The 448,842-nt window shown below is 48.1% G+C and overlaps 4 protein-coding genes across 4 annotated transcripts; 3 read left to right on the top strand and 1 right to left on the bottom strand.

Annotated features, from left to right (window-relative positions):
- The first annotated feature begins 8,856 nt into the window (after positions 1-8,856).
- Positions 8,857-302,196, top strand: ttc7b (tetratricopeptide repeat domain 7B). The gene is made up of 20 exons (XM_055640228.1): positions 8,857-9,101; positions 12,990-13,144; positions 14,862-15,030; positions 59,699-59,832; positions 88,424-88,545; positions 114,038-114,116; positions 121,591-121,763; positions 128,324-128,387; positions 132,775-132,912; positions 135,566-135,649; positions 141,913-142,017; positions 159,186-159,300; positions 163,307-163,364; positions 166,780-166,852; positions 168,386-168,546; positions 174,660-174,776; positions 176,958-177,055; positions 195,286-195,426; positions 222,999-223,201; positions 301,830-302,196. The coding sequence occupies exons 1-20, from the start codon at positions 8,981-8,983 to the stop codon at positions 302,049-302,051; spliced, it is 2,532 nt and encodes an 843-aa protein (XP_055496203.1). The 5' UTR covers positions 8,857-8,980; the 3' UTR covers positions 302,052-302,196.
- A 36,254-nt stretch (positions 302,197-338,450) lies between these two features.
- Positions 338,451-354,806, bottom strand: calm1a (calmodulin 1a). Its single transcript, XM_055640218.1, has 6 exons — positions 354,667-354,806; positions 351,809-351,839; positions 349,217-349,360; positions 344,847-344,953; positions 343,345-343,480; positions 338,451-339,305 (listed from the first exon to the last, which is right to left on the bottom strand). Exons 1-6 carry the CDS (start codon positions 354,667-354,669, stop codon positions 339,277-339,279), a joined length of 450 nt encoding a protein of 149 aa, XP_055496193.1. The 5' UTR covers positions 354,670-354,806; the 3' UTR covers positions 338,451-339,276.
- Positions 354,807-377,239: 22,433 nt separating this feature from the next.
- nrde2 (NRDE-2, necessary for RNA interference, domain containing) lies at positions 377,240-421,639 on the top strand. Its single transcript, XM_055640217.1, has 14 exons — positions 377,240-377,481; positions 383,300-383,408; positions 384,975-385,184; positions 386,241-386,387; positions 391,418-391,895; positions 395,862-396,267; positions 398,019-398,152; positions 410,879-411,002; positions 411,851-412,023; positions 413,940-414,320; positions 417,002-417,876; positions 419,408-419,546; positions 420,057-420,128; positions 421,510-421,639. The coding sequence occupies exons 1-14, from the start codon at positions 377,409-377,411 to the stop codon at positions 421,633-421,635; spliced, it is 3,447 nt and encodes a 1,148-aa protein (XP_055496192.1). The 5' UTR covers positions 377,240-377,408; the 3' UTR covers positions 421,636-421,639.
- Positions 421,640-430,229: 8,590 nt separating this feature from the next.
- Positions 430,230-448,569, top strand: LOC129700588 (epithelial cell adhesion molecule-like). Its single transcript, XM_055641205.1, has 8 exons — positions 430,230-431,039; positions 432,765-433,002; positions 434,329-434,499; positions 437,868-437,931; positions 440,834-440,932; positions 442,262-442,444; positions 444,405-444,464; positions 446,514-448,569. Exons 1-8 carry the CDS (start codon positions 430,718-430,720, stop codon positions 446,568-446,570), a joined length of 1,194 nt encoding a protein of 397 aa, XP_055497180.1. The 5' UTR covers positions 430,230-430,717; the 3' UTR covers positions 446,571-448,569.
- Positions 448,570-448,842: the final 273 nt, after the last annotated feature.

Here is a 448,842-nt window from a genome sequence, read left to right as displayed (position 1 = left end):
TAACCTACAAACCTGTTCCTTCTTTGGAGTGTGGGAGGAAACCAGATCACCCGGAGAAAACCCACGAGGTTACAGAGAGAATGTACCAAACTCCGTACAGACACCCGTTGTCAGGATCATATCTGGGTCTCTGGCACTAACGCAGCAGCACTACCCGTTGTGCCATCGTGCTGTCCCATTACTCAGGGGCCTGGGTAGAAACATAGAAAATAAGTGCAGGAGTAGGCCATTCGGCCTTCCGATCCAGCACCGCGCTATTCAATATTGCCATGGCTGATCATCCAAAATTTCCCCGTTCCTGCTTTCTCCCCATATCCCTTGATTACGCTGTATCTAACTCTCTCAAATGCTATTTGAAACTAAAATTAAATTAAAATAGTAGAAACACCCAACAGGTCAAGCAGGTTCTCCGTGGAGAGAGAAACAGAGTCAACCTTTCTGTTTGCTGACATTACAACATGAAGATAGCATTTACGTCTGCTAACCGCCTTTGGTGTATTTGGTGACTGTTTACCATCAGACCTTAAGGTGTATGAGTGATGTCAGTCTAATAGTCTAACCTGCCGTTCACACTGGTATTGAAACAGGCTTGGGATAACGCCCTAATGTGCATTACTAGTGTACTAGTGTATTATATGTGTTCCAGTTTCATATTTTCATACATTCATAAACTCATAAGTCATAGGAGCAGAATTAGGCCATCCGGCCCATCAAGTCTACTTCGCCATTCAATCATGGCTGATTAATCCATGGCTCTCTCTAACCCCCATTCTCCTGCCTTCTCCTCATAACCCCTAATATCCGTACTAATCAAGAATCTATCTATCTCCACCTTAAATATATCCACTGACTTGGCCTGCACAGCCTTCTGTGGCAAAGAATTCCACAGATTCACCACCCTTTGACTGAAGAAATCCCTCCTTGTCTCCTTTCTAAAGGTACGTCCTTTAATTCCGAGGCTGTGACCTCTGGTCCTAGACTCTCCCACTGGTGGAAACATCGTCTCCACAGCCACTCTATATCCAGGCCTTTCACTATTCTGTAAATTTTCCACCGATCACCTGGTAATCGTGTAAAGCTCTTCGGATCAGAAGGCAGCTTTTGGTTGGCTCAGCATTAATTATTATTCATGTTTTTAATGTTTTATGTGTCATTGTTAACTGTCACTGTATGTCATGTCACTTGCGGGCAGAGCACCCAGGCAAATTCCTTGTATGTGAATACTTGGCGAATAAAATTATTCATTCATTCAGACAAAGTCATCCAAAATTCAACTAAGCTAAGGGGAATTGTTGATAGCTGCATTGAATTGAAGAAAGTTTTTTTAATTTAAAGTTTGAGATTTGAAGGATTGTGGAGGTACTACAATGAGAGTAACTCCTGTACTTGTTTAATATAGCAAGATATATTTGTGGGATTCCTCTCTCTCGTCTCGCTCACACACATACACTGTTGTAACAGAGAAACCAAATCACACAGCGGTGCTTGTGTGCTGTGCCGCTATCCTGGAGTGAAGTGAGCTACACACTGTGGAAACCCTACTTTATGCAACACACATACGTGTCCGTTATCTATTCAACAGTCTGTTCGGGAAATACGTCTCTTTATTTTCTAGCTGGGCTAGGAAGTGAAAGTGCTGAAGTTTATTCCGTGTAGAGCCCTGACGACGAGAGAGTTGGCAGCGAAAGTTTTTAAAATCACGTTGGGAAAGCAGCCAAAGTATTGAATTTTCACCCCTCTGTACATATCTTTCCAGGCACGGAGAGAAATATGAGTTGGGTCTGGATGTAGTATGCTGAAAAACTCTCGGTAGAGCATCACTCAGCACTAAGCATCGCTCAGCTAGTTGTACACATGGTGGTGGCAGGTACTGGCATATTTTGCAAGGCGCCTGGGATTTTATAATGTGGTTTATTTATTGTAGAGATAATCAAATCGAGTATTTTATTAACGCGAGAGGGACAGAGTTTTGTAAACTTGGTCACAGTGGAAGCAACTTTTCCTTTGCTGCAGGGAATTAACGGATGAGTTGTATCAACTTGAGAGCAGGCATCAGAAGGTGGAGAGGTCCGTGCTCTGATAAAGCTGATATTGCTCGACACAAATACTATTTTAAGAAGTGGTCCAATGTTTTGACATGCACAGGCTTCAGTGCCATTCAGTTTAGGCTGAGGATTACAATAGAAACCAAGGGCTCACACTGTCAGAAACATTTGTGTGAATAAATGTACTTGTCTTTTGAAATGAAATAAACTCACCAATAGTATGAAATAAACCGATTGGAATTTTTTTTGTTGCCATGTTCATTTGTCTCTCTGCTCTGTGATGATAAAAAACTGGCATGGCAGCTCCCCCTGGTGGCAGCAGCTGAATGTTATAATGAGCCAAACAGCACCTGCCTGCCTGAAACGTCGCCCGTCCATGTTCTCCAGAGATGCTACCTGACCTGCTAAGTTACTCCAGCACACTGGGCCTTTTTTTGCAAACCAGCATCTGCAGTTCCTTGTGTAAAGAGGGAACTGCAGATGACGAAGGTTACACTGGAGAAACTTGCAGCAACCGATGGGGGAAATAGGCAACGTTTCGGGCCGAAACCCTTCGTCTGAAGAAGGGTTTCGGCCCGAAACGTTGCCTATTTCCTTCGCTCCATAGATGCTGCTGCACCCGCTGAGTTTCTCCAGCTTTTCTGTGTAACCTCTGCAGTTCCTTGTGTCTGGCACCTGATGACAGTCACTAGGTTTAAACCGATGGGGAAATAAGGATGTAGGGTCTCGACCCGAAACTTCAGCAATTCATTTTCCTCCACAGATGCTGCCTGACCGAGACTGAGTCTGTTTTTTTTGCTCTAGTTTCCAGGATCTGCAGTCTCTTGAGTCACGATTGACAAATGACTAGAGGGTGGTGGGTGTATGGAGCAGGCTGCCAGAGGAGATAGCTGAGGCAGGTCCAATAACAGCATTTAAAAGACATTTGGACAGGTAGTTAGTTAGTTTTGGCTGATTGGCACCTTTTCATACATCAAGTTTCCCTCTCCCCTGACTCGGTCTGAAGAAGAATCTCGACTGGAAACGTCAACTATTCCTTTTCTCCAGAGATGCTGTCAGCCCTGCTGAGTTACTCCAGTATTTTGGGTCAGGTCAGGTTGGGGGGAGTTCCCACCGCCACGGTTACCATGTAATCCCGTGCCACCTGCTCCATAGTCGGCGACTAAACCGTCTCCCCCACCTGGTTTGCCAGGTGAGGAGGGGGCTGTGGACCCCCAGCAGTACCAAAAACAAGACCTGTCAAAGGGCAGATGAGCTTCTAACGAGCCAACGGCCATCCACACTTCAGTCGAAGTTGTGATTACCATCGTACATAGCATTGTAAGGAATTATGATAAATCATCTTTAAGGGCTCTTAAAGATAGTGGAGTCAGTGGATATGGGGAGAAGGCAGGAACGGGGTACTGATTGGGGATGATCAACCATGATCACATTAAATGGCGGTACTGGCTCGAAGGGCCGAATGGCCTACTCCTGCACCTATTGTCTATTGTCTATTATCACACACACCAACATCCTATACTTCCAGCGGTGGAAGTCCGCAGGAACTAGGGGACAGAGATGTGTGGTGCGTCCGTCACCGTTCCCATTGGAAACCAGCGCCACTGCGTCGCTAATGTTTTCAACAATGATGAATTGTGTCTTATTTTTGATGTAAACCGGCATCAGCAGTTCTTTCCAACACGGGTAGTTGGTTTTGTTTATTGTCACATGCACCGATACAATGAAAAGCTTTTGTTGCATGCTATCCAGTCAGCAGAAAGACAACACATGATTACAATCCAGCTGTCTACAGTGTACAGTTACAGGATAAAGGGGATAGCATGTAGTGCAAGATAAAGACGAGTAAAGTTCAATTAAAGATAGTCTAAGGGTCTCCAATTAGGTAAGTGGGAGGTCAGGACCGCTCTCTAGTTGGTGATAGGATGGTTCCAGTTGCCTGATAACAGCTGGGAAGAAACTGTCCCTGAATCTGGAGGTATGTGTTTTCACACTTTTGTCCTCTTGCTTGATGGGAGAGGGGAGAAGAGGGAGCGAGCGGGGGAGAAAAGGGAATGACTGCGGTGAGATTCATCCTTGATTATGCTGGTGGCCTTGCCAGGACATGGTTAGTAAAGGTTTAAGGTGATATTGGTGAAACACGGGTAGGTGGGATTAACTTAGATGGGAATTAGACAATAGGTGCAGGAGTAGGCCATTTGGCCCTATGAGCCAGCACCGCCATTCAATGTGATCATGTTTGATCATCCCCAATCAGTACCCCGTTCCTGCCTTCTCTCTATATCCCGTAACTCCACTATCCCTAAGAGCTCTATCTAGCACCCTCTTGAAAGTATCCAGAGAACCAGCCTCCACCGTCCTCTGAGGCAGAGAATTCCACAGACTCACAACTCTCTGTGTGAAAAAGTGTTTCCTCATCTCCGTTCTAAATGGCTTACCGCTTATTCTTAAACTGTGGCCCCTGGTTCTGGACTCCCCCAACATCGGGAACAGGTTTCCTGCCTCTAGCGTGTCCAAACCCTTAATAATCTTATATGTTTCAATAACATCCCCCCCTCTCATCCTTCTGGTTTCGGCCCGAAACATTGCCTATCTCCTTCGCTCCATAGATGCTGCTGCTGCAACCGCTGAGTTTCTCCAGCATATTTGTGTACCTTCTAAATTCCAGAGTATACAAGCCCAGCCCCTCCAATCTATCAACATATGACAGTTCCGCCATCCCGGGAATTGACCTTCTTGGATGAGTTGGGCTGAAGGGCCTGTTTCCGTCCTGTGTGACTATGAATGCAATGGCGTTTGATGTTTTACCAAGGGTAAAGGTAGAGAAGCCTCCAGGGTCTCCAAAACATGGAGGGCAGACCTGACGGGATAAATGATCTCCTGATGGTAGACACCAAATGCAGGAAAATTGAATCTGTGACTCTGAATTGATCTCCTGATGGTAGACACCAAATGCAGGAGTGACTCATCCCTTAAGAGAAGGAATGGGTGACACCTCGGGTCGGGAAGCCTCCCCAGACCCCTCCTCATTTGTGCCTGAAAGTTAAGTTCACTGCAGAAAAACATCTGAAATAAGTTTTGTAACATTTCAACTGACCTAATTAGTGACCTCAACAGTTTTCAAGCTGTTATCGTTATTTTTCTTTCACCCAGCGATTAAAGCCGATATTGCTTGTTATAGAGGCGATGGGTGCCTTTAAATAATAAACCCCCTATCTCTACTTCTCTCTCCACCTACCTCTCTCCCCATCTCTCTACTCCCTCCTCTCTCTCCTCCCCATCTCTCTCTCTCCCCTCCCGTCTCTATCCCCTCGCTTCTCTCCCCCCTCTTCTCTCCCCTCCCTCTCTCTCCCCTCCCTCTCCTCTCTCCCCCTCCCCCCTCTTTCCTCTCTCCCCCCCCTCCCCCCTTTCCTCTCTCTCCCTCTTCTCTCCTCTCTCTCCCCTCTCATCCCCTCTCTCTCCCCTCCCCCCTCTTTCCACTCTCTCCCTTTAGTTAGCCAGAGAAGTAGTGTAAAATTCTTGAGATGCATCAGCAAAAGACTCCTCCTGTCTTTAGAGTCACTTAACTTCTAAAGACCCGCGTCAGCTCTCTGCTGACACTAATTACTGGGTGATCATTTTTAGCTACCACCTAATTAACTACAAATGCCACAAGCATCTCTCTTGTTTCCCTTTGAAAAACATACTAACATAAACCTTATGTTAAGGTCGTAGTTAAGCAAAATATATCCTAGGAGAGGAAATCTCTTCTTAGAATTCTCTCTAGTATGAAAATCCTGTGTTGAATGCACTCGTGCATGTAATGATCTGTTTTAATTGTGTGGACACAAACACAAGATTTTCATTGTAGAAACAAGGAACTGCAGTCGCTGGTTTACAACAAAAAAAAAAAGACAAAGTGCTGGAGTAACTCAGCGGGCCAGGCAGCCTTTCTGGAGAACATGGGTTAGTGATGTTTCAAGTCAGGAGCCTTCTTCATACTGATTGTGGAGGGGGGAAAGGAAGTTGGTAGAGAGGAGGGGCAGGACACAGCCTGGCATGTAAACACAGGCGAGACAAAGCCTTTCACTGTAACTCGTTACACATGTTAGATTTATATCTTAGGGCTAACAGAATCAAGGGATATGGGGAGAAAGCACGAACGGGGTACTTTTTAGTTTAGTTTAGAGATACAGCACGGAAACAGGCCCTTCGGCCCACCGTGTCCGGGCCGACCAGCGATCCCCGCACATTATAGACAATAGAGAACAGGTGCAGGTGTAGGCCATTTGGCCCTTCGAGCCAGCACCGCCATTCAATGTGATCATGGCTGATCATCCTCAATCAGTACCCCATTCCTGCCTTCTCAAAATATCCCCTGACTCCGCTATCTTTAAGAGCCCTATCTAGCTCTCTCTTGAAAGCATCCAGAGAACCTGCCTCCGCCGCCCTCTGAGGCAGAAAATTCCACAGACTCACCACTCTCTGTGAGAAAAAGTGGTTCCTCGTCTCCGTTCTAAATGGCTTACTCCTTATTCTTAAACTGTGGCCCCTGGTTCTGGACTCCTCCAACATCGGGAACATGTTTCCTGCTTCCAGCGTGTCCAAGCCCATAACAATCTTATATGTTTCAATGAGATACCTTCTCATCTTTCTAAACTCCAGAGTGTACAAGCCCAGCTGCTCCATTCATATGACAGTCCCGCCATTCCGGGAATTAACCTTGTAAACCTACGCTGTACTCCCTCAATAGCAAGAATGTCCTTCCTCAAATTAGGGGACATCTTGCACCCACTAGGGACAATTTTTACATTTACCAAGCTAATTAACCTACAAACCTGTATGTCTTTGGAGTGTGGGAGGAAACCGAAGATCTCAGACAAAACCCACGCAGGTCACGGGGAGAACGTACAAACTCCGTACCCGTAGTCGGGCTCGATCCCGAGTCTCCAGTGCTGATTTGGTGTAAGGCAGCAACTCTACCGCTGCTCCACCGTGACCGGGTACTGATTTTGGATGATCGGCCATGATCATATTGAGTGGCGGTGCTGGCTCGAAGGGCCGAATGGTCTACTCCTATTTTCTATATTTCTATAACAATAATAAACCATTTCATAATTACCGATGGGTTCTGACCCGAAACGTCAGCTATCCATGTTTGCCAGAGATGCTGACTGACCCGCTGAGCTACTCCAGCACTTTGTGTCCTCGGATGATAATGTACAGTTTGCAATGGGAACCAAAGGCACAGATTGTACTCACGATCGCCCAGTCATCTCGCCGATATATAGGAGTCCACACTTGGAACAGTGGATACAGTAGATGAGGTTGGAGGAGGTGCAGAGGGAGGTGAACCCTGCCCTTGGCAGGAGCAAGCGCAGACTGCGCGATCGTTTTGCTGAACATCTTCACTCAGTTGGGGGAGTCCAGAACCAGGGGCCACAGTTTAAGAATAAAGAGTAAGCCATTTAGAACGGAGACGAGGAAACACTTTTTCTCACAGAGAGTGGTGAGTCTGTGGAATTCTCTGCCTCAGAGGGCGATGGAGGCAGGTTCGCTGGATGCTTTCAAGAGAGCTAGATTGGGCTCTTAAAGATAGCGGAATCAGGGGATATGTTGAGAAGGCAGGAACGGGGTACTGATTGAGGATGATCAGCCATGATCAAATTGAATGGCGGTGCTGGCTCGAAGGGCCAAATGGCCTACTCCTGCACTGATTATCTATTGTCTATTCCGCCTTGGCCTAGGTGATCTCCCAGTATAGTTCAGCTCGGAAACTGTCCCTTCGGCCCACCGAGTCCGCACCGACTAGCGATCCCCGCACATAAACATTATGCTTTACTAGGGACAATTTTTACATTTACCAAGCCAATTAACCTATAAGCCTGTACGTCTTTGGAGTATGGGAGGAAACCAAAGTTCTCGGAGAAAACCTACGAAGGTCATGTGAGAACGTACAAACTCCGTGCAGACAGCATTGATCCCGAGGCTCTAGCGCTGTGAGGCTTTAGGTTGCTGCTACTCAGTCTTTACAATATTGCCTCCACTCCTGGTTGCTCCTACACAGTCCGCTTCACCGCACCTATAACTCTGCGCCACCTTGCCAAACACTTAAACTCCCCCTCCCATGCCCACACTGACCTTTCTGTCCTGGGCCTCCTCCATTCTCAGAGTGAGGCCAAACACAAATTGGAGGAACAGCACCTCACATTTCACTTGTGCAGCTTACAGCCCAGCAGCATGAATATTGATTTCTCAAATTCGTAACCCCTGCATTCCCTCTCTCTTCATCCCTTCCCCACCCTAGTCATCGTACTGGTTTCACTGTCATCCCGTTGAGTTTAACTGTCTGTATAACTCATTATCATCTAACCCACAGACAATAATGGACCATTGTGGGCTCCACATTTCCTTGATCATCGTTACTTTTTGCATATCTCTCTGTATCACCGTCTCCATCGCTCGTTCCCTCTCCCCTGACTCTCGGTCTGAAGGAGGGTCTCAATCAAAACGTCACCTATTCCTTTTCTCTAGGGATGCTGCCTGACCAGTTGAGTTGCTCCAGCTTATTGTGCCTTATCTTCGGTGTAAACCAGCACCTGCAGTTCCTTGCTACAGAGGTAGGCTGGAAGATCGGGGCCACACATTTACCTCATGTCTGGAGTCACCAGCAGGTTGGGAGAAGATGCTGTTGTGCTCGGAATCTCTGCCAGGGTGGGAGCAGGCGCTGCCAGCTGGTCCTCCCACCTTGGTCCTCCCACTTTGGTCCTCCCACCTTGGTCCTCCCACTTTGGTCCTCCCACCTTGGTCCTCCCACTTTGGTCCTCCCACTTTGGTCCTCCCATCTTAGTCCTCCCACTTTGGTCCTCCCACATGGTCCTCCCACCCTGATCCACTTTGGTCCTCCCATCTTGATCCTCCACTCCTTGGTCCTCCCAGCTCTCACCGCCGCCGCCATGGCCGCTAAGAAGTCGGGGACGCGGCTGGAGATGGAGATCGAGCGCTGCCGGAACGAGTGTCTGTGGGATAAGATCCCCGAGCTGGTGAAGCAACTGTCGGCCAAGCTCATCGGCAACGGTAGGCGCCGCGGCCCCGAGACCAGAGACCCGGGCCCTCCTCCTTCCTCCTTCCTCCTTCCTCCTCTCCCTCAGCCTCCAGCACTGCCCTCCCCTCACCGGGGACACGGGGGACTGTTGTCAGCCCGGACACACCCCCCCCCCCCCCCCCCCCACACACACACACACACACACACACACACACACACACACACACACACACAGACACACACACACACACACACACACACTCACACACACACACACACACACACACACAGACACACACACAGACACACACAGACACACACAGACACAGACACACACACACACACACACACACTCACTCTCACACACACACACACACACACACACACAGCCGGTCCCCCAACGCCCCCCCTCCCTCATCCTCCCCCAGCCCGTCACCCCAGGGCCCCTCACCTTCCCTCAGCTCATGATCCTCAGCTTCACCGTCCTCCTGCCCCTTTGCTCCTGACCCTCTCCTCCTTCCCTGTGTCCCCCCCCCCCCCCCCCCCCCCAGCTTCTCATGTCCCAGTCCATCATGCTTTCAAGAGAGAGCTAGATAGGGCTCTTAATGATAGCAGAGTCAGGGGATATGGGGAGAAGGCAGGAACGAGGTACTGATTGGGGATGATCAGCCCTGATCACATTGAATGGCGTTGCTGGCTCAAAGGGCCGAATGGCCTACTCCTGCACCTATTGTCTATTGTCCCACTACCACTTTCCTGGTCTCCCTACCCTCTGCCACCTGCGCCAACCTCCATCTTCTCCCCCCCCCCCCCCCCCGTACACCCCCCCCCCCCCCCATGTCTTCACCCTCCCCGTCTCCCTGTCTTCCCTCTGTCCCCATCCATCCCCCTTCCCCCCTTCCCCTGTCATTCACGAGTACACCAGGTAGTAACAAGGGTAAGACACTAGGGTGCAGAATATTGTACAGGTCCACCTCCGATTTTCCGGCAACTGGCGGTCCAGCACTTCCTTTAATCCGATCCACGGGTTGAATTTCCCCAGTGCGGCCGGACATGCTAGAGGCAGGAAACATGTTCCCGATGTTGGAAGAGTCCAGAACCAGGGGCCACAGGTTAAGAATAAGGGGTAAGCCATTTAGAACAAAGATGAGGAAAAACTTTTTCACCCAGAGAGTGGTGAGTCTGTGAAATTCTCTGACTCAGATGCCAGTGGAGGTCAATTCACTGGCTGCTTTCAAGAGAGAGTTAGATAGGGTTCTTAAAGATAGCGGGATATGGGGAGAAGGCAGGAACGGGGTACTGAACGGGGATGATCAGCCATGATCACATTGAATGGCGGTGCTGGCTCGAAGGGCTGAATGGCCTACTCCTGCACCTATTGTCGATTGTCTATTGACCCTTCTTCAGACATGTCTGCAGTCTGAAGAAGGGTCCCGACTCAAAACATCAGCTGTCCTTAATCTCCAGAGACGCTGCCTGACCCGCTGAGTTATCCTCGCACTTTGTGTCCTCAGATGATAATGTACAGTTTGTAATGGGAACCAAAAGTACATGTTCTGTATCTCACCGTACACTTACGTGCATTAGACAATAAGCTCAAAATCACCCTCAAGCAGCAATGAAATATGTAAGTGTTTTATATTTGGAAATGTTGCTTCAGAACAGATACGAAACCTTGAAAGCAGGTACCACCAGAATAAGAGGTGGGCCATTTAGAACGGAGATGAACCATATAATAACCATATAACAATTACAGCACGGAAAAACTATAATGAATGAAGAAAAACTTTTTCACACAGAGGGTTGCAAATCTGTGGAATTCTCTGCCTCAGAAGGCAGTGGAGGCCAATTCTCTGGATGCTTTCAAGAGAGAGTTAGATAGAGCTCTTAAAGATAAGTGGAGTCAAAGGATATGGGGAGAAGGCAGGAATGGGGTACTGAATGTGAATGATCAGCCATGATCACAGTGAATGGCAGTGCTGGCTCGAATGGCCTACACCTGCACCTATTATCTATTGTCCATCAGAAAAAGCTTCTTCCCCACTGTTAACAGATACCGAATGGTCCTCCCATAAGATAAGGGTGTAGTCCCGATCTCCCAACCTACCTCATTGTGGTCCTTGCATTATATGTTACCTGCACTTTCTCGAACTGTAATGTTGTAATGCTGCTACACTATATTTTGCTCTCTGGGTATTTTTCTCTTTGTACTACAGTTGTGCATGTAGGGCCTGATTGTACTCATGTGTGGTATGATTTGACTGTATACCACACTAACAACGTTCTTCCCTGCATTTCAGTACACGTGATAAGAAAACAAAACCAATCCCTTTTGTTCCATAATCACTTCATGATTTTATACACCTCTATAAGATCACTCCTTAGCCTCCTGCTCTTCAAGGCTAGCCTGTCCACCCGCTCCCTATGGCTCAAGCCCTCAAGTCCTGGCAACATAAATCTTCTCTGCAGTCTATCCAGCTTTATGACATCTCTCCCACCATCCTGGGTTCCTTACTGACAGCTGCTTTGGCCTTCATTGGCACGAACACAAGCCTTGAACTCTCACCATCACTCATCACATCAAACCAGTTTTTATCCATGAGTAGTTGCTCTACTCAACAGCCAAAAATCTGTAGCCTCCTTTTGATCTGGTATTTTGTTAGTTCATGTGCTTGATCAATGGTGTTTTATCATTAATGTTTTATTATTATTAATGTTTAGTGTTTTCTGAGTCATTCGTAACTGTCACTCTATGTCATGTTGTTACGTGGGTGGAGCACCAAGGCAAATTCCTTGTATGTGAATACTTGGCCAATAAACTTACTTAGTTACTTACTTACTTAGAAGCAACCCACTTTCCAATAGACAATAGGTGCAGGAGTAGGCCATTCGGCCCTTCGAGCCGGCACCATCATTCAATGTGATCATGGCTGATCATCCCCAATCAGTACCCCCGTTCCTGCCTTCCCCCCATGTCCCCTGACTCCGCTATCTTTAAGAGCCCTATCTAGCTCTCTCTTGAAAATATCCAGAGAACTGGCCTCCATCGCCCTCTGAGGCAGAGAATTCCACAGACTCACAGCTATCAGTGCAAACATTCTACAGTACGCCAACCAACTTTACAAAGTTCCGTCTAATGCCACCAAAGTTGCCCCTAACTCAGTCGAGAATTTTTATTGTCATATGTCACGGAACAGAACAATGAAATTCTAACTTGCAGCAGCACAACAGACATGTAAACATAGTACTCTATAAAAGCCGTAATAAGCAACAAACATCAGGGCCTGCCGTGTCCTTATCCATTACCTCGAAAAAACTTGGAGGCACATAAAACGGAGGAAGGGTCCCGATCCGAAATATTGCCTGTCCATTCCCTCCCCATATACTGCCTGACCCAGCACTTCCAGCACTTTGTGTTTTGCTCAGAAAGTACTTGATTGGTGTGTTTGTGTGTGGAATGATTGTGGATGATCAGCCATGATCACATTGAATGGCGGTGCTGGCTCGAAGGGCCAAATGGCCTGCTCCTGCACCTATTGTCTATTGTCTATTAAATAGCGGAGTCAGGGGATATGGGGAGTAGGCAGGAATGGGGTACTGATTGTGGATGATCAGCTATGATCACATTGAATGGCGGTGTTGGCTCGAAGGGCCAAATGGCCTATTCCTGCACCTATTGTCTATTGTCTATTAGAACTTCTCAATATGCTGAGGATACAGGCTACCATTGTCCGGCCTTTAATTTGATTAGTGTGGGTGTCAGTGGTTATAGGGTGTAGGCAGGAGAATGAGGTTGAGAGGGAGAGGTAGATCACCAATGATTGAATGGCCAGGTAGACTTGATGAGCCGAATGGCCTAATTCTGCTCCAATCACTCACATGAACTTTTAAGATTTGGTTGTGTCTCTGCATTCTCCCAGATGACTTGGCAGAGCTGCTACTTGGCGAGTCAAAGCTGGAGCACTATGTGAAGGACAACCCACTCAAACCAGGGGCAAGTCCCCCCGAGGTCAGGTCCAAGCTGATCGAGGTGAAGAAGCACCTGACAGCTGCCCTGGACAGAGGCAACCTGAAGGTAAGACGTCGTTCGCTCAGCGTCTCATTGCAAGCTTTGTCTCTGTGTCAGTAGAACATTCTGTTGTAGTTTATAGACACAGCGCGGAAACAGGCCCCTTAGCCCGCCAAGTCTGTGGAATTCTCTGCCTCAGAGGGCGGTGAAGGCCGGTTCTCTGAATGCTTTCAAAAGAGAGCTAGATAGGGCTCTTAAAGATAGTGGAGTTAGGGGATATGGGGAGAAGGCAGGAACGTGGCACTGATTGGGGATGATCAGCCATGATCACATTGAATGGCGGTGCTGGCTCGAAGGGCCGAATGGCCTACTCTTGCACCTATTGTCTATTGTCTATTGAGTCCACGCCGACCAGTAATCAATACAATACAATACAGTTTATTTGACATTCCGCAATCACCCCGTACACTAACACCATCCAACACGCCAGGGACAATTCAGTTTTAGTTTAGTTTAGAGACACCGTGCGGAAACAGGCCCTTCGGCCCACCGGATTCGTGCCGACCAGCGGTCCCCGCACATCAACACTATCCTATCCCCCACTAGGGACAATTTTTTACATTTACCAAGCCAATTAACCTACAAACCTGTACGTCTTTGGAGTGTGGGAGGAAACCGAAGATCTCGGAGAAAACTCACGCAGGTCACGGGGAGAATGTAGTACAAACTCCGTACAGGCAGCACCCGTAGTCGGGATCGAACCCGGGTCTCGGGCGCTGCATTCGCTGTACGGCAGCAACTCTACCGCTGCGTCACCGCAACCTTCAGTAAAAAATCGCACTTTTTTTTTTAACTGCTTCCAATTAACCTACAAACCTGCATTTCTTTGGAGTGTGGGAGGAGGTCACAGGGAGAACCTGCAAACTCCACACAGACAGCACCCGTGGTCGGTATCAAACCTGGGTCTCTGGCGCTACAAGTGGCAGCAACTTTACCGCTGCGCCACCGTGCCGTCCCAAAAGGGGTTGTCACAAATATCAGATGGTACATCAGTATCACAGTTGTGGTAAAGGTAGACAAAAATGCTGGAGAAACTCAGCTGATGAGTGAACATCTATGGAGTCGAGCCCCGAAACGTCACCTATTCCTTTGCTCCATAGATGCTGCCTCACCCGCTGAATTTCTCCAGCATTTTTGTCTACCTTCGTTTTTTCCAGCATCTGCAGCATTTTGTTAGTATCGTCTGGGCTTGTACATTCTGGAGTTTAGAAGGATGAGAGGATATCTCATTGAAATATAAGATTGTTAAGGGTTTGGACACGCTAGAGGCAGGAAACATGTTCCCGATGTTGGGAGAGTCCAGAACCAGGGGCCACAGTTTAAGAATAAGGGGTAAGCCATTTAGAACGGAGACGAGGAAACTCTTTTTCTCACAGAGAGTGGTGAGTCTGTGGAATTCTCTGCCTCAGAGGGCAGTGGAGGCCGTTTCACTGGATGCTTTCAAGAGGGAGCTAGATAGGGCTCTTAAAAATAACGGAGTCAGGGGATATGGGGAGAAGGCAGGAACGGGGTACTGATTGGGGATGATCAGCCATGATCACATTGAATGGTGGTGCTGGCTCGAAGGGCCGAATGGCCCACTCCTGCACCTATTGTCTATTGTCTATTGCAGTTCCTTCCCCCACATTGAAAAGTTGTGTGGTGTGAGCAAGTGTGTGTGTGTGCGCAACTCTTGTGTCTGGGGCCGTTCACTCATCCTGTCTGTGTCCTGTTCTGTTCTCAGCAAGAGTTCACACAGGAAGCCAACATGGTTTTGGCCAAGTGTTACTACGTGGAGGGGGACCACACGCGGGCTCTCGCCCTCTACGACAAGATCACTCTGGACAAGATGCAGCTGGTGGCAGTCCCAGTCTACAGACTCCGAATCATTGCTGAATCCTACGCCACAAAAGGTGCCAGGTTTTTTTTTTAAAGTTTCTAAATGAACCTCAAACACCTCTCTGTTGTCCTGGTGTCGACCGAAAATGTGCACCGCTGCCTGCCTCCTGAGGTCGCTTGCTATTGGTTTATTATTGGCTCGTGTACCGAGATACAGTGACAAGCTTTTGTTTGCCTGCTATCAATAAATCAGATAATATTATACATGAATACAATCGAGCTGAACACAAGTGCAACAGATAAAGCAAAGGAACTATCTCTGACTCAAGGTGTACCTCCCTCAGACAATGAATGCAATTATTATTTCAGGTTGAGGTGAGATCTGACAGAAGCACATACAATTATGAGAGGCATAGATAGGGATGAGAGGTGTAAATAGGGTAGAGAATCCCAGGATGGAAATATCACAGAGACAATAGACAATAGGTGCAGGAATTGGCCATTCGGCCCTTGGAGCCAGCACCACCATTCACTGTGATCATGGCTGATCATCCCCAATCAGCACCCCGTTCCTGCCTTCTCCCCATATCGATTGACTCTGCTATCTTTCAGAGCCCTATCTAGCTCTGGCTTGAAAGCATCTGGAGAATTGGCCTCCACTGCCTTCTGAGGCAGAGAATTCCACAGATTCACAACTCTCTGTGTGAAAATGTGTTTCCGCGTCTCCGTTCTAAATGGCCGACCCCTTATTCTTAAACTGTGGCCCCTGGTTCTGGAGGGCATAGCTTAAAGGTGAGAGGAGCAAAGTTTTGAAGGTGTTGTGTGGTGCGGGGTTTTTTTCACAATGAGGGTGGTGAGTGCCTGGAACGCGCTGCCAGGGGGGGGCGATGGAGGCAGATACGAGAGTGGTATTTAAGAGACTTATGATACGGTGCACAGATATGCAGGGAATGGAGAGATATGTGTTACGTGCGGGCAGCGGAGGTTGGTTTAACCTGGCATGATGTTCGCCACAGAAATAGCGGGCCCCTTCCTGCGCTGTATTGTTCTCCGTTCTAAGTTTTCCTCTTCTCAACGGGAGTTCTGTCTCACTCTCCCCCTCCCTCTCCACTCTCAGTCCTGATGTTTTGACCCGAAGCATCGCCTGTTCCTTTCCCCCTCCCCGTGCTCTCGATCCGCTGATGTCCAATGGGGTCGGGAGATAGAGATAGATCAACATAGAAACATAGAAAATAGGTGCAAGAGGAGGCCATTCGGCATTTCGAGCCAGCACCGCCATTCATTGTGATCATGGCTGATCAACCTCAATCAATAACCCATGCCTGCCTTCTCCCCATATCCCTTGATTCCACTAGCCCCTAGAGCTCTATCTAACTCTCTCTTAAATCCATCCAGTGACTTGGCCTCCACTGCCCTCTGTGGCAGGGAATTCCAAAAATTCACAACTCTCTGGGTGAAAATGTTTTTTCGCACCTCAGTCTGAAATGGCTTCCCCTTTATTCAATCAGCTTTGATTGAGAGGAGGAGTAGACTTGATGGGCCGAGTGGCCTAATTGTGCTCCTATTACTTATGACCTTATGGGCTGGTTGTTTCTTCCTTCAGAGCCCAGCATCAGCGGACTCATGTGTCTCCAGCCTGAAGTAAACCCCTGGCAGCCACCCATTGCATGCAATGTAGTTGCTGCTTTCCCGAGATGCATTCTTCAATTGGCGCAGAGCCGCAGCACCCTCGCATGCAGGATCCCATCGCCCACGCCTCTCAGTATCACAATTCCAAATCCCATTTTCAATTCCATGCAAAACCGCAAGAAATTGCAGGGACTTGTTTAAAGAAACAATTGGACAAGTACTTGGATAGGACCGGTTTAGGGGGATATGGGGCAAACGCCGGCAGGTCGGATTAGCGTACATGGGGCATGTTGGTCGTTGTGGGCACGCCTGTTTCCATACTGTTTAAGAAGGAACTGCAGATGTTGGAAAATCGAAGGTAGACAAAAGTGCTGGAGAAACTCAGCGGGTGCAGCAGCATCTATGGAGCGAAGGAAATAGGCAAAGTTTCGGGCCGAAACGCTTCTTCAGACTGATGGAGGGTGGGGGGGGGGGGGCGGTGAGAAGAAAGGAAAAAGGAAGAGGAGAAGCCCGAGGGCTGAGGGAGAGCTGAGAAGGGGAGGAGACAGCAAGGGCTACCGGAAATTGGAGTTGTGAGTCTGTGGAATTCTCTGCCTCAGAGGGCGGTGGAGGCCGGTTCTCTGGATGCTTCCAAGAGAGAGCTAGATAGGGCTCTTAAAGATAGCGGAGTCAGGGGATATGGGGAGAAGGCAGGAACGGGGTACTGATTGTGGATGATCAGCCATGATCACATTGAACGGCGGTGCTGGCTTGAAGGGCCGAATGGCCTGCTCCTGTTGTCTATTGTACCTGATTGTGTTTATGTGTAGTATTATCTGATTAGAGTGGATAACATGCAAAACAAAGCTTTTCATTGTACCTCGGTACGTGTGACAATAGTAAATCTATGCCTGAACCCTAAACATTTTTATAGCACAGTCAGAGAAAGACCAGGTCAATCTCCCCATGGTGACATTGCAAGTGTTGTGGAAGGAAATGAAAAATTGCAGTTGGATATGAATGTTTCAACAGCTGAAGTTGAGTAAACGCTTCAAAGTAGCCTACAGTGGACTCAAAATGCAGAACCTTGTGCTCTCCAGATGCCTCGGGCTAATGAATGTAGCTTAAGAATTAGGATCAGGGGAGATTTTGACAAACAATAAATTGTCGAAGATTGGAACTTCGCTAAATGGCGGGTCAGCTGTTTCATTTTTAATTCTGAGACTAATTAATCATATGGAAAATTAAAAAATGTCAGAAGCTTGGGTCATGACGACTTGCTGTTGGGTGCAAGGAGGAACTGCAGATACTGGTTTAAACCGAAGACAGACACAAAAAGCTGGAGTAACTCAGCAGGACAGGCAACATCTCTGGAGAGAAGGAATAAGTGACGCTTCAGGTCGAGACCAGACGTCTCCAATTCCTTTTCTCCAGTGATGCTGCCTGACCTGCTGAGTTACTCCAGCTTTTTGTGTCTGTCTTCTTGCTGTTAGGTCACAGGTCAACACTGAATGCTCGAATAGGGATGAGGGGCTGATTGGCCTCCTGTTGATTCTATTATCTTATCCCCTCGAACACGGAATGACGTCCAATGCTGGGCTTTCCGTTAAAGTCTGCACAGATTCTACGGGATGATTTTGGAAAAAAATAAGCAGGTTTGATGATGAATAAAACATTTCCACGTCACCAGCTTGGAGATTGTGGAGCGTTGATTAACTGAACTGTATTCTGTACTCTGTATCTTCCCCTTTTCTCTACCTATTGTACTTGATTGTATATATGTGTGGTATTATCAGATTTGTTTGGCGAGCATACAAAACAAAGCTTGTCACCGTACCTCAGTAAATGTGATAATACTAAACCTACTGAGGGCGGCACAGTGGCCCAGCGGTAGAGTTGCTGCCTTAAGAGCGCCAGAGACCCGGGTTCGATCCTGATAGCGGGTGCTGTCCGTACGGAGTTTGTACGTTGACCCTGTGTGCTCCAGTTTCCTCCGAGTGCTCCAGTTTCCTTCCATGCTCCAAAGACGTGCTGGCTTGTAGGTTCATTGGCTTCGGTAAAATTGCAAATTGTCCCAAGTGTTTAGGATAGAGCTAGTGTACGAGGTGATCGCTGGTCGGCGAGGACTCGGTAGGAGTCGAAGGGCCTGTTTCAGCGCTGTATCTCCAAAGTCTAAAGAGGGGAATAGTTATGCCTTTGCACAAAGGAACGCTGGAGCATGGTGGCTGAGGCAGACACCATTGTGGCTATGGTCAACGTTAAAAATATTTGACTGCTTTTGGTTGCAGTACGGACTATAGGTTATTACAATAAGTTTGTGGTTATTGGATTTTTTTTTAATCGTTCTATATTACCTGTGTGTATTGGTGTTGACATTGGATTAAACACTCTTGACCTGACCCTCGAGATAGCTCTCAAGGAAGTAGATAGACACAAAATGCTGGAGTACCTCGGCGGGACAGGCAGCATCTCTGGAGAGAATGAATGGGTGACGTTTCAGGTGGAGATCCTTCTTCAGACTGATGTCTCTTTAACAACACAGGTTGCTAGTTACACTGCGGAGGCATTGGAATTGACGAGGCATTGGAATTGACAAGCAAGTGCTTGGGTTGACACTTAACTCCATTAAACCATCGAGTGTGGTAGCCTCGCCAGCAGCTGTCTGTCCGTTGTAATTTTTAGTCTGTCTAAAAGTTTGTTTTTGGAGATTTTTTAGTCTTTTTTATGTGTGGGGTGGGGGGGGTGGCGTCTTTTCTCCACCCCCCCTCCCCATCGTGGCCTACCATCTGGATTGGCGCAGCCTTTCCTGCTGGAGACCAGCCAGAGCTTCAGCAGCGGCGCAGCACTGGGATTACCATCGCGGGGCGGGCGATGCCTTACTGGGGATCGCCATGTTGGAGTTCCGGAATGTTGGGCCTGCCAACTTTAACACCGTGGAGCTCTGGTCTGTGGAGCTTCCAGCCCCGGGCGGCGCTGACTTTAACATCGCAGAGTCCTGGGATCTTTCGCCGAGGATTGCCAGTGTTGGAGCTCCGCCCAGCTCGGCCTGGACTGGACTTCAGGTGATTCGGAAAAGCCAAGCCGCTGAGAGTGTTCTTCCGTTCCGACGCCTTAGCTCCGATCATCCGATCATCTGGGCGAGAGGGCCTGAAACATCGGGCCACCGTTGCAGAAGCCTCAATAGACCCTGACCACGGGTGAACAAGAGGAAGAGGACTGAACTTTGTTGCCTTCCCTCACAGTGGGAAACGTTGATTCCACTGTGGGGGACGTTTTATGTTAAATTCTATTGTGTTGTGTTTATCTTATTTGTGTGGCTGCATGGTGACTCAAATTTCACTGCACCAATTGGTGTATGTGACAATATATGTAACTTGAACTTGAACTCAACAAACAGCCTTAAGTATTTTTAGCTTGCGGTAACAAAAATACAACCATTTTTTTTAGCTGTTAAAAATAACTTGTCCCACAGGTGGTTGAAACAAGACAGACACGAAAAGCTGGAGTAACTCAGCGGGACAGGCAGCATCTCTGGAGAGAAGGAATGGGTGACGCTTCGGCTCGAGACCCTTCTTCAGACCTGAACCGTCACCCATTCCTTCTCTCCAGAGATGCTGCCGGTCCTGCTGAGTTACTCCAGCTTTTTGTGTCTGTCTTCAGTTTAAACCAGCATCTGCACTTCCTTCCTGCACAGGTGGTTGGGGCAAATCCCTTACTCGCTTATAGCAGACAATGAGGGAGTACAGCGTAGTTTTACAAGGTTAATTCCCGGGATGGCTGGACTGTCACATGCTGAAAGAATGGAGCGGCTGGGCTTGCACACTCTGCAATTTAGAAGGATGTGAGGGTATCTTATAGAAACATGTAAGATTATTAAGAGTTTGGACATGCTAGAGGCAGGAAACATGTTCCTGATGTTGAGGGAGTCCAGGACCAGGAGTCACAGTTTAAGAATAAGCAGTAAGTTTAGAACAGAGATGAGGAAACACTTTTTCACACAGAGAGCGGAAAGCCTGTGGAATTCTCTGCCTCAGAGGACGGTGGAGGCTCTTTCTCTGGACACTTTCAAGAGGGAGCTAGATAGGGCTCTTACAAATAGCGGAGTCAGAAGGCAGGAACGGGGTACTGATTGGGGATGATCAGCCATGATCACATTGAATGGCGGTGCTGGCTCGAAGAGCTGAATGGCCTACTCCTGCACCTATTGTCTATAATGGGCAATAACGGACACCAATCCCCCCCCCCTCCATGGTCTGTTGTAACAAGGGTTTGCTGTATTTAGTGTATTGGAAGATGCTGCTTGTCCTGACCTTGGAATGGAGCCAGGTTGTGCTAGCTGAGGGCAGCAGCCCGAGTTTAAGGTCACCTATTAATCAAAGCATCTGTCAGGTGAAAAGATAACTGTAAGGCAGATGCTGTGCTCCGCTCAAATGAAGTGCTCAGCCTTAACTTTTCCGGTGAGTCGTATGCCCTTGTCATCGTCCTGATCCCAGGGTGCAGGAGGATTATGGACCCGGGCATTTGTTTAGTCTGAGTTCAGTTTAGAGATACAGTGCGGAAACAAGGCCTTCGGTCCACCCAGGCTACGTTGACCGGCGATTCCCGCACATTAACACTGTTCTACACACACTGGGGACAATTTACAATTTTGCCGAGCCAATTAACCTACAAACCTGAGGTAGACAATATTGCTGGAGAAACTCAGCGGGTGCAGCAGCATCTATGGAGCTAAGGAAATAGGCAACATTTCGGGCCTTTTGTTGCCTATTTCCTTCGCTCCATAGATGCTGCTGCACCCGCTGAGTTTCTCCAGCACTTTTGTCTACCTTTGATTTTCCAGCATCTGCAGTTCCTCCTTAAACCTACAAACCTGGACTTCTTTGTAGTGTGGGTGGAAACCGAAGCACCCAGAGAAAACCCACATGGTCACAGGGAGAATGTACAAACTGTACATACAGCACCCCTCGAGTCAGGATCAAACCCGGGTCTCTGGTGGCAGTAGGTTTAGAGGGATATGGGCCAAATGCAGGCAGGTGGGACTAGTTTAGATGGGGCATGTTGGTCGGCGGGGACAGGTTTCCATGCTGTTTGACTCAAGGTGCCGCCTACCTGCTGAACGCATCCAGCATTTTCTGTTTACATAATAGAATAATAGGTGCTGGAGTAGGCCATTCGGCCCTTCGAGCCAGCACCGCCAATCAATATGATCATGGCTGATCATCTAAAATCAGTACCCCGTTCCTGCTTTTTCCCCATATCCCTCGATTCCTTTAGCCCTAAGAGCTAAATCTAATAGCCCTGTCCCACGGTGCAAGTTCATTCCAAGAGCTCTCCCGAGTTTAAAAGAAATCAAACTCGTGGTAAGCACGGAGAATGAACGTAGCGGGTATGTCGGAGCTTGAGGACGTCTCTTAGCGCTAACGACAGGTACTCGGGAAGACTCGCTAACGGCAGGTAAACACGGGAAGACTCGTGAAGATTTTTCAACATGATGATAAATGTCCATGAGAGCCCCGAGTACCGACGAGTGGCCATTACCGTAAATCTTCGAGTTCGAATCAGGGCAAACTCGGGAGAGCTCTTGGAATGAACTCGTACCGTGGGACAGGGCATTAACTCTCTCTTGAAAACAATCAAGAAAAACAATAATGATTGGGCTTCTGGGCTATAGTCAGCACATACAAGCCCCGTAAAACGCGATCTTATTTTACGATGAAACTCTGACTGTCGAAAACAAATCAATGAGCGTTTGTTTCCTCCTTCGGAAATGAAGTATGTCAGGCCTCACTGCAGTTTAGATCATAAAACACAGAGGGCGCTAGAGGCCAGGGTCTTCCAGTGTTTAGGATTGATTTACATGGCTGCTGTTTTGATGCATTTGAACATTGTGCTGTACAATGATCTTTTTACCACAAGTACTATATTTATTTCAATCAATTCCAATATATCTTCCAAAAAAGTTTTTCAAAAAACTAGACTCAGACATTACAAATTTTATATGGGATTAAAAATCTCACAGAATACAAAGAGCACACCTTAGTAAACAAAAAGAGATGGGTGGTCTAGCGCTCCCTAACTTTATGTACTATAATTGGGCAGTAAATATTAAAAATATGATTCACCTGCTGGACAACTCTGCCCAGCAGGTGGACCGGATTGTAATGGAGAGAGAGGACTGCTCTCTGTGTAATACAGGAGCGACTCTCCTCTCACCAATGAATCTGAATAACAAAAATTATAATAAAAATCCAATGATACATAGCACAATTAGAACTTGGAAACAAATAAAACAGAATCTAAAATTAAGAAATCTATCTCTTTTAATGCCAATAGTTAATAACCCGTTGTTTAAACCTTCAATTATAGATAAATCATTTACACAATGGGAAAGAATGGGAATCAAAACGCTCGGAGACTTGTATGAATTAGGAAAATTATTATAATTTCAACAATTACAACTGAAATATAATTTGAAAAATAATCAATATTTTAAATATCTTCAAATCCGTGACTATCTGAAAAAATGCACAAAAGACTATCATAACATGTCCCCAGACTTATTGGATGAAGCCATGAAGACAAAGGATGAATCAGCAAATCTAATGTACTTATACAACATTATTTTAAATATAGAAATACCTACAACCGATGGTATTAGAAGAGACTGGGAACAAGAACTAGCTATAAAAATTTCAAAAGAGAGCTGGGATAAACACTTACTATATGTGCATAAATGCTCGATCAACGTACGACATACTCTTAATTCAATACAAAACATTACATAGACTATATTATTCAAAAATTAAAATAAATAAACTTTTCCCCAATGTCTCACCCATTTGTGATAAATGTCAGTCACAAGAAGCTACCATAGCACACTCTTTTGTTTTTTGTATAAAAATACAAAAATTCTGGAACGAAATATTTGAAATCTTCGCAAAATTATTTAAAATAAAATTTGTACCAAAAGAAGAATGGATCATTTTTGGAATATCGGAAGGTAACCCCGAATTAAACGCGTTTCGAAAGAACTTACTTAATTACGGGCTAATAATGGGAAGAAAGCTTATACTCAAATTTTGAAAAAATGCTCCAATACCAACAATAAAAATGTGGATTTCAAACATGTTCGAAACATCACACCTGGAAGAGATGAGACTCATGCTAGCAGGCAAAGCAGACCACTTCCAAAAGACATGGTCTGCATTTATGGAACTATTACAAGTATAAGGTGGAATAGTAATTTAAAATATAAATGGTACCAGGATCTGGTAACGGGGGTATAAAATAAAAAATTAATTTAAAAAAAAGGAAATGAAGTATGTCAGGCGTCACTGCAGTTTAGATCATAAAACACAGAGGGCGCTAGAGGCCAGGGTCTTCCAGTGTTTAGGATTGATTTACATGGCTGCTGTTTTAATGCAGAAAAGTAAAGTGCATTTGAACATTGTGCTCTACAGCACAAGAGCAGGCCCTTTCCCCCACAATGTCTGTGCCGAACATGACGCCATTAAATGTATCTCATCTGCCTGTACATGATCCATTCCCTGCATTTCCATATGCCTATCTAAAAGCCTCTTCAACTCCCCTAGACTATCTGCCTCCACCACCTCCCCTGATAATGCATTCCAGGCCCCCATCTCTGTGTGTGTAAAATAAAAACATGCCCACACATCTCCTTTTAAACACCCCCGTCCATCCCCCCCCCCCCCCCCCCCACCTTATAGCTATTCCCTCTTGTGTTGGACAATAGACAATGGTGCAGGAGTAGGCCATTCGGCCCTTCGAGCCAGCACCGCCATTCAATGTGATCATCCCCAATCAGTACCGCGTTCCTGCCTTCTCCCCAAACAGTCTTTTTCCCCAGGCTGGACATTTCCACCCTGGGGAAAAAGATTGTGCTGGCCTGATGAATGGTCCCGACCTGAAACATCATCGATCCATGCTCTCCAGAGATGCTGCCTGACCCGCTGAGTTACTCCAGCGCTTTGAATCGATCGTCAATCTTTCTGTGTTATGTTAACAATGGATGTCTGAAAATATGAAGAGGTTCATTTCTCAACACACACGCAGCACCCTCCTCATATATTTATACACTTCCAGCTCGTGTGCATGGCTGTAAGTGATCTTATAAATGCTGCTGGGTTTGCGTGGGTGTTTTATTTGTACAGCTTTCTGCAAATTTTCCCTGAGATTGCGAGGTGGCTGCAGTTAAGCTGTCTGACCAGCTGGTGGCGGCGATGCCCGATATGTGGTCCTGTTGAGGTTCAGCCACAGGGCAGGTTCATGCACACACACACAGACACTCGCGCGCACACACACACACGCACGAACGTATGCACACACACACACACACACACGCAGGCGCACGCACACACACGTACACATGCATGCACACACTCTCGCACATATACGCACACAGACACGCGTACACACGCATACATGCACGCACACACACAAGCACATAGACACGTACACGCGCACGCACACACACACACATAGATGCTTATACACGCATGCACACACACATGCACGCATACACACACGCACACATACAGGCGCACACACGCAAGGACACACACACAAACGCGCGCACACACACACACACACACATGCGCGCACACGCACTCACGTACTTGCATTCAAATTATGCTGCAGTTCCCATCAATAACCTATTGTCATCTTCTGTGTCTATTTTGTTATAGTTCATAAATCATAGATTTAAGGTGAAGGGGAAAAGATTAAATAGGAATCTGAGGGGTAACTTTTTTACACAAAGGGTGGTGGGTGTATGGAACAAGCTGCCAGACGAGGTGGTTGAGGCTGGGACTATCGAACGTTTAAGAAACAGTTAGACAGGTACAGGTTTGGTGGGATATGGACCAAACGCGGGCAGGTGGGGCTAGTGTAGCTGGGACATTGTTGGTCCCGGTGTGGGCGAGTTTCCACGCTGTATCACTCTGGCTTTATGACTCTACGAGTAAAGGAAAGGGATAATGGAGACATTCGGTCTACATGTCAAGAGTGTTTAGTTTATTGTGTTCCAAAATAGACACAAAGTGCTGTAGTAACTCAGCGGGTCTGGCAGAATCTCTGGAGAACATGGATAGGTGACGTTTCGAGACAGAACCTTTCTTCAGACACGGGTCTGAAAAAGGGTCTGGGCCCTTTCAGTTTAGTTTATTGTCATGTGTACCGAGGTACAGTGAAAAGCTTTTGTTGTGTGCTAACCAGTCAGCGGAAAGTCTATACATGATTACAATCATGTTTCTACCAATGGATATTGATTGTCATACCAATGGATATTGATCAATTAAACATCACACAGTTTTGCATGTAACACCAGCACCGCCATGTTTGACGGAATTTCAACAAGTTCACAGTGCCGGTCTGGCCAAGCGTAGCCGCGGTGTCCTCCACCGGCGCTCTACCCCTGCAGGCTGCGGGCGGCCCACGTGCTCGGCCTCTTGGAGCGGCGCCCGGTCCAACCGAGCACCAGGCTGTTGCGGGGTCTCCGGCGGCCCCCTCCCCCGTTGAGGCCGTGCACTCCCACCCACAGCCGGTCTGCTCACCGGCCCTCCTTCAACTCTGGGCGGGCGGGTGAGCCGGGCCATTATGTGGGTACCCGGTCCATGGCGCCTGTTCTCCAACCGCGACGGGTGAGCTGGGCCTACTGGGTGTGTCCCCGGTGTGTGACGGGCGTGTCCCTGGTGTGTGGTGGGCGTGGCCCCGGTGTGTGGCGGGTGTGTCCCCGGTGTGTGGCGAGTGTGGCCCTGGTGTGGCCCCGGTGTGTGGCCCCGGTGTGTGGCGGGTGTGTCCCCGGTGTGTGGCGAGTGTGGCCCTGGGTGTGTGGCGGGTGTGTGTGGCGGGCGTGTCTCCGGTGTGTGGGGGCGAGTGTGGCCCTGGTGTGTGTGCGGGCGTGTCTCCGGTGTGTGGCGAGTGTGGCCCTGGTGTGTGGCCTGTGTGTGGGCGTGGCCCCGGTGTGTGGCGGGTGTGTCCCCCGGGTGTGTGGCGAGTGTGGCCCTGGTGTGTGGTGTGCGGGTGTGTGGCGGGCGTGTCTCCGGTGTGTGGCGAGTGTGGCCCTGGTGTGTGGCGGGCGTGTCTCCGGTGTGTGGCGGGTGTGTGTGGCGGGCGTGTGGTCCGGTGTGTGGCGGGTGTGGCCCTGGTGTGTGTGGCGGGTGTGTGGCGGGGCGTGTCTCCGGTGTGTGGCGAGTGTGGCCCTGGTGTGTGGCGGGTTTGTGTCTCCGTGTGTGGCGGGTGTGGCCCTGGTGTGTGGCGGGCGTGTGTCCCGGTGTGTGTGGCGAGTGTGGCCCTGGTGTGTGGGCGGGCGTGTCTCGGTGTGTGTGGCGAGTGTGGCCCTGGTGTGTGGCGGGCGTGTCTCCGGTGTGTGGCGGGTGTGTGGTGGGGGGAGTGTCTCCGTGTGTGTGGCGAGTGTGGCCCTGGTGTGTGGCGGGCGTGTCTCCGGTGTGTGGCGGGTGTGTGGCGGGCGTGTGTGTGTCCGGTGTGGTGTGGTGTGGCGAGTGTGGCCCTGGTGTGTGGCGGGCGTGTCTCCGGTGTGTGGCGGGTGTGGCCCTGGTGTGTGGGCGGGGGTGTGGCCCTGGTGTGTGGCGGGTGTGTGGCCCTGGGTGTGTGGCGGTGTGTGTCTCCGTGTGTGTGGCGGGTGTGGCCCTGGTGTGTGTGTGGGCGTGTCTCCGGTGTGTGGCGGGCGTGGCCCTGGTGTGTGGCGGGTGAGGTGCCCCGGTGTGTGGGCGGGTGTGGCCCTGGTGTGTGGCGGGGGTGTCTCCGGTGTGTGGCGAGTGTGGCCCTGGTGTGTGGCGGGCGTGTCTCCGGTGTGTGTGGCGAGTGTGGCCCTGGTGTGTGTGTGTGGGCGTGGCCCCGGTGTGTGTGGCGGGTGTGTCCCCGGTGTGTGTGGCGAGTGTGGCCCTGGTGTGTGGCGGGTGTGTGTGCGGGCGTGTCTCCGGTGTGTGGTGAGTGTGGCCCTGGGTGTGTGGCGGGCGTGTCTCCGGTGTGTGGTGGGTGTGTGGCGGGCGTGTCTCCGGTGTGTGGCGGGTGTGGCCCTGGTGTGTGGCGGGTGTGTGGCGGGTGCGTGTCTCCGGTGTGTGGCGAGTGTGGCCCTGGTGTGTGGCGGGCGTGTCTCCCGTGTGTGGCGCGGTGTGTGTGTGTGGTGTGTGTCTCCGGTGTGTGGCGAGTGTGGCCCTGGTGTGTGGCGGGCGTGTCTCCGGTGTGTGGCGGGTGTGTGGCGGGCGTGTCCCCGGTGTGTGGCGAGTGTGGCCCCTGGTGTGTGTGGGCGTGTGTCCGGTGTGTGTGTGGGTGTGGCCCTGGTGTGTGTGTGCGGGTGTGGCCCTGGTGTGTGGCGGGTGTGTGCCCTGGTGTGTGTGGCGGGCGTGGCCCTGGTGTGTGTGCGGGTGTGTCTCCGGTGTGTGTGGCGGTGTGTGGCCCTGGTGTGTGGCGGGTGTGTCCCCGGTGTGTGGCCGGCGTGGCCCTGGTGTGTGGCGGGTGAGGCCCCGGTGTGTGTGTGCGGGTGTGGCCCCGGTGTGTGGCGGGTGAGGCCCCGGTGTGTGGCGGGTGTGTCCCCGGTGTGTGGCGGGTGGGTGTGTCCCGGTGTGTGGCGGGTGTGTCCCCGGTGTGTGGCGGGTGTGTCCCCCGGTGTGTGTCCCCGGTGTGTGACGGGTGTGTCCCCGGTGTGTGTGTGTCCCCGGTGTGTGTGGCGGGTGTGTCCCCGGTGTGTGGCGGGTGTGTCCCCGGTGTGTGGCGGGTGTGTCCCCGGTGTGTGGCGGGTGTGTCCCCGGTGTGTGGCGGGTGTGTCCCCGGTGTGTGGCGGGTGTGTCCCCGGTGTGTGACGGGTGTGTCCCCGGTGGGTGGCGGGTGGTGTCCCCGGTGTGTGGCGGGTGGGCTGGGTCTACCGGGTGGGGGCCCGGTGTGCAGCGGGTGTGTCCCCGGTGTGTGGCGGGTGTGTCCCCGGTGTGCAGCAGGGGAGCTGGGCAGACCGACGGGGTCCTCGGTCTTTGGTCTGCGGCTCACCAGGATACACCCGCCACACCCCGCGGGTGGCTCATCACGTGTGATAACAAAGTATCAATCTATCAGACGGTGGCTCGCTGCCCCACTGGTGTATGGTGCCATCTGTTCTCCACCACACAGGCAAGTCAAGGTGGGCAACAAATGGTCCAAGATATCTGTGTCAGCTCCTCACCAAGATATCTGTGTCAGATCCATCAACTTAGTCCCAAGCATTCCACTCTTCTCCCATGATCCTACAAATGTGCCGTCAAAGCATTTAAACGGTGAGTTTAAAAAGTTGCAAAGAAGTTCACATGGACTGATGTCAAATTAAAAGCTGATTGAGCAATTGCAATTGAAACGGTTGCCCTTACGGATGTACATGACAGATGCTGCCTGACCTGCTGGGTTACTCCAGCAATTTGCTTTGTGCTTTACATGACAGGCAGTGTAGATTGCTGTAATATGCTGCGCTGCTGCAGACACATTCCAAACCCGTAGGCACTGTGCTTTGACACGACAGTGGAGGCAATAGCTTAAAAATTAATTCACAAGAGTACCTGCCACAAAGCAGTCCAATGTCCGAAACTGAAGAAATCATTTTTGTTTTTCCCTCGTAACCCCAGGCTAACAGAAGATGTGTTTTGAAGCTTTGACTCATAGAAATCAATGTGAACAGATTGCCATGGGTCACTCGCTTCTGTTGATGTTAGATCTCTTTAGAAATACAGCGTGGAATTGGAGATCTCGGCCCACTGAGTCCGTGCCGACCAGCGATCAGTAGCACTATCCTACACACTAGGCTACAAACCTGCTGAGGGGCCACACTGTATCTCTAAACTAAACTACACTAGGCAGTATGGGAGCAGAGGGAAACTTGGTTCAGCTTCTGGCAGATGTAAACCAATGCTAGCCCTTTGCGCTCTCTGTTTAGTTTTTTTGTTTATTCTTGTCACGTGTACCAAGGTACAGTGAAAAGCTTTGGTTGCGCGCTAAACAGTCAGCGGAAAGACAATACATGATTACAATCAGGCCGTTTACAGTGTGTACATACATGATAAACCTTGGGTAGACACAACATGCTGGAGTAACTCAGAGGGCAGGCAGCATCTCTGGAGAGTAGGAATGGGTGACATTTCGGGTCGAGACCCTTCTTCAGACATGATAGAATAGAATAGAATGCCTTTTATTGTCATTCAAACAGCTTGGTTTGAACGAAATTGCATTTTTACAGGCTTAACATTACAAAAAAAAACAAGACACACACTTAACACAATTTACACAAACATCCATCACAGTGAATCTCCAACACCTCCTCACTGTGATGGAAGGCAAAAGTCTTATCTCTTCACTTTGTTCTTCTCCCGCGGCCCAGCAGTCCAACTGCAGCGTCGAGGCGACTGGGGCTCCGATGTTAAAGCCCCTGCCGGGCGATGGTAAGTCCCGCAGCTGTTTAAGCTGCGCCGGGCGATGTTAGGCCCTGCTCAGAGTCATTTAAACCCACGATTCCAGCGGGAGAAGTTGCCGTTGCGGGAGCTCCGAAAAGTGGTCTCCCACCAGGGACCTGCGAGCTCCCGATGTTCCATGATAAACCTTTCCTAACCATGAAACTGTCTTTCAAACATTGTATTTATACCACCTCTCCCACCTCCCCTGGCAGCTAATTCCATATACCTGCCACCCTTTCAAACTTGCCCCTTAGCTCGTCTTTAAATCTTCCACCTATCACAGTTTCTTCAGGCAACTGAACCATCCTATCACCAATGAGTGAGCGCTCCTGACCTCCCATCTACGGTGCCCTCCATAATGTTTGGGACAAAGACCCATCATTTATTTATTTGCTTCTGTACTCCACAATTTGAGATTTGTAATAGAAAAAAATCACATGTGGTTAAAGTGCAGTATTTTCACACAAAGGGTGTATGGAACAAGCTACCAAAGGAGGTAGTTGAGGCTGGGACTATCCCACCATTTAATATGCAGTCAGACAGGTACATGGATAGGACAGGTTTAGAGAGATATGGACCAAACGCAGGCAGGTGGGGCTAGCGTAGCTGGGACATGTTGGCCGGTGTGGGCAAGTTGGGCCGAAGGGCCTGTTTCCACGCTATATCAGTCTATGACTCTAACAGGTCCTTCGGCCCACAAGGTCCACACCCACATGATGTCAAGTTAAGCTCATTTCCATCTGGACCCTTCTTCAGATTGATAGGTGACATTTCGGGTTGGGAGAAGGTTGTCCTAACAGGTCTCCTCTCCGTGTTCTCCAGAGATGCTGCCCGACCCGCTGAGTTACTCCAGCACCTGGTGTCTCTTTCTGGGTCTGTGTCAGCCTGAGAGAGTGCAGCCTGTGAATTATTTGTATGGCTTTTGAATGCCATGAGACATTCATAGTCTTGGAACTCCTTGTAAAATCCCGATGGACTCGTAAGGATTGCTGGAAAGGAGTTTCCAGATAAAAGAACACATGATGGAAACACTCAGCTGGTCAGGCAGCATCTGTGGAAAAGAACAACAGAATTCTCTCTCTATGTGATGATGGGTCTTCAACCTGAAACTTCGATTCTGTTCCTCTTTTATGTACTGCGACTCTTTTAGACGTAGTTATTCTGGTCAAGAGTGTCACTCTTCTGAAGAAGGGTCCCGTCCAAAAACGTCACGCATCCATGTTCTCCTGAGATATTGCTTGACCCGCTATGTTACTCCAGCAAAGTATTTTTTTTTTGGAAACCAGCATTCTTGCTATTGAGGGAGTGCAGCGTAGGTTTTCAAGGTTAATTCCTGGGATGGCGGGACTGTCATATGCTGAGAGAATGGAGCGGCTGGGCTTGTACACTCTGGAGTTTAGAAGGATGAGAGAGGATCTCATTGAAACATATAAGATTGTTAAGGGTTTGGACATGATAGAGGCAGGAAACATGTTCCCGATGTTGGAGCAGTCCAGAACCAGGGGCCACAGTTTAAGAATAAGGGGTAAGCCATTTAGAACGGAGACAAGGAAACACATTTTCTCACAGAGAGTTGTGAGTCTGTTAAATTCTCTGCCTCAGAGGGCGGTGGAGGCCGGTTCTCTGGATACTTTCAAGAGAGAGCTAGATAGGGTTCTTAAAGATAGCCGAGTCAGGGCATATGGGGAGAAGGTAGGAACGGGGTACAGATTGGGGATGATCAGCCATGAATGGCGGTGCTGGCTCGAAGGGCCGAATGGCCTACTCCTGCACCTATTGTCTATTCTTCTCTGCAGTTCTTTGTTACTACAAGTGTGTAACGTGGAATAAGATTACTTACATAATCTGAAACCTGCTATTTTGATTGTAATTTTGTGCACGTATCTGAGAACTTAGATTATTTGTATATTCACTATATGTTAAAGTGTAAGAATCTGGCAGGTGGAAGAAAATGTGATAAGATAACATACAGAAAGTGAGAAACCAAGATGAGACAATAATGAAAAGTATTCTGGATACACTCAAGGGGTCAGGCAGCATCTGTGCAAAATGAAAATACGTTAACATTTCAGAAGGGGGACAAAAATGCTGGAGAAACTCAGCGGGTGAGGCACCATCTATGGAGTAAAGCAATAGGTGACGTTTCGGGTCGAGAACCTTCTTCAGACTCTGAAGAAGGGTCTGAAGACTGGAGAAGGGTCTAAACTAAAGAAGGATATTGGCCCAATGCAAGCAAATGGGAGAAGCTCAGTAAAGCACCGTTCTTCAGTCTGAAGAAAGGTCTCGACCCGAAGCGTCGTCTATTTCCTTCGCTCCATAGATGCTGCCTCACCCGCTGAGTTTCTCCAGCATTTTTGTCCAATTTTTTTCCAGCATCTGCAGTTCTTTCTTAAACTTAACATTTCAGAAGTTTAATTTAGAGATGCAGCACGGAAACGGGCTCTTCGGCCCACCGAGTCCGCGCCCACCAGCGATCCCCGCACACTGGCGCTATCCTACACATACGAGAGATAATTTACAATTTTACCAAGACAAGTAACCCACAAACCTGCACGTCTTTGGAGAGTGGGCGGAAACCGGAGATCCCGGAGAAAACCCACGCAGGTCACGGGGAGAACGTGCAAACTCCATACAGACAGCACCCGTAGTCAGGATCGAACCCGGGTCTTTGACATAGTAAGGCAGCAACTCTACCGCCGTGTCGCCCTAACTTATGGGACTAACATAGGGCGCCAACTTGGTCTGCATGGACAAGGTAGGCTGAAGAGGCTGTTTCTGCGCTGTGTGACTCAGTGGCAAGAAGACATTTTGCAAAATCTGTAATTGAACGAGCAGACAGCAGATGGAATATAAAGTGGAGAAGTGAGAAGTCATCCACGTAGCTATATTAAAAATAGAAACTGAGGATATTTTTTAAGCGGTAAGGGATTGAAAAGTTCAGAGAGACCTGGGTGTCGTTGTACACAAGTCACTGAACGTTAATATGTAGATCCTGAAACTAGACAGGCAGATGGTACCCTGACTCTTATTACAAGAGGACCTGTACAAATGCAAAGAATTATAGACGCCCCTGATGAAATATTATGCACAGCTTTTGTTTGTGTACTTCTACAGAAGAGGATATTTGTGTTGGACAGAATGCAATGAAGAATTACCAGATTGATTTCTTGGATGTTTAGTTAGATCAGTTTAGTTTATTGCCATGTGTGCCGAGGTACAGTGAAAAGCTGTAAGGGCCTGTCCCACTGTACGAGCTAATTCAAGAGCTCTCCCGAGTTTAAAAAAAAAAATCAAACTTGTGGTAAGCACGTAGAATGTACGCAGCGGCTACGTCAGAGCTCGGGACGTCTCTTAGCGGCTCATAACGCTAACGGCAGGTACTCGGGAAACGCGGTAAGCTCGTGGAGACTCGTGAAGATTTTTCAACATGTTGAAAAATGTCCACGAGAGCCCCGAGTTGCGTGCTAACCAGTCAGTGGAAAGACAATACGTGATTACAATCGATCCACTTCCAGCGTACAGATACATGATAAAGGGAATAACATTTAGTGCAAGGTAAAGCCAGCAAAGTATCATAGTTAAAGTTATGTTGCTGTAGGGATAGAGATTTACGAGTGCGGAGCGATTGTAATGTGTGATTGTGGATCTGCTTCTGTGGCCGGCACGCAAATGGTTCCCTGGGTTGGACGCCATCTTGGAAGCTTCAGGGGGCTGGTTGCTTATTCTTGTCACGTGTATCGAGATACAATGAAGATCTTTGTTTTGTGTGCTATCAGGGGTAATCACACCATACATAAATACATCAGGTAGTGAGAAAGAGAAGAAAAAGTGTAGAATATAGTGGGAAAGCTACAAAGAAAGTGCAGATGAAAAAAAGTGCGTGGTCTGCTTAGGAAGGAAAAGCACAGTGGGATTCTTTGCTTGCATGCACAATGTGTACAAATAGCAGTCACCTACAGCCCTGACAAAGTTACAAAGCATGCCGGCTCCTCCCTTTGGATCCCCCCCCCACGCCGGCTCCTCCATTGTTCTTCCCCTCACGGTGGTCCCCACACTCGTTGACCGCGGGCCTACCCGAGAGGCATCGCCGCCACCGTGAGGCTTCACCTCCGCCGAGGCCCAGTCGTCACAAAGCTTCACCGCTGTCAACGCCTCACTTCACGCCTCCGTGGTGCCGACCAGGGCTCCGTCGGCTGCTTCGCTTGACCCGGGCTTCCACGCGGCGAGACCCTGACCCGGACTTCCACGCGGCGGGGCCCTGACCCGGACTTCCACGCGGCGGGGCCCTGACCCGGACTTCCACGCGGCGGGGCCCTGACCCGGGCTTCCACGCGGCGGGGCCCTGACCCGGGCTTCCACCCCTGACCCGGGCTTCCACGCGGCCAGGCCCTGACCGGGCTTCCACACGGCGAGGCCCTGACCCGGGCTTCCACGCGGCGGGGCCCTGACCCGGGCTTCCCACGCGGCGGGGCCCTGACCCGGGCTTCCACGCGGCCAGGCCCTGACCCGGGTCTACGCGGCGAGACCCTGACCCGGACTTCCACGCGGCGGGGCCCTGACCCGGGCTTCCACGCGGCCAGGCCCTGACACGGGTCTACGCGGCGAGACCCTGACCCGGACTTCCACGCGGCGGGGCCCTGACCCGGGCTTCCACGCGGCCAGGCCCTGACACGGGTCTACGCGGCGAGACCCTGACCCGGACTTCCACGCGGCGGGGCCCTGACCCGGGCTTCCACGCGGCCAGGCCCTGACACGGGTCTACGCGGCGAGACCCTGACCCGGACTTCCACGCGGCGGGGCCCTGACCCGGACTTCCACGCGGCGGGGCCCTGACCCGGGCTTCCACGCGGCGGGGCCCTGACCCGGACTTCCACGCGGCGAGGCCTGACCCGGGCTTCTACACGTCGATCCGGGAGGCATGGAGACCCCAGCACGTCGATAAAGGCCACCGGCCGCATTCCCAGTCCACAGCCGTGGGGCACATTAGGAAGCCAAAGTAGATTGGAAGATCGAGAAGTCAAGTTCAGCTTGTGAGAGGTCCAATCAGTAGTCTGTTAACATTAATGCGTGAATCCGGAACCATGTGCTTTTATGTTTCTGTATCTCCTGTCCGACAGGAGAGAGGAGAAGAGGGATTGACCGCGGTGTGAGCGGTCCTCGCTTACGTTGGCTGCTTTCAATGGGAAATGTAGAAAGACCCAACAACTCAAGAGCTTTGAAGAATGATAGGTGGTCTCACTAAAATATACCTTTTTATTTTAGAGAGATTGATGATGGATGTCGAGAACTCATGTTTCCCTTCGCAGGATGTCCTGAACCACGAACCAGAGCCTTAAATTAAGGAGGTTACCATTCAGGACCTGCACTGACCAACTTGCTGGTGTTTTTGCGGACATCTTCTGCTTGGGCGGCGTGGGCAGGTTGAGCCGAGGGTCCTGGTTCCATGCTGTCTGACTCTATGACTATAGGGCGACACAATGGGGGAATGATTTAATAGGAACCTGAGGGGCAACAATTTCACACAAAGGGGGATGGGTATATGTAATGAGCTAGCAGAAGCGATAGTTGGGGCAGATATAAACAACATTTATGACGTTCAGGCAGGTACATGGATAGGAAAGATTTAGAGGGATACTAGACCAAGTGGGACCCGTTGGGCCCCCTCCCCCAACGCAATATTCCACCACTCGCCTGTTCCCCCAACGCAACCCGTTCGCCCAACGCAATATTCCACCACTCACCTGTTCCCCCAACGCAACCCGTTCGCCCAACGCAATTGTTCACCACTCACCCGTTCCCCCAACGCAATATTCCACCACTCGCCCATAGCCCCCAACTGCGCAGGTGCGGCTCATTTCCCCTCATCCCCCAGCACTCCCTCCATCTCCTCTTCACCCTCCCTCTTGTTTCCCCTCTCCTCCTCCACTCCCCACACCTTCCCTCACCTCTCCCTCCCTTTCCTTTCACCTACCCTCAGTCACTCCCTGCGTCCCTCCATAACCCCTTTCCCCTCCCTCCCCCCCTTGACGTCATTGTGAGGTGGAAGCTGCTTTTTAAAAAAAATGTAAATTAGATCTCATTGTGATGTCATTGTGGGGGGGAGGGGGGGAAACACTGCTGACGGTCAGTTTATGTAAATTAGATCACATTGTGATGTCATACCCTGCTAACTGCCAGTGCAAGTGATTTTTCTCAAACTGAATTTTGTATAGTTTAAAACGTGAATAACTTGTAAAATATACCATCAATCTGAACAAAACGTGATACACCACACCACAGGACAATTGTGAGCAATGTGGTCAAAAAATTGTAGCGCTACCGTGTATTGTTATGGCTAAATTTCAGGATCAGACAGACACAGAAACAAACAAGATGAGAGTTTTAGTAATATAATAATAATAATAATAATAATATAATAATAATAATAATATAGATGGGTCAAATGCAGACAAGTGGGACAAGGGTGGATGGGGCATCTTTGTCGGCATGGACATGTTGGGCCGAAGGGCCTGTTTCCGTGCTGTGTGACTCTTATGACTATGACTTGCTGCTATGGTCTGACGTCCAGATCTGCTTTAAAAGAATATCCCTAATACTAGTCCCCATGAAGGTGACATGTCTCAATGATTACCTACTGGTGACTCTCACGTCTGCTGTGATGAAGTGCTTTGTGAGGTTGGTTATGTCGTCAGTTGCTCAAGATCCCAGCATGTGCCCGAATTTAAAAGGCACTTGGGCAGGTACATGGGCAGGAAGGGTTCAGAAAGATATTGGTCAAATGCGGGACTCGTGTAGATGGGGCGTCTTGGCCGGCCTGTTTCCATGCTGTACAGCTCGATTACTCTCTATGACTCCGCTGTTCCTTGTGTCTCCCTTTAAGATGGTTCTATCCTGACCTAGACCATCTCAGGGCGACACAGTGCTTTAGTTTAGTTTATCGTAACGTGTGCCGACGTACAATGAAAAGGATTTGTGGCGAGCTAACTAGTCAGCGGTGCAGTGGTAGGGCTGTCTCCCTCACAAACCAGAGACCTGGGTTTGATCCTGACCTCGGGTGCTGCCTGTGTGGAGTTTGCACGTTCTCCCTGCGACCCATATTCCAAAGACGTGTGGGCTTGTAGGGTAATTGGCTTTGGGTAAATTGCTCCTAGCGCGACGAATGAGAAAATGGGACACCATGGAACGTGTGAATCAATGACCCACATGGACTCGGCAGGCCGAAGGGCCTGTTTCCACTCTGTATCTCAAAACTAAATTAAACCTTCCGACTGAAAATAATTCTACCCCATCGCCCCCTCTATACCATAGAAAATTGTCCATAGGGAATAACTACTTGGACAAAAGAATATTAGGTTGATAGGAGAAGAGCTGATGACATACGATCTTTTAGATGAAGGGCTGGCCAGCTCCGATGGTGAAATCGTCCCTTTCTGGGCTACATTTTATGTTTCGTTCCCTGGATGTAAATGCTTCTCCTGAAGCAGGTTTGGTGAAATTGCAAAAGGTTAACTTTTACTCATCAGCCGTCCCATTAAAATTCTCTTCCGTCGTTGTTCGGGTTTCCGTGGTTACAGAAACCGTGTCACCATGGGACCTGATGTAACCACCTATCTGATGGGCTTTTGACATAAAATCCTTTTTAAACTGTCTGTATGACAGATAATTGCAGCAGCAGTGCCTCTGTGCTGCCGTTAACATTAATACTTGGAGCTGGTCACATCGGGGCCCTTTCTAATGTTGGAAGGCCCAATCTTTCATTTGAAATAAGAAAGCTTATCCGTCTGAAGCGTAATCCTTTCCCCGCACGTTGAAAATTGTGCTGGGAAGATGTAGCCTCAGAAGGATTTAACCATGTCTCAGAAACCAACGTGTAAAATTGGAAATTACATTCCGGTTTTATTGCTCAATCATTATAATGTTGCCTGTTCTTCCGCTGTATCCAGGAGTTACAGATCAATTTCCCAAAATCATACAGTTATAAAGCAGGGAAACAGGCCCTTCGGCCCTACACCTCCGTGCCAACCAAGATACCCTATCTAAGTTGGTTCCATTTGCACGCATATGGTCAAGATTCAAGATTCAAGAGAGTTTATTGTCATGTATCCCAGATAGGACAATGAAATTCTTGCTTTGCTTCAGCACAACAGAATTATAGAAGGCATGAATACAGAACAGATCAGTGTGTCCATACACCATTGTATAAATATATACACACATGAATAAATAAAACAGATAAAGTGCAAATAAACAGATTATGGGCTATTAATATTCAGAGTTTTGTTTGAGTTGAATTTAATAGCCTGATGGCTGTGGGGAAGAAGTTGTTTCTGAACCTGGACGTTGCAGTCTTCAGGCTCCTGTACCTTCTACCTGAAGGTAGCGGTGAGATGAGTGTGTGGCCAGGATGGTGTGGGTCCTTGATGATGCTGCCTGCCTTTTTGAGGCAGCGACTGCGATAGATCCTCTCGATGGTAGGGAGGTCAGAGCCGATGATGGGCTGGGCAGTGTTTACTACTTTTTGTAGTCTTTTCCGCTCCTGGGCGCTCAGGTTGCCGAATCAAGCCACGATGCAACCGGTCAGCATGCTCTCAACTGTGTACCTGTAGATGTTAGAGTCCTCCTTGACAAACCGACTCTCCGTAATCTTCTCAGGAAGTAGAGACGCTGATGTGCTTTCTTTATGATTGCATCAGTGTTCTGGGACCAGGAGAGATTTTCAGAGATGTGCATGCCCAGGAATTTGAAGCTCTTGACCCTTTCCACCATCGACCTGTTGATATAAATGGAACTCTGGGTCCCCATCCTACCTCTTCCAAAGTCCACGATCAGTTCCTTGGTTTTGCTGGTGTTGAGAGCCAGGTTATTGTGCTGGCACCATTTGGTCAGTCGGTCCATCTCTCTTCTATACTTTGACTCGTCCCCAACCGTGATACGTCCACATCCCTCTAAACCTTTCCTATCCATGAACCTTTCCAAGTAGCTTTTAAATGCTGTTATAGTACCCACCTCAACTACCTCCTCAGGCAGCTTGTTCAACTCTGTGTGAAAGAATTGTTGGTCGTTGTGGGTAAATTGGGCTGAAGGGCCTGCTTCCACGCTGTATGACTCGGGTTCCGATTAAATCTTTCCCCTCTCACCATAAACCTATGTTCCTGTGGTTCCCTTACCCTGAGTAAATACAAGAGGAAAATCAGGGACCATTCAATGTTTCCTGTGAATATTTTGTGAATCATTTTTGGGAGATGATTAGAACATCCCCCTAGTCCTCACCTTTCACCCCACTAGCCGTCACATACAACAAATAGTCCTCCGTCATTTCCGCCACATCCAACGTGACCCCGCCACTCGCCACATTTTCCCATCTCCACCACAGTCTGCCTTCCGCAAAGACCGCTCCCTCCATAACTCCCTGGTCAATTCTTCCCTTCCCCCCTGCACCACCCCCTCCCCGGGCACTTTCCCTTGCAACTGCAAGAGATGCTACACTTGTCGCTTTACCTCCCCCCTCCACTCCATTCAAGGACCCAAGCAGTCGCTCCAGGTGCGACAGAGGTTCACCTGCATCTCCTCCAACCTCATCTATTGCATCCGCTGCTCTAGATGTCAGCTGATCTACATCGGTGAGACCAAGCGTAGGCTTGGCAATCGTTTCGCCCAACACCTCCGCTCGGTCCACATTAGCCAACCTGATCTCCCCGTGGCTCAGCACTTCAACTCCCCCTCCCATCCCGAATCCGACCTTTCAGTCCTGGGCCTCCTTCATGGCCAGAGTGAGCACCACCGGAAATTGGAGGAGCAGCACCTCATATTCCGCTTGGGCAGTTTGCACCCTAGCGGCATAAACATTGACTTCTCCAATTTCCGGTAGCCCTTGCTGGCTCCTCCCCTTCTCAGCTCTCCCTCAGCCCTCGGGCTCCACCTCGTCCTTTCTCGTTGCTTCTACTAGTTTAGGATCATTGAATAGACAATGATGTGTTATTTGGTCTTTCAGTTATTGCAGTAAGGTGGATGCCGCGTAGATGGACATGTCGGGGGATAGTCCTAGGATTAATTAGTTTAGTTTCATTTAGAGATACAGCCTGGAAACAGGCTCTCCTGCCCATTGAGTCCACGCCCTCAGTTACCCGTTCACACTCGTTCCATGTCCACTTTCTCACCCACTCCCTGCATACTGAGGGGCAATTTACAGAGGGCCGATTCGCCCTCAAACCCGCACATCCATGGGATGTGGGAGGAAACCCACGCAGTCACAGGGAGAACGTGCAAACTCCACACGTAGACAGCACCCGAGGGCAGGAACGAACCCGATTCTCCGGCGCTGTGAGGCCACGGCAACTACCAGCTGTGCCTCTGTGCCGCTTCTGTCATTTGATACAGAATGTGATGACAGCAACCGTCAGGTAGGAGGGTTAAGGTTAGATGGAACCACATGGGGGGGGGGGGGCAGACAGTACACCAACAATGGCCAACCCCAAAAAGAATGAGTTTCCAGCTTGTACCAAATGTAAGGAAAGTTATCTCACCTTGACTAACGAGGCAAATGAAAGGCCGACTGACATGAAAGGGAGATGTTGCCAAAAAGAGCAGTAAGCCTGTGGATTGGGAACATTTCACAAATCAACAAAGAAGCACCATGACATAGATAAGGAAAGGGACAGCGCAATACAAGAACAACCGAGGGAGAAACATTAACAAAAGGATGTAAAAGCTTCTATTGAGATGTCAAAAGGGAAAGATAAGCAGAAGTTAATGAGAGTGCATTACTGACTAAGATATTCTGTGGAATAACAAAATGGAAGGAAGATTTACTCCGCATATTCAGTGTGTCGCTTTTGATTTTAGAGACGCAGCGCGAAAACAGGCCCTTCGGCCCATTGAATCCGTACCGACCAGTGATCACCCCCCCCAGCACCACCACTATCCAACACATTAGGGACAATTTACAATTTTACCACAGAACCATGTACTTCTTTGGAGTGTGGAAGGAAACCAGAGCACCCGGAGAAAAACCAAGCAGTCACAGGGAGAACCTGCAAACTCCGTACAGGCAGCACCCGTAGTCAAGATTGAACCCGGGTCTCTGGCGCGGTGAGGCAGCAACTCTACCGCTGTGCCACTGTGCTGCCTTGTCTCCACAGAGGATATAAAAAAACTTCTCAGGAATAATGAAAAATAGGCAGCGTGAATGAATAGAAAGAAATGAGTATTCGCAATAAATTAGTATAAGGTGCCAGACAAAAGGTTTTAAAACAGAATCAGAGCACATGGGAATGAAGATCTGTTAATAGACAAAAAAAAACAGTGGGTAGAAATAATCAGGTTGTTTTCAGCTTGAGAAACTGAGGTGAGACAAGGGGGGGCATGGATCTGCCCACAATGATTTCAAGTGGAGACAAAATGTAACGTTTCCAGGTTTACCAGGCCGAGAGTTGTGTGAAGGATAGAGTCATGGGGTCATACAGCAGGGAAAGAGGCTCCTCAGCCTATCTCTTTAAGGGCCTGTCCCACTAACGCGACTTTTCAGCGACTGTCTTCGACCTTGAAGCTCGAGGGCTCTTGCCTGAAAAACCTCGAGCCGGATCGACGACCGTCAGCGATGAAACCGCGAGCTGGATCGACCGACCACACGCACGCACACACACACACACACACACACACGCACACAGCACACACACACACACACACACACGCACACACACACACACACACGCACGCACACACACACGCACGTACACACACACACACACACGCACGTACGCACTCACACACACGCACACACACACACACACACACACACACACACACACACACACACACACACACACACACACACACACACACACACACACACACACACACACACACACACACACACACACACACACACACACACACACACACACACACACACACACACACACACACACACACACACACACACACTCACACACACACACACACACACACACACACCACACAAGTGACAGCCTACACACCTCACACACACGGCCCACTCCACTGCACTATGTGTTCAAAAGAACCATGCTGACCAATATTTACTAGTGGAAAAATTTTCAGCATGCTGAAAAGTTTTCCTTGACCAAACTGACGCCGCGAGTATTCGGGGACTTCCCTCGAGCGAGTGTTACAGTGACCTAATAAGACCTCCTAGGACCATGTGTCGACCATGCTGCGAGTTTGAGTCGAGCGCAAACTCTTCTAAACTCGCAAATTAGGTCGCCACAGTGGGACAGGCCCTTTAGTCAGAGGGTAATTCTTCACATGCTCCACACCCCCCCCCCCGTTGTCTCCTATAACATCTCCGTGGATTGTCACCTTGTCGTGGTGGAGAAGCTTGTGTGGTCCTGAGATCCAGAGAGCGATGCCGTCTGGAGCGATGCTCCTGGTAGGGTCACCCATGGCGGTAAGGTCGAGGGGGAGGTCTTTGACAAAGAGCAATACAACTAAGACCTCAACGGTGGAACAGGCGGAGGACGATGGCTGACCTAAGTGGAGCGTCACAACGCTGGGAAGGCGGATGAAAGCTGCAGCAGAAAAGGGTCTCCGGTCGTCTTGGACTCCATGTCACTGGATCCTGACCCAGATCTGTCAAGGACCGTGGGGTGGCTGTCTGTGCACCAGTCTCCCCACGTTAAGCAAAGTCACGCACAGGCGTCCTCCAACCCTGGAGACACCCATGGTCAGTCATGACTGAAGGGGGGCCTAAAATTCTTTAGTCAGGGCATAGTTAATCTGTGGAACTCATTGCCACAGAGGGTTGTGGAGGCCAAGTCAGTAGATATTTTTAAGACAGAGATAGACAAATTCGTGATTAGAACGGGTGTCAAGGGTTATGGGAAAATGGGATTAGGAGGTAGAGATCAGCCATGATTGAATGGCGGCATAGACTTGATGGGCTGAATGGCCTAATTCTACTCCTATAACTTATGAACTCGCACACGCCGACCAAGGTGGTCCACTGGTGCAGAATTAGGGAGCACCGTCTATTGAATGAGACACCTTCCACTCTCGAAATATCCCATGCAGTAGATCGACACAAAATACTGGAGTAACTCAACGGGTCAGGCAACATCCCTGGAGAAAAAGAACAGGTGACGTTTTGGATCGAAACCCTTCTTCAATCTGCGTTCCGACCCGAAACGTCACCTATTCTTTTTCTCCGGAGATGCTGCCTGAGCCACTGAGTTACTCCAGCATTTTGTGTCTATCTTTGGTACAAATCACCACATTGATTCATGGGTTAGTGGTCTTGTCTTTCAGGGAGAGAAAAACCCGACTGTGCAGATAATTTCTGAAGTTAAATGTATCCAGTAAATTATAGTTTACAGCAACCACCTTTAAGATGAAAAAAGCTAAAATCTCATCAGCCCATTCATTTGAATTTAGTTCACCTTACTAAAAATAAACACAATATTGTTTTTATCCCAACAGCATTTTCATTGACTATGTACTAGCACCATAGCTCTTGTTTCACGGATGTTCCTCCTCCACCATGCTCCCCTCTGCACACAGTCAACGCTGTATTTCATTCTTTAACCATGTGGAACATACAAACTTTCAACAGTATGATCAATCAATTCGGGTAACGTCTTCAAAGGAATTGGATCAAAGGCAGACAAATGGGGTCGCGGTACAAATCTACCCATCAAATAATGGAGATTTACTGGTGGATTGTGTAAGAATGAACCACAGATGCTGGTTTAAATGGAAGGTAGGCACAAAAAGCTGGAGTAGCTCAGTGGGTGAGGCAGCATCTCTGGAGAGAAGGAATGGGCGGTGTTTCAGGTCGAGATCCTTCTTCACACTGATGTCAGGGGAGGGGGACAGAGATAGAATGTAGACAGAGACAGTGAAGGCCCTGTCTCACTTTCCCGAGTTACTCACAAACACTCTCGAGTTTTCCCCTTGATGGGTTCTGGACTCCCTCAACATCGGGAACATTTGGGACATGGGAGGAAACCGGTGCTCCCAGAGAAAACCCACGCGGTCACAGGGAGAACCTGCAGGGAAAACTCCGTACAGACAGCAACCGAGGTCAGGATGGAACTCGGGTGTCTGGCACTGTAACGCAGCAGCTCCATCGCTTGCGCCAACCTCAGCCTTGCCTTATTCTAACCTACTTGTTGATGAGAACTGGTAGAGCTGCTGCCTCACATTGCCAGAGACCCGGCTTCGATCCTGACCTCGGGTGCTGTCTGTGCGGAGTTTGCACGTTCTGCCTGCGACTTTGTGGGTTTCTTCCGGTTGCTCCGGTTTCCTCCATGTCCAAAAGCCGAGTGGGTTAATTGGACTGCTGTACAATGCCTCTCGTGTGGATAAAGTGTGAGTGGGAGAGTCTGGGGAATTTATTGGGAATGTGGGGAAATAAAATGTGGCATGCATGTAGGATTAGTGTAACTGTGGACTTGATTGAGCACTGTTCCCATGCTGCATCTCTGTCCGACTCTCTGACCCAGACGAGATGCATCCTAAATCAAAGAGAAGAAGTCCTGGTAAATCCAGTAACTACAGATGGCAGTGAAGATGAAATTGTGGCAGCAATAATCAGAGGTGAATGGACAATGGCGGATTGATTTCAGAAAACCAGCGTGCAGTAGTTTAGAAATGCAGCACGGAAACAGGCCCTTCAGCCCACCGACTTCATGCCGACCATTGTTTAAAAAGGAACTGCAGATGCTGGAAAAATTGAAGGTAGATAAAAGTGCTGGAGAAACTCAGCGGGTGAGGCAGCATCACTGGAGCAAAGGAATAGGTGATGTTTCGGGTCGAGACCCTTCTTCAGACTGATGTGGGGGGGGAGGGGTTGGAAAGAAGAAAGGAAGAGGTGGAGACAGTGGGCTGTGGGAGAGCTGGGGAGGGGAGGGTGGGAGAAACCCTAGTTCTATGTTATACCATTTCCAGGGACAATGTACAGAGGCTAATTAACCTGCAAACCCGCATGTCTTAGGGATGTGGGAGGAAACGGGACATCACCCGAGGTCAGAATTGAACCCGAGTTTCTGGCACGTGTTCTGGTTTCCTCCCACGCTCCAAAGACGTACAGGTTTGTAGGTTGCAGGTTCATTGGCTTTGGTAATGAAAAGTAGTTGGTGTGCAGGTACAGCAGGCAGTGAAGAAAGCTAATGGAATGTTGGCCTTCATAACAAGAGGATTTCAGCATAGGAGTAGAGAGGTTCTTCTGCAGTTGTATAGGGCTCTGGTAAGACCACATCTGGAGTATTGTGTACAGTTTTGGTCTCCTAATTTGACGAAGGACATCCTTGTGATTGAGGCAGTGCAGAGTAGGTTCACAAGATTGATCCCTGGGATGGCGGGACTGTTATATGAGGAAAGATTTAAAAGACTAGGTTTGTCTTCGCTGGAGTTTAAAAGGATGAGGGGGGATCTTATTGAGACATATAAAATTATAAAAGGACTGGACAAGCTAGATGCAGGACAAATGTTCCCAATGTTGGGCGAGTCCAGAACCAGGGACCACAGTCTTAGAATAAAGGGGAGGCCATTTAAGGCTGAGGTGAGAAAATAAAATTTCACCCAGAGAGTTGTGAATTTGTGGAATTCCCTGCCACAGAGGGCAGTGCAGGCCAAATCACTGGATGGATTTAAGAGAGAGTTAGATAGAGCTCTAGGGGCTGGTGGAATCAAGGGATACGGGGAGAAGGCAGGCACGGGTTATTGATTGGGGACGATCAGCCATGATCGCAATGAATGGCGGTGCTGGCTCGAAGGGCCGATTGGCCTCCTCCTGCACCTATTTTCTATGTCTACGTTCTCTACGTAAAAAATGTCAATTGTTCATAGCGTGCAGGGTAGTGCCAGTGCACTTGGTGTTTGCTGGTCGGCACGGACTCTGTGATTGAAGGGCCTGTTTCCATGCTGTATCTATGAGGTCCAAAAAAATCACAGTGAACTCATCACATCTGTGAATCCTTTGCAGTCCCTCGGTTTGAACAAGTTATGCTTTTCTGGGGGAGAACTCCCCAGTTACAGACCTGTGATGCTGTTGGAGAGACACTATACCTTGTTTGTTTGGATGCAAGCCTTTTTCCCCCAAACTTGATTTAGCTGTTCAGTAGTAAATGCTGTCGGTCGTTCACTGATTAAGTGCCTTCATCATTCGCCATTTCCTATAAAAACATTTTACAGCCCTCCAATGTGTTACAAATCTTCCTCTCCCCTTGCAGGATATACGTACTAATTAAGTACTCCTGACACACGTACTAATTAAGAAACTATCTATCTTTGCCGTAAAAATATCCACTGACTTGGCCTCCACAGCCTTCTGCGGCAATGAAATCTACAGCTTCACCACCCTCTGATGAAAGAAATTCCTCATCATCACCTTCCTCAAGGAACGTCCTTCTATTCTGAGGCTGTGAGCTCTGGTCCTGGAGTCTCCCACGATTGGAAACATCCTCTCCACATCTACTCTTTCCAGGCCTTTCACGATTCAGTAAGTTCACACAGAGGGAGGTGGGTATATGGAGTGAGCTGCCATAGGAGGTAGTCGAGGCAGGTACATTAACTGGAGCACCTGGAGATTCTTGGCAGGTGCATGGCGAGGAAACGGTTGGCAGCGGTAGAGTTGATGCCGTACAGCGCCAGAGACCCGGGTTCGATCCTGACTACGGGCGCTGTCTGTACGGAGTTTGTACGTTCTCCCCGTGACCTGCGTGTGTTTTCTCGGGATGCTTCGGTTTCCCCCCACATTCCAAAGACGTACAGGTTTATAGGTTAATTGGCTTGGTATAAATGTAAATTGTCCCTAGTGTGTGTAGGAGAGTGTTAGTGTGTGGGGATTGTGGACACGGTGGGCCGACGGGCCCGTTTCCATGCTGTATCTCTAAACTAAACTAAACTAAAGAAGGGTCTCGACCCAGAAACCCCGCTTATTTTCTTGATTATTACGGGTGTCAGGGGTTATGGGGAGAAGGCAAGAGAATGGGGTTAGGAGGAAGAGATAGATCAGCCATAGATCGAATGGCGGAGTAGACTTGATGGGCTGAATGGCCTAATTCTGCTCTTATCACTTATAACCTTATGAAAGGTTTAGAAGGAAATGGGCCAAACTCAGATAAATGTGTTTGGTCCATGGACGAGTTTAAACAAAGGGCTTGTTTCCGTGCTGTCTGATGATGATAATGACTCTATGAATTTATCATTACCTCCTGCCCAGTGGTTCCTCGCCCCTCAGCAACGCTCCAACGGCAAAGGGCCTGTCTTAAGGCTTCAATCAGCATCATCATCGGCGGTCACTCGAAACGAGTATGACTGTCCTCTCATGGAGGACGCCAGTGCGTGACTTTGTTTAACGTGGGGGACTGGTGCACAGACACCCACCCCACGGTCCTTGACAGATCTGGGTCAGGATCCAGTGACATGGAGTCCAAGACGACCGGAGACCCTTTTCTGCTGCAGCTTTGATCCGCCTTCCCAGCCGTTGTGACGCTCCACTTAGGTCAGCCATCGTCCTCCTCCGCCTGTTCCACCGTTGAGGTCTTGGTTGGATTGCTCTTTGTCAAAGACCTCCCCCTCGACCTTACCGCCTTGGGTGGCCCTACCAGGAGCATCGCTCCAGACGGCATCGCTCTCTGGATCTCAGGACCACACAAGCTTCTCCACCACGACAAGGTGACACTAGACAATAGGTGCAGGAGTAGGCCATTTGGCCCTTCGAGCCAGCACCGCCATTCAATGTGATCATGGCTGATCATCCACAATCAGTAGCCCGTTCCTGCCTTCTCCGCATATCCCTTGACTCCGCTATCTTTAAGAGCCCTATCTAGCTCTCTCTTGAAAGTATCCAGAGAACCGGCCTCCACCTAAGGCAGAGAATTCCATAGACTCACAACTCTCTGTGTGAAAAAGTGTCTCCTCATCTCTGTTCTAAATGGCTTACACTTTATTCTTAAACTGTGGCCCCTGGTTCTGGTCTCCCCCAACATCGGGAACATGTTTCCTGCCTCTAGCATGTCCAAATCCTTAATCTTATATGTTTCAATAAGGTACCCTCTCCTTCTAAACTCCAGAGTGTACAAGCCCAGCCCCTCCATTCTCTCAGCATATGACAGTCCCGCCATCCCGGGAATTAACCTAGTAAACCTACACTGCACTCCCTCAATAGTAAGAATGTCCTTCCTCAAATTTGGGGACCAAAACTGCACATAATACTCCAGGCGTGGTCTCACTAGGGCCCTGTACAACTGCAGAAGGACATCTTTGCTCCTATACTCGACTCGCCGTGTTATAAAGACCAACATGCCATTTGCTTTCTTCACTGCTTGCTGTACCTGCATGCTTACTTTCATAGACTGATGTACAAGGACCCCCAGATCCCGTTGTAATTCCCCTTTTCCCAACTTGACGCCATTTAGATAGTAATCTGCCTTCCTGTTTTTGCTACCAAAGTGGATAACCTCACATTTATCCACATTAAATTGTATCTGCTATGCATCTGCCCACTCACCCAACCTGTCCAAGTCACCCTGTATTCTCATAGCATCCTCACAGTTCACACTGCCACCCAGCTTTGTGACATCTGCAAATTTGCTAATGTTACGTAATTCCTTCATCCAAATCATTGATGTATATTGTAAATAGCTGCGGTCCCAGCACTGAGCCTTGCGGTACCCCACTAGTCACTGCCTGCCATTCTGAAATAGACCCGTTAATCCCTACTCTTTGTTTCCTGCCTGCCAACCAATTTTCTATCCATGTCAGCACTCTTGGCTCTTGGTTTCTTGGTCCTCCAAAATATTCCAAATGGAATTTAAACTGGAGGTGGTGAAGGGAGGGCTTCGAAGGAAGGAAGCGAGCACTCTACCCCTAATACCATGTGCTCTAATTTTGCCCACTAATCCACGGAGAAGAATATCATTAACATAGAACATAGAAACATAAAACACAACCTTCCTCAGTGTCAGCAAGATGAAGGAACTAGTTGCTGACTTTCAAGATACAAGGTTCAAGAGAGTTTATTGTCATGTGTCCCAGATAGGACAATGACATTCTTGCTTTGCTTCAGCACAACAGAGCACAGTAGGCATGACTACAGAACAGATCAGTGGGTTCATATACCATTGTATAAATATATACACACATGAATAAATAAATTGATAAAGTGCAAATAACAGATAATGGGCTATTAATGTTCAGAGTTTTGTCCGAGCCAAGTTTAATAGCCTGATGGCTGTGGGGAAGTAGCTATTCCTGAACCTGGTCGTTGCAGTCTTCAGGCTCCTGTACCTTCTACCTGAAGGTAGCAGGGAGATGAGTGTGTGGCCAGGATGGTGTGGGTCTTTGATGATACTGCCAGCCTTTTTGAGGCAGCGATTGCGATAAATCCCCTCGATGGTAGGGAGGTCAGAACCGATGATTGACTGGGCAGTGTTTACTACTTTTTGTAGTCTTTTCCTCTCCAGGGCGCTCGACTGACTTCAGGAGTCAGTGGTGGAGTATGCACCCCAATCAGCATCAATGATGCCGGAGTTGAAATGGTTGGGGGCTTCAAGTTCCTTGGTGTTAATAATGCCGACCGCCTGTCGTGGATCCCCGACATTGATGCGGCATTGATTAAAGGCACCAACGCCTCTACTTCCTGAAGAGACAGAGGAAGTTCAACATGGTTCCAGTGACTCCCACAAACTTCCACGGATGCACCATAGAAAGCGTACTGTCGGGAAGGCTCACCATTTGGTTTGGGAACAGCTCTGCCCAGGTCCGCAAGAAATTGCTGAGTTGTGGATGTAGCCCAGTTCGTCACACACACCAGACTCCCCACCATTGACTTCATCTACACTTCACGCTGCCTCGTGAAAGCACCCAACATAATCACACACTTGTCTCACCCCGGTCATTCCTTCTTTAAGGCAGAAGCTGGGAAGTGCGCACCACCGGTCTTCCTCCCCTCTGTCATCAGTCTTTTGAACACCACTACCACAAGCTAGGGTGCTGTCGGATTTACCTCCCCCTCCTTGTGTGTGGACGTTGGACTTTGTCTACCTGTATTCTCCACCTTGTATCTTCCCTGTCGTTCTATCCGTTGTTATTGATATCTTGAGCAAAAAAACAAATTGTTGGAGTAACTCTGTGGAAGGCAATGAACAGATGATAAGTCGGGATATAACAGGTCGGGAGCCTTCTTCAGACAGGAGTTCTGTCCCGATCCAAAATGTCATCTGTCCCTTCCAGCATCTGCTGTCTCTCGCTAGGGCTTCTCAAACTAGAAGACGCGGCTTAAGGTGAGAGAGATTTAGGAGGAACCTCAAGGGCCAAATATTAACTCAGTGGGTAATCCGTATCTAGAACGAGCTGTCAGAGGAAGCTATAGCAGTGTTTACAAATAAAAGCCTGCACCCCCTCAGCTGAAAACACCTCCAGTCCTGTGTCAGAGTTAATCGCATGCATGCAGTGGGACAGGCCCTTTACTGCTCCTTTTGCTGACCCTCTGACCAATCCATTTGGGGCAGCACGGTGGGGCCGCGGTAGAGTTGCTGCCTCGCAGTGCCAGAGAGCCGGGCTCAATCCTGACTACGGGTGCTGACTACTGAGTTTGTACATTCTCCCCGTGACCTGCATGGATTTTCTCCAGCTGCTCCAGTTTCCTCCCACACTCCAAAGACGTACAGGTATGTAGGTTAATTGGCTTGGTGTAATTGTAAATTGTCCCTGGTGTGTGTGTGTGTGTGGGGTAGTGTTAGTGTGTGGGGATCGCTGGTCGGCACGGACTCGGTGGGCCGAAGGCCTGTTTCCGTGCTGTATCTCTCAACTAAACTAAATTCTGCATCTCTTGTCCCAAACTTTCCTCCCCTTTCCTTAACCTTTGCTGTTTCTGTCTTCTCAATCAAAGGTCCCACCTATCTGCCTTTCCACATGGACTTCATTCCAGCTCCCTGAACTTCCCCCCTGCTATTTGACAATAGACAATAGGTGCAGGAGTAGGCCATTCGGCCCATCAATGTGATCATGGCTGATCATCCCCAGTCAGTACCCCGTTCCTGCCTTCTCCCCATAATCCCTGACTCCGCTATCTTTAAGAGCCCTATCTAGCTGTCCGGTCCTGCTCTGTGAAGAGCTTGGGAAGTTTGTTACAGAACATAAGAACAGTACAGCACATGAACAAGCCTTTCGGCCCACAATGCCTGTGCTGATCCTGATGCGAAGATAAACTAATCCCATCTACCTGCACATACTCTTCCATTTCCTCCACGTGTCTATCTAAAAGCCTCTGAAATGGCACTATTGTGACTCCTTCCAGGCACCCACTCTCTGTAAAGCAACCTGCCCCGCACATCGCCTTTAAACGCTGCCCATCGCACGATAGCTCTGTCCTCTGCTCTTTGACGTTTCCATCCTGGGAAAAATAGATAGAAAATATCTATGAGGGGGGAAGAAAGGGGAGGAGGAAGGGCGAGGGGGGGGGGACGAGGAAGGGCTGGGGGGGAAAAGGCGTGGGGGGAGTGAGGGGAAGAGGGGGGGATCAGTGGCGTCACGACAGGATCCTGTCAGCCACGCCTGCGCAGTTGGAGGCTATGGGTAAGTGGTGGAATATTACGTTGGGGGAACGGGACCCGACGGGTCCCACTTTAGTCTAGTCTCCTTTAAACTCTGCCCTCCTCACTTTAAAACTATGTCCTCTGGTCTTTAACATTCCCATCCTGGGGAAAAATAGATAGAAAATATCTAGCCTATGTACGCCTCTCATAATTTTACATACTTCTGCCAGGTCTCACCGCAACCTCTGACACGCAAGAGAAACCAAATCCATGTTTGTCCAACACCTCCTGAGAGCTGTTTAAGAAAGAACTGCAGATGCTGGTAAAATCAAAGGTAGACACAAAATGCTGGAGAAACTCAGCGGGTGAGGCGGCAGCATTTTGCGTCCACCTGATAGTTGGATATCCTCTAATTCAGACACTTAATCCAGAATGAATGAATGAATGAATATCCTTCTGAACCTTCTGAATGTTGTAGTCGGCAGGGCCATACTCTGCATATCGCCAACTTGGACAATTTTACATTTTTATCAAGCCAATTAACCTACAAACCTGTACGTTTTGGAGTGTCGGAGGAAACCGTAGATCTCGGAGAAAACCCACGCAGGTCACGGGGAGAACGTACAAACTCCATACAGACAGCCCCCGTAGTTGGGATCGAACCCGGGTCTCCGGCACTGAATTTTGCTGTAAGGCAGCAACTCTACCGCTGCGCCACCGTGACCGTTTACTGGCTAAGTATTCACATACAAGGAATTTGCCTTGGTGCTCTGCACGCCAGTGACAACATGACATACAGTTAGGAATGACACGTAAAACATTAACTGGGTAAGTTACAAAAAGGACTGCACAAATGCAAGCTGTGGTGCACCATGTTCAAAATGGTGTGAGAGTTCCTCAACATAGCAAGTAAAAGGTGCTTCTGCGAGGTGCAAGCTTGGCTACTGAATCATTTTTGACAAAATAAAATCTTGGTGCAGTGAAAAGGGATTTTATTTTCCCCGATTACTATGGAAACAAAATAAATCAGTTTAAAAAAAAATCAAAATGTACAAATAAACGGAAATGGGCATTTTTGAGTCTAGTCTTGGTGCCAGAAGCCAACTAGGCGTTTAGCTGTGGTTAAAAATAATATAATAATTCACGGTAGTTAACAGCTCTGTATCCATGGCAACCCATGACAAAGTTGCTGGAAGAAGCGTCTCACAATGTATTTGTTTTTCAAAGCTGTTGTCACTGCAAATGGCTTCATCAACTGGTAGTGTAGGAAGGAACTACAGATGGTGGTTTCAACCGAAGATAGACACAAAATGCTGGAGTAACTCAGCGGGTCAGACAGCGTCTCTGGAGAAAAGGAATAGGTGACGTTTCGGGCGGAGACCCTTTTACAGACGTCTGAAGAGGGGTCTCCACTAGAAACATCACCTATTCGTGTTCTCCAGAGATGCTGTCTGACCCGCTGAGTTACCCCAGCATTTTGTACCTGTTGTCAACTGCTCACAGTAAATTCAAAGCAATCTGCGGAGCAATTGTACACACCCGAGACCTGGGCAGATATCACAGGTTTTAGAGACACAGCATGGCTTCGGCCCACCGAGTCCACACCGACCATCGATCACCCATTCACACAAGTGTTATCCCACTTTTGCACCCATTCCCTGCGCCCTACGGGTTTATATACAGGGGGTCTATTAACCTGCAAACCTGCACGTCTTTGGGATGTGGGAGAAAACCAGAGCACCCGGAGGAAACCCACGAGGACACGGAGAACGTGCAAACTCCACACAGATAGGACCTGAGGTCAGGATCGAACCCGGTCTCTGGCGCTGCGAGGCAGTAGCAGTGGAATTCTTTGCCTCAGAAGGCTGAAGGGGCCAAGTCAGATTCAGATTCAGATTCAAACTTTATTGTCATTGTGCAGTGTACAGTACAGAGACAACAAAATGCAGTTAGCATCTCCCTAGTAGAGCGACATAGAATATGAGCAATAAATATATTTACGTACATACAGTTGTAGTAGTGCAATTTTACTGGGGGAAGGAGTGTCCGGGGGTGGAGGGGGGGTGACTGGCAATCACCGAGGTACAGAGTTAAGTAATGTAACAGCCGCAGGGAAGAAGCTGTTCCTGGACCTGCTGGTCCGGCAACAGAGAGACCTGTAACGCCTCCCGGATGGGAGGAGGGTAAACAGTCTGTGGTTGGGGTGAGAGCAGTCCTTGACAATGCTGAGTGCCCTTCGCAGACAGCGCTTGCTTTGGACAGCCTCAATGGAGGGGAGTGAGGAACCGGTGATGTGTTGGGCAATTTTCACCACCCTCTGCAGTGCTTTCCGGTCGGAGACAGAGCAGTTGCCATACCATACTGTGATACAGTTGGTAAGGATGCTCTCGATGGTGCAGCGGTAGAAGTTCACCAGAATCTGAGGAAACAGATGGACCTTCTTTAGTCTCCTCAGTGGATATTTTGAAGGTAGGTAGATTCTTGAATAGTACAGGTGTCAGGAGTTATGGGGAGAAGGCAGGAGAATGGGGTTAAGAGGGGACAGATTGGTCAGCCATGATTGAATGGCGGAGTAGACTTGATGGGCCGAATGGCCACCACCAGCTGCACCACTGTGCCACCCTAGTTCTTGGGCAAGAAACTACTGGAAAATGGCCCATGACTGATTTTTTGCCCAAGGGAATGGAACAAGGCAGCCAAGGGGACCAAATGGCCCAGCGTGCTAGTACTCCACCACACCCATCATATTAGTTCTCTTCCACAAAGCATTGAGTCAGGAAAATATGTTGCGAATTTATAGGATTGTGGTTCGACTGCATTTGCAGTACTGTGTACAGTTTTGCTCCCTCCCCCATACAGAAAGAATGTGAAGGCTTTGGAAGGAATGAAGAAGAGGATTACCAGACGCTGCCTGGGTTAGAGGACATTTACTATAAGGAGAGGTGGGATACATTGAAAACTACAGATGCTGATTATTTAAACCGAAGATAGACACCAGAAGCTGGAGTAACTCAGCGGAACAGGCAGCAACATATCTGGAGTGAAGGAATGGGTGACGTTTCCGCTCGAGACTGAAGAAGGGTCTCAACACGAAGCGTCACCCATTCCTTCCCTCCAGCGATATGGATTATGTGGATGCCGAGGAGATTAGTTTAACTTAGCACCGTGTTTGGCACAAACGTTGTGGGCCCACCGCGTCCGCACCGACCAGCGATCCCCGCACATTAAAGGGGCTGTCCCACTGTGGCGACCTAATTGGCAAATTTAGAAGAGTTTAGGAGAGTTTGAAAAAGTGTCATGTTGTAGAAGACCTCCTTCGACCTCCTTCAACTATGTAGAAGACTAGCTTCGACTAACTTCGGGAAAATTGGACACCGAATAGTGGAGAGTGAAGACGACCTCCTTTGATCTCCTTCGACCTCCCTACAAATAAGCTGAATACTATCTACAACTACCTTCGACTACCCTCGACTACCTACGACTAACATGCCGACCTACTACGATCTACTTCGACTAAACCTACGAGTAAAAAAAGTATCGATTATTTCCATGGCGACCTTTTTTTACATGCAGGCTTTTTTCAACATGTTGAAAAAAACGCCGCGACCTAGGTGAGGCTTCGAATAGGCGGGGACTACTCGCGAGCATGAAGGAGAGTTACAAAGACCTCCTCGGACCTCGTGTCGACCATGCTGCGAGTATGAGTCTAGGGCAAACTCGTCAGAACTCGTGGATTAGGTTGCCGCAGTGAGACAGCCCCTTTACACTATCTTTTATACACACACACACTGGGGCCAATTTACACCTATACCAAGGCAATTAACCTACAAACTTGTACGCCTTTGGAGTGTGGAAGGAAACCGAAGATCTCGGAGAAAACCCACGCAGGTCACGGGGAGAAGGTACAAACTCCGTACAGACATCACTCGTGGCCGGGATTGAACCGGGGTCTCTGGGGCTGCAAGCGTTGTAAAGCAGCAACTCTGCCGCTGAGCCATTGTGCCGCTCATATACTTTCTCTCTTTCCCCTTCAAAGTATTTACCCAGTTCCTTCTATGACACTACTTGTGAATCTTTTTCACTCGTCCTTCCAGTCAGCAGATGCCAGGTCACAACAAACCACGATGTAAAAAAACAAATTTCTCACTGTCACCTCTGCTTCATTTGTCGGTCACATAAATCCATTTCCTTGGTTACTAATCCTTTTAGACATAGTTTCTCCTTAGTTAATCTAAAACACAAGTACCTTAAATCACCCCTTAACCTTCTCTGCACCTCATGTTTACCAAACTGCTGCCTGGATCATAGGGTATTAGCTCTAAGGCAAGGTTGAAAAAACGAGGAAAATGAAGAAATAAGGCACTGCAGATGCTGGTTTACTGGGTGCAGCGGTAAAGTCGCTGCCTTACAGCGCTTGCAGCGCAGGTGACCCGGGTTCGATCCTGACTACGGGTGCTGTCTGTACGGAGTTTGTATGTTCTCCCCGTGACCTGCGTGGGTTTTCTCCGAGATCTGCATTTTTCTCCCACACTCCAAAGACACACAGGGTTTGTAGGTTAATTGGCTTGGTAAATGTAAAAATAGTGTCCCTAGTGTGTGCAGGACTGTGTTAATGTGCAGGGATCGCTGGTCGGCGCGTGCCGAAGGGCCTGTTTCGGCACTGTATCTCTTTTAATTTTAAAAAAAGGACACAAAGTGCTGGAGTAACTCAGCGGGTCGGGCAGCATCTGTGGGGAAGGTGGATCGGTGGCATTTTGAAGGGGTGTGGGGAGGGAAGGAAATTTGAGAGAGGGGAGGCAGGAACAAGTGGAAGTGTTACTGTGAGGAGCAATGTACTGAAGGTCGGGGAGGAGGAGAACAGAGAGCCATGGCCATATGTGGTAAGAGGGCCTGTCCCACTTGGCGCGTAAATGACGGCCAAGTGGGACAGGCCCTTTAGTCTGATAATGGAGATGAAACATTTGTGATCTGGTGCTTGCTGGCAAGGTCAGCATTTATTGAACACTGGTTTGCCTTTGAGAAGATGGCGTGAAGCCTGCCTACATTTGCAATCCTTTGGTGGAGATTGATGGATTGAAAGATACAGCACGGAAACAGGCCCTTCGACCCGCCGAGTCCACGATGGCCATCCATCACCCTTTCATACTAGTTCTCTGTTATTGCACTTTCACACCCACTCCCTGCACACTTAAGGGCAGTTTGCAGAGACCCAATTATCCCAGACACCCGCACGTCTTTGGAAACCGGAGCATCCGGGGAAAACTCACGGGGAGAACGTACAAACTCCGCACAGACAGCACCCGTAGTCAGGATCGAACCCGGGTCTCTGGTGCTGTAAGGCAGCAACTTGAACGCTGTGCCACCCCGTCTAATAAAGAATTAAAGTGCAAGTTCATGTCATTGAATTTGTGATGTCTAATGATGTGCCAAGTGCAACATATAATCATAACTACATTAGTAATTGATTAGTGTTATTTGCCTGGGTTAAGCTTACTGTGAAGACAATTAAGTTAGGGTGGCAACTGTAGTTCAGGGAGTGAGATCAGCTCGATGTAAAGACTGCGGTAAGGTGACCCTCTGGGATTGCTAGTGGCTGGAGCGGACGTGTCACAGGTATTAAGTACGGCTCAGGAGTGAAGGGTTTTTGAAGCTGAAAAGGCTGCCGGATTGAATGGAGACACGAGAGAGTGGAGATGCTTGAATCTGGAGTGATAATCTGTACTGGAGGAACACAGTGGGTCAAGCGAGCAGCGTGCGTGGAGACAGTGGACAGCCTGGACCCTTCATCCCCAACCCAAAACACCAACTTCACCCCTGATGCTGATTGACCCATTGAGAACCTGCAGCAGATTTTTTAACTGAATATACATGTTTGATTCGATTAGCGTACATCTCTGTAAATAACATGTTGGGAAATTTTCATATCTGTAAATAGCCTCTGTAACTGCAATGCCAGAATGCTGCAATCCCCTATTTTTCTCTTTGCGCTATCTAATGGACTTGTGCGTGGTGTGATTGTACTCATGAACATAGAATATGGTACAGCGCGGGAACAGGCCCTTCAGCCCAAAGTGTCTGAGCTGAACATGATGCCAAGATCAACTCCTCTGCCTGCACCTCATCCATTTTCATGGTGATGCATATCCATGTGTCCATCTAAAAGCCTCTTAAATGCCTCAACAATCGTATCTGCCTCCACCACCAGCCCTGGCAGCACATTCCAGGCCCCCACCACCCTCTGTGTAAAAAATAAATTGCCCCACACATCTCCTTTGAACTTTACCCCTCTCAACGAAACGCTATGCCCGCTAGTATTTGACATTTCCACTCTGGGTGAAATAACCTTTTGACTGTCTACCCGATCTATGCCTCTGATCATTATATAAACTTCTATAGTAATATAATATAAATGTAATATCACATAATAAATATATAATATAATTATTATATAATTAGGGGCGGTCGCGGTGGCGCAGCGGTAGAGTTGCTGCCTTACAGCGCCGGTGACCCGGGTTCGATCCAGGCTACGGGTGCTGTCTGTACGGAGTTTGCACGTTCTCCCCGTGACCTGCGTGGGTTTTCTCCGAGATCCTCGGTTTCCTCCCATAGTCCAAAGACGTACAGGTTTGTAGGTTAATTGGCTTGGTAAATGTAAAAATGTCCCTAGTGTGTGTGTAGGATAGTGTTGATGTGCAGGGATCGCTGGTCCATGCAGACCCTGTGGGCCGAAGGGCCTGTTTCCGCGCTGTATCTCTAAAACTAAAAAAACGAATGTGTAAATAGTTGATAATTTGGGATTATTACTGTCAGGAGAAGTGTAGGTTTAGGTACAGTGTGTACCCCGTGTTAGAGCTCTAAGTAAATCATTGATCACATACTGCTGTTAGTTGGGAGTTTATTGCCATCAATAAAGTATGTGTTGTTGCTAGTTTTATATGTAATTTTTCCGTGCTAAACTGCAGACCTAAAAACTGCACACAAAAAAAGGATTTCACTGCACTTGGCATCATTTTGGTGAAACTCTTCCACCACCTCTCCAAAGCCTCCACATCCTTCCAGTAAGCTGGTGACCAGAACTGCACATAATACTCCAAATATGGCATGATCCAAGTCCTATAAAGCTGCTACATGACCTCCTGACTCTTATACTCAAAGCCCCGACCTATGATGGCAAGCATCCCATACGCATATGTAGAACTGCAAATCTTCCTTTAGTTTAAGAAGGAACTGCAGATGCTGGAAAATCGAAGATAGACAAAAATGCTGGAGAAACTCAGTGGGTGAGGCAGCATCTATGGAGCGTAGGACCCGAAACGTCACCTATTCCTTCGCTCCTTAGATGCTGCCTCACCCGCTGAGTTTCTCCAGCATTTTTGTCTACCTTCCAGCATGTGCAGTTCTTTCTCACACATTTTTGGCCATGGATCTCAGTTAAGTACCAAGTCTGAAAACAATTGAAGCTGCCTCACCACCGTGCCACTACAAATATATGTTCATAGGTCATATGAGCAGAAATAGGCCATTCAGCCCATCTAGTCTACTCTGCCATTCAATCATGGCGGATCTGCCTTTCCCTCCCAACCCCATTCTCCTGCCTTCTCCCCGTAACCCATGTCATCCTTAATAGTCAAGAATCTACAAGCACTATATCTCAGACTCAAATCTCAGGTCATGGTGTTGAATTTGGCTTGGTGAAGTTTATTGTGCCATGGAGTCACGTACAGCATGGAAAGAGCCCCTTTAGCCCAACTTACCCAAGCCCACCCAAGATGTCCCCAGCACTGAAACAGGCCCTGCGGCCCAATTTGGCTGTGTCAATCAGGGCAATAGACAATAGGTGCAGGAGTAGGCCATTTGGCCCTTCGAGCCAGCACCGCCATTCAATGTGATCATTGCTGATCATCCCCAATCAGTACCCCCCGTTCCTGCCTTCTCCCCATATCCCCTGACTCCGCTATTTTTAAGAGCCCTATCTAGCTCTCTCTTGAAAGCATCCACCGCCCTCTGAGGCAGAGAATTCCACAGACTCACCACTCGTCTCTGTTCTAAATGGCTTCCAATGGTCCCACCTGCCTGCTTTTGACCCATATCTATGACTGAGCAATTCATATTCAGTTTAATTGATAAATTGGCTTATCTAATTATGCTTTTTATTTCTTTGCGTTCCGTAGGCCTGTGTCTGGAGAAGCTGTTAACCTCGGGATCATCACAAAATGTGCTTCAGCTCGATCCTGAACAAGAAATAATTACATGTTACGAGAAAGCTGGTGACATAGGCCTGCTTTATTTACAAGAAATCGAAAAGGTGAGAAGAATCTGCTTGGGTTTTACCGCTGTTACTGTTAGGAGCACAAAGTGCGGCACGGTGGCGCAGCGGTAGAGTTGCTGCCGTACAGCGCCAGAGACTCCGCTTCGACCCTGACCGCAGGTGCTGTATGTACAGAGTTTGTACGTTCTCCTCATGACCATGTGGGTTTTTCTCCGGGTGCTCTGGTTTCCTCCCACACTCCAAAGGGGTACAGGTTTGTGGGTGAATTGGCTTCGGTAAAATTGAAAATTGTACCTAGTGTGTGTGGGATAGTGTTTATGTGCGGGGATCGCTGGTCTACGCAGACACAATGGGCCAAAGGGCCTGATTCTGCGCTGTATGTCTAAACTTCAAATGGATTCATGGATAGGACAGGGTTGGAGGGATATGGACCAGGCGCAGGCAGGTGGGGACAAGTGTAGCTGGGACATGTTGGCAGGTGTGGGCATGGTGGGCCGAAGGGCATGTTTCCACACTGTATCGCTCTATGACTCCATGACTCTTATGACAAAATGCTTTCAGATCCTTGCTTTATTCCTCATTAAAGTCTCTGAGATTGACGATTCCTGCAGCACATCACCCCCATGGTTCTTTCTGAAATAGTTTGCTCTGATTGTCTGTGATTTCATCTCTAGCCTTTGTCCAGCCATCTGCCAATCAACCTTGACCACCCTCACCCCCCCCACCCCCCCTTATTTTCTCACATGCCAGGAGAAAATAAAGACACAGAGTGCAGGAGTAACTCAGCGTGTCAGGCAGCATCTGTGGAGAACATGGATAGGTGACGCTTCACAGAGTGCTGGAGTAACTCAGCGGGTCAGGCAGCATCCGTGGAGAACGTGGATGGGTGACGTTTTGCGTCGGAGCCCTTCCTCAGACTCACCTTTCTCCCCTCCACTGCCTTCAGTCTGAAGAAGAGTTCTGACCCAAAACATCACCTATCCATCTTTTACCTGCACCTCCTCCAACCTCACCTATTGCATCCGCTGCTCTAGATGTCAGCTGCTCTACATCAGTGAGACCAAGCCTAGGCTTGGTGATCGTTTCGCTGAACACCTCCACTCGGTCCGCATTAACCAACCTGATCTCCCTGTGGCTCAGCACTTCAACTCCCCCTCCCATTCCGAATCCGACATTTCTGTCCTGGGCCTCCTCCATTGCCAGAGTGAGCACCACCGTAAACTGGAGGAGCAGCACCTCATATTCCGCTTGGGCAGTCTGCATCCCGGTGGCCTGAACATTGACTTCTCCAATTTCCGGTAGCCCTTGCTGTCTCCTCCCCTTCTCAGCTCTCCCTCAGCCCTCTGGCTCCTCCTCTTCCTTTCTTCTTCCCCCCCCCACCCCCTACATCAGTCTGAAGAAGGGTCTCGGCCTGAAACGTTGCCTATTTCCTTCGCTCCATAGATGCTGCTGCACCTGCTGAGTTTCTCCAGCAATTTTGTCTACCTTCGATTTTCCAGCATCTGCAGTTACTTCTTGAACACCTATCCATCAATGTTTAGAGCAAGGTAAAGCCAACAAAGTCCTATCAAAGAAGAAGATAATCGTTAAAGTAATAAATGTTGCTGTAGGAACAGGGAGTGTGGAGCGATTGTAATGTGTCACTGTAGATCTGTGGACCTGTGCATGTTCTCCAGAGATGCTGCCTGACCCGCTGTGTTACTCAAGCACTGTGTGTCTCTTTGGTTCTCTGATTATCATTCACCTTGAAGGGTCTGCTCGGTGTCTGGGTTGTAACAGTGCCCTTTACGCTGGTCACCTTGTTATGCATCCTTGAAGTTCTGCCCCTGAACAGCTTAATAATTCATTCTGTCTGTTGTCTTGTACATCTGGCACCCTGCGACTGATCAGGAAGCATCATGTTGCCACTCTTAACAATCTCTCAGGCAGTTACACAAAGACGGACACAAAAAGCTGGAATAACTCAGCGGGTTTAGACTAGAGGGCACGGGGTTAAGGTGAAAGGGGCGTAGTTCAAAGGGGACGTGTGGGGCAAGTTATTTTACACAGAGTGTAGTGAGAACCTGGAACGCACTGCCAGTAGTGTGGGGGAAGGCAGATACGATAGTGGACACAAAATGCTGCGGTAACTCAGCGAGACAGGCAGCATCTCTGGAGAGAAAGAATGGGTGATGTTTCAATTGACAATAGGTGCAGGAGTAGGCCATTCGGGCCTTCGAGCCAGCACCGCCATTCAATGTGATCATGGCTGATCATCCCCAATCAGTACCCCGTTCCTGCCCTCTCCCCATATCCCCTGACTCCACTATCTTTAAGAACCCTGTCTAGCTCTCTCTTGAGCGTATCCAGAGAACCGGCCCTCTGAGGCAGAGAATTTCACAGACTCACAACTCTCTGTGTGAAAAAGTGTTTCCTCATCTCCGTTCTAAATGGCTTACCCCTTATTCTTAAACTGTGGCCCCTGGTTCTGGACTCCCCCAACATCGGGAACATGTTTTCTGCCTCTAGCGTGTCCAAACCCTTAATGATCTTATATGTTTCAATAAGATATCCTCTCATCCTTCTGAACTCCAGAATGTACAAGCCCAGCCGCTCCATTCTCTCAGCATATGACAGTCCCGCCATCCCGGGTATTAACCTTGTAAACCTGCGCTGCACTCCCCCAATAGCAAGAATGTTTTGGAGCGAGACCCCTCTTCAGGCTCGATAGTGGCACTAAGAGACTTTTAGACAGGCATGCTTTGGCTGGTGTAGTAGAACTTGAATCGTGAACTTCTTGAAGAAGGGAGCAGGTGTGAGTGGTTTTGTGTTCGACACCTTCAGTTTCTAAAGCTCTTATCTACACAATGAGACAAGGTTAATGGGGAGGTTTACAAGATGAATCCCACAAATGAGTGGGTTTACATATGATGAGCGTTTGACAGCACTGGGCCTGTACTCGCTGGAGCTTAGAAGGAGGAGGGGGAAACCTCATTGAAACTTACCGAATAGTGAAAGGCTTGGATCGAGTGGATGTGGAGAGGATGTTTCCACCAGTGGGAGAGTCTAGGACCAGAGTTCATAGCCTCAGAATTAAAGGACGTTCCTTTAGGAAGGAGGTAAGAAGGAATTCCTTTAGTCAGAGGGGGGTGAATCTGTGTAATTCGCCACAGAAGGCTGTGGAGTCCAAGTCAATGGATATTTTTAAGGCAGAGATAGATTAGTTGATTAGTACCGGTGTCAGGGGTTCTGGGGAGAAGGCAGGAAAACGGGGTTAGGAGGGAGAGATAGATCAGCCATGATTGAATGGCGGAGTGGACTTAATCCGAGTGGCCGATCTCTGCACCAATCACTTATGACGATAGCTCATGGTAAAAATGACGCTGTTTAAAAATAAGCAGGACGGTACCCAGACGAACATTGTCCCTCAACCAATAATTAATTCATTCAAACTGTGTCAGAAGGAACTGCAGATGCTGGTTTACACCCGGAGATAGACACAAAATGCTGGAGTAACTCAGCGGGATAGGGCAACATCTCTTGAGAGAAGGAATGGGTGACGTTTCGGGTGGAGACGTGTCTCGACCTGAAACGTCACCCATTCCTTCTCTCCAGAGATGCTGCCTGTCCGGCTGAGTTACTCCAGCATTTTGTGTCTACCTTCAATGAATTCATTCACTTTGCTGGTGTTAAACAGAATGTGACCCTATGCAGTAGTGACCGTGGAACTAGCCCATGTACTCATCATCCTAGATTAATTGATGTGAAGCCCCTCCTGTTCCTCAACAACGCTTCAGTTTAGTCTAGAGATACAGCACGGAAACAGGCCATTCAGCCCGACGAGTCCGCGCCGACCAGCGATCCCCACACACTAACACTATCCTAAACCCACTAGGGACATGTTAACATTTTTTATACCAAGCCAATTAACCTGAAAACCTGTACGTTTCTGGAGTGTGGGAGGAAACCGAAGATCTTGGAGAAAAGCCACGCAGGTCACGGGGAGAACGTACAAACTCCGTACAGTTAAGCACCCGTAGTTAGGATTGAGCCCGACTGGCGCTGTAAGGCAGTAGCTCTACTGCTGCGCCACTGCACCACCACCCACCTGACCCAGACTCGCATCTCTGGCCTTTGTCCAACCATATACCAGTCAAAAACCCATGGTTTTCCCACAAGGATAATAACCCGGTCCCAGAGAAGATTATCTAGGAATTTTCAACGCATTAATAGAGCCCCAGAAACCGATACTATGCAAAGAAAAAATGGGCCCTGATGTTTCAGGAGGAGCAAAAGTAGGCCAATGAGCCCCTTGAGTCTATTCTTATAGAGTTTCATGCCTGATCTGTTTCTTAATTGCTTTTCTCCTTCCCGTTCTGCCATTGAAGAGCGTGCATCTTTCTGTACATTGTCCTCCGGTAACCTGATGCTGATTCAACAGCATAGATCGCACGTCGGACTTCTACTAGATCAGAACAGCACGGCACAGGGACAGGCCCTTTTACCCACGGTTTCTCAAGGGGTTGGACAGGCTAGATGCAGGAAGATTGTTCCCGATGTTAGGGAAGTCCAGGACAAGGGGTCACAGCTTAAGGATAAGGGGGAAATCCTTTAAAAACCGAGATGAGAAGAACTTTTTTCACACAGAGAGTGGTGAATCTCTGGAACTCTCTGCCACAGAGGGTAGTTGAGGCCAGTTCATTGGCTATATTTAAGAGGGAGTTAGATGTGGCCCCTTGTGGCTAAGGGGATCAGGGGGTATGGAGAGAAGGCAGGTACGGGATACTGAGTTGGATGATCAGCCATGATCATATTGAATGGCGGTGCAGGCTCGAAGGGCCGAATGGCCTACTCCTGCACCTAATTTCTATGTTTCTATGTTTCTAAGATGAACTCTATATCCCTCCATTATCCATGTGCCTATGTGATCCATATCCCTCCATTATCCATGTGCCTATCTAAACGCCTCTGAAACGCCACTACTATCGTATCTGCTTCCACCACCATTTCTGACAGCGGGCTCCAGGGACCCACCAATCTGTGTAAACTTGCCCCGCACATCGCCTTTCAACTTTGCCCGTCTCACCTTGAAGCTATGGCGAGTATAGGAGTAAAGAGGTTCTTCTGCAGTTGTATAGGGCTCTGGTAAGACCACATCTGGAGTATTGTGGACAGTTTTGGTCTCCTAATTTGAGGAAGGACATCCTTGTGATTGAAGCAGAGCAGCGTAGGTTCACGAGATTGATCCCTGGGATGGCGGGACTGTCATATGATGAAAGATTGAAAAGACTAGGCTTGTATTCACTGGAGTTTAGAAGGATGAGGGGGGTTCTTATAGAAACATATAAAATTATAAAAGGACTGGACAAGCTAGATGCAGGAAAAATGTTCCCAATGTTGAGCGAGTCCAGAACCAGGGGCCACAGTCTTAGAATAAACGGGGAGGCCATTTAAGACTGAGGTGAGAAAAAACGTTTTCACCCAGAGAGTTGTGAATTTGTGGAATTCCCTGCCACAGAGGGCAGTGGAGGCCAAGTCACTGGATGGATTTAAGAGAGAGTTAGATAGAGCTCTAGGGGCTGGTGGAATCAAGGGATATGGGGAGAGTGCAGGAATGGGTTATTGATTGGGGACGATCAGCCATGATCGCAATGAATGGCAGTGCAGGCTTGAAGGGCCAAATGGCCTCCTCCTGCACCTATTTTCTATGTTTCTATGCCCTCTCGTCTTTAGTGCTTCCTGGTCAGGAGTATTGGTAAGCCTGGTACTACTTTGGAACTTCATAATGATATAATCACAAATGACACAGCAGCTGCCAATGTACCTTGTCCACACGGAGATCTCATCTTGTGCTTCATATCTACTGTCAGCAAGGTTGCAAGATAAAAAGTGTACATCTGGGAATCATTAACTGGCCATAAAATAACATAGAGCAGCTTGCATTGTTAGATAAGGACCCATAAATATCAAGGCCTGCTAGGATTTATTTGTACTTCAAAAAAGTTAGCCCAGGATTAAAGATTCAAGAGAGTTTATTGTCATGTGTCCCAGATAGGACAATGAAATTCTTGCTTTGCTTCAGCACAACAGAATATAGTAGGCATAAATAATTACAGAACAGATCAGCTTGTCCATATACTATTGACTATATATATATATACACACATAAATAATCAGATAAAGTGCAATGGGCTATTAATGTTCAGAGTTTTGTTTGAGTTGAGTTTAACAGCCTGATGGCTGTGGGGAAGTAGCTATTCCTGAACCTGGATGTTGCAGATTTCAGGCTCCTGTACCTTCTACTTGAAGGCAGCGGGGAGATGAGTGTGTGGCCAGGATGGTGTGGATCCTTGATGACGCTGCCAGCCTTTCTGAGGCAGCCCCTCGATGGTAGGGAGGTCAGAGCCGATGATGGACTGGGCAGTGTTTACAATTCTTTTCCATTCTTGGTGCTCAAGTTGCCGAACCAAGCCACGATGCAACTGGTCAGCATGCTCTCTACTGTGCACCTGTAGAAGCTAGAGAGTCCTCCTTGACAAACCGACTCTCTGTAATTTTCTCAGGGAGTAGAGGCGCTGATGTGATTTCTTTATAATTGCATCAATGTATTGTATTGTATTTAGTATCCTGCAATTGTCCCTTCAATGAAGATGCATCCTTTAATGGTCTAGACATTGCCAGCCTTCCTCCATGCGTTGGGCCAGTGATCAACAGTGTACTTTCACCATTTTAGTTTAGTTTTAGAGACACAGTGCGGAAACAGGCCCACCGAGTCCGTGCCGACCTGCGATCCACGCACACTAACGCTATCCAACACGCACGGACTAGGGACAATTTGCAATGTTGTCAAGTCAACTAACCAACATGCCTGTACGACTTTGGGGTGTGGGAGGAAACCGGAGCTCCAAGAGAAAGTTTACGCAGGGGAGAACGTACAAAGTCCTTACAAACAGCTCCCGCAGTCAGGCTCAAACCCGTGTCTCTGGCACTGTGAGGCAGCAACTCTACCCACCGCGCCACCATGGGTCCTTGTTGGAACGGTTGCCCAGGAAGCAGATACATCTGCCCCACTTACTTGCCTGCACTGAAAATCCTTCCTGCACCGACCTGCTGTTAACGTTTGTGGGAACTGAAGTGCTGCATTTCTCACGTAAACAGGATTTTCTTGGATAGCCGTGCTGTGCCAGTGATGTAGATGCATAAATAAAGGGACTGCAGATACTGGTTTAAATCGAAGGCAGACGCAAAATGCTGGAGTAACTCAGCGGGTGAGGCAGCATCTCTGGAGAGAAGGAATGGGCGACACCCATTCCACAGATTCACCACCCTCTGACTGAAGAAATTCCTCCTCGTCTCCTTCTTAAAAGAACATCCTTTAATTCTGAGGCTATGTCCTCTAGTTCTAGACTCTCCCACTAGTGGAAACATCCTTTCCACATCCACTCCAACCAGGCCTTTCACTATTTTATATGTTTCAATGAGGTCACCCCTCATTCTTCTAAACTCCAGCGAGTACAGGCCCAGTGCAGTCAAACGCTCATCATATGTTAACCCACTCATTCCTGGGATCATTCTTGTAAACCCCCTGGACCCTCTCCAGAGCCAGCACATCCTTCCTCAGATATGGTGCCCAAAACTGCTCACAATATTCCAAATGCGGCCTGACCAGCACCGCTTTTATACAAGTCCTCTCAAAATAAATTCTAGCATTGCATGTGCTTTCTTTACTACTGATTCGACTTGCAGATTAACATTTTGGGATTCCTGCACCAGCACTCCCAAGACACTATGCACCTCCGATTTCTGGATTCTCACCCCATTTAGAAAATAGTCTACGCCTTTATTCCTACTACCAAGATGCATGACTCCACACTTTGCTACACTATATTCCATCTGCTATTGTGGGCTCATTGGCCATCGGTGCCAGCTCTGATTTTTTCTGTCCTTTTCATACCCCTAGCTTCCCTCTCCCCTGACACGCAGTCTGAAGAAAGGTCTCGACCCGAAACGTCACCTTATCTTTTCCTCCAGAGATGCTGCCTGACCCGCTGAGCTACTCTGGCATTTTGTGCCTATCTTCGGCATCTGCAGTTCCTTCCGACACATTTTGTCAAACATTTTGGGGTCCAAGTCCCATAATTCCCTGAAAGTGGTAATGCAAGTCATAGACTGGTAAAGAAGGTATATGATATGCTTGCTTTCAGTGGTCAGGGCATTGAATATGAGTGATGCAGATACAACAGCAGCTATGCCATCCCTATTGTGCCAGACTTTCAACTGTATGACATTTAATTGACTCTTGTAATGAAAGTTTCCTTATTTTAATGTGTTATCTGTTCTTTTTGAAATGTTGGAGAATGGGCCTGCATTCCAAATGCTGTTCATAGAAGACATAAAATGCTTAAGCCTGGCATAAATATTTGATTTTAATGTCAAAATAATGAGTTTTATAATTAAATTAAAACAGGAAATTGGGTATTGTAGTTGCAATGGAACATTATTGTCTAAATTGATGTAACTCAATTGAGTTTTCCCAATCAAATTGTCTCGGTGAGATGGGAATGTTGCAGCCAGTGGTTGATTCAGTTGCTGGGGCAGCTCACTTCAACACAGATGCATAGTTCTCTGAATGTGGCATCGCAGGTGGACAAGGTAATGTAGATTAGCATCTGATCTCCCGGTGGCCCAGCACTTTAACACCCCCTCCCATTCCGAATCCGACCTTTCTGTCCTGGGCCTCCTCCATGGCCAGGGTGAGCACCGCCAGAATTTGGAGGAGCAGCACCTCATATTCCGCTTGGGCAGTCTGCTGTTCCAAGCTGTCTCCTCCCATTCTCTGCTCTCCCTCAGCCCTCTGGCTCCTCCTCTTCCTTTCTTCTTCCTTCCCCCCTCTCCCTACATCCGTCTGAAGAAGGGTTTCGGCCCGAAACGTTGGCTATTTCCTTTGCTCCATAGATGCTGCCTGTCCCGCTGAGTTTCTCCAGCATTTTGTGTCTGGCTTTGTAATGAAGGTGTTTGGCCTTGCGGTACCAAGTACACAGTTCCACAAAAATGGCATTAGGGATAGATAAGGTGGTAAAGAAGGTGGTTGGCACATTGTCCTTCATCAGTCAGGGGACAGAATCTACAGTGCCCTCCATAATGTTTGGGACAAAGACCCATCATTTATTTATTTGCCTCTGTACTCCACAATTTAAGATTTGTAATAGAAAAAAATCACACGTGGTTAAAATCCACATTGTCAGATTTTAATAAAGGCCATTTTAATACATTTTGGTTTCACCGTGTAGAAATTACAGCAGTGTTTACATAGAAACAGAGAAAATAGGTGCAGGAGGAGGCCATTCGGCCCTTTGAGCCAGCACCGCCATTCATTGTGATCATGCCTGATCGTCCCCAATCAATAACCAGTGCCTGCCTTCTCCCCATATCCCTTGATTCCACTAACCCCTAGAGCTCTATCTAACTCCCTCTTAAATCCATCCAGTGACTTGATCTCCACTGCTCTCTGTGGCAGGGAATTCCACAAATTCACAACTCTCTGGGTGAAAAAGTTTACCCTTTATTCTAAGGCTTCCCCTTTATTCTAAGACTGTGGCCCCTGGTTCTGGACTCGCCCAAAATTGGGAACATTTTTCCTGCATCTAGCCTGTCCAATCCTTTTATAATTTTATATGTTTCTATAAGATTCCCCCTCATCCTTATACATCCTTTATAGTCCCCCAATTTCAATGCAAATAAATAAATGATGGGTCTTTGTCCCAAACATTATGGAGGGCACTGTAGAAGTTGGGATGTTACGTTGCAGGTGTACAAGACAATGGTGAGGCTGCGCTTGGAGTATTGCGTTCAGTTTTGGCTGGAAAGGCTGCAAAGAAGATTTACGAGAAAGTTGCTACGACTCGAGGATTTGACCTCCATGGAGATGTTGGGCAAGCTAGGATTTTATTCCTTGGAGAACAGGAGACTGAGGGATGACCTTATAGAGGCGCATAAGATTATCAGAGACATAGATCGAGTGAATGCACATGGTCTTTTTCCCAGGCAAGGGGAATAAAAAATGAGAGGGCATGGATTTTTCGGTGAGAGGAAAGATTGTAAAAAATCTTATAAAACTGTCCCAAGGGGCAACATTTTCATGGCGAGGATTTTGCGTATATGGAACAAGCTGCCAGAGAAAGTGGCCGAGGCAGGTATAACAACCACATTTAAAAAACACCTGGACAGGTACACGGATGGGAAAGATTCAGAGGGATAAGTGACAAATATTGGCAAATGGGCCTCCTTAATAGTGAAAGGCCTGGATAGAGTGGATGTGGAGAGGATGTTTCCTCTAGTGGGAGAGTCCAGGACCAGAGACCATAGCCTCAGAAGTAAAGGATATTCCTTTAGAAAGGAGATGAGGAGAAATTTATTTAGTCAGAGGGTGGTGAATCTGTGGAATTCATTGCCACAGAAGACTCTGGAAGCCAAGTCAATGGATATTTTTAAGGCAGGGATTGATAGACTCTTGATTAGTACGGGTGTCAGGGGTTATGGGGAGAAGACAGGAGAATGGGGTTAGGAGGGAGAGATAGATCAGCCGTGAGCGTAGTAGACGATGGGCCGAATGGCCTAATTCTGCTTCTATCACTTATGAACTTATGAGCATAGACGGGCATCTTGGACAGCACAGGCAAGTTGGGCCGAAGGACATGTGCCAATGCTGTATGACTCAGTGACTAATAAAGCCGATCCCTGGAGATGTTTAAATCGCACAGTAGAGTCATAGCAAGAGAAAGCCGGCACAATGTAGGATCACACTGGGCATCTACAGTCACTCATCTACAGTCACAGCCTTTGCTTAATGCTCATTTCATGTCTGTCTGTCTGTCTTGCGTTTAGCATCTCAGTCTCGCTTGGAAGTGTTAACATATGTGGCATTTGTGTCGTTTTGCACTGATTGCCTCAAGTGTGAAGCTCGCCACCCAAGAGCTGAGCAGCGGAACGGAACCCGCTGAGAAACGAGTCTCGTCTTTAAAGAGCAGAAACAGACATCTTTAAAGAGAGGAAATCGAATGATTTTCTGCTGCCGTTCACTCCGCTTTAGTAACATCCAGAATGCAGGAGTGGACAACTCTAAAGAGTGCTCGCTCTACAGGCAGACCCTGGATCAGTAAAACCCCTGTCCCACGGTGCGACAGGGGGGGAGTGCTGTGCAAGGAAGCCAGCAGCATTATATCATAAGATCATGTGATAGGAGCAGTATTAGGCCATTCGGCCCATCCTGTCTATTCCGCCATTCAATCATTGCTTATCTATCTCCCCCTCCTAACCCTATCCCCTGCCTTCTCCCAATAACAATAGGCAATAGGTGCAGGAGTAGACCATTTGGCCCTTTCGAGCCAGCACCGCCGTTCCTGCCTTCTCCCCATATCCCCTGACTCCGCTATCTTAAAGACCTCTGACACCCGTACTAATCAAGAATCTATCTATCTCTGCCTTAAAAATATCCACTGACTTGGTCTCCACAGCCGTCTATGGCAAAAAACTCCACAGATTCACCACCCTCTGACTATCCTTCAGTGCTTTAACCATGCTTTCTCTTTCTGACCCTAGACGCTGGGATTATGTGCACGCAGATAAGAGTTGGTCTTCGCATCATGTGCAGCACAAACATTGTGGGCTGAAGGGCCTGTTCCAGTGCTGTACTGTTCTATGTTAATCTCATTGCCCCTTGCGACTTCTCGCTTGCATGTATCCACCTTCTCAACATCTGTGCTACGCCTTTCAAGTATTCCTGTTCTGCGTTGGTTCCTCATAAGTTTAGTTTATTGTTGTCACCTGTACCAAGCTTTTATTTCTGTGCTATCCAGTCAAAGAAAAGACTATACATGATTACCATCAAATCATCCACAGTGTACAGATGACGTGTACAACATTTAGTACTGTAGAAGGGTCTCGACCCGAAACGTCACCCATTCCTTCTCTCCAGAGATGCTGCCTGTCCCGCTGAGTTAAAGCCCTGTCCCACGGTACGAGTTCATTCCAAGCGCTCTCCCGAGTTTGCCCTGATTCGAACTCGGAGATTTACGGTAATGGCCACTCGTCAGTACTCGGGGCTCTCGTGGACATTTTTCAACATGTTGAAACATTTTCACGAGTCTTCCTGTGCTTACCTGCCGCTAGCGAGTCTTCCCGAATACCTGCCGTTAGCGTTACGAGCCGCTAAGAGACGTCCCCGAGCTCCGACGTACCCGCTACATTCATTCTCCATGCTTACCACGAGTTTGATTTTTTTTTTAACTCGGGAGAGCTCTTGGAATGAACTTGTACCGTGGGACAGTGCTATTACTACAGCTTTTTGTGTCTATCTTCGGTTTAAACTAACATCTGCAGTTCCTTCCTACACACAATGCAAGATAAAGTCCAATTAGCGACAGTTCAAAGTGTCTCCAATGAGGTAGATGGGAGATCATGACAACACTTTAACTCTTCTTAGGATGTGTCTAAAACAATGTCGATGCTGTAGATACTGGTTTACAAAATCAGAGACTATAAGTGCTGGAGTTACTCAGCGGGTCAGGTAGCATCTCTGGAGAATATTTCAGGTCAGGACTCTTCTTCAGACCAAGTGTAGTAGGGTGGAGATTATATGTTTAGAATATAGATAGGAATAAGTTGCGGGTTTATAGATTGGAGGCAATTGAGAAAGATTTCAAGAGCCCCCCCCCCCCCCCCCGCTCCCCACATCAGTCTGAAGAAGGGTCTCGACACGAAACGTTACCTTTTTCCTTCGATCCATAGATGCTGCCTCACCCGCTGAGTTTCTCCAGCATTTTTGTCTACCTTCGATTTTCCTGCATCTGCAGTTCCTTCTTAAACAACAAGAGCAAATCCGATCAGTGTGGTCAGGGAAAAGGTGGTTTGATACTTGATGGCAGGCAGGATGAAAGTCATCTCTCAGCCTCAGTGCTAACGATGTTTTTACGAGACAACTATCCGTGGGTGTGACAGTGCTTAGACCCAAAGCCGTCTCGGTGCGAGGGGTCACGGGGAACTTGGGTGAGTGAGTGGGTGGGTGATGAGAGAGTGAATAAGGGAGCAGAGTGGGGAAAGTAGCAAACGCTGATGTCACCCTGCAGTTCAGAAATTTACAATGATTATTTACCAGCTACTTATAGCGATTACACAGCATCACCAGCAGGGAAATGCATACTGCTCTGCAAACAACAGTACTGCAACCATTAGACAATAGACAATAGGTGCAGGAGTAGGCCATTAGTAGTACACTATAACTGTACACTATTGCTATATTACTGTACACTATTACTACACTATTACTGTACACTATTACTGTATACTATTACTGTACTCTATTACTGTACACTATTACTACCCTATTACTGTACTCTATTATCCTACACTATAACTGTACACTATTACTACACACTATTACTGTACACTATTACTGTACACTATTACTACACTATTACTGTACTCTATTATCCTACACTATAACTGTACACTATTACTGTACACTATTACTGTACACTATTACTGTACACTATTACTACACTATTACTGTACACTATTACTGTACACTATTACTGTACACTATTACTACACTATTACTGTACACTATTACTGTACACTATTACTGTACACTATTACTGTACACTATTACTACACTATTACTGTACACTATTACTGTACACTATTACTGTACACTATTACTACACTATTACTGTACACTTACTGTACATTATTACTTCACTATTACTGTATTCTATTATTGTACATTATAACTGTACACTATTACTGTACACTATTACTACACTATTACTACACTATTACTGTACACTATTACTGCTCATTATTACTGTACACTATTACTACACTATTACTGTACTCTATTACTACACTATAATTGTATACTATTACTGTACACTATTACTACACTTACTGTACACTATTACTGTACACTGTTACTGTACATTATTACTACACTATTACTGTACACTATTGCTGCACTATTATTTTACACTATTGCTGTACACTATTACTGTACACTATTACTGTCCACTATTACTACACTATTACTGTACACTATTACTACACTATTACTGTACACTATTACCATTTTCAGGATGGTGAAGTGGAACGTGTTTAATTGATGATAACAATGTGCTTTACCGAATAGTGAAAGGCATAGATAGAGTGGATGTGGAGAGGATGTTTCCACTAATGGGAGTCTAGCATCAGAGGACATAGCCTCAGAATAAAAGGGCGTACCTTTAGCAAAGAGATGAGAAGGAATTTCTTTAGTCCGAGGGTGGTGAATTTGTGGAATTCATTCCCACAGACAGTTGTGGAGGCCATTGGGTATTTTTAAGGCAGAGGTCCGAAGAAGGGTCTCGACCCGAAACGTCACCCATTCCTTCTCTCCAGAGATGATGCCTGTCCTGCTGAGTTACTCCAGCCTTTTGTGTCTATCTTCGGTTTAAACCAGCATCTGCAGTTCCTTCCTACACATTTAAGGCAGAGATGGATTCTTGATTAGTAAGGATGTCAGGGGATAGGGGGCAAAGGCAGGAGAATGGGATTGAGAGGGAGAGATAGATCACCGACAACGGAATGACGGGGTAGACTTGATGGGCCGAATGTCCTAATTCTGCTCCTATAACTTATGACCTTATGCTTTTCTACCTCTGTATAAAACGCGAGGCATGAGCTGTTTCTCAGATGAACATAGAAACATAGAAAATAGGTGCAGGAGGAGGCCATTCGGCCCTTCGAGCCAGCACCGCCATTCATGGCAATCATGGCTGATCGTCCCCAATCAATAACCCGTGCCTGCCTTCTCCCCACATCCCTTGATTCCACTAGCCCCTAGAGCTCTATCTAACTCTCTCTTAAATTCATCCAGTGATTTGGCCTCCACTGCCCTCTGTGGCAGGGAATTCCACAAATTCACAACTCTCTGGGTGAAAAAGTTTTTTCTCACCTCAGTCTTAAATGGCCACCCCTTTATTCTAAGACTGTGGCCCCTGGTTCTGGACTCGCCCAACATTGAGAACATTTTTCCTGCATTTAGCTTGTCCAGTCCTTTTATTGTTTTTATATGTTTCTCAGATGCTGATATTCCTGATCGCTTCATTGCCCGGCGTTGGCTGATGTTGTCCAAAATGCTCCTGCTAACCTAGTCCAGTGGAGGCAAACTAGCACCTGAGCTGCATGCAGCCTTTCAACCTTGGCAAACACACGTCCATGTCTTCCATGCGCTTGCAGGTTCCTTCCATTTGAATTTGGCGGACGTGGAATATTTTGGAGAGTGCTGTTGTTCGTGGTTGGGGGGGGGGAAATAAAGGGGGCATTTGTGCTTGGTGTCAGGGGATCTTTATAGATTAAGTATGGAAACAGGCCCTTCGGCCCTCAGCCCTTGCCGACCATTGATTGACTGTTCATGCTAGTTTTATGTTATCCCATTTTATTTAGACATTAGAGATCCAGCGTGGAAACGGGTCCTTCCGATTGCACGCCGGCCATACATACTAGGGACAATTTACAGTATACAGAAGCCAATTAACCCACAAACACGCACGTCTTTGGAATGTGGGAGGAAACCGGGACACATGTAAAAAAAAACCACACGGTCACAGGAGAGCGTACAAACTCCATACAGACAGCACCCGTAGTCAGGATCGAACCCGGGTCTCTGGCGCTGTGAGGCAGCAACTCTACCGCTGCGCCACCGTGCGCCCTATACGCTCGGGGCCGTTTTACAGAGATCAATTAACCTACAAACCCGCACGTCTGTGGAGTGTTGGAAAAAACCGGGACATACGGTCACAGGGAGAACGTGCAAACTCCGCACAGATAGCGCCCGAGATCAGGATCGAACCGGGGTCTCTGGCGCTGTGAGGCAGCTTCTCTACCATCTGCACCACTGTGCCGCCTAATGTAGGCGAGGTACCAAACAAGTACTTTGCAACTGTGGGGCGCGTTTTCTGGTGGCTGCTTGGAACACTCTGACAGGGGTGGTGGTGGAGGCAGATGGGAGAGTGGCGTCTAACAGGCTTTTAGACGGGCACGTGGATACGCAGGGAATGGAGGGATCTGGACCACGTGCTGGCTGATATGTAAATCTTAAGATTGGTGCCATCCCAACTGGAACACCACTCCCTGATATTGGGGGAGTCCAGAACCAGGGGTCATAGTTTAAGAATGAGGGGTCGGCCATTTAGGACTGAGATGAGGTAAAACTTTTTCACCCAGAGAGTTGTGAATCTGTGGAATTCTCTGTCTCCGAAGGCAGTGGAGGCCGATTCACTGGATGTTTTCAAGAGAGAGTTAGATATAGCTCTTCGGGCTAACGGAATCAAGGGATATGGGGAGAAAGCAGGAACGGGGTACTGAGTTTAGATGATCAGCAATGATCATATTGAATGGTGGAGCTGGTTCGAAGGGCCTACTCCTGCACCTATTCTATGTTTCTAAGTTGTTCTTGGTACAGACATTGAGGGCTGAAGGGCCTGTTCCTGTGCTGTACTATATTCCAAATCCTAATTCTCATTAGAAAGACCAGGTAAAGTCCGTCGCAGAATACACTTGCTAATGAAAAGTTGAATGTTTATTGAATTGTTATCTGTGTCCCGCAGAAGCATATAGTCTATAGAGAGTTGCTAAATGCATCTACTGGAATGATAGATGCCAGTGGTTGGTTTGAGCTCAGGTTCAGACTGGGCGAGCTGACGTCATCCTCGTTTCATTTGGGAGATTGCAGCTGTCTGGCCCTAGCTGGAGCGAGAGGATAGATTAACCTAGTTTGGTCTCCTGACAATTAATGAAAATCCCTGCCATGCACTGCGAATATATTGATGTTAATAAATGCAGGATCAGGGTGATGGATGATGGTATTTTTTTTTTAAAAGCATTAGACAGCAGCATCGTTGATTAGATCCTCCTCAGAGCGAGACATGTATGTGTGCACTCAAGATTTGAACAAAGACGTCAAAAGGAAAACAGGTTATTATAAGCAGTGCACTGACTGCATCAGAAATTGTGACCTGCTACTAAAGGGTTACTTGTTTTCACCACCATCGCTGCGTTTCTCCTGCTTTTGCTGCTATTTGTTCTGTTATCAAAACCCCAAGCAGGTTTGGTCGCACTGCAAGTGCTGATTAAATGGTGCGCTGAAACTGAACCAAGGTTCAATTGTGCGAGGTGGGTGCTGGCGCATAGCGTCGATCCGCCGGAGCGGAGGAGACATGAATCACTCCAAATTGTCCGTCCAGAATTAGGAATGTTGCAGAATTATTCATAGATCTGAGAATGATGTTGCCATATGGTACTTTTTCTCATCAGCCAGCAATGTTGTAATCAGGGCAACGTCTCCTTGGTGTGTGAGCCCTTTAAAATGATGGAAGGCTCCACCTCAGTTTTGCATTTTAATGCCTCTTTTGCGGTGGGCTGTTTCAGAATATATATTTTAAAGTCAATCATTGTCCTTGCATGAATTTCTACGAGCTGAAAGTCAACGTGCAGAAGGTAATTTCAATATTCCTCACATTCTAACCCCACCCATCTCCCCAAAGGCGTTTTTGAGAATAGCAGTTTTACAGCGCAGAAACGGGCCCTTCAGGGTTCACGTCCTTCACCATCTTTTTGTGATTTGCACTAATCCCATGTGTCTGCACTAAGGTCGAATCCTTATATGCCTTGTTTAAGAAAGAACTGCTGATGCTGGTAAATCGAAGGTAGACACAAAATGCTGGAGTAACTCAGCGGGTGGGGCAGCATCTATGGAGAGAAGGATTTGGCAACATTTCGGATTGTTTTAGGTTTTTTCCTCTGTGGTGGAATCCAGAACCAGATGTCATGGTTTAAAAAATATTGGATTGTTCATTTACGACAGATGTGAAGAGAAATTTGTTCGCTGAGGGTCACGACTTTATGTGCGAAAGCAGGGTCTATAAACATTTATAAGGCAGAGCTTGATAGAAGCTTCTTCTCATCGAGTCCACACACAAGATGAGAAGCTGTTCAACCGTCTCGGCATCTGCACACAATGGTGTCTGTCTTGTCACTTCTTGTGCTTCTTGTGCGTGGTGGTGGAAACAGGGCCGCGACGTGAACGCTCTTTCCTTGACCCCTATGAGAAGGTGGCAGGCATATTACGGGTAAATGGAATTAGTGTCGGAAGGATAAAGTGGGCAGCATGGATGTAGTGGGCTGATGGGCCTCTTTCTCTACTGCACATGTCTTTGACTATGACTAATTTAAAATGTGCTGGAAGACAATAAATCTGCTTTGTATTATGCATAGTTTTGGCTGCCTTCACGTTGGAGTCATTTATTAATGCTGACTAACTTTGGCTCGACTTATGCAAGAGGAGGTGCATATTGTTGAAGTGAATTAACTGTATTGGTCTTGAACTATTAAACAATTCAGCAGAGCCTTTGTCTATGAGCTTAATGGAACAGGCATTGAGCTGTGGGCCAGATTATATTCTCTCTTCCAGGAAAGAGTTGGGAGGAGGGAAATCCATGAGGAATACTAGTGTGGATAAAGAACAGGCAATCCTCGATTCATTTATATTTATTCCGACTGGAAAAATCATTTCAAAGTGATGACTAGAAGTCTTGGGGCTAGTTTTAGAGGTTTCTTTCAACAGATTCATTCGAAATAAAATGTCCATAAAAAGTCCATTGCACTAATGAGATTAGAGATAATTCCTATTCCCATTCCCATCCCCGCACCAACCTTGTGTAAGAAAGAACTGCAGATGCTGGTGAAAATCGAAGGTGGAAACAAAATGCTGGAGTAACTCAGCGGGTGAGGCAGCATCTCAGAGAAGGAACAGGCGACGTTTCAGACTGACGGTCTGAAGAAGGGTCTCGACCCGAAACGCCACCCATTCCTTATCTCCTGAGATGCTGCCTCACAAGCTGAGTTACTTTGTGTCTACCCACACCAACCTTTCTGTCCTGGGCCTCCTCCAATGCCAGAGTGAGGCCACATGCAAACCGGAGGAATAGCATTTCATATGCTATTCAAATCTGGAGTATGGTATACACCAAATCTGGAGTATGGTGTACAATTTTGGTCGCCCAATTATAGGAAGGATGTCAACAAAATAGAGAGAGTACAGAGGAGATTTACTAGAATGTTGCCTGGGTTTCAACAACTAAGTTACAGAGATAGGTTGAATAAGTTAGGTCTTTATTCTCTGGAGTGCAGAAGGTTAAGGGGGGACTTGATAGAGGTCTTTAAAATGATGAGAGGGATAGACAGAGTTGATGTGGACAAGCTTTTCCCTTTGAGAATAGGGAAGATTCAAACAAGAGGACATGACTTCAGAATTAAGGGACAGAAGTTTAGGGGTAATATGAGGGGGGAACTTCTTTACTCAGAGAGTGGTAGCGGTGTGGAATGAGATTCCAGTGGAAGTGGTGGCGGCAGGTTCATTGGTATCATTTAAAAATAAATTGGATAGGCATATGGATGAGAAGGGAATGGAGGGTTATGGTATGAGTGCAGGCAGGTGGGACTAAGGGGAAAAAAAGTTGTTCGACACGGACTTGTAGGGCCGAGATGGCCTGTTTCCGTGCTGTAATTGTTTTATGGTTACATGGTTATACTCCACTTTGACAGCTGTAACCCAAATGGTTGTAATAATCCAAAGACAGACACATAATGCTGGAGTAACTCAGCGGATCAGGTTGCATCTGTGGAGACATGGTTGTAATAATGGGCCTGTCCCACTTTGCGATATTTTTGGGCAACTGCCGGTGATTGTCACAGTCGTAGCAGTTCTCCGGACAACCGGCGACAACCTACGTCAGGAGAAGTCAAGCTACGATCATTGACGGCAAATCCACTGTCGCCCAAAAATTTTTAACCAATTTAGCGGCGATCAGAAAGATGCTACGACTTTTTGCGCGACTCAGGAGATTACTCACGGCGAACATGCAGCAACAAACTAGTCGCCTGTAGTTGCCTAAAAAAGCGCCTAAGTGGCACAGGTCCATAACCCTCCCTCACCTCTCTTCCAGTTTTCTCCCCCCACTTCTACAATCACTCTGAGCTGACCTGAAACGTCGCCTATCCATGTCCTCCAGAGATGCTGCGTAACGCCTCCAGCACTCCGTGTTGTTTGCTAAAGGCACGGAAAATTACCCTTTGCCTCCTGGTGAATATTCATCTCTTATTCAACATCACTGATATAGGATCTGATCTTTCACACACACCATTGCTGTGCTCACATTATTTGCCAAATTTTTAAACATTGCATTGTGTCCAGAAAGGCCATGAAATGAAAGGACACAGAGTGCTGGAGTAACTCAGCAGGTCAGGCAGCATCTCTGGTGAACATGAATGGTATCAGCTCAAGGCCTTTCCTGCCTAAGTGATAATGAAATGAAACAGATCAATGGACAATAGGTGCAGGAGTAGGCCATTCGGCCCTTCGAGCCAGCACTACCATTCAATGTGATCATGGCTGATCACCCCCAATCAGTACCCCGTTCCTGCCTTCTCCCCATATCCCCTGACTCCGCTATCTTTGACAGCCCTATCTAGCTCTCTCTTGAAAGTATCCAGAGTGAATGTGCACAGTCTCTTGCCCAGAGTAGGGTAATCGAGAACCAGAGGACATAGGTTTAAGGTGGGGGGAAGAGGGGAAGAGATTTAATGGGAATCTGAGGGATAACTTTTTTTTATACACAGTGGTGCAATTACAAGGTTAATTCCCAGGATGGCGAGACTGTCATATGCTGAGAGAATGGAGCAGCTGGGCTTGTACACTCTGGAGTTAAGAAGGATGAGTGTGAATCTCATTGAAACATATAAGATTGTTAAGGGCTTGGACACGCTAGAAGCAGGAAAAATATTCCCGATGTTGGGGGTGTCCAGAACCAGGGGCCACAGTTTAAGAATAAGGAGTAAGCCATTTAGAACGGAGACGAGGAATCACTTTTTCTCACAGAGAGTTGTGAGTCTGTGGAATTCTCTGCCTTAGAGAGCAGTGGAGGCAGGTTCTCTGGATGCTTTCAAGAGAGAGCTAGATAGGGCTCTTAAAAATAGCGGAGTCAGGGGATATGGGGAGAAGGCAGGAACGGGGTACTGATTGGGGATGATCAGCTATGATCACATTGAATGGCGGTGCTAGCTCGAAGGGCCAAATGGCTTACTCCTGCACCGATTGTCTATTGTCTATTGGTGGGTGTGTGGAACGAGCTGCAGGAGGGGCTAATTGAGGTAGGTATGATAGCAAAGTTTGAGATACGTTTGCACAGCTACATGGATAGGACAGGTTTAGAGGGATATGGGCCAAATGTAGGCAGGTGGGACTAATGTGGATGGGGCATGTTGGTCGACATGGGCATCGTGGGCCAAAGGGCCTGTTTCCACACTGTATCACTCTGGGCTTCTGGGACAAGATGCCCATTTAGACTAAAGGGCCTGTCCCACTTGGCCGTCGTTTGCGCGTCACGCAGATGGCCGCAAAGATTTTGCGCATCACAAAATCCTGCGACACCGCGTGCAGCCGCGCGTCACTGCCTATGTCATCGCGCATCACGTGTGTGTCACGACGTGCACATGACGGCCAAGTGGGACAGGCCCTTCAAACACTGAGGAACTGCAGTCTATTGACAGACACAAAAAGCTGGAGTAACCCAGCGGGTCAGACAAAAAAGGAATAGGATACAGTGGGGAAGCAGGCCCTTCGGCCCGTTGAGTCAGCGCTGACCAGCGATCCCCGCACACCAACACTATCATAGGGACGATGGAATAGGTGACGTTTCAGGTCAAGATCCTTCTTCAGACGCAGCCTGATGTTATTTCTTTTGGACCACATGAAGACATGGAAAAGATTGAAATGTCATCAGACGCCAAATGCCCAGGCAGATGCACTCAACAATGGCGGGTTCAAAGGCATTGTACCGTTATGAGTGCAGGAGGCGGGCCAGCCCACTGCCTGGGTTAGCACAAGCACGGCGTATGGAGCTAATTACAGTAATGTATGGGTGACATTGTCTGAGCTCTTCACCGAGTACACTGTCTCATTAGCAATGCCTTCAGAAAGCCGGCGACATCATTAATTTATTTCTTGTCTATGTCGAAAGATAGATTTCAAACATGAAGTCATGAAATGATGTGTTTTGTTATTTTTTTCCACAGTAATTGTGTTTATGATAACTGAACTGATTTCCATTCCAAAGTGCCAGTCGTTTGGCAACAGTTCAGCCTGACGGGGTGAATGCTTCTGGGTGTGTTTTGTTTCCTTCACTCTTCATCAGTTCTAGGAGTAGAAAGAGGCCATTTGGCCCATCACGTCTACTCCACCATTCAATCATGGCTGATCTATCTTTTCCTCTCAACCCTATTCTCCTGCCTTCTCCCCCATAATGGCCCTGTCCCACGATGCGAGTTCATTCAATTGTCCACCTATTGTATATTGTCTTTGTACAAAAGGTAGACACAAAATGCCAGAGTAACTCAGCGGGACAGGCTGTGTCTCTGGAGAGAAGGGTCGAGACCCTTCTTCAGATTTATAGCCCTGTCACACGGTGCGAGCCCATTCCAAGAGCTCTCCCGAGTTTAAAAAAAAAATCTAACTCGTGGTAAGCACGGAGAATTGACGTAGCGGGTACATCGGAGCTCGGGGACGTCCCTTAGCGGCTCGTAAGGTCGCTGACGACACCACTGTTGTGGGATGTATCACTGATGGAGATGAGTCAGAGTATAGAAGGGAGATCGACCGTTTGACCAAATGGTGCCAGCACCATAACCTGGCCCTCAACACCAGCAAAACCAAGGAACTGATTGTGGACTTTGGAAGGGGTAGGATGGGGACCCACAGTCCCGTTTATATCAACAAGTCGATGGTGGAGAGGATCAAGAGCTTCAAATTCCTGGGCGTGCATATTTCTGAATATCTCTCCTGGTCCGAGAACACTGATGCAATTATAAAGAAAGCTCAGCAGCGTATCTACTTCCTGAGAAGATTACGGAGAGTCGGTATGTCAAGGAGGACTCTCTCGAACTTCTACAGGTGCACAGTAGAGAGCATGCTGACCGGTTTGCATCGTGGCTTGGTTCGGCAATTTGAGCGCTCAGGAGCGGAAAAGACTGCAAAAAGTTGTCAACACTGCCCAGTCCATCATCGGCTCTGACCTCCCTACCATCAAGGGGATCCATCGCAGTCGCTGCCTCAAAAAGGCTGGCAGCATCATCAAGGATCCGCACCATCCTGGCCACTCACTCATCTCCCCGCTACCTTCAGGTAGAAGGTACAGGAGCCTGAAATCTGCAACATCCAGGTTCAGGAATAGCTACTTCCCCACAGCCACAGTTATACTCAACTCAAACAAAACTCTGATTATTAATAGCCCATTATCTGTTTATTTATGTGTATATATATATATTCGTCGGTATATGGACACACTGATCTGTTCTGTTCTGTTGGGTATTTATTTATGCCTACTATATTCTGTTGTGCTGAAGCAAGGCATGAATTTCATTGTCCTATCTGGGACACATGACAATAAGCTCTTTCGAATCTTGAATCTTAATTTGCAGATGAGAAATAAAGATGCAGAAACAAAGAACTGCAGATGTTGTTTGATACACAAAAGGATTATTAGTAATAGTGATCATAAAAACTAACATTGTTATAAAATCCCCATCTGATTTACCAATGTGGCCGTGGGAAAGTTTGTCCATTCAGACTTTTATAGCTCTGGAGCCACTGTGAAGTAGTTACAGAGACATACAGTGTGCAAACAGGCCCTTCAGCCCAACTTGCCCATACCGACCAACATGCCCCACCAGCCCACCCTCAAGTGCTTGGCTCATATCCTCTAATCCTATCCTATCCATGTACCTGTTCGAATGATAGAACATAGAAAATGTAGGAGTAGGCCATTCGGCCCTTCGAGTCAGCACCGCCATTCTATATGATCATGGCTGATCATCCAGAATCAGTACCCTGTTCCTGCTTTTTCCTCATATCCCCTGATTCTGTTAGTCCCAAGAGCTATATTTAACTCTATCTTTAATACACCCAGTGAATTGGCCTCCACTGCCTTCTGCGGCAGAGAGTTCCACAGATTCACAAGTCTCTGGGTGGAAAAAGTGCTGGAGTGAAAGAGTACTTGCTGTTTGTTGCTTTGATAAAATGCAACATTTTTATTTTTCACAAAAGGACACAAATTGCTGGGGTAACTCAGCGGGTCAGGCAGCATCTTTGGAGAACATGGATAGGCGACGTTTCGGGGCAGTCTAGACCCAATCCGAAACGTCACTTATCCATGTTCTCCAGAGATGCTGCCTGAGCTGCTGAGTTACTACAAGCACTTTGTGCCCGTTTGTGAAAAATAAAAACGTTGCATTTTATCGTTGCAACAAACAGCAAGTACATTCGTCGACCGAACTACCCACTCATCCTTTTACCTCTACGGAAGGGTCAAATGGGAAAAGTGCAGCAATCTTCAGTAAGTCGGGGTGTCATTTGCAGACGCACTTCACTGTACCTCGGTACACGTGACAATAAACTAAACTAAATTAAAAGGCATGCATAAATACTAGGCGACGATTTATTAAGTTTGTAAGAAAATGGTGGTAGTTTAGTTTTGAGATACAGCGTGGAAACAGGCCCTTCGGCCCACCGAGCCCGCCCCGACCAGCGATCACCCATACACCAGCACTGTCCCACACACACACTAGGGACATTTTATAATTTTTACCTATTAAGCCAATTAACCTACAAACCTGTACGTCTTTGGAGTGTGGGAGGAAACCGGAGCACCCGGAGAAAACCCATGTAGGTCACGGGGAGAGCGTACAGACAGCAGCCAAAGTCAGGATCGAACCTGGGTCCCTGGCGTTGTGAGGCAGCAACTCTCCCGCTGCACCACCGTGCCACCAAAGTAGTTATGTTATTACTGCCAAGCGGATTGCTTCTGTGCATTAGCCAGCTCCATGCAGGCTGAAGCGGTGAACAGCAGCAGAGTGTTATTGCTGTTCTCAATCTGGGTTCATAGTTATGCTGGCTGCTGGCTATATACTCCAAATGCCTTTTATGTCTATATACTCTCAACGTACTCAAAGACAGGATCACCTTCAGCCACCAGATCATCTGTTAAGTTCTTTAGCACATGCTTGTGAATGCCATAAATGGCCAGGATTTAAGGATTTTTTTAGTGTTTGTTTGAGGGAGGTAATTGTCATTGCCAAGGCCAATATTTATCTCTCCATCCTGAATCACCCTTGAGAAGGTGCTGGTAAACTGGCATTTTAAATGCTAGAGGATTTGTTGTGAAGGTACCCTCCCTAACTAAAACAACAGCAGAAGGAGCAGAGATTTTCCACAGTGGCTCAGCCGTAGAGTTGCTGCCTTACAGTGCCAGGGACACGGGTTCGATCCAGACCCTGGGTACTGTCATAGAAACATAGAAAATAGGTGCAGGAGGAGGCCATTCGGCCCTTCAAGCCAGCACCACCATTCATTGTGATCATGGCTGTTCGTCCCCAATCAATAACCCGTGCCTGCCTTCTCCCCATATCCCTTGATTCCACTCTCTTAAATCCATCCAGTGACTAGCAGGGAATTCCACAAATTCACAACTCTCTGAGTGAAAAAGTTTTTTCTCACCTCAGTCTTAAATGACCTCCCCTTTATTCTAAGACTGTGGCCCCTGGTTCTGGACTCGCCCAACATTGGGAACATTTTTCCTGCATCTAGCTTGTTGTAGTCCTTTTATAATTTTATATGTTTCTATAAGATCGCCCCTCATCCTTCTAAACTCCAGTGAATACATGCCTAGTCTCTTCAATACAAGCAAGCCTTAGTCCTGTCTGTACGGAGTTTGTATGTTCTCCCCATTACTGGGTAGAGTGAATGTGGAGAGGATGTTTCCATTAGTGGTAGAGTCTAGGACCAGAGGTCATCGCCTCAGAATTAAAGGACGTTCCTTTAGGAAAGAGAAGAGGTGGAATTTATTTAGCCAGAGGGTAATGAATCTGCTGAATTCATTGCCACGGAAGGCTGTGGAGACCATCCATTTATATTTTTACCGCAGAGATAGATAGATTATTGATTAGTGCGGATGTCAGGGGTTATGGGGAGAAGGCAGGAGATTGGGGTTAGGAGGGAAAGATAGATCAGCCATGATTGAATGGTGGAGTGGACGATGGGCCGAATGGCCTAATTCTGGTCCTATCACATGAACGTGACTACATGGGTTTTCTCCATTTTTTTTTTATCTGGGATCTCTACTTAATTCTCAAAATGATGAAAAATCAAATTCTAGAAACAACTCATCTTCAAGTAGTTAATCAAGTATTGCATACCTTCTGTCAATTTGTACTTTTTTTAACAATCTCTTTCACACAATGTCCATGCCGAATATGATGAACTATCAAGACAAACTAATCTCCTCTGCCAGCACGTGATACAGTTCCCTCCATTCTCTGCATATCCATGTGCCAATCCAAAAACGAACAATAATAGTGCAAAGGTAGACAAAAATGCTGGAGAAACCCAGCGGGTGAGGCAGCATCTATAGAGCGAAGGAATAGGTGACGTTGCAGGTCGAGACTGATGTGGAGGTGGGGGGGGGTGTGAAGAAGAAAGGAAGAGGCGGAGACAGTGGGCTGTGGGAGAGCTGGGAAGGGGAGGGGAAGGAGGGAGAAAGCAAGGACTACCTGAAATTGGAGGTCAATGTTCGTACCGCTGGGGTGTAAACTGCCCAAGCGAAATATGAGGTGCTGCTCCTCCAATTTGCGTTGGGACTCACTCTGGCCATGGAGGAGGCCCAGGACAGAAAGGTCGGATTCGGAATGGGAGGGGGCGTTGCAGTGCTGGGCCACTGGGAGATCAGGTTGGTTAGTGTGAACCCAATTTCAGGTAGTCCTTGCTTTATCCCTCCTTCCATTCCCATTCCCAGCTCTCCCACAGCCCACTGTCTCCACCTCTTCCTTTCTTCTCCCCCCACCCCCCACCCCCACATCAGCCTGAAGAAGGGTCTCAATCCGAAACGTCACCTATTCCTTCGCTCGATAGATGCTTGCCTCACCCGCTGAGTTTCTCCAGCATTTTTGTCCACCATCGATTTTTCCAGCATTCTTTCTTAAATAATAGTGCAAAGATTTGGGAACAGGATGCAGAAACATGTCAGATGTGTTCTAATTCCGAAAATGTTACAGAGCCATACAGAATGAAACAAAAAGCTGGAGTAACTCAGTGGGTCAGGCAGCATCCTGACCTGCCTGTTCAGCTGAGTTACTCCAGCGTTTTGTGTCCCTTTTAATAATAATAATATAATAATAATATATTTTATTGTCATTGCACATAAGTGCAACGAGATTTGGGTTTGCAACTTCCATCTGATGCCATAACTTAAATAACTAACAACATTTAGATTTAGATACCCCGAGAACATGGTTTGTAAAAAAACATTACAACAGTAAAACAGTTCAAACAGACTAAAATGCAGATGTGTCTGTGCGACGTGATCATCCGACGTGACAGTCCATGGGGGGTGGGGGCCACTCAGCAGGGCCTTTCAAGATACAAGATACAAGATACAAGATACATTTAATTGTCATTTGGACCCCTTGAGGTCCAAACGAAATGCCGTTTCTGCAGCCATACATTACAAACAAATAGACCCAAGACACAACAACACAACATAATTTACATAAACATCCATCACATTGCTGTGATGGAAGGCCAAAAACACTTATCTCTCCACTGCACTCTCCCCCCCCACGATGTCAGAGTCAAAGTCAAAGCCCCCGGCTGGCGATGGCGATTGTCCCGCGGCCATTAAAGCCACGCCGGGTGATGCGAGGTCGCACACCGGGTCTTGATGTTAGAGCCCCCGGCGTGCGCTCGCAGAGTCCCGAGGCCATTCCAAGCCTCGCGGGGTGGTGCTGTAAAGGCCCCGCTCCAGGAGCTCTTCAACCCCGCAACTCGGGCGGGGGAAGTCGCCGTTGCGAAAGCCCTGAAAAGCGGTCTCCCTCCAGGGACCCGCGGGCTCCCGGTGCCACCGTCCACAGACCTGCCGTTGGAGCCTCTGACTCTCCGGTAGCAGCAGCAGCAGCAGCAGCATCAGCGCTCCTCCACCGCTCCACCCGCTCCGGACTCGGCCAGCCCCGCGACGGCGACGGTGAGTCGTAGCACCAGAGTCCCCGGCTTCTTCCTGTTGGAGGCCGCTCCTCGTTGCGGCCATAACGACAACGGAAACCCGACGAAAAAGGTCGGGTCTCCAGTGCAGGGAGAGATTTAAAAAGTTTCCCACCCCACCCCCACCCCCCCACACACACACCCCAACAAAAAATAACAAAAACTACATTAAAACACAGACAAAAAATAATAAACCGCGGACAGACTGCAGAGGCCGCTGCTGACGAGAGTCGCGCCGCCCACCGGATTTCTCGGTTTAAACCAGCATCTGCATTTCCTTCCTGCACATTACAGAATGAAATATATTTTAGAAAGATCTCAACTCAAACCTTTCATTTGATAATTCAATTTTGCTCTATCTAACCTCGTTCATTTCTTCCTGCGCACAGAGATGTGAATTATATGTCCTTTAATCATTTTTGAGACAGTGTTTATCTAAACTAAAACATTGTCCTTGTTGTTGTTCGGAGCCAGGTATTGAACACCAACATTCAGAACAGAAGTCCGAAGCCTGGTTCAGCGTTCCAAGAACAAGAATTGGGATTCTTCCTTGAAACGGGACTTCAGCGAGCACACGTCATTTATTTCAAAAATGGGTAAGGAATGGATTACTCTTTGGAGTATTTATTTGGATTACTCTTTGGAGTTTGCGTATTTATCTTTGCTTTTTTAGTTAATATTTCTAGCACACAATGTCCATGCCGAACACGATAAACTATCAAGATAAACTAATCTCCTCCGCCCACACCATGTGTATCCATCGGGTACATCTCTGCCATCCATCGGGTGGCTCCACTGCAGTGGGTGCCTCACATGGAGCTCCTTTCACCCCTTTTGTTATTTTTAGTGAGTCTAAATGTATGTTTTTAATGTTTCTTAGTACGTCTTATGTGGGGGGGGGGGGGGGGGGGGGCGAATAGGGGGTAAGCCTTATTTTAAGAATAAGGAGTAAGCCATTTAGAACGGAGACAAGCACTTTTTCTCACAGAGAGTGGTGAGTCTGTGGAATTCTCTGCCTCAGAGGGCGGTGGAGGCAGGTCATCTGGATGCTTTCAAGAGAGAGCTGGATAGGGCTCTTAAAGATAGCGGAGTCATGGGATATGGGGAGAAGGCAGGAACGGGGTATTGATTGGGGATGATCAGTCATGATCACATTGAATGGCGGTGCTGGCTCGAAGGGCTGAATAGTCTACTCCTGCACCTATTGTCTATTGTCTATTGTCAGTCACTTACCTGGACGGAGATGTGTCTTTTCTCTGTGTCGCATCTTCCCCCCCCCCCCCCACCCCTCGCGGCCTACCAACTGGATTGGCGCGGCTTTTCCGACCGGAGGCCGGCCCAGACCTTCAGCAGCGGGCACAGCGCTGAATTACCATTGAACTGTGGGGGGATCGCAAGTGTTGGAGCTCCGGAGTGTTGGGCCTGCCTACTTTAACAACATGGAGCTGTGGTCTGCGGAGCTTCCACTGACTTTGACATCGAGGAGCCTGGGATCTTTTGCCGAGGATCACCAGTGTTGGAGCTCCGTCCAGCTCGGCCTGGGGACTTTGGAAGCCGCGGGCTCCGATTCGGAAACTCCGAGCCACAGAGTGTGTTCCTCCGTTCCGACGCTGGAGTTCCGACCATCCCGGCGAGAGGGTCTGTACGTCCAGCCGTCTGTAGCGGCGACTCCGGCGGGCTCAAACGCCCCGACCACGGCTGAACAAAGAAAGATGACTGAACTTTATTGCCTACCATCACAGTTGATTCCGCTGTGGTGGATGTTTTTGTTAAACTATTGTGAATTGTGTTCTTAGAGACAATAGATGCAGGAGTAGGCCATAGGGCCCTTCGGGCCAGCACCGCCAACTAATGCGATCATGGCTGTTCATCCACAATCAATACCCCGTTCCTGCCTTCTCCCCATATCCCCTGACTCCGCTATCTTTAAGAGCCCTATCTAGCTCTTCCTTGAAAGTATCCAGAGAACCGGCCTCCACCGCCCTCTGAGGCAGAGAATTCCACAGACTCACAACCCTCTGTGTTTCCTCGTCTCTGTTCTAAATGGCTTACACCTTATTCATAAACTGTGGCCCCTGGTTCTGGACTCCCCCAACATCAGGAACATGTTTCCTGCCTCTAGCGTGTCCAAGACAAAAGAAAAATGACCAAGCACAAAAGAAAAAAATATTTCTATTCGTATGGCGGTATGATAACTCAAATTTCACTGTACCAATTGGTGCATGTAACAATAAATGTGAAGTTGAACTTGACCTCCACGGGATCCTTATCCCTCCATTCTCTGCATATCCATGTGCCTGCCCAACAATGAACAATAATAATACAAAGATAAAAACAGTCAAACAATGCTGCCCAAGGCTATGTAGTTTGGAGCTTAGAGGTTGAAGAATTCAATAGCCTGATGGTTGTTGGAAAGAAGCTGCTCCTGAACATGTGAGTCCTAGGCATGTTTGATATCTTTAAGATTAGATGTAGGCTTAGGTCTATTATTGTCACGTATACCGAGGTACAGTAAAAAGCTTTGTTTTGCACGCGATCAGATCAGATAATACCATACATAAATACAATCAAGTCAAACTCAAGTACAATCCGTTGAGCAAAGGGGAAGATACAGAGTGCAGAATGTAGTTCTCAGCATCAGTTCCACAGACAAAGTCCAATGTCCGCAATGCAAAGGGGAATTTGGACAGTACCCTAGCTGTGGAAGGACCGTACGGAAGCCTGTAACAGAGGGGAAGAAGCTGTTCCTGATCCGGTGGTGCGCGCTTTCAGCTTCTGTACCTTTTCAGGTACAGTTGTTCAGTATTGAGACACAGAGAGTAGGTAAATAAGTGCATGGGCAACAGAAACAGAAGGGCAGGTAAATAAGTGCAAGGGCAACTGAGAGGCAGGTCAACTAGGATCTAACTAAGTAACAGAACAACTCAAGGCGACACAGTGGCGCAGCGGGTAGAGCTGCTGCCTCACAACGCCAGAGACCCGGGTTCAATCCTGACCTCGGGTGCTGTCTGTGTGTGCGTGGGGTTTGCATGTTCTTCCTGTGACCGTGTGGGTTTCCTCCGGGTGCTCCGGTTTCCTTCCACGTCCCAAAGGGTTTGTAGGTAAATTGGCCCTCTGTAAATCGCCCCTGGTGTGTAAGGAGTGGGTGCGAGAGTAGGATAACGCACAACTAGGGTGAACGGGGATCGATGGTCGGCGCGGACACGGTGGGCGAAAGGGCCCTTTTCCATGCTGTATCTCTAAACTACACTTAAACACACACAGGGTTCCAGTGCTGGAACTATAGACTTTACTGACAGAAAGTAACTTTGCGAAATGATGCTTGATATGTTGAAATATACCATTTGCCTTCTCAGGCTTTGCGTCCCGAATATTATTTTTGGATAAGGCGTGCGTTAGTGCAAAACCATTGTAATCTGAAAGTGTGCAATGGATCCACATTCTTAGAGGAATCAGCAGAAATCCTTATGCACAGACATTGGGATCAGTATGAACGAGGCTTAGGGATTTTATTTCTGATACAGTAAATCATGTTTCCTGGCATTTCCGAGCTCTTACTACCTTTGAGAAGCCGGTAAAGCTAGGTGTGGGAATATAGTGGTTTTAGTGCTAAACCAAATAGATAACAGAATCAGGCTTCATTAGGTAACGCAGTAGGGTTCAATAGCATTGGTTAATTTATAAGGTACCAGACTAAGAGGGACCCAACCTGTCACACGGGAGGCCTGGTCCCCCAAAGCAATATTCCACCACTCACCCATAGCCCCCAACTGCGCTGATCGGCTGACGGTCCCGCACTAACGGCAGAAGTGAGAGGGAGGAAGAGAGAGAGCGAGGAAGAGAGCGAGGGAGGGAGAGGGAGGGAGGGAGAGGGAAGGAGAGGAAGGAGAGGAAGAGAGGTACAGAGGGGGAGGGAGGGAGAAAGAGGGAAGGAGGGAGAGAGGGAGGGAGGGGCAAGGAGGGAGAGAGGGAGTGAGAGAGGCAGAGAGAAGGATGGAAAGAAAGAGGGGGGGAATGAGGGGGGGAGAGAGGGAGGGAGAGTGAGGGGTGTATCAGTTTTACAGTGAATAGGGAGTGAAAGGGGATAGAGAGAGGGGGAGGGAAAGAGAGTGGATGGATAGAGGGAGGGGTTGAGAGGGAGGGAGAGAGGGAGGGATGGATGGAGAAAGGGAATGGAAGAGAGAGACTGGGAGGGAAGGAGGGAGGGAGGGAGGGAGGGAGGGATGGCTCGTCCCTGATCCCGGACCCAGGCTTGCCTTTGGTTCCATCCCAGGCCGTGGCTTCTTGCCCGGCCCTGCTCACAGTGCTTCCACACCTCCATTTTTTTTTCCTGAAATCGAATCCCAGATTTCCTGGAATTTGATGGTATTTCCTGAAATTTTCAAAAATGCTTCCTGCGTGCTATATGTTGATGTTTTTTTCTTTCTCGGGCACACATTAACAACACAAAGAAGAACAAGGCAACACAGGTCTATGTGGCAACACCATAGCTGCCTGCTTCTGTTACTCACTTGTACAGTGTTATGAAGGGCATTATGCACTGTGCACTGTGATGTAGCCTAGCCTGCGTGGTATGCATATTATGTGTTCAGTGCAGTGTGTGTGCCTGGAATACAGTGTCACAAAGAACTCAATATAACAATCGATCAATCAAATTATTTATTTGTCACATGCACCAATTAAGGTACAGTGAAATGTGAGTTACCATACAGCCTCTAATTAGTCTCAAACTAAACTACTGGGTTGTGACGGCTCCCTCTCTCTCTCCCCTTTCCCCTCCTCCCCCCCTCCCCCCCCCCCCCCCCCCCCCCCTCTCCCACCCCCCCCCCCCTCTCTCTCTCCTCTCCCCCTCCCCCCCCCCCCCCTCTCCCTCCCCCTCCCCCCCCCCTCCTCTCTCTCCTCCTCCCCCCCCCCTCCTCTCTCTCCCTCTCCACCCCCCTCCCTCTCCCTCCCCTCCCCCCCCCCTCTCTCTTTCCCAACCCCTTTCCCTCTCCCTCTCTCCCACCCCCCTCCTCTCATTTACCTCTCTCCCTCGTTGGGGGGCCCGCGGGGGGGGGGGGGCATGGCCGGAGCGGCGCCTGGTTTCGGGACACGGCCGCTGCCAGGACTGGGTTCTGAGTCAGATGTTCACGCTCCCGCCAGGCGACGGGAGAATGGTCTCCCCTCTACCGACGGACCCACTCCCTGGACATGCCATCCAGCCAACAAAATGACTATGCATGATTACATCAAGTCGTACGCAGTGGACAGACACAGGATAAAGGGAATAAAAGGGGTAAGCCATTTAGAAGGAGTGAGGAAACACTTTTTCTCACAGAGAGTGGTGAGTTTGTGGAATTCTCTGCCTCAGAGGGCGGTGGAGGCAGGTTCTTTGGATGCTTTCAAGAGAGAGCTAGATAGGGCTCTTAAAAATAGCGGGGTCAGGGGATATGGGGAGAAGGCAGGAACGGGGATACTGATTGAGGATGATCAGCCTTGATCACATTGAATGGCGGTGCTGGCTCGAAGGGCCGAATGGCCTACTCCTGCACCTATTGTTTATTGTCGATTGTAACATTCAGTGCAAGTTAAAGTCCAGTAAAGTCTGATTAAAATAGTCCAAAGGTCTCCAATGAGGTAGCTAGTAAGTCCGGACTGCTCTTACAGCATGTCATACAGCTCTTATAGACAGTCATACAGCGTGGAAACAGGTCCTTCGGCCCAACCTGCCCACACCAACCAACATGCCCCATCTAGGCTAGTCCCACCTGCCTGCGTTTGGCTCATATCCCTCAGGACTGAATCAGCTGATAGCAGCTCCGCTACATTTTCAATCTGCCTTCCGCCAACACGATGAAAAGATGAGCGGGCAGATATATTATTGCTGTTTGAGGGAACTCGCTCCATAGTTCCACACTTTGAAAGAGCTTACCTGTGGCAAACAGCGCCCAGGGAAATCCCGAGAAGGCGAAAGACGCTGTGAAAATGTAATCCTTTCATGTTTGGCGGGTGCATTCCTAAGGATAACACTTTCTGATAATGTTTATCACCTCTTCATGGCAAACCCCATCAGGTGCAAGGTAGTGGAAGAAGCACTCAACACTGCACGATGCCAGGCCTATAGCTCTTCAAACTTACAGTGCTATCTTAAACACCACTACTAATGTAACACCTATCTCCATACGGATAGCTACTTGACTAAAGAAAGATAGGAGTTTCAATAAGAGAAAAAATACACAATAAACCAAGAACAATGAGTTACAAACCGGAAATGGATAGATGGAATAGATCGGGTAGACGCACTTGCTGAGTCTCTTGCCTGGAGTAGGGATATTGAGAACCAAAGGACATAGGTTTAAAAAAAAATAGGGAGCGCCGTCCTGTATGGCTGCCTGTCCAGCAGCTGTCTGTCTTTTCACTTATTTTTTTTACTTTTAGTACGTTAAAAATGTGTTGTTGGGGGTCTAGTCTTTTTATGTGGGGAGGGGGGGAAACTGCTTTTCTCAGTCCCTACCTGGCGGAGAGGCGGTTTTCCTCCGAGCCGCATCTTCGCCCCATCCTCGTGACCCACCATCAGAACTGGAGCGGCGTTTCCTGAAGGGACGGTCCAGAACCACGGCTTCGGCGGCGGCACAGCACTGGAACACCTTCACGGAGCAGAGCTCACTGCTGAGTCCGCCGATGGAACATCGCGGAGCTGCGGGTCTGTGGAGCGGCCAGCTGCGGGCGGCGGCGCTGAACTTTACAAAGGGAGCCTGGGATCTCTCACCGAGACCGTCCAGCTTTGGAGCCGCGGTCTCCGGTAAGGAAGCGGCCGTTCCAGGTATCCCAAGCCGCTGAGAGGGTTCCACCGACGCCGGAGCACCATCGTTTGGCGAGAGGGCCTAAAACATCGGGCCCCGTAGCGGCGACTGCGGAGGCCTCAATAGGCCCGACCATGGGTGCACAAGTGGAAGAGGACTGGACTTTGTGCCTTCACCCACAGTGGGAACCATTGTGGGGGGATATTTTTTTGTTTTAATGTTAAATTTCTTCTTTAATGTTATATTGTATTTTTATTAGTGTGCTGCAAGGACATCTGAATTTCCCTGAAAATGGGATTAATAAAGTATTTATCTATCTATCTATCTATCCTTGACAACACTTCCTTCTGCTCACTGAAACCTGGCAACAACCCAATGTCTTCTTCTCCCTCAATAAAACACCCCCACCTGGATTTAATTACATCTCCAAACCCCACCCATGGAGGTGGCCTCGCTGTTATTTTCAACCAGAACTTTCGGATCACTGAACTCACCTTCCCCCCAGTAGCATCATTTGAATTCCTCGCCTTCAAAGCCCTTTCCTCCATGACAGTCATCCTCATTTACCGGCCACCTAAACCAAACCCCTCCTTCCTATCTGACTTCACTGAACTCCTCACACTTGCCTCATCCCTCTCCCCACGTCTGCTGCTACTTGGTGACTTAAATATTCACATGGACTCCCCCACCTGCAAGCTCGCATCTGAATTCGCCTTTTTACTTGACAACTTCTCTCTCACTCAGCACGTCACCTTTCCCACCCATGACAAAGGTCACATCCTTGACCTGGTCTGCTCCACAAATCAACCAGTACTTGACCTCCATCCATGCCTCTTCCCCCTCTCTGATCATAAGCTTATACGGTTCACCATCCCTTCTCCGACACCTCGCCCCCGCTTCCTCCGAGAAATCACCTTCTGTAATCTAAAATCCATTGATCCCCACCATCTCTCTGACCTGCTCTCCACCACTCTCCCCCTGGACTCAACCCATATCTCACAAACCATCTCAACTCCACCTTGTCTACCTCCCTTAACATTCTGGCCCCCCTCAAAACAAGAACCGTAACTTTCAACACATCTTCACCCTGGTACACACCTGTACTTCGTAAGCTGAAACAGACTGGTCGCCGACTTAGAAACATAGAAACATAGAAATTAGGTGCAGGAGTAGGCCATTCGGCCCTTCGAGCCTGCACCGCCATTCAATATGATCATGGCTGATCATCCAACTCAGTATCCCGTACCTGCCTTCTCTCCATACCCCCTGATCCCCTTAGCCACAAGGGCCACATCTAACTCCCTCTTAAATATAGCCAATGAACTGGCCTCAACTACCCTCTGTGGCAGAGAGTTCCAGAGATTCACCACTCTCTGTGTGAAAAAAGTTCTTCTCATTTCGGTTTTAAAGGATTTCCCCCTTATCCTTAAGCTGTGACCCCCTTGTCCTGGACTTCCCTAACATCGGGAACAATCTTCCTGCATCTAGCCTGTCCAACCCCTTAAGAATTTTGTAAGTTTCTATAAGATCCCCTCTCAATCTCCTAAATTCTAGAGAGTATAAACCAAGTCTATCCAGTCTTTCTTCATAAGACAGTCCTGACATCCCAGGAATCAGTCTGGAGAACCGTCTCTGCATTCCCTCTATGGTAATAATGTCCTTCCTCAGATTTGGAGACCAAAACTGTACGCAATACTCCAGGTGTGGTCTCACCAAGACCCTGTACAACTGCAGTAGAACCTCCCTGCTCCTATACTCAAATCCTTTTGCAATGAAAGCTAACATACCATTCGCTTTCTTTACTGACTTGAACGACTACAAAGAAATCATCTCTCACAGTCCACCATGAAGCTTACAAACTCCACCTCACTGACTACAAAGATGCCCTCATTGCTGCAAAATCTGCCTACCTCTCCTCCATATTCACCGATCCCTGCCTAAACCACAGAACCCTCTTCTCCACAGTGGGCAACCTCCTCAAGCCTCGAGCCAACACTCTCCCTACCTCTAATCCGGATCTCTGCAACTCATTCCTCCACTTTTTCGCTGGTAAAATCAGCACCATCTATCAATCTGTATCCCCTGTACCTGACTCCCCAGCATCTACTCCACCACCTACCAAGGCCCCTCCTTTCAACATCTCAACTGACCTCCTTACCCCTCCTCCACACTGCTTCCTCTCCCAGTTTGACCTGGTCATACCTACTGAAATCTCCAAACTCATCAGCTCTTCCAAACCCACTACCTGCTCCCTCGACTCTCTCCCCACTTCCCCTGCTGAAGTCCTGCCTCCGCGTTCTCTGCCCCTACCTCACTAATCTCTTCAACTCCTCATTGTCCCAAGGAATTGTCCCCTCCGCTTTCAAAACTGCTGCTGTCACACCAATCTTAAAGAAACCTGGTCTTGATCCCTCCTCTCTCATTAACTACCGCCCAATCTCAAACCTCCCCTTTCTTTCAAAAACCCTGGAGCGTATCGTTGCGTCACAACTTCATTCCCACCTCCTTGCGTATAACCTACTTGAACCCCTCCAATTTGGCTTTCGCCCCCCCCCCCCCCATAGCACAGAAACTGCTCTCCTCAAAGTCCTCAACGACCTCCTCACCTCTGCTGACACTGGTTCCCTCAACATCCTCATCCTCCTCGACCTGAGTGCAGCCTTCGATACAGTGAACCATAACATCCTGCTTACCAGACTTGGGGACCTTGGCATTGTAGGTTCTGCACTCAGCTGGCTCTGTTCCTACCTTCATCTCTCTCCACAACCACACCTCTGCTACAGCCACAGTCACTCAAGGCGTTCCCCAAGGCTCCGTGCTCGGCCCCCTCCTCTTCATCATCTACATCCTCCTCCTTGGTCAGATACTCCGCCACTTCAAGCTGGACTTCCACTGTTACGCCAATGACACCCAGATCTACCTCGGCACCAAATCCCCCCACAACCCCCCCGCCCCCTCTCCCATATCAACTCCTGTTTGTCAGCTATAAAAACCTGGATGCAACATAACTTCCTCAAACTCAACAGCGATAAAACAGAATTCCTCCTCATAGGCTCCAAATCCACACTCAGCAAAATCAATAACCCCACTCTCACCATCGACGGCACAACTGTCTCCCCATCTCCCCAGGCCCGCAACCTTGACGTGATCTTTGATTCCACCCTCTCCCTTGAGCCTCACATCCGCCATGTCATTAAAACCTCCTTCTTTCACCTCCGCAACATCGCCAAAATCAGACCCTCTCTCACACCTCCCGCTGCTGAAAGACTCATCCATGCCTTCATCTCCTCCCGACTGGACTACTGCAACTCACTTCTCCTTGGCATCGGCTCCACCTACATCAACCGACTCCAACTGGTCCAGAACGCAGCCGCCCGACTCATCACCCACACCAAATCCTGGCATCACATCACTCCAGTCCTCAAACAACTTCACTGGCTTCCCATCTCCCACCGGATCACCTACAAAATCCTGGTCCTCACCTACAAAGCCCTCCACCATCTGGCCCCCCCATATCTCACTGACCTCCTCTCCCCCTACCAACCCTCACGGTCCCTCAGATCCACATCAGCCGGTCTCCTCTCCATCCACAAATCCAACCTCTGCAGTTTTGGGGACAGAGCCTTCTCCAGGGCAGCTCCCAGGCCCTGGAACTCCCTCCCCCAACTGATCCGCAATTCCGTGTCCCTCACCATCTTCCAGTCCCACCTCAAGACCCATCTCTTCACCTCTGCCTATTCTTAGCCCCACACTTGAATTGCCTCATATTGTGTTTTGAATTGAATTCTGTCTTTCATTTGTGTACTAGTCATGTCTCTACTATTTATTTCATTCCGCTTACATGTTTTTCCTCTACTTGCTAAATTTTTGTAAGGTGTCCATGAGACTCTTGAAAGGAGCCCATAAATAAAATTTATTATTATTATTATTATCTGATGGGGGAAATATTTAATATGAACCTGAGGGGCAACTTTTTCACTCAAAGGTTAGTGGGCGTATGGAACGAGCTGCTGGAGGAGATAGTTGAGGCAGGGACTATCGCAACATTTAAGAATCATTTCAACAGGTACATGTATAGGACAGATTTAGAGGGATATGGGCCAAATGCAGGCAGGTGGGACTAGTGTAGATGGGACATGTTGGTCGGTGTGGGCAAGTTGGGCCGAAGGGCCTGTTACATACTGTATGACTCTAGAAAAAAGGGAATGCAGATGCTGGCTTACAAACTATAAAAAGACACAAAGTGCTGGAGTTACTCAGCGGGTCAGGCAGAATCTCTGGAGAACATGGATAGGTAAAGTTTCATGTCGGCACAATCAGTCTGAACAAGGGTCGCAACCCGAAACATCACCTATCCATGTTCTCCCAGAATGCTTCCTGACCCGCTGAGTTCCTCCAGCACTCGGTGTCCTTTTTATAGATGCAGCTGGGCAGGATTTGCACAAACAAGCTGAAAAGAATGAAGATATGTCAACTTTTCCTAGCTGTTAGGCCCCAGGTTAATATTCCAGCTGCTCAGCGCTGGGCTCCACTGGGAATGCCGCTGTTGCTGGTCGGCCTCCGGCTCAGGGAGAGCAGCTTGCCACGTCAACCCACTCACACAACAAGAGTTTTATGTTCCCCATTGGACACGGAGCAAGTCTTGTATATTTTTTCCACGTTCCAGATGACTTTTTCAGGAAAAGATTTTCACTTCACAAAAAGGCATCGCAAACATGACCTTTCCTCGTGACGAAAGTTTCCGTGGGAGAAATTATTCATTGCAATAGAAGGGCCTTTCAACCCCTTGAAAGATACAGCACGGAAACAGGCCCTTCAGCCCACCCAGTCCATGCCGAACGTCGATCACCCGTCCACGTCATCCCACTTTCTCATCCACTCCCTACACACGAGGGGCAATTATCCCACAAACCCCACACACGTACATCACCTGAGGTCAAGGTGACTGGCGCAATGAGGCAGCAGCTCTAACCGCTGTGCCAGCATGTTGGGGAGGACAATGTTTTTTTTTAATATACCCAAGTTCATCAGCAATCAAACTTAAAGCATTCTTTTGGAATAACATAGATAGAAGTTAAGACCGTGAATGAAACTGCATTTAAAAACATCATTATTTTTTTAATTATTTGTTTCCTAAGCACATTCAGTGAGTCAGTCATACGGGTTCAAAAACAAATGACTTCTTCCCAACAACCTTCAGGCTCTCAAATGCCACACAACACTAACTATAGACAATAGGTGCAGGAGTAGGATATTCGGCCCTTCGAGCCAGCACCTCCATTCAATGTGATCATGGCTGATCATCCGCAATCAGTACCCCGTTCCTGCCTTCTCCCCATATCCCCTGACTCCGTTATCTTTAAGAGCCCTATCTAGCTCTCTCTTGAAAGTATCCAGAGAACCTGCCTCCACCGCCCTCTGAGGCAGAGAATTCTACAGACTCACCACTCTCTGTGACAAAAAGTGTTTCCTCGTCTCCGTTCTAAATGGCTTACTCCTCATTCTTAAACTGTGGCTCCTGGTTCTATACTCCCCCAACATCGGGAACATGTTTCCTGCCTCTAGCGTGTCCAAACCCTTAACAATCTTATATGTTTCAATAGACTGCCTTTGGTTGCACAAAGGACCACTTGAAGATACTGAGGGAAGATTACCGCTGATAATGCAATCATTTACACTGGGAAACATGAGCTGGAAACATGACACGCACATTGAATGATACGTGCGGCCGGTGATCACTACAATCCCAGTATCACGGCCACTTCACTTAATCCATGCCGATAAATGTCAGGTTCAAAAAGCCAAAGAAATGGCAGACATTTATTCCTCCCTGCCTGCAAAGGCCATTTCTCAACCTTCCACTAACATAGCAAAGAATGAGATGTTTTTTATTGCTGAAGCGGTGTGGAATAAAATACTCGGGGCTTAACTGTATTGTACCTTTCAAAAGCTGCAGAGCTAAAGATGAGTTAAGTGAACAGCTACATTTTATTTTCATCAAGAATAGAATTATCTTGTCAGGAGATGAGATTGGGCATTGTAATGACCTTGGGAAAGAGCATCGCAGTAGATCACTTGTAGCTGGCTGAAGTAATGGCTTATTGCAGGATTCAGTCACACTTCCAATTGCAGTAAACATTGAAGCCAAAGAGCTTGAGTGCACAGTGACACTGTAGCTTTGCAGATTCATCTGAAGTGGCTCTTCTCATTTGATCCTCCCAAGTATTGACTAGCGTTTTGGAGGCGAGTTACTGTAGTCCAGGGATTCCCAACCTTTTTCGTCCCGTTTACCCCTGGCAACTTTAATAACACATAACAATGTTACTTCACTTATCGACCATCGTAGAGACTGTCCTCACCTTCTCCTTCATGGTCTGGTTTGGCTCAGCCACCAAGCACGACACCTGGAGGCTGCAGTGAATCGTTCGATCAGCAGAGAAGGTTATTGGCTGCAACCTTCCCTCCATTGATGAACTGTACACTGCAAGGGACAGGAAGCGAGCGGGCAAGATCATCTTTGACCCCTCTCATCCTGGCCACAAACTCTTTGAGTCACTTCCCTCTGGAAGGCGACTCCGGATTGTCAAAGCTGCCACAGCCAGACATAAAAACAGTTTTTATCCACGAGTAGTAGCTCTACTCAACAGCCAAACATCTGTAGCCTCCCTTTGATCTGGTATTTTGTTGGTTCACATGCTTGATCAATGGTGTTTTATCATTAATGTCTTATTATTATTAATGTTTAGTGTTTTCTGAGTAATTCGTAACTGTCACTGTATGTTTCACTACATCACATAATTCACTGTCACATAATTTCACTACACCAATTGGTGTATGTGATAATAAATGTCCTTTGTATCCTTGTATCCTTTGTTGTTGCTTGTGGGCGGAGCACCAAGGCAAATTCCTTGTATGTGACTACTTGGCCAATAAACGTACTTACTTATGAACAACTAATGATGAACAGATATCGGTAATACCGGAACCAAACACAGTCAGTCAATGAGACCCTAAACGTCGTCTATTTCCTTCGCGCCATAGATGCTGCCTCACCCGCTGAGTTTCTCCAGCATTTTTGTCTACCCTCTAGATTCAGGGACTTTTCTCCCCAGCTGTTACCAGGCAACTGAATCATCCTACCACAACTAGAGACCAGTCCTGATCTACCTCATTGGTGACCCTCGGACTATCTTTGATCGGACTTTACTGGCTTTATCTTGCACTAAACGTTATTCCCTTATCGTGTAGCTATACGCCGTAAATGGCTCGATTCTAGTCATGTATTGTCTTTCCACTGACTGGATAGCACGCAAAAGCTTTTCACTGTACCTCGGTACACGTGACAATAAACTAAACTGAACTATCATCTGAAGCCAGGACTTAATTTCTTGCAAGATCGACACAAAATGCCGGAATAACTCAGTGGGACGGGCAGCGTCTCTGGATAGAAGGAATGGGCGAAGTTTCAGGTTGAGACTCTTCTTCACACATGAAACATCGCCCAGTCCTTCGTTCCAGAGATGCTGCCTGTCCCGCTGAGTTACTGCAGCACTTTCTGTCATTCTTTGATTGAAGCCAGCAACTGCAGTTCCTTTCTATACTTAATTTTTTGCACTTGTGAGCCACGGCCATTGCCAGTAGGATTGCGTTATGGAGTGAAATAGCTTATCTGTTCAAGATCTTGAGCAAAACGCAAAGTGCTGGAGGAACTCAGCGGGTCAGATCGTTGTTGCAACAAGTCACGTTACTGATGTTGTAGGTAGACACAAACTGCTGGAGAAACTCAGCGGGCGAGGCAGCATCTATGGAGCTGGGTGGCAGTGTGAACTGTGAGGAGGATGCTTTAAGAATGCAGGGTGATTTGGACAGGTTGGGGGAGTGGGCAGGTGCATGCCAGGTGATGTTTAATGCAGATAAATTTGAGGTTATCCAATTTGGTAGCAAAAACAGGAAGGCAGATTACTATCTAAATGGCGTCAAGTTGGGAAAAGGGGAATTACAAAGGGATCTGGGGGGTCCTTGTGCATCAGTCTATGAAAGTAAGCATGCAGGTACAGCAGGCAGTGAAGAAAACGAATGGCATGTTGGCCTTTATTTTTTTAATTTTTTTTTTTTTAAATTAGAAGTACAGTAAATTACAGTAATACACATCACATATATCTTATTACATTTGTTGTACCACTTCATTTTTCGAGCTTTAAAAAGATAGAAATAAAAGAAGTAAGGAAAGTGAGCAAGAGTCGTGAAGGTGCAGGAAAGTGTTGGGAAAAGAAAGCCCCTTAGAGAGGAAGTTAGAGAAGGAAGTAAAGAAAGGAAATAGACCCTAGAAAGAAAAGAAAAAAAAGGAGAAACAATCGCTCTATAATAACACAAAACTCCGCAAAAAAGGATATACCAACCGTGTTTTTTTTTGGTTTTTTTACCCCCCGTTACCAGATCCTGGTACCATTTATTTTTTAAATTACTATTGCACCTTATGCTTGTAATAGTTCCATAAATGCAGACCACGTCTTTTGGAAGTGGTCTGCTTTGCCTGCTAGGAGGAGTCTCATCTCTTCCAGGTGTAATGTTTCGAACATGTTTGAAATCCACATTTTTATTGTTGGTATTGGAGCGTCTTTCCAGAATTTGAGTATGAGCTTTTTTCCCATTATTAGCCCGTAATTAAGTAAGTTCTTTTGAAACACGTTTAGTTCGGGGTTACCTTCCGATATTCCAAAAATGATCCATTCTGCTTTTGGTACGTTTTATTTGAATTAATTTTGTGAAGATTTCAAATATTTAGTTCCAGAATTTTGGGATTTTTATACAATAAACAAAAGAGTGCGCTATGTTAGCTTCTTGTGACTGACATTTATCACAAGTGTGTGAGACATTGGGGAAAAGTTTATTTATTTTGGTTTTTGAATAATATAGTCTATGTAATGTTTTGAATTGAATTAGAGTATGTCGTACGTTGATCGAGCATTTATGCACATATAGTAAGTGTTTATCTCAGCTCTCATTTGAAATTTTTATAGCTAGTTCTTGTTCCCAGTCTCTTCTAATACCATCAGTTGTAGGTATTTCTATATTTAAAATAACGTTGTATAAGTATGATATTAGATTTGCTGATTCAGCCTTTGTCTTCATGGCTTCATCCAATAAGTCTGGGGACATGTTATGATAGTCTTTTGTGTATTTTTTCAGATAGTCACGGATTTGAAGATATTTAAAATATTGATTATTTTTCAAATTATATTTCAGTTGTAATTGTTGGCCTTTATAACAAGAGGAATCGAATATAGGAGCAAAGAGGTCCTTCTGCAGTTGTACAGAGCCCTAGTGAGACCACACTTGGAGTATTGTGTGCAGTTTTGGTCCCCTAATTTGAGGAAGGACATTCTTGCTATTGAGGGAGTGCAGCGTAGGTTTACAAGGTTAATTCCCGGGATGGCGGGACTGTCATATGCTGAGAGAATGGAGCAGCTGTGCTTGTACACTCTGGAGTTTAGAAGGATGAGAGGGTATCTCATTGAAACATATAAGATTGTCAAGGGTTTGGACACGCTAGAGGCAGGAAATTTGTTCCCGACTTTGGGGGAGTCCAGAACCAGGGGCCACAGTTTAAGAATAAGGAGTAAGCCATTTAGAAAGGAGACGAGGATACACTTTTACCCACAGAGAGTGGTGAGTCTGTGGAAATTCTCTGAGTTTCCTTGTCTCCGTTCTAATCAAATTAGGGGACCAAAACTGCACACAATACTCCAAGTGTGGTCTCACTAGGGCTCTGTACAACTGCAAAGGACCTCTTTGTTCCTATATTTGATTCCTCTTGTTATAAAGGCCAACATGCCATTCGATTACTTCACTGACTTCTGTACCTGCATGCTTACTTTCATAGACTGATGTACAAGGACCCCCAGATCCCGTTGTAATTCCCCTTTTCCCAACATGACGCCATTTAGATGGTAATCTGCCTTCCTGTTTTTGCTACCAAGGTGGATAACCTCACATTTATCTGCATTAAACTTCATCTGCCATGCATCTGCCCACTTTCCAACCTGTCCAAGTCACCCTGCATTCTCAAAGCATCCTCCTCACAGTTCACACTACCACCCAGCTTTGTGTCATCTGCAAATTTGCTAATGTTACTTTGAATCCCTCATCCAAATCATTGATGTATATTGTAAATAGCTGCGGCCCCAGCACCGAGCCTTGCGGTACTCCACTAGTCACTGCCTGCCATTCTGAAAGGGACCCGTTAATCCCTACTCTTTGTTTCCTGTCTGGGATAGTCCAATCAGGGATAGTCCAAAGAGATAGACAGTAGTCCAGCATTGCTCTCTGGTTGTGGTGAGATGGTTCAGTTGCCTGATAACAGCAGGGAAAAAACTCCCCCTGAATCTGGAGGTGTGCGTATTCAGACCCCTATGCCTGTTGCCCAATTGGAGAGGGGAGAAGAGGGAGTGACCAGGGTGCGACTAGACCTTGAGTGAATCCACCCCACCACCTTTATGGGTTTGTGTAGGAAGGAACTGCCTTTAAACCGAAGATAGATACAAAAAGCTGGAGTAACTCAGTGGGACAGGCAGCATCTTTGGAGAAAAAAGGAATAGCTGACGTTTCAGGTCGAGACCCTTCTTCAGACTTTATGGGTTTACCTGTCAGACTTATTCAATAAGAGTAGCTGGCCAGCTCCTGGTCCCGTTTGGAAACACTGTTCATTTTAGTTTAGTCTATTGTCACGTGTACAGCTGAAGAGATACAAGAAAACACTTTTTTGTTGCCCGCTTCTCAGTCAGCGAAAAGACTACATGATTACAATCGAGCCGCCCACAGTGTACATATACACTGTGGGCAGCTCGAATAATGTTTCGTGCAAGATAAAGTCCAGTAAAGTCTGATCAAAGATAATCCGAGCGTCTCCAAAGAGGCTCTCCAGAGAGACTGCCTGAGTTACTCCAGCATTTTGTGTGTACCTTCGATCTAAACCAGCATCTGCAGTTCTTTCCTACACAGTTCAGTGACAGTCTAGTTTATTGTCACGTGTACCGAGGTACAGTGAAAAGCTTTTGTTGCGGCTTAACCAGTCAGCGGAAAGACAACACACGATTACAATTGAGCCATTTACAGTGTACAGATACATGATAAGGGAATGACGTTTAGTGCAAGATAAAGTCCAGTAAAGTCCGATCAAAGATAGCCCAAGCATCTCCATAGAGGTAGATAGTAGCTCAGGACTGCTCTCTAGCTGGTGAGAATAGGATGGTTCAGTCACCTGATAACAGCTGGAAATAAACTGTCCCTGGATCTGGAGGTGTGCGTCTTCATACTTCTATACCTCTTGCCTGCTGGGGGGCATGATGGCCACAAGGATGAGTGTCTGTGGTTTTAAGTATGATTCGGAGGCACTTGGCAGCATCTTATTTTCCTGAAGAATAAATGTGTAGCTGGAACTGGTTAAAGGACTAGGGTGGGGGAAGGGTCATGAGGGGAGGGGAGTGTTTGTAGAAGTCGCTTCAAATGAGAGAATTCAGTGTACATACCGCTGGGGTGTAAGCTGCCCAAGCGAAATATGAGGTGCTGTTCCTCCAATTCCACATTTGTAATGATTTGCATTTAAATGCTTTTGGCAGTGTGGGTTCTCTTGGTTCACCTTTCCCTCGGAGAAGAAACATCTCCTCACATTAGTCTCAGATCGCTTTGCCCAACACCACCGCTTGGTTCGCACTAACCAACCCGAGCTCAGCACTTCAACTCCAACATCAGTCTGAAGAAGGGTTTTGACCCGAAATGCCGCCTATTTCCTTCGCTCCATAGATGCTGCCTCACCCGCTGAGTTTCTCCAGCATTTTTGACTACTTTAGTTTCAGATGAGGTTGGTTCAGGAACCTGATGGTTCAGGAACCTTGGGATGCTTCTGCGCATTTCGCAAAGTGCCTCAATATTTTGCGATTAAATCTCTAAAGTCTAACAGTTGGAGCAATAAGGATCGTGCAACTTGTTGGTAAATAGTCTCAATGCCTGTCACGGTAATAAGATAACACTGAATATACATCGGCTGGCTTTCACAGTGTTTTTTTCAGTCAATACTGAAGTCAGTTGCCTTGCTAACAAGCTGCAGATGCATTTAAAGGATTGTTTTCTTACCGATGGGCATTTGCAAAATTATATAGAGCTGCATGTTGACAGGCAACGTGGAATGTACACCTCCACGGAGGCGGCCGGACACCACCCGGCGGCGTCAACGGAGAGGTCGGCGTGGCGGTCAATGAAGGCACCGGCCGACGAGGACGGATCACGTGGGAGTGAGGGCGCCTGCTGCCGAGGGAACGAACAACGGAGGATCCTGCGTGGGGGGCACTGTAAGAGGGGGGGGAAAGGGCGAAGAACAAAGGGGGAACTGGCGCGGGGGCATTTGTAACTTTGTAAGCAGCCTTTATGGGTGACTGTTTGCTTACCGTAGCAAGGTAGTCAAGCAAAGAATTTCACTGTGATTTGTCACATATAACAATAATGTTATCTGTCTGTCTGCCTGTCTGTCTGTCTGACTGCCTGTCTGTCTGCATGTATGTATGTCTGACTGTCTGTCTCTGTCTGTCCGACTGTCTGTATCTGTCTGTCTGTCTGACTGTGTCGGTCTCTGACTGTCTGACTATCTGTCTCTGACTGTGTCTGTCTCTGCCTGTCTGACTGTCTGACTGTCTGTCCCTGTCTGTCTCCGTCTGTCTGTCCATCTATCTATCTATCTCCCAGCTGTTATCAGGCAACTGAACCATCCTAACACCAACTAGGTCCTGACAGGCCCTTCGGCTTACCGAGTCCGCATTGACCAGCGATCCCCGCACATTAACACTATCCTACACACACTAGGTACAATTTACATTTATACTGAGTTAATTGACCTACAAACCTGTCTTTGGAGATTTGGGGGGAAAACAAAGATCTCGGAGAAAACCCACGCATGTCACGGGGAGAACGTACAAACTCCGCCCAGACAGCACCCGTAGACGGGATCGAACCCGGGCCTCCGGCGCTGTGAGCGCTGTAAGGCAGCAACTCTGCCGCTGCACCACCGTGCCGCACAATGATGGAGCATCTCTGCAGAGTTTCTCCATGACAGAGATCAGTCTCACTCACACAGCAGCCTCTCCGTACAAGCCTCCACATTGTAATATTTGGCTGGAGCTTTCGACTAAAGAACACACTGAAACCATGAGCCACTTTTCATTTCTCAGTTTGATCATAATATTGACATTCATCTTCCTAAATGGTAGGCTCTGTTAACTCAATGGAGAAATTGCACGTTACAGAAATGTAAATGTTTGTACAGGGCCAATCTAATACTCCATTTACAATACAATGGTAATATTTTGTTCTCGCTGTGAATATGATGAATTCACAAGACTGCACGTCCAAGTCACTTTGATGTTAACTTTGTTATTTAAATTTGTTATTGAATCTGTGTTCTGACTGGTAACATTATAAGACACAGAGCGCTGGAGTAACTCAGCGGGTCAGGCAGCATCCTTGTAGATCATGAATAGGTTTCGGGTAGGGACCCTTTTTCAGACTGATTAGTTTAGTCATAGAGTGACACAGTGTGGAAACAGGCCCTTCGGCCCACCTTGCCCACACCGGCCGACATGTCCCAGCTACACTAGTCCCACCTGCCTCATATCCCTCCAAACCTGTCCTATCCATGTACCTTGTCTAACTGTTTCTTAAACGTTGGGATAGTCCCTGCCTCAACTAACTCATCTGGCAGCTTGTTCTATACACCCACCACCCTTTGAGTGAAAATGTTACCACTCAGATTCCTAATAAATCTTTTCCCCTTCACCTTGAACCCATGTCCTCTGGTCCTCGATTCCCCTACTCTGGCCAAAAGACTCTGTGCATCCACCCGATCTATTCCTCTCATGATTTTATTCACCTCCATAAGATCACCCCCTCATCCTCCTGGGCTCCATGGAATAAAGACCCAGCCTACTCAACCTCTCCCTATAGCTCACACCCTCTAGTCCTGGCAACATCCTCGTAAATCTTCTCTGAACCATTTCAAGCTTGACAATGTCTTTCCTCTAACATTGTGCCCAGAACTGAACACAATATTCGAAATGCGGTCTCAGCAACGTCTTAGACAACTGCAACATGACCTCCCAACTCTATGTTTAAGAACTGCAGATGCTGGAAAAATCAAAGGTAGACAAAAATGCTGGTGAAACTCAGTGGGTGAGGCATCATCTATGGTGCGAAGGAATAGGTGACATTTCAGGTCGAGACCCTTCTTCAGACTTCTTCCAAACTTCTATACTCTGTACTCTGACTGATGAAGGCCAAAGTGCCAAAAGCCTTTTTGACCACATTGTTTAATTTAGTTTAGTTTAATGTGGAGATACAGTGTGGAAACAGGTTTCCAGCCTGCCGACTCCACGCCATCCCCCATTCACTAGTTTGATTCTCCATACTAGGGACAATTTACATAAAGAGCCTGTCCCACTTGCATGCGATTGCATGCGTCTGGCGCGACCAAACGTGGTCGCTTGAGGCGTACGGGCCGCGCGGGGCCGGTCCCACTTCCAAGCGCGGAGGCGTATGGAGTTGTGCGGGGCTGGTGCCGACATCGCGCGGGGCTACGAAAATCACGCACTGTCCGAATATTCCGCGCACCAACGGCCTGTCGGCCTGCAGGCACATTGAGGGCGTACGCAACGTCTTGACGATGTACGCAGCATCTTGATGACATAGGCCTAGCGCGTGGCGTTGAGCGATGACGTCACCAACTGACGCCGTGCGACGTCCAAATAGAGTCGGCCTGCCCAGCTGATTGGTGAGTATGGCGTAAATTACGTCACGCGCGAACTTAGCGCGTACTTACCGCGAACTTAGCGCGTACTTACCGCGAACTTAGCGCGAACTCCGCTTCCGTTTGGTCGCGCCAAACGCATACAGTCGCATGCAAGTGGGACAGGCTCTTAAGTCAATTATCCTATAGACTTGCATGTCTTTGGGATCTGGGTGGAGACCGGAGATCCTGGAGAAACCCCACACGGTCACTAGGAGAATGAGCAAACTCTGTACGGACAGCACCCTTAGTCAGGATCTCTGGAGCTGTCAGGCAACAACTCTCCCGCTATGCCACTGTGCCATCCCGGCAGGGGGGGGAGGGGGGGGGAATGAATGCTGGGAGAGAGGACGAGCAGGACAAAGCCTGCTGAGTGATAGGTGGATACGTGTGGGAGGCGGATGGTTGGGCAAAGGCCAGAGATAAAAAGACAAAAGGTATCTCTGGATTCTCTGTTTAAGAAGGAACTGCGGATGCTGGAAAATCGAAGGTAAACAAAAATATGGAGAAACTCAGTGGGCGAGGCAGCATCTATGGAGCGAAGGAAAAACGCAACGTTTTTGGTCGAGACTGGTCTCGACCCGAAATGTCGCCTTTTGCCTTCACTCCATAGATGCTACCTCACCCGCTGAGTTTCTGCAGCATTTTTGTCTCCCCTGGATACTTTCAAGAGAGAGCTAGATAGGGCTCTTAAAAATAGAGGAGTCAGGCGATATTGGGAGAAGGCAGGAACAGGGTACTGATTGTGGATGATCTGTCATGATCACATTGAATGGCGGTGCTGACTCGAAAGGGCCGAATGGCCTACTCTTACACCTATTGTCTATTGTGCCAATTGTGTAGTCAGAGGAAGGAATATAAGTGGACGAGGGGGGGGGGGGGGGGGGGGGGGGAGGGAGGAAGGAATGGGTGTGAGTCCGGGTGGGGCACAGGGAACGGGGAGGAAGTTGGCCATTCACTGCTGCGGCTGGAAGGATGGTGGTAGCTGGTTTGATGGCAGAATCTTTGGGAGGGAATGGACTGACGACGTTTCATGCTGGTACCCTTCTTCAGATCCGAAACGTGGTGTGTCCATTCCCTCCGCAGATTCTGCCTGGCCCGCTGAGTTCCTCCAGCTCTCTGCTGTTTTAATCAACATCTCTGTACATGCAGTGTCTTGTGTCTCCATATGGCTCCATACATCAAAGATCCTACAGCGGAGCAAGATAGATCACTCCTGCTAAATGCAATGGGCTGACGTGTAGTACGCACGGAGCAGAACGTGGGCCTTTTTTTCAACCATTTCCGTAACCGGACCCGACCAGACTCGCAGTGTAATCAACGTTGCGGGGGAACAGTTTGTGTTAATAAATTTAAATTCTGAAAATGAGAAGATTTTTACCAAATAACTTTAATTATTACGAGGATGTTTCCGTAAACGGCTTCCGTCTCCGCAGTAGTATCCTATGGGATCTTTGGTGCGGAGACGGAAGACGGTTACGGAAATGGGGCCGAAAATTACCCATGAATCTGCCCATGGCTGTAGTACATATTTTTTGTCGAGTGGACTCTCTTGCTCGCTATAGGATCTTTGCTATACATGGCTCTATACATGACTTAGCAATGACATTCCTTTCAGTAGACGCTGTCTAAAGGGAGCGCCCAACAAATACCTCTGAGCCTGTGCGTTTGCCCGAGGCTACAGTTAACATCTGCTTGCTTCTGTTTGCAACGAAGGCACAATAAGTAGATCAATTGTAAATAAAGACTCTCCCATTCATACATGTTTAAGAAAGAACTGCAGATGCTGGAAAAATCGACGGTAGACAAAAATGCTGGAGAAACCCAGCGGGTGAGGCAGCATCTATGGAGCGAAGGAATAGGTGACGTTTCGGGTCGAGACCCGAAACGTCACCTATTCCTTCGCTCCATAGATGCTGCCTCACCCGCTGGGTTTCTCCGAGCATTTTTGTCCACCTCCCCTTCCACACCACAAGGGTAGACGTTGCCATTACGTGGTGCTCAGGAGGCTGAGCGGTGATCGCTTTCTCCCCACCCCACCCCCACTCCAATATGTCTGAAGAAGAGTTCCAACCCGAAACATCATCTGTCCATTCCCTCCACCGATGCTGCCTGGCCCACTGAGTTTCTTCAGCACTTTGTGTTGCCCTCAAGATTCCAGCACCTGCAGTTCCCTGTTTCTTCATGTACAAATCGTCATTAAGGTATTCATAAGTTCTAGGATTTGGCCCATCAAGCGTACTCTGACATTCAACCATTGCTGAATTATCTTCACCTCTTGACCCAATTCTCCCGCCTTCTCCCTGTATCCCCTGACACCCTTAATAGGTGGGACAGGGCCATAACTAATCAAGAATCTGTCAATCTCCACCTTAAAAATATCAATTGACTTGGCCTCCACAGCTATCTGTGCAATGAATTTCACAGATTCACCACCCTCTGACTAAAGAAATTCCTTCTCATCTTCCCTGTCCCACGGTACGAGTTCATTCCAAAAGCTCTCCCGAGTTTGCCCTGATTCAAACTCGGAGATTTACGGTAATGGCCGCTCGTCGGTACTCGGGGCTCTCATGGACATTTTTCAACATGTTGAAAAATCTTCTCGAGTCTTACCTGCCGTTAACGAGTCTTCCCGAGTACTTGCTGTTAGCGTTACGAGCCGCTAAGAGACGTCCCCGAGCTCCAACGTACCCGCTACGCTCATTCTCCGTGCTTACCACTAAATATGATTTTTTTTTAAACTCGGGAGAGCTCTTGGAATGAACTCGTAGGGTGGGACAGGGCCATAACTAATCAAGAATCAGTCAATCTCTACCTTAAAAATATCCATTGACTTGGCCTCCACAGCAATAAATTTCACAGATTCACCACCCTCTGACTAAAGAAATTCCTTCTCATCTTCCTCAGGGTACATCCCTTTATTCTGAGGTAATGGTCTCTGGTCCTCGACTCTCCCACTAGTGGAAACATCCTCTCCACATTCACTCTAATTAGGCCTTTTACTATTCGTTATGTTTCAATGAGGTTCCCCCTCAATCTTCCAAACTCCAGTGAGTACAGGCCCGGTGTTGTCTACCGCTCATCGTTCATTAACCCAATCATTCCTGGGATCATTCACTTAAATCTCCGCTAGACCCTCTCCAACACCAGCACATCCTTCCTCAGATACGGGCCCCAAAACTACTCACATTACTCTAATTAAATATTCCTATTAAAAGATGCACCATTTAATTGATAAATTTAAGCATATTGTTCGGACATAGAATTTGTGTTAATCAGCATAAGAAATGCCAGCCGGCAAGGTTCATATGGAGGCCGGTGGCATCTTCCACCTTCCAGCGGGTTAGAGCTGAGCTGATGTTTGATTGTCCTCCTCCTTGGTTCCCCTAAACCTTGATTCCCCTGAAGTACAAGCATCTGCTACAGCCTTCAATTATCATTCCTTGCCTCAAGAGACCATCTGTTGTCATTGCAACATGGCCAACAGGGCGGCACAGTGGCGCAGCGGTAGAGTTGCTGCCTCACAGCGCCAGAGACTCGGGTTCGATCCTGACTTCGGGTGCTTGTCTCTACGGAGTTTGTACGTTCCCCCCCGTGATCTGCGTGGGTTTTCTCCAGGAAGCTCCGGTTTCCTCCCACATCCCAAAGACGTACAAGTCTGTAGGTTAATTGGCTTGGCAGAATTGTAAATTGTCCCTAGTGTGTGTGGGATAGTGATGGTTAGTGTGCAGGGATCGCAGGTCGGCACAGACTCGGTGGGCTGAAGGGCCTGTTTCCACGCTGTATCTGTAAATTAAAAAAAATTAAACGATAACTCTGTAAAGTCTTTGTGCTGTCGCATGGGCACTGCTAACATATTAAATATTTAGTGCAAATATATTAACCTGATCCCCCTTCCAAAATCTGGCTTTGTTCTTCGAGCTACTGTGTTTTGTTGATCGGTAGTTAGTTTTAGTTTTAGAGATACAGTGTGGAAACAGACCCTGTCGGCTAGCCGTGTCCATGCCAACCAGCGATCACCGATACACTAGTTCTATCCTACGCCCTAGAGACAATGTACAGAAGCCAATTAACCTAAAAACCTGTACGTCTTTGGAGTGTGGGAGGAAACCAGAGCGCCTGGAGAAAACCCACGCGGTCACAGGGAGAACGTGCAAACGCCGTGCAGAAAGCACCCGAGGACACGATCGAACCCAGGTCACTGGCGCAACCGCTGCGCCACCGTGCCGACCAACTCTACCTGGAGTCTGAAGAAGGGTGTTGACCCGAAACGCCACCCATTCCTTCTCTCCAGAGATGTTGCCTGTCCCGCTGAGTTACTCCAGCGTTTTGTGTCTATCTTCGGTTTAAACCAGCATCTGCAGTTCCTTCCTACGCATTTTGTCTGCTGTGCTCATAGTTAGAATCAAACCTATTCCTGTTCATTTCTTCATTTAAAAAAAAAAAAAATCTTGTTAATTTTTCTTAATTCCACAGAAACCTGACCAGGGGAGTTACTCGCTTTCGGGAAATCTTGAGAGCCGTGGAAACGAGGACCACGCAGAATTTGCGAATGGTGGGTGACCTGACGTGCTACGCAGTGGGAGGAGGGGGGAGTGAGGGTGCCGGTGTTTTGGGCTGGGTCGTGGCCATCCTTGCTGCTTCTCTGGATACTTTCAAGAGAGAGCTAGACAGGGCTCTTAAGGACAGCGGAGTCAGGGGATATGGGGAGAAGGCAGGAACGGGGTACTGATTGGGGATGATCAGCCTTGATCACATTGAATGGTGGTGCTGGCTCGAAGTGCCGAATGGCCTACTCCTGCACCTATTGTCTATTGTCTATAATAAATTCCAGTTCACTGGAAAAGTCGGAAATATATTTTAACAATTTAAACTCGGGAGTGCTCTTGAATTACCTCGTACAGTGGGACATTGTTAATAGGGTAGAGTGGGCAGGTGATATGAAACCATTGATGTTGTGTATGGATTAGCCAAAGAAAAGGCCACCAGCCTCCAAGGCCCGCAGCATAATCAAGGACGAGTCTCACCCCACTCACTCCCTCTCCTCCTATCCCCCCGTCAGGCAAGAGGTACAGAAGTGTGGAAAGGCACACCTCCAGATTCAGTGTTTAAGAAAGAACTGCAGATGCTGGAAAAAATGTAGGGCAGAAAAAAATGCTGGAGAAACTCAGCGGGTGAGGCAGCATCTGTGGAGTGAAGGAATAGGTGACGTTTCGGGTCTCGACCCGAAACGTCACCTATTCCTTCGCTCCACAGATGCTGCTTCACCCTCTGAGTTTCTCCAGCATTTTTGTCTGCCTCCAGATTCAGCAACAGTTTCTTCCCGGCTGCTATCAGGCAACTGAACCATCCTATCACCAACTAGAGTGCAGTCCTGACTTCCCATCCATCTCACTGGAGTCCCTCAGACTGTCTTTAATCGGACTTTACCTTGCACTAAACGTTATTCCCTTTATCCGGTATCTATACACTGTGGACGGCTCGATTGTAATCACATATTGTCTTTTATTTCCGCAAGACTGGTTAGCATGCACGCAACAAAAGCTTTTCACTGTACCTCGGTAACTAAACTAAAAGGGATGAATGTGTGGTGTTTTAGCACAATGACGGCACAGCGCAATTCTCCACCCACACCCTAATATTCCTTAAGCCTGTCACTGAAACGCAATGTAGGAATGATGCTGCTCGCAGTCCAAGTGTTCATCTCCACAAGGTTGAAACAAATAACAATTATCAACGATGAGAAATTGCTGTAGTCATGTTCTTTGTCACCCATTGGGAAGCCTCGTGCTCTTTTTGTAAAGCATTATTAACTCAGCAGTGTATCACAGGCTGTGCGCATTGACACTTCGTTAAATGGTCGCATTGAAAATTCAAGAATTCCCTTTATAGACAATAGACAATAGGTGCAGGAGTAGGCCATTCGGCCCTTCGAGCCAGCACCGCCATTCAATGAGATCATGGCTGATCATCCACAATCAGTACCCCGTTCCTGCCTTCTCCCCATATCCCCTAACTCCACTATCTTTAAGAGTCCTATCTAGCTCTCTCTTGAAAGTATCCAGAGAACCTGCCTCCACCGTCCTCTGAGGCAGAGAATTTCATAGCAAAAGGATTTGAGTATAGGAGCAGGGAGGTTCTACTGCAGTTGTACAGGGTCTTGGTGAGACCACACCTGGAGTATTGCGTACAGTTTTGGTCTCCAAATCTGAGGAAGGACATTATTGCCATAGAGGGAGTGCAGAGAAGGTTCACCAGACTGATTCCTGGGATGTCAGGACTGTCTTATGAAGAAAGACTGGATAGACTTGGTTTATACTCTCTAGAATTTAGGAGATTGAGAGGGGATCTTATAGAAACGTACAAAATTCTTAAGGGGTTGGACAGGCTAGATGCAGGAAGATTGCTCCCGATGTTGGGGAAGTCCAGGACAAGGGATCACAGCTTAAGGATAAGGGGGAAATCCTTTAAAACCAAGATAAGAAGAACTTTTTTCGCACAGAGAATGGTGAATCTCTGGAACTCTCTGCCGCAGAGGGTAGTCGAGGCCAGTTCATTGGTTATATTTAAGAGGGAGTTAGATGTGGCCCTTGTGGCTAAGGGGATCAGAGGGTATGGAGAGAAGGCAGGTACGGGATACTGAGTTGGATGATCAGCCATGATCATATTGAATGGCGGTGCAGGCTCGAAGGGCCGAATGGCCTACTCCTGCACCTAATTTCTATGTTTCTATGTTTCACAGACTCACAACTCTCTGTGGGAAAAAGTGTTTCCTCGTCTCCGTTCTAAATGGCTTACCCCTTATTCTTAAACTGTGGCCCCTGGTTCCGGACTCCCCCAACATGTTTCCTGCCTCTAGCATGCCCAAGCCCTTAACAATCTTATATGATTCAATGAGATCCCCTCTCATCCTTCTAAACTCCAGCTTTAATTTAGAGATACAGCGTAGGTACCCTTTGGCCCACCGAGCCCATGCCGACCAGCGATCACCCATTCACGCTAGTTCTATGTTATCCCATTTTCTGGCCCCTCCAATACAGGAAGGATGTGGAGTCCTTGATAGAGGCTGCAGTCTCCCACGGTTCCCCCTCACTCTTCCCCGGTTCCCCGTCACAGTCCTCACTCAACCCCCAGTCCCACTTAGGCAATTTTTTTTGGTTGTCGCCACATGGTGGCGCGGTGACTCCTGTATGGTCGTGAGTCGTCTCCTCAAGTCGCCTAAAGAGTCGTAACGTTTTTCTGGTCGCCGCTGGGTTTTGAAATGTTTGAAACTTTTCGGCGACTGTGTGCTTGACGTAGCTTGTCCTCCTGTTGAAGGTGTTGTCTGTCGTAGGTTGTCGCCAGGGTTGTCGCCAGGGTGACCCAGGTTTGTCGCCAGGCGACGTTGGTTGTCACCTGGTGCTGACTTTGGTGAATTCCATTGGCAGCTACCTACGTCAACCGGCGACAAGTGCCGGCGACTGAATTGCCTTCAGCTGTCTTCAGTTGTCGACAACAAGGTCGTTGCTTGTCGCGGGTGTCATAGGTTGCTGTAGGTGTGGTCGTAGGTGGACGTCCCAATGGGTCGTCGGTTGTCGGTAGCGTGCTGTAGCTTGACATCGACCAGGTGGTAGGTTGTCGTAGACATTGTCACCAGGGGGCCCAGTCGCCGACATTTGCCGAAAAAATCGCCGAAGTGGGACAGGCCCCTCACCTCTCCCCCGGTTCCCACGGTCTCTCCCCTCAAGGGGCTGTCCCACTAAAGGGCATGTCCCACTGCGGCGACCTAATCTGCGAGTTTAGAAGAGTTTCCCCTCAACTCAAACTCGCAGCATGGTCGACACGTGGCCCTAGTAGGTCCTATGAGGTCACTGGAGCTGTCCTTCATGCTCGAGGGAAGTTCCCGCATACTGACGGCCTCAGTTTGGTCAAGGAAAGTTTTTCAGCATGTTGAAAAATTTTCCGCGAGTAAAATTGGTCGGCATGCCTCTTTTGAACTCATGGTGCAGTCGAATGGGGTCGCTATGTAGTTATAGGCAGTCGAGGGCAGCCGTAGGCAATCTCCTTCACTGACCGGGTATTTTAATTGACTCATAGGAGTTTTGAGAACCAAGGAAAACCAACCAGTAATTTAAATGCCCGCTGAACTTTATTAAAAGTTGTCTGGCACTTAAAAGCTGTCTCCAAACTCAGCGGGTGCAGCAGCATCCCCCCCCCGAAGGAAATAGGCAACGTTTCGGGCCGAAACCCTTCTCTCAAAGGACTGACCGGGGCTATGGGGTTCATTGTGGGTGGGGAATTTCAGACAAGGCTCCCCCCCCCTTTGCCAGAAGTGCTGTGTATGCGGCCGGTCAAACCAGCTCACGGTTACATCGCTGACGGTCGATCCAGCTCGAGGTTTTCCAGGCGAGTGCCCTCGAGCTTGAAAGTCGAAGACAGTCGCTGAAAGGTCGCGTCAGTGGAGAATATTTACGATATTTTTCATGACCCCCGGGGTCGCAGAGGTCGCCGAAAATGTCAATATGTAGGTGCTGTATCCTCCAATATTGTATTGCTGCTTATTGCATGTCTCCATTTGAGACAACTAAAGAATTTTTCTTTAGGCAGTATCGTGGGAAAAAAAATCACAAGAAAAAATAATAAAAATAAATAATTAAAAATAAATAATAAAACACCGGGAAAATCAAATTGAAATTGAATTAAAAATTAAAAATTTGTTCGGCACAAACACATAAAGTCCACAACATCCGCTTGGTCCCACTGATATAGCCATCTGAATCCGTTATTAAAAGTGGTCGGGGCCTTCTTAGCACCCGCAGTCGCCGCCCCCCCCCGATGTTCCGGCCCTCACGCCGGGCTGGTGGAACGCCGACGCCGAACCCCGTTCTCTGAGCTTCTCTCCTCCTCTCGGCCCTTCTCTCCCTTCGCCGCCCCCACCTCGCGGAGTCTAAAGCTCTTGTCCGTGGCACTGGGCAGCTGTTTTTTACCCCGCGTTGTTGATCAGCGCCGCCCGCGTTGGGAGCTCTGCAAACCGCAGCTCCAGGATGTCGGCAGCAGGTCCAGCACTCCGGGCTCCAGACGGGCCCCCGGTAAGGCATCGCCAGCCCCGCGATGTTCCAGCACTGTCCCGCCGCTGCTGGAGCTCCGGTCGATCCAGCTCAGGAAAGGCCGCGCATCGCTGCAGGTAGGTAGGCCGCTGTTTCCAGGCGGTGCCCTCGAGCTTGAAAGTCGAAGACAGTCGCTGAAAGGTCGCGTCAGTGGGACAGGCTATTTACGATATTTTCGGAGACTTGTCCGCACCTGTCATAGTTGCAGTAGGTCGCCGAAAATGTCAACATGTTGAGAATCCAACGGCGGCTAGAACAAGGTGGGTGACTACTCATGACCATACAGGCTTCACCCCGCGACATGTTGCCAGGGTGTCGGCTGAATGGTCGTGAGTCGTCTCTTCAGTCGCCCAAAGAGTCGTAGCGTCTTTCTGGTCGCCGCTGGATTTCCCCCGACTCCCCCTTCCCCCCTCCCTCTCCCACAGTCCCCCCTCACTCTCCCATGGCCCTCCACCAATATGTTCAATATCTTCAAGCCCTTTTAATTGTTTTTCGTGATCTAGTCCTTCTGAACCTTCTGAATTTTGTAGTCGGCAGGGCAGTACTCTGCATATCGCCAACATGGACAATTTAACATTTTTATCAAGCCAATTAAACAAGCCAATTAACCTACAAACCTGTACATCTTTGGAGTGTGGGAGGAATCCGAAGATCTCGGAGAAAACCCATGCAGATCACGGGGAGAACGTACAAACTCCATACAGACAGCGCCCGTAGTCAGGATCGAACCCGGGTCTCATTTTGATGTAAGGCAGCAACTCTACCGCTGTGCCACAGTGACTGCTTAGCCTGATCTCCCACCCTGCAGGACAGGAGCTTCCAAAGTTTTATAAACACTCGGCATTCTAAGCTAGCCCAGGGTGAGTCGATGGCAAGTAAAAGCCTTGTATCACTTGCAGTTTTCTTAAGCAATCTGATATTAGATATTTTGGCACAAGGTGCCTCCTGTGATGGGACGTGTGGGGGAACTGGAGGCTGAGTCATTGTTGCTTGCAGGAACCCTGTTTCCAGCAGTAGATGTGCAGTTAAATATACACGGTGTGGGTGTCTCACAGATAGAGCAGTCTTAATTATCAGCGCTCTGTGCTTTCATTTTTTTTCCTCTCGGATCGATTTTTACACTCCTGATTCTTGCTCTGGCCCAGCTATTTAATTGCCCTGTAGTCAGGAGCAGTGTTTTTTTAACATTTTTTTTCAATCACAGATGTTGCTGGATTTACAAGCATCCTTTGTGCTCCAGCTCTGCGTTATAAAGGTACCGAGATGTCTATCTTCCCACAGGGGGCGGTTGATGTGATAGGCACGGTGACGCAGCAGTAGAGTTGCCGCCTCACAGCGCCAGAGACCCGGGTTTGATCCTGACTTTAGTCTTTGGAGATCCAGGCCCTTCGGCCCACTGAGGCCGCGCCGACCAGCGATCACCATCCCACACACGAGGGACAATTTTACAATTTTACCGAACCCAATTAACCTACAAACCTGTACGTCTTTGGAGTGTGGGAGGAAACCAGAGCACCCGGAGAAAACCCACGCAGGTCACAGGGTGAACGTACAAACTCCGCACAGACAACACCCGTAATCGGGATCGAACCTGGATCTCTGGCGCTGTGAGGCAGCAACTCTACCACTGCGCCGCCGTGCTGCCCTAAACCTAGTACCTTGAATACTTTTAGTTGAGGTAATAAAAGGCGCAGTGGCACAGCGGGTAGAGCACCTCACAGCACCAGATATGCAGGTTCGATTCTGACCTCGGGTGCAGTCTATGTGAAGTTTGCACGTTCTTCCACATCCCAAAGATGTGCGGGTTTTGGAGGTTAATTGGTCTGCGCGTGCAGGGAGCGGGTGAGAAAGTGGGATAACATCGAACTAGTGGGAGCGGGTGATTGATGGTCGGCATGGACTCGATGGGCCGAAGGGTCTGTAACTTCCATTCAATCAAAAATGGGTTAGGACTGTCATCTGTCATCCTGTTGAGTTTTACTGTTTGTATTACTCATCACCTTCCCCACAGCCAACAATGGACCATTGTGGGCTCCATCTTTCCTTCATCATCATTGTATCTCTCGGTTCCCCCTGCCCTGACTCTCAGGCTGAAGAAGGGTCTTGGCCAAAAATGTCGCCTATTCCTTTTCTCCAGAGATGCTGCCTGACCCGCTGAGTTACTCCAATTTTTTGTGTCTAAAAAATGAAAGTAATGAAAGTAAACATGCAGGTACAATAGGCAGTGAAGAAAGCGAATGGCATATTGGCCTTCAGTATAGGAGCAAAGAGGTCCTTCTGCAGTTGTACAGGGCCCTAGTGAGTTCACACCTGGAATATTGTGTGCAGTTTTGGTCTCCAAATTTGAGGATGGACATTCTTGCTATTGAGGGAGTGCAGCGTAGGTTTACAAGTTTAAATCCCGGGATGGCAGGATCGTCATATGCTGAGAGAATGGAGTCATATGCTGAGAGAATGGGCTTGCACACTGTGGAATTTAGAAGGATGAGAGGTGTTTTATTGAAGCATATAAGAGTTTGGACACGCTAGAGGCAGGAAACATGTTCCTGATGTTGGACTCTGGACTCAGGAAACATGTTCCTGAGTCCAGAACCAGGGGGCCACAGTTTAAGAATAAGGGGTAAGTCATTTAGAACGGATTTGAGGAAACATTTTTTCACACAGAGAGTTGTGAGTCTGTGGAATTCTCTGCCTCAGAGGACAGGTTCTCTGGATTCTTTCAAGAGAGAGCTAGATAGGGGCTCTTAAAGAAAGCAAAGTCAGGGGATATGGGGAGAAGGCAGGAACGGGATACTGATTGTGGATGATCAGCCATGATCACATTGAATGGCGGTGCTGGCTCAAAGGGCCGAATGGCCTACTCCTGCACCTATTGTCTATTGTCTAAAATGAATGCGTTTTGTATCCCGACCATGTTTTAGCGTGCGTGCGTTTAACTTGCAGACCATTGCCAGGCAGTTGGCTGAAATACTCTTGCGAGGGATGTGTGAGGAGAGTTACTGGAATCCTCTGCAAGATCCTCCCCAGCGTTCCATCCTGGACGAATCCTTCCACCCCGGCGGCTACACCAAGAACTACGCGCTCAGCCGGAGACCCAAAGTGTACGCAGGAGACAGGTAAATCCCTGGGGGCCGTGGACAAGTGGTTCACCCTTCCACCACTCGCGCCTGCTCCCCATCTAACAGGAAGCTAACATACGTAGCTAACTTACCTTAGCCTGTGGTTCACCAGCACCTCCTCCGACCTCATCTGTCAACTGCTCTACATCGGTGAGACCAAGCGCAGGCTTGGCGATCGCTTCGCCCAACACCTCCGCTCAGTTCGTGTTAACCGACCCGATCTCCCAGTGGCTCACCACTTCAACTCCCCCTCCCATTCTGAATCCGACCTTTCTGTCCTGGGCCTCCTCCATGGCCAGTGTGAATCCCACCGCAAATTGGAGGAGCAGCACCTCATATTTCGCTTGGGCAGTTTACACCCCAGCGGTATGAACATTGACTTCTCCAATTACAGGTAGTCCTTGCTTTCTCCCCCCTTCCCCTCCCCTTCCCAGCCCTCCCACAGCCCACTGTCTCCGCCTCTTCCTTTTTTCTTCTTCCATCCCCCCCACCCACACCAGTCTGAAGAAAGGTCTCGACCCGAAACATCACCTATTCCTTCTCTCCATAGATGCTGCCTCACCCGCTGAGTTTCTCCAGCATTTTTGTCTACTTTAGCTTAAGGACTAGCATCTTTAATGATCATGAGAGGCATAGATAAGATAAACAGTCAGAACCTTTTCCACAGGGTGGAAATGTCCAACAACAGAGGTCATAGCTACAAGCTGAGGAAGGAAAGTTTAATGGAGATAAACGGGGCACATTTTTTTACACTGCGGCTGGTGGGTGCCTGGATCGCGCTGCCACAGAGGGTGGTGGTGGTGAAGGCAGATACGATAGTGCTGTTTAGGAGGCTTTTAGATAGGCACATGGATATGAAGGGAATGGAGGGATATGGATCACGTACAGGCAGAGGAGATCAGTTTGGTTAGGCATCATGTTTGACACACATTGTGGGCCTGTTCCTGTGCTGTGTTCATGTGAGAAGGTGAAGGTGACCACTAGTTGCGCATGAAATCCCCAAGCCCCTATCCCACTGTACGAGGTATTTCAAGAGTTCTTCCGAGTTTTCCCCTGATTCGAACTCGGGGAATGTCCGTAAGCGGGTCCGTAGGAGTTTGTGGATGTCTCGTAGCGGCTGGTACGAGTAACGGCCGGTACTCTGGAAATTCGGTAAACTCGTGAAGTTTTTTCAACACTGTGAAAAATGTCCACGAGTAAAAAAAATACTCGTGATGAAAAAATGTTTTACTTTTTACTGGCACGAGCTGCTACGAGACATCCACGCACTCCCACGGACCCGCTACGGACATTCTCCGAGTTCGAATCAGGGGAAAACTCGGGAGAACTCTTGAATCACCTTTACAGCCCATCCTTGCTTCACCTGGAACCCTTCAACATACATCCTCCGTCCCTCACCCTCCCCCCCCCCCTCCTTCCTTCCTCCTCCTCCCTCCCTCCTTTCTTTCCTCCCTCCCTCCCTCCCTCCCTCCCTCCCTCTTTCCCGCCCTCCCTTTCTCTCTCCCCCCTCCCCCCCCCCTTCCCCCCCTCTCTCTCCCCGCCTCCCTCCCTCCCTCCCCCCCCCCCCCCCCTCCCCCCCTTCCCCCCTCCCTCCCCCCCTCCCTTCCTCCTCCTCTTCCTCCCTTCTTTCCCCTCTCCCTCCCTCCCTTCCTTCCTCCCTCGGTAATGTTGGGATGATGATGATCATTTATTATCCATGTGCCTATGAACCCAGGAGCAGTGAAATTCTTTGTTTTGCATACAATCCAGTAACGACGTATGATACATCAGCACAATTACAGTTAAGGACAAGGATGCAACGATTGTCAGGTACTAGTGGGCCTCACGGAGACAGTACACATATAGTCACCACGTACCAGGCGCCAACAGGCAGAGACTGCTGGACATAGAGCATTGAACAGTACAGCACAGGAACAGGCCCTTCAGCCCACAATGTCCGTGCCAAACATGAGGCCAAAATGCTGGAGTAACTCAGCGGGACAAGCAGCATCAGTCTGAAGGGTCTCAACCCAAAACATCACCCAATCCTTCTCTCCAGAGATGCTACTTGTCCAAGCTGAGTTACTCCAGCAATTTGTGTCTATCTTCGGTTTAAACCAGCATCTGCAGTTCGTTCATACCAACTAATCTCCTCTGCCTGCACGTGATCTGTATCCCTCCGTGCCCTGCATATTTGTGTACCTGTCTAAAAACCTCTTAGACACAAAAGATGATACAGAAGTGAGTGGTTTTTCAGATTTCTGGGACGTCGAACAAGGGCTGGACCTACACAGTAAATGGTAGGCCTCTGTGTAGTGTTGTAGAGCAGAGGGATCTAGGAGTACAGGTGCATGGTTCCCTGAAGGTTGAGTCACAGGTAGATATGGTGGTCAAAAAGGCTTTTGGCACTTTGGCCTTCATCAGTCAGAGTGTAGATTGGTTTATGCATGCAACCAATCATATATAGCTTAGCATCACGAACCCCGCCTTACTGTATCATTTATACTAACACCCACTTCCTATGCTATGCAGTTCGGTAGCAGACTGGAGTCAGTGACTACTAACATGTTGTCAAATCTGTATGTACATTAAAGATGATCTTAAAGTTACCTGTTGTGTAGATGTCATATTTACCCAGAGTATTGAGTATAGAAGTTGGGAGGTCATGTTGCAGTTGTATAAGACGTTGGTGAGACCACATTTAGAATATTGTGTTCAGTTCTGGGCACCATGTTATAGGAAAGATATTGTCAAGCTTGAAAGGGTTCAGAAAAGATTTACCAGGATATTGCCAGGACTAGAGGGTGTGAGCTACAGGTAGAGGTTGAATAGGCTGGGTCTCTATTCCATGGAACGCAGGAGGATGAGGAGAGATCTTACAAAGATGTATAAAATCATGAGAGGAATAGATCGGGTAGATGCACACAGTCTCTTGCCCAGAGTAGGGGAATCGAGGACCAGAGGACATAGGTTCAAGGTGAAGGGGAAAAGATTTAATAGGAATCTGAGGGGTAATTTCTACACACAAAGGGTGGTGGGTGTATGGAACAAACTGCCAGAGGAGGTAGTTGAGGCTGGGACTATCCCATCGTTTAAGAAACAGGTACATGGATAGGATAGGTTTGGAGGAATATGGACCACACACAGACTAGTGTACCTGGGACATTGTTGGCCGGTGTGGGCGAGTTGGGCTGAAGGGCCTGTTTCCACACTGTATCCCTCTATGACTCTATGACCCACTATTGTGGGGACTTCTGAGGAAGGGTCTTCAACCTGACTCATTCACACTGTTTCCCTTTCCGCAGATGCTGCCCTACCTGCTGTGCGTTTCCAGTATTTTGTCTTTTTACTGAGTACGCTCTCCCCCCTCTTGATTTTTTTTTTGCCTGATCCATTCCACCAAAATGATAACGTGTACAACAAACCGATCCTGTTCTGTGTCACTCAGAAACATTTAAGTCAGGATTGCGATGCCATTCAGAATCTTTTTTATCAAACACAAGCACTTTGTAAGGCAGGTGCGGGGGCGCAGCGGTAAAGTTGCTGCTTTAGCGCACCAGAGACCCGGGTCCGATCCTGACCACGGCTGCTGTTGGTACAGAGTTTGTACGTTCTCCCCGTGGCCTGCGTGGGTTTTCTCCGGGTGCTCCGGTTTCCTCCCACATTCCAAAGACGTACAGGTTTGTAGGTTAATTGGCTTGGTAAATGTAAAAATTGTCCCTGGTGTGTGTAGGATTGTGTTAGTGTGCAGGGATCGCTGGTCGGCGCGGACCCGGTGGGCCGAAGCACCTGTTTCGACGAAAGTCACAAAATGGTTGGAGTTGAACATAGAGACTCAGCACTTGAGTGGGTTTGCAAATGGGAACATTGTCAAAATTACTGAGGGATGAATGGTTAATTTCCATTTCACTGCCTCTTGCTTCCATTCACACAAAATAAAACAAAACAAACTTCACCCAGCTTTGAAACGGCCCATCGCGTTTGCCTTGGGAGTGTTTTAGGTGGCACAGTGCAGGAATGCGTGATCCCTGTCGATTGAACTAATTAAAGTGCCTTTTACATCCACAGCGGTGATAATTGTGATTGTGTAAAGCCGATGAAATCCATGTTATAGTTTGCACAAAAAACGGCAGTGATTTTTGGTGATAAATGGCAGAGAGTGCGTTGATCACACCATGGGGCATACGCTCGGCGACACAGAGTTTGCTTGATGAGGGAATATTTCCCCAGGTACCCGCTGCCTAATCCTCTTAAATCAACAGCAGTAATTCAGTGCGCGGTCATTCAGTTTGAGGCTTTTTTTCCCTCGGTTAAAACGAGAAGCCATGTCAGTTTGTGATTAGCTTGAGACAGAGGAACTGCAGGTGCTGAATAAACACACAAAGGATGCAAAGTGCTGGAGTAACTCAATGGCTCAGGTAGCATCTCTGGGGAAAACAGATAGGTGACGTTTGGATTGTGACCCGTTTAGTTTAGAGATACAGCGCGGAAACAGGCCCTTTGGCCCACCGAGTCCACGCCAGCCCGCACATTAACACTATCCTACACACACTAGGGACAATGTTTTTTTTTAACAGTTATACCAAGAGCGGAAAGAGGGAACTGCAGATGCTGGAGAATCGGCCCACACAAAAAAGAGAAACTCACGGGTGCCAGCAGCATCTATGGAGCGAAGGACTAGGCCTTTCGGGCCGAAACCCTTCTTCAGGTCTGGGACAAAACGTTTATTTTTAATGCAGTTAAGCCAATCCAGCTTTTTTGTGTAACCTACAAACCTGTATGTCTTTGGAGTGTGGGAGGAAACCGAAGATCTCGGAGAAAACCCACGCAGTTCACGGGGAGAACGTACGAACTCCGTACAGACAGCACCCGTAGTCAGGATCAAACCCGGGCCTCTGGCGCTGTAAGGCAGCAACTCTACCGCTGCGCCACCGTGCAGCCCTTCGTCTTAACCAGCCTGATCCGTGTTCTCCAGAGATGTTGCCTGACCCGCAGGGTTACTCCAGCACTCTGTGTCTTTGTTTGTGATTAAGTTTACCTGGTTTGTGCAACATCTACTGGTTTTCTTTTTCTAAAGGCACTTCAGGAAGCTCTAAGCCCAAACTCAATCAGTTTGCACATATTTTCTCTGTTTCTATGTTTATGCCGCAAATGGCCGGTACTTTTGAAGAAACAGGAATGATTCGCATTTCAAAGTCCGTGACTTTTCCTAAAGAATAGCAAACCGGTTCTTCTTGAAGGATTTTAATGGTCATTGAAAAGAAACAGTTTCCAGCAGTAGTTGGCTAGCAGAAGAGACGGGTTGGGTGTGGCTACAGAGTCTGACCTCAGAAGGAAACTAATACTTTCCACAACGAGTCCTGTGATCTGGAAAGTGCTGGTTGAAAGGCAACTGGAACCAAATCCATTTAATGACTTTCAAACGAGAATTGGAAAAATACTTGGAAAAACATTGCGGGAGTATGGAGAGATTGTGAGGGAAGAGATTAGTACAGAGGTCAATTTCCCCAGCTGTTGGTGTTATTCTGTGATCCTGTTAAGCAGGAATGAATATGTTAGGGCTTTTTTCCAGTCCAAAAAAATGCACCCTGATATTAAATAGGATGTTCCAGGTTCAAAACCTGGCTACAGGTGCGGAGTTTGTACGTTCTCTCCCTGACCTCGTGGATCTCACCGAGAACTTCGGTTTCCTCCCACACTCCAAAGACGTACTGGTTTGTAGGTTAATTGGATTGGTATAAATGTAAAAAATTTGTCCCTAGTGTCAGATAGTGTTAATGTGCGGGGATCACTGGTCAGTGCAGACTTGTTGGGCTGAAGGGCCTGTTTCCACGCTGTATCTCTAAACTAAACTACACATGTTTTTCCTGGACCACCACTGACCAAGGAGATTAAAGAAGTCATGAGATGGAGGGAGAACGTGTCATAGAGTCTACAATGGTGTGAACTGTATGGAAGGGACCATACTGAAGCCTGATAACTGAGAGGAAGAAGCTGTTCCCGAGTCTGCTGTTTTAGAGATACAGCACGGAAACAGGCCCTTCGGCCCACCAGGTCCGCACCAACCAGCGATCCCCGCACATTAACACTATCCTGCACCCACTAGGGACAATTTTTTTACATTGACCAAGCCAATTAACCTACAAACCTGCACGTCTTTGGAGTGTGGAAGGAAACCGAAAATCTCGGAGAAAACCCACGCGGTCACGGGGAGAACGTGCAAACTCCGTACAGATAGCAGCCGTAGTCGGGATGGAACCCGGGTCTCCGACGCTGCATTCGGCAGCAACTCTACCGCTGCGCCACTGTGACCGCCCACCACCGTGGTGCGCGCTCTCAAGCTTCTGTGCCTCCTGCCGGATGGGAGCGGGGAGAAGAAGGAATGACCGGGGTGGGACATGTCTGTAATTATGTTGTCTGCTTTCCCGAGGCAGCGTGAACTGTAGATGGAGTCAATGGTGGGGAGTCTGGTCTGTGTGATGGACAGTGGCACTGATGGACTATTGTGCTACATCTACAACTCTGCAATTTCCTGCAGTCTCGGTCTCTTGCATTATTGTATTCTCTTATTATTGCAGCATCTTCTGTCCTCAAGAAAACACAGAAGAAGCTCTGTTGCTGTTGCTCATTAGTGAGTCTATGGTAAGTGTGATCGTTTTGTGGTGCAAGTTCAGTGCGGTGACATTAAATGTAATTTGAATCGTCCCAATAAAAACTTGAACGAGGGTCGTATGAAATGGAGCCACTGGAGAAGAAAAGCATGTTTACTAACTTCTTTGGTTAAGAAAGAACTGCAGATGCTGGAAAAATCGAAGGTAGACAAAAATTCTGGAGAAACTCAGCGGGTGAGGCAGCATCTATGGAGGCAAATGGGACGAGCTGAGATGGGGCATTGATGGGTTGGGCCGAAGGGCCTGATTCCGTGCTGTACGACTCTGTGACTCTTATCTTCACTACATGAGTCTGGCCTGGCTGGTTGATGTGCAACGCCACACACACACACACACACACACACACACACACACACACACACACACACACACACACACACACACACACACACACACACACACACACACACACACACACACACACAACACACACACACACACACACACCCACACACACACACACACACACACACACACACACACACACACACACACACACACACAGACACACACACACACACACACACACACACACACACACACACACACACACACACACACACACACACACACGCACACAGACACACACACACACGCACAAACACACACACACACACACACACACACACACACACACACACAAACCACACAGAGCAGCAGATTAATCCAACACAGATCACCTAATTGTAGGACAGGACTGAAGATTTATATTCCTCTGAGATGCACTACCTGCTAATCCTTGAACGAGAAAGTGAGAGAGAGAATGTACATTTAAAGAAAAAAATAATTGGGTACATTTATTATTGTTGAATGAGGCAGTTGACACTATCATTTTTCTTAAAATTTGCATAGCTTCCTGTTCCCATTTCTCAAGGGTAAATGTTAATTAGATCTTAATCAGCTGGATTCAGACAGCTCGATTGTCTTTGAAGCAGCTACATAACGGCGGAGCGACCCTCCCAGGGTAATCACCTCACTCTCTCCCTTCCTCCCCCAACCCGCTTGCATAGAAAGACTGGGTGTACAAGAAGGGTCTCGACCCGAAACGTCACCTATTCCTTTGCTCCATAGATGCTGCCTCACCCGCTGTGTTTCTCCAGCATTTTTGTCTACCTTCAGCATCTGCAGTATCATAGTCCTGTCTCACGGTACAAGTTCATTCCAAGAGCTCTCCCGAGTTTACCCTGATTCGAACTCGGGGATTTACGGTAATGGCCGCTCGTCGGTACTCGGGGCTCTCGTGAACATTTTTCAACGAGTCTTCCCGTGCTTACCTGCCGTTAGCGAGTCTTCTTGAGTACCTGCCGTTAGTGTTACGAGCCGCTAAGAGACGTCCCCGATCTCCGACTTACCCGCTACGTTCAGTCTCCGTGCTTACCATGAGTTAGATTTTTTTTAAACTCGGGAGAGCTCTTGGAATGGGCTCGCACCGTGGGACAGAGCTATAAGTCTGAAGAAGGGTCTCGACCCGAAACGTCACCCATTCCTTCTCTCCAGAGACACTGCCTGTCCCGCTGAGTTACTCCGGCATTTTGTGCCTACCATCTGTACAAAGACAATAGACAATAGGTGCAGGAATAGGCGGTTCGGCCCTTCGAGCCAGCACCGCCATTCAATGTGATCATGGCTGATCATCCACAATCAGAACCCCGTTCCTGCCTTCTCCCAATATCCCCTGACTCCGCTATTTTTATGAGCCCTATCTAGCTCTCTCTTGAAAGTATCGAGAGAACCGGCCTCCACCGCCCTCTGAGGCAGAGAATTCCACAGACTCACAACTCTCTGTGTGAAAAGTTGTTTCCTCGTCTCTGTTCTAAATGGCTTACCCCTTATTCATAAACTGTGGCCCCTGGTTCTGGACTCCCCCAACATCGGGAACACGTTTCCTGTCTCCAGCGTGTCCAAACCCTTAATGATCTTATATGTTTCAATAAGATTCCCTCTCATCCTTCTAAACTCCAGAGTATACAAGCCCAGCCGCTCCATTCTCTCAGCATATGACAGCCCCGCCATCCAGAGAATTAACCTTGTGAACCTACGCTGCGCTCCCTCAATAGCAGGAATGTCCTTCCTCAAAGACGTCTCTGGAGTCTGCCTGTTTCTCGCCTTGTGCCGGCTGGCCCTCCCTCTCTCATCACTGGTCGGCCACCCCAGGTGGACATTTGAGCTGTTTTTCTCTGGGAGGGAGGGGGGGGGGGGGGGGGGGTGAGAGAGGGGAGAGGGATCTTTAGGCACATTTGCAAGATTAACCAGCGCATGGGAATCCTTCACGTGATTTTTATTCAATGTTTGCATTTAATGAATAATAAATAATAATGATTTAAAAAAATATATTGTCCAAGTATGTATGTATACACACAAGGAATTTGCCTCGGTGCTTTGCTCGCAAGTAACAACACGACATACAGTAGACAATTAAAAATAAAACATTATAATTTAAACATGATAATAAAGTACCATGGTAAAAGGAGGCTCCAGATTTTTGGTCATCGAGTAGAGCTACTGCTCGTGGAAAAAAGCTGTTTTAATGTCTAGTTCTGGCGGCTTTGACAATCCAGAGTTGCCTTTCAGAGGAAAGTGATTCAAAGAGTTTGTGGCCAGGGTAGGAGGGGTCAGAGATGATCTTACTCACACGCTTCCTGGCCCTTGCAATGTGCAGTTTGTCAATGGGGGGAAGGTTGCAGCCAACAACCTTCTCTGCTGATCAAACATAGAAAATAGGTGCAGGAGTAGGCGTTCGGCCCTTCGAGCCAGCACCGCATTCAACATGATCATGGCCGATCATCCAAAATCAGTACCCAGTTCTGACTTTTTCCCCACGTCCCTTGATTTCCGTAGCTCTAAGAGCTAAATCTAACTCATCTAAATCTAATGATACGCTGCAGCCTCTGATGTTATGCTTGGTGGCTGAGCCAAACCAGACCATGATGGAGAAGGTGAGAACAGACTCTACGATGGCCGTATAGAATTTAGGACCATCAGCCTGTGGCAGATTGTGTTTCCTCAGCTGCTGCAGGAAGTACATCCTCTGTTGGGCCTTTTTGACTGTGGAGTCGATGGTAGCCTCCCATTTTAGATCCCTGGAGATGATGGTTCCAAGGAACTTAAATGACCCCACAGATGGGACTGTGGTGTTGTTGATGGTGAGTGGGGGGAGGGGAGGGGGAGTTTACCTCTTCATCTGATGTATACAGAGCCTTGGCTACTGTTAGATCAGATTAGGAAGAGGTTTCATAGTTGCTTTTCCTTTCCCAAAACGGACCATTGAACATAGAACAGTTGAGCCCAGGAACAGACCCTTCGGCTCACAATATCTGTGTCGAACATGATGCCACGGACTGAAGAAGGGTCTCGACCCAAAACATCACCCATTTCTTCTCTCCATAGATGCTGACCTGTCCCGCTGAGTTACTCCAGCTTTTTGTGTCTAACTTTTGTTTTAAACCAGCATCTACACATGCCACAGAGGGTGGTGGGTGTATGGAATGAGCTAGCAGAGGCCATTAGATGAGGCAGGTAAATCATATAAAAGACATTTGGACTCGAACATGGACAGGACAGGTTTAGCGGGATATATGGGCCAAACGCAGGCAGGTGGGGACTAGCATTGGGCGAGTTGGGCCGAAGGGCCTGTTTCAGTAACATAGAAACATAGAAAATAGGTGCAGGATGGTCCATTCGGCCCTTCGAGCCAGCACCGCCAAATCAAACTCGTGGTATTCTACACACTCCTACGACCTTCCACGAGTATGTCCACGAGCTCCTACGAGTAAAAAGTAAAACATTTTTCTGCACGACTTTTTTTCCTCGTGGACATTTTTCACAGTGTTGAAAAAAACTTCACGAGGATAAAAATACTTGTGATGAAAAAAATTGTTACTTTTTAATCGCAGGAGCTCATGGACATAGAAACATAGAAAATAGGTGCAGGAGGAGGCCATTCGGCCCTTCGAGCCAGTACCACTATTCATTGTGATCATGGCTGATCGTCCCCTATCAGTGCCTGCCTTCTCCCCATATCCTTTGACTCCACTATCTCTCTCTTAAATCCATCCAGTGATTTGGCCTCCACTGCCCTCTGTGACAGGTAATTCCATAAATTCACAACTCTCTGGGTGAAAAAGTTTTTTCTCACCTCAGTCTTAAATGACCTCCCCTTTATTCTAAGACTATGGCCCCTGGTTCTGGACTCGCCCAAAATTGGGAACATTTTTCTTGCATCTAGCTTGTCCAGTCCTTTTATAATTTTATACGTTTCTGTGAAAATTCTATAATTTTATATAGTACTCTGTGACTCTACAAACGAACGAACGTGTGCAGCGTTTGACTCCGTGTGTTACTGTGTTTGTGATCTTCAGGCTAACAGGGATGCAGTGCTGAGCCGGATTCCAGAACACAGCAACGATCGTGTCATCAGTTTGCAGAGTGCCTCCATTGTGTACGATCTGCTGACCATAGCACTGGGGAGACGGGGACAGTACGAAATGCTGTCAGAGGTGAGTCTGTCCCCAAACTCAGCCCAGCCCGTTGCAGGTTGACCTTCGCGCGACACTATGTCAGTCCAGTAGCATCCACCACAGCCTTTCACTCGAATTATTGATAGGGTGGACAGTCAAAACCTATTTGTGTAAGAAGGAACTGCAGATGCTGGTTTAAACCGAAGATAGACACAAAAAGCTGGAGTAACTCAGCGGGACAGGCAGCGTCTCTGGGGAGAAGGAATGGGTGACGTTTCGGGTCGAGACCCTTCTTCTCGATGCGCAACGTCACCCATTCCTTCTCTCCAGAGATGCTGCCTGTACCGCTGAGTTACTCCAGCTTTTTGTGTCTATCTTCAGCCAGAACCTGTTTCCCAGGATGGAAATATGATATACTTTAGACTTTAGAGATGCTGCCTCAAAGCACCAGTGACCCAGGTTAGATCCTGACAGTAGGTGCTGTCTGTAGGGAGTTTGTACGTTCTCCCTGTGACCTGTGTGTGTTTTCTCCATGTGAGTCTGTGGAATTCTCTGCCTCTAGTTTCCTCCCACACTCCAAAGACGTTCAGGTTTATAGGTTAATTGGTTGCGGTAAAAATTGTAAAATCGTCCCCATTGCGTAAGATAGTGCTAGTATAGGAGCAAAGAGGTCCTTCTGCACGTTTACAAGACCCTAGTGAGATCACACCTGGAGTATTGTGTGCAGTTTTGGTCCCTGATTTGAGGAAGGACTGCCAGAGGAAGTGCTAGAGGCAGGGGCATGGAGCGGCTTTACATTGAAAGGACTGGAAAGGGTGCAGGGAAAATTTACGAGGATGTTGCCAGGACTCTAGGTCCTGAGCTATAGGGAGAGGTTAAGCGGGCTTAGAATGGAGGAGGATGAGGGGAGATCCTATAGAGCTGTACAAAATCATGAGAGGAATAGATCGGGTAGATGCACAGAGTCTCTTGCCCAGAGAAGGGGAATCAAGAACCAGAGGACATCGATTTAAGTTGAGGGGAGGGAAGATTTAATAGGAAACTGAGCGGTAACTTTTTCACACAGTGGGTAGTGGGTGTATGGAAGGAGCTGCTGGAGGAGGTAGTTGAGGCCAATAGTATTGCAACGTTTAAGAAACATTTAGGGAGGAACATGGATAGGGCAGGTGTAGAGGGATATGGGCCAAACGCAGGCAGGTGGAGCTAGTCTAGATAGGACATGTTGGTCGGTGTGTGCAAGTTGGGCTGAAGGGCCGTTGTCCACACTGTATGACTAAGAAACTTGGACAGATGCTTGGACAGGCGAGGTTGAGAGGGTGTGGACCAAATGCAGGTAAATGGCACCAGCTCAGGTGGGCACTATGGTTGGCATTGGATGGGTTGGACTAAACAACCTGTTTTCATGCGGTGTAACTCTATAACAGCCAACAGCCTGTCTCGTCTTTTGTCTTCTTTTGCTGTTTTGGTCTGTATGTTTTTAGAGTACTTTTAGTTTTTGCATTATATTATCGGGTGGAGGGAGGGGAGGGGTGGGGGAAGCTTTTTTTAAATCTCTTTCCTCGACGAAGATGCGACTTTTCAAAGTATCTCCGTCCGCATTGCGGCCTTAACATCGTGGAGTTGGCGGTCCCTTTGTTAGGGATCGACTGCGGGAGCTCCGACCGAGGTAGCTTCGACTGCCCCGATCGCGGGAGCTTTGACCACTGACTGTGGCAGCTCCAACTGTGGGAGCTTCGACCGCCCCGGCTGCGGATGTTTCAACCGCCCGATCGCGGGAGCCGCCCCGATCGCGGGAGCTTGGATCGCCCCGACCACGGATGTTTCGATCGCCCCGACCGCAGGAGAAATGGAGGAAAGAAGTTACAAGTTATTTGCCTTCCATCACAGTGGGGAATGTGAGGTCGCTGAAAAAACAAGATGGACGTGCTGCCGGCACTGGTGAGGACTCAGAGGGAGTGCCGTGAGTGCGGTGGTCCCGATGTTGTGCGAGTGTGGACAGCTTTCAGACTGTTCGGGCGGACAGGGACTGCAGAGAGAGTGACAGCGGTCGGTACAACCCTGGTCACATCACGGACATTGAACTGATGGCTGTGGATCTCCGCTTATGCTGTGTGCCCTGGGGATTCTCACACGCCATTGTGGTGGCTGTTCATGTTTAATCTTTAAGAAAGAACTGCAGATGATGGAAAAATCGAAGGTAGACAAAAAATGCTGGAGAAACTCAGCAGGTGAGGCAGCATCTATGGAGAGAAGGAATAGGTGACGTTTCGGGTCGAGACCCTTCTTCAGACTGATGTGGGGGTGGGGTGGGCGGGAAGAAGAAAGGAAGAGGCGGAGACAGTGGGCTGTGGGAGAGCTGGGGAGGGGAAGGAGGGAGAAAGAAAGGACTACCTGAAATTGGACAAGTCAATGTTCATACCGCTGGGGTGTAAACTACCCAACAAAATATGTTCCTCCAATTTGCGGTGGGGAGGCCCAGGACAGAAAGGTCAGATTGGGAACTGTCTTGGTTAATCTTTATGTAGTTTTGTATCTTGGTGCTTTATTATATGACTGTTGGCAAATCAAATTCTTTGTATGTTTGCATACTCGGCTTATAAATTAATTACAATTAAATTAATTACAACAACTCACGTGAGATGAGCTCGATTATAGATTTTTAAAACGATATTTCAATCTCTTTCAATTCCAGTGCTTGGAGCGAGCTATGAAGTTTACATTTGAGGAGTTCCACCTTTGGTACCAATTTGCATTGTCTCTGATGGCTGCTGGCAAGGTGTGTGGTAATTCAATAAGTGTGAAGTGTGCAACATGTTCCCAATGATTAAAGTTATATTGCAACTGTCAAACCAATTTACCATTTTTGTTTAAACTCTGCTTAAACTCTGCGAGAAAGTGCCGTATTTTAAGGTTGCTGGTTTGCAGACCAGACTATGTCTGCAGGTCGTGTGCATGAAGGAACTGCAGACGCTGATTGAAACTGAAGCTGGAGTAACTCAGCGGGACAGGCAGCATCTCTGGAGAGAAGGAATGGGTGACAATAGACAATATGTGCAGGAGAAGGCCATTCGGCCCTTCGAGCCAGCACCGCCATTCAATGTGATCATGGCTGATCATCCCCAATCCCCGTTCCTGCCTTCTCCCCATATCCCCTGACTCCTCTATATTTAAGAGCCCTATCCAGCTCTCTCTTGAAAGCATCCAGAGAACCTGCCTCAACCGCCCTCTGAGGCAGAGAATTCTACAGACTCACAACTCTCTATGAGAAAAAGTGTTTCCTCATCTCCGTTCTAAATGGCTTACCCCTTATTCTTAAACAGTGGCCCCTGGTTCTGGACTCCCCCAACATCGGGAACATGTTTCCTGCCTCTAGCGTGTCCTAAACCCTTAATAATCTTATATGTTTCAATAAGATCCCTTCTCATTGGGGATGATCAGCCATGATCACATTGAATGGCGGTGCTGGCGCAAAGGGCTGAATGACGGAGCAGTACACAAATCCGTTCTGCATTGAAGGCTGAAGTCGAGATCGTCGAAAGCTTCACGTTCAGATAAATACCACCTGCAACCTGTCCTGAAGCAGCCACATTGAAGCCATGGCCTCTACTTCCTTAGAAGGCTTAGGAAGTCTGGCATGTCCCCAACAACCCCCATCAACTTCTACAGTTGTGCCTTAGAAAGCATCTTATCGGGATGCATCACACAGCATGGTGTGGAACAGCTCCATCCAAGACAACAAGACATTGCAGAGAGTTGTGGATGCAGCCCAGGCCATCACGCAAACCAACCTCCCTTCCATTGACTCCATTGAGACCTCATGCTGCCTCGGCAAGGCCAGCAGCATAATCAAGGACATGACTCGCCCTCTCTTCTCTCCTCTCCCATCAGACAAGAGGTACAGAAGTGTGAAAACACACACCTCCAGATTCAGGGACAGTTTCTTCCCAGCTTGTTATCAGGTAAATGGAAGGATCCTGAAACCAGCTAGGGTGCGGTCCTGGCCTCCCATCTACCTCATAGGAAACCTATCTTTAATCGGACTTTATCTTACACTAAATGTTGTACACTTTATCCTTTACCTGCACACTGTGGACAACTGGATTGTAATCATGTATTGTGTTTCCTTTGACTGGATAACACACAACTCAAGCTTTTCCCTGTACCTCAGTGCACATCACAAATAAACCAAACTAAACTGAGGTCGTTTTAGTTTTAGAGATGCAGCATGGAAACAGGCCCTTCGGCCCACTGAATCCATGCTGACCATCGTTCGCCCGTTCACACTAGTTCTATATTATTCCACTTTCACACACAGCGGGGGGGGGGGGGATTTACTACAGCCACTCAACATGCGGCTCTGGGACGTGAGAGGAAACTGGGAAAAAACCCACACAGTAACAGGGGGAACGTGCAAACCCCACATAGACGGCACCCAAGGTCAGGATCAACCCCCGGACTCTACCAGCTGTGCACTGGGCCGCCTGTTCATGAGATTTTATTGTGCGCTAGCTGTTGGTACAGCATTTCTAATAAAAACATATAACATTATAAAAGGACAGGACAAGCTAGATACAGGAAAAATGTTCCCAATGTTGGGCGAGTCTAGAACCAGGGGCCACAGTCTTAGAATAAAGTGGGAGCCATTTCAGACTGAGGTGAGAAAAAACCTTTTCACCCAGAGAGTTGTGAATTTGTGGAATTCTCTGCCACAGAGGGCAGTGGAGGTCAAATCACTGGATGGATTTAAGAGAGAGTTAGATAGAGCTCTAGGGGCTAGTGGAATCAAGGAATATGGGGAGAAGGCAGGCACGGGTTATTGATTGAGGACATTGTGATCATGGTCACAATGAATGGCGGTGCTGGCTCGAAGGGCCGAATGACCTCCTCCTGCACCTATTTTCTATGTTTCTATGTGCACTGGGCCGCCCGTTCATGAGATTTTGTTGGGCGCTAGCTGATGGTACAGCATTTCTCACCTTCCAGCAGTAATTGCATTTCAGAAATCTGTAAGAAATCCTTAGTTAACTGTGAAGGTCTTTGGGGACATAAAACGCTGTGTGGAAATGGAAGCGTTTTGTTATCACTGCCCAGTGCAGGGAGTTAGTTTGCACACAGCAAGGTCTTAAACAAACAGCTATGTTTAATGTTTCATCCCAGATGCTGCATTTACAGTTATTACATAATCCTGTAGCTTAAATCCACCTCACCCTGGGGAAAGGACTGAGTCTAGTTACATGATCAAATAAGGACATTTTCTGCATAGATAAGGTGAATAGCCACAAACTTTCTCTCCAGGGTTCGAGTTTGATTTATTGTCACGTAGTACAATGAAAGGCTTTGGTTGCGTGCTAGCCAGTCAGCGGAAAGACAATACATGATTACAATCGAGCCGTCCACAGTGTGCAGATACAGGGTAACGGGAATAATGTGAATAACATTTTAGTGCAAATTAAAGTCCAGTAAAATCCGATCAAAGATACATTAAAGCAGTATAAAAGTTGTCAAGTTGAGTTAATGCGACCAGGTGCAGTAGGTTTAGGTACTATGAAAACATTGCTCGCAGCAGATTTAGATGAAGGGATTAATGGAAACATTAGCAAATTTGCAGATGACACAAAGCTGTTAACTGTGAGTAGGATGCTATCAAGTGAAGTCAAGAGAGTTTATTGTCATGTGTCCCAGATGGGACAATGAAATTCTTGAGGATGCAGGGTGACTTGGACAGGTTTGGTGAGTGGGCTGATGTATGGCAGATGCAGTTTAATGTAGATAAACGTGAGGTTATCCACTTTGGTGGCAAAAACAGGAAGGCAGATTATTATCTGAATGGTGTCGAGTTGGAAAAAGGGGAAGTACAACGAGATCTGGGAGTCCGTGTTCATCAGTCACTGAAAGTAAGCATGCAGGTTCATCAGGCAGTGAAAGAAGCTAATGGCATGTTGGCCTCCATAACAAGAGGAGTCGAGTAAAGGAGCAAAGAGGTCCTTCTGCAGATGTACAGGACCCTAGTGAGACTACACCTGGAGTATTGTGTGCAGTTTTGGTCTCGTAATTTGAGGAAGGACATTCTTGCCATTGAGGGAGTGCAGCGTAGGTTCACGAGGTTAATTCCCGGGATGGTGGGACTGTCATATGCTGAGAGAATGGAGCGGCTGGGCTTGTATACTCTGGAGTTTAGAAGGATGAGAGGGTATCTTATTGAAACATATAAGATTATTAAACGATTGGACAGAGGCAGGAAACATGTTCCTGATGTTGGGGTAATCGAGAACCAGGGACCACAGTTTAAGAATAAGGGGTAAGCCATTTAGAACGGAGATGAGGAAAAACTTTTTCACCCAGAGAGTTGTGAATCTGTGGAATTCTCTGCCTCAGAAGGCAATGGAGGCCAATTCTCTGGATGTTTTCAAGAAAGAGTTAGATAGGGCTCTTAAAGATAGCGGACTCAGGGGATATGGGGAGAAGGCAGGAACGGGGTACCGATTGTGGATGATCAGCCATGATCATAGTGAATGGCGGTGCTGGCTCGAAGGGCCGAATGGCCTACTCAGTAATAAAATTTCCAAAAGAAAGATGACTATTCAAAGACATTATTGAAAACGCAATTAGACAAAATGAAACCAGAGTAGTGGAAGAGTGGTATTCAATGGCCGAGGTAGGATTAGTGTCGGTGGGAAAGCCTGATAGTTGTGGGATGGTGAGGTAGACGCACGATGCTGGAGTAACTCAGTGGGTCAGGCAGCACCTCTGGAGAAACGGAGCAGGTGATGCTTCGGGTCGGATCCCTTCTTCAGACCGCCACCTACTCTTTTTCTCCAGAGATGCTGCCTGACCTGCTGAGTTCCTCCAGCGTTTTGTGTACAATGTCAGAAAAAAAAACAGTATCTGCAGCTACTATCCTACGACTAGTCTGTTCCTGAGTGGTGGTGCGTGCTATCAAGCGTCTGTACCTTCTGCCCGACGGCAGCAGTGAGAAGAAGGAATGACCAGGGTGGGACAAGTGATTATGTTGGCAGCGTGTAGCGTAGACAGTCAATCCATCTACATCCACATCCACAACTCTGCGATTTCCTGGCCAGATGTAGTGTGTTGGAACTAAATATGTAAAGCCGTAATCAAAGTCAACATTTCCATCGTGGAGAAACACAGAGGAAGAAACTAAATATACTTTGAGTGAGTAGGAAGGAACTGCAGTTGCTGGTTTACACTGAAGATAGAGACAAAATGCTGCAGTAACTCAGCTGGAAAGGCAGCATCTCTGGAGAAAAGGAGTAAGTGATGTTTTGTGTCAGAACCCTTCTTCAGATTGAAAGTTGAGTACTTCCGATGGCGCTGGTGCCAGCAGCCTCCACCTACAGCCCGGTATCTTTTTGTTTTTTTGTTTATTTTGTTATGTTAAAAGTGTGTTTTTTTGTGTTTTTATGTGGGGGAAGAGGGCACGGTGCGGGGGATACCGTCCTTCAGCCGCTTCCTGGTGAGGACGCGACTATTATTCGAGTCGCGTCCTCCCCCCCCCCCCCCACAGCGGCCTACCTACCTGGATTGGCGCGGCCTTTCCTGCCGGGATCGACCGGAGCTCCAGCAGCGGCAGGACAGCGCTGAAACATCGCGGGGCTGGCGATGCCTTACCGGGGGTCGCCGTCTGGAGCCCGGAGTGCTGGACCTGCTGCACCGACATCATGGAGCTGCGGTTTGCAGAGCTCCCAACGCGGGCGGCGCTGATGGACAGCGCGGGGTCCTGTGACTCTGCCCAGCTCGGCCTGCGGACTCAGGAGCTGCAGACTCCGGCAGCGGGAGGCAGCTGATCAGGAGGTCCGGGCCGCTGAGGAGGAGGATGCTCACCGTCGGGGTTCGGCGTCGGCGTTCCACCAGCCCGGCGTGAGGGCCTGAACATCGGGCCACCCGGGGCGGCGACTGCAGGTGCTCGGAAGGCCCCGACTACGGATGGACACGGAGGGGAGGCTGGCTGGACTATGGTGCCGTCCTCACCTGGGTGCCATTTATGTTATGTTGTGTTGTGGACTTTTTGTGTTTGTGCTTTTGTTAAATTTTTAATTCAATTTCAATTTTATTTTTTTTAATATGTTTTATTATTTATTTATTATTTATTTTTATTATTTTTCTTGTGATTTTTTTTAACGATACTGCTGTACGGGAAATTCATTTCGTTGTCTCAAAGTGAGGCAACGACAATAAAATTTGAATACAAGAATACAAGAAAGTTGAGGTGTGGGCGGTGATGGGGGGTGAATACACTGGAGGTGAGAATAGACAATAGGTGCAGGAGTCGGCCATTTAGCCCTTCGAGCCAGCACCGCCATTCACTGTGATCATGGCTGATCATCCCCAATCAGCACCCCGTTCCTGCCTTCTCCCCATATCCCCTGACTCTGCTATTTTTAAGAACCCTATCTAGCTCTCTCTTGAAAGCATCCAGAGAACCGGCCTCCACCGCCCTCTGAGGCAGAGAATTCCACAGACTCACCACTCTCTGTGTGAAAAAGTGTTTCCTCGTCTCCCTTCTAAATGGCTTACCCCTTATTCTTAAACTATGGCCCCTGGTTCTGGACTCCCCCAACATCGGGAACACGTTTGCTGCCTCTAGCGTGTCCAAAGGCCAGAACAAATCAGGGCCAGCAACGGATGACAACGTGGTCATCAAGCCAGAGAGTAGTAGGATTGACAGAGGGAGCAGCGAGCGAGAGAAGTTGTCGCGTCAGAGAGAGGAGGCGTACCGTGAGGAGATTTAGCAGTGAAGCGGACAGAATGTGTAGGAAGGAACTGCAAGAGTGTCAAGAGAGAGTTAGATTTAGCTCCTACGCTTTACAGATTCAAGGGATGTGGGGAGAAAGCAGGAACGGGGTAGTGATTTTGGATGATCAGCCGTGATCACATTGAGTGGCGATGCTGGTTCGAAGGGCCGGGTGGCCTACTCCTGCACCTATTGTCTATGATTCTATGCTGATTTACACCGAAGATAAAGTTGAGTACATGAATAATTTTAACATTAGATATGTTTTCTGTGTTTGTCTTTGCCAGAATGCGCGTGCAGTGCGGGTACTGAGGGAATGCATTAGGCTCAAGCCAGACGACCCCACTATCCCGCTCCTTGCTACCAAGCTGTGCATCGGATCGCTTCACTGGGTAAGCCCCGCTGAATTCTCCACAAAAGTCTACGTGCCTTGTCGCGACCATGTGCTGCCTCTGGTGCTGATTCCTACATTTACACTTGGGCATTTACCTACATTCAGAGGGCGATGGAGGGCGGTGGAGGCAGGTTCTCTGGATGCTTTCAAGAGAGAGCTAGATAGGGCTTTTAAAAATAGCAGAGTCAGGGGATATGGGGAGAAGGCAGGAACGGGGTACTGATTGTGGATGATCAGCCATGATCACACTGAATGGCAGTGCTGGTTCGAAGGGCTGAATGGCCTACTCCTGCACCTATTGTCTATTGTCTATTGGCAGCTTACAACCCAGCGGATATGCAGGCAGGTGGGACAAGTGTAGATGGGACGTGGGCATGTTGGGATAGGGTGGGCAAGTTGGGCTGAAAGACCTGTTTCCATCCTGTAAAAATTCATGACTCGATGCACCTATTGTGTATTGTCCATTCTGTTCCTCGTCTCTCCATGCCTGTAATGAGGGCTCCAGACAGTCCAAGCCGCTGAGGAGTGTTCACCCGACGCCGGCATTTAATCTTCCCGGCATAAATAGGCCCCGACCTCGGGTGATCACAGAGGAAGAGGACTGAACTTTCTGATGCCTTTCCCCACAGTGGAGAATGTTGATTCTGTTGTGGGGGGAAGTTCATGTTCAATTCTACAATGTGTTGCGTCATTTTTATTTTATTTTTATTTTTCTATGGATGTACAGAAACTTAAATATTTATTTTATGTAAAGCACTTTTGTTTCCACGCGAGTTGATTTAAACGTGCTATATAAATAAAACTTACTTACTTCCTTACTTTTAATGTAGACAAAGAAGTGCCGGTGGATGTACAGTTTTGTTCACCAAAGTTTTGAGATACCGCACGGAAACAGACTCTTTGACCCACCGAGTCCACACTGACTATCAGTTCTATGTTTTCCCACTCTCTTGTTTTAAACCAGCATCTGCAGTTCCTTCCTACACATGCCACAGAGGGTGGTGGGTGTATGGTCCCTGGCCTGTGAGGCAGCGGCTCTACCCGCTGCACCACTGTGCTGCACACCCCTTGCTGTTGGTGTCCTTCAAGGTGCTGGCAGACTGTTGTGCTAGAAACTACTTAGAGTCATAGAGTGATACTGTGAGGAAACAGGCCCTTCGGCCCAACTCGCCCACACCGGCCAACATGTCCCAGCTACACTAGTCCCACCTACCCGCGCTTGGTCCATATCCCTCCAAACATGTCCCATCCATGTACCTGTCCAACTGTTTCTTAAACGATGGGATAGTCCCAGCCTCATCTACCTCCGCTGGCAGCTTGTTCCATACACCCACCACCCTCTGTGTGAAAAAGTTACCCCTCAGATTCCTACTAAATCTTTTCCCCTTCAGCTTAAACCTCTGTCCTCTGGCCCTCGACTCACCTACTCTGGGCAAGAGACTCTACCCAATCTATTCCTCTCATGATCTTATACACCTCTAGAAGATCTCCCCTCATCCTCCTGCGCTCCATGGAATAGAGACCCAGCCTACTCAACCTCTCCCTATAGCTCACACCCTCTAGTCCTGGCAACATTATCATAAATCTTTCTGAACCCTTTCAAGCTTAATCTGTTTAAGGGTCTGACAGTATAATTAAATTAACAAATTTGATTTTTCAAACTTCAGTGATCCTTTTATAATATTAAAAATTCTAAAAAATTGGAAACTAGTTTTGAACATTTTAGAGAAGGCAGTACACAATACCGCCGCGTACTGTCACCAAAATAAGCACAGCATGTAACTGATAACTCTCCTCATTATAACTGACGGCCTTATTCCAGTAACTGACAGCCTTATTACACTTGTGAAATGTTCTATCTGCTGAAGGCCTGTGGCCGTATTCTCGTAACTGACAGCCCATTTTGTTACATTGGGTAACCTTGTTCCTGGAACCGGCTGCCTTTCATTCTGTAACCGAAACATTCATGCCTGTCACTGGTCACCATAGAGTGATACGGTGTGGAAACAGGTACTTCAGCCCAACTTGCCCGTACCGACCATCAAGTCCCAGCTACACCAGTCCCACATGCCTGCATTTGGTCTATATTCCTCTAAACCTATCCCATCCATGCACCCAAGTAAATGTTTACTACACGTTGGGATAGTCCCAGCCTCAACTACCTCCTCTGGCAGCTAGTTCCATACACCCACCACCCTTTGTGTAGAACAGTTACCTCTCAGGTTCCTATTATATCTTTCCCCCCCTCGCCTTAAACCTATGTCCTCTGGTTCTCGATTCCCCTACTCTGGGCAAAAGACTCTGTGCATCTAACCAATCTATGATTTTGTACACCAGTACATGATCACCCCTCATCTTCCTGCGCTCCAAGGAGTAAAATCCAAGCCTGCTCAACTATAGTTCAAGCCCTCAAACCCATCCAAATCTTCTCTGCGCCCGTTCCATTAGAATTGATGAGCTCTTTCCTGTAACCAGCAACTTTTGCCACTGTCCCACTTTGGCGATTTTTTAGGCGACGAGGCTGTTGCCACATGGTCGCCGGGGGTGTCGCCTGTATGGTCTTGAATCGTCACCCCAGGCGCCCAACGAGTCGTAGCGTTTTTCTGGTCGCCGCTAGATTTTTAAATGTTTCAAACCCTTTCAGCAACAGTCGGTAACAGTTGGCTTGTCGTAGGTTGTTGCCGGGTGCTGACTTTGGTGAATTCCATTGGCGACTACGACGTCAGCCGGCGATGGGTACCGGCGACTGAATTGCCTTACCTGGTCGTAGCTTGTCGCGGGTGGACGTGGGTTGCCGTAGGTGCGGTCATAGGTGGACGTCCTCATGGGTCGCCGGTTGTCGGTAGCTTGCGTTAGCTAGACCTCGACTGGGTGGTAGGTAGGCTGTCGTAGACATTGTCAAAGGGGGTCCAGTCGCCAGTTTTTCCGCAACCTTCAACGACTAAGACAGTCGCCAACAATCGCCGAAAAGATCGCGTAAGTGGGACAGGCACATTACTCTTTTTGTGAACCAGCATCTTCAGTTCCTTGTAACCTGAAGCCTCATGGACTGGAGTCTCTGAGTCTTTAGTTTTTTAGTTTAGTTTAGGTTTTTATTGTCACGTGTACCGTGGTACAGTGAAAAGCTTTTTTGGTTGTATACTATCCAGTCAGCGAAAAGACAACACATAATTAGATTCAGATCGTCCACAGTGTACAGATGCAGGATAAAGGGAATAATCTTTACTACAAGATAAAATCTGATTAAGGTCTCCAATGATGTGTATTGGAGGTCAGAACAACTCTAGTTGGTGATGGGATGGTTCAGCTGCCTGATAACAGCCAGGTGGAAACTGTCCCTGAATCTGGAGGTGTGCATCTCCACACTTCTGTACCTCTTGCCTGATGGGAGAGGGGAGAAGATGGAGTGACTGGTTTGCCCTTGCCAAAACGGCGTGGAGGTGTAGATGGAGTCAATGGAAGGGAGGTTGGTTGGAGGAACAACGTCTCATATTTTGCTTGAGCAGCTTACACCCCAGCGGTATGAACATTGACTTCACCAACTTCAAGTAACTTTTGCCTTCCCTCCCACTCCATCCCTCCACCCTTCCCAGTTCTTCGACTGGTCTTTTGTTGTCACGTTTTCCCAACTACCAACGATTCTACACTTTCCTTGATCTCCATCCCCTTTGTCTTGTTTTCACACCTTAAATTTCCTTATCTCTGTATCTCCCACTCGCCTGATTCAATCCGAAGAAGGGTCTGGATTGGAAACGTCACCCATTCCTTCTCTTCAGATATGCTGCCTGTCCCACTGAGTTGCTCCCGCATTTCAAGTCAAGTCAAGTCAAGAGAGTTTATTGTCTTGTGTCCCAGTTAGGACAATGAGATTGTCAATCTTAGGTTGGACTGGGCTGCGTCCACAAGTCTCCACAATCCAGCTATCTGCACACCTTGCTCTTATGTAGCGAAACGATTTATTTCCATACAATAACCGTGTGTGACTAATCTTGTTTCTGTAATTGCTGCCTTAGTGCCAGCATCTGCTGGCTCTATTGTATTCATACACCAATGGTTTTGCTATTCAGGGAGTGCAGTGTCGGTTCACAAGGTTAATTCCCGGGATGGCGGGACTGTCATATGCTGAGAGAATGGAGCGGCTGGGCTTGTATACTCTGGAGTTTAGAAGGATGAGAGGTTATCTTATTGAAACATGTAAGATTATTAAGGGTTTGGATACGCTCGAGGCAGGAAACATGTTCCCGATGTTGGGGGAGTCCAGAACCTGGGGCCGCAGTTTAAGAATAAGGGGTAAGCCATTTAGAACGGAGATGAGAAAACACTTTTGCTCACAGAGAGTTGTGCGTCTGTGGAATTCTCTGCCTCAGAGGGTGGTGGAGGCCGGTTCTCTGGATACTTTCAAGAGAGAGCTAGATAGGGCTCTTAAAGATAGCAGAGTCTGAGGATTACGGGGAGAAGGCAGGAACGGGGTACTGATAGTGGATGATCAGCCATGATCACATTGAATGGCGGTGCAGGCTCGAAGTGCAATACTCCAGGTGTGGTTTCACCAAGACCCTGTACAACTGCAGTAGAACCTCCCTGCTCCTATACTCAAATCCTTTTGCTATGAATGCTAACATACCATTCGCTTACTTCACTGCCTGCTGCACCTGCTTGCCTACTTTCAATGACTGGTGTACCATGATACCCAGGTCTCGTTGCATCTCCCCTTTTCCTAATCGGCCACCATTCAGATAATAGTCTACTGTTTTTTGCCACCAAAGTGGATAGCCTCACATTTATCCACATTATACTGCATCTGCCATGCATTTGCCCACTCACCCAGCCTATCCAAGTCACCTTGCAGCCTCCTAGCATCCTACTCACAGCTAACGCTGCCCCCCAGCTTCGTGTCATCCGCAAACTTGGAGATGTTGCATTCAATTCCCTCGTCCAAATCATTAATATATATTGTAAATAGCTGGGGTCCCAGCACTGAGCCTTGCTGTACCCCACTAGTCACTGCCTGTCATTGTGAAAAGGACCCGTTTACTCCTACTCTTTGCTTCCTGTCTGCCAGCCAGTTCTCTATCCACATCAATACTGAACCCCCAATACAGTGTGCTTTAAGTTTGTATACTAATCTCTTATGTGGGACCTTGTCGAAAGCCTTCTGACAGTCCAGATATAACACATCCACTGTTTCTCCCTTATCCACTCTACTAGTTACATCCTCGAAAAATTCTATAAGATTCGTCAGACATGATTTACCCTTCATAAATCCATGCTGACTTTGCCCAATGATTTCACCACTTTCCAAATGTGCTGCTATCCCATCTTTAATAACTGACTCTAGCAGTTTCCCCACTACTGATGTTTGACTAACTGGTCTGTAATTCCCCGTTTTCTCTCTCCCTCCCTTTTTAAAAAGTGGGGTTACATTAGCTACCCTCCATCCTCAGGAAATACTCCAGAATCTAAAGAGTTTTGAAAAATTATCACTAATGCATCCACTATTTCTGCGGCTACTTCCTTAAGTACTCTGGGATGCAGCCTATCTGGCCCTGGGGATTTATCGGCCTTCAATCCATTTAATTTACCTAACACCACTTCCCTGCTAACCTGGATTTCACTCAGTTCCTCCATCTCATTTGACCCCTGGTCCCCTGTTATATCCAGCAGATTATTTATGTCTTCCTTAGTGAAGACAGAACCAAAGTAGTTATTCAATTGTTCTGCCATGTCTTTGTTCCCCATGATCAATTCACCTGTTTCTGACTGCAAGGGACCTACATTTGATGCTGGTTTACACCGAAGATGGACACAAAATTATGGAGTAACTCAGCACGACAGCCAGCATCCCTGGAGAAAAAGTCTGAAGAAGGGTTCCGACACAGAAATGTCACCCATTCCTTTTCTCCAGAGTTGCTGCCTGACCCGCTGAGTTACTCCAGCATTTTGCGTCTATCCCCTCTTCTTTATGTCTGGTGGCCCTATTTGTATGCTGAGGTGGCTTGTCCCCATGTTACTGACAGCCACATGTATATTGCCATTGGTGTTGTTCCCGTAGCCGGGGGATGTGTGATTGTAACTGATGGCCTTGTCCTGCTGCCTGTCATTTGCTGGCTCAGTTTAATACCTTTGCCAATACTCTTCCCTGTTGGTGATAAAGGATTTGGACCTGTAGCTCTCAGTCGTAATTCTCATACCTGCTGATCTGTTCCTGGAACTGTTTTGTTCGGGAGGAATGTTTAAGAAAGAATTGCAGATGCTGGAAAAATCGAAGGGAGGCAAAAAATGCTGGAGAAACGCAGCGGTTGAGGCAACATCTATGGCCCATCGACTCTACTCCGCCATCCAATCATGGCTGATCTATCTCTCCTTCCTCACTCCATTCTCCTGCCTTCTCCCCATAACCTCTGACACGAGTACTAATCAGGAATCTATCTATCCCTGCCTTAAAAATATCCACTGACTGCCTCCTGTGGCAATTAATCCCACAGATTCACCACGCTCGTCGGCGGTTTCCTCCCACACTCCCATACAGACGCACATGTATCTAGGTTAAATGGCTTGGTACGAATGTAAACTGTCCCCGGTGTGTGTAGGATAGTGTTAATGGGCGGGGGATGGCTGGCCGGCGAGGACCCGGTGGGCCGAAGGGCCTGTTTCTGTACTGTGTCTCTAAACTATACAAAACCCTCTCCGACGCCTGCATGTGCTTCCTGTAATGGGGCGAGCAGAACGCACGCTGTGATGACTGCTGATCGTTACTGACGGCTTGTTCCCATGTTACTGACAGCCACATGTATATTGCCATTGGTGTTGTTCCCGTAGTCGGGGGATGTGTGATTATAACTGATGGCCTTGTCCTGCTGCCTGTCATTTGCTGGCTCAGTTTAATACCTTTGCCAATACTCTTCCTTGCATCACTTGATTGTACTTTGATCATATTCCGAACAACTGTCACTCTTATTCTCTCTATCTGCTGATCGTATTTCTCTAGTTTAGTTTAGAGACACAATTGCGGAATGCAGGCCCTTCGGCCCACCGAATCCGCGCCGACCAGCGATCCTCGCACATTAACGCTATCCTACACACACTAGGGTCACTTTGCTTTGTCCCCCCCCCCCCCCTCCCCCACTCTACATCAGTCTGAAGAAGGGTTTCGGCCCGAAACGTTGCCTATTTCCTTCGCTCAATAGATGTTGCCACACTCGCTGAGTTTCTCCCGCACTTTTGTTTACCTTCGATTTTCCAGCATCTGCAGTTCCTTCTTGATTAGGGTCAATTTTACATTTTTACATTTTTTTAATACCAAGCCAATTAACTGACAAACCCGTACGTCTTTGGAGTGTGGGAGGAAACTGAAGATCTCGGAGAAAACCCATGCGGTCATGGGGAGAACGTATAAAATCCGTACAGACAACACCTGTAGCCAGGATTAAACCCGGGTCTCTGGCGCTGTGAGGCAGCGACTCTACCGCTGCGCCACCGTGCCGCCACTTGTCTCTCCATGTGTTCAGTTTCATCTTACCCCTATCCTCCTATATCGCTGTGACTTTGCCCGCAAGGAACTGCAGTTGTAGATGTAACCCAGTCTGAAGCGCTATAACGCTGAGAACAATATTCTGCACTCTGTATCAATCATGGCTGTTGCTCTACCTATTGTACTTGAGTTGGACTTGATTGTATTTATGTTTAGTATTATTTGATTAAAGGGGCCTGTCCCACTGTACGAGCTAATTCAAGAGTTCTCCCGAGTTTCCCCTGATTTGAACTCGGAGAATTACGGTAATGGCCGCTCGTCGGTACTCGGGGCTCTCGTGGACATTTTTCAACATGTTGAAAAATCTTCACGAGTCTTCACGAGCTTACCACGTTTCCCAAGTACCTGCCGTTAGCGTTACGAGCCGCTAAGAGACGTCCCGAGCTCCGATGTACCCGCTACGTACATTCTACGTGCTTACCACGAGTTAGATTTTTTTTTAAACTCGTGAGAGCTCTTGAATTACCTCGTACAGTGGGTCAGGCCCCTTTAATTGGGTAGCATCAAGTCAAACTCAAAAGCTATAAGTTAGACCAAAGTGTGTACAAAGTGGTGCAATATAGTTCTCAGCATTGTAGAGCATCAGTTCCACAGACAAAGTCCAATGTCCGCAATGAGGTAGAGGTGAATCGGACAGTACCCTAGCTTATGGAAGGTCCGTTCAGAAGCCTGATAACAGAGGGGAAGAAGCTGTTCTTGAGTCTGGTGGTGCGTTCTTTCAAGCTTCTGTACCTCCTGCCAGACGGGAGTGGGGAGAAGAAGGAATGACCGGGATGGGACAAGCATTTAAGAAAGAACTGCAGATGCTGGAAAAATCGAAGGTAGACAAAAAATGCTGGAGAAACTCTGCGGGTGAGGCAGCATCTATGGAGAGAAGGAATGGGCGACGTTTCGGATCGAAACCCTTCTTCAGACAAGTGTTTGATGATGTGGGCAGTGAAGTGTAGATGAAGTCGATGCTGGGGAGTATGGTCTGTGTGATGGACTGGGCTACATCCACAACTTTCTGCAGTTTCTTGCGGCCTTGGGCGGAGCTGTTCCCAAACCAAGCTGTGATGCAACCATGATAGCATGCTTTACATGGTGCATCTGTCGAAGTGTGTAAGAGTCATCAGCAACTTGCTGCAATAACCACCAGGGGCGCCGGGGAGATGGCAGCCCTGCCGGCAGCCTGTTTGTTTTTGTTATTTTTAGCGTTTGTTAAAAGTTTGTTTTAATGTACTTCTGTTTGTTTTATGTGAGGGGAGGGGGGAGGGGGGAGGGGAGATGTGATCAATTCTTGGATCGCATTCTCCGGGCTCTGCGGCCTAATATCGCTGGAGCTGGAAGCCTCCTCGGACGGGCGTGAGCCCCACCACGGGCCTGCGGACTTACCATCTAGGGATCGCAGTCTCGGAAGAGGCTAGTCGGGAGCTCCAACGCCGCAGAATGTTCGACCAGCCCCGCCGCGATGTTCGATCGCCCGGCGTGCTCGATCTGTTGCTTTTAATTGTATGACTGACCTGGCCAGTGAAATTCCTCGTATATGTTGCACAATATACTTGGCGAATAAAATCGGATTCTGAATTTCAAAGCATGTCATCCATGGAGCACTTTGGGAAAGGGGAGCGATTAATGACAATCCTCAGATATGTACATTTTTGCCGCAGATCTTTGTGTGTGCACAGCTGTTTTGCAGACGCCAAGTCCCACAGTGAAGGTGCTCAAAAATATATTTTGCTCTCCATGTTGATTTATTTTATTACAAAATTCTTTGTAAGCCTGAAGAAGGGTTCCCGACCTGATGCAACACCTATCCATGTTCTCCAGGGATGCTGCTTGACCCACTGGGTTACAACGGCACTTTCGGTCTGTCATAGTAAACCAGCATAGAGTCATAGAATCTTATGGCTTGCATCTTATGGTTGAGTATAGGAGCAAAGAGGTCCATCTACAGTTGTACAGGGCCCTAGTGAGACCGCACCTGGAGTATTGTGTGCAGTTTTGGTCCCCTAATGTCCTTGAGGAAGGACATTCTTGCTATTGAGGGAGTGCAGCGTAGGTTCACCAGGTTAATTCCCGGGATCGAGGGACTGTCATATGCTGAGAGAATAGAGCGGCTGGGCTTGTACACTCTGGAGTTTAGAAGGATGAGAGGGCACCTTATTGAAACATATAAGATTATTAAGGGTTTGGACACACTAAAGGCCGGAAACATGTTCCCGATGTTGGGGGAGTTCAGAACCAGGGGCCACAGTTTAAGAATAAGGTGCAAGCCATTTCGAACAGAGACAAGGAAACACTTTTTCTCACAGAGAGTTGTGAATCTGTGGAATTCTCTGCCTCAGAGGGCGGTGGAGGCAGGTTCTCTGGATACTTTCAAGAGAGAGCTAGATAGGGCTCTTAAAGATAGCGGAGTCAGGGGATACAGGGAGAAGGCAGGAACGGGGTACTGATTGAGGATGATCAGCCATGATCACATTGAATGGCGGTGCTGGCTCAAATGGCTGAATGGCCTACTCCTGCACCTATTGTCTATTGTCCCATTCCTCTTAAGGGCCTGTCCCACTTAGGCGATTTTTTAGGCGACTGCCGGCGACCGTCATAGTTGTAGCAGGTCGCCGAAAAACCGGAGACTGGACCCCCCCTACGACAGTGTCTGCGACAACCTCTAGAACAACCCACCACCTAGTTGACGTCCAGCTACGGCAAGCTACCGATAACTGGCGACCCATTAGGAGATCCACCCACTACAACCTACGACCCTGTCGGCGACAACCGAAGACAATTCAGTCGCCGGTACCTGTCACCGGTTGACGCAGGTAGTCGCCAGTGGAATTCACCAAAGTTAGCACCCGGCGACAACCAACGTCACCTGGCGACAACCTGCGACAGCACCTACGTCAGGAGAAGTCAAGCTACGCTCATTGGCTTCAAGCCAATGTCGCCAAAAGATTTGAGCATGTTGAAAATCCAGCGGCGACCAGAAAGACGCGACGATTCTTTGGGCGACTGAAGAGATTACTCATGACCATACAGGTGACACCTAGTCGCCTAAAAAATAGCCTGTGGGACAGGCCCTTTACAATATGGAAACAGGCCAGTCGTCACCGTTTTGGAGAGATAAGGAACAGCAGATGCTGATTTACAATGAAAGACACGAATGCTGGAGTAACTCAGCGGGTCAGACTGTGTCTCTGGAGAACATGGATAGATGACATCTCAAGTCTGAAGAATGGTCCCGATCAGAAATTTCACCTATCCACTTTCTCCGAGGATGCTGCCTGACTCGCTGAGTTGCTCCAGCACTTTGTGTCTTTTTTGTAATCCAGCATGGAGTCATAAAATCTTACAGGGTGGAAACAGGTCTTTCGGCCCAACTTGCCCACACCAGCCAACATGTCCCATCTACACTTGTCCCACCTGCCTGCATATCCCTCTAAACCTGTCCTATCCATGTACCTGCCTTAAACGTTGCAATACTCCCTGCCTCCTCCGGCAGCTCGTTCCATACACCTACCGCCCTTTGCGTGAAAAATCTACCTCCCCGATCCCTTTATGCCTCCAAACTCCTCGTGCCTGCCTGCGTCTGTGAGCGTGATCAGTGGTGTGGCTGAGCGGAGCTGTTCAGTATGCTGCGAGCTGAGGAGAGGTAGACTGCGGCTCATTAAGCTGCAGACAGCGTTGTCTCGAACGGTTTCAGCGTACAGAGACAGGACAGTGGCCCGCAGAGCTTAGGCAGCTAGCGCTCCCTGGCACATTCACTGATTGATCTTAATCCTTACCACAGGCTGTCTCACCTCCACCAGAGCTCAGGCCGTCTGCCAGAAGAGACTAATCAGAGTCTGGGCGTAAAACCACAAAGGGAGAAGGAAGATGTCGTTTTTTTTTTTTAACAAACCAGTCACAGCCTTAAGGGTTTCTAATTGTGTGGTGGAACTATGCCAATGCATTTGCAACACAGCATGTAAACAAGCCGTTTGGCCCATCGAGTCAAGGTTAATTCCCGGGATGGCGGGACTGTCATATGCTGAGAGAATGGAGCAGCTGGGCTTGTACACTCTGGAGTTTAGAAGGATGAGAGGGCATCTCATTGAAACATATAAGATTGTTAAGGGTTTGGACACGCTAGAGGCAGGAAACATGTTCCCGATGTTGGGGGAGTCCAGAACCAGGGCCACCGTTTAAGAATAAAGAGTAAGCCATTTAGAACGGAGATGAGGAAACACTTTTTCTCACAGAGAGTTGTGAGTCTGTGGAATTCTCTGCCTCAGAGGGCGGTGGAGGCAGGTTCTCTGGATACTTTCAAGAGAGAGCTAGATAGGGCTCTTAAAAATAGCGGAGTCAGGGGATATGGGGAGAAGGCAGGAACGGGGTACTGATTGGGATGATCAGCCATGATCACATTGAATGGCGGTGCTGGCTCGAAGGGCCGAATGGCCAACTCCTGCACCTATTGTCTATTGAGAGCCCGCTGTGGCCAGCGATCACCCCGTCCACTGGACTGTTGTGTAATCCCGCCAGTAAATGCTCCACGGTTGACTGCAGTCACTGCTGGATGAGTTGAATGTGGAAACAAGGAAACTGCAGATGCCGGCTTGCAAACAACAAAACACAGAGTGCTGGAGTAACTCAGCGGGTCATGCGCCATCTCTGAAGAACATGGAGAGAATCTGAGGAAAGGACCCAACCCGGAACGTCACCTGTGGGCGTCTTCCGGGGATGCCGCCCGACTCACCCGAGTTACTCCCGCACTTTGAGACGTACAGCACAGAAACAGGCCCAAGAGTAACACAATGGGTCAGGCAGCATCACTGGAGAACATCCAGAGCTTCTTCCCAGCAGTTATCAGGCAACTGAAGCATCCTATCGCTAACTAAAGAGCAGTCCTGACCACCCATGTACCTCATTGGAGACACTCAGACTATCTTTAATCTGACTTTACTGGACTTTAGACAATAGACAATAGGTGCAGGAGTAGGCCATACGGCCCTGCGAGCCAGCACCGCCATTCAATGTCCTCTCTCCCTTAATCTCTCTCGCTCTTTCTCTCCCTCCCTCTCCCTCTCCCTCTCTCCCCTCCCTTCTATATCCCCCCTCTCTACCCCCCCCCCCCATCTCCCCATGTGTCTCTCTTCTCTCTTCCTCTATCCCCCCCCTCTCTCTGTCCTCTCTTCCTCTCCCTCTCTTCCTCTCTCCCCCTCACTCTCTCCCTCTCTCCCTCTCCCTCCTCTCTCTCCCCCTTTCATCTCTATCTCGTCTCTCTCCTCTCTTCCTCTATCCCCCCTCTATCTCCCCCCTCTCTCTCTCCCTCTCCTCTGTTCCGCTCTCTCTCTCTCTCCCTCTTTCTCTCTCTTTCTCTCTCTCTCTCTCTGTCCTCTTTTCCTCTCTCTCTCCCGCTTCTCTCTTTCTCTCCCTCCCCCTCTCATCCCCTCTGCCTCTCACGCTCTGACTCTCAGTCTCAGCCTCGGTCAATTTAGCTGTTTACGCCTTGCTTGCCTCATTTGAAGTCACGCTGGCATCTAGATCAGACGATTGTCCATTCAATCAACTCTCCGGGGTTGTGACAGGATAATCATGGCAAGAGGTCATGAGGCACACCAGAGGCGTCACCTTCCCGATTACCCGTTCAACCATTTACCTGCTCAAGCTGAGGGTAGAGACAATACACTGTTGTTTATGGCGAGGTCTCTTGGTATAGCATAGTGGTGCAGCGGGTAGAGCTGCTGCCTCACAGCGCCAGAGACCCGGGTTCGATCCTGACCTCAGATGCTGTCTGTACGGAGTTTGCAGGTTCTCCCTGTGACCACGCGGGTTTCCCCCTGCACTCCAAAGACGTGCGGGTTTGCAGATCAATTGGCTTTGCAAAACAAAAATTGGAATTTGTCCCTAAGATGGACACAAAAAGCTGGAGTAACTCAGTGGGACAGGGCAGCAACTCCGGAGAGAAGGAATGGGTGACGTTTCAGGTCGAGTCCCTTCTTCTGACTGGTTAGGGATAAGGGAAACAAGAGATATAGACAATGAAAGACAATAGACAATAGGTACAGGAGAAGGCCATTCGGCCCTTCGAGCCAGCACCGCCATTCAATGTGATCATGGCTGATCATCCCACATTCAGTACCCCGTTCCTGCCTTCTCCCCATTCTCTCCATGTTCTTCAGAGATGGCGCATGACCCGCTGAGTTACTCCAGCACTTTGTGTTTTGTTGTTTGCAAGCTGGCATCTGCAGTTTCCTTGTTCCACATTCAACTCATCCAGCAGTGACGGCGGTCAACCGTGGAGCATTTACTGGCGGGATTACACAACAGTCCAGTGGACGGGGTGATCGCTGGCCACAGCGGGCTCAATAGACAATAGGTACAGGAGTTGGCCATTCGGCCCTTCGAGCCAGCACCGCCATTCAATGTGATCATGGCTGATCATCCCAATCAGTACCCCGTTCCTGCCTTCTCCCCATATCCCCTGACTCTGCTATTTTTAAGAGCCCTATCTAGCTCTCTCTTGAAAGTATCCAGAGAACCTGCCTCCACCGCCCTCTGAGGCAGAGAATTCCACAGACTCACCACTCTCTGTGAGAAAAAGTGTTTCCTCATCTCCGTTCTAAATGGCCTACTCCTTATTCTTAAAAGGTGGCCCCTGGTTCTGGACTCCCCCAACATCGGGAACATGTTTCCTGCCTCTAGCGTGTCCAAACCCTTAACAATCTTATATGTTTCAATGAGATACCCTCTCATCCTTCTAAACTCCAGAGTGTACAAGCCCAGCTGCTCCATTCTCTCTGCATATGACAGTCCCGGGAATTAACCTTGTGAACCTACGCTGCACTCCCTCAATAGCGAGAATGTCCTTCATCAAATTAGGGGACCAAAACTGCACACAATACTCCAGGTGTGGTCTCACTAGGGCTCTGTACAACTGCAGAAGGACCTCTTTGCTATATTCGATTCCTCTTGTTATAAAGGCCAACATGCCATTTGCTTTCTTCACTGCCTGCTGTACTATTGTTAGCGGTTTACTGGGTGCAAACGAGAAACTGGTGCGACTTGGGTGGGGGAGGGATAGAGAGAGAGGGGGAATGCCAGGGCTACCTGAAGTTAGAGAAGTGTGTAGGATAGTGCTAGTGCACTGGGTGATTGTTGCTCAGTGTGGTCTCGGTGGGCTGCTTCCACACTGTATCTCTAATGTCTCATTAAAATCTTCCAAATCCTCAGCACCTGTTGCTTCTCACTCAACTTTTTAATGGTTCGATGTTTCTTTATAGTCCCATGTACAAAGGTACAGTGAAATGCTTGTTCTGCATGCTATCCGTCACATTATACCATTCATTAGTAGGATGGATCGCCTTTAGAAGATATTGATGACACAACTGGTGCTTTAATAAACCTTCAGATAAGTTATCATTATGTCTGAATCTGAGCTAATCAATATATTCTGCAAATGAGAATTTCTGAACCAACATATTGCTGGATGACAGATGTGGTTAAGCTGGAAAGAGTTCAGAGATATGCAAGGGTGTTGCCAGGACTCCAGGACTACAGCAAGAGGTTAGGGAGACTGCGTACTGCATAAATACGTGGTACTCCACCTGCAACTGCTCGGACAGGAAGGATCTGCAGAGGGTAGTGAGGGGAGCAGAGAGGATCACTGGCGTCTCCCTACCCTCGGTACAAGAACTGTTCCAGAGCCGCTGTCTGAAAAAAGCTCAGAGAATTGCTAAGGACAAACTGCACCCCCTCCACATACACCTGGATCTCCTGCCATCAGGCAAGAGATATCGCAGCATCAAAGCCCGGACTACAAGACTGCTAAACAGCTTCCTGCCACAGGCTGTGAGGCTGCTAAACAGTCACTCTGTACTCACAGTCACCTGATTCTGCGGCTGGCACGGACACTTTAATAACTGGCACTGGCCACTCAAATCAGCTGCCCCGGACATTTTTATGATTGGTTTTACTGTATTTTAACGTTGCTGTTTTACCTGCTTTTAACTATTTATACTGTTCCATCAGGGACTGGATTGTTTTTAGTGTTATTATGTGTGAAATGTTTTAAATTTCATGTGTGATGCTCCGGTATTCCCTGGGAAACGTCTTTTCATTTTGCACTGTACAACTGTTGCTTGCAAGATGACAATAAAGGTTGGTTGATTGATTGATTGATTGATTGATAGAAGGTGACGAGGAAACACTTTTTCATACAGAGAGTTGTGAGTCTGGAATTCTCTGCCTCAGAGGGCGGTGGAGGCAGGTTCTCTGGATACTTTCAAGAGAGAGAGGAACGGGGTACTGATTAGAAACATAGAAACATAGAAAATAGATGCAGGAGGAGGCCATTTGGCCCTTCGAGCCATTCATTGTGATCATGGCTGATCGTCCCCTATCAATCACCCGTGCCTGCCTTCTCCCCATATCCCTTGACACCACTAGCCACTAGAGCTCAATCTAACTCTCTCTTAAATCCATCCAGTGACTTGGCCTCCACTGCCCTCTGTGGCAGGGAATTCCACAAATTCTCAACTCTCTGGGTGAAAATGTTTTTTCTCACCTCAGTCTTAAATGACCTCCCCTTTATTCTAAGACTGTGGCCACTGGTTCTGGACATTGGAAACATTTTTCCTGCATCTAGCTTGTTCAGTCCTTGTATAATTTTATATGTTTCTATAAGATCCCCCCCGCAAAGTTTGAGGTAACTTTGTCCACACAGAGTGTGGTGGGTATATGGGACTAGCTGACAGAGGAGGTAGTTGAGACAATAGACAATAGGTGCAGGCGTAGGCCATTCGGCCCTTCGAGCCAGCACTGCCATTCAATGTTATCATGGCTGATCATCCCCAATCAGTATCCCGTTCCTGCCTTCTCCCCATAATCCCCTGACTCCGCTATTTTTAAGAGCCCTATCTAGCTCTCTCTTGAAAGTATCCAGAGAACCTGCCTCCACCGCCCTCTGAGGCAGAGAATTCCACACTCACCACTCTCTGTGAGAAAAGGTGCTTCCTCGTCTCCGTTCTAAATGGCTTACCCCTTATTCTTAAACTGTGGCCCCTGGTTCTGGACTCCCCCAACATCGGGAACATGTTTCCTGCCTCTAGCGTGTCCAAACCCTGGTCGGACAGGTTTAGAAAGATATAGGCCAAATGCAGGCAGGTGGGACTAATGAAGATGGGGCATGTTGGTTGGTGTGGGCAAGTTGAGTTGAAAGGCCTGTTTCCATGCTGTGTGTCTCTATGGCTCGAAGTGACAGGTGGATCCTGGTTAAGGAGGGGTTCAAGGCAGGTACAATAACAATATTTAAAAAGACACTTGGACAGGTAAATGGATAGGAAATGTTTAAAGGGATATGGGCCAAATGCAGGCAAACGGGACAAGATGGGCCGAAGGGCCTGTTTCTGTGCTCTATCACTCTCTACAGGGCCTGTCCCACTTGGGTGTCATTTGCGCGTCACGTTGATGTCACCACGCACCATGCGCGCGCGTAATGTGCACCATGCGCGCATCACGACGCGTGTCACGACGCGTAAATGATGTCGCGTAAATTACGCGCGAAATGGCGCCCAAGTGGGACAGGCCCTTGGGACAGGCTCTTTGCCTTTCTTACTATCATTGCTTCTTTGTTTCATTTCACCACAAATGTTGCCTTTACTCCTCTTGTCCAGTTGGGAGAGGCCGAGCAGTTTGCCAAAATGGTGACAGCGATCAACGACAAGCCGGAGTTTCGCGCCAAAGGCTTCTTAGCCCTCGGCGTAACGCACAGCCTGCAGGCCACTGATGGTAAGGGGCGTCGATCGTCACGACCAACCAACCTGGCGTCACGGTGCACGCCACGTCGCACACGCTCGCTCGTTTCACACTCCATCCCGTGGAACTGAGCGTTTCCTGCTCCAACCCCTTCTTTTCTCACGGGGACCTGCGTCACAGCGCACAGCAACTCTGAGGAAGGGTCCCGACCCGAAACGCCGCCTATTCCTTTCCTCCAAAGGTGCTGCCTGACCTGTTGAGTTATGGGCCTGTCCCACTTACGCAACTTTTTCGGCGACTGCCGGCACCCGTCATTGGTCGTTGCAGGTTGCCGAAAATCTTCAACATGTTGAAAATCCAGCGGGGACCAGAACAAGGTGCGACTCTTTGGGCGACTACTCACAAACATACAGGCGTCACCCCGCGACATGTCGCCAGCGTGTCGCCTGTATGGTCGTGAGTCGTCTCCTCAGTCGCCCACAGAGTCGTAGCGTCTTTCTGGTCGCCGCTGGATTTACAACATGTTGAAGATTTTCGGCGACCTGCAACGACCTATGACGGGTGCCGGCAGTCGCCGAAAAAGTTGCATAAGTGGGACAGGCCTTTAACTCCAGATATTTGTGTCTCACCTCTGAAAGAAAACCCTGACCCCGAATCATTTTCAACATTTTGGTTTATAAGCCACCCAAACGCAATATGAGGTGTTCTTCCTCCAATTTACGCAAGGATAGCAATTTTTCACAAATTCACAAAATTCACAATTTGCAACTCTTTATCCTTTTGTGCTCACACCTGTCCCTTCATCTCCGCCCTTTGGCCAACCCTCTGCCTATCGTATAACCCCCTGGTCAGTGTTCATCTAATACCGACCATGCTCTCTCCTGCCCCCTCTTCTCTCCCTCCCACCTTTCCCCAGCCCCAACCACCCTACAATCAGTCTGAAGAAGAGTCCAGACCCGAAACGTCACCCATTTATGTGTAAGAAAGAACTGCAGATGCTGGATAAAATCGAAGGTAGGCACAAAATGCTGGAGTAACTCAGCGGGTGAGGCAACATCTATGGAGAGAAGGAATGGGTGACATTTCGAGGGCCTCACCCGCTGAGTTACTCCAGCAATTTGACGTCACCTTCAGTAACAGACTGGTTCCACCTAGTTGCAGCACATAACGCCACAGGAGATACTTCTTCCCTGTGGCTATCAATAGACAGTAGACAATAGATGCAGGATCCAGCACCGCCATTCAATGTGATCATGGCTGATCATCCACAATCAGTACCCCGTTCCTGCCTTCTCCCCATATCCCCTGACTCCGCTATCCGCTATCTAGCTCCCTCTTGAAAGTATCCAGAGAACCGGCCTCCACTGCCCACTGAGGCAGAGAATTCCACACACTCACCACTCTCTGTGTGAAAAAGTGTTTCCTCATCTCCGTTCTAAATGGCCGACCCCTTATTCTTAAACTGTGGCCCCTGATTCTGGACTCCCCCAACATCGGGAACATGTTTCCTGCCTCTAGCGTGTCCAAGCCCTTAATAATTTTGTATGTTTCAATAAGATCGCCTCTCACCCATCAAAATTCCAGAGTATACAAGCCCAGCCGCTCCGTTCTCTCAGCGTATGACAGTCCCTCCATCCCAGGAATTAACCTTGTGAACCTACGCTGCACTCCCTCAATAGTAAGAATGTCCTTCCTCAAATTTGGAGACCAAAACTACACACAATACTTCAGGTGTGGTATACAACGCCACAGTCTGTACAACTCCTCCCCCTTCTGTTGTGGGGTAGACTGACCCACCACCCCCCCCCCAATCTTTGTACATCCCCAATCTTTTCCACTCGTCACTTTAATTTCATGTTTCATGTATTTTGTGGTTTCTTATTAATGTTGGCAGATCAATTTCCCTCCTGGGATAAATAAAGTTCTGTCGTATTGTATTGTGGGTTTAGATGGATAAGATGATTTGATTCAGCAACTAAGTTACAGAGAAACATAGAAACATAGAAATTAGGTGCAGGAGTAGGCCATTCGGCCCTTCGAGCCTGCACCGCCATTCAATATGATGATGGCTGATCATCCAACTCAGTATCCCGTACCTGCCTTCTCTCCATACCCCCTGATCCCCTTAGCCACAAGGGCCACATCTAACCCCCTCTTAAATATAGCCAATGAACTGGCCTCAACTACCCTCCGTGGCAGAGAGTTCCAGAGATTCGCCACTCTCTGTGTGAAAAAAGTTCTTCTCATCTCGGTTTTAAAGGATTTCCCCCTTATCCTTAAGCTGTGACCACTTGTCCTGGACTTCCCTAACATCGGGAACAATCTTCCTGCATCTAGCCTGTCCAACCCCTTAAGAATTTTGTAAGTTTCTATAAGATCCCCTCTCAATCTCCTAAATTCTAGAGAGTATAAACCAAGTCTATCCAGTCTTTCTTCATAAGACAGTCCTGACATCCCAGGAATCAGTCTGGTGAACCGTCTCTGCACTCCCTCTATGGCAATAATGTCCTTCCTCAGATTTGGAGACCAAAACTGTACGCAATACTCCAGGTGTGGTCTCACCAAGACCCTGTACAACTGCAGTAGAACCTCCCTGCTCCTATACTCAAATCCTTTTGCAATGAAAGCTAACATACCATTCGCTTTCTTTACTGCCTGCTGCACCTGCATGCCTACCTTCAATGACTGGTGCACCATGACACCCAGGTCTCGCTGCATCTCCCCCCCCCTCCCAATCGGCCACCATTTAGATAATAGTCTGCTTTCCCCGTTTTTGCCACCAAAATGGATAACCTCACATTTATCCACATTATACTGCATCTGCCAAACATTTGCCCACTCACCCAGCCTATCCAAGTCACCTTGCAGTCTCCTAGCATCCTCCTCACAGCTAACACTGCCCCCAAGCTTAGTGTCATCCGCAAACTTGGAGATATTGCCTTCAATTCCCTCATCCAGATCATTAATATATATTGTAAATAACTGGGGTCCCAGCACTGAGCCTTGCGGTACCCCACTAGTCACTGCCTGCCATTGTGAAAAGGACCCGTTTACTCCTACTCTTTGCTTCCTGTTTGCCAGCCAGTTCTCTATCCACATCAATACTGAACCCCCAATGCCTTGTGCTTTAAGTTTGTTAAGAAAGGTTGAACAAGTTAGGGCTTTATTCATTGGAGCGCAGAAGGTTAAGGGGGGACTTGATAGAGGTTTTTAAAATGATGAGAGGGATAGACAGAGTTGACGTGGAAAAGCTTTTCCCACTGAGAGTAGGGAAGATTCAAACAAGGGGACATGACTTGAGAATTAAGGGACTGAAGTTTAGGGGTAACATGAGGGGGAACTTCTTTACTCAGAGAGTGGTAGCTGTGTGGAATGAGCTTCCAGTGAAGGTGGCGGAGGCAGGTTCGTTTTTATCATTTAAAAATAAATTGGATAGTTATATGGTGGGGAAGGGAATGGAGGGTTATGGTCTGAGCGCAGGTATATGGGACTAGGGGAGATTATGTGTTCGGCACGGACTAGAAGGGTCGAGATGGCCTGTTTCTATGCTGTAATTGTTATATGGTTATATGATTGCATTGATCATCTCTGCGTATATTGTCAGATTGCGACCCTCACCGCAGCCCAAACAGCATAGCTGTGGCAATCAGTCCCTCGTCTTCCACCAGTTAATGGGAGCGGCTGCAATGCCCGGTCTCCACCTAATCCATCTTCCAACCACGAGGACTTGGTTTGCACACATCTAATTTGGGGGTGGTCACGGTGGCGCTGCGGTAGCGACGGCGCTAGAGACCCGGGTTCAATCCTGACCACGGGTGCTGCCTGTATGGAGTTTGTACCTTCTGGAGTTTAGAAGGATGAGAGGATATCTCATTGAAACATATAAGATTGTTAAGGGCTTGGACACGCAAGAGGCAGGAAACATGTACTAGTGTACGGGGTGATCGCTGGTCGATGGGCCGAAGGGCCCGTTTCCGTGCTAGAGTCTAAAGTCTATGGATCATTTTCATCAACAACATTAATGTTCTTTTTTTTCAAGCAACTTTGAAAGGAATGCAGGAGGATCTTCAGAAAAAAGCTCTGCGAGCATTACAGAGGTGAGCATGGGTTTTAAACATTGATATATAATATATGGATACAAATCTCATTGCAGGAAAAGCTAAAACATGCGGTTGCCATGACGACTGATGGGGATGAGACATTTTGCGTGCAAGCCTTACTCTCACACAGCACTTCTCCCTTCTCCGAGCTCTCCAGTGGAGAGGAAGCACTTTGCCACTCCTTGCGAGCGCATCAGTGGCAGGGTGAGGCCTAGTTCTGGGATCAGTCGCAACATAGATTAGTGTGGCTGTCTGTTGCCGTCCTGTGGCACGGAAGCAGAAACAGTGGCCGATCAAGGGGAGCGTTCTTGTGTCCAACAAGGGACAGATGTCAGCATCGAGAAAAGGGAGCAGCCAGCCTTCTTTGAAGACACAAGGAGCTGCAGATGTGTGTAGGAAGTTACTGCAGATGCCTGTTCACCGAAAATAGACACAAAGTGCTCTAAAGACAGACACAGTAACCCCTACATTCCCTTTCTCTCCCTGGCCTAGTCATCCGACCAGTTCCATTGCATCTTAAAGAAAGCAAACAATACCAAAGCAGTGATGTAATGCTGAGGCTTTATAAGGCGTTGGTCAGGCCGCATTTGGAGTGCAGTGAGCGAATTTGGCCCCATATTCTGAGGATGTGCTGGCTCTGGAGAGGGTCCAGAGGAGGTTTACAAGAATGATTCCAGGAAGAGTGGGTTAGCTTATGATGAGCGTTTGACAGCACTGGGCCTCTACTCACTGGTGTTTAGAAGGTTGAGGGGGGACCTTATTGAAACTCACAGGATAATGAAAGGCATGAATAGAGTGGATATGGAAAATATGTTTCCACTGGTGGGAGAGTCCAGGACCAGAGGTCATAGCCTCAGAATTAAAGGGCGCTCTTTTAGAAAGAAGGTGATGAGGAGGAACTTTAGTCAGAGGTTGGTGAATCTGTGGAACTCATTGCCACAGAGGGCTGTGGAGGCCAAGTCAGTGGATATTAGTGCGGGTGTCAAGGGTTACGGGGAGAAGGCAGGAAAATGGGATTAGGTGGCAGGGGTCAGCCATGATTGAATGGCGGAGAGGGCTCGATGGCCAAATGGCCTAATTCTACTCCAATAACTTGTGAACGTGCATCCTTGTATCCCTTCGTTATCACCTCTACCCCAGCTAACAATGGGACATTATGGGCTCCCCCCTTCCTTGGTCATCTGGGGCCTGATTTCTTCTGGCCTTTTCAAGATACAAGATACATTTATTTGTCACATGTGCCAGATGACACGGTGAAATGTGATCACCATACAGCCATACACTAAAATAAAGAACACAACACACCAAAGATTTAAACATCCCCACACAGCAGAATCAAAAGTTTCCCACTATGAGGGAAGGCACCAAAGTCAGTCTCTTCCTCGATGTTCACCCGTGGTTGGGGCCTCCGGAGCCCTCCGCAATCCCCACTACGGGCAGCCCGCCGCTCAGGCCCGCTCCTACCTCCAGTTCCCTCAGAGACCCGAAACGTTGCCATTTTCCTTCGCTCCAGAGACGCTGTCTCACCCGCTGAGTTTCTCCAGCATTTTGTCTACCTTCGTTGCTACTGTTTTACTGCTCTCACCCCAACCATGGACTGTTTACCCTCCTACCATCCGGGAGGCGCTACAGGTCTCTCCGTTGCCGAACCAGCAGGTCGAGGAACAGCTTCTTTCCGGCGGCTGTCACTCTACTCAACAATGTACCTCGGTGACTGCCAATCACCACCCCCCCCCCCCCCTCCCCCCCCCCCCACCCCGGACACTTAATTATTATTTATTCAAATCGTTGCTATGTCGCTCTTCCAGGGAGATGCTAAATGCATTTCGTTGTCTCTGTACTGTACACTGACAATGACAATTAAAATTGAATCTGAATCTGAATCTGAATCTGATACAAGTGTGTTCAGCTGCGGAGTTTAACTGGTTCCAAAGCTCCCCCGGCTCTATGTCTGTACCCATTGCCAAGAAGACCGTGATATTCACCTTGCATCCACCCTTACTGTAATGAAACTCGATGGTGCAAATACAGAAGTCCTATTCTGCGGGACCAGCCTTCTCGGTGGCCGGCTGTAGGGCAATTGTTCATTTAAGTTCAAGAATACGCACACTGGCTTGAACACACGATGACATAATACAAGTTAATAAAGATACGAAAAAGAAGAATTTTGTGTCCCTTCGTTTCATAGAAACATCAAAAATAGATGCAGGAGTAGGCCATTCAGCCCTTCGAGCCAGCACCGCCATTCAATGTGATCATGGCTGACCATCCACAATCAGTACCCCGTTCCTGCTTTCCCCCCATATCCCTTGATTTTCTGGAGGATTTTGCCACCGCACTCTACCTCAACAGAGCCACTAGCATCATCAAAGACTCCACATACTCCGGTCACCACCTGTTTTGAACTGTTACCCTCTGGCAGGCGTTACAGGTCTGCCAAAACACACACCTCCAGACTCAGAGACAGTTTCTTCCCCAAAGCAATCTTCACACTCAATATGAAAAAACACTTGAGTATTATTCATGTTGCACTCTTCCATGCTGCTACCCACCTTGCACTTTACTATCACCATGTGCAGTTCTGATTCTTCATTTATCTTGATACCTAGTTTTACAACATTGTTTTTAAATTGTGCCCTGTGTTTTTATCTTTGTATGTTATGCACCAATGGAGTGGCTATAATAATTTTGTTGTATGCAGTGCTTACAATGACAAATAAAGGCATTTCATTCATTCCGTTAGCCCCGAGAGCTAAATCTAACTCTCCCTTGAATACATTCCAGCTGAAATGGTGAGCTTCACAGCGCCAGAGACTCAGGATTTAATCCTGCTGCCTGTGTGGAGTTTGCACGTTTCCCCTGTGACTGCGTGGCTTTCCTCTGGGTGCTCCCGTTTCCTCCCACATCCCAAAGTCGTGCGGGTGTGTAGAATCTAGAATTGGCCCTGTGTAAATTGTTCCTTGCCTGGACACAAATGTGGAATAGCAGAGGACTAGTGTGAATGGCCGATTGATGGTTGGTGTGGACTCGGTACGTTTGCTTTCATAGACTCACAATGCTGGAGTAACTCAGAGGGACAGGCAGCATCTCTGGAGAGAAGGAATGGGTGAGGTTTCGGGTCGAGACCCTTCTTCAAATTGGTTCCGCACCAATGTTCCGTGGATTAGAGGTAGTGGGAACTAGCATCTTCTATGGACAAAAGTTTCATAAGGTCATAAGAGATAGGAGTAGAATTAGGCCATTCAGCCCATCATCTACCCTGCCATTCAATCATGGCTGATCTATCTCTCCCTCCTAACCCCATTCTCCTGCCTTCTCCCCATAACCTCTGACACCCGCACTAGTCAAGTTTGCTCCAGTGACTTCTTCAAACCATTCCAAAAAAAAAATGATTGTTGCTTCTCCACCGCAGAGCACACGGGATGTCTCCAACCGATCACCTGCCCTCCTTCTACCTGGCTCTGCAACTCGCCATCTCAAGGCAGGTAAGAACAGCTTCCAATACATTCCTTCCCATCGTGGTCAGTGAAGTGTGATTTTTATATATTGTGGAGATGACCAGATTCTTCATTGGTACGGGTGTCGGGGGTTATGGGGAGAAGGCAGGAGAATGGGGTTGGGAGGGAGAGGTAGATCAGCCTTGATTGAATGGCGGAGTAGATTTGATGGGGCAGAATGGCCTAATTCTGATCCGATGACATGAACATTTTATTTATGGTTTAGTTAGAAAATCATAGATTCATAAGGAACTACAGAGTTAGAGTTGAATGTCTCATTGAGTTGTACAACAGAGAAGCAGGCCCTTCGGCCCACCACATCCTACACCATTAGATCATAAGATATCGGAGCAAGATTAAGAAAGAATTGTAGATGCTGGAAAAATCGAAGGTAGTCAAAAATGCTGGAGAAACCCAGTGGGTGAGGCAGCATCTATGGGTCTCGACCCGAAACGTCACCTATTCCTTCGCTCCATAGATGCTGCCTCATCCGCTGAGTTTCTCCAGCATTATTGTCTACCTTCGGAGCAAGATTAGGTCATTTAGCCCTTCAAATCCTCTCCGCCATTCAGTCACGGCTGATCTATATTTCCCTCTCAACCACATTCTCCTGCCTTCTCCCCATAACCTTTGACACCCGTGCTAATCTAGAATCTATCAATCTCCACTTTAGAACTACCCAATGACTTGGTCTCCACGGCCGTCTGTGGCAATGAATTCCACAGATTGACCACCCTCTGGTTAAAGAAATTCCTCCTCATCTCTGCCATCACTGCTTTCTTTGTAATGAACAAGGGTCGTGAGGCCCTAACGTCACCTATCCATGTCCTCCACAGAATCTTTTTTTTTTGTAAACCAGCATCTGCAGTTCCTTGTATCTCCATCTTTTTTTTTAATTTTAATTGCTGGGTGTGTTTTTTTATTTAATTTTAATTGCTTGTTTGAACACTCTGAGTATTTTGCCATTTGCAAGAGTGAAAGACAATAGACAATAGACAACAGGTGCAGGAGTAGACCATTCGGCCCTTCGTGCCAGCAACCGTTCTAAATGGCTTACCCCTTATTCTTAAACTGTGGCCCCTGGTTCTGTACTCCCCAACATCGGGAACATGTTTCCCGCCTCTAGCGTGTCCAAACCCTTAATAATCTTATATGTTTCAATAAGATCCCCTCCCATCCTTCTAAACTCCAGAGTGTACAAGCCCAGCCGCTCCATTCTCTCAGCGTATGGCAGTCCTGCCATCCCGGGAATTAACCTGGTGAACCTACGCTGCACTCCCTCAATAGCAAGAATGTCCTTCCTCAAATTAGGGGACCAAAGCTGCACACAATACTCCAGGTGTGGTCTCACTAGGGCCCCGTACAACTGCAGAAGGACCTCTTTGCTGCTTTACTCAACTCCTCTTGTTATGAATGTCCTTCCTCGCGCGCGTGTGCCCCGGAGAAGGAGGAGGGTTTCCGTGAGCCGCGGGGGCTGTTTGCGTTGTCGCCCTGTCCCGAGCCTGGCTTGTTTGATTGCAGATCCCGGAGGCGTTGGGATACGTGCGGCAGGCACTGCAGCTACAGGGCGACGACGTCAACTCGCTGCATCTCCTGGCCCTGCTCCTCTCCGCCCAGAAGCACTACCACGATGCCATCAACATCATCGACATGGCTCTGAGTGAATATCCTGAGCACTTCACGTGAGTTCACAAGTGATCGGGGTAGTATGAGGCCATTCGCCACATCAGGTCAAAGTCCGAGTCAACGTTATTCATTACCTGCAGTGAAATGAATTTGCCAGCAGCGATACACTTAAAAAGAACACACAATACACAATAAAAATTAACACAAATATCCACCACAGCAATAGACAATAGACAATAGGTGAAGGAGTAGGCCATTCGGCACTTCGAGCCAGCTATTTTTAAGAGCCCTATCTAGTTCTCTCTTGAAAGCATCCAGAGAACCGGCCTCCACCGCCCTCTGAGGGAGAGAATTCCACACATTCACCACTCTCTGTGAGAAAAAGTGTTTCCTCGTCTCCGTTCTAAGTGGCTTACTCCTTATTCTTAAACCAGCATTCTTCACTGTGGTGGAAGGCAACAACGTTCAGCCAGTCCTCCTCCCTTGTTCACCCATGGTTGGGGCCATAGACACCCCCCCCCCCCCCCCCCCCGCAGTCGCCGCTACGGACGGCCATTGATGTACAGGCCCTCTAGTCGGGATGATCCAAACTCCGACGTCGGGACGGTGAAACACACTCGGAGGTCCCGAATCGGCACTTTCTTACTGGAGTCCGCGGCTTCAGGATGTTACTCCGTCGTTCAATATTCTTCTTGTCGGGTCCGTCTTGTTACAAATGTTGGCCTCGCTGTCATCGTCCATCCTGAAAAGGACGCAAGCTTCCGGCGACAATCAGTGGAAGCCATCGCTTGTCGCAGTAGATGATGGTGGTAGTAGAATTAGCTCAGGATACTTCCAGTTTCCAGCCCCGCGACGTGGACGCTTCTGTTATGGGGCCGCCATTCAATCATGGTTGATCTATCTCTCCCTCCTAGCCCCATTCTCCTGCCTTCTCCCCATAACCTCTGACACCCGTACTAATCAAGAATCTATCGATCTCTTCCTTAAAAATATCCACTAACTTGGCCTCCACAGCCTTCTGTGGCAAAGAATTCCACAGATTCACCACCCTCTGACTAATGAAATCCCTCCTCATCTCCTTCCTAAAAGAACGTCCTTTAATCCTGAGGGTATGACCTCTGGTCCTGGACTCTCCCACTAGTGGAAAAACATCCACTCTACCCAGGCCTTTCACTATTCGGTAACTTTCAATGAGGTTACCATCTCATCCTTCTAAACTCCAGCCAGTACAGGCCCAGTGTCGTCAAATGCTCATCATATGTTAACCCACTCATTCCTGGGATGGTTCTTGTAAACCCCGTCTGGACCCTCTCCAGAGCCAGCACATCCTTCCTCAGATATGGGGCCCAAATATGCTCACAGTACTCCAAATGGTTCCCATGTGAGTAGCTGATCCCTAGCACAATGAATGAACAGCACTGTGACATTGCATACGCGGTGAGGAAGAGCATTCCACGGGAGTCAAGAGTGCAACAATGTCAGACATAGCTGCAGGACATGCTCTCCGAGATGTCCTCCAGCTGCCTTGAAAGTTGCGTAAGGCAGTGTATTTAAATCCGCTGCATCCATCACCACTGTCTCTGCACCTCCCCAACACATTAGGTAACAGACCTCTTTGACTAAACCTTTAATCACTCCGAATGTCACCCTTTGGACTTTCGAGATACAGTGCGGAAACAGGCCCTTCGGCCCACCAGCGATCCACCATATAGTAGTGCTATCCTACACACTATGGACCATTTACACTTTTACCGAAGCCAATTAACCTCAAAAACCTGTTCATCTTTCGAGGGTGGGAGCAAACCAGAGCACCTGGAGAAAACCCACGCAGTCACAGGGAGAAGGTACAAACACAGTAGAGGCAGCACCCGTGGTCAGGATCGAACCTGGGTCTGTGGCGCAGTGAGGCAGCAGCTCTGCCACAACTACACTGTGGCGCGCCAACCTGCAAAAACTCGGCTGCTAATCTCAAAGATCTTTTTTTTCCCCCAAGTTTTAACTCGTGTAATTATAGTTACTTAAAATACTGCAGCCGCGCATAATTAACTTGTCACCGCGAGAGTGAATCGAAGACAGGGCTTACCACCGCATTAAATGCATGTTAACCTCACAGGCTGAGGCTTTCCCCTGCCTTCACCCTCACCGCCCCATACTTTACATCAGACCCATGCTGGGAGCTCCATCACCTCCAGGAAGAATCTCACCTAATGTTAACGCTGCTGCAGGATGTTGACTCAACAATTGCAGCTCATCCCTCTCTGCTGTTACAACCGCCAGCTGTTTGAAGTGTCGTTGCCACTTCAGCTGTGACTAGACAGAGTCATAAAGTCATACGGCGTTGAAACAGGCCCCTCGGCCCAACTGGCTCGTGCCCACCGAGATGCCCCATCTAACCTAGTCCCACCTGCCCACGTCTAGCATAACACATGGGGTCGGCCGTTTTGGACTGGGATGAGGAAAGCTTTTTCACCCAGAGAGTTGTGAATCTGTCAAATTCTCCGCCACAGAAGGCAGTGGAGGCCAATTCACTGGATGTTTTCGAGAGAGAGTTAGATTTAGCTCATCGGGATAACAGAATCAAGGGATACGAGGGAAAAGCAGGAATGGGGTACGGATTTTAGATGATCAGCCATGATCATATTGTAGGTAGACAAAAATGCTGGAGAAACTCAGCGGGTGAGGCAGCATCTATGGAGCGAAGGAATAGGTGACGTTTCGGGTCTCGACCCGAAACGTCACCTATTCCTTCGCTCCATAGATGCTGCCTCACCCGCTGAGTTTCTCCAGTATTTTTGTCTACCTTCGATTTTTCCAGCATCTGCAGTTATTTCTTAAACAACAGCCATGATCATATTGAACGGCGGTGCTGGCTCAAAGGGCCGAATGGCCTACTCCAGCACCTATTTATCTATGTTTTTTTATCACTGCAATTGTCTGAATGGTCTCGACCCTGAAACGCACCCATTCCTTCTCTCCATTGATGCTGCCTGTCCCGCTGAGTTACTCCAGCATGTTGTGTCTAACCGCTATTGATTGAATTGATTGGTAGATACAGCATGGAAACAGGTCCTTCATCCCACGAGTGCACGCCAACCATCGATGGCCCATTCGCAATAGTTCCGTGTTATCCCAATTTCGCATTCACTTCCTACGTACTCGGGGACAATTTTACAGAGACGGCCAATTAACCTACAAACCTTCGTGTCTTTGAGATGCGGAAGGAAACCAGAGAAGCCAGATGAAAAGCCACACGACCACAGGGAGAACATGCACACTCCGTACAGACAGCACCCACAGTTAAGATAGAACCTGGGCCTCTGGCGCTGTGAGGCAGCAACTCTACCGCTGCGCCACCGTGCTGCCCTGGGCAATGAAACAGTGTTCTACTTCTAAGATAGACACAAAATGTTGGAGTTACTCAGCGGGACGGGCAGCATCCCTGGAGAGGAGAAATGGGTGATGTTTCCGGTCGAGACCCTTCCAACCGAAACGTCACCCATCCCTTCTCTCCAGAGATGCTGCCTGTCCCGCTGAGTTACACCAGCATTTTGTGTCTATCTTCGAATTAAACCAGCATCTACAGTTCTTTCCTGCACAGTGTTCTACTTGTGTAGTTCTTCATTTGGCTTCATGTTTTGGGCTGATTCTTCTCGGCCCTGAAGTAAAGCGCTGACAATGCTGTTGTTGTTATTTTATTTGGCTTCACTCTGTATACACTGCTGCATTGTATCTTGTCTTGAATCTCCGTTACTTTGCATTGTGAAGAGAGGAATGAAAGATGAGAAATCTTCTGGAGCCGGTTGCAAATAACAGACATTCCAAAAGTCCGCGGAATGTCGCCTGTGGTGTGCGTTCAACTTTTAACCTTCTGACTCAGGAACGACAATCACCACAGCAACTGATGCCACAGAAACTTTGGGCTGTCCCTCATTTATATTTCCTGAAAATAAGTTAGATTAGCCTGCTGCTGTGTTAACTGCTGCACCCTGGGGGCACAGTGGCGCAGCTGGTAGAGTTACTGCCTCACAAGGTTCAAGGTCAAAGTTCAACGTCAGTCTGTCTGTTTGTCTTTTTGTTTTGTTATTTTTAGTGTGTTTTTAAAGTTTGTGTTAATGTTCTCTGGTTTGTTTTATGTGGGGGAGGAGGTCGGGGGAAACTTTTTTTCAATCTCTTACCTTGAGATTGTTTTCCTGGTCGTATCTCCGGTCGCTCTGCGGCCTAACATCGTGGAGCTGGAGGCCTTGCTTGGGACTGACTTTGAGCCCCACCGCGGGGACGTGGACTTGCCATCGGAGCCTGTGATCCCTTGCCTGGGATCGACGCTCCAACCGTGGCCTGCGGATTTCACCATCGAGGAGCTCGCAGTCTCGGGTAGAGACCGAAGTCGGGAAGCTCCAAATGACGCAGAAGGTTCGACCAGCCCCGACCCGGGGTCAGATCGCCCGGCGCAGGGGGAGCTGAGATTCCCCCACAATGCAGGAGCTTGATCTCCCTGATGTTGAGGGCCCGGCAGCCGGCTACAGGAGCCAAGATCGCCCCGACAACGGAATGCTCGAGGCCCTCGACCGCGGGAGAACAAAGAAGGGAAGAGATTGAACTTTTTTTCTCCTTCCATCACAGTGAGGAATGTGGAGGAGTCACTGTGGTGGATGTTTATGTTAAAATGTACTTTGTGTGTTTTGTTGCTTTTTAATGGTATGTCTGTATGGCAAATGAAATTCCTCGTATGTTGCAAAATATACTTGGCTAATTATGATTATGATATTGTCACATGTACCAATTAAGGTACAGTGAAATTTGAGTTACCATACAGCCATATTAAGTGAAAAGCAACAAGACACACAACCACATAAACGTTAACAGAATCATCCATCACAGTGGATTCCACATTCCCACATTCTTCCTCTTTGTTCTCCCGCGGTCGGGGCAGTCAAAACATCCGCAGTCGGGACGATCAAACCCCCGCAGCCGACAATCAAAAACCATCCGCCGTCAGGGTGATCGAAACTCCCGCGTCGGGGCGATTGGAACTTGGCACGGAGCTCCCGAGTCGGCCTCCTCTTACCAGAGAACACGGGCTTCACGATGTTAAAGTCCCACAGGCCCCCGTGCTTGGAGCATCGATCGCCGGCAAAGAGATCGCAAGCTCCGCGATGTTAAAATTCCCACAGGCTCCCGCGGCTTGGAGTGCCCGTCAGTCTCCAGAAAAGGCCGCCAACTCCACGATGTTAGGCCGCAGTGGGGACGGAGACACGATACGGAAAAAAATCCTATCTCCGTCGAGGTAAGAAATTAGAATAAAAAGTTTCCTCCAACGCACCCCCACATAAAACAAACCAAGGAACACTAAAACATACTTTCAACGCATACTAAAAATAACAAAAAAGAAGAAAGGACAGACTGACTGTTGGCGAGGCAGCCACTGCTGATGGCGACACCCAGTGTACTTCTGACCTCGGGTGCTGCCTGCGTGTGGAGTTTGCACGTACGCCTTCTGTGCCCACGTGGGTTTCCTCCGGGTGCTCCAGGACTCCTCCCGCTTCCCAAAGATGGGCCTGTTTCTGCGCCGTGTCTATGAACTAAACTATCAGTTGAACTAAACTAAGATGTTTTTTGGGGGGTTTTTGATTATTAATTTATTTCAGTCGTTTTTTTGTGTGTTTTTAAATTTATTTTATTAGAAGCAATTGCACAAGAATAAAGCAATCGACACGACAGTTATACAATTTCCGTACAGTTTCATTTTAAACATTAATACTTGAAACAAAAAAAAAAGAGAAAAAAGGACAGAATGAAGAAAAAGAAGAAAAATGACAAAAAAAGAAAAGAAAAGATTCCTAAACTACCAAAAAGGTGCGAGAGGAAAGAAGAGAAATTAGGAAAAAGAAGATGGAGATATGCCCCACTACTATCCTTCCCCCCCCCCCCCCCCCCTGCTCAGCCATCCCTAGCATCGGTTTTAAAGTTGTGTTCAACCATTCTGTTGTCGCAGAAATTCAGTGAAAGGAGACCATGTTTTGAAAAATTGGTTTGCTTTTTCAGCCAAAACAAGCCAAATCTTTTCATAATGTAGTGTCTCGGACATATCAGTAATCCACATTCACTAAACTAAGATTCTCTGTGTTTTGTAAAACTCTCTGGAAATTCATGCCGTCTTCTTTCTTGCTAGATTGCTGTTCACCAAAGTGAAGCTGGAATCGGTGTGCAGGGGCCCTGACGAAGCCTTGGTCACCTGCAAACACATGCTGCAGATTTGGAAATCATGCTACAAGCTCACCAACCCCAGGTACAGAAACACTGCCGGCCCCGCTCTCACCTCCGAGCAAACACCTCCTAGAGTCACAGAGTGATGCAGCATGGAAACAGGCCCTTCGGCCCAACTTGCCCCCACACCGGCCAACAATGTCCCATCTACACTAGTCCCACCTACCCGCCTTTTGGTCCGTATTCCTCCAAACATGTCCTATCCGTGTGCCTGGTCGACACAAAATGCTGGAGTAACTCAGCGGGTGAGGCAGCATCTATGGAGAGAAGGAATGGGTCGAGACCCGAAACGTCACCCATTCCTTCTCGCCATAGATGCTGCCTCACCCGCTGAGTTGCTCCAGCATTTTGTGTCTACCTTCGATTTTATCCAGCATCTGCAGTTCTTTCTCACACACTATCCATGTGCCTGTCGAACTGCTTCTTAAACGTTGGGATAGTCCCAGCCTCCTCCGTTCCATACACCCACCACCCTTTGTGTGAAAAAGTTACCCCTCAGATTCCTATTAAATCTTTTCCCCTTCACCATGAACCTATTTGATTCCCCTACTCTGGGCAAGAGACTCTGTGCGTCTACCTGATCTATTCCTCTCATGATCTTATACACCTCTATATACATCTCTTATACACCTCATCCTCTTGTGCTCCAGGGAATAGAGTCCCAGCCAACTCAACCTCTGCCTAAAGCTCACACCCTCTGGTACTGGCAACATCCTCGTAAATCTTCTCTGTACCGTTTTCCTTTCTCATTCCTTTGATCTTGCGGATTCACAGAGAATAATAATAATTATTATATATCTTTATTGTCATTGTACAAGAACAACGAGATTAAGATTGCAACCTCGGTATCGAAGCTATAAAATCAATAAAGAGGGTTCAATGGTGTTTTGTTATCATTAATGTTTTATTATTATTAATGTTTAGTGTTTTCTGAGTCATTCGTAACTCATGTCATGTTGTCGTGAATTAGGTCATGAAAGTGGGACAGGCCCTTAACTCTCTCTTGAAAACATCCAGTGAATTCCACACATTCACAACTCTCTGGGTGAAAAAGTTATTCCTCATCTCAGTCCTAAATGACTTACCCCTCATTCTTAAACTGTGACCCCTGGTTCTGGACTGCCCCCATTTTTCCTGCATCCGGCCTGTCCAATCCCTTAAGTTTGTCGTTTACAATAAGATGGACCATCGGCTGTGAGTGAGAGGGTGGAAGTTGCAGGCAACAGGAGGTAGCTACAGGCTACAGACACTAACTTACAGCTGCAGGCAATAGATCTCTTGATGTCCCGACCCGAAACGTCACCTGTCTATGTCTTCCAGAGATGCTGCCTGACCCACCGAGTTACTCCAGCACTTTGTGTTATTTTTTTGGTAAACCAGCACCCGCAGTTCCATCTTTCTACAAAATACTAATGCAAGAACAGTGTTTCCAAAGACTAGAGTTCACAGCTTTGATGTGAAATGGATAAAGTTTACAGGAGATGAGTGGGGCAGGTTTTTTACACAGAGACTGGTGGGTGCTGGGAAAACACTGCCAGAGGTGGTGGTGGAGGCAGATACATTACTGGACCAGGCAGAGGATGCTAGCTTAACTTGGCGTCATGTTAAGCACACGGACATTGTGTGCTGAAGGGCTTGCTTCTGTGCTGCATGCTGTGTCGTTGACTTTTTCTGTGATTGGTAAATATATTTCTTCTTAATATGTCTCTAAATATATTCTAAATATATCTTATTCATTCTTCTTCTTAATAAATATAATTATTCTTAATATATTCTAAATATGTTTCATCTTATTGAAGCATGTAAGATTATTAAAGGTTTGGACACGCTAGAGGCAGGAAACATGTTCCCGATGTTGGGGGAGTCCAGAACCAGGGGCCACACAGTTTAAGAATAAGGGGTAAGTCATTTAGAACGGAGATGAGGAAACACTTTTTCACACAGAGAGTTGTGAGTCTGTGGAATTCTCCGCCTCAGAGGGCGGTGGAGGCCGGTTCTCTGGAAACTTTCAAGAGAGAGCTAGATAGGGCTCTTAAGGATAGCAGAGTCAGGGGATATGGGGAGAAGGCAGGAACGGGGTACTGATTGGGGATGATCAGCCATGATCACATCGAAGGGCCGAATGGCCTACTTACTCCTGCACCTGTTGTCTATTGTCTAAATCTGAATCTTTTGTTGAGATTGATTGTAAAATGTGTTTCAGTGACTCCGGGAGAGGGAGTAGTCTGCTGGACAGAGTCATTGCGGACAGGCGGAACCTGAACACCATCACACTGCCTGACTTCAGCGATCCCGAGACAGGTAAATAGCACCTCCGCTCCCCCTTCTGCCTGAGCCACGCGAGCAGGTCACTCACAGGAACGTTCACACCAACCTTCTCTACTGCTCAAGATGATTAAGAAAGAACTGCAGATGCCGGTAAAATCAAAGGTAGACACAAAATGGTGGAGAAACTCAGCGAGTGAGGCACCATCTATGGAGAGAAGGAATTGGCGATGTTTGGGTCGTGACTTCACCCGCTGAGTGTCTCCAGCATTTTGTGTCTCTGAATCTATGGAATTGTCTGCCACAGAAAGTAGTTGAGGCCAGTTCATTGGCTATATTTAAGAGGGAGTTAGATGTGGCCCTTGTGGCTAAAGGGATCAGGGGGTATGGAGAGTAGGCAGGTACAGGATACTGAGTTGGATGATCAGCCATGATCATATTAAATGGCGGTGCAGGCTCAAAGGGCCAAATGGGCTACTCCTGCACCTATTTTCTATGTTTCTATGTGTCTACATTCTCTACTGCCCCCTCTGCAGTCGGTTGCGGTGACAGGTTGAGCAGGCTGGGACTCTATTCCTTGGAGTGCAGGAGGATGAGGGCTGATCTTATAGCCTTGCAAAACAATCATGAGAGGAATAGACCGGATAAACGCAGAGTCCCTTGCCCAGATTAGGGGAATCGAGAACCAGAGGATATAGGTTTGATGGGAAAGATTTAACAGGAACCTGAGGGGCAACCTTTTAACACAAAAAGTGGTGGGTGCATGGAGCGAGCTGCCGGAGGAGGTTGTTGAGGCTGGTACTATCAAAACTTTTAAGGAATATTTAGACAGGTACATGGATAGGATAGGTTTGGAGGGAGATGGGCCAAACGCAGGCAGGTGGTACTAGGGTAGATGGGGCACATTGGCCGGGGTGGGCAAGCTGGGCCGAAGGGCCTGTTTCCACGCTGTATCACTCTATGATCCTATTACAGCAGGCAACCCTGACAAATAAACGGGCCACAGGTTCCCCTCAGTAAGCCACAACATAGTGTGACCTCCAAGTTAAACAGGTGGCCTCAGCACTTCAAGTAGCATGTGCACTGATTGTGATGCATTTAAAAATATATATCTTTTATCCTTTAAGAAGTGTTGGAAATTTGGGAATTGTTTTGTCATCGAGTCATATAGCACGGAAGTAGACCCTTCAGCCCAATTTATCCATGCCAACTGTAATGGAATTAAACGGCAATTAAAAATGGCGCATTGGGTAGAGCTGCTGCCGCACAGCTTCAGAATCCCTGGTAGAATTCAGACTAAAGGGCCTGTCCCACTTGGCGATATTGCCGGCGTCACCGCCGCGCCATACGTTATCACACCGCGTCATACGCCGCATCACCCCACGTATTTTTCGGTGACCTGATACGTCAGTCAATGATGCCGACAGTCGCCGAAAAAATCGCCAAGTGGGACAGGCCCTTAAGGGTGCTGTCTGTGCGGAGTTTGCACGTTCCCCCTGTGGCTGCGTGGGTTTCCTCCGGGTGCTACACCAAAGATCTGTGGGGATTGTAGGTTAATTGGCCCTGTGTAAGTTGCCCCTAGTGTGTAGGGAGGGTGATGTGAATGGGCGATCGATGGTCGGCGTGGACTTGGTGGGCTGAAGGGCTTGTTTCCACGCTGTATCTCTCAAACTAACACGGCACGAGTCCAATTTTTCGTACTTCACATGAGCCTCCTCCCGCCACCTTATCCTGGCACTGCATTCCTCTGCCCCCCCCCTTTTCATCTCGCACTGATTGACCAAACCTGGGTGCCAGCTGTTAAACCCTGTTAATTAAGTGAAAGGGCAGCAGTGGCGCAGCGGTAGAGTTGCTGCCTTACAGCGCTTTCAGCGCCAGAGACCCGGGTTCGATCCTGACCGAGGGTGCTGTCTGTATGGGGATTGTACGTTCTCCCTGTGACTTGCTTGCGTGGGTTTTCTCCGGGATCTCCGGTTTCCTCCCACACTCCAAAGACATACAGGTTTGTAGGTTAATTGGCCGCCCATTCAGCTGGCGCCATTCCGAAGGAGGGTCTCGACCCGAAACGTCGCCCATTCCTTCCCTGAAGAGATGCTGCCTGTCCCGCTGAGTTACTCTGGCATTTTGTGCCTTCCTCCAGAAGATTGGTGATGCAGTGTGTTTCACACCGGCTCATTCTAACTGGCTGTACGCCAGGCAGCCAGAGAGTGATTCATTGCCCGGCCAGAAGACTTTGTCATTTCTAAACCCAACCGTCAGCCCTGCTGTGTGGGAGACTGCTTCAGACATCCTCTCAATCTACCTGCAGCAAGCAACTACAGATGCTGCCTTACACCAAAGATAGACACAAAATGCTGGAGTAACTCAGCGGATCAGGCAGCATCTCTGGAGAGAAAGGACACGTGAGGTTTCGGGTCGGGAAGAAGGACATTATTGCCATTGAGGGAGTGCAGCGTAGGTTCACCAGGTTAATTCCCGGGATTGCGGGACTGACATATGATGAAAGAATGGGTCTACTGGGCTTGTATTCATTGGAATTTCGGAAAAGGGGGGATCTTATAGAAAAATATAAAATTCTTAAAAGGATTGGACAGGCTAAATGCTGGAAAAATGTTCCCGATGTTGGGGGAGTCCAGAACCAGGGGTCACAGTTTAAGAATAAGGGGTAGGCCAATTAGGACTGAGATGAGGAAAAAAAAATTCACACAGAGAGTTGTGAATCTGTGGAATTCTCTGCCACAGAAGGTAGTGGAGGCCAATTAACTGGATGTTTTTAAGAAAGAATTAGGTTTACCTCTTGGGGCTAACGGAATCAAGGGATATGGGGGGAAAACCAGGACCGGGGTACTGATTTTAGATGATCAGCCATGATCATATTGAATGGCGGTGCTGGCTCGGAGGGCCGAATGGCCTACTCCCGCAGCTATTTCTCTATGTTTCTATGTCTGAAGAAGTGTCCCGACCCGAACCGTCACCCATCCTTTATCTCCAGAGATGCTGCCAGCTGAGTTACTCCAGCACTTTGTGTCTATCTTCCCTCAAGCTATCGACCTACTTGAAAGGCAGGACTGTGCCAACAAATGGATTTGAGTTTAATTTCATTGCGTGCATAATGCCTGCATAAATCAGTCCTGCTTGTTAATTCCTGAGTCTGACATAAGCAACAACAGAGCAAAACCTGGGAAAAAATAATGACCCACGAATGCCCAACAGGTGGAAGACTGCAGTCGGACTTCAATGAGATGGGCGGTTGTATTGTGATGCTAGTTACCACGGAGGTGCCTGTGTCCGTGGGTCTGTTGTCGTGAGTGAGCATAATATATTGTATCTGCGGTTGGAAAGATACGACCTGAGGGTGCTGCTGTATACCCAGCCAATACCCAGAACCAGGGGCCACAGTTTAAGAATAAGGGGTAAGCCATTTAGAACGGTGACGAGGAAACACTTTTTCACACAGAGGGTTGTGAGTCTGAGGGAATTCTCTGCCTCAGAGGGCGGTGGAGGCCGGTTTTCTGGATACTTTCAAGAGAGAGCTAGATAGGGCTCTTAAAGACAACGGAGTCAGGGGATATGGGGAGAAGGCAGGAACGGGGTTACTGATTGGGGATGATCAGCCATGATCACATTGAATGGTGGTGCTGGCTCGAAGGGCCGAATGGCCTACTCCTGCACCTATTGTCCATTGTTTATTGGTCTTTATAACAATTAAACCCAGCAGTGATGTACCGATCGCGAGGTGGACTGCCATTGATGAAGGCATCTTGTCCGCTGACTTCTTGTCGAGTCCACACACAAGATTAGAAGTTGTTCAGCCAGAGCTGAATGAACACACATCTCGACATCTGCAAGCAAAGGTGTCTGTCCTGTTACTTCTTGTGCGTGGTGGTGGAAACAGGGCCGCGACCTGAACGCTCTTTCCTTGACCCCACCTGCTGACTGACATAAGTGGACAAGCAACCTCCCATCTGATGTGCAGGAAGGAACTGCAGATGCTGGTTTACTCCGAAGGTGCACACAAAATGCTGGAGGAACTCAGTGGGTCAGGCAGCATGTTTGGAGAGAAAGCATAGGTGACGTTTCGGGTGGAGTCCCTTCTTCAGAATGAAGAAGCATCTCGACCCGAAACGTTACCCCTCATCTGATGGCAGGTGTTGGGATTCTCAGTCAGAAGAGACTGCAAGAATCAGCGGAGAGCCACTGAATTCTGTCAACAAATATGACTCAAAGTGCTGGAGTAACTCAGTGGGTCAGACACCATGTGTGGAAGACTTCGAGAGGTGACGTTTCGGGTCATACAACGTGGTAACAGGCCCTTCGGCCCAACTTGCCCACACCTGCCAACATGTTCCATCTACACTCGTCCCACATGCCCGCGTTTGGTCCATTTCCCTCTAAACCCGTCCTATCCATGTACCTGTCTGAATGTTTCTTAAACATTACGATAGAACCTGCCTCAACTACCTCCTCCGGCAGCTCGCTCCATACACCCACTACCCTTTGTGTGAAAACATTAGGTGGGTTTCTGAAGAAGGGTCCCAACATGAAACATCCCCTATCCATGTCCCCCAGACATGCTGCAGGACAGTTATCTTTTCTTCACTGTTCCCTTTTCCCCAGTGGCTATTCTTCACAGTGCCTCCACTGGCTTCCTCAGAGGGCGGTGGAGGCCGATTCTGTATCTCTAAACTAAACTAACTAGGCTACCACCCTTTCTATCTGAAACATCACTTTGAGGGAACTATGTGCCTGCACACCCACATCTCTCTGCATTCTGTACGTACTCATTTGTAATTACATGCAGTCGGTGTAAAGAGAACATGGAGAAAACAATCCGAGAGGCTGGAGCAACTTGGATTGTTTTCTCTGGAACGTCAGAGGTTGAGGGGAGACCTGATAGAAGTGTATATAAAATTATGTGAGGCACAGATAGGGTGGACAGTCGGAACCCTTTCCCCACGATGGACATGTCAAAGGCTAGAGGGCAGAGGTTAAAGGTGAGAGGGGCAATATGAGGGAGATGTTCTGGGCAAGTTTCTTTTTACGCAGAGCGTCGTGGGTGCCTGGAACACACTGCCAGTGGTGGTGGTGGTGGTGGAGGCGGATATAACTGGTGTTTCAGAGGCATTTAGATCGGACATAGATATGCAGGGAGTGGAGGGATATGGATCAAGTACAGGCAGATGAGATTAGTCTATCTTGGCACGTTCAGCAGGGATATTGTGGACCCCCGTACTGTTCTATGTTCTAAGGATCAAGATGATTCAGGGACAAAGGTTGTTTCCAATGCAATATAACTAGAAACTGTTGGAAATATTCCGCAGTTCGGGCAGCGTCTGTGGAGAGAGAACCAGGAGTTTGCGTTAACACTGTTTCTCTTTCCGCAGGTGCTGCCTGACCTGCTGAGTGATTCCTACATTTTCTATTTTCTTCTTCAGATTTCCAGCAAATGTAGATTTATTTTATTTTTATTTTTTTCAATACTTGTCGTTTCCAGTGGGTTGCTTTGTGGGAGTTCTCAGACGTGCGCTGTAATTAAGGTTGGATATGCTATCGTTTTTAACTTGCTGCGGCAAGTGTTTGTTTACATGCAACTATGCAAATGATTCTGCAAATAGCAGAGGCACAAATAGAAATAAAAGACTGCAGAGTCTTTTACCCAGAGTCATGGAGTCAAGAAGCAGAGGTTTAAGGTGAGAGCGGACACATTTAATAGGATCCCGAGGGGCAACCTTCTCACTCAGAAGAGTGGTGGGTGTATGGAATGAGCTTCCAGAGGAGGTTCGTTTAGTCTAGTCTAATCTTGTCCAGAGATACAGGGCGGAAACTGACTCTTTGGCCCACCGAGTCCGCACAGACCAGCGATCCCCACACATTAACACTATCCCACACCCACTAGGGACAATTTACATTAATACCAAGCCAATTAACCTACAAACCTGTACGTCCTTGGAGTGTGGGTGGAAACCGAAGATCTCGGAAAAACCCACACAGGTCACGGGGAGAACGTACAAACTCCGTATAGTCGGCACCCGTAGTCGGGGATCGAACCTGTGTCTTTGGCGCTGTGAGGCAGCAACTCTACCGCTGCGCCACCGTGCCGCCCTCAAGGCAGTTGAGGCAGGTACAAAAGCAGCATTTAATAGGCATTTAGGTACATACGTGGATGGGAAAGGTTTAGAGGGCCAAACACAACCAGGTGGGACTGGCGTTGATGAGTGTAGTGTAGACATGGGCAAGTTGGGCCGAAGGGCCTGTTTCCGCGCTGGGTCACATCTATGACCCTATTACAGCAGGCAACCGGGTCCACACTGACAAATAAAAGCGTGACCTCCAGGTTAAGCAGGTGGCTTCAGCGCTTCTTCTGCACTGTTAGTGATGCATTTAGAATTCATTCTTTTGTTCGTATAGAAATTGAGAAAAATTGATGCAAGTCATTGAAAAAAAAATCGAAGGTAGACAAAAATGCTGGAGAAACTCAGTGGGTGAGACAGCATCTATGGAGCGAAGGAAATAGGCAACATTTCGGGTCGAGACCCTTCTTCAGACAAAATAGGGATTGCTCAGTCATGGAGTCATGTAGCACAGAAGCAGACCCTCAGCCCAACCATGCCCATGCCAAACTTAATTGAGTAAAACTGCAATTAAAAAGTGTCTATCCCTTTGAATGTCCTTTGTGTTCACCTTACAACATGGCACCCATCCAACCCTGTAGGATCAACATGTTTGGCTGCTATATGCGCGATCCATATCCCTCCAAACCTGTCCTATCTATGTACTTGTATAAATGTTTCAAACGTTGGGATAGGCCCAGCCTCACCTACCTCCTCTGGCAGCTTGTTCCATACACCCACCACCTTTTGTGTGAAAAAGTTACCCCTCAGACTCCTATTAAATCTTTTCCCTTCAGCTGAAACCTCTGTCCTCTGGTCATCGATTCCCCTACTCTGGGCAAGAGACTCTGTGCATCTACCCGATCTATTCCTCTCATGATTTTATGCACCTCTATAAGATTTCCACGTGAGGTGTGAGGCAGAGATTGTTGGCCTTCGGACTGCCCGAGTCAGTCTGGAGGTCCATCTGTAGAGGCACCGATTACCCTGGGATAGCTGAAGTCAAAAGAGCTTTGTCCCATTTACGCAATTTTTTGGGGGCGATTTGGCTGCACCCGGCACAGTGGCAGCAGGTCGCCGAAAGTTTCGCCGCGATTACTCACGACTACAGGCGTCACCCCACGACATGTTGATGCGTGACGCCTGTACGGTCGTGAGTGGTCGCCCAAAGAGTCATCGCTGGAGCACCCGGAAGAAACCCCACGCGGTCACAGGGAGAACGTGCAAACTCCACACAGACAGCAACTGGGGATGACGATCGAACCGGGGTCTGGCGCTGTGTGGCAGTGGCTCGACCCGCTGTGCCGCCCTGTATATGTATGACATGATCTGATTTGTTTGGGAAGCTTTTTACTGTCCCTTGGAAAATGTGACAATATTATACCTAACGGGCCTGTCCCACTTACGCGATTTTTTTCGGCGACTGCCGGCACCTGTCATAGTCATAGTCGCAAGCAGGTCGCCGAAAATTGAAAATTGCCCTTCAGCCAGTCTTAAGCTTTGTTCATCCATCATCTTTGCAATTGGCATCTCTCCAGGATTCTGCAAGATTAACTTGCAAACAAGTCAGGATGAAAGTCTCGATGTGCGTGATAGGAAATTTAAAATTAGCTTTGGATATTAATTTTAAAATATTGAAACGAGGAGGAAATTAGTTGCTGCTTGGCAAGATGAATAGCTGTGATGGAAATGTAAGGTGCGGGCAGTCAGCTTTACCAGCTGTCGTCACCTCAAGTATTTCTACCACTGCAGCACCCAACCTGTTACCCACCCTTCCACCTTCACACCATAGTGCGTTAAATGCTTTCCACAGACGCCACTTATTTACGATTTTGCTGCACTTTTATTTTAACCCAGTTCTAAATCATACAGCTCGACAAGATTTTGACAGACACATAAAATGCTGGAGTAACTCAGCGGGTCAGGCAGCATCTCTGGAAAAAAAGGGAATAGGTGACGTTTACGGTCGGCACCTTTCTTCAGTCCGATCCGAAAAGTCCCAGAGAGTTGTGAATTTGTGGAATTCCCTGCCACAGAGGGCAGTGGAGGCCAAGTCACTGGATGGATTTAAGAGAGAGTTAGATAGAGCTCTCGGGGCTAGTGGAATCAAGGGATATGGGGAGAAGGCAGGCACGGGTTATTGATTGGGGACGATCAGCCATGATCACAATGAATGGCGGTGCTGGCTCGAAGGGCCGAATGGCCTCCTCCTGCACCTATTTTCTATGTTTCTATGTCATCTATTCCTTCTCTTTAGCGATGCTGCCTGACCCGCTGAGTTACTCCAGCATTTTGTGTTTAAGAAAGAACTGCAGATGCTGGAAAAATCGAAGGTAGACAAAAATGCTGGAGCAGCTCAGCGGGTGAGGCAGCATCTATGGAGCGAAGGAATAGGTGACATTTCGAGTCGAGACCCTTCACCTATTCCTTCGCTCCATAGATGCTACCTCACCCGCTGAGTTTCTCCATCATTTTTGACTACCAGCATGTTGTGGCTATCTTTCTCTCGCTGTAAGACTTGGGTGAGGCTGCACTTGGACTATTGCGTGCCGTTCTGGTCACCCTATTTCAGGAACGATGTAAAGGCCTTGAAGAGGTCTGCCTGAAAGATGCCTGAATTAGAGGATGTTCCTTACAAGGTTGGACTTAGCTTGGATTGTTCTCTGGATACTTTCAAGAGAGAGCTAGATAGGGCTCTTAAAGATAGCGGAGTCAGGGGATATGGAGAGAAGGCAGGAACGGGGTACTGACTGGGGATGATCAGCCATGATCACATTGAATGGTGGTGTTGGCTCGAAGGGCTGAATAGCCTATTCCTGCACCTATTGTCTATTGTCTATTGTTTTCTCTTGAGACTGAGGGTCTTCTTCTTCTTGTGAATGAAACATAAACCAAAGGAATAGTTGGATCTCATGCCGGGTGGTGAGCAGCCAGGTTGTTGTCTCTGTTGGCGTCAATGTCTGCCAGGCCCTGAGCTCCATTTGGTGGGTGGTAGAGCGGGCACCCAGAGATGACATGGTTGGCTGTCTGTTGTTCTGCTCCGCATTCACAGGCTGGGCTCTGGCGGAGCCCCCATCTCCACATGCCGGCATTGAAACACCCAACTCCAGTACCAAGTCTGTGGAGCTTCACCCATGCTCCTCTGGGGAGGTCAGACCCGGGACAGCTTTTATCTGGTGAAGAGATGTAGCTGTGTAATGGAGATGAAGTTGCCTTCCGCTCCTGTGACCACTTGGAACAATAATTCGACTGAGGGGTGACCGACAGGAATAAATACAATGACCAGTGGCACAGAAGCGATTGACAGTCAGAACCCTTTTCCGAAGGTGAAAATGTTAAAGACTAGAAAGCATAACTTTAAGATGAGAGGGTCAAGGTATAAAGGAGATGCTAGAGGCAAGTTTTTATACACTTCATACATGGGGTGCCTGGGATGCATTTCCAGGGATAGTGGTGGAGGCAGATACAATAGTGGCATTTAAAAGGCAGCTGTTAGGTAGGAACATGGATGTAGACAATAGGAGTAGGCCATTCGACCCTTCGAACCAGCACCGCCATTCAATGTGATGATGGCTGATCATCCCCAATCAGTACCCCGTTCCTGACTTCTTCCCATATCCCCTGACTCCTCTATCTTTAAGAGCCCTATCTAGCTCTCTCTTGAAAGTATCCCGAGAACCGGCCTTCACCGCCCTCTGAGGCAGAGAATTCCACAGACTCACAACTCTCTGTGAGAAAAAGTCTCTGTTCTAAATGGCTTACCCCTTATTCTTAAACTGTGGCCCCTGGTTCTCAACTCCCCCAACATCGGGAACATGTTTCCTGCCTCCAGCGTGTCCAAACCCTTAATAAGCTTTTATGTTTCAATAAGATCCCCTCTCATCCTTCTAAGTATGTAGGGAGCGGATGTGGAAGTGGGGTAACGTAGACCCAGTGTGAACGGGTGCCCGATGGTCGGCGTGGACTTGGCGGGCTGAAGGGCCTGTTTCCAGGCTGTACCTTTCAATGCTTCCAAGCGGTTGTGATGCGGCGCTAATTCCTGGTTTGTTTTACTGCTTGAAGGCAAACATCCAGGCGCTTACTATCCTGGTTTTATTCCCCTCCTTCCTTCAGTTTGTGAGTAAGAGCTCGGCCCCACTTATTCACGTCACTCGCCACCTCCGATTGTGAACGCAGAGTCTGCATCAGCAATGGCATGGTCTAGTGCTACAAGTCGGGGCTGTCGCTGGTTCCCCCTCACCCCCGCCCACGCCCCCTGGTCCCCCACCACCCACCCTCGCTCTCCCGCCTCATCCTCGCCACTGCCACTTGTTCTGAATGCACGAGATATGCCCCAAGTCCATTAAAACAGCTCCTCTTGTCCGTCGTGTCATAGAGTCATGAAGTAATACAGTGTGGAAACAGGCCCTTCAGCCCAACTCACCCACACCCGCCAACAAAGTCCCATCTACCCCAGTTTTGTGTTGGGGTACAGCTTGTCCTACCCCCCCCCCCCCTCTCCCCCACACCCCTCCCTCGTGCTCAGAGGCTGGTGTTCCACTATCGGTTCGTCCGCACGCAAACGCTTTGCTCTTTGCCTCTCCGTTACCCATCCAAATCTCAAGTCTGTTTATTTTGCATGACTCATAATTCTATCGCTCTAAGATCTCGATCAATAGCGCAGTTCACCGTTCTATCGGCTGAAGAATTAATCTCGCCAAGCAGGCTAGTCTACAGGGAGTCATTTTTTGTCAGTTAAATATGATGCCTCAGATACATCACAAAACTATCTGTTCTGCACAGTAAACTTACTAAGCCACAGAATATTATCAATCTCTCATAACTTATTGTTCTTCTTAACTGTTAATGCAAGTTGTTCATTTTCTTTTTATTGCATAACGTCTGGTAGAATGTCAAATTTGCCGAGCTCAGATTTTTCTCCAATGCTTTTAATTTAGTGACGTGGTTCTGCCATTGGTCTCTGTATTTACAGAGCGGTCTGCGTTCTAATGTGGGAACGGGAAATTGGCAGAGGGGGAGGGGGGCGGAATATAAAATATAACATAAAATCAGCTCATTAAATAAATTGGAAATAAAAGCTTATTAGTAATGGTGATCACAAAAAATACCATTGTTGTAAAAACCCCATCTGGTTTCAATAGACAATAGATAATAGGTGCAGGAGTAGGCCATTCGGCCTTTCGAGCCAGCACCGCCATTCAATGTGAACATGGCTGATCATCCCCAATCAGTACCCCGTTCCTGCCTTCTCCCCATATCCCCTGACTCCGTTATTTTTAAGAGCCCTATCTAGCTCTCTCTTGAAAGCATCCAGAGAACCTGCCTCCACCGCCCTCTGAGGCGGAGAATTCCACAGACTCACCACTCTCTGTGAGAAAAAGTGTTTTCTTGTCTCCGTTCTAAATGGCTTACCTCGTTATTCTTAAAATTCTTCCCAGAAGGAAACAAAACGGGCAATTGGGGCTGAAAAGATGAAGTACGAGGGGAAGCTGGCCAGGAATATAAAGAAGGACAGTAAAAGCTTCTTTAGATATGTTAAGGGAAAAAGAATAGCAAAGTCAAATGTGGGTCCCTTGAAGGTAGACACGGGTGAAATTATTATGGGGAACAAGGAAATGGCAGAAGAGTTGAACAGGTACTTTGGATCTGTCTTCACTAAGCAGGGGCGGAAAACCCGGGGTGGGGGGGGCCAGAGTGGACACGTCGCCCCCCATGTTTTGATAGGTGGGGGGACAGTCCCCCCCAAGTTTTTGTCATCCGGATTTTAAAACCCGGTGAAATCTCCGCTTTCCGCGAGACAGTGGAGTGGGACTGCTGATCAAGGGCACCGATTGGACGAGAGAGACGTCGGTCAGCAGGCAATGGGGGCGGGACATGATGATTCAGCGCGATGATTGGAGGAGGGAGGAGTGGGGGGGGGTGGGACTGAGGATAGAGTGCGGTGATTGGAGGAGGGAGACCTGCGCCTCATCCACAGCCAGGACCGATCCCGGCCGGGTCTCCGGCGCTGTCCCGTCCCCACCCGAGTGCCACCCCCCACGGGTGGCCAAAGAGGTCGGGAGTCAGACGGGCGTGGTACCCCCAGGCCCACAGCCAGCGCAGAGAAGCAGCGCTAAACCCAGCTCAACTCTGCCTGTCCCGCCAGGTTAACCTGCCTGGGCTTGCAGGAAATATGGCCAGCGCGGAGAAGCAGCGCTGGTATCCTGTCTGTCCAGGCAGGGCTTGTAGGTTGACCCGGCGAGACAGGCAGTTGAGTTGCATTTAGCGCTGGATTGAGCCGCCAAAAAATTGTGTCCCCCCTGTCCCCCGGTCCCATCCATATTTTGATAGCGAGTTCCGAAGCCTGACACTAAGGAAGACACAACCAATCTCCCAGATGTACTGGAGGACAGAGGATCTAAGGGGGTCGAGGAACTGAAAGAAATTTTCATTGGGCGAGAAATAGTATTGGGTAGGCTAATGGGACTGAAGGATGATAAATCCCCTGGGCCTGATGGTCTGCATCCCAGGGTCCTCAGGGAGGTGGCTCTGGAAATAGTGGACACATTGGTTATCACTTTCCAATGTTCAATAGATTCAGGATCAGTTCCTGTGGATTGGAGGATAGCTAATCACTGGATGGATTTAAGAGAGAGTTAGATAGAGCTCCAGGGGCAAGTGGAATCAAGGGATATTGGGAGAAGGCAGGCACGGGTTATTGATTGGGGATGATCAGCCATGATCACAATAAATGGCGGTGCTGGCTCGAAGGGCCGAATGGCCTCCTCCTGCACCTATTCCTTGGAGTGCCTTGGAGTTCCTATGGTTTACCAACGTGGCCGTGGGAAAGTTTGTCCATTTAGACTTTTATAGCTCTGGACTGACTGTGAAGCAGTTATAGAGACATACAGTGCAAACAGGCCCTTCAGCCCAACTTGCCCATCCTAACCAACATGCCACAACTACACCAGCCCACCCTCCCGTGCTTGGCTCATGTCCTCTAAACCTATCCTATCCATGTACCTGTCCGAATGTCTCTTAAATGTTTGACAGAAACATAGAAAATAGGTGCAGGAGTAGGCCATTCGAGCCAGCAGCGCCATTCAATATGATCATGGCTGATCATCCCAAATCAGTACCCCGTTCCTGCTTTCTCCCCATATCCCTTGATTCCGTTAGCCCCGAGAGCTGTATCTAACTCTCTAGAAAACATCCAGCGAATTGGCCTCCACTGCCTTCTGTGGCAGAGAATTCCACACATTCACAACTCTCTGGGTGAAAAGGTTTTTCCTCGTCTCAGTCCTAAATGGCCTACCCCTAAATCTCAAACTGTGTCCCCTGGTTCTGGACCCCCCCCCCCCTGCATAAGTCCCTGCCTCAGCGGTCTTCTCCAGCAGTTTGTTCCATACACCCACCACCCTTTGTGTAAAAAGTTACCCCTCAAGTTCCTATTAAATCTTCCCACCATCACCTTAAACCTCTGTCCTCTGGTTCTTGATTCTCCTACTCTGGGTAAAAGACTCTGCAGTCTCTTATTTCTAATTGTGCCTAATCCTTTGCATGGTTACATGTGCATCTACCCGATCTATTCCCCTCATGATTTTATACACCTCCATAAGATCACCCCTCATCCTCCTGCACTTCAAGGAATAAAGTCCTAGTCTGCCCAAACTCTCCCTATGACTCAGGCCTACAGTGTCTTGATTCTTAATTGCCCTCTGATCCAACAAGAGGCATTAAGGATGGGCGATAAAAAACTAGCCAATGTCCTTTGAAAGCATTAAGTGAAACTTGAACTACAAGCGGAGGGTTAATGTTTACTGGAAAACAGAGAGAACAAAAAAAATAGGATTAGGTCAAGAATGTAAAGCAAGGTGTTGGCACATCAGATGGGGGGGCTTCATTAGAAGTGTATGGATAGGGACAAGTCAACAGATTTGTAGATAAAATGTAGATAAAAAAAGAAACAAAGTTCTGGAGTAACTCAGCAGTTCAGGCAACATCTTTGGAGAACATGGAGAGGTGACGTTTCGGGTTGGGACCCTTCTTGAGACTGATAGGCACAACAGAGGATGTACTTCCTGCGGCAGCTGAGGAAGCACAATCTGCCACAGGCAATGATGGTCCAATTCTATATGGCCATCGGAGAGTCTGTCCTCACCTTTTCCATCATGGTCTGGTTTGGCTCAGCCGCCAAGCACGACACCTGGAGGCTGCAGCGAATCGTCCGATCAGCTGAGAAGGTTATTGGTTTCAACCTTCCCTCCATTGATGAACTGTACACTGCAAGGGCCAGGAAGCGAGCGGGCAAGATCATCTCTGACCCCTCTCACCCTGGCCACAAACTCTTTGAATCACTTCCCTCTGGAAGGCGACTCCGGACTGTCAAAGCTGCCACAGCCAGCCATAAAAACATCTTTTTTCCACGAGTAATAGCTCAACTCAATAACCAAACATCTGTAGCCTCCTTTTACTCTGGTATTTTATTCAATTCACATGTTTAATCGATAATGTTTTATTATTAATGTTTAATGGTTTATGTGTTATTCCTAACTGTCACTGTACGTTACGTAGTCAATAGGACCATCAGTGCCTGTGGCAGATTGTGCTTCCTCAAATGCCGCAGGAAGTACATCCTCTGTTGTGCCTATCAGTCTCAAGAAGGGTGGTCATGTTAACTTGCGGGGCGGAGACCAAGGCAAATTCTGTATGTGAATACTCCAATTAACTATTCTTCATAAACTCTCATTCAAGTAGTTGGCATGCCACCCCAGCCACCTCTTCTTCCAGCAATAAAATAGTAGTACTTGCAGACACTGGACTAAAAAAGAGTGCCAGATTACTCACTTGGCAACATCTCTGGAGGATATTTATAGACAATGCGATATTTCGAATCGTGACCCTTCTTCAGAGAGATTGTAATTGTCCTCTCCCCCACGCACCTCTCCTCCATCTTTCTCCTCCCCACCCCCCACCTCATTACAATCAGTCTGAAGAATTCCCGAAAAACGTGAGATGTTTCCTGATCTGTTTAATACACCAAATTTTTCCACTGCAAAAAGGGACGGATGGTGAAACAGCGCTGTACATTCTCCCCGTGACCCGCGTGGGTTTCCTCCGGGTGCTTCAGCTCCCACATCACAAAGACGTGCGTTTTTTGTCGGTTAATTGGCCCTCTGTAAATTGTCTTAGAGTTGTGGGAGTGGATGGGTGAATCACATAGAATTAGTGTAATGGATCTCCTGGAAAAGAGTCTGTCTCCACACATCTTGTTATTTGTAATTTAATTTTTTTTGTTATATAGTCTCCATTTATTGAATTCTTTTTGGTTTAACACAAAATCTCTAGTTATTGGGTTAATTATAGTTTCTCTCTGTATTTTTCTTTTTTCTCTGCTTTTTCTTTATTCGTTTAAAAAATTTTTCTCTCTTTATCTTTATTTGAAAAATTGAAGCTATGTAAGAAATCTGTAATTAAATTGTTGCTTATTACTATTTGTATACATGCTTCTAATACAAATATTTACAAAAAAAAAATACAAATAAAATAGAGAGCCAATGTCGGCAGCGTTTACATGAAAAATTGGCCCAAAATAAATCCTGTGCAACCAGTGCACTTGCGGGGTTCACCGGGTTATTTTCACTGCGATTAAATCAAAGGCTTCAGCTGAAAGTCAACCTTGACTGGGGCTGACGTATTGAGGAATTATCAATAAATCTCCTCCCGGTTCAGAAGCAATGAATGGCGGCCCATTCATCCCTCGTTACCCTCAATTACTGAGCCTGCAGCCGTCTGCAGTTCCATTCACAAGTTTTTTTAACAAAATGCAGGAAGAACCTCACGTGTTTAGACGTTTTTGGAAAAACGTGCTTGTTTAATTAATGGCAAAGCCTAATTTATGCCCCTGTACCTTCAAACTAACTCGCTCAAGTTCATGCCCGGCAGCGTGGTTGTGTACTATGTCTGGCAAAGTAAACATATGTTTGCTGCTCTAGGGGCTAGTGGAGTCAGGGGATATGGGGAGAGGGCAGACATGGGTTATTGATTGGGGACGATCAGCCATGATCACAATATATGGTGGTGCTGGATCGAAGGGCCGAATGGCCTCCTCCTGCACCTATTTTCCATGTTTCTATTAATCAGTCTAAAGAAGGGTCTCGACCCGAAACGTCGCTTATTTCCTTCGCTCCACAGATGCTGCCTCACCCGCTGAGTTTCTCCAGCATTTTTATCTACCTACAATATGATCAAGTCCAGCGCCCCCATCCAACTCATGAACCGATGATCGGACATGCGAAGGAAGGGTGGTGGTGGTGTCGACGGTAAGCGAAGGTCCGATGGTCGGACAGCTGGCCGGGCTGCCGACCGACGGGTCCACGGGCGAGGAGCTGCTGCTGCTGCTGCACTCCACGGGCTGCACTACGTCAGGACGGGTGAGGCGGGGCCGGACGCGGCGCTCAGACCCGACAGTCCCCTCGACACGAGTAGTAGCGGTCAAATACGGGACAAGGGTGGTCCCGTACAGGACAGACCAATTTAGCCCAACATACGGGATGTCCCAGCTAATACGGGACAGTTGGCAACCCTAGACGGGACCCTGATTTAGGCTGATTGTAGGGCAGAAACGGGGAAACAAATGAAAGCGAGAAGAGGCGGGACAAATCATGGCCGGCAGCAGATCACCTCCAGTGAAGGTTTAGTTTAGTAACAGCGCGGAAACAGACCCTTCGGCCCACCGAGTGCGCGCCGACCAGCGATCACCCCATACACTTGTTCTATCCTGCACATTAGGGACAATTTTTACTGAAGCCAATTAACCTACAAGCTTGTACGTCTTTGGACTGGGGGAGGAAGCTGGAGCTCCCGCAGACAAAATATACGCGGTCACGAGGAGAACGCACACACCACCCCTAGTCGGGATCGAACCCGGGTCTCTGGTGCTGTGAGGCTTGTGGGTTAAAACATAGTTGGAGAGCAGGAGGAATCACAGAGAGGTGGAGTCGGGTCATCTATTGCCGGCCGTGATTTGTCTCTCCTCCAGTAGTTTTTCTTCAGTTTGAAGAAGGGTCCCGACCCTAAACGTCACCTACCCATGTTCTCCACAGATGCAGCCTGACCCGCTCACTCACTCCAGCATGTTGTGTCTAGCCTGTAACTTTAGTTTAAATAATGTTTTGTCAGTGAGCTATTAAAGGTTACTTACTCCAAGCAAATTCAGCTAAATTGGAAAGACTAAATGATGTCCCAACCAAAGAATAATGTGCATTCCTGCGAGGTGGACCACAGCTTCAGTGTATATTACAGAGCAGCCATGGAAGCAGAGAGGTCGCATTTAAGGCACAAGGACTGTAATGTACTGTGGAGTCTGACGCTGTAGAGTAAGTACTGTGCCATCCCAAAGTAAGCATGCAGGTACAGCAGGCAGTGAAGAAAGCGAATGGCATGTTGGCCTTTATAACAAGAGGAATCGAATATATGAGCTAAGAGGTCCTTCTGCAGTTGGACAGAGCCCTAGTTGTACATAGCCCTAGTGAGACCACACCTGGAGTATTGTGTGCAGTTTTGGTCCCCTAATTTGAGGAAGGACATTTTTGCTATTGAGGGAGTGCAGCGTAGGTTTCCAAGGTTAATTCCCGGGATGGCAGGACTGTCATATGCTGAGAGAATGGAGCAGCTGGGCTTGTCCACTCTGGAGTTTAGAAGGATGAGAGGGGATCTCACTGAGACATATAAGATTGTTAAGGGCTTGGACACACTAGAGGCAGGAAACATGTTCCCGATGTTGGGGGAGTCCAGAACCAGGGGCCACAGTTTAAGAATAAGGAGTAAGCCATTTAGAACGGAGATGAGGAAACACTTTTTCTCACAGAGAGTGGTGAGTGTCTGGATTCTCTGCCTCAGAGGGCGGTGGAGGCAGGTTCTCTGGATGCTTTCAAGGGAGAGCTAGATAGGGCTCTTAAAAATAGCGGAGCGAAGGGATATGGGGAGAAGGCAGGAACGAGGTATTGATTGTGGATGATCAGCCATGATCACATTGAATGGCGGTGCTGGTTCCAAAGGCCAAATGGCCTACTCCTGCACCTATTGTCTATTGTCTATCCCATCGGTGTGTGTGGTGGTGATGAGCCGCCCACTCGTTCAGCCCGCTGCTAACAGTCTTTCTTGCTCCCCCTGCAGGCTCCATACACGCCACGTCGATCGCGGCCTCCAGAGTGGAGCAGGCGCTGTCGGAGGTGGCTTCATCTCTGCAGAGCAGCATGCCCAAGCCGGGGCCCATGCACCCCTGGATGACCCTGGCCCAGATCTGGCTGCACGCAGGTAAACACCCCCCCCCCCTCCCCTCTCCTTGCCCCCTCTCACAGCTCTGTTATATCAAGCACATGCACTCACACATGCCGCCTGCACACACACTACACACTACACACGTACACACTGCACGCGCACACACACACTGCGCACACACACACTGCGCACACATTGCACACACACACACACACACTGCACATGCACACACACACACTGCACACACACACTGCGCACACACACTGCGCACACTGCATGCACACACACACACATGTACATATACACACCACACTGTAAAATAATTGAGCATTTCATCATGTATTGCACTGCAGCGACTGTTATGTTTAGGCAGAGCTTTTTTACACTGAAATGCTTCACATGGTGTGTTTACCAGGTGAGTGGAGGAAGGGGTTAGTGAAAGAGTCACAAGAGAATACAGATGCTGGAACTCTGCAGATCACAGAGTGCTGGAGTAACATGGCAGCTCAGGCAGCATCACTGACGGACGTGGATAGGTGACTTTTCTGATCGGGACCATTCTTCACTCTGATTGTAGTGAGGGCAAGAAAACTGAAAAAGAGGTGGGTGGGTGGGGGCAGGACGAAGCTCTGGGTTGTCGACTGGTAGGAGATGCTCGGGACCACAATTTTACCAACACATGGACAGGCGAGGAGCGGAGAGGGACGTCGGTTTGCGGGATCTGCTCCCGTACATCGAGCGCGAGGGCCGACCGGACTTTGGACTTTGAATCATGGCGCCAAAACGTGGCGCAGCCTGCGTGTGTAATATATGCAAAAATAATTTCACTGTTCGGTCGCATACGTCATAGTCATAGAGTGATACAGCGTGGAAACAGGCCCTTCGGCCCAGCTTGCCCACACCGGCCAACCCGTCCCAGCGACACTAGTCCCACCTGCCCGTGTTCGGCCCATTTCCCTCCAAACCTGTCCTATCCGCGTAAAGCTGTCTGACTGTTTCTTCAACGTGTGGCCAATGAGGCGCCGTAGGTAGACACAAAATGCTGGAGTAAATCACCGGGCGAGGCAGCATCCATGGAGAGACGTTCACCCATTCCATCCCTCCAGAGATGCTGCCTCACCCGCTGAGTTACTCCAGCATTTTGTGTCTACCAGCTATTTTACCAGCATCTGCAGTCCTTTCTTACACCAATGAAGCACCATGGAGGATAGGTTCAGGGGGAAGGCTACAAGCGAGCCTTGGATAAGAGCTACGAAGGCAACCAAACCATCCCAGCAAGTCCCAACCTGTGATCTTGAAAATTCATGCCGCTGCTCATGTTCCTAGAACTTTAGAGAGCTCGGAAAAATGCTGAAAAGCAGGACCTCCAGGGTTGTTATCTCCGGTTTGCTTCCAGTTCCTCGTGCTGGCGAGAGCAGGAACAGGGAGATACGGGACCTGAACGTGTGGCTGAGGAACTGGTGCACGGGGCAGGGATTTAGATTCTTAGATCACTGGGATCTGTTTTGGGGTAAGGGGGAACTGTACAAAAGGGACGGATTGCATCTTAACAGGTGTGGGACCAGCATTCTGGCAGGCAGGTTTGCCACTGCTACATGGGTGGTTTTAAACTGAATAAGGGAGGTGGGGTGTCAAATGGGATAGTGGAGGATGGAGTTAAAGGGAAAGGGTTTCTTAAATGTGTGAGCGTAGAGACAGAGGGGTGTAAAATGAGGGTAGAAGCAATAGGTAGCAAGGTGAAAAGTAAAAGTGGCAGGCGGGCAAATCCAGGGCAAAAATCAAAAAGGGCCACTTTTCAGCATAATAGTATAAGTGTGTGTAAAAACAAGCCTGAAGGCTTTGTGTCTCAAAGCAAGGAGCATTCGTAATAAGGTGGATGAGTTGAATGTGCAGATAGCTATTAATGACTATGATATAGTTGGGATCACGGAGACATGGCTCCAGGGTGACCAAGGCTGGGAGCTGAACAGCCAGGGATATTCAATATTCAGGAGGGATAGACAGAAAGGGAAAGGAGGTGGGGTAGCGTTGCTGGTTACAGAGCAGATTAACGCAATAGAAAGGAAGGACATTAGCTTTGAGGATGTGGAATCGATATGGGTAGAGCTGCGAAACACTAAGGGGCAGAAAACACTAGTGGGAGTTGTGTACAGGCCACCTAGCAGTAGTAGTGGAGTTGGGGATGGCATCAAACAGGAAATTAGAAATGCGTGCAACAAAGGTAAAACAGTTATAATGGGTGACTCCAATCTACATATAGATTGGGTGAATCAAATTGGCAAGGGTGCTGAGGAAGAGGATTTCTTGGAATGTATGCGGGATAGTTTTCTAAACCAACATGTAGAGAACCAACGAGAGAGCAGGCTATTCTAGACTGGGTATTGAGTAATGAGGAAGGGTTAGTTAGCAGTCTTGTGCGTTGGGCAAGAGTGACCATACTATGGTTGAGTTCTTCATTAGGATGGAGAGTGACATCGTTAATTCAGAAACAAGGGTCCTGAACTTAAAGAAAGGAAACTTTAAGGGTATGAGACGTGAATTGGCCAAGATAGACTGGTGATTGATTCTTAATGGGTTGACGGTAGATATGCAATGGAAGGCATTTAAAGACTGCATGGATGAACTACAACAATTGTTCATCCCAGTTTGGCAAAAAAATAAATCAGGGAAGGTAGTGCATCTGTGGATAAAAAGGGAAATCAGGGATAGTATCAAAACAAAAGATGAAGCGTACAAATTAGCCAGAAAAAGCAGCCTACCGGAGGACTGGGAGATATTCAGAGACCAGCAGAGGAGGACAAAGGGCTTAATTAGGAAAGGGAAAATAGATTATGAAAGAAAACTGGCAGGGAACATAAAAACTGACTGCAAAAGCTTTTATAGATATGTGAAGAGAAAAAGATTAGTTAAAACAAATGTAGGTCCCTTGCAGTCAGAAACGGGTGAATTGCTCATGGGGAACAAGGACATGGCAGACCAATTGAATAACTACTTTGGTTCTGTCATCACTAAGGAAGACATAAATAATCTGCTGGAAATAGCAGAGGACCGGGGGTCAAATGAGATGGAGGAACTGAGTGAAATCCAGGTTAGCCGGGAAGTGGTGTTAGGTAAATTGAATGGATTAAAGGCCGATAAATCCCCAGGGCCAGATAGGCTGCATCCCAGAGTACTTAAGGAAGTAGCCCCAGAAATAATGGATGCATTAGTGATAATTTTTCAAAACTCTTTAGATTCTGTAGTAGTTCCTGAGGATTGGAGGGTAGCTAATGTAACACCACTTTTTAAAAAGGGAGGGAGAGAGAAAACGGGGAATTACAGACCAGTTAGTCTAACGTCGGTAGTGGGGAAACTGCTAGAATCAGTTATTAGAGATGGGATAGCAGCACATTTGGAAAGTGGTGAAATCATTGGACAAAGTCAGCATGGAATTATGAAGGGTAAATCATGTCTGACGAATCTCATAGAATTTTTCGAGGATGTAACTAGTAGAGTAGATAAGGGAGAACCAGTGGATGTGTTATATCTGGACTTTCAGAAGGCTTTCGACAAGGTCCCACATAAGAGATTAGTATACAAACTTAAAGCACACGGTATTGGGGGTTCAGTATTGATGTGGATAGAGAACTGGCTGGCAGACAGGAAGAAAAGAGTAGGAGTAAACGAGTCCTTTTCACAATGGGAGGCAGTGACTAGTGGGGTACCACAAGGCTCAGTTCTGGGACCCCAGCTATTTACGATATATATTAATATATGATTTGGACGAGGGAATTGAATGTAACATCTCCAAGTTTGCGGATGACACGAAGCTGGGGGGCAGTGTTAGCTGTGAGGAGGATGCTAGGAGGCTGCAAGGTGACTTGGATAGGCTGGGTGAGTGGGCAAATGCATGGCAGATGCAGTATAATGAGGATAAATGTGAGGTTATCCACTTTGGTGGCAAAAACAGGAAAGTAGATTATTATCTGAATGGTGGCCGATTAGGAAAGGGGGAGATGCAACGAGACCTGGGTGTCATGGTACACCAGTCATTAAAAGTAGGCATGCAGGTCAAGTCAAGTCAAGTCAAGTCAAGTTTATTTGTCACATACACATGCGAGATGTGCAGTGAAATGAAAGTGGCAATGCTCGCGGACTTTTGTGCAAAAGACAAACAACAAAACAACCAAACAAATTATAAACACAATCATAACACACATATTATTTTACATAATAAATAATGGAAGGAAAAAAACATTCAGTAGAGTTAGTCCCTGGTGAGATAGGCGTTTACAGTCCGAATTGCCTCTGGGAAGAAACTCCTTCTCAACCTCTCCGTTCTCACCGCATGGCAACGGAGGCGTTTGCCTGACCGTAGCAGCTGGAACAGTCCGTTGCAGGGGTGGAAGGGGTCTCTCATGATTTTATTTGCTCTGGAGTGGCACCTCCTGATGTATAGTTCCTGCAGGGGGGCGAGTGAAGTTCCCATAGTGCGTTCGGCCGAACGCACTACTCTCTGCAGAGCCTTCTTGTCCTTGGCAGAGCAATTCCCAAACCAGATGGTAATGTTCCTGGACAAGATGCTTTCCACCGCCGCTGCGTAGAAGCACTGGAGGATCCTCGGAGACACTCTGAATTTCCTCAATTGCCTGAGGTGGTAAAGGCGTTGCCTTGCCTTACTCACGAGTGCTGAGGCGTGTGATGCCCATGTCATATCCTCGGAGATGTGGACTCCCAGATATTTAAAACAGTTCACCCTATCCACAGGATCCCCATTTATCCTCAATGGAGTGTACGTCCTCGGATGATGTGCCCTCCTAAAGTCCATGATCAGCGCGCCTTCGTGCAGCAGGCAGTGAAGAAGGCGAATGGTATGTTAACATTCATAGCAAAGGATTTGACTATAGGAGCAGGGAGGTTCTACTACAGTTGTACAGGGTCTTGGTGAGACCACACCTGGAGTATTGCGTACAGTTTTGGTCTCCTAATCTGAGGAAATACATTCTTGCCATAGAGAGAGTACAGAGAAGGTTCACCAGACTGATTCCTGGGATGTCTGGACTTTCATATGAAGAAAGAGTGGATAGACTCAGTTTGTACTCGCTAGAATTTAGAAGATTGAGGGGGGATCTTATAGAAACTTACAAAATTCTTAAGGGGTTGGACAGGCTAGATGCAGGAAGATTGTTCCTGATGTTGGGGAAGTCCAGAAAAAGGGGTCACAGTTTAAGGATAAGGGGGAAATCTTTTAGGATCGAGATGAGGAAAACTTTTTTCACACAGGGAGTGGTGAATCTCTGGAATTTTACTTCGGAGTCATGTGAGTGACTACGTGAAGAACCCCGCCAGGACGCATGCGTGTCACATTGCTACACGCATTGCAACGAGTCACAGCAGGGGGAACGCATTCTCCTTAGCGGCAAAAATTGAAAGCCGGCAACAGCAGGTAAGGAGACTCTGCGTTCCAGAATTTGAAAGTCGGGAATAGCAGGTAAGGAGACTCTGCATTCCTTCCACTTACCTTACAGGTGGAGACATGGACCAGATCCACGAAGGCTGCGGGAAAGCTGGCGGGGGAGAACCGCGGAGTTGCGGGCAGCCGGCAGCAGCAGCCAACGGCACGCCAATCTCCCGTAATGGGAACAGCTGTGCCCGACTTCGCTCCCGCACCGGCCACGGCCGGGCGGTAGAGCGAAGCAAAAAACTAACAGAGTCGTTGACTCCGATGAGTCCGACCCTGAATAGCCGCGAGCGGCCAGTGCCCGTGCGCATTGGAGCCGGTTAGAGCGGCTGCAGGATCAGCAGCAGCCGCGAGTGGCCTATGCCCGAGAGCATAAGAGCCAGTTGGAGCGGCTGCTGGAGGAAATACTCCAAAGTGGCAGTCTCCGGGAGATGGAGGCTAGCCACAGTGGGCGGTTAGTAAGCCCCACAGCAGTACCTCTTGTGGGGCTGCACAGTGTTCTCCCTCATCAGAGGGGAGCATGGAGGGTCCATCCTGGGCTGACTGTAGGAGCTGGAGCAGGTGCGGCTTCAGGGGCAGCCGCGACAGCCAGTGCCCGTGAGCATTGGAGCCGGTTGGAGCGGCAGCAGGAACTGGAGCAGGAGCGGCTTCAGGAGTAGCTGCGACGGCCAGTGACCATCGGAGCCAGCTGGAGCGGCTGTTGGAGCACGTAAGTGGCAGGCTCCGGGAGATGGAGACTAGTCACAGGGGGCAGCTAGTAAGCCCTACAGCAGTACCTCTTGTAGGGCTGCACAGTGTTTCTCCCTCATCAGAGGGGAGTATAGGGGGTCAATTCTGGGCTGAACCTGATGAGGGGTGCAGAACATACCCCTAGTGCACATGGGGTGCAGAAAACCTATTGGAAGACACTTACCATCAGGAAACTGCAAAACACTGAATGTTCCCAGTGTCAACCAGTGTATTTGAAAACATGGCAGGGCCAGGGACTTGAAACAACAGAAAGTTCTGAAAGTCCTAACAGCAGGATTTACGGGTTTCGCCCGCACAATAAACAAAAAAGACATGACACAAGATCACCAGGATGCACTGGCTTTATTTTGCAACTACCAATACGAGCAAACAGCGTTAGGAAGAAGTGCCATCCAACCGTCTTTAGACCCTAATTTGCAGGCCTATACAAACCTGGAACCTCCAAACCACCAATATATGATGTAGGGGGCGCTGCTCTGGCAGCAGCCATGTCAGCAGCACGTTAGTTTTTTTCAACTTTTTTACATTTTTTTAGTATGTTTTAAAGTGTGTTTTTGATGTTTCTCGGTGTGTTTTGTGGGGGGGGTAAGGGGGAAACCGCTTCGGTCGCCTCCTCCATGGAGAGGCGGCTTTTTCCAGGTCGCCTCCCCCGTAGCCTAACATCAAAGATTGGCGCGGCCTTTCCTGGAGACGCGCTCGGGGCTTCAGCGACGGGCGCAGCGTGGACTCGTCGTGGAACGGGCGAACCCTCGCTGGGGCTCGCTGGAGGGGAGTGCTCAGTTTCGCTGGCCCGGGGCAACCGGCAGCCTGAAGCCGCGGTCTGCAGAGTTCCAGCTGGTGCGGCGTCTACAGCCCGGGATCCCTCGTGGGGGACCCGGGGGGGGGAAGAAGCCACCACTGCCGGCCCGTGGCCAAATGTGAACTTAACATCACCCCTGGAGGGGAGCTTCGACCGCCGGCCCTGCAGTCTACGGTGCTTCTGGCTGCGGCGGAGACTTTAAATCTCGACCGCCGGCCTGCGGCCTACACCAACTTAAAGCCGCGGTCTCCGGTGAGGAAGAGCCGATCCTGGACTGACTCTGGACTCTGGTCCTGTCCACGGGGGGGAAATGGAGGAGGACTGTCCAAATTTTGTGCCTTCCACCACAGTGTTGAATGCCGTGGTGGATGTCTGTGTTACATTTTTATTGTTGTGCGTTCTTTATTATTGTATCGCTGCTGACAACCCAAATTCCACCGACCCTGGTTGTGTGGCAAATAAATTCTATCAAATTCTATCAAATTACTATTTGGAGGCAACTTATCAAAACAGGTAAAATAACTTGACAAAGAGGGTAAAACCCTGGGGCTCATTAAAGCAACTACTTCCTGGGGAATGCGCTAACCCTCAACACCGACCCAACTACAGATCCAGACACCGGCACCTCAACGCCCACGGAGGATGCCGAAAAAGTAACAAACCTACTAATAGTAACCATGGAGGAAGGTGGGTCTGGTTCCTTACGAGGTTGGTGTGAGATTACAATTCTATCTGGATGCATGGAATAAATTAACTACCGACACTTATATTTTCAGAAGTATAGGGTTATACCATAGAATTTATACAAAACATAATCCTCGTGCTTACAGGCAAAGAAAAAAATCAAAAGCGCATGCTGAACTACAGTGCCCATATAAAAAAGGAGTAATGGAGGATATCCAACACGAATCACAGGAATTCATGTCCAAACTCTTTATCATAAAATAGATGGTGGTTGCCACATCATCATAGATTTGACTAATTTGAATACTTTCGTACTTTATATTAATTACTAGGTTACTACATGGCAAGCATTGTATTAAAAAATGCTTACTATACAGTACCCATTAGAGGTGACCACAGATGTTATTTAACACAATGGATCATCTGCGGTTCACCCTTAACACAGCTCACATGTCAGTGACTTTGCCGAAAGAAAAGGTTACAGCCTTAATGGAGGCTTGCAGCAAAACAAAACCATCCATCAGACTGGTAGCAAGAATAATTGGCATTATAGTGGCTGCGTTTCCAGCCACACAAATCGGACCTTTACATTATCAAACATTACAGAGGGCAAACATTCGTGCACTCAAAAATTATGGGGGTCATTCTGACAGACCAATGAAGCTACCAACAGAGGCCACAATGGAACTAAAATGGTGGAAACATAACATTAGGCATTGTTCCGATCCAAACATTATCAGCTACCCATCTATGGAACTACATACTGATGCCAGTGCACTTGGATGGGATGCTACCAATTCCATCTCCAGCTGTGGGGGAGATGGAATGCACAGGAGGCATCATTATTACAAACACTGGGCATAAACTACCTGGGAGTGTTGAGTGCATTCCATGGCTTTAAGTCATATTGTTCTGGGTTATATCACCAGCATGTTAGACTACAGATAGACAACACCACCGTGGTAGCATATATCAACCATATGGGTGGAAACAAATCGACATCATGTGACAATCTGGCCAACACAATTTGGCAATAGTGTATCCAGAGAGATATTTGGATATCAGCTACCTACTTACCAGGTAAACTGAATTTAGTGGCAGACAACAGGTCACGCTAATTCTATGAAAAACACTGAACGGATGTTGGATAAAAAATGTATTGCTGAAATTACAGCATGGTATGGAACACCAGATATCGACCTATTCGCATCCATGCTCTCACCAGTTATCGAATTATGTTCATGGGAACCAGAACCTGGGGCAGTGGCTACAGATGCATTTTCGCTGCATTGGGGGATTATTTATTTATGCATTCCCTCCTTCTGCCTCATCAGTCGGGTATTTAGGAATATACAGTAGACTCCGCGTCTGATATTTTGATAGTACCCGATTGGCCTACTCAACCATGGGTCCCGGTGATACACGACATGGTTTTAGAACCATGCATCACCATCCATCATAGACCTAATTTACTGGTTCTTCCCGCAACAAGGGGTAGTTACCCATGTCATAATTATATAAACCTATTAATTTATAGAGTTGAAAGCACCTCTACTACACCTGGGACTGACGGACCGAACAGTGGATATTATTTCAGCGGCCCACAGACAGTCCACCAAAAAACAGTACTTGGTGTCATCAAGAAATGGGAAGTACTGTCACAACAATAAACATCACCCACAGATCTATGAACATCCCGTCTGTTCTGCAATTCCTGGCAAGCCTCCATTACGATGAGAGGCTCAGTCATAGTGCCATCAACTGCGACAGAAGTGCTCTGTCAACATACCTGTGGCAAGGAACAGAGCGGCATTCTGTTGGGACACACCCTGGTAACCAAACTCATCCGTGCTGTAATTGTTATATGAGGGGTATTTTAATGTTAATCCCCAAGAACCAGGTACTCCCAAATATGGGATGTGAGCATTGTACTGACCATGTTAAGAAACTGGTCTCCAGCTACAACTCTGTCCCTACAGAAACTGACTATGAAAACAGTAATGCTGATGGCCTTGGTCACGGCACAAAGGGCCCAGTTACTACAGAAACTAAGGCTGGACAACATGATTATTTCATCTGGAAATTTAACTTTTCACATCAATGAAATAGTCAAACAGAACAGACAGGGGTCAGCTGGCCTAGAAACAGAATTCAGGGCCTACCCGACAGATGGTCGTCTCTGTATTGTAACACACTTACTATTATATATGGAGTATACTAAGATCATCAGAGGGAAAGAAATGTCACTTTAATCAGCTACAAACAGCCACTCAAAACAGTGACAGTCCAGACCATCTCTAGATGGCTAAAACAGGTCCTAATAAAGGCTGGAGTAGACACTAGCATTTTAAATCTCACTCCACCAGGGCTGCAGCTACATCGGCAGCTATGAAGTTGGACGTTCCTATGGACCAAATCCTCAAGACAGCAGGATGGTCAACGGAGGAAACTTTCCAACGACTTTATAACAAACCAGTCATTGAACTTGGAACATTTGCAGAAACAAATTTAAGTTCTGTAATATAATTTACCCCATAAATAGGGGCAATAATTGGTGTTAATATATTTATCATTGGGTTTCAATATCGTATTGATGTCTAATGATGTTAACTCTATTCTCCCCATAATCAAGGCAGATGTGATGCATGGACTCGTTTCCACGGCATGAAATCACAGAGCTTTAAAATCTTCACGTAGTCACTCACGTGACTCCGAAGTAAAATAGTAAGATTAAACGAGAACTTACCAGTTTGAAGTTTGATTGTTATTTTATGAGGAGTAACGTTGAGGGAATACGTGCCCTCCGCTCCCACCCTTGATCATATACTCAACTGGTATCTCTTCTCTAATCTTACTATGTTTAGTCATTACAGTTATCTGTGATTTCACACCGCTGCTTTGAAGAATGACACACATGCATCCTGGCGGGGTTCTTCACGTATTCCCTCAACGTTACTCCTCATAAAATAACGATCAAACTTCAAACTGGTAAGCTCTCGTTTAATCTTGCTATTCTCTTCCGCAGAAGGTAGTTGAGGCCGGTTCATTGGCTATATTTAAGAGGGAGTTGGATGTGGCCCTTGCGGCTAAAGGGATCAGGGGGTATGGAGAGAAGGCAGATACAGGATACTGAGTTGGATGATCAGCCATGATCATATTGAATGGCGGTGCAGGCTCGAAGGGCCGAATGGCCTACTCCTGCACCTATTTTCTATGTTTCTATGTAATACCTCTCCTCAGCTCACTCTTATCCTTTCCCCATGAACTACCCAATGTACGGGTGCCGCAGCAGTAGAGTTGCTGCCTTACGGTGCCAGAGACCCGGGTTCTAACCTAACTACAGGTGCTGTCTGCACGGAGTTTGTACATTTTCCCCGTGACCACGCTTTTCTCCCGGTGCTCCGGTTTCCTGTAACATCCCAAAGACTAGTGTGTGTGTAGGTTAATTTGCCCTGGTGTGCAGGGAGCAGATGAGAAAAAAGGGATAACATGGAACTCGTGTGAACGGGTGATCGATGGTCGGCGTGGACTCGGTGGGCCGAAGAACCTGTTTCCACGCTGTTTCTCTGAACTAAAAATCAAAGCATGCACTTAGAACAGTACAGCACAGGAACAGGCCCTTCGGCCCACTAGGTCAATGTTGGGGATGTCCAGAACCAGTGGCCACAGTTTAAGAATAAGGAGTAAGCCATTTAGAACGGAGACGAGGAAACACGAGAGCGGCGGAGGCAGATTCTATGGATACTTTCAAGAGAGAGCTAGATAGGGCTCTTAAAAATAGCGGAGTCAGGGGATATGGGGAGAAGGCAGGAACGGGGTACTGATTGTGGATGATCAGCCATGATCACAGGGAAGAAGGATCTCCTGTGGCGTTCTGTGCTGCATCTTGGTGGAACCAGTCTGTTGCTGAAGGTGCTCCTCAGGTTGACCAGTGTGTCACGGAGGGGGTGAGCTGTATTGCCGTGAATGCTCTGAAACCTGATTTGACCAATCACTGCCCTTAATAGTGGGAGTCAGGGGATTAGGGGAGAAGGCAGGAACGGGGTACTGATTGAGGATGATCAGCCATGATCACATTGAATGGTGGTGCTGGCTCGAGGGACCGAATGGCCTACTCCTGCACCTATTGTCTACTGTCTATTGTCTATTGTCTGTTCAGGAACAACACTGGGTGTTGGCAGATATTTAGACTTGGCTGTGATCTAGAGACAAGCAAGCAATTGTAGGATAATTGGCTTGGGAAAAATTGCCCCTGATGTGTAGGATAATGACAGTGTATGGAGGTCACGGGTCGGTACAGTGGGCCCTCGGGCCTATTTCTTACTCCAACTGGAAAGTCTAGGACTCAAAGACTGAGAAATGTGCGTTTAACACTGAGATGAGGAAAATGTTGTTTCATTGTGGACATTGGACTTTGTCTCAAGAACTGGTGCGCTACAATGCTGAGAACTGTATTCCGCACTCTGTATCTTCCCCTTTGCTCGACCTATCGTACTTGAGTTTAGCTTGATTGCATTTAGTTCATAAGTCACAGGAACAGAATTAGGCCATTCGGCCCAAAGAGTCTACTCCGCCATTCAATCGTGGCTGATCTATCTTTCCCTCTCAACCCCATTCACCTGCCTTCACCCCATAACCTTTGACACCTGTACAAATCAAGAAACTATCGAACTTTGCTTTAAAAATACCTGTTGATATGGCCTCCACAGCTGGCTGTGGCAATGAATTCCACAGATTCACCACCGTCTGACTAAAGAAATTCCTCCTCGTCTTTCTGAGGTTACGCCCTTTAATTTCTGAGACAGTGCCCTCTGGTCCTGGACTCTCCCACCAGTGGAATCATCCTCTCCACATCCATTCTATCCAGGCTTTTCACTATTCAATAAGTTTAAATGTCCCCCCCCACCTTTCTGTACTCCAGTGAGTACAGGCCTAGTGCTGTCAAACGCTCATCATCTGTTAACCATATATACGTCAAGTTATATCTGATTTGATTAGATCGCACGTAAACAAAAGCTTTTTACTGTATCTCGATACACATGTCAATGATAAACCGATGCCAATATTCCTCTGGTACCCAGCCAGTAATGTGCCGTTGGTACGGAGTTTGCACGTTCACCCCGTGACCGCATGGGTTTTCCCCCGAGATCTTGGGTTTCCTCCCACAGTGGGGGCCAAATCACTGGATGGATTGAAGAGAGAGTTAGATAGAGCTCTAGGGGCTAGTGGAATCAAGAGATATGGGGAGAAGGCAGGCACGGGTTATTGATTGGGGATGAACAGCCATGATCACAATGAATGGCGGTGCTGGCTCAAAGGGCCGAATGGCCTCCTCCTGCACCTATTTTCTAAATCTATGTCTACTCCAAAGACGTACAGGTTTGGAGATTAATTGGTTTGGTATAAAGGTAAATTGTCCCTAGTGCGTGTAGAATAATGTCGCTGGTCGGCGCGGACACGAAGGGCCTGTTTCCGCTCTGTACCTCTAAACTAAACTGAATACACTTGGCGGCATGACCAGGACTTTGAGGAGGAGAACCCTCAGTCAGAAGAAGGGCTTCGGCCCGAAACGTTGCCTATTTCCTTCGCTCTATAGATGCTGCCTCACCTGCTGAGTTTCTCCAGCATTTTTGGCTACTTGACAAGGATTTCATTACTCTTCCAGCCGCTGTTTATTGTAGGGTAAACATCATGGTAGGGATATTCACTTGTTCAGCTTGTTCAGCTCCGACTTACCATTTCTACCCTGGCAACATACAATGGAGGTGTAAAAGTTTTAAAAATAAATACCGTTATTGAATTGGAGAACTGCTTGTGCAGCCAAAAGAAATCCAGCGCTCAGGAAACAAAATAAACAGCTCGAACTCACAACGGAAGTAAACATCTTTTGATCTGTGTAGTTTAATTTTCAGATCACAGTAGCGCAGCGGTAGAGTTGCTGCCTTACAGCGAATGCAGCGCCGGAGACCCGAGTTCGATCCCGACAACGGGTTCTGTCTGTAGAGTCTCCCCGTGACCTGCGTGGGTTTTCCCCGAGATCTTCGGTTTCCTCCCACACTCCAAAGACGTATAGGTTTGTAGGTCAATTGGTTTGGTAAATGTAAAAATTGTCCCTAGTGGGTGTAGGATAGTGTTAATGTGCGGGGATCGCTGGCCGGCGCGGACCCAGTGTGCCGAAGGGCCTGTTTCCGCGCTGTATCTGTAAACTAAACTAAGATACAACCTGGAAACAGGCTCTTCGGCCCACCGAGTCCACGCCAACCATCGATCACCCATTCACACTAGTTCTACATTGTCCTACTTTCTAATCCGCTCCCTTTACATTAGAGGCGATCTTTACAGAGGCCAATTAACCTACAACCTGACACGTCTTTGGCAGGTGTGGGAGGAACGCATTTAACAGGGCGGCACTGTGGCGCAGTGGTAGAGTTGCTGCCTCACAGCGCCAGCGACCCGGGTTCGATCCTGACTACGGGTGCTGTCTGTACCGAGTTTGTACCTTCGCCCTGTGACCGTGTGGGTTTCCTCCGGGTGCTCCGGTTTCCTCACACACTCCAAAGACGTGCAGGTTTGTAGGTTAATTGGTTTCGGTAAAAAATATTGTAATTGTCCCAAGTGTGTGTAGGATGGTGCTAGTGTATGGGGCGATCACTGGTCAACGCGGACTCGGTGGGCCTGTTTGCGCGCTGTAACTCTAAAGCCTAAAGTCTACTGACATGTCCTCCTCTTGCCATGAGATGGTTGAGGTTGTGGAGTTAGCTTACTCAGTCGAAAGCGATTGCATGTTTATTCATGTCGGTGCCCAGGGAACAACTGTGACAACATCATGCATTAAAATGCCACCGTTAACTTATGTAAGATCAGAAGAAGCTTGCAAAATATTTTAATATGAATAATTTAAACTCTGGAATCAAAAGCATAATTTCTTAATTTGCAGATAACACCAGGTTGGGGATGGGAATACGAGAAGGCAATCAGACGTTAATAAATGCAGAATCGGCAAGGATTACTCTTCAAGTTTCAGCACAGATAGTTGTAAGGAATTGTATTTTTTTTTAGGAAAAAGTAGGTCATATATTTTTGCAGAATCTTATACGGGGAGAGAAGCAATGGTGATGTAAGCTAATGAGGGCATAACAAAAGCACACATATCAGTGATGGCACGGTGGCACAACTGGTACAGCTGCTGCCTCACAGCGCCAGAGATCCGGGATCCATCCTGACCTCGGAAGTTCTGTATGTTCTCCCTGTGACCATGTGGGTTTCCTCAGTGTGCTCTGGCACTCTCCCTTCAGTCCTTCGGCCCAACTTGCGTACGCCAACCAACATGCCCCATCTACATAGGTCCTACCTGCCTGAGTTTGGCCCATATCCCTTCTAAATCTGTCCTATCCATGTACCTGTCCAAATGTTTATTAAACGTTGCGATAGTCACTGCCTCAACTACCTCCCCTTGACACCTTTACTATTCAAGAATCTATCGATCTTCGCCTTAAAAATATCCACTGACTGCCTCCACAGCCTTCTGTTGCAATGAATTCCACAGATTCACCCCCGTCTGACTAAAGTATTTCCTCCTCATCTCCTTTCTAAAGGTACGTCTTTTATTTCTGAGGCTGTGCCCTCTAGTCCTAGACCCTCCCACTAGTGGAAACATCCTCTCAACATCCACTCTATCCAAGCTTTTCACTATTCGGTTATTTATGAGGTGCTCTCTCACCCTGCTAAACTCCAGACCAATTTCCCTCCAGGGATAGAAACATAGAAATTAGGTGCAGGAGTAGGCCATTCGGCCCTTCGAGCCTGCACCGCCATTTAATATGATCATGGCTGATCATCCACCTCAGTATCCCGTACCTGCCTTCTCTCCATACCCTCTGATCCCCTTAGCCACAAGGGCCACATCTAACTCCCTCTTAAATATAGCCAATGAACTGGCCTCAACTGCCCTCTGTGGCAGAGAGTTCCAGAGATTCACCACTCTCTGTGTGAAAAAAGTTTTTCTCATCTCGGTTTTAAAGGATTTCCCCCTTATCCTTAAGCTGTGACCCCTTGGCCTGGACTTCCCCAACATCGGGAACAATCTTCCTGCATCAAGATGTCCAACCCCTTAAGAATTTTGTAAGTTCTATAAGAGTCTCAAAACCTAAACTCTAGAGAGTATCCAGTCTATCCAGTCTTTCTCATAAGACAGTCCTGAATCCCAGGAATCCTCTGGTCTCTCTCTGCACTCCCTCTATGGCAATATTGTCCTTCCTCAGATTGGGCGCCCAAACCGCCACGCAATGCTGCAGCTGTGGTCTCACCAAGACCCTGTGCAACTGCAGTAGATCCTCCCTGCTCCTATACTCAAATCTTTTGCTATGAAAGCTAACATACCATTCGCTTTCTTCACTGCCTGCTGCACCTGCATGCCTACTTTCAATGACTGGTGTACCATGACACCCAGGTTTCGCTGCATCTCCCCTTTTCCTAATCGGCCACCATTTAGATAATAGTCTGCTTTCCTGTTTTTGCCACCAAAATGGATAACCTCACATTTATCCACATTATACTGCATCTGCCAAACATTTGCCCACTCACCCAGCCTATCCAAGTCACCTTGCAGTCTCCTAGCATCCTCCTCACAGCTAACACTACCCCCCAGCTTAGTGTCATCCGCAACCTTGGAGATATTGCCTTCAATTCCCTCATCCAGATCATTAATATATATTGTAAATAGCTGGGGTCCCAGCACTGAGCCTTGCGGTACCCCACTAGTCACTGCCCGCCATTGTGAAAAGAACCCGTTTACTCCTACTCTTTGCTTCCTGTTTACCAGCCAGTTCTCTATCCACATCAATACTGAACCCCCAATGCCGTGTGCTTTAAATTTGTATACTAATCTCTTATGTGGGACCTTGTCGAAAGCCTTCTGGAAGTCTAGATACACCACATCCACTGGTTCTCCCCTATCCACGCTACTAGTTACATCCTCGAAAAATTCTATAAGATTCGTCAGACATGATTTACCTTTCGCAAATCCATGCTGACTTTGTCCAATGATTTCACCACTTTCCAAATGTGCTGCTATCCCATCTTTAATAACTGACTCTAGCAGTTTCCCCACTACCGATGTTAGACTAACTGGTCTGTAATACCCCGTTTTCTCTCTCCCTCCCTTCTTAAAAAGTGGGGTTACGTTTGCTACTCAGGAACTACTCCAGAATCTAAAGAGTTTTGAAAGATTATTACTAATGCATCCACTATTTCTGGAGCTACTTCCTTAAGTACTCTGGGATGCAGCCTATCTGGCCCGGGGGATTTATCGGCCTTTAATCCATTCAATTTACCCAACACCACTTCCCGACTAACCTGGATTTCACTCAATTCCTCCAACTCCTTTGATGAATAAAGTTTATCGTACCGTAGAGGCCCAGTGCCGTCAAACACTCATCATATGTTAACACAATCACTCCTGGGATCATTGACGCAATAAGCTTGAGTAACTCAGAGGGCCAGGCAGCATCTCTGGAGAAAAGGAATAGGTGATGTTTCAGTTTGAGACCCTTCTTCAGACTGAGACTCAGGGGAGAGGGAAACAAGTGATAGAGAGATATAGAACAAATGAATGAAAGGTAGAAAACAAACGAACGTGGCCTATTCCTTTTCTCCAGAGATGCTACATCACCTGTTGAGTTACTCCAGCATTTTGTGTCTATCTTTGGTTTAAACCGGCATCTGCAGTTTCTTCCTACATATTCCTGGAATCATATCCATTTCGATGGGTGAAAGTATTATTAGTACCAAGGCCAACATTTTTTGTGTGATTTTAATCGTCCTTGGACTGAGGACTGGGCTGAGGGTTGCTCGCAACATAAGTAATAGGAGCAGAATTAGACCATTCGACCCATCAAGTCTACTCCGTTATTCAATCATGGCTGATCTATCTCTCTCTCCTAACCCCATTCTCTTGCCTTCTCCCCATAACCTCTGATATCCGCACTAATCAAGAATCTATCTATCTCTGCCTGAAAAATATCCACACACACTTGGCCTCCACAGCCTTCTGTAGCAAAGAATTCCACAGATTCACCACTCTCTGACTAAAGAAACTCCTCCTCATCTCCGTCCTTGGGGTGGGAAATTGCAACCTTCACGTGGTCCGTCCTGTTGCGACGAATGCAATCAACCTGGCGTGCACAAGTGGAAGATCACACAGAACAAGTTGTCTTACAACTTTAGGCTGTGCACGCCATACGCAAGAAGAAGATCTCCTTCCTAAAAGAACGTCCTTTAATTCTGAGGCTGTGACCTCTAGTCCTAGACTCTCCCACTGGTGGAAACATTCTCTCCACATCCACTCTACCCAAGCCTTTGGGTTTGGGTCTGGGTGGCGGAATTCCTTCTCCGAAGGACATCAGTGAAGCTGATGGGTTTTTATGCTAATGCATTCATTTTATGGTCTCTCAGCTCGGTTTTTAATTCCAGATACACGCAATCACTTGGATTTCACTTCCCCTGCTGTCAAGGTGGGATTTGATCTTGGGCCTTGCTGGGCTCATTCAGTAGCACCCACTTCGCAAGTGTGTGTGTATAAAGTCATCAGAGTAATAGATCGGGGAAATGCACAGATACTCTTGCCCAGAGTAGGGAAATCGAGGACAATAGGTTCAAGGTGAAGGGGAACATTTTTACTAGGAATCTGAAGGGGTAACTTTCTCACACAGAGGGTGGTGGGTGTATAGAACAAGCTGCCAGAGGAGGTAGTTGAGGCTGGGACTACTTTCAAGAGAGAGCCAGATAGTGCTCTTAAAGTTAGCAGTGTCAGGGGATATGGGGAGAAGGCAGGAACGGGGTACTGATTGGGGTTGATCAGCCATGATCACATGGAATGGCGGTGCTGGTTCGAAGGCTTACTGCTGCACCTATTGTCTATTGACTATTAACTTTTTTCACATGGTGACTCTGGAACTCTCTGCCAACAGGGTAGTCGAAACATTGTTATTTAGACAGGTAAGGGGATCAGGATGGGACAGGTACGGGATTAAGTTGGATGATTATGAATGGCGGTGCAGGCTCGAAGCCCGAATGGCCTACTCCTGCACCTAATTTCTATGTTTCTATGTTATCCCAACATTTAAGAAACAGTTAGACAGGTACATGGATGGGACAGGTTTGGAGGGATGTGGGCCAAATGGGGGCAGGTGGGACTAGTGTAGCCGAGACATTGTTGGCCAGTGTGGGCAAGTTTTGGGTGAAGGGCCTGTTTCCACGCTGTGACACGCTATTACTCAAAGTTCCCCAGACCTGTGGTGTCAACTGTGCACCTTGTCTATGATCCCCCTCAACCCGTCCCTACCATTGCAATGGCCCCAATTTGCAAGAGCCCCAAAACTCTTTTGATTTAAATTAATGAAACAAACAAGTTTTCGAATACTCAAAACAGAACTGTTGTCCAGAGATGCATGAAGATACAGCATGGAAACTGATCCTCCTGTCCACGCAGCCATCGATCACCCGTTCATGCTCGTTCATACTTTCCAGGAGCAGAATTAGGCCTTTCGACCCAGAGAGTTGTGAGTCTGTGGAATTCTCTGCCTCAGATGATCAGCCATGATCACATAGAATGGCGGTGCTGGCTCGAAGGGCCGAATGGCCTACTCCTGCACCTATTGTCTATTGCCTATCGTCTAAATCTACTCCACCATTCAATCATGGTTGATCTATCTTTCCCTCAACCCCATTCTCCCGCTTTCTCCCCATAATCCCTGACACCCGTAGTAATCACGGATCTGTCAATCTCCGCCTTAAAAATATCCATTGACTTGGCCTCCACCGCCGTTTGTAGCAATGAATTCCACAGATTCACCACCCTCTTACTACAGAGTTCTATGTTATCCCACTCACACATCAAATCCCTACGCACCAGAGGGCAAGTTACAGAGTCCAGTGAACCCACATATCCACATGACCTTGGGGCGTGGGAGGAAACCTGAGCACCCGGTGGAAACCCACGCGGTCACAGGGAGATCGTGCAAACTCCACACACACAGACAGCACCCGAGGATAGGATCGAAGCTGTGCCTCTGGTGCTGTGAGGCAGCGGCTCGACTTCTGCACCACCGTGCCACCCTAGCAGGAACCTTTGACTGTTGCGACTGTACACACTCACACCAACGACCAAAGCAGTCTTTCCAGGTGAGGCAGAGGTTCACCTGCACCTCCTTCAACCTCATCTACTGCGTCCACTGTTCCAGGTGTCAATTTCACCACATCGGCGAGACCAAGCGCAGGCTCGGCGATCGCTTCGCCCGACACCTCCGCTCGGTTCGCACTAGCCAACCTGATCTCCCGGTTGCCCAGCACTTCAACTCCCCCTCCCATTCCCAATCTGACCTTTCTGTCCTGGGCCTCCTCCATGGCCAGAGTGAGGCTCAGCGCAAATTGGAGGAGCAGCACCTCATACTTCGCTTGGGCAGTTTACACCCCAGCGGTGTGAACATTGACTTCTCCAATTTCAGGTAGTCCTTGCTTTCTCCCTCCTTCCCCTCCCCCTTCCCAGTTCTCCCACAGCCCACTGTCTCCGCCTCTCTCTTCCTTTCTTTCCCCCCCCCCCCCCCCCCCGACATCAGTCTGAAGAAGGGTCTCGACCCGAAATGTCGCCTATTCCTTCTCTCCATAGATGCTGCCTCACCCGCTGAGTTCCTCAGGCATTTTTGTCTACCTTCGATTTTTCAAGCATCTGCAGTTCTTAACCAAAGCCTAATTTGTTCTTCCCATCTAAAAGTCTTTAATATGGAGACACAAGGAACTGCAGATGCTGGAGTCTTGAGCAAAACACACAGTACTGGAGTAACTGAGGGAATGGACAGGTGGCGTTTCAATAGACTATAGGTGCAGGAGTAGGCCATTCGGCCCTTGGAGCCAGCACCGCAATTCAATGGGATCATGGCTGATCATCCCCAATCAGTTTCTCGTTCCTGCCTTCTCCCCATATCCCCTAGCTCCGCTATCTTTAAGAGCCTTATCTTTAAGAGCCCTATCTAGAGTGCTGGAGTAACTCAGCAGGTCAGGCAGAGACCATGGATGGGCGACGTTTTGGATGTGGACCCTGCTTCAGACTGAGTGGAGGTGAGGGGGGATTTGATTGGCAGATGGGTGGATAATGCTTAGAGATGAAAATAATTTAAAAAGTGAGACGAAGAGAAGAGCGAAATGCAAAGCCTGACGGAGGGATGTAGTGGCAGGGGACTGGATTGTGGGGTGGGTGGGGGGGAATGGGCAGAAAGTGTGAATCATGTGAGGGGTTGGTGCAGATTATTACTTAAAGATCCCTCCCCCACCCAAGCCATACTAGCCGCCTCGTTGAGTCTCATTGTCGGTAACTCATTTTCACCTATTCCCTAGCCGACAATGGCCTGTTTCCTTTTATCATCATTACTTGTTTGCATATCTTTCATTCATTTGTTCTACATCTCTCTGTATCGCCGTCTATATCTCTAGTTTCCCTCTCCCCTGACTCTAATGGGCCTGTTCCACTTTCACGACTTAATTCAAAACCTCTGCCGAGTTTAAAGGATCTAAAAATGAAATCAAGATAGTGGCAATCTACGAACTCCTACGACCGTCTACGACTATGTTCGCGAACTCCTACGAGTATGTCCACGAATTGCCAGGACTATTTCGGTGCCCTCCTTAAGAGTAAAACGTTGCAATTTCTTTCATCACGACTAATTTTTAACTCGTGGACATTTTTTATCGGTCTGGAAAAAACGTCCCGACTTACCTGATGCCACGAGTACCTACGGCTGGCATAACGGGCCGCTACGATATATCTACGAAATCCTACGGACTCGTTACGAACATTCTGCGAGTTTGAATCAAGGGGAAAACTCGGGAGAATCCGTGAATTACCTCGTGAAAGTGGGACAGGCCCTTCAGTCTGTAGAAGGGTCTCAACCCGAAGCGTCACCCACCCCTGCTGCCTGTCCCGCTGAGTTACTCCAGTATTTTTGTGCCTATCTTCGGTGTTCGTGCCATTGGGTTGTGAGTTAACCAAGCGGAATACGTGGCTTCAGGCGTGCATTATGCTGCACTCATGCAGGTAGGAGGAAACAATCGAGCAGAACATCAGAAAGATGAAAAATTAAACGGGACCTCCACACAATAAAGCTGTTGAAATGTACTCCTGAAGGAATGACACCCTCCCACAAAAGACACAAAGTGTGGCGTGTAACGTTAGCACAACTACCTGATTAGGTTACCCACAATTGTTTAATGTGACAACAGGAATTGTTGTCCCTGTTTCAGTGAGTGAAGACCAGATGGCCAGCCATCGACCGTGACCCCTCACGATCTCCTTAATCTCCTCAATTGTTCCGCTGGAATTATTTATGGTCAGTGTACGCGAGGGGGAGCAGAACGTGATGGAAGACGACCGCTGCGGAACAGGCCCTTCGGCCCGCAGTGTCTGTGCCGGACGTGATGCCAACACCCAACTCTTGATGAATGTTTCAAAAGAACAACTTTTTGTTCAAAAAAAAAAGTAGGCAAGATTTCGGATGCAAGGCCAGACTAGGGAGGGGAAAACAATGAATTACAAAACTAGACACAAAGTTCTGGTGTAACTGAAGAACTGAAACGTCCCCTGTCCACACTCTCCAGAGGTGTTGCCTGCCCCGCTGAGTTACGCCAGCACTTTGTGTCTTTTTCGGACCAGAGAGGTATGAACTCCCAATTAATCTTCACTTCAGTTAGCAAGCACGAATAAGATGTTTATTGTTGGTCTACCATTAGTATATTGAATGAATGCCTGCAGTCCGTTTGTTTTTACTTTTTTGTGTTGTTTTTTTTTCGTTTTGTCTAGTTAAGTTTTTGTCTTGTTTAAGTTGTGTTTATGTGCGGGGGGGGATTGAAACAGGGCTTACTGTCTATCCCTTCGGGGGAATACGACTTTTTTGTCGTATCCCCCTTCTCTGCCTCCGTCTGCGCTGAGGCCTAATGGCGGAGTAGGTGACCTCGAGACTCTGGAGGCAGAGCCAGTCAGGACTTGCCCTGGGCTCGCTCCCGTGAGGGCGGTCCGGCTCGGGGCTGGAACGGCGCTCCCGTGAAGGCGGCCTGGCGCGGGGCTGAGACTCTCCCGTGAGGGGCTGTGGCGCTCCCGTCGGGGCGGCCCAGCTCGAGGGAGGTACCGCGCTCCCGTCGGAGCGGCCCAGCTCGAGGGAGGAACGGCGCTCCCGTGAGGGCGATCCGGCTAGGGGCTGGAACGGTGCTCTGGTGGCTGGGACAGCGTTCTGGCGGCGGTGACCTGAGTCCGGGGTTCAGCCGCGGGCCAGCGGCTGCGTCCGCTGGACTGGAGGGCGGCAGCTTCGACCACCCCGGGCCGCGGTGTTTGAGCCGGCCCGTTTGCGGGGTTCAGTGAGCCGCGGGACTGGTTGTACCATCGCCCGGTGGGGTATCGCCTCAGCGCAGAGGGAGAAGAGGAGGGAAGAGACTGCAGCCCTAAGATTTTTGCCTCCACCACAGTAAGGAGGTGCTTGGAGAACTCACTGTGGTGGATGTTAATTTGTGTTTATTGTTGTTTATTATTGTATGTATGACTGCAGGCACGAAATTTCGTTCAGACCGTAAGGTCTGAATGACAATAAAGGTAATTCTAATTCTAATTCGAAATGAATTAATATTTTATGAATACTTGTTTAAGAAAGAACTGCAGATGCTGGAAAAATGGAAGGTAGACAAAAATGCTGGAGAAACACAGCGGGTGAGGCAGCATATATGGAGCGAAGGAATAGGTGAAGCTTCGGGTCGAGACCCTTCTTCAGAATGATGTGGGGGCGAGGGGGGGGGGGAAGAAGAAAGGAAGAGGCGGAGATAGTAGGCTGTGGGAAAGCTGGGAAGGGGAGGGGAAGGAGGAAGAAAGCAAGGACTACTGCTGGGGTGTAAACTGCCCAAACGAAATATGAGGTGCTGCCCCTCCAATTTGCAGTGGGACTCACTCTGGCAATGGAGGAGACCCAGGACAGAAAGGTCGGATTCGAAATGGGAGGGGGAGTTGAAGTGCTGAGCCACCGGGAGATCAGGTTGGTAAATGCGAACCGAGCGGAGGTGTTGGGTGAACATCTGCCGTACGTGGAAAGACCACTTGGGTCCATGGATGGAGTCAAGGGGGGAGGTAAAGCGGCAAGTGTAGCATTTCCTGCGGCTGCAAGGGAAAGTACCGGGGGAGGGGGTGGTTTGAGTGGGAAGGGACAAATTGACCAGGGAGTTACGGAGGGAGCTTGTCTCTGTGGAAAGCCGAAAGGGGAGGAGATGGGAAGACGTGGTCAGTGGTGGGATCCCGTTGGTGGTGGCAAAAATGTCGGAGGATTATCTGTTGTTGAATTTATGAATACTTTATTGTCACATGTGACAAATCACTGTGAAATTCTGTGTTTGCGTACCCATGGTATGCAAACAATCGCCACATAAAGGGCCTGACACAATATCCGCTTCAGGTCCCCCTTTGTTCTTCCTCACGGTGGTCTTCCATTGGTCCCACATAGGAGATTAGTGGGCAAAATTAGGGCACATGGTATTGGGGGTAGAGTGCTGACATGGATAGAGAAGTGGTTGGCAGACAGGAAACAAAGTGTAGGGATTAACGGGTCCCTTTCAGAATGGCAGGCAGTGATTAGTGGGGTACCGCAAGGCTTGGTGCTGGGACCGCAGCTATTTACAATATACATCAATGATTTGGCTGAAGGGATTCAAAGTAACATCAGCAAATTTGCAGATGGCACAAAGCTGGGTGGCAGTGTGAACTCTGAGGAGGATGCTATGAGAATGCAGGGTGACTTGGACAGGTTGGGTGGGTGGGCAGATGCATGGCAGATGAAGTTTAATGAGGATAAATGTGAGGTTATCCCCTAATTTGAGGAAGGACATTCTTGCTATTGAGGGAGTGCAGCGTAGGTTTACAAGGATAATTCCCGGGATGGTGGGACTGTCATATGATGAGAGAATGGAGCAGCTGGGCTTGTACACTCTGGACCTTGGAAGGATGAGAGGGAATCTCCTTGAAACATATAAGATTGTTAAGGGCTTGGACAAACTAGAGGCAGGAAACATGTTCCCGATGTTGGGGGAGTCCAGAACCAGGGGCCACAGTTTAAGAATAAGGAGTAAGCCATTTAGAACGTAGACGAGGAAACACTTTTTCTCACAGAGAGTGATGAGTCTGTGGAATTCTCTGCCTCAGAGGGCGGTGGGGGCAGTTTCTTTGGATACTTTCAAGAGAGAGCTAGATAGGGCTCTTAAAAATAGCGGAGTCAGGGGATATGGGGAGAAGGCAGGAACGGGGTACTGATTGTAGGTATGTTACAAAACCTACCTGAAACGTCATTAGGAATCTGCCCTCAGCCAGGTCCGCGATTTTGGCGCTGTTTGGAGCCTGCACCGCCATTCAAACGCGATTTTTACTAGGCTGATCAATCGCACATGTTCAGTATCCCATACCTGCCTTCGCTCTCAAGACCCGGTCGCCCTTATTAGTTTTTATAGCCTCGATAATATACATCTAATAGTTTTTAAATATAGCCAATCGAACTGGCGCTCAACCAGGGTTTTATAGAGCAAACAATTAGTTACCTTAGAGACATTACCACTCTATATAACCCTATAAACGTTATCTATCTCAATTCCCGGGATGGTGGGACTGTTTATATCCCGCAGTATTTTTCTCGGCACTGAGGGCTTGTACACTCCAGCGACTATGTCAAGGATGAGAACCGGGCGTTCCCATGAACCCATAGAAGCCGATTTAAAGGGCATTGGACAAACAATTGAGGCACTAAACATGTTCCCCTATGTTGGGGGAGTTAGATATAAAAATCAGTTATATTGTGAATTAAGAATAATCTTTGGACACTTAGGCTATTTAAAAATGTTTAATCTTTCCTTAGAAATGGGCGTTTGGAAACACAGCTTTTTTCACAGAGAGTGGAGTCAATGGGAACAAGATGCCTCCGAGTATGGGTCGGTTTTTTAATACTTGAGATATGAGGTGAATTTGGTGTCAAATTGCAACTTATTGTTATGCTTTATAGGATCTTAAAAATTGCAGACTTGATTTTTAAAATCTCAAAAGGTTGTAACATTGCTACTGATTGGGGATGATCAGCTGGCTCGAAGGGTCAAATGGCCCACTCCAGCACCTATTGTCTATTGTCTATTGACAGCACCCGGAGTCAAGATCAAACCCGGGTCTCTGGCGATGTAAGGCAACAACTCTACCACTGAGCCCCTGCCGGCACGGAGTTCCTCCAGCACTCGGTGTTTTGCTCAAGATTCCAGCACTTGCAGTTCCTTTTGTCTCCACTGTAGATAAAATAATGTTTTGCTGTTGTATAATACTGATACTATCTCAATAACCTGCGTGAAAACATGTTCATAAATCAATGGTGTTTACTCCAGTACATTCTTAACTTGAAAGCTGGGTTTAGAAGGAGTCTGACTTGACCTCAAGAACAATGAGTGTTTGGAAAGGGCTTGCCAAAGAAGCTGGTGGCTTCAGGTAATGAAGGACATTAAACATGCTGATGATCTGCACACAGAACGAACCAGAGCGGCAACCTCATCTGTCCCCAGCGTTTATCTGCCCATCTCGGAGACGAATAATATCTCGTTGATAGTTTTCAATGACGCATGTGCAGCATGCTGTGTGGTGTAGCAAACGTTCAAACTCCAGTCAACAGCACCTTATATTCCACTTGGGTAGCTTACAGCAGCATGAACGTTGATATCATAGAATCCCCAGGTTCCTATTCAATCTTCCCCCCCCCCCCCTCTTAAACCTATGTCCTCTGGTTCCCGATCCCCCTACTCTGGGCAAGAGACTGTGTATTTACCCGATCTATTCCTCTCATGATTTTGTACACATTTGTGGGACAAATGAATGAAAGATAGAGAACAAATCAATGTCACCTATTTCTTCTCTCCAGAGATGCTGTCTGATCCGCTGAGTTAGTCCAGCTTTTTGTGTTTATGTTCGGCTTAAACAAGCATCTGCAGCTCCTTCCTGCACATTGACATTGTGAAGGTGTACGAAATCGTGATAGGAATAGATCGGGTAAACACACCAAATCTCTTGCCCAGAGTAGGGGAATCGAGAAACAAAAGGTTTAAGGTGAAGGTAAACAAAAATGCTGGAGAAACGCAGCGGGTGAGGCAGCATCTTTGGAGCGAAGGAATAGGTGATGTTTTGGGTCGAGACCCTTCTTCAGGTTTAAGTTGAGGTTTAAGTTGAGGTTTAAGGTGAACCAGCAGGGTAACCTTTTTACACAAAGGGTGATAGAAACAATGCAGCATCTCTACCTCTACGAGTAAAGATAGTCTTAGCGTCTCCAATGAGGTAAATGGGAGGTCAGGCCCGCTCTCTAGTTGGTGATAGGATGGTTCAGTTGCCTGATAACAGCTGGGAAGAAACTGTCCCTGAATCCGAATCAGTCTGAAGAAGGGTCTCAACCCGAAACGTCACCCATTCCTTCTCTCCAAAGATGCTGCCTGTCCCACTGAGTTTCTCCAGCATTTTGTGCTTACCGTGAATCTGGAGGTAGACAAAAATGCTGGAGAAACTCAGCGGTGAGGCTGCATCAATGGAGCGAAGGAATCGGTGACGTCTTGGGTCTAAACGTCACGATTTTTCCAGCATCTGCGGTTCTTTCTTAAACACTGGATCTGGAGGTGTGCGTTTTCACACTTCTGTACCTCTTGGCTGATGGTAGAGGGAGTGGCCAGGATACGACTCGACCTTGACATGCTGCCGGCCTTGCCGAGGCAGCATGAGGTGTAAATGGAAGATGGAGGTGAGCGTTTCACTCTTCTCAGTCTCCATTGGAGAGGCCTCCCAGTTGAAGAGTGGGCAAGCCTGTCTGAGTGCCTCGTGGTTAAGTTCCAGTGTGATTTATCTTTCAGCTGAAGTGTACGTTGGAGTGGCGAAGCCTGCGGAAGCCACGGCCTGCATCCAGGAGGCAGCCAACCTGTTCCCCACATCGCACAACGTGCTCTTCATGCGCGGCCAAGTGGCGGAGCTGAGAGGGTGCATCGACGAAGCCAAGCGGTGTTACGAAGAGGCCCTCTCCATCAACCCCACTCACGTCAAGACCATGCAGAGACTGGTAGGTCAATTTGCCCCTCCATCTCCCACCCTGCTGTCTCTGGCTGTAAACCAAACCCTAACTGACTCGTTCCTGCGCTGCCTGTCCCGCTGCGTTACGCCGGCATTTTGTGCGCGATGGTTACATTTCAAGTGTTATTTGCCATCTGCAATGATTACAGTTTAGTGGATAGACACAAAAAGTGCTGGAGTAACTCAGCGGGACAGGCAGCATCTCTGGAGAGAAGGAATGGGTGACGGTTTCAGGTTTAGTTTAGTTTGGAGATATACAGCGCGGAAACAGACCATTGGGCCCACCGGGTCCGCGCCGACCAGCGATCCCCGCACATTAACACCATCCTACACCCACTAGGGACAATTTTTTACATTTACCAAGCCAATTAATCTACAAACCTGTACGTCTTAGGAGTGTCGGAGGAAACTGAAGATCTCGGGGAAAACCCACGCAGGTCACGGGGAGAACGTACAAACTCCATACAGACAGCACCCGTAGTCGGGATCGAACCCGGGTCACCGGCGCTGCATTCGCTGTAAGGCAGCAACTCTACCTCTGCCGCCCTAGGTCAAGACCCTTCTTCAGACTGAGAGAGGGGAAGAGGTTTTGAGGTGCTGGCTTTTGTTTCCCATCCTAGTCGTTTTGTGACAATGGTCCTCAATAGTCTTGTCATCTTTTCCCGGGCGGCATGGTGGCGCAGCGCTAGAGTTGCTGCCTTAGCGCCAGAGAACTGAGTTACAACCTGACTACAGGTGCAGTCTGTACGGAGTCTGCACGTGAGCACTGTGACCACATGTGTTTTTCCCACGGGCGCTCCGGTTTCCTCCCAAGCTCCAAAGAACATGCAGGTTTGTAGGTTAATTGGTTTGGGAAAAAAATGTGGACTGTCCCTAGTGTGTGTAGGATAGTGTTAGTATGCGGGGATCGCTGGTCGGCGGTGGGTGAAGGGCCTGTTTCCGCCCTGTATCTCTAAACTAAACTAAACTAAAACATGTCTTGCCCAGATGAACGCTTTTTAAACGTATGTTTAAAACAAGAGACTAACGAGGGAGTAGATCGGACTGCTCGAGGGGAAAGGGGGGATATTGTGTTTGGAGTTGGATGTGGAAGAGCACCTAAATGAGTATTTTGCAAGTGTATTCACCAAAGGGAAGGACATGGAGGATCGTGAGGTAAGTACAATGTAAGAGGAGTGTGGAATCAAGATGGTGGTGGCGTGGGGCTCTTGAAGAGCATTAAGTAAGTAAGTAATTAAATAAGTTTATTGGCCAAGTATTCACATACAAGGAATTTGCCTTGGTGCTCCGCCCACAAATAACAACATGCCATACAGTGACAGTTACGAATGTCTCAGAAAACACTAAACATTAATAATAATAAAACATTAATGATAAGACACCATTGATCAAGCATGTGAACCAACAAAATACCAGATCAAAGGGAGGCTACAGGTTTTTGGCTGTTGAGTAGAGCCACTACTCGTGGATAATAGCTGTTTTATGTCTGGCTGTGGCAACTTTGACAGTCCGGAGTCGCCTTCCAGAGGAAAGTGATTCAAAGAGTTTGTGGCCAGGGTGAGAGGGGTCAGAGATGATCCTGGCCCTTTCAATGTACAGTTTGTCAATGGAGGGAAGGTTGCAGCCAATAACCTTCTCAGCTGATCGGACGATTCGATGATGAATCTTCGCTATCTCATGGGATCTATGCCGGGTGATTAAGAGAGGAGATTGCAGTGGCCGTGGTGAAGCTCTTTGTATCTTCTCTCACCAATGATGAGGTCTGGGAAGATTGAAGAGCTGTGACTGACTGCATGCTGATTTAGTTTAAGTTTAGAGACACATCGCGGAGCCAGGCCCTTCGGCCCCCCGGGTCCGTGCCGACAAGCGATTCCCGCACATTAACACCATCCTACACCCACTAGGGACAATTTTTACATTTATACCAAACCAATTAACCAAGAAACCTGCACGTCTTTGGAGTGTGGGAGGAAACCGAAAATCTCGGAGAAAACACACGCAGGTCACGGGGAGAACGTACAAACTCCATACAGACTGCACCCGTCGTCGGGATCGAACCCGGGTCTCCGGCGTTGCATTTGCTGTAAGGCTACAACTCTACCGCTGCACCACCGTGACCGCTCTAAATAGCTGCATGCTATAATGCCGACAACTATATTCAACTATATATACTTCTCTCTTTGTGTTCTGTGTTGTACTTGTGTCTGGTTTGATCACACCCATCTGGTTTGATTATTTGATTTAGTTGGATCGCACGCTAACAAAGGTCTTTCACTGTATCACGGTACATGTGACATTAATAACCCAATGCCAATAACAAAATGGAGACAGGATTGATGTATTCAAGACAGAGTTAGATAGAGCTCTCATGGCTCACGGAATCGAGGGATATGGGGTGAAAGCAGGAACGGGGTACTGATTTTTTTTTTTTCGTATGGCTGTATGGTAATTCGCATATCACTGTACCTTAATTGGTACATGTGACAGTAAAAGACCTTTTGAAGATTTTGGATGATCTGCCGTGATCATATTGAATGGCAGTGCGGGCTCGAGGGGCCGAAGGGCCTACTCCTGCACCTATTTTCTATGTTTCTACAAAGAACTGCAGTTGCTGGAAGCTTCAGCTAAACACAAAGTGCTGGAGGAACTCAACGGGTCAGGCAGCATCTGTGGAGGAAAATGGACAGGGTCAGGACCTTCCTTCCTGGCCCGAAACATTACTTGTCCATCCCCTCCACAGATGCTGCCTGACCTGCTGAGTTGATGATGATGAGACTTTATTCTCTCATGTAGCTATGCACCCAGGCACTGTGAGAATCTTTGTTTTGCGTACAACCCAATCAGTCTTTCCAGGTGAGGCAGAGGTTCACCTGCACCTCCTCCAACCTCATCTACTGCATCCACTGTTCCAGGTGTCAACTTCTCTACATCGGCAAGACCAAGCGCAGGCTCGGCGATCGCTTCGCCGAACACCTCAGCTCAGTTCGTACTAAACAACCTGATCTCCCAGTTGCTCAGCACTTCAAATCTCGAAGGAGGTGTATAAAATCACGGGAGGAATAGATCGGATAGACGCACAGAGTCTCTTGCCCAGAGTCGGTGAATCGAGGACCAGAGGACATAGGTTCAATGTGAAGGGGAAAAGATTTAATAGGAATCTGAGGGGTAACTTTTCCACCAAAGGGTGGTGGCTGTATGGAACAAGCTGCCGGAAGAGGAGGTAGTTGAGGCTGGGACAATCCCATGTAAGGAACAGTTAGACGGTTACATGGATAAGACAGGTTTGGAGGGATATGGACAAAATGCGGGCAGGTGGGACGTGTAGCTGGGACACGTTGGCCGGTGTGGGCAAGTTGGGCCGAAGGGCCTGTTTCCACGCTGTGTGACTCCAGGTGGGTTCCCAGTTCCGCGCTGGGCGAGTCAGGCCTGCTGTCGAGGTGTAGTCGCCGCTCGCTAGGAGTTCCTCCAGCACCTTATGGTTGGACGAATACCAAAATATTTGCCCTTCGCAATGAAAACACAGGGCAGCAGCACTACCAGCCGTGAGGCATTGCAACAGCATAGAAACATAGAAACATTAGGTGCAGGAGTAGGCCATTCGGCCCTTCGAGCCTGCACCGCCATTCAATATGATCATGGCTGATCATCCAACTCAGTATCCCGTACCTGCCTTCTCTCCATACCCTCTGATCCCCTTGGCCACAAGGGCCACATCTAACTCCCTCTTAAATATAGCCAATGAACTGGCCTCAACTACCCTCTGTGGCAGAGAGTTCCAGAGATTCACCACTCTCTGTGTGAAAAAAGTTCTCCTCATCTCGGTTTTAAAGGATTTCCCCCTTATCCTTAAGCTGTGACCCCTTGTCCTGGACTTCCCCAACATCGGCAGAATCGGCAGCAAGCAGAATGACATGTTTACATAGGTCATTAGCATTATCAATCTGCCCTTAAATATTTTTAGTGGATTCATAACGTGAGACTTAAAATAGAAATTCAATTATATCTGCGTGCCTAATCTAATTATCTCTACCCTAACAATTTGGATTTTGTTTAATCTCATGAAATTAAAAAGAAAACATCATCACGAACAATGGCCACACAGCCGCCAGATTGTTGTCAAAATGCAACTAATTAACACGGATGTCCTTCAGGAAAAGAACCCTTCCATCCTTCCCCTTTCTCAGCAAGCTCATCGATGTCCCCGGCGTACAATGTTAATCGTTAATGGCCTTTTATCATCAATCAGTCCAGTTTAGTTTCTCGTCACGTGTACCGAGGTACAGTGAAAAGCTTTTGTTGCGCGCTAACCAGTCAGCGGAAAGACAATACATGATTACAGTCGAGCCGTTCGCAGTGTACGGATACGTGATAAGGGAATAACTTTTCGTGCAAGATAAAGCCAGCAAAGTCTGCTCAAAGATAGTCCAAGGGTCCCCGATGAATTAGATAATAGTTCAGCACTGCTCTCTGGATACTTTCAAGAGAGAGCTAGATAGGGCTCTTAAAGATAGCGGAGTCAGGGAATATGGGGAGAAGGCAGGAACAGGGTACTGACTGGGGATGATCAGCCATGATCACATTGAATGGCGGTGCTGGCTCGAAGGGCCGAATGGCCTACTCCTGCACCTATTGTTTATTGTCTATTGTCACTGCTCTCTGGTTGTGGTACGATGGTTCAGTTGCCTGATAACTGCTGGGAATACACTGTCCCTGAATCTGGAGGTGTGCGTTTTCCCACTTCTGTACCTTTTGCCTGATGGGAGAGGGGAGAAGAGGGAGTGACCAGGGTGCGACTGGTCCTTGATGATGCTGCTGGCCTTGCCGAGGCAACGTGAGGTGTAAATGGAGTCAATGGATGGGAGGTTGGTTAGTGAGACAGTCTCTGGGCTTCATCCACAATTCCCTGCAATTTCTTGCGGTCTTAGACGGAGCTGTTCCCCACTAGCAAGTCAACAATTGTATCAAATGTGTGGACTAATAGAGTCATAGAGCATGAAAACAGCCCACTTTGGCCCAATTAGTCCATGCCGACCAAGGTGCCCATTTGCACCCGTCCCACTTGCCTACATTTGGCCCATATCCCTTTAAACCTTTTAACTGATACTGTCTTTTAAATGTTATTAGTCATAGGAGCAGAATTAGGCCATTCAGCCCATCAAGTCTATTCCACCATTCATGGCTGATCTATCTTTCCCATAATCCTCTCAACCTGTCCTATCCATGTACATGTCCAATCTTAAACATTGCGAATGTACCTGCTTCAACTACTTTCTCTGGCAGCTCGTCCCATACATCCACCACCCTTTGTATAGAAATGTTCCCCCTCAGGTACCTGTTAAATATTTCCCCCCTCACCTTAAACCCATGTGTTCTGATTCTCGATTCCCCTACTCTAGGTAAAAGTCTACCTGATCTACTCCTCTCATGATTTTGTACACCGCTATAGTTTAGATTAGTTTAGTTTAGAGACTCATCGTGGTAAAAAAGGCCCTTCGGCCCACCGAGTCGCCACTGACCAGTGATCCCCGCACACTAACATTACCTTACACTAGAGACGATTTTACATTTATACCAAGCCAATTAGCCTACAAACCTGAATGTCTTTGGAGTGTGGGAGCAAACCGAAGATCTCGGAGAAAGCCCACGCCGGTCACGGGGAGAACGTACAAACTCCGTGCAGACAGGATTGAACCCGGGTCTATGGCGCTGTTAGACAGCAACTCTACCGCTGCGCCACCGTGCTGCCCTAAGATCACCCCTCATCTCGATGCTTCCCAGAAATGAGTTATGTTGACCTGAACTTGTCACTGTGAAGCCAGGCATTGCTGTAGCAACGTGTGCCTTGCCTCAGGGAGTCAGTAAGTATTAAAAATAAATGGGAGTCACTGATTTCATTAAACTAAACCTGCATGAGATCTGAACATGAGTCACCATCCGACAGTGTCCTCAATGTCTCAGGGCAGTGTTACAAGATGTTCTTTTTAATACAGAGGGCTCGATGGGTCGCATGATGTAAAACGCCAGGAATCCTTTATTCCCAGAGATTTGTTTTGAGCAAATGCGAATAGCACAAGAACGTAGGGTTATAAATCGTTTTCCTTTGCTTCTTTTAGTTTAGATTCGTTTAGGTGAGAGATACAGCGCAGAAACAGGCCATAGTGCCCACCGGGTCCGCGCCGGCCAGCGATCCCCGCACGCCTACGCACGCTAGGGACAATTTTTACATTTAGACCAAGCCAATCGGCCTACAAACCTGCACATCTTTGGAGAGTGGGAGGAAAGCAAAGATCTTGGGAAAAAAAACACGCAGGTCACGGGGAGAACGTACAAACTCCATACAGACAGAACCTGAGGTCAGGATGGAACCCGAGTCTCTGGCGTTATAAGGCAGCAACTCTACCATGCCCATGGAATAGTGGAGTCTACATTGGAGCAGGGGGTGGCACGGGTGGTGCAGCAGTAGAGCTGCTGCCCTACAGCATTAAAGATCCGGGTTCCATCTAATCCTGTACTGTACAGAAAGTGTGCACCTTCTCCCTGTGACTGCATGGGTTTTCTCCGGGTGCTCTGGTTTCCTCCCATATTCCAAAGATGTGTGGGTTTGTAGGTTAATTGGCTTCTGTAAAATTGTCCCTATTATGTACGATAGTTGAGGTAATTGAGAGGCTGGGACTATCCCATCGTTTAAGAAACAGTTGGACAGGTACGTGTATAGGTCAGGTTTGGAGGGTTATGGACCAAGTGCAGACAAGTGGGACTAGTGTAGCTGACACATTGTTGGCCGGTGTGGGCGAGTTGGGCCGGAGGGCCTGTTTCCACACTGTATTAAGGGCCTGTCTCACTTTGCGATTTTTTCGGCGACTGAGAACATCAGTGACCGACGCCCTAAAAACCGTCAAGTTGTACGACATTCCGCGTCACCGTCACGTCAAGCTACGACACTCCGTGTCACCCGCCTTCACGACACAAGAAGGTTACACCGACGTATAATAATCACATTGGAAATGAACTTATCTACAATAGATCTAAGGACCAATAACTTTTAAAGAAATAAATTGTTCATTGAACGCTAGCTTCACCGGCCGTCACCCGCAGGACAGCGTACGTCAGAGTGTGACAGGGCGCACGACATGATCAGACACCCAGATGTCGCCTGAAGATTTTGAACATTCCAAAATCCAGGGGCGGCGGGGAGACACCGCGCGTCACTACATGCGTCACCCCTGCGTCATGCCCCGACCACGCCGCGACAACTGGAGGCGTGGGTTCGAATCCCATTTCTGACATCATGTAATGAGTCGACTCGAACACTCATCAAGATACAACACATATTTATTATCTAAATCTACATACAGCAAGGATCTGCAGTCATCACATCTCCGAGCTGCTATTCATTTCTAAGCAGGCTCTTATTAATATGAAGTACATAGTAGGCGGGGTCATCTCTAACAAACCATTCATAACAAGAGGATTTCAGTATAAGAGTAAAGAGGTTCTTCTGAAGTTGTATAGGGCTCTGGTAAGACCACATCTGGAGTATTATGTACAGTTTTGGTCTCCTAATTTGAGGTAGAACATCCTTGTGATTGAGGCAGTGCAGCGTAGGTTCACAAGATTGATCCCTGGGATGGCGGGACTGTCATATGAGGAAAGATTGAAAAGACTAGGCTTGTATTCACTGGAGTTTAGAAGGATGAGGGGATATCTTATAGAAACATATAAAATTATAAAAGGACTGGACAAGCTAGATGCAGGAAAAAATTTCCCAATGTTGGGCGAGTCCAGAATCAGTGGCCACAGTCTTAGAATAAAGAGGAGGTCATTTAAGACTGAGGTGAGAAAAAACTCTTTCACCCAGAAAGTTGTGAATTTGTGGAATTCCCTGCCACAGAGGGCAGTGGAGGCCAAGTCACTGGATGGATTTAAGAGAGAGTTAGATAGAGCTCTAGGGGCTAGTGGAGTCAAGGGATATGAGGAGAAGGCAGGCACGGGTTATTGGTAGGGGACGATCAGCCATGATCCCAATGAATGGTGGTGCTGGCTCGAAGGGCCGAATGGCCTCCTCTTGCATCTATTTTCTATGTTTCTAAACCCTATAATTGGCTAGTATGAAATTGCCAATCTACCAGGCTGTCGCAGAAGGTGTCGCCCAAGTGGGACAGGGCCTTCACTCTATGACTCTTTGACGACAGAACTAGTGCATGGTGTGATTGTTAGCTGGCGCGGGCTGGATGGGCCGAATGGCCCGTTTTCACGCTGCATCTCTAAAACTAAGACTAAAATGGAGATTGGTGTGAAGAAGGTGAACTGATTTCGTTTGGATTATAAAGTCGTGGTTGTACGGCCAAGGGATCTTGAATCTAATGCAAAATGTAATTCCCAAATCCACCACTGTGTTGATGGAATAACGAAGAAAGGCCTCTACCTAGAAACGTCACCTATATACACGTCACCCACCTGACACTCTGAGTCACTCCAGCACTTTGTGTCTATCTTTGTTTAAGAAAGAACTGCAGATGCTGGAAAAATCGAAAGTAGACAAAAATGCTGGAGATACTCAGCGGGTTGAGGCCCGAAACGTTACCTATTCCTTCGCTCCATAGATGCTCCCTCGCCCGCTGAGTTTCTCCAGCATTTTTGTCTACCTTGTGTCTATCTTCAATGGAATGGCAATTGACTCATTTAACGGGTTAACAATTGTCTAAATAATCGACTGATCACAGGCCGTGTCAAGGTAAGTCTTATTTATTTATTCAAAATGTCCAGGATGTGGGCGTCAAAGGAAGGAACGTTGGACAGTACCGCTGTACACACTTCAGCCCATGTTCGTGCCAAACATTGCTGTCTCGCTGAGATCATCTCATCCGACGCAAGTGATCCATATTTCTTCATTCCCAGCATGCCCGTGTACCTATCGAAAAGCTTCTGGAACTCCACTGTTGCACCTGCTTCCACCACCACCCCATTGCAGGGCGTTCCAGCCCTCCGCCACCTCCTGTGTAAGGTTTCCTCCCCCACTCCAAAGACGTGCTGGTCTGTAGGTTAATTGGATTGGTATAAGTGGTAAATTGGCCCTCATGTGTGTGTGTGTGTGTAGGATAGTGTTAATGTGCGGGAATCGATCGCTGGTCAACAGACAATAGACAATAGGTGCAGGAGTAGGCCATTGGGCACTTCGAGCCAGCACCGCCATTCAATGTGATCATGACTGTGATCATCCCCAATCAGTACCCCGTTCCTGCCTTCTCCCCATATCCGCTATCTTTAAGAGCCCTATCTAGCTCCCTCCTGAAAGCATCCAGAGAACCTGCCTCCACCGCCCTCTGAGGCAGAGAATTCCACAGACTCACAACTCTCTGTGAGAAAAAGTGTTTCCTCGTCTCCGTTCTAAATGGCTTACTCCTTAGTCTTAAATGGTCGGCACGGACTCGGTGGGCCGAAGGGCCTATTTCCGCGCAGTTTCTCTCCAACTAAACTAAACTAAAGAAGGATAGTACAGTAGTGTAATGACCAAGAGGCCCTGCTTTTGACTTGAGACTGTGGAGAAATATACAGCGTGGAGACAAGCCCTTCCTCCCACCGAGTGCGCGCCGACCAGCGATCACCCCCGTGCACTAACTCTATCCTGCGCACTAGGGACCATTTACAATTTTTACAGTGGCCAATGAACCCACAAAGCTGTATGTCTTTGGAGTGTGGAAGAAAACCTACGCGGGTCACGGGGAGAACGTACAAACCCCGTGCAGGCAGCACCCGTAGTCGGGATGGAACCCGGGTCTGTGGTCAACTCCACCGTGCCGCCCTACAAAATTATTTCACAATACCATCCCTACCCTTTTGAAAGATGTTTTTACTGCATGTGGATATCTTGCTTTGATGTTTATCGAACCCTCCAGCACAGGAGGAGGCCATTTGGCCCATTGAGGCAATGCCAGCCCTTTGAGGGAGCTGCCCTAATTAGTTGCACTCTCATGTTCACTCCCTACGGCCCCGTAAAAATTGTTGCCTTGCTTAAAAGTATCCTACTTTGGAGAGTTTATATGCTCATATTGCTCATTTCTTGATGGATTTGAGACCTCAGCCAAGAAATATTTATTTCTATGCTTTAAAAGGTCAGGTTCAATCAGCCGTGGTTGTGTGATTTGCAGTTTCCTCCTTTTGAATTGAATGGAAGGGCTTTTGTTAAGAGGCAGCCTCTCCTGAATTGCACAGGATATCCTTGAAAACCCTCGGCATTTGTAATAAGAGCTGATGCATTGAATGGTCTGGCTTCTGCTGCACTTGATGGGCTGATGCCGGGCTGCTGCTTCTGAAGGATCAGTCACTGTCGGCTTCTTTACACGGGTGATTCCATGCAGTGGTGCAAAAATATCACGGAGATATAGCATGGGAAAACAGGCCCTTCGGCCCACCGCGTCCACGCCGACCATCGATCGCCGGGTCACACAAGTTCCGCCCACTTTCTCATCCACTCCCCACGCATTAGCGACGATTTACACACGGGCCCATTCACTCACAAACCCGCACGTCTTTCTTCGGGATGTGGGGGAGGAAACCGGAGCACCCAGAGGAAACCCACGCCGTCACAAGGAGAAGGTGCAAACTCCACACAGACAGCGCCCGAGGACAGGATCGATCTCCGGAGCACCCCGTAGGAAATCACATGTGGTCACAGGGAGAATTTTTTTTTTGTATGACTGTCAGGGAAAATAATTTAGTTGTCTCTTCATTGAAGACAATGACAATAAATTAAATCAAATCAAGGGACAAACTCAGTCCAGATCCTCAAAGGGGGAAAAGAGCAATAATTGAATAATGTAAAGGCCAATTAACCTACAAACCTGTACATCTATGGGACGTGGGAGGAAACCAGAGCAACTGAAGGAAACCCCACGCAGGTCACAGGGAGAGCGTTTGAACTTCACACTGACATCACCCGTAGTCGGGATTGAACCTGGGCCTCTGACGTTGTGAGGCAGTAGCTCTACCGCCACGCTGTCGAGCTGCCCCTAACGATGGAGTTTTAGAAACATAGAAAATAGGTGCAGGAGGAGGCCATTTGGCCCTTCAAACCAGCACCGCCATTCATTGTGATCATGGCTGATCGTACACTATCAGTAACCCGTACTTGCCTTCTCCCCATATCCCTTGATTCCACTAGCCCCTAGAGCTCTGTCTAATTCTCTCTTAAATCCATCCAGTGACTTGGCCTCCACTGCCCTCTGTGGCAGGGAATTTCACAAATTCACAACTCTCTGGGTGAAAAAGTTTTATCTCATCTCAGTCTTAAATGACCTCCCCTTTATTCTAAGACCGTGGCCCCTGGTTCTGGACTCGCCCAACATTGGGAAGATTAAGTTTTATTACATTTCCCAACCGTGACCCAGTTCCCCTCCCCCCTCCCCCACGTGTGTTTCCCTGCTAAATCCAGCTCCTTCCCCTTGCCAGAATACTCAGCGATTCAGGTTTTCATGAGTCCGTCTCTCAGATGTGGGGACCATTTGCTCGGATTCAGCATTGTAAATGCCAGAGAACAGCTCACTGGCTCCTGGCGTGTGGCCAGCATGCTGCAGCGTAATTGCCCGTCTGCCCATGGTGACTTATGATTCTTGCCAGCACCCAGTCACATTTCACACACGCTTCCCTTCAAAGCTGACTTCCTGCCGCCTTTCCCCTTGGCCGCATGACGCAACTGTCATAGCAAAGGATTAAGAGGAAATGTTACTCTCCCGTTTGAAGTTCACCAGCGACCGCAGTGTGTGCCAGGGAGCCCTCTTTGGCATTTTCAAGAGAGAGTTAGATTTAGCTCGTGGGGCTAAAGGAATCAAGGGATGCGGGGAGAAAGCAGGAACGGGGTAGACAATAGACAATAGGTGCAGGAGTAGGCCATTCGGCCCTTCGAGCCAGCATCGCCATTCAATGTCATCGTGGCTGATCATCCCCAATCAGTACCCCGTTCCTGCCTTCTCCCCATATCCCCTGACTCCGCTATTTTTAAGAGCCCTATCTAGCTCTCTCTTGAAAGCATCCAGAGAACCTGCCTCCTCCGCCCTCTGAGGTAGAGAATTCCACAGACTCACCACTCTCCGTGAGAAAAAGTGTTGGGTACTGACTTTGGATGTTCAGCCATGATCATCTTGAAAGGCGGTGCTGGCTCGAAAGGCGAATTACCTTCTCTTGCACCTATTTTCTATGTTTCTGTCTACATCTAAATTAGGACTAAAGATAGACTCAAAAGGCTGGAGTAACTCAATGGGTCAGGCAGCATCTCTGGAGAAAAGGAGTAGGAGATGTTTTGGGTCAGGATCCTTCCTCAAACTCAGGACCAGATCACATTGAATGGTGGTGCTGCTACGAAGGGCCTGAATGGCCTACTCCTGCCTATTGTCTGTTGACCCGAAATGTCACCTATTTTCTCCAGAGATGCTGCCTGTCCCGCTAAGTTACTCCAGCATTTTGAGTCTATCTTCGGTGTAAATCAGGATCTGCAGTTTGCTTCCTACTGTCAATCTTTTACCTACTGCAACACTGAATGTCTCTGGTGAGGTGAACATAAGATAGAGAAGCAGAAGAGAAACATGTAGCTCTTTTTCAAGCTTCCCCCAATCAATCAATAGTTAATATTGATTAACTATTAGCCAGCGGTGCTGGCTCGAAGGGCCGAATGGCCTCCTCCTGCACCTAATTTCTATTTTCTATTATACAAAAGACACAGAATGCTGGAGCAACTAAGCAGGACAGGTAGCATCGCTGGAGAACATGGATGTGTAACGTTGCAAGTCGGGACCCTTCTTCAGGCCGGTCCTGAGTCTGAAGAAGGGTCTGAACCCGAAAGGTCACCTGTCCATGTTCTCCAGAGATGCTGCCTGACCCACTGAGTTACTCCAGCAGTGAAACGTCACCTGTCCATGTTCTCCAGAGATGCTGCCTGACCCACTGAGTTACTCCAGCACTCTGTGAAACGTCACCTATCCATGTTCTCCACAGATGCTGCCTGCCCCGCTGAGGTACTCCAGCACTCTGTGAAACGTCACCTATCCATGTTCTCCACAGATCCTGCCTAACCTGCTGAGTTACTCAAGCACTCTGTGTCTTTATTTTATAAACCAGCATCTGCACTACATTGTGTCCACTAATAGTCAATAGTACTTCATTGTAGAATGCATACTGTAGGGTTGCATCACAGCTTGGATGAGGTGTAGCCCATCCATCACACAGACTAGACTCCACACCATTAACTCCATCTACACTTCACGCTGCCTCACATAAACAGCCAATCCCACCCCGGTCATTCCTTCGTCTCCCCGCTCCTGTCCAGCAGAAGGTACAGAAGCTTGAAAGCGTGCACCACCAGACTCAGAAACAGCTTCTTCCCCTCTGTCACCAGGCTACTGAACGGTCCTTGCGTAAGCTGGGGTACTGTCCGATCCGATGGTGGGGAGTCTGCTCTGTGTGTTGCCTCGGCTACATCTGCAACTCCGATTTCTTGTGGTGTTGGGCAGAGCTGTTCCAAAACTAAGCTGTGATGCATCCCGACAGTATGCTCTGCACGGTACATCTGCAGAGGTTTGTACGAGTCACTGGATACAGCCTGAATGTCCTCAGTCTCCTCAGAATGTATTTGAACACGTTGCATTTCATGAAGAAGGACAGCACGGTGGCGCAGTGGTTGAGTTGCTGCCCTACAGCGTCAGAGACCCGGGTTCGATCCTGACTACGGGTGCTGTCTGTACGGAATTTGTACGTTCTCCCCGTGACCTGCGTGGATTTTCTCAGAAATCTTCAGTTCCCTCCCACGCTCCAAAGACGTGCAGGTTGATAGGTTAATTGGCTTGGTGTAATTGCGTAAATGTAAAATTGGCCCTAGTGTGTGTGTGTGTGTGTGTGTGTGTAGTGTTAATGTGCGGGGATCGCTGGTTGGCGTGGACTCGGTGGGCCGAAGGGCCTGTTTGCACGCTGTAACTCTAAACTAAACTAAACAAGCTCATCCAGATCCTTCTCCACACTGACATCAGCTCGTTTGTAAAAACACTTCTCTGTTCTTCCTGGTAATGTTAATCACATCATTTTTTCTCACATCAGACTCCATCTGCCATCGTCTTGCCCACTCACTATACTCTACATGTTTGGAATGGTTTCCTCCTCACTTTCCCACCCAGCTCCATTGAGCAAAGAAGTATAGAAAATAGGTGCAGGAGCAGACCATTCTGCCCTTCCAGTTAGCACCGCCATTCTATCCTTTGATTCCGTCAGCCCTGAGAGCTATATCTCACTCTGTCTTGAAAACATCCAGTGAATTTGCCTCCACTGCCTTCTGTGGCTGAGAGTTCCAATCAATGAAAGGGTCTGTGGACGAGCAGGTTGTTTTCTGACATTTATTTAACTTTGTCCAATGTGCTGCAGCTCTGCTGAAGTAGAACGGTGTCGCAGCGGGTAGCGCCGCTGCCTCACAACACCGCACCCGGGTTCAATCCTGACCACGGGTGCTGTCTGTGTGGTTTGTACGTCCTTCCTGTGACTGCGCGAGTTTCCTCCAGGTACCTCCGCATCCTAAAGACATGCTATGCTGTTTGTCGGTGAATCGGCCACTGTAAATTGCCCCTGATGTGTAGGGAGTGGGATGACATAGAACTAGTGTGAACGTGTGATCGATTGTCTGTACGTTCTCCCTGTGACCTCATGGGTTTCCTCCAGGCATTCCGGTCTCCTCCCACATGCCAAAGACGTGCGGGTTTGTAGGTTAATCAGCCACTGTAAATTGCCCCTAGTGTGTAGGGAGTGGATGACGTAGAATGAGTGTGAACGGGTCGGCGTGGGCCGAAGGGCCTGTTTCCATGCTGTACCTCGAAACCAAACTGAGCTGTTCGACTGATTCTAGGTACCATTTCATTTTTGTTCGTCATTTTTATTGTGTCAGTGAGAGAATTGACTGTTGACTCCACTTATACCTCACGCTGCCTCGGCAAGGCCAGCAGCATAAGCAAGGACGAGTCGCACCCCAGCCACTCCCTCTTCTCCCCTCTCCCGTCAGGCAGACGGTACAGAAGTGTGAAAACGCACACCTCCAGACTCAAGGATAGTTTTTTACCAGCTGTTATCAGGCAACTGATCCTACCACAACCAGAGTGCAGTACTACCAAAGATCCTATAGCGAGCAAGATAGATCACTCGACTAAAAAGACGTAGTACGGTCATGGGCAGATTCATGGGTAATTTTCGGCCCCATTTCCGTAACCGGCTTCCGTCTCCTCACCAAAGATCCCATAGGATACCAGTGCGGAGACGGAAACATCCTCGTAACATTAAAAGATATTTGGGAAAAATCTTCTCCTCATTTTCAGAATTATAATTTATTAACACAAACTGTTGCCCCGCAACGCTGATTACACTGCGAGTCGGGTCGGGTTACTGAAATGGATGAAAAAAAGGCCCACGTTCCGTTCCGTAGCGTACCACACGTCAGCCCATTGCATTTAGAAGGAGTGGTCTATCTTGCTTGCTATAGGATCTTTGGAGTTAATATCTACCTCATTGGTGACCCTCGGACTATCCTTGATCGGACTTTGCTGGCTTACATTGCACTAAACGTTATTCCCTTATCATGTATCAGTGCACTGTAAATGGCTCGATTGTAATCATGCATTGTCTTTCCGCTGACTGGTTAGCACGCAACAAAAGCTTTTCAGTGTACCTCGGTACACGGGACAATAAACGAAACTGAACCCTTAACGGAAAAAAACTGAATCATAAACTAAACTGAGAAGGAGAAAAGTTTTGATTATTGCCATTGGGAGGTGAAGGGGAACTATCCTCACCGCTAGCTGACTGGCCCACTGTTCCACCAGCAGTTTGTTTCTTGCTACAGATTCCAACATCAGCAGTCTCTTGTGTCTCCATACGCCATTCAAGAGTTTCAAAACTGTTTCAAAATTAATCAGTGCCTTGAGGTTTTGCCAAATGTTTTCCACTGGAAATGCTGTTCAGTCATGAAGTGACAGAGTTCATATGTTCTAGGAGCAAAATTAGGCCATTTGGCCCATCATGTCCACTCCAATCATGGCTGATCTATCTTTCCCTCCCAACCCCATTCTCCTGCCTTCTCCCCATAACCTCTGACACCCGTACTGATCAAGAATCTAGCGATCCCTGCCTTAAAAAATATCCAATGACATGGGCTCCACAGCCGTATGTGGCAATAAATTCCACAGATTCACCGCCCTCTGACTAAAGAAATTCTTCCTAATCTCTTTTCAAAAGGAACATCCTTTAATTCCAAGGATGTGCCCTCTGGTCCTGGACTCTCCCACTAGCGGAAACATCCTCTCCACATCCACTCTATCCTGGCCTGGATGCCGTGTGAAATGTTGGTGTGAGCAAGGCCTAGCTCTCATTGTATCAAGTACATTAGCAGCCTGTGTATGAGTTGTGCACAAGAGGTTTTACATAGGCACAGCCAGATAGAAAGCCCGAGTCATCTCTGGAGGACATCCATGTGAAATAAGCTTTGATGTATAACCAATAAATAACCACAGGTATTTTTGACATTTGCAAGGGCCTGTCCCACTCGGGCATCACTTGTGCATCACGCAGGTGGCGTGCGAGGATTTTGACAATCCCAAAATCCTGGAGTGCTGCGCGCTACACCGCGCCACTGCCCACGCCACCGTGTCTCACCACGCGCCATGTCCGTTTAATGCGTGCATCGTGCATCGTGACGCGTAAATGACGTCGCGTAAATGACGCGCAAATAACGCCCAAGTCCTACTGAGTTCCTCTGTATCACCGTTATCACCCTCTCCACGGCCAACAATGGACCTTTGTGGGCTCCATCTTTCCTTGATCATCGTTGCTGGCTTTGATGTGTCCTTTTGCACACCTTTCATCCATTCGTTCTATGTTCCTTTTCATATCAGTCATTTCCCTCTCCCCAGACTCTCACTGAAGAAAGGTCTCGACCCAAAAAGTCACCTATTCCTTTATCTCCAGAGATGCTGCCTGGCCCGCTGAGTTACTCCAGCCTTTTGTGTCTATGTATGAATTTATTAACAGCCCACTATCCACACACAGATTGCCAGCGATCATCTATAACGGTTTCCTTACATAACACACAGAGACTGCAGCTTTGTGTGTTTGACAGCATCTTCACGTACAATAAATTCCAGACATTCATCTAGGAGACTCAATAACAGTGACTGCTGGCAGCATCTCTGGAGAGAACGAATGAGCGAATTTCGGGTCCGACTCTTCTTCAAACCCGAAACGTCACCCATTTCTTCTCTCCAGAGATGCTGCCTGTTCTGCTGACTTACTCCAGCATTTTGTGTCTATCTTCGGTTTAAACCAGCATCTGCAGTTCCTTCCTACACGTAATGGTGGAACAACTCGGCATGTCCAGGCAGCATCTGCGGAGCAAGAAACAGAGGGTTTAATTATAGAGTCAAAAATGTAGACAGAGAACTGCAGATGCTGGTTTATGCCAAAGAGAGACACAAAGTGCTGGAGTAACTCAGCGTGTCAGGCAGCATCCAAACCCTTAATGATCTTATATGTTTCAATAAGATATCCCTCTCCTTCTAAACTCCAGAGTGTACAAGCCCAGCCGCTCCATTCTCTCAGCATATGACAGACCCGCCATCCCAGGAATTAACCTGGTGAACCTACGCTGCACTCCCTCAATAGCAAGAATGTCCTTCTTCAAATTAGGGGACCAAAACGACACACAATACTCCAGGTGTGGTCTCACTAGGACCCTATACAACTGCAGAAGGACCTCTTTGCTCCTATACTCAACTCCTCTTGTTATAATGGCCAACATGCCATTCGCTTTCTTCACAGCTTGCTGTACCTACATGCTTACTTTTCATTGACTGACGAACAAGGACCCTCAGATCCCGTTGTACTTCCCCAACTTCACAAGGTTAATTCCCGGGATATGGGGAGAAGGCAGGAACGGGGTACTGATTGTGGATGATCAGCCATGTTCACATTGAATGGCGGTGCTGGCTGGAAGGGCCGAATGGCCTACTCCTGCACCTATTGTCTATTGTCTTTTTATTGTTATTCATTCAGCTGTTGCCCAAGCACTTAGCGTCCCTCTGTCAGCCGGGTGCTCCTTGCCATTGTTTTAAGAGTGAGTACTCTTGTTTGAAACCGTCCAAGAAGCCTATTTGATTTATTTTTGGAACAGCAATGTAGGTGATCAGCGGAATGGGCCTTCAGACTGTGGGTGTGTCAGCTTATTGTGAGGAGACTGCAGCATAATTTATGAATTTCATTCAGCTCGGAGCTGCCTGGTGACGCGATTATCATTTTATCCCGTGCCTTGTGGTTGTTTTTCCCATTCATTTCCAGGTCTTCGGGACCGGGTAGAATTAATATGTTTTGTTGTGTAGACTTTAGACTTTAGTTTAGAGATGCGGCGCGGAAACCGGCCCACTGAGCTCGCGCCGACCAGCGGTCACCCCGTACACTAGCACTACCTTACAGACTGGGGACAAATTACCACGTCCAGAAGCCAATTGACCTACAAACCTGAGTCGGACACAAAATGCTGGAGTAACTCAGCGGGTGAGGCAGCATCTATGGAGAGAAGGAATGGGTGACGTTTCGGAAACATCACCCATTCCTACTCTCCATAGATGCTGCCTCACCCGCTGGGTTACTCCGGCATTTTTGTGTCTTACCTTCAATTTTGCCAACATCTGCAGTTCTTTCTTAAAACAAACCTGCACATGTGAGGAAACCGGAGCACCCGGAGAAAATCCACGCAGTCACAGGGGAACGTACAAACTCCGTACAGGCAGCACCCGTGGTCAGGATCGAACCCGGGCCTCTGGCGCTGTGAGGCAGCAACTCTACCACCGTGCCGTTTGGTTTAGTTTAGAGATGCCCTTGGCCTACCAAGTCCAATGAGTTGTGTCTGTCAGTTTGTCCAAGTTCAAGCCGTGGCCGTTGAGATACTCATTGCGAGCTGGAACATTGCTCATTCAACATCTCTGTGACTCTCATTCTTTAGGAAGGGTGTGAACAGAGTGGGAATAGTCTGGAGGTCTTCAACATTGAAACACATAAGATTGTTAAGGGTTTGGACACGCTCGATTCAGGAAACATGTTCCCGATGTTGGGTGAGTCCAGGTCCAGGGGCCACAGTTTAAGAATAAGGGGTAAGCCATTTAGAACAGAGACGAGGAAACACTTTTTCTCACACAGAGTGGTGAGTCTGTAGAATTCTCTGCCTCAGAGGGCTGTGGAGGCCGGTTCTCTGGATACTTTCAAGAGAGAGCTAGATGGCGCTCTTAAAGATAGCGGAGTCTGGGGATATGAGGAGAAGGCAGGAACGGGGTACTGATTGGAGATGATCAACCATGATCACATTGAATGGCGGTGCTGGCTCGAAGGGCCGAATGGCCTACTCCTGCACCTATTGTCTATTGTCTATGAGAGAGGAGGACGCAAATCGCTGGAGGCTGGTGATCCTTTGGGGCAGCTGGCGGAGCCACTGCCTCACAGAACCAGAGACCCAGGTTCAATCCTGACCTCGGGTGCCCTCCGTGTGGAGTTTGCACGTACCCTCTTGTGATCATGTAGATTTCCTCCAGGTGCGCCGGTTTCCTCCCACATCCCAAAGACATGCGGGTTTGTAGGTTAATTGCCCCTAATTTGCAGGGAGTGGGTGGGAAAGTAGGATAACATAGAACTAGTGTGATCGGGTGATCGATGGTCAGCGCTTGTTAACATTAAATGTTACAAAATAATGTATTTGTTAAAAAGGCCTTTGTAGGAAACTGCACATGTAAATGGATTGAAAGAATGAGAAAACATGATCCTTATCTGTACCTCTCATCGACCTCTAAATGCCTCTTAGAGTCGAAACCACATTAAGAAGATCTGGGGATAAATATAACAAAACCAAAGACTAGTCGTTCCGTCTCCCCTCTCCCGTCCGGCAGAAGGTACAGAAGCTTGAAAGCGCGCACCACCAGACTCAGTAACAGCTTCTTCTCCCAGATTCAGAGAGTGATACAGTGTGGAAACAGGCCCTTTCGGCCCAACTTGCCCACACCAGCCAGCATGTCCCATCTACACTAGTCCCCACCTACCCACGTTTGGCCCATATCCCTCCAAACAAAAAGTTGTCAACACTGCCCAGTCCATCATCAGCTCTGACCTCGCTACCATCGAGGGGATCTATCGCAGTCGCTGCCTCAAAAAGGCAGGCAGCATCATCAAGGATCCACACCATCCTGGCCACTCACTCATCTCCCCGCTGCCTTCAGGTAGAAGGTACAGGAGCCTGAAATCTGCAACTTCCAGGTTCAGGAATAGCTACTTCCCCACAGCCATCAGGCTATTAAACTCAACAAACAAAACTCTGAACATTAATAGCCAATTGCAATTTATCTGTTTATTTATGTGTGTATATATATATTCATTGGTATATGGACACACTAGAAACATAGAAACATAGAAATTAGGTGCAGGAGTAGGCCATTCGGCCCTTCGAGCCTGCACCGCCATTCAATATAATCATGGCTGATCATCCAACTCAGTATCCCGTACCTGCCTTCTCTCCATACCCCCTGATCCCCTTAGCCACAAGGGCCACATCTAACTCCCTCTTAAATATAGCCAATGAACTGGCCTCAACTACCCTCTGTGGCAGAGAGTTCCAGAGATTCACCACTCTGTGTGAAAAAAGATCTTCTCATCTCGGTTTTAAAGGATTTCCCCTTTATCCTTAAGCTGTGACCCCTTGACCTGGACTTCCCTAACATCGGGAACAATCTTCCTGCATCTAGCCTGTCCAACCCCTTAAGAATTTTGTAAGTTTCTATAAGATCCCCTCTCAATCTTCTAAATTCTAGAGAGTATAAACCAAGTCTATCCAGTCTTTCTTCATAAGACAGTCCTGACATCCCAGGAATCAGTCTGGTGAACCGTCTCTGCACTCCCTCTATGGCAATAATGTCCTTCCTCAGATTTGGAGACCAAAACTGTACGCAATACTCCAGGTGTGGTCTCACCAAGACCCTGTACAACTGCAGTAGAACCTCTCTGCTCCTATACTCAAATCCCTTTGCAATGAAAGCTAACATACCATTCGCTTTCTTTACTGCCTGCTGCACCTGCATGCCTACCTTCAATGACTGGTGTACCATGACACCCAGGTCTCGCTGCATCTCCCCCTTTCTCAATCGGCCACCATTTAGATAATAGTCTGCTTTCCTGTTTTTGCCACTAAAATGGATAACCTCACATTTATCCACATTATACTGCATCTGCCAAACATTTGCCCACTCACCCAGCCTATCCAAGTCACCCTGCAGTCTCCTAGCATCCTCCTCACAGTTAACACTGCCCCCCCAGCTTAGTGTCATCCGCAAACTTGGAGATATTGCCTTCAATTCCCTCATCCAGATCATTAATATATATTGTAAATAGCTGGGGTCCCAGTACTGAGCCTTGGGGTACCCCACTAGTCACTGCCTGCCATTGTGAAAAGGACCCGTTTACTCCTACTCTTTGCTTCCTGTTTGCCAGCCAGTTCTCTATCCACATCAATACTGAACCCCCAATGCCGTGTGCTTTAAGTTTGTACAGAACACTGATCTGTTCTGTATTTATTTATGCCTCCTATATTTTGTTGTGCTGAAGCAAAGCAAGAATTTCATTGTCCGATCTGGGACACATGACAATAAACTCACTTGAACTCTTGAATCTTGAATCTTGAACCTGTCCAATCCATGTACCTGTCCAACTGTTTTTTTAAACGTCGGGATAGTCCCAGCCTCAACTACCTCCTCTGGCAGCTTGTTCCATGCACCCACCAATCTTTGTGTGAAAAAGATGCCCCTCAGATTCCCATTAAATCTTTTCCCCTTCACCTTGAACCTATGTCCTCTGGTCCTCGATTCACCTACTACAGGTGCACAACCTTTTATCCGAAAGCCTTGGGACCAGACACTTTTCGTAATTCAGAATTTTTCGGTTTTCGGAATAGAAGATTTTTAGCGTAGATTTTAACGGCTGGCTCAGTGGTAGAGTGCTCGGCTCGTATCCGTAAGGTCGCGAGTTTGCGCCTCGATCCCGGCAGTTACTCGATCGCGAGTTTGAGTGTAGGTTTCAATGTAGGTTTTTCTTGCAGAATAGGAGAGAATAGGGAGGGTTAGGCTGGGATCCTTCTCTGCGAGATGATCTTAGTGCGGGAGACAAGTGTAGGAGAGGTGTACTGAGTGTGTGGGCAGAACTTTGGAAGTGATTGCCCACCATTCTCAAAAGCCGCTGTGTCTTCCTGTCCCTCCAACTTCAGAGGAATCCGCTCCCCGATGCGCCGCTATGGCGACAAGTGGCAGTTCGCCCACAGCCCGAGCTGCGGCCCCTCATCCGCAACCCGGGTTCCTCTGGAGTTGGAGCGGGGCTGGGCTAGAGTTGTTGCTGGCTGTGAGTCTCTGGGATCTCCGTGCTTGCAGTGGGCCTGGGGGTCGGTGTCCCGATGAGGGGGCGCAGCTCGGGCTGTGGGCGAACTGCCACTTGTCGCTGTAGCGGCGCATCGGGGAGCGGCTTCTGTTGGTCCTGACGTCTCTCAGCTCCTGTCCAGGGGGATGGCCGGAGACGTCAGGACCAACAGGAACCCGCTCCCCGATGCACCGCTACGGCGACAAGTGGCAGTTCGCCCACAGCCCGAGCTGCGCCCCCTCATCCGCAACCCGGGTCCCTCTGGAGTTGGAGCGGGGCTGGGCTAGAGTTGCTGCTGGCTGTGAGTCTATGGGATCTCCGTGCTTGCAGTCGGTGTCCCGTTGGTCCTGACGTCTCTGGTCACCCCCCTGGAATGGAGCTGAGACTGGGAACTGTACCGCCCTTGCCCCCTCCCTCTGCAACTGCAAACAACCCCATTCTCCTGCTCACCTGCAAGGGCGGTACAGTTCCCAGCCTCAGCTCCTGTACAGGGGGGTGGCCGGAGACGTCACAGCCCGAGCCATCAGCTTCTGTCCCTACGGGGACAGCGGAGAGCGTGTTCCTCTGGAATTGGAACGGGGCTGGGCTGCTGCTGGCTGTGGGTCTCTGGGATCTCCGTGCTTGCAGTGGGCCTGGGGGTCGGTGTCCCGTTGGTCCTGACGTCTCCGGTGACTGGCACTAGCTCCGACGTGAAGACAGTGCAAAGCCCCCGCGCTGGTGCAATGCGCGGGGAGCTGGAGAGGGGAGGGAAGGGGTCACACACATGGCCGGGAAGCAGAGGGGTGTAGGTGGGGTGAAACTGAAGGGAGCGACAATTTGCTGCTGCCCGCTGAGTTAAAAAAGTTCCCACGCAAGACTCACGATACACTGTGTATCGTGAGTCTACCGTGGGAACTTTATAACTCAGCGGGCAGGCAGCAGCAGATTGTCAATTATTAACCCTCCCGCGCAATATACCCTCACCTTCTCTTTTATGAATGGAGCTTTAGTTCCCCTTTCTTCGAGGACCGACCGGAGGTTCCGCTGTCACCTCTGCGGGCCGCCCTCGGTGAACGTTTTCAAGGACCTTTTTTCAAGGACTGAAAAAATGTCGCTATTCGGAGGTTTTCGTTATTTGGATCTTCGGATAAAAGGTTGTGCACCTGTATGTGCATCTACCCGATCTATTCCTCTAATATCGGGCTTCTGAATGGTCCTATCGTGAGCTAGGTTCTGTCTGATTCACCTCTACCCCATTGCGGACATTGGATTTTGTCTCTGGAACTGATACCTACAATACTGAGAACTATATTCTGCACTCTGTATTCTGAACTATATTCTGCACCCTTTGCTCTACCTATTGTACTTAAGTTTGAGTTGATTGCATTTGTACGTATGGTATTATCTGATCTGATTAAGTAGCATGCAAAATAAAGCTATTCTCTGTACCTCAGTACACGTGACATTAGAAAACCTAAACATCAACCGGGCACAGCAGACAATAACATCTCTTATAGACAATAGGTGCAGGAGTAGGCCATTCGGCCCTTCGAGCCAGCACCGCCATTCAATGTGATCGTGGCTGATCATCCCCAATCAGTACCCCGTTCCTGCCTTCTCCCCATATCCCCTGACTCCGTTATCTTTAAGAGCCCTATCTAGCTCTCTCTTGAAAGCATCCAGAGAACCGGCCTCCACCGCCCTCTGAAGCAGAGAATTCCACAGACTCACAACTCTCTGTGAGAAAAAGTGTTTCCTCGTCTCAATTCTAATTGGCTTACCCGTTATTCTTAAACTGTGACCCCTGGTTCTGGACTCCCCCAGCATCTGGAACATGTTTCCTGCCTCTAGCGTGTCCAAACCCTTAATAATCTTATATCTTTCAATAAGATATCCTCTCATCCTTCTAAACTCCAGCGTATACAAGCCCAGCCGCTCCAAATTGGACTCCAAAATAACTAATGACCTGAATTAACGCCAAAAATAGTTACAGGTGATGGGCAAAATTAGTGGGGGGGGGGTGAGATTACTGTGTGAGCTGGCACAGACTATGGGCCGAATGCCTCCAATATCATCCAAATTAGAAAAAAGGCACAAAGTGCTAGAGTACCTCAGCAGGTTAGGCAGCATCTCTGGAGAACATGGATAGGTGACGTTTTGGGTCAGGACCCTTCTTCAGGCCCAAAATGTCACCTACCCAAGTTTTCCAGAGGTGCATTGCTGAATTGCTCCAGCACATTGTGTCTTTTTTTTTTGTAAACCGGCATCTGCGGTTCCTTGCGTCTCCTTCTGAAATGGACACACGTTCTGCCTTTCCTTTGAGAGAATTGTTTGGCCATCTTAAGAGCGATGGCCAGCCATGACTGATCACTGCTCAGGCAGCAGTTAGAGTCGCAGGTGGGGAATGACTCTCAGTGGGCCGGGCCACCGTCGCCCAGGAACCCGAGACGTCACCGCTGTCATCTTGTAATTGTCACTGCACGGAGGCAGGGAATTGAAGCTGGGAGATGGATGTGGCCTGTGGTCAGCTGGCCCGACACGCAGTGTTGTCAGCAATTAACCCGCTAGACAGGGATCTTCCAAGCTATTTCTGCCTGGCAGTGATGTAGTCTGTTTGTTTTCTTATTGCCATTCAGGCAAGCCTTAAGGGCCTGTCCCACTTGGCTGTCATTTGCGCCTCATTTACGCGTCATATGTAAAATAGGTCGACGTGTCGTCGCGTGCAAATCACATGTCAGCACTGCCGTCTGGTGCACGTGACGTCATTAGAATGTCCTGCGGTGCGCGGCAGGACGTTGACGCGAGGACGTAAGGACGTTGATGCACGGTGACGTAACCATGCGTCACCACGCGATACACGTTAGACGTTGGGACGTCAGGCAGCATCCTTTACCTCCAGAGATGCTGCCTGACCTGCTGAGTTACTCCGACATTTTGTGTTTATCTTTGGTATAAACCAGCATCCGCAGTTCTTTGTCCATGCCGAACATGTTACCAAGGGTTTTGGACATACTAGAGGCAGGAAACATGTTACCGATGTTGGGGGAGTCCAGAACAAGGGGCCACACTTTAAGAATAAGGGGTAAGCCATTTAGAACGGAGACGAGGAAACACTTTTTCATACAGAGAGTTGTGAATCTGTGAAATTCTCTGCCTCAGAGGGCGGTGGAGGCCGGTTCTCTGGATACTTCCAAAGGAGAGCTAGATAGGGCTCTTAAAGATAGCGGGGTCAGGGGATATCGGGAGAAGGCAGGAACAGGGTACTGATTGGGGATGATCAGCCATGATCGCATTGAATGGCGGTGCTGGCTCGAAGGGCCGAATGGCCTACTCCTGCACCGATTGACTATTGTCCTTTGTCTATTGTCCATCAGAAACTAATCTCCTGTGCCTGCATATGATGCCTATCCCTCCATTCCCTGCCTATCCATGCGCCTATCTAAGAACCTCTTAAACACCACTATCGTATCTGCCTCCACCACCACCTCTGGCAGTGTGTTCCAGGCACCCACCACCCTCTGTTTAAAAAGCTTCCCCCATGCATCTTCTTTGCACTTTGCCCTCACATCTTAAAGCTGTGGCCTCTAGTCTTTTACATTTCCAACCTGGGGAGAGAGTTTCTGATTGTCTATCCTATCTACCCCAAGCCTTCCTGCATTTTATCAGGCACGCAGCAATTAGCATGTAGTTTAGGTTTGCGTTTATTATTGTCACGTGTACTGAGGTACAGTGAAAAGCTTTGTTTTGCTTTTTCTTTAGTTTAGTTTAGAGATATGGCGCGGCAACAGGCCCTTCGGCCCACCGAGTCAACACCGACCATTATGGGGGACCACTTCCACCCCAGCAACGGACTGTTCCAGCTGCTGCGGTCAGGCAAACGCCTTCGCTGTCACGCTATGAAAAGAGAGAGGATGAGACGGAGTTTCCTCTCACAGGCCATTAGGACTGTAAACTCCTATCTCACCAGGGACTAACTTACTGTACGAAACTACTGTTGTGTTGTGTCTTTTTAAAATTGCTGGGGTTTTTTCTCACCCATACGTAATAACTGATTCTGTTCTATTCTGTTTTGTAGTTTTATGCACATTCTGCAGGCATAGCCACTTTTCATTTCACTGCACATCTCGTATATGTATGTGACAAATAAACTTGACTTGACTTGACTTGCAATCCCCGGACATTATCACTACACTACACACACTAGGGACAATTTTACATTCACACCAAGCCAATTCACTACAACCCTGTACGTCTTTGGAGTGTGGGAGGAAGTTTTTGGGGAAAACCCACGCAGGTCACGGGGAGAATGTACAAACTCCGTATTTCATCCAAACCACCCAAGCTGTTGCCACACTAGCACTGGGCAAGTCTGAAGAAGGGTCTCGACCCGAAATGTCACCTTTTCCTTCACTACGTAGATGCTGCCTCACCCGCTGAATTTCTCCAGCATTTTTTGTCTAACTTCGATTTTTCCAGCATCTGCAGTTCCTTCTTAAACACTGGCCAATCCTGCTGTTCTATCTCCAGTCCTGGTTTTACAGGTTGCCACCTTCAATTTGTTCATCTGGAACATCTTCAGCACCTTAAGCCATTGCCACATGATTGATTGCTCCTGTAAACCAAATGCAAAGAGCTGTGATAACACAGGGGCCTCGGGCTGGGCAAAGAGTTTCGAGTAGCCAGGCGCTATCCTGTGACATAACCATCTGAGCCTGAACATACCTTCCTCCCCCGCCCCCCCGAGCCAGCCGAGACAGGAATGAGATGATACTGCAGATACAAAATGCTGCAGTAACTCAGCGGGTCGGGCAGCATCACCGGAGAGAAACTGGACACTTCCACTCAGTCCGCCTTGGCCCACCCCCGGTGCCCCAAAACTTTTTAACTCCCCCCCGCCCATTCCCATACTGACTGAAGAAGGGTCTCGACCCGAAGCGCCACCCATTCCTTCTCTCCAGAGATGCTGCCTGTCCCGTTGTGTTACTCCAGCTTTTTGTGCCTATACTGGACTGTTCTGTCCTGGGCCTCCCCAACATAACCAGGTCAACTGAATAGTACTTTTTAGAAAAGTTACTGACGGTGATGTTCATTAGTACTAGGAGCAGAATTAGGCCATTCGGCCCATCAAGTCCACTCCGCCATTCAATCATGGCTGATCTATCGTTCCCTCTCAACCCCATTCTCCTGCCTTCTCCCCATAACCCTTGACACCCGCACTAATCAAGAATCTGTCAATCTGCAACTTAAAAATACCCATTGACTTGGCCTCCACTGCTGCCTGTGGCAAAGAATCCCACAGATTCACCACCTTCTGACTAATGGGACTGTCCCACTAAGGTGATTTTTTTAGGCGACTACAGGCGACATGGTGGCCGTTGTGTCGCCTGTATGGTCGTGAGTATTCTCCTCAATCGCACAAAGAGTCGTAGCATCTTTCTGTTGAACATTTTTGGCCGGCTGTGGGTTTGACGCATGTGAGCGTATCCTGACTTCTACTAGGTAGCTGCTGTGGTAGGTTGTCGCCAGGATGATGTAGGTTGTCGCTGGGTGCTGATCGGTGAACTCCATTGGCGACTGCCGACATCAACCGGCGACGGGTACCTGCGACTGAATTGTCTTACCTTGTCGTAGCTTGTGGCGGGTGGACGGAGGTGTGGTCGTAGGTGGCCGTCCTAATGGTCACCGGTTGTCGGTAGCTTGACGTCGACTAGGAGGTAGGTTGTTGTAGACATTGTCATGGGGGGGGGGGGGGTTTCAGCGACCTGCTGCGACTATGACAGTCGCCGAAAAAATCGCCTAAGTGGGACAGGCCCATTAAGACGGAAGATTGGAAACCAACTTGAAACCACCTCTGAAAATCTACTTACCCACACGTGGATTCCACTGTATATGCACTGATTGTGCCAAATAGCTGTGACCAGGATTTATAATCTGCACATATAGGGCTTCTGTGGGTTCTGGATGACCTTTAACCTTTTGGAGATTCAGCATAGAAACGTGGAAAAATAGGTGCAGGAGTAGGCCATTCAGCCCTTCGAGCCTGCACCACCATTCAATATGATCATGGCTGATCATCCAACTCAGTATCCTGTACCTGCCTTATCTCCATACCCCCTGATCCCTTTAGCCACAAGGGCCACATCTAACTACCTCTTAAATATAGCCAATGAACTGGCCTCAACTACCTTCTGTGGCAGAGGGTTCCAGAGATTCACCCCTCTCTGTGTGAAAAATGTTTTTCTCATCTCGGTCCTTGTCCTGGACTTCCCCAACATCGGGAACAATCTTCCTGCATCTAGCCTTTCCAACCCCTTAAGAATTTTGTACGAATTCTGTAGCGAGTACAAGCCGAGTCTGTCCAGTCTTTCTTCATATGAAACTCCTGACATCACAGGAATCAGTCTGGTGAACTTTCTCTGTACTCCCTCTATGGCAAGAATGTCTTTCCTCAGATTTGGAGATCAAAACTGGACACAATACTCCAGGTGTGGTCTCAACAATTCCCTGTACAACTGCAGTAGAACCTCCCTGCTCCTATACTCAAATCCTTTTGCTATGAATGCTAACATACCATTCGCTTTCTTCACTGCCTGCTGCACCTGCATGCCTCCTATCAATGACTGGTATACCATGACACCCAGGTCTCGTTGCATCTCCCCTTTTCCTAATTGGCCACCATTTAGATAATAGTCTACTTTCCTGTTTTTGCCACCAAAGTGGATAACCTCACATTTATCCACATTATACTGCATCTGCCATGCATTTACCCACTCACCCAGCCTATCCAAGTCACCTTGCAGCCTCCTAGCATCCTCCTTACAGCTAACACTGCCCCCCAGCTTCGTGTCATCCACACACTTGGAGATGTTGCATTCAATTCCCTCGTACACCAGCATTATCCTGCACACTCGGGATAATTTACAATTTACCAAAAGGCAATTAACCTTGTACGTCTTTGGAGTGTGGGATCACTGAGGGGAAACCCACGCGGTCACAGGGAGAGCTTACAAATTCCCGTACAGACAGCACCCGTGGTCAGGATCACACCCGTGGTCAGGATCGAACCCAGGCCTCTGGTACTGTAAGGCTGCAACTCTACCGATGCGCCACTTATTCACAGAAAATCCCAAATTCTGAGGTGGAGTTTAACGCGAGCAAGTGCGAAGAGTTGTACTTTTGCGGTAAGTGGACTTCCTGGAAGACACTTTGCAGCAATGATGTGCAGGGAGATCTTGGGCTTCAGGTCCATAGCTCCCTGACAGTGGCAAGTACATGGAGTGGTGGAGAAGTACAGTATGCTCACCTGCATTGGTCAGGGCACTGAGTATAAGAGTCAGCAAGTCACGATGCAACTTTATAGCGCTTTGGTCAGGCCACATTTGGGGTATTGCGTGTAGTTCTGGTCGCCCCCGTTACAGGAAGACTGTGGAGGCTTTGGAGAGTGTGCAGCAGAGGTTTGCCAGGAAGCTGCCTCCACGGGGTTAGCTGGTATTGGCTGCAAAGAGAGAGGTTGGACAAACGTGATTGTTTTTTCTGGAGCGTCAGAGGGCTGAGGGTAGACCTGATATAAGTTTATAAAGCTATGATAGGGGAGACAGTCAGAATCAAAGATCCTATAGCGAGCAAGATAGATCACTCGCCGAAAAAGATGTATGGTCATGGGCAGATTCATGGGTAATTTTTGGCCCCATTTCTGTAACCGGCTTCCGTCTCCGCACCAAAGATCCCGTAGGATACTAGTGCGGAGACGGTAAGCCGGTTACGGAAATATCCTCGTAAAAATAAAAGTTATTTGGTAAAAATCTTCTCCTCTTTTTCAGAATGTTAATTTATTAACACAAACTGTTCCCCCGCAATGTTGATTACACTGCGAGTCAGGTCGGGTCGGGTCCGGTTACGCAAATGGATGAAAAAAAGGCCCACGTTTACGCTCCGTTGCATACTACACGTCAGCCCATTGCATTTAGCAGGAGTGGTCTATCTTGCTCCGCTATAGGATCTTTGGTCAGAACCTGTTCTTCCCACAGTGATAGTATCAACGACTAGAGAGCACAGTGTTAAGGTGAGATGGTCTGACCGGTCACAAAAATGATGGAGTGGAATTTTATAAAATGCACAGTGGTGCAGCAGTAGAGTTGCTGCCTCACAGCACCAGTGACCCAGGTTCGATCCCGACTACGGGTGCTGTCTGTACAGAGTTTGTACGTTCTCCCCGTGACCTGCGTGGGTTTTCACCGGGATCTTCGGTTTCCCCCCCACACTACAAAGACGTGCAGGTTTGTAGGTTAATTGGCTTGGCTATAAATGTAAACATTGTCCCTAGTGTGTGTGGGATAGTGTTAAGGGCCTGTCCCACTGTACTAGTCATCCCAACTGTTTTTTTACTTGTGGACATTTTTCAACATGCTGAAAAAACGTCCCGACTTACCTGATGGCACGAGTGCCTACGGCTGGCATAACGAGCCGCTGCGAAACATCCACGAACGCCTACGGCCTCCTACAGACTAGTTTCGAACATTCTGCGAATTCGAATCGGGAAAACTGGGGAGAATTTGTGAATTGCCTCGTATAGTGGGACAGGCCCATTAATGTGCGGGGATCGCTGGTCAGCGCAGACACAGTGGGCCGAAATGCCTGTTTCCGCGCTGCATATGTAGACAAAACTAAACAGTGGGACTAATGCGACGAAATGCAAGGGGATTGTGCACTGGGGTGAACTGTACCAGTTTACGTGTACTGACTGTGAAAAGCAGCTGCAACCATTCACGATCGCTCTGCATTCTGCAAATAAATAAAGTTGAAATATAATCTTATAATGTGAACAGAGAGACCTCTCGCTGCATTGTACCAGAAGAAAGGCTCACTCTTTTCAGTGCTGTCACGAAACTCGGCTAAGCCTTGCTCAAACATCGCCTCTAATCAGAAATAATGCTTGTTGTATTCATGCTAAAAGTCCCCAAGCAACCAGCAGCTTGCACACCCAGTGTGTGTGCGTATGTGTGCTCTTTATCTCAGTCAGTCAGTCTGACATCGCCTGCTAGCCATTACAAGCCCGATTACACCACCAGGAACTAATCCAGAACTGAAGCTTAACGAACGCACAAAATAAAAGTGCAGCGAGGAACTGCAGATGTTCAAGAAGGAACTGCAGATGCTGGAAAATCGAAGGTAGACAAAAGTGCTGGAGAAACTCAGCGGGTGCAGCAGCATCTATGGAGCGAAGGAAATACCAACGTTTCGGGCCAAGTCCCTTCTTCAGACTGATGCAGGGTGGGGGAGAGCTCCCCTTCCCAGCTCCCCCTCAGCCCTCTGGCTCCTCCTCTTCTTTTCTTCTAGTCATAGTAGGTCGTAGTAGGTCGGCATGTTAGTCGTAGGTAATCGAAGGTAGTCGTAGATAGTCTTCATCATCGTCGAAGGCAGATCGAAGGAGGTCGTCTGCACTCTCCACTATTCGGTGTCCAATTCTCCCAAAGCGAGTCGTAGCTAGTCGAATGAGGTCTTCAACATGTCATTTTTTCAAACTCTTCTAAACTCGCCAATTAGGTCGCCTAAGTGGGACTGCCCCTTAACAGCCTTGCTCATCACTCAGTGCCATCTTATTGCCCTTTTCCCCCTTCAGAATCTGTCTGGAGTTTGCATCTTCTCCCTGCGACTGCGTGGGTTTCCTCTGGGTGCTCCGGGTTTCCCCCCCACATCCGAAAGAAAGACGTGCGGGTTTGTAGGTTCGTTGGCTTCTGTAAATTGCCCCCTAGTTTGTAGGGAGTGGATGATAAGGTGGGATAACATAGAATTAGTGTGAATAGATGATCGATGAACAGCATGGACTCAGTGGGCCAAAGGGCCTGCTTCCACCGTGCCCCCCTTTAGTAATGGTGTCAAAGGTTACAGGGAGAAGGCAGGAGAATGGGGTTGTGCAGATAAAATAGTTTAGCCATGATCTAACGGCGCACACTCAAACACACTCAAATAGACATACACACACTCACTCACTCACACACACAGACACATGCAAATAGACACACACACACACACAGCGGGGGGCTTTGGGCAATATGTGTGTGACACACACTCAAACACACACACACACTCACTCACACAGACATGCTCAGACACACATACACTCAGACACACACACGACTATTAAGATTGTACCCAGGTCACCAGCAGTGCTTAATAGGCACAAAATGCTGGAGTAACTCAGCGGGACAGGCAGCATCTCTGGGGAAAAGGAATGGGTGGCGTTTCGGGTCGAGACCCTTCTTCAGACCCGAACAGTCTCGACCCGAAACGCCACCCATTCCTTCTCTCCAGAGATGCTGCCTGTCCCGCTGAGTTACTCCACAGCTCTTTGTGTCCACCCCCGGCGCAAACCAGCATCTGTGATTCCTTCCTACACGTCTCAACCAGCAGTGCTGCCCGCTGCCCCTGCACGGGGGTGGGGGGGGGGGGGCTTTGGGCAATATGTGTGTGGTGTGGGGAGCAAGGTTGAAGCTTTCCACACCAGGCCTGACCAGACCAGACCAGACCAGGCCAGCACCCTTCCGGACCGCCGCCACACAGTGTATGAGCCCACCCCGCTACCAGGCTGCCCGAGAGTCAGAGCAGTGGCCGAGCCGCTGGGCCATTAGGGGGAGCTCAGAGGATGAATGAATACGTTTATTGGCCAAGTATTCACATACAAGGAATTTGCCTTGATGCTCCGCCCACAAGTGACAACATGACATACAGTGACAGTTAGGAATGACACATGAAACATTAAACATTAATGATAAAACATTTAATTATACGGTGGCTTTGCAGCCTCCCCTCCCTGCTGCTGCCCTCGGCCTGTGGCCACAGTCTCTCTCATCCCCTCAACCATGAAGCCAAGGGCTCAGCTCCTGCCCCTACACATTCCTTGCTCGCAGGAAGCTCCAACATGTATTTTAAAATGGGGGGGGGGGGGAGAAGGCAGCGGCTCTTGAGTAGCCGTCTCCGGGCAGCGGTTGCTAATGCCAACAGCGCGCTGTTTGCCTGCACTGCTCCCTGTTTATTTTATATACAGAAGCAAACTTCAGGCGACGAGAAACAAGGCAGCAGAGAGCCAGGCAGCAAGACTCCCTCCTTCCCACTCAGCACTGCCCTTTGGTGCTCTTAATCTCAGGACACTTCTTCTTCTTCTTCTTTCGTGTAGCGTGCACAGCCTACACTTGTTGGACAACTTGATCTATTTGATCTTCCGTTTGTGCAAGTCGAGTTGATTGCATTAGTCCAAACAGGGCGGACCACGTGAAGGTTGCAATCTTCCGCCCCATCTCAGGACACTAGAAAATAGGAGCAGGAGTAGGCCATCAAGCCTTCCCCGCCCCTAATCCCCTCCCCTCTCTCGCCCCCTTAATTCCCCGAGTCATAGAGTGATACAGTGCGGAAACAGGCCCGACTCACCCACACCGGCCAACAATGTCCCAGTTGCACTCGTCCCACTGCCCACGTTTGGCCCATATCCCTCCAAACCTGCTCTATCCATGTACCTGTCTAACTGTTTCTCAAACACTGGGATAGTCCCAGCCTCAACGACCTCCTCTGGCAGCTTGTTCCATTCACCCACCACCCTTTGTGTGAAAAGGTTACCCCCACAGGTTCCCGGTGAGGTGCAATGAAAAATTCCTATTTAATCTTTTCCCCCTCACCATAAACCTATCTTGGAAAAAGGTAACTACTTCCTCTTTAAATACCCTCAGTGATCCAGCCTCCCGACGTTTTCCCCCTCATGATTTTATACACCTCTATAAGATCGCCCCTCAGCCTCCTGCCTTCCAAGGAATAGAGTCCTAGCCTGCCCAGGGCCTCTCCCTGTAGCTTAGGCCCTCGGGTCCTGGCAACATCCTTGTGAATCACAGACCAGGTGCTGGAGGTTAGCATTACAATAAGTGCAGGAGTAGGCCATTTGGCCCTTCGAGCCAGCACCACCATTCAATGTGATCAGGGCTGATCATCCAGTACCTCGTTTCCTGCCTTCTCCCCATATCCCCTGACTCTGCTATCTTTAAGAGCCCTTTCTAGCTCTCTCTTGAAAGCATCCATAGAACAGGTGGTTCTTTCTCAACCAGCTGGGTCACAGCGGGCTAATTGTCCCCCCCGGTGAGGTGTACATTGTGAAAGGCTTAGATAGAGTGGATGTGAAGAGGATGTTTCCACTAGTGGGAGAGTCTCAGACCAGATGTCATAGTCTCAGAATTAAAGGACGTCCCTTCAGGAAGATGAGGAGGAATTTCTTCAGTCAGAGAGTGGTGAATCGGTAGAAATTCTTTGCCACAGAGGGCTGTGGAGGCCAAGTCAGTGGATATTTTTAAGGAGGAGATAGATAGATTCTTGATTAGTACGGGTGTCAGAGGTTTATAGGAAGAAGGCAGGAGGAAGAGATAGATCAGCCATGACTGAATGGCAGAGTAGATTTGATGGGCCAAATGGCCTAATTCTGCTCCTATCACATGAATCTTAGAAATACTAATTACATAATGGTCCAAACATTTTATCTCTGTTTGCTTTGTTGTTACCTTCTCTCAGCTAACAATGATCTATTCTACACTTTCCTTGATCTCATCCCCTTTGTCTTGTTTTCACACCTTGCATTTCCTTATCTCCATATCTCCCTCTCCCCTGATTCAGTCTGAAGAAGGGCTCCACCTGAAATGTCACCCATTCCTTCTCTCCAGAGATGCTGCCTGGCCCGCTGAGTTACTCCAGCAATTTGTGTCTATCTTTTGGTTTTAACCAGCATCTGCAGTTCCTTCCTACAACATAATGGTCCAAGTTCCCCCCCCCATCGCTCATCGCATCAAGTTGATGCAGGGGCACAGCAAGGAAGAAGATGCCAAGGGAGGGAAGGACTGGAATGATGACCCTGAACACCAATCTGGACACAGTGGAAGTATAGGCACAGTTTACTTTAGTTTAGAGATACAGCACGGAAACAGGCCCTTCAGCCCACCACGTCTGCGCCGACCAGCGATCCCCGCACACAAACACTATCCTACACACACTGGGGATAATTTTTAGATTTATACCAATCCAATTTGTACATTCCTGCACGTCTCTGGAGGAAACCGAAGATTTCGGAGCTAGGGCTAGATCTTTAAGAGCTAGATAGGGCTCTTAAAAATAGCGGAGTCAGGGAATATGGGGAGAAGGCAGGAACGGGGTACTGATTGGGGATGATCAGCCATGATCACATTGAATGGCTGTGCTGGCTCGAAGAGCCAAATGGCCTACTCCTGCACCTATTGTTTATTGACAGCACCCGTAGTCAGGATCAAACCCAGGTCTCTGGCGATGTAAGGCAACAACTCTACCGCTGCGCCCCTGCCGGCACGGAGTTCCTCCAGCACTCGGTGTTTTGTTCAAGATTCCAGCACTTGCCGTTCCTTTTGTCTCCGCTGTAGATAAAATAATGTTTTGCTGTTGTATAATACTGATATTATCTCAATAACCTGCATGAAAACATGTCCATATATCAATGGTGTTTACTCCAGTACATTCGTAACTTGATGAATTGTTACGAATCAAGTTGATGCAATGGCAGTGCTGGCTCGAAGGGCCAGCACCGCCTTCTCTTGCACCTATTGTCTATTGTTTATTATCTCGGAGACAACCTATGCGGTTACGAGGAGAACAAACAAACTCCGTACAGACAGCGCCCGTAGTCGGGATCGAACCCGGTTCTCCGGCACTGCAAGGCAGCAACTCTACCGCTGCGCCACCGTGACCGCCCTCGAGACACGAGCTGTGAGAGAGATTGGCTTGATTGTCATTGTGTAGAGTATTATCTGATCAGATTGGATAGCACGCAAAAACCTTCTCCCCGCTGGATGGAAATCTCAGAGACTAGAGGGCGTAGCTTTAAGCTGAGAGGGAATGTGTGGGGGAAACCTTTTTACACGGGGAGTAATGGGCACATTAGCGCGGCACGGTGGCGCAGTGGTCCTGTGCTGCCACACAGCGCCAGAAATCCGGGTTCCATCCCGACTACTGTCTGTATGGAGTTTGCACGTTCTCCCTTGGCTTGGTTTGGTAGAAATGTAAAATTGTCCCCCGTGTGTGTTAGTGCGCGGGGATCCCTGGTTGGTATGGACTCGGTGGGCTGAAGGGCCTGTTTCCGCGCTGTATCTCTAAACTAAACTGATCCTGGTATGCACCGCCAGGGGTGGTGGTGGAGTCAGATGCAATAGTAGCTTTCAAGGGATTCAAAGGATAGGCACATGGATATGTAAGGAATGGTGGGATATGGACCCAGATAAAGGGATGATCTCGCCATAGTGCTCGGCACAGACATTGTGGGCCAAAGGGCCTGTTCCTGTGCTGTACTGTTCTATGTTCCAAAGCCATTTAGAACGGAGATGAAGAAAAACGTTGTCACCCAAAGAGTTATGAATCTGTGGAATTCTCTGCCTCAGAAGGCAGTGGAGGCTAATTCTCTGGATGCTTTCAAGAGAGAGTTAGATAGAGTTGTTAAAGATAGCGGAGTCAGGGGATATGGGGAGAAGGCAGGAACGGGGTACTGAATGTGGATGATCAGCCATGATTACAGTGAATGGCAGTGCTGTCTCAAAGGGCCGAATGGCTTACTCACGCATCTATTGTCTATTGTCTAAATCAAGTGTTTCCTCGTCTCTGTTCTAAACGTTCTTACTCCTTATTCTTAAACTGTGGCCCCTGGTTCTGGACTCCCCCAACATCGGGAACATGTTTCCTGCCTCTCACGTGTCCAAACCCTTAACAATCTTATATGTTTCAATGAGTTATCCTCTCATCCTTCTAAACTCCAGGGTGTACAAGCCCAGCTGCTCCATTCTCTCAGCATATGACAGTCCCACCATCCCGGGAATTAACCTTGTAAACCTACGCTGCACACCCTCAATAGCAAGAATATCCTTCCTCAAATTAGGGGACCAAAACTGCACACAATACTCCAGGTGTGCTCACTAGGGCTCTGTACAACTGCAGAAGGACCTCTTTGCTCCTACATTCGATTCCTCCTGTTATAAAGGCCAACATGCCATTCGCTTTCTTCACTGCCTCATTATTCTATGATGCTGCCTGATCCGCTGAGTTACAATAGACAATAGGTGGAGGAGTAGGCCATTCGGCCCTTAGAGCCAGCACCGCCACTCCAGTATTTTGTGTCTAACAGTGGGGGGATTTGTTTGATATTATGCTCGGTTTGTGGCAGGGATTTCAACACCAATGAGGAACGACAAGTGAGCCTGTTGGCATTCATCCACCTCGTCCATTAACCCAGCCTGTGCGGAGAGGACAGTTGACCTCAGGAATCGATAACACAGCCATATCTAAATGCTAATTAATTTGAATAACCCCAGCCAGCCACATCACCCAGAGGATTGTTTCACACCATTCTCTCACTAAGTAAAATTCTGAATTGATTCATCATCATCTCTCTATTTTAACCCCTCTGTTGAAGATCAGTTAAACAGATCAGTTTTCCACTCCAGTGTTGGGCACCGTTTAACAGCATCCCAAGTGTGAACCCAGTGGCGCAGCAGGTAGAGCACCTGAGACCCAGGTTCGATCCTGACCTCGGGTGCTGTCTGTGCGGAGTTTGCATGTATTCCCTGCGACCACGTGGGTTTCCTCTGGGTGCTCCGGTTTCCTCTCCCATCCCAAAGGTGTGCGGGTTTGTAGGTTAACCGTGTCCGATGTAAATTGCCCCCCTAGTGCGTTTAGAGAAAGGATGAGAAAGTGGGATAATATAGAACTAGTGTGCAGGAAGGAACTGCAGATGCTGGTTTAAACCAACGATAGACACACAATACTGGAGTAACTCAGTGGGACAGGCAGCATCTCTGGAAAGAAGGAATGGGTGACGTTTCGGCTCGAGACCCTTCTTCAGACTTCAGAACTTGTCTGATCAGTTGATCGATGGTCGCCATGAGCCAAAAGGCCCGTCTGCATCATTGCAAGCACAGACATGGTGGGCCAGAGGGCCCATTCATTCCTGTGTTGTACTGTTGTATGTTTTATCTGAAACCTAACCCAGTCTGTGTCTGCATGCAGTAGTTTCAGGAAGGTGTATTGAGCTGGTTTATAGTTATCGTGTCATGCTGAGCAAGATGCCCCATGCAACCTAGTCCTACTTGCAAAGTTGCCCCACATCCTTCTAAACCTTTCCTATCCATGGACCCATTGAAATACCTTTCAATGTTGTTATAGCGCCTGCCTCAACTCCCCCCCACTCTGGCATCTTGTTCCATACACCCACTGCCCTCTGCGTGAAGTAAGTAAGTAAGTACATTTATTGGCCAAGTATTCACATACAAGGAATTTGCCTTGGTGCTCCGCCCACATGACATACAGTGACAGTTACGAATGGCTCAGAAAACACTAAACATTAATAATAATAAAACATTAATGATAAAACACCATTGATCAAGCATGTGAATCATCAAAATGAATAAAGTTTCCCCTTAGGTTCCCATTAAATCTTTCCCCTTTCGGGCAGCACAGAGGCACAGCGGTGGAGTTGCTGCCCTACAGCGCCAGAGACCTGGGTTTTACCCCGACTACAGATGCTGTCTGTACCGCGTTTGTACGTTCTCCCAACGACCGCGTGGGTTTTCTCCAAGTGCTCTGGTTTTCTCCCACGTTCCAAAGACGTACAGCTTTGTAGTTTAATTGGGTTCGGTAAAGATTATGAATTGTCCCTAGTGTGTAGGATAGTGCTAGTGTGCGGGGATCACTGGTCGGCACGGACTCGGTGGGTCAAAGGGCCTGTTTCCGCGCTGCATCTCTGAACTGAATTAATAAAGCTCTCATCATAAACCTATGTGCTCCGTTCCTTGATTCCCACACCCTGAGTACATTCACCCTATCTATTCCCCTCATGACAATAGGTGCAGGAGTAGGCCATTCAGCCCTTCGAGCCCTTCAATGTGATCATGGCTCAACATCCACAATCAGTACACCGTACCTTCCATCTCCCCATATCCCCTATCTTAAAGAGCCCTATCTAGCTCTCTCTTGAAAGCATCCAGAGATCCGACCTCCACCGCCCTCTGAGGCAGAGAATTCCACAGACTCACAACTCTCTGTGTGAAAAAGTGTTTTGTTCTAAATGGCTTGCCCCTTATTCTTAAACTGTGGCCCCTGGTTCTAGACTCTCCCAACATCATGAACATGTTTCCTGCCTCTAGTGTGTCCAAACCCTTAATAATCTTATATGTTTCAATAAGATCCCCTCTCATCCTTCTAAACTCCAAAGTGTACAGGCTCAGCCGCTCCATTCTCTCAGCATATGACAGTGCCGTCATCCCAGGAATTAACCTTGTAAACCTACGCTGCACTCCCTCAATAGCAAGAATGTCTTTCCTCAAATTTGGAGACCAAAACTGCACACAATACTCCAGGTGTGGTCTCATTAAGGGCCAGTACAACAGCAGAAGGACCTCTTTGCTCCTATACTCAACTCCTCTTGTTATGAAGGCCAACATACCATTCGCTTTCTTCACTGCCTGCTGTACCTGCATGCTTACTTTCATTGATTGATGAACAAGGACCCCCAGATCCCATTGTACTTCCCCTTTCCCCTTTATGACAACATTTAGATAATAATCTGCCTTCCTGTTTTTGCTACCAAAGTGGATAACCTCACATTTATCCACATTAAATTGCATCTGCCCAAACACCTCCATAAGATCACCCCTCAGCCTCCTATACTCCCAGGAAGCTGAAGCTAATGTTGCTAAGTGACTGAAGTTTGGCCGCAAATGGTGATAAAGTACGTCCAAGCTTTGAATAGTGTTCAACGTTTCTTCAGTCATCCATCAGGCGCTTTTCAAATGAACTCATCCGGAGCCTTTTTAAAAATTGAAATTATTCAACCTCAAATCTAAATTGGTTTTGTAAATAATTTAGAATCGCATGAAGGCTTGAATGATATGGTGTCAGCCAACATGGAGATGATCCAGAGTAGGCACAAAATGCTGGAATAACTCAGCGGGTGAGGCAGCATCTATGGAGAGATTTGTGCCTACCTTCGATTTTACCAGCATCTGCAGTTCTTTCTCACACATGGTTTGATCCAGACTTGTCGCTGAGTGTACCTGATATTCTATCGCCGTTACTGAATTCGACCTGGATTGCCTCATCCCATCACCGCGAGTCGCTGTTGGTTGGAAGTCAACGGTGCAGAGAGCACAGAGGGGAGACGAGGGATGTAAACGAGTGAACAGCGATCGAGAATAAATCTGAATCGCTGGTACATGGATAGGAAAGGTTTAGAGCAGGGGTCGGCAACCTACGGCCCATAACCCGAAATAGACAATAGACAATAGGTGCAGGAGTGGGCCATTCGGTCCTTCGTGCCAGCACCGCCATCAATGTGATCATGGCTGATCGTCCCCAATCAGTACCCCGTTCCTGCCTTCTCCCCATATCCCCTGACTCTACGTTATCTTTAAGAGCCCTATCTAGCTCTCTCTTGAAAGTATCCAGAGAACCTGCCTCCACCGCCCTTTGAGGCAGAGAATTCCACAGACTCACAACTCTCTGTGTGAAAAAGTGTTTCCTCATCTCTGTTCGAAATGGCTTACTCCTTATTCATAAACTGTTGCCCCTGGTTCTGGACTCCCCCAACAACGGGAACATGTTTCCTGCCTCTAGCGTGTCCAAACCCTTAACAATCTTATATGTTTCAATAAGATATCCTCTCATCCTTCTAAATTCCAGAGTGTACAAGCTCAGCTGCTCCATTCTCTCAGCATATGACAGTCCCGCCATCCCGGGAATTAACCTTGTAAACCTGCGCTGCACTCCCTCAATAGCAAGAATGTAATTCCTCAAATTATGGGATCAAAACTGCACACATCATCCGGAATCATCCGGCGCAGCCGAGCGTGGAGCTTCTGTGAACACGTTTAAGAAGGAACTGCAGATGCTGGAAAAATCGAAGGTAGACAAAAATGCTGGAGAAACTCAGCGGGTGAGAATTGCAAGGATTGCATGAGGCTGCCTCCCCCGCTGAGTTTCTCCAGCATTTTTTGTCGACCTGTGAACACGTGATTTGATGCCTGCCATCCGGGGCGGGATAGGGGCGGGATCCATGTGTACACATGATAGATGTGGCCCTGCCATCCGCTCACAGACATGCCCTTATGCCCCGGCCCCTATGCAGAACAAGGTTGCCCACCCCTGGTTTAGAGGGATGTTTAGTTTAGTTTAGTTGATTGTCACTTGTACCGAGGTACAGTGGAAAGCTTACGTTGCGTGCTAACCAGTCAACGAAAAGACAGAACATGATTACAATGGATGATTCAGTTGCCTGATAACAAATGCGGGCAAACGGGACTTGTTTAGATGGGGCATCTCGGAGAGCATGGACGTGTTGGGCTGAAGGGCCTGATTCCATGCTATATGACTCATTGACTCTTACATGAAACAATCCACTGAGTCACAAAGCTGTGGTGCACAAAAACAGCCCTTTCAGCCCACCTTGTCCATTCCGAGCAAGTTGGCATTCTAGGCTAGTCCCATTTGCCTGCATTTGGCCCATATCCCCGTCAACCCTGCCTATCCATATATCAATAAAAATTCAGTAGGTAGCTTTTTGTTTTTAATTGATACGCAAATAAATGTTGGAGATAGGAAGAGCTGCAGATGCTGAAAACACAAAGAGGAATTCAGCTGGTCAGGCAGCATTTGCGGAGGGAATGGGAGCAGGACAAAGCCTGGCAAATGATAGAGCAGGTTGACACAAAAAAGCTGGAGTAGATGATGACAGGAATAGATCGGGTAGATGCACAGTCTCTTGCCCAGAGTAGGGGAATCGAGGACCAGAGGACATTGATTTAAGGGTGCTGATTGTGGATGATCAGCCATGATCACATTAAATGGCGGTGCTGGCTCGAAGGGCCAAATGGCCTACTCCTGCAACTATTGTCTATCGGCTGTTGTTAAGGGGAAAAGATTTAGTAGGAATCTGAGGAGCAACTTTTTCATACAAAGGGTGGTGGGTGTATGGAATAAGCTGCCAGAGGAGGTAGTTGAGGCAGGGACTATCCCAACGTATAAGAAACAGTTGAACAGGTACCTGGATGGGACAGGTTTGGAGGGATATGGGCCAAATGCAGGCAGGTGTAAATGGCACAAGTTGGCCGGTGTGGGCAAGTTGGGCCGAAGGGCCTGTTTCATCGCTGTATCACTCTATGACTCTACGAAATGGGAATCTGTTTTGTGAGAGATAATGAGACCTTTCTATGAGGAGAAGTTGGGTGGCGTTTTCTGAGGTTTAGGAAAATGACAGATGACTTCACTGAAGCAAATAAAATGTTAGTGATATGGACAGAGTGGCTGCTTTGAAAGTGTTTTATCCTGACGGCAGAGATGATGATGACACACAAGGAGTGTTTGTAGTGGAGAATGGAAGGTGACATTTTTCACCCAAGAGATTGTGAGGCTTTTGAATCGTGCATCTCAGAGGGTTATGGATGCTCAGCCACTGAATTTATTGAAGGTGAGATCAAGGAGGGAGACGGAGGAATAAGGAGACGAGTGAAAACGTGTAAAGGGCCTGTCCCACTGTACGAGGTAATTCAAGAGCTCTCCCGAGTCTAAAAAAAAATCAAACTCGTGGTAAGAATGTAGGGTGTACATCGGAGCTCGGGGACATCTCTCAGCGGCTCGTAACGCTAACGGCAGGTACTCGGGAAACGCGGTAAGCTCGTGAAGATTTTTCGACATGTTGAAAAATGTCCACGAGAGCCCCGAGTACCTACGAGCGGCTATTACCATAATTCTCCGAGTTCGAATCAGGGGAAAACTCGTACGAGCTAAGCTAATTCAAGAGTTCTCCCGAGTTTTCCCCTGATTCGAACTCGGAGAATTACGGTAATAGCCGCTCGTAGGTAAATGTAACCTTGGTCTTGCTGAGTGCCCGAGCAGATTCCAATGGTTCAATGGTGTTTCATTGTCACGCGTTCAAAGTGCAAAACACACAGTGAATCCCTTCCTTACAACCAGTCCAGTGGAGTGGTGCCGTAGCCAAGCACGTCCCCGATTACCAATAGTGTAGGAATGCACTGGATCCACGTGCAAGAGGCGCCGTGTTTTGGCGCCATTCTCCATGTCCAGTCCGCGCTCCAGTTGTGGCCGATCCAGGCGAGCCCCAGGCTGCTGCGGGGCCTTCCCTTGGTCGACCAACCATCCCACGTGTCTCTACTCGCCGATCCACCTTTGTCTCCCGGGGGTGGGGTAGGGTGGGGGTGGGTGTGGGAGCCTTCCGCTGCCGACTTCCAGGGCGCGGAAGGCCAGACCCCGGTCCCCTCTCCTCCCCCACCCGACCTCGCCCCTCGCCCCTCACCCCTGCTGGTTTACACCGAAGACGAGTTGGGCCGAAGGGCCTGTTTCCACACTGTATCACTCTATGACTCTAAAGACAGACTGGATTAACTCAGCGGGGCAGGCAGCATCTCTGGAGAGATGGCACCAACATGTTCCCGATGTTGGGGGAGTCCAGAACCAGGGGCCACAGTTTAAGAATAACGAGTAAGCCATTTAGAACGGAGACGAGGAAACACTTTTTCTCACAGAGTGGTGAGTCTGTGGAATTCTCTGCCTCGGAGGGTGGTGGAGGCCGGTTCTCTGGATGCTTTCAAGAGAGAGCTAGATAGGGCTCTTAAAAATAGCGGAGATATGGGGAGAAGGCAGGAACGGGATACTGATTGGGGATGATCAGCCATAATCACATTGAATGGCGGTGCTGGCTCGAAGGGCCGAATGGCCTACTCCTGCACCTATTGTCTATTGTACCAGTCGATGACTCTAAAGACAGACTGGAGTAACTCAGCGGGGACAGGCAGCATCTCTGGAGAGAAGGAATGGGTGACATTTCGGGTCGAGCCAAGCGGTGATGCATCCCGACAGTATACTCTGTGTGTGTGGACAAGACAAGAACAGGAGTGGCCATGATGTCCTGCAGTGGTGTAATGTGCCTCCATGGTTTACAGGTGAGAAGCCTCAGTTAGGTCAAGTGCAGGGGGGGGTGAGTGCAGACACCCTCTTGAGAGTGTCCAGGGTCGCAGCCTGAAGGGGAGGAGGGGTGGGGAAGCTGCAGAGAAATGCCCTTCAGTCTCCTTGTGCACTGCAGCCCACCAGATAGCGCTGTTCTGCAGTCACCACGGCAACCGGTGACTAAACCCATCTTTTCATCTGGCACCAGCATGTCTCCGGGGAGCCATTCAGAATGCCGAACATTTTTGTGAGCCACTTACAAGCTGTACCTTTGGGGAGGAAGCGTGGGGAACGGGATGAGGAGAAAACATTCACTGCTTGCAGGCCTTCAAGACTCTGTGTTGATTGATCAAAAGATACAGGGCGGCGGGGACAGTCTGAAGTCAGGTCCCAAGCCGAAACTTCTCCAGAAATGCTGCCTGACCCCTTGAGTTACTGCAGCACTCTGTGCCTCTTTGTATATAGAAACAGGCCCTTCAGCCCACCGAGGCCAGGCCGACCATCGATCACCCGTCCACACCCATTCTATATTAACTCATATCCACTCCCTATACAGGAAAGGCAATTTACAGAGGCCAATTAACCGACAAACTTGCATGTTTTTGGGATGTGACATTTATAAGCCATCGGAGCAGAATTAGGCCATTCGGCCCATTGATTCGACTACACTATTGAATCATGGCTGATCTATCTCTCCCTCTCAACCCCATTCTCCTACCTTCGCTCCAATACCTTAACACCCTTACTAGACTTCAAAAAGACTTGTATGGGCACATGGATATGCAGGGAATGGAGGGATATGAGTGCAGGTAGATAACTGATGGTTTTGGCATCATGTTCGGCACAGACATTGTGGGCCAAAGGGCATGATCCTGTGCTGTACTGTTCTATGTTTCATGTTGCAAGTTCCCTGGTCTTTGAATCTGAAGAAAGCTCCCGAACCGAAACAACACATATCCACATGTTCCCCACAGATGCTGACTGACCTGCTGAGTTACTCCAGCACTTTATGTCTTATTTTCTATACTGCATCTGCATTTCCTCTGTGTGTGTGTGTGTGTGTGTGTGCGTCTCTCTCCTCTATGTTGCAAACAGTAGGTGCTTGCTCTGCACAAATTGACTGCTGTCTGTCGATGTTACTGTGCTGCAAAATGATTCTTGACTTTCCCGTGCTTTATAAGAAGAAGAAGGTCCTGGGTTTAAAAACTGGCCGCAAATCTTCAGAAAATGATGTAATGTAAGCGACGGGAAGCCTTTGATGAAATGCTGCAGTGCATGAAAGCCCAGCCACACGTTGACAAAATAACAGGTAGACAAAAATACTGGAGAAACTCAGCGGGTGCAGCAGCATCTATGGAGCGAAGGAAATAGGCAACGTTTCGGGCCGAAACCCTTTGACAAAGTAACACCTTGGTGCATGTTGGTGCATGTTCGGCGCCCCACATAGACTGTCTCCGAGTTTCAGTGAAAGCCTCTCGTTCACGCTGCATCTCACACTGACAATTGCTACTTAAAAGGCAATTATACACCAGCCTTAAAGCAGTGGTGCTGGGATATTAGTCAGATCTCTTCCTCAGATGCTGCCTTCTCTTTTACTGTCATGAAAACACATTGCTTTCATGGAGTGGTAGATTTTATTATTTTGCGACGTCAATGGGCGGCACGGTGGCGCAGCGGTAGAGTTGTTGCCTCGCAGTGCCGGAGAACCGGGTGCACTCCTGACCATGGGTGCTGTCTGTACGGAGTTTGTACGTTCTCCCCGTGACCTTCGGTTTCCTCCCACACTCCAAAGTTGTACAGGTATGTCGGTTAATTGGCTTGGTAGATGTAAACATTGTCCCTCGTGTAGGATGGTGTTAGTGTGCGGGGATCGCTGGTCGGCACGGACTCGGTGGGCTGAAGGGTCAGTTTCCACGCTGTACCTCTAAACTAAACTAAACTAAACAGGCAAAATGAGGAGGTGTCTTCAAACCCTATTTCTCTGAACTTTTGGCCCAGCCTTACAAACGAATTCAGCAATGGGGAGATAACAACACTCCATAGAAACGTGTAGGAAGGAACTGCAGGTGCTGGTTTAAACCCAAGATAGACACAAAATGCTGGAGTAACTCAGCAGGACAGGCTGCATCTCTGGAGAGAAGGAATGGGTGACATTTTGGGTTGAGACCCTTCTTCTTCTTATAAAGAAGGGTCCTAACCCAAAACGTCACCCATTCCTTCTCTCCAGAGATGCTGCCTGTCCCGCTGAGTTACTCCAACATTGTGTGTCTCACACAGCATAGAGTCCAGCGTGGCAAAGATTAAGGATGCTCCTACTGAGGTTTACGAGATCATCAAGCTACTCCAGAGAGAAGAACCATTCTCTCACGTCTAGTGTGTTTAGTTGTCATACATATGTACCGATAGCAGAACAATTAAATCCTTAACGGCCTGTCCCACTTATGTAATGTTTTTCAGCGACTTGCTGGCATCCGTCACAGTCGCAGCAGGTGGTGGTGACATGTCGCCACGTGACGCCTGTATGGTCGTGAGTAGTCGCCAAAAGAGTTGTACCTTTTTCTGGTCGCTGCTGGATTTACTCCAGGTGCTCTGGTTTCATCCCGCGGCCCAAAGAGGTTTAATTTAGTTCAGAGATACAGCACGGAAACAGGCCCTTCGGCCCATTGGGTCCTCGCCAGTCAGCGATCCCCGCACATTAACATTGGGGACAAATTTTACATTTGCCAAGCCAATTAACCTGTAAAAACCAACAGGCATTTGGAGTAGGGGAGGAAACCGAAGGTCTTGGAGAAAACCCACACAGGTCACGGGGCGATCGTACAAACTCTGTGCAGACAGCATGGAATAGCAGTCGGGATCGAACCCTGACCTTCGGCGCTGCATTCGCTGTAAGGCAGCAACTCTACCGCTGCGCCACCGTGACCGCGTGTTTGTAGGTTGACCGGCCCTTTGTAAACTGGCCCGAGTCGAGTGGATGAGAAAGTGGAATAACATAGAACTAGTGTGAGTGGATGATCGATGGCCGACGTGGGTGGGCCGAAGGGCCTGTTTCCATGCTGAATCTCTGAACTAAAATCAAATGTTAGAACATAGAACTGTGCAGGACAGGAACAGCCCCTTCTGCCCACAATGTCTGCTCAGGAACAACACTGGGTGTTGGCAGCTGGTTAGACGAGTTCGAGTGCACCAATCCTCTCTTAAATCCACCTGCAGTGTTGGGAAAAGCTTTGCAGTTTGCTTTGGTCGCCAATTTTTCCCCCTGCAGCAGCAAGACTGAAAACAAATTAGTTCATTGCCGTTTGTGCCTCTCATTTGCGTAAATTGGCTGCCTTCCGAGATGATTGCGTTTTGAGGAACCCTGTTCGACTAGTATTGTAACTGCAACGATAATATAACTTTGTTTTCCTGTGCCTCTGATGGACCTTGTAGTGTGTGCTGGTCCATCTCACCGCTAGCCCCACTAAACACTGGTCGACGCAAAGCAATAATTGCCCTTCTGCTTCAGTGTAGTTTAGTTTAGAGATACAGCGCGGAAACAGGCCCTTCTGCCCACCGAGTCCGTGCTGATCGGCGATCGGCCGCCGATAGTGTTAACTACCCTGTACACCAACCGGGGACAATTTACAATTTTACCGGAGCATTAATTAACTACAAATCTGTACGTGTGGGAGGAAACCTGAGCACCCGGAGAAAACCCACGCAGGTCACGGGGAGAACGTGCAAACTCCGTACAGACAGCACCCGTAGTCAGGATCGAACCCGGGTCTCTGGAGCTGTGAGGCAGCAACACTACCGCTGCACCACACCAATGTTTCAGTGTTAGATGATGATGGAGGGTGGTGGGGGAGGGCCAGAAAGGACATAGGCCGTCTGCTCTCCGTTTAGAAACAAGGAACTGCAGATGCTGCTTACAAAAAAAAAGACACAAAGCGCTGGAGTAAACTCCGCGGGTCAGGGAGCGTCCACAATCAGTCTGATGAAGGGTCCCGACCCAGAAAACGTTGCATGTTGTCAATGTTGCAGAGAAGGAACTGCGAATAGATGTAGAACAAGAAGGGTGGTTTACATTACGAATATAGACCTTTCACAAAGTGCAAGGAGATGGCTTGTCAAAATACAGTAACCTCAGCCTTGGGACGGGCAATGGAAGATTTTTAGCGTAGATTTTAAGTGGTAGAGTGCTCCAGAGAAAAACGGGTTGCGTGACATTTTCGGGTTGGAGCCCTTTCTTCAGACTGAAAGATTTTTATGTAAGTGGTGATAAATCCGAATAGGGAGGGTTAGGCTGGGATCATTCTCTGCAAAATAATCTTAGTGCGGGAGACAGTGTAGGAGAGGTGTACTGACTGTGTGGGCAGAACTTTGGAAGTAGAGATAAGAGGTAAGAGGCGACAAGGCCAGAACAAAGTCTCTGCAGGGCCCTGGAAAGAGATGGCCAGGGCAGGGTGGAGCACCTTGCACACCATCCACAATGGGCTCCTGGGATTGTGCTTGGCTGGGGGTCGAGGTGATTGGCACTAGCGACGTGAAGACACAAAACCCCCGATGTGCAATAGTGGAACTAGTAGGGGAGGGAAGGGGTCACAGAAGGTTGGGTTAGGTGGGGTGAACATACCAATTTGTAATGGGTTACAGGCAAGTCACGCATGTTATCAGATAAAAAGTGCGGGCAGGCAGCAGCAGATTGTCAATTATTAACCCTCCCGCGCAATATACCCTCACCTTCTCTTTTATGAATGGGGATTTAGTTCCCCTTTCTTCGAGGACCGACCGGAGGTTCCGCTGTCACCTCTGCGGGCCGCCCTCGGTGAACGTTTTCAAGGACCTTTCTTCAAGGACTGAAAAAATGGCGCTATTCGGAGGTTTTCGTTATTTGGAACTTCGGATAAAAGGTTGTGCACCTGTACCATCTCTGTTTTCAGTGCTAGGCCAGCATCCTGCTTGTAATGAGAACGCAGCATCTAATTGTGGCCAGGGAATGCTACTTTAGAGAGTAAACCCCACCAAATGTCACCACACCACCATAAGATCATAAGTGCCAGGAGCAGAATGAGGCCATTCGGCCCAATCAAGTCTACTCCTCCATTAAATCATGGCCGATCTATCTCTCCCTCCTGACCCCATTCTCCTGCCTTCTCCCTTGACACCCGTACTGATCAAGAATCTGCCAATGTCCGTCTTAAAAAACACACAATGACAATAGACAATAGGTGCAGGAGTAGGCCATTCGGCCCTTCGAGCCAGCACCACCATTCAATGTGATCATGGCTGATCATCCCCAATCAGTACCCCTTTCCTGCCTTTTCCCCATATTCCCTGACTTTAAGAGCCCTATCCAGCTCTCTCTTGAAAGCATCCATAGAATCTGCCTCCACCGCCCCCTGAGGCAGAGAATTCCACACACTGACAACTCTTTGTGAGAAAAAGTGTTTCCTCGTCTCCGTTCTAAATGGCTTACCCCTTATTCTTATGTGGCCCCTGGTTCTGGACTCCCCCAACATCGGGAACATGTTTCCTGCCTCTAGCGTGTCCAAACCCTTAACAATCTTATATGTTTCATTAAGATTCCTCTCATCCTTCTAAACTCCAGAGTATACAATCCCAACCGCTCCGTTCTCTCAGCATATGACAGTCCCGCCATCCCAGGAATTAGATGACTTGGCCTTTGGCACCCATCTGCCAATCACACCCCTCCCCTCACCTGTATCCACCTCTCAATGCCAGTCCTTGTCCTGACCCCCACCCCCCCCACCACTCTATCCCAGCTTTCTCCCCTCCCCCCCCCCCCCCACCACAATCAATCTGAAGAAGGGTTCCAACCCGAAACATTCCTTTCACTGTTTGTTTACAAGGATGTTGCCAGGTTTAGAGGGTGTGAGCTTTAGGGACAGGTTAAGTAGGCTGGGTCTCTATTCCTTGGAGCACTGGAGGATGAGGGGTGATCTTATAGAGGTGTACAACATCACGAGAGGAATAGATCGGGTAGATGCACAGAGTCTCTTGCCCAGAGTCGGGGAATCGAGGACCAGAGGACATGGGTTCGTGAAGGGGAAAAGATCTGATAGGAATCCGAGGGGTAGCTTTTTCACACAAAGGGTGGTGGGTGTATGGTACAAGCTGCCAGAGGAGGTAGTGGAGGCAGGGACTATCGCAACATTGAAGAAACGTTCGGACAGGTTTGGAGGGATGATGGGCCAAACGCAGGCAGGTGGGACTAGTGTAACTGGGACCACTAAGCCGGTACGGGCAAGGTGGGCCGAAGGGCCTGTTCCCACACTGTATCACTCTGTGACTCTATGCTGCCTTTCCCGCTGAGTTCCTCCAGCCCATCTACTGTCTATATCTTCTCAAAAGGCTCCTTGCAATAAACTGTGATCGTGTCACACAGACGAGACACAGATTGTGACTAGACGCAGCCAGACGCACTCGAGCTCTCTAGCTGACCCTCTCCCCTGTGTTCGTCCCTGCCAGGGAGTCTATTATTATTTTAATTCCCATCAAACGTTGGCAAAGCGAGGGACGGGTTTTATCCGCCTTGGTTGCTCAGATGTAATTTGGTAAATTATACATGTCATCAGTGGCATTAAAATTGCACAAAACGTATATCATTACTGAAAAAGAAACAGGCTGTCGACAAATTAGCGCAGCAGTGTGTGTGGTGTGCCGCTTCCAGCCTGACTCTGGCTAGCCTGAGGATATTTCCTCCTCGTGTGCTTTGCCATACTCCCCCACTCTCACCCTCACCAGTTAAGGGTCTGTCCCACTTGCCGATTTTTTCGACGACTGCTGGCATCATATCAGGGTCGCCCAAAGATTTTTCACATTTCAAAATCCAGCGGCGACAAAAATGTTGTGACATTTGAAAAAACATCGCGCGCCAATACGTCATCGCGCCACAAATACATCAGTCAATTTTGCCGGTAGTCGCCGAAAAATGTTGGCAAGTGGGACAGGCCCTTCAGTTAGTCAGTTTAGTTTATTGCCACGCGTACCGAGGTACAGTGCAAAGCTTTTTGTTGCGTGCTAACCAGTCAACGGAGAGACAATACGCGATTACAATCGACCCATTTACAGTGTATAGATACATGATAAAGGGAATGACGTTTAGTGCAAGATAAAGCCAGCAAAATCCGGACCAATGATGGAGATAGTAATTCAGCACTGCTCTCTGGTTGTGGTTGGATGGTTCAGCCTGATAACAAGCTCTCACTCTTCCCCCTCTCTCTCCAGGTGCAGAGTGAGTTTGCGTGCGCTATTGCAGAGGCAGTTAGTTAGTTTAGTTTATAGTCACATGTACAGAGGTACAGAGAAAAGCTTTTGTTGCTGCTAACCAGTCAGCGGAACGACTCTGGCGGCACAGTGGCGCAGCGGTAGAGTTGCTGCCTTACAGCGCTTGCAGTGCCGGAGACCCGGGTTCGATCCCGACTACGGGTACTGCCTGTGCGGAGTTTGTACTCCGTTCTCCCCGTGACCGTGTGGGTTTTCCCCGGGATCTTGGGTTTCCCCCCAACACAACAAAGGCGTTCAGGTTTGTAGGTTAATTGGCTTGGAATAAGTGTAAATTGTCATGTTCAGGGATCGCTGGTAGGCATGGACTCGGTGGGCCGAATGGCCTGTTTCTGCTCTGTATCTCCAAACTAAACTGAACTAAACAGCCGAGCACAGGAAAGGGCCCTTCGTCCCACAATGTTTGTGTCAAGAGTGTTTTATTGTCATATATCCCAAAACAGAACAAAGACATTCTTACTTGCTGCAGCACAACAGAATATGTAAACATAGTACTCTGTAAAGCCTGTAAAAACGAACAACAAAGCTCAGTATATAAAACTACAAACAGACAAATAAATAGACAATAATAGTACAAAAGTCAAAACTAATGATCAATGAGGCTCTCACAGTGCTCTCGATATCCCACAGTTCCGCTTTTGCTCCCGACCCGAAATGTCACCCACTCCTTTTTCTCCATAGATGCTGCCTCATCCGCTGAGTTTCCCCAGCATTTTTTCGTCTACTTTCGATTTTTCCGGCATTTGCAGTTCCTTCTTAAACATGCTGACCATGATGCTAAAGGGCCTGTCCCACTTTCACCACCTAATTCACAACCTCTGCCGCGTTTGCCCTCGACTCATACTTGCAGCATGGTCATAGGTAGGTCGTAGTTAGGTCGTGATGCTAGTCGTAGGTACTCGTGGCATCATGTAGGTCGGGGCGTTTTTTCTAGCCTGATTCAAAAATGTCTACGAGTCAAAAAGGTTGTGATTTAGGTTGTGAAAGTGGGACAGGCCCTTTAAACTGATCCCATCTGCCTGTGCGTGATCCATATCCCTCTATTCCCTGCACTTCCTTGTACCTATCCAGGAGCTTATTCAACATCACTCCACCACCACCCCTGGCAGCGCATTCCAGGCCCCTGGCATTCTTGCTATTGAGGGAGTGCAGGTTTACAAGGTTAATTCCCAGGATGGCGGGACTGTCATATGCTGACAGAATGGAGCGGCTGGGCTTGTCCCCTCTGGAGTTTAGAAGGATGAGAGGGTATCTCATTGAAACATAAGATTGTCAAGGGTTTGGACACGCTAGAGGCAGGAAACATGTTCCCGACTTTGGGGGAGTCCAGAACCAGTGGCCACAGTTTAAGAATAAGGAGTAAGCCATTTATAACTATATTTAAGAGGGAGTTAGATGTGGCCCTTGTGGCTAAGGGGATCAGGGGGTATGGAGAGAAGGCAGGTACGGGATACTGAGTTGGATGATCAGCCATGATCATATTGAATGGCGGTGCAGGCTCGAAGGGCCGAATGGCCTACTCCTGCACCTAATTTCTATGTTTCTATGTTTCTATTTAGAAAGGAGACGAGGATACACTTTTTCTCACAGAGAGTGGTGAGTCTGTGGAATTCTCTGCCTCAGTGGAGGCAGGTTCTCTGGATGCTTTCAAAAGAGAGCTAGATAGGGCTCTTAAAAATAGCGGAGTCAGGGGATATGGGGAGAAGGCAGGAACGGGGTACTGATTGGGGATGATCAGCCATGATCACATTGAATGGCGGTGCTGGCTCGAAGGACCAAATGGCCGACTCCTGCACCGATTGTCTATTGTCCATTGTCTCTGTGTAAAAAAAACTTTCCCCTGCTCACCTTGTTGCTGTGCCCTCTTGACCTGGACATTGCCACCCTGGGGAAAAGGTTCTGACTCTCTACCCTCTCAATGCCTTTCTGTGTCCCCTCAACCTCCGACGTTCCAATCCAAGATTATCCAACCTCTCCCCGTAGCTGAAACCCTCTCGTCCAGGCAGTGTTCAGGTGAGCCTCCATAGATCTTTTTCACCCAGAGAGTTGTGAATTTGTGGAATTCCCTGCCACAGAGGGCAGTGGAGGCCAAATCACTGGATGGATTTAAGAGAGTTAGATAGAGCTCTAGGGGCTAGTGGAATCAAGGGATATGGGGAGAAGGCCGGAACGGGGTACTGATTGGGGATGATCAGTCATGATCACATTGAATGGCAGTGCTGGCTCGAAGGGCTGAATGGCCTCTTCTTGCACCTATTTTCTATGTTTCTATGTAGATCCATAGAAAATAGGTGCAGGAGGTGGCCATTCGGCCCTTCGAGCCAACACTGCCATTCATAGTGATCATGGCTGATCATCCCCAATCAGTAACCCCTGCCTGCCTTCTCCCCATACCCCTTGATTCCGCTAGCCCCCTAGAGCTCTGTCTGACTCTCTTTTAAATTCATCCAGTGAATTGGCCTCCACTGCCCTCTGTGGCCTCCTCTGTACCCTCTCGAAAGCCCTCACATCCTTCCTGTAATGGGGCGACCAGAACTGCAGAGCCATCCAACTGCAACCAATGTACCAGCCTCTGATACTTAACAGCGGCGTTTGTCAAAAGGCAGAAGCTCCAGGCTAAAATATGAATGCATTTTCAGCGAGATTGAAGTTTTTATGTGGTTTTATAATTCGAGCGTGAACTTAATATTCTTGTCAACATCACAAATTCACATTCAGCCAATTAGATATTTCTGACAGCTTTTTTTTCTTCTAAATACAAGCTTTCACAAGATGATTAGTTGTTCTGTGCATAGATTGTGTCATAATGCCAATGAGGCTCATTTGAAATGATTCATTTTATTGCGTTTTTAAGTTCACCACTTCTTAAAGCCAGGGCCTTCTTAAAGGTTCCACGCACTTCACAGGTTTAGACTTTAGAGATACAGCACGGAAACGGGCCCTTCGGTCCCGGCGAGCGATTACTCCCCCCCCCCCCCTACACTCGCACTATCCAAAGCACTAGGTGGTGAAGGGTTTTTTAATTACAGGTTTAGGTTTAATTCTGTCACGTGTACCAAGGTACATCGAACAGCTTTATTTTTCATGGTTTTCAATCGGATCAGATAATACTCCACATTAATACAGCCAAACCAAACTCGTACAACAGGTAGAGCACAAGGGAAGACACAGAGTGCAGAATATAGATCTCAGCATTGTAGCGCATCAGTTCCACAGCCAAAAGTCCAATGTCCGCAATGGGGTAGAGGTGAATGGGACAGTGCCCTTGCTTATGGAAGGGCCGTACAGAAGCCTGATAACAGAGGGGAAGAAGCCGTTCCTGAGTCTGGTGGTGCGGGCTTTCAAGCTTCTCTACCTTCTGCCGGACGGGTGGGGAGAAGAAGGAATGACTGGGATGGGACAAGTCTGTGATTACGGACAATTTACACAAGCCAACTAACTTACAAACCTGCACGTCTCTGGGATGTGGGAGGAAACCGGAGCACCCAGAGGAAACCCAGATGGTGGCAGGGAGAACGTGCAAACTCCGTACAGACGGCACCCGTAGTCATGATCAAACCCTCTCTCTGGTGCTGTGAGGCAGCGACTCTACCGCTGTGCTGCTGTGCTGCCTCTATCAGCGCTACAAGTGAGGTAATGCTTGTTCACCGAGTGCCTAAAAGCCCTGTCCCGCGGTACGAGTTCATTCCAAGAGCTCTCCCGAGTTTGCCCTGATTCGAACTTGGAGATTTACGGTAATGGCCACTCGTCGGTACTCGGGGCTCTCGTGGACATTTTTCATTATATGTTGAAAATTCTTCACGAGTCTTCCCGTGCTTACCTGCCGTTAGTGAGTCTTCCCGAGTACCTGCCGTTAGCACTAAGAGACGTCCCCGAGCTCCAACGTACCCGCTACGTTCATTCTCCGTGCTTGCAATGAGTTTGATTTATTTCTAACTTGGGAGAGCTCTTGGAATGAACTCGTACTGTGGGACAGGGCTATAACGAAAGGTTAGCAAATGCATCGTCAATCTTGGATGCTTGCAGTAATGAAGCAGGCTGCCGCAGAGCTTTGTGGCTTCATTGAGGAAGAGTATGTCGTCAGGCTGCGACGTGGATCCCTGACAGAACACGATGACGAGGGGCTGTACAATCTCTGACAACCACAGAGCCCGCGCCGACCAGCGATCCCCGCGCACTAACACGACCCTACACGCACTAGGGACAATTTCACATTGATACCAAGCCAATTAACCTACAAAACTGCACGTCTTTGGAGTGTGGGAGGAAACCGGAGATCTCGGAGAAAACCGAAGGGGGTCAAGATTCAAGAGAGTTTATTGTCGTGTGTCCCAGATAGGACAATGAAATTCTTGCTTTGCTTCAGCACAACAGAATGTAGTAGGCATAAATAAATACAGAACAGAACAGATCAGTGTGTCCATATACCAATGAATATACATATGCACACACATAAATAAGCAGATAAAGTGCAATGGGCTATAATTTTCAGAGTTTTGTTTGAGTTGAGTTTAATAGCCTGATGGCTGTGGGGAAGTAGCTATTCCTGAACCTGGTTGTTGCAGTCTTCAGGCTCCTGTACCTTCTACCTGAAGGTAGCGGGGAGATGAGTGTGTGGCCAGGATGGTGTGGGTCCTTGATGATGCTGCCAGCCTTTTTGAGGCAGCAACTGCGATAGATCCCCTCGATGGTGGGGAGGTCAGAGCTGATGATGGACTGGGCAGTATTGACTACTTTTTGCAGTCTTTTTCCGCTCAAGTTGCCGAACCAAGCCACAATGCAACCAGTCAGCATGCTCTCTACTGTGCACCTGTAGATGTTCGATAGAGTCACGGGGAGAACGTACAAACTCTGTACATGCAGCACCCGTAGTCAGGATGGAAGCCGGGCCTCTAGCGCTGTGAGGCAGCAACTCTACCGCTGCGCCACCGTTCCGCATTTTGCCTCTTTGTTTCTTCGCGTTGACTGAGCTTTGTTGTTGTTTTGTTTTTACGGGTTTTACCGAGTACTATCTTTACTTGTCTGTTGTGCTGCTGCAAGTAAGAATCAAATTGTTCCATTTCGGGTCAAAAGCGGACCAGGCAGCATCTCTGGAGAGACATCACCCATTCCTTCTCTCCGGAGATGCCGCCTGTCCCGCTGAGTTACTCCAGCATTTTGTGCCCATCTTCAATGCCCTACAGTGACAATAGACAATAGGTGCAGTAGTAGGCCATTCGGCCCTTTGAGCCAGCACCGCCATTCAATGGGATCGTGGCTGATCATCCACAATCAGTACCCCGTTCCTGCCTTCTCCCCATATCCCCTGACTTCTCTCCATATCCCCTGACTCTGCTATCTTTAAGAGCCCTATCCAGCTCTCTCTTGAAAGTATCCAGAGAACCGGCCTCCACCGCCCTTTGAAGCAGAGAATTCCTAAGACTCACAACTCTCTGTGTGAAAAACGCCTGTGTGGAAAACTGTGTGTCCCTGGCAAGGTATTTACACCTCTCTCTGTTATCCAACTCTCTGATCCACTCCCTACACACCAGGGGCAATTTACAGAGGGCTGATTAACCTACAAACCTGCACGTCTTTGGTATGTGGGAGGAAACCGGACACTGTTGGTTAATCTCTGATGAATGTTAAATGGTGGTGAGGAGGAGAGAAGGCACTGCCTCCCAAGGCCTCTGAATTGCTTGAGGCTGGTGCAGGTGCAGCAAAAATGCTCCCGAAACCAGAACCAGGAAAAATGGGGGAGTCCAGAACCAGGAAAAACAGGGGGAATCCAGAACCAAGAAAAATGGGGGAGTCCAGAACCAGGAAAAACGGGGGGAATCCAGAACCAGGAAAAATGGGGGAGTCCAGAACCATGGTGTAAGAATAATGGAAGAATACTATTAAGAAATAAGGGGTAGGCCATTTAGGACTGAGATGAGGAAAAACCTTTTCATCCAGAGAGTTGTGAATCTGTGGAATTCTCTGCCACAGAAGGCAGTGGAGGCCAATTCACTGCATGTTTTCAAGAGAGAGTTAGACTTAGCTTTTAGGGCTAATGGAATCAAGGGATATGGGGAGAAAGCAGGAACGGGGTACTGATTTTGGATGATCAGCCATGACCATCTTGAATGGCGGTGCTGGCTCGAAGGGCCGAATGGCCTACTCCTGCACCTATTGTCTATGTTTCTATGTGATCAGGCTGATATAGCGCAAGACTTGGCAGCCTCTCATCTAAATATTGGCCTCTGCACTACAGCACGGGCTCAAAGGATTAAACACAAATATTTCTGTAAATTAAAAATGAAAAGAAAAGCAGCTCATCCAGTTAACGTAAAAGCCAATACCGATCAGTCAACCTGTCATCTACAGTTTAATTATATTTATGTTTGCTCAGCACAGATGTAGTTTGATGTTCCACTTACTGGTCTGCAAGCAGTGCCGGGCGGCACAGTGATGCAGCAGGTAGAGCTGCTGCCTCACCGCGCCAGTGACCGACGTTCCATCCTGACCTCAGGTGCTGTGTGTGTGGAGTTTGCACGTTCTCCCTGCGACCAGGTGGGTTTCCTCCGGATGCTCCGGTTTCCTCCCGCTTCCCACAGATGCGCGGGTTTAGTGGTTAATTGGCCCTCTGTAAAATTACCCCGAGTGTGTAGGAAGAGGCTTCGAAAGTGGGATATCGTAGAACTGGAGTGAACGGGTGATTAATGGTCAGCATGGACTCGATGGGCCGAAGGGCCTGTATCCGTGCATTCAATCAATTGTGTGGTGGGTGTATGGAATGAGCTGCCAGGTAGTTGAGGCAGGTACGATAAGAACATTTAAAAGACACTTGGGTAGGTACATGTTTAAGAAAGAACTGCAGATGCTGGAAAAATCGAAGGTAGACAAAAATGCTGGAGAAACTCAGCGGATGAGGCAGCATCTATTGAGCGAAGGAATAGGTGACATTTCGGGTTGAGACCCTTCTTCAGACTGATTATTTAATGGTCTCGACCCGAAACGTCACCTATTCCTTTTCTCCGGAGATGCTGTCTGACCTGCTGAGTTGCTCCAGCAATTTGTGTCTGTCTTAAATATTCACCTTGCCAGCAACACCCACATCCTGTAAATTAATTTTAAAACATTGCAGTTGTTGGTGACATTACATTAAAGCAAAAACTTTCCTCAATCAGAAATATCTTTCTACTGGGAAATAAAAGCAACCTCAATCAATATGTTTTAATGACTGCTGCCTGCCATTTGAATTGTCACATGGGGCAAAAAAGCTTGTCTGTGTATAATGTGATCAGAATCCAAACCCCTACTTAAAATGGAACTTCCTGTCACATACTAACCCTGACTTTCGTCACCAACACCAAATTATGGCCTTGGATTTACAATCTGATGGGTGCGGACCTGGAGTGAAGGGCCTGGATAGAGTGGATGTGGAGAGGATGTTCCCACTAGTAGGAGAGTCGAGGACCAGAGGCCAGAGCCTCAGAATAAAACTACGTCCTGTACCTTGAGAAAGGAGATAAGGAGGAATTTTTTTTCAGTCAGAGGGTGGTGAACCTGTGGAATTAATTGCCACAGACGGCGGTGGAGGCCAAATAAATAGATATTTTTAAGGTGGAGGTTGATAGATTCTTGATCAGTACAGGTGTCAGGGGGTTATGGGGATGAAGGCAGGAGAATGGGCTTGAGAGGGGGAGATAGATCAGCCATGGTTGAACGGAGGAGGGCCGAATGGCCTAATTCTGCTCCTATAGCTTCTTCTTCTTATGGAGTCCACACACAAGATTAGAAGTTGTTCAGCCAGAGCCAAACACACTTCTGGACATCTGCACACACTGGTGTCTGTCTTGTCATCCCTGTGGCTTGTGAACATAGAACAGTACAGCATAGGAACAGGCTGTTGGGCCCACACTGTGCCGAACATGATGCCAAGACCAAGTCTTATTTGCCTGCACGTGATCCATATCCCTCTATTCCCTGCATATCCATTTGCCTATCCAAAAGCCTCTTAAACGCCACTATCGTATTTGCATCTACCACCACCCCTGGCAACACGTTCCAGGCACCCATCACCCTGTACAAAACTTGTCTCCTTTCAACTTGATCTATCGTTCCTCTCTCAAACCCAACCTCCTCTGCCTGCACGTGATCCATATCCCTCCATTCATCTATTCAGGTGAAGGAGATTCCTTGAATATGGACCAGTCCACGGGCTCAAAGCAATGGCGAAGGGGTGTCATCTGTTTCCTCGACGCTAGCACTGAACGACTTCCTCTACTGGATCCTCCCGTTTCAGGAAGAATGGTCCCAACCTTTGATTAGTACGGGTGTCAGGGGTTATGGGGAGAAGGCAGGAGAATGGGGTTAGGAGGGAGAGGTAGATCAGCCGTGATTGAATGGCGGAGTAGACTCGATGGGCCGAATGGCCTAATTCTGCTCCTATAACAAATGAACATGACCATGAACAAATGGACATGAGAGAATGGAGCGGCTGGGCTTGTACACTCTGGAGTTTAGAAGGATGAGAGAGGATCTTATTGAAACATATAAGATTTAACATGTTCCCGATGTTGGGGGAGTCCAGAACCAGGAGCCACAGTTTAAGAATAAGGGGTAAGCCATTTAGAACGGAGACGAGGAAACACTTTTTCTCACAAGAGAGTTGTGAGTCTGTGGAATTCTCTGCATTGGGTACTTTCAAGAAAGAGCTAGATAGGGCTCTTAAAAATAGCGGAGTCAGGGGATATGGGGAGAAGGCAGGAACGGGGTACTGATTGTGGATGACCAGCCATGATCACATTGAATGGCGGTACTAGCTCCAGGGGCCGAATGGCCAACTCCTGCACCTATTATCTGTTGCCTATTGACGTTTCGATGTCACACCTCACCCTTCAGTATCTCTGTGTCTCCCTCTCCCCTGACTCTCGGTCTGAAGAAGGGTCTCGACTCGAAACGTCACCCTTTCCTTCTTTCCAGAGATGCTGCCCGTCCCGCTGAGTTACTCCGGCACTTTGTGTCCGGCTGCTGCCTGATGGCGCTCTTCGAAAGAAAGACGGGTGCATCCGCCATGCTTGTGACAGCCTCCGCCTGCTGCCAGGGCGTTTAACAGCCAACAAAGTAGTTTGAAGTGCAGACATTGTTGTAAAAGTAGCACATCCACCCCCAGGAAAGGGAAGAGAACATTGTATTTCTGCACAGCATAAAGTTAGCAGCAGAGTAACGGAAAATATTCTCTCTCTCTCTCCCCCCCCCCCCTCCCCCTCCTCTCCGTCACCATAGTAACAGTGCCCATAATACAGTATCAAGACACAGTGTAATGTATTAATTGCAGCGTTTAAGGATTTATTTCCTACCACCAATGGCAGGTCTGTGAACGGGTGAAAGTAGTAATTTAGTTTGAAGTCCCGAATGTTATTTTCTTGTCAGCGAACAGTGGAGAACGGGAAGGTGCTGAAGTGGGCCCGCACAGCTAATTACAAGGCCGCATCCAGCCTCGCTGCAGCGGGAAGCAGCTTTTTATAGGAGCTGCCGCGTGTGCGAACAACATTCCCCTTAACCCTCCCGGTCCTGCCGTTCACCTGCTACATTGCCAGGCTTCAGGGGTCACGGGGAAAAGGCCGGAGAATGGGGGTTGGGAGGGAAAGGCAGATCGGCCATGATTGAATGGCGGAGTAGACTCGATGGGCCGAATGGCCTAATTCTGCTCCTCAAACTGATGGACTTATGAACGTTGGGAGGCACCATCTGCTGGATAGTCACTCAGGTGATTAGTACGGGCGTCAGTGGCTACGAGGAGAATGGAGTTAGGAGGGAGAGATAGATCAGCCATGATTGAATGGAGGAGTAGACTTGATGGGACGAATGGCCTAATTCTGCTCCTTTTCTCACTTTTAAGACCTTGTGAGGTATTGGAGGTGTGGGCTCAGGGGCTACTTACTACATGCCCAGTGCTCCCTCAGCTCCATCCAGGGACCCCCAGCAGCCAGGTGAGACAGAGAATCCGTGTGCACCTCCTCTAACCTCATCTGCTGCACTCGGTGTACCCGATGTGGCCTGTACATCAGCGAGACCCAGGCATGGGCAGGGGCGACCGTTTGGCGGAACACGTGTGCTCGGCCCGCCAAATCACCCGGTTGCTAACCGTTTTAACTCCCCTTCCCATTCCCACACTGACCTTTCTGTCCTGGGCCCCCTCCATTGCCAGAGTGAGTCCACACGCAGACAGGAGGAACAGCACCTCATATTGGCTCAGTTACGACCCAGTGGTAGGAACATTGAATCCTCCAATTTTGGTTACAATGCATTCACCCGCCCTCACCCCCCTTTTATCCCCTCCCCTGTCCCCCATCTGGATGTGCACCCCTTCCCCTTCCACCAATACCCCACCCTCTGCCTTCTAATTTCATTCTCCTCCTGATCTCACTCCATTTTGTCTCCTTTTCATCCAGTCTTTCTGCTAATCAACCACCCTCAGGTATTCACCTACCACTTGTCAGGCTTTGTCCCGCCCCCACCTCTCTTACAGCTTTCAACCCTCCCTCTCTTTACAACTTTCAACCCCCCCGTTACAATCAGTCTGTAGAAGGGTCTCAACCTGAAACATCGCCGACCAGCGATCACGCTAGAGCCAATTTGCGACTTTTACCGAAGCCAATTAACCTGCAAGCCTGTATGTCTTTGGAATGTGGGATGAAACCGGAGCACCCGGACAAAACCCATGCAGGTCACGAGGAGAACGTACAAACTCCGTACAGACCCCAGCACCCGTAGTCAGGATGGAACCCGGGTCCCCGGCGCTGTAAGGCGGCAACTCTACCGCTGCACCACCGTGCCGTTTCATCTAGGAGTCTATGCTGTTTCTGTCAAGGTGATTATTCAATGAATGAGGTCCAGGACTCTTCATCAGAAATGGGAAAGAGAGGAAAGTCAGCGGTTGGCAGCAGAGAAAGTAGGCGAACGTCAAGTGAAGTTATTTTGTTTAGCTTGGAAACCAGACCTGAAGTGTCAACTATCCTTTTTCTCCAGAGATGTTGCCAGACCTGCTGAATTACTCCAGCATTTTGTGTCTACATTTCACTCATCCAGTTCGGCCTGCTCAACATCTCATCCTTATCTGGGGCCGTGCATCAACTGGAAGTTCCTTACCCCACCCAAATAACCAAATGATCAAACCTGGGACTCTGACGCTGTGAGGCAGCAACTCCACATCTGCCCCACTGTTGCACAGAAGTCGTGTGGGGAAAAATACGTGTGCATATTGGTGTTAGATTATGATTGGATTATTGTCTCCATCGCAATACAGTTATGTGAGGTGTTTGGGCAGATCTGCCACACACCACTGACCTTTCCAGGACCTTTGGAAAAACACTGAGGAAGGGTCTCGAGCCGAAACGCCACCCATTCCTTCTCTGGCGCTGTCATGTCTGACCGATCTGCTCCTGTGAAAGCTGCCCGTGGTTTATCCAAAGATAGAAACAAAAAGCTGAAGAAGGGTCTCGACCTGAAACGTCACCTATTCCTTCGCTCCATAGATGCTGTCTCACCCGCTGAGTTTCTACCTTTGATTTTTCCAGCATCTGCTGTTCCTTCTTAAACAAAAATGCTGGAGTAACTCAGCGGGACAGGCAGCATCTCTGGAGCGAAGGAATAGGTGACGTTTCAGGTCGAGACCCTTCTTCAGCTTTTTGTTTCTATCTTTGGATAAACCACAGGCAGCTTTCACAGGAGCAGACCGGTCAGACATGACAGCGCCTTGAACATTGACAGCTTGACTGATTACTCTTGCGTTTTCTTTTCATTTTGCCGGCGGTGTTGTAACTTCAGGCACAAAGAACGTTGCCTGCGCGCTGGTCTACTCTCACTTGAGTGATTGTTTAAAATGCCTGTGTCTCCGAGCGTGGGCTGCAGGGCACGATTAATTTTAATTACAGATATATATATATGCTTCAAGCTTTACCTCACCCTACCCCATTAGCCTTTCCAATACGCAGCTCCTTGCCACATTGTCCACTCACTTTAACCCCTCCAGAGACCGGTGTTAAATGAAACGATTACAAACCCATTAAGGGCCTGTCCCACTTACGCGATCTTTTCGGCGACTTGCCGGCACCTATCACAGTCACAGCAGGTCGCCGAAAATCTTCAAAGTGGTGAAAATCCAGCAGCGACCAGAAAATGGTACGACTCTTTGGGTGACTACTCACGGCCATACAGGCGTCACCTCGCGACATGTCGACAGGTGACGCCATTTTGAACATTTTCAGGCACCTGCTGCGACTATGATGGGTGCCAGCAAGTCGCCGACAAAATCACGTAAGTGGGACAGGCCCTTTAAAGTGTTTGACTTGTTCAATGTGAATTCTTTCCGTTCGTGTGGATCGATGTACCTCCTCACCATGGGGGACTGGACTGATGTTTATGTTACCAGACTGTGTACGTCTGATTCATAAAACAGTACAGCAAAGGAACAGGCCCTTCGGCCCACAATGTCTGCGCCGAACATAGAACATGTAGACATAGAACCGTACAGCACAGGAACAGGCCGTTCGTCCCACAATGTATGTGCCGAACATGATGCCATGGCCAATGATAGACACAAAATGCTGGAGACAGGCTGTGGAATGTAACTAGGAATGTAATTTAGCCTAACCTTATTCGTAGCTAATCCAATTTAAACCATAAATATTGCATTCAAGTGTAAGTTAAAAGACTCGCTACAGTAGGCACCAGATTGCACAATATCAAGCTGAAAAATGCAAAAGCTCTGTACCAATGGGAGGGGGGACACACCCTCCCCCCCCCCAGTCGCTACGCTCTCTCGGGCTTGGTCTCTCGCAATTTCTCACTTCCAACTCTCACCCAATGTTGGCAGCCCTGAGATATCAGCTTGGCGTAATGTGTAGGAAGGAACTGCAGATGCTGGTTTAAACTAAAGATAGACACAACATGCTGGAGTAACTCAGCGGGTCAGGCAGCATCCCTGGAGAGAAGGAATAGGTGACGTTTCGGGTCGAGAACCTTCTTCAATTCTTCCCTTCAGCCATCAGGCTATTAAACACAACAACATATAAGCTCTGAACTACAACAGACTATTATTATTGCACTCTAGTTATTTATTTATTGAGTGTGTGAATGTGTATATATATACACACTGAACTTTTATTTTCTCTCCCCTAATGTACTATGTTTACATATACTGTTGTGCTGCAGCAAGTAAGAATTTCATTGTTCCAACTGGGACATTTGACAATAAACCACTCTTGACTCTTGAATCTTGACTCTTGACCCGAAACGTCACCTACTCTTTCTCTCCAAAGATGCTGCCTGCCCCGCTGAGTTACTCCAGCATTTTGTGTCTATCTTCAGTTTAAACCACCATCTGCAGTTCCTTCCTACACGTTATGCCAAGCTGATATCTCAGGGCTGCCAACATTGGGTGAGAATTGGAAGTGAGAAATTGCGAGAGACCAAGCCCGGGAGAGCATAGTGACTGAGGCGGGGGTGGGGGGAGGGTGTGTGTCCCCTCCGATTGGTACAGAGCTTTTGCATTTTTCAGCTTGAAATTGTGCAATCTGGTGCGTACTGTAGCGAGCCTTTTAACTTACACTTGAATGCAATATTTATGCTTTAAATTGGATTAGCTATGAATAAGGTTAGGCTAAATTAAATTCCTAATTACATTCCACAATAGAGCCAGGCTCTGTTCAACAGGTGCAGCACATGAATGATCTTAGTATATTCATGTATGGAAATCAGATTATGATCAAGCACTTGGCTCATGTTGACCAACCTGGGTCTCACTGCACACCTGCTACTACTCCTGACCCGGACTACAGTTGCATACAACAGACAATAGGTGCAGGAGTAGGCCCTTTGGCCCTTCGAGCCAGCACCGCCATTCAATGTGGTCATGGCTGATCATCCCCAATCAGTACCCCGTTCCTGCCTTCTCTCACCATATCCCCTGACTCCGCTATTTTTAAGAGCCCTATCTATCTCTCTCTTGAAAGCATCCAGAGAACCTGCCTCCACCGCCCTCTGAGGCAGAGAATTCCACAGACTCACCACTCTTTGTGAGAAAAAGTGTTTCCTCGTCTCCGTTCCAAATGGCTTACTCCTTATTCTTAAACTGTAGCCCCTGGTTCTGGACTCCCCCAACATCGGGAACATGTTTCCTGCCTCTAGCGTGTCCAAACCCTTAACAATCTTTTATGTTTCAATGAGATCCCCTCTCATCCTTCTAAACTTCAGAGTGTACAAGCCCAGCTGCTCCATTCTTTTAATCTGTGCTTGAATTGCCTCATATTGTGTTTTGAATTGAATTCTGTCTTTAACTTGTGTACTAGTCATGTCTCTATTATTTATTTCATTCTGCTTACATGTTTTTCCTCTACTTGCCTTAAGGTGTCCTTGAAACTCTTGAAAGCGCCCATAAATAAAATTTATTATTATTATTATTATTATTATTCTCTCAGCATATGACAGTCCTACCATCCTGAGAATTAACCTTGTAATACCTTCTTTCATTCCTGACCCTGGGACCAGCCTTACCTTTGGCCCCCTATTCTACCCTGAACATAGTTGCTTACCTGCTTAGGTTCCCAGTGCTGAACACTCCCATTGTTCCAGCTTTGACTGCAAACCTAGTACTATTCCAGACCTTGACTCTGGATGCACACTTGGCCTTGCTCCTAGCCCTTCTGCACTGACAATATATCTGGCCCACACATAAAGCCCCATATCTGACCCCCTGGACTTAACCTATTACGTTCAAGTCCACAGGTGCTTATCTAATGCGGTAATCTTTTATGGGGCACTTCACAGACCAGATTTGTACAACAAAATTTGCTACATCCATTGTCTTCCGTGTTATCTAACATGCTAGTTACTTTGTCAAAGAAGTCATCAATTGGTTGAACATAATTTCTCATCCATAACATTATACTCACTGTATTCTGTTACCATTGCCTTCATTTTCCTAACAAACTGTCCTGAAGTCATTTTCACCCCCAATATTTTCAGTATTTTGCTGTCTTCCTCTTAGCTGGGACTTTCCGGAAATGCAAAGTCCAATAACTATATATTTAAGCAATATTATTCTATTAAATGTGATCTTGAGAGTACATAATATTCATAACACAACAATGATAAAAAAGTTCTTTGTTTTGATTGCACCTACCGACATGCAGACATTATTATATTACAGTTAATATGTACCGAGGGCAAACATTTGTTCCAATGCTCCCCATTCCCAATTACTTTTACATTGAAGTGATTGAAATCGAAATGAAGTTTAAATGGCATCAGAAAAATAAAACCTCCGGAATGGATGACATTCATTATTTGATTGGTTGGAGTCAGTATCAGCACAATTACTATATTAAACTTTGAATCTTCAGATGTCCTGGTTCAAGCTAACACTAAAGACAAATAACAACCTCCTCACACACTCCCCTGCAAGTATTTCTGTCACTCCTTTAAAATATGCCCCTTTTTTGGACAAGCTCTTAAACATCGCATCTGATTACACTCATTGAGGATGTTCATCTATGTGTTCAATTAATAAAACAACGACATTGGGGACATTTCTATTCAACCTGTCAAAAGGAATTTGGGGGTGGGTGGGTTAGAAATAGTCAGTGAGGTAAACAAACATAATAGTTGAGTGGCAAATTACAATAGTGCTATCTTCCCAATATTTAACTGAAGGAAATAATGGGTTATCGGGCTGTATGTTGTGACAGACAGCCGACACCTTGCATGTCATTTTAATATTACACTTATCGCATCCCACTGGATATTCCAGATGAATAAATTAAGGTTTTGTCAACTAATTACAAATCAGGCTAATTACAAATCAATAACATTAGCCAACTCCGAAATACGAAGCGCTGAGCATTGAGATCCAGACATCACATCCAACTGGCCTCAGTTCCCCGCTTACATCTGGCAGTGTTCTCCGTCTCAACCAGGGATCACGGAGCGTTTTTGAAAGTGGGGAGGTCGAGCGATCACTGATCACTGGTATTGGGGGTACCAGGTGAGGGAGTGGAGCAACTGAGTGGGGAGAGGGTGTGGAGGTAGGGTGTCCCCCATCCCATGGTAGGGACGTTTTGAAATTTGATGTATTAAAATGATATTTTAGTGCATTGTAGAAGTATGATTTCAATGTTTTTTGTTTGAAGTATTTTTAAGGGGTAACTTTTTCCACACAAAGGGCGGTAGGTGTATGGAACAAGCTGTCAGAGAAGGTACACAAAAATGCCGGAGAAACTCAACGGGTGCAGCAGCATCTATGGAGCGAAGGAAATAGGCAATGTTTCGGGCCGAAACCCTTCTTCAGACTGATGTCAGAGGAGGTAGTTGAGGCAGGGACTATCCGAGCATTTAAGAAACAGTTAGACTGATACATGGATAGGACAGGTTTGGAGGGATATGGACCAAAAGCAGGTAATGTAGCTGGGACATGTTGGCGGGTGTGGGCAAGTTGCGCCAAAGGGCCTGTATCACACTGTATCACTCTATGACTACATTATACCTTCACCATGCATGAATGTTTCAAAATCAAGTGGTCGAGTTTTATTGCCATATACTCAAGCATAGAAACATCGAAAATAGGTGCAGGATTAGGCCATTTGGCCCTTCGAGCCAGCACTGCCATTCAATATGATCATGGCTGTTCATCTAAAATCGGTACCTCTTTCCTGTTTTCTCCCCAAAACCTTGATTTCACTAGCCCCAAGAGCTAAATGTAACTCTCTCCTGAAAACAACTAATGAATTGGCCTCCACTGCCTTCTGTGGCAGAGAATTCCACAGATTCACAACTCTCTGCGTGAAGAAAGTTTGTCCTCATCTCAGTCCTAACTGGCCTACCCTTTATTCTTAAACTGTGACCCCTACTTCTGAACTCCCCCAACATCGGAAAAAAAATTCCTGCAGTTACAGTAAGTGAAAATCTAGCAGGCAAGCAGGATGCTTTCTCCAACCACCCCCATTTGAAGGCCACTACCTTCCACCATTTCTACCCAATGCTTGGTACCTACTTCCAGCAGCCACTTGTTGTTCTCCAGGAGCCAGCCCGGCAAACACTCGCCAGCCCGGCAAACACTCGCCAGCCCCGGCTCCTCGTCCGCCCCTGTCCCCGCCACTGCTTCTGCTTCCATCCCTCCCTCAGCCCCGGCTCTCCAACACCCACGGCCCATGCAGTTGATATGAGTTTTGAAATTTTCGTTGATCACAGAATTTCTCACGACAGCCTGAGAAATTTGTCATCAGCGTGAGAGCGTGAGAATTTGGCGAAATGCGTGATTCTCACGCTCAATGCGTGAGAGTTGGCAGCCCTGTATGTTATCTGCCTGCACGTGATCCATATCCCTCCATTCCCTGCATATCCATGAGCTTACCCACCATCATACCTGCCTCCACCACCACCCCCAGCTATGTGTTCCAGGCTCCCACTACCCTCTGTGTAAAAAAAACTCAGCCCTGTACATCCCCTTTGAAGATTGCCCCTAGTATTTCCAGGGGGAAAAGGTTCTGCCTGTCTATCCTATCCATGCCTCTCGTAATGTTATATTTTAGATTCAGGGCATGTGTTTCAAGTAGCTGTCTAAAGGGTCTGTCCAACTTTCATGACCTAATTCACAACCTCTGCCGAATTTGCCCTTGACTCATACTTGCAGTATGGTCGTCGCAAGGTCGTAGGAGGTCCTAGGTAGGTCGTAATGCTAGTCGTAGGTACTCGTGGCATCAAGTAGGACAGGGCGTTTTTCTAGCCTAATGAAAAATGTCCACGAGTAAAAAAGGTTGTGAATTAGGTTGCGAAAGTGGGACAGGCCCATTATGCGATGGGCGGGGATTCATGGCTGTGTGCAGAGTTACCTTGTGATACCTTATTTGGCTCTGTCTTGAACTTTGCTGTGTGTAGACCAATTTATTTGCCGTGAGTCACTGAACTCTCGGCCATGCAGATATCTGGCATGGTTAGCAGCACACCCAGGAGTTATTGGACTTCTTTATGGTGAAAGTTAATCAGCTCAAACAGGGTAATAAATTGACTTAGAAAAGCGCGGCACGATGGCGCAGCAGTAGAGTCGCTGCCTTACAGCGCTCGCAGCGCCGGAGACCCGGGTTCGATCCCGACTACGGGTACTGTCCGTACGGAGTTTGTACGTTCTTCCCCGTGACCTGCGTGGGTTTTCTCCAAGCTCTTCGGTTTCCTCCCACACTCCAAACACGTACAGCTTTGTAGGTTAATTTGTAGGCTTGGTGTATGTGTAAATTGACCCGAGTGTGTGAGTGTGCGGGTGGTCACTGGTTGGCGCGGACTCGGTGGTCCGAATTCCCTGTTTCCGCGCTGTATCTCTAAACTAAACTAAATGGCAGTAACACATGAACCACTTTCAACATTGCTTTGTGTATTTGGGATTGGGATCACTCCGAAATGGAGTCATCTTCATAAATCACGCCAACACGGTTTACCTCAGGGTTTTCTCGGCTCGAGAAACTTTTGTTTCGATTTTAGCAAAGATTGTGGAGACGCAATAGAGATGCTGCCTGACCTGCTGAGTTACACCAGCACTTATAGTTTAGAGATACAGCTCGGAAACAGGCCCCTCGGCCCACCGAATCTGGAGCGACCAGCGATCCCCACACATTAACACTATCCAACACACACTAGGAACGATTTACATTTATACTAAGCCATTTAACCCCCAAGCCTGTATGCCTGTGGGGTACAGATGGGACCCGTACAGACAAGACATGTAGTCAGGATTGAACCCGGGTCTCTGGTGCTGTAAGCGCTGTAAAGGCAGCAACTCTACCGCTGCGCCACCGTGCAGCCCCTTATGGGTCTGTCCCACTTAGGCTATTTTTTAGGCGACTACAGGCTAGTCGCCACATGGTCGCCGGGGTGTCGCCTGTATGGTCACGAGTCGTCTCCTCAGTCGCCCAAAGAGTCGTAGTGTCTTTCTGGTCACCGCTGGATTTTCAACATGTTGAAACATTTTCGGAGACAGTCGTCGGCAGTGGGTTTGACGCCAATGTGCGTAGCTTGACTTCTCCTGATGTAGGTGCTGTTTTAGTTGTCGCCAGGTTAACGTAGGTTGGCGCCGGTGCTGACTTCGTTTTTTTTTTTGTTAAAGTAATGATTCTATTTCAAATTTCATGTCGAATGGGAGTCCAGTCACCAATTTATCGGCGACCTGCTACCACTGTGACAGTCGCCAGCAGTCGCCAGAAAATAGCCTAAGTGGGACAGGCCCTTTAGTGTTAAATTAAGATCATGCTCTTTGACTGAAAGACACAGCATGCAGAAATAAAAAACTGCTGATGCGGGTTAACGCACAAAATGGCGCCCTTGACTCTTAATAGCCCTCCGATCCAACAAGAGGCATTAAGGATGGATGGGTGATAAAAACTAACTACTCTGGTGAAACAGGCCTCATCTCTGGAGATTGTGGATGGGTGACGTTTTAGGTCGGGACTCTTCCTGAGACTGATTGTAGTTGTCCTGTCACCCCCACCCCAGCTCTCTTCCAGCTTTCACCCCCCCCCACCCCCAACCCCACTGCAATCAGTAAGAGGAACTGCAGGCGCTGGTTTACATAAAAGACACAGAGTGCTGGAGTAACTCAGCGGGTCAGGCAGCATCTCTGGAGAAGGTGACGTTTTAGGTTGAGTCCCTTCTTCAGACTGATAGTTGGGGGGCAGGGGCATGGGGACAGGCTTTTCTGCCCATCGCTCTGACCACTTATCACTATTCACATTCGTACTACTCTATCTCACTTTCGCATCTACTCAGGACACACTTGGGGCGATGTTACGGAGGCCAATTAACCTACAAACCTGCGCGTCATTTACACAACAAATAAGACATTTTCCTGTCGGTCTTGACATTTTGCTGTCTATTTGAGGGAGAGAGTGACTTCTTATCTGTGTGGAGTTTGCACGTTCTCCATGCCACCTCAGGCGTTCCAGTTTCCCTCCCACATCTCAAAGACACGCGGGTTTTCAGACCAGTCGGCCTCTGCGAATGACCCTCGTGTGCAGGGAGTGGATGAGAATGTGGGACAACAGATAAGACGGGTGGTCAGTGTGGACTCGGTGGGATGAAGGGCCTGTTTCCATGCTGCACCTTTCAACACATCCATCAACTGTCAAGAGGGGTCTCGACCCGAAAAGTCACCCATCCATCCTTTCACTCCAGAGACGCTGCCTGTCCCGCTGAGTTACTCCAACATTTTGTGTCTAGCTTTGGCGTAAACCAGCATCAGCAGTTCTCACAGAGAGCGGTGGGTCTGTGGAATTCTCTGCCTCAGAGGGCGGTGGAGGCAGGTTCTCTGGATGCTTTCAAGAGAGAGCTAGACAGGGCTCTTAAAAATAGCGGAGTCAGGGGATATGGGGAGAAGGCAGGAACGGGGTACTGACTGGGGATGATCACATTGAATGGCGGTGCTGGCTCGAAGGGCCGAATGGCCTAATCCTGCACCTATTGTCTATTGCAGTTCCTTCCTACACGATTGTCAAGTTAACTTTCCTTGCCCTGGCCAGCTTCACGTATTGAATTGTTTAAATACTTGAATCACCAACTAAATAGTCCCATCTTTCTTTGGTGAGGGAGCGCAACCGGCTATTGTAATTAAACCTTTGAAACTCTGATGAACTTCCGCTTGTACCCACGTCTTCTGCCCGAGGTGTAAAGTCCAAAGTAGGAGGCAGCGCTCAGGATGGGGCCTGACCAGATCATTGTAGATCTGAACCATCTTGCCCTCCCTTTATCAGCGAACCCCGTGGAGATAAAGACCGACCTTCTGTCATCACAGCGAGTGTGCAGTGCAATTGTAGATGTTTACCTCACCTCACTTTGCAGGTAGTCTTACCGTACCAGACAAAGGGGACACCTACCCCGCACGTTTAAACCATGGCTCACAGAACAATATTCCTTGCAAAGACACACCAAGTGTCGGAGTAACTCAGCGGCCCAGGCAGCATCTCTGGAGAACATGGATAGAAAAGAAGACAATAGACAATAGGCGCAGGAGTAGGCCATTCGGCCCTTCGAGCCATTCAATGTGATCATGGCTGATCATCCACAATCAGTACCCCATTCCTGCCTTCTCCCCATATCCCCTGACTCCGCTATCTTTAAGATCCCTATCTAGCTCTCTCTTGAAAGCATCCAGAGAACCTGCCTCCACCGCACTCTGAGGCAGAGAATTCCACAGACTTACAACTCTCTGTGAGAAAAAGTGTTTCCTCGTCTCCAATCTAAATGGCTTACTCCTTAGTCTTAATCTGTGGCCCCTGGTTCTGGACTCCCCCAACATCGGGAACATGTTTCCTGCCTCTAGCGTGTCCAAGCCCTTAACAATCTTATATGTTTTTATACTTTTAACTTTCAATGTTCATCCTTCTAAACTGCAGTGAGTACAGGCCCAGTGCCGTCAAACGCTCATCATACATTAACCCACTCATCCCCGGGATTATTCTCGTAAACCTCCTCTGGAGAGGAACCCTCTCCAACGCCAGCACATCCTTCCTCAGACATGGAGCCCAAAACTGCTCACAATACTCCAAATATTGTAGATGTTCACCTCACTTTGCTGGTACTTTCAGAGTTTCTAAATGTTCCTTGAATTGCCTCCTTCTCTCCCAACTGTTGGGAGCCCATGGTACCAAAGGGAAGATCGCAGCATGGATAGGTTGTTGGGAGTGGGAACAAAGATGGCTGCCAGTGACTAGTGGAGTCCCACAGGGCTCGCTGCTGGGGCACCTACTCTTCACATTATATATCAATGATTTGGATGAGTTTGCGGGTGATACAAAGATCGGTGGCAGGGCAGGCAGTGTAGAGGAAGCAGGGACTCTGCAGAAGGACTTGGACAGTTTGGGAGAGTGGGCAGAGAATTGGCAGATGGAATATAGTGTAGCAAAGTGGAACGGGGTACTGATTGTGGATGATCAGCCATGATCACATTGCTCGATGGGGCGAATGGCCTACTCCTGCACCTATTGTCTATTGTCCAAAGTGTGTAGTCATGCATTATGGTAGTAGGAATAAAGGCATAGGCTACTTTCTAAATGACGGGACTCAGAAATCAGAGGCGCAAAGGGACTTGAGAGAGCTGGTGCAGGATTCCCAAAAGGTTAATCTGCAAGTAAAATCAGTAGCAATGCTAGCGTTTGTGCACTGGGCCATTCGGCCCACCAAGTCCATTGATCGCCCGTTCGCACTAATTCTACCGTCCCATCCACTCCCTACACACCAGGGGCAATTTAAAGAGGGGCGATGAACCTACAAACCCCCACGTCTCTGGAACGTGGTAGGAAACCGGAGCACCCGGAGGAAACCCACGCGGTCACGGGGAGAACGTGCAAACTCCACACACACAGACAGCACCCGGGGTCAGGATTGAACCCAGGTCTCTGGCGCTGTGAGGCAGCAGCTCTACCCGCTGCGCTACCGTGCTGTCCGGATCTACAGGTTGCGGGGGGGGGGGGGGGGTCAGTCTTGAGGTGCAGGGTGCAGGGGGAGTAACCACCACTGCCATGGATCTCCCTCCTGAGGCAGCGCCCCCCCCTCCCCCCACTCTCTACAGATCAGCCCCGTTGCAATTGGAAGCGCCTCTTTAAACTGGAGCATTTGGACGGGGATTTAGGCTGTTGCCAGGCAACCGGCTGCATCCTAGCAACCCGCATGCAGATCTAACTGCGGTGGTCTGGGAGGCTTGTTTATTCGGAGTTGCGTGGGTTTGGATCTGAGCTGAGAGCCTGTCACTGTCATTGCAGCGGCTGTCCGCTGAGCTGCTTGCTGCTCAGGTGGTAGAGGTTGGAGAGGAGCCAATAAGGGCCGGGCACGGTGGCGCAGCGGTAGAGTCGTCGCCTCGCAGCGCCAGACCCGGGTTCAATCCTGTCTTCGGGCGCTGTCTGTACGGAGTTTGTACGTCCAACCCGTGATCCCGTGGGTTTTCTCTGGGTGCTCCGGTTTCCTCCCACACTCCAAAAACGTGCAAGTTTTGTAGGTTTCCAGAACCAGGGGCCACAGTTTAAGAATATGTAGTAAGCCATTTAGAACGGAGACAAGGAAACATTTTTACTCACAGAGAGTGGTGAGTCTGTGGAATTCTCTGCCTCAGAGGGCGGTGGGGGCAGGTTCTCTGGATGCTTTCAAGAGAGAGCAAGATAGGGCTCTTAAAGGTAGCGGAGTCAGGGGATATGGGGAGATGGCAGGAACGGGGTACTGATTGTGGATGATGAGCCATGATCACATTGAATGGTGGTGCTGGCTCGAAGGGCCGAATGGCCTACTCCTGCACCTATTGTCTATTGTTATGGGGAGGAGGCAGGAAAAAGGGATTTGAAGGCAGAGATCAGGCATGATTGAATGGCGGAGGAGACACGATGGGCCAAATGGCCTAATTCTACTCCTGTAACTGTGTAGGGAACAGCCTGCCGGTGGAGCTAGTTGAGGCAGAGACTACAGGGCTGCCAACATTGGGTGAGAGTGAGAAATTGCGAGGGAGCTTTCGCATTTTTCAGCTTGAAATTGTGCAACCTGGTGCATACTGTAGCGAGTCTTTTAACTTACACTTGAATGCAACATTTATGCTTTAAATTGGATTAGGTATGAATAAGGTTAGGCTAAATTACATTCCTAATTACATTCCATAGTAGAGCCAGGCTCTGATCAACAGGTGCAGCACAGGAATGACTATATTCATGTATGGAAATCAGATTATAATTAATGCTGTTATGCATATATATAGAGAAAAAAACTGAGAAACATGGCAAGAGTCGGACTTCCATGACTGTTCTGCACAAATAAATCAATCAACTGTACCCTTTGACTTTAGAAACAAGACGAAAATAATGGCACATATTCAACCGTATATAGTTCAATGAAATTAAGATATATATGTACAAAATATATATATAAAAAACAGGCCCTTCGGCACACCAAGTCCACACTGACAGCAATCTACCACACACGAGTTCCATCCTACACGCCAGGGACAATTTGCACAAGCCAATTAACCTACAAACCAGATGTGGGAGAACCGGAATATCCAGAGAAAACCCATTTGGTCATAGGAAGAATGTACAAATACTGTACAGACAGCACCCGTAGTCAGGATCAAATTTGGGTCTGTGGTGCTGTAAGACAGCAACTCTACCGCTGCGCCACCGTGCCACCCCATTAAATTATTTTTTCTGTAATATATTTATTATGGTGTCACGTCAATAAAGATGAACACATGATTCTGATTCTGCCCTTAGTTGGATAACACACATGTCCAGTCATTGTGTTTTATGGCTGGTTTTCAATCTCTTCAGTCTGAAGGCCTCGACCCGAAACATCACCTATTCTTTCTCTCCAGAGATGCTGCCTGGCCGGCTGAGTTTTTCTAGTATTTAGTGTCTATCTTCAGTTTAAACCACCATCTGCAGTTCCTTCCTACACTCTTTGTTAAGCGAAACAGGTCCTATTCTCATAATATTATTCACCTCAACTAAGTCTTTTCTTCACCTCCGTTGCTGCAGAGAATACAATCCCAGTTATCAAATCTTCAAAGTGAATAAAAAATTCCAGCCCTGCCAATATGTTTATAAATCGCCCCTGGATCCTCTCCAGATGGGGTTTTGTAGGTCATGCAGATGGGGGGGGTGGGGGGGTTGGTGCTGGGACCACAGCCGTGTCTCACCCATTACACCATCTGCACGGGAGAAATTAAACTACTTTTTTTCTCCCCCAAAATCATCCGGCATGCCGGTAGATTGACAGCCCTGCTTTAAACCAGTGCCCTCTAGTTCTTGAATCACATATCCCGACAAAAAGCCTATGCATTCACCTTATATATTCCCCTCGTGGTTTTTACTCACCTCTAAAGCAATTTTTGCTTCATTTTGAACTTCCAGCACCTACAGATTTTTGAGCGTGAGAAATTTGTGATCAGCGTGAGAGCGTGAGAATTTTGTGAAATGCGTGACTGTGTGATAGTCCCAGCCCTGGGACTATCACAACGTTTAAGAAACATTTAGACAGGTACATGGATAGGACTGGGAGGGATATGGGCCAAACGCGGGCAGGTGGGACATGTTGGTTGGTTTGTGTGGGCAAGTTGGGCTGAGGCACCTGTATCATTCTCTGACTCTGTAACTACGCACTGTATTATCTTCTTGGTGATCTAGGAGGGAGGAGTGCAGGGCAGGCACATGTTTAAATGCTGGAGCTGTGTGTGTGCTCCAGCATGTGTGTGTGTGCTGGGAGGGTGGGATCTGTGCTGGGAGTGGGGTCTGTGCTGGGAGTGGGTCTGTGCTGGGGGTGGGGTCTGTGCTGGGAGTGTGGGTCTGTGCTGGGAGGGTGGGGTCTGTGCTGGGAGTGTGGGGTCTGTGCTGGGAGTGGGGTCTGTGCTGGGAGTGGGGTCTGTGCTGGGAGTGGGGTCTGTGCTGGGAGTGTGGGGGTCTGTGCTGGGAGTGGGGTCTGTGCTGGAGGTGGGGTCTGTGCTGGGAGTGGGGTCTGTGCTGGGAGTGGGGTCTGTGCTGGGAGTGGGGTCTGTGCTGGGAGGGTGGGGTCTGTGCTGGGAGTGGGGTCTGTGCTGGAGGTGGGTCTGTGCTGGGAGTGTGGGTCTGTGCTGGAGGTGGGGTCTGTGCTGGGAGTGTGGGTCTGTGCTGGGAGTGGGGTCTGTGCTGGGAGTGGGGTCTGGGCTGGGAGGGTGGGGTCTGTGCTGGGAGTGGGGTCTGTGCTGGGAGTGGGGTCTGGGCTGGGGGTGGGGTCTGTGCTGGGAGTGTGGGGTCTGTGCTGGGAGTGGGGTCTGGGCTGGGGTGTGGGGTCTGTGCTGGGAGTGGGGGTCTGTGCTGGGAGTGGGGTCTGTGCTGGAGGTGGGGTCTGTGCTGGGGGTGGGGTCTGTGCTGGGGGTGGGGTCTGTGCTGGGGGTGGGGTCTGTGCTGGGGTGGGGGTGGGGTCTGTGCTGGGGTGTGGGGTCTGTGCTGGGGGTGGGGGGTCTGTGCTGGGGGTGGGGTCTGTGCTGGGGGGGGGCTGGGAGGGGGGGGGTCTGTGCTGGGAGTGTGGGGTCTGTGCTGGGAGTGTGGGGTCTGTGCTGGGGGTGGGGTCTGTGCTGGGAGTGGGGTCTGAGCTGGGAGTGGGGTCTGTGCTGGGAGAGTGGGGTCGGTCTGTGCTGGGAGTGGGGTCTGTGCTGGGAGGGTGGGGACTGTGCTGGGAGTGTGGGGTCTGTGCTGGGAGTGGGGTCTGTGCTGGGGGTGGGGTCTGTGCTGGGAGTGGGGTCGGTCTGTGCTGGGAGTGTGGGGTCTGTGCTGGGAGTGTGGGGGGTCTGTGCTGGGAGAGTGGGGTCTGTGCTGGGGGTGGGGTCTGTGCTGGGAGTGGGGTCTGTGCTGGGAGTGGGTCTGTGCTGGGAGTGTGGGGTCTGTGCTGGGAGTGTGGGGTCTGTGCTGGGAGTGTGGGGTCTGTGCTGGGAGAGTGGGGTCTGTGCTGGGGGTGGGGTCTGTGCTGGGAGTGGGGTCTGTGCTGGGAGTGGGGTCTGTGCGGGGGGTGGGGTCTGTGCTGGGAGTGTGGGGTCTGTGCTGGGAGTGGGGTCTGTGCTGGGAGTGTGGGGTCTGTGCTGGGAGTGTGGGGTCTGTGCTGGGAGTGTGGGTCTGTGCTGGGAGTGGGGTCTGTGCTGGGAGTGGGGTCTGTGCTGGGAGTGGGGTCTGTGCTGGGAGTGGGGTCTGTGCTGGGAGTGGGGTCTGTGCTGGGAGTGGGGTCTGTGCTGGGGTTGTGTGGGTCTGTGCTGGGGGTGGGGTCTGTGCTGGGGGGGTGGGGTCTGTGCTGGGGGTGGGGGCTGTGCTGGGGGTGTGTGGTGTTGCCGCTGCCTGGCACGGCGCTCCGCTGTTGCTGACGCCACCTCTGTGTTGCTCCCGTTGCAGGGCCTGGTGCTGCAGCAGTTGGGCCGCTACAGCCTGGCGGAGAAGGTGCTGCGCGACGCGGTGCAGGTCAGCTCGACGGCCCACGAGGTGTGGAACAGCCTGGGCGAGGTGCTGCAGGCCCAGGGCACCGGCGAGGCGGCCACAGAGTGCTTCCTCACCGCCCTGGAACTGGAGGCCAGCAGCCCCATCCTGCCCTTCACCGTGCTGCCCCGGGTGCTGTGAGGGTGCCCAGCCCAGCCCCCCACCCTTGGGTCCTGCTCCACCTCACCTATGGGTGCTGTGCTGTGTGCTGCCTGTCCCACTGCCAGCTGAGGCAGACTGTGGCTCCTCTCAATCCCATCTCCTCTTCCCCCCCCACTCCCCTCCCCCCCCCTCCCCTCCCCCTCCCCTATTCCCTCCCCCTCTCCCTCCCCCTCCCCTCCCTCCTCTCCCTCCCCCCATCCTCTCCCCCCCACCCTCCCCCTCCTCCCTCCCCCCCTCCCCCTCTCCCCTCCCCTCCCCCCCCCCCCCCCAAGCCTGCGCCACCTCAGTACAATTCCCCCCCGAGCTGCCCACACACTCCACCCCTGACACTTGTCGTGTCCTCTCCAGCGGGTCTTTACTTTGGGGGTTTGCATGTTGCTGTTTGCTGTTAAACCAAACCGAACCTGAGAAAGAAATCAGTCTCAGCATATGGGTGGTAGATAGACATGTACTGATATACACACTAAATGCTGGAGTAACTCAGCGGGAACCAGGCAGCTTCTCTGCAGAGAACGAATGGGTGACGTTTCGGGTCGAGACCCTTCTTCAGACCCGAAACGTCACCCGTTCCTTCTCTCCAGAGATGCTGCCTGGTCCCGCTGAGTCACTCCGGCATTTTGTGTCTTATCTTCAGTGTGAACCAGCATCTGCAGTTCCTTCCCGCACATCTGAAAGGTCTTCGCTGCATTGAACATTAGTCTGCCCTGATTCAACCGAATCTTGGAGAGAGGCAGGGAGTGCGGGTAAGGGGGGGGATGCGGCACATCTTGTGTACCTCTCTCCCATGCCACCCCCAGACCATCTTGTGCGGAATCCCCTCTCCCACATCCCCCTCCCCCCCCCCCCCCCCCCGCCCATCTGCCAACCATGGATAAAACACTCAGCCTGCCCTCGAGCCAGTGTCAATGTTCACAGTGCTGGACCAGTTACAGTCTGTGCAAGCAGACACACAGACGATAGGACCAAGACGCTGGAGTGAAGCCCCTGTCCCACTTTCCCGAGATACTCACGAATTCCCCCGAGTTTTCCCCCTGATTCAAACTCGGAGAATGTCCGTAGGAGTTTGTGGATGTTTCGTAGCGGCTCGTAATGCCAGCCGTAGGTACTCAGGGCATCAGGTGAGTCGGGAGGTTTTTTCAACATGTTGAAAAAAGTTTCCGCGAGTTTAAAAAAAATAGCCCCGAGTACCTACGACTGGCTATTACCGTAACTCTCCGAGTTTGAATCAAGGGAAAAACTCGGGAGAATTCGTGAGTAACTCGGGGAAAGCGGGACAGTGGATATACTCAACGGGACAGACAGCTTATCTGGAGAGAAGGAACGGGTGACGTTTTGGGTCGAGACCCTTTCTTCAGACCTTTGTGGACGCAAGCTGACACACAACCGTGTAGGACCCTGCACCCTGGCTCGGACTCCAACAAGGGAGCCGGGAGAGGCAGCAAGCGGGATGGAACTAAGGCGCAGATGTGGGCGGCCAGTGGAAAGTTTATAACTGGATCCTCCTTTTAAAAGGAGGCGCATCAAAACTTCAAACTGTGGTAAAACAAAGTAGCTGTTGTTGTTTCTAATTAGCCTGTGTTAACGAGTTAATCTCAAAGTGAGTATCTCCGAGCATCTAGATCTGTCATGGCTGTCTCTAATCATTGATGTAAAAATATATCGTTAACGAGGTGTCTCTTGTCCCGCCGTTACCTGTTCCCACAGACCAATATTTATTCATATTAAATTTATTTTCAGTGAATCTTGTGCGTGTTTATTTTTGAGAGTCACAGAATGATACAACCTGGAAACAGGCCCTTCGGCCCAACTTGCCCAAACCGGCCAACATGCCCCATCTACACTAGTCCCACCTGCCTGCGTTTGGCCCAAATCCCACCAAACCTGTCCTATCCATGTACCTGTCCGAATGTTTCTTAAACGTTGCGATAGTCCCAGGCTCAACTACCTCCTCCGGCAGCTCGTTCCATACACCCACCACCCTTCGTGTGAAAAAGTTACCCCTCAGGTTCTTATTAAATCTTTTCCCCTTCACCTTGAACCTATGTCCTCTGGTCCTCGATTCCCCGATTCTGGGCTAGAGACTCTTTGCATCTGCCCGATCTATTCCTCTCATGATTTTGTATCCTTCTATAAGATATAATCCTCATCCTCCTGCGCTCCAGGGAATAGAGTCCTAGCCTGCTCAACCTCTCCCTGTAGCTCAGATACTCCTGGCAACATCCTCGTAAGTGCTTATTTCCCGTGTTTATAATCACAGCTATCCTGGTTTTACCCGGGGAAATTCCCTTGGATTTTCCGGCAGTTCTTAAAGTGAAGCCAGAAGATTTCTGAGTTGGAGTTCATGTCTGTATTGAGTAGTTTAGGCTTCACTGGCATCGACGACACAGAAGGCCATGGAGGCCAAGTCAGTGGATATTTTAAAGGCAGAGATAGATAGATAGATTATTGATTAGTACGGGTGTCGGGGGTTATGGGGAGAAGGCAGGAGAATGGGGTTAAGAGCGAGAGATAGATCAGCCATGATTGAATGGCGGAGTAGACTTGATGGGCCGAATAGCCTAATTCTTCTCCTATCACTTATGACCTTATGATCGACGGCAATACTAAACCGGCACTGGAGGCCATTCAAGCGGGGGGGGGGGGGGGGGGGGTCGAGCAGGAATTTGTTAGCCAAAGTGTGGTGAATCTGTGGAATTCATTGCCACAGACGGCAGTGGAGGCCAAGTCAATGGGTATTTTTACAGCAGAGATTGTTAGGTTCTTGAATAGTATGGGCATCCAAGGATTCGGGGAGCAGGCAGGAGAATGGGGTCGAAAGGAGAAAATAGATCAGCCATGATTGAAACATAGAAACATGGAAAAATAGGTGCAGGAGTAGGCCATTTGGCCCTTTGAGCCAGCACCTCCATTCATTGTGATCATGGCTGATCATCCACAATCAGTAACCCGTTCCTGCCTTCTCCCCATATCCCTTGATCCCGCTAGCTCCAAGAGGTCTAACTAACTCTCTTTTAAATCCATCCAGTGAATTGGCCTCCACTGCCCTCTGGGGCAGAGAATTCCACAAATTCACAACTCTCTGGGTAAAAATGTTTTTTCTCATCTCAGTTTTAAATGGCCTCCCCTTTATTCTTAGAGTGTGGCCCCTGGTTCTGGACAGTCGCCCAACATTGGGAACGTTTTTCCTGCATCTAGCTTGTCCAGTCCTTTTATAATTTTACACGTCCCTATGAGATCTCCTCTCATCCTTCTAAATTCCAGTGAATACAAGCCCAGTCTTTCCAATCTTTCCTCATATGACAGCCCCGCCATCCTGAGGAATTAACCTGGTGAGCCTAGGCTGCACTCCCTCAATAAGCAAGGATGTCCTTCCTCAAATTAGAAGACCAAAACTGCACACAATACTCCAGATGCGGTCTCACCAGGGCCCTGTACAACTGCGGAAGGACCTATACTCAAATCGGAGTAGAATCGATGGGCTGAATGGCCTAATTCTACTCCTATCACTTATGACCTTATGAATGGGGAAAATAGATCAGCCATGATCGAATGGCGGGGTAGAATCGATGGGCCGAATGGTCTGATTCTGCTCCTGTGTCTTATGATCATATGTGCCCAACCAAGTCCGTGCTTGCTTGCAGGAACCGTGTTCCTCCACCCCCTCTCATCACCTTGGTCAGCCACTCCCCAATACATACCAGGGAATGTACAGCAGTCGCATGGGCCAAGTGTAGATGGCTTGGCTAGTGAGCTTTAAGGTGGGAGGAGAAAAGTCTAATGGAGATGTACAGGGCAGGATCTTGAACACAGAGGGTGGTGGGTCGTACTGCCGGGGGTGATAGTGGAAGCAGAGACGACAGTGGAGTTGGTAAAAGCCTTTCAGAAAGGCACAGGGATATGCAGAGAATCGGGGTCAAGGCACGAGCGTTCAGGTCGCGACCCTGTTTCCACCAATCTTTCCACCACCACGCAAGAAGCGACAAGGCAGACACTATTGCGTGCAGATGCCCAGAAGTGTGTTCGTTCAGCTCTGGCTGAACAACGTCTAATCTAGGGTAGACAAAAGTGCTGGAGAAACTCAGCGGGTGCGGCAGCATCTATGGAGCGAAGGAAATAGGCAACGTTTCTCTTAAAAATAACGGAGTCAGGGGATATGGGGAGAAGGCAGGAACGGGGTACTGATTGGGGATGATCAGCCATGATCACATTGAATGGGGGTGCTGGCTCGAAGGGCCGAATGGCCTACTCCTGCACCTAGTGTTTATTGTTTCGGGCCGAAAACCCTGAGTCTGAAGAAGGGTTTTGGCCCGAAACGTTGCCCATTTCCTTCGCTCCATAGATGCTGCCTCACCCGCTGAGTTTCGCCAGCATTTTTGTCTACCTTCGATTTTCCAGCATCTGCAGTTCCTTCTTGAACAACTTCTAATCTTTGTGTGGACTCGACTAGAAGAAGAAGGTGCGGGCAAAAGAGAATAGTTTTACTTGGCATCGCGGACATGGGCTACATTTAGTTTCGAGATACAAGGTGGAAACAGGCGTGTCGGCCCACCGAGCCCAGGCCGACCAAATGGTCACCCCACACACTAGCAAGTTACACAATCCAACTCACCTACAAAGCTGCACGTCCTTGGAGCGTGGGAAGAAAACCCAAGCAGGTCGTGGGGAGAACATGCAAACTCCGCACAGACAGCACCCGGCGTGAGGATCAAACCGTGTCTCCTAGAGCAAGTCTCTTCTGAAGAGAAAACCTGCTGGATCACGAGGTTGCTTCAATGGATCTTCATCATCCCAGGTACAGACATAAAGTGACATTTTCTTTTGCATACAGTCCAGTAAAGTATTGCCATTCCCAGGCACAATCACCGATTAGTACAAAGAGCATAGACATAGTACACTGAGACAGATACAAAATGCCGGAGTAACTCAGCAGGGCAGGCAGCATCTCTGGAGAGAAGGAATGGGCGACGTTTCGGGTCGAGACCCTTCTTCAGACAGAGGCGTCGAAACGTCACCCATTCCTTCTCTCCAGTGATGCTGCCTCATCCGCTGAGTTACTCCAGCATTTTGTGTCTACCAGGTGGGGCTAGTGTAACTGGGGCATGTTGGTCGGTATGGGCAAGTTGGGCTGAAGGGCCTGTTTCTGTGCCGTATTATTCTATGACAGAGCTTTATGGTGAGGGGGCAAAGTTTAAAGGAGATGTGCGGCGCAAGGTTTTTTTTACACAGAGGACGGTGGGTGCCTGGAACGCGCTGCCAGGGGTGTGGTGGAGGAGGCAGATACGATCGTGGTGTTTAAGAAGCTTTTTAACTAGGCGCAGGGAATAGAGGGATATGGATCACATGCAGGCAGAGATGAGTTTATCTTGTCATCATGTTAGGCGCGGACATTGTGGGCCAAGGGGCCTGACCCTGTGCAGAACTGCTCTCTGTTCTAAACTATTCACCGGGAACAAACAAGTGTTTAGCCAGCTCCCCCACAGAGCTCCTCACTAATCTTGAACATTAATCATCTTTCCAAAATCTGGAGCTAACCTCCATTAAAGAGCAACGGAAGCAGGCAGCACGGTGGCGCAGCGGTAGAGTCGCTGCCTCACAGCACCGCAGACCCCGGCTCGATCCTGACCACGGAGTTTGTACGTTCTCCCCGTGACCTGCGTGGGTTTGCTCCGAGATCGTCTGTATCCTCCCACACTCCAAAGACGTGCAGGATTGTAGGTTAATTGTTGGTTGCTGGTCGGCGCAGACTAGGTGGGTCGAAGGGCCTGTTTCCGCACTGCATCTCTAAACGAAACTAAACTAAGAAGTGGATCAGGAACAACTTCCAAAGATGGTGTGCAGGGATACGTGAATAGGGATTAAAATTCCTGGGGTGTGGATAAAGAACGAAGGGGTGATCGAGCAACTGGGATCTGGGATTCACTGGCCCAGCACGGTTAAGATGGGCTGAATGGCCCCACTCCCAATGTAGTATTGCGGTGCCCCACAGCGCCAGAGACCCGGGTTCGATCCTGACTACGGGTACTGTCTGTGTGGAGTTTGCACGTGCTCCCTGTGGCCACGTGGATTTCCTCGAGGTGCTCCGGTTTCCTCCCACGTCCAAGATGTTTGCATTTGCAGGTTAATTGCAGGTTAATTGCAGGTCTCTGTATTTGCCTCGGGTGTGTAGGGAGTGGATGCAAAAGTGGCATCATCTAGGTTCAGTTTAGTTTATTGCCACGTGTACCGAGCTACACTGAAGAGTTTATTTGTCACCTGCTAACCAGTCGGCAGCAAGACAATGCACGATTACAATTGAGCCATTTACAGTGTACAAATACAGGATCAAGTCAAGTTTATTTGCCACATACACATACGAGATGTGCAGTGAAATGAAAGTGGCAATGCTCGCGGACTTTTGTGCAAAAGACAAACAACAAAACAACCAAACAAATTATAAACACAATCATAACACACATATTCTTTTACATAATAAATAATGGAAGGAAAAAACGTTCAGTAGAGTTAGTCCCTGGTGAGATAGGCGTTTACAGTCCGAATGGCCTCTGGGAAGAAACTCCTTCTCAACCTCTCCGTTCTCACCGCATGGCAACGGAGGCGTTTGCCTGACCGTAGCAGCTGGAACAGTCCGTTGCAGGGGTGGAAGGGGTCTCCCATGATTTTGCTCTGGAGTTGCACCTCGTGATGTACAGTTCCTGCAGGGGGGTGAGTGAAGTTCCCATAGTGCGTTCGGCCGAACACACTACTCTCTGCAGAGCCTTCTTGTCCTTGGCAGAGCAATTCCCAAACCAGATGGTAATGTTCCCGGACAAGATGCTTTCCACCGCCGCTGCGTAGAAGCACTGGAGGATCCTCGGAGACACTCTGAATTTCCTCAATTGCCTGAGGTGGTAAAGGCGCTGCCTTGCCTTACTCACGAGTGCTGAGGCGTGTGATGCCCATGTCATATCCTCAGAGATGTGGACTCCCAGATATTTAAAACAGTTCACCCTATCCACAGGATCCCCATTTATCCTCAATGGAGTGTACGTCCTCAGATGATGTGCCCTCCTAAAGTCCACGATCAGCTCCTTCGTTTAGGGAATCGATAAAGGGAATCACACTTCGTGCAAGGAAAGCAAAGAGCAATGCTGAACTACTATCTACCTCTTTGGTGACCCTCGGCCTATCCTTGATCGGATGTTGCTGGCTTTACCTTGCACTAAACATTATTCCCTTATCATGTATCTATACACTGTAAATGGGTCGATTTTAATCAATAGACAATAGGTGCAGGAGGAGGCCATTCGGCCCTTCGAGCCAGCACCGCCATTCTATGTGACCATGGCTGATCATCCCCAATCAGTACCCTGTTCCTGCCTTCTCCCCATATCCCCTGACTCCGCTATCTTTCATGTATCATGTGTTGTCTATCCGCAACAAAAACTTTTCACTGCACCTCGATACACGTGACAATAAACTAAACTGAACCAAACTGAAGGGAACGTCCAGTAAAGTCCCATTAAAGTCAATGAAGTAGGTGGGAGTTCAGGACCGTACGCGCCTTCGGTCGTGCTGGGATGGTTCACCAGCCAGTGTGAGCGGGGGGGGGGTGGTCAGTACGGACTCGGTGGGCCGAAGGGCCTGTCGCCATGCCGTGCCTGACAATGATTTATTGACGAGCTACGCACTCAGTATCTTGCCTTGCAACAGAGCAGTCGGATAAATAGCCCAGCTCAATGAACTCAAGGTTAGGTTTGAAGTGGCAAAGTTTCACTTCTGTAGAGAGCGGCGAATGATTCTGTCTGCGGGATCTGTCTGACTGCCAGGTCTTGAAGGACGATCGTCTTACAGCAAGGATTTGGATCTGTCCTGCGCTCTCTCATTCATTCCGAGCGTGTGGGTTCAGTTTAGTTCAATTGTCACGCGTGCCGAGGTACAGTGAACAGCTTTTGGTCGCTTGCCATCCAGTCAGCGGAAAGACAACACGTGATTACAATCATGAACCTTTCACAGTGTACAGATACATGACAAGGGAATAACGTTTAGTGCAAGGTAAAGCCAGCAAAGTCCCATCAAGGTAGACAAAAATGCTGGAGGCAGAATCTATGGAGCGAAGAAATAGGTGACGTTTCGGGTCGAGACCCTTCTCCAGACTTTACTTTTTCCCTCCTACCCCTCCCCCTTCCCAGCCTACTGTCCCCGCCTCTTCCTTTCTTTTTCTCGCCCTCTCCCCCCTCCCCCCCCGCAATCAGTCTGAAGAAGGGTCTCGACCTGAAACGTCACCTATTCCTTCGCTCCATAGATGCTGCCTCACCCGCTGAGTTTCTCCAGCACTTTTGTCTACCTTCGATTTTTTTCAGCATCTGCGGTTGTTTCTTAAAGGATAGTCCGAGGGTCACCAACGATGTAGATCGTAGTTCAGCACTGCCCACCACAGTTGTAAACAGGAGCAAGGAATCAGCCATCAAGCATGAAAACAGGCCCTTCGGCCCACCTTGTCCATGCCTGCCAACTAGGCATTCTTCAGATAATCCCATTTGCCTGCATTTGGCCCAAACCCAAAAATAGGCACAAAATGCTGGAGTAACTTAGCGGGTCAGGCAGCATCTCTGGTGATAAAGGATAGGCGATGTTTCAGGTCGAGACCCTTCTTCAAAGGCCAAGCCCTCCAAACCCTTCCTATCCACATACCCGTCCAATTGTCTTTTGAAGGACTTAACCATATCTCCCTCCTACAGCTTCCTCCGGCAGCTCACTCCAGACACGGACTGCCCTCTGAGTGAAACAGTTGCCCCTCTTAAATCTCCCCCCTCTCACCCTAACCCTGTGCCCTCTAGTTTTAGAACCCTCTACCCTGGGAAAAAGACGGTGAGCATTCACTTCATCCATGCCGCTCATGATCCAGTACACCTCAGTAAGGTCACCCCTGCACTCTCATACACCCTGAAGAACATCAGTCCCAGCCTGTCCAAACCCTCCCTGTAACACAACCCACATGCCCAGGTAGCATCCTGTCGAACTGGATATCAGAGACGCCTGATAGACAATAGACAATAGGTGCAGGAGTAGGCCATTCGGCCCTTCGAGCCAGCACCGCCATTCAATGTGATCATGGCTGATCATCCCCAATCAGTATCCCGTTCCTGCCTTCTCCGCATATCCCCTGACTCCGCTATCTTTAAGTGCCCTATCTAGTTCTCTCTTGAAAGCATCCAGAGAACCGGCCTCCACCGCACCTCTGAGGCAGAGAATTCCACAGACTCACCACTCGCTGTGAGAAAAAATGTTTCCTCGTCTCTGTTCTAAATGGCTTACTCCTTATTCTTAAACTGTGGCCCCTGGTTCTGGACTCCCCCAACATCGGGAACATGTTTCCTGCCTCTAGTGTGTCCAAACCCTTAATAATCTCATATGTTTCAATAAGATATCCTCTCGTCCTTCTTAATTCCAGAGTATTCAACACCAGTGCTCCATTCTCTCAACACATGACAGTCTCTCCATCCCGGGAATTAATCTTGGGAACCTACGCTGCACTCCCTCAATGTCCTTCCTCAAATTAGGGGACCAAAACTGCACACAATACTCCAGGTGTGGTCTCACTAGGGCTCTGTACAACTGCAAAAGGACCTCTTTGCTTCTATACTCTTGTTATGAAGGCCAACATGCCATTCGCTTTCTTCACTGCCTGTTTATTTTCATTGACTGATGAACAGGGACCCCCAGATCCCGTTGTACTTCCCCTTTTCCCAACTTGACACCATTCAGATAATAATCTGCCTTCCTGTTTTTACCACCAGAGTGGATAACCTCACATTTATCCACATTAAACTGCAACTGCCATGCATCTGCCCACTCACCCAATAGAAGTGCGGTATATAGAATTATGAGTGATATAAGGAGGTTAGTCAGTCAGAATCTTTCTCCCAGGATGGGAATATCAAATACCAGAGGGTGGTGCTTTAAGGTGAGAGGGGCAAAGTTTAAAGGAGATGTGCGGGGCAGGTTTTTTTACACTGAGTGTGGTGGAAGCAGATATGATAGTGGAGTTTAAGAGACTTTGGGATAGGCGCATGGAGATGCAGGGAATGGAGGGATATGGATCACGTGCAGGCAGATAAGGATCGGTTTAGTTTAGTTTAGAGATACAGCACAGAAACAGGCACTTCGGCCCACCGAGTCCGTTCCAACCAGCGATCCTCACATTCCAACACGCCCTACACACACTAGGGACAATTTACACATACACCAAGTCAATTAACCTACAAACTTGGACGTCTATGGAGTGTGGGAGGAAATCCCGGAGAAAACCCACGCAGGCCACGGGGAGAAGGTACAAACTCCGTACAGACAGCGCCCGTGGTCAGTATCCAATCCGTGTCTCTGGCGCTGTGAGGCAGCAACTCGACCGCTGCGGCACGAGTTGGGCCCGGCATCATGCTCAGCACGGAATCTGTGGGCCGAAGGGCCTGTTGCCGTGCTGTGCTGCATGTTCTGGCAGCCCCCCCACTGAGTCACAGAGTGACACAGTGTGAAAACAGGCCCATCGGCCCAACCTGCCCAACATGTGCCATCTACCCAGGTCAAGTGTTCTGGTTCACTAGACAATCCATTCTGGAACATTCCAGGCCATTCCCAAGGACTCAATGTTGTCACATCCTGCACACACACACGGGGTGCAAAGGATCAGCGGCTTCACCTTTAAAACAGTTTGATTTTTTTTTAATTCGCCATGGCAACAGTCTGCGATTTCAGCAAATTAAAAACAGCGCATTATTCTTGCAGCTCGACATTCAATTACATTATGCCAATCAGATTAAGCTATTGACCTGATGTTTGTGTTTTAGCTTTAGGTTTTAAGTCGGTGAAGGTTAAAAACAAAACAAAGAAATTCAATCCCCATTTGAAAATAATACTCTGATACAGAAATTTGCCGCCAGGCCAAACCCATGCTGGGCCTCGTGTTAAAGTGACTGCCTACAGTTTGTGAAAATACGTGTAATATTTACACATCAATTACACATAAACGCAGGCGGCACGATGTCGCAGCGGTAGAGGTCCCGCCTCACAGCGCCAGAGACCCGGGTTCCATCCTGTCTGTACGAAGTTTGCACGTTCTCCCCGTGACCTAGCGTGGGTTTTCTCCGAGATCTTCGGTTTCCTCCCACACTCCAAAAGACGTACGGGTTTTTAGGTTTGAGAAGGAACTGCAGATGCTGGAAAAATCGAAGGTGGACAAAAATGCTGGAGAAACTCAGTGGGTGAGGCAGCATCTATGGAGCGAAGGAAATAGGTGACGTTTCGGGTTGAGGCTGAAGAAGGGTCTCGAACCGAAAAGTCACCTATTTCCTTCACTCCATAGATGCTGCCTCACCCGCTGAGTTTCTCCAGCATTTTTGTCTACCTTCAGGTTTGTAGGTTAATTGGCTAGGTATAAGAATGTAAACTGTCCCTAGTGTGTGTAGGGTAGTGTTAATGTGCGGGGATCGCTGGCCAGTACGGACTCGGTGGGCTGAAGGGCCTGTTTCCGCGCTGTATCTCTAAAACGAGGAACTAAAACCAAATATGTTCTCCTCCTAACCCCCCCCCCCCCCCCCCCCCCCCCTCTCTCTCTCTCCCTCTCTCCCCCTCCCTCTCTCCATCTCAATTCATCATGGAGCCTGCGAGAGACACAGCACAGAAACAGGCCCTTCGGCCCATCATGGTCCTGCCTTAAAGTGCTGAGGTCAGCCACCGAATGTCCCCTTCCACAGCCCAACCAGGCTTTGGATAGATAGAAACCTGAATCCAATTCCCTCGACAAAGGCCAAGTGCATTAGTTAAATAAGATCGCATGCAAAACAGATTAAACATTTAGAGCAGTGCCCAGGGCTTCTGGCAAAGAGATGGAGAGGGTTCATGATTTAATTAGCAAAGATGATGGAATCCCTTGTCCTTCTGCAGTAAGATTAGACTGAGCTCCAGATGGCTATCGACCATCTCCTCACTCCTAGCCTTGCTCTGAATTATTTAGCCCCAGATAAAACCCGGCCTCTTTGTTTAGAGCTGGCTTCTTGTACCTGACCTCTGCCTGTCTGCATGTTATGCAATCCCTTCCGAGTTCTAGAAAGTTCTTTCTCTCTCACCGGGTGCCTGCTTTGGTAACGCAACTCCCCGGCCATCTTAAGCTTCTTTCCGTCAGAGGTGAACCAATAATATCTTCATACTAGACACAAGGAACTGCAGGTGCTGGTCAGCAAAAAAAGAGAAACAAATTGTGTTGGGAGGGACTGCAGATACTGGTTTACATAGAAACATAGAAATTAGGTGCAGGAGTAGGCCATTCAGCCCTTCGAGCCTGCACCGCCATTCAATATGACCATGGCTGATCATCCAACTCAGTATCCCGTACCTGCCTTCTCTCCATACCCCCTGATCCCCTTAGCCACAAGGGCCACATCTAACTCCCTCCTAAATATAGCCAATGAACTGGCCTCGACTACCCTCTGTGGCAGAGAGTTCCAGAGATTCACCACTCTCTGTGTGAAAAAAGTTCTTCTCATCTCGGTTTTAAAGGATTTCCCCCTTATCCTTAAGCTGTGACCCCTTGTCCTGGACTTTCCCAACATCGGGAGCAATCTTCCTGCATCTAGCCTGTCCAACCCCTTACACCAAAGATAGGCACAAAAAAGCTGGAGTGACTCAGCGGGACAGGCAGCATCTCTGGAGAGAAGGAATAGGTGATGTTTCGGGTTGAGACCCTTCTTCAGTCTGAATCTCGATCCGTAACGTCACCTGTTCCTTTTCTCCTGAGATGCTGCTTGACCCGCTGAGTTACTCCAGCTTTTTGTCTCTATCTGTATAAGAGGCACAAAGTTGCGGGTCAGGCAGCATCTCTGGAGACCATGGACCGGTGACGTTTCGGGTTGAGACCTCTAATCCAAGCAGATGTCTGGTAGGTCGGCACCTCTGGAGAAGGGGATCCTTCTTCTGAACGACCCCTATCCAGGTTCTCCAGAGATGGAGTCAGAATCACAGAGTGATACAGCGTGGAAACAGGCCCTTCGGCCCAACTATCCCACACTGGCCAACAATGTCCCAGCTACACTAGTCCCACCTGCCTGCACTTGGTCCATATCCCTCCAAACCTGCCCTATCCATGTACCTGTCCAACTGTTTCTTAAATATTGGGATAGTCCCAGCCTCAACTACCTCCTCTGGCAGCTCGTTCCATACACCCACCACCCTTTGTGTCAAAAAGCTACCACTCAGATTCCTATAGCAAGAATGTCCTTCCTCAAATTAGGGGACCAAAACTGCACACAATACTCCAGATGTGGTCTCACTAGGTACATGGAGGGATATGGGCCAAACGCTGTCAAGTGGGACTAGCTTAAATGGGGCATCTTGTCCAGCATGGGCGGGTTGGGCCGAAGGGCCTGTTTCTGTGCTGCATGACTCTGTGAGATGGACATTAAGGGAGGATTTACAAGGGAATTCCAGAGGATGGGACCAGGCACCAGAGGACAGATTATGGCGGCACGGTGGAGCAGCGGTAGAGTTTGATGCATCATAGCGCCAGAGACCCGAGTTTGATCCTGGCCACGGGGCGCTGTCTGTACGGAGTTTGTATCTTCTCCCTGTGATTGCGTGGGTTTTCTCCGGGTGCTCCGGTTTCCTCCCGCACTGCAAAGACGTGCAGGAATGTAGGTTAATTGGCTTCGGTAAAATTGTCAATTGTCCCTTGTGTGTTAACGTGCGGCGATTGCTGGTCGGCGCGGACCAGGTGGGTCGAGGGGCCTGCTTCCACGCTGAGTCTCCAAACTCAACTGAGCCAGGATTCCCAGTGGAGAGGAAGGAGTATGGAGTGAACGAAAGCCCTAGATAGGGCTCTTAAAGATCGTGGAGTCAGGGGGATATGGGGAGAAGGCAGGAACGGGGTACTGATTGTGGATGATCAGCCATGATCACATTGAATGGCGGTGCTGGCTCGAAGGGCCGAATGGCCTTACTCTTGCATCTATTGTCTATTAGAAAGGCTAAAACTAGAATAGTGCAGAGCTGAGAGTTCCGTGACAAGTTAGAAGCGGTTTTCTAAGTGGTACATGTATAAAATACAGTTTCCATGAGGTTAATTATGTTGGGCACTTTCAATGGCAGCCCAACATTACACGGGAACAGTGATATCAGGTTTGCTTTCCTGATTTTGGGTGTCAAGCCCGTAATGAAAGGTTTAGTTGCAGTGAAGACTTTTGTGTGGGTTGTAATTAGCTGAGAGAGCAGAGGGATTCTACGCATGCACTGAGAACCTTTTCAAAGCACACTGACGACGCCAGACTCTGGAAGAGTTTGTGGACAACAGGCGGTTGAAGGGGATATTACGGGATGGAATCTCTCCCTGTTGACTGAGCACGTTGACAGTTGGAACTGGATGTGGTCAAGAAGGCTTTTGCTACCTCATCTACTGTCTCCGTCCGCTGTTCCAGGTGTGGAGACTCCCGATGTGCCGGCAAGACCAAGCGCAGGCTCGGCGATCGTTTTCGCTGAGCACCTCCGCTCCCGTCCACCTCAACCTACCTGATCTCCCGGTTGCTCAGCAGTTCAACTCCCCATTCCCAATCCGACCTTTCTGTCCTGGGCCTCCTCCATGGTCAGAGTGAGGCCCAGCGCAAATCGGAGGAACAGCATCTCATATTTTGCTTGGGCACCTTACACCCCAGCGGTATGAACATTGACTTCCCTAACTTCATGTAACCCTTGCTTTCCCTCTCTCTCCATCCTTCCCCCTTCCCAGTTCTCCGAGCGGGCTTACTGCCTCCGACTACATTTTATCCCTGTTTGCTTTGTTGTCACCTTCTCCCAACTAACAACGATCTATTCCACATTTTCCTTGATCACCATCCCCTTTGCCCTGTTTTCACACCTTACACTTCCTTATCTATGTATCTCCCTCTCCCCTGACATCAGTCTCAAGGCTTTTAGTCCCTTGGCCTTCATCTGTCAGCGAACCGCAGACAAAATGTGCAGAAAAGAACTGCAGACGCTGGTTTAAACCAAAGACAGACACAAAATGCTGGATGAACTCAGTGGGACAGGCAGCATCTCTGGAGAGAAGGAATGGGTGACGTTTCGGGTCAAGACCCTTCTTCACCCAGAAGTCACCCGTTCCTTCTCTCCAGAGATGCTGCCTGACCCAATGAGTTACTCCAGCTTTTCCTGTCTATCTTTAGTTTAAACCAGTTCTTTAGTGCACTGTAGAATTAACTGCTGGAGTTAGTGCAGGAATGATGGTTTGGGGATAAAATATTTCAAGGTTCAATGCAGAATTGCTCCGAATTCCACTTCAACCCACCGAGTCCACGCCGACCTACAAACCCGCAAGTCTTTGGGAATTGGAAGGATACCGGAGCAGCCGGAGGAAACCCATGCGGCCACAGGGAGGACGTGCAAACTCCACACAGACAGTACCCGAGGACAGGATCGAACTCGGGTCTCTGGCGCCGTGGGGCAGCAGCTCTACCCGCTGCACCAAAAAGTGAGTTGCAAAGAGTCAATCACACTTGAGTCGGACTTTGTCCCACATCCGTCCGAAAAGTCGCCAATTCCTTCTCTCCATAGACGCTGCCTTCACCCGCTGAGTTTCTCCAGCATTTTGTGTCTACTCCCCGTATTGTCTCTCTTGAGATCACACCAGCACGCGTCCCTGTCTGAGGTCTGAAACCGTTTATATTTAGGGACACTGGAGTTTAGAAGGATGAGAGGGTATCTCATTGAAACATATAAGATTGTTAAGGGCTTGGACACGCTGGAGGCAGGAAACATGTTCCCGATGTTGGGGGAGTCTAGAACCAGGGGCTACAGTTTAAGAATAAGGAGTAAGCCATTTAGAACGGAGACGAGGAAACACTTTTTCTCACAGAGAGTGGCGAGTCTGTGGAATTCTCTGCCTCAGAGGGCGGTGGAGACAGGTGCTCTGGATGCTTTCAAGAGAGAGCTAGGTAGGGCTCTTAAAGACAGCGGAGTCAGGGGATATGGGGAAAAGGCAGGAACGGGGTAATGATTGGGGATGATCAGCCATGATCATATTGAATGGCGGTGCTGGCTCGAAGGGCCGAATGGCCTACTCCTGCACCTGTTGTCTATTGTCTATTGACTCAACCGGAAACGTCACCTGTCCCTTCTCTCCAGAGATGCTGCCTGACCTGCTGAGCTACTCCTGCATTTTTGTGTCCGTCACCAGTCATGGTTTGCTGCAGTTGAATGAGGGGAGACAGAGACTCCTGTGTGTTGTGAAATGGTTCTCACTCGACGCCTTCCTTCCCCCTCCTTCCCCACGACAATTACAACCCACACAAGTGTCTAAGTTGTAACAAAACCCTTCATTTGCGTGAGGGTTCACCCGTAAAACTCAAAGAATCCCATCGCTGTTACCCGATAATATCGGGCTGACATTTAAAATGGCCCAACATAGATGAGTCTCACAGGAACTAGACATTAAACGCAGTGCGTGACGCCTTCAGAACCATCTCCTCAGTTCAGGAGATCTCCTACAAGGTTTAAGAAGGCATATTTGTATATTGGGGCAGTGGGCAGGTGCTATAGACCTGCACGGGACGGTAGACGCTCCCACCCCCACGAGTCTCGGGCAGACGGGGCTCGTCAGCCTGGGCTTGTACACTCTGGAGTTTAGAAGGATGAGAGGATATCTCATTGAAACATATAAAATTGTTAAGGGCTTGGACACACTAGAGGCAGGAAACATGTTCCCGATGTTGGGGGAGTTCAGAACCAGGGGCCACAGTTTAAGAATAAGGGGTAAGCCATTTAGAACGGAGACGAGGAAACACTTTTTCTCACAGAGAGTTGCGAGTCTGTGGAATTCTCTGCCTCAGAGGGCGGTGGAGGCCGGTTCTCTGGATACTTTCAAGAGAGAGCTAGATAGGGCTCTTAAAGATAGCGGAGTCAGGGGATATGGGGAGAAGGCAGGAGCGGGGTACTGATTGGGGATGATCAGCCATGATCACGTTGAATGGCGGTGCTGGCTCGAAGGGCTAAATGGCCTACTCCTGCACCTATTGTCTATTGTCTATTGGCAGTCCATCTAGGAGAGGGGAAACTCTGATTTAAAACCTCCACTGCCTTGTGGCCATATCCAGTCATGGAAAAGGCTCCAGGAATAAACCTCAAGAAAATCCGGAGTGGAGCCCGTAAGGAAGTTCGTCGTTGTCTACAGCCTCGCTCTGGCAGCTCCTGCGATGGCGCTGGTGCCAAACTGTAACGGCGCTGCTGTTCCTTTGGATTGATCAGCGACGTGGAGGGGGGGGGGACTTGCTGCATGGGCAACAGCCTGTCCTCCATACAATAATAATAGTAATACATTTTATTTGTATAGCGCTTTTGAAGGACTCAAAGTCGCTTTACATGGTGAGTCAAGAACAAAACAAAATAGAGCAGTAAGACAGAGATGCAAAGGGGAGGGGGACATGGGACTAAGGGTATGCAGAGGTGAAGAGATGGGTCTTGAGGCGGGACTGGAAGATGGTGAGGGACTCAGAAGTTCGGATCAATTGTGGGAGGGAGTTCCAGAGCCTGGGAGCTGCCCTGCAGAAGCCTCTGTCTCCAAAAGTGCAGAGGTTGGATTTCAGAATGGAGAGGAGACCGGCTGAAATGGATCTGAGGGACCGTGAGGGTTGGTAGGGGGAGAGGAGGTCAGTGAGATAAGGGGGGGGGGGGGGAAGTGGTTGAGGGCTTTGTAGGTGAGGACCAGGATTTTGTAGATGATCCGGTGGGAGATGGGAAGCCAGTGAAGTTCTTTGAGGACTGGGGTGATGTGATGCCAGGATTTGGTGTGGGTGATGAGTCGGGCGGCTGCGTTCTGGACCAGTTGGAGTCGGTTGATGTTGCTGGAATTGATGCCAAAGAGAAGAGAGTTACAGTAGTCCAGTCGGGAGGAGATGAAGGTATGGATGAGTCTTTCAGCAGCGGGGGGTGTGAGAGAGGGTCTGATTTTGGCGATGTTGCGGAGGTGAAGAATGATGTTTTGACGACATGACATATGACATCGCCCAGGCTTGCATCCGACCAGAATGCATCATCCATGGTCAGTCAGTACCGAGCCTACTATATTTGTACATTTCTGTCGTACATATTCCATGCATTTTCTGGTCACCCCGTTGCATGAAGGAAGTGGAGGGGTTTATAGAAGCGTAGCTGAATAATAGACAACAAATGCCGGAGTAACTCAGCTTTTCAGGCAGCATCTCTGATGGAAAAGATTAGGTGACATTTCGGGTCGGAACCCCTCTTCAGACTTTAGCAGAATGATGTCTGGACTGGGGCATGTCAGCCACCAGGAGAGGTCGGACAGACTGGGATTGTTTTCTCTGGAACGCCAGTGTCCAGTGGGAGAGTCTAGGACTAGAGGCCACAGCCTCAGGAGAAAAGGACGTACCTTTAGAAAGGAGATGAGGAGGAATTTCTTTAGCCAGAGGGTGGTGAATTTGTGGAATTCATTGCCACAGAGGGCTGTGGAGGCCAAGTCAGTGGATATATTTAAGGCAGAGATAGATAGATAGATTCTTAATTAGTACGGAGGGAGAGATAGATCAGATGATTGAATGGCGGAGTAGACTTGATGGGCCGAATGGCCTAATTCTCCTCCTATGAATTATGAGCATATGAAAGGGCAGCTCCCCAATCCCCCCTCCCCCACCACACAGGACAGCTCCCCCAGCTATCCCTGGCAGGGTAGACTGGATGGGCCGAATGGCCTAATTCTGCTCCTCTGATTTGCGAGCAGTTTGTCCCCAGTCAGGTGAGGAGCAGGTACAGCAGGGCAGTGACCAGCTCCCACCTTGTTAGTTAACAAGATCAAGTACTTTATCAATTGCTGTCGAGTTAAATAGAGTCTACTTTCTAATGAGGATCGGATTAGGGATCACCATTTCTATGCTGGGCTGTGGGTCTGTAGTCTGTGGGCCTGTGGATCTGTGGGTCTGTGTGGGTCTGTGGTCTGTGTAGGTATGTTGGTATGTGGGTCTGTGTGGGTCTGTATGTGTCTGTGTGGGTCTGTATGTGTCTGTGTGGGTCTGTATGTGTCTGTGTGGGTCTGTATGTGTCTGTGTGGGTCTGTAGTCTGTGTGGGTCTGTAGTCTGTGTGGGTGTGTATTCTGTGTGGGGCTGTAGTCTGTATGTGTCTGTGTGGGTCTGTAGTCTGTGTGGGTCTGTGTGGGTCTGTGTGGGTCTGTAGTCTGTGTGGGTCTGTGTGGGTCTGTGTGGGTCTGTAGTCTGTGTGGGTCTGTAGTCTGTGTGGGTCTGTGTGGGTCTGTAGTCTGTGTGGGTCTGTCTGTGTGGGTCTGTAGTCTGTGTGGGTCTGTGTGGGTCTGTGTGGGTCTGTAGTCTGTATGTGTCTGTGTGGGTCTGTAGTCTGTGTGGGTCTGTAGTCTGTGTGGGTCTGTAGTCTGTATGTGTCTGTGTGGGTCTGTAGTCTGTGTGGGTCTGTGTGGGTCTGTAGTCTGTGTGGGTCTGTGTGGGTCTGTAGTCTGTGTGGGTCTGTAGTCTGTGTGGGTCTGTGTGGGTCTGTAGTCTGTATGGGTCTGTCTGTGTGGGTCTGTAGTCTGTGTGGGTCTGTGTGGGTCTGTGTGGGTCTGTAGTCTGTGTGGGTCTGTAGTCTGTGTGGGTCTGTGTGGGTCTGTAGTCTGTGTGGGTCTGTCTGTGTGGGTCTGTAGTCTGTGTGGGTCTGTGTGGGTCTGTGTGGGTCTGTAGTCTGTATGTCTGTGTGGGTCTGTAGTCTGTGTGGGTCTGTAGTCTGTGTGGGTCTGTAGTCTGTATGTCTGTGTGGGTCTGTAGTCTGTGTGGGTCTGTAGTCTGTATGTCTGTGTGGGTCTGTAGTCTGTGTGGGTCTGTAGTCTGTATGTCTGTGTGGGTCTGTAGTCTGTGTGGGTCTGTAGTCTGTGTGGGTCTGTAGTATGTGTGGGTCTGTAGTCTGTGGGTCGGCCTATGGTTTGGCCTGGTGTAAAAGGGAAGCAAGGCTCTCTAAACCCTCACGAGAGCAGCATCAGAAAGCCTTGAGGAGTGTTTTGAAATTGAATGTATTAAAGAAATTAACTCTGCCGAAGATAGACACAAAATGCTGGAGTAACTCAGCGGGTCAGGCACCTTCTCTGGAGAGAAGGAATGGGTGACATTTTGGGTCAATAGTCAATAGTCAATAGTCTATTTAATTGTCATTTGGACCCCTGGAGGTCCAAATGAAATGCCGTTTCTGCAGCCATACATTACACACAAATAGACCCCAGACACAACATAATTTACATTTTACATAAACATCCATCACATAGCTGTGATGGAAGGCCAAAAAAAACTTATCTCTCCACTGCACTCTCCCCCCCCCCCCCCCGATGTCAGAGTCAAAGTCAAAGCCCCCGGCTGGCGATGGCGATTGTCCCGCGGCCATTAAAGCCACGCCGGGTGGTGCGAGGTCGCACACCGGGTCTTGGTGTTGGAGCCCCCGGCGTGCGCTCGCAGAGTCCCGCGGCCATTCCAAGTCGCGCGGGGCAGTGATGTAGGCCCCGCTCCAGGAGCTCTTCGACCCCACAACTCGGGCGGGAGAAGTCGCCGTTGCACGAGCCCTGAAAAGCGGTCTCCCTCCAGGGATCCGCGGGCTCCCGGTGCCGCCGTCCGCAGACCCGCAGCAGCAGCGGCAGCAGCAGCAGCAGCAGCGCTCCTCCACCGCTCCACCCGCTCCGGTCTCGGCCAGCTCCACGACGGTGAGGTGAGTCGGCACCAGAGTCCCCGGCTTCTTCTGTTGGAGGCCGCTCCTCATTTGCAGCCCCAACGACAACTGAGACCAGATCGCTATTCTGCCAATCTGCTCTGAATGTTTGAATATCTTTAAGAATAAGGAGTAAGCCATTTAGAACAGAGACGAGGAAACACTTTTTCTCACAGCGAGTGGTGAGTCTGTGGAATTCTCTGCCTCACAGGGCGGTGGAGGCAGGTTCTCTGGATGCTTTCAAGAGAGAGCTAGATAGGGCTCTTAAAGATAGCGGAGTCAGGGGATATGGGGAGAAGGCAGGAACGGGGTACTGATTGTGGATGATTAGCCATGATCATATTGAATGGTGGTGCTGGCTCGAAGGGCCGAATGGCCTACACCTGCACCTATTGTCTGTTGTTTATTGTCAAAGATGTGCGGTTTTGTAGGTTAATTGGTCTGTAAATTGATCCCCTAGTGCATAGGGAGTGGATGAGAAAGTGGGAAACCTCCGGGAACCGCACGGAAACCTTGGGTGGGGCGCAAAGTCTCCAGAGGTTTCCGTTCAGGTTTCCTAAGTGGGACAGGGGCATAATGATCACTCAACACTAACATGAATGGGTGATCGATGGTCGGCGTAGACTCGGTGGGCCGAAGGGCCTGTTTGCATGCTGCATCTCTAACCTAAACCAAAGCACCCGACTTCCCAAAAATCTATACATCGGCCAGACCAAGCGCAGGCTCGGCGATCGTTTCGCTGAACACCTCCGCTCAGTTCGCCTTATCTCCCGGTGGCTCAGCATTTCAACTCCCCCTCCCATTCCCAATCCGACCTTTCCGTCCTGGGCCTCCTCCACTGTCAGAGTGAGGCCCAGCGCACGTTGAAGGAGCAGCACATCATATTTCACTTGGGCAGCTCACACCCCAGCGGTATGAACATTGACTTCAAGTAACCCTTGCTTTCCCTCTCTCTCTGTCCCCTTTCCCCCACCCTAGTTCTCCAACTAGTTTGGCCGTCCTCCTTTGATTAAATGTTACTGATTGTACACCCTCAGGTAACAATGAACCGTTTTCCTTCGTTCCCTTTGATCCTCTCCAGAGATGCCGCCCGTCCCGCTGAGTGACTCCAGCATTTTGTGTCCGCTGCCAGGATTGTCCATTGGGGACAACATGCTGATCTTTAACACTGTAGACCAACGACCAGTGATGGGATGAGTGACACAGAGACATACTGCAGGAGAATGATCAAATGCAAAAGGAAAACATGGAAAAAAAAAACAATATATTTTTAAATTAGTCATCTGATCTTTGAGAAAAAAAAACCATTGCCTGAATTGGGAAATGGCAGGCATGACAAATGTGATTTCCTTTTCCTGAATAAATTACATGTTAATAATAACAGTACGGGGACATTTTTCACAGCATCTGTGAGGGTTTTATCTGTTAGCTTCAGTGTGATTGCGAGCAGAGCTTTGAATACATTACATGCTGTGTGTGCTGCCAGCATTGCATGTTGCCTGCTTTAGACTCCAGAGACACAGAGCGGAAACAGGCCCTTCGGCCCACCGAGTCCGCACTGACCAGCGATCCCCCCCCCCCCCCCCCCCCTGTACACTAACGCTATCCTGCACACATTGGGGGGGGGGGGACAGTTTACAATTAAACCAAAGTCAATTAGCCTACAAACCTGCACGTCTTTGGAGTGTGGGAGGAAAGCGGAGCACCCGGAGAAAACCCACGGGCAGAACGTACAAACACTGTACAGATACAGCACCCGTAGTCAGGATTGAACCTGGGTCTCTGGCGCTGTGAGGCAGCAACTCTGCCACTGCGCCACCAAACTGTGTCGCCACTTTACTGGGCCTGAAGGAGCTTCCTCTGAACACACAGTCATAGAACATAGAACAGCACCGGAACAGGCCCTTCGGCCCACAATGTCAGTGCTGGATATGATGCCAAGACCAACTCTTATCTGCTGCACATAATGAATATGGTTTATGTAATCACTAAGTTATTTTTCCTGCAGGATTTTCAAAATGACAGGTCTTTTTAATAGTTCAGTTTAGTTTATTGCCACGTGTACTGAGCTTTTTCACCGTGGAAACTGATAAGTGTATTTTAGTTACTGCAAGCTGAAGCCCCTGTCCCACGATACGAGTTTACCCAAGAGCTCTCCCGAGTTTAAAAAAAAAATCAAACTCATGGTAAGTACGTAAAATGTACGTAGCGGGTACGTCGGAGCTCGTGGGTATCTCGTAGCGGCTCGTAATGCTAACGGTAGGTACTCGGGAAACGTGGAAACTCTTGGAGTTTTTTCAACAGTGAAAAATTTCCAAGAGTTAAAAAATACTTGTGATGAAGCACCACGAGTTTGAATGTTGTTTTTTAACTAGGGAGAGCTCTTAGGTGAACTCGCATCCTGGGACAGGGGCTTAACAATACTATCGGCTGTATGTTCCCTTGTTCAATAAAGTATTGTTGCACTACTGCCAATAGAAGTGATTGCTTAGCAACTTCAATGGTCACTTGCAGTATAACTGACCGACTTTCTGAAGAAACAATGGAGACTTATTACTGCAGGGAGGTTACATGGAAAGAGTTTTTCCCCCAGACTGTTTATTTCCAAGACAGCTTTTTTTTCTACTTGTCAATTTCAAAATTAACTTTTAAGTAGTTTTGTAGTTCCCAATCAAAATCACATATTCAGCCCGCGTGGGAGGATGAGAGGAGATCTTATAGAGGTGTACAAAATCATGAGAGGAATAGATTGGGTAGATGCACAGAGTCTTTTGCCCAGAGTAGGGGAATCGAGGACCAGAGGACATAGGTTCAAGGTGATGGGGAAAAGATTTAATAGGAATCCGAGGGGTAACTTTTCACACAGAGGGTGGTGGGTGTATGGAGCAAGCTGCCAGAGGCTGGGACTAACCCATCGTTTAAGAAACAGTTGGACAGGAACATGGATAGGACAGGTTTGGAGGGTTATGGACCAATCGCAGGCAAGTGGGACTAGGGTAGATGGGACATGTTGGCCCATGTGGGTGAGTTGGGCCGAAGGGCCTATTTCCACACTGTATCACTCCATGATATCTTGTTCTCACACTTTAGAGAATTCCACAGATTCACAACTCTCTGGGTGAAAAAGTTTTTCTTCATCTTGGTCCTAAATGGCCTAACGCTTATTCTTAAACTGTGTGACCCCTGGTTCTGGACTCCCCCCCAACATCGGGAACATTTTTCCTGCATCCAGCCTGTCCAATCCCTTAAGAATGCTATATGTTTCTATAAGATCACCCTCTCATCCTTCTTAATTCCAATGAAAACAAGCCCGGCCGACCCACTCTTTCGTAAAATATTCTCTTCATAAAAAATGGATCACCAATTACTGAGGAAGCATCTGGTGTTCAGTAAAGTTCTTCAATCGTGCAGTAACTTGGCTGAATAGTGTCTGTAATGTATGAGATGTGGTGGGTGGATGGATTATGAGAGAATGATATACTAATGAATCTTTAATGTGGAATGTATAAAGAGAATGGAACCGTGACACTAAGTGCCGCACACAGGGACCACTTTGATTGTGTGCGGAGTTCCCGTCAGGGTCCAAGTGCAGTGGTTAACATGATCTGCCCGGTCACCGTACCGCTATTGCCTACATGCACGGCTGAACATGTACGGTATCCCCCACCCCACCCCCCAACACGCATGAACACGCCGGTCCACACGCAAACAGCTTCAGACAGATAGACACGCGCATCAACAGGAGACAGACACACACACATATAACTTCTCCAATTTCAGGTAGTCCCTGCTTTCTCCCTCTTTCCCCTCCCCTTCTCAGCTCTCCCACAGCCCCCTTCCTTTCTTCTTCCCGCCCCCACCCCACATCAGTCTGAAGAAGGGTCTCGTCCCGAAACGTAACCCATTCCTTCGCTCCATAGATGCTGCCTCACCCGCTGAGTTTCTCCAGCATTTTTGTCCTCCTTCGATTTTTCAGCATCTGCAGTTCCTCTTAAACATGTAAATATAATGCATAATCATGTGTCGGAAGGAACTGCAGACGCTGGTTTAAACCAAATATAGACACAAAAATGCTGGGGTAGCTCGGTGGGACTGGCAGCATCTCTGGAGAGAAGGAATGGGTGACGTGTATTGTCTTCCCGATGACTGGTTAGCACGCAACAAAAGCTTTTCACTGTACCTCGGTACACGTGACAATAAACTGAACTGAATAAAGCCACAAAGGGCAGGAGTAACTCAGCGGGTCAGGCAGCATCCCTGGAAAACATGTTTCCTGCCTTTAGCATGTCCAATCCCGTAATAATTTGATATGAAGAGTGCTGGCCAAGTGTTTGACAAGAGACAACTTACAGGACCCTCATGTCTTCAGTGACCTTGGTCTCGCGCCATCGACAAGGGTCTGTGAACACGTCGCTTCCCCAAGATGCTCCGGTTTCATCCCAACTCACAAAGACAGGGCAGTCACGGTGGCGCAGCGGTAGAGATGCTGCCTTGCAGCGAACACACCGCCGGAGATCCAGGTTCATAGAAACATAGATAATAGGTGCAGGAGTAGGCCATTCGGCCCTTCGAGCCTGCACTGCCATTCAATATGATCATGGCTGATCATCCAACTCAATATCCTGTACCTGCCTTCTCTCCATATCCCCTGATCCCTTTAGCCACAAGGGCCACATCTAACTCCCTCTTAAATATAGCCAATGAACTGGCCTCAACTACCTTCTGCGGCAGAGAATTCCACAGATTCACCACAAATGTTTTTCTCATCTCGGTCCTAAAAGACTTCCCCCTTATCCTTAAACTGTGACCCCTTGTTCTGGACTTCCCCAACATCTGGAACAATCTTCCTGCATCTAGCCTGTCCCGCCCCTTATCGATCCCGATTGCGGGCGCTGTCTGTCCGGAGACTTACGTTCCCCCCCGTGACCTGCGTGGGTTTTCTCCAAGATCTTCGGTTTCCTCCCACACTCCAAAGACCTCCAGGCATGTAGGTTAATTGGCTTGGTAAATGTAAAAAATTGTCCCTAGTGTGTGTAGGATGGTGTTAAATGTGCGGGGATCGCTGGTCGGCGCGGACCTGGTGGGCCGAAGGGCCTGTTTCCGTGCAGTATCTCTTAACTTAACTAAACATGCCATTTATAGTCAATAGGCTGTTGTGAATCTCTCCTGCCATGTTGGCCCAGAGTGCCGGAGTAACTCAGTGGGTCAGGCAGCATCTCCGAAGAACGGATATAGCTGACGTTTCGGGTTTCATGCAGGCAACATTCCGAGTTCCATGGATTCCCCTGCTCCTTTAACAAAAATGTAAGACCCTGATACAATCTGGAAAGACTAGTTATCGCTGCATTCAATGTTAAGCCCCCAGGCTGCGGTTATACACAGAAGAAAGAGATCTTGTTCTTTAACCTGACGTTTGGCTTCTTGGAACTGAATAGGAGATCAACAACTCCATTTAGCCCCACCTACATTCCTCAAAACATACTAGCAGTGATGGCCAACCCATGTGTCTCTGCACTTCTTTGGGAGAAGGAGAACAGCACAAATGTAGAAACAAGGAACTGCATGACAAAATGGGTAGGAAGGAACTGCAGATGCTGGTTTACACCGAGCTTAGACACAAAGTGCTGGAGTAACTCAGCGGCTCAGGCAGCATCTCCGGAGAAAAGGAATAGGTGACATGTGGGTACCTTCGCATGCCTCCAGTATCCCCACCCCCATCCCCGACTCAGTCTGATGAAGGGTCTCGACCAAAAACGTCACCTATTCCTTTCCTCCAGAGACGCTGCCTGTCCCGCTGATTTACTCCAGCTTTTTGTGTCTATCTTTGGTTTAAACCAGCATCTGTAGTTCCTTCCTACATTCCCAGTACCCTGGGATCAGTTTCCCACATATTGCCCTTAGATTAACCAGAACTGGTGAGATCTTGTTCAGCCCCTTTGAGGTCAGTCGCTAGTTTCTCATTCACCAGTGGCCACCACCACACATAGTGTGCACCTCACAGCACCAGTGACCCGGGTTCGATCCTGACATTGGGTGCTTGTCTGTGTGGAGTTTGTACGTTCTCCCCGTGACCTGCGTGGGGTTTTCTCCGAGATCTTCGGTTTTCCCCACGCATTCCAAAGACATACAGATTTGTAGGTTAATTGGCTTGGTATAAATGTCTAGTGCCTGTAGGATAGTATTAGCACGCGGGGGATTGCTGGGCTGAAGAGCCTGTTTATGCACTGTATCTCTGAACTAAACTAAAAATAAATAGACAATACTAGTCCCAAACCAGGAGTTTTCTCCAGAACATGAAGTACGAATAAGGGGTAGGCCATTTAGGACTGAGATGAGGGACAAACTTTTCCACTCAGAGAGTTATGAATCTGCAGAATTCTCTGCCACAGTGGAGGCCAATTCACTGGATGAGAGAGTTAGATAAAGGAATCAAGGGGTATGGGGGAGAAAGCAGGAACGGGGTACTGATTTTGGATGATCAGCCATGATCATATTGAATGGCAGTGCTGGCTCGAAGGGCCAAATGGCCCACTCCTGCACCTCTTTTCTATGCTTCTAAAAGACAAAAATAATGTCCCCAAGTCTATGTGTGCCGAAGGGCCTGTTTCCGCGCTATATCTCTAAACTAAACAAACCCGTGTGCGATATTCACCCTGTGCATTTGTCAGTCCTACTTCGCTCGAAGTGACCTCTGAGCCACCAATCCCATATTATCAGGGCTTTATCACTTCAATTAATCTCTCCCCCTCTGCCAGTGTTCATGCGCTCAGTGTGATTAGATTTTGGGCAAGAGGATTAGGCAATCAAATCGATTAAATCTGCTCCTGAAGTTAAATAAGCAGAAAAATGCCGGAGCTGAGAGCCACAACCTGCTGGTTACAGAGTCGAGGGTGTTTTATTGTCATGTGTCCCGAAAGGGAACAATGACATTCTTATTTGCAAGCAGCACAACAAGTAACTAATCATAGTACTCTGTAAAACCCATAACAAAACAATAAAAATTTAAAAACTGTACCGTATACAGAGCCCTCCATAATGTTTGGGACAAAGACCCATCATTTATTTATTTGCCTCTGTACTCCACAATTTGAGATTTGGAATAGAAAAAATCACATGTGGTTAAAGTGTTTTAAAGGCCAATTTTATACATTTTGTTTTTTCCATGTAGAAATTACAGCTGTGTTTATACATAGTCCCCCCATTTCAATAGACAATAGGTGCAGGAGTAGGCCATTCTCAAAGTTCTTTAGTAACTTGTCAGTTTCTTTGTTGAACTAAATTAAGGCGCATGTTGCAATCAAAAGCGCTTGAACAATTGGTTGGGAAGAAAGCCAAACTGTAAGAAAGACGACTGCGCCTCCTTTTCAAGAGCAGCCAGCTCTTGCACGGTCGGTGCCAAAGCATCAACATGACCCAGCACCGCCATTCAATGTGATCATGGCTGATCATCCCTAATCAGTACCCCGTTCCCCATATCCCCTGACCCCGCTATTCAGGGCACCATAATGTTTGGGATACATGGCTTCACAGGTGTTTGCAATTGCTCAGGTGTGTTTAAATGCCGCCTTAATGCAGGTAAAGAGAGCTCTCAGCACCTAGTCTTTCCATCACCTTTGGAAGCTTTTATTGCTGTTTATCAACATGAGGACCAAAGTTGTGCCAATGAAAGTCAAAGAAGCCATTATGAGACTGAGAAACATGAATAAAACTGTTCGAGACATCAACCAAACCTTAGGCTTAGCAAAATCAACTGTTTGGGACATCATTAAGAAGAAAGGGAGCACTGGTGAGCTTACTAATCACAAAGGGACTGACAGACCAAGGAAGACCTCCACAGCTGATGATAGAAGAATTCTCTCTATTATAAAGAAAAATCCACAAACACCTGTCCAACAGATCAGAAACACTCTTCAGGAGCCAGGTGTGGATTTGTCAATGACCACTGTCCACAGAAGACATCATGAACAGAAATACAGAGGCTGCACTGGAAGATGCAAACCGCTGGTTAGCCTAAAAAATAGGATGGCCAGGTTACAGTTTGCCAAGAAGTACTTAAAAGAGCAACCACAGTTCTGGACAGATGAGACGAAGATTAACTTTTATCAGAGTATGGAGGAGAGAAGGAACTGCCCAAGATCCAAAGCAGACCACCTCATCCGTGAAACACGGTGGTGGGGGTGTTATGGCCTGGGCATGTATGGCTGCTGAAGGTACTGGCTGACTTATCTTCATTGATGATACAACTGCTGAATTCTGAAGTGTATAGACACATCCTACGTGCTCAAGTTCAAACAAATGCCTCAAAACAAGCGTAAGCTAAAGATGGCTGAAATACAGGCCTGGCAGAGCATCACCAGAGAAGGCACCCAGCAACTGGTGATGTCCATGAATCGCAGACTTCAAGCAGTCATATATGCAACAAAATACTAAACATGACTACTTTCATTTACAAGACATTGCTGTGTCCCAAAACATTATGGTGCTCTGAAATATGGGGACTATGCATAAACACTGCTGTAATTTCTACATGGTGAAACCAAAATGTATTAAAATGGCCTTTAATAAAATCTGACAATGTGCACCTTAACCACATGTGATTTTTTTCTATTACAAATCACAAATTGTGGAGTACAGAGGCAAATAAATAAATGATGGGTCTTTGTCCCAAACATTATGGAGGGTAGAGATACTGCCTTACAGCACCAGGGACCCAGGTTAGATCCTGTCTGTGTGGAGTTTGTACGTTCTCCCCTTGACCGAGGTAGCGTGAAGCGTAGAGGTCCAAACAGGTGTGCTGCAAGCATCGACAAGCTGTGTTGTCAAGCTGGAAAAGGTACAGAGAGGATTTACGAGGATGTTGCCAGGACGCGAGGGTGTGAGCTATAGGGAGAGGTTGAGAAGGCTGCAACGCTATGCCCTGGAGCACAGGGGAATGAGGTGAGATCTTATCGAGGTGTATAAGATGATGAAAATAGATCGGGTAGATGCACAGTCTCGTGCCCAGAGTAGGTGAGTCGAGGACCAGACATAGGTTCAAGATGAAGGGGGAAAGATTTAATAGGAATCTGAGGGGTAACTTTTTCCACACAAATGGTGGTGGATGTATGGAACAAGCTGCCAGAGGAGGTAGTTGAGGCTGGGACTATCCCAATGTTATGCAGGTACATGGATAGGACAGATTTCAAAGGAAATGGAGCAAATGCAGGCAGGAGGAACTAGTGTAGCTGGGACATGTTGGCCAGTAAGGGCGAGATGGGCCGAAGAGCCTGTTTCCACACTATGATGCTACTAGCAACCTGGGCCTTTCCTCTCTAGATGTGGGAATGATCACAATGACCCTTGCGGAAGTCTCGAGATTTGGCAAAGCAAACACAGGGATGTAGAAACAAGGAACTGCAGATGTTGCTTTTAGTGCTGAGGTAACTCAGCAGGTCAGCACCTCTGAAATGCAGGGATGTTTCCTATCTGCACTCAGTCCTCTTCTCACTGGTATCGCTGGGCAGGAGATACAGAAGCCTAAGGTCACACACCAGCAGCTCCAGGGATAGCTACTTTCCTGCAACCATCAGCTTCATGGAATGACCTCACCAACTTTATTTTAGAGTGGAGATTGATAAGATTCTTGATTAGCACATCTGTCAGGGGTTATGGGGAGAAGGCAGGAAAATGGGACTGAGATCAGCCATGGCAGAATAGACTTGATGGGCCGAATGCTCTAATTCTGCTTCTATCACCTATAAGCTGATGAACAAATCTCATCCTACCTCAGCTGATGATCTCTTGCACTACCATGGACTTGGTGTATTTCTCCAGTTGTGATTTGCACTAATATCTTGGGGTTTTTTTGCAGTTTGTTTTCATTTCTACTCTCTTGGGGAATTAACATGCAATTCATGTCTAATTCATGCTTTTTGTGTCGTCCGAGTCTAGGTGCCTGCGCTACTCCAAAGTTTGTAGGTTAAATGGCATGGTATAATTGGAAATTGTTCCAAGTGTGTAGGATAATGTTAGTGTGCAGGGAATGCTAGCGGGAACGGACTCAGTGGGCTGAAGGGCCTGTTTCTGCACTGTATCTCTAAACTGAGGGACATTGAGTATATGCAAACAGATGAGTTGGTTTTGGCATCTTGTTCAGCAGACATTGTGGGCTTTAACACAGTCCCTATGCTGGTAGATTAAAATGCTGGAGAAACACAGTGGGTGAGGCAGCATCTATGGAGCGAAGGAATAGGTTACGTTGTGGGTCCTTCTGCATTTTTTTTGTTCTCTGGCTTGGTGTTTTATATAAATCTCTTTCTGACACCTTAAGACAGTCTACTATGTGTACAAGCTGTTTTATCAATGTGCAAAGTCAACACTGCAGGTGGAATGTGAAATTAAGAGGGTAAATAGTACACAAGAGGATTTGAATGGAAGCCTTCCTGGGGTGGGAAATTGCAACCTTCACGTGGCCCGCCCTGTTTCGACGAATGCAATCAACCTGGCGTGCACAATCAAGTAAGATCAAATAGAACAAGTTGTCCTACAACTTTAGGCTGTGCATGCCCTACGCAAGAAGCCTTCCTAACTATACTGTGTTCCTCTATCGCCACAACAGATCAACAGCAGATGCTATCTCACTGCTTCTGTTCTGGGCCATCTGCATTACAGGAAAACACAGGACTTAATGGGATAAAAGTTGAAATTAATGGGCAGCTCAAAAATCTGAAACTTTAGCCTAGAAACCCGACATTGAGGGGCAACTACAAAACCAAGATGGAATTAGAGGGTATAACATTTCAATCTTGGTAAGCATTGCTGGCAAGGTACCAAATTAAGAAAGAACTGCAGATGCTGGTAAAATCGACGGTAGACACAAAATGCTGGTGAAGCAGCATCTCATGGGCAACGTTTCAGATCAAGACCCTTCTTCAGACTGATGTCGGGGAGGGGGTGGGACAAAGATAGAAAGTAGGCGGAGACAGTTGGACTAGTAGGGGAACTGGGAAGGGGAGGAAGAGAGAAAGTAAAGGCTATCTGAAGTTAGTGATGTCCTTTCTTCAGACCCAAAACATCACTTTGGCCCACCAGCCAATGATCCCTGCACGATCCTACACTAGGGAAAATGTTAGCAAGGCAAATATAACCTATAAAATTCCATGGAGTGGGGAGCACACGGGTCACGGTGAGAAGGTACAAATTCCGTACAGACAAGCTCCCAAAGTCAGGATTGAACCAAGGTCTCTGGCACTGCAAGACAGCAACTCTACTGCTGCACCACTGTACAAATGTTCGGTGAATGTACGTTTTTACTGGGTCGTATGCAAAACAATAAAAGGGGCCAGAACCAGGGGCCACAGTTTAAGAATAAGGGGTAAGCCATTTGGAATGGAGACGAGGAAACACTTTTTCTCAGAGAGTTGTGAGTCTGCGGAATTCTGCCTCAGAGGGCAGTGGAGGCTGGTTCTCTGGATACTTTCAAGAGAGAGCTAGATAGGGCTCTTAAAGAGTCAGGGGATATGTGGAGAAGGCAGGGACGGGGTATTGATTGGGGATGCTCAGCCATGATCACAGTGAATGGCGGTGTTGGCTCGAAGGGCCTAATGGCCTACTCCTGCACCTATTGCCTATCGTTGAATTGAGTGATCAGAATGGTTGCTTGAGGAAACTACCATTTCACCTAATCTGACCATACACCACCAGACAACGGTTCAGTTGAAATTCAAGAGATACGGGGCAATCAGTCATGGAAAATGTATATCGGCAAGCTGTGCACAAACTGTGACCGAGCACTCAAGCCGGGAGGTTCATTGAACCGTGGGATCAAAAATTTAAAGAGTAAATATGTAATTTAATTATAATGGAACCAAAGTACACAAGAACTGAACTTCAGTCTGCTATTTGTGCTGGCCATGAATTAAAATTAAACAAATCTGATTTGTCTGCGAATTGTTCATATCCCATCAGTTCCTGTCTGTTGTATTTTCCACGAGGGGGGAGGCGTGTTAGTCAGCCTACAGGCTGCCTACAATAGGATCCACCCCACACACAGAACGCCATCATCAAAGCCCAGGACTGGTGTGACCAGTTTGATCTCTGCCTTTGTAAAGGCTTCTTCCACCTTTCCTGGGAAATTTACCATTAAAAAGTCAGGGTGAAATTTTTTTTGGTACAGTATTAGGTTACCTCCCTCAAGCTTGTGACCACTTGAGGAAGCAGTACAAGTATAGAAACCCAGTTCACTCCCTCACCCCCTCCTTGAAAGCAAATATCATCCTTAACCATCTGACACACGGAGAACCCTGTCCAAGGTCAACCCGTGGAAAGCAGTCGGACCCGACAACATCCCAGGACGTGTGCTCAAGGAATGTGCTGAGGAGTTAGCAGATGTGCTAACAGACATCTTTACCATCTCCCTCAGTCAAGCCATTGTCCCCACATGCCTCAAAACTTCCACAATAATCCCCATAGCGAAGAAACCAGTTGTTGCCTGCCTAAATGACTACCGCCCTGACCCCAATAATAATGAAGTGTTTTGAACGCCTGGTGAAACCCCACATTACTGCCAGCCTCCCCTCATCGTTAGACTCCCTCCAGTTTGCCTATCGCCCCAACCGTTCTACAGAGGATGCCATCTCTACCACGCTGCACACAGTACTCACGCATCTGGAAAACAAAAACACATACGCCAGAATCCTGTACATTGACTATAGCTCAGCGTTTAACACCAACATCCCACAGAGACTTGTGGAGAAACTAACCCTGCTGGGCCTCAACACCACCCCGTGTCACTGGATCTTGGACTTTCTGACAGAGACCACAGTCAGTCCTTGTTGGCAAGAACACTTCAGGCTCGATCACGCTGAGCACCGGCTCCCCTCGAGGCTGTGTGCTCAACCCACTGTTCACATTGCTCACACATGACTGTGCTGCCAGATTCAGGGACAATAAGATCATAAAATTCGCGGATGACACAACAGTGGTGGGACTCATCAGCGGAGATGACGAATCAATGTACAGGGAGGAAGTAAAACAACTAATGGACTGGTGCGGCAAAAATAATCTAGAATTAAATGTCGACAAAACAAAGGAGATGGTTGTCGACTTCAGGAGGGCGCAGCCAAAGCATACACCCCTCAACATCAGTGGCACCACAGTGGAGAGAGTGGAGAGCATAAAGTTCCTCGGTGTGCAAATTACAGACAGTCTCACCTGGTCCATCAAACGGGCCCATCGGCGACTGCACTTCCTGAGGAAACTCAAACAGGCCTCAATCCCCACCAACATCCTCAGGACTTTCTACAGGGGCACGGTGGAGTCCGTACTCACGTACTGCATAAATACGTGGTACTCCACCTGCAACTGCTCGGACAGGAAGGCTCTGCAGAGGGTAGTGAGGGGAGCAGAGAGGATCATTGGCGTCTCCCTACCTTCGGTACAAGAACTGTTCCATAGCCGCTGTCTGAAAAAAGCTCAGAGAATTGCTAAGGACAAACTGCACCCCCTCCACATACACCTGGATCTCCTGCCATCAGGCAAGAGACATCACAGCATCAAAGCCCAGACTACAAGAATGCTAAACAGCTTCCTGCCACAGGCTGTGAGGCTGCTAAACAGCCACTCTGTACTCAGTCACCTGATTCTGCGGCTTGGCACAGACACTTTAATAACTGGCACTGGCCACTCAAATCATCTGCCCCGGACATTTCTATGATTGGTTTTACTGTATTTTAACGTTGTTGTTTTACCTGCTTTGAACTATTTATACTGTTCCATCAGGGACTGGATTGTTTTTAGTGTTATTATGTGTGAAATGTTTTAAATTCCATGTTCCATGCTCCGGTATTCCCTGAGAAACGTCTTTTCATTTTGCACTGAACTGTTGCTTGCAAGATAACAATAAAGGTTGGTTGTTGGTTGATTGATTGATTGACTAATGTTGACCTACATTGTTAAACTTTCAACTGCCCCTGAAATGACCCAATAATTTGCCAAATTTAGAATGCAAACGTAATCATAGCTTGGAAGAACTGGTGAACATGGGAGACCAATTAATTGCCCCGTTTCTCCCACAAAATGGATGGAAAATCTACTCAAAGCAAAACAGACCACATCTAGCTCTGGGCACCTGTACCCAAACATTCAGGGCTTACCAGTGAACACCCCCCCCCCCCCCCCCCCCCCCCAAAGCTGCCCCATTGACACTCAGAAACAGCAACACAAGCTTCTGCTGTTGAAACTGATCAATTACCACCCCCAATTGTAATCACCTCTGGAAACATTTGTTTGCCACCATTTGTGGTTCTCATTTTCTACACTTCTAAGTCTGCAATCACTACCCCATGCCCATTCTATCTTAGGGAGGTAAAGAGCTCCAAACTATGGATCTGCCTTGGGTCACGTGCTCACTATTTCTTGGAACTGTTTGTACTCGGATGAGGTGAGACGCATAGCATACAATCTCTTGTTCAACCAAAAATGTAATCTTATTCCAAAGTAAAAAAGAATCAATGAATAAATAGTCTGGTGAGTGAGATGTAGCTGCCTCAGGGTACTAATCACAGACAAGTTGGGAAAAATTTGACAAATTCACAATGCTATTCACAAATAGCACTACTGGCTCAGTTTATTGGTGTAGCTTTTGCTAAAACTTTAATACAGAAAGCATTAAGTTTGGTCTGCATATTTACAACATAGCAATATTAAGTTTCATCTGATACACGTTTGAGAAACCAGCATCTCCCACATCTAACAGCATCAAGAAAGATGCACTATCAGCATACAACCTGCCAATATTATAGACCCTACAATATTTCAGATGCATCATATCAATCCCAAAAACAATTACACCTGCAGATTAACAGTTCGGTGTCAGCTTATCATGGCCTTAGCTGTGGTTCAAATTCAAGAATGCTAACCAGTAAGACTGGAACGGTACATCTGCAATCAGTATACATGAAGCTGCCTTCAGGAAATCTCAGGCCAGTTCACTGTCCAAGTTGGGGAATGGAGGAAGGATCTATGATCCAACCCTATGCATGCCAGCAAGGAACCTGGGTCTTGGGTTGTACAAGTGGGACTGGAGGTATGGAGGGGGAGAAAGAAAGGCCTTGTATTATCTGGAGACTCCTTGGAGAAGCAGCTTGCTTCCATCTCTATTCCACGAACATTAAGACATTTCAGGCCAAGGGAAGAAAAATCAGCCTTGGCAGCAGTGTGCAAATATAGGCCAAGTAAAATGTTGCAGTTACCTGCAAGGATGACATAATTGAACAGCCAGCACAGTTAAGCATTGTTACTCAAGCTTTCAAACCCTTGAATTTTCCATAAGGCAGGAAGACTTGAACCTTTTTGATAAAAGTTAATTGGAAATTGCTCGGTTTGGTACGAATTTATAATTTGCAGCAATTACACCAGTGACCATCTAACTTAAGAAATTTAAATTGGGACAAACCACCGTTAAATTACGTACCACAGCAATGCGGTTTGATTTGCTGCGTGTCTTTTGCAAACTACTCAAAAGTTATCAATAAAGCCATGTATTGCAAATACACTTACTGGTTTTGAGTCGAGTCAGTGGCCATAATGAAAATCCAACAAAGGAAATAATTTGAAGTCACATACAGATTGTGCAAATAATTAATAGCAAATAATTTTGGCACCCAAGAGACTTAAGTTAATGGTCTTTTATTGGAAAAAAGACTAGCATTTACAACTTGGAATGAACATAATTGTAATTTGCTGAACAGCCATGTCGTCATTGTGCTGAAGTCCTATGTAGATATACTCTGACGGCTCCAAGTTATGGTATAGAACAGAAGATAAACGAGAGTTCAAGACACCCCCTTTTCATAGGTAATTTTAAAAATTCAGTGAACGGTAAATTGCCTGACATCCGTTTCACTATAGTGCAATGCAGACACGTTAACCAAGTTTTATACAGACATGCCATCCTTTTTTTTTTTTAAATATTTAAAATAAGATCTTCAGTCCTGGTAATTGCTTGAGCACACTGTTTAAGTATGAGAACGATTCCACCCCAGGGACCGTCACACAATTACAACCTTCTATTGTAGTTTGCCGTAGCACACAAAATTAACCAACTTTTCAGGAACTAATCATCCTGGTACAATATACAACTGGAAAAAACTAAGCTATTCCCACAAAGAACATAAAGTGGAATTAACAGAGCCAGGCTGTGCTCAACTGTCAAGCTGCATGCATGAAAAACTGGCCAGCCCAAACAGTGTATTTTAGCATGGAACTTCATAGAGTCCAATTGCTTCGTTTTTAAGGTAGTACAAGTTTTACTGATGCATGGCTTGAAGATCTTTGGGGACAGGACCACTGATCATTTTACATGCAGAGTTTGTGGACAGGTTTTATTTTTTGACATTCAGTAACTTTTGCTATACAGAAACAGAATGAATAAATGAACATTTTGCAAGAGGTAAGTAAAAGATTTCAACTTTCTAGGAAGGGGGAAGGTAAAAGTCTTCATTTTGCAGTCATCATCTGTACGAATTCTGTGGGGAGGGAAAAACAAAGATGAAGCAGTTTGCTTTAATAAAATATCGATCAGTAATAGTTCAGTCTCTCGAAGAGTATCCAAACAGACCCGATATGCACAATCCTGTGGTAATATGCATCTGGAGTCTCATTGCCACAGACCACTACTTCTGAACTGAAGCTAGCATGCAGTAATCGACAAGGATGAACATAACCACTCATGCAAGATAGAATGAGAATCATGCCCACTACGTCGCCAAAGAAGTACAGGTATGTAGGTAAATTGGCTGGGTAAATATAAAAAATTGTCCCTCGTGCATGTAGGATAGTGTTAATATATGCAGGGATCGCTGGTCAGCATAGACTTGGTGGGCCAAAGAGCCCGGTTCCATGCGGTATCTCTAAACTACAGTGGTTAACTATGTGAATGAATCTTATTTGAAGACAAGCATCTACCAACAGCCCTTCAGCAGAGGCAGTAAAGAAACAGGCATCCGTCACATATTTTATTCCGCTCCACTCAATACGGTCATGCTCAACCTTGGACCGATTGTATCCATGTGGAATAATTCTACAAGAAGTCTCCATCAGTAAAAACGGACCAAATGGATAAACAAGTGGTAAGGCAGTGTACTGCAAAAGTTAATTGAGATTGTCAATAATCTAATGCAACTATTCCCTGCAACCAACTGCTACAATCTACCCTGGATACTATTTCAGTGTCATTCACCCTCGAGTCTTCTTATCAAAAAATTTCATTTCTTATTCTTTATTTTTAATTTTTATATAATTCTTAGTGTTCATTATTTTGTGACACGATCAAAATAAACGTTGTGACACGAGCAAAAGACATTAAGTTAAATCTAGCGTGTGCAGTGCTTGAAGATGTCCAGTTATTAGGATTTAAGTAGAATGGAAAAGACCAAATGAATGGGGAAATTGATGCACATGCAGGATATGTGATGTACGCGAGCGAGTAACACCACCATAAACATCTGGAGTTTGAATTTTCTTAAGTGTTTATTTTTTATTTTTAAATGCCACTGGAGTTGGAAAAAAACATTTCCAACATCTAAACACTGGGCTTCAGCTATGTGTTTTCCAAGAAACAAACCAGTAAAGTCACAGTTGCCTAGGACGATCCTCCAGTGTTGCCATTTATAAAAGTATGATCCCACTAGCTCATCTGGTCTTCCCTCTTTCCTCTATATTGCAGTAAATTTGGAAATTTTCATCTACTTTTGAAATTAGAAAAACCACAGGTGGGAGAAGTGAAATTTTAAAGTTTAAGTTGCCTAGGGACGATCCTCCAGTGTTGCCATTTATAAAAGTATGATCCCACTTGTATTAGAATGATTAAAAGGTTATATCCAACAGTAAACACTGGGCTTAGCTATGTTTTTTTCCATGTTGCCTGTTTGAAATTAAAAAACCACAGGTCACAGTTGAGAAAAAGAAAAAAGTATATCCCACTAAACTGGTTTTCACAATTCCTTTTTCTTCCTTTTTTTCCCTCCTTTTCCTTTGCCTCCCTAAAATTATTGCAGCTATGTGTTTTCTTTCCCATTACAAATCCTGCTCTGTTTTTTCCTATTAAAAAGATCCCTCAATAAGCTCATCCCTTCTTCCCTAAAAGGTATATTGGTAAATTGGGAAATATCCTGCCACTAAATGCTTTGAATGGCCTTAAGTATGGGGAAAAAAACCGGAAAAAAACATCAAATTCAGCTCCACTGCCATTAAACCCGATAAACGATTTACTAACCACCTTACTAATGGCAATGCCTGGCAAATAGAAAAAAAACCGGAATAAATTAAGTCATTCACCCCTCTGGTTTCATTCACCCTCGGCTGAACCATTCACCAGATTAAGCAGCACTGTCCAAGACCACTAAATTTAGCATTTTAACATCTAGACTAATCTCGAAGCTTAAGCCCATGATCTGCAGTCCAGCTGAGATAATTAAACCTGGAATAAAAAAAGATCAACATTTAAACTCCATCTACCTAACTGCCATCTTTCTGAGGTGACCCCTGGACCTGCTAAAATGACGACCCCAACTGCACAAACTGTTAGCAAACAAGATCAATTCAAAAACCAAGGTGTCGCTTATCGAAAGCTCCAGGATCTTTTAAGTTGCCAACATCCCGACTCCACACCACTGATCAAAGTCCTGGCTTTCAGTTTACAGTACTGATGAATATAGGATCAATTCTATAATAACCTGACCATTTGCAATGTCAGGCAAGTTACCCACAGCCAACACCCTGGTACCAGGAGTTCTGGACAATGAAAATGCCCACAAGATGCAACACTTTGAATAAGTAAAAACAAAAAAAAGGCACGGCGAAGGGGAAAGAAAGGCAAACAGCAGGCAGTGGAGTCTCAAAAGAAGCAACTTATCCAGAAAAGGAACCAATCATGACTTCCAATCTAGCGTTAGACCAAATGCAACCACACCCAATCTCCATTGGGTAGAGGTTTGACAGTCTTGTACAGGTCTTAAAAAGTCGTAAGCATTGGTCACAGATAAGGGTTCACATTGGTCACAAATAAGGGAGAAAATAACAGCTGGGCAAAAAAAAGCGCAGAAACAGCATGCATGAACTTCACTGAGCCAACAACTTGATATGCATGGATAAGTTTGGAATGATTACATTCAGATTTCACATGCAAACCATTAAGGCAAGGGTATCAAAACCACAATTGGTTAAATCAAGGACTAGGCTTTATGACCTGTTAAATTGGGGTCTCAATGTTTTAAGTGTGGAAAATGGACAGGAAAATTATATCCTGCAGCAGTCAACGTCTGACAGCTTGTAAAATACTTTAGGCACCAAACCATTTCCTACCTTTCTGGGGGAAAAAGATGCACATTTATACAGAGAAGGAAGCCTAAAGAGGTTACCATAAGCTAGCAAGGTCTATACAGGCCGACAGGTGGGCCATAAGCTAGGGGGGGGGCTGGGGGTAAATTTGTTGATTCTATAATTGTACATATTTCTCTTAGACCGACTGTGCTTGGTTCTGGTATACTGGTTCATCGTTAGCCGTATATAAATGTGAAATAACATCGTTATGTGCTGTTTAAGTTGCCTGGGGTAAACGGGACGAAAAAGGTTGGGAACCCCTGGACTAGATGACCCTACCTGGCTGGACACCAGGACAACAATCTCGAGTGACACTTGGAACACTTCCCATTTTGTGTCTGCATCAATGTTTTGCAAAATAATATGCAAACTTCAATTTTACAACAGCAAGTTCTTTGATTCGGAATCAGGCAAATTAACACATTGTTTTGCGGTTCAATAGCAGCCACGTTTTTGCATTCACAAGTCAGACACCCAAGACTAGCTGCAATGTAAACCCCACAACACAAATCCTCCAATTGCCCCTCAATCACCTCTGCTGCTTCAGAATCCACACCACAAACCTCTCATGCATAGAATATTGTGCATTACTACAGGCCATAAAGTCCAACCTACAACTAGGTACTTTGATTCAGCCCATGTTAAACTTACTGCAAGCAAACTGGCCGATAGGCTTGTAGATTTGGCTATATGTGCTCAATATTCTATGCACAAGGGAGGCATTTGGTGTGGTTCGTAAAGCAGCAGAGGTGGCTAAGGTACAATTGGAGGCATTAATGTAATCTTACTGGCATTAAAACAAGAGTCAACTTTCCAACTGAAGCTCTCCAAAACCCCAGTGCCAGATAAGTCCAGAATAATCAAACACTGTTCAATATTAATGAAAGATGATTGGCCTACAATTATTGAATAACAAATTCATTTAGTTGAGCTTATTGACACGTTTACCAAAGTATAGTGAAGAGCTTTTTTTGTTGCATACTGTCAGGAAAAAGACTTAACCACAAGTTAAGACTTAAAAAGACTTAAACCACAACTTCTGTTTTATATTATTTGGCAATATCTGCTCTAGCTTCACAGTGGGTAACAAGTATTGAAGCCTACCAATATTATACCAAGCTTCTTGGTTGTATTTTGTTTTGCTTTGTTTCTATTCCAGATAAAAGCAGGAGATAGAATACTTGCCTTCATAGTTGACTTGGCCATCACCGTCAATATCTGCTTCTCTAATCATTTCATCTACTTCTTCGTCTGTCAATTTCTCCCCTAGGTTTGTCATAACATGACGCAGCTCTGCCGCACTGATATAGCCATTACCATCCTGAGAACAAAAGTAAAGTCAACATCAACCAATTCTTGGAGCACACTTCCTAAAGAGTCTTGCCGTCCGATAGTACCTTCTCCCTCTTGACCGCAACACCCCACATATTCGCTCATCAACCCAATGGCCCCTGCAGCACCGAGAACTTTCACGCGGACTGTAATGTCACAAGGCGCTTACCACCATCTTCACTTCAACTGGGTGGCCTTCAGTGACGCACAATGTATATTTCAAAAAAGGTTTTGTCCCAAAAGGCACACAAGCAGTATTTAAAAAAGGCACAAGCTACAACTGGGAATGTGGGCGATAACACTGCACTATGAAATAGTGAGCAGTTAAGAGTTGCTATCTTACGGCACCGGTCTCCTCCCACACTACAAAAACTCACAGGTTTGTAGGTTAATTGGCTTGGCAAAATTGTAAATTGACCATAGTATGTAGGATTGCGTTAGTGTACGGGGATCGCTGGTCGGCGTGGACTCGGTGGGCTGAAGAGCCCATTTCCATGCCTCATCTCTAAACTAATAGATTCAAAATAAAGCAGAACATGCTGGAAGACAGAGCAGGTGGTACTTAGAAGAGAACAAGAACAGGCTCTTCAGCCCACAATGTCTGTGCCGTGCATATGAAAGAAATCACTTATCAACGTGCCCATCACACATACCCTTCCATATCCATATGCCCATACTAATCACTGTGCAAGATACTGCCACAAAAGAGCATGCACATTTCCATTACTTCTACTACGACAGGTCAAAGCAAAGTGACCAGTAATTGGATCATGGATAGTTTATAGACTATCATTTTGTGGTAATTCTACCTTTGAGCAGCAAAATTAGGCATTCCATGTAGGGACACCACTTTCTCTTGCTTTAAAGTGCAATTAACTTTCAGAGAGGAAAGACTTTCTTCCAAATTTGCATAACAGTATTAGTTCCTTCAGATATCAGAATCAATCATTATACTTTATTAGCCAAGTATGTTTTGCAACATACGAGGAAAGATCCTCCACCACACCCGTCCACCCAACACAATAAGAGACAAAGTGCTGGAGTAACTCAGCCAGTAAGACAGCATCCAAAGAACGTGGAAGGAGGAAATGCAGATGGTGGTTTAAACTGAAGATAGGCGCAAAATGCTGAACTCAGCAGGACAGGCAACATCTCTGGGTAGAAGGAATGGGTGACATTTTGGCTCGAGACCCTTCTTCAGACTCTACATCAACATGGATAGATGGTGTTTTCTGACGAGTCGCAACCTGAAATGTCCCCATGTTCTCCAGAAATGCTCTTGGCCCTCTGACCTGCACTTTGTCTTTTTGTAAACCAGCACCTGCAGTTCCCCGTTTTTACTCCCAACACATTACCTTGTCAAATACACGGAATGCTTCACGAATTTCCTCTTCACTATCTGTATCCTTCATTTTCCTCGCCATCATGGTCAAGAACTCAGGAAAGTCAATAGTTCCATTACCTAGTAAAAGCAATATTACAATTAAGAAATTACAGATCTGGTAAATTTGATGTAGTTAAACTGGGGAACAATTTCTTTTTCCAGGGTTATCTATTGTTTACCAGCAGGAGCTGAACTATTAGCCAGGTACAATAAAACATCGCTCAAAGCTACCAACGTAAATATTCTAAAATCAGGATGTGACCCCCATATAGTATCTGCTGACCCAATTAAAGCTGTGAGCCAATCTCATTAAACTATTAATAGATCCCTCCAAAATTATACAGCTAGACAGGTTCACAATGGCAAAGTTAATGAGGAAGAATGCCGACAGTTAATTAAGCTCTATTATAATTTTCATTGTTCTCATTTCAAGTGTACCTTACAGCAAAATTTCACCTTATTAGCTGAAGGATAGTGCAGTTAAAAGGATCTGAACTAATTTTGCCTAGCCAATTAAGATAAGACTTAAAAGGCTGGACTGACTGTAAAAATCCAATAGTTCACCAAAAGGATATTTTAAAACCTTGTGCTGCATGGTGGGAGAGACTAGGCTTTCCGAGGTCAGCTGCTTTGCAGAATACCTCCATTCTGTATTGGTCTTCCCCTGAAGATCTGATCAAACACCGTATACTGGAAGTCAGCCGTTGCTTGCAAGAACCCGTGAGAAGGGAGTGGGTGGAGACAAGAACCACAGGATCCCAAAGGAAAGTCTCTCTAATCTTGAAAGGAGCACTTGACTTGGCATCATAGACTGATGCACAAGGTTCATCGCTACAGCCAATGAAGGACTGCAGCAATCTTTTGATGGGAGATAGACCCGATTTGAACACCATTTTGGGCTTGAGTGCACCCACGCACTATGAAAATCTCAACACTGATTTTCCTTAGGTACACATCTTTGAACCAAGCAATTGCAACCGCTCAATTGTGAAGTAGCGGATGGAGAGGGATAAGTACACTGCATAGAAAAAATGAAATTCACCCTTTAATTTCCAAACATTGCCATGCCAACTTAAAACATTGCGACCCCATAGTAGGGTTAATTTGATAGTGACACTTTTCAATCAATCTCAGTGCATCAGCTAGATACAAAACATGAATCTGCATTTAGTTCACCAGGAATTCATTGACAGTAAACAGCAGTGTTACATCTGTTAGAGCTGCTGCCGCCACTCCAGCAACCTGGGTCCATTCCTGACCTTGGGTGCATGCCTTCTCCCTTAACCATGTGAGTTTCTGTTGAGAGTTGGGTAGTTTCCTCCCACAACTGGAATCAAAGATTAGGGAGAGAAGGCAGGCACGGGCTATTGATTGGGGACGATCAGCCATGATCACAATGAATGGCGGTGCTGGCTCGAGGAGCCGAATGGCGGCCTCCTCCTCCTAGATTTTTTCTTCTATGTAACTGGTCACATTAAATTATCATTAGAGTAAATGGGTGGTAGAATTGATGGCAACATGGAATTAATAGGTTTAGGGAAAATTAGCGCTGGTTGGGATTGTTGAGCCGGCGGACTTAAATGATGCAAAAGATACCCAGCTGCAATGTCTTAACAGGAGTTTCCACAGCATCATTCATGGCTTTCAATGACCCAGAGTCAATGAGTGCATCTTTGATGTGTACACATGAGAAACAACTTGGCACACAAGTTCCACAGACAAATTTGCCAGGTAATACTGCTGGGTAAATAAAACTAGTGTCCCTGCTCTACACCCAATGATATAGCATTTAAACAGGCCCTTTACAGCCCAATTGTCAATGCCAACCTAATACTCTCAGGTTATTATTGGATCTTCCCTCTCACACCTTTAAACCCAGGCCCTCTCGTTCGATTCCCTAACTCTGGGGGGAATACATTCACATTATGCCACTCGTGATAGTCACCACTACAAGATCACCCCAGATCCCTGTGGGACATCATGTCTACTTATAAACCTGTCGACCATGAAAGGTCAGTTTAACCTCTTAAAGACAGCATAATTTTCAAAATGGGACAGGGACAGTAGTTCTAGGCTGTCTTGTGCTTTCAAAGGGCAGGATTTAACAGAACCTTGTGACTCAGTAACAATATCTACTGGGGCATCTGTTTTTTATCAAGGTAGAAATACACCACTTGATGGAAACAAGGTGGCCATTGCTGGTTTTAGAAGTGCACTGGAAAAAGCAGACCCAAGTCTGTTCTTCTCCTGATGCCTGACAGCACATTGTATACTGGTTTACCCAGGCATACTGTCAATAGTGACAAATCCAAATTCAAATGTTGATTAAAACTGAACATCAGGAATTACTTGGTAGACAGAAATGCTGGAGAAACTCAGCGGGTGAGGCAGCATCTATGGAGCTTTTTGGTGGGCAAGTTAGAAAGTAACCCTTGGTCTCGACCTGAAACGCCACCTTTTTCGTTCGCTCCATAGATGCAGCCTCAGCTGCTGAGTTTCTCCAGCATCTTTGTCTACCTTCGATTTTCCAGCATCTGTAGTTCCTTCTTAAACATCAGGAATTACTTTCTAACTTGCCCACCAAAAAGCCATGTATTATTGAACTGGATCGATTCTCACCCATTGCAGACCCATTATACTGGACAGCCATTCAGAATAAAATTAGAAGTACTCCAGCCAACCTGCCAAATTTTTAATTTCTGTAATGCAAGTAGCTGCCACTCAGCTGAAACCACAAATTCTCAACACTAAATTGGCCTGTTCCTATAAAATGCACTAAGTTTAGAAACCAATATTTAATCAAAAAGATTAATGAAATGACCTAATTTAATTGCGCATCCACTCAATATAGCCTAAACCAGTTTTTAAAAGACCAAGTTAATTAAAAACAAAATGTTGGTCAGGCAGCATCTATGGAGAGAATTTTTTTTTTTACAAATCAATGATCTTTTGGTTTGCTAATTAAATCCTGTCCTTGAACTGCCATACATCCACTGAAGGTTAATATAGATGTTCTGCATTTACTCCAATTCAATTCCTTCATTTATCAATAGTTGCTGTACACCAACAATGATGCTCCAATGCTTTAACAAGTTTACCTTGGGCTACAGCAATTTCTGGCAACTCGACAGCAATTTAATGGCCGACCCAATCAAACACACTCCCATAGAGAATTGACATAAAATCTAGATCAAATGACTAAAGATTGCATTTACTGAATTTTGACCAATATAGCTGGTGAAAGATTACGTGGCTGCATTTCGTTCAATTACCAATAGTAGCGAGAAAGTTTCAATATTGCATCTTCCAACTCAAGCAACCAAATATCATGTCCACCGCTTATTGCTCTGTCTTTGGCATCAGGGGTAAACTTAAGCTCTAAATGAATCTTTATCCCCATTTCCAAACGAAGATTCAGATCAACAGCCAATAGAAATAGCCACATCCTTAGCATGTCAAACTAATCCCTGGCCATTAATCCCACCCATCCTGCCATCACATCTGACAAGACAAATTATACAGATGACAGTCTAGGAAAAACATGGTCGTGCTATAAACACTGGTCAAGCAGGACCTGGGCAGGAAATCCTTCCAAATTATTGATCCAATGTTCCAATATTGATCCAATGGATGTCTGCAACTTCCACACCGTTGCAAGTCAGTTATCTGTATTGTCAATATCACAGATGCTGAGATAAGCATTACCTCAACAAAATGCAAAACATGTTTGAATAGCACAAAGAACTCCTGCTTTGCTCTATATGTTAAAGTCTGACGAGTTCCTTCCCCAAAGCAGAGCGCACATGGGAATCTTTGGCAACTATTTGGTAAAGCTGTAAACTTAGGCACCTCCATCTGAAACTTGGAACAAGCAAGGAACAAAAAAATAGGAACACCTAGAAAATACCAAGTGTTTTCTGTGGGAAAGTAAAGTCCCCACAGTCAGAATCCCACAAGGCTAAACATTGCTGTGCTCAGCTGCGTGTCAGGTAAATAACAAAAACAAGGTTCAAATCCTGATCTTTCAGATAACTGTTGCTGTTGGGAGCAGGGCAATTTTATTCCACATGTGCCCTAGCAAACAAAAGCACTGTTTTACAAGTTAAGTATTTGCTTTGATACGACTCAAACTGGCCTAATGTACTAAGATTTCCATTAACCTTTATTGTGAAACGTACACTGAAAATAGATAATGGCTAAAAGGAACAGATACATGCTTATCAACTGCACTAGTGCATGTAAAATTGGGATAACATGCAATGCTTTAGGTACAGATAACAGAAGGAAGGACTGCAGCCTTAAATCTGGTCATCTGCAGATACACATCAATATTAAACTCACCATCAGCATCAACTTCATTGATCATATCCTGCAATTCTGCTTCAGTGGGATTCTGGCCCAAAGACCTCATTACAGTCCCCAACTCCTTCGTTGTGATGGTACCATCACCATCTTTATCGAAGAGGGAAAATGCCTCTTTGAACTCTGAAAAGAGTAAATAAACACTTTAAGCAATTGGCTACAGTTCAAAGTACTTAATCCAAAACTCAATATATACATTGATTGTTGCCCTCACTGAAAACAACAATTAATACGCATGAACACTTCAAAGTTTAAAGATGCTCACTACAGCATACTACGTAAACTGCGTGAGGAACTCTGCGGGTCAGGCTTTATTTTGGGTCAGGAGCTTGCTTTAGCTTGGCCCATTCCCTCTACAGATTCTGCCTGACCAGCCGAGTTCCTTACGATTGCAATATCTGCAATTCCATGCGTATCCATGATGCTACTAAAATCTGATGGACCAACACATTCAGGCTTGCAACCAAAGTCACATATAACCAAATACAACCGTAAAAATTATGCTTCTCAGTTATGGGCAGAAGTTCATGAAAATTGGTGGTCTGGGTGAATTTTACACTGCCTATTAATTTAGGCTATCAGGATAGCAGATATTTTAGAACAAATTGAAAAATTGGAACCCATAGGTCTTTGTAACCCCTTGACAATATGGATCACCTTTCCTTTTAGACGAGTTGTCCTTTGCCATAAAAAATATTTTAGTTGTTAGAGCTATTCATGTTGAAGCAATAGGAATAAAATCATTTACGGTCAAAAACTTAAGATATGACCATTCACAAGGCAAAAGCACATTAATGTGGATCGAAGGTAGACACAAAATGCTGGAGCAACTTAGTGGGACAGGCTGAAGGCTCTGGACCCGAAACGTCACCCATTCCTTTTCTCCAGAGATGCTGCCTGTTCCGCTGAGTTACTCCAGCATTTTGTGTCTACCTACAATTTAAAACAGCATCTGCAGTTATTTCCTACACTTAAATGTTGATCATGCTATCTGTAAGTGTCAGAGGTATAGAAAGATATTTAGGCAGCATATCCAGAAATTAGTTACTCCAGCATGCCGTGTCCATCTTTGGTGCAAACCAGCATCTGCAGTTCCTTCCTACACGTATGGGAAGATACTGTTTGGAAACAGGCCTTTCAGTTAAGTACGCAGATGAATATCTGTGTACACTTTACCCTACATTTTCATTCTCACCCTAGATTCTAATACTCACTTGCATTAACAACAAATTTAGTTAATCTGTTTACCAGCACCAGAACAAGCAAACTCCGTATAGACACCACTCATGGTCAAATTGAGTCCCAGTCTCCAGCTCTGCAATGCAGAAGCTTTAATAGCTGCAGCAGTGCATTATGAAACTGATCTCAGCCCAACTGCAACTTTTCTACAAAATGTTTTAAAAAACTTGGATTTATTCAAATGCACGCTTTGCATTTCAACAGTGATAAATGCAAGCCCATTCTCACTTTGCACCTCCATTGGCATCAACACCAAAAATTTAACTTGCTGGCACTCTTTCATAGTATAAACCAATAATTAATTTGCAAACTAGCCTGGTTACACAATGCAGCATAGAAACAAGCCCTTTGGCCCACTTGTCCACGCTGACCTAAATGTACCAATGAGCCTGGAGAATGTATATTTTTAAGGCACTGGCTAGACCATACTCTAGCCTAGTTTACCACATCACAATTTAAAGCTAGAATGTTTACAGCAACTCAAAAAGCTGTTTCAATTAGCTTCTCATGCAAAATCTACGGCCCTAGAGCAAGCTTCGATCTTTCTGGATGTGATCTGGCCAAAACCATCCATGTTATAGTTCTGCCACAATTTCTACCCAAATGTATTCCAATCAATGTATTCATAGGCCGACTGCACCAGGGCAAAATGATTACTGGACTAGATTTAGGATATCATTGAGAACGCTTCAATAAAATCACAACCACACCCAGTGATGCCTAAAGCTCAATGGAGACATAATAATTGTAAATTAAGTATTTAACAAACTTCCTGCGTGATAGATGGCAGTATTGACACTATAGTTTCCTAAACACTGGAATATTTACTTTCCATGGGTTTGACCAGAAAGCATTTAAATCCTAACAAAGGTAGCTTGTGCCAACTAACAGATTGCTTTGTCAAAAAAAATTGCTGTAGTCATCCTCAATTGAAAGCTTAAAGGCTACATACAGTAGCTGGAAATCCACATATTTGATGTAAACCATTTGAATAATTACTTTCTATTCCGAGTTTACTATGATGCATACAAACATGCTTTTATTCCTGTTAGCAGTTTTTAAAGAGTTCTAATAATATCAGTGTACCAGCAAATGGCCATGCGGGTATACAGAAATAGACTGCTTATAAGATTGCACACAGCTTTTTTGCCTGACCATGTGTCATCTTGGTGGAGAGTGCAGATGGACAATCTTAAGTTTAAATTTCAGCCCCAGTACACTTTCTTTGTTAGATTATTAACTCCACACAGTTAATTGATATTAGCATAAATTTGTAATATTTCATTCTTGCCTGTGTACAATCCCTGCCAAACTCCAGGATTAAAAACTCACCAGCAATCTGTTCCTCAGTCAGTTGGTCAGCCTGCAAGGAGGGGAAAAAAAAATCAGCTTAATGGCGTTATGTGCCAGTCTGAAATACCACCCCACCCAAGAAGAATTAAGAGCCCTACGAACAAGCAGCACTTCAGCATCAAGATAAACTATCTGTAATTCACTCGAAATCGAATGTTCACACCATGTTACCCCATAACTGAAACATGGTTTAACGTGAAAACAAATACCAACACAAGATCATATAATAGAAACAGATGAATGCCCAAATTTCTATCCAAGTACAATGGCCACACAGAGGTTTTAAATATCTTCCCAGAAGGCAAAGGAGAAAGCAGCACATTTTAGAAAATGGACCTACCAAACTAAATTCCAAACAGTTTAAAAGACTAAAGCTATAGTAATCTCAAATTTCAAAACCATGAATTGCTAGTTTGTAAAATAGCCTTCATCTCAAAGCACACTTGAAGCCAACCACCTTTTGTTAATCTTCAGACAGAAGATCAGCAAGAATCACATGCAAGATCAATTTGCTTTTTCCATAAATGGGAATGCAATGGATGACATAGCAATTTGGATCTTTTCCGATGTGATATCACAAATGTAGCTAGTTTTAATTCCTTAATACCTGTACTTAATTTTAGTTTTTAGGTTGAATGCAGACAATCCCAAACAAACAACCTGTTAGCAAGACAGATTAGGAATGCTAACAGCAAGCATCACAATGGCACTTAAATAGTTGGAAGACCTAGGGTTACCTCAACGTCAAGTTCAAACCTTTCAGCTCTATACTTAATTAAGAGATGCAGGTCTTGATCCACTTTGCAAACCAGCAGATAAATTAAATTCAATCAAAACTATTTCAGGTCAGATCATACCCTCTAGTATCATGATCTTAAACCCATATTCTAATCCATAAGTAAATTATGAAAACCGGTGTAAAAATTAGACACGTACTAAGGCAATTGACGCTTCCCAGGAATATATGCTCCTGGGAAAGCAGCCTTGCAAATTTGTTGAAATCAGCAAAAGTGCAACGTTTATACCACAGTGAAGAATGTAAGCTCATTTCCCCTGTAAAGCAACTTGCACCACTGTTCCAACCAGTTAAAATAGAGTTAATAGCTTCCAAGTCCTGTTATAAAATCAGGAGAGATATTAACATTGCCATTTCAGTAGTAACTTCCAAAAACTCTGCCTCCTCATGGGAGAAAAGAACTAAAAAACTGTTCTTCCCAAGATCTGATATTAAAAGCAATTCTTCTACTTGATAACACGGGCAAGATAAATGCTGCCCTTTGTCCAACAATTCATCTTCAAGACAGTTGCACAATAAACTTCAATTAAATCTGTTAGCAATGCACACGACATTTTAATTGAATGGTCTTTGCTTATAGTTGTGCATGTATTTAACTTCAAAACAAGTGACACATTAATAAACTGAGTAAATTAACAATACAAATTACATCTGAAGTATAATTTAAAACATTTAACATGGACAATGTCCAATTTCTAAACAACTCACATTTGCTGGTAAGTTTTAAATAATCCTGACATCCCAATAAATTGAGCTAGCTATAGCATACTACGCTGTTTGCCATAATTCTTAGTCAATTTAACGAAATCCCAGCCATTGAATTCAGGACAGTAAACAGGTAAAATAAATGAAATTCACTAGAAAGACTTCAAAATGTTTTATATCAATGTTGACAGCAAAGGAAATGTCTCACATTTTCCAATGGTAACTTGAAGTAGGAAAGGACTGGAATAATTAAAAATCCATACTCCAATGAGAAAACAATGATTCAATTGAAGCAATATAATCTGCAATTGCACCACTTTTCCATAACTTCAACATACGTGATGGACAAAGTGGCCTTCCTCCTCAGCCATTATACATTTATGATCTTAGACGTGCACATTTGAGGTCACAATTTTGTGCAGCACATTAGAGGCATCGACATTATCCTTAATTTGCAAGCTCAAGTAACAAGTCAATTAGTAGCACGTTCAAAAAGACGGGGCCCTCCAGGTTAAGACTTTACAAAATACTCAACCAGAGTACGCGTTAGCAACCATGTGTATTTCGCCATTACCTTCAAATTGCAAGAGATTGGTAGGGGAAAAAAAGACGAAACATCGCATTGTTTGCAAAGTAAATGACACCATGCCCCTTTCTGACCAGTGATAGCAAGAGAGCAAACTAGTTTGCAGCGATAATTTTCCAGAAAGCCGCGTTTCGCTGCATGCAGCCGCCATCTGGAGCAGGAAACCGCAGGGCTTTCGCCCCCCTTTTTACAAACTAAAACCGGCATTGCATGAAGATATAGAGGAACACACCCTCTCCATCAATCCATCGAGGTGAATGCAGATGCGTCGGGGGTTTGTTTTTGTATTGGAGCCTGTTACTGGACAGAAGGGTGAGAGCGGGGTGGAGAGACTGCACCAGCCCGCAGCCCTGCGGAACAGGAAGGACTGGCGCCCTGCTCGCCGCAATGTACTTTACCATACTTGACCAAGGCAAGGAAGTGGCTCGCTCCTCTACTCTGTCCCTCTCTCGCCGCACAGACCGAACAAAAAACCCCGGCACCCACCCACCATCAAGAGGGAGAGGGTTAAACAGCATCCCTGCCGCCGCCCGTTCGAGCCACTATCCCGCCAACAGCGGGGTAAAGGCGCGCTACCGCCTGACAGCCGGCCGCCATTTTAGCTGCCGCTGCCCCGCACACACACCGGGTCCGGCAGCGCTTCTCACACCACCACGACCGCCCTCGTCTTCCCGCCGCGCGTTTCCAAAAGCCCGCCAACTAACAACGAGGAGCGAATGAAGAGAGAAGAGGTTGTTTTAAGATACCCACCATGTCGAGTGTTTCGGGAGGGAGTGCGTGGCTGGCTGGCTGGCTGGAGACGGGCGGACGACAGCTACTGCTCCTCACGTCGCGGTCCCACTGGCGCCGACTGCCGCGCTCTTCCCCTGCTCGCCCTCTTTATATATCGCGTATTCCTCCGCCGTCCGCGGCTCTGAGGGGAAGGAGGGGGGTGGGCGCTGCGGCGACAGCAGGTTTTAACCTCCCCCCGCCTCCTTGCAATCCAACGCACCCGCCGCCGCTTCCAAAATTGTGCAATCAATCGGCTGCCGTGCCCCGGATCGGTGGAACGCTGGCGCTTTCCGTCAACGGCGGAGCGGGACTATTTTCCGGGGGCGGAGGGGGATTTCGGGTGGTGCGGCTGGAGATGTCGGTTGGCGCGGAAAGGGGTTGGTTGGGGGAGGGGCCGAGCGGCCGTTGTCTCGCGGGCTGCGATTGGGCGAGGCGTACCTGCAATGGGCGAGCGGATGTGCCGCGCTCTGCCATTGGTCGCCGCGCACCTGCAATGCGTCAAGGCGATGGTGCCCGTGATGGGGGAGCGGGCGCTGGCCAGTCGCTGCCTCCGCCGGCCAGGTAGCAACACCTCACTCACACCGCCACCGAGCAGAGAATAATCACAGCAGCACGGAGGCTGCTGTACTGCAAAGGCAGGAGCAATAATAATAATGCTTAACAGGGTGTAAATACTAATGAGAGAGTATACGAGTGGCTCTGTCAGAAGAGCTAGCAGAGGTACAATGGGCCGAATGGTCGAGCAGAGATTAACTACAAGCAGCCCGGAGGCGGCTGTGCTGCAAAGTCAGGAGCAGTATTAATAATAATACTAATAATAATTCTTGACAGGGTGTATATACTAAAGGGAGAGTACACGATTGGCTCTGTCAAAAGAGCTAGCAGAGGTACAATGGGCCGAATGGTCTTGGTGCACCATGTTATCCATGATTCAATAATAACATGATTCAATAAAACATTCCCAGGAATTCTAACGGGTAAATATGAAAGGGAAACTATATTAGGCTGGTGTTAACGAATGGGCGGCTCTGTGAAAGAGCTAGTAGAGTTTAAATGGGCCGAATTGTCTGCCATTTTATCCATGATTCAATGATAAATGATTCAATAAAACATTACTCGGAATTCTAACAGGCTATAAATATGAAAGGGAAAAAAATATGAGGATGGTGTTAACAAGTTAGAGCCAGTGGGTGGCTCTGTCAAAGATACAATGGGTCGAATGGTCTGTTTGCGCCATACAGGTACAATGGGCCGAATGGTCTCTTTGTACCATGTTATCTATTTTTCCTTTTTTTTTCAATGAGATATATTTGTGTGGCACGCTCCATCCATAACTTTCGATGTTGCAATGTTGCAGCCAACTTGTGCACCCATTAAATCTCCCATTAACAGGGTATGAAAATGTTACATGGAGAAGACAGGGGTGAGATGTGCCGAATGGCCTAATTCTACTGATAGTTTAGGGTCCAAACAGTGATACTGGCCAGTTGATGGCTTAGTAATATTGTTTGGGAATAGTTGATACTCCGTGAGATCTTTTATGTTTACACAGCAGATTAGGCCTCAGGTTAAGAGTCTGAAGAAGGGCCTCGATCCAAAACGTCACCCATTCTTTCTCTCCAGAGATGCTGCCTGTCCTGCTGAGTTACTCCAGCTTTTTTTGTGTTTATCTTCGGTTTAAACCAGCATCTGCAGTTCCTTCTAGTCTAACATCGGTAGTGGGGAAAATGCTAGAGTCAGTTATTAAAGATGGAATAGCAGCACATTTGGAAAGTGGTGAAATCATTGGACAAAGTCAGCATGGATTTATGAAAGGTAAATCATGTCTGACGAATCTTATAGAATTTTTCGAGGATGTAACTAGTAGAGTGGATAAGGGAGAACCACTGGATGTGTTATATCTGGATTTTCAGAAGGCTTCCGACAAGGTCCCACATAAGAGATTAGTATGCAAACATAAAGCACACGGTATTGGGGGTTCAGTATTGATCTGGATAGAGAACTGGCTGGCAGAGAGGAAGCAAAGAGTAGGAGTAAACGGGTCCTTTTCAGAATGGCTAGTGGGGCACCGCAAGGCCCGGTGCTGGGACCCCAGGTATTTACAATATATATTATGATTTGGACGAGGGAATTGAATGCAACATATCCAAGTTTGCGGATGACACGAAGCTGGGAGGGCAGTATAATGTGGATAAATGTGAGGCTATCCACTTTGGTGGCAAAAACAGGAAAGTAGACTATTACCTGAATGGTGGCCAATTAGGAAAAGGGGAGATGCAACGATGACATGGGTGTCATGGTACACCAGTCATTGAAAGTAGGCATGCAGGTGCAGCAGGCAGTGAAGAAAGCGAATGGTATGTTAGCATTCATAGCAAAAGGATTTGAGTATAGGAGCAGGGAGGTTCTACTGCAGTTGTACAGGGTCTTGGTGAGACCACACCTGGAGTATTGCGTACAGTTTTGGTCTCCTAATCTGACAAAATACATTCTTGCCAAAGAGGGCGTACAGAGAAGGTTCACCAGACTGATTCCTGGGATGTCAGGACTTTCATATGAAGAAAGACTGGATAGACTCGGCTTGTACTCGCTAGAATTTAGAAGATTAAGGGGGGATCTTATAGAAACTTACAAAATTCGTAAGGGGTTGGACAGGTTAGATGCAGGAAGATTGTTTCCGATGTTGGGGAAGTCCAGAACAAGGGGTCACAGTTTAAGGATAAGGGGGAAATCTTTTAGGACCGAGATGAGAAAAACATTTTTCACACAGGGAGTGGTGAATCTCTGGAATTCTCTGCCACAGAAGGTAGATGAGGCCAGTTCATTGGCTATATTTAAGAGGGAGTTAGATGTGGCCCTTGTGGCTAAAGGGATCAGGGGGTAGGTATGGAGAGAAGGCAGGTACAGGATACTGAGTTGGATGATCAGTCATGATCATATTGAATGGCGGTACAGGCTCGAAGGACCGAATGGCCTACTCCTGCACCTATTTTCTATGTTTCTATGGAGTGAGTCCTTTATGCTCACATTTCTGGAACCTACGAAAGGAGTTTGTTTCTCCACCCACCCCATATCCTGCTAATGTTTAACTCTATGTACCAAGGGAAGAGATGTGACAGCATGTTCTTTTTGAAATAAATATTTATTTCTGGAGGGGCAAAGGAACTTACGAACCTTGAACATTTAGTCCTGAAACTCCCTAAAAACTATACATGGGAATACAGTGTCCTCCATAATGTTTAGGGACAAAGACCCATCATTTATTTATTTGCCTCGGTACTCCACAATTTGAGATTTGTGGTTAAAGTGCACATTGTCGGATTTTAATAAAGGCCATTTTTATACATTTTGGTTTCACCATGTAGAAATTACAGCAATGTTTATACATAGTCCCCCCGTTTCAGGGCACCACAATGTTTGGGACACAGGAATATCATGTAACCGAAAGTAGTCATGTTTAGTAGATTGTTGCATATCCTTTGCATGCAATGACTGCTTGAAGTCTGCGATTCATGGACATCATCAGTTGCTGGGTGTCTTCTCTGGTGATGCTTCTGCCAGGCCTGTATTGCAGCCATCTTTAGCTTATGCTTGTTTTGGGGGCTAGTCCCCTTCAGTTTTCTCTTCAGCATATAAAAAGCATGCTCAATTGGGTTCAGATCGGGTGATTGACTTGGCCACTAAGAATTGACCATTTTTTAGCTTTGAAAAACTCCTTTGTTGCTTTAGCAGTATGTTTGGGATCATTGTCTTGCTGTAGAATGAACCACCGGCCAACGAGTTTTGAGGCATTTGTTCGAACTTGAGCAGATAGGATGTGTCTATACACTTCAGAATTCATTATGCTACTACCATCAGCTGTTGTATCATCAGCGAAGATAAGTGAGCCAGTACCTTCAGCAGCCATACATGTCCAGGGTATAACACCCTCACCACTGTGTTTCACAGATGAGGTGGTATGCTTTGCATCTTGGGCAGTTCCTTCTCTCCTCCATACTTTGCTCTTGCCATCACTCTGATATAAGTTCATCTTTGTCTCATCTGTCCACAAGACCTTTTTCCAGAACTGTGGTTGCTCGTTTAAGTACTTCTTGGCAAACTGTAACTTGGCCATCTTATTTTTGCAGCTTGCATCTTGCAGTGTAGCCTCTGTATTTCTGTTCATGAAGTCTTCTGCGGAAAGTGGTCATTGACAAATCCACACCTGACTCCTGAAGAGTGTTTCTGATCTGTCGGACAAATCTGTTGGGGATTTTTCTTTATTATAGAGAGAATTCTTCTGTCATCAGCTGTGGAGGTCTTCCTTGGCCTGCCAGTCCATTTGCGTTTAGTAAACTCTTTCTTCTTAATGATGTTCCAAACAGTTCATTTTGGTAAGTCTAAGATTTGGCTGATGTCTCTAACAGTTTTATTCTTGTTTATCAGTCTCATAATGACTTATTTCACTTTCATTTGCACAACTTTGGTCTCCATGTTGATAAACAGCAATAAAAGTTTCCAAAGGTGATGGAAAGACTGGAGGAAAGATCATGTGCTGAGAGCTCTCTTCTACCTGCATTAAGGAGGCATTGAAACACCCCTGAGCAATTACAAACACCTGTGAAGCCATGTGCCCCAAACATTATGGTGCCTTGAAATGGGGGGACTACGTTTAAACACAGCTGTAATTTCTACATTGAAAAACCAACGTATAAATATGACATTTAATAAAATGTGACAATGTGCACTTTGACCACATGTGATTTTTTTCTATTGCAAATCTCGAATTGTGGAGTACAGTGGCAAATAAATAAATGATGGGTTTTTGTACCAAACATTATGGAGGGCATTACCTTCAACAGAAGGACTGCATTGGATAAAACAGGTCAACTCACTGACTACCTCCTTCTCAAGGATAATTAATGATGGGCCTTAAATGTTGGCTTTCGCAGATCCTGCCAATTGAATAAGTAAATTAAATGGTTGCACATCATTGTTAAAACACACACATATTTAGAAAGTTTATGTTAATAGCCACATTTCAAAGGCAATGTAAATTATGTTATTCATACTGCAGCTTGCTTGATTACAGGTTTTTTTTCTGCCCTGTTCTTTGCTGAGGCAGAGAACCGAGACTTGGCAGAGCGTGAGAGAGATCACACAACATGTGGTGGATGTGAATGATCAGCCTTGTGTATTGTCACAGATTGCAGTAGAAGTTGGGAGACTGAAGGCAGGGTGGATTTTGATGGAACTGAGGGGTTACAGGCTGCTCAATTGATTGTTATGGTGGACAGATAGGAATAAAACCATAAGTAACCCTATAAAGCAGAGGCTGCTTTGCAGTGAATCAGTGAAAATCAAGCCAACAATGGCATTTCTCCAAATCATGTACAGTAAATGCAGAATACAGATATCACAATGTCTTTTCATCTGGTTTCTACATTGATTTTATTTTCGCTAATTTAAGCTGTCTGTTGTACAACATATTAACTTTATTCCAGTAAGGTACATGATTGTAGAATACAGCTTAATGTCCATGCATGGGGAATCATCACTATCATTTGATTATGTGACAGCAAGCCCTTTGTTAAGGTGGGTTGATTGGTTTAGGCACAGTGACGTGATAGAATCAGCAGTCCTCGAGAGGCAGGGTGAAGCAAAAAATTAAACTTTGGCTTGTTTGGAAAAGGTTAATTTTCACCATGTATGAATTATCCGTTTTTTTTAGTGCATCTGTCACAAGCCGCAAACGCAAAAATGAAAGTAATACTATAATTTGACCATGGTTTCTTTTGACATGGATCTGATCATTTACAATTGCTTGCAAGTATGTTTCCCACTGCAAAGTCAGAAAACCTATAATTAATATCAAGGTACTTACAGTAATGAGGCTGCGCTATTAAAGAGGGAAATCACATTAGGTACAGTTCCACCTCAGCAGAAGAGCAGTACATTTGGCGTCACATGCCAGAGATCTTTCATATTGCCTGATTTAGTAGCAGCCAAACTAGTAAATCTACCAGTGAATGTGACGTATGGGTCCAAAGGTATTATAAAGATAAATTTAATTTTTGCAGCTTGATTTGGACACTGATTCCAAAGGATTACTTTCATATCAATTGTCGAATCAATCCATTAGATTTAAACAGAAAAGAGACACGAGAGACTGCAGAAGCTGAAATCTTGAACGAAACACAAAGTGCTGGAGTAGCTCAGCAGGTCAAGCAGCGTCTGTGAAGGCAATGAAGGGGGGCCCCGCCTGGAACATCACCTGTCCATGTCCCCCACAGATGCTGCCTGACCCGCTGAGTTCCTCCAGCACTTGTTGTTCTGCTCGATATTCCAGCATCTGCGGTTCCCTGTGTCGGCCAATTAACCTTCCAACTTGAGCTTTTTGGCTGTGGGAGGAAACTCAAGCAGTTGCAGGGAAAACCTGCAAACTCCCCACAGGCAGCACCCGAGGTTAGGAACGAACCTGGTGCTGAGAAGCAGCTGCTATCTTTTATCAGTGATTCCACGAACCGTCAGTGCCTCTGCGGTTCAGTCATTGTGATTGCACAAGATCGGCAAACAATCCTCAATCTTTGATTAGGTAACTAATCTCAAGTAGGGTGACAGGGAAAATATTGCAATCAGCATCCCTATTTAGGGAGTGGGAGACTCTAAATACTTGAGCATGCAATCCAGGCCAACACCCCAGAGCCTGGGGGAGTTGCTCTCCTGCAGTTGACATATTAAACCTAGGCCTTGTTCTCCTCTGAATATAATGATTCCCCTGATAATATTCAGGGGAATTCTCTGCAAAGCTTGGTATTATCATTTGTCACCAAGCACATCTCATCGATATGACTAGTTTTATTTTGTGGTGCCTAACCTAGCTGTCCTGTGCCAGATTTCAAAACATTACCAAAATACTAAACAGGACTTTAAAATGCTTAGGATACCCTGATGTTTGTAACCAGCATACTGTGTTACAATCTCCCCCGCTACACCCCCCCGCGTTATTACATCTCTCGCATCGTTTACCACCCTTTCTCAGAAAACTTATGTGCACAATTATATTTTTGTCCATTTCTATAATCCTTCTCTGAGTTTTCACTCAATGTTTTCGCCCATCTCCGACCTGCACAGAGCCTTGAGGCATATTCCTCTGTTTAAAGAAACCTGTTGTTGATAAGGACTCGCCGCTAATAATGACATCACAGTTTTTCCGTAAGCACATACAAAGCTATTTTCTATTTGTTCTAGGGTTATGAACTGCACAGTGAGTCCTCATTCATTGCCAAGCCCTAGTTGCCCTGAGAACATGGTAACAGAAACTGTTTAACTGTTTGGCTTGCAACGAGAAGGGTTCATTATTGTAGCCAGTGGGGGCCGGGGTCATTTAGAGTGCAGACTAGGGAGTGCACCCAAGAGCATTTGGATCGGTCTGAGGAAGGGTCCCAACTCGAAACGCCGTCTGTCTGTTCCTTCCACAGATGTTGCCTGACCCGTTGAGTTCCTCCAGCACTGTGTTTAAGAAGGAACTGCAGATGCTGGAAAATTGAAGGTAGATAAAAGTGCCGGAGAAACTCAGCGGGTGCAGCAGCATCTATGGAGCGAAGGAAATAGGCAATGTTTCGGGCCGAAACCCTTCTTCAGACTGAAGTCTGCCTATTTCCTTCGTTCCATAGATGCTGCTGCAACCGCTGAGTTTTTCCAGCACTTTTGTCTACCTTCGAGTTCCTCCAGCACTTTGTGTTCTGCTTAATATGCCTGCATCTGCAGTTCCTTGTATCAGCATTTGGTGAACCTCTGTTCTCTGTATCCCGGGTCCATCATGGGTACAGACCACCCCACCATTGAAGTGATCTACAGGAGGCGCTGCCTCAGTATCATCAGGCAATATCATCAGAGACCCACATCACCCTGGCCATGCTCTCATTTCACTCCTACCATCAGGAAGAATGTATAGGAGTCTGAAAACTGTGACCAATGGCTTCAAGAACTGCTCCTCCTCCCCCCCCCCCCCCCCCCCCCCCCCCCCCCCCCCCCCCCCCCAGCCATCAGGTTTTTGAACACTACACAACCCTAACCTCATCTAGACACAAGGAACTGCGAATGCTGGTTTACAAAAAAAAAACACATAGCGCTGTTGTAACTAAGTGGGTCAAGCAGCATCTCTGGAGAACATGGATAGGTGATGTTTTGGGTCGGGACCCTTCTTCAGACTCAATTCAACTATGATCTTCTGTGAACTGTCTTTGGTTGCACAAAGTTTTTTTGCACAAGAATTATGGTTATTCATTTTTTTGTTTTCTTTATAGTATATTATCTGAGTGGATTGTGTTAACAGGTCTGTTATGTTGCTGGAAGTAAGAATTTCAGTGATGGTACATACGTCAATTAAACATTCTTGACTCTCTGGACCTATCCTGGGTTGTTGTGTGTATCCAAGACAACTTTGAGGTCCACCCCAGACTTGAGGTAGATACTGATGGATGCCTTACAACAATTTAACTGTGACGGTTGTCCGTGATAAACCAGCAAATGCCTCCATTTGTTTGTCTTTCTGCTCAGTGTCAGTTTGCAAATGGCAGAAGCATAGGCAGCACAGTGGCGCAGTGGTGGAGTTGCTGCCTTGCAGCGTCAGAGGACTGGGTTTGATCCTGACCACGAGTGCTGTCCGTACGGAGTTTGTATGTTCCCCCTGTGATTTTGTGGGTTTTCTCCGGGTGGTCCGGTTTTCTCCCACACTCCAAAGACGTACACGTTTGTAGGTTAATTGGCTTCAGTAAAATTGTAAATTGCCCCAAGTGTAGTAGCATAGTGTTAGTGTATGGATTTCGCTGGTCGGTATTGACCCAGTGGGCCGAAGGGCCAGTTTCCGCACGGTATCTCAAAAACTAAAGCTAAAAAACATAGTTTGGCAACAAAAACAAAAGGCCGCATCTAGAGTTTTGTGTGGAGTTGTGGTCACCCTGTTACAGGAAGGGTGTGGAGGCTAGAGAGGGTGTGGAAGAGGTTTACAAAATTGCTATCTGGATTAGAGGGGTGTAGAAATAAGGAACTGCAGATGCTGGCTTACAAAAAAAGACACAAAGTGCTGGTTCAACAACGGGTAAGGCAGCATCTCTGGAGAACATGACTAGCTGACATTTCAGATCGGGACCTGTCTTCAGACTGAGTCACTTTGTGTCTTTTTCCGGATTCCAGGCTGTTAGCGACAAGGGAAGGTTGGACGAACGTGAATTGTTAAGAGATTCTTCTTCTTTCGTGTGGCATGCACAGCTTAAAGTTGTAGGACAACTTGTTCTATTTGATCTTCTGTTTGTGCACGTCTAGTTGATTGCATTAGTCGAAACAGGGCGGACCACGTGAAGGTTGCAATCTTCCACCCCGTTAAGAGATTGAGGGGAGACCTAATAGAAGTGTGTAAAATTACAAGGTGCGTAGATAAGGTGGACAGCAGAAGCTTTTTTCCCCCAAGGTGGAAATGTCAAAGACTAGAGGCTTTGCAAGCCAAGCAGTCAAACAGTTTCTGTTACCATGTTCTCAAGGCAACCAGGGCTTGGCAATAAATGAGAGAGTGAAAGTTTGAAGGAGATATGTGGGACAAGTTCTTTTTACAGAGAGAATGGAGGGGGGTGCCTGGAACATGCTGCCAGGTGTGGTAGTGGAGGCGGATAGCGATGTTTAAGAGGCTTTTGGATTTGGATGCACATGGACATGGACTGCGTGCAGGCAGTGAAGATTAATTTATCTTGGCTTCATGTTCGGCACACAATGTTGTGTTCCCGTGCTGTACCTTGCTTGCTATGTTCTATGTTTTCATATCTGAGATGCCTCTATCTTTCTTTTCCGACTGTTCCTGTGGCTTCTCCCCTGTTGCAACCTCCCACTACTGCCACCTCCCACAACTTTCTAATGTCTAGACTTCATCGTGGCCATAATCACAGCTGACTAATGATTCCATAACAAGTAGGCAGCTCGGCAGGAATTGGCTTTTCCTTCAAACCCCCTGAGATACAACAGCCAGATCCAACAGAAGGATTTGCAGCCAGGAGTGAGTAATTTAAATAAAGGTAGACAAAAATGCTGGAGAGACTCAGCGGATGAGGCAGCATCTATGGAGCGAAGGAAATCGGCGACGTTTCGGGTCGAGACCCCAGGGTCCATAGATGCTGCCTCACCTGCTGAGTTTCTCCAGCATTTTTGTCTACCTTCGATTTTCCAGCATCTGCAGTTCCTTCTTAAAAAATTAAATAAAGGCATCTGCTTTTTTTCTCCCTATACTGCAGTTGATCTTTCAGACTTGCCTCCCATCTTCAGGACGAAAGGTGGAAGAGGCACGATTGCCGAAAGCTTAAACAACACTTCAAAATACTGCCACAATAATCATAGAATCATACAGCACTGATACAAGCCATTCGGCCCATCTCGTAGCTGCAGACCAAGATGCTCCATCTAAGCTAGTCCCATTTTCCCAATAGTGATACTACCTGCCTCAACTACCTCCTCCAGCAGCTCGTTCCATACACCCACCACCATTTGTGTAAAAATAGTTACCCCTCAGGTTGCTATTAAATCTTTCCCCCCCTCATGCTTTCAAGAGAGAGCTAGATAGGGCTCTTAAAGATAGCGGAGTCAGGGGATATGGGGAGAAGGCAGGAACGGGGTACTGATTGGGGATGATCAACCATGATAACATTGAATGGCGGTGCTGGGTCGAAGGGCCGAATGGCCTGCTCCTGCACCTATTGTCTATTGTCTCATCTTAAATCTATGTCCTCTGGTTCTCGATTATATTCTGTTGTGCTGCAGCAAGCAAGAATTTCATTGTCCTATCTGGGACACATGACAATAAAACTCTCTTGACTTGACTTCTTCTTCTCTACCATCCCTTCCATCAACCTGTCCAAATGATGGAGATCATCCGCCTGCAGGTTTCCCACTCAATCCGACATGATCCTGCCATGCAAATATTCTGTTCTTTTCTCATTGCTGGAGTTACATCAGGCCAGATCAGTTAAAGGCAGCAGATTCCTTCACTGAAGATCATCCCTGAAGCAGATGGGCGTTTAGACAATCCAGTAGTTTATTGGCATTGAAAATCAAAAAAAAAAATTGTAGATACTAGAAATCTGAAATAGTAACACACAGCAGTATAGGCGCATCTGGATAAAGGGAAACATTTCAGGTTGAAGACCCTCATAGAGCTTTACAGCATGGAAACAGACCCTTCTGCCCACCTTGTCTTAGGGGGCTAGTATATCTAGCCTGAGTTTGGCCTAGGTCCCTCCACACCCTATCCACACAATGATCCAAATGTCTTTTAAAAGTCACAAATTGTACCCAATTCTATTGATTTCTCTGGCAGCTTATTGGAATAGAGAGAGAGAGAGAGAGAGAGAGAGAGAGATCTTTCCTTATTCTCATGAAGGATATTTAACTTGAAATGTCAGTTCTGTTTTCCTTTTCGCGCAGATGCTGCCTGACCCGCTGAGTGCCTCCTGTATTTTCTGCTTTCAGTATCATAGTCGTTGTTGCTATGCATAGTAATTATTAATAATTATGACATTATTGTAACACTGACATGTTTTGAGTAATGCATCAATCTTGAACAGTCTTCTGATAATGGTAAGTAATGGCAAATAAGAATTGGCAGAAGTTGCTCATCAAAGATTATGAGTGAAGGGGAAAACTTAAATAACCTGGATTATATGTATGTTTGTCATTGTCACGTGTACCGAGGTACAGTGAAGCGTCTTGTTTGCGTGATCAAATCAGATAATACTATACATAACGGTTGGCGCTGTACGATGGCAGCCTCGCCAACGGTCTGTCTCGCCTTTTTTTCCTTTTGTTGTTTTTAGTCTGTTGTTAGATGTATGTTTTAGTGTATCTTTAGTGTTGCATTACGTGTGTGGAGGGGGGGAAACTTTTTTAATCTCTTTCCTCGACAGAGATGTGACTTTTTCCATATCGTATCTCCGTCCGCACTGCGGCCTCAAAAAGGCTGGCAGCATCATCAAAGACCCACATTATCCTGGCCACACACACTCATCTCACCGCTACCTTCAGGTAGAAGGTACAGGAACCTGAAGACTGCAACGTCCAGGTTCAGAAAGAGCTTCTTCGGGAGCTCCAACCGCGGGAACCTGTGGGAGTTTCGATCGCCCCGACGGCGGATGGTTCGACTGGCCTGACCGCAGGAGAAAAAGAGGAAACAAGATAATACGTTATTGCCTTCCATCACAGTGCACTGTGGTGGATGTTTATGTTAATTTTTATGTAGTAGATATAGATAGATAGATAGATATGCCATTTATTGTCACTATACATGTACAGTGAAACTGAAAGCTGCTCGTACTCAGTGCATACATACAATTTTACACAAAAAACAAGAAACAGAAAAACAAAACAGAAGGGAGATGGGGGGGGGGACACAATACTGTGTCTTGCTGCTTTTTTGGTATGACTGTATGGCAAATCAAATTCTTTGTATGTTTTCGCATACTTGGCTAATAAATTAATTACAATTACAATTACAATTAAATACAATCAACCCAAACTCAAGTACAATAGGTAGAGCAAAGCTTAGTTTAGAGATACAGTGAGGAAACTGGCCCTTCGATCCACTGAGGTCCACCGAGTCCATGCCAACCACCAATCCCATACACTATCTACACTAGGGACTTCATCTTGCGTAGGGCGCGCACAGCCTAAAGTTGTAGGACAACTTGTTCTATTTGATCTTATTTGATTGTGCACGCCAGGTTGATTGCATTCGATTGCATTCCTCCCACAAATTACAATCATACCAAAGCCAATGAATCTACAAACCTGTACGTCTTTGGAATGTGGGAGGAAACCGGAGCACCCGGAGAAAACCCACGCTGCCGCGCCACCGGGCCGTCCCCTTTTTTTTCAAAACAATTTTCTTTTGTTCTACAAAAACGAACAATTCATAGACATTGAATAACCAATAGAAAGGGGAAAAGAGATTTAAAAGAGTGGGGCAGTTGTATCAGATGATGCTATAATCCTTCTCCGGGACCAGCATGTAAAGTATCACCACATTCCAGCGGCATCTTCATGGGGCGTTCGCTACAAGGAGAGGTTGGACAAACTTGGATTGTTTCTCTGGAGCACCGGAGGTTGAGGGAAGACCTCGTAGAAGTATATAAAATAATGAGAGACCTAGATAGGGAAGACAGTCAGAACTTTTTTTCCAGGGGGGAAGGGGGGAAAGTTTCGGGGAGAAGTGCAGGGCATGTATTTTTACACAGAGGGTGGTGGGTGCCAGGGGGTGGGGTGGGGGGGGGGGGGGGTGGTGGCAGATTCATTAGTGGAACTTGAGACTTTTAGATACGTGCATAGCTATGCAGATAATTGAGGGATTGGGAGCATGTGCAAACAGATGAGATTAGCATCATGTTCCACACAGACAGTATGGCTGAAGGACACAAAATGGCGGGTCAGGCATCGTCTCTAGAGAACTAGAATATGTGACGTTTTAGGTCGACCTGAAATGTCACCTATCCACGTTCTCCAGAGATGCTGTCTGACCTGCTGAGTTACTCCAGCACTTTGTGTCCTTTAGTTGCTGAATCTGCAGTTCCTGGCTTCTATTCATGTTATTCACTTTTCATGTATCTGTGGACGGCTCGATTTGTAATCATGTATTGTCTTTCCGCTGACTGGTTAGCACGTGACAAAAGCTTTTCACTGTACCCCAGTACAAGTTTAGTTTATTATCACTTGTACTGGGGTACAGTGATAATAAACTAAACTAAGTTAAACTAAACTACAGATCAGATGCAAAATGCTGGAGTAACTCAGCGGGACAGGCAGCATCTCTGGAGGAAAGTCTTTGACAGTCTGGAGTCGCCTTCCAGAGTAATTCTTCAAACTAAACTACTATGTGGCTGAAGGGCTTTGTTCATTCCTTAAAAAATATTGGTTTCCATCTTTACATTTTTATGACGTCATCGAAACATCTCAAACTCTGTGCACTTGTTCTGAAGGCAGACAGAGAGAGGAGCAGTGAGATGAATGATGTATCTGGTTCAGTGGTGCAGGGTGACAGAGGAATGTTGGCGCCGCACACCAGGGGAACTTTGCAGAGTGCCATGAAAGGATTTCAGTATTAACAGCTCAAGCCAACGGATTGGCACAGTTCAAAGATATGCTTTCAAAAACAGTGGACCTGAAGAAAGAAGCCTTTATCAGGACTACACAAAGCTCTTGTGTAAACAACCATTGAGTAACCGTTGACCAATTTTATCTCCAACCCTTCACTAAGCTAACAGTGAACGAGATGACAGTAACCAGTTCCGCAGAATGACTTCATTATTGGGCATTTACGTCATTTATCATATTTGCTATTAAAACATCTCTGGCAGCAGGTTCGACAAGCAGATGTGATGCTGTTAGTAACTAGAAATGGTGTCGGATTCTACAATATGTTACATGCCTAAAATGGCTAATAAGGCACCACAAAGCTTAATGTGTTAAAGAGGTACTGTATGAATAACTGATGCACAGCTCTCTTGAAATAAATAATATTTTGTTAACACGGCAATCATTAAATTGTTACTTTTAAAGAGCTTACTAAATTAGGGCACAAAGTGCTGGAGTAACTCAGTGGGTTAGGCAGTATCTCTGGAGGACATGGATAGGTGATGTTTCGGGTCGGGACCCGCCTTCAGGCTGATTGTGGTGAAATATTTTAATCTGTACAATCTCTTTGCATGGTTCACAAAGTACAACCTTTGTTTTGTTTTGTTTATTGTCACTTGTATCAAGGTACAGTGAAAAACTTTTGTTGCGTGCTAACCAGTCAGCAGAAAGACTAATCGAGCCCAAAGTCCACAGTGTACAGATGATACAGGGTAAAGGGCTGTTGGAGTAGAGGTGTAAAAGAGTGAAGCAGTTGTAATGTGTGACGGCACTTCTGTGACCAGCACACAAGGAGTTACTTGGCTTGGCCACCCTCTTGGAATCCAATATCAAGTATATGTATCATGTATTGGGAAAAGGGGAAGTACAACGGGATCTGGGGGTCCTTGTACATCAGTCTATGAAAGTAAGCATGCAGGTACAGCAGTCAGTGAAGAAAGCGAATGGCATGTTGGCCTTTATAACAAGAGAAATCGAATATAGGAGCAAAGAGGTCCTTCTGCAGTTGTACAGTGCCCTAGTGAGACCACACCTGGAGTATTGTGTGCAGTTTTGATCCCGTAATTTGAGGAAGGACATTCTTGCTATTGAGAGAGTGCAGCGTAGGTTTACAAGGTTAATACCCGGGATGGCGGGACTGTCATATGCTGAGAGAATGGAGCGGCTGGGCTTGTATACTCTGGAGTTTAGCATGAGAGGGGATCTTATTGAAACATATAAGATTGTTAAGGGCTTGGACACGCTAGAGGCAGGAAACATGTTCCCGATGTTGGGGGAGTCTAGAACCAGGGGCCACAGTTAAGGAATAAGGAGTAAGCCATTTAGAACGGAGACGAGGAAACACATTTTCTTACAGAGAGTGGCGAGTCTGTGGAATTCTCTGCCTCAGAGGGCAGTGGAGGCAGGTTCTCTGGATGCTTTCAAGAGAGAGCCAGATAGGGCTCTTAAAGATAGCGGAGTCGGGGGATATGGGGAGAAGGCAGGAACGGGGTACTGATTGGGGATGATCAGCCATGATCACATTGAATGGCGGTGCTGGCTCGAAAGGCCGAATGGCCTACTCCTGCACCTATTGTCTATTGTCTATTGTATTTATACACTGGAAATGGCTCTATTGTAATCATGTATCGTCTTTTCGCTGACCAGTTAGCTGACTGGTTAGCACGCAACTGGGCGTCACGGTGGCGCAGCGGTAGAGTTGCTGCCTTACAGCGATTGCAGCGCCGGAGACCCGGGTTCGATCCCGACTACGGGTGCTGTCTGTACAGAGTTTGTACATTCTCCCCGTGACCTGCGTGGGTTTTCTCCGAGATCTTCGATTTCTCCCCCACATTCCAGATGCAGGTTCATTGGCTTCTTGGTATGAATGTAAATTGTCCCTCGTGTGTGTAGGATAGCATTAATGTGCTGGGATCGCTGGTCGGTGTGGACTCGGTGGGCCGAAAAGCCTGATTCCGCGCTAAACTAAACTAAAAGGTTTCTCACTGGTGCACGTGACACTAAACTAAACTGAAATGTATCCATTCATCCATTGTAGTTCTTTCATCCAGAAAAAATCCACACTTTCACCTCTGAGTTTATTGCATTACAGTATTGTAATCCACTTTAGGCGGTGGGAAGAAGATTTGGGCTGTGCCATCATCTTTCTATATTCTGCAAGAGAAAGGTCATAAGTGATAGCAGCAGAATTAAGCCATTCAGCCCATCAAGTCTACTCCATCGTTCAATCATGGCTAATCTATCTCTCCCTCCTAACCCCACTATCTTGCCTTCTCCCCTTAACACCTCACACTCGTACTAATCAAGAATCTATCTATCTCTGCCTTTAAATTATTCATTGACGGCCTCCACAGCCTTCTGTGGCAAAGAATTCCATAGATTCACCATACTCTGATGAAATAAATTCCTCCTCATCTTCCTAAAGGAATGTCCTTTAATTCTGTGGCTTTGACCTCTAGTCCTAGACTCTCCCACTAGTGGAAACATCCTCTCCACATCCATTTTATCCCCGCCTTTCACTATTTCCAGTACGGAAGCTGCCGTTCCAGGTGTCCCATACCGCTGTGAGGATTCTCCCGATGCCGGGACACCATCACCCGGCGAGAACGGCCTGGAACATCGGGCCTCCGTGGAGGCAACTGTGGAGGCCTCAATATGCCCGACTATGGGTGAACTGGGGATGGGGACTGGACATTGTGCCTTCCCTCATAATGGGAACCATTGTGGGGGGATGTTTTTATGTTTAAAAATCTTTATTACTGTTATGTCTGTTTTCTTTCTTTATGTGCTGCATGGGCAAGAAGCATTTCACTACACCTAGGTGTATGTGACCAATAAAATAACCTTTGAACCTTTGAACCTATTCTGTACGTTTCAATGAGGTCCCCCTCATTCTTCTAAACTCCAGCAAGTACAGGCCCAGTGCCGTCAAACGCTCATCGTATGTTAACCCAATCATTCCTGGGATCATTCTTGTAAGTCTTGTCCTCCTCTGGACCCTCTCCAGAGCCAGCACATCCTTCCTCAGATATGGTGCCCAAAGTTTGCTCACAATACTCCAAATCTGCCTGAGCAGCGTCTTAGAGAGCTTCAGCATTACATCTTTGTTTTGGTATTCTAGTCCTCTTGAAATAAATGCTAGCATTGCGTTTACTTTCTTTACTACCGATTCGACTTGCAGATTAACATTTTTGGGAATCCTGCACCAGCACTCCCAAGTCCCTTTGCACCTCCAATTTCTGGATTCTCTCCCCATTGAGAAAATAGTCTACGCCTTTATTCCGACTACCAAAATGCATGCCTCCACACTTTGCTACGCTATATTCCATCTGCCACCTCTCTGCCCTCTCTCCCAGCCTGTCCAAATTCTTCTGCGGAGTCCCTGCTTTCTCTACACTACCTGCGCCTCCACCTATTTTCATATAATTCGCAAACTTGGCCACTAAGCCTTCAATCCCCTCGTCCAAATCATTAATATACAACGTGAAGAGTAGCGGCACCAGCACTGACCCCTGCGCAACACCACTAGTCACTGGCAGCCAACCAGAAAATGCCCTCTTTATTGCCACTCTTTGCCTTCTGCCATCCAGCCAACCACATACTCTCTGATAATTCCCTCAGTCATTGGGACTTTCCTTGAAAACTACCCCTGCCAATAAAGAGAGAGGCAGCATCTCTGTAACAGTTTGAAGAAGGGTCTCGATCTGATACATCACCCATTCCTTCTCTCCAGAGATGCTGCCTGTCCCGCTGAGTTACTCCAGCTATTTTTGTTTCTACAGTTTAAACCAACATCTGCAGTTCCTTCCTACACAATAAAGAGAGAGGCTCCAGGTTTGGAAGATAATTTGATAGGCCAACTGGGGAAACATAAAGGATTATTGTTGACAGATCCAAAGAGGGATTTCTCCCAGTGGGCTATATGTACCAAGCTCCGTCTCAATCAAAAAACACGGCAGCTTGTTTATCCACAGACAGGGCGGTTCTGTTGCTCAGAATGCAGAATCGTAGTACAACAAAGGGGACCATTCAGCCCATCATGTCCGGGCAGGTTCTTTAGACTTTAGAGATAAAGCGTGGAAACAAGGCCCTCCAGCCCACCGAGTCTGCGCCGACCAGCGAACCCCATGCACTAGCACAATCCCACACACTAGGAACAATTTACAGAAGCCAATTACCCTACAAACCTGTATGTTTTAGGAGTGTGGTAGGAAACCCACGTGGTCACGGGGAGAACGTACAAACTCTGTACAGACAGCACCCGTAGTCAGGATGGAACCCAAGTCTGTAACTCTACTGCTGCACCACCCATGACGCCACAAGGACTCCATCAAATAATTCCTACGTCTCCCACTGCTTTCCCCATTTTCTCTTTCCAGAGTCTAATTCCCCATTGAGTCTAGATTCATCACCCCATCCGGTAGTTTTTTCTAATTTCTAATGACATGTACAAGAAGGGGGGGAGCACAGTAGTGCAGCTGGTAGAGATGCTGCCTCACAGCACCAGAGACCCGGGTTCGATACGATCCTCAAGTGCTGTCAGTGTGGAGTTTGCACGTTCTGCGTGAGTTTCCTCCGGGTGCTCCGGTTTCATCCCACATCCCTAAGACGTGCGGGTTTGTAGGTTAATTGGCCCTCTGTAAATTGCCCCTGGTGTGCAGGGAGTGGGTGCAAAAGTGGGATAATGTAGAACTCCCCGCTACCTTCAGGTAGAAGGTACAGGAGCCTGAAGGTGGCAACGTCCAGGTTCAGAAACAGCTACTTCCCCACAGCCATCAGGGTATTAAACTCAACTCAAACAAAACTCTGAACATTAATAGTCCATTATCTGTTTATTTGCACTTTAATCTGTTTTATTTATTCATATGTGTATATATTTATACAATTGTATATGGACACACTGATCTGTTCCGTATTCATGCCTTCTACATTCTGTTGTGCTGAAGCAAAGCAAGAATTTCATTGTCCTATCTGGGACACGTGACAATAAACTATTTTGAATCTTGAATCTTGAACTAGTATGAACGGGCGATCAATGGTCAGTATGGACAGTTTCCATGGCACATCTCTAAGCTAAACTTGCTAAGTAAGAAACTTCTTCAAATTTTTCTTTGATATTCATGTTTTTGCCCTCTGCTTATCAATATTCCATTTATTACAAACAATGACTTTCTCTCTTTAAACCCATAGGATGTTGCTTCATAAACATTTTCATTACTTTGACTTTCATCTCATGTACATCTTACAACATAACGAGGCCCATTGAGATTTAATGCAAATCTGCAGATGCTGGAAGTCTGAAATAAAAACAGGAATGGCTGACAGCACTCAAGCTGTAGAGTGTTACTGGAACTAACTGTAGAAACTTGCACTAAAATATTCTATATCTGTCCACTGTGGGCAGCTCGATTGTAGTCACATATAATCTTTCCACTGATCTGGGGGTCCTTGTTCATCAGTCAATGAAAGTAAGCATGCAGGTACAGCAGGCAGTGAAGAACAAGAGGAGTTGAGTATGGGAGCAAAGAGTCCTTCTGCAGTTGTATAGGGCTCTAGTGAGACCACACCTGGAGTATTGTGTGCAGTTTTGGTCCCCTAATTTGAGGAAGAACATTCTTGCTGTTGAGGGAGTGCAGCGTAGGTTTACAAGGTTAATTCCCGGGATGGCGGGGCTGTCATATACTGAGAGAATGCAGCGGCTGGGCTTTAGAAGGATGAGAGGTTATCTTATTGAAACATATAAGATTATTAAGGGTTTGGACACGCTAGAGGCAGGAAACATGTTCCCGATGTTGGAGGAGTCCAGAACCAGGGGCCACAGTTTAAGAATAAGGAATAAGCCATTTAGAACGGATATGAGGAAACACTTCTTCTCACACAGAGTTGTGAGTCTGTTGAATTCCCTGCCTCAGAGGGCGGTGGAGGCCGGTTCTCTGGATGCTTTCAAGAGAGAGCTAGATAGGGCTCTTAAAGATAGCGGAGTCAGGGGATATGGGGAGAAGGCAGGAACGGGGTACTGATTGTGGGTGATCAGCCATGATCACTTTGAATTGCGGTGCTGGCTTGAAGTGCCGAATGGCCTACTCCTGCACCTATTGTCTATTGTCTATTCCCCTCATGATTTTATGCACCTCTATAAGATCACCCCTCAGCCTCCTGAGCTCCATGGAATGGCCCCTATTCTGCTCAATCCACTTTATCTTCTTATGAGGCAGTCTCTTGGTATCGAGGGCTTGCCTTCCGCCCGATGTGGGTGAAAAGGCCAGTGTTGCCTCCTCCATAGATGGGGCAAGGGACCACTGATGGAGCAAGCGTGTAGATCACTCGTAAGGCGGTATCTTCCTTCCACCAATTCCATCGGGCTTCCGTGCGGCCCTCTGCGAAATCCCAGCAATTCTTTGCAAGATTCATTCATTCCAGTGATTGTCCTCACGATGTCTCGTCACAAAATCCAAAGTCGGCTATTTGACCACAGAAGCCACCACTATAATAGCACCAGTCAAGAGTGAATGGAAGAGTAGACTTGATCTGGAGGATCCCAGAACCAGAGACAAGAGGATTTTGCTCTTGCAGGCTGCTCTTGTGATTTGGGGTCCTCAATGTCATCCAATATTTTTAAATAAATTGCGTTTGCTGCTAGTGTGATACTTTGCAAGCTCTGCCCTCTAATGGTATTAGCAGAACTACAGCTCAGACTTCAAGTTTTTAAGAAGGAACTGCAGATGCTGGAAAATCGAAGGTAAACAAAATTGCTGGAGAAACTCAGCGGGTGCAGCAGCATCTATGGAGCAAAGGAAATAGGCAACTCTTGGGTTTGGCCCGAAACATTGCCTATTTCCTTCGCTCCATAGATGCTGCTACACCCGCTAGCCTACACATTTTTGTCTAGCTCAGACTTCAAGATGTTTTCTCAAAAGGAGCAACATATTGTGCTGCTCAAATGTCACTCAGTCTCAGCGCTCAGTTACATGAACCTGTGAGGCAACCTTTTCATTCAGTAGGTGGTGAATATCTAGAACGAGCTGCCAGAGGAGGTAGTTGAGGCAGGAACTATAACAACATTCAGAAGACAGTTGGAGGTACATGGATAGAGAAGGCTTAGAAGGATATGGGCACAATGGGGTTAGCTTAGTCAGCATGCCTCTTGGTCAGCATGGATGAGTTGGGCCGAAGGGCTGGTTTCAATGCCGAATGACCAGCGATCACCCGCGCACTAGTTCCACCGTACACACTGGGAACAATTTACAGCAGACAATTAACCATAGACAATAGACAATAGGTGCAGGAGTAGGCCATTCGGCCCCGCGAGCCAGCACCGCCATTCAATGTGATCATGGCTGATCATCCCCAATCAGTACCCCGTTCCTGTCTTCTCCTCATATCCCCTGACTCTGCTATCTTTAAGAGCCCTATCTAGCTTCCTCTTGAAAGCATCCAGTGAACCGGCCTCCACCGCCCTCTGAGGCAGAGAATTCCACAGACTCACAACTCTCTGTGAGAAAAAGCGTTTCCTCGTCTCCGTTTTAAATGGCTTACTCCTCATTCTTAAACTGTGGCCCTTGGTTCTGGACTCCCCCAACACTGGGAACATGTTTCCTGCCTTTAGCGTATCCAAGCCCTTAACAATCTTATATGCTTCAATGAGATACCCTCTCATCCTTCTAACATGCACTTCTTTGGAATGTTGGAGAAAGCAAAGCACCTGGAAAAAACCCCACGTGTTCACAGGGAGAACGTACAAACTCCGTACAGACAGCACCCATAGTTAGGATTGAACCCAGGCCTCTGGCGCTGTCAAGCAGCAAATCTACCGCTGCACCACGATGCTACCCTAAGGGCTTCTTTATATATATTTTTTTTACAGTCCTAAGATATCCTAAACTAATCCAAAGTCCAGTCCTAGTTGCCCAATTACAGGAAGGTTGATGGGAGAGTCTAGAACAGGTTAGAACCAAATTTCCTTTATCATCTATGACTTTTTTTTGCATATCTTTCATTAATCTGTTCTATATCTCTCCATATCGCCGTCTGTATCTCTCGTTTCCCCATCCCCGGACTCTCAGTCTGAAGACTGAATGAATGAATAAGTTGTTTAAGAAGGAACTGCAGATGCTGGAAAATCGAAGGTAGACAAAAGAAGAAGGGTTTCGGCCCGAAACGTTGCCTATTTCCTTCGCTCCTTCGATGCAGCTGCACCCGCTGAGTTTCTCCAGCACTTTTGTCTACCTTTGAATTAATAAGTTTGTTGGCCAAGTATTCACAAACAAGGAATTTGACTTGGTGCTTCGCCCGAAAGTGACAACTACATACAGTGACTGTTTGGAATGACACATAAAACATTAAACATTAATAATAAAATATTATTGAAGAAGTGTCTGGACATGAAACGTCTTATATATATTCATTTTCTCCACAGATGCTGCCTGGCCTGCCGAGATACTCCAGCATTGTGTGTGTCAATCTGCAGAGATGGGAGTCTGTGTCCAGGAGTGCGCACCGATAGAGACTACAACACCCACAGTGCCCCGCGGCCCGGCGCCAGTGACGGTATCGGAAAGCGACGCGGCCTAGGGAGGATGGAGCCGCCGTCGGCCTCGCTCTTTCCTGCCTTCACCGGGACCGCAGCGACCAGCGCCGGCTCCGCCGCAGGTAAACACCGCGCATTGCAGGCCTTGGGCCGGCCTCTGCCCCACACGGGAGCTCCGGGTCTCACCTTTCCCCTCTCTCTCTCTCTCCCTCCCCCCCTGCTCAGTGTCAGCAAACATTGAATGGGGTTACATGAGCATTCAGTGCTGTCCAATGTCAGAGTTTGAGGTAAACACAGCCGTCTGAGTAAGTGGAGGTGTGGACTCAGTGAGCCGAAGGGCCTGTGTCCATGCTGTAGCTCTAGATTACACCAAGGTACATGTGACAATAAAGTACCAGTGAGGAACAACATTAATTGCTGGGGTAACTCAGCAGGACAGGCAGCATCTGTGGAGAACATAGATGGGTGACATTGCGATAGTCCCTGTCTCAACTACCTCCTCTGGCAGCTGACTCCATACACCCACCACCCTTTGTGTGGAAAAAGTTAAGGGCCTGTCCCACTTACTTGACCTTTTCGGCGACTGCCGGCACCTGTTTATAGGTCGCCTAAAATTTTCACCATGTTGAAAATTCGGCGGCAACCAGAAAGACAACCAGAAATGCATTTCGTTGTCTCTGTACTGTACACTGACAATGACAATTAAAATTGAATCTGAATCTGAAATTGAATCTGAAAGACGCTACGACTCTTTGGGTGACTAGGAGAACTCTCACGACCATGCTGGCGACTCATGGCGACATGGTTGTCGCCAGGGGGCTGTGCGTATGGTCGTAAGAGGTCGCCAGGTGTCGCCTGTATGGTCGTGAGAGGTCTCCTAGCCACCCAAAGAGTTGTGTCTTTCTGGTCGCCACTGAATTTTCAACATGTTGAAAGGTGTGAAAGGTGTGAAAGCTAGCAGCATGAAGTTCCTAGGACTACACCTGTCTGATGACCTGACGTCCACGGCCAACACCACAGCTCTGGTCAAGAGAGCCCAGCAGCGACTTCACCCCCTCCGAAGACTACGGAAAGCAGGCCTCCCCACCACACACCTACGGACTTTTTACAGGGGGACTGTTGAGAGCACACTGACATACGGCATCACTTCCTGGTTCGGGAGCTGCAAGGCGTACGAACGTCACCAACTGGACAGGATAGTGAAGACCGCAAGCAGGATTATTGGTGCTCCACTCCCCTTCCTGCTGGACATATACAAGAAGAGATGCATCAACAGAGCCATCTCCATCATCAAAGACCCTTACCACCCATCGCATGACTTTTTCACCATCCTCCCATCTGGGAAGAGGTACAGGAGCATCAGCTGCAAAACCAGCAGGATGCTCCTCAGCTTCTTCCCACAGGCTATAAGACTGTTAAATGAACTTTCCCCCCTGCCAAGTATCGCGCACAAACACCCCGCTGCCAGTCGGAACGGCTGTTGAATGTTATTGAATGTTATTAGAGGGTTAAATTGTTCATGACATGTATTTTAACTTTAATTGCTATTTATTTTGTAACGAAAACTGAATGGACACTGGTCGAGAAACGTTTTTTTTGTTTCCTCTGAGTATGCGAATACTCAGGAAATGACAATAAAGATTTACAATTACAATTACAATTACAATTACAATGTTGAAAATTTTCGCCGACCTCTGACGGGTGCCGGCAGTCGCTGAAAAGGTTGCGTAAGTGGGACAGGCTCTTTACCCCTCAGGTTCCTATTAAATATTTTCCCCCACTTTAAACCTATATCCTATGGTCCTTGAGTTCCCCTACTCTGGGCAAGAGACTCTGTGTGTGTGTCCACCCGATCTATTCATCTCGATCTATTTTTGTTCAATACTGATGTAACCTCAAAAGCTACACCAATAGCTGCATTATGCTGCTCCCCTCTGCTCTCTGACTTGGACCAGCTTGTGGAGGCTTATCAGTAAAGTAGACATGAGGACTGTGCCACCTTGAGTAAATACCTCGATGCTTGGAGCCACAGATTGCTAACTCCGAATGTTATATTGATGCCTGTCAGCATCAATTCCCCAGCCCTTTCACTGAGCTCTAAAACCTGAGTCACGTACTTGAAGCAAGAGCACAGGCTGCACAGTTTATGCCTTTGCTGTATTTCTGTGTACATATTATTTTAAGCATAGATGAGACATGTTGGTCGGTGGGGGCAAGTTGGGCCGAAGGGCCGCCGATTCCATTTTGGTGGCACGGTGACGCAACGGTAGAGTTGCTGCCTTGCAGCGCCAGAGACATAAGTTCGATCCTGACTACGGGTGCTGTCTGTATGGAGTTTGTTCGCTCTGTGGGTTTTTTCCGGGTGTTCCGATTTCCTCCGACACTCCAAAGACGTGCACGTGTGTGGGTTAATTGGCTTCAGTAAAATTGTAAATTGTCCCTAGTGTGTAGGATAGTGCTGGTGTGCGAGGATCGCTGGTCGGCGTGGACTCGGTGGGCCGAAGGGCCTGTTTCCATGCTGTATCTCTAAAGTCTAAAGTCCACTATATTTACATGGAACGGTTTCATTTAGTTCATTGTCACGTGCATCGAGGCACAATGAACAGCTTTTGTTGCATGCTATCCAGACAGTGGAAACACTATACATAATTACAATCGAGTGGATAGATACAGGATAAAGGAAATAACGTGCAGTGCAAGATAAAGTCCAATTAAAGATTAAAGTCTGAGGGTCTCCAATGATGTAAGGGGTTGGTCAGGACCGCACTCTAATTGTTGATAGGATGGTTCAGCTGCCCTGAAAACAGCTTGGAAGAAACTGTATTCAAGAAGGAACTGCAGATGCTGGAAAATCGAAGGTACACAAAAATGCTGGAGAAACTCAGCGGGTGCAGCAGCATGTATGGAGTGAAGGAAATAGGCAACGTTTCAGGCCGAAACCCTTCTGGGTTTCGGCCCGAAACGTTGCCTATTTCATTCACTCCATACATGCTGCTGCACCCGCTGAGTTTCTCCAGCATTTTTGTGTACCTTGGAAGAAACTGTCCCTGATTCTGGAGGTGTGCGTTTTCATACTTCTGTACCTCTTGCCTGATGGGAGAGGGGAGATGAGGGAGTGATTGGAGTGAGAATGGTCCTTGATTGTGCTGCTGGCCTTGCCGAGGCAGCGTGAAGTGCGGATGGAGTCAACGGAAGGGAGTTAGACACAAAGTGCTGGAGTAACTCAGCGGGACAGGCAGCGTCCCTGGATAGATGGAATGGGTGAGGTTTCTGTTTGAGACCCTTCTTCAGACTGAGAGTTAGGGGAGAGAGAGCCACAGAGATATGGAAGGGTTAGGTGTGACAACAAAAGATCAAAGGGGACAAAGATCAAGGAGAATGTAGAATAGATCATTGTTAGCTAGAGGAAGGTGACAATGAGGCTTACAAAGGTAAAATGTAATCAGGAGGACTAGGATGGCGGACGGACGGAGAGAGGGAAAAACAGGGGCTACTTGAACTAAGTTTAGTTAGAGGTTGGTTTGCGTCCACAATTCTCTGCAATTCCTTACGGTCTTGGACGGAGCTGTTCCAAAACCACGGGTGCAGCACAGGAACAGGCCCTTGGGCCCACTAAGTCACAGGCAAACTTGAGGCCAGGTTAAACTAATCTCCTCCACCTGCACGGCATACAGGCAGAACCCAAGGTCAGTATCGAACCCGGGTCTCTGGTGCTGTGAGGCGCTGTGAGGCAGCAGGGTTTTGATCCTGACCTCGGGTGCTGTCTCTTTTATTAATTTATTAATTGTTCAATTATGATTGTAAAAACAGGGAAAGAAGGCCTTGGTCGATACAGCAATGTCAAGCATTGGAGTCATTTGAGATCTCAATTAGATTTTTCAGTGAAATGGCCTTAGGCAAACTTCCCTGAAAGCTTAAAGTGTTCAAGAAGGAACTGCAGATGCTGGAAAATCGAAGGTAGACAGAAGTGCTGGAGAAACTCAGCAGGTGCAGCAGCATCTATGGAGCGAAGGAAATAGATGACGTTTCCTACATCAGTCTGAAGAAGGGTTTCGGCCCGAAACGTTGCCTATTTCCTTCGCTCCATAGATGCTGCCTCACCCGCTGAGTTTCTCCAGCAATTTTTGTCTCCCTGAAAGCTTACATGTTCGTCTTGATGGCTGAGAAACTGGTGCTTATGCCTTTACGATCATCTATCAAAGGACGGGCACAATAGCAACTCAAGATGCACCTCACAACCTGTGCGACAATGTAATGGCAAGATCTCAAGGGTTGGCATTCCCACTGAGTTTGCACGTTCTCCCTGTGACCCCATGGACTCTCTCCGGGTGCTCCGGTTTCCTCCCACATTCCAAAACCATGCAGGTTGGTAAGCTAATTGGCCTCTGTAAATTGTTCTCCCCCCCCCCCCCCCCACCCGTGTGTGTGTACGATGGGCCAATGTACGGGTGATCGCTGGGTGGCATGGGCCGAAGGGCCTCTTTCTATGCGGTGTCTGTAAACTAAACGAACATAGAAAATACAGCACAGGAACAGGCCCTTCTGACCACAGTGTTTGTGTTGAACATGATGTCAATATAAATTAACCTCATCTGCTCACACATAATTCATAATTTAGTATTACCCCCAAACACTCTGCAAGCTGAGGTTTAAATGGCACCAGTCTCTCGCCAAACTCATAACTAACTTTAACTTTTTGAAGGGTACAAGAGAACATAGATGCTGAAATCTTGAGTATTATACTGTACAAGTGCAGTAGTAACTCAGCGGGTCAGGCAGCAACTGTGGAGGGAATGGGCAGACAAAGTTTCAGGTCGGGACACAAGGAGGAATTCCTTCCGTCAGAGGGTGGTGAATCTGTGAATTTCATTGCCACAGACGGCTGTGGAGGCCAAGTCAATTGGCATTTTTCAATGGACCATAGACAAATGGTGCAGGAGTAGGCCATTCGGCCCTTCGAGCCAGCACCGCCATTCAATGTGATCATGGCTGATCATCCCCAATCAGTACCCCGTTCCTGCCTTCTCTCCATATCCCCTGACTCCGCTATCTTTAAGAGCCCTATCTAGCTCTCTCTTGAAAGTATCCAGAGAACCGGCCTCCACCACATCTGCAGTTCCAGAATATTGATTTCTCGCACTTCGGGTAGCCCTGGCGTCCCCTCCCTCTCCCTCTCTATCCCTCCCCCACCCAAGTCGCACCAGCTTCTCGTTTTGAACCAACAAACAGCTAACAATGGTCTGTTTCCTTTATCACCATAACTTTTTTCCCTTATCCCTAACCAGTGTGAAGAAGGGTCTCGACCCGAAACGTCACCCATTTCTTCTATACAGTGATGGTGCCTGTCCCGTTGAGTTACTCCAACTTTTTGTGTCTATATCTTCGGTTTAAACGAGCATCTGCAGTTCCTTCCTGCACATTTAATCTGCAGTTCCTTGTATCTCTTTGGTGTCTGAATGTTTGCACAAAATCGTTGGAGCAGCTCCAATCCAGGGAAGCCGTGAAATCTGAATCGCATAACTGCACCATTTATTTTCTCATCTTCTCTCTCTCCCTCTCCCTCTCCCTCTCCCTCTCGCTACATATATATCTATCTATCTCTCTCTCTCTCTCTCTCTCTCTCTCTCTCTCTCTCCCTCTCTCCCTCTCCCTCTCTCCCTCTCTCCCTCTCTCCCTCTCTCCCTCTCTCTCCCCTCTCTCTCCCTCTCTCTCTCTCTCTCTCTCTCTCTCTCTCTCTCTCTCTCTCTCTCTCTCTCTCTCTCTCTCTCTCCTCTCTCTCTCCTCTCCCTCTCTCTCTCTCTCTCTCTCCCTCGCACCACGTCGCCCTTGACAGTGATGAATGACTAACGGCATCTGCTGCGATTTACTGTCGGTTTATCTGATGAGTCCTTGCATTGAAATCCACCGTTGCCAAATAAAATTGATTTTTGCTCCCCGCAGGATTGGATTGGCTCAGTAATCGGAGCTTCCGCACTGAGGATGCCCTGCAGCTGCACCAACGCATGGTGGGGATTGCAGCAGACTCGCCCCAGGGGTCACCGCAGGCAAGGTACACCGTCCGTGTGTGTCTCACACTCTCACTCTCACCCACCCAGTCCCACAACGAAAGACTTGTCCCACCCAGGTCATTCCCTCTCCCAGATCTAGCAGAGGGTACAGAAGCTTGAAAGCGCGCACCACCAGACCCAGGAACAGCTTCTTCCCCTCTGTTATCGGGCTTCTGAACGGTCCTTCCATAAGCCAGGGTACTGTCCGATTCACCTCTACCCCATTGCGGACATATGGAACTGATGTGCTACAATGCTGTGAACTATATTCTGCACTCTGTATCTTCCCCTTTGCTCTACCTATTGCACAAGTTTGACTTGGTTGTATTTATGTATGGTATTATATGACCTGATTTGATAACGAAGCATTTAACTGACAATAATAAACTTGAACCTCTCCCGATGTATTTTCATGCTTGGGTAGTCAAGCAGTCTTTCCAGGTGTGGCAGAGGTTCACCTGCACCTCCTCCAACCTCATCTACTGCATCCACTGTTCCAGGTGTCAGCTGCTCTACATAGGTGAGACTAAGCTCAGGCTTGGCGATCGCATCGCCCAACACCTCCACTAGGTTCGCGCTAACGAACCTGATCTTGCGGTGGCCCAGCACTTCAACTCCCCCTCCCCCTCCCATTCCGAATCTGCCCTTTCTGTCCTGGGCCTCCTCCATTGCCAGAGTGAGGCCCAGAGCAAATTGGAGGAACAGCACCTCGTATTTCGCTTGGGTAGTTTACACCCCAGCGGTATGAACATTGACTTCTCCAATTTCAGGTAGTCCTTGCTTTCTCCCTCCTTCCCCGCCTCCCTTCCCAGCTCTTCCACAGCCCACTGTCTCCGCCTCTTCCTTTCTTTTTCCCGCCCCTCCCCCCCAACATCAGTCTGAAGAAGGGTCTCGACCCAAAATGTTGCTTATTCCTTCTGTCCTTAGATGCTGCCAGCATTTTTATCTACCGACTGATTGGAGATGGTGGAAATGACTCTTGAATTTGATTCGGTTGTTTGAAGAGGGATCTTGGGGTCCAAGTCCACAACTCCCTGAAAGTGGCAACACAAATAGATAGAGTGGTAAAGAAGGCACATGCCAAGCTTGCCTTCATGTGGCAAGATTATTAAGGGTTTGGACATGCTAGAGGCAGGAAATATGTTCCCGATGTTGGGGGGAGTCCAGAACCAGGAGCCACTGTTAAGAATAAGGGGTAAGCCATTTAGAGCGGAGACGAGGAAACACTTCTTCACACAGAGAGTTGTGAGTCTGTGGAATTCTCTGCCTCAGAGGGCGGTGGAGGCCGGTTCTCTGGATACTTTCAAGAGAGAGCTAGATAGGGCTCTTAAAGATAGCTGAGTCAGGAGATATGGGGAGAAGGCAGGAACGGGGTACTGATTGGGGATGATCAGCCATGATCACATTGAATGGCGGTGCTGGCTCGCAGGGCCGAATGGCCTACTCCTGCACCTGATGTCTATTGTCTATTGTACCTAGGAGCTTGAATCTACACTTAACAGCACTACCATGGGTTTGTTCAACCCTGAACCTGTGATTAACCCTACCCTGACCTCCTTCACTTTCAGCACTTATTCCGACCGTGATGCGTCTGGGACACTGTCCCCCAGATTGGTTGTCAGCGGGGAAGAGCACCCTGCGGCCAAAAAGAAGAAAAAGAAGAAAAAACATCATCGTCACAAAAAAGAGAAGAAGAAAAGCCGAGAGAGAGATCATTCCAGCGGTAACTCTGACCCTGAGCTCCTCTGGGAGAAAGGCAAGCAGCCCAGCACTGTGAGGTGAGGAGATTGTGTGCTAAGAGACAGTATTGATAATCATTACTGCAGAAAGATGTCCCACCCTGGTCAACTATCAGAGAGCAGATATTACTTCTCAGAATTGTAACACTTCAGTTCCATAGACAATGTCCGCCATGGGGTAGAGGTGAATCAGACTCGGGAACAGCTTCTTTCCCTCTGTTATCAGGCTTCTGAACGGCCCTTCCATAAGCTAGGGTACTGTCCGATTCACATCTACCCCATTGCGGACATTGAACTTTGTCTCTGGAACTGATGCTCTGCAATGCTGAGAACTATATTCTGAACTCTGTCTCTTCCCCTTTGCTCTACCCTATTGTACTTGAGTTTGACTTGCTTGGAATTGTGTACAGTGTCTCTGATCTGTTTGGATAGCGTGGAGAACAAAGCTTTACACTGTACCTCGGTACACGTGACAATAATAAACCTAAACCTGGATTTGTTTGATGCATTCATGGTTGTTGGTTGGTTGTTCCTTTCAATAGACAATAGGTGCAGGTGTAGGCCATTCGGCCCTTCGAGTCCGCACCGCCATTCAATGTGATCATGGCTGATCATCCCCAACCGGCCTCCACCGCCCTCTGAGGCAGAGAATGCCACAGACTCACAACTTTCTGTGTGAAGAAGTGTTCCCTCATCTCCATTCTTTCCATGGAGCTTTATGGATGCGTACAATCGGATTCTGTAAAACAAGACACAACGTGCTGGAGAAATGTAGTAGGTCAAGCGGCATCTCTGGGAAACGTCAAATGGTGACGTTCCTTCAGACTCAAGAAGGGTCCTGACCCGAAGCGTCACTTCTCCATGCTCTCACGAGATGCTGCCTGACCCGCTGAGTTACTCCAGCACTTTGCGTCTTTCCTTTTATGTGGAACAGTTGATGTTTTGTCCCGCCCTCGCCTCCTTGCCGTCCCTGAATCTAATGACTGCAACAATGGCGGCCGAGACCAAAGTTTTTTATTCAAGCGTTATGTCATTGTTTTGTAAACCAGTATCTGCAGTTCCTTGTGCCCACAATGGGATTCTGTAATCTTGCAGGAATGATGTCTGTGCCGATCTTCCTGCGGGTGAATTCATGTGGCTGGATGACATTCAATCGCTTTCTGGCCAGAGCTTCTGCATCGACAGGAAGGCTGATCCTGCCAACTGGATGTACAAATCGCTCTATCGTGGCGACCTGGCAAGGTACGTGTAATGGGAGAGGCCGTGGGCTTTGTTTGGTGATAGTTCTCTTGTGGTGGACTTAGGACATTGATTGCGGTTTAGTTTAGCGAAGCAGCACGGAAACAGGCCCTTCGGCCCACTGAGTCCGTGCTGTCCAGCTATCCCCGCACACTAACACTATCCTTCGTACACTATGGAACAATTTACATTTATACCAAGCCAATAAACTTATATACATGTACGTCTTTGGAGTGTGGAAGGAAACCAAAGATCTCGGAGAAAAGACCCACGCAGTCATTGGGAAAATGTACAATCTCTGTACAGACAGCACCCGTAGCCAGGATCCGACCTGGGTTGCAGGTGCTGTGATGCAGCAACTCTAAAGCTCTACTGCAGCACCACCGTGCCACCCTGTCATTTGGAAGAGGTTTGGAAGAGGTAGAATAAAGGGGAGGCCATTTAAGACTGAGGTGAGAAAAAACGTTTTCACCCAGAGAGTTGTGAATTTGTGGAATTCCACAGTAGGCAGTGGAGGCCAAATCACTGGATGGATTTAAGAGAGAGTTAGATAGAGCTCTAGGGACTAGTGGAGTCAAGGGACATGGGGAGAAGGCAGGCACGGGTTATTGATTGGGGACGATCAGCCATGATCACAATGAATGGCGGTGCTGGCTCGAAGGGCTGAATGGCCTCCTCCTGCACCTATTGTCTATGTTTCTATGGATCATGGCAATGTTCTGGAGAACGTGCAAACTCCACGCAAACAGCAGCAGAGGTCAGGCTCAAACCCGGGTCTCTGGCTCTGTGAGGAAGCAGCTGCGCCACCGTGCCGCCCTTTGTTACAATCTCATGTTTAAAAATCGGGCAATGATGTTTTCAGAAATAATTCTGTTCCTTCAGTTTTACTCTCGAAAAAATCCCCCCACCTTCCCGTCACCCATATCCAAAGGATGACACAGAATGTTCAAGTTCTCTGAAGCAACATCAGACAAATAGGCTACACAAGGCCTTTTTAGACAATAGACAATAGGTGCAGGAGTAGGCCATTTGGCCCTTCGAGCCAGCACCGCCATTCAACGTGATTATGGCTGATCATCTCCAATCAGTACCCTGTTCCTGCCTTCTCCCCATATCCCCTGACTCCGCTATTTTTAAGAGCCCTATCTAGCTCTCTCTTGAAAGCATCCAGAGAACCTGCCTCCACCGCCCTCTGAGGTAGAGAATTCCACAGACTCACAACTCTCTGTGATTTTCCTTGTCTCCGTTCTAAATGGCTTACCCCTTATTCTTAAACTGTGGCCCCTGGTTCTGGACTCCTCCAACATCGGGAACATGTTTCCTGCCTCTAGCGTGTCCAAACCCTTAACAACCTTATATGTTTCAATGAGATACCCTCTCATCCTTCTAAACTCCAGAGTATACAAGCCCAGCTGCTCCATTCTCGCAGCATATGACAGTCCTGCCATCCCGGGAATTAACCTTGTAAACCTACGCTGCACTCCCTCAATAGCAAGAATGTCCTTCCTCAAATTAGGGGACCAAAACTGCACACAATACTCAAGTCAAGTCAAGTCAAGTCAAGTTTATTCGTCACATACACATACGAGATGTGCAGTGAAATGAAAAGTGGCAATGCTCGCGGACTTTGTGCAAAAAGACAAACAAACAACCAAACAAACTATAAACACAATCATAAACACACATATTCTTCTACATATTAAATATTGGAAGGAAAAACATTCAGTAAAGTTAGTCCCTAGTGAGATAAGAGTTTACAGTCCGAATGGCCTCTGGGAAGAAACTCCTTCTCAACCTCTCCGTTCTCACAGCATGGCAACGGAGGCGTTTGCCGGACCGTGTGGTCTCAGTACAACTGCAGAAGGACCTCTTTGCTCCTATATTCGATTCCTCTTGTTATAAAGGGCAACATGCCATTCGCTTTCTTCACTGCCTGCTGTACCTGCATGCTTACTTTCATAGATTGATGTACAAGGACCTCCAGATCCCGTTGTACGTCCCCTTTTCCCAACTTGACGTCATTTAGTTTGAGCAATAATTTGAGCAATAATTGTTTCAGTTTCTTGTCATGTGTACCGAGGTACAAAAAGCTTTTGTTGCGTGCTATCCAGTCAGTGGAAAGACAAGCCTAGTCGATGTACGTGCAGCCCAGGAGCAAATATAGATTTTTTTCGCAATCAAAAGATTGATGAGGGGAGCAAATCTTTGCATGGGTGACAGATTATGTTAAGGCTGGGTAGGTTGAGGGAGGCAGAGTACAGTTCCCTGTGTGGCAGTCCATTTTCTCGTGAATCACTTCAGAAGCAGGTTGCGGCCGATGGTGTGCCTTTCCCTGAGCCTCACGGGGGCTCTCCCCCAACTGACTGCTAAACAATGGCCAGTGTCAATACTGCTTTGGCATAACGGCAAACTTAATTAGCCGTGAGATGAAGTACCTCGTCAATTGTGTCATTGCTCCCGGGCAGCTTTCACATTACCAAGTGTTCGGGTCAGTGATGTCCAACACAGAGTTGTCATGTCAATGATCACAGTGGAGGTTAGACTTTGGCTTCATGACCGAAGCACTGCACAGGGGCTGTACAGTGGCGCAGCTGATAAAGCCGCTGCCTCATAGCGTCAGAGACCCGAGTTCCATCGTGGGGAGACGTTGCACGTTCCCCCCTGTGTGACGCCACGGGTTTCCTCTGGCTGCCCCAACCTTGAGATAAACCAGCATCTGCAGTTCCTTTCCATGATGTCTACGAAAGGAACTGCTGATGTTGGTCTAAACCGAAGATAGACCACAAAAAGCTGGAGCAACTCAGCACGGACAGGCAGCATCTCTGGAGAAAAGGGTCTGAGGGTATAGGGTAAACAGGGTCTGATTAGGAACAGTCAACATGGATTTGTGCCTGGAAGGCCATGTTTGACTAATCTTCTTGAATTTTTTGAAGATGTTACTCGGAAAATTGATGAGGGTAAAGCAGTGGATGTTGTGTATATGGACTTCAGTAAGGCCTTTGACAAGGTTCCCATGGAAGGTTGGTTAAGAAGGTTCAATGGTTGGGTATTAATGGTGGAGTAGCAAGATGGATTCAACAGTGGCTGAATGGGAGATGCCAGAGAGTAATGGTGGATGGTTGTTTGTCAGGTTGGAGGCCAGTGACGAGTGGGGTGCCACAGGGATCTGTGTTGGGTCCACTGTTGTTTGTCATGTACATCAATGATCTGGATGATGGTGTGGTAAATTGGATTAGTAAGTATGCAAATGATACCAAGATAGGTGGGGCTGTGGGTAATGAAGTAGAGTTTCAAAGTCTACAGAGAGATTTTTGCCAGTTGGAAGAGTGGGTGGAAAGATGGCAGATGGAGTTTAATGCTGATAAGTGTGAGGTGCTACATCTTGGCAGGACAAATCAAAATAGGACTAGTGGAAATATCCTCTCCACTCGATGTAGGCCTTTCAATTGTTAGCTAGGAGAAGAGCAGCCTGGTTGCTGCTTTGTGTAGGAAGGAAGTGCAGATAGACACGAAATGCTGGAGTAACTAAGCGGGACAGTCAGCTTCTCTGGAGAGAAGGAATGGGTGACGTTTCGGGTCGAGACCCTTCTTCAGATTGATGTCAGGGGAGTGGGCGGGACAGAGATAGAATGTAGGCGGAGACAGTAAGTTTGGTGGGCGAACTGGGAAGAGGGAGGGGATGGAGGGAGAAAGCCAGGGCTATCTGAAGCTAGAGAAGTCAATATTCATCCCGCTGGGGTGTTTCGGGTCGGGACCCTTCTTCCATTACCTGTCCTAGGTGGTCATTCTTCATGTGCTTGCTTCAAAGCTAGCCTGTGCTTACTAAATCATTCTGCTGTGTTGTCATTCAAACAGGTCGCAGAAATAAACTGAATATAATAACACAGAGCTCAGACAAATCATACTCTTGCCTGGGCATTGGTCTGTGCAAACCCCAGTATATTCTTTGTGAATGTTTCGGTGGAGATTTAGCCAGGATGATGTGTGGAGAAACTGAGGTACCTGTATTAGATACTCCAGCATTTTGTGTCTTTTTTGGAACCCCATCTGCAGTTCTTTGTGTCTACAAAACCGATAGTTGCTGAGTTTGGAGCTTGCGTAGGAGTGGTTAGTTTAGTTTAGAGATATTGCGTGTGAACTGGGCTTTCGGCCCACCGAGTCCGCGCCGACCAGCGATCCCCCAACTCTAACACCATCCCACACACGCTAGGGACACTTTACAATTATACCAGGGCCAATTAATCTACAAACCTGTACGTCTTCCCAATGTTGGGCGAGTCCAGAACCAGGGGCCACAGTTTAAAAATAAGGAGTAAGCCATTTAGAACTGAGACGAGGAAACACTTTTTCTCACAGAGAGTTGTGAGTCTGTGGAATTCTCTGCCTCAGAGGGCGGTGGAGGCAGGTTCTCTGGATGCTTTCAAGAGAGAGCTAGATAGGACTCATAAAAATAGCGGAGTCAGGGGATATGGGGAGGAGGCAGGAACGGGGTACTGATTGGGGATGATCAGCCATGATCACATTGAATGGCGGTGCTGGCATGAAGGGCCAAATGGCCTACTCCTGCACCTATTGTCTATTATCTTTGGAGTGTGGGAGGAAAACCGGAGCGCCCAGAGAAAATCCACGCGGGTCATGGGGAGCACGTACAAACTCCGTACAGGCAGCGCCCGTAGTCGGGATCGAACCGGGGTCTCTGGCGCTGTGAGGCAGCAGCTCTGTCAGTTTCCTCCCCTCTGTCACCAGGCTTCTGAACGATCCTTCCATAAGCTAGAGTACTGTCCGATTCACCTCTACCCCGTTGCGGACATTGGACTCTGTCTCTGGAACTGGTGAGCTACAAAGCTGAGAACTGTATTCAGCACTCTGTCTCTTCCCCTTTGCTCTACCAATTGTACTTGAGTTTGGCTTGATTATATTTATCTCACTTGATTGGATATCATGCAAGACAAAGCCTGTCACTGTACCTAGGTAAACGCAACAACAACACACCTGATCCCTAAATGGTGAAACAAGCTGGTTATGTATTTCAGGTACAAGAGGAAAGGGGATGTCTGCATTGGCCTTAACCCCAAAAAGCAGCAGATCCTTTGGGAAGGTCCCAAGCAACAGAAGAAGAAGAGGGCGAAGAGGAGGGAGGATCGATACTACAGCACATCGAGCCTTCAGCAGCTGAGGATTGACGCGGTTGCCGTCCGTTGTGAAGATGCTTCGCAGGGCAACACCCCCGCTGTCGCGCCTGCCTTCATCCCCGTGCCGGACTGGGAAGAGAGCGAGAGTCGATCGTCGGGCCCCGTCAGTTGGGTCAATCCGCTGGGGATCTACGACGCTTCCACCAGCCTGTGGCTGCAGGGGAAGGGACGGCCCGAGCAGGAAGACAAAGGCCGCGTCCCCACGGACTCCGGTGAGGAAGTGAATGCCGCCATGCTGGCCAAGGTGGAGAGGTTCAACAGGTTGCTGAGGGAGGACTCGAGCAACGTCCAAACCTGGATGGAGTTCGTTCATTTTCAGGTGAGTGGGTTTAGGTTGATTGTGGTCACGTTCACCGATGTACAGTGAAAGTCTTTTGTTTGCGTGCCGCCAATTAGTTTTAGTTCTGGATAGACAGCTGTTCCGCCCGCCGAGACCAGCCGACCATCAATCACCCATTCAAACTAGATCTATGTGTAAGAAAGAACTGCAGATGCTGGTAAAATCGAAGGTGGACACAAAATGCTGGAGTAACTCAGGCAGCATCTCAGGAGAGAAGGAATGGGCGACGTTTCATTCGAGACCCTTCCTCAGACTGATGTGGGGGGGAGGGAGGCGGGACAAAGATAAAAAGTAGGCAGAGGCAGTAGGACGTAGGGGAACTGGGAAGGGGGAGGAAAGGAAGAGAGAAAGCAAGGGCTACTTGAAGTTAGAGAAGTCAATGTTCATATCGCTGGGGTGTAAACTTCCCAAGCGAAACATGAGGTGTGTTCCTCCAATTTGTGCTGGGCCGCACTCTGACAATGGGTAAGAAAAGAACATATCGCTGGGGAGATGTAAACTTCCCAAGTCTGCAATTTATCCCCATCAGATAAAGCGTTTAATTTGACATGTAATAAAAAAGTTATGGCCATTTTCATACTCGTTTAGCATCTTGTTCCCTATTGATTTTCTATGGACATAACAAAAAAGCTGTGATCGTGGACAGTCAAAAGCCCATAACCTTCTTACAATTAAGGAACTGAATGAAATTTTCAGTTATCTTAGATTGAACTGCAGGATGACTGGCATAAATTAGTAAGTCGAATTGTAGTAGAAACACAAAACATCTATCCATTCTTAATAAATGATTACATGCCTAAGTGTCCAGATTTTTAAATCTCATTTACTCAATTTATAGGCCAAATGGAAGGAATTTAGAGCTGTAAATTAAAGTCAATTTAAATCCCTTTCTAGTGGGTTCCTGAGAAACGGACATTGAGCTGGATTTGCGCCCTTTGCCCAGAAAAATACTGCGGGATCGAGCCCAAAATGAGCTACTCGCTATAGAAAACTTTATATACAGGGTTCTTAAGAAGCCCCATTTAATGTAAAAATAAGGTACATACCAGCATTTTGTGCTTCCCTGGGGCTGCACGAGAGAGAGTCATTTTTAAACTACTATATCAAGGCCATAAAAACTTTCCCGACGGGGTCTTTCAGCGATACCTACTCAACTAGAACATTTTCGATTGGAACAGCAAAAATTTTTAACAGAGCGCCAAAATCACAATTTCACATGCCACGTTTCTATTTTGTAATCCCTACAATTTAACACTTTCACATCTATGTAATCCCACTCCCTACACATACGGGGGGGGGGGGGGGGGGGGGGGTAATTTACAGAGAGCCAATCGACCCACAAACCCGCACGTCTTTGGGACGTGGGAGGAAACCGGAGCACCCGAAGGGGACCCATGTAGTCACAGGGGAGAACGTGCAAACTTCACCCGAGGTCAGAATCAAACCCGGGACCGTGGCGTGTGCCGTGCCGCCTACATCGTGTATCAACCCCCCCCCCTACACATTTCTGGGATGTGGGAGGAAACCACGGCACCCACAGGAAACCCACACGACCACAGAGAGAATGAGGGAAGTCCACACAGGGCAGGATCAAACTCAAGCTGCTGAATCTGTCAGCTTGCACTGGTACTAGCTGCGCCACTGTGTGGTGAAACCATGTCAGCATCCTACCCCACACTTCCGATACAAAGAATGGGGGCAAGGAACTGCAGATGCTAGAATCTCCACAAAGTGCTGGAAGAAGTCTGTAGGTTCAGGCAGCATCTGTGGAGGGAAATAGACTGACGGTGTTTTGGGTGGGGACCCTGCTTCAGACTGATTGAGGTTTCAAGGTGTCTGTAGGGCTTTCAGGTTTCTTTCAGTATCTTCATGGATGGGTAAGCAGAGATCGGATTCATTGGTAGGGACCAGAAACTGCAGATGCTGGCTTACAAAAAAAGACACAAAGTGCCGGTGTAACTTGAGGGTGGCATGGTGGCGCAGCGGTAGAGTTGCGGCGGAGACCCGGGTTTGAATCTGACTGCACGTGCTGTCTGGACGGAGTTTGCACTTTGTCCCTGTGACTACGTGGGGTTTCTCCGGGTGCTCCGGTTTCCTCCCTCATTCCAAAGACTTGCAGGTTTGTAGTTAATCGGCTTCTGTGAAGTGTCCCCAATGTGTAGGATGGAACTGGTGCCTGGGTATTCACTAGTTGGCACGGACCCGGTGGGCCGAAGGGCCTGTTCCCACGCAAATCACTAAATTAAACTCAGCAGGTCGGCATCATCTCTGGAGATCTTATATCTTTCTTAATCTTATAATCTTATTTGTTTCAATAAGATCCCCTCTCATGCTAAACTCCAGAGTATACAAGCCCAGCCGCTCCATTCTCTCAGCATATGACAGTCCCGCCATCCTGGGAATTAACCTTGTCAACCTACGCTGCACTCCCTCAATAGCAAGAATGTCCTTCCTCAAATTAGGGGACCAAAACTGCACACAATACTCCAGGTGTGGTCTCACTAGGGCCCTGTACAACTGCAGAAGGACCTCTTTGCTCCTATACTAAACTCAACTTGTTATGAAGTCCAACATGCCATTCGCTTTCTTCACTGCCTGCTGTAATGGAACCCTTCATCAGACTTCTTCCCTCCACAGATGGTGTCTGACCGGCTGAGTTCCTCCAGCAGTTTGTGTTTCATTCAAGTATGGGAGTTGCAAGGTTTCGCCACTGACAGCTGGGATTTTCTGTGGAATGGGAAGAATTGCCCCCAGGCCGAAACATTCTTAGTTTAGTTTAGAGATACAGCGCAGAAACAGGCCCCACCGAGTCCTCGCCGACCAGTGATCCCTGCACACTCGCACTGTCCAACAAACACTGGCGACAATTTTACAATTATACCGAGCCAATCACCCTACAAACCTGTACGTCTTTGGAGTGTGAGAGGAAACTCTCTTTTTCACACAGAGAGTTGTGAGTCTGTGGAATGCTCTGCCTCAGAGGGCGATGGAGGCCAGTTCTCTGTATACTTTCAAGAGAGAGCTAGATAGGGCTCTTAAAGATAGCGGAGTCAGGGGATATGGGGAGAAGGCAGGAACGGGGGTACTGATTGTGGATGATCCGCCATGATCGATCCGCTGGCTCTAAGGGCTGAATGGCCTATTCCTGCACCCATTGTCTATTGAAACTGGAGAAAACCCAGGCAGGTCACGGGGAGAATGTATAAACTCTGCACAGACAGCACCCGTAGTCGGGATGGAACCCGGGTCTCAGGCGCTGTGAGGCAGCGACTCTACCGTGCCAGTCACGACCTGTCATTGAGGCACGCCAGGGAACTGTGGTCACATTTCACTGTCTCTGTGTTGTCTGCCTCCGACTGCAGCTGCAAGAATAAGGGAGGCAGAATAAGGAGATTTACTAGAATGTTGCCTGGGTTTCAACAACTAAGTTACAGAGATAGGTTAAATAAGTTAGGTCTTTATTCTCTGGAGCGCAGAAGGTTAAGGGGGGACTTGATAGAGGTCTTTAAAATGATGAGAGGGATAGACAGAGTTGATGTGGACAAGCTTTTCCCTTTGAGAATAGGGAAGATTCAAACAAGAGGACATGACTTCAGAATTAAGGGACAGAAGTTTAGGGGTAACATGAGGGGGAACTTCTCAACATAGCGGTGTGGAATGAGCTTCCAGTGGAAGTGGTGGAGGCAGGTTCGTTGGTATCATTTGAAAATAAATTGGATAGGCATATGGATGAGAAGGGAATGGAGGGTTATGGTATGAGTGCAGGCAGGTGGGACTAAGGGAAAAAAAGTTGTTCGGCACGCATATGGTTATATGGAAAAGCGTTTTCACTTTAGAGTGAAAGACAAAACAGCAGCTACACCTGCAGTTCCTTGTGCCTCCTTCTCACGAGATGTCTTCCCCCTCTTCCCCCCCCCCCCCCCCCCTCCTCTCTCCCTGCTGCAGGATGAGTTAATGCAAGGTCCAAATCCGTTCACGGCGGCCACGGGGGAATCTGAGAAGAGGAAGAGGTCACGGCGGATGGTCCTGGAGAAGAAGCTGGCTATTTTGGAGCGGGGCATCGAGAGCAACCCCAGCCGGGTGGAGCTGAAGGTGGCCCGTCTGCAGCTGTGCCAGGAGGCCTGGGAGCCGTCCAGCTTGGTCAATGAGTGGAAGAAAGTGGTCTTCCTTCACCCCAACGACACCGCCCTGTGGCAGCGCTACCTCCTGTTCTGCCAGAGCCAGTTCAGCACCTACTCGACGTCCAAGGTCAATGGCACCTACAGCAAATGTCTCAGCACCCTGGCGGCTGCCCTGGACGGGACACTCGTGTCCCATCCCACCCTTCCCGGCACCGAAGAAGCCATGCTGGGTAAGGCGGGTCTTGTATTGTGTCCTGAACTGCAGTCATTGGGGGCATTGCAGTATCTTCTGCCTGCTGCAGTTAGAGTCTTTAGACTTAAGATTTTAAATGCTCCAGGGGACTTTAGAGGCCCTTCGTCCCACTGAGTCCGTGCCGACCCATTTCCCCCCCCCCCCCCCCCCCCCCCCCGTACACTAACACTATCCGACACACACTGGAGACAATTTTACCTAAGCCAATTAACCTACAGATCTGTCTGTCTTTGGCGTGTGGGAGGAAACCGGAGCACCCGGAGAAAACCCCGACAGTCCCAAACTTTCCAACCTTTGTCCAGACTTTCCAAAATATCCAAGACGCTAATCCAGGCAACATGCATACAAATCTGTCGCATCCTTCCTGTTATGGAGCGAACAGAACTGAAGATAATGTTCCATACGTGGCCTAACCAAAGTTTTGTACAGCTGCAACATGATTTCCTGACTATTACATGCGGCGTGCCGACTGGCAAAGGCTGCCTTTACGACCCTCTCCACTTGTCTTGCCACTTTCAGGGCTAGTCTCGACTGTCGACTATGCCTCTAAGACTCTGCCATTCACTGTGTACTTTCTCCCATTACATTTGACTTCCTAAAATGCAACACCTCATATTTGTCGGGATTAAACTCTGTCTGTCTTTTCTCTGCCCACGTTTGCAACTGGTCTACATCCTGCTGAATCCTTTGACATTATCGACAATAGGTGCAGGAGTAGGCTATTAGGCCCTTCGAGCCAGCACCGCCACTCAATGTGATCATGGCTGATCATCCACAATCAGTACCCTGTACCTGCCTTCTCCCAATATATCCCTTGACTCCGCTATCTTTAAGAGCTCTGTCTAGCTTTCTCTTGAAAGCATCCAGAGAACCAGCCTACACCGCCCTCTGAGGCAGGGACATTTTCTCCCAGTGAGTTGTGAATCTGTGGAATTCTCTGCCACAGAAGGCAGTGAAGACCAAATCACTGGATGCCTTTAAGAGAGAGTTAGATTTAGCTCTTAATAGCCCTGTCCCATGGTACAAATTCATTCCAAGAGCTCTCCCGAGTTTAAAAAAAATCAAACTCGTGGCAAGCATGGAGAATGAACGTAGCGGGTACGTTGGAGCTCGGGGACGTTCCATAGCGGCTCGTAACGCGGGTACTCGGGAAGACTCGCTAACGGCAGGTAAGCACGGGAAGACTTGTGAAGATATTCGTTGAAACTAACTTGGCAGGTAAAAGCACGGGTCAAACATCTTTATCTGATGAAGAGACTTGATTTTTTAAATCTCAACGAGAGCTCCGAGTACATGACGAAGTGGTACATTACTGTACAACTCTCCGAGTTCCCCGTACTGACAGTGGCCTTTACCGTAAATCTCTGAGTTCGAATCAGGGCAAACTCGGGAGAACTCTTGGAATGAACTCGTACCGTGGGACAGGGCTTTTAGGCTAACGGAATCAAGGGATATGGGGGAGAAAGCAGGAACAGTGGTACTGATTCTGGATGATCAGCCATAATAATATTGAATGGCGGTGCTGGCTCAAGGGCTGAATGGCCTACTCCTGCACCTACTTTTTATGTTTCCATGACATCTTTCCTCACTATCCACAACTCCAATTTTAGTTGGGTTCTGTTTTTGCATTAGGCACCCTTGAATAAGTGAAGGTCTTGGAGGATCTTTGGCATTTGTTGCATTTGCATTCCGAAATGAACCTAACTGCTTTTGTCCGTTCTTGTGCAGCAATTTTCCTGCAGCAGTGTCATTTCTTGCGGCAGGCCGGCCATTCGGAAAAGGCCATTGCCCTCTTCCAGGCTCTGATTGACTTCACCTTCTTCAAGCCTGACAGCGTGGCCGGGCTGACGACCAAAGCACAGGTAAAGGTGGCTCTTCATCATCACCAAGTGCACCAACCGTTTCACCTGTCACACATTAAATGGCATCGGCTAACTCCATCGCTGAGCTCCACTGTGTCGCTCACACAGATCTGCTGGAGACACAGTGGCGCGGCGGTAGAGTTGCGGCCTCACTGCGCCAGGGTCCCGGGTTCCAACCTGACCACTGGTGCTGTCTGTGCGGAGTTTGTACGTTCTCCCTGTGACCGCGTGGATCTTTTGCACCCTGTCTTGCCACTCAGTGTGTAGCCTCTTGGATCTGTCTATTGATGTACGGCAAGTGCCTGCCCCCTCCCCCTCTTCCCTGAGCTCCACCTGGGCTCACATCCGTTCCTCCACTTCACCCTCTCCTTCTACCTATGTTCCTTTCCTCTGGCTTCACAATTCACTCCTCCTTGATCCTATCGCATGCCTCTTGCCTTTTCACCTCTGGCCATTGTCCAATCATCCACCTATCAACCTGCCCCCTTGCCAGTATCCACCTATCACTCTCCAGGCTTGGTTCTGCCCCATCTCCCCTCCAGCTATCTCCCGCCACCACCACCACAAACCGTCTGAAGAAAGGTCCTGACCTGAAACGTCACCTATCCGTGTTCTCCACGGATGCTGCCGGTAGACACAAAGTGCTGAAGTAACTCAGCAGGTCAAGCAGCATCTCTGGAGAAAAAGGATGGGTGATGTTTGGCGTGGAAGACTCGGACTCCAGTCTAAAGAAGGGTCCCAACCCAAAACGTCGCCCTTCCTTTTTCTGTAGAGATGCTATCTGTCCTGCTGAGTCACTCCAGCACTTTGTATATTTTATTTTGGTAAACCAGCACCTGCAGTTTCTTGTGTCTGCTTTCGGAAAGGATGAGAGCAGTGGTGCCCAAGATAAAGGATGATCTTAAAGTACCATTAATTGGGGCTCAGGTGGTTTAGCTGGAGTATTGTGTGCAGTTTTGGTCCCCTAATTTGAGGAAGGGCATTCTTGCTATTGAGGGAGTGCAGCGTAGGTTCACAAGGTTAATTCCCGGGATGGCGGCACTGTCATATGCTGAGAGAATGGTGCGGCTGGGCTTGTATACTCTGAAGTTTAGAAGGATGAGAGGGGTTCTTATTGAAACATATAAGATTATTAAGGGTTTGGATACGCTAGAGGCAGGAAACATGTTCCCAATGTTGGGGGAGTCCAGGGGCCACAGTTTAAGAATAAGGTGTAAGCCATTTAGAACGGAGACGAGGAAACACTTTTTCACACAGAGAGTTGTGAGTTTGTGGAATTCTCTGCCTCAGAGGGCGGTGGAGGGTGGTTCTCTGGATACTTTCAAGAGAGAGCTAGATAGGGCTCTTAAAGATAGCGGAGTCAGGGAATATGGGGAGAAGGCAGGAACAGGGTACTGATTGGGGATGATCAGCACAGTGCTGGCTCGAAGGGCCGAATGGTCTACTCCTGCACCTATTGTCTATTGTCTATTGGTTGTAGATAAAAAAGAACTTCACGAATCAACTTTTCACTGTTGATCACGGCCTTTAGTTTGAGGCAGCATTTGTCTCCGGGCTGGTCATTGTGTGTCTGGATTGCTTTGTAAATGCCACGGTTACTGTAACTGCTGATAGTGCACGGGCATTTGCAAAGCCACATTTATTTCTTCTGACAGGAATGCCTTGCAATGGAGATCTAAAAGCCGTTTGCAAAGGTTAGTCATTTTGTAGTCTGCACATTTCTGACACAGACCTGTGAAACGTCTTGAGACCTTTTGCTGGCATTAAAGGCGCCGTTTGTGTGGAACTGCTGTTATAGTCTGGCATAAAGACAGTGGCAAAGTGCTGGAGCAACTTAATGGGTCAGGCGGCATCTCTGGAGCAACAGGATGGCTGACAGGCTTGTTTCCGTTCTGTCCGACTGTGACTCTTTAGGGGCTGTCCCACTTGGGCGACCCAATCCGCGAGTTCTGGCGAGTTTGCCCTCGACTCGTACTCGCAGCATGGTCAACACGAGGTCCTAGGAGGTCTTTGTAACTCTCCTTCATGCTCGAGAGTAGTCCCCGCCTACACGAGGCCTCGGCTAGGTCGCGGCGTATTTTTCAACATGCTGAAAAATGCCCGCCAGTAAATCAAATTCGCCATGGAAATAAATCGATTTTCTTTTTTTACTCGTAGGTTTAGTCAACGTAGGTCGTAGTAGGTTGGCATGTTATTCATAGGTAATCGAAGATAGTCGTAGATAGTCTTCAGCTTAGTCGAAGGGAGGTCGAAGGAAATCGAAGGAGGTCGTCTTCACTCTCCACTATTCGGTGTTCAATTTTCCCAGAGCTCGTCGAAGCTAGTCTTCAACATAGTCAAAGGAGGTCAAAGGAAGTCTTCTCTATAGTCGAAGGAGGTCTTCAACATGACACTTTTTCAAACTCTCTTAAACTCTTCTAAACTCGCCCATTAGGTCGCCGCAGTGGGACAGCCCCTTTTACAGTTCTGAGGCAAGTGATTACCGACTACAACTGGGCTGTGCAATTCCTCGCAGAAGTCGGTCACCATATGATACTGAGCACTCAGTCTGAAGAAGGGCCTCGACCCGCAACGTCACCCATTCCTTCTCTCCAGAGATGCTGCCTGTCCCGCTGAGTTACTCCAGCATTTTGTGCCTACCTTTGATACAGGGCACTCATTCTGAAAGGATACACAAGCAATCTTTTATCGTTCCTCTCTCCTGGATATCTGCACTGCCTTGGCAGCTGTCTATTAGTACATACTATGCATGACAGGCTGAGGCAAAGAGTAGTTGGTTTAGTTTAGAGATGCAGCACAGAAACTGGCCCTTAAGTTCGGCCCACCGAGTCCGCACTGACCAGCGATTCCTGCACATCAGATTCAGATTCAGATTCAATTTTAATTGTCATTGTCAGTGTACAGTACAGAGACAACGAAATGCATTTAGCATCTCCCTGGAAGAGCGACATAGCAAATGATTTGAATAAATAATAATAAGTGTCCGGGAGGGGGGGGTGGTGATTGGCAGTCACCGAGGTACGTTGTTGAGTAGAGTGACAGCCGCCGGGAAGAAGCTGTTCCTCGACCTGCTGGTTCGGCAACGGAGAGACCTGTAGCGCCTCCCGGATGGTAGGAGGGTAAACAGTCCATGGTTGGGGTGAGAGCAGTCCTTGGCGATGCTGAGCGCCCTCCGCAGACAGAGCTTGCTTTGGACAGCCTCAATGGAGGGGAGCGAGGAACCGGTGATGCGTTGGGCAATTTTCACCACCCTCTGCAATGCCTTCCGGTCGGAGACAGAGCAGTTGCCATATCATACTGTGATGCAGTTGGTAAGGATGCTCTCGATGGTGCAGCGGTAGAAGTTCACCAGGATCTGAGGAGACAGATGGACCTTCTTCAGTCTCCTCAGGAAGAAGAGACGCTGATGAGCCTTCTTGATCAGAGTAGAGGTATTGTGGGTCCAAGAGAGGTCATCGGAGATGTTGACTCCCAGGAGCCTGAAGCTAGAAACACGTTCCACCTCCGTCCCGTTAATGTGGATGGGGGTGTGCGTGCCGCCTCTGGACTTCCTGAAGTCTACAATGAGCTCCTTGGTCTTCTTGGAGTTAAGGGCCAGGTTGTTGTCAGTACAGGTGTGCAGTCATAGGTGAAGAGGGAGTAGAGGAGGGGGCTCAGCACACAGCCCTGTGGAACGCCGGTGTTCAGGGTGAGGGTTGAAGAGGTGTGCTTGTCTGACCTCACAGACTGGGGTCTGTTGGTTAGAAAGTCCAGTATCCAGTTGCACAGGGAGGGGTCGATGCCCAGGTTACCGAGTTTGGTGATCAGTTTTGATGGTATAATGGTGTTGAATGCTGAGCTGTAATCGATGAACAGCATTCTTACGTAAGTGTCTCTGTTGTTGAGGTGGGAGAGGGCGGAGTGAAGTGCCGTTGTGATGGCATCCTCCGTACTCCTGTTCTTGCGGTAGGCAAACTGATAGGGATCCAGTGTGGGGGGTAGGCAGCTTTTGATGTGTGCCAGGACCAGCCTCTCGAAGCACTTGGTGATGATGGGGGTAAGTGCAACTGGGCGGAAGTCGTTGAGGCTTGCCGCAGTGGAGTGTTTTGGCACTGGCACGATGGAGGTGGTTTTAAGGCAAGTGGGGACAACTGCTTGGGCAAGTGACAGGTTGAAGATGTCAGTCCAGACGTCTGTCAGCTGCGCAGCACAGGCCCTGAGCACGCGCCCGGGGATGCCGTCAGGGCCAGCAGCTTTACGTGCATTAGTCCTACTCAGTGCCACGTATACGTCGTAGGGGGTGAGTGTGAGGGGTTGGTGATCGGCAGGGAGCACAGCCTTGATGGCTGTCTCTAGATTGTCCCTGTCGATGCGGCCATAGAAGTGATTAAGCTCCTCAAGGAAGGAGGCGTCGCTGGATGTGGGGGTGGTGTTGGAGGGTCTATAGTCCGTGATGGCCTGGATGCCTTGCCACATGCGTCGGGGGTCGGAGTTGTTGTAGAAGTGCTCCTCAATCCTGAGCTTATGGCAGTGCTTGGCCTTCCTGATGCCCCTCTTCAGGTTAGCCCTGAACATTAGCACTACCCTACACGCACTAGGGACAATTTTGACATTGATACCAAGCCAATGAACCTACATACCTGTGCGTCTTTGGAGCGTGGGAGGAAACCGAAGATCCCGGAGAAAACCCACGTAGGCCGCGGGGATAATGTACAAACTCCGTAAGACAGCAACCGTGGTCAGAATCGAACCCAGTTTTCTGCCGCAGTAAGGCAGCAACTCTACCGCTACGCCACAGTGCCGCCCTAAAATAAGCCCGAGACTATTCTGTAGATCCCCGTTGAAGCCTAAGGGATGAGGAAGGATTACAAACCTATTCTGAAATACTAGTTTTGATAAAAAGTACAAGCTATGGAAAAGGGTGTAGCAGGAGTGCCCCCTAGTGGTGAACAGTTTTGGAAGAGGACATTCTGTATAGAAGTGAAGATGTATTAACGGAAGCGTGGAACTGGAAGGATGGCGCAGCCGTAGCTGCCTCACAGCGCTCGAGACCCGGGTTCCATCCCGACTACAGGCGCTGTCTGTACGCAGTTTGTACGTTCTCCCCGTGACCGCGTGGGTTGTCTCCGGGTGCTCCAGTTCCCTCCCACACTCCAAAGACGTACAGGTTTGTAGGTTAATTGGCTTTGGTATAATTGTAAAATTGTCCCTAGTGTGTGTAGGACAGTGTAAGTGTGCAGGGATTACTGGTCGGCGAGGACTCGGTGGGTCCAAGGGCCTGTTTCTGCGCTGTACCTCTAAACTAAACCTAAACTAAACTTCTGCTAGGATTCAGTTTGTTTCTTCCACTCCCCCCCTCCCCTCCCACACACACATGATTGAATGGTGGAGTAGATTTGATGGGCCGAATGGCCCACCTCTGCTCCTATCGCTTATGACCTTATCCAGCATTGTATTGTCAGCGCATATGGCAAAGTTATATTTGATCCTTGTATCCAAATTCATGATACAGATGGTAAACGACAGGGTCCCAGCACAAATCCCCGCAATACCCCACTGGTCACAGCTTCACAAACCAAGAATGTTTATTCCCACTGCTTAATTCCCTAGTCCATGCCAGCAGGCTCCCCACCAAACCCTGTGTTTCATTTAATAATGTCATAGGGAATACTAGAATAAGGCCATTGAGCCCATCAAGTCTACTCCACCATTCTATCATGGCTGATCTATCTCTCCCTCCTAACCTCATCCTCCTGCCTTCTCCCCATAACCTCTGACACCCATACTAATCAAGAATCTATCTCTGCCTTGAAAATATCCATTGACTTGGCCGCCACAGCCTTCTGTGGCAAATAATTCCACAGATTCACCACTCTCTGACTGAAAAAATGTCTGCTCATCTCCTTCTTAAAAGAATGTTCTTTAATTCTGAGGCTATGACATCTAGTCCTAGCCTCTCCCACTGGTGGAAACATCCTCTCCACATCCACTCTATTTAAGCCTTTCACTATTCTGTATGTATCAATGAGGTCCCCCACTCATTCTTCTAAACTCCAGCAAGTACAGGCCTAGTGCTGACAAATGCTCATCATATGTTAACCTACTAATTCCTAGGATCATTCTTGTAAACCTCCGCCGGCACATCCTTCCTCGGATATGGTGCTCAAAATTGCTCGCAATATTCCAAATGAGGCCTGACCAGCGCCTTATAGCGCCTCAGCCATTACATCCCTGTTTTTGTATACAAGCCCTCTGAAATAAATGCTAGCATTGAGTTTGCTTTCTTTACTACAGATTTGACTTGCCGATTAACATTTTGGGATTCCTGCACCAGCACTCACTCCCAAATCCCTTTGCGCCTCCGATTTCTGGATTCTCACCCCATTTAGAAAATAGTCTACGCCTTTATTCCTACTACCAAAATGCATGACTCCACACTTTGCTACACTGTATTCCATCTGCTATTTCTCTGCCCACTATCCCAGCCTGTCTAAGACCTTCTGCAGAGTCCCTGCTTTCTCTACACTACCTGCCCCTCCACCTATTTTCATATCATCCGCAAACTTTACCACAAAGCTTTCAATCCCCTCGTCCAAATCATTAATATACAACGTGAAGAGTAGCGGCCCCAGCACCGACCCCTGCGCAACTCCACTAGTCACTGGAATAAGGTCATAAGTGATAGGAGCAGAATTAGGCCATTCGACCCATCAAGTCTACTCCACCATTCAATCATGGCTTATCTATCTCTCCCTCCTAACCCCATTCTCTTGCCTTCTCTCCATTACCGCTGACACTTGTACTAATCAGAAATGTGTCTATCTCTCTGCCTTAAACGTCTTGTTGAAGGCCTTCTGGTGGTCCACATTCACTTCAACTGGTTCACCTTACATATTCTGCTTACAACCTAGCGGTACGAATATTGACTTCTCTTAACTTCAAGTAACCCTTGCTTTCCCCCTCTCTCTCTCTCTCCATCCCTCCCCTGGTCCTAGTTCTCCGGCCAGTCTGACTGTCCACCTGATCAAATTTTATCTTTATATGCCTCGGTGTCACCTTCCCCGAGTTAACAATGATCTATTCTACATTTTCCTTGAGCTTTGTCCCCTTTGATCTCTCGTTTTCACGCCTCACCCTCCCATACCTCTGTGTCTCCCTCTCCCCCTGACTCTCAGTCTGAAGGTGGGTCTCGACCCAGAAACGTCACCCATTCCTTCTGTCCAAAGATGCTGCCTGTCCCGCTGAATTACGGCAGCATTTTGTGTCTGTCTTCTATTCACCCTCATCTATTCCCCAGCCAACAATGGACCTTTATGGACTCCTCCCTTCCTTGGTCATTTGGGGCTGGTAGGAATAAAAGGCTTTGTGCCGGCCTTTTCCTATCCCCAGTTTCCTCCGCACTACTCCCCTCCCCCCCTCCCCACTGAAGAAAATCCCGACCCGAACTGTCATCCATCCTTTTTCTCCAGAGATGCTGCTGAGTTACTCCACCATTTTGTGTCTTATCTTCTTCCAATTATAACGTCAAGTTAAGGATGATGATTAAGGATTTAACACGAACCTGAAGGGCAACATTTTCACACAGGAAGATGGTAGATGGTAGGACAAGCTGCCAGAGGTTGTTGAGGTAGGTGCAAGAGCATTTGGAAGACACTTGGACTGGTACATGGATAGGAAAGGTTTAGAGGGATAGGAGTCAAATGCGGGTAAATGGAAGGAGCTTAGATGGAGCATCTTGGTCGGCATGGACAAATTGGGCTGAAGGGACTGTCAGTGCGGTGTCACTCTGACTTGAAAAACCTCTTAACAGATTTGTGATTTCCTTTTCACAAATCCATGTTGATTCTCCAAGCACTCTTCTCTCTTCTCTGACCCATTACACTGCAACCCCTGATTTACCTCCCTTGTGTGGCCAAGGGGCGTAATGGGTGGCACAGCTGTAGTGTTGCTGCCTCACAGCGCCAGAGACCCGGGTTCGATCCTGACCGCGGGTGCCGTCTGTACGGAGTTTGTACGTTCTCCCCGTGACCGCGTGGGTTTTTTCCGAGATCTTCCGTTTCCTCCCACGTTCCAGAAATACAGGTTTGTATGTTAATCTCCTTGGTATGAATGTAAATTGTCCCAAGCGTGTGTGGGATAGTGTTAATATGCGGGGTCGCTGGTCGGCGCGGACTCAGTGGGCCTGTTTCCGCTCTGTATCTCTGAACTAAAGTAAACCAGACTAAACATCTGTACACTGTGGAAGGCTCGATTGTAACCATGTATAATCATTTCACTGACTGAATAGTATGCAACAAAAAAGCTCAGTTCACGTGACAATAAAAAAGTAAAACAATCAGAATGTAGACAGTCAGAACTTTTTTCCAAGGGCGAAAATGTCAAAGACTAGAGAGTGTTTAAGAAAGAAATACAGTTGCTGGAAAAATCAAAGGCAGACAAAAATGCTGGAGAAACTCAGCGGGTGAGGCAGCATCTATGGAGCGATGGAATTGGTGACGTTTCAGGTCGAGACCCTTCTTTAGACTGATGTGGGGGTGGGCGTGCGGGAAGAAGAAAGGAAGAGGTGGAGACAGTGGGCTGTGGGAGAGCTGGGAAGGGGAGGGGAAGGAGGGAGAAAGCAAGGAGGGGGAAATTGGAGAAGTCAATGTTCATACCGCTGGGGTGTAAACTACCCAAGCGAAATATGAGGTGCTGCTCCTCCAATTTGCGGTGGGACTCACTGGCCATGGAGGAGGCCCAGGACAGAAAGGTCGATTTTGGAATGGGAGGGGGAGTTGAAGTGCTGGGCCACCGGGAGATCAGGTTGGTTATTGCGAACTGAGTGGAGGTGTTGGGCGAAGCGATCGCCGAGCCTACGCTTGGTCTCACCGATGTGGAGCAGCTGACACAGAGCAGCGGATGCAATAGATGAGGTTGGAGGAGGTGCAGGTGAACCTCTGCCGCACCTGGAAAGACTGCTTGGGTCCTTGGATGGAGTCGAGGGGGGAGGGTGGAGCTTTAAGGTGAGAGGGGCAAAGTTTAAAGCAGATATGAAGGGTAAGTTTTTTTTTACAGTGGGTGCTGGTGGAGGCCACGTAAGTGGGACAGGCCCTTCAGTCCCTTGCTGCCTGCTGTAACGTAGATTGAGATGTATATGCTTGTCCTCTTTAGTCGGGGCTTTGCACATAAGTCAGGAAGTTATGTAGAAGCTTTACAGGACTTTACAGCGCACATGCAGGCAGAGGAGATGAGTTTTAAATTTGTACCAGGCTCGGCAGGAATATTGTGGTGAAGGGCCTGTTCTCGAGCTGTTCTGTTGTATTTTCTTTAGTGTTTTTCTCAGCACATCCCTGGGTGGGCACAGCGGTAGAGTTGCTGCTGCACAGCACCAGAGACCCGAGCTCGATCCCGACTACCCGTGCTGTCTGTACGGAGTTTGCACGTTCTCCCCGTGACCTGCGTGGGTTATCTCCGAGATCTCCGGTTTCCTCCCACACTCTAAAGACGCGCAGGTTTGTGCGCAAATTTGGCTTTGGTAAAAATTGTAAATTGTTCCTGGTGTGTGTGTGTGTGTGTATAGGATAGAGTTGGTGTAGGGGGCGATGCTGGTCGGCGAGGACTCGGTGGGCCGAAGGGCCTGTTTCCGCGCTGTGTCTCTGAACTGAACTAAGACAGGATTCCCAGCGGAGAGGAAAGGGTGTTGGAAAGGGAGGAAAGGCTTAAAATGGAGGAAAGCCGAGAGCTCTAGGCGTGCCGAGAGACTCGGTGGGACCCACGTTTGCCTGTTTCCGCGCTGTATCTCTAAACTTTACAGCAGGCTCCTGAAGTGCAGACGCTGATGTGAACGAGGATGGAGGCTGCCAGGTTCTGGCCAGCCCCTGCCCCCGGGCAGCAATGCCATAATGGTGGGGCGAGCTCTCTCCAGCCCTGCTCGCTGGCAGTTAAACGTTGGTCTCCACTGTTTTTAGAACCGTGCCAGTCGATCCCCTGCATCCAGCGGAGGGGTAAGACAAGAGGAATCCTCGTGCTCACATGATACTCCACGCTGGGTCATTCACACCTCCCCGACGGATTCTCTCTCCCCCTGCAGTGTGACGGCGTGTGCTGCAGACCTTTAATTACTTATGGCTAAGTGTATGGATTTTCGCTGGATTAAGGATGGGCGAGCGGCGGCGCAACATTCCCAGTGGATTTCCGGAGCCGCACTTGGTGACAGGGTACAAATTACAAAGGCTTCGGGAAATATCAAGTGGATTAAATGTCAGCTTTGCCTGTCAACAGGAGGTGACAAATTACTCTTGCGTGTGGATAATACCGATCGCAATCTCCCTTTAGACAATAGATGCAGGAGTAGGCCATTTGGCCCTTCGAGCCAGCACCACCATTCAATGTGATCATCCCCAATCAGTACCCCGTTCCTGCCTTCTCCCCATATCCTCCGCTATTTTTAAGAGCCCTATCTAGCTCTCTCTTGAAAGCTTCCAGAGAACCGGCCTCCACCGTCCTCTGAGGCATAGAATTCCGCTTTACGTAAGGTGCAGAATGTAGAGGCAGGAATTGAGGCAAATTATTTTAATTATCAATAGTTTCATTTAGAGATACAGCATGGAAACAGGCCCTTTGGCCCACTGAGTCTGAAGGGCTTGATCATCCATCTTACCTGTTTTCCCACTTTCACACCAGGGGTACTTTACAGAGGCCAGTAAACCAATCTACAATCTGTGCTGAGAGGTCTCTGCTCTCCCTGCTGGATGGGGCGGCATGGAGCCACAGCCCCACAGCGCCAGGGACCCGGGTTCGATCCTGACCTCTGGTGCTATCTACGTGGAGTTTGCATGTTCTCCCCGTAAATCGCCCCCCTAGTGTGTCGGGAGTGGATGCGAAAGTGGGATAGCATAGAACGAGTGTGAACAGCGTGGGCTAAAGGGCCTGTTTCCACGCGGAACATTTCTATAAATCTATCGATCACACTAGTTCTATGTTATCCACACATTAGGGGCAATTTGCAGAGGCCAATTAACTCACAAACCCAAACGTATGTATGGGTTCCATGCTGTATCTCTATACTAAACGGATATAGCGTTTGATGGGCTTTTTTGTGGTTCTGACCTACATTCAGTATTGTTGTTACAACTGAACAATTTCAACTGAGTTGAACATTAAATCAAACTAGTTTCTCGAACCAGATTTTACAATTTAAGAAAATAGAGCATTTCCTTCCATTCAATTTTCTTATGACATCTGCTTCGAAATCTTCTCTGCTGTTGGAATGTCTTGTAACCAGATGGAGTGATGACAATAGACAACATGGGCCGCGGAACCGGGGGGGGGGGGGGGGGGGGGGGGGGGGGGGGGCTGCAGCCCCTCCACGCAACCAGGGTTGGTTTTGGGTTCGGTACATGATGACCATAATAACACAGATCACCGTAATAAAGTGCATCCATACCACATCACAAATCACAAATCTCACCAACAATACATAGTGCAAAAACCAAACAAAGACCATAGACAAGACACTGTATACATCAAAAGTCATATTTTGTCTGATTATCTGAGAGTTCTTCTGCTGAGGGGAAGAAACTGTTTTTAAAGCGGGTGGTTTTAGTAGCTGAAGGAAGAGACTGAAAAAGGTGATTTGCTGGATGGGAGTGGTCCGAGATGATACCCCGAAATCACCCGGCCCGCAGGCATATTTTTCTCTTCTTCTGAGGACCTCAGACATCCAGAATCTCAGAACAAGCGCACAGTGAGCGTGGCAAAACCACGACCAGCCGCGACGGAACCCGACTGCCCCCCCAAAACCCTTCCCCCCCCCCCCCCCCCCCCCCCCCCCCCCGCTCAACGGCGAATCACAGCGCGGTTCACCGTCGAGATATGGGGCAGTGAACGAAGTGCATTGATTAGCCGCCGAGCGGAAGGGAGGGCCCCTGGACACAATAGGTGCAGGAGTAGGCCATTCGGCCCTTCAATCCAGCACCACCATCCACTGTCAGTAACCCGTTCCTGCCTTCTCCCCATATATCATGAGAGAGCAGGAAACAATTGTGAGAGGAGTCTGTAGTTCACCAGCGCTCTTTATGAGGCTTTTAGATAAGCACATGGATATGCAGGGAATGGAGGGATATGGTCATGTTCAGCACACACATTGTGGGCCGAAGGGCCTGTTCCAGTGCTGTACTCATAGAGTCATAGTGATACAATGTGGAAACAGTCCCTTCGTGCCCAACGTGCCCACATCACCAACATGTCCCAGCTACACTAGTCCCACCTACCTGCGCTTGGTCCATATCCATCCAAACCTGTCCTATCCATGCACCTGTCTAACTGTTTCTTAAATATTGCGATAGTCCCTGCCTCAACTACCTCCTCTGTCAGCTTGTTCCGTACACCCACCACAGTATGTGTGGAAAAAGTTACTCCTCAGGTTCCTTTCAAATGTTTTCCTCTTCAACTTAAACCTATGTCCTCTGGTCCTCGATTCCCCTATTTTGGGCAAGAGACACTGTACATCTACTCAATCTATTCCTCTTATGATTTTATACAACTCCATAAGATCACCCCTCATCTTCCTGCACTACAAGGAATAGAGTCCCAGCCTACTCAACCTCTCTCTACAGCTCACACTCTTTAGCCCTGGCAACATCCTTGTAAATCTTCTCTGTACCCTTTCCGGCTTTGCAACATCTTTCCTATAACACGTTGCCCAGAACTGAACACAATAGTCTAAATGCAGCCCCACCAAGGTCTTCTATCTGTTTTCCCAAAAAGGTGGAGTTCTTCGAGCCGTTCTGGGATAGCGGTGAGCCCCGGTTTGGAGAAGCGGGAGCGAGAGGTTGGAAGGCCTGGATGCGACAGCAGGAGAAAGGTGGATGGATTATCCTGAACGAGGAAGGTGAGCCTCTCTCTGACGTTTATTCAGCTTAAGGTATCTAACTCTGGAAGGCGACTCCGGACTGTCAAAGCTGCCACAGCCAGACATAAAAACAGCTTTTATCCACGAGTAGTTGCTCTATTCAACAGCCAAACATCTGTAGCCTCCCTTTGATCTGGTATTTTGTTGGTTCACATGCTTGATCAATGGTGTTTTATCATTAATGTTTTATTATTATTAATGTTTAGTGATTTCTGAGTCATTCGTAACTGTCACTGTATGTCATGTTGTTACTTGTGGGCGGAGCACCAAGGCAAATTCCTTGTATGTGAATACTTGGCCAATAAACTTACTTACTTACTTAACTTCACTGGACGTCTGTGTCAGCGCGAAAGCAGGCATTTAATGCACATCCCTAATTGCCCCAAACGTCTTAATAGAGCGTTCCCTGTGACACACATTGTTTCAGTAAGTGAAAGGCTTGCGACGTTTATTGGCTTTGGTATAAATGTAAATTGTCCCGTGTGTGTGTGTGTGTGTGTGTGTGTGTGTGTTGTGTTGTGTGTGTGTGTGTGTGGTGTGTGTGTGTGTGTGTGTGTGTGTGTGTGTGTGTGTGTGTGTGTGTGTGTGTGTGTGTGTGTGTGTGTGTGTGTGTGTGTGTGTGTGTGTGTGTGTGTGTGTGTGTGTGTGTGTGTGTGTGTGTGTGTGTGTGTGTGTGTGTGTGGTGTGTGTGTGTGTGTGTTAGCGTTAATGTGCGGGGAGCACTAGTTGGCGTGGACTCGGTGGGCCGAAGGGCCTGTTTCCGCGCTGTATCTCTAAACTAAACTTAAGCTAATTGATCTAACAGCCGACCACTTTAACTTGAACAGGAGAGGATGAGGAAGAGGATGAAGATGGGGAGGAGATCAAGGACAAGAGCCGACCCAAGTGGCAGCTCTGGATGCAGGTAGAAGGTGCCCGCGACGCCAAGCACTGGTTGCCATGGCGAGCCAAGAAGGTGAAGGGTCAAGCGGAGGAGGATTGCGAGGATCCTGACAGGCAGGTGAGGCAAACTTTTAGTCAATTAGCACGTGTAACGAGGTACAGTGAAAAGCTTTTATTGCGTGCTAACTTTGTACCCACAGCAAAAAGGGGAAACTGACTGCCCCCTGCCCCATATCATTGCACATCCCCAATCCTTTCCACTCGTCACTTTAACTTCATGTTTCATGTATTTTGTGTTTTATGACTGTTGAAAGATCAATTTTCCTCCTGGGATAAATAAAGTTCTATCGTATCGTAAAGACCAAAAGGCAGGATAGCGAGCGGCAGTTACTTATCTGTGTTACCTTCCACAATTCACTTTGAAATCCCTTTATGAACATAGAACATGAATACGGTGCAGCCCAAGAAGTCTGTTTCAAACATGATGCCGCATCAAGCTATATTTTTAGCACAGAGATAGACATATTCTTGACTAGTACGGGTGTCAGAGAATTTGGGGAGAAGGCAGGAGAGTGGGGTTAGGGGGAAACGTAGATCAGCCAAATTCATATTCCTCCATCCCCTGTTCCGAATAAATTTCCAGATCCTCCTTTATGTCTACAAAGCCCTTAACGGGCTTGCCCCCACCTACATCAAAAGTCTGCTTACCCACCACACCACCTCCAGGTCCCTCAGATCGGCCGACTTGGGGTTACTGAACATCCTGCGGTCTAGGCATAAGCTCTGGGGCGACCGCACCTTTGCGGTTGCAGCTCCTAGACTGTGGAACAGCATCCCTCTTCCCATCAGAACTTCCCCCTCCATCGACTCCTTTAAGTCGAGATTTAAAACTCATCTTTACTCTCAAGCCTTTCTTGACGTCCTCTGAGGGAGGGCTATATGTATATATTTATGTATGTACTTAATCTATGAACCAATGTTGTATAACGTTAGTACCTCCACCAATGTAAAGCACTTTGGCCAACGAGAGTTGTTTTTTAAATGTGCAATAGAAATAAAAGTGACTTGACTTGACTCTATCCAAGTGCCGTCCCAAGAGTCTCTTAAACACCACCATCAATTTTTCTACCACACCCCCTGGAAGTGCAATCCAAGCACTCATCACCCTCTGTGTAAAATAAAATGTGCCCTGCATGTCTCCTTTAAACTTTGCTCCTCTCACCTATGCTCTCCAGACCGCAGTGGAGGCCAATTCACTGGATGTTTTCAAGAGAGAGTTAGATACAGCTCTTAGGGATAATGGAATCAAGCGATATGGGGAGAAAGCAGGAACGGGGTACTGATTTGTGATGATCAGCCATGATCATATTGAATGGTGGTGCTGGCTTGAAGGGCCGAATGGCCTACTCCTGCACCTATTGCCTATTGTCATCACTCCATCTGGTTACAGGAAACAAAGAGTAGGGATTAACGGGTCCCTTTTAGAATGGCAGGCAGTGACTAGTGGGGTACCGCAAGGCTCGGTTGTGGGACAGCAGCTATTTACAACATACATCAATGATTTGGATGAAGGGATTCAAAGTAACATTAGCAAATTTGCAGATGACACAAAGCTGGGTGGCAGTGTGAACTGTAAGGAGGATGCTATGAGAATGCAGGGTGACTTGGACAGGTTGGGGGAGTGGGCAGATGCATGGCAAATGCAGTTTAATGTGGATAAATGTGGATAATGTGGATAAATGTGAAGTCCTCCTCTCTCTCCAACGTGTTGAGACTGAAGAAAGGTCCCGGCCCGAAACGTGGCATGCCCATGTCCACCCGAGATGCTGCTTGACTCGCTGAGTTACTCAGGCACTTTTAGTCAGTATAATTTCTGCAATGCACCACGAGTATTCGGTAAGAGGGAGGAAAGATTTAATAGGAATCCGAGGGATAACCTTTTTCACACAAAGGGTGGTGGGTGTTTGGAACGAGCTGCCGGAGGAGGAAGTTGAGGCTGGGTACAACTAACAGCGTTCTCTCCCGATCCGTCAGGTGCTGTTTGATGACATTGGGGACTCGATGTTCAGGATCTGCAGCCCCGGGCTGAAGTTCCAGCTCTTGTCCTGCTTCCTGCGTTTCCTGGGGGTCCCCGCCGGCTCGGAGCTGCCCCCCTCCTGCCTGAACCTGGCGCTGGACGAGCCGGCCCTGCTGGCCAGCGGATCGGAGGGCGCCATGCTGGCGGACGGCTCCGGCCCTTCTGCCGGCGGGGTGGCGGCTGTCGGCCTCCTGGACGCGGGGCCCCGACTGGGGACCGGGCACTGCAGGGCCGGGGAGGAGTTCATCCGCTTCGTTTTCCAACAAGCCCTGCCTCATCTCTCCGGGGAAGAGCAGTCGGAGCTGGCTCTGAGCTGGCTGCTCTACGAGAAATCCAAGGTAGGAGCACCTTGTCCCGGACACTCGGCCCTCCGGGTCTGTGCTAGATCACGGGGCAGTGCCATTCCCACAGCATTCTTACCTGTAACCCGTTCCCACTTGTATTTCCAGCAATCAGTAAGCTATTCCCACTTCCATTCCCAGAACCTGTGGCCTATCCCACTTAAATCCCCAGGACCCCCACCCAGGACCCCCCCCCCCCCCCCCCACCCTTCACTCACCGACACACTAGGGATGCAATTTACAACGGTATGTGGGAGGAATCCAGAGCCCCTGGAGAAAACCAACGTAATCACTGGGAGAACGTGCAAACTCCACACAGGCAGTAGCATGGGTATGAATCAAACGCGGGTCACTGTCGCTGTGAGGCAGGGGCACTACCAGCTGCACCACTGTGCTGATTCAAGCAGGTTTTGGCCCTTCTTCCATTTCATAAGTGATAGCAACAGAATTAGGCCATTCGGCCGATCAAGTCTATTCCACCATTCAATCAGGACTGATCTATCTCTCCCTCCTAACCCCATTCTCCTGCTTTCTCCCCATAACCTCCAACACCCGTACTAATCAAAAATCTCTATCTCTGCCAAAATTATCCATTGACTTGGCCTCCACAGCCTTCTGTGGCAATGAATTCCACAGATTCACCACCCTCTGACGAAATAAGTTTCTCCTCATCTACTTCCTAAAAGAACGTCCTTTAATTCTGAGGCTATGACCTCTAGTCCTAGACTCTCCCACTAGTGGGAACGTCCTCTCCACATCCACTCTATCTTAAGAATAAGGGGTAAGCCATTTAGGACGGAGACGAGGAAACACTTTTTCTCACAGAGAGTTGTGGGTCTGTGGAATTCTCTGCCTCAGAGAGCGGTGGAGGTCGGTTCTCTAGATTCTTTCAAGAGAGAGCTAGATAGGGCTCTTAAAGATAGCGGAGTCAGGGGATATGGGGAGAAGTCAGGAACGGGGTACTGATTTTGGATGATCAGCCATGATCACATTGAATGGCGGTGCTGGCTCGAAGGGCCGAATGGACTACTCCTGCACCTATTGTCTATTGTGTATCCAAGCCTTTCACTATTCTGTATGTTTCAATGAGGTCCCCCCCTCATTTTTTTCTAAACTCCAGCGAGTACTGGCCCAAGTGCCGACAAACCCTCATCATAGGTTAACCCAGTGATTCCCAACCGCCATGGCACATTTCAGGGGGGCCACTGAAAAATTTGGGGGGCCACAGGTTCAATAAAGAGGACCACTTTTTTTCCGCTAATAATGTCAGGGGGGGCCACAGAAAAATTAAAGAGCCTATTAATTCATTCATGTAAACCTCCTCTGTGCCCTTTTCCGGGGTTACCTCCGCACCCAGGTGGTGTTAAGGATTATACTTATAATATAGTTGTTTAAGAGTGTAACATTTAAGAATATTTGTGTAGGAAAGAACAGCAGATGCTGGTTTAAAATGCTGGAGTAACTCAGACCTCGACCTGAAACGTCGCCTATTCCTCCTCTCCAGATTTGATGATGCCTGTCCCGCTGAGTTACTCCAGCATTTTGTGTCTGTCTAGACAATAGATAATAGGTGCAGGAGTAGGCCATTCGGCCCTTCGAGCCAGCACCACCACCATTCAATGTGATCAGGGCTGATCATGTCGTGGTTTTAAGACTCAAATTTGGATAAGATGACACAGACACGGAGAATTCTTCAAGAAGCCGAAAGCCTTTATTTGCAAATATTCAGCTGGAACATTCAGAGATGACATCACCTGTCCGTTCTCTAATAGCTCTTCGATTCACAGAAACAAGCAACTTTTATTACACTCTTTCAGCCTTATCTCTGCTACATTATCTTTCATGCTGTACTCCTTTGCATCAATCTGTCTTTGATTCTAGTATTCACTGTCTTGCCACCATTACTTCCAACCTTGGTTCAGTCTTATTAAACTTTACATTTCTCGTCATATCTCGTCCTTCACTCGCCACCCTTAAAATTAACTTCTAATGTCCCAGCTTTGTCCTGCCATTATGTTTCAGTTAAAGCCAAGGCTACACAAGCCAAGGCTACCCACACCATATTACATTGTTACATATTGGTTTATATGTTTACACACTAAGATACAAATGTATTTATTAAGAATACAGATACACAAAAGTAAAAATAAGTAGGTCCACAAAAAAGCTGGAGAAACTCAGCGGGTGCAGCAGCATCTATGGAGCGAAGGAAATAGGCAACGTTTCGGGCCGAAACCCTTCTTCAGTAAAAATATGTAACTGGTTTAGTGCCTTGATTACTAGATAAATGTTAAGTGCTGCAAAACTAACAATCACGTGAGTCTGAGTACAATAAGCTGATTACGTAAAGTAGCTGACATCGCTGGCTATGATAAATGTCTTAATTAAGTCTTCTATAACTTCCATAATCGTCCCCAATCAGTACCCCGTTCCTGCCTTCTGACTCCCCTGACTCCGCTATTTTTAAGAACTCTCTTACAAGATCTAGCTCTCTCTTGAAAGCGTCTAAGAATATTTGTTTAGCTAATTGGGTGATTTTGTATTGTGGTGGTGGGTTTGTTTTGTATTGTGTATGTATTATTCATGCAATAAATTGATTACAATTATTTTTACCCATAAAGTGAATCAGAAGTTGGTACTTTGTGTAAGTGAGTGCGTGGTGGTTGTCTTTCTCCCAGGTGGTGCAGAACCTGCGTCTGGGAAGCAAGAGGGTGAAGCCGCAGGGCAAGAGGAGCAAGCGGCTGGCCAAGAGGCTGCTGAAGGAGCCAGCCAACCGCAACAGCCTGGCCTTGTGGAGGGAGTTTGCCCACCTGGAGTGGCTGCTGGGCAACGTGGACGAGTCGCGGCGGGTCTTCCACACGGCCGTGTCCTCCGATGCCGCGCAGGGACTGTCCAGCTCCTCGCTCTGCCGGCTCTGCCTCCTGTACGCCTCGCTGGAGCTGGAGGTGGTGGGGCACGCAGCTTGTCCTCGCGCCCTGCACGTGCTGACCAGGCTGGCCCAGGGGGACGGGCGGCCGTTCGCCGGTGATGTGCCGGCGGTGGACGTGCTGAAGGCGCGGCGGAGCTACGAGCAGGCGGCACGGAGTCTCCCCGCCGACCCCAATCACCTGGCCAGCCTGGCCGGCTGCTACGCCCTCTTCCTCTACCTCACGGCGGGCCTGCAGGCCGCCGACACACTCTACCAACAGGCGGCCGACTGGCTGGACGTGCTGCCCCTCCCGGCGGAGTCGGCGCCGGCCGCATCCTCGCACGTGTCCGCCTCGCGCCGCCTGGCCACCATGCACGTGGCGCTGCTGTGGTTCCACGCCCGGGCGGGCCCCCGCCCCAGGCGGCCCCTGGTCGATGCACTGCAGGCTGCCCTGCGCCGCTTCCCCGGCAGCCCGCGCCTCTGGCGGCTCTTCGTGCGGCTGGCCAGCACCGCGCCGCACAGCGGCAGCACCGCACGCCGCTTCTTCCACAGCCTCACCCGCGCAAACAGAGGCGACATCTTGCCATGGCTGTTCGCCATCCACGCAGAGGAGCAGAGGAAGCAGCGCATCGACTCAGTACTGAGGTGAGAGCACAAAGAACATAGAATGGGACAGGCCCTTCGGCCCACAATGTCCATGCTGAACATAGTCACACAGTGTGGAAACAGGCCCTTCGGCTCACAATGTCCTTCCTGAATATGAACATGGAACAGTACAGAAACAGGCCCTTCAGCCCTGAAATGTCCGTGCTGAAAAGAGACACAATATGCTGGTGTAAACATAGAAACATAGAAAATAGGTGCAGGAGTAGGCCATTTGGCCCTTCGAGCCTGCACCGCCATTCAATATGATCATGGCTGATCATCCAACTCCGTATCCTGTATCTGCCTTCTCTCCATACCCCCTGATCCCTTTAGCCACAAGGGCCACATCTAACTCCCTCTTAAATATAGCCAATGAACTGGCCTCAACTACCTTCTGTGGCTGAGAGTTCCAGCGATTCACCACTCTCTATGTGAATTTTTTTTTTCTCATCTGTGTCCTAAAAGACTTCCCCCTTATCCTTAAACTGTGACCCCTTGTTCTGGACTTCCCCAACATCGGGAACAATCTTCTTGCATCTAGCCTGTCCAACCCCTTAAGAATTTTGTAAGTTTCTATAAGATCCCCCCCCCCCCCCCAATCTTAACGCAGCGGGTCAGGCAGCATCTCTGGAGATAAGGAATGGGTGACGTTTCGGATCGAGTCCCTATGGGTCTCCCATTCCTTCTCTCCAGTGCTGGCTTGAAGGGCCGAATGGCCTACTCCTGCACCTATTGTCTATTGTGTATGGTACAGCACAAGAACAGGTCCGATGGCCCACTATGCCCATGCTGAACATGACGCCAATTTAAACTAATCTCCTTTGCCTGCACATGATCCGTAGCCCTCCATTCCCTGCATGTCCACGTACCCATCTGAAGCTCTGTCAAAAGCCACACTCAAATCTGCCTCTATGAATTATATAAAGCTGCATCATGACTTCCTGACCCAGACACTCAATGCCCCCCCCCCCCCCCCCCCCGACCTGCGATGAAAGCCGGCGTGCCAAATGCCTTCTTTACCACCATCTTGCTTTGCCCACGTTAGATGCTGCTATCCCATGTTGAGGGGGGGAACCTCATTGTAACTCACAGAATAATGAATGGCAGAGGTAGAGTGGATGTGGAGAGGATGTTTCCACTGGTGGGAGAGTCCAGGACCACAGGTCTTAGCCCCAGAATTAAAGGGCGCTCTTTTAGAAAGGGGGTGACCTCTTTAGTCAGAGGATGGTGAATCTGTGGAACTCATTGCCACAGAGGGCTGCGGAGGCCAAGTCAGTGGATATTTTTAAGGCAGAGAAAGACAAATTCTTGACTAGAGCGGGTGTCAAGGGTTATGGGGAGAAGGCAGGACAATGGGATTAGGAGGCAGAGAGCAGCCGTGATTGAACGGGGGAATAGACTCGATGGGCCGAATGGCCTAATTCTGCCACTACAACCTGCGAGCTTGTGGGATGCATCCCTCTGGCTAGGAAGTGCTTTGGGGCGGTGTACGGATCGGTGACCACACTGGGTTTTTTCTCTCCCCGTGCAGGGCGGGTGCTGGGATGGAGCACAGCATGGTGCCGGAGACGGGCCTGGACAATCGTATCGCAGCGCTGTTTGAGCACGCCGTGGGGTCGGAGGCAGGAGCGCACTGCGTCCTGCTCTGGAGGATGTTCCTGCGGTTTACGGTAAGGGGGCAACGCACAACCCACTCCCTTCCCCCACCCTGCAGCCTGAAGAGGGGTCCCCACCTGAAACATCACCTGCTCCTTCTCTCCAGAGATGCCGTCTGACCCACTGAGTTACTCCAGCACTCTATGTCCATCTCCTTCCCTCCCCTCTTGTCCCTTCCCCCCTCTGTCTTGTATCTCTCCCTCCCACATTTACTCTTTCCTCTCCTCTCTTACTTTCTCTCTCTCCTTCACTCTCTCTCCCCCCCTCTCCCCCCCCCCCCCCCCCCCCCCCTCCCCCCCCCCCCCTCTCTCCCCGCCCCCACCCCTCCCCCCCCTCCTCGCCCCCTCACTCCCCATCCTCCCCCCCCTCCCCCCCCTCCCCTCCCACCCGCAGTTTCAGTGTGGGCCCCCTCTGTACTGGCCGTACCAGTGGGTGCTTGCCCTTTGCCCTTTGCCCTGGGCACAGCCGTTGTTGCCCAGTCCCCGTTCTAACGTTGCGATTGCTTCGATTCGCCAACAATGCAGGCGGCGCGAGGGGATGTGGGGCGGACGAGAGGAGTGTTCTACAGAGCGCTGCAACACTGTCCCTGGGCCAAGGTAAGCAACAACGCTCGACATTCCCTCCAACCACCCAATCACCCTCTCACCATTTACTCTGCTCTGCCCCACAGAATCTAATCCAAACGCCTTACATTCCATATGATAACAAGAGGAGTTGAGTATAGGAGCCAAGAGGTCCTTCTGCAGTTGTACAGAGCCCTGGAGTATTGTGTGCAGTTTTGGTCCCCTAATTTGAGGAATTGATATTCTTGCTATTGAGGGAGTGCAACGTAGGTTTACAAGGTTAATTCCCGGGATGGCGGGACTGTCATATGCTGAGAGAATGGAGCAGCTGGGCTTGTACACCCTGGAATTTAGAAGGATGAGAGGACACCTTATTGAAACATATAAGATTATTAAGGGTTTGGACACGCTAGAGGCAGGAAACATATTCCCGATGTTGGGGGAGTCCAGAACCAGGGGCCACAGTTTAAGAATTAGGGGTAAGCCATTTAGAACGGAGACGAGGAAACACTTCTTCATGCAGAGAGTTCAGCACCGTCATTCTTCGAGCCAGCACCGCCATTCAATGTGATCATGGCTGATCATCCCCAATCAGTACCCCGTTCCTGCCTTCTCCCCATATCCCCTGACTCCGCTATTCTTAAGAGCCCTATCTAGCTCTCTCTTGAAAGCATCCAGAGCACCTGCCTCCACCGCCCTCTGAGGCAGAGAATTCCACACTCACAACTCTCTGTGAGAAAAAGTGTTTCCTTGTCTCCGTTCTAAATGGTTACTCCTTATTCTTAAACTGTGGCCCCTGGTTCTGGACTCCCCTAACATCGGGAACATATTTCCTGCCTCTAGCATATCCAAACCCTTAACAATCTTATATGTTTCAATGTTTCAAAGATCTCCTCTCATCCTTCTAAACTCCAGAGTGTACAAGCCCAGCTGCTCCATTCTCTCAGCATATGACAGTCCCGCCATCCCGGGAATTAACCTGGTGAACCTACGCTGCACTCCCTCAATAGCAAGATTATATAGTTATCGAATTAAAAGGAATTATAGAATTATCTCGGCCACAGAGGGTAGTTTGAGGCCAGTTCATTGGCTATATTTAAGAGGGAGTTAGATGTGGCCCTTGTGGCTAAGGGGATCAGGGGGTATGGAGAGAAGGCCGTCGGGATACTGAGTTGGAAAAAATCAGCCATGATCATATTGAATGGCGGTGCAGGCTCGAAGGGCCGAATGGCCTACTCCTGCACCTAATTTCTATGTTTCTATAGCGGGGGCTTACTATAAAAGGGAAGTTAGTGGGGAATGAGATTGCTCTGGGAGCCGGCATACATTTGATGGGCCGAGTGGCCGCCAGTGCTGTCGGGAATGTCTAATGTGGGAGTTGCTGAGTTCCCCTTCTCTCTCCCTCCCCGCCCAGGTGCTGTACTTGGACGCAGTCCGTCTGCTACCCGAGCGGCTGCAAGAAATCACTGACTTGATGACCGAGAAGGAAATCCGCCTCCGTCTTCCCCTCGAAGAGCTGGACATTCTGGTGGAAGATTAACGAGGAACCCCCCACCCTGTCTCCCACTCTCCCTCTCTCCCTCCCCTCCCTCCCCATCGAGATTACGAGGGACTGACTGGACTCCCTCCCTCCCTCACTCTACCTCCTCCCCCTCTCTCCCTCCTCCTCCCTCCCTCTCGAGGCCTCTGGAGTCCCGGGTCTCCCTACCTCTCACTTCCCTGTCTCTCTCCCCCCTCACCGTCTCCCCCTCTCTCCCTCCCCCTCCCTTCTCTCCCTCTCTCTCTCCTCCTCCCTCCCCCCTCTTTCCCTCTCACCCTCTCTCCCTCCTCTCTCCCTCCCTCCCTCCCTCCTCTCCCCCCTCCCCCCTCCCCCCTCTCTCCCTCCCTCACTCTCCTCCCTCTCCCTCCCTCACCTCCCCCCCTCTCCCTCCCTCACTCTCCCCTCTCTCCCTCCCTCACTCTCCCCCTCTCTCCCTCCCCCCTTCGGTCTCTCTCTCCCCCCTCCCCCCTCTCTCACCAAGGCTACAGCAGGTTCACACACGGACAGATTCCTTCCCTCCCAGACCGGTGGAAAGCAGATGTATTCCCGGCATCCTGGGAGTGGCGGCAGAGGGAGGAGGATCGCCGGCCCAGGATCCCGGGAAACTGCCTGGTCTTCCCACTCTGCAAAAGGCAGTTCTCACAAAGTCTTATCCAAAGGATACAGTGTCTGAATATTGAATTGTGAGATTTTTTTTAAACAAATATTTATTTTGTATTGACTGGCAGATGTGTACAGTTTTTGTGTGTGTGTTGTGAATTAAAATGTACTCATGATATAAACACAAAGTGCTGGAATAACTCTGCAGGTCAGAAGGCAATGGCAGGAACGGGGTACTGATTGGGGATGATCAGCCATGATCGCATTGAATGGCGGTGCTGGCTCGAAGGGCCGAATGGCCTCCTCCTGCACCTATTGTCTATTGATGTTTCGTGTTCGGACCCTTGTTAGTTTAGTTGAGAGATACAGCGTGGAAACAGGCCCTTCGGCCCACCAGGTCCGCGCCGAGCAGTGATCCCCGCATCCTACACACACTAAGGACATTTACCAAGCCAATTAACCTACAAACCTGCACGTTTTTGGAGTGCGGGAGGAAACCGAAGATCTCGGAGAAAAACCCATGCAGGTCACGGGGAGAATGTACAAACTCCGTACAGACAGCACCCGTGGTTGGGATCGAACCCGCAGCAACTCTACCACTGCGCCACCGTGACGGCCATTCTTCAGGCTGATGGAACGAGGGAGGAGGTGGGGGGGGGGGGGGGAGAGAAAGCTGGAGAAAGGGGTGGGGGCGGGACCCAAGTGATGGGTGGATACAGGCGCGGGAGGAAGGAAGGGAGGGAATGATGGGCAGAGTTGGACAAAAGTGTGGGATAAGGAGAGAGGAGTGAAATATGAAGCCTGAGGGAGGGATATGGGTGGAAGGGGAAAGGGGAGGAGGGACGGGATGACGGGAGAAATGAGTGGGCTAGGGAGGGGGAGGAATAGGAAAGAAAAAGAGGGGGTGGGGGGATTACTTCAATTGGAGAATTCGATGTTTAGTTTCACTATTTCAGATTCAGATTCAGATTCAATTTTAATTGTCATTGTGAGTGTACAGTACAGAGACAACGAAATGCATGTAGCATCTCCCTGGAAGAGCGACATAGCAAACGATTTGAATAAATAATAATAAGTGTCCGGGGGGGGAGTGGTGATTGGCAGTCACCGAGGTACGTTGTTGAGTAGAGTGACAGCCGCTGGAAAGAAGCTGTTCCTCGACCTGCTGGTTCGGCAACGGAGAGACCTGTAGCGCCTCCCGGATGGTAGGAGGGTAAACAGTCCATGGTTGGGGTGAGAGCAGTCCTTGGCGATGCTGAGCGCCCTCCGCAGACAGCGCTTGCTTTGGACAGACTCAATGGAGGGGAGCGAGGAACCGGTGATGCATTGGGCAATTTTCACCACCCTCTGCAATGCCTTCCGGTCGGAGACAGAGCAGTTGCCATACCATACTGTGATGCAGTTGGTAAGGATGCTCTCGATGGTGCAGCGGTAGAAGTTCACCAGGATCTGAGGAGACAGATGGACCTTCTTCAGTCTCCTCAGGAAGAAGAGACGCTGATGAGCCTTCTTGATCAGAGTAGAGGTATTGTGGGTCCAAGAGAGGTCATCTGAGATGTTGACTCCCTGGAACCTGAAGCTAGAAACACGTTCCACCTCCGTCCCGTTAATGTGGATGGGGGTGTGCGTGCCGCCTCTGGACTTCCTGAAGTCTACAATGAGCTCCTTCGTCTTCTTGGAGTTAAGGGCCAGGTTGTTGTCAGCGCACCATGCTGCTAAGTGCTGGACCTCCTCCCTGTAGGCCAGCTCATCGTTGTTGCTGATGAGGCCAATCACCGTTGTATCATCTGCATACTTGATGATGGTGTTAGTACCATGTACAGGTGTGCAGTCATAGGTGAAGAGGGAGTAGAGGAGGGGGCTCAGCACACAGCCCTGAGGAACGCCGGTGTTCAGGGTGAGGGTTGAAGAGGTGTGCTTGTCTAACCTCACAGACTGGGGTCTGTTGGTTAGAAAGTCCAGTATCCCGTTGCAGAGGGAGGGGTCGATGCCCAGGTTACCGAGTTTGGTGATCAGTTTAGATGGTATAATGGTGTTGAATGCTGAGCTGTAATCGATGAACAGCATTCTTACGTAAGTGTCTCTGTTGTCGAGGTGGGAGAGGGCGGAGTGAAGTGCCATTGAGATGGCATCCTCCGTACTCCTGTTCTTGCGGTAGGCAAACTGATAGGGATCCAGTGTGGGGGGTAGGCAGCTTTTGAGGTGTGCCAGGACCAGCCTCTCGAAGCACTTGGTGATGATGGGGGTAAGTGCAACTGGGCGGAAGTCGTTGAGGCTTGCCGCAGTGGAGTGTTTTGGCACTGGCACGATGGAGGTGGCTTTAAGGCAAGTGGGGACAACTGCTTGGGCAAGTGACAGGTTGAAGATGTTAGTCCAGACGTCTGTCAGCTGCGCAGCACAGGCCCTGAGCACGTGCCCGGGGATGCGTCAGGGCCAGCAGCCTTACGTGCATTAGTCCTACTCAGTGCCACGTATACGTCGTAGGGGGTGAGTGTGAGGGGTGGGTGATCGGCAGGTAGCACAGCCTTGATGGCTGTCTCTAGATTGTCCCTGTCGAAGCGGCCATAGAAGTGATTAAGCTCCTCAAGGAAGGAGGCGTCGCTGGATGGGGGGGTGGTGTTGGAGGGTCTGTAGTCCGTGATGGCCTGGATGCCTTGCCACATGCGTCGGGGGTCGGAGTTGTTGTTGAAGTGCTCCTCAATCCTGAGCTTATGGCAGTGCTTGGCCTTCCTGATGCCCCTCTTCAGGTTAGCCCTGGATGAACTGTAGGCTCGAGCATCGCCTGACCTGAAAGCGGTGTCCCGTGCTTTCAGCAGTAGCCTGACCTCGCTGTTCATCCATGGCTTCTGATTCGGGTATATGGTCACCTGTTTGAGGGAGGTGACATTATTGATGGTGGAATTTATAAAGTCCAGAACAGAGGATGTGTAGGAATCAATGTCCGTGTGGGAGTCAAGGGTGGCCTGGGCTTAGAAGACTTAGGAAGTTCCGCATGTCTCCAACCACTCTCACCAACTTCTACAGATGCGCCGTAGAAAGCATTTTATCGGGATGCATCGCAGCTTGGTACGGGAACAGCGCCATCCAAGACTGCGGGAAATTGCAAAGAATTGTGGACGCAGCCCAGACCGTCACACAAACCAACCTCCCTTCCATCGACTCCATCTACACTTCACGCTGCCTCGGCAAGGCCAGCAGCATAATCAGGGACCAGTCGCACCCTGGTCACCCCCTCTTCTCCCCTCTCCCATCGGGAGATCAGGAAGGACCAGGAGGACTGAGCGAAGATCTTTAGAAAAACGATCGCCCAGTCTACGTTTGGTCTCGCCGATGTACAAGAGTCCACACTGTGAACAACGGACACAGTAGAAGAGGCTTGAGGAGGTGCAAGTGAACCTCTGCCTAACCTGAAAACACTGTCGGCGCCTCTGGACAGTCGAGGGGGTGGTTTGGAAAGGATAATTTAACCAGGGAGTTGCGAAGGAAACGGTCTCTGCAGAAGGTGGAACGGGCTGGAGATGGGAAGACGTGACTAGTGGTGGGATCCCGTTGGAGGTGGTGATTCTGTTGACAAGGACAGCAGCATAATCAAGGACGAGTCGCACCCTGGTCACTCCCTCTTCTCCCCTCTTCCATCGGGCAAAAGGGATAGAAGTGTGAAAACGCACACCACCAGATTCAGGGACAGTTTCTTCCCAGCTGTTATCAGGCAACTGAACCATCCTACCACAACGAGAGAGCAGCGCTGAACTACTATCTACCTCATTGGAGACCCTCAGACTATCTTTGATCATACTTTACCTTGCACTAAACGTTATTCCCTTACCATATATCTATACACTGTAAATGGGTCGAAGCTCATCATGTATTGTCTTTCCGCTAACTGGTTAGCACTCTACAAAAGCTTTTCACTGTACCTCGGTACACGTGACAATAAACTAAACTGAACTGAACAAATTTAGAGATACAGCCTGCACACACAGACCCCTCGGCCCACCAAGTCTACACCGACCAACGTCACCCGTACACTAATTCTATATTATCCGACTACTTTTAGACAGTACCTTACCATACGGGAGGACCATTAACAGAGGGGAAGAAGCTGTTCCTGAGACTGGTGGTGCGAGCCTTCAAGCTTCTGTACCTTCTGCCGGACGGGAGAAAAAGTAGTGAACACTGCCCAGTCCATCACGGGTTTTGACCTCCCCACCATCGAAGGGAATTACCGGAGTCGCTGCCTCATAAAAGGCAGTCAACATCATCAGAGACCCACACCACCCTGGCCACACACTCACAATACCCCTGCCATCGGCAAGAAGGTGCAGGAGCCCGAATACTGTAACGTCCAGGTTCAGGAACAGCTTCTTCCCTACAGCCATCAGGCTATTTAACACGATAACCTCAAATACGCTCTGAACTACAATAGACGAGGTTTTGTTGGTTTTTACCACCAGGGGCCGCTGCGATGGCAGCCTCGCCAACAGTCTGTCTGTCTTTTCGTCTTTTTTGTTAGTTTTATTGTTTTAAAAGTCTGTGTTAATGTTCTCTGGTTTGTTTTATGTGGGAGGTGGGGGAGGGGGTCGGGGTAAACATTTTTAAATCTCTTACCTTGCCGGAGAAGCAATTGTTTTCTGGGTCGTATCTCCGGTTGCTCTGCGGCCTATCATGAAGCCGGCGGCCTTGCTCAGGACTGACTGAGCCCCACCGCGGGGACGTGGACTTACCATCGGAGTCGTTCCCTTGCCTGGGATCGACGCTCCAACCGTGGCCTGCGGATTTCACCATCGAGGAGCTCGCAGTCACGGGTAGAGACCGATGTCGGGAAGCTCCCACGACGCAGAAGGTTTCCACCAGCCGCGAACCGGGGTAATCGCCCGGCGCAGGGAAGCTGAGAGTCCCCCCCGATGCAGGACCTTGATCGCCCCGACGCTGAGGCTCAACTGCCGGCTACGGGAGACAAGATCGTCCCGTCAATGGAAGGCCCAGGGCCCCGACGGAAGGAGAACAAAGAATGGAAGGGATTTAACTTTTTTTCACCTTCCATCACAGTGAGGAATGTGGAGGAGTCGATGTGGTGGATGTTTATGTTAAAATGTATTTTGTGTGTTCTGTTGCTTTTTATTGGTATGACTGTACGGCAAATGAAATTCCTCGTATGTTGCAAAACATACTTGGCTAATAGAGTATGCTTATGATTAGGTTTTGTCTTTGTGCACTATATTTGTTTTTATGTGTATGCGTGTGTGTGTACACTGAACTTCCTTTCGTTTATTATACTGTTTACAGTGTATTATGTTCACATATTCTGTTGTGCTGCTGCAAGTATGAATTTGGTTGTTCTGTAAGGGACATGTGACAATCTATCTATACTATTACCAAAACTCTCATTTTTACCACTTCCGGTCTGTGTTGTAATAAAATTTACGCAAAAACGCTACCCTATATCTCTAGGATTTTTTCGCCACCTCACCGTTCTCCTCTGCTCCAAGCCACTTCCGATCGGTGAAATATTAGAAAAGTTATGAAGGTAATGCCTCTTCTAGCACAAGCCGTGCTAATTGAGTCTGCAAAAGTGGTCGGGTAAGCCGCTGTGTGGAGTCGGGAGGTTCTGTGTGGTGCCACGGCCGGTGGCCATTGAGAGGAGTCCCTACCCCCCTCACAACCCCCACACCCCCCTTTTGCCCTCCCCATTCCTCCCCCTTACCCCCCACCCCTACCCCCCCCCAACACCTTCCCACCAGCCCAACCCCTACACCACTCCCCCCCACACCACCCCAACCCCCCCACACCATCTCCCCTCCCCCACACACAACCCCCTCCCCCACACAACCCCCCCCCCCCCCATTGTTACCTCTTATTTTTTTTCCACATTGTTCACGGAGTACTATGTTTACATATTGTGTTGTGCTGCTGCAAGTAAGAATGTCATTGTTCTATCTGGGACATATGACAATAAGAGGATGTTTCCACTAGTGGGAGAGTCCAGGACCAGAGGGCGCAGCCTCAGAATAAAAGGACGTTCCTTTAGGAAGAAGTTGAGGAGGAATTTCTTTAGTCAGAGGGTGGCGAATCTGTGGAATTCATTGCCACAGAAGGCTGTGGAGGCCAAGTCAGTTGATATATTTAAGTCGGAGATAGACAGATTGTTGATTAGTACGGGTGTCAGAGGTTATGGGGAGAATGGGGTTAGGAGGGAGAGATAGATCAGCCAATAGACAATAGGTGCAGGAGTAGGCCATTCGAGTTTTTCCTCGTCCGTTCTAAATGGCCCACCCCTTATTCTTAAACTACGGCCCCTGGTCCTGGACTCCCCCAACATCGGGAACATGATTGAATGGCGGAGTAGAATTGATGGCAGTCACGGTGGCACAGCGGTACAGCAAAGTACCATGAAGGTAATGCCTCTTCCAGCACCCGCTGGAGAATAAAATCCCGGAGGCGGGGCTGAGTAAACAGCGGTAGAGTTGCTGCCTTACAGCAAAATGCAGCGCCAGAGACCCGGGTTCGGTCCCGACTACGGGTGCTGTCTGTACGGAGTTTGGACGTTCTCCCCGTGATCTGCATGGGTTTTCTTCAAGATCTTCAGTTTCCTCCCACACTCCAAAGACGTGCAGGTTTGTAGGTTAATTGGCTTGATAAAAATGTTAAATTGTCCATGTTGGCGATATGCAGAGTACTGCCCTGCCGACTACAAATTTCAGAAGGTTCAGAAGGATGGGCTGAATGGCCTAATTCCTCCTATCACTTATGAACACACCCTGGCTGGCAGGTCCCAGTCAGTCAGTCATGCCTTGGAGGGGTTGTAACAAGGAACCAGAGTCTGTTAAACATAAACCAGCTGGAATGCTGCGTGTGCCTGGCTGAGCTAACGTCCCTAACGTTCCTGGCGGTGAAGGTGTTCTGCTCACTAGCCGTTCACACCTAGAGGGGGAGAGGGAGAGAGGTGTTGTTTCTGCAGCAACTCCAGTACAGGGACATGGCCAGACCAGGCTCCATGCTTCTCGTGGCACTGATGGTGGTTTATATCTACAACGGTTCTGCCATACCTGGTAAGCCTGCAGAGTTTGTAGTGAAGGAGCTGCTGATGCTGGTTTACATCGGAGACAGACACAAAATGCTGGAGTAACTCAGCAGGACCGGCAGCATCTCTGGAGAGGAGGAATGGGATTGTTTTCTTTGGAGCACAGAGGGGTGTATGCAAAGTCACGATAGAGTGGATGAAGTCAACAATCACAGCCTTTCACCCATGGTTGAGGATTCTGAGACTTGAGGGCAGAGGCTTAAGGTGAGAGAGGAGAGATATGTATTAGTTTGGGAAAAGAACTACAGATGCTGGTTTAAACTAGGTTTGTATTCACTGGAGTTTAGAAGGATGAGGGGATATCTTAGAATCATACTAAATTATAAAAGGACTGGACAAGCTAGGTGCAGGAAAAATGTTCCCAATGTTGGGCGAGTCCAGAACCAGGGGCCACAGTCTTAGAATAAAGGGGAGGTCATTTAAGACTGAGGGGAGAAAAAATGTTTTCACCCAGAGAGTTGTGAATTTATGGAATTCCCTGCCACAGAGGGCAGTGGAGGCCAAGTCACTGGATGGATTTAAGAGAGAGTTAGATAGAGCTCTAGGGGCTAATGGAGTCAAGGGATATGGGGAGAAGGCAGGCACTGGTTATTGATAGGGGACGATCAGCCATGATCACAATGAATGGCGGTGCTGGCTCGAAGGGACGAATGGCCTCCTCCTGCACATATTTTCTATGTTTCTATGTAAACCGAAGATAGACACAGAATGTTGGAGAAACTCAGCGGGGCATTTAGGGTCAAGGCCCTTCTTCAGACTTGAGAGTCTCAACCCGAAACGTAATCCCATTCCTTCTCTCCAGAGACGCTGCCTGTACCGCTGAGTTACTCCAGCATTCTGTGTCTATCTGAAGCTCATGTAGTTGGCCTCTGCAGCAGAGTGTCGGGGGATGTGTAGCAATGTGTTGGGGGAGCTCCGTGCTAAACCACTCTCCTGTCTGCTCTCCGCTGTGTTTATGAAACTCCGACTTGCTTTTCGTGCTATTGAGGGAGTGCAGCGTGGGTTTACAAGGTTAATTCCCGGGATGGCGGGACTGTCATATGCTGAGAGAATGGAGCGGCTGGGCTTGTACACTCTGGAGTTTAGAAGGATGAGAGGGTATCTCATTGAAACATATAAGTTTGTTAAGGCTTTGGACACGCTAGAGGCAGGAAACATGTTCCCGATATTGGGGGAGTCCAGAACCAGGGGCCACAGTTTAAGAATAAGGAGTAAACCATTTAGAACGGAGACGAGGAAACACTTTTTCTCACAGAGAGTGGTGAGTCTGTGGAATTCTCTGCCTCAGAGGGCGGTGGAGGCCGGTTCTCTGGATACTTTCAAGAGAGAGCTAGATAGGGCTCTTAAAGATAGTGGAGTCAGGGATAGGGGGAGAAGGCAGCAACGGGGTACTGATTGGGGATGATCAGCCATGATCACATTGAATGGCGGTGCTGTCTCGAAGGGCCGAATGGCCTACTCCTGCACCTATTGTCTATTGTTTATCTCCCTCCCTTCCTCTCTCTTTCTCACCTTTCTCTCCTCTCTCTCTCTCCCCTCTGCCCGCGGGTAGATGACGAGTGCCCCGATGCGTCTCCAGCGCGTGAGAACTGCGAGTTTGATGAGGTTTGTGAGGATGCGAGCTGCAGGTACAACCAGTACGTCACCTGCCACCTCAACCGCTGCGGGACGTGCGAGGCCGTGTTCCGCGGCTTCGACAACTTCACCGTCAACTGCGACCAGCGTGAGTGCCCGCAGCCGCCCTGCGTCCGTGCCTGCACCGCTGCAGCAAACCCTGCGATCGCAGCCACTGCAACCCGACGCACCGTCGCATCTCTGCGCCCCAAGCAAACAATGCAGCTCCATCCAACCACCAATGCAGCACCACCGCAACCACATGCAACTGTCACGTGCATGCACCCCAGCGAGCAGTGCAACTCCTCAAACCTTGCAGCCACCAATGCAGCACCACTGTATTCCCTGCGTCTTTTGCGTGCATGCAACCCCAGCAAACACTGCAACACCCCAACCAATGCAGCACCACCACAATCACTGCAACCACAGCAAACAGTGCAACTCCACTTGCAGCCACCAATGCACCACCGCATTCCCTGCACCCATCTCATTCACGTGCCCGCCAGCAAATAATGCAACTTCTTTCCCTTGCAGTTACCAATGGCAACACTGGCAGCAAACTCACCACCATAAATCCATGCACCCACTGCACTCTTGCACCCACCGCAAACCCGTACCCATGCAACCCCGTTCACACTGCGCCAATTGCAATTTCAGGGCCGCAGGAAATTCTGCATCAATGCATTGCACCTGTCTCCAAGTCTCTCATTCACCCTTCATTCCTCCCCCTCTGTCCCTTCCCCACCAGCCCCTTCACCCCATAATCCACCTCAGGCTTCACATTGCATGACACCCTTTTGTCTCCTCTTCACCTCTAGCCTTTGTCCACCCATCTGGCAAACTAAACCCCCTCACCTGTATCCACCTATCACTTAAGGTCATAAGGGATAGGAGTAGAATTAGGCCATTCAGCCCATCAAGTCTACTCCGCCATTCAATCATGGCTGATCTATCTCTCCCTCCTAACCCCATTCTCCTACCTTCTCCCCATAACCTCTGACACCCGTACTAATCAAGAATCTCTATCTCTGCCAAAATCTGCCTTAAAAATATCCACTGACGGCAGCCACAGCCGTCTGCGGCAAAGAATTACGCAGATTGACCACCCTCTGACTAAAGACATTTCTCCGCATCTCCTTCATAAAAGAACATCCTTTACTTCTGAGGCTATGACCTCCAGTCCTAGACTCTCCCACTAGTGGAAACATCCTCTCCACATCCACTCTACCCAAGCCCTTCACTATTCTGGATGTTTCAATGAGGTCCCCCCCCTCATTCTTCTAAACTCCAGCGAGTACAGGCCCAGTGCCGTCAAACGCTCATCATATGTTAACCTGGAATCATACTTGTAAACCGCCTGTGGACCCTCTCCAGAGCCAGCAAGTCCTTCCTCAGACATGGTGCCCAAAATTGATCACTGGTCGGAGCGAACTCGGTGGGCGGAAGGGCTTGTTTCTGCGCTGTATCACTAAACTAAACTAAACTAGACTAAACACCAGGAGAAAACACACGCAGTCACAGGGAGAACGTACAACCTCCGTACAGACGTTAGGTCGGAATTGACATGGTCACCCTTCACCGAATTCTTACAAGGATAGTGGGGTGCAACACAACTTTGGATTTAAATCCAACTATGGGTTGGATGAGGTGGGTGGGGGGGGGGGGGGGGGGGGGGGGGAACGAGGGGCACGAATATCACCATTACTTTCTGGAATTGAACACCGGGTGTGTGACGATCTCTACCCGCTGCATCACTGTGTCACCCTGATTGATGTAAATCAGACTGCCCCCCCCCTCCCCCCACCCCCGTCTTGCTCTCTCCTCTCGCCCACAGTGACCCCCAAGTGCCGGCTGATCCAGCTGGAGATGCTGCACAAGAGCCGGACGGCCAGCCGGCAGCCGGGAGGGAGGAGAGCGGACGAGCTGTACGACCCCGAGTGCGAGCACAACGGCACCTTCAAGGCCAAGCAGTGCGACGACTCCAACCAATGCTGGTGTGTGGACAGCGCTGGGGTCAGGGTCACCGACAAGACCGGAGACGACCCCAAGTGTGGCCAACTCGTCCGAGTCCAGTGAGTCCGGCTTAGTGGAGACATAGATACACAGAGTGAAATGGATCTTATTGAAACTGATGGGGGAGAGTTGATTAAGAGTTGGACGAGTGATACAGTGGGTGAAACATGTCCTTCGTCGATGTTGGGAAGGTCCAGAACAGGGCCACAGGTTTAGACTAAGGGTGTACGCGCCATTTAGAACGTGAGGTGGAGGAACACGACTTTTCACAGAGAGAGTTGTGTGAGTCTGTGGAATTCCGCTGCCTCAGAGGGCGGTGGAGGCCGAGTTCCTTTGGATACTTTCAAGGGAGAGCTAAATAGGGCTCTTAAAGATAGCGGAGTCAGGGGATATGGGGAGAAGGCAGCAACGGGGTACTGATTGGGGATGTTCAGCCATGATCACATTGAATGGCGGTGCTGGCTCGAAGGGCCAAATGGCCTTCTCCTGCACCTATTGTCTATTGCTCCCCCCGTGACCTGCGTGGGTTTTCTCCTCCGATCTTCGGTTTCCTCCCACCAGCCTCAAAGAACTGTGATAGAGTTGTAGGTTAATTGGCGTCCATGGTTAAAATTGTACAGGGATTAAGTCCCCACGTGTGTAGGATAGTATCCCCATCTAGCGTAGGGGTGACGTTGATCACTGGTCCGGAGTCTGAGCACTTACTGGTTGGGCCGAAGGGTTTGTTTCTGCGCTGTATCACTACAACTAAACTAAACTAGACTAAACCACCAGGAGCAAACCCACTGCAGTCACAGAGGAGAATAGTATTAACCTCCGTACAGACGTTAGGTCGGAATTGACATGGCCACCCTTCACCGAATTCTTACAAGGATAGTGTGGCACAACACAACTTTGTATTTAAATCCAACTATGGATGAGGTGGGCGGGTCGTGGGGGGCGGGGGGGGGGGGAGACGCGAGGGCACGTATATCACCATTACTTTATCTCTTTGGCTTTTGTTCTTTTTTTTCTCTTTCTTTCTTTCCTTTTCCCAACTCTGGACCCACTCTACGTTGGTGGTCTAGGGGTCCTCCTTCCACATATTACTTCCACTCTTTGGCTTCTTACTCTCGGAGTTCCTTTCTCTGTCTTTCTTTTCCTCTATTTTAAAGTAAAAAAAGTTAAACTATTGCAAGTGTGCTTAACCTGTATAATTTTATATCCGATTGAACAAAAAAACAAAAAACAAAAAAAATGTCAGGTTCTGGAATTGAACCCGGGGTTGTGAGGATCTCTCAATGCTGCATCACTGTGCCATACATCCCTGATTGATGAAATGACAGAAGACTAAGGAACCGCCCCCCCCCACGTCCCCAGGCCTTGCTCTCGTCCTCTCGACCCAGGGTGACCCCAAGTGCCGCTGAATCCAGCTGGATATGCTGCACTATCGCTGAGCCGGACGGCCAATCTGGCAAGCCGGGATGGAGGAGAGGCCCCACGAGCTGTACAACCCTCGTGAAACCAGAAGCGAGCGACACCAACAACAAGCCGTGCGCTGATCCAACCAATGGAGTGTAACGACTCCAACCAGGGCCGACGTCCAGGACAGTCAGGGGTCAGGCACCGAAAAGAGACGGAGACGACCCCAAGTGTGGCACAACTCCGTCCGAGTTCAAGCCAAGCCGGCTTCGTGGAGACATAGATACCAGAGTGCTGGCACAGTGTACAGGGATGGGGTAGAGTGTGAATCGAGTCATACCCGAGTGTCCATTGTGGAAGAAGGCCCTTCGGCCCAAATCGCACCCAGACCAGCCAAGTGAGTCGCCACCTGCCAAAGCAAGGTTATGGTAATAGACAATAGACAATAGGGGCAGGAGTAGGCCATTCGGCCCTTTGAGCCAGCACCGCCATTCAATGTGATCATGGCTGATCATCCACAATTAGTACCCCGTTCTTACGGCCTTCTCCCCATATGCTGTGTCAACTCCACTATCTTCAAGAGCCCTATAAGTGCTCTCTCGAAGTATCGGCAACTTCTAGAGAACCAGCAATCACCGCCTTCTGGGGATCAGAGCTGATTCATGCACAGATCTCACCACTCTCTGTGAGAAAAAGTTTGTCCTCGCTCTGTTTCTTAAACTGTGGCAGCCCTAGTCTCTCAAACTCCACCCACATTAGCCCTCCGAAACTATTCCTATCCAACGTACCTGTTCAACTGGTTTTTTAAAAACAATGCAGATAGTACACACCAGCCTCACCTACTGCCTCCCCTCGCGCCTGTTCTTACATTGTGGACCCCCACCCTCATTCACCATGTCCCAAAGGTTACCCCTCAGAGCTATCCTATTAAATCTGTTCCACTTAACTTGCCAACCTATATCCTCTGTCCTCGATTCCTCCCCGTGACTCTGGCAAGAGAATCTGTGCCATCTACCCAGGAATCTCTTCCTCTCAGTGGTGTTGTACAAACCTCCTATAAGATCACCCCTCATCTCCTGCCTCGGGATAGAACCAAGCTACTCCTTTTCCTATGACTACAATCGACCTAGGTCTAGGTCAAGATCTTCCCCTACATCTGGGCTTAGAGACCTGTGCACTGCATCCTCCTAAGCTTCTTTATGCCCTGTGTCCATGACATCTTTCGAAAACATTCTTACCTGATCAGCAAGAACAAAAAGGGCCCTTCGGCCCACCGCGTCTGTGCCGACAGCGATCCTCAATTCCACTACCACTATCGTCCAAAATGGAGGACGATTTGCGCAATTTTGACCGAAGCGAATTAGCCCAACTTCTCTGTACTCCTTCGGAGTGAAGTGAGAGGAAAACCAGCGGCACCAGGAGAAAACAACCACGCAAGGTCACCTAAGAACGTACAAAAATCTGTACAGCCCACCGTAGTCGTATTCGGGATCGAACCTGGGTCTCTGCACTGTGACGGCAGCAACTCTACCGCGCGACACAAGGCAGACACGGGCTGATGTTTTGGTGGGGTTGGGAGGATGAATGATAGGTATGGTGCCCCTTGGCAGTGTGCAGTGTTAATCTCGCTCAGCTGAGATGAAACCCTCTCTCTCTCTTCTCCTCCTCCCTCTCCTCCCACCCTCCCCACAATACAGCCTCCCACTCCCCCCTCTCTCCTCGCCCCCCTCTTCTGCTCCCCACAGATTCATTCAGATTGATTTCTCAGCTTTAAGGTGGAGTTTGGCACTTCCTGAAGAGAAGGAACACTAGCAGCAAAGGAAAGGCAGCAGTCCGCCGGTGAGGGTTGGAGCCCGCCGGGGCCCACGAGGGGTTAATGGTCGCCATGTCGGGAACAAATAGTGTGCAGTCAATCTAGCTCAGAAGAAGCGTTTTTTGGGTGGTGACTCTTCACCTGGTTCAAGAGTCAAGAGTAGCGGTTATTGTCATGTATCCCAGATAGAACAATCTGCAATTCTTACTGCGGGCTACATTTGGTATCATTACAGACTAATGATGTTGAAACATAAGTGGATGTTAAACAATATAATAAACGAGATTAAAAGTCTGTGTGGGTACACATATATAGCCCATACTACACACACACCGCAGGGTTGATATTACCTGTAGAAGGAATTAGTGACGTTTTGGTTGAGACTCCTTAGTCAGTACTGACAGTCTCGACCCAAAACGTCACCCATTCATTCTCTCTCAGTAATGCTGCCATGTCCCGACTGAGTTACACAGTTCATTTGCCAGCATATAACAAAGGTTTAAACAATAGCATCTGCAATTCTTCTACTACAATCTATTATATGTGTGTGTGTGCACATATACACATAATGCGCACATAAAAAACAAACATATATCTATTAGAACAACACTGGACGTCAGTCATTTCACTCCACAGATGTCTGCCTGCAATCTCGATGCGAGAGTCCTCCAGCACCTTGTGTTTCCAGTCCAGCGCTGTGCCATGTCACAGTGGCATTGCAGTAGGGGTCGATTGGTGTGCGACCACCCGGGGTGCCATCCATGCTACGGGCGCTGTCTGTTGCAAGTTATGGTACCTGTTACTCCCCGCGATGCCACTGCGTGGTGTTCTCTCAGGTGCTACGGTTTCTCCCCAAAACTCCAAAAACGTGCAGGTTTGTAGGTTAATTGGCTTCAGTAAAATTGTAAATTGTCCCTAGTGAGTACGATAGTGTTAGTACACAGGTTGGAACAGGCCCAGTGGGCTGAAAGACCTGTTTCCACGTTGTATCGCTAAAGTCTAAAGCCCTCACAGATTCCAAAGACTTGTTTAAGAAGGAACTGCATATGCTGGAAAAATCGAAAAGGTCGACAAAAAGCTGGAGAAAACAGTTACTGTGAGGACGGCATCTAGGGAGCGAAAGAATAGTGTGACGTTTCGGTCGAGTACCTTCTTCGGCGTGATGTGGGGTGGGGGAGGTGGCAAGAGAAGAAAAGAGAAGAGGCGGAGAATCAAGGCTGCGGCAGATGCTGTAAGGGGAGGTTGTAAAGGAGGGCGGAAAGGAGGAGACCAAGGTCGACAAGACTGGCGCAAACTGAATGGGAAGGCGTCAATGTTTTCAAGACTTGGTAACTGGTTTGTAGATGGAGAACGAATGCTGGGCTGAACTCAGCTGGAGACAGGCAGGATCTCTGGAGAGAAAGGCGAGACATGGCTGGACTCGACGGAAAGAATGGTCTCGGACCGAAAAGTCAGGACACCATTCTGTCCGTCTGTTTCCAGAGTAGGTCGGTGCTGGGTGTCACACTGAGTAACTCAGCGGTTACTCCGGCAGCATTTGGAGATAGTGATCTGTCGTATCATTTCTCAAATCCAACAAAGTCATGCAAAGTTCATGTCCTCCAGCACAGGCTTTGCTGGTGAATGCCAGCTTCTTGTCTGTCCTATCCTCATTTATCCGTATGTGTGTTGTTTGCACAGTGTGTTGTGGTGTGTGTGTGTGTGTTCCAGGAAAGTGGCCATTAAACTGGTGAAGGAGTACACCCTGAAGGTAACCCAGATCCTGGAGATCACGGCAAGTATCCTGCTCCATGGTCCGGAGACCCGGTGGGGGAGGAGGCGGTGTAGGGAGTTCCAGACACACAAGCTAATGCAGATGCTGCAATCCCGAGCCAAACTACAAAGCGCTGGCCTTGCAGAGCGGGTTAGCAGAGACTCGGTGCTGGGGCCGCTGCTCTTCACGTTGTATACCAATGGTCTGGATGAGGGGATTGATGGCTCCGTGGCAAAGTTTGCGGGTGACATAAAGATCGGGGGCAGGGCAGGTAGTGTAGAGGAAGCAGGGACTCTGCAGAAGGACTAGGACAGGTTGGGAGAGAGGGCAGAGAAGTGGCAGATGGAGTATAGTGCAGCAAAGTCATGCATTTTGGTAATAAGAATAAAGGCGAAGACTATTTTTAAAATGGGGTGAGAATCCAGAAATCAGAGGTGCAAAAGGACTTGGGTGTGAGTGCTGATGCAGGATTGCCAGAAGGTTAATTTGCAAGTCGAATCGGTAGTAAGGAAGGCAAATGTAATGTTAGCATTTATTGCACATCTCTGGAAACATAGAAACATAGAAAATAGGTGCAGGAGGAGGCCATTCGGCCCTTCGAGCCAGCACCGCCATTCATTGTGATCAGGCTGATCGTCCCCAAACAATAACCTGTGCCTGCCTTCTCCCCATATCCCTTGACTCCACTAGCCCCTAGAGCTCTATCTAACTCTCTCTTAAATCCATCCAGTGATTTGGCCTCCTCTGCCCTCTGTGGCAGGGAATTCCACAAATTCCCAACTCTCTGGGTGAAAACGTTTTTTCTCACCTCAGTCTTAAATGGCCTCTCCTTTATTCTAAGATGTAATGTTAGCATTTATTTCAAGAGGATTAAAATATAAAAGCAGAGATGTAATGCTGAGGCCTTCTAAGGCAATGGTCAGGCTGCATTTGGAGTATTGTAATTGGGGCCCCACATCTGAGGAAGGATGTGCTGGCTCTGGGGAGGGTCCAGAGGAGGTTTACGAGAATGATCCCGGGGATGAGTGGGTTATCGGATGACGGGTGCCAGGGGTTACGGGGAGAAGGCAGGTGAATGGGGTGAGGATTGAGAGACAGATCAGCCATGATTGAACGGCGTTGACTTGAGGGGCCGAATGGCCTAATTCTGCTCCTATCACTTATGACCTAATGTATGATGAGTGTTTGTCAGCTCTGGGCCTCCACTCGCTGGAGTTTAGAAGGATGAGGGGGGACCTCATAGAAACCTGCCGAATAGTGAAAGGCCTGGTGGTGGATGTGGAGATGATGTCATCGGGACTTCCACAGACGATCGTCAGGTCGAATTTGCTCCCTGCGGCCGGGGCTGTGGAACTCCGGACCGGCTTGACCTGGCAGATCCGTCCCCATAGCCGACTTTACGGGCCAGTATCTCGGCCTCCTTGTAGCCATCACCTCTGGGAGCCAGGGTACTGGGAAACCGGTGGTGGATCTGTCGATCTGATTTGGTCAGAATACAGAACAAAGCTTATCACTGTACCTCGTTACACGTGATAATATCTAACTCAAGCGTGGATTCAGCTGACTGACCCCCAGGTGGAACTGACTCTCTCTCTCTCTCTCTCGCTCTCTCGCTCTGGACCACTTGGACAACAAAAACTCATATGTCAGGCAGTTATTCATTGACTACAGCTCGGCGTTTAACACAATCATCCCCTCCAAGCTGGTTACCAAACTCTCAGATCTGGGTCTCTGCGCATCCCTCTGCAATTGGATCCTCGACTTCCTCATCCACAGACCACAGACTGTTCGTATTGATGGAAATGTGTCAGCCTCGATAACAATCAGCACGGGAGCACCTCAAGGCTGCGTGCTCAGCCCCCTGCTGTACTCACTCTATACCCATGACTGCGTAGCCGGTCATAGTGCGAACTCCATCATCAAGTTCGCTGACGACACCACTGTTGTGGGGCGTATCACTGATGGGGATGAGTCAGAGTATAGAAGTGAGATCGACCGACTGACCAAATGGAGCCAGCACAATAACCTGGCCCTCAACACCAGCAAAACCAAGGAACTGATTGTGAACTTTGGAAAGGGTAGGATGGGGACCACAGCCCCATTTATATCAACGGGTCAATGGTTGATAGGGTCAAGAGCTTCAAATTCCTGGGTGTGCACATCTCTGAAGATCTTTCCTGGTCCGAGAACACTGATGCAATTATAAAGAAAGCTCATCAGCTCCTCTACTTCCTGAGAAGATTACGGAGAGTCGGTTTGTCAAGGAAGACTCTCTCTAACTTCTACAGGTGCACAGTAGAGAGCATGCTGACCGGTTGCATCGTGGCTTGGTTCGGCAACTTGAGCGCCCAGGAGCGGAAAAGACTACAAAAAGTAGTAAACACTGTCCAGTCCATCATCGGCTCTGACCTCCCGTCCATCGAGGGGATCTATCGCAGTCGCTGCCTCAAAAAGGCTGGCAGTATCATCAAAGACCCACACCATCCTGGCCACACACTCATCTCCCTGCTACCTTCAGGTAGAAGGTACAGGAGCCTGAAGACTGCAACAACCAGGTTCAGGAATAGCTACTTCCCCACAGCCATCAGGCTATTAAACTCCTCAAACAAAACTCTGAACATTAATAGCCCATTATCTGTTTATTTGCACTTTATCAGTTTATTTATTCATGTGTGTATATATTTATACAATGGTATATGGACACACTGATCTGTTCTGTATTCATGCCTTCTACATTCTGTTGTGCTGAAGCAAAGCAAGAATTTCATTGTCTTATCTGGGACACATGACAATAAATTCCTTCTCTCCCCCCTTCTCCCCCCCCCTCTCCCCCCCCCTCCTCCTCTCTCCCCCCCCCTCCCTCCCCTCCCCCTCCTCCTCCCCCTCTTCCTCTCCATCCCCCTCTCCCTGTCCCATTGAGCAGGTCCATGAGTGGTCGGGGGAAATCTGCATCCGTCTGAGTGAGAACGGCACCAAAGACGCAGCCGACATCTCCACCGTGGCGTACTACATCGAGCGGGATGTGAGTGTGCAACCTAACCCCTCTCCCTGGAGCTCATCCCCACCCACACTCCTCTGTGACAGACTCCGAGACCCAGCGGCAGGGATTCCAAACAAGGGTTTGCCACCCGCACCTCCCATTCCTCCCTCAAACCTTGTCTCCTTGTCATAAGATCACAAGTGATAGGAGCAGAATTAAGCCAATTGGCCCATCAAATCTACTACACCATTCGATCAGGGCTGATCTATCTCTCCCTCCTAACCCCATTCTCCTGCCTTCTCCTCATAACCCTGACCAGTGGTTGTAGTAGAATCAAAGTCATCGTGTTGAGTCTCATTGTCTGATACCCGTTTTCACCCAGCCCACATTTGACAATAGCCTGTTTCCTTTATCATCGTTACTTTTTTGCATATTTTTCATTTATTTGTTCCATACCGCTGATCAGCCATGATCACATTGAATGGCGGTGTTGGCTCGAAGGGCCGAATGGCCTACTCCTGCACCTATTGTCTATTGTCTCTCTATATCACTGTCTCTATCTCTTGTTTCCCTTTCTGTCTGAAGAAGGGTCTCTAACCGATTCCTTTTCTCCAGAGATGCTGTCTGAGCCACTGAGTTACTCCAGCTTTTTGCATTCACCTCTTTGCCTTTGTCTCCAAGTGCGTTTGTCAAATTCCTCTTTGGGTTCTTTGTCCCAACTGCCCCTAAGGTTGCAAGCTCAACATTCTCACCTCCCTCCTAAATAGCTCCCTGACCAACTAGAAAACGGTCCTGACCTCCCAGCCCCCCTTATTGGAAACCTTCAAACTATCTTTAAATCAGAGGTAGACACAAAATTCTGGAGTAACTCAGCAAGTCGGGCAACATCTCTGGAGAAAAAGACTGAAGAAAGTTTCCCACCCGTAACATGACCCATCCCGGAAACTGAATCAATAGACAATAGACAATAGGTGCAGGAGTAGGCCATTTGGCCCTTCAAGCCAGCACCGCCATTCAATGTGATCATGGCTGATCATCCCAAATCAGTACCCCGTTCCTGCCTTCTCCCCATATCCCCTGACCCCGCTATCTTTAAGAGCCCTATCTAGCTCTCTCTTGAAAGTATCCAGAGAACCTGCTTCCACCGCCCTCTGAGGCAGAGAATTCCACAGACTCACCACTCTCTGTGAGGAAAGGTGTTTCCTCGTCTCCGTTCTAAATGGCTTACTCCTTATTCTTAAACTGTGGCCCCTGGTTCTGGACTCCCCCAACATCGGGAACATGTTTCCTGCCTGTAGCGTGTCCAACGCCCTTAACTGCGTCTCTGTGAATCAGTGTCTCCCGTCTCACTGTGCTCTCGACTCCCCGCAGCTGAAGATGAACAGGTTTGCGCTGGCAGTGGATGGGAAGAGCCTGCAGGTGGAGAGGGAATCTGTGCAGGTCTGGTTCTTCGACAATGAGCCTCCTCGAATCAACATGAAGACCATCTCGCCGGGATTCGCTGCCATCATCATCATCGTTGCTCTGGCCATCCTCACGGGCATTGCCGTGTTTGTAAGTACGTCACCGCCGCCCTGTTACTGCAGACACGTGGAGCGTGCAGGAGAGCTTGACCATAATCGGAAGCCATTGGCTTTATGGGGGCGGCACAAGGTGCTGGATATTGCACAGAACTGGAGTAAAACTCACCGCACGGCGCGCAGAGGTAGAGTCGCTGCCTCACAGCTCATTCAGCGCCAGAGACCCGGGTTCGATCCCAACTACACATTCTCCCCATGACCTGCGTGGGTTTTCTCCGAGATCTTCGTTTTCCTCCCACACTCTAAAGAATTCCCTGCCACAGAGGGCAGTGGAGGCCAAATCACTGGATGGATTTAAGAGAGAGTTAGATAGAGCTCTAGGGGCTAGTGGAGTCAAGGGATATGGGGAGAAGGCAGGCACGGGTTATTGAATGGGGACAATCAGCCATGATCACAATGAATGGCGGTGCTGGCTCGAAGGGCCGAATGGCCTCCTCCTGCACCTATTTTCTATGTTTTTTGCCTTCCATCACAGTGAGGAATGTGGGGAATCTGCAGTGGTGGATGTTTATATTAATTTTTATGTATTTGCCTGTCTTTTTCTTTCGTATGGTAATTCGCATATCACTGTACCTTAATTGGTACATGTGACGATAAAAGACCTTTGAAGTCTCTCCTCAACCTCCGACGTTCCTGAGAACGCTCCAAACTCTCTCCCTGTAGAAACCCGGAAATTCAGCCAGCGTTTTGGTAGACCTCCTCTGATCCCTCTCCAAAACTTCCTGTAACGGGGCGACCAGAACTGCGCACGATATTCTGAAGAAGGGTATCGACCCGAAACCTCACCCGTTCCTTGCCACGGAGTAATCTCTCTCATAACTTAACGACTTCCATGTTCGACACAAAATGCTGGAGTAACTCAGCAGGACGGGCAGCATCCCTGGAGAGAAGGGATGGGTGATGTTTCGGAGAGTGAGACACTTCTTCAGTCTGAACAAGAAACATCTTTGACCCGAAACGTCAGTTTGAGAAGGGTCTCGACAGGAAGCGTCACCCATTCCTTCTCTCCAGTGATGCTGCCTGTCCCGCTGAGTTAGTCCAGCATTTTGTGTCTATCTTCGGTGTAAACCAGCATCTGCAGTTCCTTCCTGCACAATATTCCCAATGCGGACTGACCAATAGAGCTGCATCATGACCTCCTGTGAGGTGGTGATGAGGGTGGGAGTTAGCATGAGATGGGGGGGGGCGGTGGGGGGGTTGGGATTGATCAGGGGATCGCTACAGAATGACTTACCTACATGGGAATGATTTGGGGTGAAAAACAAGAGGAATGACTGGCGTGGACAAAACCATTGACATAAAGTCAAACTATGTGGAAACAGGCCCTTCGGCCCAACTTGCCCACATTATCCAACATGCCCCATCTACATTAGTCCCACCTATCTGTATTTGACCTCTATATTCCTCTAAACCTGTCCTATCCATGTCCCTGTCTATATGCCTCTTAAACGTTGCGATAGTACCTGCCTCAACTACCTCCTCCGGTAGTTCGTTCCATACACCACACCATCCTGGCCACACACTCATCTCCACGCTACCTTCAGGTAGAAGGTACAGGAGCCTGGAGACCACAACGGACAGGTTCAGGAATAGCTACTTCCCCACAGCCATTAAACTTGGCTCGGACAAAACTCTGAACATTAATAGCCCATTATCTGTTATTTGCACTTTATCAGTTTATTTATTCATGTGTGTATATATTTATATAATGGTATATGGACACACTGATCTGTTCTGTAGCCAATGCCTACTATGTTCTGTTGTGCTGAAGCAAAGCAAGAATTCCATTGTCCTATCAGGGACACATGACAATAAAGTCTCTTGAATCTTGAATCTTTGTGTGAAAATGTTACCTCTCAAGTACCTATTAAATCTTTCCTTCCTCACGGTAAACCTCTGTCCTCTGGTTAATGCATATCTCCATGTGATTCCAGGTTGTGGTGAGAAGGAGGGCCAGGGAGGACCGGCAGAGGATCCAGTTTGAAGTGATTGAGGTGACGTATTTCACTCAGTAACCACAATGCAGGCTCTGCCGAGACGGACTCATTAAGGTGCAGGTCCAATGCCCGATAAGCGTTAGTTTAGAGACACATCATGGTACCAAAGACAGACACAAAAAGCTGGAGTAACTCAGCGGGTCAGACAGCATCTCTGGAGTAAAGGAATAGGTGTCGTTTCGGGTTGAGACCCTCCAAAAACAGGCCCTTCGGCCCACCGAGTCCGCACCCACCAGCGATCCCCGAACATTAATACCACCCAACACACACACGGGGCAATTTACAATTATGCCAAACCAATTAACCTACAAACCTGTAGGGCTTTGGAGAGTGGGAGGAAACCGGAGATTTCGGAGAAAACCCCACGCAGGTCACGGAGAGAACATACAAACTTTGTACAGACAGCACCCGTGGTCAGGATGGAACCCGGGTTTCTGGCGCTGTGAGGCAGCGACTCTACCGCTGCGCCACTGTGCCACCCTTCGTACCTTTAGAATGTAGTTGGGGAGGAGTTTATTTAGCCAGAGGGCGGTGAATCTATGGAACTCATTGCCGCAGACGGCAGTGGAGACCAAGCCATTGGGTACCTTTAAAGCAGAGATTGACGGGTTCTTGATCACTAAAGGTGTCGAACGTTACAGGGAGAAGGCAAAAGAATGGGGCTGAGAGGGAAAAATTGATCAGCCGCCGATCAAAGAGCAAGCAGCCTGGATGGGCTGAATGGCCTCATTCTGCTCCAATGTCTTATGATCTTCTGCCCGTCGAGTCCACATCGACCATCGATCGATCACCCATTCACATTAGTTCTACGTTATCCCATCCACTCCCTACACACTAGGGGCCATTTACAGTCTAACTAACCTACAAACCCCCACGTCTTTGGGATGTGGGTGAAGACAGGAGCATTTGGTGGCCACAGGGAGAACGTGCAAACTCCACACAGACAGCACCAGAGGGTGGGATTGAACCCGGGTCTTTGGCGCTGTGATTGGCTGAATTATTGATAGTGAGGTAGTCTGAAGCTGAGGTGGGTTGTGGATTAGTTGGTAAAAGAGAGATAAAAGATGGTAGATTGAAGCTCTCCCTGATTAAAAGCGAGGTGAAGGCACTTTGGGAAGACTGGTCGAGACGTATGGGAGTCAAAACTTTCTCCCCCTCGACTCTTGTCTATACCCCATCCCAGATGCTGCCTGACCTGCTGAGTTTCTCCAGCATTCTCCAGCCCCAGTCACAAGCCAGTGGCCTTGCCTGCCACCTTGTGGGCATCTGTGGTGCTGCCACTGACTGGCTAGACTGATCAAAGATAGGCACCAAGTGATGGAGCAACTCAGTGGGTCAGGCAGCATCGCTGGAGAAATGGAATTGGTGATGTTTTGGCTTCTTCCCGATCCTTCGTCTCCTATTCAGAGATGCTGCCTGACTCGCTGAGTTACTCCAGCATTTTGTGTCTATCTTCCGTGTAACCCAGCATCTGCAGTTCCTTCCTACACATTGGGTTGGGTGACTGGATCACTGGGCCATAGAAACATAGACAATAGGTGCAGGAGGAGGCCATTCGGCCCTTCGAGCCAGCACCACCATTCATTATGATCATGGCTGATCGTCCCCAATCAATAACCCGTGCCTGCCTTCTCCCCATATCCCTTGATTCCACAAGCCCCTAGAGCTCTATCTAACTCTTTCTTAAATCCATCCAGTGACTTGGCCTCCACTGCCCTCTGTGGCAGGAATTCTATAAATTCACAACTCTCTGGTGAAAAAGTTTTTTCTCAACTCAGTCTTAAATGACCTTCCCTTTATTCTAAGACTGTGGCCTCTGGTTCTGGACTCGCTCAACATTGGGAACATTTTTCCTGCGTCTAGCTTGTCCAGTCCTTTTATAATTTTATATGTTTCTATAAGACCCCCCTCATCCTTTTAAACTCCAGTGAATACAAGCCTAGTCTTTTCAATCTTTCCTCATATGACAGTCCCGCCATCCCAGGGATCAATCTCCTAGCTCTTCCTGCAGTAACCTGGTCCCTTGTGGGGTCTTCTTGTACGCAGGGCCAGGAAATGGAGGACCACCAGCTTTCCCAGAGGATGGGTCCAGCAGCACGCTAACCCTCGAGAGAGAGAGAGAGAGAGAGAGACGAACTTCACCTATGGAAATCTTGGAACCAAGCTGGCTGCTCGTTGCACCCAGGAGCCTCTGTAACCTTGACAACGACCCTCGACCGCACCTTGTTCAGCGCAGTGACGCGAGCAAGAATCTGCAGAGAGTTGTGGACGCAGCCCAGACCATCACGCAAACCAACCTCCCTTCCATTGACTCCATCTACACTTCACGCTGCCTCGGCAAGGCCAGCAGCACAATTGAGGACTAGTCTCATCCCCGCTCGCTCCCTCTTCTCCCCCATCAGGCAAGAGGAACAGAAGGGTGAAAACGCACACCTCCAGATTCTGGGACAATTTCTTCCCAGCTGTTATCAGGCAACTGAACCATCCTATCACCAACTGGAGAGCAGTCCTGACCTCCCATCTACTTCTTTGGAGACCTTTGGACTATCTTTGATTGGGTTTTACTGGACTTTATCTTGCATTAAACGTTATTCCTTTTATCCCGTATCTGTACACTGTGGACGGCTCGATTGTAATCATGTATTGCCTTTCCACTGACTGGATAGCACAAAAAAAGAAAAAGCCTTTGACTGTACCTCGTTACACGTGACAATAAACTAAACTAGTGAGTCCAAATGAAAAATGAGCACGTGGGGAGCTACACAGAAGATGGTGGTCGATGGCTTGTTGCCAGGCAACGAGCTCAGCCATTTTGCACGACCCTCCAGTCAGCAGCTGTTCCAGATGTGTAGCCAGCGCTCCAGCTGTGCCCTCCAGCTCAAAAGCAAAGATCCCACGGCACCACGGGAAGAACAAACAACTCTATCCGGTGAAATCAAAGACCCTTCTTCAACTAAATCACCTGCTTAAGGTAGCTCCACACAGCGTAGAACCTCGAACAGGCCCTTCTGCCCACAATGTTTGTGCCGACCATCTCCGATCCTCCTGCACAGAATCCATACCCATATACCTATCCAAAAGCCTCCCGAGTGCCACGATCGTATTTGCCTTGACCACCACCTCCAGCAGCACATCCCAGACACCCGACATCCTCTGTGAAAAAAAAAAAACTTGCCCCGCACATCTCCTTTAAACATTGCCGCTCTCACCTTAAAGCTATGCTCTCTTTCCATCCTGGGGAAAAAGGGTCTCACTGTCTGCCATTAACACCCAAAATGTTTTTATACTTCTACGAAAAGCAACAAAAGCTTTTCACCATACCTCGGTATACATGGCATTAAACTGAACTAAACTAATTCAGGGCTCCTCACAACCTCTGGCATTCCAGAGACAACAATCCAATTCTGGACAGCCGCTCCCTGTAGCTAATACCCCTTAATGCAGGCATCATTTCTGGTAAACCTTGCCTGCACCTTCTCCAAAGCCTCCACATCTTTCCTGTAATGAGGTGACCAGAACTGCACACAATACTCCAAATTCAGACCAACTAAAGCCCTGTAAAGCTGCATCGAGATCTCCTGACTCTTACATGCAATGCCCTGACCCGTGAAGCCAAGCATACCTCATGCCCTCTTCATTGTATACTCTAGAATCGTATACCCTGAAGGGTGCGACCCGATGTGTCGTCCATTCCTTCTCTCCGTAGATGCTGCCTTCCCCGCTGAGTTTCTCCAGCATTTTGCGCCTACCTTCGAGTTTACCAGCGTCTGCAGTTCTTTCTTACGCAAATCTGATACAATCAATGGTCTAAACTTCTTCAGAGCTGTTCCGATAGCTCACAGGTTTTGCTGTCGACCTCTTACCTCCAAAGGGCGGAAACTGCCTCCGGGAAAGGACACAGAGTGCCCTAGTAACTACGCAGGCTATATGTGATAGTAGAAGTAGGCCATTCAGCCCATCAAGTCCACTCCGCCATTCAATCATGACTGATCTGTCTGTCCCTCCTAACCCCATTGGCCTGCTTTCTCCCCATAACCCCCGACACCCGCACTGATCAACAATCTATCTCTCTCTGCCTAAAAAATATCCGCTGATTTGGCCTCCACAGTATTCCGTGGCAATGAATTCCACAGAGTCTATGACCTCTAGTCCTAGACTCTCCCGTTAGTAGAAATATCCTCTCCACGTCAACTCTATCCAAGCCTTTCACTGGGTCAGGTAGCATCTGTTTTGTTTTTCGAGATATAGCGTAGAAACAGACCCCTCGGCCCACTGCATCTATGCCGACCAACAATCACCTGTTCTATGTTATCCTAGTTTCATATCATACACACTTGGGGCAATTTACAGAAGCCAATTAACACACTTGCATGTC

This window comes from Leucoraja erinacea, chromosome 9, assembly GCF_028641065.1.
Source record: "Leucoraja erinacea ecotype New England chromosome 9, Leri_hhj_1, whole genome shotgun sequence".
In the NCBI taxonomy this organism is placed as follows: Eukaryota; Metazoa; Chordata; class Chondrichthyes; order Rajiformes; family Rajidae; genus Leucoraja; species Leucoraja erinaceus.
Note: the sequence above shows the minus strand (reverse complement) of the source record. Positions and strands in the feature narration are given on the sequence as shown.

Bases quoted from the DNA above. Each gene is read 5' to 3' on its own strand.
- ttc7b (XM_055640228.1), top strand. From the start codon at position 8,981: ATGGCCGCTAAGAAGTCGGGGACGCGGCTGGAGATGGAGATCGAGCGC. The intron at 159,301-163,306 runs GTAAGGGGCGTC...TTTTTTTTCAAG, and splicing joins CAGCCTGCAGGCCACTGATG to CAACTTTGAAAGGAATGCAG. The intron at 195,427-222,998 runs GTAAACACCCCC...TTTATCTTTCAG, and splicing joins CCAGATCTGGCTGCACGCAG to CTGAAGTGTACGTTGGAGTG.
- calm1a (XM_055640218.1), bottom strand. The intron at 344,954-349,216 runs GTGAGTTTAATA...TGCTTTTACTAG, and splicing joins CAATGAAGTTGATGCTGATG to GTAATGGAACTATTGACTTT. The intron at 343,481-344,846 runs GTAATGTGTTGG...TTTTGTTCTCAG, and splicing joins CATTCCGTGTATTTGACAAG to GATGGTAATGGCTATATCAG.
- nrde2 (XM_055640217.1), top strand. From the start codon at position 377,409: ATGGAGCCGCCGTCGGCCTCGCTCTTTCCTGCCTTCACCGGGACCGCA. The intron at 386,388-391,417 runs GTACGTGTAATG...TATGTATTTCAG, and splicing joins TATCGTGGCGACCTGGCAAG to GTACAAGAGGAAAGGGGATG. The intron at 417,877-419,407 runs GTGAGAGCACAA...CTCCCCGTGCAG, and splicing joins CGCATCGACTCAGTACTGAG to GGCGGGTGCTGGGATGGAGC.
- LOC129700588 (XM_055641205.1), top strand. From the start codon at position 430,718: ATGATCAGCCATGATCACATTGAATGGCGGTGCTGTCTCGAAGGGCCG. The intron at 431,040-432,764 runs GTGAGTGCCCGC...TCTCGCCCACAG, and splicing joins CACCGTCAACTGCGACCAGC to TGACCCCCAAGTGCCGGCTG. The intron at 433,003-434,328 runs GTGAGTCCGGCT...CTCTCGACCCAG, and splicing joins GGCCAACTCGTCCGAGTCCA to GGTGACCCCAAGTGCCGCTG.